Source organism: Elgaria multicarinata, chromosome 17 (genome assembly GCF_023053635.1).
Source record: "Elgaria multicarinata webbii isolate HBS135686 ecotype San Diego chromosome 17, rElgMul1.1.pri, whole genome shotgun sequence".
Taxonomy (NCBI): Eukaryota; Metazoa; Chordata; class Lepidosauria; order Squamata; family Anguidae; genus Elgaria; species Elgaria multicarinata.
The window spans coordinates 13,204,754-13,731,294 of record NC_086187.1 but is presented as its reverse complement, the minus strand read 5'-3'; the positions used below and the strand labels follow the sequence as shown (position 1 = coordinate 13,731,294).

Here is a 526,541-nt window from a genome sequence, read left to right as displayed (position 1 = left end):
TCCCCAGGTTCTCCGTATATACAAATGACACCTGCTGAAATTCCCTTTTCAATACAACTGTTAAAGATACAGGAGCCCTGTCCTCCTTTTCATATAGTCACCCTACATAAAACCTTTGTCTGGAAGCACCCCAAGTGAACAAGGTGTTTGCAATGTGGTAAATAGGGTGACCATGTGGAAAGAAGGACACAGCTCCTGTTGAACAGAAAAGTTGAACAGAAAAGGGAATTTCAGCAGGTGTCATATGCATTTTATTTATTTATTTATTTATTTATTTATTTATTACATTTTTATACCGCCCAATAGCCGAAGCTCTCTGTTCACAAAAATTATGCATGCAGTTCCTGGTGCAATTCCCTCTTCATCACGACAGTTAAAGCTGCAGGAACCCTGCCCTCTTGACCAGATACAAAAGAGGCCAGGGCTCCTGCAGCTTTAACTCTTGTGATGAAGAGGGAATTGCACCAGGTGCTGCATGTATATAAATGACACCTGCAATTCCCTTTTCTGTAAAGATACAAGAGCCCTGTCCTCCTTTCCATATGGTCACCCTACAGTGGTAATGAATCAGACAGATACCACCTCCATGGGAGTCAGTGGCATATTTTGCAAAAGACATGTTGAAAAACACTTCAAAGTGTTTTTTATCCCACAAAACACATCCACCTACACTGTTGACTGTTACGTATGCTTCTTTAAAAGTAATTAGTTTTCTGTTTGGTGTTACTTGTCTTTCCTTTGTTTTTTAATTCCTTTCTTTTTTAAAAAAAATACCTGTAAATTAAATGCACACACACAAGTCCGCATAGATATCATTTGCTGCCAAAATACAAACAATTCAATACACTCCACACTAGCACCTTACACATAAGAATGAAAAAACAGGATATTTTATATCAGGCATGATTTGGCCTTCAGTTTCATACTGACCTGACGAAGCCTAAGTATCCCAGAAAGTGGAACATGAGAGAACAGCCTTCCAGACGGCAAAATACTCTCGTTGCTCAGAATAGTAAACTTCAGCATTTCCTCCAAAACTAGGGGTATATGTAAAATTCAGCCGTTGCCCACCACACCCATGGGTGGGACACACAGCTTCTCGCCAGTACAATGTCTGCTTGTCTTTTCTTCCTGATAAGCTTCAGGCAAGTATAAATTGATCTCTCTTCACCATTCCCAGAAGTGTGGTCTGTGCCACCTTCTTACAAGTTTGTTGGAAGCTGATAGCCCTATAGAACGGCTCTCTCTTCTTGCATGTCTTATTTGTAAACGTCCAAAGTAAGCAGCTCTCCCATGTAAACTTCTCAACTGTCTAGAGCAAAATCTTCTCATCACTATATGTCCAGAATCTTCTGAATGTAAGGATTGGGCCTAGGGGACGCAGAAAAGAAACCACCTATAACTTCCCCACGTCAATATGTAGCCGCCTAAACGCTAGATCCTTGCCATACTACAGGGCTATCAACATTACTTTTAAGCCAAATCATCTTGCTGGTGATGTACTCCCCCCCCCCTTTGTGGGACATCACTGGGAGGGGTAAAACACAAGTAAAATATGTCTTTGCTTTATGGGATGAACAGATACAGGAGACGTGGATTGATATAGAACTAAAGACTGGATTAAGGAGGAATTTTAGCTGGTTTAAGGGTCAGGAGCATTATTATTATTATTATTATTATTATTTATTTATTTATATAGCACCATCAATGTACATGGTGCTGTACAGAGTAAAACAGTAAATAGCAAGGACCTGCCGCATAGGCTTACAATCTAATAAAATCATAGTAAAACAATAAGGAGGGGAAGAGAATGCAAACAGGCACAGGGTAGGGTAAGCAGGCACAGGGTAGGGTAAAACTAACAGTATAAAGTCCGCACAACACCAAGTTTTAAAAGCTTTAGGAAAAAGAAAAGTTTTTAGTTGAGCTTTAAAAGCTGCGATTGAACTTGTAGTTCTCAAATGTTCTGGAAGAGCGTTCCAGGCGTAAGGGGCAGCAGAAGAAAATGGACGAAGCCGAGCAACCCCCATGTGAGTAAAGGTTATGTCTCAGACTTTTTAGCTTGGGGGGGGGGGGGAAGGTGATTATGGGTACACATGATAGAGGGGTACAAAATTATGATGGTGTGGAGAAATTGGATCTACCCTAATGAAACCTAGAGTCAACTCATGAAGCTGAGTAATGGGAGATCCAGGATAGATAAAAGTATCCCCCCCCCCCACAGCATATATGGTGTTTACTACCACAAGATGTAGTGATGACCACCTACTTGGATGGCTTTAAAAGGAGATTAGGCACATTTGATGGAGGATTAGGCTACCAATGGCTACTAGTCATGATGGCTATATATTACCTCCAGTATCACAGGTAACATGCCTTTGTATTCCAGTTGCTGGGGGAAATGGGTGGGAGGGTGCTGTTGCACTCATGTCCCGCTTGTGGGCAGCTGGTTGGCCACTGTGTGGACAGAATGCTGGCTAGAAAGATTGTTGGTCAGGTTTTTCAGGCTCTTCTTATGTTCTTAAATTCACATCACTGGAGAGATGATCATATATGCCATTGCCAATTACTCACTCAAGCACAAGAATGTTACTTGCATACATTTATGTTGCAAAAATGAATGTCTTCCGATGTTTCTGAGGATAAGAGCAGTTCAACCTTGGAACAGATTGCCTTGGGAAAGTGGTGGGCTCTCCTTCACTGGACGTATTTAAGCAGAGACTGGATGGCCATCTGTCAGAGAATCTGCAGTTGCATCCTCCATTGCAGAACTTGCCTTGAGCAAGTCCTCAAACTGGGCCCTTCCAGATGTGTTGGACAGCAGTTCCCACCATTCCCAGTCATCATGGCCATTGCTATGGAGGTTGACATCCAACACATCTAGAAGGCACTAGTTGAGGAAGGCTTTTCACCTATGATTAAAAGAACTATGAGTTTATATATTAAGAAGAATCATGATGGGTGAGACCAAGGTCCATCTAGTCCAGCATTCTCTTCATACAGTGATCCGATAGGAAACCCACAAGCCATGGTTCATTCCCTTGCTTTGTCACAATCTCATGTCTTAATATATTCCCTTAGGTTTCTTAATGACAAATGACGTTAATCACAGTTTGTGATATTAAATGCAAGCAGCATACATTTTGGCTCAAAAATTAAACCCCAAACTACTTCTCAGTTATTATGGCAGAAGATGTGAAAGATGTTTTGCTCTGCAGTTCATCTGAGGGCACTTTCAGTTACACCCGGAGTATCGGATGATTTGAATGACAGAAATGGCAGTGTTTGCATATATATATTGTATTTTTCATACTCCACTGTGAGCATTTTATAGAGCAGAGGAACAGAGATGTTATAAATAAAAACAAAATTAAACAGTGGGTTTATTGCACTCGTTTATTACTTTGACCTTTTGAACATAATGCTATTGTCTATGATTTGATTGTGATTAGATAGTTATATTTACATTTCTAATTTTCAATATTGTTAAAGTACACATATTCAGGTACAAGAAAACAAAAACAAAGACAGCTGTGTCAGTCCTTGAGGGGGAATCCCCCCCCCAAAAAACCCCACAATTGGACAATAACTTTCTTAGGACCAACCAATATGCAAGCTTTCAACTTCTCCAGAACTCGTCAACTGTCAGATTTCCCAGTCCCTCAGGCAAGCACACATTCTAGCAAACTGACAGAGGAACACCCAAATCACTGTGACTTCTTTATTGCAGGAAATCGCAGGGCAAAAGCTTAAGGGTTACACACTTCAGAAATCATATAGCTGATGGTCAATAGCGATAGGCTCCAAGAAATTCCAAAGCTAATCACTGCTATCGTGACTGAGATCCTCACCAACGCGGTTTCCTCATTGCCATCTCCACGATTCCGAATACAAGGGAAGAGTCAATCCATACACAGGTTCCAAACCCAGACAAGGAATGGGGAAGATTCCTGACATGACCCCTCAGGAGATCAAAGGAGCAATAAAGAAGTCTCACTGATTTGGGGGTCCCATGTCAGTTTGCCAGAATGTGTGCTTGCCTCAGGGACGGGAAACCTGATGTCATCGGGGTAGAGGATACCAAAAGCAGGGGACTTTGCTGTTTCTTCCCCCATCCCTGGCTTTTGGTACCACTTAGTCTGATAACGAGTCCTGGAGAACTCAAGAGCTTGCACAAATTTTTGTGGAATTTTAGTTGGTCCTAATAAAGTAGGGCAACCATATGAAAAGGAAGACAGGGCTCCTGTATCTTTAACAGTTGTATAGAAAAGGGCATTTCAGCAGGTATCATTTGTAGGCATGCAGCTCCTGGTGCAATTCACTCTTCATCACAACAATTAAAGCTGCGGGAGCCCTGCCCTCTTGACCAGATACAAAAAAGGCAGGGCTCCTGCAGCTTTAACTCTTGTGATGATGAGGGAATTCCACCAGGTGCTGCATGCCTACAAATGACACCTGCTGAAATTCCCCTTTCTATATAACTGTTACAGGAGCCTTGTCTTCCTTTTCATACGTTCACCCTTAATAAAGAAATGGCCCCACTGTGGATTTTCGATTCTCAGGGAGTAGAGCAGCTTGATACATTATTGGAGAAGTGAATACACTGTTGGGTGGGTAGTGTGGCAATGAAATTGACACAGAAGATTGATGAAGGTGACATGGGATGACAGAGAATCTTACTCTGCCCTTCCTCTAGGTGTGAGATTTGAACTGTCACCGGATGTACCAAGAATCTCAGATTCATAATGGGGTCTCACACGGTACCTGAAGACTTTGACACAATTATCCCCGTTGTCGGCAATTAACAGCAACCCCTGGGAGGAACAAGCTATCCCAGCAGGTCTCTGTAGGCCTTTAGAGACCAGGCAGATGGGAGACCCACTCCGGGGAAACAAATAAACTTTCTGCTGCTGTTCGTCCGCTACAATGATGTTGCCTTCTCTGTCGGCACAGACACCGGAGGGATTGCCAAAATGGTGTCCGTATTTGCTGGCAATGGAAAAGACCAGTTTGTGATTGCTATTAAACAGCTTGACGTCACCACATTCTTCACTCACCACAAACCCCCCTTCGGGGACGCAGCACACATAGCGTGGCCCCCATAGGCTGGAGATGGAGTGGGTACTCTGCATCTTGAAAGCACGGTCCAGGGCAAAGCTATGAACTTTTCCCTCTGTGTAGTCCACCACCAGTATCTTTCCAGACACATCCACCGCAATTCCCCTGGGGGAAGAGAATTTCCCAATTCGAAGCCATTCGCCCTTGGAGAACTTGGAATGAGTGTTGAAGATTCGGATGGTTCCGTTCAGCATGTCTGTAATGGCCACCATCCCGGCTCTGGTGACAGTCACATCCTCTGGCAAAAATGACTCCTTCTTCTTCCATTCCACACATGGCAGGGACTGAAATGTTTGGCCTGAGCGGTTGAAGATGTGGACCCTGGGTGTGTTTTCGCTAGTCATGTAGATAACCCCATCCAAGGAGCAGTGAAGTCCGCATACTCCTCCATAATGACTGCCATTGGGATTTGGGATCCGCTGAACCAGGTCATCTTGCCGGTAGTACAAGAGATTTTTGATATCGTCCAAGTCGTGGCAAATGATCTTGGCTTTCTCTGCCAATTGGTGGACTTGATGCTCTGTCACCATGCCCATGCCGGGGTTGTTGCTCAGGAGAGGGCTGGCTTTCTGAAATGTGGCATCCGACTTAACTTGGAGGGTGTAAACAGTCTTGAGAAGTTTCTCCTTGCGCTGCGTGTCTTCCAAGGTATAATCCATCCTTTTCCCCTTTCAAAAAATCAACACCATGGTTATGAAATCATTGACTGGATTAACACAACACGCTAACTCACACTCAGTAGTTGAGTGTGGGTTGCTGTTGAACTGTGGGTTAGTGTGTTGTCTGAATCCAGGACATTTTCTGCAGGGTGACTTGTTCACCATGCAGTGTGGCTTATTTTTCTCGAACCTTGAGAACCCATGGTTTTTGTTGGGTTGGTTCATGGTGGTTAACAAGCCACCTTGTGGAAAATGTCCTGGGTTCAGACAATACACAAACCCATGGCTCAGCTGTTGAGTGTGGGTTAGCATGTTGTATGAACAGCTCTACTGTCCGCATGACGGCATCTTTTGAATAGCTTCAGTGGCAAGGATATCAAATAATACCATAGGCTAGGGTGACCAACTGTCAGGATTTCCCCGGATTTGTCCTGGTTTTTGTTCTTTTCATGGTGTCAGGGGGGATTTTCTATAATTTTCAATAATGTCCTGGAATGACACACCTTCCCCTTTAAGGCTGCCATTAGCATGGCAGGCGGGAATGGCATGCTTTCTTGAGGCACATCATTCCCCCACCCCGAGCTCCATTTGAGGTCTTAAAGGGGAAAGTGGGTCATTTGTGGACATTATAGAAAAGGCCCCAATTGGAGTGGATGGTGGTGGTGCAGAATGAAATCCTTTCCCCTCCTTTAAGGTGGCGGGGGAATAACGTACTTTCTGCAGGACCCAGAAAGCTGCTTCCCCACACACACACTAGGTGTCCTCTTTTTTGGTTTCCCAAATATGGTCACCCTACCATAGGCCTCACTGGTATTGTTCTTAGTACCATTGATCACATATTGGGAAGGAAGTGGGAAGAGGAATCCGCACTGTTATGTCTGATCACAGATTGGAGATAACAGTGGGGATTCCCCTGTGCACTGCTCCCCCTCGCAATTGAGAAGGGGATTCCCTTTTATGCAAAAGAGGTCTAGAGAAAGTATTGGCTGTGAGAACAGAATTTGCCAGTTAAATGGTGGCAGTGGAAATCTGCCAGCCTTCTCAAAAATGACCATCTAGAAAAATTAGTGGCTCATTCAGCCCTATAAAAATTAAGGAAAGGAGTCCTAATAAAGACCTGAAGGAGTTTGAAAGTAAACTACCCTTTCCCATTCCCTTCTTAACCTTAAGCTTTCAAGGGAGAAATATTTCCTGAGCTGGGCAGAATCTGTATCCCTAAGGGCTAAGGTACTTCTCTGCTAGGGGAAACAGCCTAAGAGTAATCCGGTCATCATCCACTCATCAGGACTACCCAAAGATCTTATGCTGCCTGAGGCAGAGCCACAAAATGGCATCTCTGTTTCACCCAAGTCAAGGTGCATAGTACCCACGGACAATCAAATTATCTTGGCATGTAAGGAAGAAAATCTCCCCCACCATGGCAGTCAAAATAAAACAATAATAAATTAAATAGTTAACAATTTGCTGTCCTTTCATGATATTCAAGGTGTGTTGCCTGAGGCAGCTGCCTTCTACCTCATGGTAGAGCCGGCCCTGCCACTTATGATCAACTGGGGATTAAAAGCAATATTTATCTGCAACCAGCCAGATCATATGCCCTCCAACACTAGAGGCATTCAAGAGGCAGCAGGACAACCATCTGTCAGGGATGCTTGAGGGTGGATTCCTGCACTGAGCAGGGGGTTGGACTCGATGGCCTTGTAGGCCTCTTCCAACTCTACTATTCTATGGTTCTACAGGCTCAAGAAACCAATGACCAAACCTTAGCCAAGATAAGGTAGGGAAGAAAGTTGAAGACTTTACCTCTGATCAAAGATGAACGGGTGCTTCCCAGTTTTCCACTTGAACACAGATACAGTTTAGAGAGAGACTGAGAGACCACCTGGTGTTGTCGCCTGGAATATACAACTAAAAGAAGTCACCCAGGGCTCTGTTGTTAGCGACAGGAATCCTCTTACCTTTGCCGGCCCAAGCTTGTGTCAACAGCATTGTTTTGCCAGTGCAAACACAAAAGATGCTCAAGTCACAAGAATTCCATACCCCCCGCCTGGCAGTGCGTGGTGAGAATGTGCTCAGTAAAATAACCTGGGGAACCAGGGCTGTGTTTTGGGGCTGTGGGGAGGCTCAAGGGATTCAGGATTTGCTGAATGCCACCTACTTATTGAATGGGCTAACAATAGGGTGACCATATGGAAAGGAGGACCGGGCTCCTGTATCTTTAACAGTTGTGTAGAAAAGGGAATTTTAGCAGGTGTCCTACATACCCGCAGCACCTGGTAGAATTCCCTCTTCATCACAACCGTTCAAGCTGCAGGAGCCCTGCCCTCTTTTGTATCTGGTCACTCACCAGGTGCTTCATGCATACAAATGACACCTGCTGAAATTTTCCTTTCTATACAACCACTATAAACCTGTCTTAGCCACCAGAACAGCTTCTTCTTTTTTCTTTTCGTGATGGTGGTGGTGGGGCTGGTCATCTCCATGGAGGCTCAAGCCCCTCTGGCTAAATGTTTGGGTGTTGGGCTTTACCCCTCACGCCACATATGCAAGATTACAGCCGTGAAATCTGGATTAATCTGCCAGAGTAGCCAAACTGCCAACCGTTCCAGTGAGAATTTCATCCTCTTGGCTACATGCCCAAACGGTAGGCTATCAAGCCATTACATCTGAGCATACATGGTTGTTTTGGGTATTAGTGTACAAGAACACCATCTTATTTGTTTATATAGTGTCATACAAGAGGATAGATTTCTGCCTCTACGAAGTGGAGGCAGGGATATAACTCAGGGAGACAATATACAGATTTTGGGTGAGGCATGTATTTATTTATTTACTGTACTTTTAAACTGCCCAATAATTGAAGTACTCTAGGCAGTGTACAAAACATTAAAAACATGACATACAAACATTAAAACAAAGAATAAAAACAGCAACAAATAAAACCAAGTAGAACGTGTTGGCTCACAAATATTATTATTCCCCAGGAATTGAAAGGTGGTGTGTGTGTGTGTGCAGATTAAAATGGCTGAGGGGTGAGATCTTTCACCCTTGGCAAATGTGGATTTAGGCTGTGCCTGAAACCATAGTAAAATAAAAATGTCTCATAATTGTGATAATTTTATTAAATTCAGTTTTCATTAAGGCAAACTGCATTGTCATCCTTTGTGTTTTCCTATTGTCTTCGCAGATCTCTCTTGATGAATTGGTGGAATGCCGTACAACCAGTATTTCCATGCCTTCGATGGATCCCGCACAACAATCTTTCATTCACATTATCAGGAAGAAGGTGACAAAATCCTATACAGGGATAAGAGAAGGAAAAAAGCACTGAACTGTAGTTTTGGGATTTTGAATTTGAAATACACCCTGAGAAAGAACACACTATTGTTGAACCATGATTACTGGGCCTGTTCAGACGACACGCTAACCAGTGGTTCCCAATTGGTGGTCCGTGGACCCCAGGGGGCCCACATAAACCACCCAGGGGGTCCGTGGCACCATTCACATATAAGCTCTGCAAGGTCCACATTTTAATAAAAGAAAATATGCCGTCTCCCGTGCTCCGTTTGCTTTGACGGGGACGTCATGCGCGAAAGCACCTGCGTGATTTAGCGACCAGCTTCAGAGATTACTTCCCTGCACCTAATCCTGAAAACTCATGGAGAAGGAATCCTTTTGAATGTGGTGATGTACAACTAACAACTCTATCTGCGGACGAGCAAGATGCACTTGTTGACATGACTTGTGATGGTTCAATGAAATCATTTTTCAAAGAATATAGACTGGACCAATTCTGGGTGACGGTTTTGCCTGATTATAAGAAGTTAGGTGAAAAAGCTTTGAAACATCTAGTTCCCTTTTGTTCCACATATCTTTGTGAACAAACATTTTTGACATTTTGTTATATGAAGAACAAGCATAGAAATTGGCTCGATGTTGATCCAGATTTGAGATTAAAAGTAGGAAACATTGAACCGGATGTGGAAGGGATTGTTTGGGACAAAAAGAGGCATGATTTCTCCCATCACATTTAGGTTTAGTAGCTGCTAGACATGTCATAATTTGTTCAATTGTAAACTAGACGTTAGTAAAATTAAATTCGTCTTTATATTCCTAACTAAATCATTGTCATTTTTGCGTGGTAATATTGCAAATATCACAAATTTTATGGCATACTTTTTAGTATAACTAAATCCTTGGCTTATTAGGGGCTACCCCTTATTTTCTCCAAAAATTTGCTTCGCACAGGTAACTACCATAAAGATAACAAAATTTTCAAAAGTAGGGGGTCGATAGCTTGGCATTTGAAAAACAAGGGGTCCGCAGTACTTAGCTAATTGGGAACCACTGTGCTAAGCGATGGTTAGCCTGTTAACCCCTTGCAGCAAATGGTTAGCGAGCGTGTTTAAACCATGGTTATGTAGCCACCATGGTGAGGGATGGTTCACAAGACACGGTAAGTCATGGTTTACACAGTACGCTACGTCATAATGCTGAGCTCAAAATGCTTAACCACCATGGCTTAGCGTGTTGTCTGAACGTGTGTGTGTGTGCTGTCTTTTCCCTGGGGTGGCTCCAAATCTGCGCTGTGTCAGTTATATGATGCCACCGTCAATTTGGAGTCATCCCAGGGAAAAGAGATGAGACTTAGGCCTTAGCTAGACCTACCTTAAAATCTGTGCCTGACAAGGGGAGAGCCCGCGATGCAAGTATTGCAGGAACTCACCCTTGTCTACACGTGAGGTGCGATGGGCTAAAGGAAAGACCCGTCGCGTTCGCCATTTTAACTTTTTTTTTTAAAGGGGCTGGACGCTCGTGTGCTCGGGTAAGTTTTTTTTTTTTAAAAAAAAAATCGTTCTCCCCGATGCCCCCACCCTGCGTGCGAGTAATCGCGCATAGCCGGGAAAAGTGGCGGAACAGGCTGCACGCTCGCGGTCTCGGGCTCAGCCGGGAAAAATCGGGCCAAAAGTGGTGCCCATTATCCCGGGGCAAGGGAGGGTTGATCCCTGCCTGAGCCCGGGATCCCCTGTGCATCATCTGGACGCACAGGGGCGATCCCGGGTATCAGCCCGGGATAACCCCTCCTCTAGCTAAGGTCGTAGCCCGACTTTTCCTGGCCGAGCGAGGTCAGCACGCCTCTTCCTTGCCTGTCCTCGCTTGAGTGCTGCGCCCAGGCGTATTCCTGGGCAGAAGGTGACCTCCCATTGGTTGCCAGAAGCTGAGGGGAGGGGAGACCATGGCGAACCTAATGGGTGCCGGAAAGCCCGGGCCGCTTCCCTTTGTGAAAATAACTTGCCGCCCCCCTGCAGCAGCGATACTGTGGGGTTTGGTGGCAGAGTGGCACCAATTCGGTGAAGAGAAGCCCGGGGTCTCTCAACAAGATGCTTAAGGGGCAGCTAATCTGTATTACACCATCAGACCCGCCTTTGCATAGAAAAGAACGGGGACGGCGTTCTCCGCCACCACCATCCCCGTCAGATTAATATATCCCGAATTGTCAGATGGGGGCAGGACACGTTTTCTCCCGGGCCCGTTTCTCCAGCAATGACTTAAATGACTCAACCTGACAACTAAATCGGGCCTGCCTCAACTGGACAGTGGGAAGGCTGTGGGAGGCTTTATTGTTGTTGTTGTTGTTGTTATTTTATTTATTTTTTTAAAAAAAGCATCTCCCACGGCAACGGTCCCTGACCTTTTGTTGCGCTGTTGTGGCTTTAATCACCGAGATCAACAAACAGACCAAGCAGGCCTCCGGCGCTCATTCACCTTTCCGGGGCTGAAGGGTTGTCAAGGCCTGTTTGAAAGCCATCCCCCAAGCCTCTAGCGACACCTCAGCTATGGGTGGGCTGCAGCATTGGCTCATGGACTCCTTGCTCTCACTGAGGCCTGGGTTCAAAACCTCCCCCACAGCCAAGAACCCCGCCAGTTTATCTTAGCGTTCTGCCTCACACAAGAGACACACAAGGCCAGGCGGCTTCCTGCCAACCCCTTCACTACTTGTGGCAAGGGTGGGATGCCTCAGACCCACAGGCCAAATCTGCCCCTCCTGAGTCTGGCCATGCCCCCTTTCCTGGCTTCTGTGCAGGTTCCCCCCCCCCTTATAAAAGGGTGAAATGCCTCCGGCGTCAGCGGAGCTGTGAATCCATTCTGGGTTTCAGTCAGAACTCTAAAGGAGCTCTCCAAGGCGCTGAACTCTAGCCCAAAATGGCTTCAGCACCTTGGACATCTCTTTTAGAGAGCCGGCTGGTCCTGGCTTTCTCGGCTGCAGGGGGGGATTTCGAACCCAGACCTCCTGGATCCTAGTCCGACACTCCAACCCAGCCTTCCTCCAACCTGCTGCCTCTCCAGATGGTTTGGACTTTAGCTCCCATTAGCGCCAGTCAGCTTATCCAATAGTCATGAACGCTATGAGAGTTTCGGCTATTGGGCAGTATAAAAATGTAATAATAAATAAATAATGCTGGGAGCCATGGTCTGAGACGTTCTGAGGGCACCAAGGTGAGTAAGGCTGCTCTGACCACTATGCTATATTGCCTCTCGGCAACAAAACTCATCCTTGCTTGCACACATGGCTCCTAAATTCAGATGTGGCTTTGTGGCTGAGGACTGGGAAGAGGAAGGGGAGCTAAGGAGCAGGAGCTTGGAGGCAGAGAGACTGAAGGAAGGGTGCAGAAGAGCCTTATCCTGAAAACATATACAGAAAGGCTGTAACTCCATGGTAGATACAAGCAGTTCCCTGGTATCTCCAGGCAACCAAAAATGCTGGGCTAAATGGATCAACTGTGTAACAGGTTGCAGAGCCGGCCCTGCTGTTAGGCAGAGTGAAGCAGCTGCCTCAGGCGGCAGATATTAGTGGGGTGGGCACAGATTGGCAAGAAGGTGTTGGAGGACAGTGCTGTGTGTGCCACTTGGGGAGGTTACATACCCAAAAGGTACTAGATAAATACTTAAAATAAACAGCTGAATAATTTCTTCCGTCCGCACTGCAGAGTTCTCATCTTTATTATATTTCTGTATCTCAGAAGTGTTTTGTTGCAGTTTCGTAAGATGACCGCTAGGAGGATCTCTCCATCCAAATAAACAAGAGAAAAAAAACAATCCCCCCAAAATATTATATGCATAAGGGCTAGAGGGGAGCCTCGGTAAGGGAATGTTTGCTGCTTTACCATAATGCGTAGTTTAAAATTAGAAGCGTAGCAGAAAGCGAAAATGGGGATATAAGGAGAGGGTGGACATTAACTAAGCTGTGCATTAATACATTGAATTTAGAGATAAGGAGAAAGTTTCTCGGTATCTGAAGAATGGTAATAGCCTTCTCAGGACAACCGTTAAAGCAAAGAAACTGATTAATTTGAAATAGTGGAATAAATTTAGCAGTGGTGTTCCGGAGTCAAATTTAATCTGATTCTTCGGTTCTCCCACACTTGAGCGGGGAGGTTTCTCTCTCCACTGCTCCCAGCAAGGTTTCTGGGAACAGGTTTTCTTCCATGCTAGTTTGTGAGCGTTGCTGCGACGTCAATTTCCCGCAATCAACTGGAAGTGGAATTAATATGGAGATACCACATAACACTAAATAGAATCGCAGAATCATGGAGGGCCATTTTGGTCATTGAATCTTCTATTCATTGCAGGAATCCAGCTGAAAGCATTCTTGACAGATGGTGGTCTGGTCCTTTTTGTCTTTCTCTGAATGCATTCCAATTCATTTGAATCTTTTTTCAAAAATTGTGGTGTCCAGAACTGGACACAGTACTCAGGGTGACGTGTGATCAGTGCAGAGTAGGGTGGAACTATTACTTCCCATAGTGTGATATTATGCATTAATGCCCTTCCCCATGGCCAAGGTCTTTTTATGTTTACTAGGTGTTCCATTCAGCAAAGGCCCCTTTCAATGTTAATAAGAGGTTTCCTGCTTGTCAGTTCTGTCTTTGATTCCTTCTGGTTAAGTGCGGCAATGGGATTGATGAATAACATATTCAGTTGCTCCTAATTGTTAGTGAACCTGTTCCTACAGGGAGCGGGGTTTCAATCACTGGATTCCTCTCGTAACTATTTTTCTTTTAATTTTAATATAGCAAAATATTTTTCCATTTAACAACAAACAAAAACAAAAAGAAATAATGAGAGGAAATATGCAACTGAAGCCTTGTCCTCACAGGAACGAGAAGCTATTCAAGGGGAAATGAAAAGGCTATTTACCAGTAATCCTCCTGCTGTCCTCAGTGGCAGCAATAAAAGAGCAGAATTAGCAACCAGGAAACTTTTAATTAAAGACACAATAGCCCTGAAAAATCACAACGGTGTCTTGCCTGACCACACTGGGCAGGATGGTACTGCAATTGTGGGTTTTGTTTTATTTCTAAATTAAAGTGCCACATCTCAGATCAGAAGAAAACACAGCTGAGAAATACAGAAAACATTGGAGCACAACAATTCGTCAACGTCTGAATTTTCTTTAAAAGAAGAGTGAAACAGAAGATGGCAATTCTAGTATAAAAGCAATTCAGCTTGCTCTTTCTGTAACACATGCCCTGATGTTAGAATATCAGGAATGACTCCTCTCTAAGTGTTTTTAACCTGTTGGTTGTTTTATTATGGTTTTAATTTTTGTGAACCGCCCAGAGAGCTTCAGCTATTGGTTGGTATAAAAATGTAATAAATAAATAAATAAATAAATATGACCAAATCTGGATCCGACACAGTATCTTTAACCCTAAACCTACCTTACAGAGTTGTCGTGTGGAGAGAACCAGGGCCGGGGGGACTTTGTATGCAACCTGAGCTTCTTGAGAACTTTGGATAGCTCCTTTAGAGTTATGACTGAAACCCAGGCCATAGCTAGACCTAAGGTTTACCCCTGGTTTGTCCAGGGGTCAAACCTGTTCATCTAGGTGACACACAGGGGATCCAGTGCTCAGGCAGGGACGACCCCTGGATGATCCCAGGATAAACCTTAGGTCTAGCTGTGGCCCCAGAGTGGATTCACTGCTCCACTGAAACAAGAGCCACCAGCCTCCACTGGTACACACACACACACACACACACACACACACACACACACACACACACACAGAGGCTGAGTTCAGACAACACTTTAGTCAATGGTGGAGGGAGTAGTCAACTCATAGTTGAGTATTCTGTGGGTACTCCCCACACAACATGTTCCTACACAACTGTTGGTGGTTGGGTCTGGCGTTGAGTGGGCTAATAGTCAACCCAGCATTTGGCTGACACAGCCCCCGCCCTTCGCCCCACCCTCCCTCCTCCCTCAGTCCTCCCAGTGCTATCCCAGCAGCCTCTGCGAGTTGTGCTGGCTATAGCAGAGCGGCCAGTGAGATTTTGGCCACTCTTGCCCGGGAACTCTGTAGCCAGCTGAGATAGTCAACTCAACCCTGCAAAATAGTGCACCGAGCCCGACAGACCACACACTAACCAACGGTTGTGAGACTAGTCAACTCTGTAGGGGGTTGTGAGTCTCATTTGGTTATTTGGGCAAAATAGCCAACTGTGGGGTGTTTTTTGCCCAACAGGCAACACAATTACCAACCGTTGACCGCTCAACTGATGGTTGACTACTAAAACCACTGTTGGTTATGGTGTTGTCCGAACTGAGTCTCTTCTCTGCCACACAAAGATAAAGTTGCAAGTAGTCTCAGGCCCCTCTCCCTTGGTAGTTTCACATATCTGTTGCAAGTGCTTCTCTGCCCCCCCAGCCCACCAGCAGGCTGCCCCCCCCAACCCATTTGAGAACCTGGCCCATGCCTTGTCTACTGTTTGGGCTTCGTTGCTATAGCTGGAATCTCACAACCCTGTAGTCTGGGGATGATGGGAGTTGCAGTACCACACGTCTATTGGATGCCAAGTCAGGGAACTCTGCTCTGAATAGAGGCTCGACCCACTTGCTCCCCAAAGCGACACAAACCCAGCAGCCGGCGTTTCCCTCCTTGGGGGAAAGGGCTGGCCTTCCTCCTCTGTTCACCTGAAACCAACTCCGATGCCTATCAGCCGGGCCGCACCGTAACGCAGGAGTAACGGCCGGCTATCAAGATGCCTTTAGGTTGACCAAATCACCGTGTAATGCGGCTGGCACGAAGGCAAGCCAGGCGCCCCCGGGGTCCGATGGGAGGCAGGATAAGGCCTGCAGAGTCGCTCAACCGCTACCCAATTATCTAAAGACAAAGGTAAACGCTTTCGCCTTTTGAACCTGAAATCCAGCTGCCTCCCAGATGCCAGCCTCACAGCCGCCGCCGGTCAGCTCACAGCGCCGCAGCAAGGTTTGGCCTTCTCCCTCGTTTTGTTAGCCTGGCAGCTATGTCGTGTTTGTTCCCATTCAACTCCCGTCCCCCTGCCTTTGCGAGCAAGCCAGGCGCTAGAGGTGCTTTGCAGTTCCGGCTTTGCTCACCCACTCACCTGGTGACCTTGATCGAGTTGGCTTGCATCAGAGCCCCATCTGGTACCGGAGACCAGTGGGCTGCAACAGCTGTGATAGCTCCATTCTCCTCCCCTAAAACTTTCAAATCAATTTCAGCCTTCCTTTTCTCTGCCTCGTGGGGCGCAGAGTGGTAAGCGGCAGTTACTGCAGCCGAAACTCTCCCCACGGCCTGAGTTCGATCCCAGCGGAAGCTGGTTCTCAGGCAGCCGGCTCAGGTCGGCTGAGTCTTCCATCCTTCCGAGGTCGGCAAAATGGGTACCCAGCTAGCTGGGGGAAAGGTAATCACGGCTGGGGAAGGCAACGGCAAACCATCCCGCTACAAAGTCTGCCAAGAAAACGTCAGCGGAAGCAAGCATCCCTCTAGGAGTCAGCAATGACTCCAGTGCTTGCACGAGAGGTTCCTTTCCTTTCCCTTTCTCTGCAACGCCAGGTCCCAGACACCCCTCTGCTCTGCCCATCCCTTTTTGGGCCTAATCCACGCCAAGCAGGATATGGCACCGTGAAAGCGGTATATAAAAGGCAGGAGCCACAGGACTGCTTTATAGCGGCATTTAAGTGCACGGACAATGGTTGGGGCCCATCGACACAGACCCTATACCGCTTTCATGCTGCTTTCATACTGCTATATTCTGCTTGGTGTAGATTATGCCTCAGTGTTACTGATTTATTTGCCTCTTTATTTGTTACCTTTATATCCTGCCTTAACTCCAAGGAGCCCAAGCCAGCATAGACGATCCTACTCCTCTCACTTTTCTCTTCAATTCCTGCCATCCCCCATAAAATAGGAGCAGGGAATAGAGTGACCGGACAGAACTTTGTTTCAGTGGAGGCTGGTGGCTCTGACATCAGTGGGGTGGGTGAATCCGCTCCGGGTTCCAGTCAGAATCCTAAAGGAGCTCTCCAAGCACGTTGCATAGCTCCTTTAGAATTAGGACTGGTTCTGATTGAAACCCGGAGCGGATTCATCAGCCCACTGTCACTAGAGCCACAAGCCCCCCACTGCTTTGTTTGACACCTTGGAGGGATGCTTTTAATCCAGAGTGGATTAAAAGTAGTCTGATCTGGTATTAAGCAGCTTCTTACATTTCACTGACCAAGACCAAGACCTGAATGTCAGGGCAGTGGGGACCATGTAGAAGCCGCACTTATCTGAGCTTTCACCACCATCAAAAACAATTTAAAAAAGGGAGATATAAGGATAATAAATACATCCTGTTGGGTGTTATTTAATATACAAGGCAGATCTCTGCTGCTGATTGCAAGCTATCTTGATACGAACTGCATGTGATCTGGAGAAAATCACGGCCGGAACAGTCAGGTGCTGTTGCTAGTTGGACTTGGAGTGAATCCAAGCATTTGGCGGCACTTGAAAAATGCAATGATTCTGAGAAAAGAGTTCATTGCCATCACCAGTTTAGGGTATATCAACCTTCCCCATCCTGGCGCAGTTGAAGTGTTGCACTACATCCCCCATCATCCCCAGCCAGAAGCCGTCATTTTGCCAAAACCCAGGGGTAACCTTCTTACATAATTCTCTATTTTGTGCAAAATGGCAGCCATAAATAAGGCCATTCACTTTTTTTGGGGGGGGGGGGGAATATTTTTTATTGATTAAATAAGGCCATTTACGCCTGCAATTTTGCATAAATGGCCCTATTTACAGCCACAAAAATAGAGACACGCTCTGGTGCTGGTAAAAATTCTTATCTTTCATAATTTCTTCAGTAGGCTCAACGTTTCGGATAAAAATCCTTCCTCGGGAGCTGAAGAAAGACGCGAGCTACTATTATCTAAAATAATAATAATAATTGAAAAGTCCTTGACTTTTTCTTCCTCTTTGGGGCGTCCCCGCCGAGAGCTGCGTATACCTGAGAGAATTATTTTAGATAATAGTAGCTCGTGTCTTTCTTCAGCTCCCGAGGAAGGATTTTTATCCAAAACAGTGAGCCTACTGAAGAAATTATTAAAGATAAGAGCTTTTACCAGCACCAGAGCGTGTCTCTACTTTTGCAGTTGATTTGTGGTGCTTTTTCCCTTCTTTTCTACACCTATTTACAGCTGCCATTTGTGCAAAATGGGAATTTACGGAAGTAGCTTACCAATGTTTTTCTGCAAAATGGATTCCAGTGAGTTCCAATATTTCTGAATCCGATCTGCAGATTCCTCTTGGATTGGTTTACCCCCCTCAAGTAGTACTGACCTCTGGACTGTTTTATTACTTTGAAGGTGGATCTGTGGAAATTCACACTCACGCTAATCCACATAAGTGCTGATGCACGTTAGCACCGATGTGCACCCACAGGTGGAATGAAATTCTTGTACATCCCTTAAAATGAGTGGGTGATGGAATGAACAACCCGTGAGAAGCTGCGGAATTTTTTAAAATCCATACACCCCTAGCTCGACCATGACATTTGTAAACAGATGTTAAAAAAATGCACCTTAAGTCTCCGGTATTCTTTTGTCCAAAGGGAGTGGAACTCAGGAAAGGGGCATAATACTTTAAATAGATATAATCATAAATAAAATAAATATATGTTACAGCGTTGCAGGGAGGGGGGCTTCTTATTTATTTATTTATTTACAATATTTATATACTGCTCCCCATTGAAAATTTCGGAGCAGTGTACAAGATAAAATGAAAACAAAAACTGAATAAAACACTTAAAACAGATCTTAAAAGAAGCAGATACAGTGACCCCTGGCTGGACATTAAGGAAAGGCTTCCTGGAATAATGATGATTTCAGGAGGCGCCGAAAAGAGTATAAAGTTGGCGCCTACCTGACCTCCAGAGGCAGGGAGTTCCACAGGAGGGGCGCCACCACGCTGAAGGCTCTTCCCCTGGTGGACTCCAATCGGAGGATGGATCTATGTGGGACCACCAGGAGCAGGCCCTCGGATGACCTCAGTGACTGGGCAGGTTGGTTGGGGAGAAGGCGCTCTCTCAGGTATCCTGGTCCCAAGTTGTTTGGGGCTTTGTACACAAGTACAAGAACCTTCAACCTGGCCTGGTAGCGAATAGGCAGCCCGTGCAGTTCCCTCAGCAGAGGAGTTACATGCTGGAAAGGGGCAGCTCCAGACAACAGCCGAGCTGCAGCATTCTGCACTAGCTCCAGCTTCCGGAGCAGCTTCAAGGGCAGCCCCACATAGAGCACGTTGCAGTAATCCAATCTTGGGGTTACCAATGCCTGTACCACCGTGGTCAAGCCATCCCTGTCCAGGAGAGGCCGTAGTTGGCGAACCAGCCAAAGCTGGTAAAAGGCACTCCAAGCCGTGGCGGCTACTTGAGCCTCCAACGACAGAAATGGGTCTAAGAGTACCCCCAAACTACGAACCTGTTCTTTCAGAGGCAGAGCAACCCCATCCAGAACAGGCAATGAGCCTGTCTCCCAGACTCGAGAACCACTCACCCACAGGGCTTCCGTCTTGCCAGGATTCAGTCTCAGTTTATTGGCCCTCATCCAGCCCATTACTGAGTCTAGGTACTGGTCCAGGACCTGCACAGCCTCACCTGATTCAGTTGTCACAGGGAGATAGAGCTGCGTGTCATCAGCGTATTGATTGCATTTAGTAATAATGCTAGCCAAGAGACCACGGCATTCACTTTCAGTTGTTTTTAATTTAATTTTATATATTTTTTACATTCTTAGAACCGTGGACAATAAATTACATGTGAAGACGCCTTGTCCCTCCCCCTTCCCAAATTCACCCCTCCCTCCCCAAAGCACCATTCCACATTATAAATACATAATTTTAGCACATACAGGCTGCTCACCAGTGATTGTCATCAGTTGACACAAGTGCGGTGGAGACGTTGCCCCAATGGTAGTGTTTGTTTGAGTGACGGTTGCATTTCAAGGATCGTTGCAGTGAACGGTGGCAGATGGGATTTTTATTTTTATTTTTTTGCATGTAAGTGGTTAATCAGATCAAAACGACCTGCTGTGAAAGAAAGCGTGGGGAAAATGGGCAGTGTTGTGGCAAACTATGAACTCTCACATTCTGGTCCCAGGTTGGGTGTCTTCGCACTACCTTTTCAAATCGCAGATACCAATTTAATCCTGCATTAACATCACCAGTAAGGTACTTTGTGTCTTTTGTACTATCTTCATCAGTGGTCTTCAACCAGTGGGTCACACGACCCAAAAACGTCTGGTTAAAAGTCTGGTTAATCGGAAACACCACTGCTTTCTCCACAGAAGGGAGGCGTTGCTAAGAGACCAGAACATTATCATGGAGGCCAGGGGTGAACAGGAAATAGATCTCCCGATGTTTGGCACTTCAACTCCAAGCATCCCTGACCATTGGCCATGGTGGCAGAGGCTTCTGGGAGTTGAAGTACAAAACATTTGACGATCTACCTTTGGACCACCCTTGATATAGACCAGTGGTCTTCGATTGGTCTAGACCCTAGACCCACCTTGGACTCCCAACTTCCAACATGGGACCCGCGCCCAACATTTCTCCATGCCAACATGGCAGCAGCAGCTTTGACACACCACCTCTGGACTGATCTCATGAGCCACTTTTGGGTCGTGACCCACCGTGACCCTCCTTTAGTGTTCTGGCTGTTTCTGACGGAAACCCAAATGGATTCATGCCGCTGCCACCAAAATTGGAGCCACCGGCCTTTCTGGATCAGCCCAAGACTTCATCCTAGGTGTCTCTGGTAAGCCCACAATTAGCACAATCAACACCTCACTCCCATTGATGCTCCCCTAATGCGCCCCATTGATGATCCCGTCAGGAAACTGCCTTATACTAAATCAAACCGTTGGTCCAGCTAGCCCAGTATTGTCGACACTGACTGGCAGCAGCTCTCAAGTGCCGCTGCCTCTGTTTTAAGCCTGCCAACCAACGTTTGGTACCAGGATCGTGCCCTGCAGAAGCAGCCCCAGCCAGGCAGCAGCGCAGGCGCCTTGCAACGAGAAGGCTGCGGCCTCCACCTCCGCCACCTACCATTAGCAACCACTTTGGGTGGTTAATTTGCTGCTTCCACTTTGGAATTTTATGGGTGCGTTTTTGCCTGTTTTACTGCTTTTACGGCGTAGCGAAAGCTCTTTAAAAAAAATGACCCATCATTTTTAGCATTCTGTAATTACAGTTATTTATTCCGACATATGCCAAGCTGGCTTGAAGGAAATTTGTCGCACGATGAAGGCGGTGGGATATAAACCCTCTCGAAGAAAGAAATACGTTTGACAGCTCTTGAAAAGGCCGCTGCCTGAGCCGTCGGCCGGAAGCCGGTCAAAGTAGATAATACTTGGCTAGACAGAGCACTAGGTCCGACCCGGCGAGAGACAGCTTTTTTGCATTTGTGTGTAGACCCGATATTTCTTGTAAATCAGCCCACTAAAGCAGGCGTGTTGAAACCCTTTCGGGGCGAATGGCCAAGAAACTCTCGGGGGGCCGCAATCCCATTGGTAGACAAAAGGGGGCGGGGCTCCAAAGACCAGCCTGTTTCAGCTTCAGACTCTTCCTAAGCCTCAGAAGAGGAATTTCATTTTTTTTTTTAGAATGGGGAAAACGCTTCCGAAAAACAACAACAGGAAACGACCAAAATATTGGGGGTCAAGGGAAAGGGGGCGGGGAAAGGCTTTGTGTTGGTGGAGCCTGGTGGCTTTGATTTCGGTGGGGCTGAGGATCCATTCTGGGTTTCAGTCAAAACTAGGGCTATGCACGGACCCCCCACTCCGCCCTGCTCCCGCTCTGCAAATTGAGGATCGGGCCCACTCCGCCCCGCCTTGATTTGCCTAGGGTCCGCTCCGCTCTGCTGTGGAGCTCCGGCTCCAAATCGGAGCTCCGCAGCGGCGGGGGGCGGTGCCAGGTAAGGCCCCCCCTACCTCCTCCCCCTTACCTGCTTCCGTCCCGGCCTGCCGCCAGCTTCACTAGAGCCCGCGGCTCAACCAGGAACTGTAGGCCCCGCTTGTGGCCTACACTTCCGGGTTGAGCCGCGGGCTCTAGTAAAGCCGGCGACAGGCCGCAGACAGATGCAGGTAAGACCCCCTCCCCCTTGCCCCCTTACCTGGCTCTGCCGCCGTCGCCGCACAGGCGGCGGCGGCAGGGCCAGGTAACCCCCCTCCTTCCTCCCCCTTACCTGCGTCCATCCACGACCCCGTGGCTGCTTCAACTGAGCCCGAGTCCTGGTCTTCCTGTTTGAGTCCTCGGGCTCAGTTGAAGCAGCTGCGGGGCTGCGGACAGATGCAGGTAAGACCCCCCTCCCCCTTGCCCCCTTACCTGGCTCTGCCGCTGTTGCCGCCAAGTAAACCCCCCTTACCTTTTTTGCGGAGCTCCGGATCGAGGTGAAGGATCCGCCTTCACCTCAATCCGCTCCGCGACGCTCCGCTGATCCCCCGATCCTCTTCGCCTCCGCCTTAAGGGGAGGCGAAGCACCCCGATCCGCTTCTGCTTCTCCGGTCCGAGGAGAAGCGGAGCACAGCCCTAGTCAAAACCAGCCAGAACTCCAAGGAGCTATCTAAGGTGCTGAACCATACCCGGAAAATAGGTTTAGTACCTTGAATAGGTCCTTTAGAGTCATAGCACCCCCAAAACCAGAGGAGGAAACAGCGGGGCCTGCTCCAGTTGGACTCCCTACCCCCACCCCCACAGGGCAAATTGTCATCTTGGCCCTGTGGGGGAGAAGAAAGAGCAAGGGGACAAGAGCAGGCAGAGGAAACATTGGGAGCAGGACAATCCCATCAGCCCTGTTGCCGGTCTACTTAATCTCTCTCTCTCTCTCTTTCCCCCCTCTTCCCTTTTCCTTGCGTGTCATGCCTTTATTAGACTGTAAGCCTGAGTGCAGAGACTGTCTTTTGCTAACTGATTGTAAGCCTCTCCGAGAGCCCTTTTTGGCTGAGGAGCAGGGTATAAATATGATAAATAAATAAATAAAAAGCAGAACTACCACTCCACCGATCTGTGGCCACATTTGGACCTCAGGTTGCCCTGTACTAAAGTTACTAGCCTGGCAGAGTAGGGATGGAGAGAGTGTCTCCTCTAGCATCCTGTTTGGTTTTTACGGTGGGTCCGCAGGAGGAGAGAGCACCCCATGCTCTCTTCTGAGACAGCCCGCTTCCTTGCCCGCATGCAACTCCTTGATGCCAGAGGTGACTAGGGGAGTGCTCAAAATCAAGAAGCTGGGGGTAAAGCCACCTCTCTCAGGGGAACCCCCCCCCCCCAACAGAACCTGTTGCCTCCACCAGCCTCGGACACCGCCTGCTCTTCAATAGTCTGTGCCAATAATTGAGTGACATCGCCATTCTGCATGGGTATAATAAAGCGAAAACCAAAAGGAGGAGGAGAAGGAGAGAAGAAGGAGGAGAAGAAAGAATACCACACAGCATCTGGATTGGTATTCACCCAGTGTTAACAACACATGCAGTGCAATTTACGCATTATGGCCAACTCATATTTTGCACTACGCGTAGAAGAGTGGTAGAATCCCTTCCTCCGGGAGATACCAAGCTGATGTTCGGTTTCAGGAGGGGCGGGTCAACTATCCCTGCCTCCTCTCATCACAGGAAACACTCACTAGGCCGAGATCCTGCCTCCCCTCTTTCCTGTGGAAACGTCACGCGTTGTGATTGTGTAGGACCACGTCAAAAGTAGCTGGAATTCTGAGCATTGTCCCTTGTTTGAGAGGACAGAGAGGCCTGGGATGTTGAGATTGGGACCTTTGCACATCATCTATACGACGTGCTTGTGTCAGTTTAATGCGGTTTAACTGTCATGGCTCCTATCCCCGCTGCAAAGAGTCCTGGGAAGTGTAGTTTGGTGAGGGAGCTGAGACTTCCTGACTCGTTTCCCATAACTATGGAGGTCAAGGGATGTTCCTCTAACACAGCCTTCCTCAACCTGGGGCGCTCTAGATGTGTTGGACTACAACTCCCAGAATGCCCCTGCCAGCTGGGGCATTCCGGGAGATGCAGTCCAACACATCTGGAGCGCCCCAGGTTGAGGAAGGCTGCCAGCATTGCACTTGAGATGAGGAATGATGCTTAAACCAATTTGTGGAGTAGATTTGATGACCTCTCTGTAGGGCAGCGTTGCTAAACCTTTTTCAGTCCGGGCCCCAAATTCAATTTCAGAGAACCTCTCGGGTGTGTGTCTGTGTCATGTGACAGCAGTGGGTGTGGCCAAAGGCAAAAGGGGAGGAGCCAAATATCAGCCTATTTTATCCTAAAGCTCTTACCGCCCACAATTAAACTTTCAGAGAAGCGTTTTTGAATGGGGAACTCACCCAATGCCCAACAGGCAGGGGGAAGTGGGCGTGGCCATCTGGAAAATGCCAGAGGGCCAGATTGCAATGCTGGGCAGGCTGGATTTGGCCTGCAGGTCTGAGGTTCAACAACCCTGCAGTACGGGCTGTCAGGAAGGGAGAAGAGCTTAAAATTTACACCCAGAAAGAGTTGTGCTTTACAGATCTAACAAGTCTGGCAGCAAAATTAAAAAAGATGTTTCCCAGTACCAAAACAAGAACTCTGTGAGTCCAGGAGGAAGGATTTAAAATAATAATAATAATAATAATAATAATAATAATAATAATAATAATAGACAAGTGAAGCCCAGAATCCAAGCTGTGTCCTTCAGGATCCAGCCCAGAGTTTACAGCAGCAGAAATACTTCAGCAACTGGACGGGGATTGACACGATTGGGAAGGGCCAGTTCTCATGCTAATGGAGCGTTCCTCTGAAGCTGCTGCCATCTTCCTACGACGAGCCCACATGGGCTAGATTTGGAGCCAATCTGCATTTGGTCTGAAACTTTTGCAATGGTTCTGTCTCGTTTGGGATATCACTGAAGCTGGATCTTTGTGTGAAGGTGGGAGGAGGGCTTGATGAGATCCGGCGTCCTCTTTAGGCAATCTCAAAAGGGATTCTGTAAGAAGAAAACACGTCTTCCTTGGCTGACAATGGAGGAGATAGTTCGGACCTTCTTTTGATACACAAATGCACCCATCCCTTCAAAACAGCTTTCCCCTCCCTCGTTCTCCCCCCCCCCCACTCCATATCCAGGTCTGCAGCATGGGGATGGAATGTAAGCACATGATACAGATGTGGAATCTCCCGACTGATAATCACATCTGGAAGAGGAATGCTTCAAAGACCACCTGGACTCCATGGCACAAAGTTCAAGAGGTGGGGTAGCTTCCAGATCTGAAAGCCTTCGTTCCTTTTTCGGGGACTTGGGGAGGAAAAGTGTGGAGAGGGAGTTTTAAGAGGGCAAGGGGAAAGCGTCATGGATCTGCATTTAAGGGACTGTGGAGGCACACCCCATCTGTCTCGTTGGGCAGACCGCATGACAAGGAGCGTGGCATGGCCCGGCAGCCCAGCGGGATGTCTTCAGTCATGGAAAGTGGAGGACCTTGGCTGGCGTTGGGTCTCCCGTCTGTGCAGAGCAGGACACTGGAATCCGCCTCGCATTTGGTGGTACGGCTGTAGTAGGGATCCATCACGTGCCGGAGCTCCAGTGGGACGTTGAGGGGCAACACCTCGGCTTTGATCACAGCTCCCAGGTGGGCCTCGGAAGAAGAAGAGGTCCGGAGGTTCTCCGAGCGGCTCATCTTGATCAGCAGGTCGATGGTTTTGCTGTCGGTCTCGAGGAGGCAATCTGAGGCTTCACCCTCTTGGCTGGTTTCACCCACTACTGCCAAACCTCGATGGATGGAACCTGGATCTTTGCCTTGGGCTTTCCCACACCTGGCACTAGGCTTGGACTCTTTTGCATCCTGGGAGACTTTCTCCAGACCTTTCGAGGACCTTTTCACTGAGAGATCTAGGGGACCCTCATTGGGCTTGGTGGCCTTCTCTAGGGCCTGGTGTATATGGAAAAGCTCCTGCCGGATTTTAACCAGCTGGTCCCTTAGCTGCTTCTGCGCTGGGGTGTCCTCCTTGGCCAGGTCTGAGAGCTTCTTCTCCACCTCCTGATACTCCTCCAAGGTTTTGGACAAATCCTCAATGAGCACCGTTGTCACCTCGGGGTCTCTTGGTCCAATGGTTATAGGTTGCTCTTTGCTTGGCTTAAAACAGAAATGGTGGTCTGGAGCTATAATCGAAGGTGATAAAACATCAGAGCCACTTGTCTTCTCCTGGTCTTCAGATGGGTAGGTGTGGAGCTCCACATGCCAGTGGTCCGGGGGCTTTGAGGGTTGGGTGAGGCCTGGTTTCAAGCTGCTACTGGCAGAGTGGCAAAAAGCAGACACAGAGGAAGAGAATTGTTAATAAAACAGGGCAAAACATGCGCCTTTCCAAAGGATGCCCAAGGATACCCAACGTTCACCTTTGTCATGTTAGCACAATGAAAATGGCGGCCCAGCATGAGGCTACCCCCCAAATCTCTTTCCTCGTGAGTCACCGCCAGTTGAAACCCAATAAAATCTTAATTTTCCACCCCAACGTACATCACTGTACTCTAGGGATGTCCGTCGTTTGAAGATCCAGCCCTTTGGGGGCATGGTGGATTCCTACTGCCCACCCAGCTCAGCTTGCATTTGCGAATCGTGCTATGGGCTCTTCCTGAAATCCAGGATGCTTCCCCCCTGCCGCATTTTCTCTCTCTCTGTCTCGTAAATAGAAAGTTGCTCAAATTGCAGCTGCAGTTTGTACAAATTATCAAAATTCCAGGCACAAATTGCGCGAATTTCTGCTGGAATTCAAGCAAATCACACAAATTGGAGCTACAACTTGTGCAACTTTCTATTTATGAGAAGAAGAAGGAAAAAAACCCAGAAAATCCAGCTTGTGGGGCAGCGAGAGGAAGTCTGGCGGGCTGAGATGGTAAAAGCTTGGTGAACTCCACCCTCTGAACAGATTCCTCCAGTATCTCTACTTTGCATTTGCTTGCATTGAACCGCATTTGGCCTTGTAATGCCAATTCCCCCATTTTGGCGAGAACTCTTTAAAGCTCTTTGCTGCTCCTTTTTGTTCCAACCACCCTAAATAACTTGGTGTCGTCAGCAAACTTGGCCACCTCACTGCTCAGTGCTATCTCCAGATCATTGAGGAACAAGGTTAGAAGCAGTAGTTCTGATACAGATCCTTGGGCTGTATAGATTAAGGAAAATTCATGAAAAAAACAAAGCCACGGGGCAGAAGCCTCCAGATGTTGCTGGACTACAACTCCCATTATCCTTGACCATTTGCCATGCTGGATGGAGCTGGTAGGAGTTGGAGTCTAACAACATCTGGAGTTCACCACCCAGGCCATAGAAGTTATTTCATGAAGCATTTATTAGGGGCAGAGGCCACACAGTGCGTCGTACCTGGCCTGGTATGTCACTTTTCCAGGTGTCAGTATATCGGAGGCTACAAAATCCAGGCCGTTCCCCGCAAATTTCCTCTTTAGGTTGTGGACAGTGGTCCCACCATTATCCAAGCAAGCAGCCAGTGGCAGCTCTGCCTTCCTGATGCTATTGGGCAGGAGGGTGACTCCATCTTTCATACCCACGATGCTCCGGTAGGCCTCGGACGCCGGCTTTCTGCATAGGCTGTTGACCCCCAGCAATGAGTTGCTCTCCTTTTCATGGGCCAGCCATTTCTCTTCCTCATCCTGGAGCAGCAGTGTTTTGTGGCTCTGCTCGGGGGGTGATGCTTCCCGGAAACCCTTCGCCCAAGGAAGGCCAGTCTTCAGCACCGGCACCTTTAGCAGGCCTCCCTTAGGCATTTCCACGGGGGGTTTGGCCTGGGGTGGAGCAGGCATGGCCGCCGCAGGGGCCTGCTGGGCCTCTGGCTTAACCGCCGCCATCTTGCTTTCCGCCGAACCGAAGGAGTGCTCAAAGAGCAGGGGGTAGTAGAAGCGCGGGAGGAAAGCTGACCTCTCTGGGTTCTGCAGGGGCTGGAAGTGAGCAGAATGCGGGTGCATCAGCTGGGCCGTGGAGGCCAGGAACGGAAGCTGGGTCAGGTGGGAGTGCGGCGTGGCACTGTTGGCCACAGAAGGACTGAGATAAGAGAAGAGGTTGGGGTTCAAGGGGTAGTTGATCCCCAGCAAGGAGAGGTTGAGGCTCTGGGGTTCGTGGAACTCCCCGTACGCCGGAGGCGGATAACAGGGAATTATGTTTCCCTCGGGGCATGGTGTCGAAACCTCGTTGGCACTTCTCCTTTGTCCATTGGCGACCAGCTTCCATTGTTCCATGAGAACCCCACCACCACCGCTGCTGCTCCCCGGGCATTTTTTGGGTACTTTGCAATGCTTTGGTTTGGCTTCTAACTCCAAGGAGGTGGGCTCCTTCCCTTTCACGACATGTTTCTTCAAGGAGAACACATCGGTGATGATGAAGTCGGGCCCTGTGGGTTCTTTGCACAGCTTGTCCCTCTTGTTTTTGAACCGGAAGAGCAGGGTGTTCACGTCAGGCTCTGTTGACTCTCCAGCTGAATTGGGCTCTTTGGCCTTCTCCTTCTTCTCCCCGGGGTCAACCTCTTCATGTAGCAACCCAGTCAACTCTTCCTCCTCCTCTTCTTCCTCCTCGGGGAAATGGTGGGTTTCATCGCTCATTCTTTCCGAGGCCAGGTCATCTGTCCCTGAGGGTTTGTCCACTCCACTTTCCCGGCCTGGAACATGCTTGGGGTGGCTGGCCCCAGCCGCGTTGGCCGCAGAGTCGCAGGTCTCAGGCTCCTCTCGCCTCCCCTGGGCCCGGGAAGACTCCGTGGCTTGCAGGAGTCGGAGCTCCGGGTGGAGAAGATTCCCTTTCTTGTAGGGCCAGTCAGACTCAATGAGCAGAGACAGGGAATTCTTACACAGGCTGTACTTCATGTGGTTATAAAGATGGGATTTCTCCATGCAGGTGAAGGGGCACTGGAAACACTTGTAGTTGTAGGGTTTCCCCCACGGCCTGGGGATGTAATGGGGTTTTTTGGGTTTACGCTCTTTGTGCTTGTAGACTGGCGCCAGCTTACAGCCCATTTCATCCTTCGACATGGCTGCTGCCAGTGAGCCGGATCTCAAGAACACGGGTGGCAGGACACACGGCATTCACGTCCGGTCGCTCATCATGCTGGAATCGCCGTGCAACCTGAAACGGGAGAGATCACAACAAAGTATTTAGAGTATCCCAACTGTGCAGACATTCCCTTGAATTTACATACGAACTTACTGCACTTCTACAGTAAATTTCCAAGCATCCCCAATTACTAGGGCTTATTCTTTGGGTCTTTGGGGAATTGGGCCTTTACAGAAGAGCAGTATCTCAGTTGTAAGGCTCCCGTTTTGCGTGCAGAAGGACCCGGGTTCAATCTCTGGCATCTCCAGGTAGGCTTGGAAAAGAAGTCCTGTCTGAAACCTTGAGGAGTCCTGTCCCTCTCCGTGAGCCCCTGCCAAAGGAAGTGAGTCGGGCCTTCTCTGCTGTGGCACCCCGGCTGTGGAATGAGCTCCCTAGAGAAGTTTGCCTGGCACCTACGGTGTACTCTTTTCGACGCCAGGTGAAGGCCTTTCTATTTTTCCAGTATTTTAACATTCCTGTTTCAAATCTATATTTTGAATCTGCATTTTAAATCTCTGCATTGTTGCTAGGTTTTATTCTGGTTGTACTTTTATATTGTTGTTTTACATTGTGGTTTAAGTTTTATACTTTAAATTGTACCTTATGGTTCTGAATTTTGTGAAAGCAAAATAGGTTTAAGGAAACTGGTAAAAACGGTATATCAAATTTTGGTATAACTATGCCTGTTTTAAGTTGTATTTTAGGCTGTATGTTATTACTTTAGGAACGGTTGTAAACCAGCTATTGAGTGGTATAGAAATTAAATTGTTGTTGTTGTTGTTGTTGATAATAATAATAATAACAACAACAATAATAATAATTTAATGGTCCAGTATTATTGGATCGCCTAATTTAGGCCATCACAGGAAGGAGGGGGGGTGGTAAGAGAGAAAAATGGCCAATTTCAGTTCAAAAGTATATTTCTGAATAGGGTTCTAGGCTAACATTCGACGAGGGTATTTTGATTTTTGTTCATTAAAAGGATCTGTGTTTTCCACAGTTTTGTGCCCTGCTCATCGTAGGCCTCAGCAGCTTGAAGCAAACACAGCCTGGAATAATCGCCGGGAAACTCAACTCTACTCAGCTCTGCAACCAGTTTGCGGGTCAGAGGCACGGAAACATTTGCTGTTGATGCGCCCGAGGCAGCCTCAGAAGTGTTCACTGGGAGAGGAGGACCAGTTGTTCTGTTTCGGCACACTCCTGCCCTTCTGCTTCGGTGCTACACGGCGGGGGGAAAGAGCCCCCAAACATCAACCCAATGTGCCCTCCTTGGCAGACCCCCCAGAGGAACGGGTGCTGCATCGTTAAGCTGGCCATATATGCATCACCACCACCCCCGCCCCAAGAAATAGGGACATCAATTTGAACAGAATGTGCATGTGCTGATGCATAGGCAAACTTGGAAATCCTTACTATGATGTGGAAGGCTGTGACCGAGTGATCTGAGTGCCTGGGGCCATGGCTAGACCAGGCGATATCCCGGGAATCGCCCCGTGATCATCCCTGTGCATCCACATGATGCACGGGCATCCCACATGATACACGGGCATCCACAGGAGCTCTGTGCCCGTTGGGGATGGGGTGGGGGAGTGGGGAATTTTTTTATTTTTTATTTAAAAAATGAACCTTTTGCGCACGAGCGCTCATGCGCTCTTCTCCGATTGAAAACATAAAAAAAATGGCGGGCGTGGCATCCTCTTCCTCCTGTGATGTCAAGCGCTGCGTGTAGATGAGGGCGACAATCTCGCAATCATAAAATCGCCAGAGCGTCGCCCTCAAACCCCCTCATCTAGCCATGGCCTGGCTCTTCTGCCTCCTGTCCAGCTGCAATGTGGAGCAGGTCTGGCCTGAAGGGTTGTGTTGGTCAGGTATTGGCCAAGGGCCCACCCCTCATCAGGGCCCCCACTGAGAAGAGCCTCCTCCATCTGCTCCTCTTCTGCACCATTGCCAGCCTCCTTGTTCACCCACCTTTTGCTCTGTTTCCTTGTTTCTGAGAGCTGAATTCCAAGACGTCTGGAAATCTACCTTCTGCTCATCTCTGGCCCAGCCTATCTGAGATCAATCTGCACAGGGCAACTTTTGAAGACAAAGAACAGCCTCTAGCTAGGCGTAGCGCAGTGGTGGGCAAACCCTCCAGGCGGCCCTGCCAGCCTGTTTTGCAGCCCCCGAAAGCGTGGCCACCCCCGAATTGCCACAATTTGCCAGGAGAGTGATGTGCCTTTAAACCAAGTCATGCGCTCTTCGCATGCCTTGTTTCAAAAGGGGAAACGCAGCTGTCTTTGCTGACACACCACCAAAATTCATCAGCAAGCCAGTGGCACTTCGGGGGTGTTTGCCCCCCCCCCCGGTGGGGCCCACGGGGGGCCAAAAACCAGCCTTCTGAAGTTGAGCACCCCTGCTGTAATGGGGCAGTTTGGGAGGTGTGCTTCTGTTCCGAGGGGTGATGCAACCACCCCATCCCTGTTTTCGCGGGAGGGGATGCGTTGCCAGTTTGATCCCGCGTATCAGAGAGCATCCGCCAAAGATGAGAGAGGAGGTGAAGGAGGGCGGCCCGGCTTTCTGCAAGGGTCTGTACCTCAGCTGCCCGTAGCTTTGGGAACGAGCCCTCGGGGCTCTGCACCGAGAGACAGGTGTTTGGGAGGCCTGCTTGGCGAGCCGTTCCCGCACTAGCAGATATTCTTGGTCTGTTGCATTCCTCTACCTGCCACAATGCATTATTTCCGCTGGGCTGGGGAGACACGGCAATGTGGGGACGTGCCCGGGGGCCAGCGCCACGTCAGAGCTTTTGCACCTGTGCAGGGGAATTGCTGGATCCCTCGGCCGCCAGCGTCCTCCAGAAAGGAGCCAGACGCAGGGCAGGGAGGTTGGCAGCCGGAGCAAACTGGGCAGAAGGGGGAGACGTCCAGAAAGCACATAAGGCAAGAGGATCCAAAGGGGAAGAGGAGGAGGAAGAAGAGGAGGAGGAGGAGGAAGAGGAAGAGGAGGAGGAGGAGGAAGAAGAGGAGGAGGAAGAGGAGGAGGAGGAAGAGGAGGAGGAGGAGGAAGAGGAGGAGGGGGAGGAAGAGAAGGAGGAGGAAGAAGAGGAGGAAGAGAAGGAGGAGGAGGAGGAGGAGGAAGAGGAGGAGGAAGAGGAGGGGGAAGAGGAGGAGGAAGAGGAGGAGGAGGAGGAAGAGAAGGAGGAGGAGGAAGAGGAGGAAGAAGAGGAGGAGGAAGAGGAGGAAGAAGAGGAGGAGGAGGAGGAAGAGAAGGAGGAGGAGGAAGAAGAGGAGGAGGAAGAGGAGGAGGAAGAGGAGGAGGAAGAGAAGGAGGAGGAGGAAGAGAAGGAGGAGGAGGAAGAGGAGGAAGAAGAGGAGGAAGAGGAGGAGGAGGAGGAGGAGGAAGAGAAGGAGGAGGAGGAAGAGGAGGAGGAAGAAGAGGAGGAGGAGGAGGAAGAGAAGGAGGAGGAAGTAAGCAAGCAGGTGGTGAAAGACAGAGCGAGCTCCTCGATCAAGTATTTCTCTGAAATACTCAAGCAGGCGTTTTGGTTTGGACGTCAGGGCCGAAGCCCATGTGTCCCCCCCACCCAAAATCACCATTCAGAGTGTGGGACACTGGGGCCCACCAGGGCTGATGCTGGTTGTTGTGGCTTCCTTTCTTATTATTTAATTTTTTTTTAATATATATATTCTGGGGGCACCTGGCCAGGCATGTTGATGGCTGCAGATGTTCGATTTATTTTTGCTTTAAAAACCTATTATCCTTTGCTACAACAAAACAGTGCCTGTTTCCATTTCTGGCACATCAGGGGAGCGGAAGACAACTCCATTTTATTCCCACAGTCATCAGGGTGCTAGTACTGAAGGGTGTTTAAAATGTGAAAGCCAAAAAGGTTAATTATTTTTAATAAACCACATCTCCGTTTTCACCTCTTTCTCTCTGGCTTTTTTTTTTTTTTTTGGCTTCCTGTTTAAAATGTGAAACTGCTCAAGTTCAGAACATTGCTATTCTTTTCTTTGAATCAGAGTGGACAAACAGTTCCCCCACCCCCTCTGTCTAATGTATCAGGAACATGGAACCAGTTGTCAAACACGGAACATTGGAGGTGTGTATGTGGGGAAAGAAAAATGTTGTCTGTGTGCTTCACAACTGAAGTAATACACTTGGCTGCCCAAAGGTGTGTGTGTGTGTGTGTGTGTGTGTGTGTGTGTGTGTGTGTGTGTGTGTGTGTCAGAGGGGGGCATCAGACTGTTAAGGGAACAATCCTACAAAGGTTTATGCAGAAAAAAAGTCCTACATTATGAAAAAAAGTCATAAGAACCTAAGAAGAGCCCTGCTGGATCAGACCAACGGTCCATCTAGTTCACACAGTGGCCAGCCAGCTGCTGACCGGAAACCTACAAGCAGGACATCAGTGCAGCAGCACCTTCCAGCCCATGTTCCCCAACAACTGATGTACATAGGCATACTCTCTCTGATACTGGAGGCAGCACAGAGCCATCACGACCAGGAGCCACGGATAGCCTTCCCCTCCAGGAATTTGTTTATTCCATTCCATTTTTCCTCCTTAAGGAACCCAAGACAGCCTACGCAACCCTCCTCCTCCTCTCCATTTTATCCTCATAACAACAACCCTATGAGGTAGGTCAGGCTGAGAGTCTGGAACTGGCCCAAAGTCACCCAGTGAGCTTCCATGGCCGAGAGGGGACTAGAATCTGGCTTAGAGTCCAACACTCTAACCACTACACCATGCTGTCTGACCCCCCTTTTAAAGCCATCCAAATCGGTGGCCCTCACTACATCTTGAACGAATTCCATAGTTTAACTATGCACTTTACAGCTCTGCCCCACAGAGCTCCCAAAAGGAAGGAGAGAGAGAGAGAGAGAGAGAGAGAGAGAGAGAGAGAGAGAGAGAGAGAGAGAGATGCGGAGGTAAACAGGGAATTCGACTTCAATGAACCAGCTTCCTTTGGACTGGAGTCTTTATGACAGTATGTCACAGCTGGGTATATGCTACAGCCTTCCTCAACCTGGGGCGCTCCAGATGTGTTGGACTGCATCTCCCAGAATGCCCCAGCTGGCTGGGGCATTCTGGGAGTTGTAGTCCAACACATCTGGAGCGCCCCAGGTTGAGGAAGGCTGTGCTACAACATATCTGGCAAATTAAGCTGCCAGTGCTCCCCAAATGCAAACAATTCAGAAAACAGCAGGGGGTGATGGAGAGGACCTCAATTTCCACTTTTTCCTTTTCTTTTTCGCTGCAACAGGCGGACCCAGCTGCCCCTCTGAAATCCACTATTCTTAACCTCCGAAACTTTAGATCTAGCAGAAAATGTAGTAGAAGAAAGCAAATGCTCCTGGCGTCTAGGTAGGTACAACAGTAGTGAAGGAAGAAAGACTCTGTGGCTATTGAGTAGGAATAGCCGAAGGGGATAGGTGTCCTGGAGGAAACTGGTTCGATACGAACCAGTCTCCTCTCCGTCCCCATTTGGGCACTAGGTGTCGCTATTGCTTCATCCGAGAGGGCTGCTGCATCAGCAGTAACTCCGCACCTCTTCCCCTAAACCAGCTTTCCCCAACCTCACATTTTTGGACTGCAACTCCCATCATCCCCAGCCAACCTGGCCATTGGAATTAACTCCTCACAAGGACCACCTGCAAGGTTTTCTTCCACAGCAACTGAAAGAGAGGGCCCAACTCCTCTGCCTCTGTTTTATTCTGACTTGTTTTGCTTTAGGACACTCCCAGGCAGTTTCTTTGCAAACAAACAGGACTAGAAGCTTGTGGGTGTTTGTAAGTAGCTATTACAAATATATATGCAACTTGACTCTGGGGGAACAGGCTGGCATTGATAGCAGAGCCAGTCAAGACTGGAGTCCAGCCACATGTGAATTACTGTCCTGTGCCCTCATCAAAACTGTCAAACTCTTCCTCTGAAGCCCCACCCAAGCGGTGGAGGAATGTTTGACAGCTGGCAGCCACCAGCCACCATCAATGCTCATTTAAGCAAGCATCTTCTCACTGCCAGTCCACATAAACGAAACCTCTTCAGCTGATGGCTGTGCAAAGGGTTAGATAAAAGACGACCTCTCTCCATTGCACCACACAAGGGGCCTTCTTATTACGCAATATAACACATGCTTACTGACACCGGTGATGGATTCTAGACATGGCTGCTACCCTGTCATGTTTCATTTACTCCAACCACAGCACGGGCGAATGTTAAAACAGGCGGTGTACATAAGAAACGCGAGGATGATCAGAACTCTGCTCTGGATCCTTTTCAATCTGGATTCCGTCCTTTGCATTCCACTGAAACAGCCCTTACTAAGATTACCAATGATCTTCTTATTGCCAAGTCTAAAGGCCTTTATTCTGTTCTTATTCTCCTGGATCTTACTGCAGCCTTTGACACGGTTGATCACGATCTTCTTTTGGATTCCCTTCATGACCTCGGATTGTGTGGCTCCGTCTATAACTGGTTTGCCTCTTATCTAGCGGGTCGCTCTTTCAACGTGCTGGCTAATGGCAGCTCGTCTTCTTCTTTTCCCCTTTCAGTAGGGGTTCCGCAAGGCTCGGTGATTGGCCCGTTGTTGTTTTCTTTATACATGTTGTCCTTGGGTAATCTTATTCAATCTCATGGGGCAAATCTACACAGAGTCTTCGGGGCGCCTGGAGTGCGCCTGCAGTGCGCCCCGAAATCGATGATGTAGACAGTACCTTAAGCGTTCCAAAAAGAGGCGGCGGCGGAGGAGGAGGAGGCGGCCCCGCATCGCCCCTCGTGGGGATGGGGTAAAGAGTTGCCAGGCCCGGCGGCTTCGCTGGAGAATCGGCTGCGTCCTTGGTGCCACCCACCTGCCCGCTGGCCTCCTGTTGCCGGCGAAAGAGCCACCTGGGCCCACCCGTGTCAGAGAGCTCGGTGGAAGAAGCTTAGTTATTGGCAGTAAGCTAAAATATGCCGTTATTTTTGCTCCGCCCCCTTTGCTATTTTGGTTCTGCCCCTTTTGCCATTAGCTCCACCCACCATCAGAATGAGGCTCTTGACAGCTTGTCTGAAATGGTAATTGGACCTTGGGCTGTTCTAGGGAAGATGTGGAGGGGTCTTGGAGACCTCCATGTGTTCATTTGATTTTCTTTACAGCGTCAACAGGCTAGACTTCAGCAATGCGCTCTACATAGGGCTACCTTTGTGCCTGGTCCGGAAACTTCAACTAGTGCAAAATATGGCCACCAGGTTGGTCACTGGTACATCTAGGGGTGACCATATTACACCAGCTTTAAAATCATTTCACTGGCTGCCAATTTGTGCAACTGTGCACAAAGGCCCTCTCAAAATTCTGTAGAATATTTGTGTCAGAGAAATTGGGCGGCGGCGGCAGGCGGGGAATGATTTCACCGAATTCCTCCAAGGAGAGGAGAAATTCTCCACAGTTTCTCATAGATAGGACTCATTATTGGAAAAGGGGGCACAACTTCTTTTTTCCCTATTGGTTTTTGGCTCCCTCCCAGCCCTGCTGCCACTACAAGTGTTGAGGCTTCCACTTTTCTGCATCAGTCTCAAGGGGGCGTGTGGCGATACCCACCTTTCTGTCCCTTAGGTATGTCTGTATTTCTATGTCTAGTGAGTGCGGAATGTTTGACTGAGTGGGTGGGGCTAGTGATGCGGAGAGAGAGGGGGAGGGAGGAGTATAAATAGGTTGGCTGAGGGGATTGTGAGTTTAGTTTGAGGGGATTGTGAGTTTGGTTTGAGTGGGAGTTTTAGTCTAGCTTGTGCTTCGTGAGAGTGTTTGGTGTGAGGAGTGAGAATTTTAAGGGACTTGGGATTGTTGTTTTGAATATAAAAATATACAGGTTTGATCTGAATTGAAATACTAAAGATTTGTTAAATTTCAATTAACTTTATTTAATTTTATTTATTTTATTTATTACACTTTTATACCGCCCAATAGCCGAAGCTCTCTGGGCGGTTCGCAAAAATTAAAACCATAATAAAACAACCAACCATCTAAAAACACAAATACAAAATGCAGTATAAAAAGCACAACCAGGATAAAACCACGCAGCAGAAGTTGTGTTCTGTTACCACAAACCACGTGTCAGCTCGGAGTGATTACCTGCGATATTACACAGTGTAAAAAACATCGCAAAATACACCTGCTGTTCAGTACCTCAGTAATAGAACCTACTTGCCAAAACCCTTTACCTTGTTCCCTCACATATAGGGGAGAGGTTGTGTTGTTTTCACCCTTTCCTCAGGCTTTTCAAGAAGTGGTGCTTGGCTTGAGAAGGGTGTGCAAGGCAAGGCCTTCTGTGTAAGGTCGGTGCCGTCGCAGGGCGTTTTTGAGCTAATGTATCCACTGCGATGTGGCGAAGGGTGCTGTGTGTGTATGTGTGTTACACATCTATTACACATCTCCCAATTGCTCTGCAGGCCCCTGGCTGCCTGTGCTCCCTGATCTAAAAAAGCCCTATGGGAGGAATGGTTTTATTTCATCTTCCCCTGGGCTTTCATTGAAGTGCGGGAAGCGGAGGAGGCGACAGGCTGCCACGGAGATGATTGTGCAATGAAAGACAGGACACTTGCGCACACGCCTTGGCCACTTGTTATACAGGGTAAGCACAAAACTCCCGAACCAAACCTATGAGAATTCTTCAAATACTTAAAAGGTTGTCACACAGAGGAGGGCCAGGATCTCTTCTCGATCCTCCCAGAGTGCAGGACATGGAATAACGGGCTCAAGTTAAAGGAAGCCAGTTTCCAGCTGGACATCAGGAAAAACTTCCTGACTGTTAGAGCAGTGCGACAATGGAAGCAGTGACCTAGGGAGGTTGTGGGCTCTCCCACACTAGAGGCCTTCAAGAGGCAGCTGGACAACCATCTGTCGGGGATGCTTTAGGCTGGATTCCTGCATTGAGCAGGGGGTTGGACTCGATGGCCTTGTAGGCCCCTTCCAACTCTGCTATTCTATGATTCTATGATTCTATGATTCTCCATTGTTTTTTTCTCCTTCAAATTTCTGTTAGAAAGAAATTCCTTTTGAATGACAGTGGTCTAAAATAAAAGGGAGAAATTAGCACAGCATTAATTGAAATGGTTCTCTTAAGGGTTAGTTACTAGTAGTAAGAGCTTTAAGCTACAATATGCTGGTATTTTTTTTAATAATGTTAGCTCCGCCCCTTTCCCCTTCAGCCCCGCCCACCATTGGTACGTGGTCCCCCGAGAGCCTCTGCGCTAAAGAACTTCGACACCCCTGCTTTAAATGTTGAACAGAAGAGAAATTTCATCAAAGGCAGATTTCTCCCTCCCATGATGACAAACTGCCCTTCCAGCCGCCATATCATTCTCCCCGCTGCGTTCATCTCTGTGCGGTGTCAATAATAGGCACTTTGTTAAGGCCACTAACACAATAAACACTTAAGCCCTGGAATCGTTTCCACCTCAGGCGACGGAAAAAGCAGCGGGAGCGGAGCTTTTGCTAATGGCCAACGACGGCGCGGGAGCCAATAAACCCACAACTCATTGGGATAAACGGTTCTTATCGACCAGTGTTTATATCAGCGGTATTTTCGTGGTTGAAAGGGTGGGGAGACTTCCTGCTGTTTGCATCCCTGGCTTAGCCTTTCCCTTTCGTTGACGTGAAAATTGGAGAGGAGAGAAACCCGCCGAGCGATGCGAGCGGCTGGCATCGGTTGCTGTTTGCCGGAGAGGCATCCTTTTTGCCATGGTGTGTTATCAAATCCCTACCGCTTACACAGAGAAAAACAGGGGTACTTTTGTATACTTGCAATACCTCTTTCCCCAAGCCCAGCATTGCGACGGAAAACGTCCCTCTATTATGCATCGTTGAAGGCTTTTCTCAGCTGGTAGATTGCTTTTTTAATCCCATATACCAGGCAGCAGAGACGGGTGGCTCCAGTGTCAGCGGGGTGGTGAATCCGCTCCGGGTTTCAGTCAGAACCGGTCAAGCTTTTCACCTCAGATAGCTCCTTTCCAAGTTTTGACTGGTTCTGACTGAAACCCGGAGCGGATTCGCTACCCCACTGACACTGGAGCCACCAGCCTCCACTGATCCCAGGGATGTGCAACCTCACACCTGTGGGCCCAATCCAGCCCAGATGGCCACGTCCTTCCCTCCCAACCGCCAATCATTTTGTAGTCTCTAGGCTTTGCATGTTTTTTCCCCGTTCCAAAAGGCAGAAATTTATTTATTTATTGCATTTATATACCGCCCAATAGCCAAAGCTCTCTGGGCGATTTACAAAAGTTAAATGACTCTCCTAAGTGACTCTCCTAAAGTGTGGCTACTGGTACGAAGACCTTTAAGCTAAAATTAACTGGGAGGTTTCGTCCTAATCTCTTTTGCCCTTTGTCCAAATCTCCTGTTAAGATGGTGACGACGATATCAATATTACAATATAAACATAGCACGACGATTTCACGTCCAAACCAATGCATACATACACACTGTCCCCGATTAAAAATGGCAGAGGCAAAGAACAGAACAACACCTCTAAAGAAGCAATAAAAATGATTTACAGGAGTTAACGTCCATCATAAGATGCAAACTCACAACATTTCTGGAAGGTCCCTAGCTTTGCCCAGTTGTAATTTCCTTCCATGCAAATGAATGTCCTCGGCTTGTTTGGCCATTGGGGCCAAATACCAAGTCTGTTGCAGCTACTCAGCGAACGATGAAGAAACAGGACTGCCAGACATTACTGAAGATGTAATCCTATAGTTTCTGGGGCCAAAAGATACTGCAATTTCATCCTCCCTGAGCGAAGAAGAGGTTTTCCCTCTGCATGCATCAGGGGCATCTTTTGTAATTTTGCATTGCTGCTGTTTTTATCTGGTTGAGCTTTTATATTGTATTTTATAATATGGTTTTATACTGTTGTTTTATATTTGAATTGTCTTAAATTTGTAAACCGCCCAGAGAGCTCCAGCTATTGGGCGGTATAGAAATGCAATAAATAAACAAACAAATAAACAAACAAACAAACAACGAATGATATCTTTTCTCTAATAAATGACTTCATCTGATATTTTTTCTTCAACTGTTATTTATTTATTTATTACATTTCTATACTGTCCAATAACCAAAGCTTTCTGGGCGGGAGGGTGCTGTTGCACCATGTCCTGCTTGTTCATCCTTAGTCGACGGCTGGTTGGCCACTGTGTGAAGAGAGTGATGGACTAGATTAGGGTGACCCTATGAAAAGGAGGACTGGGCTCCTGTATCTTTAACAGTTGCATAGAAAAGGGAATTTCAGCAGGTGTCATTTGTATATATGGGGAACCTGGTGAAATTTCCTCTTCATCACACCAGTTAAAGTTGCAGGTGCCCTGTCCTCTTTTAAATCTGGTCACTCTAGTATAGCTCCTGCACCTTTAACTGTTGTGATGAAGAGGGAATTTCACCAGGTTTTCCATATATAAAAAAATGATACCTGCTGAAATTCCCTTTTCTATGCAACTGTTAAAGATACAGGAGCCCAGTCCTCCTTTTCATAGGGTCACCCTAGACTAGATGGACCCTTGGTCTAATCCAGCACGGCTCTCCTGATGTTCTGAAGATGAGGGAATTGGTCCTTTGGGACAGGCTGTTTACTACTTTCCTCCCTTTCCTTTTCTCTGAGGTAAATCTGCTCCCCCACCCAAAACTTCTACAAAGTGCAGAGGTGAAAAAAAGGCAGAGGTGAAAAAGAGATTACGTGAACCTCTGAATCTGAACTTCTCCCCCACTTTCCATTCCGGCCTTCCCAAGAGAGCCCCCTTGACAGAAAGGGAAGATTCCCAAACTCTGGGCCCGAGAGAACTTCCATATGTCCCACTCAGAGCCCTTTTTATGTACGTATGCAATGCAGACAGCACTCATCTAAACGTTCTGGTACGGGTGAGATTCCGTGAGGAAACGGAGGCCATTTTGAGCACCATCCCCACATCGGATACGACATGTGCTCTGGAGCCCACGGTTGGTTGGAAAGCGAGCACCCACCCGCTCGCTACACCTTGCAAAGGCCCATCGATTTCAAAAGCTCACATGGAAAAACGTGATTATATAAACACGGGGGCTTCCAGGTGAACAGAAAAGAAGGCTGCTCTTTTCCAGTATAACTCGGGGCGGGTGCGGGAGCATCTCTGGAGAACCTTCCTGTCCAAAGCTCGCCTGGGAGCAAATGATCTGCTAAAACAATTGGACAGATCATTAGGGGGGGTATTCAAGCAGAAGGATCACAGCTGACCTCCTCGTGTGCCAGAAACCTCTAAACAGCAAGGAGTTAAAAGTCTTCCGGAAGCGACTGGCAATTATTGGATTGGGCAGACCAGGTCCTTTGGCTGCTCCAATCCTGACCCGATGCAATAGGCACTGCGGGCAGGCCTGGCGTCAGTGCAGGAATTGACATGAACGTTACCCTTAGGAACGGATTGCCATTTTTTTTTGTTTTTGGTGGGGGTGGGGAGGTCTGGGAAGGCGCCTTTGCCTTTAGCAGCTGCACAGGGAGCAGAAATCTAGCAGACAAACCTTTCCTTCTGTGCCTTTTGCAGTGGAGGATCTTGAATTTCTTCCTGCCGCACACAGTAAGGACCGTCCCCAAATAGACAAAAAGAAAAAAAAAACCCTGCCTTTTGGGATAGCTACTGAAATGCAAAGTGCAAGGTGGTTCCTAGTTTTCAGTTCCTTATTTGATGTTGTGATGTTGCAGGAGCAGTCCGAAGAAGCAGCTGACCGTTATATTTATTTAATATTTATTTACTACGTTTATATCCTGCCTTTTTTCCTTCAAAGAACCCAAGGTGGAGTACATTATCCTCCTCTCCATTTTATCCTCACAACAACAACCCTGTGAGGTAGGCTGGGCTGAGCGTCTGAGACTGGCCCAAAGTCACCCAGTGGGTTTGCCCTCCTGCACCCCAAAAGAAGCCCTGAGGTATCCTATATCACCGTGACAGGTCTCTATCCCCTTTGATATGCATCCCAATTCTCTCCAGTCCAAAACTGAATGTGATCACACACACACACACACACACACACACACACACACACACACACACAGAGGAATAAGGAACTGGGCTATTTTAACCCCCTCCAGTAAACTTTGGACCGATCCATCTATAAACATTTGAAACTGCTTCTTACTGAGTCAGATCCTTGGTCTACTGAGCTCAGTATTACAGACTCTGACTGGCAGCGGCTCTCCTTGACTTCAGGCAGGGCTCTTTCCTGTCCTATCTTAGCTCAGCCTCTCTCTCTCTCTCTCACACGGGCCCAGGAACGGGGGCCAGAAAGGAACGGGGGCAGGCCAAACAAAAAGCAAAAGGACTCCCTGCCATCTTTTCTAGCATTTCTGCAAAGCTTCTCTTTCGTTGCCTTTGCACGAGGGCGTGCAAGCATCTCTGGCACTATTGGTGCAGACATTTTCACAAACAGCCCTCCCTGCAGAGGAGGCTGGTGGCGCCGACGTCAGTTGGGCGGTGAATCCGCTCCGGGTTTCAGTCAGAACCCTAAAGGCGAAGCACTCTGGGTAACTCTTTTAGAGTTCTGACTGGTTCCGTCCGACACCCGGAGTGGATTTACTGCCCCACTGACACTGCTGCCTCCATGCACACATTGTTTGCCTGCCAACTCCCTGGGAGGAAGAGACAGAGAGAGAGAGAGAGAGAGAGAGAGAGAGGCAGGCAGGCAGGCAGGCAGGCAGGCAGGCAGGCAGGCAAAAAGAACAATTAAATTGTCATGCCTTACACTTAAAAGATTTGTCCCAAATCCAACTTGCTAACAGCTTCCTCTGGAGTGCAGGCTGCTTTCCGCTCCCCTGGTCCTCCTCACTTGCAAAAGCTGCAGGTGGATCAGAAAGGGTTGGTGAATCTTCTCCGTTCCATCACCCTCACCTGGCAAGGTGAGCTGGCTGAAGTGCCCAGGAGAGCAATCCTTTCGCTACATTAACATGGCTGCTGGAAGGCTGGCATCCAACTCCAGATCGCAACACCCCCCCACACACAACCCCCCCCCCACCTCCACAAACACCCGCTGCAGCCAACGGATCGGCCCTCCTTCCTTAGCTAGCACCCATTTGTACCCATTTGCCCTCCAGGCTCTATTGCAATTTGCAACAGCCTTGGCAAGAGTTAGAGTGGTGGGGGTGGGGAGGAGGAGGAAGAGGAGGAGGAGGAGGAGGGTGGGGGGAGTTGTCAGCAAACGCAAACCCTGCTTGTCAAAAGCCGACCAGATGACCCGGTGAGCACCTTAATGGGCACAGTAGGAGCAGGATCGGTGCAAAGGAACCCAGCTAGGCAGAAGTGGAGCCGTACCCGAGACAAGCACCAGGCAGGTTTGCTGTCAAATGTGCAACTCGCCCGTCTGCCTTGCTAGATTCCGGCTCAATCCTACCAAAATTCGACACAGTGTGTCTGCTAAAAGGCTAACAAAATAATGATAGGAATAGATTAAAAACCCTTATAACAGAAGAGGGACAATTGGGTGTGCGTGGGGGTGGGTGGGGTGGGGTGGGTGGGAGAGAGACACACCCACATGACCCACCAAGCCTACTTCTGTGCCTTTAGTAATAGCTTGATGTATAGGAATTAGCAGGTTACTTGTTTAATGGCATGGAGATAAAACACGATCAATGGGCCAATCCATTTTATTGTATACATAACCATACGTTCTTTGCCTTTTACAGAGGAAAATAATTAAACGTACTGATCAAATCAATTAAGAACCCTAGAACATAAGAAGAACCCTGCTGGATCCGTCCAAGGGATCACCTAGTCCATCACTCTGTTCAAATAGTGGCCAACCAGCTGTTGACCAGAGACCCACAAGCAGAACACGGGTGCAACAGCATTCTCCCATCCATGTTCCCCAGTACTGAGGTATATAGGCTTACTGCCTCTGATTCTGGAGGTAGTACATGTCCATCAGGACTAGTTGCCATTGATAACCTTTGTCTCCAGGAATTTATCCAACGCCCTTTTAAAGCCATCCAGATTGGTGGCCATCACTACATATTGTGGTAGCGAATTCCATAGTTTAACCATGCGCTGTGTGAAGAAGTCTTTCCTTTTATCTGCCCTGAATCTCCCACGACTCAGGTTCATGGGATAACCCCATTTCTAGGATTATGAGAGAGGGAGGAAAATGTCTTCCTATCCACATTCTCTGCACCATGCATGATTCTATACATTTTTATCATGTCTCCCCTTAGACTCCTTTTTCAACTCATCATATGCACAGCTTACGTCAATTGCTTTAAAAAAACCTTCTCTCTAATCTTTTGGGCAGCAACTGCAAACAAAGCTACCTGATTGGTTACATAAGGATCCAGATCTGCAAGCAATCTGTGCATTTTCCCAGGCAGGGATCTGTCAGACATTCCTTTCGACAAAGGTACAACCCAGAGACACATAGACACAATGGGTAAAGTTTTCTACTTTGGGGCCCACAGATATAAAGATGTTGAAATACAGGAGTATTTTAATGCCTCCCACCCAGAGATGAAGAAGGCATCATTTGGAAATGTAATTTTGCAAATGCTTGTCTCAACTCAGAATTGGTCAAGGCACTAAAATAAGAGATACATTTCATGCTTATCAAGACAGCACCACCTCCTAAAATCCCATTTGTTCAGCAATTTCCAAATCTTTATTAACCTCCTGTAAATATAACCAACCTCTAATTTTGACCTTCGATTCGATTAAAGAAATCCAAGGAAAAAGGACAATTGGGCCAGTTTTATCGAACAAGAATGAGCTCCCAACCACCCTTCCTCCTCCAGATAAACACGAAGATGTGCTCTTGTGTCTCCCGTCCACACTGCTGTCGGCGATACAGGAGCAGGAGGAGGTAAAAAAAGTTGGCAATCTAAAAGGAGGAGGAAGGGCAGGATCCGGAAGGTTTATCGCCATGTTTCCAAGAGTCAGTGTCGGAAGGTTAATGGCTCCTTTTTAAAATGAAACACTAAAACATTATATGAAGAAACTATGCCATGTGGCTTATTTTTCATGAACAAGCCACCTTGAGAACGCATGGTACCTTGTTGGGTTGTTCAAGGTGGTTAACAAGCCGCCCTGCAACAAATGTTCTGGGTTCAGATACCAAATTAACCCATAGTTCAACAAACAACCCATGGTTCAACAACAACTCACTCTCAACCACTGAGTGTAGGTTAGCGTGTTGTGTGAACAGCCCCATAACGTCTCTGAACATAGTGGTTCCATTGATGGCTAATAGCTATTAAGAGAATTATCCTCCATGGATTTTTTTTTTAAAATGGCTTCAATAACGAGAGAAGAACTGGCAATGCTCCTTCACTCTGTGCTGGCTCTAAGCGCCAAAGGAACGGAAGAACATTTCCTACTGACCTTCACCCTCCCAGATGGCACAGCTGAAACCTGCACAGGTGTCTGTCCGAGGGGCGACAGCTTGGCGTAAGAAGCTGTCCAGCAAAGAACTCTTGCTGAGCCTTTGCATCTTCAGAACAGCTTGGAAGAAAAGATGCCCAAGGAGGAAAGAAACGAGTCAGGGTCCAGAAGCCGCGAGAAGGACGAACCCGCGGCAAAGTGAAGGAGAATTGTCGTAGTTTTCAGCCCACAAAAGAGCCCCAACCAAGAGGACGTGGTAAGAAAACGAGGGTCCTATTCAGGGGAGCACAGGGGGAGGTTGGATAGATCTGCTAGGGAGGTCAGAGAAATCCCGCAATGTGCTCCAACAAGTTGAGATTCCACGAATCCGACCTTGCATTCTGCTGCGAAGCGGCTTTTTCCAAGTGGCGCGGATTCGGCGGACATGCGGAACGCTTTTTCATTTGGGGGGAATTTGCGTTAATGCGAATGAGGGCTAATGCGAATTAGCGCAAGTAGAATGAAATTCGGGTAAAAAACCAGTCCGATTCCGTCGAAGAGTGGACAACGAAACGAAAGACACCCAACTATCCGCAAAACACAGATGAAACAAACAAACAAAATCCATGAACGTAATCAACTGGGGGAACTTATATGAGGTTTGACTGTTTCCTTCATCCAGCCCAGTATGGTCTACGAGTGGAGACTGGTGGCTCTGATGTCAGTGGGGCGGTGAATCCACTCTGGAAGCAACATGGATAGCTCCTTTAGAGTCCTGATAAGTTCTGATGAAACCCGGACTGGATTGTCTACCCGGAGTGGTTCCCAAACTTTTTCAGGGAACCGCCCCCTTGGTTCCACAAACTCATGCCCAGTGCGCCCTACCCTACCCTATAAAAATCATTATTAAGAATAGTGGTTTTCAACGACCCCCTAAGGAAGACAATAACAATAAAATTCAAAACAGTAACAATTAATTGAATATTTATTCAAAATCCAATTACATTTTTTTAGTTTATTCAATTAAACATAATTGATGAACTTGATCCAGTGATATCATCTTTTCAAAGACTGATAGTCATTTAACAAGAATATTAGATATCACATTTAGTAACTAGGGTAGAGTACCTCGCTATTCTGTAAATTCTTAATGTGATGGATGGGCTTGATGAAGTGATACCAGTTTCCCAATGTCTGGTTTAAAGTCACTTAGCATGAGTCTTAAATCACCACGTTTAGTAATCTGGAGTAGATTTCTTTGCTTGGAGAGAAGTAGGCAGACCACTCTAAGACCACATTCCACCAAATATGATGTTGGAAATGCAACCAGGAGCTTCTGAACCACTCTCCATAGTGCAGGATAGTGATCAGAAATTTCCTTCTGTAACCAAAACTCCTGGTATGGAAAAGACCACCTCGAGCGCCCCCCTGCCGCCCCCTTGCCTCTTAACTCCCCCTATGCAATCCCACTGCCCTCAAGGGGCGGTACCACCCACTTTGGGAACCACTGGTCTACCTGGAGTGGATTGATCTGTATCTGGGATCACTCCTTTAGAGTCCTGTGTGGTTCTGACTGAAACCTGGAGCAGATTCACTGCCCCACTGACACCAGAGACAGAAGCCTTCACTGTGATCTGCTCTGGCTGGTAGTTCTTTCCCAGAATCCCAAGCTGAAAAACATCTTTTCCATCATGTGCTACTACTTGATCCTTTTAACTTTGAAAACGTAATAAAAGCCAACTGGTATATGGAACAGCAGAGGTGAAATTCTGCATTCGAAATCCAGGCTGGCATTTTGAATCCAAAAGTACACATCTAGTTTCTTTTTTTAAAAATAAATAAATATGAAAAACGAAACTGGAAATACGAGTGAATTTCAAGTATCTGCAAATATTTCTTCCAGCTCTGTGCCAGACTTCTCTAGATTTTCAGAGCACTTGAAGTAACTGGAATTAAAGGATCTGCAAGAAGAATAGCATTGGTTTTCTAATAGACCGGAGAACAAAACACACAAAAAACAGAGATAGCCACGTTGACCATAAATTACATTCCAAAACCTATATTAGTGCAATATCTTTATTAGGCTAACTGCAAGAGCACAAAAAACATGCAAACTTTTGAGATCTCCAGGTCTCTTTGTCAGGCAAGAGATTATAAAAAGCAGGGGTGATATGGGAGGATGGAAAATCTGATGGTGGCAAACCGTGGGTCAATTTGGGGGGACACGCAGAACGTTCAAGCCATCTCCTGTTTCAAGAAATAACTTGCAAGCACCCCATTCATAGGTTGTGAGCGTGACATCTGAATCTAGACACCCGGGGTTGTTTATGGGTTAAACAACCCAAAGTTAATCCAAAAATACTGTACATCATGGATTAACTCTAGGTTGTTTAATCCCTAAACAACCCAGAGTGTTCAGGTTCGGACATTATGCTAACAAACTACGAATGGGGCAGTCATAGGTTGTGTATTGAAACATGAAACGGCGCATCCCTGCAAATCGTGGCATCTCCTGCTCCACCACCGTTGTGGTCTTGGCCAGAGTGAGAGGCGGGGGAATGGGCAGGTTGCCATGGTGAAGAGGAAGAGCAGCTCCAGGGGGCTCTTCTCAGTAGGCCCGTTGGGTGATGGGCCCTCAGCAAATGCCCAATCATGCCTACCATTGATACCATACCTTCTCTTGACTTTCTTTGCTACCAGGTTAGGTTGGAATAGAGATTAATAAATAAATAAATCTCATGATTCCGACCTTTGTGGGGTTGGGGGTGGGTGGGAACTGATGCAATTCTAAGATCTGTGATAAAAATCACACGTTTTGGCAACAGGTACACTTGGCACAAGTCTCCGCTGTGCTTAGCCTGGGTCTTGAAGGGCTGAGGAATGTAAATACTGATATTTCAGGGAGATAAACACCTTGTCCTTGGAGGAAAAGCCCGCCCTGGGGAAGGACAGGAAAAGCGCTCCTTGAAATGACTGGGGGATCCAAGTAGTTCCCCATCAGAACAAAGGGAGTGGGGCAGATGTGCCCTGCCTTGGGAAAGGGTGGGGGGAGAGTGGCCTTTGTACTACAAAGCCCTGGGCTACCATCTTAGGAATGGACCACTGAAAATAGCCAGAACTGTTCTGGAACACAGCCAGCTGGTTTGCACATACGGGTAGCCACTTTTACAGAGGACAGCCGTCTATTTTAGGGCTGCCTGTGGACTGTCCTCTATTTTGAAGGTGTTCTCTGTTTGAAGGGCTGTCCAGGTAGAGTCCAGTTTAAAGAAAAAGAAGGGAGAACCCCGGGACCTTGACGTTCCACGCCCACCGTTAGCACCTGGACAGCAGACTGAACAGGTAAGCTCCCAGGTCACCCGGTCACAGTCCTCTGCACGATGGTCAGACGTACTGTACTTCTGTTTGAATTAAAGTCCTTATTTCTAAATTTGCATCTAACGCACCTGAGAGAGCACCTTCGTCCTTAACAACCTGCCCAGTTCCTGAGATTATCAGAGGGCTTGTTTCTGGTGGTTCCGCATGGACCTATGGCCCAATTGGAGTCCACCTGAAGAAAAACCTTCAGTGTGGTGGTCCCCTTTCTATGGAATTCCCTGCCTCTAGAAGTCAGGCAGGCGCCAACGCTGTGTTCTTGCTGGCGGCTCCTGGAGCGTGTTCAGAAGAGGGCAACCAGGATGATCAGAGGTCTAGAAACAAAGCCCTATGAAGAGAGACTGAAAGAACTGGGCATGTTTAGCCTGGAGAAGAGAAGATTGAGGGGAGACATGATAGCACTCTTCAAATACTTAAAAGGCTGTCACACAGAGGAGGGCCAGGATCTCTTCTCGATCCTCCCAGAGTGCAGGACACGGAATAACGGGCTCAAGTTAAAGGAAGCCAGATTCCGGCTGGACATCAGGAAAAACTTCCTGACTGTTAGAGCAGTGCGACGGTGGAATCAGCTACCTAGGGAGGTTGTGGGCTCTCCCACACTAGAGGCATTCAAGAGGCAGCTGGACAAGCATCTGTCAGGGATGCTTTAGGGTGGATTTCTGCATTGAGCAGGGGGTTGTACTCGATGGCCTTGTAGGCCCCTTCCAACTCTGCTATTCTATGATTCTATGATTCTATGAAAACATCTCTCTATTCCGGGAAGCCTTCCTTGAATAACCAGCCATGGTTTTTATGGGTGCTCTGTTTTTTTCAAAAGAATAATTTAAATATGGCGTTTTACACTTTCTATCATTATTTTTATCTCTTATTATCCACCCCTCCAGGATCTGTTTAGATGTGGAGCAGTAGATCAATGTTGCAAATAAACAAACAAATTAGCATATGCACATTTTATGCAAATTGCTGCCATCTTTTGTCCTCTTTTTCGGTGCTTCACAATTGGCCATTCTAGTTAGCTCCTCCCTCCCTTTTATTTTATTTATTTATTACATTTATAGACCGCCCCGTAGCTGAAGCTCTTTGGGCGGTTAGTCTCTTGTTCCACAAGGGTTGCTCTCTGCTCCACAAACAGCTTCTGGGGGGGGGGGCGGTATCCCTCTCCCCACCTTTCGCTCCTTTTGACCCTAACTCTCATCCTAGACTTCCCTGTGGCTCCCCGCAGCCCAGTTTTTAATGGCTTCATATATTTAATCTTGCGCTTGGCAGCTGCCACCATCTGCAGCAAGCAACGCCGGGTTAATTCGTAACTCATCAGCGTGTGTTTTGTGGTGCAGACCCTGAGGGTGGTGGTGATTTGCAGAGGCCCACGGCTTCCGGGGGAAGCTGATCTCCCCCCTCCACCACCACCCCCGGCCCCACCGATAAGACGATAACAGAACTTGCTCTGCACATTTCAAACTACAGGGAGCAGCTTGGAAAGTTTGATTCTTCTGCCTCTGCCCGAAAGGTCAGACCACCCTGTCTCCCTTTCTGATTTTGCACGGTGCCCTTTGTGCTTTGATCGGAGATGCGTTCCGTTCCAAAGGTTCCTTAATGGGCGCGCTCGGATGTCACTGACTGGCCGTGCTGGACTGGTTCACCCTGGAAGGTGCTTTTGGGGCATAGGAGAAAGCAACTTTGCTATGACTGCTGCTTAAAAGAAAGCTAGGAGGAGGGGAGAGGGAGAGAAAGAGAGAGAGAGAGATGACACTGACACACACACACACACACACACACACACACACACAGAAGCAGTAAACCTGTTGCAGCCAGACTGCAGGTTGGGTAAATTTCAGCATCCTTCACCTAATACGAGGATAAACAGCTATTTAGGTTCAAGCTACAGAGCTACATATTTGGAACTCTTGAAATCATTTTAGTTAATAAAATACCTGAGAGAGCTCCTTCTTCCTTATCAACCCACCTGGTCACTGGGGTCATCTGAGGGCATGTCACTGGTGGTTCCACGTGGAGTACACGAGGAAAAGAAGTTTAGCGTGGTGCTCCCCTTCCTAAGGGATTCTCTGCCTTCGTAGGTCAGGCAGGCGCCAACCTTGTATCGCTTCCGGTGCCTCCTGAAAATGTGGCTGTTGCAGGAAGCTTTCCTTGAGTGACCATCTGTGGTTTTACCAGAACCTGGGTTTTATCAGAAATTTGTTCTTTTAGAAATTGTATTTTTAATACCTTTTTTAAAAAAATTTTTTTTTGATTATTCTATTTGTTGATCACCACTCTGAAATCTTTTGGATGTGGAGTGGTATATAAATATTGTCAATCACAGGGTGACCATATGGAAAGGAGGACAGGGCTCCTGCGTCTTTAACAGTTGCATAGAAAAGGGAATTTCAGCAGGTGTCATTTGTATATATGGAGAACCTGGTGAAATGCCCTCTTCATCACAGCAGTTAAAGCTGCAGGAGTTGTACTAGAGTGACCAGATTTAAAAGAGGGCAGGGCTCCTGCAGCTTTAACTGTTGTGACGAAGAGGAAATTTCACCAGATTCCCCATATATACAAATGACACCTGCTGAAATTCCCTTTTCAATGCAACTGTTAAAGATACAGGAGCCTGGTCCTCCTTTTCATAGGGTCACCCTAGTCAATCAATCAATAATAAAAAGCAGCTGTGGGGAAGGGCCAGCTTGGGCCACCCTGCTCTTTCTGTGCCCTATTTCACACGCCCTAATTCCAGATTGGGCTGCCCTACTCCTGCCACGCCCCAGCACCGAACCAATTTGGGAAAGGACTGCAGCACTAAGTGGGTAGGGTAGGGGGTATCCCCATCTTTGCCTTACAGAAGACAGGCCTCTATTTGGAAGCATCCTCTATCTGAAAGACTGTCTGGTCCAAGTCTGGTTAAAGCTGAAGAACCCTAAGAGAGGACAGCCCAGTGGCCTTGAATTTGCCCATCATCATCAGGTAGCACCTAGTTAGCTGACGGAGCAGCCGGTACATAGCTCACCTGGCCACAGTTTCCCCCACTATGTGTTAGGATGAGGCCTGGTCTCCCTGATGTGGATTCTGAACTGGGTTCTGAGGCTGACAGAAGGAGAAGACCAGCTGAGACAGGAAGCAGTGGAGGAAATTCTCGAAGACTCTCCAGGAGTCAAATAGGAACCTTCCCAGGAGCTTATCGAACAGGAGGCCCAGGCTCAGAGATTGTCTTCCTCTTGCCCCCGCCCCCAGGAACTCAGGCCACAGCTAGACTTAAGGTTTCTCCTGGGATCATCCAGGGTTCGCCCCTGCCTGAGCACTGGATCCCCTGTGTGTCACCTAGATGAACAGGTTTGACCCCTGGACGATCCAGGGATAAACCTTAGGTCTAGCGATGGCCTCAGTCTTTGTCAGAGAGGGAGGCAGCATTGGAACTGACAGATCCCAGAGTCTGCAGGCAGAGTTGAAAGGATGTGGGAGGCAGTCCACTAGACACATGGCAGAGGAGTCCAGTAAAAGCCTGTTGGGCATGGCAGGAGACCGACCATTGAGTTGATAGGCAGCTGCCTTGCTTTGTTAGGCTAACTAAGGTTAGAGGATAGCTCCTAGCATTCACACTCCCTTCAGGTGTGAAGAGGCATCTATTTGCCAAATACAGGTTTTGTGGGTTGCACAGCAGACCTCTTTATTGTCCCATAGCTCGTTGGGAAGGTAAAATGGATTGCCTTCCTAGACAAATTATAGCCATTGTTTCTCTGAATGCTCATTCCGAGCCCGATTCAAGGTGCTGTTTTGACCAATACAGCCTTACATGGCTCAGGACGCATTGCCTGATGGAGCACCTCTCCCAACATGAACTGTTCGGTCCACTACATTCAGCATCTAAGGCCCTCCATCAGGTGCCTCCTCCAAGGGAGACTCGTAAGGTAGCAACAGCTCTTACGGCTCTTTATTTTGAAATTGGAATGGAGCAGGGGACCCCTTCAAAGAGACGATACCTTCAGATAGAGGGCAGTCCTCTGGCAGCCCCTCAAATGGAGGGCTGTCCTCTGAAGCATGTGGCCGCCCTAGCACTAATGCCAGGCCTGGGCTGGTGGTGGCAATGTTCATCTCCATCCATGTCTAGACGCTAGAGATGACCAAGCAGGTGCCTCCATGATAACTTTGGAAGTGGCCATCAGCTATTAAAAATGGCCACCTCTTGCTATCACGAGCAACTTTCAGAAGTGCTGGAAGATCTAGACAAGCAACACAGGAACCTGCGTTGGTCCATCAAGCTCAGCACTGCCTTCTTGGACAGGCAGCATTTCTACACAGCCCAAGCATGGATCTTTTCCAGACCTTCTGCATGAAAAAATCTGCTCCAAGCAATCATCTTACCCCTCCTTAGTCACTAGATCAGCCTTCCCCAACCTGATGCCCTGCGGACGCATTGGATCACAACTCCCATCATTCCCAGTACCCTTGATCTTAAAAGCAGCAACTGAACAGACAGGTTCATTGACGGGCTTTTGTCAGGAAAGCGGCATGGACCACCCTTCGCGGGGGCACATTTCTGTATATATATATTTAAAAACACACACACATGCACCCACGTTTTCTAAAAACAACAAGTCCAGCTGCCCACACTGCTTTCGCTCCGGTGTCCCTCATCCATATCTGGACTCAAAACCCAACACGAGCCGACGGGCGTTTCCTCACACCAGGTTTCAAGTGGGTTCCTGCCGCTTTTACGGGACAAGAAGGATGATGCCCGCCCGGAACGGCCATCAGCATCCCCGAGGCCTCTCCTTTCGTCTTTGAACAGAAAGAGCAACGTCTCTCCAAGGTGATTTAAAAACAGGCCTCAAGAGTGGCACGGATGTCAACCGGGGAAGGGCTGTGGATCCCAGCTGGATTGGGCCACTTGCCGGCTACTCCTGTAACAGTTCGAGCCCGCTGTGCCTGTCTCCCGTCGCTGGTCCACATAGACAACCTTCTATTAATATGGCCCCTGCTGAGTTTATAAACCAGCCTCTAGCCCCAGGCGAATAGGAGAGGCTTTTAAAAAAACCACACACACACACATGCTCTCTCTCTCTTGAGCGCACACACACACAAGTCAGGCATGGGATGGTAGTTATAATGATGTGGCTTCTTTGTTCATATAGCAAAGGAATTCCCAGCCTGGAATTTATAGATTGGCCCCTTTAACTAAAAGAACCTCCAGGGCCCAGAGAAACAAAGTACACTTTGGCTGCTGGTGTGCGTGTGTGCGTTTGTGTGTGTGTGTGTGTGTTAAACTTATTTCTTAGACAGACAGCCTTTGCCCAGCAGGGATTAGCATGAAAAATGTATGTGAGGATCCGGAGAAGGGAAAGTATGCTGGAAAGAAACTATCGATCAAGCAGCTCCGAAAGCCACACAGCTGTGCTGGTTTCCCAACGCTCGTACCGCGCCGGTTATTACCAGTCTTGGAGGTGGACGGTGCATTTTTTTTTTCCTGGGAAAGCACATGCCGGAGCCATTTCAGCAGCGGAGTCCATACAAGAGGGAAAGGTGGTAGGGAGACATAGAACGGAGACAGACGGATTTCTCTCCCCACACACCAGTCAAACAGTTTCAACAGGTTTGTAGTGTTTCAAAAACCTGCAAAACCTGTTTGGCTATGGACAAAAAGAAATTGGAGTCCCCATACTCATGCCTTCCAATGTATCACAGGTGAAAATATAGATGCAATGACTTCTTTCACACATGGATCTGAGTCCATCTGCTGCTTCCATCTCCTCTTCATGGATTCAAAAGAGAAGAAAAGGGTTCATTTCCTTAGAGATTGAACTGGGGGGAAAACATTGCTCCTCTACAATATGTTATCAAAAATGCAAAATATGCTTCAGCAGTTGAAGTGCATGAAAGGGCAGGCAGTGAGCCCCATCGTGCCTTAGCATGGTTGCGCATAGATCTCCATAGATGTGCTCAAGAGACTAAATGTTTCAATGCCTCCCCCACCTTCAGAAATGTTTCATATAGCAGTGGAGGCTGGTGGCTCTGATGTCAGTGGGGCAGTGAATCAGTTCATGGTTTCAGTTAAAACCAGTAAGAACTCAAAAAGAGCTAGCCAATCCACGTCACCCATGCCAGCCATGTTTGGACATTCGTCCATGGTAGGAATGGACAAATGTCTATTTCATGTTCATGTCCATGTCAGTTTCACATTGGTTCCTTCCTAAATCCATCCCATCCCATTTCCATATTAATCTGCAATTTTCTTTGTAAAAAGTCTGCTTACCTTTTTTCTCTCTCACAGACCTATGTATTTTCTATCTAAGTATACGTCTCTAAAAAGAGTATTTTATCCTGAAATATGCATTTTTATATCCATCTGGTACTCTCTTTTTTTTTTAGTTGAGTAGAACTGCATTGCAAAATTCAGAGGAATGCAAAATCCAAAGGATAATTGCAATCAGAGAAGTGTTCCATCAGGTAATGTGTCCAAGATCAAGTTGGATGACTTTGATGTGCAGACTGAATTAAACCCTCAACCATCCCTAATTCACAGCTTCATGGTTCATAGCTTCATAAACCATGGTTTGTGAACCATAAACCAAGGTTTACCAAGCTTCATGGCTTATGAAACTGTGGATGAGTGCCATAGCCAGATGCTCCCCCCCTCTCTCCATCAGGGGCCTTGCTAGGCACTTAAAAGATTTGGAACCCAGACCCATAGGACTCAAATCTGCATATAATCTGCATATGCTAATTTATACCTATATTTGCATGTTTAGAAATAATTACTAAGATGTATTTAAATTTCACAGGAGGCCAAGCCATCCCATTAATTCCTCATAGAAATAATCACAAATAAAATAAATTTTTCAATTAATTTGCACCTTGACCCAGTTCAGCCAAAACCAATGGAAAAGATTTCTTTGTTGGGGATTGGTGGATCTGATGTCATTGGGGTGGTGAATCCACTCTGGGTTTCAGACAGACTCCAAAGGAGCTATCTAAGGTGCTGGAAAATGGATTCTGGGCCAAGCCTAGCCGTGGCCCTGCTCCCAATCACGCACCACCTTCAGTTGGGAGATCCTGGTTTGCATTAAGCCATCATTCTCCATTATAACTTGTATGATGACCTGTGTCGGGAGAAAGACAGGGGGAGTGTGACTGTGTTGATTCTCCTTGATCTCTCAGCGGCTTTCAATACCATCAACCATGGTATCCTTCTGTGACAACTAGCTGAGTTGGGAGCGGGAGGTATTGCAGTGGTTCCATTCCTACTTGGTAGGTCGGCTCCAGAAGGTGGTGCTTGGGGGACATTGCTCAGCCCCATGGATTCTCCAGTACGAGGTTCCACAAGGGTCAGCTTTGTCCCCCATGCTGTTCAACATCTACGTGAAATCGTTGAGTGCAGTCATCCGGAGTTTTGGAGTGTGTTGTCATCAATGCGCTGATGACACACAGCTCTATTTTTCCTTCTTATCTTCAACAGGGGAGGCTGTGGCTGTGCTGAGCCAGTGCCTGGTGGTGACAATGGACTGGATGAGGGCTAATAAACTGAAACTCAATCCAGAAAAGACTGAGATGCTGTTAGTTGGTGGTTCTGCTGACCGGATGGAGAGTGTTCAACCTGCTCTGGATGGAGCAAGTTCGTAGCTTAGGGGTTCTCAAAGAACCATCTCTGTCAGTTGAGGCTCAGGTGGCCTCGGTGACACGGAATGCCTTCTACCAACTTCTGTTGGTGGCCCAGCTACGCCCCTATCTGGACAGGGATAACCTGGTTTCAGTTGCCTATGCCCTGGTAACCTCCAAATTAGATTTGGAGAACCGCCCTTTGTGAACCGCCCAGAGAGCTTCGGCTATTGGGCGGTATAAAAATGTAGTAAATAAATAAATAAATAAATAAATAAATAAATAAATATTACTGCAATACTCTCCATGTGGAGCTGCCTTTGAAGATGGTTCAGAAGCTGCAGCTTATGCAAAATGTGGTGGCCAGATTGATAACAGGGACCAGAAGGTTCGAACATATAGGACCGGCTCTGGCCTGCTTGAATTGGCTGCCTGTATGTTCTTGAGCCCGATTCAAGGTGCTGGTTCTAACCTATAAAGCCTTACATGGCTCAGGACCACAATACCTGACGGAACGCCTCTCCCGACATGAACCTACCCTTACACTATGTTCAACATCTAAGGTCCTTCTCTGGGGACCTACTCCGAGGGAAGCTTAGAGGATGGCAACAAGGGAGAAGGCCTTCTCAGTGGTGGCCCCCCCAATTATGGAATGATCAGCCCAAAGAGGCCTGCCTGGTGCCAACATTGCTATCTTTTTGGCGCCAGGTCAAAACTTTTCTGTTTTCCCAGACATTTAGCAATATGTGATGAGCTTCATTGATTCCCGATCTGTTTTTATAGTTCTTATAATCGTTTTCAGATATATGTTTCTGTGTACGTTGTATGTTTTTGTGGTTTAAAATTTTGTATATTGTTTTTAATTGTTTTTATCTTATGTAAACCGCCCAGAAAGCTACAGCTATGGGGTGGTATAGAAATGTAAATAACAACAACAACAAGAACAACAACAACAATCTATTGCTTTTAAATTATATATTGTTTTAACTTGGATTATGGTTTAATTTGTTTTTAACTGTGTGTATTTATTGTTTTATACTGTATGTTTTTATCTGTACGCCGCCCTGAGATCTTAGTGATATAGGGCGGGATATAAATATTTTAAATATATATATATATATATAAATAAATAAATCATAACAACAACCACCAAATTGGAGGACTTTGGCTTAATGTCAGTTAAACATACCAGGATTGCATGCCTGGGCCTGGCTGAACATCCATTGCATGTAGATGCCAGCAGATAAGGCTAACACAGGCACAGAGATATTGGTGACTTCATATTTTGAGTTCCACTTGCGCCTGGAAAAACGGTTCATGCGTTCTGATATAAGGGGCCAACAGTTGTGTCATGAGTGGTAGGCACTGTAAATGTGACTCTTTTTGTGCATGGGGGAATGTAAAACATATTGGGTGCTTCCACTCTCGGTATTTAGTGTAGAGTCGCCAGACTTCATTCACTCAGTTTTTCTGGGGCATCCACACCATGCCATCATCCAACTATTGTTCTCTCATATCCCCCGCCCCACACACCCCAGTGATTCTTCTGTCTTTTCATAGTATCATAGAGTCAGAAGGGACCATGGAGGAACTGAATTGCTCCAACCAATTGCTCAATGTGGGCTGTTGGTTCATACAGGTTGTTCTTAGTACAGCACACCTTGGGATTCCCATGTGCTTGCTGCTACATCCTTCACGTTTCTCAGTGGCTCTGCTTTTACTTCATTTCTGTTGGCACAGGTGCACTGAGTTCACTGTTAGATGGACTGATAGCGCTTGACAACAAAAGAGTTGGTAATTAACAAAGTGAAATCAGACTTCAAGAGCTATTTCAGTGTAATTAGCTGCCACGGTCTCATTAGAAAGGATGGCAGTGTTTTTAATCTCGCTTTGTTCAAATACATTGAAATTCACCTCTATACATTCCAGAGATTCCACACATTTTCCATCAAACAAATATTTTAAATAAATAAATAACAGAAGATGAGCCTTGTGGGATTAGACCAAGTCCATCTAATCCAGCATTCTGGTCATGCCAGCTGATGAAGGGAATCCCACAAGGAAGAGAACACCACCTTTGCCCACATTCCCCACCATCCTATGCATGTCCCCCAGGCCCCTAACATCCTGCCCATGTCCATAGCTCAGTGTGACAGAGCACACGAAGTCAAAAGGGGTGAGGCCAAAAATACAGAAAAATAGAAACATATTTTAACTTAAAGCTCTTACCGCAAGCCACTAAGGTTTAAGAGACAGGTTTCAACCTTTTAGAATGGCGAACATCTGCACAAAACTACACTTGTTTGTGTTTTCTTAAAACCATATTGGACGATACAGAAATGTAATAAATGAACAATAAATAAGTTTGGAAAAGTACAAGTGGAACCTGCAACAAAATGTTGCAGCATGAGATGCTTCCCTTCCCTTCCAATCCATTCCATTCTTTCCTCCCCAAAGGCAGTCAGCATCCTGATACATCTGAGCATGCTCAGATACATCAGTTGGGGGCTTTCCTCTTCCCCTAGGTTTTCCCTTCCTTTCTAAAGATTGCTTCCATTTCTGCAAACCATGGGAGTCCCCCATATATGCTGAGGGTGCTGTTATAGCCACATAAGCAACGGCCCTCACACCTAGAACATTGGAAATAAAGGGAATAATGACAACATGTTAGAACGGCCACAGGAGTCTCTGTTTCCTTCCCGATACCTCGGATGGAAAACCAATTGTCTTGGTGTCTCAAAGACTGTATTCAATCATTCCTACACTTTTATCGGGAGGAAGGGAATCCCTTGTGAGACCTTTCCATCATTTCCTGCATACACAATTGGAAGGGGCGAGTAAATGAGGCTCCCTATTCAACCACAGCACCCATCATCCCCATCAACCTACAGCCAATGTAATGAGAGATTTTCAAAAATATATATTTAGAAAAATAAGAAGCATCCGTCATATTTTAAGGAGGAACCTTTCAAAATAAGGTTCACGTCCTGCTTGCGATGAGAAATTGCCTGATGATTTTGAAAGAAGAGGGTGCTTGTTCTTGAAATATTACCTACCTATCTATATCTGTTTAAAAGATGTTTTAAGAGTTCCACTGAATTACAGTGTTCTGCTGGAATCTTCATCTGAAACGTTGGAAGTGATCACTGTCTTGTTTTTATTTTTCGATATCTGCGGACCGAATGCACTTCTTTCAGGTTCTTTTCCTTTTCGTTTTGATTCTTTGCGTAATGATACTTGTTTCTATGTAGCGGTATCATTTTGCTCAAATGTCTCAGTTTTGCAGAAGAATTTGCCTGAAGATTGAAGAGTGAGATTTTGAATTATCTGAATCCTAACCTGTGCTCTGGTGTCCTGTAAGGAAAGAGGTCCGGAGGATAATTTGGGGAGGAAAAATCATCAACGTGAGGCTAGCGATGTCACTGATTCGTATGCTGCCTTGCTCAGAAACACGAATCTCGGCAGCTTGTCACGGGCTCATCACATGTAGATGTTCTCACATGGTTCTGTTTTGTTTTGCTTTTAAGTGCCTTGATTGCTTGTCTCTGCATATGCTAACTGTTTTCATCTCTCCATGCCTGGGTAGGTTCGTACAGCTCCAGAGAGAAGGTTATGTTGTTAAGAGCATCAACGAGATGTGTGCGCATAGCCTATTTGTCACCAAATGGAATCCAAATTCACCAAGATCCAGGCATTCTGCTGTGATTTAACTCAGATTATGACAGACACGGAAAAATGGGTAAGCACAGCTCTTTCAAAACAGCGGAATACACTTTTCCAGCTTCTGGAGCAATTTCTAGTCCTTTATTTTTGTGCTATCTGGGTGGGGTGGTGGTGAGCCAAACTCGGACCTCCATCTAACATTTCAAATGCTTCTGCTGCTGCTTTGGTGGCAGGATTCACATCCCGTCTTAATAACATCATCCAACCTTCCAACCCGTCTCTCCCCTAATCTATCTGTCGCTCTCTGCAGTTCCTTTCCCCGGTTTGCCGATCTAATCCTTATCGTAAAAACACAAGGCTTGTTTCTGCGTACAGTACTTTGTGTACACTGCCAGCACACCAAGACGTTAAGCGGCAGCAAGTGAAATGGCACGATAAAGACCTCAGCAGGACAGGACAGGACACCACCCTTGCCTTGTACACAAACAGATACCGGAATGCAAAAAAGAAAGGGGGTTTCAGCTTTCTGAAATCTTTCGGTTTAGCAGTAAACTTTTCTTACCAATATCTCCCTCACCATTGACAATAGTCCAGTTTTCTTCCTTTGGTATAAAATCGAACGGCTTACGAAAATGACACTCCGGATGACATCCCTCAAATGACTGCTACTGTGGCTGGCATAGATGGATCACTTATAAGACATCTTTTAAGGCCTCTTGCACCTATATAGGCAAAACCCCAAAACTAAAACAAGGATGTGGGTGGGAATAAATGCCATGAAGGGAGAGCTAAATGTGGCGTAGTGTGGTAGGGGACCCAAGATCCATGCAGTTTCTCCCAGCAGCAGGATGGAACAAAGGTAAGGAGAGACCTGCCAGGTCATAGCAAGGTCCGTCTAGTCTAGCATGGAGTTTTCTACAGTGGCCAACCTGATGGAAGCTTACAAGTGGGGCATGATAGTCCTTAGTTCCTGTTGCCCTCAAGATGCTGGAATTCGGAGACATACAGCCCCTGACAATGGAGTCTTCGCTCAGCTATTGTGGCTAAGAGCTGTACCATGGTGGTTCTTCTCTGGCTCTGTATTTCAGCCTGTTTACTGCTTAAGAACATCAGAGGAGCCCTGCTGGATCAGACCAAGGGTCCATCTAGTCCAGCATTCTGTTCACACAGTGGCCAACCAGCTGTCGACCAAGGATGAACAAGCAGGACATGGTGCAACAGCACCCTCCCGCCCATGTTCCCCAGCAACTGGTGCACACAGGCTTACTGCCTCTAATACTGGGGGTAGCACATAGCCATTAGGACTAGTAGCCATAGATAGCCTTCTTCTCCAGGAATTTATCTAACACCCCCCTTTTAAAGCCATTCAAACTGGTGGATCTAGTGGTAGCAAATTCCATAGTTTAAGTGTTACTTAGCGCATTACTTAAGACGTGCCCTATCTCCACTTATATCCACAGTGTTGCAGCTGGGTAGTTTTAAACCCTGGATATAATGGTCTTATGTCCCCTGCTGCCCACCCCACTTTAAATGGCCATTTGGGAAGCAGCCGGCACTCATTTCTCTTCTTCCCTGCAACCACCATTCCATGCTTTAAGACTGCATCGGCATTCCTGATATGTTAGAACAACAGCAAAAGAATTTTCCAGCCCTGCTAAAAACCAAAATAACCCTGAGCTTGTGCAGTTTTGCATTTTAAACCCACTTAAATCATAGCGCCATCAAGACTATGTGAATAAATTGGTATTTGCTTCTGCTACCCTGATGTTCTCAGCACCAGCCTCTCTGCTGGTAACTTCACGTGTTTAGGGTGGGGGCTTGGCTGGGGAGCCCTCGACCTCACCCCAAAGCCCAGCCATAGCTGCACCACTGGTCCATGCTGCTGTACTGCAGCTTCTCTGAGCGACGCAAAGTATCTTAAAAAGGCTCCGTCTCTCCACGGGACACTATTTGATCTCCATTTGAGCAGGAGGAGATTGCAAACACAACACACATTTTGGGGGTGCACGATGGGTATACCGACAATATTCTAAAGGGGATAGGAAATAAATAAATAAATAAATAAAATTATTTCGGAGAGCCAGAGTGTTCCTTGGCTGTTTGCAGAACAGAGCTCAACTTTTCTAAGCCTCAATTCACATATCACAACCTATAGGTCAGAGTGTTAAGAACATGAGAACATAAAAAGTGCCATGCTGGATCACTTGCTTCTAAAGGTTGCCCCATAAACCCTGTGCTTCTCCCTTCCTGTCCAAACAACTCCCCCCCACACACAGAGTCTGTTCCCACTGATTCTGTCCCCCACAATTCCCAGGTCGTGGGTGTCATCCAGCTGTCACAAAACTGATGTGAAAGTCATCACAGACGGCAGGCTTCTCTCTGACTTTCTTTCCCTTCCTCCCATCTCAGGCACCGGGTTATAATGCTGCTGCTTCTCGTCCTCCCTCAATCCGGCTCGCAAACTTCAGGGAGACTCAATATGCAGCACCCCCTTATCTATCCCCACCCACCAAAACTGTTCTGCTTCCCTTTCCTCCAAACACCCCCCTCCCTGCATGGTTCACCCCTCTGGATGCTGTGGAGATACAGGGTCAGATCCAGATTCAGTCATTACGAATAATAATAATAATAATATTTATTTCTTACCTGCCTCTCCCTCTGGATCGAGGCGGGGAACAACATTAGTAGACCCATTGAAACCAGTGAGATTTAAGTTGAGCTAATTTAATTTCCCCTGATTTCAATGGGTCTGCTCCAAATATAACTAAGTCTGGATTCGACCCATAGACAATGAAGGCGTTCTCTGTCAGGTCTATTTCTACTCTGTTTCCTGAGCCATCCAGAAGCCACACAAGAGGTGTCACCTGTGGTTAACTAACCTTGGTTTGGCCACCAATTATATACACACACACAAACACACACACACCAGTGTTCTAATTAAATAACTATCCATGCGTTCTTAGCCTATATACATCCAGGTTTGCGCAAAGCAGCAGCCTCTGTTTGGAATAGTTATAGGTAAAAACCAACGCTGCAGTTTGTCACATAATGGATCTGCTTAAATCCTATTGACATTTCAATGGGATTTAAGCAGCCTAAAAAGAATGCAGAATTGCACCCCAGGTCCCTGCACTGATTTTATACTCTCTTAAGGGAACTTGCGTTTAAGTCTGGAGTCCTGTGAATGCCTTTTAAATGCAAAGAGGACCTGATGGAGCTAAGGTGCATTCTAACCAAAGTAGGTTTTACATTTGAAAGATCAAAGCAGGAAGTGCACAAACAACAACATGAACATCACCCCCGGAAAGAACCAGAGTGTTCTCAGGACTTAATTCGGTAAAACCAGCCAATTTTTAGTTATCGCCCGATGAATCCATCTGGGAATGGGACTTTCGAGGAAGAACAGCCAAAAAGTTCTAAAAGCAGCACAGTTTTATAAAAGAAAAACCCTTTGATGCCATTGATACCCTCGAGGCGGGGTGTGTGTGTGCGTGTGTCATATTTAAACCGTGAGCCTTGAAAGAGGTTAACAATCGTGCTCGCTATGCAAGAAGGAGCGCACAGTGCAGCATGCACAAAGACCGTGAGAAAAGTCTATACCGAGATGCGCCAGAGAGAAGCCGAAAAGTTAGACCTGCTTGGACTTCCAGCACTTACTTGAAATGTAAGGGGAAAACTGTGCCGCTGCGTAAACCCTGGGGGAGGCAGTGGCGTTTTCCAAGCTATGCCTTATCCGAAACACTTTTTCAGGAGGGTCAGCAGAGCCTCTAAATCTATTCCGTGCACTTTTCAAAAGAGAGACACACTTACCCCTCTCTACACACCTGCACACACACACACACACACACACACACTCTCCTGGAAAAACCAGCCAGGTAGATTTTGCAGCTCAGTACACCTGCTGTAGAACTTGGCTTCCTTCCAGCTCTTCTGGAGTCTTTATTAGGAAAAAATAACCAAAGTATCTTACCTTGAAGCAGGACTTTCTGTCTCCTGCTCCTCCTGCTCCTCTCTCTCTCTCTCTCTCTCTCTCTCTCTCTCTCTCTCTGTTTGTGTGTGTGTGTGTGTGTGCTCTGCCTGATGTTCTCTCTGTGAAAATGAGAAGCATTTGAGATTGTGCAGTAGGTATATATTGTCTGCAAGTGTGGCCTTAGGGCGTCCATCACACGGCCTTGGTTTACTCCTGCCCCTATAAGGAAGATATTGTCACATGCCTTGCTGCTCCCAGCTATTCGTATGGCAAAATGGGAAGGGAAGGGAGGGGGCAGTGGAGGGGGAAAAAGACAGAGAGTGAAAGAAGGAATAGAAGAGAGACGGGGAGGGGGGGGAGAGAGAAAAAGAAACAGAGAGAGAAGGGAATCTTTAATCAGGGGAGAGAGGGGGAGAATTTCCCAGCGCAAACCCCACAAGACAGAAATCCCCACCTGACCCAAAGTTTTTTTGGACTGCTTTCTGTTTGTATCTGTGGCTCCTGGCAGCTCCTTTCAAGTTCCATTCGAGGCTTGGAAGATGTAAAGGGAAGTTTGCCTTGATCCACTTTCACTGGGTTCTGCCTCACTGGGAGTTGAGGGCAGGTTTGGTGTGTGGGATGGATGCTCAACACACACGCACGCACACACTTCAAATACAAAACAGCAGTCTGCAGACTTGCTTTCCCAGTAACGTAAAGTAAATAAATAAATCCTTGATTCCTCCAAATATATTCATTCCTTCTCTTTCTTATTTACACACACACATATATGGAGAGTGTGTTTAGACTATCGTTTTTAGCATCTTCTTTTCACCTGGCAAATTAGGAACCATCCAGCCATTCACAGCACTGAGACCGGGGAAATGAACGTAGCATCATCATCAGGGCCTACTGAGAACTGATTCTAAGCAAGGCATATCTTATGCTTGTTTTCAGGATTAGTATCTCCAGTATCTACCTCCAGTATCTAGGCAGTGAGCCTATATACACCAATTGCTGGGGAACATGGGCGGGAGGGTGCTGTAGCACCCGTGTCCTGCTTGTGGGTCCTTGGTCGATAGCTGGTTGGCTGCTGTGTGAACAGTGTGCCGGACTCGATGGACCCTTGGTCTGATCCAGCAGGGCTCTTCTGATGTTCTCAGTATGGTTAATATTGCAGTGGGAGAAACAAGTCCCAAATTCGTAACAGTCTGCCTGTCTCGCTTTCGTCTTAATGATAAGCAGAAAGAGAGGGTCCCCGCCCTCAAGGTGGTCACCAGACCTTAAAAAGAAGAAGGTATCGTAGAGCTGGAAAAAGTGCAGAAAAGGGCAACTAAAATGATCAAGGGGCTGGAGCATCTCCCCTACGAGGGAAGGTTAACAACAGCCGTTATTGTTTAGCTTGGGGGAAAAAGAGGCTAAGGGGAGACATGATAGAGGTGTACAGAATTATGCATGGGGTGGAGAATGTGGAGAGGGCGACATTTTCCTCCCTCTGTCATCATACTAGAATCCAAAGGGGTCATCCCAAGAAGTTGATTGGTGGGAGGGTCAGGACAGATAAAAGGAAGTTGTTCTTCACACAGCACCTAGTTAAACTATGAATTAATTACCACAAGAGGTAGTGATTGGTAGGCCACCAATTTGGATGATTTTAAAATGGGTTTGGATCAATTCCTGGAAGAGAAGGCTATGGCTACTAGCCCTGATGGCTATGTGCTACCTCCAGTATCGGAGGCAGTAAGCCTGTGTACATCAGTTGCTGAGGAACATGGGTGGGAGGGAGCTGTTCCATCCGTGTCCTGCTTGTGGGTTCCTGGTTGATAGCTGGCTGGCCACTAGGTTGAACAGAGTGCTGGACTAGATGGACTCTTGGACTGATTATATTTTAAGCCCCCAAACTGAACCAATTCTACGAACGGCACGTGATAGTCCTGTGGAAGGGGTGGAGAGAGATCTTGTACAAACACTGCTCTGCATTTTCACCAACCTACAATGCTCAGGATCCGGTACAGGCATCCGTGAAAATCAAACTGGTAAAAACCATTATTATTATTATTATTATTATTATTACCGTGATCTTTATTATGACTAGCAAACAGACCTGGCTTTGCACTGCTTGGAATAGCCCTTGATACAGTAAAGCCTTAAAGCAAACATATGCAGGTGTCAGAGTTGGAGTCGGTGTCTCTGCCCTGCCATGATGAATCCCTATAGCTCTCTGAAGAAGGGGTGTCCACTCCATGTCCCCCAAGGAGGGCGATGCCCCACAGCAGGGGTCAGGGGCAGGACTATAACTCAGTCCCTTGGCCTCCCCCTGGCTTCAAACTATATGGACTACAGAGGCCTGTGTTGGTTGGGGAAGTCTTCCCTTAGTGTCTGAAGGTGTTACTGCAGGGTTCAACCCCATGTAGACTTTTGAAACAATTAAAAATAAACTGTTTTAAAAACAAAATAACCTTGAAGTGCAAATGCCTAGGGTCCCCTTAGGATGCATGCCACATTTCAGGTGTACTATGCAGTTGACAGGTGGATGGACAGACTTTTCTATTATGATAGATTAGGATGGCAATATCTATTTTATTTATTGATTTATTTTATTACATTTCTATACTGCCCAATAACCGAAGCTCTCTGGGCGGTTCACAAAAATTAAAACCATAATAAAACAACCAGCAGGTTAAAAATGTTGTTGTTGTTTATTCGTTCAGTCGCTTCCGACTCTTCGTGACTTCATGGACCAGCCCACGCCAGAGCTTTCTGTTGGCCATTGCCACCCCCAGCTCCCCCAAGGTCAAGTCTGTCACCTCCAGAATATCATCCATCCATCTTGCCCTTGGTCAGCCCCTCTTCCTTTTGCCTTCCACTTTCCCTAGCATCAGCATCTTCTTGTATTTGTTAAAAATACAAATACAAAATACAGTATAAAAAGCACAACCAGGATAAAAACCACGCAGCAAAATTGATATAAGATTAAAATACAGAGTCAGAACAGTAAAATTTAAGTTAAAATTAAGTGTTAAAATACTGAGAGAATAAAAAGGTCTTCAGCTGGCGACGGAAAGAGTACAGTGTAGGCGCCAGGCGGACCTCTCTGGGGAGCTCATTCCACAGCCGGGGTGCCACAGCAGAGAAAGCCCTCCTCCTAGTAGCCACCTGCCTCACTTCCTTTGGCAGGGCCTCACGGAGAAGGGCCCCTGTAGATGATCTTAAGGTCCGGGCAGGTACATATGGGAGGAGGCGTTCCTTCAAATAACCTGGCCCCAAGCCGTTTAGGGCTTTGAATGTCAATACCAGCACTTTGAATTGGGCCCGGAGCCGGACTGGCAGTCAATGAAGTTGTAAAAGGACTGGCATAATGTGATATCCTGCCTGATAAAGTAAGCCAAGGAAGCTAAAACAGAACCATACAAATCAACAACAAAACAACCAATATGGAAGTACACAATTAAAACACCATCAAGCAGTGTGTGTGTGTGGGAAACCTCAAAAACAGCAGAAGTGTAACAAAAACTGCATGAGGGGTCTTCCGGAGGGTGGGGCATTCCACAGGGTTGACGAGACCACAACTGAAAAGGCCCTGCATGTCTCCTGAGCCTCTTCCAGGGCCAGCCCTACCATGAGGCAGAGTGAGGCACTCCCTTCAAGCAACTTTTCTGGGGGCATTGAGAAAGAGCAGCCAATTGGCAACTTAATGTAATATTGTTGTATTTTGGCAGCCCGGGAGGGATAAAGTACTCGTGGGCATTTCTTCCTCAGGTGACAAAATAACTTAACCAGCCATAGGTACTGTGCACCTTGATTTAGGAGGTGGGAAATGCTCTTGCCGCTCCGCCTCAGGCATCAAAATGTCTTGCGCCAACCTTGCCTGGAGCAAAGTCTTTGATGGTGAATGAAGGAGGAGTCTCAGGTAGCTACATCCAAAGCCATTAAGGCAGGAATGTCAAAGCTTTGGGGGCAGTGGGCACATTTGGGATTTTTAGCGTGTGTACTCACAAAATGGCTGCCATGAAGGGGCCTACTCATTCACAAAATGGCTGCCACAGTGGGTGTGACCAATCGGAAAACATTTCTAAGAAGGCAAACTGGTGCAACTCTGTGAAAACTAACTCACCCAAGAATCTAAGTACAAGGCAGAGGTGGGGGCTGGGCTCCAATATTCAAAACCACTCTTTTGGAGCCAAATAAGTATGGTGCTGGAGGGCAGCACTTTTCTTTGCAGCGTAACAGTAAAAAAAATAATGATTTCTAAAAAATCTTAAGAAATGAAATGAAAATCAGGAGGTGCAAGGAGTCTGTGAGCGCCAACAGAGGTCTTTGAGGATACAGTAGTGCTCATGGGTACCATGTTGGAGAACCCAGCATTTAGGGTTTTACACAGTGGAGTCCGGTGGTTTTGATGTCAGTGGGGTTGTGAATCTGCTCAGGGTTCCAGTCAGAACTCAAAAGCAGCTGTCCAAGGTGCTGAAGGGTTCAGCACCTTGGATAGCTCTTTTGAAGTTCCGACTGGAACTCAGAGAGGATTCACAGCCCCACTGACCTCAGAGCCACCAGCCTCCACTGATTTTAAAGGTCAAAACTGACACCTGGAATTGAACCCACAAATTTTATTTTTTATTATTTTATTTAAGGATTTTTATGCCGCCATTCAGCTAAAAAACGCTCTCACGGCGGCTAACAAAAGTATTTCTTGACAGTCCCTGCCCACAGGCTTACAATCTAAAAGACATGACACAAAAGGAAAGGGGATTGGGAGGGAGGAGGAGGAGGGGGGAAAGGAAAGCAAATTCAGGCACTACAATCTTAGTTGCAAAGTTCAGCAATTACAGTTGACAGCAGGAGGGAGGGGGCTCTCAGCTGGAGCTGGACCCAGGCACGGTGGAGAGGTGCCTGGCTGCTGCTTCCTCCCTCACTGGTGGCCTCTCCAGAGACAGTTGGTAGCAGGAGGGAGGGGGCTCTCAGCTGGAGCTGGACCCAGGCACGGTGGAGAGGGGCCTGGCTGCTGCTTCCTCCCTCACTGGTGGCCTCTCCAGAGACAGTTGGTAGCAGGAGGGAGGGGTCTCTCAGCTGGAGCTGGACCCAGGCACGGTGGAGAGGTGCCTGGCTGCTGCTTCCTCCCTCACTGGTGGCCTCTCCAGACACAAATGGACAGGTAATGATGGGAAGTCAAATAAAGTCGATGTGAGGTGCGCCAACTGATCGACTCCACTAGTAACCTGGTGGCAGCATCCTGTATCTTTTGACTTTTTTCCAAGGGTAGACCCATGGAGAAAATACTACAGTATTCAAGTCTATTGGTTTCTACTGTAGATATGCCCTCAGTCTTGGGAGGGAGGTTGAATCGGTCTCCTTCCCAGAAACGGAAAAGAATTCTTGGTCATAGCGAGAAGGCTGGGGGGGACGGGACATCCAGCCAGGCAGGAGCAAGCAATTTGGCCAGATGGCATAACCATGTGCATAGTTTAAACCCGTGGCTCAGGTAGGAACATAGAAAGCAGCCTTATAAAAGAGTCAGACCCTTGGTTCATCTAGACCAGTATTGTTGACACTGGGGTTTCCAGGCAGGATTCTTTCCTTGACCTACCTGGGGAAGCCAGAGATTGAACCTGGGTCCTTCTGCATGCAAAGCATGTACTCTACCACACTGAGCTGTGGCCCCTGTAAGAACTGGAAAGTAAACTGAAGCATCCCCTTGAGCCAAAGTGGACAGAAGGGTGGGCAGGGCCGGCCCTACCATGAGGAAAAGTGAGACGTTTGCCTCAGGCAGCAGATGCTGAAGGGTGTTGAATCAAAGAGGTGTTGGATGCCATGCAAAGTGGTCTGCATGCCCAAAGTTAGCCTACTACCAGGAAGCTGTCCTGCCGCCAGCGTTGAAGGAAGATTCAACTGCCAGCCTGGTTGGCTTTCGTACATGGATTGGGGAAGGGCACCATCTTGTTCTTTGCCTCAGGCAGCAAAACATCTTGGGTGGTCCCTGGCATAGTGATGGAACTCAACAAAGGGTATTTGTCATAGAAATCCAGACAAGAACTTCGTTATCTCAATTAAACAAGAACAGAGCAGCAACAGGAATCTCGCGACTCCATCTAGGTCTAGATCCAGTGCCACCTAGTGACTAAACTATATAATGACACTATCCACATACATCTCCTCCAACCCCCCCTCCTTTTAAAGAAACAATTCCATACATCAGTACTGTTCAGGAAATTGGTCATTCATCTTTAAAGCTCAAAGGTTTCTGAATATCTCAATTGCGGAGAGTAGTAACATTATGGTCAGTCTTATTATTATTATTATTATTATTTATTTATATAGCACCATCAATGTACATGGTGCTGTACAGAGTATGGGTCAAGCTAATGATGACAGTATATTGGTTTGTTTTATGGCATAATTTCCTTGCCTTTTTTGGCTTTTTTTCTTGTAGTTGTTGCTTTTGTTATTGTTGTGTTGCAAATAAAAAGATTTTTTTAAAAAATGGCTTTGGTAGAAGATGAACTTGAGTTACTAGTTATTTATTTATTCATTTATTTAAAAAATACAAAGTCAATCAAATCAGTTTAACAAGAGAAGGTGCAGGGACCCTATAAATCAATGCGACACAACACAGGGTGTTCTGCAATTAATTCAAATAAGTTCAGATTTCTATGAATCTGACCTGCAGGTTCTGCAGACAACCAGCTTTTTCTAAGTCACATGGACTTGCAATCTATTTTTTGACTTTTGTGGGGAGGTGGACTTGCTTTAATGCACACTTTTGCAAACTGGAGTGCAATTCTTGTGAATAAAATTCCATTGTGTCAAACTTAGGCCTTAACTAGACCTAAAGTTTATCCCGGGATTGTCCCGGGGTCATCCCTGTTCATGTAAATGACACACAGGATATCCCAGGAGCAGGCAGAGACAATCCCGGGACGATCCTGGGATAAACCTTAGGTTTAGCTAAAGCCTTAATCTCCAATAGCCATACCTACCTAAATCCTTTGCCCACGTCAATTTACATGTTTCTTTTAATTTACGAAATTATTTACTAATATATCTTAGAATACATGTGTTTCTCCTCGAATAGCATCAAAAAGCTTCTCAAATTAGGCCATGTTTTGAAACTGTGTTATAGTTATTCGTTGTAGAATAAAATGTCAGATCTCAAGACATTGGTACCAACGTGATATCCATTCCTGGCTCTTTTGAGATATTCCCTATTAATCATCCCTGCATTTGAAATAAGACCCAAAATCTAAAAACGTTTTCCCCCCACTCCCAAATCCTTCAAATCGATTACCAAACTTGTCTTGCCTAAGTAGAAAGGCCAAAGGTGAAATCTTCAGAAAACTTTTGTTTATACATCGTCCAGGTTTTCCAGATCTGGTGTGGGATCAATTTCAAGCCTATCATATTTATTTGTATTTCTTTTCTCACACAGGGCAAAATTCCCATGGGTGCAGTAACATGTGCGGCCTATTCATACCAGACTCTAACAAACGACTTACCAGTTTTATCAGACCACTGAACTATTTGACATCAGCAGGTCCTCTTGCAACCCACATCCTCTTGGGGATGGAATGAGCATCAAATGTGGCCGGTACAGTCTCATGGTTAAGTTTATGACCCTTTTAAGCAAAGGAAAAGGATTTATGCATAGTCCAGTCCATCAAGTTGCTGGGTGGCCTAAAAGTGCAATCTATAATAATAAAAGAAGATGTCTGTCTGTCAGTGCTGTATCACCAAGACTGTGAGACTTAGACCACTGAAACTTGGTATCTATGCTAAGTAGACCCTAGGGGTGTGCACCTCAGGCTTACTCAGTTTTTCAAATAATTACGTTTAATGCATCATTTTTTTTTATTAGTTTACAGTTTTTATATACTGCTCCTCATCATTTCTGGACAGATTTTGGGTACCATGAAGGCAACATGGGCGCCTGGGTTCAGGGTCATGGAGAGGAACCCTTTCCAAAACATGGTGAACTGGGGTGTTTGTGCATTTGTGTGTGTGTGTATAGTCATGATCACTGTCAAGAAGTCTGCGGCCTACAGAAGCTACTGAATTGTGATGATGGTAATAGGATCTTAAGTGTCAGAACCAAAGTTCTATAGGGCATTGCCTGAGGGACTGGTATTAAGGTTACACACAAGCAACAAAGACTTTGAGATAGGTGTGGAAGGAGTCGTACTGTACATATAGAGTTCTTAATTACGAGCTTGTGTATGCTGTAGCTTTCCTATAGAGAAGGAAACCATGTACAGGATTTAGCATGAAGCCATGGAGAACATCATGCGAAAGTGTAAGAAGCTCTCCTGAGAACCAAGTACTCTTCTTTTTCAACAACAAAGGGCCAGTTCTGTCCCCTAATTTAACCTTCTCTGCTGTCGGAAATTCCATCCCTCGGTGCAAATCCCAGGACCTGTCACACTGTACCGTTGGTGGTTGGGGTTGGTATGAAGGACCTCGCTTACAGCTGCCTTGCGCGTGTACGTAGGCGAACAACACACACACCGAAGCGCTCACGCTTTCTTCAAGCCTGGAGGCTGCTTCTGGGGGGGCAGGGGAGGGAAAGGCAGAACGGCGAGCTTGCCAGTTTCTCCCCAGGTCCACCGAGAGGTGTCTGTAGGGCTCGTCTCACAAAATGTCAGAGTGCATGTGCTCCACGAGATGGCCTTTCAGAACTCATCAGCCCCGCTGTCACGCAGGCCACTGCAAATCGGGAGTGACAGCTGTCTCCGCACGCACCATCCATCTGTGGCAAATGTGTCAGCTAGCTGAACACTCCTGAGGAAACTGTTACACAGCCCGGGAATGAGAGAACAAGAGAAGACAGACAAACGGAAGCAACGGTGATGGGAACAGGTTGATGGACCATAGATAGTGATCCACTCTCTTGGGACGAGATACCCCAACATCCATTCCTGCAATGGGAGTGGACAGGCAGATGGTGACCCATGGTAATAAAATGAGAGTCCATCCAATAGCCTCAAACTCACTGAATAAATGATGACTACAACACTATTGAGACTCACATGGCGGGGAAGGACCTGCCCAAAGTCTGAGAAGAAGGTGGTGGTGGAATAAGGTTCCCTGACTGTCCACTTTGGTCTCGCTTTTCACCAACCACTTCCCCCCGCTTTGAATGGTCTCCTCAGTTGGTATCTTCCTGATACAATAAAGGCCATAAGAACGCAAGGAGAGCCATCAGACCTATCTAGTCCAGCTTTCTGCTTGCACTGTGGCCAACTATAGGTCTAAGAGAAGCCCACAAACAGGTCATGAGCACAACAGCACCCATCCGCTTGTGTTCCTCAGAAACTAGTATAAACACACCTACTGTCTCTGATGCTACAGGAGGTAATCTATAGCCATAAGGACTAGTAGCTATTGATGGCCTTATTCTCCATGAATTTGTCTAATCCCTATTTAAAGCCATCCCAGTGGGCGGTCATGGCTACATCTTGTGGCAGCAAATCCCACAGATGAACTATGCACTGTGTGAAGAAGTCCTTTCTTGCAAAGGTTCATGGGATGAGTATTTATGAGCAAGGGAGAAAAACGTCAGCTTCTTGGGATGACCGGTTCAGTTTCCAATACCAGATGTTATTTAGGCCTTCGGTGCTTTGAAGCTCAGGGAAGAGGCCAACCTGGGGGCACTGCAGCCTAAAGCCAAGATGGTCTCCATCCACCAGAGACTCCATCTTTGGACCCAAGGGAGATGCCCTAGAATAGGTGTCCGACATGCAGCCTGCCTTCCGACAGGGCTGGACCATTGGGAGCACATTACAGCAGCGCTCCTGTGTGTTTGCACTGTTCCCTATGACCTTCTGGTCTCACTTCAAAGTGCCGGACATGACCTAGAAAGCCCTAAATGACCTGAGCTCAGCAAAACTGAAGAGACCACCTCCAACCCTAGATTCCATCACTGTGCCATGAGGACATGGCACTACGGTTGGATGGCCCTCATTTCTGGAATTACTTTACCATGGAAATGCACAAAAGACTGATTCTAAGTATCTTCCCCAAACAGCACAAGACCTATCTATTCAATTTGGTGGTGGTGTGTGTGTGTGTGTGAGAGAGAGAGAGAGCGGGAGAAATAAAAAAAGTTGTCTTTTGAGATATTGAAGGAAGTGCCAGATCAGTTACAATGTAAAGAACACAAGCGCCTACCATTGTGAAAAGAAAATCCCAACTTCTTCCATCACCACCTCACCATCCATGACACACAGGGAAAAAACACCTAGGAGAGATCTCATCGCTCAGTGGTAGAGCACAAACTTTACATGTAAAACATCCCAAGTTCATTTCCATTTAAAAGTGTCCAGATAGCAGGCTAGCAGAGGGGTGGGTAGAGGGCTGTAGCTTAGTGGTTGAGCACTTGCTTGGAATGCTAAAGATCCCAGGTCCAGTTTCTAGCATCTCCAAGTAGGGCTGGGAAGGACTCAAGTCTGAAACCCAGGAGGGCTGCGACAAGCTGGAGCGTGTTCAGAAGAGGGCAACCAGGATGATCAGAGGTCTAGAAACAAAGCCCTATGAAGAGAGACTGAAAGAACTGGGCATGTTTAGCCTGGAGAAGAGAAGATTGAGGGGAGACAGGATAGCACTCTTCAAATACTTAAAAGGTTGTCACACAGAGGAGGGCCAGGATCTCTTCTCGATCCTCCCAGAGTGCAGGACACGGAATAACGGGCTCAAGTTAAAGGAAGCCAGATTCCGGCTGGACATCAGGAAAAACTTCCTGACTGTTAGAGCAGTGCGACGGTGGAATCAGCTACCTAGGGAGGTTGTGGGCTCTCCCACACTAGAGGCCTTCAAGAGGCAGCTGGACAACCATCTGTCAGGGATGCTTTAGGGTGGATTCCTGCATTGAGCAGGGGGTTGGACTCGATGGCCTTGTAGGCCCCTTCCAACTCTGCTATTCTATGATTCTATGATTCTATATGTGTCAATGAAACTGAGCTAGGTGGACCAGTGGACTGATTCAGTATGAGGCTGTTCTCTGCATTAGATTGTAAGCCTATGCGGCAGGGTCTTGCTATTTACTGTTTTACTCTGTACAGCACCATGTACATTGATGGTGCTATATAAATAAATAAATAATAATAATATAATAATTCCTAGAGACTTCGCGTCCAAGTTCCTGAAGAGTCACCAGCACTCAGACTGAACGATGCTGGGCTAGACAGACCAACAGCCTAACTGGGTTTGCACAACAACACTCAGTAGTTGAGTGAGAGTTGTCATTGAACCATGGGTTATCCTGTTCTCCGAACACAGCACAATTCCTGCAAGGTGGCTTGTTAAGAACACAAGGTGGCTTATTTGTCCTCAAACAAGCCAGCTTAAGATCCTGTGGCTTGTTGTTGGGTTGTTCAGGTGGCTAACAAGCCACCCCGCGTGGTTAACATGGAAAACTCCCCACTTGCATCAGACTGCCAAACAGAATTTGTCTCCTGAGTATTTTCCATCTGCATCAAGTCAGACCAGAGAGCTGATTTCCAGGTTGTTGTTGTTGTTCATATATAGAAATATGTGCAAATTGCAACTGCAAATTTAAGCCGTGATCTACAAAATTTGCATAAATTGCAGCTACAATGAGCACACATTATGGCCAAAATTTGCACAAATCACACAAATCGTGGCTAACTCTATTTATGCAAAATTTAAAAACACAGGTAAAGTTCCCAGATTTCGGGGAAAAACCCACGGCTCAGGCCACAAATGCAAGCCAAACTGGGACACCGTGGAAATGCAGTGAGCCCCGAAAGGACCGGATACCCCAGTGATGGACATCCCTTCTACTGACTCGTTGCAAGGTCGTTGGCAAGTCACTCTTTCTCACTTTAATTTGCCCATTGGTACTAGTGTGGGAACAACGCACTAGTTGTTGTGGGAACAACAGTGGTTGTCTTACTATGATTTTAATTTTTGTGAACCGCCCAGAGAGCTTCAGCTATTGGGCGGTATAGAAATGTAATAAAATAAATAAATAAATAAATAAATAAACAAGAGAAGTGCACCTTACAGGGTTGCTGCAAACACAGTGGACCTGTTCAGATGACACACTAAGCTACGGTTAAGCCCTTTTGCAGCAAGTGATTCATGAGTATGTTTAAATGGAGGATATGTAGCTACCAAGGTTAGGGATGGTTCACACGACACACTAAGCCATACTATTTAGCTCAAAACGCTTAACCAGCACGGCTTAGCGTCTTGTCTGAACAGGGCTTTTAACAATCCTTGGAGGGAAGGATACAAATGTAACTAACTAACTAACAAACAAACTTTAGCATCGATTAGACACGCGGAAGAAATCAGCTTTTCCTTTGCTCTAACTTCCATCTAGTTCGTTTCAGCGTGCAAGCAGTTAAAATCAGGGACTTCAGAGAGGCTTCCAGTGTCCCGGCTGTCCCCCCTGTCCTGATGCACCGACTCGGAGGGCTGCTTGTCCGTTCAATGTAAGAAGCCCCCCTCCACTTCCCTTTATAGAGCCAGGCTGCCTTCAAGAATCATTATCGACAAACCTGGGGAAAGAAAACCCGGGCTCCTTATTTGTTTGTTTTCATTAATGTTGGATGTAGGACCTTTCCAGTCCTGGACGATGCCCTGACTTGTAAATTAAGGCCAAACGATGTCCCGTGTGCACAAATTTACGTACGCTCCAACTGTCCCCATTTACCAGGGGAAATCTCAGTTTTTAAGGTGCACTAGAAGGGACACCAAGGGGGCCTTGCAATGCCCTCCTTCCTTTTGAAAGGTCCTGGAAAATCAATGGATGGTTTTACAGACCAACTCCAAATCATGCTCTCTGCCATATGGAACTAGTGGGTATGGGTGTGTCGTCTTCATGCCAGTTCCCTCTGGCATTCACACGTGCTGGCAAGCTGAGACGAAACACTCACATCAGTGAGACTTCTTTTATTGAGGAAACCACACGGTAGACAAGCTTAATGGTTAGAGAGTTTCCAAAACACACTTAAAGTTGAACGATGGTTAGAAAGCTTTAGGGGCTTTTTTCTGAAACAATCCTTAAGGCAAACACTCAGAGGGTGTGTGTGTGTGTGTGTGTGTGTGAATTGGGTACATCAGTAACTGCTTTGAGCTTCTCCAGATGTCGCATACGCTGGCACCTCAAAGGAACATGGCCAATCTCTTAAAACAACGTCCCAGGAAAGGTTGCTCTGAGCCACCAGAGCCGGGAAGAAAGATCCATCATGCCCTTGTCAATCTCAGCCTACCACTACTGAGCTGACCCCGTTACCACGACTTCCAGAAAGGTTAAAACTCAGGCCCAGGAGACCCATCCTTCTGCTAAGGACTGGGAACTCCCTGCCACCTGAGTCTGGCCACAAACACAGAATCCACAGCATATGCAAGTCTAAGTCTATGAAAAACCTCACTACTTTTCATGGCACAGTTCTTAGATATCTAAAGTCCAAATAGCAAAGCGTGCATGTGCAGAGTGCTTTCAAAGTCCCAAGCGGAGATGGAATCCAAAGCAGGAGGGAGGTCAGGCGTTGTGTCGAGAGATGAAACCTAGCAAAGTTTTTTCAGCTTTGCACCAGCATTTAATGCCTATTTATTTATTTATTTAATTACATTTTTATATCGCCCAATAGCCAAAGCTCTCTGGGCGGTTCACAAAAATTAAAACCATAATAAAACAACCAACAGTTTAAAAACACAAATACAAAATACAGTATTCAAAATACAGTATTCAAAATGTGTGTATGTGTGTGCGTGCGTGCGTGCGTGTTTTAAGAGGGCATCTCTGAAACAATGTGCTTACATAGTAGTCTTTAGGGAACAACTCCAAATGGCTGATTACACAACATTTTTCAGGGATGGTCTCCAAAGAGATCATCCAGGGGTGCCTGGAGGTTTACACAGTTTTTTTTAAGGCACCATCACCAAATTGGGACGTCTGTCGCCAGGAAATCCGACCATTTTGGGGCTCACTGGACTTCCACGGCACTCCCAACTTAGGTTGCATTTGCAAGCCAGCTGTAATTTGTGCAAATTCAAAAACACCCCAAATCCTTAAGCTGGCCTGGATCACTGCAGACTGAGTTGGGCCAGCTCTACCCCACCTCCCAACCAAATTCGTCTAACATCCCCATCAGCAAATGGACTAGAGCAGCCTTCCCCAACCTGGCACCCTCCAGATGTTTTATTTCTTTATTTATTACATTTTTATACCGCCCAATAGCCGAAGCTCTCTGTTTTGGACAACAACTCCCAGCATTCCCAACTACTGGACATCCTGGTTAGGGAAGCTGGGAGCTGAAGTCTAAAAACATCTGGAGGACAACATAGAGGGGGAGGCTGGTCTGAAGTCACAGGCGTTCCTAGGGTGGCCTATTATCTTATTTTACAGAGGACAGTCCTTGATTGGAAGGTGTCCTCTACTTGAAGAGAGGTCCATTCCCAGTCTGGTTTAAAGTCAAAGAACCATAAGGAGGGGGAGTAGTAGCAGCAGCAGGGCCCTTGAAATGGCACAGCTAGAGTTGGAACCTGGACAGCACATGGATCACCTGCTCATCATTTTCCGCTCTATGATGAGGCATGTTGTATTGTATGCATTTTTCCTAATCTACACATTTTTGGAAGCCACTTTCCTAATAGAACACATGTTTTAAACTTTATTTCCCTCAATATATGCAATTTTCTTTGCATTTTTAAAATTGGAAAATGCCACTGCAGAATTCAGAGAAGTGTGGATTTCAGGGGATAACTGAATTTTGCTTCGCATAGCAATTTAAAGGTGCAAAATTATTGGGATTAGTATGATTATTTTATTATTTAATTCTTTTCTATACCACCCAATACCTGAAGCTCTCTGGGAGGTTTACAACCAAAATACAAGAGTAACCTCAGCGGACGTTTTGGACTCCGAGTCCCAGAATTCCTGACCATTGGCCAAGCTGATGGAAGTTGAAGTCCAAAACATCTGGAGGGCTCCAGGCTAGGGACAGCAGAGCCAGAGGACCACCTGGAGGCTTGTTTGAGCTAGGAATTCAAAGCCTGTTGCATCTACGTTGTACCAACTGAAACGTTTGTGGCTACTGAGTTTGCTCGAGCATCATTGGCCATTTTTGGCTTCATAAAGGATCCATGCTCAGAAAGTGAATTCTTTATTAGTGTATAACGGAGTGGGCAACTGTATTTATGTCCTACTTTCCCCCCACTTACAAGGATCTCAAGGCAATTGACATAGTCCTCCCTCTTCCTCATTTTATCTTCAAAGATAAAATGAGGTAGGTCAGGTTGAGAATCAATAACTGGCCCAAAGTCACCCTGTGAACTTTATGGTCCCAGAGGGGACTAGAACCGGGACCTCCCAAATCCTAACCCAACACTCTAAGGACTATGCCACACTGGATCTCCAGATGTTTTGGCCTACAGCTCCCATGATCCCTCACTATTGCCTATGTTGACTGGGGCTGATGGGAATTGTAGGCTGAAATACCTGGGGGGAATATGAACTGCCTACCCCTGGAGTGTAAGACGCCCGCCTTTCTATGCAAGCCTGTTTAGGCATGCGGAGGGAGACGTATCCTACGTGTGAAGCTGCCTCTAGAGAAGATGCAGACTGGTACCCGAGGCATGGCCTTTTCACACATGTATACACGGGCCCACACGTGGCTCAGACCTTCGGCTTCAGCCGGGCTCCCGCTGCGCTGGTGCGCCGTGGCGCTAGCTGGATGGAGAGCGGCGGCCTGCGTCTGCATTGTTAGAGTGACTCGAGATGACATGGAACAGCTGTTTAGTGGAAAGCAGTCTCCTGCGGGTGAGAACAGGGAAACGGAGAGGGAGGGGGGGGGGAGGTAGTTTGAGCCGTTCAGTGGATAATTATATCTGTGTGGGCTAAAGCCTTCACTCACAGTTAAACCTACGGGTCGTGAGAAAAAGAGCAAGCCTGTCAGGTCCAATCAACCATCCCGGCTCTGACAGCCTTCTTTTGCCAGTGGGATGGGGGAGGGAGCGTGTTTGGGGCAGGGGGGCGGGGTGGGGGCGGGGAAAGATGGATCGAAGGGAGATAGGAGCGAGCGTGAAGATGAGGCAAGAAGAGGCCTAGTTTGGACTAATTCCCCATCTGTAGTATTTATGCCAGCCTTCCCTGACTTGGCATCCCCCAGATGTGTTGTATTACATGCTGGTGGGGGATGATGGGAGTTGTGGTTGAGCATACCCCTGGAGGGTGCCAGGAAGTGGAGGCTGGTCAGTGGGGCAGTGAATCCGCTCTGAATTTCAGCCAGAACTGGCCAGAACTCTAAAGGAGCTATCCAAGGTGGGAGTTTAGAGTTCTTAATGGTTCTGGCTGAAACCCAGAGCAGATTCACTGCCCCACTGACATCGGAGCCACCAGCCTCTACTAGTGCCAGGTTGAGTAAGGGCGATCTATGGAATATTTCCGGTTGGAAATGTGTCGCTCATTGAGGATCAGGTAACAAAATGCTCCCACGTGGGTATGGCTCCGAGAGTCTAAAGGGCACCTTTGTGAAGGCATGAAGATGGGTGGTGAGAGATGGATGGTTAAGAGCTATACTTCCCTAAACTGCTTTAGGCAAACTGATGGAGGGGCTGGCATGGTGACAAGCCAGCTTCGTTTTCTATAAAGAACATTTGCTACTGAAACTAAATGAGCTGCACACCGTGAGGTTCAAAAGCACCTCCTTCCACATGATATGGGGAGATTTCAGAAGGCTCTTTCCCTGATATCTAGCAACAACTCACTTAGGCTTAGACCTGGAAGCTTACATAGCAGCCATCCCCAATGTCCTGCCATTCAGATGTGTTGGAGTGAAGCTCCCATCATTCCCAGTCAACACACCCATGGGAATTGTAGTCTAACACATCCAGAGCTAACCGGGTTGGGGGAGGCTGCTATATAGCATAGCAGGGAGAGGTTTCAAGAAGCTGAGAAAGAAAAGAAGGTGTCCTTTTCCTTCTCCCACTCCTGAAATTTCTCCCTGCCCAGAGAATTCAGCTGTTCTCAATACCAAGTTGACTAGTTCCCTGAATAGTAACACACCTGGTTAGGGGATGTGTACAGCCCACAGTACATTGCTGTGGGTCCCCACCTATCCCATTAGCACTGCAAACTAACTAAACTTTGACTTGGGAAAGGGAATAGAGGAAACAAGAGCTGTTGGCAACCAGATGATTCCTTTAGTTTTAAAACCGCTGCCAGGTGATCACAGCATCATCCAGCAAGGCTGGCGCCAAGTTTGAAAGGCCCCAGGCAAGGAATGCAGATCAAGGCAGGAAGAAAGTAGCACCCTAGATAGGCCCTGCTGGCTGGAACTCTCTCCTACTAGGACAATAGGAGAATGTTGTCACAGCGAGGAGCTGAAGCCAACTGAAGCCTTATGTAGGCAACAAGACCTGGAGTGCGATCAGCTCTGCCCCTCGTGCTGATTGGACTGTTAAAGGCCCCTCGCCTGACTTTGTAGCCTGAGACTTCTGGGAGGCTGGGGGAGATGGCGGTTCTGCTAGGGACTCCTCCTCTGAGTCAGATGGCCGGGCTGTTGTGTCCTCTGGCTGGGAGGACCCTGAATAAGGTACTGACTGTCCTATCCCTGAGGAAGTAACCTGTGCCTCATCCTCATCTGCTGAACATTGCAAGACTCGAGGGCTAGGGTTCCCAACATCACCAAAGCAAAGGCCTGGTGCCTTCTCTCTCCATGAACTTAGCAGGAAGAGGAATGGGCAGCAGCAGGGAGAGATGGGGATGGGTTGGAGCAGATGTGGACAGCAGCACTGAAAGGAGCAGTAGCTCAGCTCCAGCTGCCTGATGCCTCCTCCCAGCCCAGCACCAAAAAGAGAAGCACCAGCAAAGTAGATGCAGGCACCATCTCCATAATTTCCCTAGAATGCCTCCAGAACTAGGGTTGTCAGAGTCATCTGCAATGGAATCAAATGAATTCAGATTTCTATGACTCAGACCCACAGATTCTACACTGGAGTGCTTTTCCCCGAGTTGCATGGATTCCACGGACTTGCAGAGCAGTTATTTCCCCTACTTTCCAGAATTTTATGGAAATTTAGTCATAGAAAAATACATTAAAAAAAAACAAAAAACCACTCCGGCCAAAAATACACATTCCCTCGTAGGCTAAAGCATGAAAATGCACATTTGGTGGTGGTGGTGGTGGGTTGCACATTTTTGCAAGTGCAAATTTGGAAAACTGGAAACCCCCCCCCCCGATTCTGTCAATGAACAGACGATGGAAGGAGAGGCGCCTGAGAATCTGCAGAATGCAGACAGAACAAATTTTAAACAATCCATATATCTGGAATCTGACAGTGTATACTGGGGGCAGGAGGAATGAGCTGCACTGAGCCCAAATTATTATTCTTAGAAACATGGAATTATAGAATAGTAGAGTTGGAAGGGGCTTATAAGATCATTGAGTCCAACCCCTTGCTCAATGCAGGAATCCACCCTACAGCATCCCTGACAGATGGTTGTCCAGCTGCCTCTTGAAGGCCTCTAGTGTGGGAGAGCCCACAACCTCCCTAGGTAACTGGTTCCATTGTTGTACTGCTCTAACGGTCAGGAAGGTTTTCCTGATGTCCAACTGGAATCTGGCTTCCTGTCACTGAGCCCATTATTCCATGTCCTGCACTCTGGGAGGATCGAGAAGAGATCCTGGCCCTCCTCTGTGTGACAACCTTTCAAGTATTTGAAGAGTGCTATCCTGTCTCCCCTCAATCTTCTCTTCTCCAGGCTAAACATGCCCATTTCTTTCAGTCTCCCCTCATAGGGCTTTGTTTCCAGACCCCTGATCATCCTGGTTGCCCTCCTCTGAACGTGCTCCCCCTTGTCTGCATCCTTTCTATTATTTTAATTAAAAATAAATAAAGGTTTCCCAGCCTCTGCCGTGTTTTGGCAGGGGTTTTACAGCAAGTGAAACAGTGTTGATTACTCTCTAAATGTGGATGGATAATAACCCTCTATTTTCATGGGAGCAAAATGATATGGTTCATATTATTTTGTCTCTGTTCCCCGACTGTCACTAACATTCTGTTTTCTGAGTGACAAGACCCAAGCGAGACAAGTGCAGTGAACTTTCTGCAATTAAGCAATGCCACTCTTGAAACTAACTGCTCAGGGGCAGCTTGCAAAGGCACCCATGGCATCCCACAACGTGGGTAAAGAGTCGCCCCTCCTGCTCATCCTCAGGGGAAAAGCACTTATGCGCATCCATTGTCTTTCACTCACATGACAATTAAAAAGCATCCCAGTCAGCAAAGCCAGGGAAAACCACAGCGACACGCGCTTTTTGAAACTGCTAAATGGAGGCCTGCATTGGACGTAGACATTTACCGAGTTCACACAACATTCAATGGTTGAGTGTGGGTTGTTGCGGAACCATGGATTGTATATTGACCTGTGGGTTAGCGTGCTGTCTGAACCCAGGACATTTTTCTCAGGGTGGCTTATTAACCAAGCAGTGTGGATTGTTTTCCTCAAACAAGCCACCTCGAGGGCCTACGGTGTGTTGTTGAGTTGTTCAGGGTTAAGTCCCCCCCGAGGGAAATGTCCTGGGTTCAGGCTAGGGGTGAGCAAACTCACCCACTTCGGACTCATTGGACGCTCGCCCTGTCACCACCAACGCCTGCCCTCACGAGCTTCTTTTGAGGCTCAGCTCAGCCTGATGAGCCCTCGGTAGCCGTCCACCCTCTCTGGCAAAACTGCACACTTCCTCTGCTGCATCAATGATGGCCGTAAAGGCCCCATTTGCGCAAGGCTAAAGGCAAACGCCATTGATGCAGTGGGAGAAGTACACAATTCTGGCAGTGAGGGCGAACACGTGCGCCCAACTGGGTCCAGGAGAGCGAAAACGGGGGAGTTCATTGGACTTCAGACTCAGTTGGGTGCTCACAACCTCCCTAATTCAGGCAACACACTAACCCATGGTTCAACAAGCAACCCACAGTTCAAGAACAACGTTTGGGCAGGGCACTGCTTCCTGGTTCTTTGTTAATGGGAGTAGATGGTGAGTCAGTTCTCACAAGTCTTAATAATTTAGAGCACAATCCTATGCATGTTTACATAGAAAAAGTCCTACAACGCCCAACACTCCCCGGACAGCCTTTTAAAGACTTTCCCCTGTCTGAACAGGCATAGGATTGCACCTTTAATTGTACTGATTTCAAAGAGGGCAATAAAACATCCTTCCCTCTGTCTGGAATTGTTCCGTAAGGTAACATTTCAGGCTTAAAAAAAGAAAAGAACAGGTGATTACGTTGCTTTCAAGTCTGCAAAGTCATCTATTACATGGCTTTTCAGTCTGTGAAGCCATCTGTTGTGCGTGTAATTTTGCACCTTCAAATCAAGATTAAAGTGAGATTTTTAATTGAGGCAATGACCAGAGTGAGAACTAATTGATTCTAAAGTGAAAAACATGTCAGACGTTACTGCTTGGGTGGTGTGGGCCATAATATAAAACATTACCTGATACTTTGGTGTTGCATAGCAGGGTTTTGTTAACTGATAGCCAGTGTGTGTCTATGGGGCATGAGCTGGAATGGGGCTGTGGGATGGAGTGGGGTGTGTGCAGGAAGTTTTAACCCTTTGCCTCACTGTAGTCACTATGGAAATTAGAGATCCCTGAATATACTATTTGTAGGGAAGTCTATACCTGGGAAATCCAGTTCATTTTTGGCTCCACGGAGTTCCTCATCGTGTATGACTCACTTTGCATCTTTGAGCCAAGCAGTGGGTTATTTCTCAAAGTCCGGGAACATTTTTGCACATTTCTTTTTTTGGAAGGTTCTACAATTTGCGCAAATTTCTGAGCAACTTGCACGAACGTTGCCCAAATTTGCAGAAATCCAGCCCCAATTTGCCAGAATTGCAAAACCTTCAAAAAATTGTGCAAAATTCCAAGGAAATTCACAAACTGTCCTGTCTCACTGCAGATTAAGTCAGGTGTCCCAGTGAGAACCAAAATGAAGTCCTGGGGGTGGGGAGGGCAAAGCTAGGAAAACCCATTGAACCCCATCCCACAAATGGATTTTTCTGACATTGCTAACTGTGTGCAATGAGGGGAAAGCTCAGAGCTTCCTTCCATTGTGAATAGCAAGCATGGAGAGGAAGGAGACACAATTCTGTTTGGGACCATGGTGGGACCAAAGAGTTAAAGCCATCTTCTCTCTGCTACACCATGGACCTGATCCAGTTCATCCCCCGCAAGGCAGCATTTGTTAAATAAAAACAGCTACGCAACCTCAACGTGTGATTAAAAGTCACCTCTCGATTGGCTGTGTGTGCATATGTGTTGTGCAGTGAGATTTTGTTCCAAGCCGAGGATGAATTTCGGATATCTGTAAAGCTTGCCCAAAGTGAGTTTTACGAGCTCCCAAAGGAGTAGTTCTACACCAACGTCTCTAGTCCAATCAGCAATCCATGCACAACTAGAGATCGGAGAAATCCATCAAGTTTGATCACATTCAGATTCCCAATTTTCCATGTCCCACTTCCGTATGAGCATTTTTTTTTCTCCACAAAAAAGGTGTACATTTTTGTCTGCATTTTTCAAGAAGTGTGCATGTTTTGTGCACATTTTTCAAATCAATGCATTATTGTATAGATACATCCATGGACTATTGCTGTCCATCACTGGAAAATCCAGACCTTTTTGGACTTCTGCAGCGCGTCCGACTCAGGTTGCATTTGTGAGCTGAGCCACACATTTCCCCTAAATTCCGAGGACTTCTTACATCATCATCATCATCATCATCATCATCATCATCATCATCATCTGTGGAAGTCAACTTTTGCAAAAATCGCAGCTGCATTTCCACAAATGGCAGCCAACATTTGTGCAAACTATGCCAATTGTGGCTGAAATTTTCGTAAATGTCTATTTCCGCAAATTAAAAAGGAATGGAAATCTGCCAGCTGCCCTGACTTGCTGTGAACCAAGCCGGGCCAGCTGGAAAAAAGTCCAGGGTGGGATCTCATCAAGTCCTAGCCCACAGCTGGATTCCTCCGACACCCCTCTCATCGACTAAAGTGTGTCTGTGTGCATTTTAGAAATGAATGCATTTCTCCTACCGCCTTTTTCAAAGTTGCCTATGTTGCTGAGCGCGTTGTTTGGTTTTGAGAAAGGCCTTGCAAAGTCAGAAGTGATTTCCAACTGCAGATTTCATTTGTGTCCGGGAACACAACTGGTCAGCTTGATCATGCATTCAAATGCAAGACTTTATTCATTTCTCACCCATCGGTGTGCGTAAACAAACATTCAGCTCATGTGACGCACCCGAACGCATGGGAACTAAGGCTGTGCACCACCTCGGATCCAAACCCCGAATCTGAAGCGGATCGGGGTGATTTGGACCTCCGAATCACAGATCCGAGGTGGCTCGGGCGAAGGCCAAGGCGGCCTGAAGCCAAAGCCAATTGGCTCTGAAGCTTTGGGCCACCTCGGCGTTTCGGAGCTGGCCTTTGGCGGGTCCCTAACCTGTGGCCTCCGCCTCTGCCGTGGCAGAGGTGGAGGAAGCAGGTAAGTGGGGAAGAGGGGAGTGGAGGCTGCCGCTGTCTGCTGCTGCCACCATCCTTGCGTCTGGCAGTTTCCACTGCTGCCAATGCATAAGCCTGAGTTGGATCAGGACTGTTTCAGGGGCTCCGGATCGGCCTCTGAGGTGGATCGGGGTGGGGGGGTGCGCAGCCCTAATGAGAACTACTGAATCACATATCCCATTGTGGCTTTGCATTTTGTTCTAGTGGTTTTAAATGGACGTGTTCTTGTGGTTTTTAATTTTTGTACATTGTTTTTAAGTGCCTTACTATTACGTAAACAGCCCAGAGAGCTTCGGCTATGGGGCGGTATTCAAATGCAATGAATAAATAAATAAATAAAAACCCGAGGTTGTTCACAATATCTTGTTTCCTGAGCTACACACGAAGTTGCAAGAAACTGGTAGACTGCTCACCTATGGGATGTCGCTCTCAATGATGAACAGTTGAGAGGCGTACAGCAGATAAGCGAGAAACAGAAATCTTGAGTGACCATTTCCCAACCCTGCAGCCATGCAGTCACCTTGTGGGCGGCATGAACGAAACAATTGGTTATTTGTGAGTTTCCCTAAAACCTTGCTGCAGGCTGTTTGTGCTGTCACCGCCTGTAAACACCAAGCTTTTGCCCAAATGTACATACAATCCCAGACCACGCACAGAATTGATCCTGAAGACGACAGCTAGAACCGCGGACGGAAGGCAGTGGAGTTCGTCTGGGTTGCAAAGGGAGAGCGAACGGCTATCAAAACTTTGGGAAAGTGAAGGAAATCAGCTGCACGTAGAAGACGAAGAGAAGGAAGAGAAATAAATTGATGAAGTCCCTAGTGGTTAGGCAAATGGCTGATGAAGTAGATGCGAGTCCATAAAAGCTTACAGTAACTCCCCTCTCTTTTTTTTAACGCCCCCACCCCAGGTAATTTTAGACTCTGGATGGGGAAATCAATCCTATGGCCACTAGACAGCGCCTGGGGTGGGTGGACACAAGATAGTTTGGATCCCTGGATCCAAGGTCAGAGGAAGCAACTTCCAATATCAGGGGCAGTAAGCCTGTTTACACTAGTTGCTGGGGAACATGGGTGGGAGGGTGCTGTTGCACTGTGTCCTGCTTGTGAGTCCCTGGTCAACAGCTGGTTGGCCACTGTGGGATCTGAGTGCTGGACTAGATAGACCCTCGGTCTGATCCAGCAGGGCTCTTCTTAGGTTCTTATGAAATAACAATTTCTGCCTGAATAGGGCTCCACACCTGAATAGGTCTCTTGTGCCCTACTTTGCAGAGAACTGTAATCTATTTGAAACGTTGTCAGAGGACCTACTTGAAGGCAGCGTCTATTTGAAGGGCTGCCCTGTCCATGCCTGGTTTAAAGATAATGAACCACGAGACCTGTCACCCCATCAGCTGGTCAGCACCTGGACAGCCGACTGAATAGGGCCGGCGCACACGACAACTGAGCTCAATCTACACACAGCTTCCAAAGCTAAAGATGTTTAAAAATTCATTTTCTTGAATTTCTATTCCTCCCGTGATGCTTATGACCAATTAATGCAGTGTAGACTTTACCAATTAATGCAATGGGTAGGTTGAAGCTTTCCAGTCCAGGTCCGGGCCTGATTCAAAGTGCTGGTATTGACATTTAAAGCCCTAAACGGTTTGGGGCCAGGTTATTTGAAGGAACGCCTCTTCCTGTATGTACCTGCCCAGACCCTAAGGTCATCCTCAGGGGTCCTTCTCCGCAAGCCCCTGCCAAAGGAAGTGAGGCAGGTGGCTACTAGGAGGAGAGCCTTCTCCGCTGTGGCACCCCGGTTGTGGAATGAGCTCCCCAGAGAGGTCCGCCTGGCGTCTACACTGTACTCCTTTCGTCGCCAGCTGAAGACCTTTTTATTCTCTCAGTATTTTAACACTTAATTTTAGCTTAAATTTAAATTTTGCTGTTTTCGCTCTGTATTTTAATTTTATATCCATTTTGCTGCGTGGTTTTTAATCCTGGTTGTGCTTTTTATACTGTGTTTTGTATTTGTGCTTTTAACCTCTTGGTTGTTTTATGATGGTTTTAATTTTTGTGAACCGCCCAGAGAGCTTCGGCTATTGGGCGGTATAAAAATGTAATAAATAAAATAAATAAATAAATAATGACCAGCCACAGTTCACTGTACATTTTGCTTCTTTGAAAATCTATTTCAAAGCGTTTTATTCTGTTTTAAATTGTATGTTATCTTGTACACCGCTCCAAAATTTTGAAAGGGGAGCGGTATATAAATATTGTAAATAAGTAAACTAACTCTGGTTCAGCTGCCTGGAACTCTGCTGGCATCACCGCCGCCGCCCACCAACACTATATACAGCAGCCTTCCTCAACCTGGGGCGCTCCAGATGTGTCGGACTACAACTCCCAGAATGCCCCAGCCAGCTCTGCTGGCTGGGGCATTCTGGGAGATGCAGTCCGACACACCTGGAGTGCCCCAGGTTGAGAAAGGCTGATATACAGCCAGCAGGGCAGAGGGCACTTCCGGGCCCCATCAATCACGGACCCTGCAATGGTGACAGCAGCAAGATTACTATATGCACAATATTGGGGGGGGGGAAACAGACAAGTACCAACAATGGAAGAATGGTTCCTCAAGGTGACGGAATTGGCGGAGATGGCGAAATTAACGGCGTTAGTAAAAGAAAGAACAATAGCCTCATATGTATTGGACTGGAAACCTTTTATTGAGTCTATACAGGAACAGCAAAAGGATGATTTATTTGTTTGTGGGTTTTATATATAATCTGTACCTTTTTTATATAATAGTTTTTTATTTTCCAATACTTAAACATACATCAATACAATAAAAAAGAAACAACATAATACATGAATGTTGAATAACCTTAATAGCATATTTTCTAGTTTAATCTGTTAACATAATCATACTTAACATAAAAGTGCACCCCCCCCCCCCGGGATCTATTCCTGTTTCCAAAATCTCATTGTTTCTTCCGGAGGTAGTTTCCCACCCCCCTTAGATAAGACAAATTCTAGGAACTGTTTCCATATTCCCTCGAAATCATTCGTTTTTGTTATTCCTCTTCTCACTTTTATATTACATGTTAATTTATCATTAATAGCAATGTCCCATATCTCTTTATACCAATCTTCTATATGATAATCCCCTTGAACCTTCCAGTTCCAAGATATCATTAACCTTGCTGCCGTCAGCAAATTCGTTATCAATTCTTTTGTCTCTTTATTACAATTTAATTCTCCATATAATTATAACAATGCCACTATAGGTGTCTCTTCAATCTCCATTCCTACAATTTCTTTTATCTCATTAAACACCATTTTCCATATTTTTTGAACAAATTCACATTCCCACCACATATGTAAATACGTTCCTTTTTTTTGGACACCCTCTCCAACTATTTGCTGAATTCAACTTATTTATTTTATTTAATCTCACCGGGGTTAGATACCACCTCCATATCTGTACCTTTGCCTTTGATATATATACATTAGCTTGTTATGAAATTCGTACCTGGTAATATAGAAACATGTCAGACGGATGTTTGCCGTCTGATATGAAGATCGCTTTAAATGAAATATAGCCTTATGTATTGTGTTTATTTCACTAGATGTATGTGTGATGTAGTAGTTTGTATAGTTTGTAGTGTTTCCTTTTTCGTCTCTTTTTTTGTACCTTCCTTATGTGTCTGGTTTTTGTGGAAAATAAATAAAAGTATTAAGTGAAAAAAAACACGCTCCATGGAGCCTGCCCAGTTGTTAGAAAGGCCGTGTCGTGATCCTAAGCCCTCCCGCTGAGATAGATGGGCCATGCAATCCACAAAGCTTCATTCGTCTCTTCACACCTGAAGGGAGTATAAAGGCTAGGAGCTATTCTCCAAGCGTAATTAGCCTAACGAAGCAAGGCAGTTGCCTATCAACTCAATGGACAGTTTCCTGCCATGCTGAACAGGCCTTTCCTGAATCCCTCCTTCAGGGAGAGTCTTCAAAGTGGAGCCTCTACTGAGTGGCCAACCTAGCAGACCACCTTCTACCTCCTCTCAATTCCACTCACTTGACCCTGCGGTGGACTCTGGAGTATGTCAACTCTGATGTTTCTTCTCCCTCCGACAAAGATTGAGTTCCTGCAGGGGAGGGTGATCTTTGAGCCTGGGTGTTCTGTCTGATAAGCTCCTGGGAAGAGTCCTCTTTGACTCCTGGAGAGTCTTGGAGAGTCTTCTCCCCCACTTCCTGTCTTGATGGGTGTATCTCTCCTTCTTCTTCAGCCTCTGAGTTTGATTGAGGATCTGAAAGCCCATCCCCCAAAGTAGGGAGAACGCGCTTGGCCCTGACAGGCAATGGGATTTCCACGAAAAGCATGGAATTGTGGCCATGTGTCCTACTTTACAATCCTTTACTTGAAGGGCTGTCCAGGCCAACTCTGGTTTCAAGAGAAAGTTATCAAAGAAGGGGAAGCCTGGGGAGGAGTCTGGATGTTGCCCATCAACAGTTAGTGCCTGGAGAGCTGATGGAACACGCACACAGGACACACCCTTCCCCACTCTGGTGAGATGCCTTCCATTTCTATTTGAATGCTAATGAATTACGTCTGAATATGCACATGGAAATTCCACGCAAATCTGTGTCCTCTTTTTGGGGGTGATGCATTTCCTCCTTTTGGGGTGATTTGTAAACGGCCACGCTAAACGAGCCCCCACCTCCTGATCAAAGTGGGAAAGAGAACAAGCAGGGTGTTTGGTACATTCAACCTTGTTATCCCTCGAAGCCTTCTGCACCTGGAAGCGTGGAGTAAGCAGGGAGGTGAATCTCCGCTGTTCCTCCTGGCACCGTGCGGTCCATCTGGGCTCCCGTTTGGCCTGGTACTCATTACTGCTGTTCTTCCCTGCCTTATTCTTTCCTCCTCCTCCTCCATCACCACCACCTCCCATCCCTGTATCGCTTTTCTCCATGACTGGTTTGGTGGACTCATCATTATAAGGTTTCCCTGGCCACTTGTCAAGGTCCTACCGGCCAGAGAGTCGCCTCAGGCACTTAAATAACAAACAAGTCACAGAAGATTCCTTGGGCTTTCACCACCTTAATTAGAGTGTGGCACATTTTTTTTAGGGACGGAACAATTGTCCTCTTGGCTGCACAAAATCGAAGGCGACCGATTTACTTAGGAAGCGGCCTTAAAAGTGCCCAATTAAAGTATGGGTGTACGTATGCAGGAGATTGTGAGGGGGAAGGGGAGAGGCATAAAATGCACCAATGTCCCTCCGAGATAAGGCCTAGGCCTTGCGACAAAGCCAGCCTCGTAGTTATATCGAAAGCAAGGGCTTCTCTACGTTTGAAGGCCTCTTCTCATGTCTGCTAGACTTGTCCAACTTTGGGGTATCACCTGACTGTTCCCAAAGGCTTTGCAGGGCCAGCTCTACCATTAGGCAGAGTGAGGTTTTGCAGGGCCAGCTCTACCGTTAAGCAAAGTGGGGCAGCTGCCTCAGGCAGCAGCTTTGGGTGTCAGGAAAGGGCAGCACATTGTTAGCTATTTAATTTGCCGTGAATGTATTGTTACTGCCAGGAAAAGGGAGAGGCAGTTGGGTGAGAATTTCTGCCTCTGGTACCAAAATAACTCGACCGACTTAGAGTACAATGCAACTAGGGTGTGTGTGTGGCGGGGGCACCATGTGCTGCTCCCTCTCAGGTAGCAAAATGTGAGGGTTGGCCCTGAGTGTTTGGTAAATCAGGAGAGGCTTTCTATTGGCCTTCATTAGGGTTGCCTGGCATGATTATTGCCATGTGTTGTAATTGACATACGTATCTCTCTATTTGAAGGGCTGTCAGAGGATTTGAAGGGATCCTGTATTTGAAGAGCTGCCCAGTCCAAGTCTGGTTCAAAGATAAAGAATCTCAACCCATTGGGAATGAACATCGGTATGCACATTCATGACACAATTCAACATTTCAAGTTTAAATACTAACCAGAATCTTGGTAACCATTACAACATCGCTGTAAGGTAGTCCATTGGTATTATGGCTCCTGAGGAAAGGTTAGCTATACTAAAGCCATCTAAGTGATATTATTATTATTATTATTATTATTATTATTATTATTATTATTTGCTCACAGAGTTGCTGGCAGACACTGTGCCACTACACTAGGAACAGTACCCAATGTTAGTCCTATCTAATGGGTCTGTGACCACATAATAAAATGATTATGGTACTGCCAGTAAATGTTAGTCCTACATGATGATGATGATGATGATGATGATGATATTAATAATAATCTCTTACCCGCCTCTCCCTCTGGATTGAGGCAGGGAACAACACTGAATACATAGAGAAGACGCATTGAAATGAATGGAACTTAAGTTAGTCTGACACCCAATGCGTCCTCCAAATATTTTGGACTACAACTCACATCTTTCTGATTAGTAACATGGCCTGCAAAATTATTTGCAACCTCTTCTACCTGCCACAAGAATATCCCAAATTCTCTCGAGGAGGGCGTTATCCATGAGTTAAAACCAAAACCAAAACTCCGCCGGTGCCATAAGAATGCAGCAAGGGCAAGGCCCCTCTTCCGTGGCCTGGGCATGCGAAAGGAACACTCCCCCGCCAGCCGACTGTGAGCACCCAGGCGCCCGAAGAGTTAACGGCGAGGTTCCGCCATTAGCGTTTCCCCTAATCACCCCAACTACCGTTTTCTGCCAGCTTGTCACTTCCATTAATGCCATTAAAGTGAGGCCTTCAAAAAAGATGAGGGAGGAGGAGGAGGGGGGCAGTGAGGGACCAAAGGCCGGGTTTTCCACGCGGTTGACAGGCATTAAAACCGCTTCCCGGTGACGTCAAAAGGTCACCTCAGCACCAGCTAAGGGCTCCGTCTCTGCTGTCACCAGCCGTGCCTGGCCTGCCCTCCCCTCCCCTCCCACCATCTTGGGCAGGTGGCACTGTTGGCGTGGGGGGAGGGGGAAACGGGGTTGTGGCGCTCACGTCCCCCTTTCCGTTTAGGCGGATAACGGCTCGGAGCTGACTGGACCGCCGTGCCTCAGAAAGCTGCCCGCTCGCTCTCCGGGATGTGGAGACGCGTGCTGGCCACTGCCCCGAGCGGCTGCGTTCGGGGAGGTGTGTGGGGCTGCTGTCACATCGCATCAGCTTCCCGGCCCTGGCGCGGTGACTCGATTAAGTCCTTAGCCGCAGAACCAGTTTAAGGAGTCAGTGATTCACTCCACTGACTAAGCGGGACCAATCGGAGCGCAGGTCACTGACAAGACGGCTGGCTCCATCTCCAAGGGAAGACTGGGCAGAAGCAGCGACGCTTAGGAAGCACGGCGAAACCCACCTCCCCTTTCTCTTTCAGCGTTCAAAGTCCTGGATGTGACGCTGCTCTGACATCAGGCTGCCAAGTGGGATAACCCGGAATTCCGTGGCAGAATAATAGTTCCAGGCTGCATTCAGATGTAACAGTAAACAATGGTTTGGCACGATGTGAACAAGCCACGATTTTGTCATTTTCCTTCGCCCTTCTCCTCCTCTGGAGCAGTTGCTGCGAGAGGATGCTAGAAGGTTTACTACTGATTTTAATTAACCACAGTTTAGCATTTTGTCCAAACTTTGACAAAAGTTTGCCCCAAACTGTTGTCAAATATTGGTACAAGGCTGGCTTTATGCCTAGTGGGTAGATTTATTAGGAAATGGTTTGAGAATGTCAGATATTCACTGTGAGCTTATCTCTGTAAGAAGTTCCTATGGGAGTAGCTTGTTCACTCCTTTGCCTCAGCCTTGAAGCAGCTGGTTCTCTGGGAACTTCAGAGTGTTTTGGAAAAGGTGGGGGGCGCTCTTCGAAGTGGGTTGTAACATCCCAGCCTCTTGGCATATGGGCATAGTTTACAGGTCAGAGGACCTGTCTGTCAAGTAGCTTTGAATAAGCCTTAAACGCTGGTGCAAAGCTGAAAAAGTTTTGCTAAGTTTCATCTCTCGACGCAACATCTGACCTCCCTCCTGCTTTAGATTCCATCTCCACTTAAAACTTTGAAAGCACTCTGCACGTGGACGCTTTGCTATTTACACTTTGGATATCTAAGAACTGTGCCATGAAAAGTAGTGAAGCTTTTCATAGACTTAGACTTGCATATGCTATAGATTCTATGTTCGTGCTCAGACTCAAGTGGCAGGGAGTTCCCAGTCCTTAGCAGAAGGATGGGACTCCTGGGCCTGAAACTTCACCTTTCCATAAGTCGTGGTAACAGCGTCAGCTCAGTAGTGGTAGGCTGAGATTGACAAGTGTGTGACGGATCTCTCTGCCTGTTTCTGGTGGCTCAAAGCAACCTTTCCTGGGACTTTGTTTTAGGAGATTGGCCATGTCCCTTTGAGGTGCCAGCGTATGCAGCATCTGGAGAAGCTCAAAGCGGTTGCTAGCATACCCTATTCACCCCCCCCCCCCGAGTGTTTGCCTTAAAGATCGTTTCAGAAAAAAGAGCCTAAAGCTTTTGAACCATCATTCAGCTTTAAGCGTGTTTTGGAGACTCTGTAACCATGAAGCTTGTCCACCGTGTGATTTCCTCAATAAAAGAAGTCTCACTGATGTGAGTGTTTCGTGTCAGCTTGCCAGCATGTGTGAATGCCAGAGAAAACAAGCATGCACACGACAACTGTGGCCCTCAATCTAATTTGAAAAGGCCTCCGCAAGGGACTGGCCGACGAGACCACATTACGCCAGTCCTTTTCCAGCTTCATTGGCTGCCAGTCCAGGTCCGGGCCTGATTCAAAGTGCTGGTATTAACATTTAAAGCCCTAAACGGCTTGGGGCCAGGCTATCTGAAGGAATGCCTCCTCCCATATGTACCTGCCCGGACCCTAAGGTCATCCTCAGGGGTCTTTCTCCGTGAGCCCCTGCCAAAGGAAGTGAGGCAGGTGGCTCCCAGGAGGAGGGCCTTCTCTGCTGTGGCACCCCGGCTGTGGAATGCGCTCCCTAAGGAGGTTCACTTGGCACCTACATTATATGCTTTTAGACGCCAGGTGAAGACCTTTTTATTCTCCCAGTATTTTAACTGTCTATAAATAAATTTTAACTTGGTGTTTTAAATTTGTAATTTTGCATTGCTGCTGTTTTTATCTGGTTGAGCTTTTATATTGTATTTTATATTGTGGTTTTATACTGTTGTTTTATACTTTGAATGTTTTTAATTTTTGTGAACCGCCCAGAGAGCTCTGGCTATGGGGTGGTATAGAAATGTAATAAATAAATACATAAATAAATAAGTGATCAATTCAGAACTTCAGCCCATGCCTCTTGGAAGAAGGGAGGGAGGGAGGGAGAGGGAGAGAGAGAGAGAGAGAGAGAGATGGTCCCTGAATGCCACTAACTTTGGCCCTGCCCACTGCTGCCATGCACCCCCCTACAGGTTACTCCCAAGGAACTGTGGTTCTCAACCCAAAACACAACATTTCTTACTTCTGTTTTAAACTCCGGTTAGTATTATCTATGGTTTACTGAAACAAGCCAACTTAAAGCCATGGTCCATGAAGCTGGTCTGTTTCAATAAACTATAGATAAGAAACTTAATCACAGCTTCGGGTTCAGACATAAGGGCTTCACTGCAGCTGCCTGAAGTTGGAAGCGCACACTTCCGGTCGCCTTGCTGCCAGGCCAGAGGAAGAAAGGTAAGGATGGCTGCTTCCAAATCACAAAAACAGAGGAAAAGCGTCACCAAAAAAGAGGATGTACATCTGCATCTGCTAATTTATATGTACAAATATGTATATGTATTTTGTTGTTATAAGCCATCTTGAAAGGGCTTCTGCCCTGAAAGGCAGCCAAGAAATGCTTTAAATAAATAAAATAAATGAATAGATGCAAATTTAGAACGAAGCAATTTAAATACAAATACAGTAAATCTCACCATAGTGCTGAAGGCTGTGACCAGTGTGTGCTAACTGTGAATGAGCAAGAGTTCCTATGGTTCGTTATCTTTAAACCGGAATTGGATAGGACAGCCCTTCAAACAGAGGAAATGTGTCCTATGAAAAAGAGGTGAAATGGCCATCCTACTTCCAAACCATCTGGAAAGGTCCGAAGGAGATTAGAACACGAGACAGTTCCAACTGGCTTCCTTCCTTCCCCCCTTCCTTTCTTCCCCTCTTTCTTCCTTCCTGCCTTTCTTCCTTCACTCCTTCTCCCTTCCTTCCCCTCTTCCTTCCTTCCCTCTTCCTTCCTTGCTTCCCCCTTCCTTTCTTTCCCTCTTTCTTCCTTCCTTTCTTCCTTCACTCCTTCCCCCTTCCCCTCTTCCTTTCTTCCTTCACTCCTTCCCCTCTTCCTTCCTTCCTTCCCCCCTCCCTTCCTTCCTTCACTCCTTCCCCTCTTCCTTCCTTCCTTCCCCCCTCCCTTCCTTCCTTCACTCCTTCCCCTCTTCCTTCCTTCCTTCCTTCCTTCCTTCCTTCTTCCCCTCTTCCTTCCTTCTCCTCTTCCTTCCTTCTTTTCCCCTTCCTTTCTTCCTTCACTCCTTCCCCTTCCCCTCTTCCTTCCTTCCTTCCTTCCTTCCTTCCTTCCTTCCTTCCCCTCTTCCTTCCTTCCTTCTTCCCCTCTTCCTTCCTTCGCCTCTTCCTTCCTTTCTTCCTTCACTCCTACCCCTCTTCCTTCCTTCCTTCCTTCCTCTTTCTTCCTTCCTTCCTCTCTTCCTTCTTCCCCTCTTCCTTCCGTCGCCTCTTCCTTCCTTTCTTCCTTCACTCCTTCCCCTCTTCCTTCCTTCCTTCCTTCTTCCCCTCTTCCTTCCTTCCCCTCTTCCTTCCTTCGCCTCTTCCTTCCTTTCTTCCTTCACTCCTTCCCCTTCCCCTCTTCCTTCCTTCGCCTCTTCCTTCCTTCCTTCCTTCCTTCCCCTCTTCCTTCCTTCCTTCTTCCCCTCTTCCTTCCTTCGCCTCTTCCTTCCTTTCTTCCTTCACTCCTACCCCTCTTCCTTCCTTCCTTGCTTCCTCTCTTTCTTCCTTCCTTCCTCTCTTCCTTCTTCCCCTCTTCCTTCTGTCGCCTCTTCCTTCCTTTCTTCCTTCACTCCTTCCCCTCTTCCTTCCTTCCTTCTTCCCCTCTTCCTTCCTTCCCCTCTTCCTTCCTTCGCCTCTTCCTTCCTTTCTTCCTTCACTCCTTCCCCTTCCCCTCTTCCTTCCTTCGCCTCTTCCTTCCTTCCTTCCTTCCTTCCTTCCTTCCTTCCTTCCTTCCTTCCTTCCCCTCTTCCTTCCTTCCTTCTTCCCCTCTTCCTTCCTTCGCCTCTTCCTTCCTTTCTTCCTTCACTCCTACCCCTCTTCCTTCCTTCATTGCTTCCTCTCTTTCTTCCTTCCTTCCTCTCTTCCTTCTTCCCCTCTTCCTTCCGTGGCCTCTTCCTTCCTTCCTTCCTTCCTTCCTTCCTTCCTTCCTTCCTTCCTTCCCCTCTTCCTTCCTTCCTTCTTCCCCTCTTCCTTCCTTCGCCTCTTCCTTCCTTTCTTCCTTCACTCCTACCCCTCTTCCTTCCTTCCTTCTTCCCCTCTTCCTTCCTTCCTTCCTTCCCCTCTTCCTTCCTTCCTTCTTCCCCTCTTCCTTCCTTCGCCTCTTCCTTCCTTTCTTCCTTCACTCCTACCCCTCTTCCTTCCTTCCTTGCTTCCTCTCTTTCTTCCTTCCTTCCTCTCTTCCTTCTTCCCCTCTTCCTTCCGTCGCCTCTTCCTTCCTTCCTTCCTTCCTTCCTTCCTTCCTTCCTTCCTCCCCCTCTTCCTTCCTTCCTTCTTCCCCTCTTCCTTCCTTCGCCTCTTCCTTCCTTTCTTCCTTCACTCCTTCCCCTCTTCCTTCCTTCCTTCTTCCTCTCTTCCTTCCTTCCCCTCTTTCTTTCTTTCTTTCTTTCCTTCTTTCCAGGGGCTGCGCTGCAGCTAGTCTGCCTGCCTGCCTGCCAATCCAAAGCGGCCGAACGGTTAGTAATAATGATCACAGCACACAGATGAAAGGGACCATATGGTGAGAGGAAGGAAACGGACTTGTATTTTCCTGCACCCCCTGGGCTCAGCCTTTATGGGGCTTGTCACAGTCAATTTGCGCTGCCTGACTGCCGCGGCCGTCTCCTCCGCAGAATTAGCCGCTCTGTGAATCATACCGTGCTCCAGAGGGGTTGCCTTTCACACGGCCAAGTGCTGAGCACCTACTGCTGTACTGGAAGCACCACTGCACACCAACATCCGTAGAATATGGCATTTATTTATGTCAAAAACTTATATCCCACTTCCCCCCCCCCAAAAAAGAAACTCAAAGCAGCGTATGATAAAATACACATACAATAAAACTAAATCTTCACAATTATTATCATGATTATTGGTTACATCTCTATACCACCTGATAGCTGAAGCTCTCTGGGCAGTTCCCACGAGAAATTTAATACTGTAAAAGGAAATAACATAGGAAAACGTAATATAACAATGTTAATATAAAAATAACAGTAAGAATACAATAAAACAACCATCAGGAAATGCCAGCCTCATAAAACCCAACCACCTCCCCAAATTACTTGAAACAGCAACTCATAAACCGCCCAAAACTAAAGTGAAGACAAAGGGCTCATCTACACCAAGCAGGATATTCCGCTATGAAAGCGGCATGAAAGCGGTATATCAAAAGCAAGAGCCACAAAACTACTTTATAGCAGTATTAAAGTGCACTGACAACTGTTGGGGCCCATTGACACAGACCATATACTGCTTTCATACCACTTTCATAGCGGAATATCCTGCTTGGTGTAGATGTGTCCTGGGCCCCAACAGCTGTCAGTGCACTTCATTACCACTATAAAGCAGTAGTGTAGCTCTTGCAGTGCACTTCAATACCGCTATAAAGCAGCAGTGTGGCTTCTGCCTTTTATATCCCGCTTTCATAGTGGAATATCCTGCTTGGTGTAGATGAGCCCAAGGAGATAAGCAGGTATGTTTAACAAAGGGAGAAGTTTTGATCAAACGCATAAAAAGCAGGGATGGGACAACATCTCCCTCTCAAGGTCTGCGTTACCTAGACCAAAACCTGTTGGGATCCACATTCTAGCAGTGGATGCGGCCAGGGCCAAAACTGACCAGGGTTGCAGATGTTCTTAGCTTTGTTCAGTATGCAGCATCTACACAGACACCCAGGCATTCTCATTCCCCAATTTGCCAAGGTTTCCTCCACCATCTTTGTAGCTGGGAAGAGAAGCTATGGCCCCGAGGAAATGGACCAGAAACTCCCCATCCCTTCCATTAAGTGTTGGGGCTTGGCAAATCTCACCTACTAGGCCTCAGATGGATGAGGGGTTCAGAGCAGGCCCTGAGATGATGAATGGAGTCAGTGGGGAGAAAACTTTGTAAGGCTGTCTTCAATGTATCCAATATTAATACTTCATATCCGAAATACTTATATTTAGCCTAAAGCATTTCACTGCTCAGCCAGAGAGTCCTGTTTCAGTGAGGGCCCAGCATTGTTAGGCACTATAATTCTCTCCGTTGTTGTTATTGTTGTTGTTTAATGGTACATATGATGGAAAATAATGATAATTTTATATACAAAATGTATGGGTCCCCCCCCCCATTTTCATGATGTATTTTCTGTTCTGTTTGTTGATATTCACAATAAAAAAGGTTAAAAAAAAAAAACTACGAAGTTCAGATTATAGAGTGTCCATCATGGATTACAGGGTGTTCCCTATGGATCTGACTTGGGGCAAGTCAGGTTCAGTTGGAGTCTGACCAAACAAGTGTCAGGTTTCCTAGTGAAATAGGAACAGGGATAAAACTGTACCCAAAAAGAACTCCAGACAAACTTGCCTATATGTTGCTCCAGCATGCAGCAAAGCATGACTGAGCCTTAAGTAGGTGTTTGGCTTACTTTAGGCTGGTTAGGCTCTCTATTGACTGAGGTCTTCTTCCTTAAGAAAGCCTGGTCGGTTTCAGGTTGTGACAATAAAGAACTGGCTGCAGCATGGTGGTGTCTTAACAACTTGGGTCCTCAGAATCAGAGGACAGTGACAGGAGGTTTCTCTGGACACAGAGGAGATGGTCCCTGGGTTCTGCCTATAGAATTAGGTCCAAAGGAGGTAGAACCCTTGTGATGCCCTTCTGTAGCTGAGCCATTAACTCAGGAGCCTCATCTTTGAAGGATGAGGGATTGGGTGTCCTGCACCATGACATCCACATGCATTCTTTCAGAGATGCTTGCAACACCCTTGCAATATCTCACACATGAAAAGAGAGGCCACGCTTATGAAAATCAGTGCCTGAGCCTGCTCCCTTCCTACCCTACCCTATTCCACATTGCCTGCTGTGTGCTCCATTTTTCTCCTCTGCAATATCCTGAACTTGATTTTTTTTTAAAAAAAAAATACAACAGGGCCATTGCCCTTCAGTTAAAGTTATTCTTTAAGAAAAATATAGCCGCCCTACAATATGCTATCAACAATTCAAAATATGCCTCAGCAGTTGTGGTGCACGAAACAGCAGGCTGTACACTGCATGGTGTCTTGGTCTTTATTATACACATGAATTTACCTGTGTGTGCATTAGTGAGAGTCAACAGCATGATATCCTCCCAGAGACCCTTGGGATGCTGCAGCTCTAGCAAGATTTCTGCTACTAGGCTTGTAGGCTTCTAATTTCCTTTAGAAATGTCGGGGTAACTCACACGAGCTTCCCCACTGGTTTGCATCCAAGCACTGATCAACTCCAAACAATATCGAAAGCGCCTGGGTCTTTCAGGGCATTGCTTCGAACACAACGTCGCCACACGCCTTTCTTAAAGGAGAAGGAAAACCAGATGCCAGGATCACACCTCGAGTGAAGCAAGCAAAAGAATCCAGATGTTGTTTTGTGAGCGTGTGCGTACCTGTACATCCACTCCCACTGTTCACCTACTCTTTCGGCAGCCGGTCTTCTAAGCAAGGTGCAACACGAAGCAAAACTGCCCTCCACACACTTCCCTGTTACTCAGAAGCAGGGAGAACCCCTGGCTAAAATCCTCCCTTTTTCTGATACTTGGCTTCATTGGTCTCTCGGTACCTCCCCCATAGGGAGCCCAGTAAAACCTGCAGTGCTGGATCAAACAGAACCATACAAGGCAGAAAGATGGGGGATGCCATATCCTGAAACCTCAGATCTTTTTCCTCCTCTGCACCGGCTGCTCTTGAAAGAGGTTCGCTTCCCTTCTGCTTGGGATGGTTTTGAAAAGTATTGGCTAAACATCAGGAACCGAGCTAGCCCAAGCCAGCCTCCTAGTTGTACATAAAGCTGGGCATTCGGTGGACTGTTCAATATGACAATTAGCTAAGCTGACCATAAGGAAAGGAGGACTGGGCTCCTGTATCTTTAACAGTTGTATAGATTTCAGCAAGTGTCATTTGTAGGCATGCAGCACCTGGTGAACTTCTCTCTTCATCACAACAGTAAAAGCTGCAGGAACTATACCAGGGTGACCAGATCCAAAAGAGGGCAGGGCTCCTACAGCTTTAACTGTTGTGATGAAGAGGGGATTTCACCAGGTGCTGCATGCATAAAAATAACACCTGCTGAAATTCCCTTTTCTATACAACTGCAGGAGCCCAGTCCTCCTTTCCATATGGCCACCATAAATTAGCCCCTTTTGTCAAGCTTTTCTTCAAAGCTTCCAATCCCATGAGTCAGGTTTTGAATGCCATGAGAGACGTATCTCTGCTTCTTACAATTTCAGAGAATCCTGTTTGCTTTATCATTCCGCTTGCTTGCTTCATTTAAAAGGCCTTATGTATTTGAGCACATCTCTGTGTATGTGTGGATACACACTTATGGGTGCACTGTGAGTGGGTGCGTGCATATTCTACTCGAAGTCACACTGCATTGTGGTCTTTGTAGTTTTAATTTAGTTTCATTCGTACGAAATAAAGTCCCCCCCTCAGCCTAATTGCTGGGGTGGGGGTGGGCAATTTCAAAGGGGATCACAGCTGGGGAGTGAAGGGTTCACTCTCCTCCCACCCATACGCTGCACACACACCCATCACACCCACACACCCACACAGCATGGCAATTAAGCTTATAAAATAATTTTCCATGGGTACCAATGGAAATAGTTGGCTAGTTAACCATAATTGAATCAGATAGTCATAAAACAATCTGCACGACCACAGAATTCATGGGTCAGATTAAATTAATGGGTTCATAGAAAAACTTACCAGCCATTTTGTTTTTTGCGCATTTTCCACATCTGCTTACTGCCATTGCAAAATTCATTGTAATTGAAGAGGAACGACTAACTTAGGATAATCAGAAGGTGAATGTAAATTAATTTAATAACTTATTTGGATCTGGTGTGATTCGGATGGGGGGGGGAAATGAGAGGTTGGATTTATTTCTGTATAGTTCAAAGAAATCAGAGTAATTATTTCTGTATTTGCAGGTACCGTTTAAAATTACCATGTGTAAATTTTATGCAGATGTGCACTATGGGCTTGGGCTAGGCACCTAAATCTTTAAGTGCCTAATAATGCCCCTGGCACAAGGCAAATGTAGATGAGGCTATTCTCTCTCTCTCTCTCTTTCTCTCTCTCTGCCCCTTTCCTCTCTTTCTCTTCTTCTCCAGATCTTGGCATTTGGCTACCTGATGCAAAAGACAAGATGACGCCCCCTCTTTCCATGTGCAGAAACCAAACAGGCTGGCCATGGAATCTTACTTCCTCACTGGCCATGGGACAGCATCACCCACTGCACCTGAGAGCAGCAGGCCAGCTAAGAGGACAGAGAGCAGCACACAGAGCTTTGTCTAGGAATTGTATGGATTTTGCAAAACCCATTCTGTTTGTGTTTCCTGGATTGTCTGGTGCCAGTCACTCCGTCACTCACTCATTGACAGAATCAGGTTTTTTTTCTAATTCCCCAAATTTCTACAAATCCGCATTTGTACAAATTTGCACATCCCTCCAAACGAGCATACACACACACACACCAAAATGGGCATGTTCATGCTTTAGCCTATGGGAGAAATGCACATTTTTGACCTGTCTTAATTTTACCAATTTTTCTCTGACTAAATTTGCACACATTTCCAGAAAGTAAAGAAAATAAACGGTCTGCAAGTCCGCAGAATCCATAGGTCAGATTCATCGAAATCCAAACTCGTTTGATCCTGTCGCGGCTTTCTTCAACACCCATAGCTCTGTCCTCCATCACCTCACCTGCTCGCCGCTCCCTTAGTCTCTGCTGCCTGAGGCGGCTGCCTCACTCTACCTAATGAGAGGGGGCTGGAGCTGCTGCCAGGGAAGGAACGGATCGCTCTGAACAGATTGCTTGCAGAGTGCCGGAGGTTACCCACCCCTGTGTGTTTCTCTCGGCCCACTTCTTACTTGTCCACACAAACACCAGCGGTTTTCTCAAATTCTCCCCAATACCGTGCTAACCTTAATCCTGCAGCCAAAAATCCATATGCAAATTAAGTGAGTGGGATTTGCATACAGATGTACGCAATTCAAAAAACTGATTTTGCACGTCACCGGCACAGAGTGTGCCCACATCTGCTCGCCCTCGTTTACCTATCCACTCAATGGATGCGTGATTGGTAGCAAACATATCAATCACTATCCTTGAGCTGTAGTTTCGCCTCCCCCTCCCCACGATCTAGTAGCCAAAATCTGTCCACCTCCAGGGCATGATGCAAGGCCCATCTGTCCAACCCGGCTTCCGCCTCTGGTCAACACTGCAGATCCGATTGGAGTTTTAAGTCCAGGGCTGAGTTTACTTGGGTGGATGCTGGTCATTGGATTGTCAGTTTTTCAAATATCACGAGCAGGCGGCTGGAAATGGTTCTGATGGGTGCATTCAACTAAACGGCTGCTTCATTATGCAAAAATGAATCAAACCGAAGATGGCCCTGGACAGGTCCTACCCAGACTCTTTATTTTATCTCATCGCAACAGTGCATCTGTAGCCAGTAAACATCACTACAGCTCCTTCTTCCTGTTCTTCTTCATGACGTTCCAAAGTTTGGTTATTCTGTATCAGCCACCGCATGTCTCCCAGAGCAAGGAATCCTGGCATGTCCCAACCATCCCTTGAGTCTTTCAGAGGTTAGCATGTCTTTCTCTAGCAGGAGTGGGGAACCAGATGCCTGCAGGTTAGAAGCACCCCCCCAGCCCTCCCCTGAAGCTCCACCCACTGCCCCGCCCCTGCCCCTCGCCTCCAGCCCTATTGCCCTCCGCTTCTCGGCTCTTTTCTCTCATCAGCCAAGCAGCACGAGGAAGTAAATTGTGCAGAGGCGAATGTTCAACCTCTCTCCACCGCAGTCTTTCTCCCAGCAGCTGAGAACCAGGGGAGAGGGGCGGGGCTGATTTGGCCCCACCCACCTTTTCTTTTGTCTCCGTCATTGGCTAACATGTGGCCCCAGCAAGTTTAGCCAAGAAGGGCTGAAAGGCTTCACCAGCATTCCTCTATAGACTTACCAACTTCACCCACCACAGAGAACAGCCCCAGATGAAGAAGGCGGCTGGCAAGGGCCCCTAATTTCACCAGGAAGTGATGCCTCTCATCTCCATCCTACAATTCGCTCTTTGGAGGTGTCCAGGAGTTGGACCACTGAAGAGAATAGAATAGGTCATTATCCCCGGGTCACCGAATGTATGAGCATAGGTCACCTTAGAGAAACTGCTTCTACTGAGCGGGAGCCAGGAGTCGCAGCTAAGAAGTTCAAAACCAGAAGGTCAAAAACAAGCAGGAAACAAGCCCGGAACCAAGGAAACATTACAATCGCCCCATAAAAGTCTCCGCTTCAACGCGTCCTGCTAAGGAGAACCAACGAGCAGCCTGGTACTCAAAATCACTCATGCTAGCAGTACAGGTTGGTGGTTCTGATGTCAATGGGGTGGTGAACCCACTCCAGGTTTCAGACAGAAGCAGTCAAAGTTGTAAAGGAACTCACACCTTGGACAGCTCCTTTAGAGTTCTGACTGATTCTGTCTGAAACGCAGAGCGGATTTACCGCCCCATTGGCATCAGAACCACCAACCTCCATTGCGTGCTGGTACCCAGGAAATCTTCATTAACATCAGAACATCAGAAGTGCCCTGATGCTGGATCAGACCAAGGGTCCATTTGTCCATCACTTTGTTCACACAGTGCCCAAACAGCCATCGGATAGGGATGAACAAGCAGGACATGGTGCAACAGCACCCTCCCACCCATGTTACCCAGCAACTGGTGCACACGGGCTTACTGCCTCGAATACTGGAGATAGCACACCACCATCAGGGCTAGTAGCCATTGTTAGCCTCCTCCTCCAGGAATTTATCCAACCCCCTTTTAAAGCCATCCAACTTGGTGGCCATCACTACATCTTGTGGTAGTGAGTTCCATAATTTAACTATGCACTGTGTGAAGAAGTGCTTCCTTTTATTTGTCCTGGATCTCCCAACAATCTCATTGCCCTGGGAGATGCTGCAAAATTAACAGAGCATGGGCTCATGGATCTAAACCCAGCAACTACTGACACTGTTCCCTGATGTGATTTCCAACCAATGGTTTCCAACAAATGCCATATGTATGCAAGTCAATGAAACACCAAATTTCTGCCTGTAATTGAGCACTGGATTTGGTCTGGGAGGGAATCTCAGGGGGAGATTTAAGTGGATTAATAGGTGGGTGGCTTACAAGGTGTGTATTTAGCTGTAAATTTAAACTAGCCTCAGCCCCACTTCTAACTTGTACTATTAATACTGAGATCCCACCAATGAACCTGACAGATCAAGAAGTGATGCCCCGAGTAAACTATGGCATGCACTTACAAGTCCTTTATCACCAAAAAAATACAACCCATACATGAACTGTGGCCTGTGCATATTAACACAACCCAGACTACAAGTGTGCCAGCATCAAAAGATAGGAAATAACCAACAAGCAAAGCAGATAACTCAAGGAAGCGAGCCAAGCCACAAAGTGCATTATAAGATCAAGGAATTATGTGTAGAAGACTTTCTAGAACATGAAGTTACCCATCAACAGTTAGTACCTGGACATAGGGATGTATAGAATTTTGGTTTTGCTCACAAAGTATGTGAGCATGCCCCATTTGAAGCGTGAGGATGCGTCTGCCGAAAATATTTGCAAATTGTGGAACATGTGCTCATGGTCGTCTCATTCCCGATTCCCAGTTTGATTTGTACAAATTTTCCTAATTTCTGCAAATTCCCTCTGTAGATTGAATCAGCCCTGCTTTGGCCTGTGGAGGAAATTCGCACAAATTTCCTAATGTGCGCAAATCTGGGGAGATTTGTGCAAATCTCCCATTTGATCACTGCTCAATTTGCGCAATTTTCAAAAGCATGGTTTGGGTTCAAAAGCATGTTTTTGTGTTTTAGAGCTCAGACCCCGCCTATGCCATGCATTTAGGTTCGTGAACAAATTTGCTTTCTGTGAAGTGAGTGTTTTGTGACTGACCACGCCCACTGCAGTTCCTGTTTTATGAAAAGGCAAGCCCCGCCCTGGCAGCCATTTTGTGAGAGCACCCACGACACTCACTCCAAATTCCAAATCTTTCCAATGACACCAAAAAGGTCAGGGAACCCTGCTCTAAAAGAAGCTGCCGTCAAAGTTTTGGCTCGTCGGTAACTTCTAATTTGGTCCTCCTAATTTAGGAGCTGGGGTACACACTAGCATAGTAAAGGCAGAAACAATGGTGTAGCAGGCGAGGGGGAATTATTTCTTTTGGCCTTGCTTCCCTGAGCCCAGCCTTCACGAAACAGTTAAGCAGAAGCCAGTGGTATGGATGCCGCACATTTTCTTGAGGCGCCTTCTATGTTTTTTCATTTGTGAAATATTTCTGTCAGAACCAGTTAATGTACAAATTAGCAGCGGTGGTCTCTCTTACGTCTTCTGACTCACTAATTTGACAGGGGGATGGTGGCAGTTCTGTCCACGGACCAAGAGGCACGATGGGCAAATAGCAGGTCAGGCAGCCGAGACACTTAGCCATGAAGGACCCGCAGGTTAATACTCCTGGAGGGGCTAGGAGGTGGGGAGAGGGCAAGGCTGCTGTCACTGTACAGCTGTAACAATTAGGACACTGCAGTAGGCTGTGTTTCCAAAGGAAGGGACGTGACACCCTCCCACACTGACATGGAGCAGGATTCCATGGTAAGAGTGTGAAAGGTGGATTCCTGCATTGAGCCAGGGGTTGGACTTGATGGCCTTAGAGGCCCCTTCCAACTCTTGTTGTTTATTCGTTCAGTCATTTCCGACTCTTCGTGACTTCATGGACCGGCCCACGCCAGAGCTTTCTGTCGGCCGTTGCCACCCCTAGCTCCCCCAAGGTCAAGTCTGTCACCTCCAGAATATCATCCATCCATCTTGCCCTTGGTCAGCCCCTCTTCCTTTTGCCTTCCACTTTCCCTAGCATCAGCCTCTTCTCCAGGGTATCCTGTCTTCTCATTATGTGGCCAAAGTACTTCAGTTTTGCCTTTAATACCATTCCCTCAAGTGAGCAGTCTGGCTTTATTTCCTGGAGTATGGACTGGTTTGATCTATAATTCTATGAAAGAACAGCGGCTTCCCTCCCTGCTCCTTCTTGGCTAGATCTTCTTCCACCACCAGGTGAAGAGTTAAATGCAACAGCTTTCCCAAAGTTTTTACTGAGCACGGATGAGCGAAAGAGCAAAAAACAAACTTCCCTGAATTCCTTCAAATTCCATCCCAAAGCGCCTTCCGATTCGGGTTCGTAACATAGCTTGGTTCATTTCTTTTTGTATCAAAATCCATGTGAATTCCCATGTGTATTTCCCCCCCAAAATGTATGCATCTGTTGTGCACATCTTTGAAATGGATCCTTCCCCCATTGATGAAAGTGCATTTGTGTGCATTTTTCAAAAGTATGCGTTTTTCCATGCACATTTTTCAAGTGTACGAATGCGGCGAAATGCAACTTTCTTTGCTCCACGAATCACACTGCAAGTTCGGAAATGTGTGAATGCTGACCACAGATTGTGTCCGCGTCCGGTCCAGGAGGTGTGCCCTGGGTAAATCCTGATGAGAAATGGACTGAAATTAATTTCTCATAGATCCCTAGAACTGAGCAGGCAAATCATAGCGGATAGAGGCCTGAACTAAGACTGGGGAGACGTGTCTTTGAAACCCTGGTCCTTTGGCACCATGAGGGTTCAACGTTGAAGCCAAAATCCAGGGCCCTGAAACTCAGGGAGTCCGCAGTTGAGCAACCAGAGAGTAGCAGGTGATGGGGGCAGATAGGCAGCCGAAGAAAACTCCACTTTATTCCAGTAGTTATGGTGCAGTTATGATGCAAATAGGTACATGTATGGATCAAAGGTTTGCCTTTGCTGAAGCTTATGCATAATTTTGTCTTTCTAGAAAGCTGTATTTTCATCTATCTATACACATGGATACATTTAAATCGTGTATTATATTATATGATTATTTTCCTTTTGATGGTTTGGTTTTGTCTTTCTAGAAAGCTGTATTTTCATATATATATATATATATATATATATATATATATATATATACACACACACACACACACACACATTTCACACATATCCATTGACATGGATACATTTAAATCATGTACTTGTATTCTTTCCCTCTTTTTACAGTTTTGTTTTGCCTTTCAAGAAAGCTATATTTTATTTTCATACTTATATATATCTATATATCACTATATATACACATTGCACATATATATCCATTGACATGATATTTAAATCATGTACCGATATTATATTCTCCTTTTTTAAGGGGTTGTTTCATTGAAAATTACAATACAATATTGTAACTTTAAAAAATGATGGGGCTGTGAGTTTAAAATGCAAACCAACACAAGATCTCTCTCTCTCTCTCTCTCTCTCTCTCTCTCTGTGTGTGTGTGTGTGTGTGTGTGTGTGTATTAGGGCCATCAGACAGTTTTGTTATTGTTCTGCAGACAGAGTTTTCAAGCATGGGATGGCTGTCGGAGGGGAAAGTCAGAGAAATGTGATTTGCAGGCTTCATAGCTGAAGTCATACTCTAGGCCATCTATATGGGCCCACTACAAGACCCCTAAATCCAGGTTCTAAAATGACCTCCTTCTCCCATTTCCCTGGTCTGCTGCAAAACTCTCTGGGCAGCCTGGTCTCAGCTCCACTCTTTTCTTTCTCTAGCTTAACATTCCTCAGATGGGTGCTGTCAGGATGAAAGCTAGGGAGTGGTTTGAAGAGCATGGGATTTTGGAAAAATATAACAAATAATAAAGTTTAAAGATACAAATCCTATGCATTTTGGCAGGGGGAAAAAGCCTACAATTCCCAGCACGCCCCAGCTACATGGAAGGACCTGAGAGAAGGGGGAAGAGCTATAAGGACCTGGCCTGGCCTTGATTGTGGGGGGGGGGGAAGGGGGCAGCTTTAATGTGGGTACATTGCCCCCCCCCATTTGCTGTCTTTAGCAGTCTAAATGGCAGATTCGCTAATTGGGCAGCTGAGTTCGTCCAAGGGGATGCTGCCACCTCTTTCCCTCTGTGATCACTCCTCTTGGGATTAGTTAGGGAAAGTCACCTACAGGAGCTGGTGGGAAAAGATGGAGGGGGCCCAATCCGTCCTGCCTTCCCTTGTAGTGACCCCCCTCCTAAAGCTATGGGGCAGTGTTCCCCAACCTGGTGTCTTCCAGAGTTTGGACTGGAGGAATGTTGGAAGGCATGTTGGAAGTTGTCACCCAAAACATCTGGAGGGCCCCAGGTTGGGGAAAGATGCTGCCGAGAGCTGGAACGGATGCTTAGCATCCTGAATAGAAACCTTGATACCCTCTTAGAGAACAACTATAGTTCCTTGTTGAAATGACTGTTAAACCTGTTTAGGCCCATGGCGATTTTGGCCTTTGCAATGGACTGGAGGTGGTGGGTGGCGGACCCTGGTATGAGGAAGGCAAGGTCTGCCCTGCATCCCTCTAAGATGCCCTCAGTAGAGGATGCTGTTGAGTCACCACTGTCAAGTTTTCAACCTCAGAATCGTCTGCCGACGGAGCAGAGTGTGGAGCGTGGTGGAGGCAGCAAAACTGAGGCTGGTGGCTACAAGGGAGAGGGCTGTTTCTGCTGTGGCACCCCGGCTGTGGAATGAGCACCCTAGAAATGTCCTCCTGGCACCTACATTGGACTCCCTTCAATGCCAAGTGAAGACCTGCTTTTTTCCCCAGTGTTTTAGCATTTTAGCATCCTAGTCTTTTGGCTCTGTTGTTTCCAATCTGTATTTTAATTCTCTGCACGGCTGCTTGGTTTTATTCCCGTTGTAGGTTTAGATTGTGCTTTTAAGTCCATATTTTATGCTATACCTTGGGGATTAATTTTTGTGTGAATTGCCCAGAGAGCTTCAGCTATTGGGCAATATAGAAATGAAATGAATAAATAAATAAATAAAATCCCTCCGAGGCTGGACCTGTCCCTGACAAAAATTGGGCAGGCACGGGGAAGCCAGTAAACCAAGACCTTCAAGCTTGAAAGCACATTGCATGCGGGGAACGTTATGGCATCTACAAAAGCAGCACAATTATGGGATCTAGAAAGGGTCATCCGCAGGGGAAATGATGACGTCGGCAAAGGCTTCGTTTACAGGAGCTCCAAAGTGGCGAGAATGCCCAGTTCTTGCAACACTGGGATTGCCAGGAATGCCCCAAGGAATGCTGGGAGCTCTATTTGATTTGAGTCTACGTGAAGCAAAAGAGAAGATTGCCAGAAGAAGGAATCTTTTGCAGAAGCAGCAAAATGCACGCACACACACACACACACTTCATCTTAATTTCCGCTGCTATGGAAATTAAAAAATGGTCGTCTCCTGCAGTCGTCCTTCACGGGGAGATTTCAATGCATGTAGTATGAACAAGAAGAGGGCCACGGATGCAAGGGGCAGGACCTCTTGGTCTCAATTGGCTTTTGGTTGAGGTGTACGATTTTGGGCCCCGAGTTCTGATGATGCTTTCAGATGGAGCTGGGGAGAAAGGGTTTTTGCTAAGGATCAGATTTTGAGCTAAGATCAGGTTGGGTCTGTTTCTCAGGAATCAGGGCAGAAAAAGATCATTACCGTGGAAAGCTTAAAGCGATGTCGGGACTGGAAGCCAGACAAGGTTGCTTGTACATTGCTCCAACAAGGATCAGAACAAGAAAGAGGCTTAAATAGGAGATTACTGGTGTCTAGACTGATTAGCTCCGCCTCTTCCTCTAATAAGGCTTTGGCCCTTAAAGGGGACTGGTCTGTTTTAGAAGCCTCAAGCTGTGATAATATGGGAGGCATTCTGGCATGCTAGTTTCTTCCCACTTGAATCCCAAACACGAAGATGAACAGGACTATTCCATGACTCAAACGAATTCCTGCATCTCCATATTAACTCAACCTCTGCGTCTGCATAATGCATCGGAGGCTGGTGGTTCTGAGGTCAATGGGTTTCACTCCGAACCAGCCAGAACTCTTAAAGGAGCTCTCCAAGACGCTGAACCTATTTGGGGGGCTAGAGTTCAGCTGTCCAAGGTGCTGAACCCTAGCCTCAACATAGCTTCAGCACCTTGGATAGCTCCTGTAGCATTATTACTGAAACCCGGAGCGGATCCTCTGCCCCACTGACATCGGAGCCACCAGCTGCCACTGGTACAATGGGAACAGGTGTCAATTGACAGCCGTGAAAGTCGGGTGGGGGAGAGAAGGGCTGTGTTGCAGGAGCCTTTGACGCCGTTCTTTTGAACAGTGGCGGAAGGAGACGCCTCTTTGATGGCCGTAAGCCTGGGAAACTCTCCCAGCGTGTCGAATCCCACTTGCAAAGGGAGGTGCTGAGCGGCTCGTACAATTTGGTCCTTCCTCCTCTCTCTCTCTCTTTTTTTTTTCAAAGGCAGCCGGGAGAGGAGATGAATCTGGGCCCCTCGTTGTCGTCCCCAGCTAAGTGGGGGTACATTTGACTGCGCTGCAGCTGTGCTGCCGACGCTGTCAGGAGCCAGGCTATCGAATCTGAAAGCAATTAAAGACCTCGGCAGTGCTCGCTCCAGGCAGGCTCCGGGCTTCAGGGAAACTGCCACAACGCATCAGGCGCTGGTGGGATGCTGTCCCGAGCACCCGGAGGCGGCCGGTGCTCTCTCTCTCTCTCTCTCTGTGCCTCCCACATGCCTGGCAGGGACGGACGGGGCCCGGTGGAGCTGTCCCTCTTCGCTGCTGGATAAGCGGTCTCCAAAACGCTCTGTCAGAACGATGTTCTGCAGCCTGAGCAAAGGCTGGCCTTCGCTGGCATTTCTGGGCAGGAGGGAAGGCCCACCGGCTCCTCCGTCTGAGATCCAGGCCTGCACTGGAACACAGTAGCATCAGATGCGGCCGTCAACCAAGCCAGACCACTGGCTTATCGAGCCCAGTATTGTCAGCACTGACTGGCAGCCGCTCTCCAGGGTTTCAGGCAGGATCCTTTCCTAGGCCTACCTGAGACCTTCTGCATACAAGCCCCATGCTCTGCCATCAAGCCAAGCCCCCTCCCCAAATTCCTTTCTATGTGCCATGTTCACGATCTCATTTTCTCTTTCTCCTCCCCCAGCAAGAGTTACATACGTTAGAAAAAAGTGAGAACTATGCAATTAACCTGCCTAGTTTGGGCCTTCGGTTTCCATAATGGCAGCTGAAATACTGCGCATTTGAGAGCAGAAGCTGTCTTATACGGAGTCAGATCACTGCTATATCTAGTCCAGTATTGTTGACCCGGGCTGGCAGCAATGGCTTTCCAGGGCTTTCAGGCAGGAGTTTTTCCAGCCCTCCCTGGAAATACTGAGAATTGAACCTGGGACTTCCTGCATGCAAAGTGTGTGTGTGTGTGTCTACCACTGAGTTATGGCCCTCTATCCAGCACACTGAAGCAGCAATGGCACAGCAAATGTGCAGGTTGTCGTCCTTCTGTTTTCCCCACGGTGCGCAAATGCTCCAATTTTGTGCCTGTTCAAAGCCTCCTGCTATTTCCACACTCAAGGCTAAGAAGTCCGTGCTGATGCATATTGATTGGTGCTTCTTTCGCCCTCTGCTCCCCTCCTTCCCCATTGCCCAAATAGTGGGAGGTTCAGGGAGGGGGCTGTCTTTTTACACGGCCAACTTTTGAGCAAGTGGGAAGCACTGGGATTTATGATTTATCTATGTATTTATTTGCAGGCAGCAAGACGGATCATGGCTACAGATTTGAAATCTCTACCGAATCTTACAACAGAAACGTGACATCGTAACACATGGGACTTTTCATACGAGCCGAAAAATTAATTTAGGACGCAAGCCTATGCATGTGGAGACAGACAAAACTCCTACAAATCCCAGCATCCCACAGCCAGCATGGCTGGCTGGGGAAAGCTAGAAGTTGTAGGACTTTTCTCTCTCTAAACATGCTTCGGATTGTGCCCTAAACGGCTTAGATTCAGAAGCGAAGGATGAGGAGCTAAAACTGGCCTTCCTGGGGTCCTGAGAACCAGGTATCCATGACCCTATCACACAACCACCAACCATGTGGTTGTTTCTCGACTTCTGTGAAGTCCCCCACCCTGATTCTGAATGGCTGAAATGCTTTTCCTTGGCTTAATTATTGACAATAAGAACTTTAAGGTAAACTGTGCTGGAATTTTGCCCCCGCCTCCTTTTGCCTTCAGCCTCCACCCCCACTGGAATTCTACCCCACACCCACAAAGCTTCTCTGAAATGGAATTTGACCCTCGGCTTGAAAACGGTTCTTCGTGGTATTGCTTTATCAACTTTATCAATGATGCAGAGAACACAAGGTAGCCACCAGCTAGCCATGGAAGGCCCTGGAGAGATAATTTTAGACCATTCTCTTCACCGGAAGTCTAACTAAATTCGCATTGAAATGTGTCTGAATAATCCCTTTGGCTTGGTTTGTAATTCGTGTTAACTGTATGATGAATTTCGTGTCCTCTGTAATCTCTTAAAATTTATTTTCTAAATACCCAAGTTCAGCACAGAGAAGCAGGCACTCAGACAGTGAAAGCATTTAAGGCAGCGTTGTTTCCCCCAAAAGCAAACCAGCTACAAAAATCAAGACTTTGGTTGTCTTTGCTGGCTGCATTTCAATCAGCCAGCTGATTCCTTCAGCCCCATCCAATCTGGTGCCATGTGTCCTATAGCTGGCAGTCACCAGCCATCAAAAGTTGTTGAAGGTGTCTTAACACATCCATTGAATAACTGTTAATAAACTATAAAAGGAAACATCTTTAGCTTTCTTTAAGCCCCCCCTGGTAGTACAGGGGGTTAAAAGGTGGGATATAAATTAGGGATAAGAGAATCAGTGAATTTTGAGCTCACTGAAAGTCTCCAAATATAACTTTGACGCTTTTCAGTGCACTCCAATTTTAGCCTTTGATATGTTTTTTAGGCTTATTCAAACAGTACACGTTTTGAAAGCATGCATTTCTGTGCACATTATCCTTATTGACTAAAGTGTGAAAATGTTTTTTTTTTTTTTTTAAAAAAAAAGCATTTCAATGCACTTAAAAAAAAAAGCACATTTTTTAAACACAATTGCGAATTTGGGAATTTGTGAAAATACGTTGAAAAGACAGGTATTTTTTTCTCTTCGTGCCAGTCCTGCCATGACTTGTTTAAGACCTTCCATTCCAGAAGACAGTGGCCGTGTGTGCTACTTACAGAGGACAGTCCTCTAATTTAGAGATCTAGCAGAGGACAGTCCTCTATTTGAAGGCTGTTCTCTATTTTATGGGCTGTCCAGTCCAAGCTTTCCACACCTTAGATAGATCCTTTAGCATTCTGACTGAAATCCAGAGTGGATTCACTGCCCCACTGAAATTGGAGCCAGCAGCCTTATTGATCACATCCACCGATCACCTTTGATGTGAGTTGCCAACACACCAGAAATTAAGCTGGCCAAGCCTATGGGGCAGAGAAGGAGCTGTGAATCAGAAAATTTGAGTATCACCTTAACTAGATGAGATGAGCAAGACACTGTCCCTCAAACTCAATCCCTCCATCTGTAAAATGGGAATAAATGCTGAGGTACCTTACAGCAGAAGTAGGCAACATGGAAGAACCTTGGGCCATATTGACACCACCACCCCATGGGACACAGTTCATAACAACAACCCCCCCCCCAAATGGAAAAAAGCAAACAAATCACCAGTTTACTGCCAAAATTTGGCAGCTAACCACTCCATAGCACTACAGACCACTACAATGGTTAAATTTCACTTATTTCCAAACAATCCCTTTGGCAATCAATCCCTTATCTGTTGCAGACACCTTTTATTTTCATTCATTTTTTTGTGTGCTAAAAACTCCCCCTCCTCCCTCCAAAAATGGGGAGGGCTGCACTGGGGGGCAGCAGGGATTGCATGTGGCAAGCAGGCTGCCTGTTATCCAGCCCTGCCTTACAGGGTTGCCGTAAAGACTGCAATGCAATCATGTGTATGGAAAGAAGCAGGGGAGGCCGCTCGTCCTGGATTTCTATTTAAGTTATAGTTCTTATTTTTAAATATCCATCTACATGTATAAATGTGCCTCTCTTGCGTCCTTTTTTGGTGATGCATAAGCGCCCCACCCTTACGCACACAAATCGTCTCCTGCGTGTTTAACAACTGACTAACAGAGAGAGGGGGGATTTTGGCAGGTGCTGCTTTACCCTTCTGTACCATGACAAGGTACACCTGCCAAAAAAAAACCCTTCTCCAACACAGCTATTAAAAGATCCCCAGCAGAACCCCTGCTCCTTCTGCATCTGTTAGGTGTCCGGCCTGATCCGGGCAGCCCTCGCGCCAGCATCTGGCAATAGCGAAAGAGCTCTCACCACCGACCCCGCCCAGAGATGCTTTTGGACCTGGTTGATCCCAGCACTCCAGCTCCCAGCCAGGAGGGACAAATTACCCTTCGGGCGCCCTTGCGCACTTTAGCAGTCAGGGATCCATTAGACCTGCAGCCAGCAGCAGCCCTCGCAGGCTAGAAACTCCATTAGAGAGTTGCAGATACAAAAAAAGCTTTGGGAGGGGAGCGGAGTTAGCAAGGAGGGAAGGGGGAACCTGCCCAGCCAGCCTCCTGCGAGACCAAGCCTTCTCCAACCTCGTGCCCTCCAGATGTGTCAGATTAACAAAGCTCAGAATTCCTCCAGCCAGATGTGTTGCAGACCAACACGAGGCATGTTTAGTCTGGAGAAGAGAAGATTGAGGGGAGACATGAGAGCACTCTTCAAATACTTGAAAGGTTGTCCCACAGAGGAGGGCCAGGATCTCTTCTCGATCATCCCGGAGTGCAGGACACGGAATCACGGGCTCAAGTTACAGGAAGCCAGATTCTGGCTGGACATCAGGAAAAACTTCCTGACTGTTAGAGCAGTACGACAATGGAACCGATGACCCAGCGAGGTTATGGGCTTTCCCACACTAGAAACAGCTGGACAACCACCTGTCAGGGATGCTTTAGGGTGGATCCCTGCATTGAGTGGGGGGTTGGGATTCAATGGCTTTATAGGCCCCTTCCAACTCTACTATTCTATGATTCTAGATCTGGCCTAAATCTTTTCCCTTTTCTGTGGGGCAGCCCTTCAGGGATTGGAAGAGCACGATCTTGTCCCTCTTCAGTTTCCTCTTCTCCAGTTTGATCATACCCAGTTCCTTCAACACACTTCAGCTCTTTTCTTCCTTCCTTTCCTTTTCCACACCACTGACCATCCGCCACCCCAGGGATGTCGAACTTCCTTCAGCCTGTGCAAATGTTATGCTAAACTTTCCCCTCTTCGGCCCTCTTTTCCCCCCGGCGATGACGCTTCTCTTTTTTTATTGGCGATGCATCTTTTTGGGGGGTGGGTGGGTGATACGTAAGCAGCCACTCTGGTTCAACCGAACCCCAGAGGTCAGAGCATGAAGGCAGGCTTTAGGTGAACCACTGTGAAGGAAGAACTTCCAAACAGAACTTCTCGGGAGCATATGCCCTGAAGGCCCATTAGCCACAGCCTGCATTATTGACGAGGGCAACTGCCAGAGCTGCGTGGGCCCCAGGCAAAGCACTCGGCGCACTCCACAAAGCCGCATGACGACGCCCTGGCAAAGGTGGGCTGGCAGAGCCTCCGAAGCCTGGCATGAAGCAGCCGTGTGCCTGGATGGGGATGGGGTGTCTGTTCAAGGATCCCAGCCGAGGCCTGAAAGTTGCCAAGCCAGGGCCCATCTATTCCACCTCCCAGGTTCTGATGATGGCCCAAATAACATTACTCCTGTTCCACAGCAAAGTAACACCATATCCACCCTTCTGGGTCCATTAGGAATGAATGGGACGCTCTCGTGCTTTAAACGGCATTCAGTGTGAATTGACGGTTTCTGGAGGGGAAACTAACACAACATAACCAATTGATCAGAGGGATAATCAAGCAGGACTCCTTTGAAACATGGCTCCCCTTCATTACATACGTTAACACAGCGCCTGCACACCAACATCCACCGAGTGCATCGTCCCGTTTTTTGGAAGGGTGGAATAGCCGGGAAGGCATGACTCACTGAAAAGTGATTATTTTGTGGCTGCAACAGGGCTTAAAATGTATACAACAGCAGTAAGTTTAGGGAGAACGATTCTAAAACATGTACAGAAACGGCGATGGAAATGTCTTGCCTGCGTTGATCTTTTCGTTGTTATATAATTTTGACCTTGTATTTCTGAAACAAAAACACTTTCAAATGAAACAGATGCTCGCACACAAGCCAGAAGCTAAAAGAAAACCTCAAACCTATTCGCTTTCAAACTGCAAGTTCAAGCGACCTAGACAATGTTCCAGACGTCTTCGCCCAGCAAGGTGCTACAAAAAGCAGGTTGGCATAGGGAAGTAAACGGCAGGAGGGTGTGTGGGCCGCCTACGAGATGTAGTAGTCAGGAGGTCCACAGTGTCTCAAGATGGCACGGAGGCGGAAGGTTTGCAGACCCTTAAATTGTGCTCTGCTGGGCGACGCAATGTGGAGTCCAGACTCCGATGTCAGTGGAGCAGCAATCCGCTCCGGGATTCAGTCAGAACCACGCCACGCCTTGGACAGCTCCTCTAAAGTTCTGGCTGGTTTGGACTGAACCCCGTAGCAGATCCTCCGCCTCACTGACATCGGAGCCACCAGCCTCAACTCTCTGCAGCCCCTCATCTTCTCTGACTATGCAAACAGCCTGACTATTTATTTATTTATTACATTTCTATACCGCCCAATAGCCGAAGCTCTCTGGGCGGTTCACAAAAATTAAAAACATTCAAAGTATAAAACAACAGTATAAAACCATAATATAAAATACAATATAAAAGCTCAACCAGATAAAAACAGCAAAAATGCAAAATTACAAATTTAAAACACCAAGTTAAAATTTATTTATAGACTGTTAAAATGCTGGGAGAATAAAAAGGTCTTCACCTGGTGTCTAAAAGCATATAATGTAGGTGCCAAGCGAACCTCTTTAGGGAGCTCATTCCACAGCCGGGGTGCCACAGCAGAGAAGGCCCTCCTCCTGGGAGCCACCTGCCTCACTTCCTTTGGCAGGGGCTCATGGAGAAGGACCCCTGAGGATGACCTTAGGGTCCGGGCAGGTACATATGGGAGGAGGCGTTCCTTCAGATAGCCTGGCCCCAAGCCGTTTAGGGCTTTAAATGTTAATACCAGCACTTTGAATCGGGCCCGGACCTACAAAATCTATTCCTCTTTCCTATTTTGTGAACTGCCCAGAGAGCTTCGGCTATTGGGCGGTATAAAAATGCAACAAATAATAAATAAATAAATAAATAAATAAATAAATAAATATCCTAGTCACTATTCCTGCCAGATCAGCCAAACCAACCCTGGCAATCAATGGGGTATAAGGCGTGCATTTCCCCAACCCAACTCAGATTCCAACTGACACCCACTGAATATCTAGCTGGGAGATTTTCTAAAAAGCCAGCAAAAGATTGATTCTGTGTACGTGGTGCAGGCCAAATTGAAGATGTGGTGCAGTATGTGATGGAAGTCTGAGTTAATCAGTCCTTCCTCAGGGTCTCTTCCCCGCTTGCCCGCACCCAAAGAACCAGTACTTCCTTGGAATAAAACACACCAACACCCGAAGTAACCAAAATAAAAAGGTTTATTTTTAAAAAGACAGCTATTAGATAGGCACTTGGTCAGTAACAGATATAAACAAGTACATAGAACAGAACATAAGAGGGAATGGGGGTAGGGAATGGATAAAACAAATACAAGTCAGGCAAAACCACTCATAAATCCATTCATACAAGAACCGACAGTCAGTCCATTAAATTTCCCCTTTCCCTGGTCAAACCGACCAACTTGCCTTTAGAGAAACCAGCTCACAGCCAAAGTACGGCTTCCTAACGCTCTCCCAGTCCCCTAACCGGGCAACCGTAGACATCCATAGCCTCGGGGCCAAAGACGAACCCCCAGCTTAATCCTATCAGCTTTTATCTGTTTGTCTCCTAATAAGGGAGTCAGTTCTTTCTTCTCACACAAAGCCCAATTAGCCTAGGCAGGAGATAACCTCCAGGTGTAAAGCCTCAGCCTGACCTCAGCAAGTTTAACTCCCACTATACCAAAAGCTGGGTCCTGGCGCCGGTTTCCCCCATAAACATATCAAATTAATCTTTCCTCTATCTATCACCACTATGGTATACTGCCTAACAGGAAAACAAGGTTTAATACCTAGAAAAAAAACACAAATTACTTCGGGAACAACTATATTTTAGGACCTAATACATTTTATAACTTTCCCAGTCCTTCACACGCCCTCCTTTGAAAGATGAGACTTGAGGGTGAATCCCTCAAGATCTCTATCTCAAAAAAAAAAGAAAAAAAGAAAGGAAATTCACTTAACCAGACTCTCTTTCCCTTAGGTAACAGCTCTTTTCTCAAATACACCACAGGGTGCAACTGCTGATCTAACCCCTCCTGCAACAGCACAGCCCCAATCCCGGTGTCTGAGGCATCAGTCTGCAACACTAGCACCGAATGGAAATCAGGGGCCAGCAAAATAGGCGCAGACATCGGCTTCTCTTTTAACAGATCAAAAACCTGCTGCCGAACAGGAGTCCACCGTACTTGTACGGGTCTCCATTTCAGACACCAATCAGTAAGAGGGGTAGCTACAGCACTAATCTGGGGCACACACTTACGGTAGTACCCCACAAACCTCAAAAGGGACTGAACTTGTTTCTTAGTCCGGGGAATGGGCCAATCCTGAATCGGTTGAATCTTAGCCTCTAAGGGTTTGATGTTCGTTACCCTAAAAGGCAAAACTGTAAATTCAAACAACCTCTGGTGAGTCACAACGACCGATTTTTTCCTTGCCCCTTCATCCGTTCGGGGCATGGGATAGGGATCCAACTGCATTAGCTGATTGATCTTTCTGTAGTCTATCTCTTGCAGCTCCTTTTCTAGGTCGAGAGCATGCAGTCTTGCCGCCCGATAGGGCAGGAACCGGATGGGGGGATGATCCCCCATATAAATCAGATGCTTGGCCAAAGAAGTCCGCCCTGGGCGGTTTGAAAACAGAACCCGAGATTCCCCCAACACCTGCCTCAGCCCCGTTTGCTGTGCAGCTGAAAGAGAGGGGGATAAGACCACACATTTCACTTCTTCAAGCCTCGGATCTTCTTCTAACAAACCCCCAGGTCTCTCTACCTCCCCCTTTAAGCCAAATACAAAATCTTGTTGGTCAACATACAACTTTAACATATTTACATGAAACTCTTGAGGTTGTCGAGTTGTTCTCGGGCAAATCAACAAATAATTCACATCTTCCCACTGCGGTTTGATCATTAAAGGACCTTCCCCTTCCACCGACAGTTGGTCCGGTTTCATGGGCTTGAGAACTAAAACCTGGTCACCGGGCTGGGAGGTACGGGTTCGGGCAGCCCGATCACACCACGCTTTCTGGTTCTGTTGGGCACCCTCCAAGTTCTTCCGTGCCACCTCCCGAATAGTTTGCAGTAGGCTCTGAAGCTGTTGCATAAAACCCACCACCAACCAAGGGCTGCCTTCCACCTTCCCCTCCCATTCCTCCCATAGGAGGGTAAGAGGGCTCCGTACCCGCCTCCCGAACATTAACTCATTCAGGACAAACCCAACACTCCCCGGGATCACATTGTTGTATGCAAAAATTAACATCAGAAGTCTTTGGTCCCAATCCGTAAGATGTTCTATAGTAGACGCCCTCACCATCTTCCCCAAAATCGGATTGAACCTCTCCACCGACCCATCAGTTTGGTGATGGTAAGGGACAGAAAAAACATACTCCACACCGCCCAAGTCCTTCGTCCCTTGCAATAGCTGGAAAACAAATCCAGGCCCTCTTTCCAACGAAAGAGCCGGGCACATTCTCTGTCCAGCCTTCTCTTGACACTTCGTGTCTGTCGTTGGCTGTCGGAGGGGCTCGGGTTTATTGGAGAAGGAGGCAGCTATATCCATATCTGCCACACTAATCAATCCTGCCCCTTCCTCCTCCTGCGCCTGCTGGATCTCTGGGCCCTCAGGGGTTTCCTGTCCTTTCTGCTCCAAAGGCTGGGGTTGCATCTGGCTCCAGGTTGCTACCCCCACCTCAGCCGCCAAATAAGCCAAATCGTTCCCTAATATAACAGGCCACGGGGAATTCCTGTGCACTAAAAAAGTCATCTCCCCTTTCCACCCTTCGTACTCCACAGGAATTTTAGCTAGAGGTAGAGCAACTGGGAGGGAACTATAGGGAATGACGGTGTACTTCTGCCCCGAGAGCATCTGATCCGGTCGAACATATTTTTGGTCAATAGCAGACAGGGATGCGCCAGTATCACGCCAACCCCTCCGCGTAGTCCCATTAATTTTAATGGACCTACAGAAGTGTAACTGACTCCACTCTATTTGTCCGGGCTGGACCAGAGCCCTCGCTGCTTCATTCCCTTGCCCGGGCTGGATCAAGGCCATCGTCGCCGCATCTGAACCGGATCGCCCCATCCTCGGGTGGGGAGGTCCAGCCGCCCCCTTCCCTTGCTCGGCTTCCCAATCGGATCCGTCATTTCCTCCTTCATCTGGGGAAGCATAAACTCTGCCCATCTTAGACGCAGCCGGGTGTTCTCTAAGCTTCCTGGCTGCTAGCTTGGGGCAGTCCTTCTTCAGGTGACCTTCTTCTTTACAGTAGAAGCACCCCGACGTGATAGAAGTAGATGTCGCTCGCGAGGGGTCCACCCTTTCTCGCCGCTCGCCCCGGGGTGGCCAACCCGGATTAGCAGCTCCACTCTTCCCTCCACTCGCCGGTGGCGCCGCTGGCACGGCTCCGCTTCCCCCTCGCTTGGGCAAACTGGCTCGACCCGCCTCCTTTCGCCGGTACACCCCCATCTGATCCGCTAGCAGGGCAGCTTCCCGTAAAGTAGTGGGACGATGGTCACTCACCCGCGCAGCCAGATCCTCTGGGAGGGCGGCATAAAATTGTTCCATGTTCAGTACCTCCGCCATGGGAGCGAGAGGAACAAACTTCGCAGCCGCCGCCCATTGTTCCATCGCTCTTGTAATCCGATCCGCCAGCGACACACAAGTCTCTTTCGGCTCCAATCTAATAGCTCGATATTTCTGGCGGCAGCTCTCTGCCGAGAGGGCAAAACGTTGGCGGACAGTTTCCTTAAACTTCTCATAGTCCTGAGCATCCTGCTTCGGGATGGTGCCCAACACGTCCGCCAGTTCCCCACTCACTTGGGCCCGCAGCACCGCCATCCGCTGCGTCAGCGGCACCCTCTGATCATCACACGCCGTCTCGAACAAGGAGAAGAACGAAAACATATCTTGCCCAGATCGAAAAGTGGGGAACAGCTTTCGATTAACCGCCATGGCCCCCCGGCTCCTCTCACTTTCCTCCAACTGGAGCTGCAATGCCCTCATTTGCAACTGCATAGCCACCATTTGTTGGTGCTGGAACTCCTCCTGCCGTCGTTGTCTCCTCCGTTCCCGGCAGCGATATTCCGCGGCCCTCCGCGACTCCTCCAGGTCGCTTCCGCTATCCGTGTCCAAGAGGCTCTGCTCCATATTCGGGTCGACAGCCTCCGCTCGCCTCAACCCTTGCCCCGCCGCACCAGCCTCTTCCCCGGCCTCGGACGGCGGCACCGACGACGGCAGGCTCCCTGCCGTGTCCACCAGCGTCACCAGCAAACCTTCTGGTGCGCTTAAACTTGCAGCCGGAACAAGCCTCCCTGCATTCCCAGGCTCACTCATGGCAGCCTGCTTTTTAGCCAACTTTAGCTGCGTCTGGTTTTCCAAAGTTTCCTATTCCCCACACACACACCACTTTTTATTCCAAAAAATACTGGCTCTTTATCCCACAGCTTGCCACCATGTGATGGAAGTCTGAGTTAATCAGTCCTTCCTCAGGGTCTCTTCCCCGCTTGCCCGCACCCAAAGAACCAGTACTTCCTTGGAATAAAACACACCAACACCCGAAGTAACCAAAATAAAAAGGTTTATTTTTAAAAAGACAGCTATTAGATAGGCACTTGGTCAGTAACAGATATAAACAAGTACATAGAACAGAACATAAGAGGGAATGGGGGTAGGGAATGGATAAAACAAATACAAGTCAGGCAAAACCACTCATAAATCCATTCATACAAGAACCGACAGTCAGTCCATTAAATTTCCCCTTTCCCTGGTCAAACCGACCAACTTGCCTTTAGAGAAACCAGCTCACAGCCAAAGTACGGCTTCCTAACGCTCTCCCAGTCCCCTAACCGGGCAACCGTAGACATCCATAGCCTCGGGGCCAAAGACGAACCCCCAGCTTAATCCTATCAGCTTTTATCTGTTTGTCTCCTAATAAGGGAGTCAGTTCTTTCTTCTCACACAAAGCCCAATTAGCCTAGGCAGGAGATAACCTCCAGGTGTAAAGCCTCAGCCTGACCTCAGCAAGTTTAACTCCCACTATACCAAAAGCTGGGTCCTGGCGCCGGTTTCCCCCATAAACATATCAAATTAATCTTTCCTCTATCTATCACCACTATGGTATACTGCCTAACAGGAAAACAAGGTTTAATACCTAGAAAAAAACACAAATTACTTCGGGAACAACTATATTTTAGGACCTAATACATTTTATAACTTTCCCAGTCCTTCACACAGTATATTTTATACTGTCCTCTGTACAACTCCCCTAGGGTCAAGTTCATCCTCCCTTTCCAGACTTCGTCAGAAGGCCTACCAGATGATTGTAGGATTAGATGGCTGCTGGTTGACACAGACAAATTGTCAGCTATAGAGGAGGCTCTGTCTGCACTAGCTGTAGCAAAGATAAGAGAATATCTCTGAACAACACCAGAGACAAAAGTGAAGGGAAGTTCTGTTTGAATTTAAACAAACGTTTAAAATTTTTATTACTCGTATTTTAATTGTTTGATGCTTTACAAATATGCTTTGCGTCTTTATATTGGAATGGCCACTGGCTATTGAGTATTGCGTCCAGTTCTGGGCTCCACAATTCAAGAAGGACGCAGACAAGCTGGAGCGTGTTCAGAGGAGGGCAACCAGGATGATCAGGGGTCTGGAAACAAAACCCTATGAAGAGAGACTGAAAGAACTGGGCATGTTTAGCCTGGAGAAGAGAAGTTCGAGGGGAGACATGAGAGCACTCTTCAAATACTTGAAAAGTTGTCACACAGAGGAGGGCCAGGATCTCTTCTCGATCCTCCCAGAGTGCAGGACACAGAATCATGGGCTCAAGTTACAGGAAGCTGGATTCCAGCTGGACATCAGGAAAAACTTCCTGACTTTTAGAGCAGTACGACAATGGAACCAGTGACTTAGGGAGGTTGTGGGCTCTCCCACACTAGAGGCCTTCAAGAGGCAGCTGGACAACCATCTGTCAGGTATGCTTTAAGGTGAATTCCTGCACTGAGCGGGGGGTTGGACTTGATGGCCTTATAGGCCCCTTCCAACTCTACTATTCTATGATTCTATTAACAATAAAATTTGAATGAATGAATGTATTCCTGCCTAACAGTGGCCAGCAAGAGACTCTTGGGCCCCCACAAGCAGCTGTACCCTATTATTTGCCCCTCTATTTGTCAAAGGTAGACTGCATCTGCCTACGGCAGCTCTGCTGTTGGCAATCCAGTGGATTGCAGACTTATCCTCCTCCATGCATTTATCTGTAATACACCCCCCCCCCCTTTTTAATGCCATCTCAAGCCCCTGACTGTCACGGCATCTTGTGCCAGGCCATTCCCAGAAGTCAAGCAACAACACGTCGCAGGCAGAATTGGGTGGAAGAAAGGAAATGTAGCGGGGCCAGTTCTGCCAGGGGAGGGGATACTTCATCTCCTCTTGAAGCCCAGCCTCCACCCCCACCGGCCGCTTCCCTGCCCTCTCCGTCAGAGAGAATAACTGCCTGTTTCTTTTGCAGCCTCGGCGATGCGTGTCTCTAGGCGGAGATTTGTGCTGTAAAATGCACAATATGTTCTATCTGCCCTGTGGGACGCATCAAATATTCACCAGCAGCCTCCCATTTTAGTCAAAGCGAATCAGGCAGGCCGAGCGAGCGAGCAAAGGGCCTCCGAAGCCTGAGACCCTCCACCCACGGTGCTTTTCGTAATGGCATAAACGGCACAAGCTTGCCAGCCATGGCCACAGTCCAAAAACACAGCAAGACAGTAGGAGGCGGGAGGCAGCAGTAATAAGAGCATCTCACCAGCCTCTCTTGGGTAACTTGGGCTCCCCCCCACCCTCGGTCCCAGGCAGATACGGAAAAACTCTCTCTGTGTGTGTAGGAATTAGCCAACTAGCTTTCCCAAGTCTAAACCCCAAATTCTCAGGAGGCGCTATAAACATCCAAAAGAACAAAACATGCAAGTGAATAAAAAGAAAGCCTTAAAATGCTACTGGGGAAATATATATATGGAACTTGAGTGAATTTAATGTCTCATGATTGCATGAGTGATAGTGGCCCCCTGCAACAAAATGTTACAGCGTGGAGTGGCCAACGCTCAGGGGAAGCTGGTGGCTCCAATTTCGGTGCGGTGGTGATTCCACTTTTTTTTTCTCGTTAGAACCAGCCAGAAATCTCAAGGAGCTGTCCAAAGTGCTGGGCCCTAAACTCAAACTGGGCCCGGCGCTGTGGATGGCTCCTTTTAGCCTTCTGGCTGGTTCTAACAAAAACCCGGAACGGAATCACCGGCCCACCAAAACTGGATCCACCAGTGCCAACATTCCATTTCCCCCTCCGTCTCGGTGTTCCATTCCCTCCCAGTAGCCATCACTCAGTGAGCATGCTCAGACCTCTTTGGGCTGTTCTGGGTGTTCTCTCTTCACCCCACCCCTTCATCCTCTATAAAGATTTTTGGTACTCCTGCAAATTGTGGGGTTTCCCTGAGCCTGCTAGTACCTCCTTCTTGCGGCAACTCAACCAACAGCACTCCCCTCTGGACATCAGAAAGAGAAGGAGTGACACCTAGTAAGGCCACATATTTCTTTAAAAAATATATGCACGGGGGAGATGTTACCTTAGTAGAGACACTCTCTATATTGAATTCGTCAAAAGAGGCCAAAAGGCTAGCCTTCGCCAATCGGCTGCCTGCCAGGTGTGTCAGACTACAACTGGCTATGGGTGATGGAAGTTGTATTCCAACTTATCTACTGGGCACCAGGTTGGGATGGGCTCCTTTACCCCCCCCTTCTCGTTCCCAGAGATTTTGCTTCCTTACTGGAACAAGGCACTGAACCAGAAACGAGAGGAGCGGAGCTGTAGAAACACTCCTTCCGCAGAGGGCTCCCCCCTCCCCATTCCCTTCCTTCCCCCCTCCCCAAATTAACTCTCCATCTGTTCCTCTGAGGCTGAGGCTGATGGCTTCTGACAAGGCCTCCTGAACGCAAAGCTGTTTTGCCCAGAAAATCTATTACAAGTTGCTCTAAGACAGGCAGAAATCCTCTCCTTCTGTCTCGCCGAGCTGGTCTCTCTAGGTGTCCACCCCAGGCGAGGCAGGGAGACTAGGTCTAGCATGGGCATGCAGGCTGCTGCCTCTATCCAGCCGGAAAACCCGTCTGGGAGGGAGCGTGAGTTTGAGCAACTCCCTAGCAGTTAGATCACCCCCACCCTCTACCCGAATGACTCGATGCTCCCAGCCAATCAACTGGACACTGCTAGGGGTGCAAACCCAACCACAGTCACGTCCTTTTGCCAAATCTCCTTGGTTTTCTCTGGGCAAACTCAAGACACGCTCGGCTCATTCCCTTATTGAAATGAACGGGAATGAGAAAGGCTGGTTAATGTTGGCTTTTCGCACCTCGTTTTAATAACCTATTAATGAATTCTAAAGATAGATACCTTTTCTTTCTGGGCTTACAAAATTTGAATCACACACACGCACACACTTCAAAACCATAAACACGTACTCACACACACAAGGAAAACAATGCAAGAATAAAGTAACGGAGCCGTGCCAGCCAAAATCAAACAGATCAAATTAAATTAAAAGGCCTGAGAAAGGTTTAAAAACACTCTTTGCTTGGCACTGAAAAGAGGCACCAGGGCGCTTTGCACATATTCGGCCGTAATTTGCACAAATTGCTGAACCTCCTCCCCTTGCCACATACACAAATGCACACAAAATTTCTTGGGAGTTTGGAAAACAGCCCGCAGCTCAGCTTGCAGACAAAAATCGAGTCATACATGCCATGGAGCTCTAGCCGAAAAAGGAACTGGATTTCCCAGTGACGGACATCCGTAGGCAAGACACCCTCAGTGGGGGGCCTCCCTCAGTGACCTGGTTCACATAATCGTTTTCACCTGTGGTGGCTTAAATAACCCACCATGGTTTGCGGCACATGCTGGACTCCCGTTCTGGACTCCAGGTTTGGACAACACAACTCATAGGCTGTTGTGTTGTCCAAACCTGGCAAAGCATGGGTTGTTGGCATAGTTAACAAACCATCCAGGACCTGGCTGCTGTGATTGTGGGTTGTTTGTTAACCATGCCAGCAACTCAACCTTGTTGGATTTGGACACCTACAAGCAGGGATTGGTTGACGGAATAGGCACCCATGGGTGCCCGGCACGTGCTGCAAACTAGGCTGGTTATTTAAGCTACTTGGGATGAAAATGATCGCATGAACCTGGCCAGTAAGTCTCCCGTCCCATCCCCATTATCACCAGCTGCTCCTGTTCCTCATCCTCTTTTTCATCCTTGCTATCACTCACTTGCTTGACAGGTAGGGAGCCAGTGAACAGGTAGGCAGTGGCGTCTCCTCCTCCTTCTCACCACGATGGTTATCTAGGCCAGAGCCAAAGGCAGATGAACAAACCAGTTGCAATAGCAGAGGACCAACTCCAGGAGGCTCTTGTCAATGGGCACGTGCTGGGCTGTGGCCCCTTGACAGGTGCACAACCATGCTTAGGGTGTCCATGTGTCCTACTTTACAGAGAACCGTCCTCTATTTGAAAGTGTCCTCTGCCTGAAGATCTGCCCAGTTTAAAGCTAAAGAACCATCAGAAAGGAGACCGCAGAGGCCTTGATGGCATCCGTCCAGTTAGCACCTGGACAATAGAGGGATTAAGGGCAAAATTTAGGGGGGTTTCATTTAAATATAGTAATTACTTCTAAATTGGCACTAATAAATATCCATTGACAAATGAAAATGTGTCCTCTAAGGTTCCTCTTTTGAGTAACGCATTTCCTCTTCTCTGGGGAGATGCGGAAGGGGCCACCCTCATGAACCCGTCAGAAATGGCACACTGCTGTAAATCCGGGATATCCTGCTACCAAAATGAGCCATCAGGCTACATTCACGCCTGACTTCCCTTCCAACGTGAAGGTGAGGAGTAGTAACTTGGGAGTCTTGGTAAAGGCAGCCATGTCGTAAGATAGCAGCAGCTGAGCACTGCCTCCCTCCCCCCCGTTTCCATGCACACTGCGCTGAGCACCAGATGGCCTGCAAAGGTGCCGTTGGACTTTGATCAACAGGCTGACAAATGCGCCGTGGCATTGAGTAGCAGGGCTCGTTTTCCCAGCCTGCTGTCATCTCAAAACCAAGGACACCTTCCCGGGCCACGCTCCATGCGAGGGGCCTGGAGAGGCAGGAGGATTTGTCAAGCCCTCCACCAGCGCTACGATTCCTCTCCACGAACAAAATTGACATCTGCCTCTGAGAAAGCAGGTTCTTACCTGTGCTGGCTCCACCTTTTGGGTGCAACGGGGTGGGGGTGGGGGAGTTCATGGGCATGATGTCTTTAGTGGCCCTCACTTCCTTGAGCAGGCCCGCTGCTCCTGGCTACGGTTGCCACTTTCAATTTGCTTGCCCTGTTCTCCTGGGTTCAATCCACTCAGAGAGAGAGAAAGGGTGAAGAAAGTGTGTGTGTGGGGGGGGGGGGGGTTGAACAGGAAGTGACAACAAGGAAGAAGAGCAAGGAGTTGCCCCCTCCCAATGAAGCAAGGGATTCAGCAGGTGCCCAACAAAGCCGACCACAGATGCCAGCTCATAAGGACATAAAAACATAAGAGGAACCCTGCTGGATCCATCTAGTCCAGCATTCCGTTCACACAGTGGCCAACCAGCTGTCGACCAGGAACTCACAAGCAGGATGTGACTCCAAAAGCACTCTCCCACCCATGTGCCTCAGCAAATGGTGCACACAGGCTTACTGCCTCAGACACTGGAGGTACCACATAGCCATCATGGCTTGTAGCCATTGATAGCCTTCTCCTCCAGGAATTTATCCAAATGGGTGGCCATCACCACATCTTGTGGTAGTGAATTGCATAGTTTTAACTCTGCGCTGTGCGAAGAATTCCTCCCTTTTATCTGTCCTGAATCCCCCGCCAATCAGCTTCATTGGATTACCCCAGGTTCTAGTATTATGGGAGAGGGAGAAAAAGGTCTTTTGTGTACTTCCGAATTTTCTGCACATCTATGCTGCTTGAGCTTCAGTTTAAAACAAAAATTAGCAAAATCAGTCTGGTAGATCTTGAACAATAAGGCTTACACTATCATATTCTTACATAAGATTCAACCTTGTTGGGTGACCGGAGTTTTAGTGTTCAGAGAGAAAGAGGGGAGAGGGAGAATCCTTTTCTCTTATCAGTTTTCTCCAACCTATGCATAATTTTATTAACCTCGATTGCATCAATCTTTGGTACCATTTTTGTACACTGAAAAGGTCCAAATGGTCCAAACCCAGTCTTCCCCAACCTGGTGTGCTCCAGATGTTTTGAGATACAACGTCTAACATCCCTGACCATTGGCCATGCTGGCTAAGGCCAATGGGAGTTGTAGTGTAAAAAGTGTGAAGAGCATCAGACTGGAGACAGCTGGTGTAGCCATTTCACGTAGGGCAAGTGCCCTGACCCCCTGATCACTCTTTTTAGTATCTCTTAACTCTTGCCCATTAAAGCGCTTAACTTTGTTTAGATTATTAATAAAATGCAAGTAGCCAGATAATGTTTTGGCCAGACAATCCTTCAGATAAGGAATGATCACCCATATCCCACTCATTTAAAAATGGAAACATGAGATGTGTGTATGCGTGTAATCAATCATATTGTGCACCAGAAAAAGATGGATTTTACAACCAGTCTACGTTGTGCAAGTTAAATACATTTGCATGGTTTGACCTGCATAATTCTGCGATTTGGGCTATGTTGCGTAATTATCATGGTTCAACAAAGAATTGCAAACATAGATTGAAGTGTTACCCTCGCAGCAATCTCTTAACCTCAAGGTTGCCGAGGAAGGTGAGGGGGTGGCCAGAGAGTGAGGAACAGTGGGCCAAAGTCTGGATCAGGACTTCCCAATCCAAGTTTTACGAACTGCACATTCCATCACAAAGTGGCGCTAGCAAAGTGCAATGGATCGGCTTGGGCCATGCCTGTGTATACAAGCGTCTAGTCAGGGCCTTGACAAGAATAATTTAATGGAACTGTTTTATACTTTGAATGGTTTTAGTTTTTGTGAACTGCCGAGGGAGCTTTGACTGTTGGGCGGTATAAAAATGCAAATCATCATTATCATCATCATCATCATCATCATCATCATCTCTGCCACAAGATGTGGGAAGTGGCCATTGGCTTAAAAACGACTAGACCGGGTCATGGTGGACAGGTGCGGCTATATAGATGTACTGAGAGTGGCTATTCGTGGGTGGAAATTTGCTCTCACAAACGGAGCATTTCCTAAAGAGAGTCTTAAAGACGTCAGAGGCCCCCAAGTGACAGGAAAGCGCCCAACAGTGCCACATGAGGAGAAACCAAAATGCAAAGAACATGACTGGAGAAGACATGTAAGAGCAAAAGGAAAATAAAGTAGTGCGGTTCAGTACCACTGCTCCAAATACCCCGACACACTGAGAACTGGTGGGTGGTGGGCCTTTACTGTAATGGCCCCCAAATTGTGGACAGCCTTCCCTAGAGGCATCTGCCAGTCGCCTACTCTGTCCACTTTTCAGCACCAGACCATTACATCTTTAACAGTTGCTTGTTTTATTTGTAATACGCCGAAGGCTGTGTTTCAAAATCATCTTTCTCCATAATTTAGCTATTTGCTTATTTATCTCTTTTAAATTCTTCTGAATGAATGTTGCTGCTTGAAAAACAATTCTTTTAGCACATTTCATCATTGGTTCTGTTTGCATTTGATTGCTTTATGTATGTCTCCTGAGAGCTTCGGCTGTGGAGCGACTCGGCAATTGAATGAACGAAAAAGTAAATAATAGTTGAGGTAACTCAGCGGGCGCTAAGGAAGAATTGTTCAGAGAACGTTCCACAGTGGTGGAAGAGGAACTGGGTGGGAAGGAAGGGCAGGAGTCACGCTCTGAGGGCACCTGCTGAGGGAGGGAAGTGGTGGTTTCCCGCCAAAATATTCCAAGATGAGGCTCCATGCAGGCACAAACCCATGTTAGTCACAATAGCTCTATTCAGGTGTTCCATACACAAATAAACCAAACGTTTGAGGAGCAGTGCTCCACCTCTGCCCGTTAATACATTTGTTGCCCTCAGGACGAATGTCTGAAGAGAAGAGGCTCTCCATGTAACCCTGAATGCCAGCTTTCCAAATGTGTGGCCAGGACTGGAGTGTTTCCTCTCCTCATGCTGATACAGAGATAGAATGTCTGATCGGGACTAGAGACCATAAACAACCTCCATGTTCAAGGCAGGGTGTGTACCCGTGTGAAATATCAGAGGCCATGAAGCAGAGTGTGAATGGACTGCTGGACTAGATGGACCCTTGGTCTGATCCAGAGTGGCTCTTATGTTCTTAATGTAACAGTTAGATGCTAGAGTAGTTATGATCATGGAGACTACAAGGAGGCATGAGAAAGTATTTATGAATAGAATAATAGAATAGTAGAATTGCAAGGGGCCTATAAGGCCATTGAGTCCAACCACCTGCTCAATGCAGGAATCCACCTTAAAGCATCCCTGACAGATGGCTGTCCAGCTGCATCCTGAAGGCCTCCAGTGTGGGAGAGCCCACAACCTCCCTAGGTAACTGGTTCCATTGTCGTACTGCTCTAACAGTCAGGAAGTTTTTTCTGATGTCCAGATGGAATCTGGCTTCCTGTCACTTGAGCCCATTATTCTGCGTCCTTCCCTCTGGGAGGATCGAGAAGAGATCCTGGCCCTCCTTTGTGTGACAACCTTTCAAGTATTTGAAGAGTGCTCTCATGTCTCTCCTCAGTCTTCTCTTCTCCAGGCTAAACATGCCCAGTTCTTTCAGTCTCTCCTCATAGAGCTTTGTTTACAGAGTTTCCAATCTAAGCATCAAGAGCTCAGATGGCAAGAGCTAGAATTGTTTGTAGTTCCAACACCAACACCACAAATGTTCTCTTCTAGCCTGAAGGCCGACAGCTTCCTCTTTTGAGTCCATGAGGTTGGAAGGAGCAACTGATGCCTTTCTTTGGACTTTGCTGCCACCTGCTGTTGATCACCCAGCCGACAGAGGATAACACTTCCGTATACCTGATGAGGACTCTGGTCCACAAAAATGTATGTCATAATAAATATGCTCGTCTTTAAGATGGCCAGTTTTCTTAAATCTAAACTTGTATCTAGAAGTCGCATTAAGTTAAGGGCAGTGGGATGTTTCCATCTTCTGGTCATGATGAAATCCTGGGGTATGCACACCATTTCCCATGACCCGGAGGATGATGGGTCCTCCTCCCTCCCACAGGCACATTCTGTGTAGAGTGGAAGCAGTAGAGCACAGGTGGGCAGCTGGTCGTCTTCCAAGTGTGTTGGCTTGAAGCTCCCATCAGCTTTTGCCAGCATAGCCAATGGTGAAGCATCATGGGAGTTTATAGAATCATAGAATAGCAGAGTTGGAAGGGGCCTACAAGGCCATCGAGTCCAACCCCCTGCTCAATGCAGGAATCCACCCTAAAGCATCCCTGACAGATGCTTGTCCAGCTGCCTCTTGAAGGCCTCTAGTGTGGGAGAGCCCACAACCTCCCTAGGTAACTGATTCCATTGTCGTACTGCTCTAACAGTCAGGAAGTTTTTCCTGATGTCCAGCTGGAATCTGGCTTCCTTTAACTTGAGCCTGTTATTCCGTGTCCTGCACTCTGGGAGGATCGAGAAGAGATCCTGGCCCTCCTCTGTGTGACAACCTTTTAAGTATTTGGCCAAAGTATCTGCACAGCCAGAAGTTGTCCATCCCTGCAGTAGAAGGGGCCTGTTCAGACAGCACGCTAAGCCATGGCTAGGCCGCTCACCCTTTTGCAGCAAATGGCTAGAGTGTGTGTTTAAACTGTGGTTAAGTAGCCACGATGGTTAGGAATGGTTCACCCGACAGGCTAAGCCATACTGACCCTGTTCAGACGCCGTGCTAAGTCACGGTGGTTAAGCATTTTGAGCTAAAATTTAAAACTTAGTGTGTTGTGTGAACCATGACTTAGCGGGTTGCGTGCTTAACCACTGTGGCTTAATGTATCGTCTGAACAGGCTCAAGATCTATTCCCAAGGCCAGGTTTTGAGGAATTCATGAAATACATTCATTCCTATGCACAGAGGAACACATCGGAGATAGTGTGTGTGTGTGTTCAGAAGATGTGTTAAGGGCACCCTTCCATCCCCTCCAGAAATGTACGTGGCAATAGCATCTCAAGAAAGCCAAGCAATTAAAAAACAAAACTTTTGTTTTTATTATTTGGTCCTTCGGAACCTGAGTTTTGAAAACCACCCATGGGGATAATTCGTATTATACAGGGACTGATTACAGATTTGATTTACAATTGATAAAATATCCTATGTTTTCTTAAGAGCTGGACAATATTTACACGGTTAAAAATTATTCACAGCTCGAAGAGAGAAAGAAAGTGAACAGAAAGACGGGGTGGGGGGAAACATCAAAAAGGAGAAAAAGACGGGAGACGTTTTCGGACAGAGTAAAAACAAGTACGCTGGAAGAAACGGGCGGCAGAGTTGGGAAAGGAGGAAGCAGACACAGAGTGAACACTGATTTGCGTTGGGGGGGTGGGCTGATGGGACAAACAGGAAGGGGGAGAAAATTGACTTCCTGCCCACTGCTACCTGATTGGGTGGAGGGGAAACGGAACTGGGGAGGGTAGGGGGGAATGTATTAGCATGATCCAAGATTGGCACTGCTGCCCCTTCCCCCCAAAGACCCGGCAATGCCGGTTTAGCCCTCATCTCAGGAGACCCTGCCGTTCTCCTGGCTCCCAATGCCAGGTTGGTAGTGCTCCCAAGAAGCCAAGCCCCCTCTGCACCTTCCGCCTCCTGAGAGCGAGGGCACGTCTGCACTACGGACGCGTGGGTTGTTCTACCAGCTCGAACGGTCATGGCTTCCATCCAAAGAACCCTCGGGAGGGTGTGCTGAGCACCGTTAGGAGACCCCCTTCTCACCCTTCCCAAATTCCCCCGGGGGAAGAGGGAACGGGGATAGGAATTGTAAACCCTAGGAGGCCGCGGTTTAAAAAAACGGTATGGCTGTAGCGAAACACTGTGAGTTCAACCGACTCTCTCCTCACGGCACGTGGGATGGGCTGCCGGAACCCTGCAGCTTTAGAGAGTAGCCAGCGCTTAAACCCCGGTTGCGAGATGGGCGCAACCCTTTGCAGAATGATGCCCCCGAGAAGAGCAGGCGTCTCAAGCCCGGCGCCACCCTCCATCCTTGCGTCGCGGCGGCCAATTTGGGAATCGCTCACCATCAAGTGTCCGGCAGGAGAGAATTAGTGCAAATGTCACCGTACTCCTTGGAAGTCGAGTTGCCACCTTAGCAGCCACGCGGCAGGCAGACGCCGGCGACACGTCTCCCCATCTCCGTGCCCGGATACAACTCCGCTTGCTGAATCTCTGCCTGCCACGAGCTTTTAAAGGGAGAGGAGGTCTTCCACGGGGCACAGAGGCAGATGGTGCGGGAGAGGTGGCGACCCTTTTCGGAAAGGGAAATAAAACTTGGCTTCAAGAGCGGGAGGAAAAACAGTCCCCATCCTGGACACTATGATCTCCACTGCAGACTCCTCCCGTTATTTTACCCTTAAGGGGAGGGAAGAATACAGGGGACTCCGATTAAGCGACAGGGATCTTGATGACGCACAGGTCGTTTTTATGGCTACCCAAGCATTCTTGGGTCCTGCCCTATAGGTCTGCCACCAGCTACACCCCATAGAAGGCAGCGTTCCATTTGTGAGCAGCCTAGGCTGCTGGAGACACATCTCACTTTTCACCCCCAAGCTTCAATGCGCCCCAAATCTCCACCACGGGAGATTCCAATGATCGGGGGGTGGGGGGTGGAGCTGGTAACAATGACGACATGATGACATTATCAGCCCCAGAATAGGGAAGCGAGTGCGGGGGTGGGGGTGCCCGGTAGCAGGTTCAGCTCACAGTTCATTCCCGGCAAAGTCCCCAAGGGACTTTTGAATCCCTGTTCCGACTTCAGGCCCAGTCGCCTCCTTCCCCCGCTCGCTCACCCTTGGGTGCTCAGCAAGGGCGGGCCTTGGGAGGTAAAACGAACGCGCCTCTTGACTGACTGGCCGCTCGCCCAAACGGCGAGGCCTTTTTTCTAATGCAGAGCTTTAGGGAGCAACGCAAGGCCATGGCCCCTGTCGTGATGAGCGCGCCTCCGCCCTCTGTGTCTCCCAGGATACACTGCTCCAACCCTGTGCCCGAACCAATGAAGTTGGCAGGAAGACGCCATCCCTGCTACCCTGTGCCTGAGCCCACGGCGTGGACTAGAAACCCTGTTCCTGATACCCTGTAACCGAGTCCCAACTCCACAGATACATCCGCTGTGCTCAGCCCTACTCTGGGCCCGCGAGGGCCAAGGGACATCCCCCCCCCCCGCCCCGGCCTCCTGCTGTGCCCCTGCCCCCAAGTTTTTGGCTCAATCCTGTTTGGCTCATCAGTTCAGTGGCTTCTCTGGGGGGGGGTGAGGGTGACAAGAGTCCAGCCTCTCCCCAAAAGAGGCTCCAGCTGAGGCTTGGGGAAGGGGGGGCACAACAGAAATCCCTTCCCAGCGTAAGGCTTGTCTCCTTTCTTAGGGTGGGTGTAATCACTACAGGAGTGTTTAAAAGCTCCCTTTCGTGGGGGGGTGTGTGGGGGAGGCTGAGCATTAAACTGCAAAGCAGATCGGTGGAGGGTCAAAGTGCTAAATGGACTGAAGCAGGAGCGAAAGTTGTCAGGCGGCCCCTGCCTGGTGGCTTTCAAGTCAGCGCTAAACTGGGAGCATGGAAGGCACAAGGGGGGGGTGAAGTCAGTAAAGGACGCGCATCTTCTTCCTCCGCCTTCCACTGCCGACCCCTGGCTATTTTCCTTCTGGGCTGGCCTTCCCCCAGCCTGGGGCCCTCCAGATGTGTCGGGGAACTGTACCCCGACACATCTGGAGAGCCCCAGGTTGGGGAGGAGACTGCTCTGGGCTGTGGACTGCCGGGAGCAGAAACGGGAAGCGTTCGAGCCTTTCGATGTCACGCGATTGCGGGGTCCAGAACGGTAACTGGACCTCCTAGCCCTTTCGGAAAAACCCGGCGGTGGGTGCCTTACTTTCGCGCTCCGAAGCTCTTCCTTGCAGCCTACAGCCATTGGCGCCCAAACCCCACGACTCCCGAGTGTCCCCAAAGAAAGACATATAGGGTAAGCCGCTCGGTGCGGAACGAAACTGCAAGGATGATTAACTTGTGTCTTGGGACAGAGACCTCCTGCTGTCTATCCCCAGGCGGATGGGGGCGGGGGCGGAAAATGGCTTGCAGCCTGCTTGGGGAGGGTGTGCTTCTCTGGCCTTTGTTGCTGCACTGGTTCCCTCCACACAAGCTGGGGGCGGCAGTCTTCACAAGAGACATGGGGTGGGTGGGAACAGAAGCAGAGCAGGCAAGTAAGGGGTCTCGTCCCCCAACTCCGCATCGTTACAGCAGCAGGTTCCATCGTTTGCGCTTAGGCCAGCCTTGCGGAAAGGTACAAAAATAACAATAAATTACCAGCTCACACAACTCCCCACCCCACCAGCCAGAGCTCCCACTGTGCGTGTTGAGCCTGGCCTGTTACTCGCCCAGCAAGAACTGCTGCTCACCCTAGGCGAGTGGGACATCCGAAAGCCCCCCCCCCCCCACATACAGACAGACAGACAAATCTCCATCACCTGCCCCCCCTCATGCTCAGAGGGAGATGAATTCCAGCACCCCTCCATCTGCAAATGACGACGGCAAGAGAGAGAAGGAAGAGATGCCTAGACACACCCCAAGCTGCTCTCCCTTGCCCCCAGCTGTCACAATTAACGGTGTGGCGAGGCAGACACACAGACAGACACATTGGCCAGAGGTATATTGTTGCAGCCTCGGGATTGTTTTTGGCGGCTGTGGGGAGGAGGGCCACGTCCCAGGGCTCAGCATCTGGAAGCACGCGTGCCTCTCCTGCACCAGAGCCCGGGTCGCCTCCTCTCCAGGCTGTGAGATTCCCTTGCTCTCCTATTCTGACGGCAGCTCTGGATAAAGTGCATCATCTGTGGGGGGGGGGGGGGTGCGGGGGGGGGAGAAGTGGGGAAGGGACCGTAAGGGAGGGGGAACCTGAGCAGCTCCCTGCCTGGCCCCAGGGGATGGGAGGAAAGGCGCTTGGCATGGGACACGCAGTCCGTCTGTCCGTCGTCCTCCTCCTCCTCCTCCTCCTCAACCTGGCGGCTCAGTAATGGCGGCTCGGGCAACGCCCGAGGCAAGTGGGGCCAGAAAAAAGGCAAAAGCAGAAGAGCGGCAGGGCGGGTGGGGCCATTTGTCATAGCGGCCGGGGCCCGTGCAGTCCCGCCACCTCGGGGGTGAGCAGCGGGTTGTGCGTCCCCTTGGTCGACATCCAGTCGTTCAGGAAGGCCTGGTTGGCTTTGCGGTGGGCCAGGCGGTGGGTGATGGAGAACCCGGCGTTGCCTTCCAGCTGGGACAAAATCACCAGCACCTGCCTGGAGGGGGGGAACAGAAGGGGGGGAATGAATGAGACAAAGAACGAGAGAGAGAGAGAGAGAGAGAGAGAGGGAGGGAGGAGGCCACGTAGGCTTAGGTCTAGAAGCAACAGCAAGGATGTGATTCAAGCAGCCCCTTCAGCAACATACAGACCTCACAGATTTTCTGAAAGCTTCCAGCAGATGGCCACCCAAAAGGGAAACTCTACCAGCTGACTTCCTGCACTGGCAGGAAGTTGGAGCGGATGACCTCTGAGGTCTCTTCCAACTCTATGATTCTAACGCACAAATGATCTCTGCAGCCAACTTTCTGCTCCAGTACAGACTCAATATTCCAGATTTCTTCACCATGGTTAAGAGACCAGGAAAGTCTGGGTTTGAGCTGGGCCTCTTTGGATAAAATTGGCTTCTGAATCTCCTTGGTAGAGTGTTGCACGCAAGAGGTTTTCTGGGAACCTCATTTGAGGATCAGGGACTGGGGAGCTGCCACCTGGCTGTCTGGCGTCTGGATCAATTTCCCATTTCTCCCGTCATACCAAGCCTTTGCATGAAAACACAACCGTTAGTTGAGTGGCAATTTTGCTATGTTCGTTCCGCTCCTTGGGAGTCGAACATAGACAGGAAAGCGAACCTTTTGGTTACATCAGCCTTCCCTAAACAGGGGCCCTTCCAGATGTTTTGGACTACAACTCCCAGCATTGCTGACCATTGGCCATGACGGCTGGGGCTGGTGGGAGCTGAGTGCAAAACATCTGAAGGGCACTGGCTTGGAGAAGGCTGGGTTATATGAATAGAGCGGCAAATCGCCACTTGGAGAACGGGGGCAGGTATTCACGTCCCCCCTCCAGTAGGGCATAGTAGAGAGGGCCAAGGATTAGGGGCTCTAGATGCCTGACTTCCTGCCCCTGTCTGCCACTCCCTGATCTTTTTTGGGTGGGTGGGGGCATCTGGACTTGCCAATTGGGGGTGGGGCTTCACCATGCATTCTAATTAGCCTGCTGCAGAAAAACCACAACGAAGGCCAACCAGGGACTCCGTTCTTCTGAGTTCCCGTTACAAACGGCAACTTCCGCCGCTAGAGCATGCTGGGAAATAAAGCCCAGCCCTCCCCCGCCATCCCGCTCTCCTGCCCCTCTCACCTGTGCAGCGGGGGCACGCTGTCCTGCGTCTTCAGGCTGCCCCGCGTCGACACCACATTGAAGCTGTCCGTGCAGTCGCATTGGACGTGCAGGTAGGATTTGGGGTGCCGGTTCTCCACCACGACAATGAGGCCTGCCCAGCCGTGTGTCAGGTAGTAGCAGGTCATGCCCTCGCGCCCCTGTGGAAGGAAGCCAGCCGGTCAGTCCTCGGAGCATGGCCTGCGCAGGGGTGAGTTTGCTTCACTGCCACCTGGGCCTAAGTGGCAATGCTGAAGGCCAGCCATCCCCGACCTTGGGCTCTCCAGATGTGTTGGACTACAACTCCCAGCATGCCTGAGCTATGAGTAGCCCAACACAACCTAGAGGGGCAGCAGGCTGGGGAGGACTGCAGTGGGGCGTTCCAGACTCCACAGGCGAAATCCCCAAGTGGGAGGATAACCAACACCCCGATGCCAGCTTGCAAAAACCTGCAGACCGTCTCTAGCTCAGTGACTTTAAAAAACACCTATAAAGTAGGAAACTCAGTCTTGCTTCTGCCATGAATTCTACATTCCTCCTCCTCTTTCTTGCAGTTTAAATTTCTTATTTAGGAATTTTCTTTCATTCCCTTTACATGCGACAGTCCAGGCATAACAAGTATTATAATAAATCAAGGTAGAAAAATGTAGAATACCTGAGAGGGCGCCTTCTCCCTTATCTACCTGCCCCGGTCACTGAGGTCATCCGAGGGCATGACCCTGGTGGTTCCACATGGACCTATCGTGTGATTGGAATCCACCAGGGGAAGAGCCTTCAGCGTGGGGGCGCCCCTCCTGTGGAATTCCCTACCTCTGGAGGTCAGGCAGGTGCCAACTTTGCATTCCTTCCGGTGCCTCCTGAAAACGTTGTTCCAGGAAGCCTTTATTTTGCACCTGGTTTCTTTTAAAATGTACTTTTAATGTGTTTCTCTTCTGTTTTTATTCTATTTTATTTTGTCCACCGCTCGGAAATTCTGACTGGGGAGCGGTATATAAATATTGTAAATAAGGATAATAAATAAATAAATAATACATTGTTCATATGAACCAGAGAGACTGTTGTGCTACAGGGAGAGCGTTATGAAGTTGAGCGTCACCAATATACATCATATGTTATGATGATAACTATCCACAGAAAATGTATCGTGTTCCCTATTTCCTTTCGCCGGTCGTAAATTTATTTGTTAATTTTCTGCTAAGGGGCCATCTTCCACACCCGACTTCGCCAAACATCCCGTGAAACTCTCCAGGGCCTCGCAACGCTCAGGCGGGGAACCGCGTTCGTGTCGAGAGTGGATCCGTGGGGTGGGCAGGACGTGGGGGCATCCACTGGATTCCTGGACCCAGCCGGGCACAGGCGGCGTCCCTGCTAAGACACCGGGCTGCAATGTTGCCAAGTCGGCTGCATCCCCTCTGCTGACCCACCAGCGCCCTCTATTGCTCGCCAGTGCGCATTCCCCCCAAGGGCGCTGCTCTGCACCCACCTCGTGCCGCTCGCCCTTGTTCTCTGTGAGCAGGATGATGGCATCCGCCAACGTGGTCGACTGGGCCTCAATCTGCTCCACCATGACCAAGCGGGAGCTGTAGATGGCCAGGATGTAGCTGGAGACCTCCGCAGCTGGGCATCCACTGGTGGTGGTACTGGGGCTGGACACTAGTGGGGCGGGGGGGGAAAGAGGTGCGTGAGGCAGAGTCAGGGTGCAGGGGGTCCCGTCCATCCGAAAAGTGTTCTCCCCTTGTCCCAAGCTGAAGCCCTGCCTCTCCTACCTTCTGGCTTTTCCCTCCCACGGAATCCCCAGAGCTCAGCTTAAGGGTATCAGCTTCAATACATGCCGGGTCCGCACAGAACATCAGAAGAGCCCTGCTGGATCAGACCAAGGGTCCATCTAGTCCAGCATTCTGTTCACACAGTGGCCAACAGCAGGCACCCACAAAGGACATGGGTGCAACAGCACCCTCCCACCCATGTTCCCCAGCAACTGGTGCACACAGGCTTACTGCCTCGGAAACTGGAGGCAGCACACAACCATCAGGGCTTGTAGCTCCTTCTCCTCTAGGAATTTATCCACCCCCCCACCTTTTAAAGCCATCCAAATGGGTGGCCATCACATCTTGTGGAAGTGAGTTCTATAATTTATCTCTGCGCTGTGTGGAGAAGTCCTCCCTTTTATTTGTCTTGAAGAGTCCCCTCAAGGCCATGTAGACAAACATCACCCATCCAAAGGCAAAATCCACAACCGCCTCTTGCGTTTACTGAGAAAGCTAGGGTCACAACCTTTAAGGAAGCAATCCTGCTGGGACGCCCATCAGCCTCTGAACTCGGAGGCTGATGGGTGACCTACGCAGAGTGAGAGGAGTGGGGAGATGATCTTCGCCTCCGTGCTCCTCCTGCTCTGCATTTTTGCTAGATGGGCTTTTTTGCCCGTCTAGCTGTGACTCTGTGGAGAGTGAGGGAATGATGCTGGTGCCCAGAGGATTCTTCGTCAGCCAGCATCCCCAGTCCACAGAACCTCTACCTCCTCTCCAAGGCCGTGTTTCCCTCCGCGCCAGCTGCGAGGGGGAGGTGAGCTTGGATTCCTGGGTCTGAGATCGGAGCTCTGTCTCTGGATCCAGGAATCCCCCAAAATGCCAGGGCCTCCCAAATGCTGTCTAGGAGGCAGAGGGTTGTTCCCTCCACCAGCGAATCAAGTCACAATTATCTAGCTGACTGTTTGGAGGGAGCCCGCTTAAACAAACAGGGCAGATTTCAACTGAGAACGAAGGGCAACGCGTCTTTATCATTTGAAGCCATCTTGAAAACATGACTCCAGGTGGGCTTTTCCTTTTAACGTTGCACCCCCAGCCCCAGGCCAGCCCTTGCCCACAGCCACGCTGCCATTACCTTGGCCCGAGGCGGTGCTCGTCGCCGTGGTGCTCCAGTGGTTGAAGGCACAACACACCACGGCGTACTCGCCCGGCTCCAGCATGACGTCGCAGTTGACAAACTTCTTGACGGCCCGCTTGCTGTGCGCCATCAGCCGGCCCAGGCTGAGCTTGCTGCCGTTGATGAAGGTGGCTCGGAACACCATGATGCAGAGGTCCAGCAAATGGCTATCCACCGTGTCCGAGCGCCTGCCGAGGCGAGAAGAGGGAAAGGGCTGCAGCTCTGGGGTGGAGCACCCGCTTCCCATCCAGAAGGTCCCGGGTTCAATCCCTGCCACCTCCAGCTTAGGGAAGGACGAAATCGCCTCCGTGGTGCTCGGCGGGCACTCGCCTCGCTGCTGCTGCTGCCACCCGTCCCAGCGAGCCGGGCTGTGTGAACCTCCGCTGCAGGCCTCCTTTTACCCCTTAAAGTACCCCGTTAATGGCCCCCACAGGCACTGGGGGGATGGATGAGTGATTTCCCAAGGCTCTGGAAACAGCACTTTTCCTGCTTCTGATCCAATGGTGGCCGCCATTATTATGAAGGGGGGAAATGCATGATGTTGGCAGCCCAGTGCTTGTGGGGGGCTCACGGACGCTGGGACATGGGTCCACGCTCATGCCGAGCGCACTCAACTGGGTCCGTGAGGGCCAGATGTGGGGAAGTCCTCTGCCCTGACAGACCCAGTCGGCAGCTCGTGACAACCCTACTCCAGCTAGAGCTGGGAAAGACTCCAGTCTAACATCTTGGGAGAGCTGCTGCCAGTCAGTGTTGGCCGTATTGGTCTAGATGGATCAAGGGCTCTTGCAACTGGGGAAACAGGAACAAGATGGAGGGTGGGAGAGGGGGAATATGGGATCACCCAGGCATTACAAGGAAGGATGGAAGCAGGGCTGGCTGAATACAAGGTGTTGTTCAATTTCAAATGCTCTCAACTAGCTTTGCACAGTGTGGTGCCCTCCAGATGTTTGAGACTACAACTCCCATCACCATTGGCCAAGACAGCTAGGGCTAATAGGAGCTGCAGTCCATGCCGTTTGGAAGGCATCATGTTGGGGAAGGCTGCTTTGGACCAGTGTGGTGTAGCGGCTAAAGTGTTGGAGGGGGAGTCAAGAGATCCGGGTTCTAATCCCCACTCATCGATGAAAACCCCCTGGTGACTCTGGGCCAGTCACAGGCTCTCAGCCCAGCCTACCTCACAGGGTTGTTGTTGTGAGGATAAAATGGAGAGGAGGAGGATTATGTATGCCGCCTTGGGTTCCTTGGAGGAAAAAAGGTGGGCTATAAATGCAATAATAAAGAAATAAACCTGGTGTCCTCCAAAGTGCTGGACCACAACTCCCATAATCCCCAGCTGGCATGGCCAATGGTAAAGCCGCCCAGAAATTAGACGAGTTGCAGTCCAACACATCTGGAGGGCATCAGGCTGAGGAAGGCTGTGCTGAACCATAGGTCTTGAAAGGGGAAATCAGTGGCCTCCATCCTGACCGAAGGCGAATGGCAGTGGTGGGACTTATGTGGGTTTTGTGTCCAACAGAGAGAGAGGCTGAACAGAGGCGAAAGGAGGATAGTCCTGCTGTGCCTTTTTAATAGCTGTGTAGAGGATGGGATTTTCAGCAAGTCCAGCACCTTGGATAGCTGAATCCTATTCCCAAACTAGGTTCAGCACCTTGGAGAGCTCTTTGAGAGTTCTGGTTGGTTTGGACTGAAACCCAGGGTGGATTCACAGCCCCAGTGAAACCGGTGCCACTGGCCTCCGCTGAAAAAAGGCATTCACAAGGGTGAATGGGCAGGAATGCCACAGGGACCGTGTACAAGGGATGGCGCGTGCAGGACCAGGAGAGCGCGCTGGCCTTCTAGACTCGATAGCAAGAGCCCTGACGGATCCACAGCCTCACCTGCTGCCTTCTTGGAAAAGGGCGAACTCCAAGGTTGCGCGCTCCAGCACCGTCAGCGAGGTCACGGTTATGGGGCCACTAGCCTTGTTCGGGAAGGTGCCCTGCACCCGGACCTCATGCCAGTCCGAATGGAGCTTGCAGATGTCCACCGAGTCGAAATACCTGGCAAGGGAACAGGCAGACGTCAGCACCCGGACGCACGGCAGCAATGCGGGACGTGATCAAAGCGCGTCCCAACGCCGTGTCTGGCTTTAGCGAGATATTTCCACACTATTCTCTTCGGTGCACAATATCTCAGGGACGTGGGGAGGAGAACGGCCTTCTTGTGGCTCAGGGAGCGAAGCCCTCCATTAAAGCCACGGTTTAAGGTGTCTTCTGAACAGGGCTGTGGAGTCGGAGTCATGGAGTCGGAGTTGGAAGTAACTCTTGGGTTACTGGAGTCGGAGTCGGTAAAAATGTACCGACTTCGACTCCTAATAAATTTAAATTGTATATAGAGTTGCGATATGTATATTCCCTTGAATTTTATATTCAAATGATACTTTAATCTCGAAAAAGGTTTATGTTACTTATGTACCTAACTGAGTTCATTTCTTTTAAAATGGTCATTTGTTTAGTTGTTTTAGGGGTTCAATTGTTTCTTACTTTTTTGTAGTTTTGACTTTGATATCAAAGTATATACTTTAGATTTTTGAACTAGTAGAGAAAGTTGTTCCTGATTTTCTTTTATAGTTTCATATCCTATTACTTTATACTCTATAGTCTTTTGATAAACCGCCCAGAGAACTTCGGCTATGGGGCGATATAAAAGCAATTAAATAAATTAATAAAAATATAACCTCATTGTTTTCATTTTTGGGGCGCAGAGCGGTAAAGCAGCAGTTTCTGCAGCCGAAACTCTCCCCACGGCCTGAGTTCGATCCCAGCGGAAGCTGGTTTCAGGCAGCCGGCTTGGGTCGACTCAGCCTTCCATCCTCCCAAGGTCGGTAAAGTGAGTACCCAGCTAGCTGGGGGAAAGGTAATCATGGCCGGGGAAGGCAACGGCAAACCACCCCGCTATAAGGCCTGCCAAGAAAACATCATCGAAAGCTGGTGTCCCTCCAAGAGTCAGCAATGACTCAGTGCTTGCACGAGAGGTTCCTTTCCTTTCCTTCCTAATAAATAATAATTAAAAAAAACTCAGAATGTCTTAGCTATAGCCTTCAGACCCGGGCTTTAACAAGTTAGGGTTCTAAAAAGTTGCGTGCTTGCAGTCGCTGTAGGAAATTTATTTATTTATTTATTTATTTATTTATTTATTTATTTATTTATTTATTACATTTCTATACCGCCCAATAGCTGGAGCTCTCTGGGCAGTTCACAAAAATATATAGGAAATTTATTTCCTATATCAATATATAATTAAAGGAGTCGGAGGTGCCATGAATAAAGGAGTCGTAGTCAGAGGTTTTATGTGCAGACTCCACAGCCCTGCTTCTGAACAATAAGCAAAACGTGAAAACAGCAGCAACAGGTGTACTGAACATTGTCTCAGTGTGCTGCTTATAACTTAGGTTATTATGTCTGCCTCAGGCCAAGGAGATGCCTTCCCCATCTGATCTGTATGTGAGGCACGCAGCACCCAAACCCAGGCCTCCCAAGGCAGCAGAACCAGGACCTCAGAGGCACAGGACACATCTGGCTCCATGCAACATGGGAATACCTGATGAAGTCGCTGTATTCCATCCAGAAGACTCCCTCGCTGCTCCCGTGGGGCATGAGTTCATGCCGCAAGTGTGCCGGCCAGTGGGGCCATTCGTCAGACCAGCTGCCGTTCCAGGAGAAGCGTCCCCAGGGGTTACGGAGTCGCAGCAGCCTAAAGGAAGGAAGGACGGAAGTCAGACCTCAGCCGGACATGTGCCAAGAATCGGCGGAAGCTTTTTTTACGGAGTTGCAAAATCCTACCCTGCTCATCTAAATAATAAAAAAAGGAGACTCAAAAGAGTTTCCAAACAGAGAATCCGACGGCCTGCAGTAGCCAGGATTGAGTAATTTCATCCACAGCATCAGATAAATTAAGAAATTAACAAGGCATGTTTACTGAGAAGTAAGTCACACTGTGCTCAATGGGGCTTACTTCCAAGTAATGGTGCGTAGGATTGCAACCTAAACTGCTAATAGCCTGCAGGAATGTGAAGGGTTTTATGAGGGCCGCACCCTGGTTAAAGAAAAGTTACATTAATTCATCTTATTGGTTTCAGCCAATTAACTGAGGATCAATTACATTCACATAGGGGTCAAAAGAGGATTTCTGAAGGAGCAGCAGCCGTTCCCCTTGATTTTAGAGGCTGCACGCAAGTGTTGTAGCAGACAGCCCCTTAGAAGAGGCATTCTCTCCCAGGTATGAGAATGCCTCTTTTAAGACGGCACTTGCCATCCCTCCTTTTTAATCATTATCCATCGGCTAAACACTGCAGCCCTAGTTTTACGGCATTTCCTAAAAGCTATGAAGGCGGGGCTTTGACCCCCAGCCCCTCTCGGGATGGAGGGAGATCCACGACGTGGCTTCCTGTATCCGTTCGATTAAAAAGTGGTATAAAAGTGTTATACACGCATGTGCGCGCCCGTCACACACAGGGGGCATCAGGGAGGGTGGAGCAACTCCACCGTATGTCCCAGTGCGCAAGTCAGGCATGGTTGGAAAAATGCACGTGGTGCGGAGTCGCTTCTTGAGAGTGCAGGGTGGACGAACTCTCACGAGAAGAGGGGCTCCAGCTTCCCAAGGTATGCTGGGCCCTGAGGGTTTAAGAGCAAGTGGCCTTCAACTCTAAACCGCCCAGGAGCCACCTTTAATCCAACCTGCAACCTTGGACACTATTTAAATTATTTCCTGCCTATGTTCATCTCTCTTGCTTACTCTTTCGGATGAACAGGTACACGGGGCTCCTGCAATCTTAAGAGTTGTGTAGAAGGGTGGGATTTTAAGAGGTGAGGCTTGCCGCACAGGGATGAGAGAAGACGCACATTCCGTAATCACCTCCGCTGCACAAGGATTAGAGGGGTGAATGGTGGCCTCCAGAAGTTCTGAACTACAACTCCCAAAATTCATGGCCGTTGGCCACGCTAAATACGGGTTCGCATGGCCCATGAAGCGGATTGGTGGGAGATCCAGGACAAATAAAAAGAAGGGTGGATTCCTGTATTGAGCAGGGGGTTGGACTCGATGGCCTTGTAGGCCCCTTCCAACTCTGCTATTCCATGATTCTATGAAGTCCTTCTTCACACAGTGCAGAGTTAAATTATGGAATTCGTTACCGCAAGATGTAGTGATGGCCACCAAATTGGATGGCTTTAAAAGGGGGAGGTGGATAAATTCCTGGAGGCGAAGGCTATCAATGGCTACTGGCCTTGATGGTTGTGAGCTACCTCCAGTATCCGAGTCAGTAAGCCTGTGAGCACCAGTTGCTGGGGAACATGGGTGGGAGGGTGCTGTTGCACCATGTCCTGCTTGTGGATCCCTAGCTCATAGCTGTTTGGCCCCTGTGTGAACAGAGTTCTGGACTAGATGGGCCCTTGGTCTGATCCAGCAGGGCTCTTCTGATGTTCTTATGGGAGTTGTAGCAAAAAACATTGGGGGGAGGCACCAGATTGCCCCCCTTTTATTTTTATTGCCTTTTTATATTTATTAAAACAGCTAAGTGAAGAAGGAAGCGGTGGTGCAACCACTGGTAGAAACCCAACTAAAGTCAGGCACCCTGATTTGCCCCTACTCTGGAGCCCAATACACCCCCACAGTATCCTATTATGATGGCCAGGGCCGCCCGAAAACACACACACTTTGCAGTGTGGAAATACTGCAGAAAACGAGACGCTTGAAGAGCTTTCGCCTCTTGGCCTGCTTCGCATCATTTCACCCTGGGGAGGGGATCAAAGAGCTGGGCAGGGCACAGAAGTGCCAACTTCATCACACCCAAAGAGCTTCATTTGGCCATATCGTTTTTACGGAGGAAATGTTTCGGCTTTCGCGGGATAAAGTGAAAATTACAGAATCAACCAACCAACAAAGGAGCAAGCATCTCTCGGGAGTGAAAAGAAAGAAAAGAACCCCGATAATACCTTAGGAAAGGAAAGGAACCTCTCGTGCAAGCACTGAGTCATTACTGACTCTTGGAGGGACGCCAGCTTTAGCTGACATTTTCTTGGCAGGCCTTATAGCGGGGTGGTTCGCCGTTGCTTTCCCCGGCCGTGATTACCTTTCCCCCAGCTAACTGGGTACTCATTTTACCGACCTCGGGAGGATGGAAGGCTGAGTCGACCCAAGCCGGCTGCCTGAAACCAGCTTCCGCTGGGATCGAACTCAGGCCGTGGGGAGAGTTTCAGCTGCAGAAACTGCTGCTTTACCGCTCTGCGCCACACGAGGCTCATGATAATACCTTAACTCTACATTAAACTTCTGGCTCTTTTAACCTGAGAAAGTTTTCTGCAATATCAGTTAGTTCTTATACCTGTAGCTTTTCCCAATGTATCTCTATATGTTCTTACAGAGATGACCCAACTCTTGATCACAGCGGCTTTTATAGACAAGCCAGCTGAGAGATGAAACAGCAGCTTGCAATTGAACATTTTAAATCAAGTCAGTAGCCTGGTCTTCCCCAAACTGGTGCCCTCCAGGTGTTTTGGACTGCAACTCCCATAATTCCCAGCCAGCATGGCTGTTGGCCCAATTATAGGAGCTGCACTCCACCACTGTCCACTGGTGACAGGAGCTGAGGTCCAAAATATCTTGGAGGTGCACCAGGTTAAGGAACGCTAAAGTAGATAATTCAGCAAGAGCAGCCGTAGCTTAGTGGTGGAGCACGTGCTTTGTATGCCAAAGGTTTCGTCCCCGAGATCTCCAGGTAGGGCTGGGAAGGAAAGCTCCTGGAAACCCCGGAGAGCCACTGCCAGTCAGTGTTGACAATACTGAGCTAGATGGACCAACGGTCTGACTCAGTACAAGGAAGCTTCTCAATTAAGGTTGCAAAGTTTGCGGTAGCAGCCCCAAAATTCAGAAATAACTTTCTAAATGAAGTCTGTGTAGATTGCAAGGGGGACCATTTGATTTAACAGCATTTTATAAACTACCCTATTTCTTTGATTCAAAGACGCACTTTTCCCCCCATATAAACATCTCTAAAAACGGGTGTGTTTTTAGAATCGCGGGTGTGTTTTAGGGTTTTTTTTCCCTGTTGGTGGTACTGAAATTAGTGTGCGTCTTACAATCGATGGCGTCTTACAATCGAAGAAATACGGTATCATCAGAGATCCCATTTACACGGTAGTGCCTGATGTTGACTGCTAGTATTTTAGGTTGTAAGGTAATTACTGAAATTAACCTTGTGACTTTGGCATGTTGCGATAGCCAAGGGTGGGTGCTTTAGATAAACGGTGCACCCCTAGAGTGACCCACTGCCTGACCCCTTGGTTGAGCAAGGATCGTACTTTGTATATTTTGAATATTTCAAATATTGTGTGTTGCTATATGTGAGCAATTCTGAATTTTGCAATGGTCTTTGTGCTATAAACAAGTAAATTATTCACTCACTCACAAGGAAGCTTCCTAAATTAGCTAAGAACCTATGATCTTCTGCTCGTCTCAGGGCTTATTGCCTCAGATACTGGAGGTAGCACACAGCCATCAAGACTAGTAGCCATGGATAGCCTTCTCCTCCAGGAATTTATCCAACCCCCCTTTTAAAGCCATCCAGATTGGTGGCCATCACCACATCTTGTGGTAGTGAGTTCCACAATCTATCTATGCGCTGTGTGAAGAAGTCCTTCCATTTATTCGTCCTGGATCTCCCATCCATCAGCTTCATGGGATGACCCCGTTGGGTTCTAGTATTTTGAGAGAGGGAGAAAAATGTCTCCCTGTCCACATTCTCCATGCCATGCATGATTTTGTACACCTCTACCAGGTCTCCCTTTAGCCTCCTTTGGCTTGGCTGTTCTTACCTGCATCCTTGCACGTCCCGTACATCCAATATGGAGTATGCGTGCCGAGGCCGGAGGCCCATGCTCTCGTAAGCTGCGTCGTCCACCTTCATGTTGCCCCCTCCGCACGATGCGCCCATCAGAAAACTGCGGAGTAGAGGATGGGAAAGAAAATGTGGGGGTAGAGGAGGGAGAAAAGAAAGGACAACGATTTACACGACCTGGCTTAGCATCAGGAACCAACCAAAAGGACGTAGTTTGGGGAGCTATTTCTCTTATTTTAATCACATTTTTTTTTAGCCTTTTTTTAAAAAAAAAATCACAAAAATTTATTCTATTTTGAAATAAAGTTAAGAAACGAAGGCAACAAAAAGAAGAACATACTCCATAATAAATCAAGATCACTAAAGAAACAAGGAAAGGAAAGGAAAGGAACCTCTCGTGCAAGCACTGAGTCATTTCTGACTCTTGGAGGGACGCCAGCTTTCGCTGACGTTTTCTTGGCAGGCTTTATAGGGGGGTGGTTTGCCGTTGCCTTCCCCAGCCGTTATTACCTTTCCCCCAGCTAACTGGGTTCTCATTTTACCGACCTCGGGAGGATGGAAGGCTGAGTCGACCCGAGCCGGCTGCCTGAAACCAGCTTCTGCTGGGATCGAACTCAGGCCGTGGGGAGAGTTTCAGCTGCAGAAACTGCTGCTTTACCGCTCTGCGCCACACGAAGGCATTAGCTAATTATAAGTATTACTCCGTAACCGTTTTCATAAGTTCAAGGTGATTTAGAACAAGAAAAATTCAGGTAAAAGGCGAATGAAGAAATCACACACACCCGCCCTCCGCCCCTTAACGTTACACAAAATGCAGGAATCGCTTGCGCTTATCAGGCTGGTCGAGACCTGCAGCAAAATGAGATGGGTTGCCGGGAGTGAGGTGGGGGGCAATTCTGAATGATATCTCATGTGGGAAAACTCCTTGCAAGGAAGAAACAAAATCTAGCCCACAACACTTCTTCCGGTACTAGTTTTCTACTTGCAGAGTTGGAGCAGGCTGTGATATACTGTGCTGCTAAACATCTAGTAGCAAAGGTTTCCTTGTAGCAAGCCCAAGTCTTTGGATTTCCCCACCTGCGCCCGGCTGTCCAGCCACCCTGGTCATGCCTCTGCTTCCGCCACCACCACCGCCACCCTCTTCCGCCCTCTCCCTTCCTGCCAGCTCCTCTCCTGCCTCTGCAGACGTTGCTCAGCCTCACATTCTCGACAGCCAGAGGCAGTCAAAGCAGGGCCCACCGTCGCGTGCAAAGGGCTACTGTGCGTAGAAGGCAACGCCGCGGACGGCAAAGAGCTTTGACGCTCCCATACCGCTGGGTTGGGGGGTGGGGGTGGGCGCGGCTCAGTCGGATCATCTCAGGGGGCTGTGAATGAGAACTGCAGCACCGAAACGGGCCAAACTCAACTCCAGGCAAGTAAGGCTATCGACTTGAGGGTTTGGATTGGAACTGAATCACGGCCTCTTTTCAGGAGCTTTAGCTCTTAGGGTTGCTAAGTGACCCGAAGGAGGAAAAGAAGAAGAAAAGCTAGCAATTGGATGTGCAGAAAAACAACTGGGAAAGGGAGCCCCAGTCGAGAACGTAATAGCCTGTGCGTGCCAGAAGCCCACGCTAACATAGAACAAGACAGCTGGGGGCAGTTGCCTTCTCCTCGGGGCGACTGCATAGGCTGCAATGAGCACTTCTGAGTGCCCCCTGCCCTCTAGACCCATGCAGAAAGCAACTTGCGAAACTAGCCTCCCCAATGGCCTGTCACCAGTGCAGGGCATTCTGGGATTTGCAGTATTTCTACGCAGCTCCAGCTGACTAAGGCCCTTTCCACACCTAGGATTTTTCCAGGGACCATCCCTGTGCATCCAAATGATGCACAGGGGATCCCGGGATCAGGGAGGGATGATCCCTCTATTTCCCCGGGATAACTGAGAAGGAGGTAAGTCCGGGATCGCCCCCCCCCCCTCTACACCCGTATGGTGTAGAAAGGGACTAAGAAAGAGGACAGCCAGGGACTGGCTGGGCCGTGGCTCAGTGGCAGAGCCTATGCTCTGCATGTGGAAGGTCCCAGGTTCGATTCCTGGCATCTCCAGGTAGGGCCACGAAAAAAACTCGCGAGAGCCGCTGGAAGTCAGCTTCGACAATACTGAGCTAGATGATAAAGCAGCTTCCTGTGTTCTTTTGACTCTGGGTGTCCGGCGTGGGAAAACCCGGCCCTCTTGGGGCTCAATGGATTTCCCCTGACAAGTCAAGCTGCTGGCTCGTCGCCGGAACATGGCAATGGCTCCTTTTTCATCCCAGAACCCGAGGGGGAAAAGAAGTCATTTACGCACAGCGGTAGCAGGGTTGTTAAATGGCTCCTTTTCCCTCTTGGGTCTCAGGAGGGAAAAGGAGTAATTTGCACGCAGCGGCGGGGTCGCTGTTAGCCAGAGTCTCCTTCTTCCTCCCAGGGAGAAGCTTTCTATAATCCTATGACTCTGGATGTCCGGCACAGGGAAACCTGGCCCACTTGGGGCCTGATGCTTGCAGACCAATGAGCCGGAATCCGGGGGACCGAGACGGCGAAAACCCGCCGAGCTCCACCCCTGAAACGGATGCCTCCGACATCCCGACCTACGGCTACAATTCACAGCGGTGAGCCTCTCACCGGCCCACTTCAGCTCTTGACCGTTTCCCCCTACGTTCCGGCTGAATCCCTCTTCCCTTGGGTCACGATGTGGCCCAACCGACCACAGGTAGTGTAGACACCCAAATCCCGGCCTGCTATTGCGCGGGCGAGGACCACATTGGAACAAGGATAAGGACACGAGAAGGGGCTGGAAATGCATTTGGCCGGGATAAACGCTACGGGGAAAAGCCGTTTGGGAGCCCCGCGTCCTAGGGACACGCTGCGTCAAAAACACAAGCCGGCCAGCTAAGCGACACGGCCCTGGTTGGGCCGGCAATCTAGCTGAAGGGAGAGGGGGGGGTTGGCGGGGGAGGGAAGAGCTGGCTGGCTACGCCTCCTATTAGGATCTTTACGCTCCTCCCGGCTGAAGGGGAAGCCCTCCCTCCTGCCTCGTCTTACCCAGCCTCCTTAGAACTCAGCATTTTGGCCCAGATGAGGTCAGTGTCAATGGGCTCCTCGCGAGGGTTAGTGGAGCTGACCTGCAGCATCAGGCTCTCGCAGGGGGCGCCGGTGAGCGTAGCTAGGCCTTCGATGGCGCGCCCCGCCTGGAGGGCAAAGTACGAACCGTGGAGTTTGGCCAGGGCCTTCTCGATCAGGGCTACCCACAGCTGCTTCCTCTGGGCCTGGGGGGGGGGGGGAGGGGGAGATAGGGGAGGAACACAAGACAAGGGTTGCAAAACAAGGCAGCCAACAAGAGGCTGGAACCGGGGGCTGATTTCCCACCGGCCTTTTAGGAAGCTGATTCCGCTATTGTGACCCTATGGAAAAGCGGGCAGGGCGCCTGTATCTTTGTATAAAAAAGGGGATTTCAGCAGGTGTCGCTTGTATGCATGCAGCACCTGGTGAAATTCCCTGCTTCATCACAACAGTTCAAGCTGCAGGAGCCCTGCCCTCTTTTGTACCTGGTCACGCTGGCTCAATAGGGCAGAGCTCCTGCAGCTTTAACTGTTGTGATGAAGCGGGGAATTTCACCAGGTGCTGCATGCATACAAGCGACACCTGCTGAAATCCCCTTTTTTACGCCACTGTTAAAGATACCGGAGCCCCGTCCTCCTTTCCGTACGGTCACCCTAGATTCTGCTTTACGTACACTGGTAGCTTACGAACGGGCCGGGTTTGGCCTTATCCACTTTTACAGCACCTGTGTTACAGGCTGTCCACTTTGGGCCAAGGTTGCGGGTTCTGCAATTGTATAAATCGGGCAAATTGGGTGGGGTGACCATATGGAAAGGGGGACAGGGCTCCTGTATCTTTAACAGTTGCATAGAAAAGGAAATTTCAGCAGGTGTCATTTGTATATATGGGGAACCTCGTGAAATTCCCTCTTCCTCACAACAGTTAAAGCTGCAGGAGCCCTGCCCTCTTTTGTACCTGGTCACTCTAGTATAGCTCCTGCAGCTTTAACTGTTGCGATGAAGAGAGAATTTCACCAAGTGCTGCATGCCTACAAAGGACACCTGATGAAATTCCCCTTTCTTTGCAACTGTTAAAGATAAAGGAGCCCTGTCCTCCATTCCATGTGGTCACCCTAAAATTGGGTGTATTTGCATAATGTAAGCCACACTCTCCATCCAATTATTTAGTCTGGCTTTGCTTATCAATGTTGTGAACTCCTGAGAGATTACAAATAAATAAATAAATAAATAAATAAATAAATAAATATTCAGCCATCCCTCTGGCTTCTGAGGTTTCACCAGGTATAGCCCACATGCTTTCAAGCATACTTGTGCAACCTATTAGGATTAGAAAGTCTTTCTTTTTTAAAAAAAATGGAAGCTGAATTCTGCATCCATGACCACATTCTCTATTTTAAACTCCCCTGCAAAGCCACGGTGTAAAAAGCAACCCTGCTCATCTTCTAAACCAGGGGACATCAACTCCCAGAAGCCCCTGCCAGCAGGGCCAATGGTCAGGAATGCTGGGAGTTGAAGTCCAAAATACCTGGAGAGCTATTTTCTGCCCACCCGTGTTCCGAACAAACTTCTAAGCTGAAGCCAGGTAGGCTTTCAGGAGACACAGAGCACAGCACCTCTTGGCTCTTGCCATAAGAGAGTCGCTTTCACATAACCCCATCGCCCACCCACTTAATATCACCCCCGCCCCCATCCCTCTGCAGCCCATCCTGCTGCGATGGCTAGTGGCGGCCAAATCAAATCCCAGCACCAACCTGAGAGAAGAGGAGGTAGCCACACTCGTCACAGGGCAGCATGTCATCCACCAGCACAGTGGTCCAGGTGCCATCTTTGCAAAGGCGGACCTGGTAGGCCCCCTCTGGGCACATGGTCCGTGTGATCATGACCCGTTCCACCAACTCAGGCCGCTCTGCCAGCACCGCCAAAGCGCTCAGGAACCTAGAAAAGGAAACCGATTAATCCTACCCAGTGCCTGTTTGCATTCTCTTCCCCTCCTTATTGTTTTATTATGATTTTATTAGAATGTAAGCCTATGCGGCAGGGTCTTGCTATTTACTGTTTTACTCTGTACAGCACCATGTACATTGATGGTGCTATATAAATAAATAAATAATAATAATAATAATAATCCCGGGAGCACCCAGGAGAATCCCACGATTGCTAGTCGCTCAACACCATGTCGTTCTGAGTGCATGAGAGTGGGAACAGAACTCAAGATTTTCCATGACGGAACTGAGCCGACCAGCCTTTCTGGGGTTCCTCCACCACTCTCTCGCAGCTTTCTTCATTTCAGCTGCGTCGTTTTTGTTTTGTTTTCGTTATTGTTAAACATGTGAGAATCCGAGACCCTGGTCAGATCTACTGCAAATCTTTCAGAGATCTACCAGGAACCCGTTCTACTTTCTGCCCCCCCCCCCCCCCGATGCAGGCCATGCTATAGGCCTGCAGGAATGTTTCCAAAGAAAGACAAGCTTGTATTTTGCTATCAATGCATAGCTGCAAGCCAGCGCTGTGTTCTCACACTCAGTTTAACTGGCCAGCGCCCTGCAGGAACTTTGTACATGCTCTGGGTCAGGGATGGGCAGAAGGTAGACCAGGATCTACCCATCGATCAACAAGGATTCCTAGTAATTGTCTAACAACAGTTACTAAGAAGCATTTCCCCCCTAAACTGCAGTGGTCCCACACCTGAGGAACAAACTCCCATCGGAAGTCCACCACGCACCACCCTTGCAGGCTTTTAAGAAGGCCTTGAAAACCTTTTCTTTTACCATGACCTTTCCACGATGAGTACTGTTATTGCTGCGATTGTTGTTCCTGCTGGGTTGTTTTTTGGGGGGTTTCTTGTTCGAAATTGCTATTTTATTGCAATTACGTTTTTATTGCTTTTACTATTTGAACGGTTTCTATGTATTTTATTGTTGTAAGCTGCGTTGTGAAGACTTCTGCCCTGAAAGGCGGCGAAGAAATGTTTTAAATAAATAAAGAAGGTTGCTGAGAAATCATTCTTGCTCACCCGTGCCCCAAAACATGCCCCAGAATCTTTTGGAGCTTCTCAGCAAATGGATCTGTGTGAAAAATGTTTCCTGTAGGTGGAGCCTTTGAGGATCTTTGGGCTAAAGCAGCCTTCCTCAACCTGGGGCGCTCCAGATGTGTTGGACTACAACTCCCAGAATGCCCCAGCCAGCTGCTGGCTGGGGCATTCTGGGAGATGCAGTCCAACACATCTGGAGCGCCCCAGGTTGAGGAAGGCTGGGCTAAAGGGACCTAAAAGGTAGGGGTGTGTGTGTACATTTATAAGCCCATCTTCTCTCATCTGAAGCTTTTCCTGGAGGCAAAGGCTATCAATGGCTAATAGCCCTGATGGTTGTGTGCTACCTCCACTATTCAAGGCAATAAGCCTGTGTGCACCAGTTGCTGGGGAACGTGGGCGGGAGGGTGCTGTTGCACCATGTCCTGCTTGTTCATCCCTGGCCGATGGCTGTTGGGCCCCTGTGTGAACAGAGCGCTAGACTAGATGGATCCTTGGTCTGATCCAGCATCAGGACTCTTCTTATGTTCCTATATTCTTTCCATTTGCATTTGAGTCTGTGTTCTCTCAGGGTCCTAAAGCTAGGGTGACCCTATGAAAAGGAGGACAGGGCTCCTGTATCTTTAACAGTTGCATAGAAAAGGGAATTTCAGTAGGTGTCATTTGTATGCATGTCACACCTGGTGAAATTTCTTCTTCGTCACAACAGTTAAAGCTAAAGGAGCTATACTGCAGCTATACTGTGACCAGATTCAAAAGAGGGCAGGGCACCTGCACCTTTAACTGTTGTGATGAAGAGGGAATTTCACCAGGTTCCCCATATATACAAATGACACCTGCTGAAATTCCCTTTTCAATGCAACTGTTAAAAGATACAGGAGCCCGGTCCTCCTTTTCATAGGGTCACCCTACTAAAGCAGGTCTTCATGCTGTCCCTTCCTTTATATCCCACCAGGAAAACGGCCCGATGGCATGCAAGTCTCATCAATGCCACCAGAGGGCAGCCTATGCCTACACTAAGCAGAGAGAACCAGAGCTAGGAAAGAGGAAATGTGACCCATGAACCCTGTGATGTGGGACCAGACGGGCCGCGTGGGGAGGAGGTGGTGGAGGCTGGGAGGGAAGACTGGGAGTGAGGAAATCAGGGGCTCCCTAAAGAACTAGCTGCCTAGGCTCCAAGACTGGGACCTGCAGGACGTGATCTGGATGGGAAATATCCCAGAAAAAGCCTTGATATCCTTGCGCTCAGTGGAGGTTGGTGGCTCCAATGCCAGTGGGGCGGCGAATCCTGTCCGGGTTTCAGTCAGAACCAATCAGAACTCTAAAGGAGCTGTCCAAGGTGCGGACAGGATTCACCGCCCCACTGGCATCAGAGCCACCCACCTCCACTGCTTGCACTCGGGGCTGGGAAGCCAACTGCAGGAAGGCCAGCGATCATCTCTGATAGCCGCAAGGACCCATAGAACGCACTCTCCCCCTCGGGGACAACGGGCACCAGCCGCGGCACTTCCGCACAGCCGAGGGCAGGGTGGGTGGATCCGGTGGCTGGGGTCTCTTACCAGCAGTTTCCCAAGAGCCCTTGCAGGATGTCCGAGGGCCGGGGTGTCCGGAAAACAGACCACTTGACCGAACGGTCCTTGAAGATGCTGCAGTTGATTTCGTGCGGCCTCAGCCACTGCTTCACTCGCTGCTGGACACTGTCCCCCTCGGGGAAGCCCACCGAATTGGGCCCCGGGGGGAAGCTGTCGTCCACGAAGTTGACTTTGTTCTGCAGGGAGGAAACGAAAGGATTCAATGCGCCGGGGTTTCCGTTTCAGGCCAAAGTAGGAGCTCCCTTTGCCCTGGCTGGCCGGCAGTGTTGCAATGCTCACGCGCGGCCCGCATCAACCTGGGAAGCAGGTCATAAGAGCAGGGATGGGGAATCTCTTATGGCTAGAGGGGCAGATTTAATTTCAGGGAAGCTCTCAGCGGCTGCGTTCCAGGGGTGGGTCAAAAGCAAAATAGGCAGGGCAAATATTGTTGCTTAGAGATCTTCTCGTCAGTAGCTAGGACTTAAGAGAGGCTCAGTTCAGACAACACATTACTCAGCACAGTGCGAAAACCCCACTCAACGGTTGAGTTTCTAGGGGGCACTTCCCCACACATGTTCTAACACGACCACTGTGTGCCTGTGGGCTACCGTGGGGTGGAGTAAAATCCATCGCGACGTTTGATGGACAGTGCCTCCGCCCTCTCCCCTCCCCCGGTTCTCCCGATGGTATCCCATCAGCCATTGCTGAAAAAACTACAATCCCGGCGGATCTCCTTTCGCGGCTCTCGCTCCTTTCGCCGCTCTCGCCAGGGAACTCGGTAGCCCGTGGGAAAAGTCAACGCAACGCAACGGAAAGCTCTACGGAGCCCTCCACACAACATGCAATGCAACAGTTGTGCAGGAACTCTCCTCTGCGCAGCGTGGATATTCAGCGGAGTGGAATGGATGTTCCCCGGCAGACGACACATTTCTCAACGGTGGCGTAAAAACTCCACCGTGGAGTTCTAAAACCACCGTTGAGAAACGTGTTGTCTGAACTCGGTCAGTATTTTAGATTGGGGGGAAATTGGCCGGAAAACCAGCCAATAGTTGGTGTTGGCGGATACTAGGTGGGGCCATTTGGGGAACCTTGGAGGGCCGTCTTTTGACCCCAAAGGGGCCAGATTTGGCCCTCACAGCTGAGGTTCCTCACCCCTGTGATAGAGCCATGCTCAAAAGGGACAAACAAGAGAAGTAGCTGCCCACCATCCAGCCAGTCCAGTCCTGTGAATACCAGAGTTTCAGGCGGATGCCTTTCCCAGTCCTTGCTATCCGAGGGCCAGTTGATACAACCAGCCTGCACAGTTAGGTAAGGCATATAGTGAGTCAGACACTTGCATTCCCAGAGGGGTTCAACTGACCTAAATTTCCCTTTAAATTTCCACTCACTGGAGACTAGTGCAGCTCAGTACTTGGTTCACACTCCCTTAGTTTTTAAATGAGGCCCTTCTATTCAAATTGGCTGCAGCAGAAGTTGGGGGAACCTAATCAGAAGTGTAAAAGCAAGGCAAGCTTACGAGGGAGCCCAGGTCCGTGAGCGGTTTGCCCTCCAAAACAAAAAGAAAAACTATGTGCATTTAAAAACGGTATACAAAAATGCATACGTCTGCAAAAAATGTACACAAAAATGAATGCTTTATTCAATGGCGGGGGGGGGGGGAGGGAGGGAAGCAGATGTTTGCAAAAATGCACATAAAATGCATCTAGACAACTTCACACTGACTTTTTAGTTGTTGCAATCCAGTGCAGAATCGGGATGGAATGAATTTAACACATTTGGGGGTAGGGGGAAGGGTGGCGGGGAAGAGAAAAGAACCAGAATAAAATCGAGGTTGACAGAATCACCCTTCTCTAGGTTGGGGTGCATGTGCATGCATGTGTGTGAGAGGATAAGAACAAAGATAACAACACAGAACTACTTTACAGGGTTGGTGTGAAGACAAGATCGTGGAAAAGAAATACTTTGAAATTCCAGTTGCGCTACTTCACGGGTGGAATAATGCCCTCCTCAGGCGGGCTTGTCTGGCACCAACGGCTTTGTCCTTTTGGTGCCAGGGGAAGACATTGCCCAGGCCTTTTGGCACAGAATGTGAACTGGACTTGGCTGATCAGGTTTTAACTGATTTTTATAATGGGTGATTCCTCTGTGTTCATTTCATTGTTTATATCTCCCTGTACACTGCCCTGAGTGCCTTACTAGAGGGCAGGGAGGGAAGCCTCCAGCCTGCGGACGTCCCCCACCTGGTCACAGAGGGTTTGGCCAGAAGTCTGCCGGTGCCTGGGGAAGGCAGCGGGAATCCCCTGGTTATCTCCAATCATTCACTGGAGATCACCGGGGGACGCCCCTTAGCGTGAAGGGCTTTCCCTGCACCGTGCCTTCCCACTCTTGGGGAGGACACAGCTCAGGCAAAACAGCTATCAACGGCTACTTGTCCTGATGGCTCTGTGCTACCTTCAGTATCAAGAGGCACTATGCCTATGTACACCAGCTGCTGGGGAACATGGGCAAGGCTGAGTGCTGTTGCACTCATGTCCTGCTTGTGAGTTTCCCATGGACAGCTGGTTGGCCACTGTGTGAACCGAGTATTTATTTATTTATTTATTGCATTTATATACCGCTCCATAGCCAGGGCTCTCTGGGCGGTTTACAGAAATTCTAAAATTGAGATAAAGTACTGGATAAGTACTGGACTAGATGGACCCTTGGTCTGATCCAGCAGGGCTCTTCTGATACTGTTATGTGCTTAGAACTTTGGCTGGGGCCCATTCATCTTCACCGCATGTCCCCATCCCACTCATGGGGGGCACATTAAGACCCCCACCTCACCCAACTAAGTTCCCTTCCCCTGGGTAACACCTCTCTCTCTCTCTCTCTCTCTCTCTCTCTCTCTCTCTCTCTCTCTCTCTCTCTCTAACACTCACACTAAGTACTGAATATTGGAGTCCACTAGAAGAGCCTTTAGCGTGGTGGCCCCTTTACTTTGGAACTCCCTGACCCTGGAATGTCATGCAGGTGCCCACACTGTGCTTCTTCCGGTGCCTACTAAAAACAGCTCTTGTCCAGGAAGCATTCGTCAACAGACCAGCGACCGTTTTTCTTGGTGTTCTGTTTCAAACTGATGGATTTTAATATGCTGTTTTAATCTTTTTTACGGTTTTATTCCCGTGTTTACGCTCCGGAATCTTTTAGGATATGGAGCAGTATACATTGCAAATAAATAAATACTACTGCTGCAGGCAGGCAAGCGACAGCAAATGCACACCAGCTGCCTCCCCCTCTCCCCTGCACAGAAATGGGATGATGCCCTCAAGTAAGTTCAGGCGTCTGGGAAGGGCGTCTGCCTTTTCCGCCCCTGCAAGCATCGGGACTGTATCAGGATTTGGAGGGGATGCAGTGAGAGAATTCGAAAATGTGATCTACGCACACGCACACACCAGGCCACTGCCGCTTGGCTGGCAAGGCGGAAGCCCAGTATGAAGGCCCACCTGCTGTTCCTGAGCGTCTCTCCCTCTGAAGTCCGACGGGATTAAATTTCATTTCAGACCTGCCTTGATGTGGCTTCTATCACCACAGGCCACAGAGAGAGAAAGAGAGAGAGAGAGAACCTCACAGCACTTGATCATTAAAGCCTCTGTGTGGTTCGTTATTAATGAGCGCAGGGAGTGCCCCTTTCCAAAGGCTGCCAAGGGAGACCCCAGAAGACACCCGGTCCTGCTAATCATTTCACCAGGCTAAAATAAAATAAAATAAAAATCCCAAAGTCCTTACTTGGACTGAGCACTCTTTCGCTGACTTCTTTAGCAAGGGAACCTAGAGCAACCTTCCCCTACAGTGTGCCTGACAGATGTTTCAGACTTCAACACCCATCAGCCCCAGCCAGCACGGCCAAGGGCCAGGGATGATTGGGGGTGGCCCAAAACATCTGGAGGGTTGAAAAAGGCTGGCCGAGAAGGCCGGATCTTCACGTGGGCTGGCCCGCGGGAGAAAAGAGGGCACTGCTGGCAGTATGGCGTGAACCAGTGTAGACGACTCCAAAGAATTTAAGCCAGATTTTACTAAAGTGGGTCAGGAGAGGGAGCGAGGGAAGAAACACATCCCTCAGTCCCCCGTGCTTTGGTGATTCTGTTCATTACAGGGCTCGAAGGGCACAAAGATGACCTAGCGCTGACAGCCAGCACAGTGTCTTAGGAGGTAATAATAATAATAATAATAATAATAATAATAATAATAATAATAATTTCTTACCCGCCTCTCCCTTTGGATCGAGGTGGGGAACAACATTAGTACAGGAATCAACACATCTTTAAAATTCTTGATTTTGCATGAATCTGGGTAGGCCTGCCGGAAAAGGCTAGTCTTCAAAGCTGCCTTAAAATCACAGAGGGAGTTAATATTACGAATCTCCTCCGGCAGGCCGTTCCATAATCCAGGGGCGACAGAAGAAAAGGTCCTCTGGGAAACTGATGTCAGCCTAGTCTTGGCTGACTGACGTAAGTTCTCCCCAGAGGACCTGAGTGTGCAGGGCGGACCGTATGGGAGAAGGCGATCCCGCAGGTAACCTGGACCCAAACCATGTAGGGCTTTAACGGTAATGACCAACACTGGACGGAGGAAGCTCACACAGCCACGATGTTTCCTGGGTGACCTCTGTCACCCCCTCACTCCCAGAGTAACCTGCCTCCCACGTCGCTGCAAGGATAAAATGAAGAGATGGAACTATGTAAACTACTATGAGCTCCTTGGTGGGAAAAGGAGGGATATCAATCAATCTATCGTGCATAATTGGAAAGTGGGGAGAGGAAGCACTTTGTCCTAGAATGTGCTTCCTCCCCCCGCCCCCAAACAAGATATTCAAAGCAAGGGAAGAAGTTTGTTCAGAACACAAATTACATAAAAAATGCATAAAATGTGGCTGGAGGGGGGATTTATTAACAGACAACGAAGGAGACCTGTGTATGAAAGGTGCAATAGAAAATCAGATCACAGTCATCAATACGGACGATACACACAATATCTTTTGATGGAGATGAGATATGAAAAGATGGTCAGTGCAGCAGCTGGTAATCAACACCAGATGGAACCACACCAAATGGCTCAGGTCATATTCATAGCACATAGGAAGCTGCCTTATTGTGGCATTTCCAGGTAGTGCTAGGAAATCTCCTAGCTGAAGTCCTACAAAGCTACTGCCAGTCAGTGTCAGCAATACTGAGCTACTTGGACTCAGTGGTCCCATTCAGAAGACACCTTAAACGACAGCTTTAACCACGGTGGTTAAGCCAGAAAGCCTTATTTACTGTGGTGAACACAGCCCGGCTTTCTGGCTTAACCACCATAGTTGAAATTGTTGTTTAAGGTGTCTTCTGAATGGGACCACTGAGTCCAAGTAGCTAAGTATTGCTGACACTGACTGGCAGTAGCTTTGTAGGACTTCAGCTAGGAGTTTTCCTAGCACTACCTGGAAATGCCAGGGATTGAACTGGGACCTTCTGATTCAGGTAGACAGCACGTGTGTGTGTGTGTGTGTGTGTGAGAGAGAGAGAGAGAGAGAGAGAGATTAGGAAAGGACCTTATACAACTATAATAGCAAAGAGCTTGAAAGACAGCTCAACATTTTTGCCAATTTACTCAGCATCCTGGTCAACCCTGAATGGCTACTAGTCATGATGGCCAAGTGCAACCTCCAGTATCAGAGGCAGTAAGCCTGGATACACAGAATGCCCGCCTAGATGGACCCTTGGTCTGATCCAGCACGGCTCTTCTTGTGTTCTTAAGAGAGCACATGGGCACAGAATAGTTATACTAGCCTGTGTATACTGCTCCCTAAAATGCTACCAGTATTACTAATGGCTGCCACATTTAGTTGATTTAATTGGTTTGCTGCCTCGAGGGGGTTTTCCCCTTAAAAGTGGCCTAAAAATAATTTTAATTAAGCAAACAAACAAACAAACAAAGCTGAATTAATTAAACACATTTTGATCAATTAAAAGGCAGTGCTCTCAATTAATCAGTCAGCACTTTTTGAAAAAAGATAAACATAAATCCTTGTAAACCTAAGTGGTTTCAAAAACTGTACATGGCCTTTTGGGAGAGGAATTTGTGTGTGTGTGTGTGAGGGAAGGGAGAATGCCTCTCCTAAGAAGAGGCCTGCTGAAATAGGCATACATCGTCTAAAAGCAAAGCATACTTTAAAAAAGGAAAAGGAAAAGAAGAACTAAGTTTTCCACATGCACATTTAATTGATTAAAATTCATGATTAATTGATTGTGATGTCTTTAATCAGATGACAGACCTAGTACTAGCAGCAGCAATAATAAATAATGCATTTCTATAGAACTTTAGTGCGTTCAATGGGTTTCGCATACCTTCCCAGCAAGTTTTACACCCACCCTGCAAGATTCATTATATTAGATCCTATCCCGGATTGAAGATGAGGGCTGAGGCTGAACACGGCCACTTACTTAAACCTGCCCTGTGATTTGGTGGCCGTGGAAAGGTTTGAACTTGGCAAGACATTGTTCTGTCCCTACACTGGAATAGTTCCCGGCTGTATCACAGAAAGCCCAATCTTGCAACGCAGCATCATTAAATCACGAAAGCCAAGGACACGTGCATGACGTTTCTTCGGGGCTGTCTAGTGATGGCAGAGACACAAGCAGGTATGGAGCACACCAAGATCAGGGGCCCAGACCATTCAGTTTCTTGCAGCCCTCCTTTGCCCCCCAGCTTCTAAGGGGGGGAGCAGAAGAGAGGTCCGCCTGGCGCCTACACTGTACTCCTTTCGTCGCCAGCTGAAGACCTTTTTATTCACTCAGTATTTTAACACTTAATTTTAACTTAAATTTAAATTACACTGTTTTAACTCTGTATTTTAACCTTATATCAATTTTGCTGCGTGGTTTTATCCTGGTTGTGCTTTTTATATTGTATTTTGTATTTGTGTTTTTAACTTGTTGGTTGTTTTATGATGGTTTTAATTTTTGTGAACCGCCCAGAGAGCTTCGGCTATTGGGCGGTATAAAAAATGAAATAAATAAATAAATAAATAAACCTCAAAGCCTAAAGACCAAATCCAGCCTCCGTGGCCCCCCAGAAGGCTACACCCCCGTCCCCTGTCTCAAACCTCTTCCCCTTGACTGCTGAACATTTCCTGGTTTTCTACCTTCTGTTCGGTTTCTCGAAAAGCTTGGAAATATCTCTCCTAAGTCTTAGGCCTGATCTACACCAAGCAGGATATTGCACTATGAAAGTGGTATGGAAGCGGTATATAAAAGGCAGGAGCCACACTACTGCTTTATAGCGGTATTGAAGTACACTGACTACTGTTGGGGTCCACTGACACATACCGTATACTGCTTTCATACCACTTTCATACCGCTAGATCCTGCTTGGTGTGGCTCCTGCCTCTTATATACTGCTTTCACAGTGCAATATCCTGCTTGGTGTAGATTAGGCCTTAGTTACCGGCAGTAAAGAGCTTTGAGATAAAAGGCACTGGGATTTGGGGTCGGCTCCTTTTGCCTTCGGACCCTCCAACCACTGAAATGCCAACCGTTCCCCGGCCCCCATACACACACACAGAAAGGACTCCGAAACGAAATTCGTCCCACGGGTTCGAAGACGTTCTGTACCCCTGTTCTAAGATCCCAACCAAGCGCCGCCCGCGTGCTCCCTCGCTGAACCCTGCAGAAACAGGCTTTTCAAAAAACGAACAAGAATCCGGTGCCCGGCACTGGTGGAGCGGGCACGGGCAGGCGGGGCAGGCACTCACCTCTTGGCAGAAGGAGACGATGTTCTCCCAGAGGGCTTTGGCCTCCCCTTCGTCCGTCTGCCGCCGCTTCTCGGCGTGCATGCTCTCGCGGCGCCTGAGCGGCTTGGCGCCCTTGCGCTGGGCCATGTAGCCCTGCGGGGTGTGGCAGGCCACGCAGTGCTTGGCCTGGAGCTCGTTGAGCAGGGTGCAGGCGGGGCAGGGCCACTGGGTGGGCCGCTCCGGCGCGGCCGGGGGCTGCGAGGGGAAGAGGCGGGCCACTTTGCGGGCCGAGGGGGCTTTGGCGCTGCAGGCCGCGCAGGCCGCCTTGTCCGAGCCCCCGCACTCGGGGCATTTGGGAAGCGGCTCCCCCTGCAGGCCGTGCTCCTGGAAGCCGTGCAGCTTGGAGGAGCCGCAGGCCTTGCACTGCTGGGAGGCCGTGGGGTTCTTCAGCGTGCACTTAGAACAGGACCAGGTGGTGAAGTCCGGGCTGGACGGGCCGCAGGGAGTGAACCGCACCGAGTCCCCCGTCAAGTCGATGGTGTCGCTGCCTTTCTGGGCGCTGCAGGCCTCGCAGGCGCCGGCCCCCGAGGCGTTGAGGAGAGAGCAGGCGCCGCACTTCCAGGCCGGCGGGCTGATCTCCATCTCCTCTTCCAGCACGCTCAGCCGCTTGGTGGCCATCAGCTCCTGGAAGCGGAGGGCCTTCTGCACAGGCGTCGGGGGCGAGGCGGGCTGGGAGGCCTCAGGCACCGGCGGCTGCATCTGCGGGGGCACCTCTCGGCGGCTGCGGGGAACCGGGTTGTTTTGGAGGCCGGGGGAGAAAAGGCTAAAGCTTGGCATCTTCTGGCCGTTTTGCTCAGGGGCGGCTGTGCCTTGGTTGGCAACGGGGTGGCTCTCCGGCGTCTCCGCCGCCACGCCAGTCTGAGGGGTGGCGGGCGCGATGTGGAAGCCGGCCGGAGCAACGACTTCCGGGACGACCAGCGCCTCCGGGGGGATCTTGGGCAGCGAGAGCTTGCGGGGCCCCCCGCAGGCCGAGCAGGAGTTGGCCACGGGGGTGTTGTGGAGGGTGCAGCGCTGGCAGGCCCAGCCGTCCTCTGGCCCCGCCCCCTCCGGGCTCTTCCCCCCAGAGTCCTCGCCGGAGCTCTCGGCCGTCGGCATCTCCTCCTTGCAAGGGCCCTTTGGCTCGACCGAGATGGTGGCCTTGGGCAAGGCGCCGTTGATGATGGGCAGCGGAGAGCCCCCGGGCCCGGGCTCCGGGGTGAAGCCGCACACCTCACAGGTCTCTTTGCCCAGGAAGTTCCGGAAGGTGCAGCGGGCGCAGGGCCATTTCTGCTCCTCCACGCTGAGGCGCAAGATGTGGTTGAGGTCGGGTTTCTGGCGGGGGGCCTCGCAGATGGAGCATTGCCGCTGTCCCACGGGGTTCAGGAACGTGCAGCGGGTGCAGGACCATTCCCGCACGGCGGCCATAGAACCAGAAGAGTGGCTGTGGCTGCAAGGGAGGAGGAAGGGCATCGTTAGACGTCAGGAGAGCGACCGAGGGAGGCGGAGACCGTGGCACGGCCAGCAGTACTGAACCGCAGAGATGCCCCCACCACCACGTTGTAGGACTCGCAACTCCCGTCTGCCCCAGCACATGCCCAAGGATGATGGGAATTGTAGTCCGGCAACCTCTAGACCAGCCTCCCTCAATCTGGCACCCCCTCGATGTGATGGGACGTGGGGAGTTGTGGTCTAACGCATCTGGGGAACACCAGGTTGGGGGCGGCAGCTCTAGAGCTTCCCCACCCCTGAGTTACAGGAAGGGATCCGACGTATTCGCTCGGTGATCCCACAGAAGCTTCCCTTTCACGGGAAGAAAGTTGCGCTTACGGAAGGGGTCCTTTCGTCAGCAAAACGCTCCTCCCGTTCTAGGAAGGAACTACAGGGCAACTACACTGGGCATCGCTTCTAGCTTTTGTTTAGTGCTCTTGAAGATGTCCAGAGTGCTTCACGTAAGTTCTGCAAAAACCTTGTAAAATTAGCCAATGTGGTTTCCCCCACCCACCCAGTGTTGAGTGGGAAGGGAGGCAGAGGCTGAGAGATAGTGGGGAGCAAAGAGACCTATCAAGCTCGAGGCAGAGATGAAATATGGAACGGGCTCTCACGGTTCTCAGCTCTGCATCCACCATGCTGCGCTGTTTCTCAAGGGCCTGGTTGCAGCCTGGTTGGGTTCAGCGTGAAACTCTGCAGAGCTACTTCTCGAGCTACGAAGACCAATGATTCTAGACGGAAGTTTTCAGGGCTCTCCCCCCACCCACCCTGACCAAAGCCAGGCAAGTCGCCCAGGGCAAAGGCAACCCCGTTGGGTGCCGAGACAGTCTCACTGGCGTTAAGATGCGTCGGGTGGCTTGCAGTCTCCCGCGCCAGCTGCTGCAGATGTTGAATTTGAGACTTCAGAGCTGCGTCAAACTCAGAGCCTCATGGGTGAGGATTGTGACCCGGGAAACAGTCAATGATGGATTTAATTTGATTGGGGGGGGGGAGAAAACTCTGGTTCCGTCAGAGCTAACAAAGTCTCTCCTCTGTGCAGGGGTGGAGGGGGGGAGGAACCAGTGGTGCGCTTGGCAACCCCCCCCCCCCGCCCTGCTGCCTCCCCTTCATTTTTCGGCATCCACATTTACTGAGCCCTCCGTGCACATTCCATCCTTCTCCCCGCTGCTGCTGCTGCCCTCCTCTTCTCCGCCCTCCGCTGTTTCCACAGGACTCCCCTCCCTCCCTCCCTCCCCCTCCTGTCTCCAGCTGCCCAATTATTTCCAAGCCCTGGGATGCTGCTGTCCTAGTTACAAGGACATCTATGCCTGTCATGCGCACCCTCTGCCTGACATCTGACTCGCAGCAGGGAAGAAGGAACGGCGAGGGACTCCCCCTGGCGACGCACACGCCGCTCCGCCTTGGCCGTGGAAGGACACATGCTCAGGCCGTTCCTCGCCTTCCGTCTGGGCCTAGCCCACGGGCAGCCAGCGGGTCTCTTTGGCTGGAGGTGCCACAGAGCGCCCGTCGCCACCAGGACTGCCAGGCGGGCTCCGTTGTACCTGCCTCTCCCGACATCCCTTCACTGCTCTGGCAATGCTCCCTCTTTCTCCCAAAGTTACTGCAGGGCAGCAAGCCTCGTTCTCCCATAATGGACAAGGAACAGCAGGCATCCAGAGCCCCCGGGATTGAACTCTGAAACAATCGCACCATTACGATCTAAAGCCGTGTGTGTCTGGATATGTGTGTATGTACATGCGAGTACAACCAGGGGCTGCAGACCAGGCAGGCCTATTTCAAGCTGCCCCCCCCCCCCACACATCAGTAGTCTTGCAAAATCCCCAATTTATCATAGTTCCCTATTATAGATTTTTCCTTATTGCATTCATTAAGAGTTATCTAAAGTAAGAATATTGGGAATGGTACCCAGAGAACTGGTATAGCACAGTGGCTAAAATTACGAGCTATGTATCACAATATTACGTCTACTTAGGTGGGCCTTAGGCAATCCACACTTAAATCTGTCCCCACAACTGTAATAGGGGGGATAATAATGCTGATACACTTTACAGGGTTGTTGTCGCTATACAAATTACAGCTAGATCAGCTGTAATCAGCTGGACATCAGGAAAAACTTCCTGACTGTTAGAGCAGTGTGACAATGGAATCAGTCACCTAGGGAGGTTGTGGGCTCTCCCACACTAGAGGCCTTCAAGAGGCAGCTGGACAAGCATCTGTCGGGGATGCTTTAGGGTGGATTCCTGCATTGAGCAGGGGGTTGGACTCGATGGCCTTGTAGGCCCCTTCCAACTCTGCTATTCTATGATTCTATGATTCTATTTCTAGCATGGCCATTAGGAATTATGGGACTTGCAATCCGAAATATCTGGAGTCAGGGAAGCCTGAGCTAGATCACGTATGTGAAGAACTTTGAACACATGAAAACGCGATGCCATCTAATGTCATCCACACCTCCTGGTGTAACCCCTTGCATCACTTGACATCCCTCAAGAATAAGGCCAGAATTCATAGCCGTACCAGACATACATGTCCAATATACATACAAGCCAATCTAGAAGAGTGTAACTTGGCAACAGATATATTCGCAAGACAAAATAGGAGAAAGAGGAAAATGAGCTACCCTCTTCAAAGCAGGCGTCTAGGTTGTTCCGGGTCTTTATCTCCCCCCCCCCCCCGATGTTAGTCCTGCCAATAAAACTAGCCTCTCATGAACTGAAGGCATAAACTGCAATTTCCAGCTGCTTAGCAACTGGATGACCTGTCCCTTAAATAGTGTCCGTATGGTAAGAATTCTGCTACTTTGGATTGGTCGGCAATTGTCTTACCAAAATTTTAACAGAGAATAACATTTTTTAAGAAACACCGAAATGCTCAGCAACTCTCCCATTTGGCCGAACACCGAAATGCTCAGCAACTCTCCCATTTGGCCGAACACCGAAATGCTCAGCAACTCTCCCATTTGGCCGAACACCGAAATGCTCAGCAACTCTCCCATTTGGCCGACGCCCCCAGTTCAAAGAAGAGTCGTTGCAGGATCTCAACCTCACTCCAAATCAGGGATGGGCAATGTAATGAATAAATAAATAAATAAATAAATAATCTCTGACCACTGGCCACAATGGCTGGGATGTATGGAAGTTGTGGTCTAAAACTTTAGGAGGGCAACTGGAATTAAAGCAGGCCTTCCAGATGAAACCGGAGAACCCCACACCACCACGCACTTCATTTTAGAAATTAAAACACTGCTTTCCTATGACCATCCTGCTCTACTTCCTTGCACAGGAACTCAGAAAACCAGAGTCTAAAAATACTCGACACCAAACAGCATCCAGAGTTTTTAGTTCCGCACTTCTGAGGATGGCACTATTACCTGGAATTTGGGGGCCATCCAAATTCTCTCTCCCACCCCACCTTCCCCAAGTTGCTGAGGTCACGTTTCCTTTCGTTTCAGAAATTAAAGCCCTGCTTTGCTCCAACCATCCGGTTGCACCTCTTCTGCAATGGGATCTAAAAACCAATCCACCCAACCCCCCAAGGACTAAAATTACTCATGACCAAAGAGCATCCAGTTCTTAGTGCAGGAACGGTGAAGAGAAGTAAGCTGCACACAGTGCATAAACTATAGAACTCGCTGCCACAAGATGTAGTGATGGCTACCACTTTGAATGGCTTCAAAAGGGAGTTAGATAAAGGAGAAGGCTATCGAAGGCTACTAGTCCTGATAGCTATGTTCTGCCTCCAGTAGCAGAGGAGTAAGAGTATGCTCACCAGTTGCTGGGGAATATGGGTGGGAGGGTGTTATTCTGTGTCCTCCTTGTGGGTTCCTGGTCAACAGCTGGTTGGCCACTGTGTGAACAGAGTGCTAGACTAGATGGACCCTTGGTCTGATCCAGCAGGGCACCTCTTATCTCATTACTCCCAACTTCAAGGCTGCCAAGCTTACCTAATAACGTATTTACAATTGGCATTCAATTATTGTAAGAAATAAACTTAAGAAGCGGAAAATTTTCAGGGGGGAAATAAAGCACTGGAAAATGTTCCGTTTTGGAAAATCACTGGTGGCTACTAGTCGTGATGGCTTTATAACACCTCTGGTATCAGAGGCTGTGCGCCTGTGTGTGCCAGTTGTTGAGAAACATGAGTGGCAGGGTGAGATTGCACTCACGTCCTGTTTGTGGGCTTCCTGACTTACTGCTCCCTTTACAAGCCAGAATTACAAGCCAGGGCTGGTTCTTGAATTATGATTCCTGGATTGTAAGGGGAGCGATAAGCCAGGATTCTCGGTTTGGACAAGCTAAGCAAACCTTTCTCGTTTGTTTAGTGGTTGAGGAGAAAAGGAGAAGCAAATGGGCTGTATGTAGTATTGGGCAAAAGGTGGGGTATAAATACTACTACTACTACTACTACTACTACTACTACTAATAATAATAATAATAATAATAATCCCTTATGGTAAGCCAGGTTTCTCTACAATTCTGGCTTATTGTTATGTGCAAATGCAGCCAATGGTTTCTTTTTGGTCCTTTCTAACTATTATTCTGCAAATTGGAAAGTCAGTTAGAAGACAACATTTTCTGAAATCGTTCTCAACTTCAACAGGTTAGGAAATGACCAGGAACAAAACAAAAATAGATAGTATAGCAGAATTAAAAAAGAAGAAGAGTCTCACTTCTTGCAATAATATTTAGCAGCAAGAATGGACAACACCTCCATTGTTAGTGGGCTCCTAGAAGTATAGGTTGGGGTTAATTTAGCACTCAAGGCCATGTCAGAAAACGTATCGCCGGTGAGTAATTCACATATTTCCGATGCATGTAATTAGCGTAATTTGCATAGCATTTTTGTTGGCATGGCAGACATCCGCCAACAATTGGTGAACGCGTTGCATTTATTCAACAACATTTATATTCAGAAAAGCTCATCTGCCGCTAATGTGAAAAATATGAGTCAGTCCTTGGCAAATTGTGAAATCTAAAAAGATGCTATGAATTTGGGCTTATTTGTACTGGCGTCCTTGTTTTGTCACCACATTTTAAAACTTATTTCTATAAGCAGAAGAGCTTGAGAATTGGCCTTTAATCTGTCTGTAAGACGGAAATGAGAAAATTCTAAACGGGAGACCAACACACTCGTTATCCATCCTATGTTTAAATTAGGCAGAAAGATTTATTTATTATTTGTCTCCAATTATTTCTATCCTGCTTTTCTGTCTAAAAGGTCTTCCAAGCAGCCAACAGAAACTCATAAAAACATCAATAAATACAATCAAAATGACAAAGACGAAACAAAAACTGGGTTGTTTTGTGGACAAAATGGGGGTTTGGGGGGGGGTTGGATCACTCTATGTCGTCTTGAGCTCCTTGGAGGAAAGATGAAACATAGAAATAACAAGCAAACAAACAGATCAATAAAAGTCAGAGGACAGTTCAGCTCATTAAAATACTGAATCCATTAAAAAGATAGAAATGCTCATAAAAAAGCTTTCATATCTTGCTGAAAAGGGAGCCAGGCATGCTATAGCTTTGGTGCCATAAACAGTGGAGGCTGGTGGCTCTGATGTCAGGGGGCCCCCCAGTAAATCCACTCAGGGTTTCGGTCAGAAACAGTCAAAACTCTAAAGGAGCTGTCCAAGGTGCTAATCTTTATCTCTCCCCTACCCCAGATGGGTTCAGCACCTTGGACAGCTCCTTTAGAATTCTAACTGGCAGACTGAAACCCAGAGTGGATTCACTGCCTTATCGACATATGAGGTCCCAGCCTCCACTGGCCACAAGAGAGACAATTCTGTCCTTCAACCCCACCTCTGAAGGCAGGGAACACAGTCATCTCTGCAGTGTCGATTTCAATATTCGGGTCACTTCATATGGGAGGAGACCGTTCTTTAAAATATCCTGGCCTCAGAGCAGTTAAGAGAATTACTGTTCAAAACCATAACAACAATAACAACTTGTTCATTTTATTTGAAGCTTTTCTCAAAAAAAGACTCAAGGCATCTTACACCAGGAATGGAAACAAACTGCTAGCCAACTGAAATGAATCCCTAGCCAATTCAGCTAACCTTTGCAGATGTTGAGGGTCCAATGTACTCATACTTCTTCTGTTCATTTCAGTGCCTATGCATACAGCTGTCTTTTCCCACTGAAGTGAATGGCGATCGCCCTGTGTGCAAGAGCTCTGTGTAAACATATTGGGCAGTCTCCAATGGTAGTCCTACTCAGCACAGAGCCATTGAAATGAATGGGTTTAGTCTACGGCCCCATACAGACAACACACTAAACCAGAGCTTTCCAAAATTTTCATGTTGGTGACACTTTTTAGAAATGCATCATTTCGCGACACAGTAATTCAGTTTTACTAGCAAACTGGAGGTTAAACTAACCCCTTATAAGAGATACAGACACATACATAAATTGTAATAACGAAATGTATGGAGACACAACGTATCTCATGAAAACCTTTCATTTATATTTTAAAAAATATATGATTTGCAAGATAATAACATACATTTCCAAGACTTTTCACATTGAACCAATTTTGTTGAGCGGCGGTTGAGACGGTGTTCTATGAAAAAACTGGACCCATGGAATTTCTCGAATGCGTCACTTCAGGTGCAGCCGCGTCACCGGAAGTGACGTGGAATCAGCTGTTTCGACCCGATTATGCATACTGCGCATGAGCAGTACCTGTATGATCCCTCGACCGTGGTGTGCATATACGGATACGACGGAAGGGGAATATACCAGTGCACCATACTAATCGGCACCTTTGCTGCGTAAAAATGCATGCGAGTCGGTATTGCTTATTTCACATAGACTCAGAGGTTTCTCGTTACATTCGCGTGACACACCTCCACACTGCAGCTGACCCACTAACGAACACACAGTTTGGAAAGCTCTGCACTAAACCATGCTGCAGCATGGTTTAGCGCAGTGGTTCCCAAACTTTTTCAGGGAACCGCCCCCTTGGTTCCACAAACTCATGCCCAGTGCCCCCCTACCCTACATTATAAAAATCATTATTCAGAATAGCAGTTTTCAACGACCCACTAAGAAAGATAATAACAATAAAATTCAAAACAGTAACAATTAGTTGAATATTTATTCAAAATCCGAAGCACCCACTGCAGGCTTGCCAAGGGAGGGAAAAGAGAGTGAACGCCTCTGTTTTGCAGCCGGCGTGGCAGGGCACACCAAGCAGGGTATGTCTCTTCATTAGCGTTTTGGTGCTTTTGAAACATTTCAATTCACCATTAAAAGGACTCTTCTTAAATGGTATTAATACATGTGTGGATTCTTCCCCTATATGGCTTGGGACCAAACTACCTTCTCCCATAAAAATGTCCCTGGGTTTTAAGACCTTCTGGAGAGGCGCTTCTTGGAAAAGACCACCTCGAGCGCCCCCCTGCCGCCCCCTTGCCTCTTAACGCCCCCCTATGCAATCCCACTGCCCCCAGGGGGGCGGTACCGCCCACTTTGGGAACCATTGGTTTAGCGTGTTGTTTGAACGGGGCGAATGTGGGGCTAACAGCTTCCAATTCACTTCAGAATCCAACATAAACTTCTCCTGTTGACCTACAAAGCTTTTCACTGTCTAGCTCCTTCCTATCTCTCCTCTCTCATCTCACACTATTGCTCCGCTCGTGCTCTTCGCTCCTCTGATGCCATGTTTCTCGCCTGCCCAAGGGCCTCTACTTCCCTTGCCCGGCTTCGTCCATTTTCTTCTGCTGCCCCTTATGCCTGGAACGCTCTTCCAGAACATTTGAGAACTACAAGTTCAATCACAGCTTTTAAAGCTCAGCTAAAAACTTTTCTTTTTCCTAAAGCTTTTAAAACTTGATTTTGTCCTGACTTTATACTGTTAGTTTTACCCTACCCAGTGCCTGTTTACCCTACCCTGTGCCTGTTTGCATTCTCTTCCCCTCCTTATTGTTTTATTATGATTTTATTAGAATGTATGCCTATGCGGCAGGGTCTTGCTATTTACTGTTTTACTCTGTACAGCACCATGTACATTGATGGTGCTATATAAATAAATAAATAAATAAATAAATAAATAATAACAATAATACTGCACATGGGGCCTGAGCCTATGCAGTAATACAAATCCCAGTGAGACACTACTCTTTTCATAAAAACTGGAAAGCGCTAGGGCACTGAGGGGGAAGTTGGAATAGGTTAACAACGGGAATCCCAGGGCTGCCGTACGGGAAAATGCAGAAAACACAGTCCCAAAGTGCCGGGGTGGTGTGGAGGATGTAATACACAAGACAGCAAAGTGTTTCCATCAACCCTTTCAAAATTAAGCGCTTTTCTGGATGCTGTGGATTTGTAATTGCCCCTTTGCTTCTTGCTGATTTCCAGCCATTTCCTCAATTAAAACGCCAAATGGGATTATGCAAGATGTTGCCAAGGATGCGAGTCCTAACAAGCCACTCTGGGAGGAACCCGTTCTCCAACATGGTGCATCTAGGAGTGCCGCTGAGTTGGCAAGGACGATGAGGCAAAAGCCGACACAAACTTTGGCGTGCCGGTGACAGAAGTCCGAAGGTCGGAAGAGTAAAGGGGGAGAGGGAAGGGAAGGGAATGCCAGGATCAGAAGAGGCGCGGAAGTGATCCGTGGAAAGCGAAGCGCAGGCTTAATCGCACGCTCAAAAGGGGAGGACTTGCGCCTGCCATTACGTCACAAAGAAATCCGTTTTTTGCTCCTCCAAAAGGCAGATGGAAACATTCCCCTAAGAAGTGGGCTTGAATTCGTACGAATTTCAGAAGAGATAAAGGGCGGGTGGGTGGGAGTTTTACCTAGAATTCAGGCAACCAAATCGCAGCACGGGGACCACTTGTTTGTGGCACTCTTGGAGAGGAACAGGAGAGTCCCTCTGTGCCGGGCTATGACATAGTCAGATCAAGTGAACTCAGGCTCAGCCGATTAGTAACAACCTGAGCACTGAGGGTTGATGGAAAGTAAGATTCTGCAATAGCAACAGCAGTATGCACTAGAATGGCAGAATCTCACATGTGCTGTCCGTCCTTTCCCCAACACCACCCAAAAGAAGTAACAAGCATGTAACTCCTCTGCTGAGGGAACTGCACTGGCTGCCTATTCGCTACCAGGCCAGATTTAAGGTTCTTGTACTTGTGTACAAAGCCCTAAACAACTTGGGACCAGGATACCTGAGAGAGCGCCTTCTCCCTTACCAACCTGCCCGGTCACTGAGGTCATCTGAGGGCCTGCTCCTGGTGGTTCCACATAGACCCATCCTCCGATTGGAGTCCACCAGGGGAAGAGCCTTCAACGTGGTGGCCCCCCTTCTGTGGAATTGCCTGCTTCTGGAGGTCAGGCAGGCGCCAACCTTGTACTCCTTTCAGCGCCTCCTGAAAACATCTTTATTCCAGGAAGCCTTTCCTTAATATGCAGCCTTGAGTCTCTGTATTTGCTTCTTTTAAAATTTCTTTTAAGTGTTTTATTCTGTTTTTTATTTTCATTTTATCTCCGAAACTTTTCAATGGGGAGCGGTATATAAATATTCTAAATAAATAAATAAAAGAGAAAGATGCTCGCTACCACAAGGCGTACCGATGGCCAACCAGTTGGATGGCTTTCAAAGGGGGTAAGGCAAATTCATGGAGGTGAACATAGGCTACTAATCCTGATGGCTATATATGCTATCTCGAGTATCAGAGGCAGTGTACACCAGTGGCTGGGGAACATGGGTGGGAGAGTGCTGTTGCACTCAGGTCCTGCTTACGGGTTTCCTATGGGCAGCTGGCTGGCCACTGTATGAACAGAATACTGGACTAGAGGGACTCTTGGTCTGATCCAGAATGGCTCTTCCGATGTTCTTAAGATGTCCTAGAACAGCTTTCCCCTATCTAGTGTCCTCCAGTTATTTTGTATTACAACCCCCAGCATGCCAGACAATTGACCATGTTGGCTCAGGCTTACAGCTGTTGTAATCCAAAACAACTGGAGGGTTTCTGCTTGGGGAAAGATGCCTTAGAAAATGAGGCGTTCCTAATACATAATGGGTGTATATGTACAGTGGTGACAAAAAAGCTTGCTTTACGGTGGATTCCTGCATTGAGCAGGGATTCGATGGCCTTAGACGCCCCTTCCAACTCTACTGTTCTATGATTCTATTACAGGACTGTGTGAACTGTGCTAGCAGCTTTTTTCCTTTGGCCCAAGTTTTTAAGGGCCGGGCCCTTTCCCTCCACTTTTGTGGATGGCCCCCATTTCAGATGAAGAGCAGTGGAGAATGAAGGCGATTCCTGCATTTCAGGAATCCTTTTTCAGACTCCTTGGTTTCTTCCAGCTCTGGGCACATGCTCACTTCAGGGGAAGGTGGCTATAGGGAGTATCAAAAGCAACGGTTTGGGGTGCAAGCAGAGATACCTAGGCATAAGCGGGGTGGATTCATGTCTCCGTTCTATACCAAGCCACCTGGACTGATTTACACGTCACTGTTTCTCCAATCAGATCTTCTCCCTCTTTCAATGGCAAAAAATAAATAAATAAATTAAAAAAAAATCCCCCCAGAGTTCGAAAAACATAAAGCCCTTAAACCTCAATGCCTCACTTTGCTCTAGTGCAAAAAATCAATTGTTCTTGTTAACAAGGTATAAAGCTGGAATTCTCCGATAGACAATACATCCCAGGCAAATCCTCTTGCTTGGCAGAGCCTTCAAATGAAAATCTCTGCCTTCAACAAGCAGCTAAATCCTCCAGGCAGGTCTTTGTATTCCCCTGCATCTCACAACTGTGATCGGAATCAATGTTACTCAGCTATATTGCGGGGGACTTGACCAAATGCCCCAGGTCGTTGCCTGTCCCGGAAGCTTGCAAGATGGCACTCTAGTCTGGGCTGCCATTTTGTTTTCTATGTGTCCACAATTCCGCTTGCCTACTCGCCAGTGGCGAGTACTCCTCACCCTCTAGCATTATCCAAAGTCCTGAGCTTAGAATGAGGGAAAGGGTGAGGCCCAAATGACCATCAATGCTTAGGACAACAGGAAAGCCCGGATTGCAAAAGCAAAAATTAGGCCTGGAATGAGAGATACTCGGTCCACCACGCAGTTCTCTGTGCACTCCCCACCCTCTAAAATTCACATCCTCCTCCTCCTCCTCCTCCTGATTATTTGCATTTTTATACCGGCCAATAGCTGAAGCTCCCTGGGCGGTTCACAAAACCCAAAACCGTTCAAAGCACAAAGCAAACAGTACAAAAACATGATATAACATACACGTAAAAGAGAGATTAAAAACATACCACACATGACCAAAACATCTTTAAAACATCCTTAAAACATTCTAAAATTTCACTGGATAGGTCTGCCAGAATAGATCAGTCTTTATTATTGGGCTTCAATCACTTAAGTCATGGTTTGGAACAAGGGTGGGGAACCAGTCATCCAGTATTTTTTTTTCTTGTTTGATTTGAACTACAACTCCTATCAGTCCTCACCTTTGGCCAGGCTGGCTGAAGCAGATGGGAAAAGGAGTCTAACACCATCTGGAGGGACACAGAAGGCAGTACCCAATGGTAGCCCTATGTAGACTAGGCTCATTTACTTCAATGGGACTACTTTGCATAGGAGTACCATTGGGTACTAGGGTTGTGCAAGCTTCGGATATGGAGTTCCAAAGCACTGGAGGACATTTTGTGTGCAATCCCCCATTTTCTGCACAGCCTTAGTCCCAGTCCCAGTTAGAGAACTACATCTCCCATCGTGCATTGCAGCTAATCAGAACGCAGCCTTTTCCTCTCCTTGGCAATAATGGACTAAGCCTTTGAATGATGCTATGTCTTTTAGAGAATAGATAACTACACGAGTCTTTAGAGTGATGCAACAGCACATCCCCCCACTTCAACACCCATCATCCCCAACACCCCTCACTTCCCCCAGGGAGGATCTGTTGTTGTTGCAGGTATGGAGGAGAGACTGAGAGAGAGGGAGAGAGAAGGCAGGCATTTCGCACCTCCCTCTCATGTTTTCTACTGGTTTTATACATTCCCAAAGGGGACATTTTTTAAACTTACTTCTTTGGCTAGGAATGCAGAGCAGGAAACGTGAAACCTTACTAGGACGTCCAGTCTGTAATCTGTCTGCTCCAACTTCCTCTGTCCAGACTAAAAAAAAAAAAAAACCCTCTTCCGAAGGTAATCTCTGTGACCTGGCATAGAGGTGTTTTCCCCACATAGACACAGGGCCTGAGGCTGAATCAGCAGCGTGACTCAAATGTTGTATCCTTCATTCTAAGAAATCCCATGTTTAGCACTGAAACGGATATCTTTACTTGTGTGTATCTTAGAAGACTGCATAACTCCAACATCTGTAGCAAATTATCCAATATTGAGAACTTCATACATCCTGCTATCAAATAATTACGGGGTTCAGAATTTAAGTTTTCAAGTCTCTAGCCCTTAAGGCTGGAAAGTATGAGCGCAATACCTAGAAATAGTGGGTGGCGATGAGGGGTATCCTGTGCAGCCCTTACTTGTGGCTTCCGGAAACAGAATTATGCATCACACAGTTCCCCAGTTCCTTGGTCTGCATAATTTACAGATTTCAGAATTCAGCTTTTCTTGCTACGGAATTCTGGTGGTGGTTGTTTTTAAAGTGCAGGATACACACAACTCTGACCTTAATCTATGATGATTTGGGGTGGGAGGGGTTGTCCCCCAAATGCTGCCAACCAAGGAAGGCCAGAGACGCTCAGAGCGATCCGAACGCCTTGCTCACACCCCTTCCCCTTCCCTCTCCCCTCTGCAGCAAATCACCTCTTAACTTGCTAGCCCTGGTCACCCTGCGATTGATCACCAAGCTCCGTGCAACTCCCTGACCGTCGCTCTTCATGATGTGGTTGCTGAGCAGCAGGTGCAGGGCTCGCGGAGCCGGTTTCTTGAGTGGACGGGTCATTCTAGCCCAGCAGCTGAGCTAGGCCACCACCCAGGAGGCCACATTGTGATGTCAGCGGTCTCCCTGGGCTGCATTTACTCTTCTTTCTAGGGCCTTTCTGCTTTGGGGGAGGAAAGCAAGCTTAGCTAATCTTGGCATCCAATCTCCGGCTTAGAAGTACCATATGTCATGAAACAGGTAAAAAAAAGGCGAAGCCCTTCAGAACCAGAGCTCTCTTCTTGTCTGCCTGCTGAACCCTAATCTCAAAGTGAGCAGCTAGAATCAAGGGAGCAGCCTGTTTTTCGCTTGGCTCATGGAAGCATTTGCTGATTGCTCTGCTCCTTCCCAGTAAAATAAGCCTAGCATTAACCTTAAGCTTGCCTCCAAATTACGATCTGAAATCATGGTTTGAACTGGGTTTTCAAACCGGTATTTGGAAGCTCTAAAATCTCGATAAAATAGTTAAGAGCAGAGACACCACACTGACAACAAAGGTCCGCATAGTTAAAGCAATGGTATTCCCCGTAGTAACCTATGGCTGCGAGAGCTGGACCATAAGGAAAGCTGAGCGAAGGAAGATAGATGCTTTTGAACTGTGGTGTTGGAGGAAAATTCTGAGAGTGCCGTGGACTGCAAGAAGATCAAACCAGTCCATACTCCAGGAAATAAAGCCAGACTGCTCACTTGAGGGAATGGTATTAAAGGCAACACTGAAGTACTTTGGCCACATAATGAGAAGACAGGATACCCTGGAGAAGAGGCTGATGCTAGGGAAAGTGGAAGGCAAAAGGAAGAGGGGCCGACCAAGGGCAAGATGGATGGATGATATTCTGGAGGTGACAGACTTGACCTTGGGGGAGCTAGGGGTGGCGACGGCTGACAGAAAGCTCTGGCGTGGGCTGGTCCATGAAGTCACGAAGAGTCGGAAGCGACTGAACGAATAAACAACAAAATGTTATGGCTAGGGCTAACCCAGCTTTGCCTGATTTACATCATGGTCTATGAGAGGGACAGGGGAGCATTTGAGCCCACTGGTAACAGGATGACTGGTTTGAGTCTGTGAGAAAAGGAGATCCACGTTGCTGACATGCATTTCTGTTTCTTCCAAAGCCCCTTTTCATCTTTGGCATCGTTCCATGTCCTGTCGCTGAACTGCCACTACGGCTGAGAATGCGAAGATCACCTAGCCCCAAGCTGTGCTTTGATCTCTCACTCATCTGTATCCAAAAACACTTTCTACCAATTATCCAGTATCAAAGAATAGACAACAAGCGAAAGGGGGAGCCCAAGGTAGGGCATGCCTGTAAGACAAGCCATACGCTTGGCAAGACAAGCAGAGAGGATCCAATCAAGAGTCTCAAACCACACATGACAGTGTGGAGTGAGAAACCGCCAAGATATGCCCACTCATCTGGCCAGGGGGGGCGGGAATCTTTGGTGAAGTTCAGGAGAGTAACTTGATGAACACAGAGAAAAAAAGCAAAATCTAACGGTAAGACGCCAACAAAGAGAAATTCCTGTAAATGAGTTGTGAGTATGAGTCAGCAGTGTGATGTGGCTGCAAAAAAGGCAAACGCAATTGTAGGTGGCATCAATAGAAGTATAGTCTCTAAATCACAGGAGGTAGTAGTTCCGCCTTACTCTGTGCTGGTCAGACCTCACTTCAAATACTGTGTGCAATTCTGGATAATAACCTTTAAGAAGGATTCAGAGAAACTGGAATCGGAAAAAGGCAACCAAGGTGATCAGGGGACTAGACACTAAATCCTACAAGGACAGCTTGAAGACTGGGTATGTTTCGCCTTGAAAAAAGAAGAGTGAGGAGGGGTATGATAGCACTTTCCAAGTACCTAAAGGGGTGTCACACGCAAGAGAGGGCCACAACTTGTACTCTTGTCGTCTAGGACTATAGGACACAGATTTTGGTTGCTTGAACATCAGGAAAAGGTTCTTAACCTAGGGAGGTCATGGGCTTTCTGTCGCTGGAAGTACTCAAACAGAAACTGGACAGCTGTCTGTCAGGGATGCTTTCAACTGGTTTCCCACACTGGACAGAGGGTTGGGTTCAATGTCCTCTTCCAACTCTATGATTCTCTTATTCAAATGGGGAAATCACGAGATGGCCTTTATATACTGATCCTTTGCTTGAGCCGTCCTGGATCTTTACGGCAGTAGAGGTTGAGCAGTGCTCTACTGTCAGCCGGGGAGGACGGGTTATGGGTTGCAGGCCGGAGCAAAGCAGTGTAAACGGGCCCTTCAAATAGCAACAGTTGTGAAAGAGACAGTGAACAAGGTGGAGAGTTGCCGCCAGTCAGTGTAGACCATGGGAGTGTTGAACCTCTTCCAGCCTGAGGCCTGAATTCAGTTTCCGAGAAGCTCTTGGGAGGCAGGGCCGAAAGCAAAACGGGCAGGGCCACAAATCCGCACATTTGCTAGCATAAATCTCTTACTGCCTTAGAAGAGAGGCATTTCAGTCTTCTAAAATGCAGAAACAAAAGAGAGAGTCTTCTCAGTGGTGCCCCCCCCCCCCACATTTATGGAATGATCTCCCTGATAAGGCCCGCCTGGCACCAACATTGTCATCTTTTCGGCGCCAGGTGAAAACTACCCTCTTCTCTCAGGCATTTGGCAGCATGTAACGAGTCTTTTGATCAGTCCCTGGATTGTCTCTGGGTGATGGTTTTAAATTGCTTTTAGATATATGCTGTTGAATGTGCAATATGTTTCATGCCGTTTTGTGAATGGTTTTATACAGTGGAATTTTAGGATGTTTTTAGAAGGTTTTTAGGATGTTTTAACAATGTATATTACGTTTTAATTCAGTTTTATGTATTGTTGTTCCCCGCCTCAATTAAAATGGAGAGGCGGGTAAGAAATAAATTTATTATTATTATTATCATGCATTTTAACGGTTTTTAATTTCTGTGAACCGTCCAGAGGACTTCGGCTATGGGGCGGTATAGAAATGGAACGAATGAATGAATGAATGAATGAAACAATTACACAGAAAACAAGAAACTACCAAACAACCGGTGGTCAGAGGAAAGGCTATCTGGGGAATCCCAAAGGCCTGGATTGGGACCCCAGGGAGGCTAGATGATATGTCTCCCACCCCCAGGACTGATATTCCCTGCCTCTGTCGTAGACAATACTGATGGTAGAAGGATTAAGAGAATTAGCAGCTAGCCCAAGGTCTCCTAATGTGCTTGTCACAGAGCCCAGATTTGAATCATGGGTTTTTCTGGCTCACTGCTCACACCCTTAACCACCACGCTGCACCAGTTTGCAAAGACAAACGGAACGAATAAACATATAAATGACCCAGCACCAGGAGGGGACGGCACATGGTCTGCTATGCATGCGCAGGGAAGCTTCTCCTTCTCCGTCGCCCTTGCTGGCATCTGGCCGGGCCCAACGGTGCCTACGGCCCATGCGCAACCCGCAGCTGTGATCTTTGCAGGGAGACGGCTCGGCGTTGTGCTGCCAACACCCTGCTGGGCCGTTCTAAACAGAACATCTGCCGCTGTTTGAAACTGCTTCAGTGCAAAACGAGGGGGCTGCCTACTGGTTTCCGCTCGGCTTTAGATTAGAACACATCGGCAGCTCCTGGTTCCCCAAAAGTGTAGGAAAGGAAACTGCTACAAGCAGGGAACGAAGGTACAGCCATTTCAGACTCACTGCATCCACGCAGTACGACACATCTCTGCGGTCCGGCACTTCACTGCTTCACTGAGGACAGAAGATCAAGGTGCTGCGCTCAGGAGACGGGAAGACGGGAAGCTACATCAGTTGCCAAGAGAAGAGCTCGCAGCAGGCAAGGGGAGCTCCAGACAGGAGCACGAGCGGAGCTGCCCCAAGGCTATGTGGAAACATGAGCAGCTCTTTAAGCAAAAAGGCCGAACGACTGAGCAGGCTCTGACAAAAGCCTTGGCGAAATGGCACCTTTGTAAGCAAAGATGAGGCAGTCGCAGGCCAACTGCAGAGAACACCATTGGGGGGCCCTGCAGTGTTTCGGCAAAGGGTCCATCCGGCTGATTTGCTGCCAAACTACTGTTAGGAGTCACTCGCCCTGGTGGCAGCAGGGGTCAGAAATGAGATGGGGACAGAAAGATGGGAACCTGCCTTGTACTGAGACCATTGATCCATCCAGCCCAGTGCCATTGACCCCTTGCTGGGAGCGGCTCTCCAGGGCTTCAGGAAGGAGTTGTTCCAACTCTGGCCAGAGATGCCTGGGATAAAACCCGGAACCTTCTGCCTCCTGAGCAGGTGCTTTACGACTGAGTTACGACCCCCCTCCTAAATGCACCAGGGCATCGGTGACTTGGATGTGGCTGTGCATAAAGTGCCATTACTCACAAGTAAAGCTCATGCTTTGCATGCAGAAAGTCATCGGGGTCAATCCCGAGCATCTCCAGTAAATCGGATCTTACGGAGCCGGGCTGGTAAGTGTCTTCCCCAGCGCAGGGCCTTAGAGAGGTACTGACAGTTATGGCGGACAGGTACAGTCCCGTATGCTTCCTGGTCACAAAACCCCCAAGTTCAACGCAGCTCTGATTTAAGGAGTAAACTCCCAGTCCCCTATAAAACACATGTTGGAAGAAGCTTAAGCTTCTACCAGCCCTAGAGCTTGCAGGCTAGCGTCCAAGTTTTTTAAAAGGATAAGGGCACCCCTTTACTTAAAGCGTTTCCCACGTGCCCAACTGAGCGCACTGGCAGAAAACCACGACCACAGGGGGGGGTCAAAGCTCTGTGCATGTCCCAATCCCGTGCAACTCTGGTGCTGGCCACAGAATTCCGTTTCCTGAGAATCTCGGCTTCGTTAACAATACCTCCAAGTTTCTAGCCCTTACTGCTGCAAAGAGAAACCTGGCAAAGATTGGTCATGCTCAGTCAGAACACAGGGCTGCTTAATCAGGGTTCTGGTAGGAGAAGGCAAGCTCAGGTCCTCTAATTGGTTCCTTGCCCCTTCCTATAGAATCATAGAATAGCAGAGTTGGAAGGGGCCTACAAGGCCATGGAGTCCAACCCCCTGCTCAATGCAGGAATCTACCCTAAAGCATCCCTGAGATAGTTGTCCAGATGCCTCTTGAATGCCTCTAGTGTGGGAGAGCCCACAGCCTCCCTAGGTAACTGATTCCATTGTCGTACTGCTCTAACAGTCAGGAAGTTTTTCCTGATGTCCAGCTGGAATCTGGCTTCCTGTCACTTGAACCCATTATTCCGTGTCCTGTACTCTGGGAGGATCGAGAAGAGATCCTGGCCCTCCTCTGTGTGACAACCTTTCAAGTATTTGAAGAGTGCTATCATGTCTCCCCTCCATCTTCTCTTCTCCAGGCTAAACATGCCCAGTTCTTTCAGTCTCTCCTCATAGGTCTTTGTTTCCAGACCCCTGATCATCCTGGTTGCCCTCCTCTGAACACGCCCCAGCTTGTCTGCGTCCTTCTTGAATTGAGGAGCCCAGAACTGGACGCAATACTCTAGATGAGGCCTAACCAGGGCCGAAAGTTGTGTGTGCTGGAAGTGGCAGAGAAAGAAAGCCAGGACCCGGGAGCGAGGGGGTGGGAGTGGGCAGAAGCCAGGCACAGTAAGTATTATTGCTACCCTGGCAAAGTCCCAGCCTGACGCTGAAGCCTCTATAGCCCTTCCAGGTCAAGGGAAGCCAGTGGTTATTCTCAGAGAGCAGGATAGTGAAGGAGCCTCTGTCCTGCAGCCCGCATGGCTCATCACATTGGGTAGCAGCACACACATACAGCTCCCCACCCCCCGCCCGCCCCCAGGTTCCTGGATCTAGCCGCAGCAGCTCCTGAAACCTGCACACATGGAATAAATCATGCAGAATTTGCAAAAATGGCAAATTAGGCAAAGCAAGAGGATTTATGCACTTTTGCTTCATTTGCATAATGTGCAGAAGGTGAGCAAGACGTAGAGGAATAAAACATGGAGAATATTCACAAAAATAAACATGGGAACACAGAGGAGGAAGCAGGGCCCTTGAGAATCTCTCCGACGTTAACCTCGTTTCCTTGCGTTAATGAAAATCAAAATACTGCCCGTCATTTAAGACCATTTTGGTACTTTTTCTTTTTTAAAAAAAAACATTATGGCCAATTTTAGAGATGGAAATTCACAGCTCTTGCTTGCCTTTGAGGGCTGGGGCGGGCGGTGGAATAGAAAGAAAGGGGCATACAGCATCTGAGGGAATTGAACAGCATCCGATGATCTTCAATCGCTGGGTCCTGCTGGGTGCAGCTACCCTTCAAGGCAGGAGCAACGCTTTATCACACCCGAGGCAAAGGAAATGCTAATTAACATCTCACTTTCTACTTGATTCCGTCTGGACCCAAGTTAAAAACGTGGCCCACCCACCTGCTTCCATTTGCCGGCTTTTCCACCCTTGCAGCTGCTGGAGCTCCAGACAAGTAAAAGTACTCACAACCCCCCTTATAGGATCATCTCTCCCCCCCCCCCCAATTGCTAATGAAAAGTGCAGAACGAAAGACGTTCACAAATCCAATGTCAGAGAAGGATGGCGATTCGGAAAACGGGGCACTGAGACGTTAAAGAAACAAACACAACCTTTACCATCACCTGAGCCCGCAGGCGCTTTCCCAGATTTCGACAGATTCAAGCATTTCCATGTCACCATCTGTCCGTGCCACCGCAGCCCTGCAGTTCCTTCATCAGATGGTTATGACCCAGTTTGGACGTAGGCAAACCGGCTGAGTAAGCCAAGGCATCCATGAACCTTGGGCCACCATGCTCCGTCCTCACTCCACCCCTTCCCACCTCAATTCTCACAGCTTCCTGGGTTCTCGGAACAAGCCAGGTTCTTAAACCAAGGTTTGAACTTGGTTTAAGAACCTGATTCGTTCCAGTCCTGGTAACAACCTTGGCCTCTGCCTTGCTCTCTGCCCCAAATCGGTCGGGAGGCCATCAGATAGCTATTTGGCTTAAGCGCACGGGATGTTATTCTCAGCTCACTATATAGAGCGTGACGAGGTATAACGCAAGAGCCCTGTTACGCAGGGCTTTGAGCTGCTTAGGTTTTTATAGTAGGGACAGAGTAATGCCTTTGTTAGGATCGACGTAAAGGTCACAATGAACTAAGCAGGCTTTCAAGTTCGTTAAAGCCCTCCAACAGGCTGGATGTTAAGCAAAACCAAGTTATTAAACATCAAGCATGGGCCAACCCAGTTAATGCAAGACTTCCCCATTCCTCTTAAGACTATTACAAATACAGACGACTTTTCATTTTGCTTAAAAGCATTCCTTTTCTCCCTCCCCTCCCCACGTCTTTGTTTCTCACCTAATGTCCAGCCTCACGAAGAGTTTTGATGAACTCACATCTGCTCAAGTCTTTGTGACATTTCAGAGGGTCCTAAGGAAAGGTACTTATCCTATTGGTATTTCCCACCCCTCCAAAAGGAGACCAGAAATAAACATATAATCACGTCGCCCAAAGAGACTACAGACCTGTGTTTCGTAAACAGCAGTCCGTCAATGCAGCAGCAAAGCCAACCACTTTGGAAACAGAGAACTCCAAGAGCAATTTGCGATATGGCACTAAGGGCCTCTGTTCAAAGGAAGCAGATGTCCAAAGTCCAGAACAGCTGTTTGGATCCTGGCCCTGGAACAGATCCTTCTTGCTTATCCCAGCTATCGTGACCGATGGTCCAATTTAAAGATATGACAGTCAATGACATTTGGGCCTTCACCAAGGACTGATACCCACCATCACCCATTTGGCACGCTCACGGTGTTTTTGACTTCAACTCCCATCAGTACCAGCCAGCAGACTCAATGATCAGGAATTCTGAAAGTTGTAGTCCAAAACATGTGGAGGGCAAAGGGTTGGGGAAGGCTGTCCTGTAGCATTTCACAGAGGGCGATCCCCGAAATCAAAGCGCCTCCGGCAAGCCAAAGGCGGGCTTAAATTGCATGCCTGAAATGGGGGAATCACTGCAAAAACTGGCTGATTATCCAGGCCCTGGAAAAGCTCAGAGGGGAGATGACCGCTTGGAGGAGCAACATTTCCCATTAACCTCGCTGCCTCCCTTTCCCCTCCTCCCTACCTCTTCCCCAAAGTATCTTTGGTCTAGCAGACGAGTGCAACAAAGCGCAAAATTAGCTGCTCCAGCAGCGGGAGCACAGGCAGCGTGGTTTGCCACCACATTGAAACCGCAGCTGACAGTCTCTTTCTTCCCCCACGGGAGGGGCGGAGGGGGCGGGGTGGGATGCAGCTGCTGTTACAGACACTGTTGAAAGCGGGGACCGGGGGGGGGGGGAGGATAAATATATTCCTCCACCCACCAAGCAGTGGCAAAGTCATTCTCTTTGACAACTGGCTAAACTGTGTGACAGTCACATCCCTCTCTGGGGAATTTCTCCTTTGGCTCTGGCTCGAATAGGCAATCTGCAAATGCAAAGAGCCGGTCCTGGGGCCAGCTCACCCATCTCACCTGTTAAGGGAGGGGAGGGGAAGTTTGACCCAGGAGGTGCCTTTCCTCACCTGGTGGGTTCTGTTCCGAGGACGGAACCCAAAACTTCGGCAACGGTGCTCTCTCTCATCGCTTGTTCTACAGGGCTACTTGGGGAGTGCTTCTCCTCCAAAGGGCCAATATGGAAGGACGAGCCACAGCCGGCATTGGGACTGCAGGTGGCAGAGCAGGCCAAAGGCTCTTTCTTCATGAGCCGCCCACCTAAGGTCTGAAAGCCAGGGCACCTGGAGCAGGTCTCGGATGATGATTGCTGCAGGCAAACCCCCTTGACAAAATCACCCCTTCCATGCTGCACACAGTTATTTTATTTTTAAAAAACAAAGGCACCATTGGGGAATGGTGGACAAGCATCTGTCGGGGATGCTTTAGGGTGGATTCCTGCATTGAGCGATGGCCTTGTAGGCCCCTTCCAACTCTGCTATTCTGTGATTCTATGGTTCTATGAAAGGAAGGGGGAAGACCACTTGGCAAACGTAGCCTTCAAAGAAGTGGCAAGAGAACAGCAGAGTGACACTCAGCACAATCTGCTTCTGTCTTTCGTTCTCTCTTTTGTATCCCGCCATTTTCCTCCAAGGAACTCAAGGCGCCATACCGAATCCTCCTCTCCATTTTTATTTTCACAAAAGCAACCCTGTGAGGTAGGTTGGGCTGAAAGCTATGACTGGCCCCAAATCACCCAGTGGGCTTCATGGCCGATTGGGGACTAGAACCCAGATCTCCCGACTCCCGGTCCAACACTACACCACACTGGGTCTCCCACTGGCCACCATACCAGCTCCCCCTCCTGTCCCTCCCCAGTTACTCCAGCATGTAAGAACATAAGAAGTACCCTGATGCTGGATCAGACCAAGGGTCCATCTAGTCCAGCACTCTGTTCACACAGTGGCCATCCAGCCGTCGACCAGGGATCAACAAAGCAGGACATGATGCAACAGCACCTTCCCACCCATGTTCCCCAGCAACTGGTGCACACATGCTTACCACCTTGAATACTGGAGATAGCACACAACCATCAGGGCTAGTAGCCATTGATAGCTTTCTTCTCCGGGAATTTATCCAACCCCTTTCTAAAGCCATCCAACTTAGTGGCCATCACTACATCTTGTGGTAGTGAATGGGCTGCGTGAAGAAGTCCTTCCTTTTATCTGTCCTGAATCTCCCACCAATAAGCTTCATGGGATGATTCTGGATTCTAGTGTTTTGAGAGGAAGAAAAATGTCTCTCCGCCCCCCCCCCCCCCCAATGCATAATTTTGTACACCTCTATCAGGTCTACCTTCAGCCTCCTTTTTTCCAAGCTAAACAATCCCGGTTGTTGTAACCTTCCCTCATAAGGAAGATGCTCCAGTCCCTTGATCATTTTAATTGCTGTTTCCTTGTACTTGCACTGAACATGAGACACCATGTAATTCAGAGCCGGGGGGGGGGGGGGAGGCATGGAGCCCTCCCCGGAGTGGGAGGACTCACACATTCCATACCTCACTGAACTCCGACACATTAAACGAGTACTCTGCATAGTCATACCTCGAGTCGGGACAAGAAGACTTGTATCCTTCTGACTCATCCAAAACGGAAACCATATTTCGAATACTGCCCACTGTGAGCAGATCTTTGCATTTAAATTCCGTCTGAGCATTCCGATAAAGTCTGAAAGCCAGTTGTAAGAATAATATTTCGATTTGCAACACATACATTAAAATGTTCACCCCAGGAGGAAATGTTCCATGGGACAGCTTCCATTTCTCCAAGCTTCAAAGGGGAGACACCTCCAAGACTAGAATCATATCTTTGTGAACCGCCCAGAGAGCTCCGGCTATTGGGCGGTATAAAAATGTAATAAATAAATAAATAAATACCTTGCCTTCCTAGAAGGCACTGGAGACCACCACAAACTCCAGGAAAGCATGAAGATGAAGGATGAAATCATGCCAGCACCTTCCTTGATTCACCAAGCCTGCTTTTAGTTTGCTTTCCCAACTCACCCACTGCAATACACAGAACTCCTTTGATCGCTCATATTTTTCACAGGCTGTGAGGTTCCATGTGCTTTCAGGCAGCCTTTCCAACTCTTATTTATTTTTCAAGCAGCCCTGGCATATGGTTTATTAGAGCAATTAAGGGGTGAGAGTCTTCAAAGAGCGGAGCACTGAACCGCTTCCATGCCTCCATGGGACGGGCATCTTTAACGCTGCGGACAGTGGTACTGAGCCAAGAGGACTTTGATCTGCAAATTTCCCAGAGAGGCTTTGGGTACCATCCAGCCCTTCCTAGGAAAGTTGAGGCTGCGATAAACTAGTCCGCCTGTTGCAGGACCCAAAATGTAGAAGTAAAGGGAGCATAATACCTTTACTAGGACCACATGAAACAAATCAACAAACAAGCTTTTGACTTCACCAGGGTTCTTCAGGTTGGATGTGCATACAAACACTTCCTTGTGACATAGAATCCCATACAATCCACCCCGCACACTCAGGTCCTCTGAGAAGGGTTTACTCCAGTCCAGTCACAACTAGGCTGGCAACTGTAACCCAGAGGACCTTTTCTTCTGCTACCCCCAGACTGTGCTACCTCTTCCTGTTGGAGGAGACTCATCAACTTAACAGTTTATCAGCATTTAAGAAAGCTATTAAGACTGATCTCTTCTGGCAGGCCTACCCAGATGAATTTTAAAACCTAAGAATTTTAAGATGCTGTGATGGTTATTTGAATGTTGTATTGGTTTTATATGCTCTTTTAAACTAATTGTATGTATTACGTATATTTTATTTAGTATTGTTCCCCGCCTCGATCCAGAGGGAGAGGTGGGTGGTTGTTATTATTATTATTATTATTGCAACACTAATCAGTTGGAATAAATGTATTGTGTTACTATTGCTTTTGGCCTAGAATTTTGAGTGAAAGAAAAGGATTTCAGAACTATTTCAGTCCGGATCTTTCAGAAGCTGTAAACCCCAGGAAACAGGCACATGTTATCTCTCCCCACCAAATCTACAGGCAGCCCCAGCTCAACAGAGAGCCGGGAAGCAAAGGGTAGATTTCTCTTTTTTTATTGCCAGCAACGGCCTACCTGGATTGGTATTCAGCTGGGATTGAAACTGCAATCTGTAATGTTAGTAAATAAAGTCAAGAGAGGAAGAGCGGAGAGGGAAATGGGTCAACGGAGCTGTCTGCTCATATCGCTCATGTCTCCGCTGCACACATCACGAGGGCATTGCCAACTGCTATGCTTTGGCCTCCAATGCTGAATAAGCCGTTGCTCAAACCATGCACCCAGCCCTTGCTTTGGAGGCTGCCTTGCCTGTGCCAGAGTGAAGGACTTGAACCCATTCAAGCCTGGGCAGTGTCATAACCTTGACCCTGAGCAGTGGCGAGGGCTCTCACCCAGAAAGGGAGAAACTAGCTGGATCAAGAAGGCCAGCAGCATAACCCACAGAGGTGCTGAACCCGGATCCGGGTTCAGCACCTCTGTGGGTTATGCTGCAAAAAACTCAGGGAAACTGGGAACCAAATTCCCCAGAAGAACGGGACGCCTTTTTGACAGGGATTTCACATGCCACAATGCCCGCTTGCCAGTGCAGGCAACACACAGGGTGGGAGCTGACTGAGAGGTGATGGAGGTCTAGGAGGATCTCCACCCTTCAGGAAGGGAGTAGAACCTGGGAGAGGAACTCTGTCCCAAGAAGGATAAATGGCATAATCATCTGCACTACAGACATTGACTTAAATAAGGCGGCTTATTTAAGTCTCAGCCCATGCCGGGGGGCAGTTTCCATCATCTCTGCCCAGGTGCAGCTTGTCGTGACGTCTGAACCCGGGCAGCATGGCTTGTTGGAGGACAAAACAACCCTCCAATAACCCATGCTGCCTGGGTTCGGATGACACAACATGCTGTTTCCAGGTGGTGATTATGGAAATCTCACCCAGCACACATCGTGGTTTAAATAAGCCCCGGTGGCGTAAACCCCAGTGGCTTATTTTCATTGTGTGAAATAGCCCAGCGTCAGAACAACTTCTCTACACGGAGCTATCCAAGGTCCTGCCCAAGCTGCCACCAGGTGTCTGTCACGGCCCATGGACCGGTGGTCAGGTTAGGTGGACAGTGAAGGGCTGGTGGAGAAGAGGTGTGATCCAGTGCTGCAGGACATCCAGCTACTTGAAGGCTCCCACAACCCCATCGCTCACAGGATGTCACACTCAACACTCAAGCAAGAGCAGTCAGGTCCCACCATACATACTTCACCACCACCACCACCACCACCACCCATGGATCAGTGAACACTCTAATATTAGTTAACTCTTGGGGTGACATTGATAGCTGCTTGAACCTGAGAGCTCTGTTTGAGTAGACCAAAGACCTATCTAGTCTAGCACCCTGCTCCCCACAGTAGCCAGCTCCCAAAAGAAGGGCACATAAGCAATTCTCCGTCTTCCTTCGGTTGCTGCTCAGGAATTGGCATTCAAAGGTACACTGCCTCTGAATCTGGGAGCTCCATTTAGTCCTCATAATGAAGAGCGGTTCACAGACTTATCCTCCATGAACTTGCCTGGTGTCGGGTGTGTGGTTTCGGGGGGGGGGGGGGAATACACAACTACAGGTGCTGTTACCTCTACAGGATCATGGGAATGCATTAATTCAGGGGTAGGCAACGGGTGCCCTCCAGATGTTTTGCACTACAACTCCAAACAACCCCAAGCCAGTGTGGTCAATGATCATGGGAGTTGTACTTCAAAACATCTGGAGGGCACTAGGTGATTAAAGCTCCCTGCATTCCAGGGTTTGCTTTTCTGCAGCATTCTCTCTCTCTCCCCACTGCATCTGGAATAAAGATGAGATGCCCAGGCCGAGGAGTTTGTGTGTATGGGAGAGGAAGAAAGAAGGTTGCAATGCACCGGCCCAAACAGAAGTTGTGGGTCCCTTAAGTTCAACCAATCTGTGGCCCTTACAAACACGAGGCAGCTACATGGGGAAAAGAACAACTTATGATCTACAGCAGGGAGAGTCGACCATGGTGCTGTCCACGTGGTTTGGCCAATTCCTATCATTCTTGACTATGACCCATGTTGGCTGGGGCTGATGGGAACTGTAGTCTGAGCAGGCATACAATTGTGCCCTTAAGCTTGCAAGGTCAGAAACATAACCAAGCAATTTCATCTGCAGAGTGGCGCTCGCTGCAAGGAGCCCACAACTGACCCATACAGATTTATTTATTGCTGCCTGCATGGCACGGGGACTTTTTCCTCCCCAGCCTCCTATTTAAGAAGCTCTAAGACAAATGGTTTGTTAGCCGTCCTTTCTTCCTCCTTCTGAACTCCTTCCTTCTCTTCTTAGCGAGGCTTACGCACAAACCCTCAGAGTAGCAGCTTATTCTTTCCCTGTTGCCAGCAAAATATCCCTTCGCAGCAGCTCCAGGAATAGCTCCGTTATCAGATACTTTAAGAGCCAGCACACAAGGATGCAAAAAAATAAATAAAGTAAGCATCCCTCCCCTTGGTCGAGGGATGCTAAAACCACGAGCCGAGCAAGGAGAAATGGAAACGCAGCTCGGATTTGCAAATCCAACTCCAGCCAAGCTGTGCGGAAAAGCTCAAGGTGCCAAAACAAGGGTGGATGGGCCAACTTAAAAGTCATGAAAGGGTTCCCCCGCAAAGAAAGCAAGGTTACAGCTACCAACCATCTACCTGCTGCCGAACAGCTGGTGTTGTTCAACAGTAAAACGAGTGCGGATTCTGCCAAGGTGGGCAATTAGGTTCACTTCCTTGCTATTCCTCTTTACTTCTTCTTTGCCCTTCCCTGGAGAGCGGCACTCCCCACCATCAGGTGGGAGAGCTGGCTTGCAGCTATTTCTGTATCCCACAACTTACCTCCTTTGGAGGCTCCTTGACCACTCAACCTGCTCTAATTCTCCCCCGTCTAGCCATTAACCACGCAATTTTCTTCGCTCCCTCCGCCTCTGCAGAATCACAGACAAGGTCAGCAATAGAGTGGCAGTGAGGATTAAAGGCAGGCCTTAACTCTGGTCCCGGGCAGGGAGCCTTGCAAACAAATCCTCCTCCATTGTCACCATGGCACAAGCGCGTGCCATGTGCTCGGGGGGTGGGAGGGCAGAGCGAGTGAGACGCCGCAGCCCCACGGGTGGCTGATGAAGAAGAGCCAAGAGATTTTAACGCTGCGCTGGACAGATGGGTGCTGTCAACCACCATGACCTTTCCAACGCCTTGCCACGGACAGCGTCTGCAAACGATGGGCGCGGATGCCAGCCTATGGGCGAAGAAGCATGCAGGGAAGCAAAAGGGGGCAGGCGTCCAAACACGCAGCTAGATAACAAAAGCTAGAAATGGGAAAGATCCCCCTGCAGAACACCCTTGGTACACCCCCTAAGCCTGGATATCCACACAGCCAAGCCATTCCTGCCTGATGTTTTATCCATCCACACCAATCTTCCCCATCTAGCGACCTCCAGTTATGTCGAGCTGCAACTCCCATCAACCCCAGCCAGCGACAGCCAATGGCCATGCTAGCTGGAGATGATGCGAGTTGTAGTCCAATGCATCTCGAGGACACCAGTTTGGAGAAAGTTGCTCCAAACCTTCAAAAACTCCACCCAAACCAATTCCACAAGACCTCTGAAGGCTGCTCGCTCCAATCCTCGTCCTATATGAACCTGCCCGTCAGTTAAGATCTTTGGCTGAGACGCTTCTCCACGTGCCCTCCGCAGAGGTGAGGCAGGGCAGGGCAGGGCAGAGCAAAGTCGGGTTTTTTCTGTGATTGCACCCTGGTTGCGAAATTCCCTTCCTTGGAAAGTTCTCCTCGCATTGCCCCAGCTATTCTTCGCAAGCCAAGCTACGGCCCACCTGTCTGCCCAAGTTTTTAATAGCATCTGTGGTTCCTGGATGTTTCTGCTTTGCACTTGCGGTTCTATTCAGGGAATCTTAGAATAGTTGAGTTGGAAGGGGCCTCTAAAGCCAACAAGTCCAACCCCCTGCTCAATGCAGCAATCCACCATAAAGCATCCCTGACAGATGGCTGCCCGGCTGCCCCTTGAAGGCCTCTAGTGTGGAAGAGCCCACAACCTCCCTAGGTCATCGGTTCCATTGTCATACTGCTCTAACAGTCAGGAAGTTTTTCCTGATGCCCAGCCGGAATCTGGCTTCCTGTCACTTGAACCCATGATTCTGTGTCCTGCACTCTGGGAGGATCGAGAAGAGATCCTGGCCCTCCTCTGTGTGACATCCTTTCAAGTCCTTGAAGAGTGCTATCATGGCTCCCCTCAATCTTCTCTTCTCCAGGCTAAACATGCCCAGTTCTTTCAGTATCTCCTCGTAGGTTGCATTTAAAGCAGTTGACATGATTCTGCTTGTGCAGGAAGTCCATCTTTGTGCAGAAAGCCCACAACCTCCATCCCTACTTATTTCTATTTCACTTGTTTTCATTATCCTGATAGGCCTTGGGGTGGCTTGAGACCGCCCAAGAGCGGAGTAGAAATAACAAAATGAATCGACAACTGCTTTTATACTTGGGAGGCTTTCCCTAATGTTTGACTTAAATCTATGCTTTAAATCCAGTGCTACTTTTCCTATTCTCAGTGGATTTAGGAAAACAATGGCTCTCTCACTTTTCATTTTTTTAAAAAGCGAAAAACCATCAAAAGGCTGCCATTTTTAATTTTCTCTGTGTGGTTTTGATCTCGAGATTGCATTATCATCTTTGAACCACTCCTCTGTTTCCAACCTTCTGACTTCCCTTGAACAGTAGTGGCCACAGAAGGGGAAGTGGTCCGGGGCTTTATGGCAAATCAGATCTTATGAGCACCTAAGGAACCGTACTATCACTTTCTATTAATGCAACCTTTCAAAATATGGGTATCACCTCTGCTATTGATTTGAGTACAATGCTCCCTGTTACAGCCTTCAAATCTGCTTCAACAGCACTATGCCTAGCTAATTATTCTCCATCTAATATTTACACCGAAGAACGAACCATCAGGAATGCAATATTTTACATCTGGCCTCATGTTTGGCTACGCAAGGAAATCATCCCACCCCCGTGTCAAATAATCCATAAGTTCAGCATAAAAAATTATGGCCGCGCCATAAAAATTAAGGCTAAACTATGCAAATGTTATGCTCGTTTTTCTGCGCACATTTTTAATACTTGAGGTTTTTCAAAAGAAGAGACTATATAAATTATGGAGGCTTGTTATTAAATTAAAAAATAGGGCCCTCGGGTACGAAGAACAGTGAAACGAAGATCATAAAAGACTGAGTTAATTCACTATTACAAGAAGCAATATATACACGTTTACGTGTTTTGCCTGTATGTTCCCAGTTTCCATACATGCACTGTTCTGGATTCATGGCTGGAGTTTTATTTTTTAAAATATGTTTGTTATAATGTAGAGAGGAGAAACATAAAAAATTGCTTTATATGGAGTCAGACGATCGGTCCGTCTAGTTTAGTATTGACTACACAATGCCCTCCAGATGTTTTCAACTACAACTCCCAACATCCAATTGGTGGCATGGGGATACCAAGTCATCTTGTCTGCCTCCTGAGGAATCTGTACAACAAACAAGTAGCAACGGTAAGAACAGACCACGGAACTACGGACTGGTTTAAAATTGGGAAAGGAGTACGGCAGGGTTGTATACTCTCACCTTACCTATTCAACTTGTATGCAGAACACATCATGCGACGTGCTGGGCTTGACGAATCCAAGGCTGGAGTTAAAATTGCAGGAAGAAACATTAACAACCTCAGATATGCAGATGACACCACTTTGATGGCTGAAAGCGAGGAGGAGCTGAGGAGCCTTATGACAAAGGTGAAAGAAGAAAGTGCAAAAGCCGGGTTGCAGTTAAACCTCCAAAAAACCAAGATTATGGCAACCAGCTTGATTGATAACTGGCAAATAGAGGGAGAAAACGTGGAGGCAGTGACAGACTTTGTATTTCTGGGCGCAAAGATTACTGCAGACGCTGACTGCAGCCAGGAAATCAGAAGTCGTTTACTTCTTGGGAGGAGAGCCATGACAAATCTTGATAAAATAGTTAAGAGCAGAGACACCACACTGACAACAAAGGTCCGCATAGTTAAAGCAATGGTATTCCCCGTAGTAACCTATGGCTGCGAGAGCTGGACCATAAGGAAGGCTGAGCGAAGGAAGATAGATGCTTTTGAACTGTGGTGTTGGAGGAAAATCCTGAGAGTGCCTTGGGCTGCAAGAAGATCAAACCAGTCCATACTCCAGGAAATAAAGCCAGACTGCTCACTTGAGGGAATGGTATTAAAGGCAAAACTGAAGTACTTTGGCCACATAATGAGAAGACAGGATACCCTGGAGAAGAGGCGGATGCTAGGGAAAGTGGAAGGCAAAAGGAAGAGGGGCCGACCAAGGGCAAGATGGAGGGATGATATTCTGGAGGTGACAGACTTGACCTTGGGGAAGCTGGGGGTGGCGACGGCCGATAGAAAGCTCTGGTGTGGGCTGGTCCATGAAGTCACGAAGAGTCGGAAACGACTGAACGAATAAACAACAACAACAACACAATGCCCTCCAGATGTTTTCAACTACAACTCCCAACATCCCTACCAGTATCACCAACACATCTGGAGGGCACCAATTTGGGACTGGCTGGCTTACAATGACTGGCAGAAGCTCTCCAGGGTTTGAGAGTACAGATGGACAGGAATTTTGTTTCTGTTCACAAATCATGCAGACGCGTCTCGATTGCAATCCTGAACATGAACAGGAGTGCTTTTCTTCTAGAAATGTTTGCACATGCCCGAAAAAATGCATATATTTTAAAGTGCACACTTTGACATGCACATAAGACCATCAGGAGAGCCCTGCTGGATCAGACCAAGGGTCCATCTAGTCCAGCACTCTGTTCACAGTGGCCAACCAGCCATCGGCCAGGGATGAACAAGCAGGACATGGTGCAACAGCACCCTCCCGCCCATGATCCCTAGCAACTGGCGCACACAGGTTTATTGCCTTGAATATTGGAGGTAGCACACAACCATCAGGGCTAGTAGCTATTAATAGCCTTTGCCTCCAGGAATTTATCCAACCCCCTTTTAAAGCCATCAAAATTCGTGGCCATCACTCCATCTTGTGGAAGTTAGTTCTATAGTTTAACTATGCGCTGTATGAAGAAGTCTTTCCTTGTATCTGTGCTGAATCTCCCACCAACCAGTTTCTTGGGATAACCCTGGGTTCTAGTATTATCAGAGAGTGCTCTTCCACTGAACCATGGCTATTAGAGAGAAACAGGAAAATGATGGGAACTGGAAATGAAAATAATGGGAAATGAAAATGATGGGAACTGGAGCTAAGTGGAAGAAGAAAGTAGTGACACAGGGTGGAGAAGTCCTATGCTTTGTGCACTGGAGCCTTTGGCAAGCAACCCAGAGCCAGTGGGGTGTAGTGGCTAAAGTGTTGGATTGGGAGTCGGAAGATCCGGGATCTAGTCCCCACTCGGTCATGGAAACCCACTGGGTGACTTTAGGCCAGTCACAGACTCTCAGCCCAACCTACCTCACAGGGTTGTTGTTGTGAGAATAAAATGGAGAGGAGGAGGATTATGTACGCCGCCTTGGGTTCTTTAAGAGGAAAAAAGGCAGGATATAAATGCAATAATAAATACATAATCCCCCTGTATGTTTCAGCCATATCGCCGTAACATAGGCATGAGACACGGTTGTTGTTTTTTATATTTGTTGAAATATATAGATATTTTATTTTAAAAGGAAAGTCTGAGAATCTCTGGGTTCTTTGCCAGTTGTCAGTTTCTGCAAATTTTGCATACAGGGAGACTAGTAATGCATGAACTCTCCCCCACTCAATTTGGAATCGATGCGGAATTATTCATGAGTTTTCCCAGAGAACTCTCAAAAAAAAGAAGTCCACTTTTCCCCAGGAGTTCTCTTGCAGCTCATAACATTTGTTGCATCTTATTATATTGCCGTGGCGTTTTCAAGCACTCCGCAACATTTCATCCATCTTTTCTTCAAGTCCTGAATACTAACTGCAGCTCAGAGAGATCTGTGCAAATGCCCCGCTTTCAGGTTTTGTGCAATTCGTTCAATGAAAGATTCTCCCTCACTGAATGAAAGGCAGCTGAACGCTGAGTCTGTCCGTGCAGGGCCGTGTTTTACATTCTGAACTAGAGAAGAACTTCTTAGAGGAAGGTCTTTCAACTGTAACACCTCTGAGTTGAGCAAATTCTTATTCTGAACCAGGCATTCGTGAACCTTGGCAATGCTACTAAAGGAAGATGTGAAAAACCACATTTTTTTGACTGTGGTTTCACTCTTTTAACCGACAGGAAGCTTTGTACTCCTCTGGGCAGCTTTTTACCCCGTTCACTTTATGATTTGCTTCAAATCTATGTCCTTTTAATCCTGACCATCTCTCAAGCTGCACACAAAAGCCAGCCATGGATGCAGTTTCGCTTCTTGTAGAAAGCCACCCAGGGCTCACGGGGGCAAGCTGGGGGACAGTGAGTGATGGCGGCTCCACGAATCTGACCAAAGTTCCCAGCCAAGGCAAGGTGACAAGTTGCATTGCCTGTTTTGTTAGCCGCAGGTTAAACCCGTCTAGGACGCGGATGGTATGCTTGCTTGGACTGGATTTTTGCATCTTTTGTGATCCAAAGGCAATTAATACAGAGCTTCAGCCTGTGAGAGGTCAAAGCATTGCAGGCTGGTAGTTGTATAGTCAGTGCAGGGTCCAGGTTTTGGGAAAACCTTGGACAAGACACCCTCAATGGGGCCCCTTCTTTATTTATTATTGCATTTATATCCCGCCTTTTTTCCTCCAAGAAACCCAAGGCGGCGTACATAATCCTCCTCCTTCTCTCCATTTTATCCTCACAACAACCCTGTGAGGTGGGTTGGGCTGAGAGTGTGTGACTGGCCCGAAGTCACCCAGTGGGTTTCCATGGCTGAGTGGGGATTAGAACCCGGATCTCCCGACTCCCAGTCCAACACTTTAGCCACTACACCACACTGGCTCTCAGTGAGTCTACCTTAGTGAGTCTACCTTGCCACTACCATTGTCACCAGCTGCTCTTCGTCCTCTTTTCCATCATTGCTACCCCTTGCTTGTTTGACAGGAGGAGAGCCAGTGAGTGTGTAAGTAGGCGGCAGCATTTGCTGCTTCTCATCGCCACCACCGTTGTTGGGGCCTGAGCAAGAGGCAAGTGAAGAAGGAGGCTGAAATAGTGAAGAGGGAGACAGGTCCAGAGGGGCTTTTGACAGTGGGCCCCTGCTGGTGTCGTGTTCCCCGTTCCCTCCGGCATTCACACATGCTGGAAAACTGACACAGGACACTCAAACAGTGAGGCTTCCTTCGTTCAGGGAAATCTCACGGTGAAAATCTTTAACGGTTACACAAGTCCCAAAACACTTGAAGCTGATGGATGGTCAGAAAGCTCTAAGCTTCAAAACAACGTACAGTCGAAAAGCTTTAAGAACCCGGTTTCCCGGTTGTCATCTCAACGGTTCCAAAAATGGCTTCCAAACCCGACCGAGGGAAGGGGAAGATTCCTGGTACGCTCCTTCGGGCAATCTCAATGGGGGATTCTTGAAAGGCTGCACAAAGCATCCCAAGGGAGCTGCACCAAATGCGGCCACGCGATGGTAACTCAGGGAACAGGGCCAAAAGCTTGAACAAGATCACGGGGTGGGTAAAGCCTTCAGGCAGGAGGGCTTAGGAACACAACGGCTGGGGTGTGGGCCCTCATCAGGGACCCAACCAGGCCTACCCTTGACGCCGGCGTGTGCATACTCTTCTGTGCCATACATAAATAGGCAACAGCAGTTGCCTCTCTGTTTGGCATCAGGAAGCTGCTACCTTTCAGTTTTGGGTAAATTACCAGCTCATCCTCTGCTCCATGACTACTTCATCAGGACATTAGGACTGGAAGTGTCTTGCATGCCCTTGGAACACCAAAGGCCTATGTTGCAAAAGCAAAAGAGGCTTATATTTCCAAAGTGGTTAATCATGACTCCCCTTTGCTTCCCAATTTCAGTGCCAGCTGTATAAGAAACGTTAATTTCCCTGGCAGAGGGACAGCAGCATGCTAGCGTTACGTCTTACAGCTGGCCTGGTTCTACCAACAGCATGAGTTACATATGGCTGCAGATGGGGAACATATCTGGGACATTGCCAGTATTTCTCAAAAGAGGGGTCAAGTTCCTCTGGGTCTGGGTACCACCGTAAGGCCATTTTATGAATGAAAGCCAAGGAACAGAACCAGTAGGGCCCATGGAAAGGAGAAAAAGCTAGAGAGAGAGAAAAACCAGGCACCTGCTAGCCAAGAAATTTGATGCCAGCCGCTCCCCCACCCCCGTCCCCACAAAACACATGCACACAAATCTGCTAGCAGTGCCACAGAGCATAACCGTACACGTTCTAGTCCTGGAGAAACCGATGCAATTTGATACAGAATCCGAAAAGGTTTATGTTAAGCAACGTTGCAAGTGCGATCATCGCCTGCACTTTCCATTTCCTCCTCCTAGTCCCTTCTGAAAGCACGAGGATTCAGCAAACGAGGCTCTCTCTAATTTGTCTCCTTTACCCACCCACCCCAGGGCAAACTGTATGGAAAGCATGCCTGCAGGCAAGACTGAAGGAGCTCTCCAAGGAGCCCATCAACCCCTCACCAGAAGAAGGGAGAAAGTGCATCAGGGCTTGTTGACTGACTCAACTGCAACCATTTCAGACAAACCTAACAGGGGTGCGCCAGACTTCAGATGGGGCCACGCGTTGCATGTCAGAGAAGGCCAGCCATCGTGCCCTGTTCAACCCTAAGAGCTGCTTCGCACGTGACGTGGCAGCCGAGTCCGATTTGCGCTTCCCTCAAAGCAAAGGGGAGTATTGCACTCACAAAACACACAGAGGTACACTGGAAAGGCGCTAGGCTTGGTCAATTGACCAGTCAAGGAATTTCAAAGCATTCTTGGAATATCTGACCACAGCCAAACAACAATCCGCCTGGCCTCAGTAGCAGAGTCCCTGTTTTGTAAGTGGAAGGTCCCAGGTTCAATCCCCGTCATCTCCAGATGAGCTGGGTAAATATACCTGCTTGGGGCCCTGGAAAGCCACTGCCAGTCAGTGTTGACAATACTGGGTTAGATGGACCAAGAATTTGACTCAAGAGAAGGCAAATTCTTAGGAGAATGACAAATCTTGATAAAATAGTTAAGAGCAGAGACACCACACTGACAACAAAGGTCCGCATAGTTAAAGCAATGGTATTCCCCGTAGTAACCTATGGCTGCGAGAGCTGGACCATAAGGAAAGCGGAGCGAAGGAAGATAGATGCTTTTGAACTGTGGTGTTGGAGGAAAATTCTGAGAGTGCCGTGGACTGCAAGAAGATCAAACCAGTCCATACTCCAGGAAATAAAGCCAGACTGCTCACTTGAGGGAATGGTAGTAAAGGCAAAACTGAAGTACTTTGGCCACATAATGAGAAGACAGGATACCCTGGAGAAAGTTGAAGGCAAAAGGAAGAGGGGCCGACCAAGGGCAAGATGGATGGATGAGATTCTGGAGGGGACAGACTTGACCTTGGGGGAGCTAGGGGTGGCGACGGCGAACAGAAAGCTCTGGCGTGGGCTGGTCCATGAAGTCACGAAGAGTCGGAAGCGACTGAACGAATAAACAAAAAAAAAAGTTATTGATACCAGAATGTATCTTTGAGATTTTGGGAACTCCAGTCTCGTCACACTTTATGTGCTCCTGCGGGCAACAGTGGTGCTAAGCCAAAGCAAAAAAAAAAAAAAAAAAAAGTGCATTTGCCCTGAGGAAGGGAAGGATGTAGCTCCCTTCCTGAGCCCTGCTGCCACTCATCTTCTAGGTGCTGCATGAAGTTTCACTTCCCTTCCTGGACATCCAAGGCGGAAATCTCAGCTAGAATCAGGATGGGTGTGTGTGTTCTTGCACTCATGGCAACCAGCGCAGCAGAGGAGTCCTTTTATGCTTTCTCTACCCACCAATCTGGTCCAGCCAGATCCAGGGGGACTATATATTACCTTCCTTACAGGCAGAGAGCTCAGAGATATCCTTCTCCTCCTTCTCCTCCTCCTCCTCTGTGCAGCTCCCTTATCAATTTGGAGCTTAGAGCTCAAGCCATTTCACACTGCAGATATAAAGCCTCTCGGTACCCTTAGGATTATCTGCTGCAAAGCACAGGGCCATCCCCTCCCTAAACTTGTTTCCAGAAGTGAGGGTAATAAAGATGTTGCCACCGAGCCGTGACATATTGCGAATGAGTTTCCTTTTTAGGAAGCTTCCTTCTTGCTCCCAACGAGCTTTTCTCCTGCTGCTGAAACTTCTGGGTGCTTCTTAGGGGACCAGGGAGGACGGAAGAGAAAGAAACCTGCAGGCACCAAGAAATCGCTCCCTGTTCCAGCAAAGAGGTTTGCTGTAGCTTTCCTCCTCCCAAATTGACCACAGAGGCTGCAACACAGCCTCTAAGGCAGGAAGTTTGCAAACATTTAGCCTTTGGGGAAGCCGCTCCACATCTGTAGAGGGTCCCTGAAACACTGGTATCTTGGGAAGGATCCTGGGGCACTCTTAGCTCTGCTGAGGAGCTGGTTAGGAGTTTTGCACTCCACCGCTGCCCGGCTCGAAATGAGAGTGTGGCCTCCAACACATCTAACACTTCCCCACAGCTGGACACAGGCCAGCTGTGGCTCCGTGAAGCTTGCCCTCCGTTACTGAACTGCTCGTTACAAAATCCCCCAATAAGCCTCCCTGGTATCACACGTTTCCCTGGAACGCAGCCTGAAAACCGTTGCTCTAGAGTAGAACCTGCCCAGGGATCAAACACAGGCAGCTTTTCTCTCCCCACAGATAGGGTGCACCGACATACTACCCTGGTCATACGTGTCTGGAGTGTAGGGTGGGTGTGTCACAGGCTCAGCACCAGTGGGTAAGGATGGGAAGGAGAGGAAAGGAATCCTCAGCTCATGACCCTGTGTGCACGTCCAGATCTGTGGGCTTCTGCGGGTAACGATGGAACCAGTTACCTAGGGAGGTCGTGGGCTCTCCCACACTAGAGGCTTTCAAGAGGCAGCTGGACAACCTTCTGTGAGGTATGCTTTAAGGTGGATTCCTGCAGTGAGCAGGGGGTTGGACTCGATGGCCTTAGAGGCCCCTTCCAACTCTACTATTCTATGATTCTGTGCCTTCCCCTTTTATGCAGAAGGTCCATCATAGGAGGAAGCCCCAAGCACACAGAGCTGGGTGTGTTGGACTACAACTCCCATAAGCCTCAGCCAGCACGGCCAGTGGGCAGCAGAGTTGTAGTCCAAAACATCTGCAGGGTTCCAGGTTGCCTACCCTGCTCTATGCACATGAGCCTAGCTCCTGCATTCCCTATGTATAACTTTACAGGGAGGGGGCATGTGTGAACCCACCCCTAACTTGTATAATATAGGCTCCGTTATCCTGGAATAAGAACCACCCCCCGAAGGCAAAGTGATTTGAGTGGCAAACATCCTTGGCAAGAGCAGGGGACTGCAGACCTCTTCATACTCTCTGGATAAGGGGACGAGCGAACAACTGCAGGCTCACCTCGGCTGGATGGGGTGGACAACTCCACTGAGAAATTGCAGCAGCCAGTGGCCAATCTGAGATATGGCAGTGACCAAGGTGCGCATGGCTGAAGCCTTCGGGAATTGCTTGTGCTTGATAAGCAACCGTGAGAAAAGAACTCTCTGAATCTTTATTGTGCAAACCAGCCCCTGGTCTAACCAATGCGGTGGTTGCAAGAACAAAATTATTCACGCGAAGCTTTGGGGCGAGGGTAGGAAAGGAATCATTATGCAGGCCAACCGGAAAGTTGCTTCTGCCTTAACATGCAAGGTTGCGGACGAGATAAAAGATGGAATCTTTCACTGGGCCAAATTAGGCTGTTTGCAATCCAATTAACTGCCTTAGCCAGGGACCTCCGTGAGTCTCAGAGCAATCAGGCCACCCAAAAGCCTGTATAACTTAAGACCAGAAAATTAATTTTATTTTAATCTTGTGCAATGCTCATTCCCAAAGAACCTTGTGAGGGCTGAATGCTTGCAGAAATACGTTAAATCAGGCAGAGCTGGTTCTAGAATGGATCTCCCATTTGCCTAGGCTCTCATCACTGACCAAGCCAGATGGTTATATCTTGCAAATCATGAAGAATTTAGCAGGTATAATGCAGTATAGTTGAGCCTGCTGGCGCTGTTATAAAAATAAATAAATGAAGAGCTTTTTGAAAAAGCTAGAATGAGAACTTGGTACAGAAGCGTTGACCTTCACGTATCTCTTGGTTCCTTTGGCCCTCAGCATTAAAGATGTACATGCTCCAAGGCCTGTAAGGAAGTGCACGGAGCAACAATGATTCTCCTCCCTCCATTATTATTTTATTTTCACAATAACCCTGTGAGATAGAGAAGTGATATTGATTGACCCCAGTGAAATTCATGGCTCAATGAAGATTTGAACCTGGGCTTTCCTGGTCAAAATCTGACACTCTAACCCAGCCTGGCCCTGGTGCCCTGCTGATGTTTTGGACTTCAATTCCCATCAGCCCTAGACTGCATCAGGAATGCTGGGAGTTGTGGTGTGAAACATCTCTAGGGCACAAGGTGACGCAGGGGTGCTCTAATCCCTACACCAGGCTGGCTCGCACTCTTCAGTCGTCTTCCACACTTGAAGGTACTTGTTGCTGAAGAAATCGACTGTGGGAGAAGAGCAACCATTTTTACCAGCTATATATAGTCCATCAACCAAGAGGTTCATGGCAAGGACAGCCACATTATGTGAACTGCGCAGGAATTCACTGCAGCCTTCTAGCTCGGAACATTTCCCAAACAGATCTTATCTTGAGCGAGCTGCCTTGAACTCATGTCAGCCTCGGGTTTATTCAAAAGATCGAGGGCCAACCTGAGGCTGTACCAAGTTCAAAGCCACTTGATGGTTTGAAAGAACGAAAGGCTGCTTGTTGGGAGGCTAAACAACCATGCAATCAACATTACTAATATCTTCCACGGTCCACAGGTCCAGAAAGCAGTGGTTACTGTGTTCCAGAGAATGCTGAAGATTCTTAGAAGCTTATCAAGGATTCCTTCCTGAGGAAGCCAGTCATGGCGGAAAAGATTCCCTAAAAAACAACTCACCCGTCTTTACTCATCTTCTCTTGCAACACATAGCAGAAGGGGAGCATTGCATATTTTCCAGGGTACCTTCCACTTCATGCTGGGCAGTTTAAGGGATCGCTTGACTCCGTACCGGCCTGCTTGGCTGCTGCACTCATCAAGAGATACCCTCCTTAGGTAGTGCCTAAGGGTTCGGAGGTGCGGTCCATCATGGCTCAGAATAAGATCTTCAGTACCGTCACAGCCACTGCCTGGAATTCCCTACCATTACAAATTAGGCAGACGCCAACCGTTCAGGGTTTTCACCACCTACTGAAAAAGTACCTTTTCCAACAGGCGTTCCCGGGAAAGTAATCTTGCCTTCTGTATAAAGACTTGTTTTTGTTCATCACTTAGAAATGTCTTTAATACGGTATAAGCGATTCAAAGAGGCTAAATATATAGACAAACAGCCAAGACTACCAGGCCTGGCTAGCACTTTGTGTGACCTTACTGGGCCCTGGAACACCCTTCCCCAACTTGGTGCAGACCAGATATTTTGGACTACAACTCCCAGCACGCCCATGCTAGCTGGGGCTGATGGGAGTTGGAGTCCAAAATATCTGGAGGTACCATGTTCGGGGAAGGCTACCAGAGAATATACTCCAGCTGGTGAATTACCCAAGGCTATCAAGTCAGGCAGCAGGGAACTTTGCTCATGCAGACTACAGGCCTGTTCAGAAGACACCTTAAACCATGGCTTTAATCATGGCGAATAAGGCTTTTTGCTTTATTCACCGTGGTAAAAGCCATGGTTTAAGGTGCCTTCTGAACACTCCCCGGCTTTCTGGCTTAACCACCATGGTTAAAGCCATGGTTTAAGGTGTCTTCTGAATGGGGCCTACTACTACAAGGTAATAATCCTGAAATACAATCACCTGTAGTTCCCGACTGTAAACAGGCTCCAGGTAGCTCAGCCCTGATCTAGTGTAGACAGTGATGCCCTCTTTTTTGCATGATTAGAAGGGAAGGTGGGGGAAGTCGCCTTGCTGTCCCGTCCCCCCACATTTGAAAGGTCAAAACTAGCAGTATTACTCAGCACAGCCTGGATACATATGGTGTCAAATTTGATTCAGATCATCCGCCATCCCCCGCGTTCATCCAATTCTTTGCAGAGAGATGCAGAAGCCATTTGCCAATTACGATGCATCCCAAGGGATTTACAAAAAAAAAAAAAATTCCCCTATGCACACTTGCAACTCGGTCAGCTTTGCCCATATGTGGACAGATTCACTTGAGTATTCAAAAGTTTGGCTCCTGACGGACTCAGCGATAGCACTCCCTGACGTGCAGCAGGCACCTGGCTTTGTGGCATTTAAAACAAGACGGATTAAAAGCCAGATGAGGGTGCAAAGCAATTTGCTCAGAGAGAATAGAAGTCATAGGCAGGCACGTTCATATAGCCGCATATTTAGCCACGTGTGAGGAGAACCAGAACTGAGGTGGCTGATAAACCTCTGGGTAGAACAGGAAAATATGCACATTTTCCCTCCTTCCAACAAAATCACCCTCCTTACACCATTTGAAATAGGGGAGATTTCTAAGAATCATACCTTGCATATGAGAAAGAAGTTTTTAGCTCTAAATAGTTGACGGTTGGTTATTTAACCCACCATGGGGGGTATTGTGCTGTGTAGAGGGAGTTTGTTAACCAATGGTTGGTTATTTGTCCGAAATAACCAACGCAAATAACCAACCCTGTGCAGAGTTGGCTATTTGGACCACCATTGCTTATCGTGTTGTGTGGAGAGCAACGTTGGTTATTTCCTCGGCCACCATTGGTTATTTCGCCAGGCACAAAGTCGCAAGGCAAGAGCAATCAAAGCGGTGGGTGCCGCTCTAGCCCAGCTGGCAGGAAAGATTTTCGGCAGCAATGGCTGATGGGCTACTAGCGGGAGGTGGGGGAGAGGGTGGGTAATGAGTGACTCAACTCAGCGTGGACTAATAGTCAACTCATCGCTGATCTTAATCCACACTACAGTTGAATATTATCTTGCTGTGTGGGGAGTATCCCTTAGGTAACTGTCAAGTTGATGTGTTAGCCCACTGTTGACTATTGTGTTGTCTGAACGCCTAAAAGTACTGACTTTGGGAAACAAGGAGAGCAAGGAAAGCCAACGTTGGCTGCATTTTTCGACTCCAGTGACTTCTTCTTTTTTAAACATCTATCTATCGAGACTCTTTAAAAGGCCAGTTCAATTATTTCACATCTGAGCATATTGGTTTCAGCATAGGAGGACAGGAAAAGCATAGCTTCTGGTTCATCAGGAAGAATGTTCTACGTCACTTGGTAGGGTTCAGAGGCCAAAGTTGTAGCTGGAGGGGGGCACAGCTCAGTCGTAGAGCATATGCTTCACATGCAGAAGGTCCCAGGTTCGATCCCTGGCATCTCCAGATAGGGCTGGAAAAACTCCTGCCTGAAACCCTGGAGAGCTACTGCCAGTCAGTGTTGACAATAATGAGCTAGCTAGACAGTCCAACGGTTCAAGGCGGTATAAGGCAGCTTCCAATGTTCCTATGATAACTGGGGCACAGGTATTTGCTTTTTTTCTGGATTAAAATTGGAGAAACCATCACTCTGCACTCTACCCACCCACCCAAATGTGTGTTTGTGTAAATATAGTGGGCCTCTTCAGAAGACACGCTAAGCCATGGTTAGGTTGCTAACCCTTTAGAAACAAATGGTTAGTGAACATGTTTAAACTGTGGATATGTAGCAACCATGGTTACGAATGGTTCACAAGACACACTAAACCATAATGTTCAGCTCAAAATGCTTAAGCACTGTGGCTTAGCATGTCGTCTGAATAGGGCATATATATTTTTGACCAGTCTCCAGACCAGTTGCCTCCTCGCAACTCCAAAATAGCACAATGTGATAGAGCACATACTTTACGTGCAGAAGGTCCCAGGTTCAATCCCCAGCTTCTCCGGGTAGGGCGAGGAAACCCCGGAGAACCGTTGCCAGTCAGTGTCAGCAATACTAGGCTAGATGACGCAATGGTCTGATTCACTATAAGGTAGCTTCCTGTGTTCCTATAATGCGCAACTCCCAGCATCTTGTCCTCTCCCTTTGGTCAGAGTTGGGACCATGCTTTCTGGGCAATGGCGATACTTCTGGGATTCTCACATGACCACAAGGAGCAGCATAGGCTGACTCAGGGAATCTGCAATGCGCTCTACATAGGGCTACCACTGCACCTAGTTCGGAAACTTCAACTAGTTCAAAATATGGCAGCCAGGTTGGTCACCGGTACATCTAGGGGTACATCTAGGGGTGAGCATATTACCCCAACATTAAAATCACTCCACTGGCTGCCGATTAGTTTCCGGCAAAGTACAAAGTGTTGGTCATTACCTTTAAAGCCCTAAATGGTTTGGGTCCAGGTTACCTGTGGGATCGCCTTCTCTCATACAGTCCACCCCGCACACTCAGGTCCTCTGGGGAGAACTTACTTCAGTCAGCCAAGACTAGGCTGACATCAGTTTCCCAGAGGACCTTTTCTTCTGTCGCCCCTGGATTATGGAACGGCCTGCCGGAGGAGATTCGTAATATTAACTCCCTCTGTGATTTTAAGGCAGCTTTGAAGACTAGCCTTTTCCGGCAGGCCTACCCAGATTAATGTAAAATCAAGGATTTTTTAAAAATGTGTTGATTCCTGCACTAATGTTGTTCCCCGCCTTGATCCAAAGGGAGAGGCAGGTAAGAAATATATTATTATTATTATTATTATTATTATTATTATTATTATTACTACTACTATCCTGGTGCGCCCTTGACTCCTTTTCTCGAGATGAACTCAGTGCTCCTATGTTCGCAGTGTATATAATGTGACTCAGGGCTGCATAGGGCCACCCCACTTTGAAGGGCACTGTGGTGGATTCATCCAACTCGGTGGCTTAATTTTTAATTGTGGCACCTTAAAAACTAACACATTTATTCTGGTATATGTTTTCATGGACTATAGTCGACTTCATCAGATGCATGGAGTATTGTGGGGAATTTCATGTTTATATAAAATACATACGATTGAGAGGGGAAGAACTGTAAACAGTGAGATCAGAAGGAAATTAAATTCAGAAAATACTGACAGTGATAAACACATTAACAGTAGCCATTCACAGCTGCTGCTCATAACACACATATCCTTGGCACCAGTGTACTTTGGCACACACCAACTGAGAGCAGAGCAATGAAGAGATACCACTTTTCAAATGTTTGCATTTAACACTCACTAGAATGCCAAGGAAACAAGCGGTCACGAAGAAAGGTTTGCAGTGTTTCCTTCTTCGCTCCGCCATGAAGGCGCCACTTCCCAACAGAGGCAGCCAGAAACAACATGGCATCAGCTTCTAACTCATAAGACCCACAGGAATCAAATAGGGCAGGTTAGCACTTAAGACCAGCACAGTCCCTCAATGGGGAAGCATGCCCTCAACTCGAGACAGAGGATTCACTATGGCCGTTTCTACACCAGCCTGAAAATGTGTGCTGGTCACGGCCGAGTCCCAAATGACGCACAGGGACTCCCAGGAGGAAAGAAGGCCGAGAACAGGCCCAGGGATAAGTACTCCCTGGGAAAATCCGACTCTTCCTGCGGTCTCGGGATCGTCCCAAGACCACGGGAGGTGTGGCCGCCCATCCCAGCTTCTTCGCTCCTCCTCGAGAGTAGCGGGAAGCAGTATAGGGAACGAACCAGGCTGGGAGGAATTGGAGGTGGGGGGAGCGGGGTCGGGGCTCTTTTTTAAAAAAAAACCTCACATTTCATTGGACCGCATGTGCGCTCATCTCCTTTTAAAAAAAAAGGCGGGCGCGACACCTTCCTTCCTCCAAGGATGTCGCGCCTGCATTTAGACTAAGGGGAGGATCTTGTGATCAGAATATTGCGAATCCTCCCCCCTCCCTCCCTCGTAGAAATGGCCTCTATTTCAAGGTATTTCAGGCATTATGGATTAAAAGAGGATTCTGATTTTGCCTGTGTATATCTCAAACAAAACGCTTTCGAGGTGGAACTGGGAAGCTACTGCTGAGTGGGAAAGGGGAGAGGTAACACATCACCTCGGCTGCCCTTGGAGTCAAGGCAGGACATAAATGCAATGAACGAGATGAATCTCCTAATGTAGACTTAAGAAGTTAAAGAGACTTGTCTAGAAGACAAACGAAAACAAAAAAAACCCACACCATCCTTTAACACAAGCGCTTCTATTCTTAGGCCATGTTTTGGATGAGCTGTATCAACTAAGCAACCCATTTGCCCACAGCATGGGCCGAGGATTGTACCACAGCCATGCAAGTGATGTAGCAATAAGTATGCAGATCAGCCTCTGGCTTATGATCTGTTTCCAGTGCGTTCCCTAAACTAAAGCAAGATGGCTATCCAACAGTTTAGCAGCACCTGGATTATCCTAGTGGCAACACAAAATGGAGGGCCCTTTCCTCTCTTATCAGGCTCCACCTGGAAATCTCAGCACAACACTGGCCTAATGAGTACTTGGAAAAACAATGGCTAGAAATGCCTTTGCCAGACTTGCAGATTAACTCGTAGGCTGGGGCGAATGATAAGAGATCCACAGGAAAAGCCAAGCCTATCTCAAATGACTGCACAGCAACAAGACTTGATCCCTATTCGGTCGGGCTCTTTGAAAATGGCATTCAAAAGACAGGTTAGCAGAAGCAAAACTCTTTCCTCTAAGCTGTCCATATTTAAAACAAAACAAAACAATTGTTCATACACCTTAATCAGGGCACGGATCAACAGTAGCCCATGCTGTCATCCCATTTCCCTTGAAATACATACTGAAAGCACTCTGATCCATCATAATGATCTTCTAGCACTTGAAGATGGGACCTGACCAGGAAGGGGGAAGGGGTAACATACTGATTGGTTGATTGATCGCATTTCTATACCGCCCAATAGCCGGAACTCTCTGGGTGGTTCACCAAAATTAAAACAATTCAAAGTATAAAACCATAATATAAAATACAATATAAAAGCTCAACCAGATAAAAACAGCAGCAAAGCAAAATTACAAATTTAAAACGCCAAGTTAAAATTTGCTGTTAAAATGCTGGGAGAATGAAAAGGTGTTCACCTGGCGTCTAAAGACATATAACGTAGGTGCCAGACCTTCCAACACCAAGATAGCATTACTTAAATTGGCTTCTAACTGCTCTGTACCAAGTGCACCACCTAGAATTAATCTCCAGTCTCACTAACATAAAGACTACCATCTCTCGCTTTACTTCTGTTCTCTACTTCACAAGGAACTTCGCGTTGCCAACAAAACCAACTAACTACTAGATATTATATACTTTGTTCCAGTACCTGTTGGTGGATCCTGTAATCTGCCTGGTTAAGCAGCAAGGCTAATCTAATTTTGTCTGCATAGCTCCTCCTACATTCCCTCTTAACCCTCTTAAAAACGGCAGACCGAAGCGATAGCATTAGGGCCATCTTTCTCAATCCCCTTTGCTGCTCAACATCCTGTCTGATGAGTTCTAGAGAACTCAAAAAGTTTGCTCACAGCTTTGTGACTGTTTGGTCAGTCTTCGTAGAGGTATTACCGTGTTGTGGATTTGGGATTATTTCCACCAATAAAAAAACACTCAAGGCAGCCAACAAATTGAAGAAAGTCCATTAAGTCCACTAGTCCGGGCCCGATTCAAAGTGCTGGTATTAACATTTAAAGCCCTAAACGGCTTGGGGCCAGGTTATCTGAAGGAACGCCTCCTCCCATATGTACCTGCCTGGACCCTAAGGTCATCTTCAGGGGTCCTTCTCCACGAGCCCCTGCCAAAGGAAGTGAGGCAGGTGGCTACCAGGAGGAGGGCCTTCTCTGCTGTGGCACCCCGGCTGTGGAATGAGCTCCCTAAGGAGGTTCGCTTGGCACCTACATTATATGCTTTTAGACGCCAGGTGAAGACCTTTTTATTCTCCCAACATTTTAACAATCTATAAATTTTAAATAACATGGTTTTAAATTTGTAATTTTGCATTGCTGCTGTTTTTATCTGGTTGAGCTTTTATATTGCATTTTATATTATGGTTTTATACTGTTGTTTTATACTCTGAATGGTTTTAATTTTTGTGAACCGCCCAGAGAGCTCCGGCTATTGGGCGGTATAGAAATGTAATAAATAAATAAATAAATAAATAAATAAATTCTAGAGACATTTTTTCCTCCTTGTCTACACTTTAAAAGGAAGGGCTTCCCCCACAGTTTCCTGGTGAATCTCACATGCTTATCCTCCAGTTTTCCCACACTTTTTATATGCAACATGTCCTGGGTAGTATGTGCCCTGAAAATTACTTTAGCTATACAATTTGGATCATGTTTGTCTTTCATCACCTGCTCCTTCCTGTACGTCTGGCATGCCTTTTCTTTCTTTTCTTATTCTACCATTCGGATACCACAATGGGCTGCATTGGATTGGTCAGACTGTGCCCCTACAACAGGGGTAGGCGGATATCAGGCTTGTAGCACCTACTTTGTGTTTTTGCTAGAAGCCCAAGGTCTACCAACTGGAGCCAGACAGAAAATGGCGGCTCAGGGAATGGAGACAATTACTTATTACTGCCCCCATGAGCCGTACATCTGAGATAACCTGCATGTACCAGTATTAACCTACATTCGAGTTACTGAAGATGAGGGATTCTAACACAAAATTCTAAAACTGGCTGGCAGAGCTGTAGAGAGACTTGGTCAACATCAGCCATATAATGCTTATATTTACAGGTGAGGAACACTGAGGCTGAGAGACAAGCAATTAGTACAGGTAATTAGCCAGTTGGCAGGGGGGCATTGAGCAGAGGCCACAGCTCAGTGAAAGAGCACATTTTTTGTACTCAGAAAGTCCCAGGTTCAATCCCTGGCATCTTCAAATAGGGTTTGAAACCTTCCTGCCTGGATCCCTGGAGAGCCACTGCCAGTCAGTGTTGGCAGTACTAGGCTAGATGGACCAATGGTCTGACTCATAATGCAGCATTCTATGTTGGTAGGTACTTATAATTTTATGTGCTACTGTTAAACTACGGGGAGTCAGAAACACTTGCCAATCTAATAAAAATCACTCGGAGATCTATCAGTAGATCCTGGTCTACCTTCTGCCACCACAGCACTAGATAGCTTTGCTTGCCATTTTTCATCTACATCGGTGTTTCAGGAGAGAGCCTTTTGCAACTGTGCAATCATGACAGACCTCAAAAGATTCCACTGTGATAGCAAATCCGTAGGAGTATACTTCTGCGCAACAAGTAAGCAACAGGGAAAAAGCAAACCAACCAACAACAATCCATGAGCAAAACAGGTATACTTGGATACATAGATATCCAAAGCAGCGGAATGAGTATGCAGTCACATAGATTGTAAGCCTATTCGGCAGGGTCTTGCGATTTACTGTTTTACTCTGTACAGCACCATGTACATTGATGGTGCTATATAAATAATAATAATAATAATAATAATAATAATAAGAAGAAGAAGAAGAAGAAGAAGAAGAAGGACACGGCCAGCTCTTCTCACAGCCAGGATGGTCAGCTGGATAAAGTGTCACATAAGTACCAGGTAGCCCTCAGCTCGAATCTCAGCTCATTAGAGGACTTTGCTCCTTCAAGTCTAACTTTCTCTTAATTTGTTTCCCGAAAATCATAGAATAGTAGAGTCGGAAGGGGCCTATAAGGCAATCGAGTCCAGCCCCCTGCTCAATGCAGGAATCCACCCTAAAGCATACCTGAAAGACGGCTGTCCAGCTGCCTCTTGAAGGCCTCTACTGTGGGAGAGCCCGTGACCTCCCTAGGTCACTGGTTCCATTGTCGCACTGCTCTAACAGTCAGGAGGTTATTCCTGATGTCCAACCAGAATCTGGCTTCCTGTAACTTGTGCCCATTATTCTGTGTCCTGCGCTCTTAGATGATCGAGAAAAGGTCCTCTGTGTGACAACCTTTCAAGTATTTGAAGAGTGCTCTCATGTCTCCCCTCAATCTTCTCTTCTCCAGGCTAAACATGCCCAGTTCTTTCAGTCTCTCTTCACAGGGCTTTGTTTCCAGACCCCTGATCATCCTCATTGCCCTCCTCGGAACACGCTCCAGCTTGTCTGCATCCTTCTTGAAGTGTGGTGCCCAGAACTGGACGCAATACTCAAGATGAGGCCTAACCAGTGCCGAATAGAGGGGAACTAGTATATATTATAAATTATATTTTTAGTCACCACCCCGTCACTTCCTGCAAAGATCTCAGGGTTGCTACAAGATGCTTCCCATGCCCAATTTATTCTCACCACCATCCTGTGAGGTAGGTTAGGTTGAGAAAGAGAATGAGAGACCCAAGGTCACACAGTGAGCTTCAGGGCTAAGCAGAGATTTGAACCTAGATCTCTGTGCTCCTAGTCCGACACTCTAAACACACCACCACTCTAGTTCTACCACCTGAGCTTATTCAAGAGAGAATTCCAAATGCAATAGATAAATTTATGAACAAACAAGCCACCATGAAGGCTATTAGACTTCAGTTAAATTTCTTTCTGATACTCGGATCTTGCCTCATGCAAACAAGATGCATGTAAAATTCATGTCACATCAATAACGTTTTGGTAAAACACTAATGCAAACTAGCTTCCTCTCTCTCTCTCCCTCTCCAACAATGGTCCAAAAAACATTACCACTAGAAAACTGCATTAACCACATTAATATGCAGCAATCACTCCACTGTTGCCACCCTCAAAGTCAGACAGGTAGCAGTTTTAACTCCAAGCTCTGGCATCCCATAATGCACTACCTCACCATTAAGGTTTTTTTTAAGTACACAGAAGTAGATACGTGGAATTGCTAGCTGAAGCTATCAGTAGAATCCTAAGTGGTTGTGCACAGAGAGAACTAATCTTCCAGAATCTTGCTACATACATCTTGGTATTTGCTGCCCTGTGGGCTGTTTATAATCCACGCCTTTCCCATCTCAGTCTTCACTATTGAAAAGTTTATCTCTGGTGGACTTGTCCCTTTGCCTGCGTTATGCTTCTTCCTCTCCGTCACAGGGACTTTTAAAAGCTCAGTCAAAAGGGAAAAGTGTTGCAGAGAGCAATACAAAAGTCACACAAAGCAGAAAACTAGCCAAGATTATATAAACTGGCGTCCTTTTAGTATTAACAACATCCTGGTTATAGGAAATAAAGTAAAACAAAAACAGGCCTGCATTGCTACTACTGAAACACAGGCAGAAAACCCAAAGCCACGCTGAAAAACACACACAAAATCATGGGATTCATTTGCCACAAAGACTCCCCCAAGCCTGTGTACCAAAGAGGATGCAAGCCACAAACTCCTTGGGGCCTGCGGAAAAAGCATGAGCCAGCCAGCCAGCCAGCCAGCCAGCCACACACACACCACATCACAGAGCAAATGCTTTCCAAGCCAAGGCAGCTAGAGAACAGAAAGCAAGCTGCTCTTTTTAAACAGGCAGCATACAGGCAAAGGAAGACGCACAGTCATTCAACAAGCAGCGAAGCTATAAAAAGCAAGCATTAATCAGAGGCTCCAATATTCTTAGCACACGCAACATGGCAGCTTTCAACGGCCAAAGCTCCCCGGACAGGACACTGTTAGATGCTTTCGACATACCTCTCAACCTGCAAAAAGACTAAATGCAGGTCACCACCCCTCTAATTGAGAAGGCAGATCTTAACCCTGGGGAGAACTGATGGGATGAATGAGCATGTATATTTACTAACCAGCTGCTTGATTGGTAGGTTTCACAAGGGATAAGATCTAGATAAAGGGCAGCAAATTGTTCTTGTAGCCTATTTTTGGTACTAAGTTCTCCACGTATCTGCCTCACCCGGGACAATTGTCATGAGAACCGCACCTCTTAGTTATTAGGAGCCCATAGGCACCTTCCACGCCTATCCACTCCAATTTGAAGTTGAAACCTGTCAGTCTCCTCGCTAAATCAAGGCCATAGGTTTCCATATCCAACTCTAGCCTTGGAGAGTGTGCTCTCCAGCTCAGGATCCTTCAAGTCAAGGGATGAAGATGGTCAAAATGGAGGCTGAAACACAGGAGGGCAGGAGGCCATGAAATGGAAGATTTACTTGATCAAGCTGGATACATTTCCCTGTGGGCGAACGGTTTAAGCAAATTTAGATTTCAGCTAATGGCCACTTCTGTGCTAGAGGATAGGTCCCGAAACGTTCCATACAGCTTGCCGTTTTGCGTTCGTGGTAACAATCGAATTTAGGATGTGACATTATTAATTCAATTGCCCTCAGTCTCAATGCATCGGGGAAATTGTTTTGAAAACTTAAAAGGTCTCAGATACCGGCCAATTAATAAAAAGATAGGATTTCCTTCTTGTCAATACAAATATGGCAATTATTCAGAAACCGGCTGCCACGACTTTTGCTTTGGTCAGAGTCTGTGTGAGTTTCGTTAAATGGATTGTACACTCAGCCAGTGTATCTCCTAATTTGTAAACTGTTTGCATTACTATACACTGCGAATATTGACTTTGCTATGGCTAATGGGTGAAACAAATAGACTGAAACTAAACTAAGCTAGCATTTCTACCAGGCTTGATTAACCCAAAGGCTTCTTGCTGGCTGATAATCTCTGGGGCTCTTGTCGCATGCTCAGATTCTCTTCTATACCTGTAAAGGGCTCTGAGGTCTGAGCACGCACCGTCCAGCAAGAGCTCTTAAGGGGAAGTCTCATCCTCACAGCCATGAGTGCTGTGGTTGACACCCTGGAGTTTTAGACAATCCATTGCTGGTGATACTTTTACAGCCACTCGCTAGGACATCACGAACAGAATCAGCCCCTAGCAAACAAGCAGAGGGTGAAATGTGTAACAGCACTGAGGAAGTTCAAACAATCAGCAGGGAAGACAACACAGCGTTGGCTATTTCCCCTGCCTGTGCTGGTTGCGTGACCGAGATTACCTTCATTACCCTCACTGCAGGCTGTGGTGCTGTCCAAAACTGGCACATATCGTGGCCGTATTTATTTATTTATTTATTTATCATACTTATACCCCGCTCCTCAGCCAAAAAAGGCTCTCGGAGCGGCTTACACTTAGCAAAAAAGCCGTAGTGACTCTTCACCCGCCCCACAACCCCTACTGCAAGCCATGGGTTGTAGGGTGGGCGAAAAGTCACCACGGCGGCACCGGGTTCGGACGACACGGCAACCCACAATGCGGTGAGGGTAATTAGGGTGATCCCAGTCATGGGGGTGGAGGAAACAACCAGCGCTGCGTCGTGTCCCCCACTGACTGTCTGAACCTGGTCACTGAAACTGCCAGCTGGGAAATGCACAAACATTAGATGCTGATGCCTTGCCAGGAATCTGAAATCTACATTAACGTCCATCCAGGGGCAGCGCCTGAAAATGTGACGCTGCTTCCTAAAAATGGAGGCTGGTACATTGAACCAACCCGGGATCCTGTGCCTCAAGCAGCCAATTATCATTTCACCCACGTCAGGATGCAGTAGTGGGCATTTCAAATGCAGCCAGTTGGTAATTGCTGTTGCTTTAAAAAAGAAAGAAATAACAAAGCAAGTTAAGATAGGAAGTCGGTGGAAATTTCGGTGCGGTCCTCATTGGGCGATGCCAAGGGAGGCAGTCTTTGGTTTAAAACAGAGTTGAGAGGTATGCAATCAAGCTTGTCCCCCTGCTTTCTTACCTTCGTGCCCGGTGATTCACGTGCTGATGTTGCCGTGTTATCAGGGCACTTTCCCAAACAGGGCCACTGTGGCTACTCCTATACCAACTTGCAGCCAGGTGCCCTGGGTAGGTTGGGCCAGTGAAACCATGGTCCGACTCCGTCTCGGCGGCCAGCGAAGAGGCTGAGCTGCCCATGGCTCCCCCCAACCCTGGCTGGGCCAAGAGTTATCCTAGGTTAGGTCCAAGCCAGCGGCATGAGCAGTCGGCCCGAAAGGGTGAGGTGCTGCAGCATAGGTTGGTGTAAAGTTTCCCAACACTGGAGAAAGGGAGGCTGGTGCTAATTGGAAAACAAAAACAAGAACACAAAACAAGAGGAAAGGGAGAGGAGAGAGAGAAAGAGAGAAAGAAAGAAGGCATGATTCTTTTAAAAAACCAATGAAGTGACATTTCTAAGTGCTTGTTAAACACAGAGATGGTAACCCAAGATTACCAACAAGGCACGCTTTATTCAAAAGTAAGCCAGCATTTTCAAACTTGACGGCATGGAGTGAGGTGGGGGGAAATGAAAGACGCTCCTTTGTGGCTTCTCCCCAAGTTCTGGGGGGCACCTTAAACATTCCTTTCTCCATTTCAGCAGTTCTCTATGTGAAGGTTGGAACAGGGAAGGCCAGTGGTTTTCAAACCAGGTTCTGGAGAGCCGTGAAAGCCTATTTTGAGCAAAAAAACTCATCACCCTTGAAGCTCTGCACATTCTGTTTTGCTCAGTTATTGAATATTATTGCTATTATATCATGTTTATGAACCTTTCTCATGTATATTCGCTTTATATGTACACTTACGCTTATTATGTGATTCTATACATTATAACTATGGTATTATAAAAACCTGTGCACCTTTCTTCCTGACATTGCTTAGATCTTCTATCAGTTGCAAGCCAGCCAAACAACACATCCCAATCAAAAAACAAGAAGTGAGCAAAACTGAGCATCAAAGTGAAGTTCGGAGAACATAGGCTTGGAAAATGAGGCCCACAGTGTTCCAACCACCAGCTTAAAAGGCAACTTTAAAGCTGCATGACAAAATAATTGACAATGTCTGTAAAATGGGAGCAACGGTAACTAGCAGTGTTGCGAGGATAAAATTGAGCGGTGGGCAGAGAGAACGAGAACCTTGAACTCCTTGGAGAAAAGGCAGAATATAAACAGAGCAAAAATAAATAAATAAATTAGGCTCAAAAGGGTGATAGCTTGACTCCTTTTTTTTCCCCTCTTTCTATTTCCCACTAAATAAGTAGGGATGCATTTTACCCATTTCATCATCAAAAAGTGGTAGTAGTAATAGTATGGAGCTTTGAGTTTGTTTCTTCATCGTTTCTCTCACTGTATGAGAGCGACATCAGAATTCCACTACGTCATTCCATTGCGTGCCCAGAGCAGGCCTGTGCGGCCACAGCTGTAATCTTAGACACCAGGGACACACAACCTGGGGCCCTTCAGATGATTTAAGCATCAGCCTCAACCAGCATGGCCCGTGATCAGGATTTCTGAGAGCTGTAGGCCAAAACATCTGGCGGGCATCAGGTTGCCTACTCATACTATACACACTTACCTGGGAGTGAGGCCAATTGAACTCAGTGGGTCTTTACACTGAGTGCAGATGCGTAGGATTGCCCAGCAATTGTTATAAACAATCAGGTGAGCCTATGCATCATGCCAAATCCCTTAGAAAGGAAGTGTTTATTGATATCAATGTCATTATTATAAAGCATTTAAAAAACAACAGCAGTACAATACTCTTATACTGCCAAATTTAACACACACCACACAATGCATTGCCCCCCACCACAACCACCATTCAGCTTTGAAAATATCAAGAGCAGAGTTTGGAGCATTCAGCCAAGAGTTTGCCCACAGCTCCTCCTGCCTCCAAATGGCACTGCTAAAAATGGACCAAAGATCAAAGTTATTCCCTTTTCTTCCCTTGGGCTAACTGACGAAGGCAATGCCAGCTTAAGACATTTTACTAGCTGACGTGAAGCCTAAATGTCACCTTCTCCTGCCTAGGACCTACACTTTGGCTGGGTTCACACAAGATGCTAACCCACCCAGTGTGGGTTGTTGTTGAACCGTGGGTTATCATATTGTCTGAACGCAGCATTTTTTCCACAAGGTGGGTTATCATGTTGTCTGAACGCAGAACTTTTTCCATGGGTTTGCTCGTTAACGATGCACTGTGCCTTGTTAACCACCCTAAATAAGCCATGCATTCTCAAGGTGGCTTGCTGGAGAAAAATAAACCACACTGCATGGTTAACAAGCCACCTAATGGTAAACACACTGTGGCCACAGGTAGACCTAAGGTTTATCCTGGGATCATTTAGGATTCGCCCCTGCCTGAGCACTGGATCCCCTGTGTGTCACCTAGATGAACAGGTTTGACCCCTGGACGATCCAGGGATAAACCTTAGGTCTAGCTATGGCCTGTGTTCAGGCAATACGATAACCTGCCTTGCAGAAAAATGTGTTGAGTTCGGAGGACAAAATAACCCATGGTGGGTTAGTGACATTGAAAAGTCTTGTTGCACCACCCTTCATCTATTCCACTCCCTCCTGTCCATGGTGCTCCCAGAAGCAGACCACTTCATCCTACTACAGGGCAGGGATGGAATAAGATCTACCAAGAACTAGGATGGTTTCCTCTCTCGACTCTCCAAAGAAGAAAAAGGAAGCAGAATATGGAAACCCAACTTTCACCCAGCAGAACCGCAGCCATCAAGAGGAGGTGGATCAAACCATGCTAAAAGCTTTTCTGAGCGTAGTGCTGTGCTGCCACATAAAAAATGATTCCCACAGACTCTTTTGAGCCACTTTCCACAATTCCCTCTGCGTTCTTGCTGGAACTAGAAAGACAAAGCCAATCAGCCCTTCCTCGCTAAACGAAAAGAAAGACAGCTGTGCATGTTGAGGCTCTGCCAATTCGGCTACGCGAGACGCAAGTTGCATTCCAGGCCAGCGACTGTTGCAAGCAGCAAAATGTAATGCTGCTGACCCTTCCTACATAGAGGAAGTGGGAATCCATTGCTGAGCAGGCAACTGTACAGCAGGAGAGGGAGGGAGGGAGAAAACAGGAAACCTGTTTTAACGTCGCTCAGAAAAGCCCTACAGAGGAGAGAGCTGGGTGCGGGAGGAGAGGATCTATAAATAGGTACAGGATAACCCAAGCTAAGCTCCAAGTCTCAAATACTGTTCAGTAATACAGGGCTACTTTCCAGGCGGCCACGTGTCTAGAAAATCTGCTCCATCCAGACAAAAAACATGGCGCGTAGGATCTCCAGACTCGAGAGTCACATTGGCCAGGAGTTCCCCCTTTTATTATGATCGATCTCTACGTCCAGAAAAGTGTTGGGAGTGTCCTTAAACAAGGAGATGATAATAAAATGACAAAGTTTGCCTGGAGGAGTTCACTCCTGTCCCACACGTGTGGAGACAGAAGGTGGGGTGGGGTGGGGTGGGGGAGAGAGATATTAGGTTCATGGTTGTACAAAGCCCTGAGGGAAGGAGCGTCCTGTCACCATGGGTAATTAAAAATAATTGAAAATACTTTTGATTTTCTTGATTCATGATTACTTCTCACATCCATATCCTGCTCTTTCTCCAAGAAGCTCAAGGTGTCTCACATTGGGATCACACACCCCATTTGATCCTCACAACAACTCTGTGAGGTAGGCCAGGCAGAGGTTGGGGCAAGGTTACCCAGTGAATTTCATAGCTGAGGAGGGATTCAAACCCATGTTTCCACAGTCTGTGTCCAACTATTTCAGCGCTACACTGTAACTGGACTGGCTCCCTCTTTGTTTGGGGAAGCGAACAGGGAAGAAAACACGGGTTTACTCGTCAGGACACATACCCAGGCCCCTTTCACACATTACATTGAACTTGTTCAGACAACACACTAAGCCATGTGCTGCTTACTCTTTGCAGCAAATGTTTAGCGAGCATGTTTAAACCGTGGTTATGTAACCACCGTGGTTAGGAATGGTCCACACAACATGCTAAGTCATGGTTCACCTGACGCTTAACCACCGTGGCTTAGCGTGTCATTTGAACAGGGTCATTCAATCGAATGGAAACCAGAGCTTCTTTCATTTCCCTGACAGTCACACTTTAAATACTTATAATTCCCCAGGGAAACAAACCTTGCACTTTTAAAATTCCTGGTCTAACCCAGGAATAAGTCAGAGCATGCTGGACACAATAGTGGAAAATTCTTTATTACCAGCTTTTCCTTCGAGTAAATGAATGATAAATTTCGTTTATTATCTCCCTTCAATGTTTTCAAAACCCATCTATATCGAGATGGTCCTTTATTGATTGAATTGGTTAACACTGGGTGCTATGGCAGTGGGAGGCGACAACGCAGGGAGAGGTGAAGGCAGTTGAGAGATCTACGTGCTTTATCCCCTTCCGGTCCACCTCGCAGCCTAAGTAATGCTGGTGCCTTGCCTGCCTGCCGGCCCCTCTAGCCTGAAGGTGCTGCTGATGAATGTCAGGTCAGCCACTCAGAAAAGTAGCATAAATTCTGACCTCATAATTGAAGAACATGCTGACCTGGCCTGTATTACTGAAACCTGGTTAGATGAAGGGGGAGGAATTAATCTCTCCCAAATGTGTCCACTTGGGTTTCTTGTGCAGCACCAAGCTCATCTAGAGAGGTGGAGGAGTGGTGGCGGCCGTGGTCTATAGGGATTCTCTCTCTCTGGTTGGATACCCTGTCCAGCAGTTGACCAGTTTTGAATGTCTTTACCTGGTGTTGGGCACTCAAGATAGGGCAAGGGTTCTTGTTGGTGTGCTGCCCAACAGTCTCCCTGTCTGAGCTGACCAAGGTGGTCTCGAGTGTGATGTTGAGGACCCCAAGGCTTATGGTCCTGGGGGACTTCAATATTCATGCTGAGGCTACTTTGTCAGGAGCACCTCAGGATTTCGTGACCTCCATGTCAACCATGGGCCTGTCTCAGATAATATCTTGCCCAACACATGCGGCAGGACACACTTCGGACTTCTGTGCTGGATTGGGAGAAAATGGATTGGGAGAAAATGATCTGCGGATGGGGAAGCCTGTGGTGACTCCTTTGGCATAGACAGATCATCATCTGTTCAGTTTTTGACCTTCAGGCCACCTGTAACCTCTGCAAGGGTGGGGGACCAAATTTGATGGTCCGCCCTCTGAGGCTGATGAATCTGGATTGTTTTCTGAAGTCTCTGGGTGACTTTCCTGCAGGCTTAGCTGGTGGTCCTGCCAAGGTCCTGGTCACTGCTTGGAATGAGATGACCCAGGCTATGATCGCTCCCAAACATTCTCAACCTAGTTATAGAACTGTGTCAGCTCCTTGGTATTCCTAACCATGGTGGCTACATAACCACGGTTTAAACACACTCACTAACCATTTGCTGCAAAAGGGTTAGCGGCTTAGCATGTCGTCTGAACAGGCCCACTAACAGCAAATTTGACATGCTGAAGGCCATTGCGGGAAGGCCAGGGAGAAAAAAGAATATGTACTCCCACAACCCAAGACCGTCACCATATTTAAGAGAAAGCCACATTATACCTGCACCAGCCCATGTTCTCACATTCCTCACCTATAAAATGGGAACATGGCAGCTACCTCTTGGGTAGAATATATATGCACTTCAATAAGAACCATAAAGATCCTTGCATACTAAAGGAGCATTATTAATTGGCTTCCCTCATAATTTCCAAAGTTCAAGGAACCTGTACCTGCTTGAGAATACAAGCTTAAGGCTGTGTTCTTCCCGAGGATGTTTTAATCACAATCCATTCTATGCCAAAAGAAAACCAACAGGTCAAGTAATATGTGCTCTAAATAATTGCATGCTGGTCTCACTGCTACTTGTATGTTGATTTATTGTTTGCACAGGGCTGTGAATATGAAAAACACCCAAAGTTGTGGGTTCAGTGGTTTGTGAAATTTGTGGGGAACAGAGGGGATGCCACACAAAGACTTGAAATGGCAAAAAAAGATCTGCTAAATATTTAACAAGTAATAATGGGGACGGCAGAAAACTGACTTTAAAAAAAACTGCATTAGGGAGTATGTATTGGGGTGGGTGGGAATTAGCCCTCCCCATATAAAGAAATAAATCACTGCTTGAGTTAATCTAATTTGGGAGACCTAGTGCTGCAGCAATAACAATGGAAAAAAGACAAATGGGGGATTTAACTAATAGAAACAAATAGTTAAGCACCTATTTTGCTTCCTTTTGTGGTTTTAATGCATAATTACTACATTTCAAGTGTTACAGTTAATTACGCCTGCAAGAGCATTTCTAGAACAAATAAACTGATCTATTATGAAGCAATTTACTCCTTCCTATTCTCTAAGCCATTCACTCCCTCCCTCCCTCTACTCAAGCCCTTACAACAGACTAGGAGAGCGGAGCCAGGTGAACTTCTCCAGTCCCCATGCAAGGGATTCTTCGTATGTCCCAAAAGGGCACCCACAAAAAGAAAGCACTTGATCCCAGCCACCCTGAGTCCCCTGTTCAGACGAAGGCGGCGGCGGCAGCAACAGCAGCGGTTAGCCGCCACCCCCTTTTGCCTCACATGCACATCCTTGACAGCAAATAAAAGCACTAAGGAAACAAAGAGTACAACAGGTCTTACTCTGTCCTCCTGTACACTAGATCAGGTTAAAGACACCTGTGGGATAAGGACAGCCCGGAGGTTGCTCATCCCGTCGTCTCGGAGAGGCGAGATGTTCCCAAGTAAAGAGAGAGGAGTTTGCCTTTCACAGTGCATGACAAGGGGGCGGGGCATCCCGCTGGTCTGAGGCAGCCCAGTCCAGCCCCATAAGCCAATCAGCCAGCCCGTGCTCAAGTCCCCCCAAGGGCGGTAGTAGTTAACCAAAGCCAGGAGCCTGCATTTGCAACAGCGGGATCAGACAACTGAAGCCTCTCTTTTGATGACAGAGAGAATCCACTTTCCACTCACCAAGTCAAACCCTTTACTGTCTAAAGGTGCCTATCTTCCGCCCGTGGTGGGAGCCAGACATCTCGAGGGCTCAGCAGCAGGAGACCGCATTTTCAGTACTGGGGCCGATTCCCAAAAGAAATGCCCCTCTGCACGTGCCTTTTTCTTCAACACTGGACAATCACGGACTGTCCCCACATATTTCAGATTAAGGAGGGGAGGGACCATAGCTCAGTGGTAGAGCATTACCAGTTGCTGGGGAACATGGGTGGGAAGGTGGTGCTGCTGCAGGCATGTCCTACTTGTGGGATTCCCACAGGCATCTAGTTGGCCACTGTGGGAACAGATGCTGGACTAGATGGGCCTTTGGTCTGATCCAGGATGGCTGTGTTTATGTTCTTAGCATGCTGAAGGTCCCGGTTCAATCCCTGGCACCTCCAGTTGAAACAATCAGGTAGCAGACCACGTGAAAGACTTCTGCCTGGAGAGCCATTAACTATCAGAGCAGACAAGAGTGAATTAGATGGCCAAATAGTCTGCTTCCTATGCTCCTAAAGAGCAGGACTTCCAGAGCAGATGGCTTGGCTCCATGGCAGATTTGCGTTCCAGAAAATTCTAACTAAATAAATGCAATTAAAAATTCACTGGTAATACACCTACATCAGGAGGCAGATGCTTCTGAAGAATATTCAAGGGCAGCCGACATACTGGGCCAATGTAGTAGTCAAGTTTCAAGATTAGATAATGGTTTGTTTGTTTGTTTGTTTAGAATACTTATATCCTGCTTTATAGCCTTGAGGAGCTGTCCATGTGGCTTACAAAAGATTTGCACAATGCAGTAACAAGTGTAGTATCAGGGACAAAAATAGCTTGGTTCATATATGAAGCTGGAATCTTTTAGGCAGCACTTCCTGGTCTTTCCTGGTGTCACCCTTTGGCCAACATCTACCAGGAAGTAAGTCCACTGAGCACCTCCGAATTCCAGGCTGAACAGCTGGAACTCACTCAACCAGTAATAGAAGCAGACTTCCCTTACTACCCATTACAGGCATCCAGGGAAGTCAAGCAACACAGAGAGTCGCCTTCTTTTTTCAAGCTGGTTCTTTAGTTTCCCACGTCTGAGGGACCTTCAACCATTTATCACAGCATTGGAAGTGATTGTGAAGAGGGTGGCTCGCTCACAGACATCTTTGATTTTCTCCCTGCTCTCTACTGGCAATGTCAGGTTCTGCAGCTCATTCAGGCACCTCCGGAGAGGTGCCCTGTGCTTCGCAGTGGGATTGTTGCAAGCACCAATATTCTCCAGCTTATCAGAGAGGTTTCTCGGAGCACTGTGCTGTTTGTGGTCGCCAGGCTGCAAGGCTGGTTCCTCATCTTCAAAGTCATCCCCAGAATAGTGACCCACCACTGCCACTCTGTTTCTAAACCAGCATTTCGATAGTATGCCCTTCTTCCACCACTGGAAAGTACAATGTTACAGGGGTCCTCCATATCAATGTGATCCATTCACAGATTGATTGTTCTTCAATAGGCATGAACCATTTCAACTTCAGTCCTGCAGACTCTGAGCAGCCCATTGTTAATTACAAACCAAGAGCTTTGATGACCCTTCAAGTAGTTGGTCTACTTGAAGAGCCAGCCATTGTATGCATTGGAGGCAGCTTTGATGGAGAAGAAGCTGGCTGGTAAGGAATCTTAATCAGCTACCACCATAAGTCTCATGGCAACAAGCACCAGACTAGGGGTGGGGCTTGCTTGCAGGCCAGGCAAGGGAGGTTGCTGAACAAGGAGACCAACACTGGTTACTGGGTCCAAGCCAGAAGAAAAAGATTGCAGTATTACCAGAGAGGCAGAAGTGGTCCTAACTCAGTGGTTCTCAACCTTCCTAATCCCGTGACCCTTTAATACAGTTCCTCATGTTGTGGTGACCCCAACCATAAAATTATTTTCGTTCTTCTCTACACGATCCATTGTCATGGGATGGTTTGCTAATGAAAATAATACATAACAATAGCTTTAATAATACAAAAGATGATACATGACATAGTTCAGTCAATACAGTTTCCTAAGACCATTGGAAATATGTGTTTTCCGGTGGTCTTAGGTGACCCCTGTGAAAGGGTCATTCGACCCCCAAAGGGGTCCCGACTCACAGGTTGAGAACCGCTGTCCTAACTGATCTGGCCACAGCCATTCATGCTCCAATAACATCCAGGTTGGACTACTGGGCTTATAAAGGGTTGCTTTATGATAGCTACTAGGAATACATCCATTAGGCTGTTAATTGGAACAAGAAGAGATGATCCTCTCTCTCCATTCCCTAAAAAAAAGTCAATTAGTAATCTACCTTTAGAATTCAAAGGGCTGGTTCTGGCCTGAAAAGCCCTAAAATGGTCTAGGACCAGGATATCTGAAGGCCTGTTTGCTCCCATGCACAAACTTGGCTGTCATTCAAATATTTGTCATCTCTGGGTCCTTGCTGGGGATACAGGCATTTTACTGGTGGCATATTCATTCAACTACCACCTATTTAATGGCTTTTAGGAACCAGGTAACACATTTTTGTTAGCCTACATACCTAATGGCTTCTAACTTGATTTGCTAACTACTTAAGTTGCACTGCTATTATTACGTCTGTTAGTATTTATTACTATTATTATTGTTCAGTTTTTACATGATGGTTTTATTTGTAATATACTGTTTTAATTATGTTGTAAGCCACATTGAGAACCATGTGGAAAGACAGGGTGAAATTACTATTATTTTAATAGATAAATAAAGCAACTGCCATTGCTGTAAGAATTTCCAGACCACAGCCTGAGAGACTAGAGGAAGCTGAACTGGAGATCTTTAGCACAAAATAATCTAGATGCCCTGCCAATTGCTAGAAGCACTTAAGGATTCTCTGAGGATCTGAACACTATAATCTCAAACTCAGAGGGGAAAATCCTCCAGATTTCAAGCACTGCATTAATACCACTCACACTTTACAAACATTCGTGAAGAGTGGAAATCATCTCCAACTCAGAAAGCATCATAAAAGAGAAGCATTTTGTATTCATAACCTGATCAGCACCAAGGTCAGTCAACAATACTTTTAAAATGTAAAGAAAACAGCAAGCTTTGACAAACAGTGCAGATAAACAAAAAGGCCCTGAAACAAGAAGGTAGATTTCTGCAAGCATCCACTCAGAACCGGCAGAAACAGAAACCGATTCACGCGATCGCAATTAAATGCTGCCAAGGATCCCTCTGACATAGATTCTGTTCCCAAGTGTGACACCCAGGTTGCGTTGGATGCAAAGCAGTTGTGAGTCTATGAACACACTCAAATGTGTCACAGAGTGCCACCGAAGTATCAGCTACCACAAGGTTGCAGAAGCCCTTAACCAATCAGAACAGCTCCTATGGACAACCAATGCAATGGTAGAGCATCCCATATTTATCATGACTATGGGGTTCTGAAGCGTTCCAACAAGACTGAACACCGAAATCCCCTAAAACCAATAGGGATGTGGAAGGGGGGGAACCTCAGCACTGTTTGTTCCTGCTTATGTTTCGTGTTTGAGGAATTTGCAGTAAAACAACAGTATCCTAATTAACATCTTCTCGATCCCCCCAGAGTGCAGGACACGGAATAACGGGCTCAAGTTAAAGGAAGCCAGATTCCAGCTGGATATCAGGAAAAACTTCCTTACTATTAGAGCAGTAGGACAATGGAATCAGTTACCTAGGGAGGTCGTGGGCTCTCCCACACTAGAGGCATTCAAGAGGCAGCTGGACAACCATCTGTCAGGGATGCTTTAGGGTGGATCCTGCATTGAGCAGGGGGTTGGACTCGATGGCTTTGTAGGCACCTTCCAACACTGCTATTCTATGATTCTATGATCTATAGAAAAGCAGTGGAGAGTGTTATGTGGGTTTGGGAGATTTTGCGTTGTTTTTTTAAACGGCAACTCCACTCACATTTTTGCCACGAATTTATAAGCAGGGAGTTCATTTTAGCCAAATAAACACCAAGATCTAAATAAGCAGACAGTGATTAAGCAGGACTGAGTACATAATTTCAAAAACAAAAATAACAGAAAAGCAAATACTGTAGGAGCTTGTGCACTATTAAGCCAATTAACATTATTTCAATGAGGTGCAACAGGGCTGTTCATATTTTCCAGTTTATTAGCCAATTGTGTATGGATTTCATTTTTAGCATGGTGTTAACAAAAGTGTGTGTGGGCTGGCATGGTTTGGCTCATTAGCAGCATAGCAACTATTTAAACATATCTCTCTCTCTCTCGCTCGCTATCTCTCTCACTCTCTCACACACACGAAGGGGAAAATAAAATGATCCTGGACCATGCTATATACAGTCTCTGAAAACATTCAGAAAAACAACAAGTCTCAGTTTCCAAATCCTCTTGGTCCTATTCTTATGATATGATACACTTTTATTGTTTCACCTGGTCTGCAGAGGAAACAGTCAAAAACACTTTTATAGCCAAAAATATTTCTTAAGCTGTTGAAACCAGATATAATGTATGTTTAGAGCTGTAATCTATAGAGGGAAGGCATGCTATTACATGGGCATCACAACTCCACTATAATCATCCTAGAAGTCCAGTTAGGAGTGTCTTCTTACAGAACACAGTAACTTGGTCGTACATACTTAATACATACTCTCTCCCTGTATATGCAACTGCAGCCACTAAGACCATCCTCAGAGTCTTTATGATGGGGGGAGGAAATGCAGCTCAATTTAGTTATCACAAGAAACAATGAGTAAGGAAGCTTAACTATGATTTACTGTGGTATTCAAATGGACAAGTCATAGCCTATAATCAAACCAGCAAACTTGAATCAGAGACCACAGTGTGAAGTAGATTTGCAAGCCATGGTTTGTGCTATTTATAATTTTCTGTGATACCTAAACTGGCAAACTAGAGTTATGACAGCTGCTCTACCTCCAGAGCCCTCTATGCCACAGGAGTGCTCAGCAGATGAAAAACAGAAGACAACTTCCCCTGTAACACATGGCTTCCCTCTAAGTCTGGAAGCTCAAATGATGAGTTTGGGTTCTAAAATATGGTTAGTGGAAACCATGACTTGGGTTGACCCATAGAGAGGAATCCTTTGTGGCTGTGTGTTAGGTATTTCTGCAAGGTTTACTCAGGAAGACATACCTTAGGTTTTGTACTGTTCACACCTATTTTAAGGCGGGAGTAGATCACACTGTTTTCCCTACTGAGTTTGCATTGAAATAGCCCACAGTTCACCATATCCATTTCCTCCTGTAGAGGTATCCATATTCATCATTGTAGTTGACAGAAAGAGAAGCTTCCAGGTTGGGTGGGCTTCCTCTGGGAGTCAATCCTTGTTCCTTCCTCCTCTATGGAACAGGTGGGCACTCAGACTTAGAAGGGGGGCTCCTTCCAGTCCAATCTACCCAATCAGCCCCTCCCCAATCAGGACCGTTAGACATTCACATGCTAGCTTTAGGAGAAAGCTTTAAGAAGTGTAGAATTTTATTGTCAGTACCAGTAGAAAAATAAAACCCAATTCTCCAGAATAATTCTTACACAGTACTTAATGCTGGTTCTTTTGAGCACAGCTTCAGTTGCGCAATTCCTTTCGTTAAACACAAGCATCTTCCGGTAGCCTTGCAGGGTGTTTCAACTTGAGCTGGCTTCGATCGTTTGACAATTAAGCAAGTACTGGACTGTTTCTGTCCACTTAATAATATTTTAGTCAAAAAGTCAAACTGACATGGCTAAAAACAGGCAAGCATACTCCGTCCCTTGATGCAGCTCAGCCTTGGTGCACTCTCTGTGCAACGACAGCATGGCTCTCCTTGTCTGCTACAACTAGGCGTTGATTGGGTAAGCCGTAGACCTTCCCATCTGAGGCTGTGCCAGTCTGTTCAGAGCAGCATTGTTGTTATTGCACATTTGCAGCCAAGAGATAAACATGACTAAGAGCCAGGCACAGTCTCCCTGGAATATCTGCTATGCCGGGTGCCCATGATTCAGCATTCATGAATGGCTTCTGAAGCACTGTACACTGCAGCGAGGGCAAAAACCCAAGCCATAACCTAATTAATAATGCCACAAGTATCAGTTACTTTAACTTCTGACCTGACCTTACAATGTTAAGAGGTATATATGGCTTTCCTTTTCTTAAGCTTTAGGGTTGTCAAGGTAGGCTGACCAAATAGATTAGATAACGAAGTAAGAATGCCCTGCAGCGATGCAGTGAAAGGGAGACCTTCACTCGAAACATACCAAAATTCTGTCCAAAGCAGAGGTGGGCGGCCTTCAGTCTTGCAGGATCTACTTTGTGGGTTTGTTTTACTAGAACACAAGATCCAACAAAGCTGAGCAAGGTACAAAAGACATACCTTCAGTCCAGCCCTGGTCTAAAGGAGGCAGCCAACTAGAGTTACAACTTCCCCCTGAGATGGTAACTGTGATTCGGCTGCACCACTTCAGAGTGTGGTGTGGTTCCCATGACTAAATGCTCCACATTTCAGAAACATTCCTTGTTCATAGAAATCTAGCATGCTAGGGAGAAAACTAGAATAGATCCTTTTGCCCTGGCATGCTAGTATTCTATGTACATGGAATGCTTTTGAAAGGAAGAGCATTCAATAGTTTGAAGTGGTGTAGTCCAGACACAGGTTTACCACCTAGGTAAGAACACACCTCAGGTATGGAAGACACAGACAGACTTGGGTTCAAATCTCTACTAAGCCATGAAGTTCAATTGATGGCCTTGGATTGGCCATGGTTTCTCAGCCTCACCTACTTCAAAGCATTGGCTACAATGGTATACCACCTTTTGCTTCTTGGGGGCTAAAATGTGATAAAGCATTAAGGTGATATCATATAACTTAAGTCCAAGCTGGGGATAGAAGAGCAAACATTATACAAAACACATAAACGTTAAGAGGACAAGCTGCAGATGAAACAAAGCTGAGAAAATCAGTTCTGAAAAACTTTGCTGAATTTTGAAACAACTCTGGTGTCACGTTTAAAAAAAATTGTTTGCGTAAATTCATCCACAAGAGTAAAAGTAATGTAAAATGTCAAACTTGCCAACTTCAGTCATTTTTAACACTTTTTCCTCAAAGTTATTCATAATGAGGAATGCTGAAAAACATTTCAAGATTTGGAATTCACCCACACACTCCTGGCATTAATCTCAGGTGAACAGTAGAACTAAAGAGTTGAGCAGCACAGTGTAGCTCTGAAGGGCAAAGGGAGCAGGTGTTAATAAGCTAGCTAATATCCGAAGAGATAAGGGAGACCAAAGTAGCTTGTTTTAAAGCAGTGCAGGTGTGGCTTCTTCTAATGCAGCAGCAGTGTTGCCAAAAAGTCTGCTTAGGAAGCTGACGTTGTTAACATGGTGGAAATAGCTGGGGGCAGTCTTAACAGGAAGAAACCGGCATCTCCTTCACAACACTAGCCAGCAGACCAAATTCACTAAAACTCTCCCCCCCACACACACACTGGATGTAAAGGAATGTGCTATTAGACTGGGCTGCAACAATTCAGACTGCAGGTTGGGGATGACTTTTTTAAAAAATGATGCCCTGTGTTAAAATTTAAACAGCAGCAGCTGCAACCGCAAATATCTACAAGCAAACAACTAGCACCGAAGAGAGATAAGGTTCTAAACCTGTCCTTTGCCTGTTCTGCTTGATTTCTGCCTGCAAAGAGCTTTTAAAGTAGGAAAGCAATCAAACATGTACCTCTACTTGCAGTCTGAAGTGGTGCAGTCCATTCCACCCACTTTATTCTGCTGCACTTCTAGTATTTATTCATTAAAAGTAAATTTAAACTACATTTTAGGGCTTTGCCCTCCCAAAGTGACATACAGAAGAAGTGAGAAACAAGCTGGAAATTACAGGTGATCACATCAGAAAAGATGACCAGAAACTGCTTATGAAGTTGTTCTGCCAACACGTGGAATCAATCAGAGGCAGTTTCCAAAAGGAAAGTTTTAAGGCCTTTGTAAAAGTTAGGCTTGAAAGGGCAAGGCATAGGTCAATTGGAAGGGAGTTCCAAAGACTCAGGGTTACCACCAAGAAGATCCTGTCTCTAGCGCGTGCCAACCTTACTGTTCTTAAAAGCAGACAGGAGGCAGATCTTAGCACTCAGACAGGATTGTATGGGTGAAGGTAGACCATCTTCAGTGGCAGTCCTGCATAAAGTGCATTGCAGCATGTTATTTTGGAGGTAACCAGAGAAAGATAACCATGACTGTTCTAGATAGGGTAAAAAGCAATCCTAGCCATTGCTGATGGCCACACCACAGCAACAAATCCACACTGGAACCAAGTCCAGACATATGTTTAAGACTTACATAGTCATCCTGGAATCTTTTGATGGAAAGTAGTGGCAGTGAAGCAAGACATCAGCATATTGATTACATCGAAGGCTGAACTTCCAGATGGCTACTCCCAATATTTCATATAGAATATGAAAAGCTTTGGGGTTAAGATGGAACCCCGCAGCACCCCATAAGCCCAAAGCCATGGGGCATAACAGAAATCACCCAATGCTATCTTCCAAAACTGAACGTCTTAGACTCACTGTAGACCCACAGGGAGTTTGTAGAACTCTTGAACCAGTTGTTTTGAGATAGATGAGGGCGAACAAGCTGAAACTCAATCCAGAGAAGATGGAAGTACAATGGATTGGGAAGCCAACTACTTTGGATGGAGGTTTACAATTGGTCTTTTTATCACTTTTAATATTTTAACAGTTTTTTACATGTTTTATTGCTGTAAGCTGCCTTAAGAGAGCTTCTCCCCTGAAAGATGGCCAAGAAATGTTTTAAATAAATTCTGTGCCTCTTAAGCCCAGGCCAGACAGTTGGGACAAGAGAATGGGATGGTTGATAGTATCAAATGCTGACCATAGGTCAAGAAGGACCAAGAGGGTTGCACTCCCACCATTCTGTTCTCAGCTTAAGTCATCCATCAGGGTGATCAATTCTATTTCTATCCCAACTCCAAGGGAGAATGCAAACTGGAATGGATCTAGATCAACCTTCCCAGACCAGGTGCTCTCCAGATGCTACAACTCATAGGATTCCTCACTGTTGGACATGTTGTTTGGGTTACTGGAGTTGAAGTCAAAACATTTGCAGGGAACCAGCTTGGGGAAGGCTGTTCTTAATAAACAGTTTCCTCCAAAAACCATCTGGAGCTTACAGGTCACCACCCTTTCCAACACATTACCAAGAAAGAGCAGGTTACAGACTAGACAGTAGTTGTTTAAGTTCTAAGGGTCCAAAGTTGATTCTTTAGTAAGAGTCACACTACTGCTTCTTTAGGACAGCAAGGACCACACCCTCTCTCAAGGAGACATTTACTACCTCCAAGGACCAGGTCTTCATACCTGCTCTGGATGCTTTCAATAGTTATCATGCGCAAGATAGTGATAGGTCTCAAACTTTCAAGTTGCTTGCCCACATTCTCTGGTTGAATAAGCTCAAAGTTATCCATCACAACTTAGCAAGTCGGTGTACTAAGTGCCTTCAACACTGACCCTATCTAATTCAGTGTAAATACAAGTGATTTTAGCCAGAAAATGTATTACAAATTGGCCACAACAGGCTTTTAAAGGCTCCACCACCAGACCCAATGCAGTACATCTAGGGGTGAGCTAGATGTTATTTATTTAAATAAATAAATAAATAAAAATAAAATCACTCCACTGGCTGCCAATTAGTTTCCGGGCAAAGTACAAAGTGCTCCTCATTACCTTTAAAGCCCTAAATGGTTTGGGTCCAGGTTACCTGCGGGATCGCCTTCTCCCATACAGTCTGCCCCACACACTCAGGTCCTCTGGGGTGAACTGACTTCAGTCAGCCAAAACTAGGCTGACATCAGTTTCCCAGAGGACCTTTTCTTCTGTCGCCCCCGCATTGTGGAACGGCCTGCCGGAGGAGATTCATAAAATTAACTCTCTGTGTGATTTTAAGGCAGCTTTAAAGACTAGCCTTTTCCGGCAGGCCTATCCAGATCAATGTTAAATCAAGATTTTTTAAAGATGTGTTGATTCCTGTTTTAATGTTGTTCCCCGCCTCGATCCAAAGGGAGAGGCGGGTAAGAAATAAATAAATAAATAAATAAATTATTATTATTATTATTTATGTAGAGAAGCCAAATAGCTGTGCTGACAGGCTATGACAGCAGAGAAGTGGGATTTCTTTGCCATCATCACCACCACAGATTAAGACCAAAAATGGGCTCTTATCTGTGCTCAATCATGCTCACAGCAAGTTTTCGGTCATCTGTTCTCGGTCACTCCAATTGTTTCATCATCCTCAACTCCCTTAGAGTACCAAGGAGTTCAGATTTTCTACAATTTTGTTGGGGACACTTAGGAGTAATTGTGTGGTACGGCCCAGATAATTTCCCTATTCTAAGCAAACCTGAACCTCAACAGGACTGCCAGCTAAGACTGCAGGTTATTCACTCAAGGACTTTGAAAACCAAACCTTTGCCATGACTCTATATTCCAATTCCTATTACTAAAAATGTCCTCCCAAGGATACCATCCAAGCATAGCATTGGGGTGTTTATTACATCTACATCTTGCTCTTCCTTCACGATAGCATTGGCACATAAAAAATGCTTTCCATGCTTGCCTGACCACCACAAAAAATAAAATAAATATCTCCCCACCTTTCAAGCTCAGTGAGCCCAATCATCTCTCAGAAACAATCCAAGAGATTTCTATTTGGGATTTGCTGCTGCTATATCTTTGGCTTCTAAAAAAAATCATATTTTCGTTTTCCATCTATTGTTATTCACCCTTGGAGAAGCTATACGTTTACACAAGTTTAAATCATATTTTATTGGCTTTTACCTCAGGCAGATTTTTTTTTTAAACTTGGGAAAGGTAGCTGAAACAAATATTCAAGTGAAGACAGAAAATACATGAGGGGCAAATCTAACTTCCCCCCAAAGGAATGTTATATACTCCTAAGGAATCAGAAAATGGGGTAGGTGACACATATGTACATGTAAGATGACCCAAGGCATAAATTCCCTGTCTCCATTAGCTCCATCACAGCAAGTGACTGCATAGCACAAGTCTAGTAAGATCATGCACTGCTCTTCCTCGTCATTTGTCATCAACTGGTCTCTGGAAATCCCAACACTAACACAGATAGCAGATCTGCCTTGCCTATTAGCAATGAGGATGGCAAGATTCATACTGGCCATCAAAACTATTAGGAATCATATCTACATTCTTTGTAGATATGTACATTGTAAAACGCCCAGAGAGCTTCGGCTATGGGGCGGTATATAAATGTAATAAATAAAATAATAAAAATAAAAGGCGCAATTGCTTACCTCAATAGGGGAGCAATCTTATTTATGCCCCCTAGACATTGTCTCAGGGACCGTGGGATACTGGCGATTCCCCACCCTCTGAAGTTAGAGACAGTGCTCCATCCTTGGAGGGGGGGGAGCTGGAGATCCAACACACCCACCCCAAGATGGGGGGGGGGCAAAAATTAACCCTGCTGCTCTTTCTGCCATGCATTGGATGATCATGTTTGGGGGCTTCAGATCAAGGGTGCAATCAATAGGATGGCACCCTAAACCTATGAGGTAGGGCATGAAAATCCCAAATTGACGAAGACAAAAGTGAGGCTGATAACAACCAGGAGTTTGAACCCACATCTTCCAGAGCTATCTATTCCACCACACCAGTTCGCTGCTTCATTAATGTCCAATTGTGGCAATTTACATATAAAGGACCTCTGCTCATTTTACAATGCATCATAAGCTATAGTTAATATCACAACGAAGCCCTGTTTCTCTTTCCAGAGTTTATATATTATTTGTCATTTTCCAGCTCAAATCATTCACTGTGTCCTAATTTGCTACCCGCTGTCCTAGATTTGAGAGGACTGCTGTCTCTGATATGGCCTCAGGCTGGCAGAGGGGTAGCATGAACATTAGAGGGAAGGCGGGAACACTTTCATTAGAAACTACTACGTGCACACACAATGGGAGGAGCAACGAAAGACTTCTCTACTGCCTCCTTCTCTTCCACCACGAGCCCACCATAGCTCAAGAAAATAAAGGAAATGCTTGCCACTGAAGTTGTGAACATGCTAGTAATTTCCCCCAAATACACACCCAAAAGAAATCCTAGGTACAATGTTCAAAACATGGCAGAGAAGACTATTATTTAATTGTGAATCCATGTATAACCAAGTTAAAGGCAGCAGGGCAGGAAAGTCCAACTGCAGTATGAAATTCTTATTACATTTTTGCAATGCCTTTCCTTCAAGGCTCAGGTTGGCATACATAGTCCCCCACCCCAAAATCCATTAGATACTCACAATAACCTTGTGAGGTAGATTAGGCTGAGAGTAAACAACAAGCCCGAGGCCACCAAGTGAACTTCAGAGCTAAATTTGGATTTGAACCCAGTCCCTCACCCCAGCTTATACAACCACACTAAGCTTCCTTCTGAGTAGAGATGTGAAGGCCTGGAAAAATCCCAGAAAAAAACAGTTAAAAAATGGGTTTTCTCCGTTTTTTTCCTAAGCCTTTTTTGTTTTTCCCCCAAAAAACTGGAAAAATTGAAAAAAATGAAGAAAAAATGGATTACAGGATGTTTTATTTTAGCATGATGAATAAGATGTTTAAGACAAGGTGTTCAGATATTTACTTCTCCAAATGATTTCTAAAAACTGTACAGTATCAGATTATTACAATGTCTGTGCACCAAGGACAAGCAAGTCCTAGGTTGCAAACTGAGACTACAACTCTCAAATGCAAGAGCAAGATGCATTTCTGCCTCTAGGGGGCAGCACTGTCATGGAAGCAGAGACTGAAACTAATACTGATAGCTATAGGTCAGAAAATGAGTCTGATTAAATTTCATGCATATTCAGTGAATCTTGGTCCCCCCCTTTTTTTTTTCTCAGTTCTTTTTATGGGAATGGGGGCTTTACGTCTTGACACTGGAGGACTAGCGGAGACATAATTTTTTTTGTTACTGTTGGTTTCTTCAGTTGTTTTTAAAAATTGTTTAAAATTGCCTGCTCCTCATAAACTGGCACAACCAAAGAGGTCCCTTACAGTTCAGGTGTTCCTAACAGTTCAGGAGCTTGTAGCTCCATTTGTTACCAAAAAAAAGTAAATTAAATTTGTAATAATTGTTTGAATAAACTAGTTTTAATATACCAAATGTAATAACGTTATGCCAAACCAACTTGGACATAATTGCATTTTATGTTCCTAAAGTAACAAAGTGACTTTCAATTTGTAAAAAGTGCTAATATTGCGTTATTTCAATTTCCCCCATAAAATTCAATTTCCCCCCAGAAAAAAACTGGGTTTTTTCCATGGCTTCAAAATTTCCGGAAATTTTACATCTCTACTTCTGGGATGAGGGTCCATATAATTGTGTTCTAAAAGTGCTTCAGATTGGCTCCAAAAAATCTCAGATCTTGCAAAATTTGGACATCCCAGACAAAGTAATAAGGTGGCACAGACCTCCTCAACCATGAGGGCAATTATAGTCAGTAAGGTCAGCTGGTGTGACAGGTTCTTCTTGCCAAGGTAAGTTACTTCCCAACAAGTAACAACATGCCAGCTGAATTCATAGTATGTAGAAAGCCCTAAAATGATAACACAGCAGAGGCAGCTAATCCTGGGGTTAGTCAGTAAGGTATGACCTAGATGTGATGCACCAGTGAAACCAAACGTCAATGACCATATCCTCTTGAGAAAAGGAAGGGGAAGCAATCGGTTCTCTGGGAATTAATATTGCAGTCACAAGAAATGTAAATAGGCTATAGGAGTTTCCAACTAGGGATGGTGATACTGACATCTCTCCTTTTATTCTGAGTTTCCACATCTTCATTGAGGTCACACACACAGAAGCCTTGGCTCCTCTCCACAGGCAGAAAGTTGCCTTTCAGGCAAATGAAACCAGTCAGAGTCCCTCAGACTCTATTAGTTCTCCATTTATTTGCAGATCCTCTTCAAAAAGCTCCGGGTTATATCTGATAGACTTTGCTTCCTTCCGTGACAGCCAAGACGAGCAGGGCAGAGGTGGATTGGTGGCATCATGAAGGACAAAGGCTCCTAGCTTCCAACCAAAGGCCCAAAGGCATGAAAGCTCACTGCAATGGAAGAGAGAGCTCATGACACAAAGCAAGCAGAAAAGGATGTTCCTGAAAGGCCAAGATTGTTCAGAACGGTGCAAGATCAGAGTAAATATGGCCCACTTCATCTCTACAACTCAGCCCACTAATGCTGGGGAAAGGCCAAATTTGGCGAGAAGCAGTAAAATCATAGCAGTCTACAACCCTGTTCAGATGACACACTAAGCCACAGTGGTTAAGCATATTGAGCTAAACATGATGGCTTAGCGTGTCATGTGAACCATTCCTAACCACGGTGGCTACATATCCACAGTTCAAACACGCTCACTAACCATTTGCTGCAAAAGGGTTAGTGGCCTAACCATGGCTTAGTGTGTTGTCTGAACAAGCCTTATATGTTGTGTTCATTGCCTGTTCCCTCTGGCATTCACACGTGCTGGCAAGCTGACACGAAACACTCACATCAGTGAGACTTCTTTTATTGAGGAAATCACACAATAGACAAGCTTAATGGTTACAGAGTCTCTAAAACACGCTTAAAGCTGAACGATGGTTAGAAAGCTTTAGGCTCTTTTTCTGAAACAATCCTTAAGGTAAACACTTGGGGTGGGTGGGGTGGTGAATAGTGGCCAGTAACCACTTTGAGCTTCTCCAGACACTGCATACACTGCCATCTCAAAGGAACATGGCCAATCTCTTAAAACAAAGTCCCAGGAAAGGTTGCTCTGAGCCACCAGAACCGGGCAGAGAGATCCGTCGCGCACTTGTCAATCTCAGCCTACCACTACTGAGCTGACCTCATTACTACAACTTCAGGAAAGGTTAAGCCTCAGGCCCAGGAATCCCATCCTTCTGCTAAGGATTGGGAACTCCCTGCCACCTGAGTCTGGCCACAAACACAGAATTCACAGCATATGCAAGTCTAAGTCTATGAAAAGCCTCACTACTTTTCATGGCACAGTTCTTAGATATCCAAAGTTCAAATAGCAAACCGTGCATGTGCAGAGTGCTTTCAAAGTCCCAAGCAGAGATGGAAGCCAAAGCAGGAGGGAGGTCAGGCATTGCGTCGAGAGATGAAACCTAGCAAAGCTTTTTTCAGCTTTGCACCAGCATTTAAAGCCTATTCAAAGCCACTTGGCAGACAGGTCCTCTGACTTGTAAACTATGCCCACGTGCCAAGAGGGTGAGACAGTACAACCCACTTTGAAGAGCAGCCCCCACCTTTTCCAAAACACTCTTAAGTTCCCTGAGAACCAGCAGCTTCAAAGCCGAGGGCAGGGAGTGAACAATTTATTTATTTATTTATTTATTTATTACATTTTTATACCACCCAATAGCCGAAGCTCTCTGGGCGGTTCACAAAAATTAAAACCATAATAAAACAACCAACAGGTTAAAAACACAAATACAAAATACAGTATAAAAAGCATAACCAGGATAAAACCATGCAGCAAAAATTGATATAAGATTAAAATACAGAGTTAGAACAGTAAAATTTAAATTTAAGTTAAAATTAAGTGTTAAAATACTGAGAGAATAAAAAGGTCTTCAGCTGGCGACGAAAGGAACACAGTAGGCACCAGGCTGACCTCTCTGTGGAGCTTATTCCATAGCCGGGGTGCCACAGCGGAGAAGGCCCTCCTCCTAGTAGCCACCTGCCTCACTTCCTTTGGTTACTACCATGGGAACTTCTTACAGAGATAAGCTTGCAGAGACATCTGGACATTCTCAAACTATTTCCTAATAAATGTACCCAGTAGGTACAAGGCCGGCCTGACATTATACCAGGGATAGACAATGTGGTGCCCGTGGGCAACAATGCATTCCCGGAGACAAAAATGTCCTATCCCTCCCACTTTGTTTCCAATTAACACATTTTCTTACTGCCAATGTTCCCAGTTCAATGGAATTGTTTAGTGGTTGGGGCTCAGACTCCACCTCTGCCTTGTACTCAGACTTTGGGGCAGGTTACTTGTCCTTTGCCATGCCTCCCAGGGCAGCCATTTTGTGCTGATGCCCAGGACAGTTTCCTATGGCCCCAAAAGGCTGCCTGCCCCTAATCTGTCTGCTCTGTTCCTTTGCTTTTCTTCTTTCGTTACCTCAAGAATCTTTCTGCCAAGCAAGGGAAGAGATGGCAGTGAAGCAGCACGCAGGACCTCCCATTCCTCCATGCCTTTCTCCTCTTTTATGGGCAGTCACTTAAAACTCATATAACTCAAAGCTCCTTGTATGGGCTGGTTGGCCCAAGGCTTTTATTTGCTCCCATAGCAACATTCTGTCGTGACAGCAGCACACAGAGCACAGCTATAGAGTCCTAACAGTGGATTGTTGTGAAAAGCAAACACAACAGCTCAAGCGGACACAGGAGGGGAAAAAATGAGGAGAAATGATGTAATAGAAGCACTCATTCCCTAGATGAGGGGTACACAGCCTTTCTGGCCCCAAAGGCCATATCCGATATCAATGGGAGGCCCGGGGCCGACACAAGCGTGCACTGGAGGTGGAAGGGAAGAGGCTTTAACCTTCTCTCCACTTGAGATCCCGCAGCAACATGGCTGGGATGGGGGTGGGGTAGCAGGGTGGAGGTTAGTTCAGAGTCAGGCTGCTTCAGTGTCTTGACCCAACTGGCAAGTGTAAACAGCACACTAGGCGCTGAGAGGTGGAGAAGGTGAAAGTCTCCTTCTCCTCTCCTGAAACCCAACTGGATGTGTTGCTTCTGCACCATCACCACCAACATGATAGGGAGAAGGCTTCATCATCATCCTCTCCAGTGAGTTTCAGGACAGATAAAAGGAAAGACTTCTTCACACAGTGCAAAGTTTAACTACGGAATTCACCACCACAAGATGTAGAAATGGCTACCAATTTGGACGGATTAATGGGGGTTTGGATAAATCCCTGGAGGAGGAAGGCTATCAATGGCTGCTACTCTTGATGGCTATGTGCTACCTCCAGCATCAGAGGCAGAAAGCCTGTATACACCAGCTTCTGGAGAACATGGGTGGCAGGGTGCTGTTGCACCTGTGCCCTGCTTGTGGTTTCCTGGTTGACAGATGGTTGGCCATTGTGTAAACAGAGTTCTGGACTAGATGGACCTTTGGTCTGATCCAGCATGGCTCTTCATAGGTTCTTATGACCCCAACTGGCAGCTCCATTTCCACAGCAATTTACGGAGCAGATGGGTATTTGGCAGTGGCAAGGGGTCACACAACAGACTTCCCTGGTACACCTGTGGCCCGAAGGTAGTGTACTCCTGCTTTAGGTTATCCAATGAGGGGTCTTACAGCAGTTTTGCCTTTCTTCAATAGCTGTTTTTCATAGTTCGGTAACTAAGAAGGGATTCTCCCCATGCCCTTACTAATGTTCAGTTATCTTGGACCAACTAAACTGAGTTTTCATCATCATTGTGGTGGTCATCGTACATGGGCTCAATGAAAGTACCCCCTTAACTGTTTTACATATCTCAATTTCTATGTACACTAACAGCCATAAACATAATAGAGGACTGCCACTTGAGATCCTCCAAATAGGAAATTAGCTTCTTTTTAAAAAGAAATCAAAATTTTAAATGGTAATCCTGATTCAGTCTCTGCACATTTTGAATTGTGTATAAAATCTGGGTGAGGTTTTACAACCAATGCGAATCAATGACAGATATCAGACGCTGGCAAAGAAGACGCACTATACTATGCCAGAACTCGCCTTGTGTTTAAGCACTAGCCTAGCAGCCATCGATGTCAAGGTATTTCATGCAAGTGAGTCCACGGAATTGCATGAAAGGCTGATTGAGAAGGGGTGGAGCGCTCTGCCACTTCTCTGTGCCCGGCATAGAAATGCAGCAAGGACAAAGTTTGCTGTCCCTCCTCCGCCAGCCCTCTGCAAGCTAATAAAATTCATTGCAGGCTAGTAACATTTGTAGGCTTATTTAAAAGGCTGATCTAAACCTTTGACTAGTTAATACTCACTGAATCCAAAAAGGAAGAACAGCTAGAAATTCAAATGAGTAGAAAAAGGCTCTCTCTTTCATCCCAAGTTCTATTTTAAGTAGCTTGTTCAAATTCTTTAAAAAATATATTTTAACTATCCCTTCCCCAAAAGGCTTGTAGTAGATACAGACATTTTGCATGGATCCTTGTCTCCAGACAACCCCAAGTAAAAAAAAAAAATTCAGAAGGGAAGGGAGGCAGAAGAAACTTCTATGGGATCAAAACAACTGTCACTTGCAAGCGTGCTTAAAAGGCACCAGGTTCTTACGAAGATAACAGGGTGTGGGTGAAATACAGAGAGAGGAAAAAATGCCAAACCCAGCAGAAAGAGCAGCTGGTTCCTTCATCAGTGGCCCGGAGGGTAGTTGGTTCTTAGAAGAGCCACTATGGCAAAGTGCCACGTTGCATCTGAGTCATGCCTTTTGTCCCTTTAAGAGTTCAGAAAGCAAACATTATGCAGCAGGTGTAGTTTTTCCTCATCACGACCACATTGTTGGATTGTAAGATGCCTCTTTCCTCCACAAAAGGTCTAAAAGGAACAGAAAGAATACAACAACTCCCAGTTGCTCAAGGCTTGAGATCAGACTTGCATACATACATGCATCCGTTCTGAAAAGACTACTTTAGACGTTTGTAGGCTTTAGAGACATCACATCACCTTTACTTCTCTATTTCGGAGGCACTGGGCTCAAGACAATATACGCACATGGAATATATAAATAAATCTGGATATATGGTTTTAATTTTAAATTCTCAAACATCTCTCAAACAGCGCTGGCTCCAGGTCTTTGAATGCCTGTGAGCAAAACACCCTCAATGGGCCTTGCTTCCCTCAATGAGTCTCACTGACGTTGTCACCAGATGATATTGGTCTTCATTTTCTTTCTCATCATTGTTCCCACTTGCTTGCTTGACAGGCAGACAGCAAGTAGGCATCTAATGCTCCTCCTTCACACCACCAGAAAGAGAAGCAGGTGAATAGGGAAGAAGAGGAGCAACTCCAGGGGGCTCTTGCAAGTGGGCCTATGCTGGGGTGCGGGCCCACATCATGTGCCTGATTATGCTGACCCTGATCTCAAAGAAGCTAATGGCCCTGCTCAGAAGACACCTTAATCCACAGCTTTAACGGCGGTGAATAAGGCCAACGTTAATTTTTGTTCTGGTGTATTTCTGTTGCTATATAGGTTGGCAACTTCATTCTTTACTCCTAACTCGGTTAAAAATTCTACCCAGAGAAACGCAGTAAGAACTTTAAGTGTAGTCAGACACAGTTGTAATGAATCGACCCACTCACAAAAGGAGAATTAGCTTGCCTCAAGCCAGGAATAACTATTTTCAGTTGCCAGAAACAACTGTTTCCTTTATAGAGGCGCTACGAGACCATCCCCAATGCAAACAGCGAACTCTCACCTCTCATGACTCAGAAAGCTGCATCTATTACAGATCTGAATACACCATCTTCTAATAGTAGTGAGCTTTTTCTACCCGTATTTGTAAATAGCAAGAGACAGAACCTGGCAAAGGCTCCTATCCATTAGTTCTCCAGTTGTTCTGTAAGGAGAGAAATAGAAAAATGCAAGCTTGCAAGCACAATCAACTCTCCCTTTCTATCCCCTCTCTCTCCTCTTTAGAAATGAATAATACTTAGCAGTTTCATATGGATTCATATCTTTAAAATGTTGTACGCAAAGATAAGCTAGTTAATGTGTCACTTCGCAGAGTATCGCTAAAGATTTACCTTCCTTGTAAACCTTATTTAATGGGGGCGGGCAGATTTTTCAACAGCAAGGGAATAGGATGGTGAAGCCTGTTATCTCTTGGAGTGATATGGCCAGGGCCGTTCTGGTAATTAGAAGGGAGACCTTCATGGGAAAATGTGATGTATTAGAAATGCTTAAGCTAGAATACTGCTCTTTGGACAAGGTGAAGCTTCAGGAAGTATGTCCTGAAGCTGGAGCAGTGAAGTGCTTGAGCAAAATAGTAAATGTTCCAATATTAAACTTTAGCTCAGCCCCAAACATGAATTCCTTGGGTAACCCTAGGCTAGTCACATCATATCTTAAGCCTCAGCTCTCCATCTGAAATATAAAAAATAAACTACCTCTCAGGATTGTTGTAAGAATTACCAGACTAACAGCAATTTATGCAGTGATGTGGGGTGGAATTTTTTCCCAGGGCTTTATTTTTCTGTGGGGGAAAAATGCCATTTCATAAGTTCATTAATAAAAATGAATGTATGCCAATTGCACATACAGTATTAGGCAAGCTTGGCAGCTTCAAAGTTGAAATTAATGCTTTGCAGGTATGTGAAAGAAAACATGTATGTCACTGAAATACATATATGTCAGTATGAGATGGAACAAATAAGTAGCGATGGCAAAACTGAAGTGACTGAGAGTTGAACTCTGTTGAAATTGTTGTGTGGCTGTCAACATAGCACACCCAGTTCTTTGAGTTGCTAAAATTGTTTAGTGAAGCCTTCTCCGATCTAATGCCCTCTCTATGCTCATTGAAGGATGCTGGGTGCTGTAGTACAATGTATCTGGAAGGCACCAGGTTAGGGAACGCTGAATTAGTGTGTCGAAAGTTATCAGTAGCTTTGTACTGTCTTCATATAAGGCAGCTTCACGCTTTATATAATTAACTTAAGTAACTGTGAAACACCAACAGGACTATTTCTATGAAATGCTTTAGACCCATTTGTATAGAAATATGGGCAAAATAATTAGAGAATATCATTTTTCAGGTTTCTCATTTCAAAAATCAGTCATGAAGACGCCCGCCTTCACACCTTGCCATAAATAGAACCATCTCATAATTCAGCTTAAAATCAGCAACCAGCACTAACTGCTACATGCCAAAGACATATAGCAATGAGAAAAATCAGAGGAAAGACTACATGTTTGCGGAATTCAAGAACCCAGAGAACCAGGGAAACCACTCTTCTGACAAATTAGAGCAGCTTCCTAATCCTACCAGTGACAGAAGTTGGATTTAAAGCAGAAAGTATACACTGCCCCTGAGCCAGACATCAACTTGCCTGTCCTTCTAATTACATCAATATGCATGCATTATCTCTGCTGTCAAAGCTTGGCTTTCCACTGAAACAGCAGCAGTCTTGACCAGTGTAAAACTCAAATGTGGGGATTGAAATGTGGAGATCTGTTCTTCCTCCCAATTGCAATCTCGATTGAACTCCCCTCACAAAATCCCTCTGTCTCACATGGATTTAAGGAACAGAAAGCTGCTGTGGCTTTAACAGAATCATCAAAACAACAACACCACAAATACAGCTACTCCTTGCCATTTCTTTCCTGTGACAGGAAAGAGCATTTCAGCACTTGGTAACCATTTCCCTTCACCCAACCTTCAAAGAATGGAAGGAGGGGAAAGCAAGGCTACATCCTTGCTCCTTTTACCTCTTAAACAATGGCCTAACATCAAGCAAGTGACAGTGAATGCAGGAAAGAACTAGCATTTTTGTTATATGCGGCTATAGTACCAGCCTCATTGTGAGTTTAGCTTAAATGCACCTAAGATCACCCAAGAATTGCAAGCCACAGGCTAGGGCAACCCAGGCATCTCAATGAGAAAATTTATTTAAGGCAGCGATGGTGGAGGCCAACCAAACTCTACTACAAGCAGGTCTGGCTCACCCTTAGAGAGATTTTATTATTTATTTGTATTCCACGATCAAGAGGAAAACTGGCTTCCAAAATAGCTAAGTCCAACAAATAAGAACCAAATGAAATGAAAGACAAAATGTTGCTTGGGAAAGGTTGATTCCCAATAGGTCTGGATTGAGCCATGATGGAGCAGTGCCTGTCTACAGCTCCCCCTCCTCTGATGGCCCCAGCAATGACTATTGGTAGCTGGAAGGGTGAGGGAAGGAAAGCCCTCAGCTGGATCTAGATCTAGGCACAAAAGAGTACTTAGCTACACTACCTGCACACCATGAGCCAGAGCGTATATGCTAGAGGGCTGGAGCGAATCAGATCCAAATCTTCACTCAGCTATGAAGCTCACTGGGCAACCCTCTTAGGTGCTGGTTCACACAATCAATACAGCTTAAACAACCCATAATGCATGCCATGCGTGATTTGAATAATCACTACCCAAACCAAACAGGGGCAGCATGGCTTGCTGAAGTGTTCAGCAACCCTCAAATAACCCAAAACAGACCATGGGTTATTTGAATGTTGTTTAATCCTCCCAAAAGCCAGGCTTGACATGAAAAACTGCATCTGGGCAGTGATTACTCAAATCATGGCCAGCATGCATTGTGCCTTATTTAAGCCGCAGTGATCATGTGAACCAGGCCTTAGTCCAACCTTTCTCTTAGCCTAACCTCACAGGGTTGTGATGAGGACAAAATGAAGGGGGAAAGAACCACATATTCTGCAATGGGTTCTCTGAAGGAAGGGCAGGAAAAAGAGAGAGGAAGAGGGATGGGGCTCCAACTATTGCCTCCTTTCAACATCACTTAGTAGACAGTGTCCAATCGCACTATGGCATTTCCATACATTTTAACATTTCTTGTATTATGTAAGAGTTCTGTTAGTGTAGAAGCAAATTCAGAACAGAAATTATACACTGCAACCGATGTAGGGTTTACATTCACATCATGAGCTGATTTAATCTTACATGTGGAATGACATTTAATGCCAAAGTCTACCTCACAGAGCTCCAGATGTACACAAATGACACAGTTGCCTGTTGTGCAAAGTGAAAATCCAAAGGGGAAGCTGGGCAAAGTAGTTTGAGCTCCTTTTACCTCTAAAACACCCCCTTGACCACATCAAGTCCAACTTGCTTCCCCTTGTATAAGAACTCAGTATATTAAATTCTTTCCAAACAATCAAGGATAGGATTGGAAGCCCCACTAGCCTGGTTTGCACAACTGGCAGACAGTTAACAAGATACATCAGCTTGTTAACTATGTTACACATGCCAGTTACATGCCAGGGGATTTGCAAAAAGTTTGTTGTGTAAACCCGGCTAGGGTGGTTTGTTGCCATGGGTAACAAGCCACCCAGAACCCTACAACATCCCATGGATTCTCGGTGGCTTGCTACCCACAGCAGCAAGCCAACCTGGCCCGGTTCGCACAACGCAACAAGCCACCCTGCCAAGGGTAATTATGCAAACCCGCCAGCATGTAACTAGCACACACATTTTGACTTGTTAACTGCCTGTCAATCATGCAAACCCAATCATTGTGTTCAACGGGGCTTACACAGCTTAATACGGCGATGTTTCATGAGATTACAAAATACTAGTTTCTGTATTCTTGGGTACTTATAAGGAAGTTCCAGGAGAGAATAATAAGAATAATGGAAGAATGAATCACTTTGACAACATTCTTCCCATATTATTCAACAACAACAAAAAACAGGCCACATTGGTGATTAAAGCATTAGCCCAGAATTTGAAAGAAAAGGGCTAGATCCCTGACTTTGGCCAAACCCAATGCAACAAGACAACATGAAAGAAAAATATACAAGTGTGCTATATGTAGAGCAGTCAGAAAAGGAACCAAGATAGAATAACAAGTGGTGGGGAAACAGAATCAACAGACTTGCGTTCAACCCCTTTTTAAAGGTAAGACACAAAAATATTTCATATATGGCAAAACTCATAAGACTGTATATACTACAATCAGAAGCACAAAGAAGCAATACTGAGTGTCATGCTCGACATTCATAAAGAAAGAGGAATGGAGGGCAAACAGAAAGCATCTATGCCACTATGGTATACAAAATGCAGCATCCCCTACACTCACCTTTGTGCTGACACTATGTGGGTACTGCTTCAAATTTAGCATGGCACAACAGCGACACATGCGTGCTTAACAGCAATTCATGGGTTGTTTAACCGATGCATCGCCAGAGCAGAATGTAAACTCCATGGAATACTGTTGGGGTTAAAACTCTGGGTTGTTTAACCCTGAAGAGTGCCAGGTTCGCACATCACAACAATCCAGAAACAGGGCATTCCTCGGTTGTTTTCCAAGAATTATTTAACCTAGAGTTAGTAGTTACGCACAATATAGGTCAGTGACTCATGGTTGCTGGGCTCTTAGAATGCTTGTTCTGATTTAGGAGAAGAGATACATCTGACCAAACATTGGGCTACAAGATATAAGGCCAGTTCACATGATCATATTCAAGCCATGCCCACAGCTTGTTGCGTCATCCAAACCCAGGGATCGTGAGTTAAATAATCTTCACATAACCAATGGTCTGTTATTTGGACAACACGACAGGCAACAGATTGAATATTCAAGACACACCCAGCATGCACCATGGTGGGCAGCAGTGAACATGCGACCTGGGCCATAGTGCGTTATTCATCACATTTGTATCCTGTCCTCCTTCCATAGAGATTAGAACATACAATGGGTTGTGCTCTTTTGCCCTCACAACAACCCTGAGAAGTATGATAAGCCAAGCAATAGAGAACTGCCCAAGGCCACTCAGTAGACATCAATAGAGAGCAGAGATTTGAACACAAGTCTCTCTGGTCAACAGCCCAAGACTGTCCATTATACCACTTTGGCTCAAATGAATCATATCCAGATCTTTTGGCATCATTTATAGAAAGCCATCAAATGTAGCATACCTTAATACTTTATGTGACCTCAGAAGGATGCAGTGAATGAAGGCAAAATGGGCCATTAGAAAGTCATAAGTAGCATTACATTTTCAGACCTATAGACTTTAGGGACCACTCAAATGAAAAAAGAGGGGGTAGGAAGAGGCTTGGTTTCAGGTAGTCCTTCGCAATCTCCCAGCACTAGCAAGAAGCAGAGAGAGCATAAATGGAATGGGCACATTTTGGAAATTTGCTGACTGGCTACATCCCAGACAGTCTGCAAAACATCAACCTTCACAACATAAAAATAATCCCAAAACAGCAATAGCATAATACCTTTATTAGGATCAACTGAAATGTCACAAATTATTGAGCAAGCTTCTAAGTTCACCATAACTCATCTTCAATTGGCTAATAAAGCTAATATGTTATTGCTGCTTTTGGAATTTTCTCCAAACGAACCATCAAGCCTAACTACAATCCCGCCCACATCACACACACACACTCTCTAAAGAAATTCAGTGTTACTTTTCAATACTACAAACCCAAGAAAAGCATTTTGGGAATACATCTGGATGTGGACACAGCGTTGCAGCTTAAACAGTCAGCACACGAACACAGGTTTGCCTGTTGCTGTATGTATATGTTGAATGAAATATGTTTACATTGGTTGCGGTTTTGATACGCAAGAGCAATCAAACAACTCCAATGAACTTTTTACAGTGCACTATTATCAGACACCAGATATTCTGCAGCACTAAATGTAGGGAAATTACAGCAAGCCAGAATTTCTGTTTAAATGAATTATAAAGATGTAAGTCTGCTTTGTTTGTAGTGAAGTAGCATGTGAGAATACCAAAACAGATATTACAAATCAGCATATCAACTACCCATTAAAGCACAGAACACAACAGAACCAGCAATACCAAAGAAATTTCCACTGACTGTAGATTCCAAATTAGAAAGCTGAGTTTCCCCTACACAACTCATCTTCATATACTACTCAGGAGAGAAACCAAGATATCTTACATTCCATTTCTGACTCTGCCATTGAATCACCGTTTGACCTTAAGCTAGGACACTTTGCTTCAATCCAGTGCCTCTGTTTCCCTGTCATATTGGCACCAGCATTAACTTCCCTGCCTCAAACAAGGATTTAAGCAGCTAAGTCCATTGCTGTTTGGGAACTGTACAGTTCTTCAGAACGGGTGATGCTGAACTTTGCTGTGGTACAATTAATACAGTTCATTAAAGTCTAGCACGAGGATTCACTGTAGCCCTAAAAAGTGTCTGACTTCTAATTTAAAATATGTTTGAAAGTACAAATGTACAGTCAAGAGTCTCCAAAAGGACAGACATACTTTTTTTTAAGTTTCAAATGACAGAGAACGCCTTTCATAAAGACATATTCATGTTAGCCACAGACATCTTTGGCAATCAGTTGTATATTTAGATGGGCACTACTATGCTTGTAACTTAGTGCTTTTTACTGCAAGGCGTATCCAGGTTATTAAGACATTCTGATTTCCTACTGTTCTGAGGAAGTGCTGGGGGGGGATCATTCATATTTTTCTAGAACATGCTCCACTGAGTATTTTTCAGAAATACAGAAAAGTTAGTCTGAGGGGAGGGCTTCCTCCTCTGACTCTTTGTCCATTCATCATTACACACGCCCCTGAAAACAACACAGAAACTTCAATCAGCTCAACAGGAAAACACACCGCCACTTGTTTTCATTCCAGAATGGTGTTTAAAAACAAAAAAAAAACTTCACCAATATCGCTTCAGCCGATTATCCAGGAGCTACTGAATGAAGGAGGGCAGCCATATTAAAGTGAGCAAAGGAGGCAGGGTTACTCCAAGACATCGCTGGTTCTAACCCAATCTGGTGCCTGCAGATGTTTTGGACTCCAACCCCCACCATCCCAGATCATTGCTCATGCTGGCTAGGGCTAACGGTAGTCATAGTCCAAAATAACTGTAGGGCAGCAATTTGGGAAAGATTGCATGATGGCTGGAAACGTGGGCAGCAGGGTGAGGTTCTCCCTCACCATGTCAAAGCTTCTCAGCCAGAAGCAAGCAAAAAGTTGAGGACTCAGGGGAGAATATCCCTCACTTGGTGTGGGATACCAGGAAGGGTAGAAGCAGCAAGGGATGGTGTGGCATTACCCCACAGTTCTGTTCCCTTAGGTATGTCTGCCTTCATATGTCTAGTGAGTGCAGAGTGTTGGACTGAGTGGGTGTGGCGGCTGATGATGCTAGGAGTATAAATGGGGGCGTCTAGAGCTTGGGGGTTAGTTGGTTGGGGGTGTCAGTTAGGACTGTCAGTGGTGTGGAGAGTGAAATGAGATAAGGTTTTAAGAGACTTAAGATTACTGTTATTATTAAAACTAGATTAAGCAGGTTAACTTGAATTTGAAGTAACTAAGATCTGTTAAACAAAAATAAACATTTTATTTTGTTTTGTTACCTCAAACCACGTGTCTGCTTGGCTTTATCACCTGCTCTACAGTTACTATCGTAAACACCTTATATATAACCTTCAGCTTATTACATACACAGTAAAACCTTTTCAGATTCTAGACTTTACCTTACCCTCAGGGTGTTCATGTGGTGGCACTTGGCTTGAGGAGGGTTTGTGTGCGACAAGGCCTGGTGTGTGAGGCCTGTGTCGTGACAGGTGGCGTTTGCAAAGTGCTCTGGTTGAGAATGACTGCAAACTAGATACACGTCAGGGTAGGGCTAGCAAGAAGATGGTGCTTGTGAGGTAAAAATCTGCACTGTATGGCTCTGTGAAAGTTTCTCCAATCAGACCCACGCTTGCTTCTCCTGTGTTGTCCTCACTGGCTAAGAGAAGCTGCTAATAGGCACTTGATTTGGCCCTAGACTTGACCTGATTCCCAAAGTAAGTGATGTCTAAGCTATGGAATAGCCATCCAAGAGAAATTTGTCTGCCCCCCACCCTATCTTTGCTCGTTTCAAATCAGGTTCTTAAGACTGCTTCATTCCTGCAGACATCTTTGTAGTCAGTACCTTCAGCGGTGTGCTTTTGGTCTACAGTCGCCGGTGTGATTTTTATGACATTTTAACCGCTGTTAGTTTTATCGGCAAGACAGTCTTAAGGTTTCGGTTGCCATGTCTCTTCTCAGCTGTAAGCCACCAAAAGGCAGGATACCAAAAAAAAAACCTCGTTCTGACAAACGGAAGCGAACAGGAGAGCCCTACCACCACCACCACCACACACCCCTCCGCTGAAAGTCTTGCACGTCAAGGCTCAATCCCCAATCGCGGCGGTGTGTCCTCTACTAAGTGGGGGAAGGCAGTTCGGAAGACAAATGGGGCAGGGGTGGCTCAGGCAATTTGGGTAGCCTTAGCAAGGGGGGGGGGAAACAACCCTTAACCTCCTGGTGTTAAAAGATGTGTTGAGGGACACTCTCATCCTCCCCAGTCAGCATGGCCACTTGTCATGGTGGCTGGGGACGGTGTGAGTTGTAGTCCAACACACCTGGAGGGCACCAGGTTGAGGAAGACTGTGTTTGATATTTTCCTCATGGGTATTCCATGTGTGTATGTGTGTGTGCATATATATATATATATACACACACACACACACACACACACACACACACACACATATATATATATACACACACACACACAGAGTTCTCTGCTTTGAGGGCTCATTGGAGTCGGGGAGGGAGAGATCACAACCCCACCTCAAAACTATTTTATTTTCACAATCGTAGAAGTCTCGCTGCCTCCACACATGCCACGCGTCCGTGCACACTTCAGGGCTGAGAGTTGGGGATGGGGAGGGGGTGAGCGTGTCCCATTATGGAGATGATGCCTGAGAAGCTTCTACCCTGCCCCGCAACAGGACGTCTCCTTGGCGTGCCTCCCTCCCTCCCCAAAGCAAAAGTGTGTGTGTGAATCTCACCTAAGCCCTCTCCCCCCCCCCACACACACACATCCTCACACGCCCACCCTACTCAACACACACACACACACAACACGCCCCTTCCTCGCCTCAGGCAGGCGAGCACGAGCACCACTGCGCGCGCCCGTCCCTCCTCACCGCCCCCCCCTCCAATCGCCTTCCTCGAGGCGCTCGCGCGCTTTCTCATTGGCGTTCTGCCCTCCTCTTTTCTGCCCCCCCCACCCCAAGGAGGCTGCCTTTCCGCGAGGGTCGCGCGCTCACACTGACCGTTGCTGAGGGGCGCCTTGGCGGCGGCGGCGACCTCCTGGCTGCCCGGCTCGCGCTCTCTCGCCTCAGCCCCGTCTCGGCACTTCTCCCCCTCACCCCAAACACCCACCCCGCCTTGGGCGGGCGAGTAACTTCGACCCCCACCCTCCCGCCTCCCACCCCGCCCGGCTCTCCTCAGGAAACCGTTCCCTCTCTCTCTTTCCTTCTGCCTCCCTCCCTCCCTCCCTCCCTCTCTCTCTCTGTCTTTTTTTTTTAACCTCCCCCTCAACCCCAAAGCAGAGCCAGCCCTCCTTTCCCTCCTCCCTCCCCTCCTTTTCCTCCCAGAGTCCAGAAACCGGCCCCTTACGCTGCTTCCGTAGCGTAGCGGCCCATTGAGAAGCGAAGAGCCCGCCTTGCGGATACAGCGCCGAAGCCGTCGTGAATACCACGGTGAGACTGCAAGCCCCAGAGAGCCATGCGGGGTTGAAAAGCGGATGTGGATCTGAGGAGGCGGGAAAGGCATGCCGGGAGGTGTGGTCTTGCCTGCGGGAGCGAGTGTGGAGTCTTGCCTTACTCCCTTTGCCCTGGTGGTAGGTTGACAAAAATGAGGCTGCGGGTACTAATAATTGGGGAGGGTGGAGGAGTCGAGCTGTCTTGGGGGCGGATCGATGGCTATCTATTGTCATCGGCGGGACGGGGTTTAACTACAGCGCCCAGAAGCCTCAGCGCTTCCCACCGAGCCAGGCAGCTGTGCGGAGGCTCACCTGAGACTCAGCTGGAGGCGGGGGCGGGGCTAAGCATGATGCAAAGCGATGCGCTGCCCCAGGCAGCTCTGCTACCGACGTGTACTTCTGCGGTCCTCAACAGTAGGGTGACCATATGAAAAGGAGGACAGGGCTCCTGCAGCTTTAACAGTTGTAGAGAAAAAGGATTTTCAGCAGATGTCATTTGTAGGCAGACAGCATCTGGGGAAATTCCCTTTTCATAGCAATACTTAAAGGTGCAGGTGCCCTCGTCTCTTTTGTATCTGGTCAAGAGGGCAGGACTCCTGCAGCTTTAACTCTTATGATGAAGACAAAATTTCACCAGCTGCTACATGCATTCAAATGAAACTTGCTGAAATTCCCTTTTCTATACAACTTTAAAGATACAGGAGCCCTGTCCTCCTTTTCATATGGTCACCGTACTCAACAGCAGTAAGCACCCACCCACCGCCGTCAGAAGGGTAAAAAGTGCCCCAAAATCTCCTTGGAAAGCAACACGAAGTGACAGGCCGGTTCAATGAAGCCGTTCAAAGCTCCACGGGCGCTCGTACAAGCCGCAGTGACCACAGGGAAGGCCAGTCTGAGGTAGAACGGTCAGCAGATTCCCACCCCACATGCATAGGTCCAAAGCTACAGAAGTCTAATCAAGGGCGAGGAGCTCCTTCCTCCTGCTCAGCCCCAGGCTGGGTGTAGATGACACTGCCCTGCTTTACTCGCATTCAAACAACACATCCCAAAGTCCAACAGTGGGTTTAGGGCTGCAATCCTGTGCACGTTTACCTATGAGTACAACACACACCCAGCTGCCACCGGAAGGAGACAAGTGCTCCTCTGTAAACTGGTGGAGGTGGGAGATGCCCAATGAGGACTGAGCATGCTCAGTGGACATAGAATGCAGACTGATGAAAGTGGGGGAGGGAATAGAAAGCCAGGGTTAATTGAATGGCATAGCCTGGAGGAGGTCATGGCTGATTGGCTAGCACCCTGAACAGGAGTACTCCATACTGCAACCTTTTGTTGCAGGTCCCACTTGTAAGCTGTTTTGTATGGTTTTTATCTGGTACACTGCCTTGAGACAGTGGCTGAGTTTGGACGACACGCTAATCAACAGTTGTTTCCCATTCTGTTCCTTTGAAGTCCTCTAGATATTGGGAACAGTAAAATATATCAAACAAGTGATAACCCAATGGATGGGAGGGGGCATCTCTCTTTTAAATTAAGCTGTTACCCAACTCGCTTGATCACATGCTGAGACAACAAGGACTTCCTGAAAGTTTATGGTGGTACTCCCCAGGCCTAGTATTTCACTGCTTTATGCCTATACTCCAAACCCAACTGTACCTGCTTGATGTCACCAGTGATGCTTTCGCAATGCTTAGGATTATACAGCACCTGGTGTCTTCTCCTTGCCCAGGGCAATGCTTTGGTGCTCCTTAACCCAAACTTAATTAGATCAGTATGACAATTAAACTTTAGTGCATTGCATGTGGTTTAGGTTGCTGTACACTGAAAGCGGGGGAACTCAATAAAGCAGCCATTGCACGATGGGGGGAAAAATCAATAAAAAAAACATCCAGCCTTTAACAGCACAGCTTTGCCTTTAATTTAAGGTATGCAGTCCTTCTCTTTAATCCTGTTCTGCAATCATGGAGGGCCCTCTGGGCTTAGCATCTAAGAGCTCTGAAAAAAAGGATATATATCAGTACTACCGAAGGTAATGGCAATCCCAACTTCAGGATAACTGTTATCCTGCAGCCACATCCAATTTTAATGAAGTTTTTTAGAAAAAGAAAAAGCATATCTTTCCACTTAATAAGAAAGAGTTCCCCTGAATATTTCAAATATTGTTCTTAGGTATATAGCACCATCCGCATGCATGACACTTTAACAGAGTACAAGAGAATGCAGCTGGGACGGAGGAATAAACTTTCCCCCGTGTGCTACAGTCCTGATCATAGTCTCCCACTCACACACACCTGCAATTAAGTAAAGAAAAAAATGGCACCTGCCCTGTGAAATGTTCTCCCCTCTGAAGCGTGTCAGGCCTCAACGTTGGCATGTTTCAGGCATTTATTGAAAATGTACTCATTTGCTTTGGCTTCCCCCCAGCCATGAGCTATCTTTGTACCAGCATTGTGAAACTATTTTGTATGGATGTATGTGTATGTGGTCTTTGTTGTTTGTTTTCATTCTGTCAAACAATTTATCAGAACAAACAGTTCGATAATTGTATTCCCTGAAATAGACCAATTCATTCGTCCCTTACATATGGTGCATTATAGCTTAGCTACCACTGCACTATGAAAACCAAATCTACCTTCCCGCTCTCATGAATGATACAACACGAACACAGAAACTCAGCTACACCTTTCTCCCCACTGCAGTAGGTACTGTCCAAGAAAAGCATTACCATTGGGTTCTGCTGATTTTACAAGCCAAATCTTAGAGAGTACTTTTAGCACGTGAAAATTGCTTGTCCACCCTCTCTTTACTGATACATACCAGAAGACGATCCATAGAATGAATTCTTTTCATGTCGCTTCCTTCCTAGACAATCCTTATCACTTACCAACATCCTTTTCTCTTGCCTACACCCCTGTTCCTTGCCACACAATTACCAAAATCCTGCAATGATCAAAATAGCTGGTTCAGAAGAAAGCATTCTAGTTAGGCAGTTTTATGGACAAAACACTTTTACAAGAGTATTATTATATACGAATTTGTTTTGAGCACAAAACAGAAGTTTCCCTGATGCAAAGTACAAGGAAACCAACTTGCACTCTCTGCCATCCTAGCCACAGGAAACCTGTCTGTTGTTGCCCTTCCTTACTCCTCCACATCCTCCTCCACTTGTACTTCATGTTCCTGACCTACAGTTGAACAGGAATTTGAAGTGATAAAGCAATGAATCAGAAGCATCTCATCCGCCTTTGCTGGCTGCAGCTGAAGTTTTGTGTTGCCCTCTAACCAGCATTTCCCAATTGTGCACTTATTATTCGTTTTCCAGATTAGTCTGTGTTGCAGCAAAAACAAACGAGTCTTATGGCACCTTAAGGACTAATACATTTATTATAGCATGAGCTTTTGTGGACTAGAGTATACTTCATCAGTTGAATGAAGTCCTCAGTGGATGGAGAATTAATAAGGTCAGAGGGAAATGAAATGCAAAAAGCAGAGACAGTGACAATTCAATTAGAGCTTGAAATATGTATGCAAAATAAATGTAGTGACCATTCATAACAGTGATAGCTGATAAACACAGTCAACATAGCAATACTGAGTTTCAGCACATAAAACCATTGTCTCTCTTCAGACCCAAATAAATAGAATTTAACATCTTTATGAATTCATAGAATAGTAAAGTTGGAAGGGGCCTATAAGGCTATTGAGTCCAACACCCTGCTCAATGCAGGAATCCATCTTAAAGCATACCTTACAGATGGCTGTCCAGATGTATCTTGAATGTCTCTAGTGTGGGAGAGCCCACTACCTCCCTAGGTAATTGGTTCCATTGTCATACTGCTCTAACTATCAGGAAGGTTTTCCTGATGTCCAACCGGAATCTGTCTTCCTGTAACTTGAGCCCATAAGTCCATGTCCCGTACTCTGGGATGATTGAGAAGAGATTCTGGCCGTCCTTTATATGACAACCTTGTAAGTACTTGAAGAGTACAATCATGTCTCCTCTCCGTCTTCTCTTCACAAGGCTAAACACACCCAATTCTTTCAGTCTCCTCAGAGGTAAAGACCTTTTTATTCTCTCAGCATTTTAACAGTCTATAAATTTAATTCTAATTTGGCTGTTTTAAATTTGTATTTTAATTTTGCATTTATTATTATTATTATTATTATTATTATTATTTATTTATTTATATAGCACCATCAATGTACATGGTGCTGTACAGAGTAAAACAGTAAATAGCAAGACCCTGCCGCATAGGCTTACAATCTAAAATCAGCACTGCTGCTGATTTTATCCTGGTTGTGCTTTTGTATTGTATTTTACATCATGTTTTTATACTGTTTGTTTTATACTTTGAATGGTTTTAATTTTTGTGAGCCGCCTAGGGAGCTTCGGCTATTAGGTGGTATAAAATGCAATGAATAAATAGGGCTTTGTTTCCAGACCCCTGATCATCCTTGTTGCCCTCCTCTGAACATGCTCCAGCTTGTCTGCATCCTTTTTGAAGAGTGGTACCCAGAACTAGACGTAGTATTCAAGATGAGGCCTAACTAGTGCCAAACAGAGGAGAACCAGTATTTATTTATTTATTTATTTACCATACTTATACCCCGCTCCTCAGCCAAAAAAGGCTCTCGGAGCGGCTTACACTTAGGAAAAAAGACAGTCCCTGCCCTCAGGCTTACAATCTAATAAAGACATGACACACAAGGAAAAGGAGTCAAGGAGGGAGGGAGGGAGGAGAGAGAAAGAAAGAGAGAGAGAGAGAGAGAGTCCAGCAGGAGCAGGCCCCGATGTTACTTCTGCCTGCTCCTGTCCCCTCGGTCCTTCTTCTTACCCACAGGGCCAAGATGGCCGTTTGCTTTTTTTTGCAGCCACATCACACTGTTGGCTCATATTCATCTTGTGATCTACAACAATTCCAAGATCCTTCTCGCTTGTAGTATTGCGGAGTGAAGTATCCCCCATCTTGTAACTATGCATTGTAATTCAGCAGTTTCATCTTGCTGTGTCTCTTTGAAACTCCTTTCATTCTCCTGCAAAGAAAGGTATTTCAGGGGCCAGTTCTTACAGAGTCAGATTCCTTCTGAGGCAGAAGTACTGATAACTTAGAATAATTAAAAATGGCACCACTATATCTGTTCATGTTTACAGGTTGAGTCGTGGGAAAAGGGGAGGTAGCTCAGCAGTGCTAGCCTTTAAAGTAGAAAGCAAGAGAGAAGAGGAAGTGCATGGGTGATGGAAAAGATATTCTCTGTGGATGTCAGAGATTGCAGTGAGGGGTACAGGAGGAGAAAGTTTCATAAACATCTAGTGCCTAAGGCTGCTTAGGGCTTTTTATACTGAAGCATTTCAAAATGTGTGTATTTCAGAGGAAATTGCTCCCTGTCAATTCCCTTGGAGTTTCTCCATTTCCATTCTGCAATTGTAATGATTTTTTAAAAGCGTGGCCATTTTAAGTCACAAGGGGAATTTCATATTTCCAGGAAGTTGCAGATATTTTTAAAAAAGGGAGGGGGGAGGGAAAGGAAAGAGAAATCCCCATTTAGAATTTTCCCCATCAAATTTTAGATGGGATGGGGGGGAATGAAAACATGTGTCATGATAATTATTTTAGTTGTGGAGGTGTGTGGAAATAAAGACTGATGACTGAGGAACTGGGAGGAAACAATGTCAAAAATGGTAGTTGGAAATCCAACAGCATCTATCAAGCAACTCCAACAGGTTTGCTAACACTGCAGATCCTCATGCTGAAAAGAGCATTATTTATTATTGGATTTATATCCCGCCTTTTTTCCTCCAAGGAACCCAAGCCGACGTACATAATCCTCCTCCTCCTCTCCTTTTTATCCTCACAACAATAGCCCTATGAGGTAGGTTGGGCTGAGAGTCTGTGACTGGCCCAAAGTCACCCAGTGAACTTCCATGGCCAAGTGGGGACTAGAACCCAGATCTCCCGACTCCCAGTCTGACACTTTAGCCACTACACCATACTGGCTCCACTGAGCTGATAAACATTCAGAACTCAACAGTTTCAAATTCAGGTGTTGATGTCAAAGTGCAGGGATCAGAAAAATAAACCCTCCCCAGACATTAAACCAGGGGTGGGCAACTCTCTGTCCCCTGGACTTTTGTCCACTTGACCTGCCTTATGCCATGCCACCAAAACTCACCAGTACAGCGATGGGGAGGAAATGCCGTCTTCTGGACACTTGGTCATCCACTACCAATTTGGGGTGGGGGTGGGGGTGGGGGCAGTGGCATTGGCAGCAAAACTGGCCTGTTTCATTTATTTATGTGAAGTATTTTTATGCCACTCTTCTGCCAAAAAGGCTCCTGAGGCAAGCTTACATATAGACCTCGTTCAGAAGACACTTTAAACCATGGCTTTAACCACAGTGGTTGAGCCAGAAAGCTGGTTCATGTTCAGAAGACACCTTAAACCATGGCTTTAACCACAGTAACTAAGGCAAAAAGCCACCATGGTTAAAGCTATAGTTTAAAGTGTCTTCTGAACACAGCTTGGCTTTCTGGCTTAACCACCGTGGTTAAAGCTATTTTATTTATTTATTTTATTTATTTAAGGATTTTTATGCCGCCATTCAGCCAAAAAAGGCCCTCACGGCGGCTTACAAAAGTATTTCTTGACAGTCCCTGCCCACAGGCTTACAATCTAAAAGACATGACACAAAAGGAAAGGGGATTGGGAGGGAGGAGGAGGAGGAGGGGGAAAAGGAAAGCAAATTCAGGCACTATAATCTTAGTTGCAAAGTTCAGCAGTTACAGTTGACAGCAGGAGGGAGGGGGCTCTCAGCTGGAGCAAGACCCAGGCATGGTGGAGAGGTGCCTGGCTGCTGCTTCCTCCCTCACTGGTGGCCTCTGCAGCAACAGTTGGTAGCAGGAGGGAGGGGGCTCTCAGCTGGAGCTGGACCCAGGCACGGTGGAGAGGTGCCTGGCTGCTGCTTCCTCCCTCACTGGTGGCCTCTCCAGAGACAGTTGACAGCAGGAGGGAGGGGGCTCTCAGCTGGAGCTGGACCCAGGCACGGTGGAGAGGTGCCTGGCTGCTGCTTCCTCCCTCACTGGTGGCCTCTGCAGCAACAGTTGGTAGCAGGAGGGAGGGGGCTCTCAGCTGGAGCTGGACCCAGGCACGGTGGAGAGGTGCCTGGCTGCTGCTTCCTCCCTCACTTAAGCTATGGTTTAAGGTGTCTTCTGAATGTGGTCATAGTCAGTTAGATCGCTCCACTCTGTAGGCATACAATCTAAAAAGAACACAATACACAGGGAAAAAGGAATGGGGAGGGAAGAGAGAATTAATTATTTCAGCAGGTCTTGGGAATTCAGCTCAGCCTGCAGGTTGTAGCAGTTGAGGGAGAAGGAGTCTCCATGGAAGTGGTCTTCAGCAGGGTCAGAGCAAAAGGATTAAACAAATGCATGAGGGGGTTGTGGGGCCAAAGGCTAGCCCCATCCTCTTCAGTCACTGCACCTGGCAGACACCCCCCCTGCCCTGACATATGCCAGCTACACACACACACACACACACACACACACACAGACACACACACTGGCCTTGCATTCTCATGCTTGCTGAACTCACAGCCCATGGGGGTATTGCTTGCAAAAGGAGGAGATTTCCCCCCCCCCAAAAAAAAGTCTGAAATACCCTGCAGGGACAGATTCCTGCTCACTTACACCATGCTGTCAAGAGCTCAGCAGAGCTTAGGACAGATCACAGGTTCTGATATTGGAGCACTCTGCCAGATAGCTTAGGACAGTGGAGTTAACTGATTCAGACCCAAGACCCACCTTGGACTCCCAACCTGCAACATAGGACCTTCGTTCACAATTTTCACTCTGCTCAACGTGGTGGCAACAGCTTTGCTGTGACCCATGTGGACTGACCTTGTAACCCACTTTTGGATCACGACTGATCAGTTGAAGACCACTGGCTTAGGCTCACTCTCTTAAGTTATTGAAGAGAAGCTGCCACTCCTTATTAGAAGGGAAGATCAGCTTCCGTGTTTTCTTTTTAATTCCCTGTTACAACTAAACAGAGCAGAATCGAAACAGGTTACAAGGTAACTAACATGCCTTTAATTCTCAGCAGTCCCCAATTAAACAAATTAAAATGTGCAGCTCAAACCCTCCCTCCATCACATGCAGGGGAAGGAAATGCTTTCACTTCAGATACATACAGAAAAAACTAGGAATGTCGTTCTGCAAAAGCTTTAGAATAATATTGGATTTTTATCCTGCCTTTCAATCCAAAAAGACCCACAGAGTCTTTTAGTAAGATATAACTAGACTGGAGCTGCTTCCATTCCCTTTGGCACATCACCACTGCTCTTGGGTGGCTGCCCCAGAACCTCCAATCTCTTTGGATCATTGTGGCTATTCCCCTTTCATTCCACCTCACCCTGGCGACTTGAGTATTCCATTGCATGTTCCTTACTCTCCTTCTCCAGGACTGCAGGGCATAGGCTCTTTCTCCTAAGTATAGTGTACGCTCTGCTCAAGACGTCTTTTATAACTGCATGCACTGATAGTATAGATTCAATTGCTACATTCCTTGAGTGCCTGGAGGTGGTTGGCAATTATTCCGTGCAGTTGGTAGGCTCCAGCTGAAGTCAAGCGTAGACCAGGCCTCTGTCCCATGCCAAAATAAATATTATTTAAAATGGGCGTGTGACATTGACACAACATTGCTGCAACTTCCAATTAGGTTTCTCTGCACTTAAGTCTTCCGTAACAGAACCCTCTCGATTACACTGAACCACAAGATAGCAGGTGTAGAAAAAGGGTCTATTTTCACACCACATGGTCTTTCCTCATCGTTGGCTAGAACGTTGACTCATTTGGCTTGAATTTTGTTACACTGAAACCCCCAATATAAACATACATTGAATCTTGTGATGCATTTTTGAGCCAAGAACTGCATCACAAGATTCAGAGAAGTGCGCAATCCAAAAGATAACTGTATTCTGATCCACAGATGCAAATGGGAAATGCAAATTAGGTCAGTTAATTTTAAAAATGCAGACCAAAACAAAATTCATTAATTTTTTACTTGTATGCCTATACATAAACCCATTAGTCTGTATGAACCTGTTTGTCCCCAATTTGATTTTTTTAATGGTTCATAGAAGAGTGGATAGTATATAAATGGGTTAGCTGGAGATGGTGCTGGAGTGAACATATGGCACGATTTCTTCTAAATTTCCACTGATGCTTGAATAAAGGGATGGAGTGTAAATTTCTGTTTTTCCATCTGACAAATCTAAATGGTATGTCTCTAATTTCTGCCATAGCCTTTTCACAAGCCTTCAATTTAATCCAGCTACCTTTGGGGTTGTTAATTAAAATTTTAACTACTTGTATAAAGACCAATGTATGAGAAACCTAAACCTCCCAGTTTATAGTGTTCATAGAGGATTTGTTTAGAGAGCTTTGCCCCCCCTGTTAAGTATAGATTCTGTTAGTTGTGATTGCCATTTCTTTAAATATTGTATGGTTAAGAAAATAGCTAAGGTCTGAAGTAGTAATATTTTTGTGTGTGGAATTATCCTTCTTATTTCATGGTTTCTCCGCAACCATGATAATTTTAATTTTTCCCAGAATTTAAAATAATTTAGAATGTTCTTACGTAGAAATTTGTAATTAAGTTTTATTGTTTGAGACAAAGTTTTGACAGACACGTTCCTAAGTATTTTATTGTTCTATTATCAGTTGAAATTCCTGACATTTTTTGTTCTTTTTTCTATTTTAAATTCAGTAGCAATATTTGTTAAAATTTTCCTTATTAATTGCAATGCCTGCTTTATAGTCTGCTATTAGGTCTATTTTAAAAAAAATATCTCATACTGGCTCAGGCAAAATCATTGCTATATCATTGCTATATAGAAATGCAATAAATAATAAATAAAATAAATTTATCATCTGCATCTAAATAGGTCAATAGTTTCCCCCCTTCAGTTTGAATCCTGCTGATTGTATTATCTTGCATGATGACATTTACTAAGGGCTGGGGTGTTTCTATTCCTAAAGATTCCACCCCCGACTTTCACTTCTGTGCTCGCAATCGGTGTGGGGCAAGCATCACTGTTCATGTGGCAGGATTCGGCGCAAGGTCGTCTAGTTACTAACCATCTGAATTGGGGGAAGGAAGAATGTTTTTAAAAAAATGGATTTCAGAATAAAAGATAGAGTAGCTTCATCCGCAACACAGGGCTCTAAGACGAGGGCGTAGTACCAGAATATGTAGGTCCTGTAGTGCAATATCACAGTATTCAGTATAATAGTAAGTCACATATCTGAACATGTGCAGAGTATCACTGAGCCAAACCCCAGTCAGGCTGGAGAAAAGCCTTTTTAGGGCAGGAGCTGCCCCCAGGGAACAAATACATAAGAATGCTCACATCAGTTACATTTCGCACACGCATGTCGTGGTTTTCTTAATAAAGTACATTGAAGTGCAAAAGGGTCAAGGGCCCCGATTCCAGTCATTTTAACATGGAAAAGCAGGCATTCTATGATACGTGTATTTTGCAGGACTCATGCAAAAAATGTAAGACGTGACCTTTAGTCAGAGGGCATAAGCTCTATGCGCACTCACGTCCTTGCACCCCTCATTTTTAAACAAATAATTATGAGGCTGGGGGGTGGGAAAAGAGAGACTTGGTTTCTCCCAGTGACCAGAGTTAAAGAGGCAGGCTCAGACCCCAATGTCTTGTCACAGATTTGCCCCCTTGTCAGACCTCATTTTTGAGGCAGCCTGTTACATCTCCATTTCTCATAAACATGAGGTTCGCAAGCCATGGGGGAAATCTGAATCCTAATGAGCACCAGGATGTCCTGCAAAATAGACTTGTGAAGGGCCTGGAACTAATTGAAGCTAAGAAATCCAGGCTGAGAAAAAGCTAGCCAGGCGATCCTCGCAGAATCACCTGTCCGGCCCAATTAGGATCGTGGCGGCTTGCCAAAGCTGTGAAGCAGGCAGGCGCTAGGCCTCACCACCGCCTCCGGTGAAGAAGCAGCAAAGCTGGCAAGGCTACTGTTGTTCCACACAGGAGAATCCAGCTGAGATGCACGCAGGCAGGAGAGCCTGTGCTTTCATCAGGCTGACTTCCTGCCTGAAGCCGCTGAACTGACCCCAAAGTTTTGGGCACACTGACACTGACAAACATAGTTCTGCTGCGTGACGTAGGCAGTGCCAAGAGAGCTTTGGCTATTGGGCGGTATAAAAATGCAATAAATAAATAAATAAATAAAATACTACTATATGCTGAACAAAAGCAGGATCCTGCGATTGAAAGAACAGCACGCAAACTCTCTGAATGGAGATATTCTGCATAATTTGTTCTGCTTCTGCACCGCAGGGAGCTCTGCTGGGCACTGATGCCCGTCTCCTCCCAAGCCACTGATATTCTGCTCTGCCCCAGTCTGACTTCGAACACTTCACTAGACAGCCCATCTGAATTTCAGCTTATATTTGTTGCCATAAGGGCCAGAATATTTCTCTTTTCCCTTTCTGTCTTTTAAGGGCATAGAGCTAAGCTTCTTGGGTGCTGAATTCTGAATCTGATCCACATTCCGCCGTTACACAATGCAGTTATGGAAAACACCGATCGCAAACAAGTCTCTTTTGCTATAAGAGATCGTTGGGCTGTTTCACACAGTATAGTGTTTAGGTGAACTCCTAAAGGTGTTCTAGTGTACACCTAAAAATGTGATGTGCTTAACATATGCATGTGTTAAACATGTACACCCACCAGGGAGCCAGGGTTGGCCGCAGATCTCCCTGCTGTGTGTACACTCGTGGCAAACCCCGGCGTGCCTCTATGCAGTGTGTAAAATGGCCCTCGGCATGTGGTGGAGGATAAGGTTGTTGAAAGTGAAACTTACCTAAATGTAAAGGAACTAGGCATCTCTACAAAACCTTCAGTTGCGACCTCTGCAAAACTCTCAGGGATGGTTCAAGACATTTTGCTGTCTCAACCCCACTCAGGGCAACAGTTTCCAGAATGACAAGCTATGTTCAGTGGTGTAGTTAGGTAATTTTAGACTCTTGACTTAATGATATTATGGGGCGGGGAGAGGCAACTGTAGTTCCCAGTTGCTGGGCTACAACTCTCATTATTCCTGACTATGGTGGCTGGGAATGTTGGGAGTTGTAATCTAACATCATCTAGGGACCCAGGGCTAGGAAAAGCTTTGTTTAGATGATAATGTGTATGATTTCACTTAGTGTGGTAAGATGGCCCTGGCATGGTGGGGGGCGGGCATGGGGGGGGCGGTCTCCTCTGCTAAATGCACCACTGGCCATGTTAGTGTGTTGCAGCAAAAAAGGAGTCTCCTGGCACCTTAATGACTACCTGGATTATTGTAGCATAAGCTTTCATGACCTCTGGACTAGAGTCCAGTTCATCTGATGCATCAAGTGTTATCTTTATTTGGCAGGCTGGAATGGGGAAACAATGGAGTCAAAGGGCAATGAAATGCAGATTTCCCCATCCCCAATTTTATCCTTGGTAGGTTAGGCTGAGAGATAATGACTGGTTAAAGGCCAGAAACCAATACATTCTGGGGCTGAGTATGGGATATGAACGTAGGTTTCTCTGATTTAAGTCCAACACTCTAGCCCTTATGCCCACACTGACTCTCTTATTAGGGATACATCCCAACAGTACTGTTCAGCACTTCCAGTCCACCCCCGCACCAATTCTCTCATAATCCTATTTCCCCCACCATATATTTGCAGTGTATCCCAATCTTTCACAAACACGCACGCTACCTGAAGTTCAAACTGTGGACCTATGCAATTGGTACAAGGTATACGTATTTACGTAAATAAGCTTGATATGCAGAAATAATTCCAGCAGCAGCAGCTGGGTTTGAGGAAGCAGAATGTGGAGTATTTTATCATCAAATTCTATTCTCCAGTCTTTGAAAAAGCCATTTAAAATGCTTGCCATTACTTAGGTCTTTGGCAAATTAGGATGGGAAAACTATGGCTTTGTTGCTGCTGTGAGCTGGGTGTTTTTGTTTTCTTGTTTCTTGTATTTTAGGTGTTAGTCAGCAGTCTTGAGGGGCTGTCATTATAGAGAGGCAGAGTATATATATTTTAAATAATGTATAAAATGGTGGCAGGAGAAAATGTCAAGGGCAAGAGTGGAAGGGTGTTTGCCTTATTTAAAAGCAAGAGAGTCTACTTTGGGGCCCAAGTCACAGGATAATGCACCAATCAGGGGCTGATTTGGTGATCAGATTGATTCATAACTAAGCTCTATTAAAGCCAATTCCCAGCATTCAGTTTCATTATAGAGTAACCCAAAAAACGAGCCCTGTATGGTGCCATGTATCGAGTGGAGGTTGTACCAGTGGAGGTTGGTGGCTCCGACAACAGAGGGGTAGTGAAACTGTTACAGGTTTCTGTCAGAACTCCAAAGGAGCTATCCAAGGTATTTTGCAAAACGCTTCACAACATGCTGTGTGCTTTGCACAGTTCTGACTGAAGCCTGCAGCGGATTCACGGCCACGCTGACATCGGAGCCACTAGCCTCCACTGGGGAGGGCACTTGATTCTCCGTGGCCAGGGAGCAGATGAAGCCCTGGAGTGTCACGGAATGCAGCTCTTTCCTTTCTCCCAGCTAGTTCTCCAACGGGGAAAGTAAGATGCTGCAAATTCCAGCAGTTCTCTGATGCCACCTAGCGCAGTACAAGAGAAGTGGCATCACCTTTCCAAGATCAGCAGAGCAACACTTTGTAGTTAATATAGTCAAAGTACTCCACAAGCAGTCCTAGCAGTGGATTCTTGCCATAAATAAATAAATCCCTTCATTGTTAGGGATTGCGACATTATAGATGGGGTGGGGAATTGACATAGACAAGTGGCTAGCTTAGGGTCACTCACTGAACGATGGCAGAAGAGAGACTGAGCATGATTTCGGAGAAACCAGAGATATCCGGATGAGACTTCAAGTCTTCACGAAGAATTTGCTCTGTGCATACTGTAAAACAAAAAAAATAGTGTGTCCGTGGTGCAGAAATCAAGAGTCACTTACTCCTGAATAACCCCTACAGAATAGCCTAACACAGTCTGGTATTGGTTCATGTGAACATCATTAGCGTGGCTCCAGCTGAGGTATTCTCAAACTAATCACAGAATATGCAGGATGACCCAAATGCATCCCCCACTATTAATGGTTAACATTCCCCTTGACTTAGAGAAGAAAAAAGTCAATAATTGGAACCAGTGAATGGGGAGACACCTTTGATCTCGATTTCTCATGCTCTAATACCCAGACCAAGAGTAAGAGGTGAGCATGGACCCCTGTGGTTCTCTTCTGTCTACTATATCTGTCATTCCTGTTGCCTCTTGCCTCCCACCTCTCTTCTGCCCCATGCTTTGAGGGTTTCAACAACACCCCCCCCCCCATGGCCACCACCACTTTAGACTATGATAATGTAGGAACTGAGGTAGCCAGTATTAAATACCTAATTATATGGACTCTGCTACTTTTGAAATGTAGAATTCAGCAATTTAAGTGTGCAGTGACACCCCAGCACACATATGCTTCGGGGAGCCTCCCTTTCCTCCTAGCAAAGTATCTCTGGCCCTGTATGACGTTTTAAGATTAGGGACTGGAAAGTTAGCAGAAAGAAGCTCTTTTGCATGGGTTGGACAAAGTTTCCAGACAATAGCCAAGAGGTAAAGGGGGGATTCAGACCTGGCTGCATCAGCCTCAAACATCACCAGTTTAACTGAAGCTGTGATGGTCAAGAATGGAGAAAAACGTTCCCAAGTGAAAGGAAAGTCATATAAAACAAACCGCCTTTGGCAACCTCACCTCTAGCTTGTAGTGCTGATTGCAGCCGTCACACCTCTGGTCACACCGGTTGTAGGAATTCAGAAGCAGCCCAGTTGGGGTTTTGTGCCCAACATCCTCCATAACTGTTGCCACAGCAGCTTGTGCAGACGTCACCTCCCATTAAAGGCAAGTTTGGGGAGGAGTCCATCTGCTAATGGTGGCAGGTCCTCTGGATAACTTTTCCAATCAGTGCTCAAGTGTAGAGGACAAAGTGACTATTCTCTGTTTAGGAAGGATGACCAGGGAGCTTACCAGGAGAGCCTGCTGATCCCAAAGAACGACGACTATGACTGTGAGTTATCTTGCCCATCCACCTCCTTGCTTAGGATGTGCCTAGCTCAGGTGTGTGCAGGTGGGATGACAGTGGTGAAAATGTGCAGGTGCAGCAGTGCCCAAATTATGAGGGAGAGGCAGGAAGTGGGGCCCTTCATCAATTCATCCAACTCCTCCCCCAATTAGCCAAGTTTCAGCTTCCCCATAGCTTCCTAAAAATAGTAGTCAAGAGGGCCATCACAAAACGTAGAGCAGGCCCCCCAGTCTCCTCTCCCCCCATAGTTTAAGCACTGAGTTGCAGAGTACCAACACAAGGTTCAACAGTGGTCCACGGCCACCGTCATAAGCTGCAAGCAAACTCAAGAAGTTTCAAAATGTTTTTTGTCAAGAGAGATGGAGTGAAGTTTAAGCAGCCTTTCCCAACCTGGGTCTCTCCACCAAGGAGCCACAGATCACATTGTGGGCAGCCTGAGTGAGGAACCCATGGTTCCTCTAGAAATTGTTGGACCCCCAACTCCCATCAGCCACAACCAGCATAACCAATGTTCAGGGATGGTGGGAGTTGCATTCCAACAACACCTGGAGGGCCAGAGGTGCTTTACAAACAGCCTGGGTGAGGAAGCCCCACCCCTGTAAAGGATTCAAATCACAACTGTCACAATTAGGGACATCCTGATGTGTATGTTTTTACTAAAACCCCTGGGCTGTGAAGCGCAGCTCATCAGGTTAACCCTTTACACTAAAAGGGTGGTGAAACTTCTGAAGGCAAGGGAAGAGGAGGACATTATGCATGTGCCTTTAAGTTAACCCCCCACCTTCACTTTATCGCCAAACTGGTGAGCACATGTTTCGTAAAACATGTATACACCTGTTTCGGCTCTTAAATATATTGAAAACCACTTTAAGAACTATGTTTAATAAACAAAATATTAATATAATAACGCAATTTGAACATTACCTGTACAATTTGCGATCACCCCCATGGTTGGGTTGTTTCTACCATGCAGGTACCATTCACAGAAAAGCAGCTCTCACATGGATCAAGTCCCAGTTTTTCCCCCATTTCATAGACCATCCCTTGCCCCTCTCCCTGGTGCATCTATGGGGGAGAAATGTGTATGCTGTATTGGACAAACTTTGGAGAGAAATTTTTGTCAGCTCTAGCAAGCAGGAGGGTCGGCCTTCATTACAGCAGTCAGTCTTGCAGTTCCACAAAAAATTATAGGTCAAGACAGGCAGTGCTCTGTGCTGCTGTGAGGCAGCTGTAATGTACCGTAAGAACTTTGGCAGCTTCTGTTTCTTTCAGAGGGGCTTGTGCAGAATCTCACCACCACCACCACCACCACCACACACAGATTGGGCTCCTGTCAATTAGTAACAGGGTAGATGTGGGAAAGGGAGGGTTTTTCATTTTCCCCATTCAGGCATTGAAATGGCTCAAGCCCAGCTTGACTTTTCTTTCTTCCCCTCCAATTCCTGCCATCAAAGTAAAGCTACTGGCAAAGGATTTGGGATATTGGAGGAGGAGGAAGTCCAATAGCAGAGGTTGCCTCCTACAGCTGTATGCACATCATCGGATTTGGGGTAAGCCTGAAATTAGCTCTCACCTAGAGAAAATGGAGGAAAATGTCTTTGGAAGAAGTTTGGCTTCCCTTCAAAAACTAATAATCCTTGGCTATTAACCCCTCCCCTCCTCTCCCCAAGAGCAACCTGCAAATCTGTCACACCATTTCCCCTTGTCTCCTATTCTCTGCACTCCTTAGGCATCAAGCCCCCACGATCGTAAGCCATGATCGCAAAAGGCAAGCCACCTCTCAAATGCTTTTGTGGAAAGGTTTAGAAAATGCAGTCAGCAGGTGCCACAAGGCTCTTACCTTTCAGTAAATAAAGTTACACTGGAGGTCAGGGATGGGGAACGCGTGATCCTCCGGATATTGTTAGCGTGGCTCCCATAAGCTCTAGCAGGCATAGCCAATGGTGAGGGGTAATGGGGGGTTGGTCCAACTGCATCTGCAGCGCCACACGTCCCCCACCCCTGCTTTAAAGGAAATGGACCGGCAAGCCTACCTGCCCCTCCTATTCGCTTCATATCAGGACAAATCCCTTCTAGCAAGTCGGCTTGTGTGCCTTTATATATAAATTTATTCACACACGACATTCCCTGGGACACGTTTGACTGACGGCAAGCAGATCACCACAGGCTAATGCAGCCTTCCCCAAGGGCTATGCTGGCTGGGGATGATGGGAATTGTTAGTTCAACACATCTGGAGGGTGCCAGGTTGAGGAAGGCTAGGCTGTAGCCCACTGGGCCCTGCTTCTGCATAATCAAATTGAAACCGGCAATATGTGCACAAGCTCCCAGCCAAGTGGATTGTAGATCCCGTGCCCTCATCAGTGTTTACCATCTGGCAACAATTTTCATCATTCCCGGGTGGAACAAGAGAAGAGATCACAGCCGCAAACACAAAGAGGCAGGTCCTCAGCTAAGAGACGGGAACAGCTTTTAATCAGACAAGAGTCAGTACACCCGTTAAGACAAATACTGTTTGCCTCCTTTTGGGAAATTCCTTCACATACCAGCAGGGAAGAACAGTTTTCCTCAGGAAATTAAAGCCGTGTGCAAGCCAGTGCTTCACTTTTGTTGGTTTAATTTTTTTTTTCTTTCCTCCTGTGACTATTTACATTACAGTACCTCTTTGTGATCAACTGGGAGGCCAGGAGAGGAGTGTGTGTGTATGTGTGTATTTATCATCGCGGACGTTATGTGCCCAAGTCAAGAAAGGCAGATCTGATTATTTATAGATTTTTACATTATACATACATATATATATATATTTATATATTTGTGTGCAGACAGATACATTGCTCTCTTCTTTGAAGTATTAAAAAAATTGATCAGCCTTCAATCTATAAAAAAATACCTAACTCTACAAGATAGAAAAAGAAAAATCTTTCCCTCTCCAAGTATACACTGATTTACACCCATGGTTCCTCTGGAAATGTACAGTACGTGGATTTTTCCTCAAGACCCGGGGGAGAGGAGCAGGCGGGCAGCGTGTTGTTCAGTGTGTAAGGATGTTTGGGTTTTGAGAAATGCTGCACTGATGGAGAAGCAGTTCCTTATTTTTGCATCCCTCTGTTCCTCGCCCCTATGCTTGAACCAGCTGGAAAATTACCAAAATACGAGCCCACTGATTATTATTGTTGGGTTGCTGGTTTTTTAAAAACACCACCTTCCACATCATCTAGCCAAGATGCTGCAAATACTCGCGGTGACCCAACAAATGCATTCAAGCTCAATAGAGCAAAATCCAGTGACCTTGGATTGGGATGGTCCCTTCAGTGTATTTTCAATATATATATATATATAATAGGTTTGTGTGGTTTTCATTGTACATCAGGGGCTGAAAACTCAAGCACCTTATGTTTTCAAGGTGATGAGAGAAGAGACTTGTCAGGTGTCATCACTTGCTCTTTTTTTCTCCATGAGGACTAGATGTGTATGTGGTTCAGGCAGACATGAAGGACACTGCCGCATTCCTTGTGCCTAGATGAATCATGACTGCTTTGTGTGTGCTTTTAGCGACGCAGAGGAAGTCGAAGGGTTATTTTTTAAGGGAGAGAAAAGGCACCCATAAAATGCTCACAGTCTCTCAATTCCAGAGCCAAACCTTTGCTGAGGATCCCTGGTACTGTATGCCCTCTTTGAGCTCCTGAATCTTTCCTCCCACCCATGCAATAAAGCAGGATCCATCATAGGTTTGAGCTTCACCTTCCCTGTTCCCAATTGTGCCATTAAAACGAGAAACCCAAGATCAAAGCATGATTTAAAACCAATCCCAAAGGCCAGGTTTTAAAAATAGAGGGGGGAAAAGGCTTAACCCTCTGGATCAGTGGAAATAGCTCAACTTTTAGGTATGGGCAAAATTAACCTCTTCCCATAAAATTTCAGGTGGGTGTGGAGAAGGCAACCTATTTGCCCTAAACTGCTTATTTTTCAAATTATCTTGGCGATAGGATTGTTTTTAACCATGAGAGGATGCGGCAGCAAAAGAAGGAAGGAGGAAGATGCAACATGTCTCTTACATCATATCCTCTCCTTGAAAGTATGCAAAATTAAGTCGACGATCCAAAACTTTGCCAGATTTAACAGATTTAGATTCAACTCTTGCTATGGATGAAAGAATGGACACAACACATTTCATTCCTCCTGCTGTGTACAGTAAGACATGTTTATGTCCGCTGCTGAACAGCTTTTACTTCTTAGTCTTTTAATCGCTCCTCTCCTCCCCGCTCCAAAAGGTTTTTAAAAACGGGGAAGCATAGTTGCTATTCCTGCTTTAAAGTGACTGAACTGATAAGAAAATAAGAGGACGAGCTGCAACGAAGAAAGGGTGTGCAACGAAGGTGTAAGGAAGTGGTTGCTGCTGTGTCTGGCAGGGAAGGCGGAGGTGGGAAATAGCTCTGCCTCCACCACTACAGCATCATCAGCTGAGCATCTCCAGCCCAGCCCAGCCGTCCACGGCTTGCTCCAGCAGACCAACCCCATCACCCGGCAGCCAGGTGCCTACAGGATCATCACCCACCGTCACTGGATCTTCAACCAGATGGTGTCCGTGGTCCAATTCTTTATCCCATCACCGGAGAGCCTGCCTTTCAGGAGTTGTTCTCTTTGCACACCCAATCTGGCTTGTTGGGAAATGTACCAGTTTTGGGTTATTGTTTTTTTAAGGCAGCTGGCTCTCCCAAAAGGAGGGGGGCAAGAAATACACAAAGCTACATGCAGCAGCCCCCCACCCCCAATATTTTGCTGGGTGCAAATGAAACAACATGTTTCCGCAAGCCAGAGAGCACAAAGCTTATGAACTAGATATGGGCCAAAGGCAGCCCTCTTTCCCCTTCCACTGGCTAAACAAGGAGAATTCTCCCACATTCCTTGTGGCATTTGATGCTTCCTAGAGAGCACGTACAGCTTCAAGAAGGGACATGCTGCCGAGTGTAATCGGTGTGACCTTGGTGAGCTTTCAGGAAGAGATAGAGAAGCCGAGATGTGTGGGCAGGGCAAGGCAGGGAGGTATTTTGGAAACTCTCTCTCTCTCTCTCTCTCTTCCCTTCCCTTTATCACCTCATTATGACTGCCAGGTGCAGAGAGATCTGGATCATCTCCCCACTTCTCCATCCCATTCCTGTATCTATCACATGTAGTTAGGATTGCAAGCATACGGGAAGGGGGTTTCAAGTTGCAGCCCAATGTCTGCCACATCCCCCGCCCCTGTTTGACACCTTGTTCTGTGGCTTCTTGCATCCTTTTCTCCAGATTCCCTTTGGCCACCCCCACCCCCACCGGCCAGGAGAGCTCCAAAAACCTCCGGAGTCTATGCAGCCGGGTTGAACAGCTGGGTCCTCTCTCCCACAAGTCCACCAGGATCCGTCACCCAACCAATCCGACGTGAGGCTTCCTGTGCTTTCTTTACAGAGCGAAGACTTTGCCAGTGTCCTCCTCCTTAGAGCAGCAAATCCACCACACCCAGGTGTCTTCAGGACCGCAAGTCCATAGCTCTCAGCCTCCTATTTGACTTCCAGGATGGATGGGTTTGTTTCCATGATGGCCACAATGATCCGGTCGATGTAGTCTTGGAGTCGGAAATTGATCTCCTCTTGCTTGTGAATTGCCTCCATCAGCTACGCAGGAGGAAAGGAGGGGAGAGGGAGGAGGAGGAGGAGAGAGAAGTTAGTTCTTGGAAGGCAACTCTGCTATGGCTTCATTTTGGCCTGGACAGTTTGCCCAGACACACAATGTAGTTTTCAGTATTGAAATCTAGGAGCAAAGCATAACCAGTAGCCCTTCCTAATGAAATCTCAAGAAATCATCCCAGAACCTGTTTTTACACCCCTCCCAAGTATCTTCTCCAATATATATATATATATATAAGTAAAGCATCTGCACATTTATCGTAACTGTTTTATGTATCTTTGGGTTTGAAAGCAAAATATTGGTAGACTTTTTAATGGCAGATGTACAACTTCATAGTCATCCAGGCTATTAACCATGAATGGCTTCAGTAAGACTAGGGGGGAAATGGGGTAAAGTTATTGTTTTTATTCCCGTATGTCCACAAGAGAAAAAAGCAGGGTAAAAATGCTAAATCAAAACCAGAGATTTGTAGTCCCACATGTCAGGGGGGTATCTGGTTAGGAAAGGCTCATCTAGTATATTGGCTGCTGAAGTCGGGCATGACTATTTTTTGGTTCAAAGATGGGTTGTATTTAGTATCCCCTTGTTTGTTGATATATTGTTTATGAATTTTGGATTAAATGAATTGGAGTTTTGTTTTTTAAAGTCTTGAATTAGAAGCTTGTTTATAGGTTTATTACAGCATTTTTTTACTTTCAGTTCATTTTTATTTATATTTATTAGTTATTAAATTATTTCCGAGTCGCCTTTCGGGGCTACGTACAACTGAAAAGCTTTAAAACCACGCAACACAGCAAAATTGAAAAGGGAAACCATCTGTACTGTGGTATTTGTTTTTGTATGAAGTCGTAAAACAGTGCTAACTGAGTAATTTTTAATCATCCAGCAGCCCTCGACAGAATGAACCAGGGACAGCGATGCAGCCGTCCTGCGGCCTTCCTCCAAGGACCTCAGGAGCCGCCTGCCCCTTTTAGCCCTTTGAAAACACTGAGGGTTCTGATTGCAAAAACGTGCTCGCCGCAAGTTGATTTCCACTCCTAATCAATTTAATTTCTCCTTTCGTGTCGAGAGGGAAGGGGGGTACGTAGAGTGTCCTACTGGCCCTCCAACATTACCTCATCTCTGGAGACCGAGCTGATTTCTGCAGCCAGAGATTCAGAGAAGGAAGCAGAGAAGAGATTCTTGGCGCCTTGAATGCTGAGGTTGATGATCTGCCCGTTCAGCTCGTCATTCTGCTCCTTCAGGTTTCGGTTATCCTGTTCGCAACGGGAACCCCAGTGTCAACCCCGCCATTGCCATCAGCTCTCCCCACTATGTAACTAAGAACACATGAAGCTGCCTTACCTGGAGAGTCCAACCCTCTAGCCCAGATCTGTCTGTTCCAACCTGCAGTGGCATTTCCCCTAGCCCTGCCACACCAAATTGTCTTATCTGAAGATCCAGAGCCTGAACTTGGGCTCCCCTGCATTCAAAGCATAGGCCCGATCACTGTGCATTGCAGGATGGATCTCATCATCCGCTCAGAAGCAAGATTCCAGTGAGGCGCCCAGGAATAGATCAAGCCGCTTCCTAGCAGCTCTGACTATTTGTCCATCTAGCCGAATACCCCCTACTCCCAAGTCACAGCAGCTGTCCAGGCAGAACAAGGTCTCCCCCACTATCTGCTACGTAGCTGCTTTTTCAACACTGGAGATGCCAGGGGCTTTCTACATGCCAGGCACTGGCTCTACCTCTGACTTTAACTTCCCTCCCTTTAACTCTGCTCCCAATACAGTTGGAAAGTCCAGATGTGTAGAAGCTCATCTCTGCAAAAATACCCAGGCACAGCTGGTAGAGCACAGGAGCTTCCCAACTGCGTGTTCAATATTTGGGGTGAGCGGTCGTATGGAAACAGAGCAGCGAGCCATCGCCCTCAATTCACAGTCCCCTGAAAGGCCAAAAAACGGAGAGAGAACTATCCCACCAAGCCCTCAGCTTGGCCTGGGGCACCCCCACAAGCAGAGAGGGCCGCCAAACAGGCCACAAGAAGATTCCTTAGGGAGCCCCCCTTGCGCCACGTACTTGCTTGAGCCGCCTGATCTCTTGCTCCAGTTCCGTCTCCCGCGTCCGGCTGTTGTATTCCTGGAGGCCTGTGCTGCTGCTCCTTCCCCTTCGCTGTTCCGCCTCCAGCTTGAAGAGCTGCAGGTGTTCCAGCTGCTTCCTGAGGTCCTCAATCAGCTGCAAGGCAAGCCGGCAAGATCAATGTGGGGATCAAACCTCAAGCGCATCTGTTTTCCCAGCCCATTCACACAGAAGAGACCCCTTGCTGTAAACAAGTCAATGGGGCTGTGTGCTGGGGGAGCATGGCCAAAGGCACATAACCCTACAGGTCAATTAGGTATGAAAAAAGTACCCAAAAGCTCTTTTCAAATTCACTCTTCCTTCACACATACACAGAGCTTTTTCACAATTTAATCTGGAATATTTATTTATTTATTTATTTATTGCACTTATATACTGTTCCCATAGCCATGGCTCTCTGGGCAGTTTACAGAAATAGACATACATACATACATACAGAAATAGGCCTTTAAATACTGCTGAAGTTCAAGTGAAGTCAGAAATGGCACCCCTGCCTGCATCCCACAGCTATTTCCACCCTATACCAGAGAAGGTTCACGTTACAGGGTAGCAATGCAAAATAATTGCCTTTTTGGCTGAAGGGCAGGGCAAATTTCTTTAAAAGTATATGTTTTAAGTATTAAACACAGAGATATCTATATGGGCAGTGGCCATTGCTCTATTACACAAATGTTCTCTGATAGTCTTTTAGGTGCCAAGTTAGTTCTTATCATTTCTGCTGCCCATCTCTGGAGCCAGTGTGCATACGATGCCCATCTCTATTAGCTGCCCCTTAGTGTCTGAGCTCAAAGATTCTGATGACCACCTCCCAAGTCTTAAGGCAGGGATGAGGAAGCTCCAGCTCATGGGCCAAATTTGGCTCACCAGGCCAGCCCTTTCAGCAGCTTATGCACGTGGGGAAAGCGATGGAGGAGCAAAACTGGGCTTCTCGGTGGGCAAAGCCCAGCCAGAGCAAAGATTCTTGGCTGAGGTGTTGGCAGGATGGTCAGGGCCGGGGCTCCACCTACTGATGTCATCCAGTCCATGGGCGAGGTCAGGAGGCAATCTGGCCCCTGGACCCAAACAGGCTTCCCGCCCTGCCTTAAGGGGAGTCATATATAGAGATCCCATATAGATTTGTCTGTGTCCTGCTATCAGCTAGGGAGACGTTATTCCAGGCATCATCTGCAGCTGCTCAGAGTTAGGCCTTTTCAATGCTGCTGCTATTATGGAAATGTCTCTCCAAGGAGACCCAGTAACACAAAACACCTCCAAAGAGTTTTTGGTATCAGGTAAACACATTTATGTTTTTCCCCAGTTCTCACATGCTTGTTAATGTGCAAACTTGGATTATTATTATTATTTTAATTACGAGCTGCTATTTCTGTTTTATGCTGTTCCATTTTGTTTCATTTGTGTTGTTCATCGCTTTGGGTGCTTTTTAAATAGAGGTGAGTCATTGGTGCCTAAACATAATACAATTTTGGAAATATGGAGTTTGATCATTAGCAACTTAACTCACCCTTAGTTTACACAACTGAATATATTTTCCTCCTCTTAATGTGATCTACTATGATGTTTTTTGTAGACCTGTTTGAAATTCATTTTACTGTTAACTTTGAAATGTGTACAGTGTTCTCTCTGTTTTTGTTTAAGCAATGTATTTTGTTAACGATAATAAAGGTGTAGAAATCAGTGTATATCATCATCATCATCATCATCTTATAATAAACTCTCTAAGGAGTTAGCTATGGGCTTTAATCATCTTGGCTGGAATAGCGTTAAACATGCTCACGTTTCTCTGGATCACGCCCACCCTCCAGTCAGAAGGACAGTGGGACAGTTCCACGGGCAGCCTTTGGAAGCCAGTGTACTCTGCTCACCTCCTGCGTGGATTCCTTCTCCTTCTGGAACTGGTGTTTCTCGTGGTTCAGCTTATCTCCCAGCTTTCTCTTGTTCTCCTGCTCCTCGCTGAGCTGCACCGTGAGATCTTCTATTTCGTCCAACAGCTTCCGTTTCTCCTGAAAGAAAGCGAGGGGTGTGATGGAACAGGGACCCTTCCGACAGCCTCTCCTCTCCCAAGTACCTCCGGGAAAGGGGGGGGGGCAGGAAGGACCACAGGTAGCTCAGTGGGAGAGCGCAACCACTGCATGCAAAAGGTCCCAGGTTCAATCTGGCCACTTGCGTTTACATGCTGTGCACAGGCAGCGCATAACCCTGGAAGCCGATGGGGAGGCCCCTGTGAAATCAGCACTGGCAATTTAAAAATCCAGAGTCTGCCACTAGAGGGTAGAATGGCCACATAGTCAAAACAAATGAGGAACATCATATACTTGCTTTAAACAAAGCAATGGGAAACAAGATCACGTACATAATTTGGAAGGGTGAGAAACGCACACAGGATTCAGACAGGGAAGAGGATGGACAAAGACAAAACATGGGACTGGTTTTGTTCTCTCTGCTATGAAGGGGCTGCTTTAAATTCACTCTCTGTGAGGTCAGCTGTGCAACTATGGGGATTAAGAGCACACACTGGGAGGCTTCTGGGGAAAATCTCGGATCAGCCGTGAATCCGTGAGTGGCTCTAGGACCAGGAGTGCACAGACGTCAGTCTGGCTTCATCTATGTTAAGTTTTTTAAAAAAAACAAAAAACACCAACCTAGAACCTTGGGATCCATCAACCAGAGCCAGGTATATAATATAATACACTTAGAATTAAAAGAATTCTGAGCTTTAGTACACTCTTAGAATTAAAAGCATTTCTGGTTTTGAGTGCCAGAACTGAATGGAGCCTGCAGTCCTTCCACACGGGAAGAAAAAACCCACGCTCCTGTTTACCACGAACTTTCTTCATTTCAGCAGTATAATTTAGAAAGGGGGGGAGTGTTTTTGTTGCTGCTATTGTTAAGTAACTGGAAGCCAGAAATTCTTGCAGATCTATTGAAAATCAAGTGATCTACCACTACATCCTAGACCTAACCTCTGTCCACCTTTCCTTTAGGTACACTATTGTATCAGCCTTCCCTCCCCCCCCCCCAATTTGTAACACTAGGGTAACACTGGCCTACCTTACAGCATTGTCATAATTTATCACCATCAGTAAAGATTTACAGAAAACAACTACCTATTAAGTGAAATAATGTTACGTTGTGTATGCCAAATGAGCAATGAGAGGACTCCCAGCTATCAGCAGAGAAGTTGCCAAGGTAAAGCCTCTTCTTTGGAATACATCTGTCAACTTGTCTATTTCAGCTGCCTCTAAAACTCTGATTAGATATTCTTTACATGACAGAATGGCTGCAAGTTTCCAATATCCGGTTAATACAATCTTCACTGCCAATAACAAATTAGTAATCACAAGTCCCATTGAAGCTTGTAATCTAAAAAAACTCAACTATTCTACAATATAGGGAAAACATCCAAGTTAAAGTTCAATCCCACAATAGAATCAATCATTCTCAATATTACAACTCTAACACATAAGATTTTTTTTATTGGGCTTGTCACTTAAATTATGATTTTCTAATATTATGATACAAGTGGGACCCTTGCTCTTGTTCACTGTTCCGGTCAGCCTTGCCCTTTCCTAGGATACTCTATTCCGCTCCCCCTTCCACCCAGTTTCCCATTCTTCTCACTCCCTGCAACAGCCAGCATTCCGTGCCCACCAAGCACGCTCAGTCTTTATTGGGCTGTTTTGGGCTTCCCATTAGTGATTTTCCTGTAAATGCTTTTTTTGTGTGTATTTCTGGAAATCTTGGGGTTCCCCCAGACATGCTGCTGCTGCTGTTTTGGCTACAAAAAGATTGCCACTCAGGCCTAAACATCAGAAGTAAAAGGAATGATATAGCAGCCAATGACTTAATGGGAACATGGAAACCAAAATCTCTATCCCAAACCTCCTAATAAAAATCCATCCTGTCCTCCAAATCTCTCAACATAGCATAACTTTTAGAGAAGATACCTTTCTTTTTTTAAAAAAAACAAATAACTTCCAGCAAACACCTTTCCCAAGTAATTAAAATTACATAAACCGAAGTTATTATTAGTTACTATTTGCAGAAAATGTCTAATTGCAAATATTGATACAACAGAGATTCTATCGACACGTTCATGTGTAAAGCGTCTTTGCATATAATTAAATGCCTATTTTGTATAAAATCACAGAAGTATTATTTTCCCACTTATATTTTCAAGTACATGTGAAGTTCTCCAAGTTCCTATGAAAAGCACCAATACAAACTATAAATTCCACCCTTCCTTTTTTTCTTATCCATCTAGCCTAAGGAAGGGTCTTCTACGAGCTGAAAGCTTGTATGTTGCGATTAACACTGCAGTTGCCCCAAGTAAAAGGTCTCTCTCACGTGCACCGTGTTTTGTCCCTTGGTTTATAATGCTGCAACACACACCGCTGCCTCTCAAGTCAAAATCTCCTGATCACCACCGCCGATTCCACTCTTTCGAACCTAGTCTTCCCCTCGATCGTGTAAATTAGTCAGTGATCAAAGAAGTTACCATGTCAGCGTAAGAAATAACGCAAGACAAAAAACACAGGGCAAAATCCTATGCACATTTTCTCTAAAGTCAGCTCCACTGTATTCATTGGGGCTTACTCTTGCAGCATAAAAGCAACAGGCTTGAGCTGGCCACACAGAACGGGCTGGTATTCAGAGAAAATCATCCTTATGCCCACGTATTAATCTAGAGCAGGTGGCAAGAGCAAATCAAACACAGCATGCCCTAAAGGGCACTCCGGAAGAACAGGAGGCGATGGTGCCGAGTCATCATGGGATAATTAATGCTGTGTCACTGTGGAACATGCAGACACCTTCAGCACGGAGTAGGTTTTGGCACAGAGGGAATACAGATCTTCTATTTTTAGACCCGCGATTGAGCTTAAGTGAGAAATCCCTCTCCCTAGAAGCAGAGGAAGACGCGCCTCACCTCCTCCAGCCGCTCAATATTGGCTTTCAGGCAAGGGACGCAGGACCGGAGTTCGCCATTCTCGTCGTCCAGCTGTTGAAACCTGGAGTTCACACAAACACAAACGCACACTTAGAAAAATGCACTGTCATAGCTTCCCCACCCCCCACCCTGCTGAAGGAACCGGCAGGACTGTGGATGCTCTGGACTAGAGTCAGTCATCGGGACACGGTGAGATCTGGAAGAGGCTTTCATCCAAAATATTGCTACCACGAACAGAGGAGCCCTTTCGTAGCCGTTCCGTATGGCCTTTCCCCGTTGCACTTGAAACACTGCCTTCTCACAAAAGGGGCACTTCACTCTAAGGTGAAGGCAATATCAACTCGCTACTAGCCGCTTCCTCTGTTACAGCATGGGAAAGCTCCTTCTAGATCAGGCTTCCTCAACCTGGGGCGCTCCAGATGTGTTGGACTACAACTCCCAGAATGCCCCAGCCAGCTCTGCTGGCTGGGGCATTCTGGGAGATGCAGTCCAACACATCTGGAGCACCCCAGGTTGAGGAAGCCTGATCTAGATGGCTTGGTTGTCTCCCCTGAGAAAAGCCACCAGCTTGTACACGGAAGGCACCTATTTCCCCCGTAGTTAGTGAACAATATCTGTAACTCCCCTCCCAGTGATTTCCTGTTACTTCAAGGACAGACATTTCTGTTTTTCCTTATGCCGTAGGAGAGGTTCCAGCTCACCAAGGAGGCACCAGCATAGGACATTCTGTGGCTGCCATGAGATTTGTGTGTGTGCACAGGGACACATACAAACACTGCAAGAGAGCATTCAGCCGCTCACCAAAGCCTCCAAGGCCCACTGGTAGATTCTAAATCCAGGGTGGATCACAAACGGGCTGCATGCGCCCCCCTTTTTTTCATGGTTCCTGCTGCTGCTGCTGAATTAGCTTTGGTGGCACCCAAAAAATCAGTGATTTGTTGCTGAAATTCGTCAATAACAGCAAAAATTGGTCAATGTTATTTTTGCTTCCAAGCAAAATCGCATTTCCAGAAGTGTCCCTGGGAGCATCCTTTTGCTTGAAAAGAAGGCAGCACAGCAGTAGGGGTGTGGCCTCCTGTGGGGTCCGGGGCAGCAATGCAGCCCCCCCCCCACACACACCTGGGAAGTAGCCCACCCTCAACCAAATCCATCACTTGGAAATCACCGGTCTCTGCTTTTGATCCTGCTGGCACCATCCCAAAAGCTCAGGACAGACAGTAGTAATGCAAGACCGAGGCTGAAGCAATCTCAGGAACTAAAGGCCAACCAAATGCCTAAGAGCTGCAATGCTGCAGTGGCATTGAACACCAAAATATATTTCCATTCAGTGCTCAGGAGTGTGTTTGAAGTTGGCTGCTACAGAGGGAACGCTGGTGACCTGGCAATCGGAAACGCTTTTCCAGCCTGGATTTAAACCAAAAGCGTACATAAAATATCCGATGAAATACAAGACAGAGAACACACAATGTTAAAAGCTACATCGCTGCCATATTTTGGTTTAAATACCAGACATCGTGACAGCCGTGGAGAGGAAGCATGTGCGCCAGGCAGACGACGGCTGGGCCACATCATAAGCATGCAAGAACTGCTTTGGGCATCAGAAGAGCAAGTGCTCCATTTAGTCTAGCATCCTGTCTCTGACACCAGTCAGCCAGATGGGCCAGGGAAGCTCTCAAGCAGAGCAGGATGGTGGCAGCTGTGCCCTGGCTGTGTGTCCCCAGCATCTGGTGGTCAGGTATACTTCCTCTGAAAATGGAGGTTCCATTTTTAGGATATTTGCAAAAAGGGGAAAGATCTCCACTGCTTTCTTGTCCCCGATGTGCCTCTCTGCAACACTCCACAAGGCAGAGTGAGAATCCGGATGGTCTTCCCACCCCCCACCCCCACAGAAATAAAACTGCAGACAAAGGCTGAAAACAATGCGCTTGTTGCAGAAACGGCCATCGCCGCGTCTTGTGGCAGTGAGTTCCGCAAGTTAAATGTGTGTAGAAGTACTGCTTTAGTTTCTCCTGCATCTTCTTCCGGTTTCATCGGATGCCCCCCCCCCCCGCCAAAGTTCCAGCCACAGCCATCACTCCACTCCGCATCGCCTCCATGAACCTGCCAGCCTTACCGGGCTTGCAGGTTTTCAATCTCAATGCTCTTCTCCCGTTCCATCTTGCTGAGCAGCTCCCTCTGCCTTCGGATTTCTTCCATGAGGACCTCATCCGATTTCAGCTCCTGCTCTTTCAGCTGCTCCTCCAGGGCATTGGCTCTATGGAGAGAGGCAAAGATGGCCACGGTGGGGCGGGGATTAATTCACACAAGACGACACCACCCCAGAGTTCAGCTCTTTTGGGGGCCAAGTGCAAAGCTTTCTGTGCATGAACAAAAGGAAACAAGCTTACAGAGGGGTTTAATTCGTGTTCAAGTCACCAGGGGGGGAGTATGGGGCCCTTAAGGAAACCCCTAAGTCACTCCCCAGCTCCCCCACCTGCATTTTAGCCAAATCAGCCCCCGCACGTAATTTGAGTGCGAGCCTCACTTCTTGTATAAAGAAGCACTTTCTACACCCAAGTATATTCTCCACCGAAGGTTTGTTATATTCAGTGAGATCCTATATCCTCTGCTTTGTTGCCCTCTCTATGGTGCCTCAAAGCACCCTGGAAAAGACAAGAGATGGCCTTTACCTAGTAATATTAAGGTGTTGAAGAATGTAGCCCCTATTGTAGAATAATCTGTACTCCCGATCCTCACTAACTCTGACTGCTTTTTAAGGGCAGACCCCACGACGTTTTACTCCTCAAAACATTAAATCCAGATGACGCACGCACAACAGACACAAGACATAATCCACCAGGATGCCCCGTCGAGAAATGGGAGCTGTGCCAAGAAAAGAAAAAAAATCCCTGCTCATAGAAAGCTAAGTTTTCAAGGAAAAGGTTTCGAACCTGGCCTTCTCCTTAATTTGCAAACTTTTTGCATGAGGCAGCACTCCAAACATGCAAGCCACCCGGGAGCACAGTACAACCAGGCCACGTGGTACTTTTGAACACAAAGACTGGGGCCAGATCTACAACGAGCACAACGCAACACTTCGAAAACAGTTTGAAAACGGTATATATGCGATGCGCCCTGGGCCCAAACAGTTGTCAGATCTGTTAGAAACCGTTTTAAAGCAGCAGTGTAGACTCTACCCTGCTCTTAAAAGATTATGCCTGTCCTTAGGTCAGCCTCCTGCACCACCTTTTACCTAGGGTGACCATATGAAAAGGAGGACAGGGCTCCTGTATCTAACTGTAATGTAGAAAAGGGAATTTCAGCAAGTGTCAATTGAAGAGGGTGGAATTCTCTCTTCATCAACACAGTTAAAGCTGCAGAAGCCCTGCCATCTTTTGTATCTGGCCACCCTATAGCTAGTGTAGCTTTAACTGTTGTGATGAAGAGGGCATTTCACCCACTTCAATTGACACCTGCTGCAATTCCCTTTTCTACATTACCATTAAAGATACAGGAGCCCTGTCCTCCTTTTCATAGGGTCCGTCTATTTTACCTGTGCACGAGCTGAAGATTTTCTTGCTTTAATCGGCTGTGCTGCTCCCCATTTGCAGCGGTGTCCTTTTCCAGCTCCGTCACCCTTTTCTCAAGGAAGATAACCTGCAGGAGAAGAGGCAAGATTTAAGTTTCAAGCGCTCCATCCTTCCGCTTTACCTGTAAGCTGTATAGTCCGTCTGTTGCCAGAATTTAGTACAACCACTTTTTTTGTACCAGTCAAACACAAGCGACTCCGCTCAACCGCACAGCCCGTTTCCTCCAAACGTCACGGCCCTTTGCTTAATGTTATATAGCATTCTTTGTTCCCTGCTCTATTAATGCCTGAGGCTTGGTAAGAGATTTAAAAATAGGTTGCTTCTTCTAGGTAATCCATTAAAGTCAATGCTCAGGTTGGTGCTGCTGGGGTGTGTGTGTGTGTGCGCGTGTTATTTTAAAAACCCTCTTCAGACACTTATAGAACTTAAACCTTTGAGCGTTCTATAGCATCATCACGGAAAGCAAGGGCCTCCTTTTCAAAATCGCACCCTCTCTCAATTCCAAGTGTTCCACGTTTTTATGTATATGCATGAAAAGAGAAAGCCTCTTTAAACAACTGCATGTTTATTTTGGAGGCTACTTTCGTTCCGGCATGCGATGAACAAGGAATGACAAAAAGTGTTAAGAGGTGCCCTTCCCTTCCTGCAATAAGCAACAGCTCTGGTTTGTTAAGGGATACACTTGTTCTTGTACACTTTCTGCAATCATCAGGGAGAACGAGCCAATTGGAGCTTCATGACTTTCAGTAGGAAGCTGTCACAGGCATCCATGGGACTGATGTTAAAAAACTCAAGACAAAAAAAATATGCATATATATATAGCTGTGCCGTTAAATGAGTATCCCGACTGGCAGCCTGGAGATGAAAATTCCTTAGGAGAAAAAAACAGAAGGATGGCTGGTAGAATGCTTCTGAATTGTCCTCCAGATTAAGGCCATTTGGACTAAGAGTTCTCACTCTGTAGATCCAGAACTTCCCCCTTTCATCAAGCATATCGTGGTCTTTTGCTTGTTCTATTGCAAGCAACTGTAAATCCAAGAGACTCTGTGCAGGAGAGTTGAAAACGTCTCGCAGCAATTGCAGATTTGTGGCTATAGACGCGCAACCAGGTTCAATGGGGTTGTTTAAACACATAACGAACTTGGACCTTAGATGCGCCCACCACCACCCTTACAAGCACACGGTACCTTCTCAGCAATGTCCTCCTCCAGGCACTCAGAGTTGTTCTGGAAAGCCTCCTCCATTGCATCCACGCTGAGGCTTCCCGTCTGATGCAGGTGCCTGTAACCAACACAGACCAAGGCAAGCCAAAGCAAGACCACCATTAGAGAGTACATCCGGTGGAGAAGAGCTCATTACCAGGCTTTGATTAAAGTTTCTATATAGCTCATCTCTTTTCCTGTGGGGGATTTCCACAACAGCGGCTTCCGGAAGACAACAATTCAGAAGCCCGTTTTCACCCCAAAGCAGGACGTCCTTTTTTAACAACAACAAAATCTGGACACCTCGCACTTGAGTTTCACAACTTGAGTCTCTCCTCAACCCACTGCCATTTTTGATCGCTTGCTACGCTGGGCATGCAACCGGGCACACTGGCAGAGCGCGCACTACCAGGCGTTCAAACCGATCAGCCGTTTCCTTTGCTCTTTGGAACACGGCACGATAAAGATCTGACTTTCTGCCCCTTGATTTCCTTTTGATCTTCAGGGCAGCGAGACAAAACATGAGCTCTGGAGCAATAAATGGCATGATGACGAAGAAGAAAAGGCAGGCTGGGAGGGAGAGATCTCAAGCTGGTGAAGTCGCATGCCATGGCCACATTTCCCCTGCATGCCTCTGTTGTGGTCCAAAGGCTGCCCTTCTAATGACACGCCATTCAGGCCAGGCATTCATCAGCTGTTCTTCAATGGTGTTCAATATTCCACCCACAGGAAAAGAAGAGGTTGTAGGTGCCTTCTCCCCACCCTGCAAACTCCCACTCACATGAAAGAATTTCGAGGTTAGTCTGTGAACGCAATGCAGAGGACGAAAGGTTAGGCTTCTCCAACCTGGGACTCTCCAGATGTATTGGGACTACAATTTCTATCCACTCCCAGTAAGCATGGCACACACTGGCTGGGGGATGGCAGATGGTGCAGTCCTAGACGTCTGGAGGATCCCAGGATCAAGGCAAGATGTGTCGATGGCAATTTAACAAGGGCCTGATTTGCAGGAATGGGAGTGTTTTACACGTTTAGATACAGTATATCGCCTCCCACTGCCAGCTCCAACCTGCAGGTTCACAGCAGGTAGCAAAAGCAAAACGGAATCAGGTTGTGTTCAATTCAGTGAAATAGCCCACACCTTTTTCTGATGTAATCCTGAACCCTGAAGGCCAGCTAGGTCTTACGACACTAAGGCGTGGATTTTGGCAAGCCTGCAGGGCTGGGGGTGGTGGTGGGGAGGGTGGGGGTGGTGGAGGCACCACAAATGCCTTTCCTAACACATTTACTGTTTCCAACCAATACATAGGGAGCATCGCAAAGACTAGAGGGCATACCTTGGGGAGGGAGGAAGCCCTCTCCAAGGTATGCTGGGCAGAAGCCTTACGCTTTTGCCACTGAGACAAAACGGACCTCAAATATAAGCATTATTTTATTTTATTTATACCCCGCCTTTTTTCCTCCAAGGAACCCAAGGGATCATACATAATCCTCTTCCTCTCCTTTTTTAGCTGCACAACAACAACCCTGTGAGGTAGGCTGGGCAGAGAGTCTGTGACGTTCCCAAAACCACCCAGTGGGCTTCCATGGCCGAATGGGGACTAGGACCCAAATCTCCTGACTCTCAGACTGACCCTCTAGCCACTACACCACACTGGCTCCAGCATTCTCCAACCTGGTGCCATCCAGATGTATCTAACTACAACTTCCATCATTCCCATGACTGGGAATAGCTGGAGTTGTCATCCAACACAGGTTGAGGAGGGCTGATATATTCTCTTTGGGAGGGTTTGGCCCATTCCCCCCCCCCCCGGACAACGAAGAGAAGAGGATCATGACGAGGGAAGCCTGCCCACATGCATAAACCCTTAACCTGCAACCCCCAAGAGTCAAGCTGCTTCCCTTCGGGAGTTACAAAGAAGAAGAACACCTTTCTGTGCAGTCACTGACAAGGCTCTTCACTTTTAGTCGGGAAGAAACACCTTTCCTCCTCCTCCACCACCCCGTATGGAAGAGAACCCTTTAAAGTGAGCGGAGAGCGCCCGAAAGCGAGAGAAGGGAAGTAAAAGAAGCGTCCGCGTACCTTGCTACCTTCTTGCTCGAGAGTCTCTTATTTGGACTGTGGAATGAACAACAGGAAAACTAAGTCAGGAAAACTGACACCAAAGAGCAACAGCGAAACAGGAAACAAGCGAGGACAGAGCAGCAGGGGCATATCCTTTACAATTCACAGCCCGGCACGACGCACACAACACACCCCGCGCATGCATGGCGCCCGCTCCGTGTTTGAAAACCCAGGTAGAGTCACCATCTTGCACACATTTTAAGGGCCTTTTCGCTTTCGAGCTCGGCAATCGGGCGTCCACGGGGTGCACGGATATCTCGTAGCTCCGTCGAGGCCCGGGCGCTCTTCTCTCTCTGCCTCCGCTCGCCGGCCCCGTGCTGAAAACGGATCCCTGGACTAAGAATAGACCTTGAGGTTGGTGGGACTTCAGCTTGGCTACCGGCTCGTGCTAAATTCCAACCCGCTTCGTAGTTCCCACCGGGGGCCAATCTTGTGCTGAGAGCGCATCTGAAACGCCGATGCAGCACCCAGCCGATGCCATGTAACTCACACTGGTGCACCACAGAAGAAAGCCTGGGATACAACAGCTAAGGAGCTTATGCACACCTGGGTGTCCTATTATGGCTGTTGCAGGAGCCTCTGCCGGAGGAAAGGGAGCAGGAATGCGGACCGGGAGCATAACAGCAGTTGGGCAGAGAGGTATCCCCTGGATCCCAGAACAAGTGGCCCAAAGACGAAATCTTTTAGCTAAAGGATGGGCATCCCAAAACTACAAAGATCCACAGAACTCCTTCTATTATTATTATTATTATTATTATTATTATTATTATTATTATTATTATTATTATTATTATTTTAACACATAGTGCCCTCAGTGTGTATAGGGCTTTGCAAAATAGACCCATCCCTCCCTGCTCAGAGCTTACAATCCAAGGCCATTTCTACACCAGCCCGGTGTAGAGGGAGGGAGGGGGGAGGATCTCACGAGATCCTGATCATGAGATCCTCCCCTTAGGCCACATACAGGCGCGACATCCCAGGAAGAAGGAGGGTGTTGTGCCCGCCATTCTTTTTAATTTGTTTTTTTAAAGGAGCTGACAGCATGCACGCTCCACGAAAAGTGAGTTTTTTAAAAAATAGCCCTGACCTATCTCTCCCCCCCACCCCGTTCCTCCTGGCCCACCTCCCTCCCTCTACTGCTACTCGCGGGGAAGCAAGAAGAAGCCAGGATGGGCGGTCACACCTCCCGCAGTCTCAGGACGATCCTGAGAGCGCGGGAAGAATCAGATTTTCCCAGGGAGTACTTATCCTTGGGAAAACCCGTTCTCGTCCCTCTTTCCTCCCGGGAGTCCCTGAGCGTCATTTGGACGCACAGGGATTTTGCCGTAACCAGCTCACATTTTCGGGCAGGTGTAGAAACAGCCTAAGTTTCAACAGAGGGAGAGGTATTTGCATAAGTTCTCTAACAGTACACACTGTTTATCGATATGTGGGGTCATAAATATACACGCAGCCGGGACTGGCCACAGGTCAATGTCGGCAGGTGTTCATGGCAGCAAAACGTCTTCGGGGTGCATAATGTGTGAAGCAGCCCTCAGTAAAAAAATGGAGGAGGGGCAAGAGAGACTGGGGAGGGGAAGATGCTGAAATTCCAGCAAGACGCTGGCGCCTTCCGGATGTTGTTGGACTACAACTCCTGTCAGCCCCAGCCAGCTCTTGGTCTGGATGATGGTGTTGTAGTCCCACGACACCTGCAAACCAGAGTTCAAGTGCAACGACTCATGGCGACGTTATGTGTGCAGATAACACATCAGAGTGGCGTAGTGGCTAAAGTGTTGGATCGAATGCAATAATCCCCTTAAGCCTGGGAGGGGCTGTAAGCCAGTAGTGGACCCAGGCCGCTTTGCTGCTTCAAGCGGAGCAGACACAGTGCCCCCCCCACTCCCTAAAACCAACGTGCACAGTACCCAAGGCTATAATTGTCACAATCACCTCTGCCTCTCCCTAGCAGTACAAATACTGAACCGCCCAGAGAGCTCCGGCTGTTGGGCGGTATAGAAATGCAATAAATAAGTAATAAATAAATAAATACAATGATAATACACAGAATAATTAATCGACAACACCCCACACCAGCTGTCCAAGGCGCCGCCTCCTGGGACAGCCAGCCCTGGTAGTAGCGCACATGCTCTGCGTGCAAAGAGTCCCAGGTTCCATGCGCGGCATCAGCAGCAGGGCTGGGGAACGGCCCCCGTCAAGCTCAGGGGAGCTGCCGCCGGTCAATGCGGACAATGCTGATGAGACAGGCGGATCGGTGCCCTGACTCAATGGTAGGCTCAGACGCTATACGTTCTTACCGGGGACTAGATTCCCCCATCCACTGAAAGCAAAGAAGCTCACTTAAAAGCGGCCGTGTGCAGGATTACGTGGTAAGGCAGCTTCCTATGTTTCTAAGGCAGCCTTCCTCAACCTGGCACCCGGCAGATGTCTTGGATGGCAATGCCCATTATCCCCAGCCAACGGCTGGGGATAATGGGCATTGCAGTCCAAGACATCTGCCGGGCGCCAGGTTGGAAAAGGGTACCCTAAGACGTCATTTCTCTTGCTCCTCCAAGCTCATCTGCTTTCCTCTTCTTGCCCGACCCATCCCCAGGACTTTGCCTAGCCTTGTGCTGGACAGCTCTCTCCACTCCTCTCCATCCAGCGTGCCGGTCCTTTCCCGCTGCCCCCGAATTCATCAAGCCACTTTTCTTCCTCCTGGAGGCTCTGTTCCCGACCCACCGGAGCCCTGGCCTCACCCATCTTGTTCACCAGCCAGAGGCAGAACCCCGCCTCCTCAGCCCAACCCAGATCAGAACCCACAGAGCGGGAATCCATCGGCACCGCATTCACGTCACAGCCCGGGAGCGCATGCAAAGAGGCTTCGTCACAGAGCAGAGAACATGCACACGCACACACACACACACGCACACACACATGTGAAAGGAAGGAGTCCCACTGGCAGCGTGCTTGCTGCACCCCCAAGTATAATTGAGGGGCCTCCGTGGTTGCGAAAAGTTGAAGGGTGTTTTCACAAGCAACGTTTGCGATGTTAACCTTAAAAAAAAAAGGTGTGGTCAACGGAGGCGAACAGACAGCATCTTAAGGACGTGCATCAGCAGCCATCTGTCAGGGATGCTTTAGGGTGGATTCCTGCATTGAGCAGGGGGTTGGACTAGATGGCCTTGTAGGCCCCTTGCAACTCTGCTATTCTATGATTCTATGATTCCATGATTCTATGATGATCACATCTGTTATCGAGAAACGGCGTTACTGCTCTGAGGAAGGGGATGGCATCTCCCGGGGAAGGAAATGGTGGATTTGATAGCAAGAGAAAGGGAAGAAATAATTGACAAACACATGATACACAGGCATAGGCAACCAACTCAAGCACTGCTTGTGAAAACAGCCACGGCCAAGATCCCAAATGGTTTGAACGACAGGGGGCTGAGGCTTGCCCCCAAACCGCCTAGTCAGTAGGGCTGGGACTAGATTCAAACTGGCAGCTCAGCCTCAGCCCAAACACCACATTAGGTCGGGGCCCTTCTGTTGTACACAATGCAAAAAAAAACCCAAAAACCGGCTGTTAAATTTCAGCAGCAGGAAGCGAGCGCAACTGCTGGGCAAAGCCAATCCTGAGACTCCTTCCTTCCCAAGAACAGGTACATCACGCACGTACAAAGAAGAGTGCCATGCCCCAAACCGGTTACCTATTCATTTCAAGATCGTTTAGGCGAGCAGAAAGAGTCTCGAGGCGGTTGATTTGTTTGTGGCACTGGGTGCAGTAAAACTCAAACGCCTCGTCAGTGAGAATGCTGTGCAGTTTCGCGGCAAGTGGGTTGGCGCTAAAGAAATCACAAGTGTCATTCTTCATTTTTAATTTTTACGAAAACGGTGCAGGCCAAGCCTCGATTCCACCTGTGGGTTCCAGAAGTTTCGAAAAAGAGCGTGCACGCTCTCAAGTTGGAGGCCCTTCCAGATGTTTGGGACTACAACGCCCATCATCCCAAGCCACCAGGGCCAACGTGAGAGATAACCGGAGTTGCAGGCCAAAACGTCTGGAAAAGTTTACACAAGTTTATGTGTAATTTCTCCCTCCTTTTTATAATGCTGCAGCCAATTAAAATGGATACTTTCAACACATGTAGTTTTATTATATAAAAGTGGAATGTTCCTTTTTCTCTCTCTTCTTTTTTTAATGTGTTGTTTTGTTGAAATGCACAATAAAAACCATTTAGAGAAAGCAAACCAAAGAAACTCACATCTGGATAGCTACAAGTTGCCCAGAACTTCACTAGGGCCAGAATAACAGAATATCGCTAGGGGCAACAGATGCCTTTGGTTGTGCTGAGTGAGGATGCTAGGAGTTGTAGTCCAACACCTCTGGAGAGCATCAGGTTGGGGAAGGCTACCCCTTAGCCTAGACTAATTGTTGGGGGGGGGACTCCCCTCAAAAAAACTAGTTTGCAGAAGCAAAAGGGCGGTAAATTTTTGTAAACCGCCCAGAGAGCTCCAGCTATTGGGTGGTATAGAAATGTAATTAATAAATTAATTAATAAATAAATAAATTATTAGGGGGGGAAAGGAATTTCTCTAGGGAGGCATCATCTCTTTCAGCTGCCCAAGGGCCAAACTCCATTTCAGAAAAGATTTCAGGGCCCATATTCCAGGGGAGCCCCCACCAAAATACCAGAATACTGTAGCTTAAAGCTTTAGGCGACGTTCCAGCCCTATACAATAAAGGGAACTGCGCAAAAGTCAGGAACCCACCAGGTGATTGGCGGTTTGGGGAAAGGGGGTGGAGTTATCGGGGGCACCACAAAGGGCAAGATTTGGCCCCAGGAGGGTTTGCCTTTGGCTCCTGGACCTGAGGTTTTCCACCCCTGATTTAGTCAACGATACACAGGAGCTATTTATTATACAGTGGCTGAAAGTGGGAAGCGTTTGGTGGGGAGGGAACCCAGGACCCTTTGGAATCCCGCCTGCTAGCTGCTAATTTTATTTATTTATTTATTTTTATTAATTACATTTTTATACCGCCCAATAGCCGAAGCTCTCTGGGCGGTTCACAATCCCAGCCACAGCCCTTATCCTTGCTTCCCGGTGGTCCTTGAGCAGCTGATACATCAAACAACGAAAAGGCACACAGAGGCCGTACGGACGCCGCCCGGGGAAACTGCCAAGTCCTCCAGACTGACCGAAGAGGGATTCGGGAGGTTCAAAGAGGGTGCAAAGGTTGAGACAGAGCAGGCAGAGGATGGTGTCTGGGCAGGGGCGAGCCCTGGATCCTGCTTGCACCATTACAGTGAACACGATGTTCCTGGTGGACCCAGCCACAGCATGAACGGACGGGTACTGGGAGGGGGTCCACAGCTTAAGGCTCACAGCACATGCTTTACAGGAAGAAGGTCCCTAATTCAGTCCTGGTGTCTCCAGTTAAATGGGCCACGGTAGGGAAATACCTCTGCCGGAGGTCCTGAACAGCTGCAGGGAGCACCGGTTTAGATGGACAAACCGTCTTGACCTTCTAAGAAGGCAGCTCCCTATCTCCAGAAGACAGGATTCACTTCTGGAAGCCCACCTGCAGAAGCGCCCAACGCGCTTTCAGTTTTGCTTCCACCAACGTAGCTGCAGAGAACTGCGGAGGCCATTTTTTGGGCGCTGAAGAAACGGGCAATGAGGATGTCACGTTTGGCTTGAGACACGCACGCATGTGGGGGACACTTCTGGAAGCCACGAGGTTTAATCGGAGGGAGAGGTTAAGTGTGAAAACCGTGACCCAAGAGGTTAAACGAAAACACACTCGCGCACACACACACAGAGGCGTGAGCCGGCAGGGAACGAGGTTAAACTCACAGGAGCCTGGAAAAGAAAGTCAATGACGAGCCCACGGTTCATATCATCTTGCTGAGCCCCTAGGTCTTGAGGGAGGGGGGGCTGAGCACCCACGGAGATGAACAGGAAGGCGTGACAAGCGGGTGCAAAATACGGGGGCTTCCAGCCCAGCAGGTGCTTGGCAGTTCAGCTGTTATGATAATTCTGGTACTAAGCTACCGACTTCAAACCAATGGTGCATCCAGGCTCTAAGCAATTTCAATAAAAAGTGCCTATTTCAGCCTTCTTTCACCTGGCGCCCCCCCCCCCCCAAGATATGTTGGATTACAACACCCATAGCTCAATGGGGATAATGGGTGCTGTAGTCTAACACATCCGGAGGGCACCAGGTTCAGAAAAGCTGACAAATTCCATCTTATTTTTCACCTTAATAGATTTTTTCCCCTGGTAAGGAAAGAAGGAAAGAAATGGTAGGGAACACGGAAGGGTTACAAATGGAAGATGACCTCTTCCCCCTCCCCACCATAAAATACTGCGTTTAGAGGCGGGCCGATTGCAGGATGAAATCCTCACCTGGATGCAGGCCCAGCTCTTTCTAAAATCTGCAAGAGATCCCACCCCGCCCCGAAGCGAAGAGAGAGCCTTTTTTTCTCTTGAATTATAGTATTTTAACACGGTGATCCAGCAAAAAGTACAACAGTTGTTTGTGCTTCAGCAAGGAGAGTGCAGTGGTCAGGACTGGGTGGGAAGAGCAGGGGAGGGGGAGCAGGAGGAGGAGGAGGAGGAGTGGGGAGGAAGAAGGAGGAGGAGGAGGGAGGAAGAAGGAGAAGGAGAAGGAGGAGGAAGGGAGGAGGAGGGAGGAGGAGGGAGGGAGAAGGAGGAGGAGGAGGAAGGAAGGAAGGAAGGAAGGAAGGGGGAAGGAGAAGGAGAAGAAGAAGGAGGCGGAGGAAGAAGAAGAAGAAAGAGGAGAAGGAGGAGGGAGGAAGAAGGAGGAGGAGGAAGGGAGAAGGAGGAAGAAGGAGGAGGAGGAGGGAGGGAGGGAGGAGGAGGAGGAGGGAGGGAGGAGGAGGGAGGGAGGAGGAGGGAACACTCCCCTAAAGGAAGCACTTTTTTCCACAGGGGTAATGGTCAAGACATCCTTGATGTGCAAGAGCACCATTAGAACTGGACTTTGGCTGCCTGGTCTAGGAAGCAAGGGAATTTGAAGCCCCAGCCCAGCCCTCCCACCCTCTGCTGTGGGGTGCAAGACACGCCTGCCCTGCAGCTGCCAAGAGAGGCTCCCTGGATGGGCAGAACGAAGCGGCCCCAGCCCATGGGAGGCCAAGGCCAAGGCCAAGGCTTGCCGCTCTGCAAATCCTGAAGGAACATGAGCCTGTTGCAGTCACGATGCATCAACCTTGATATCGCAAGTCCAACACGCCAGAACATTTGTTACCTCATCTGAATTTGAAACGAAACAGCTGGAGCAGGGGCGCACAACCTTCACAGCCCAAAGGGTCGTGTGTGATGCTGGCTCAGGGGCCGCACATACGCCCACATGTATCCCAGGGATCCTGGTGTAGATGGCTCTTTCCTTGCTGCTAGCAGCAGAGGGGAATGAATGACCTCTATCAGGAACTCTGGGAAGACAGTGGAACGCATAGGCAGGGGGGAATTCAAGGGGGTGGGGGTCAGGGAACTTTTATTTAAAAGGCTCAGCAGCTACCAAAGCAAACGTGGCCCCTGGGACCTTGTTTTTAACCACCTGTATTTGACATGGGGCCGGCCCTGTCCTTTGGCTACTGCTCAGCGGTTGCCTTGCAGAATTATCTCTGATACAGTAATCAAGGACAGGGCAGAAGACAGGATAAGCAACAAGCCCATACGGATGCAATGTGACTGAGAAAGGCTAGAACCCACACAGACACATGGACTGGCCGGGTTTTTTTTTTACCTGGGAGAAAGGAAAGAGGAGCTGCTGAAGCCACTTTCTCCGTTGCACAAGCTGTCCGAGAAGAGGTCCACCTCGTTCCCTTCCCCGTAGTCCTCAAAGTGCTCCTCCCCGCTGATGACGGTGACGATGGAGTGGCCGTTGACATCTGAAGTCAAGGGCAGGTCGTGAGGGTGAGGTCTGCGGGAGGAAAGGAAAAGTCAAGGGGTCACGGGAGGAGGCCAAGGTGTGTCCCATGAGCAGGGCACAACAGGACCGGGTTCAGGCTGCTGCTGGCTCCTTTGGGTGGCGCAGCTCCATCATGGCAGGATGCAGAGTAACTTAGGACTAGAACCGTGCGATGCAGGACAGCAGAGCCCTGGCAGCGTACTTCAGCTGTTGGCTGACAAAAACAGATATGTCCCCAGCAGGCGCTCTGAAGTCTTGCTCAAGGAGCACCCCTAGAAGCAGAGAGGGATCAGACCTCCATGGGAGGAGACCTGCTTTAAACACAGAAGGCCCCTGGTTCAACCTCCAGCTTCTCCAGCTGAAAGGATCCCAGGTAGCAGGTGATATGAAAGACACCTGCTTAAGACCTCTGGAGAGCCATTGCCGCTCAAGAGTAGCCCAGGGGCAGGCAGACGCGAGCTACTTTGTTTTGTACTAGAACCCCTGAGGTCCACCAACTAGATCTGGGGCAAAGTCACAGAGGACAAAGCCGCAGGACATTAGTCAGGGCAAAGCTCAGATTAAACCAGCCGCACATTGCACATTTGTACGGGCCCAGCTTCAGAGAAGGCCTGCAGGGCACGTTCCGTGGGACAAAGCCCATTTCGCTGGGTCAAGCGTAACAGCCAAACCATGGCCCTGTTCAGACGGCGCGCTAAGCCACGGTGGTTAAGCGTTTTGAGCTAAACAAGATGGCTTAGTGTGTCGTGCGAGCCATGACTTAACGCGTCGCGTGAACCATTCCTAAGCAAGGGGGCTACATACCCTTGGTTTAAACACGCCCACTAACCATTGGCTGCAAAAAGTTTAGCGACCTAACCATGGCTTAGTGTGTTGTCCGAACAGACCCATTCTATCATTTTGTCAAGCGACACATTTTCACATTTTCTTTGAGAAAAGTGCACCCAGTAAGGAGGCAGCAAAGCAAAGCAGCCCTCGGACCAAGGAGAAGTAAATGTTTTCAGCTGCACAGCCAACCCACATCTTGAACTGTTACTGCACTCAAGGCTCCCTAATCCTATTAAGGATCCAGGAACAGGCATCTGAGTGCCATAAACTGCCGGTGGCACAGGCTCTGGGTTTTTTTCCACATACACAGGCATTTCATAACAAAAAGTAGGCCTCCTGCGTGGACACAGCCCACTGGGTAGGAACGGCAGATGTGAGCGCTGGGTCCCCCTCTCACCACAACTGAGAAGTCACTAGAGAGCCTTGGAAAAGCACCTAAGAAAATGGCCTGGAAGATGGGAATAAAAAGGTCACCTGCCTTACAGGGGTGTTGCAAGAGTGAAAGAGGTCGAGTCCTTAGGTGAGATATGGCAGCCTTCCCCCCATCATTACCTATGCAGGCTGTGGGTGGGAGTTGTAGTCCAAGCCATCGGGAGGGCACCACATTTGGAGAAAGCTGAGCTATAGAAATGTTGGAGAGCTGAACTCCAGACTTGGAGAACATCTTCCAAAGATTTTCCGAAGCGGGTCAGAAATGGAAAACCTGCACCTCTCAAACCAAATCTATGAGACTTCACAGCACAGAGCCTTCCTTATTTTTTAAAAACAAAACAAAACACAGGAAGCCCAGTGCTATCAGCAATTCTAGGATGCAAACGTATGTATTATCTTTGTGTTAACAGACAGAATAGACTTGCTATCCTCCCGGAAACCCGAAGAATGAGGCTGTGTTTCCAGCATCCTCCAGTCCTGATGAAGTGCTGATGAAAAGGCCCCGACTAGCACGGAACAGTAAAGGAGAGTCAGATACCACCCCAAAGAACAGAAGAGATGAAAGAGAAACAAGCACTTCTCCCAAATAGAATGCAGGACAAGTGGTGAGAGACCTGTATCACTCCGTTTTGGAATCGATGCTCTGGAACATGTACATTTCAGTTCGTTATTTTTACGATACGAATTTTACGATTCGTATCGAAAAATAACACAACGATCCGGGCATTCGAACAATCGCTGCCTTCGAGCCAAACTTTTCTTAGGGATATACAATAACCCGTGAAGCCAGTAAATTATCACTGAAAGGGTGTTTCCATTTAACTTTTCTTTTTTGGTCTAGAAAAGCTCCAACAGGTAAGATGATAAAATGGGAAGAGGGGTGAAGGAGAGATCGAGAGAGAGAGATCCTTATTTTAGGGGATTGCATAAAAGAACCAGGGGATTGCATAAAAGCCAAGCCTCCCCCAACCTGGTTCCCCTCAGATGTGTTGGACCACAACTCCCATCATCCCCAGCCATGATGGGAGTTGCAGTCCAATACAGGCAGTGGGGCACCAGGTTGTGCAGGGCTAACATAAGCCGAAATTAGCAAGCGTCTCTGGGTGTCAACAAGAGGAAGACCAGACAATCAGCTAAAATAGAAAGTCTAAGAAGGGAAGAGGTGGCCAAGGGCTTAGGAGAAGGAAATATTGGAGGAAAGAAAGCAGATATTAAAATCTAGCAAGTCCCGGAGGGAGGGAAGGAGGGATTGGGACGGGTTCAAGCCCATGTGTTAGGAGGCAAATCCATGTCAAGGTCAAAGCAAGGCTGGTTACAAAAGAGGCCCTATTTCTCCTTCCAAGTCCGACCCATTTCTCAAGGAGGAAAGAAGGAACCTTTGGGGCAGAAATGCACTTTATTCTGGCATGGGGCTTCTCTCACCAATCAGTTTCGTGGGATGATCCCGGGTTCCAGTATTTTGAAAGAGGGAGAAAAATGTCTCCCTGTCCACATTCAGACAGCAGCATAAACAGAGAGCAATGAATGTTGGTAGGGCATTCTCATCGCTGCTAGAAAACACACACACATACACACACAAACACCCTCTCCTTTTTGAATTTCAGTACTCCGACTTTCCTCCAAGGAACCCAGGTATGGCCATGCACAGGATCATCCCACTTTGTCCTTACAATATCAAGAGATGGCAACATACCCAAGCTGACCATGTGAGTTTTGTGGCTGGTAATGGGACCTGGGTCTCACAAATCCACCACTGTCTCCTCCGGCAGAGACGAACTCTCATTTTATACAGCTCTTGAAGGCACCAACCTTCTGGCCCCCTGGGACAGCCTTCTGCCAAAGGTCTCAAAACAATAGCAAAATCAGGCTGAAATCAACAGGTGACATTTTACCTATCACTGCACCTTCACCTGGGGAAACGCTTCACCTGTTGCTTTCCACCCACTATTCAGATATTGGAGGCACAAGAGTGTCAAGTTCAGTTGTTATAGGGTTGTTGCAGTTATTATCAGCATTTTGTTTTATCAGTAGTACTTTATTTTGAAAAGATAATCTATATAAAATTTCTAACTAAACAGATGGCTTTAGGCAGCCTTGTAAATAAGCCCATGAAAAGTTACTAGCCTGCAAAAAATTTAATAGGGGGCAGAGGAAGGGTGGAGAACTTCATCCCTCCTCCACCAGCCTGTGACATTTCTGCCAGCCGGCTCACTTGCCTGCATGGAATCCTATTTGCTCGCCTTCATCCAATTCCTAGTCACCCACAGGTGACCAGGCAAGTCCTTAAATACAAGGCTGCCTCTAGGAATTTGCCCACGATAAAGGGTATAGATTCTCAGGTGGCTCTAACCACAATGGCCCCGTTCAGGAGACACCTTAAACCATGGCTTTATCCACAGTGAGTAAGGCTTTTTGCTTTCTTCACCATGGTTAAAGCCATGGTTTAAGGTGTCTTCTGAATGGGGCCAATAACTGAAAGCACTATTTGGTGTTTCCAACGCCTGCAAACCAAATCTGTGTGGAGCCCAAGAGGGATCCTGCTGGTCATTCCACATCCCGCTGGGTTCTTGCAGCAAGTGAAGGGTGCTCTCAGGGAGCAGGGAAAGAAAAGACAGCGAACATACACTGGTTGAGCAATGCAGTTCGCAAACAGGAGAAAAAAGAAGCTATCATCTCTAGACACACTCATGCCGTAGTTCAGGGGTGAAGACGTTTTTTCAGGCAAAGCTGAAAAAAATTTCCAGAGTAAGTTCTCAGGGGCAGTGTTCTAAGGGTGGGTGGGGCTAACGTCAAGGGGGCGGGGCCAAAAAACCCAGCCTATGGTAGCTTAAAGCTCTTACTTAACTTAGCCTTCGGGGAGGCATTTCCACCTTTCAGAAACTGCACAAAAGGAACCCAAGGCGGCATACATAATTCTCCACCTCTCCATTTCTATCCTCACAACAACAACCCTGTGAGGTAGGCTGGGCTGAGGGTCTGTGACTGCCCCCAAAGTCACCCAGTGAGCTTCCCTGGTCGAGTGGGGACTAGAACCCGGATCTCCCGGCTCCCAGTCCGACACTCTGGCCGCTACCCCACGCTGGCTCTCGCACATCTGTCGCGCACGTTCACACAGACTAGATGGTTAAAGGCTTGCAGGGATGTCCTTTTCCTATCCACTTGGTGGCTGTGTGCAAGGACTGGAGGCATGGGGAAGTCAAAAGCAGACTCAAGCCTGCCCTTCTCCATCCCAAACTTGACTGTAAGGTCAAAACCAGCAACACCCCCTGCCCCCCACCCCCGGAAAGGCATTTGTACCTACAGGCAGGCGACTCGGATGCAGTGAGCCATGGTCCCAGGAGGCCGGGCCGAACGGACCCAGGCTGGCATTCTGGCTAATTCTCTCCAAGAAAAAGGCCTCGCAGCTTTGGAAGCCGATTACGGACTGAGGGTTAGCTACTGCCAAGCCCGGCTCTTTTCAGCAAATAAAGAGGCGGTGACTGGCTAATCCCATTCTCCCCGCCTCCCCCCTCTCCCCACGCTCCTTAATCTGCAGGGCCTCCAACGGCCAGGCACTCTTTCCGTCCCGCTTTGCAACCGGAGCCTTCCGCAGCTCCTGGGGAGGCCAAGAAAAACCCCTCCGGAGGTCAGAAGGAAGAAAGAGAAAGTTTGGGACGCAGGGAGGGAGGGACGCTTTGCTTAACCCAAATTAGCGCAAAGGGTTGGCTGGCTGGCGCCTCCTTCCTCGTGTGCACGGATCCAGCTTCATGGTGGTTTTGGTGCCCGGAGCAGAGGATCCAAACAGCACCTTCCTTGCCGCTAATACACCCTTCCCCAATCTATTGCCCTCCAGATGTTCTGGACACATCTGGATGGCGCCAGGTTGGGGAACGTAGCTTGGGCCCAGTATTAATCAGGAAGAAAGGGCCGTAGCAACGTGCGCACTCTGCCTGCAGGAAGTCGTAGCGTCCGTCTCGGGCCGCGCTTGCTAGAGAGCCATTACCGGCTCCAGCAGGTACATCAAGGGGGCCGTGGCTCAATGGCAGAGCACAGGTCTGGCAAAGCAAGGCAGAGTAGCCAAAACAGGCTTCCGGAGGCCAGTGGTCGGATTTCACCAGCCGGCTGCCCTGCGCAAGCCTGACTGAAGGGAAACAATTGGCATAATCAGATCTGAACACGCTCGAAGCCCTTTTATTGAGGTGTAAACCATAAATGTGCCCAGAACTTGTTCAGATCTCATTAGGCCAATAGCTTCACTTCAGTCTGGCTCAATATTTGAATATTGAGCAGGTCAGGTTTGAAAGCTTCCAGCAGGACTGAGTGCTCGACGCTCCTAAAAAGAGAAAGGCAGCACAACCGAGATTCCCCCACCCCTGTGGAAATAAGTGCAAGCTAAGACAGGGTGGGTGGGTGGGGGATACATTCTTGGGAGGGAGGGAAGGGCCACTTGCCTCTTCCCTTTGCACTTTCCAAGGCTGGCCTGCCGAGAAAACACAGCGGCCAAAGTTCTGCTGCGATTCAAGTCCCTCCGCCTTATTTATTTTATTATATGTATTTGTATCCCGCCTTTTGCCCAATGCTGGGCCTCAAGGCGGCCTTACAAAGTTTAAAATATACATTGGGGGGGGGGGAACAAAACCATAAACATTAAAATACACAAGAAAATTATAAGACAATAACATAGATGGAGGGCCAGATTATTCTCCAAAGGCCTGCTGGAACAAAAAAGTTTTTGCCTGCTTCCGAAAGCCCATCAAGGACGGAGCCAGCCTAGCTTCCCCGGGAAGAGAGTTCCAGAGCACCGGAGCAGCCCCCAAGAAGGCCCTCTCCCATGTTCCCACCAAGCACGCCTGTGAAGAAGGTGGGACTGAAAGAAGGGCTTCTCCAGAAGATCTCAAAACACGGGCAAGCTCATAAGGGAGAATATGTTCTTTCAAATAACCTGGACCCGAACCATATAGGTTCCTTCCTCTGTGTGTCCCCCCACCAGCCGGGTAAGGAGCACCTACCCGCTCTCCACTTCCTCAATGGGGTCCGTGAACTCCGAGGGCACGGCGGAGTCGATGGCGCTGTCCGTCTCCACTTCGTCATGCATCTCCTGGTGGACGAGCGTGCTGGTGTCCTCGTCCGTGAACGTTTCGCACTCGCTGTAGGTGCTCTCGGAGCCCATGTACGCGCTGTCCGTCACCTCATTGGCCTGTTGGGGACAGAAGGACACAAAGCCATTTAGGGATTGCAGCCCTGTCCGCACCCATTGCTGCTGGCGCTTTTTTCTTGAGATTGCAAACTTTCCTACAAGAAGCTATTATTATTATTTCAATTTATACCCTGCCTCTCTACAAAATCCCCTGGGTGGTTTATAAATCCACTGTAACTGCTTTTGGTTTCCTCGCAGCATTAAGATCCGAGCATTATAGGAGTGTTTCCTTTTCTGCTACATAACCTCTAGATGGCACTGTGGCATAGCACAAATGCACAAGAGGAAATCATGCTCTCTTTCGCTTTCACAATTAAATGCTGCATTTTCCGTGAAAAGTGCTGATTAGACACAGAAGTGAAACTGGAGGGTCATCTAAAGAACCTATATTATAAGAGGCAGTTCAAAGAGTCATTCTGCCCATGTCTATGTATCATAACCTGCACTCAGTGATTGAGTATGGGTTGTTTTGAACCATGGGTTGTTTGTTGAGACGAGGGTTATTGTGTTGGCTTAATGCAGCCAGGGTGGCTTGTTAACCATGCAATGTGGCTTATATTCTCGAACAAGCCACCTTGAGAACCCATGGTTTATTGCTAGGTTGTTCAGGATGGTTAACAAGCCACTCTGGCTGCATTCAAACAACACAATAACTCACTCTGCGGAAAATGCACTGCTGTCAAGAAACAACCTATGGTTCAAAACAACCCACACTCAACCACTGAGTGTGGGTTAGTGGGTTGTGTGAACAACACCCCCTCTTTTAAGCCTGCAAGAAGCTTGTAAACAGATCTTCCAAATCACTCTCTGTGAGCACGTTGTAGTTTTGAACGTTACCGCTCAACCACCACCGGAAGAACTACCACCATATGAGAGAAAATTGTGGGTTTTTCTCCTACTCCTCACCCTCAGAAGTTGCTCAAACCATTAAAAAGATAATAATCTCACACCCATTTGTTCCCAAGCTCTGGGAGAAAACTATTTGTGCCATTCTACCATGAAAAGAATTACAAAAGCCAATGAAGGGCTCTTGAAGGACACCATGATGACCGATTTGTACACCTGAGAAAACCAAACAAACCACATGTCCTTATCAAGGTCAGAAGAGCCCATTTCAAAAACACCACAAAGCTCAATGCCTTTAAAGAAAGGTCAGCAAAGCATATACAACCACTTCTTTAGAAGCAAAATTTTACAAGTTCCGGACCGCTTGCTAAAATATCCCTTTCCAAAAACCCAACAGGTGACTGACAACGAAAGGATCACTCTAGATTTGTATTTCTTATGCAAGGATGTGAAAACGGATCAGAATCCTATCAAAATTCAAGCACCTTTAAAAATCCCAATCCTTCTGGCCAGTTTAATCATAACCCCTGAAATCCCAATCCAAAATTGATCACTCTTGCCAACGCACCTGAAAGGTATTCAGAGCTTTTCTGCATGAGGCTGTTAAGAAGGACGCAGACAAGCTGGAGCGTGTTCAGAAGAGGGCAACCAGGATGATCAGAGGTCTAGAAACAAAGCCCTATGAAGAGAGACTGAAAGAACTGGGCATGTTTAGCCTGGAGAAGAGAAGATTGAGGGGAGACATGATAGCAGTCTTCAAATACTTAAAAGGTTGTCACACAGAGGAGGGCCAGGATCTCTTCTCAATCCTCCCAGAGTGCAGGACACGGAATAACGGGCTCAAGTTAAAGGAAGCCAGATTCCGGCTGGACATCAGGAAAAACATCCTGACTGTTAGAGCAGTGCGACAATGGAATCAGCTATCTAGGGAGGTTGTGGGCTCTCCCACACTAGAGGCATTCAAGAGGCAGCTGGACAACCATCTGTCAGGGATGCTTTAGGGTGGATTCCTGCATTGAGCAGGGGGTTGGACTCGATGGCCTTGTAGGCCCCTTCCAACTCTGCTATTCTGTGATTCTGTGATTCTGTAATCACTGTACCTACTTTCAGTTTTCTCGCTCAACTCAAAGAGCTTTTCCTTTCCTGCTTTTCTGCTACATAGCCTCTAGGTGGGGCTGTGCTAAAGCAGACTATCAGAATTACACAAATACAGCCTTTTCTTTCACTTTCAAAAATAATACCCCATTTCCCTCATTTTAAATAAAACCCGGAAAAGTGCTATTAAAAACCAGAAGCAAAACTGGAGGGCCACAATGTTGTCTAAAGAACCTGTAAACAACCGTAAGTTCTATAAAAGCTCGGAATTCCGGTGATTCTCGAGGAGGAAAGAATTTCATAACTGGAGAGCAGCCACCCTGAATGCTTCTTGAGGTATCGTCATTCATCCTGTATACTAAGTGTGAATTCATTCTCCAAGTGTGGATCCTTATGTAGCCCAAGAGGGAGGTATCACTCCAATTTTCAGAAGTATAAAAAAAACCTTTAGAAAATTCCCTAAAGCAGGGAGAGGTGTGTAAGCATACTCATGGCCACAGAATGCCAAGTGTCTATTTGTGGGTGGTGGTAATAGTGATCCTGGAAGAGGTCATAGCTGGCTGTCACCCTCCCAGCACCTCCCTGGAGAAAGACCCACTTCAAACCTCACCAAAGACAATTCCAGCTTCCCAGTACTCTCTTAGCTCAGCTGCTACTGCTGCTTCTCTCCAAGGCCTGGGTGGGGTGGAGGTATTGCCCCTCAATGGCCCCGTTCAGACAACACGCTAAACCATGCTGCTTAACCACAAAATGGTTAATGCAATGTATGCATTCCATTCTGAGAGTGCCTTGGACTGCAAGAAGATCAAACCAGTCCATACTCCAGGAAATAAAGCCAGACTGCTCACTTGAGGGAATGGTAGTAAAGGCAAAACTGAAGTACTTTGGCCACATAATGAGAAGACAGGATACCCTGGAGAAGAGGCTGATGCTAGGGAAAGTGGAAGGCAAAAGGAAGAGGGGCCGACCAAGGGCAAGATGGATGGATGATATTCTGGAGGGGACAGACTTGACCTTGGGGGAGCTGGGGGTGGCAACGGCCGACAGAAAGCTCTGGCGTGGGCTGGTCCATGAAGTCACGAAGAGTCGGAAGCGACTGAACGAATAAACAACAAAATGCATTCCATGAACCATTTTGTGGTTAAGCAGCATGGTTTAGCGTGTTGTCTGAACGGGGCCAATGTGTACATTGGGTGCGTGGCCCAGAAGCAGTGTATATAAGGGAGGAAGCACTCTTTAAACCATTGGGCCATAAATGTTTTCTAAAAATTCAAAGAGGCTTGCATCAGACACACTGGGTCCTTTGGGCCCCTGGGATTTGCCCCACCATACCAGGTGCTGACACCAGACCTGGGGCTGCAGGAAGCTTGTGGTCATGAGATGGCGAGAGTGCAGAACAAGGCACAGAATTCTGCTTCCTGGGAACCTCAGCTTCTGTTCAATACAAACACACGTTTCTAGTCCTTGCAGGTGCAAAGATCTTGGGAGTGTGTGGGCAACGCCGGCTGAAATTTCAGAAGCCAGAAAGAGGGTTGAATAAGGTTTCCAGGGCTCTGAAGGGTGGGGGGTAGAATGGAGTTCAATGCCCTGCACAGATCTTTGCCCCTCTTGCTTTGGCGAGTAAAATGGTGCAAAACTCAAGAAAAGCAGAAGGAACATTTGCAGAGTCTATACAGATCTGTACAAGTCAGTTTTTCTTGAGCTGCCAGCACTGGCTTCATTTCGGCACCAAGTTAAAACATGGCTTTTTTTCAAAGCCTTTGAGGGCTAAATTCTCCATGGTTACACACAGTTTTATTTTTAATGATTGCTTTTAATAAAAAAATATATATACTGGTTTTAATTTGTTAACAACAGAATACGTTTTTAGCTGTGTATTTTATTTATGTTTACATTGTCCTGATTTTTATCTGTTCACCGCCCTGAGTTCCCAGTGATACAGAACGAGATACAAATGTTTTAATAAATTAACCAATAAAATAAATAAATAAATAAATGATTTTTAAAGCTGGAGCACACAGCCCTGAAAAGAAGGTCACCACTTTTGTTCGTATTTGAGAAGCAGCATAGGGCAGACATCCTAACCCTAGGGTATGCCAAAGCAAAAAGAGGTATTTCCCAGAGAATTCAAGATATTGAATTCCAAAATCATTTAAGCCAAGCAGCTGTTTGGCTTAAATGATACCCTGTTTTTAGGAATAATAGGGGGTCATTTGCACCTTCTAACTATTGGATAAATCTGACTATCCCCAAACTTAGAAAGGCATTTATGCTAGCCAAATTTAATGTCTTACCGTCCGCACCGTTGGAAGGTAGATTCAAAAAGATCCCTTATAGCAAGCGGATTTGCCCGTGTGAGATGGGAGAAGTAGAGACAGTGGGTCACGTCCTACTTCATTGTAACTTTTATCAAGACGTTAGATCTTCTCTTATAATCCCACTCATACAAAACATTCCAGGTAGGCCAGATGAATTCTACCTAGAGTATCTCTTATCAGACCGGAACTTTCAAGTCACAGCTAAAGTGGCTAATTTTTGCACAGCAGCCATAAACTGTCGTAGGGAGGTGATAAATTAACATTGTTAAATATTACCGATGGGTTTCTCATGTTCCTCCTGTTGGTGCCTGTATATTTTGAGTTTTAATCTCTCAATTTTAACTCTATTTTACTGTTGTTTTTAACTGTATTTTATTGTTCATTTGTTCTGACATGCAGGCTGTTTGTCGTAATAAACTTGTAGTAGTAATAGCATAAGGCAGTGGTTAGAAAGTCGGAGTAAGCTGTGGAGCTCAAGGTTCAAATCTTCACTCAGTTGTGAATTATGCTGGGTGACCTTTGGCAAGTCCCTCTCTCAATTTCATCTACCTCACAGGGTTGTTGTGAAGGTAAAATAGTGGAGATGGATGGGAAGAAGCCATGTATACCAACTTGAACTTCTTGGAAGAAAGACGGGATAGGTGTGTCACGTATTTCCCTAATGCATTGTTTAGCACAAAAAAGAAGCCAAAGATTTCCCCGTGACTTTAAACACACCCATTATGGGTCCTGCCACTGAGCTATGTCTCCTCCCCCTGCATATGCAATGCAGAAAGCTTGCCTCTGAGTGCGTTAAAAGTTCCAGCCACCAGGCAACCAGTATTGCTTTGGAGCAGCAGCACAGAGCCTTCCCTGGGATTTTCTTGGTTTTGTTTCACAGCGCCGATTAAATATTAAACTTCAAGCCAAGACACGGGGGAGACGGGCTCAGGTTCCTAACCTAGATATCCATTTACTCAAAGCAAAGTCCCCGAAAACCGGCTGCAAAATGCCGCCTGGCCAAACACCTCATCCCACCTTTGCCCCGGGGCTCCGTTTCCAGCCTCAGGAAGGCCAGCTGGTTTCCAGGGCAGCTTTGCAGATTCCTTTTGCTAAGGAAGTTTGTTTTTGGATTACCAACCGGCCTGAGCTCAGCACATTTTCCCCTCCGCAGATAAACCCTTTATACAAGCACGCCGCGCGCGACATTGAACAAATGCCCAAATGGAGGGAATTCGGGGAGGCAGAACAACCAGACGAGGCACTGGATACAAGACAAACAGCTCTCCATAAATAAAACAGAGACTTGTAAACACACACACACACCGAGAAAGAGTGTTGATTTGCTGTTGTTGTTGACTTTTTATTTCTTATTTGCATTTTACCTTACAAGCTTACAGGCCAAATAGCAACTATTGCATTCTTTAGCAAACACAACCCGGAGCCTCCAGAATTCTAGAGTTAGAAGCGTGTCAAATTCCACCCCTACGGTACCCATAGGGTTTCGCACATGGATCCAACGGCAGGTTGCATGCACGTGCACGAGAGCCCATTAAAACTGAAAAATTGGTTGTCAGGGGGAAAAGAACATTAAGCACACTCCTTGCTCAGGCCCTCAGACCCTGTTCAATTCTTCTCCACTGCATGGGCACTTTTATACACCCCAGTGGGAGATTCTGATCAAATACTTCTGTACCGCACCTATTTTGACCCTACTGCAAGGAAGGGCCACCACCACATCACCCACGGATTAACCTGTAAAACCCATATCATGCAGGAGAACATGCCGGGAAGAGGATAGCTACACAACCTACTAAGTCTAAGCCTGCCCCACTGAAATAATTTCATATTTTGTCCCTGTTTATCCTTGCCTCCATTTCTGTTAAGAACATCAGAAGAGCCCTGATGCTGGGTCAGACCAAGGGTCCATCTATTCCAGCACTCTGTTCACACAGGGGCCAACCAGCCATCGGCCAGGGATGAACAAGCAGGACATGGTGCAACAGCACCCTCCCACCCATGTTCCCCAGCAACTGGTGCACACAGGCTTATTGCCTCGAATACTGGAGATAGCACACAACCTTCAGGGCTAGTAGCCATGGATAGCCTTTGCCTCCAGGAATTTATTCAACCCCTTTTTGAAGCCATACAGATTGGTGGCCATAACTACATCTTGTGGTAGTAAGTTCCATAATTTAACTATGTGCTGTGTGAAGAAATACTTCCTTTTATTTGTCCTGGATCTCTCTCATGTCCATTTCTCAATTATAAGCTCCTTGGGGCAAGCATCTGTCAGTGCTGCTATGTAAGAAAATATTTGTTTTCTTTAGGGGCGCAATCCTATGCATGTTCAGACACACCCACCCAAAAAAGGATGTCCTACAACGCCCACCATGCCCTAGCCAGCATTTTCTGGATGTTTTCTGTCAAAACATGCCCTAAAAAAACCTTTTACCCTGCCTGGCATCCTGAACAAGAGTGGTCCATGCTGCAACATTCTGTTGCAGGTCCCACTTGTTAGTTCCTGTTTTGAACTGTATTTGTAATGACTGCTGTATGATGTCACAACAGGAGGGTCTTCCTCACTTCCTCTGCCCATTTTTATCCCAAAAATGGATTATTGTAGGATGTTGGAAATTCTTCATTGTTCCAAAAATGGAATGAAAATCAGGCCAATTCCCACCCAGCCCAAACATTTAGCGGTCAGGATGGTAACACAGACGTGTCCCAGTTGAGAAGCTGCAATAAAAATTGTGCTGACATCTATTTTTTCCCCTGGCAGCCCCATCTCGGAGAGCAGAACCGGAAGGGGCCGGCAGGGCATCTGCAGGCGTGAGAAATTCCCTACATGCAGAAAGAAGGGGCAGGTGGAGAGAGAGACCACACCGTTCTGGGTCAAAGTTTAGACATTTCTTTGACCAAATCCCGCAAACTGAGCAAAGAAAGGAGGTGGAGAAAGTAACAATGCAAGATTGTGAGTCTGTCTGTCTCCAGCCTAAACTAATCCCTCGACTTGGCTAGCTGGTCGACTGGCTCCCAAGTAGCCTGGAATACAAAGCAGCCTTCCCCAACCTGTTGACCTCCAGATGTTTTGGACTACAACTTCCATCACCCCAACCATTGTCCATGTTGGCTGGGGCCAATGGGAGTTGTAGTCCAGAACATCAGGAGGGCATCAGGTTGGAGAAACCAAAACATGGCTGGGAGGACACACTTGCAACTTCTAGATGGCAGAATCAACACTTTAAAAGTTACATTACTTCTATTTATCAGTGGCACTTTAAAGAGGCACCAGAAGATGGGTCCCTGCTGAGAGCAGCTTACAGTTTCAGAACTGCGTGCTATTTGTGATCTGCCTAGGATGTTTGTTGCATTGTAGGAATAATATTCCAGCTCCTCAGCTGGTGAATGATGCAGCCTTAAGTTACATAGCAATCAAGAATGCCTGTCCCAGGTATCCTGCAGACTCCATTCAACACGGAGTCTTAGATTCCAATACCGGCCTCTGTTATGTTTGCATGGGCATCATCAAAAGGTTCCCAGTTACCTTCCTGATTAGCTTTCTGCCATCCCAAAGATGGGCATTTTTCAGTATAAAATCTCTGGTTGACACACAAACCCACGGACACGAAACACAGAAATTCCAAACTTCCCAGGCCATGGTCCCTTTCGTAAGAACATAAGAAGAACCACGCCAGATTGGACCAAAGGTCCATCTATCTCGTCCAGCATTCTGTTCACACAGCGGCCAACCAGAACGCAGGAAATCCACAATCAGGACATGTATGCAACACCCTCCTCCCGCCCATGTTCCCCAGCAACTGGTGTACATAGGCTTATTCCCTCTGAATACTGGAGGTGGCACAGAGACATCAGGACTAGTAGCCACGGATAGCCTTCTCCTCCATGAAGTTAAGCCAGTCAGCGTTTACAATGCTGGGCTATATGGACCAATTCAACACAGTTCAGATTCTACTATATCAACTATGTTTGCATGGGCATCCTCAAAACAGTCCCAAAAGAACCCTTCCCCATTAATTTGCTGCCATCCCAAAGCTGGGGATTTTTCAGTGATCAAATGAGACGGTGTTCCTCCTCTAAATCCAAAATTTCTATCAGGCAGGAGACATAGACTACCTCCATGTGCAGGTCAGCTACAATGCCATTGGTTCTGTCAGGTGCCCCCTGCCTCCCCCAAAATGGGCGCCTGAATCACTGGAAAAGGCATTGGGAGCTCTGGCAGTAACGGTGGCAGCTTTAAAACAGTGGTGAAGGTAGAGCTGGTCCAGAACCCCAGCCTGGAGGGACTGAAGGCAGGACACGGACTAATGGGCTCAAGTTACAGGAAGCCAGATTCCAGCTGGACATCAGGAAAAACTTCCTCACTGTTAGAGTGGTACAACAGTGTAATTCATGACCTAGGGAGGTGGTGGGCTCTCCCACACTAGAGGCATTCAAGAGGCAGCTGGACAGCCATCTGTCGGGGTGCTTTAGGGTGGATTCCTGCATTGAGCAGGGGGTTGGACTCGATGGCCTTATAGGCCCCTTCCAACTCTACTATTCTATTCTATTCCAACTCTACTATTCTATTCTATGTTTCTATGACCCTAGCGACCGTCCCAAAAATGGCAGGCGTTGAGGGCAGCCGAAGCAAACTCCATTTGATTCTTTAAGACATCATGCTGCTATGATTTAAATGCATATAAAATGCACAATTGCACATGCTGAGTTTTTTGAGTTCTTTGTTTTTAATGAGGTCTGGCAAACCACGTTTTGTTGCTGTTCTAACTTATCGGGAACGCAGAAGCACTTGTAAGGCATGGAATGACAAAGGGAGAAAAATATTAGCTGTAGGCTTCCAAAAATGAATTAGTTCATGTGGCTCTCTTAAGGGCGGGTGGGTCCCTGCTTAGAAAGTATAACTGATCATTAAGTTTAGGGTCCAAAATTATCCAGCTACATCACTGCTTTAAAGGAACAAGGTGAGCACGGAGAAACCACTTACAGAGTCCATGACCTTCCCATCACCCATATAGCCTTCTGGTGCATTCTATAAATAAATGCATTCTAGCAACGTTTAGAATTTTTTAAATTATTTTTTTACAGAATTAAAAGACACCAACAGCATTCAAAAGACAATGAGTTGTATAGTCCTTAGATTAGCCTTCGCCAACCTGGCACCCTGCAGATGCATCAAACTTCAACTCCCAGAATCCCCCAGGCAGCATGGCTGCCTGGGGGAGTCCAGGAGCTGTAGTCCAACACATCTGGAGAGCACCAGATTGGCAAAGGCTGCCTTAAGATTATTTCTCCTGTTCCCCCCACCCCCCCGGTATATTAAAAGCTTAAGCAACTTTTCAGCTATATCAGCGATACCAAGAAGAACCCAACCTAGGATGCTTACAGAGTAACCAGACTAAAACTACCAACAGAGTAGTTCCATAAGGTATAATCAGATGCTTTAACTTGGCCAGTTACTGAATATTTCTCTCTCTCTCTCTCTCTCTCTCATACGCGCGCGCACACACACACACAGCAATAATATTACTGAACACAGCAGGATTCACAGTGCATTAATTCTGCAACCATTCGAACAAACGATTTACATTCGCTGTTTATGCCAAGCCCACATTACCCACAGAACCGGTTTCTCTGTTGCACCCTAGAGTGGAGAGCCAAACCTTCTTTCCACCACCCCCGATAAGGTCCAGATACCCAGGAATACAAACGTCTACAAAGGTACACCTTTAAAACTCACAACCCTACAGTTTAAACGGGTTCCAGGAAGCAAATCCCAAGTCTAGTTTCCTACCTTTTCCGGGCAGTAGAAAGCGGGACAGGCAGGCAGACGGATGAACAGAGAAGCCCGCCTGCCACCTCGGACCAAATTTCCTTCAAACCCACGTTACCGGCGGCAGTGGAGGATTAGAGAACTGGACTCCGGGTCACAATATCCTTTCGATTTGGCACAGGGCGTCGTTTTAAGCCAAGGGGTAATAAAGGGTTACCTGAAGGCACAGTTCTTGCTCTGGAAGGGAAAGTCCACCTCTGGATTTGCTTAGTTTAAAAAGAAAGGAAAGGGGGGAAATCACCCTCCCAGCTTTCTGCTAGGATGGGGGAGGAGAAACATAAAGATCAGGAAGTATAACTGAGCTGGTATGAACAAACTAACCTCAGGTCTCTCAACAGAGTTCCTTTTGTTCACGAACTCTCCAGATAACAGCCTAGGAGCGAATCTCCCCCTATTCCCCATTTCCCCACCACTTCACCAAGACGGCTCAATTCCTGGAACTAAATGCAAGCTTCTGCGGCCTTTGGGGAGTGGGGGGGGTTAGAAAGGGGAAAGAGCAAACTTCTTTGTAGTTCATTAACCTGTTTCTCTCCCTCTCACACGATACGAGAAAGTGGGGAGGGGGTCACCCAAAGAAACTGATTGGCAGGAGATTAAAGAGGGATAAATGGAACACCTAGAGAAATCTATTTTATGAGGCATTTCATAAATTTAATAAATAATAATAAAAAATAAAGCAAAGGATTTCTTTGCAATTACGTGTAATTAGCTTATGGACAGCATTTATTTATTTACCGCAGTCGTCCCACCCACACTATTCAGCCGAAAAAGCTCCCAGGGCAACAGAGCAACAGAGTCCCTGCCCTTAGGATTTATGATCCAAAAGGCACAGCACAGAAGGAAAAACGGGACGAGGAGGGAGGAGGAAAAACACAAGCTCAGGCACCCGTTCTTAAAAGTTACAGCTCTTATGAAAAGCAGCTGGGATGGAAATCATTCAGGCTGCCTGATAGAATGGCTGCTGGCTGGGTGACAAGTAAGGCGAGCCAGAAACAACTGGTCTCTTAGCTGGTCTTCTCTGTTTTCCAATGGTTAAAGCAACTGGCAGTTAATAAATGGCTTCTCTAAGCACCAGATACTAGAAACAGAGGGAGATCTACTGTTTAGCTGTTCTACTCAAGCAGAAAAAGGGAGAGGAATTGCATGCCCAGACAAGAGCTCTAAAGTACACAGAAGCAGCGTCGCTCCAGGGCATTGTGGGAAATTAAAATGGCGGCTCCCAGACCCAGCACTGATTGGAGAGTTGCTTTCCACCACCTCCAGGGAAGCCCGCTAGGGGCAGCCTCTGATGTAGGAGGGGGGCAGAGATGCAGGGCCCTTTGAAACATGGGGCCAACCCTGGGACAAGGGAGTTCTGGAGATGAACTACCACCACCATGACCGACAAAATGAGGGAGCCAGTTTGAACGGGGTGGGTGTGACCCATACAAGATAAGAACAGTTTGCCAGAGTTGTCCTTCTGTCCAGGTGAGGTGACACCATCGCAAAATTGGTCCGTCAAATACAGCTGTGCCCAGTTACAGCTATGCATTACTCCATTTATCCAAAAGAAGCTAACAATGCCAGATTCAGGATTCAAGAGCATCGTTTGCAGCTACGGACTTGCTACTGGAGTACATGACCCTTGCAACCACACAGCGGAGCTAATAAATCACTCATGCACACAAAACGAATTCACATGAAGAACTCTGTGACCTAGGTGAACCATTGTCCAAGCTTGCGAGATCAACGGTTCAGTTAAACTCAGCCACCTGACATTCCTCGCTGAGGAATACAGTCCCCAGAGAAACAAAAGCCAAGATTTGCTGTGGGGGGAAAATGTCTCTCCTCTCAGCCCAAGAATGAACACAGTTTTTCATCTACATGAAAAGGACTTGAGGAGCCCCACAATTCCAAGACCAACTGAGGTGTTGCGTCCTACAATCTCCTATAAGTTAATTCCCACACAGGAAACTCATATATGGTTCCACATGGACCTAGGGGCCCCCCACTGGAGTCCACCCAGAGAGGAGCCTTCAGTGTGGTGGCCCCTTTTCTAGGGAATTCTCTGCTTCTGGAGGCCAGCCCGGCACCAACACTATGTTGTTTCCAGCACCTTCTGAAAACATCTTTATTCCAGGAACCCTGCTTGACTGACCAGCCACGCAGTTCTTACTGGTACTTTGTTTTTTAGAATAACAATTCTAATATGGTGTTTTATCGTTTTATCTTTTATTGTGCATGCCTCCAGACTCTGTTTAAATGTGGAGTGGTATATAAATGCTGTAAATAAATTAATTTACAATATTTATATACTGCTTCCCATTCAATATTTATATACCGCTCCCCATTCAAGAATTTTGGAGCAGTGAAAGAATAAAAACAGAATAAAAACACATTAAAATACTTTTTTTAAAGAAACAAAGTGCAAATAAAACCACAGCTGGTCATTAAGGGAAGGCTTCCTGGAACGATGTTTTCAGGAGGCGCTGGAAAGGATACAATGTTGGCACCTGCCTGACCTCCAGAGGAGGGAATTCCATAGGAAGGGGGCCACCACACTGAAGGCTCTTCCCCTGGTGGGCACCAATCGGACGATAGGTCCATGTGGAACCATTAGAAGCATGCCCTAAGATGCCCTCAGTGACTGGGCAGGTTGACAGGAGAGATGGTGATCTCTCAGTTAAATAAAGCGCAGGTTTCCAGAAAGCCCCACAAGCCGTAACAAACTGGGGTGCCACCTAATGGACAGTGTGACTAGCAGCCTGCTTTCCTCCCAGCTTTGAAGGTGGAGAGGTGGGCAGAAGTTGGCCGGACCGTCATGATTAGAAACCATTTGGGACCAGAGTGGCCAAAGTAAAGCCCTTTGCCAGTAAAGGGCCAAAGCATCACACATGTCCCCTGCCGGACTTCCCCTACTCAGGACCAAGAAATGAAGCCAGAGGAGAGAGGAGATGCTACCATCTATGCCAGCACCTCAGGAAAGACCAGGGAGGATGAGGGACCATTAGCCATGGGTGCCTTTAGGCAATAGAGCCCAACAGGAGAGGGGGCCCTTGCTGGCTACCATTTTTGCTTGTCCAGGAAGGCCAACCCAAAATAGCAGACCCCTGGGTAATGTAAAACAAAACAAAACACAAGTATCTCAAGGCACAGATTCCAAATGCCTAGAAAACATCACAGAAGTGGCCCCCACACGCATCTGTTTCACGGCCAAGGAAAAGGCTTGGAAAATGAGTGGACGTGGGTTTAGCACAGGAAGCACATGCAAAACCCTCAAAGGGCTTGGAAGGCACTGAAGATGCCACCTACGTCAGGCATTCCGTGGGCCACTGCGAACAGTCTTAGGGCATGGAGATGACGTCAAGGGCTATAGCTCAGAGGTAGAAGAGCACATCCTTTGCATGCAGAAGGTTCCAAGTTCATTCTCTGGTATGTCTGGTTAAAAAAGAACAGGTAGGAGGTCATCGGAAAGACTTTATTCTGGCTGAAAGCTTGGAGGGCCGCTGCCAATCAGAACAGACAACACGGGGCTGGATGGACCAACGGTCTGACCCGATGTAAGGCAGCTTCTGACGTTTGCTCCTCCGAGCCCTGCACAAGTTCACATTGGTACAACTCTACTTTGCAATGCCTTTGCTTGACAATTTTTTTTACTACTACTCGTTACATTTGTGCCCCAAGGAGCTCAGGGCAGTGTATATGGTTTGCCCGCCCCTAATTTTATCCTCGCAATAACTCCATGAGCTAGGTTAGGCTGAGAGATAGCGCCTGGCCCAGGGTCATCCAGGGAGCCCCATGGCCGAGTTGGGATTCGAACCCAAGTCTTCCTTGTCCTGGTCCAACACTCTTAATCACTAGTACCACGTGGGCTCTCAAATCATTTTACGGAGCTCATTTGCTTCTGACAATTGCCTCCTGGGTCACAGGAACAGAAGAAAGCGTCAAGAAAAGCGTCCCTTGGTCCATCTAGCCCAATATTGTCGGCACTGACTGGCAGACGCTCTGCAGGGTTTCAGGCAGGAGTTTTTCCAGCCCTATCTGGAGATGCCAGGGATCGAACCTGGGACCTTCTGCATGCAAAGCAGGAGCTCTACCACTGAGCCCCCTTCCCTAATAAACGAAACCACAATGTCCAAAGGAAGGGCGCCTGTTAATAACCGGCGCATGATACAAACAGGGCGGAAGGGTTGTCTTCTCTTTATCGGGACACAGGAAGCTGCATTATACAGACTTAGACCACTGGTCCGTCTAGTCCAGTATGGCCAACACTGACTGGCCGCAGCTTATCCTCATGGAGGAGGACCACGGCTACTGGTCCTGATGGCTGTGGGCTACCTCCAGTATCAGAGGCAGTAGGTCTATGTAAACCAGTTACTGGGGAACATGGGCGGGAGGGTGCTGTTGCACTCATGTCCTGCTAAAGGGTTTACTGCCAGCAGGTAGTTGGCCACTATGTACATAGCGCACTGGACTAGATGGCCCTTGGCCTGACCCAGCATAGCTCTTCTTATGTCCTAGGGTTTCAGGCAGGTCTTCTTCTCAGCCCTATCTGGAGATTATTATTATTATTTATTTATTTATTTATTTATTTATTTATATAGCACCATCAATGTACATGGTGCTGTACAGAGTAAAACAGTAAATAGCAAGACTCTGCCGCATAGGCTTACATTCTAATAAAATCATAACAAAACAATAAGGAGGGGAAGAGAATGCAAACAGGCACTGGGTAGGGTAAAACTAACAGTATAAAGTCAGAACAAAATCAAGTTTTAAAAGCTTTAGGAAAAAGAAAAGTTTTTAGCTGAGCTTTAAAAGCTGCGGTTGAACTTGAAGTTCTCAAATGTTCTGGAAGAGCGTTCCAGGCGTAAGGGGCAGCGGAAGAAAATGGACGGAGCCGAGCAAGGGAAGTAGAGGCCCTTGGGCAGGCGAGAAACATGGCATCAGAGGAGCGAAGAGCACGAGCGGGGCGATAGTGTGAGATGAGAGAGGAGAGAGGAAGGAGCTAGACTGTGAAAAGCTTTGTAGGTCAACAGGAGAAGTTTATATTGGATTCTGAAGTGAATTGGAAGCCAATGAAGAGATTTCAGAAGTGGAGTTACATGGTCAGAGCGGCGAGCCAAGAAGATGATCTTAGCAGCAGAGTGGTGAACCAGGGAACATCTCCATGCATCCCATGTGCACTACCTCTATCAAGCACACTTCATTATGCTGGGCAGGTTCTTACGGTGAAGAGATGTGTTTCAGAGAGTAACCATGAAGGTGGTAGATGGCCCATTATTCCACCCACCATTCTAGTGGGTTGCCCACATCCCAAAGTATGGCAAATTCCTTTCTGACCAGCTGGGTTTGCATTAGTGGGTAGCCTGGACTTTGTCTGTCTCTTTTCAGGACCCTTTAATCCCTGTGATCTGTCCCAAGCATTTATTGGTCTCATGGTGTTTTTTTCAAAAAAAGATGTTTGACTTTGTAAATATTGATTCCAACAAAACATGGCCCATTTAACATACCACTTGATTAGTAAACCCAGACATACTTGAAGAGATAAGAGCAACCTGGCTGAATTAAGCCAGGTCCATTTAGCAGCCAACTAGATACCTCGGAAAACTTACAAGCAAGGCAGCCCTCCAGGTTTTTGGAATACCATTCCCATAATCCCTCCCATAAGTCTGGGGTTTATGGGAACTGTAGTCCAAAGCTTCAGGCCAAGCACTGCCCTAGTGCTTATTCCTAGCATCTGGTACTCACAGCCCACCTGCTCCTGGACATGGAGGCTCTTGTTTTGTTATCATGGCTGACAGCTGTCGATAGGCCTGCCCTCTGTGAACAGGCAAGGAGGGGAGGAGACTGCAGAGGCCAGAATACAAGATGTCCTGAGGTCTCTCCAGCCTCCCTCCTTCCAGAACGCTGTTGCTAGATGGGTTAAAAAACAAAAAAAGCCCATATCACAAAAAATGCAGGGCAAGAGGCCTCTGACACTCCTCTTGCTCTGCACAGGATTATTGGAAGACTCCAAGTTTGTGGGCTTACAATCCTTAAGGGCGCTACCCATTGGATCGCACCCTTACTCAGTTAATTCAGTATAAACTATGTGGTGTAGTGACTTAAGTGTTGGACTGGGAGTCAGGAGATCCGGGTTCTAGCCCCACTCAGCCATGGAAACCCACTGGGTGACTTCGGGCCAGTCACACACTTTTAGCCCAACCCACCTCACAGGGTTGTTGTTGTGAGGATCAAATGGAGAGGAGGAGGATTATGTACGCCGCCTTGGGTTCCTTGGAGGAAAAAAGGCAGGATATAAATGAAATAAATAAATAAAGACCAAAAGATGACTGCCTGTCTTACCACTATATTTCACACGCAAGGTTTTGCTCTCTTTCTTCTGTGCCGTTTCATCTTTGTGCGCATTCCTAGCTGCTTTTCTCATCCAAATATTTTCTTAGTCAGTCAGTAGAGGGCAGTATTGCCAACTCACAGAAAGTTCATTTTTATTATTAGCTCCAATAAAGGCAAGTGGGTTTTTATGCACACGAAAAAAATATAAGACGAAGGACCGGACTCAGGGACATCGCTCAGGTGCTGCCCCACTGGGAAATGCCAATGATTAGTTAGCGTTTGGATCCCTTATACACGCTTTCTGTTAACTACCATCCATTGCCAGGTAGTTGAATGCTTCTAATTTTATAAAAAGGAGCACTTGACATTCTGCCTTCAACTCTACATAGTAAATGTGCAGACAGAGGGTGTGTAAAAGAACACTTGTAAGATCTGGAGCATCTTTATCCTTGTAACGAATGCAAATGTGAGGTTCATATAAATTAGGGCTGGAAGTCACCATAATGACATCAAATCTAGAGTACAATGTCCTAAATGACCCAGGGACTTAAAGAACCGATCAACTTAGGATTTAAGGTTGGCCGGAGAGGCTTGGCTAGTGGTGCCTTTCAGGAATGTGGCCTGTGAGGTTTTCATGCGTTCCCGGAAGTCCGAGAACGTGTGCACCGGCCCCCGCGTTGCTCTAGACTTCGGCTTTTGGCGGGCATGATTGGCCCTGTGGGGAGGAGCTGGTAGACGTGTTCCTGGAAGTCCGGGACCACGCTCCTCCCCCCAGTGCTGATCTCACACTTCTTCTGCAACTGCGCAATCGCAGCAGAAGGGCTAGATCGGTGCTGGGGCGGGGGCTTGAAGATGTATTCCCGGAAGTCCGGGAACGCGTCTTCCAGCCGTTTTCCTCGGTGAATTGGGGCTCAGTCCTGGTTGCCCCGGAGACCTCCATTTTTCTGGCGGCCTCCAGGGTTTCCCAGTGCATCTGGTCACCCTAGTCATGGCACCCCAACTGGGTCCCCTGCGTGGTGGTTTAAAAACAAATCAAAATATGTAAAGCAATTTGCACAAATGACAGCAAAATGTGGCTGTCGTTTGCACAGTCTACCCAAATTGCGGCCGTAATCTGTGCAAATTTCAGCTGAAATTTGCCCAACTTCCAGCCGAACTGGTGTAAATTATGGCCGAAATTTGCACAAATTGCTTTTTACAGGGAAAACTCCTCAAAAAAGTCCCTGGATTTCAGCAACAAGATCCTGGCTTGGTTTCCAAATGCAAGGTAAGTTGGGGGCACTGCAGAAATCCACCCGGCCCCAAAAGAGCCAGATTTATCCGTGACAATCATCCTGCACCTGCTCAGTCACGTAGGTCACCTGGTCAGTCTTCTCCACTATGGTGAATGTATAACATTTCTATTTAAATTCTAGTAATTATTTCTAAATGTGCATCTCCACATATAAATTAAGGTATGCAAATTTCACGCCAATCTATGTCCTGTTTTTTTGTGACGTATTTCCTCTTTTTTTTTGGCATTGTTAAGTGGGCACGCTTTTAGGCTTTTCAGTTTAGGCAGAATCCTTCCAGCTAAGTGAGATTCTGTGATGAGGTTGGGGCTGGGGGCAGAGAGAAAGAGAGGGAGAATCCTTTACTTGAACCTTCTCAAGTATTGTTTTGAGAAAAGAAAGACAGATGGACTTAGCTGCTTCCCATTCTCCACAGACGTGTGGGCTGGGGGTGAAGTCAGGAAAATCAGAGAGAGGGCTGGAGAGATGGGGAGGAAAGAATGGGATCATGTGACCTGCAGAAGGCTTTCGAACACATAACCAAAGGGCATGACCTCAGGAGTCAACAGCACGTGAAAAATGTAGTTGTCATATTGTGCATGCCCCTTTCCAAAACCTTTCCACCATTCACTGTTGACAGTTGCATTGTATGATGGGTAATGCAGAAAACGGCCAATTGCTCTGAACAAAATAAGCCACCGTGGCTTATTTAACCCGTGGTTATCGTGCAAACCAACCTATACTCTTTTACTATTATAGTTATCACCACGAGGAAGGTGGGATCCACTGTGCTTTTTCTTCCAGTTGAATTAAAATGTTACAGGCAGGCTCTGGTTTAAGGTTTTGTTTCTTAAATGGTAGCGATTCCACAAAAAGAAAAGTCATTTTATGAGGCGAAAATGGCAGAATAGCAGCTGTCTTGGGGAGAGCAAATAAAAGCAAGACCTGTTTTTGCTTGTAGAGCAACATTTACTTGGGCAACAGGGAAATGGTGCCCTGACCTTCAGCAAGCGAATTGGTGGCCTTTCCTTCTTCATGGCTGACAGCTGGGCTCTTTCCGATATTTAGAAGGGTTCCACAAAAAGATCATTAACCTACACAATTACCAAGATTTTCCATACAAACTTTCCCTTCTGAATGTACAGGCTTCCTCAACTACTGTAGCACACTGCAGCCTGCCTCCTGACAAAAGGCGAATCACTTTAAGAACATTCTACTGGCTTCCACCAATTCTCCACATTTGATTGATCTGCACAAAAACAGCAAAACGAAGGTCGTAAAAGTAGGGCAATCCGAACATTGAATGTTTCTGCTGTTTAAAGAATAAAATAAAATCTCCCTGCAACAAAGCTAGCACATCAGGGAGAGATTCTCACCCTACTCCCTCCTTGTTGTACTAGCTTTCCACTTGCAGGGAGAATTTTAAAAAATATATACGCAGGGGTGCAGTCAAAAACACAAATCCTTTCATCAACATATGAAGCAATATTATCCATATTGGGTCTCTTCCCGCCTTATTCTGCAGCAGATGTAGAACCCAGCCTCAATTCAAGAGGCATTAATTCAATAAAACACAAATAGCATGTGCAACACATACCCAAGACTGATCATTCCCCATATCTCCCTTTCTAGCCTCTCTCTGGCTCAGTTCAGACAACACGATAACCAACGGGGGTTGAAGTTGTCAACCGTTAGTTGAACTGTCAACGGTTGGTTATTGTGTTGTCTGTCGGGCAAAACCCACCCCACGATTGACTACTTCCCCAAAATAGCCAACAGAGAAACACAACACACCGCAAAGTTGACTAGTCACACAACCACTGGTTAAGAGTGTTGTTTGTTGGGCTCAGTAGACTATTTTGGAGGGTTGAGTTGGCTATCTCAGCTAACTACAGTTCCCGGGCAAGAGTGGCCAAAACCACGCCGGTTGCTCTGCTACAGCCGGAAGAACTCGCAGAGGCTGCTGGGATAGCACTAGGAGGACTGAGGGAGGGCGGGGAGAGGGTCTGTGTCAGTAAAATGCAAGGTTGGCTATTAGTACATTCAACGCCAGCCCCAACCATTCCACAGTTGTGTAGGAACATGTTGTGTGGGGAATAACCCCTAGATAACCAACTGTGAGTTGACTATTCCCACCACTACTATTGTATTGTTCGAACGCAGCCTCTCTCTCTCTCTCTCTCTCTCTCTCTCTTTGTCCCCTCTACCCCTTCGCCTTGCTGTTTCCCCCTCTCTCCCAACTTCTAGCATCATTATATCTCTCTCCACCCACTACCTCTTTAGCTCAACTTTGTCTAGCCAGGCCTCCACAGCAGCCATTTTGCAACTAGCCACATCCACCATGGGAGCCATTTTGTGGTGGTGCCCACAGCAGTTTCTCAATTTCCCAAGGTCCAAAAGGGTTGGGGGGCCCTGCAATGGGGCATGTTTCTGGCTCTACTACCCCTGAACCACAACCGCACACGAGGAGATCATCCTTGGTGGATTCAGAGCCTGAGATTATTCCGCAGGCAATGTTAAAAAGCAGGTCAAAAGATTATTTGTGCGAACTTTAACTCCGCTCGTCCAGCGCCCAGCCACCCCACAAATTGAATAGACGCTCACCAAGAAATCAAGACAACCACTCCCTGCCCATCTATCAAGGGAAATGAAATGGACCAAGCTAGTTCACTGGGAGCAGTAGATATATCTGCAGAGCACAGATGGATTTCTCTTTGCAAAATCAAGCACTCTTAAAAGAAAATTAATGTGGCGGCAACGGAGGGATCCCACAGAATGGTGGAGCATGGCACTGCCGTTTTGCAAGGCTGCCAAGAAAACCCTCTCAGATGAAGAATATCATTTGGGGGGGGAAAAAACAGAAGTCAAACCAGTTCCAAGCCATTGTTCTTTACTGTTGAACACATTCCGTGGGGGCACCGAGCTGGTGTGAGGAAGTGATTAACTGCCGGCATGAGGAAGTGATTAATTGTACACAGAAGGCTATGAGTTCAAATCCCACCCACTCCCCATATCGTGCTGGGGCAGCACCCTGCACTCTTAGGGAAGGGGTCATGGCTGAGTGGTATAACACGTGCTTTGCTCTCAGAAGGCCCCAGGTTCAATTCCCAGCATGCCAAGATAAAAGAAGGAGCCCAGGGAGAAGGATTAACCTGTAATGCACTGCACATGGGGCTGCATTTGAGTATTGGTAGGGGCAAGGTGATTTGATCACATAGCGCCTATACGGCACCAGCTGCATTGGTTACCAGTGCGTTTCTGATTTTGCTGGTTTTGCATTTTAAAGCTCTAAACGGTTTGGGACCAAGTTACTTGAATGACCCTCCTTCAGCCATATCAGCTTGCCCGCCCTTTAAGATCAGAAAATGAGCCCTTCTCATTTGCCCTCCTGTGAGAGGGCCCCAAACCTCTGGAAAGAACTCCCATCAGAGGTCCGCCATGCATGCACCATCCTTGCGGGCTTTTCAGAAGGCCTTGAAAACGTATTATTTTACTGTGGCCTTCCCACGAGGAGTACAGTTATTAAAGCTATGGTTGTTCTTGCTGGTTTAATGGTTGGTTTTTATTGCTCTTAATATTTTTATGTATTTTATTGTTGTAAGCCGCCTTGTGAGGACTCCTTGCCCTGCAAGGCAACCCCCAATTTTTTTTCTATATATGAATGTGTGTAAGTGGAAATGGCAGTGGCACGGTGGGAAAAGCGCAAAAACAGAGAAGGCATTTCCCAAGGGAAGAGAACATCTGAAGACCAGACAGAAGCAAATAGCTACCGCAGGAAGAGCAACGGTCAAGGCATCATCTGTTTTCTCTACAGGCTCGAATCTGTAGAGGCCTTCACCACCAACGGCAACCAAAAGTCTTTGTATGGGTGGGCTTCCACTCACCTCAAATGCAACAAAGTCATCAAACTCATCTGGACAGGCAGAAGGTGGTTCATCGTGGGTGTACCCCATAGTGCAGAGCTGATTGTCAGGATCTCCTGCAAAAAGAAGAACGCAACATATATTAAAGAAGAGAAAGGCCTCTTAAGGCGCAGTCCTATGCATGTTTGGGGAGGAAGCAGCAGCCAGGCACCTCTCCACCGTGCCTGGGTCCAGCTCCAGCTGAGAGCCCCCTCCCTCCTGCTGCCAACTGTTGCTGCAGAGGCCACCAGTGAGGGAGGAAGCAGCACCCAGGCACCTCTCCACCGTGCCTGGGTCCAGCTCCAGCTGGGAGCCCCCTCCCTCCTGCTACCAACTGTCTCTGGGGAGGCCACCAGTGAGGGAGGAAGCAGCAGCCAGGCACCTCTCCACCGTGCCTGGGTCCAGCTCCAGCTGAGAGCCCCCTCCCTCCTGCTGTCAACTGTAACTGCTGAACTTTCCAACTAAGATTGTAGTGCCTGAATTTGCTTTCCTTTTCCTCCTCCTCCCTCCCAATCCTCTTTCCTTTTGTGTCATGTCTTTTAGATTGTAAGCCTGTGGGCAGGGACTGTCAAGAAATACTTTTGTAAGCCGCCGTGAGAGCCTTTTTTGGCTGAATGGCGGCATAAAAATCCTTAAAATAAATAAATAAATAAATATGTTTAGACTAAAAAATAATAATTGCTGTTTCGCCGACTTGAAGCTAATGTATTCTTAGCCGCGGCAAAAGAGAATTCCCGTAGAAGGAAGGTGACGGATAATTAAAAGGAGATTTGGATTTAAGACCTCTAGCCAACACCCCCACGACTTATGCTCGTACATGGCGACGCTTAGTGACCGTATATCTGAGGAAGTAGCACGAAACGGGACGCTTATCCGGATTCCTGTTATAGAAATAATTTGATCTATTGTAATAATTTCATTGTCATAAAAATAATTCACTCTATCGTAACATCATCAATGTAGGGACGTTAAAAACAGTATTTCTGTTATCAATGTAAAGTTCGGGAAGTCATTATTGACTCCTTATTCTATGTTGTTTGAACTGCTTTATAATTGACGTTAGTATTTTGTTTGATTGAACTGCTTTATAATTGTCATTATTATATAAAATAAGACACAGTTTTGAAATTTGTTATAAATGTGGTTTGATTCAACTGTTATGCGGTTGTGTGCCTAGGGGCACGCCTTACTATTTGTAACTGCAGCCTTCATGTGTATTAGATAGCAAAAGGCCCTACAACTGTCAGCATTTCTCAGCTAGCAGGATTGCACAGAAAAAAAAGTCCTACAAGTCCCAGTATTCCCAAGGCAGCATGGGGTAACCATGTTGCACATCTGAATCATGTGGGTCTGTAGCCCTCAATCCCTGTGGATAGAGAGAAGCAATAGAACTGCCTGCACTCAGAGGAGGAGGCCCGCTCACCCAAAATGGAAGGCGTTTATTTGGGGAGAAATTCTTAATATTGCTTCTCACCAGAATAAGAAAAACCAATGGAAGAAAAGAGTATTAGAAAATAAAGATTATCTTCAGGAAAAACATATAGGCAACTTAGGCTCAATTGCACAAAATGTGGTCATATTCCAAAAACTGATCTCCGGGTGTTTCTCTAATTTTTGTTTTTTTAAGGTTTTACTTTTGAGACTGCTTGTGTTTGCTTCTCACGTCCTCTTCGAAGGGTTTACTCCAATCAGCCACAACTAGGCTGGCAACTGTTACCCAGAGGACCTTTTCTTCTGCCGCCCCCAGACTGGGGGGGAGGAGATTCGTCAGTGCTCTCTCTGAGTTTAAGACAGCCGTAAAGACTAGTCTCTTCCAGCAGGCCTAGCCAGGCGAATTTTAAAACCTAAGAATTTGAAGATGCTGTGACTGTTGTTTTAATATTGTATTGGTTTTATATGCTCTTTTAACTAATTTTATGTATTATATTGTATTTAGTGTTGTTCCCTGCTTCGATCCAGAGGGAGAGGCGGGTAATAAATAGATGATGATGCCACCCTAAGACTTAAAATCTCATTGCTGCATTTAAAAGCAATAACATATTCAATACTTCTGCCACATCCTCCCCCCAAAAAAGTCCAACAGCCATTTTTCTGTGCAATATTTTCTTTGAGAATGTCCTCCTCCTCCTCCTCCTCCTCCTCCTCTGTCCCCTGCCCCGGTCAAATTCATTTCCCCTTTACCCAGACCTAGGCAGGATCTACACTACTGCTTATAACAGTTTATAATGGTTATGACAACTGTTCAGGCCCAGGACACATTACATATACTGTTTTCAAAACATTTTCAAAGTGTTATATCCTGCTTGGTGTAGCTTGGGCCCTGGGCTTCCTTGCCCTCGTCTCTTTCACCCAAGAGCTTTCCTCCACAAAAGCAGGAGAAGTGGAAGGAAAAGGGTGCCGTGGAAATACCAGTTCTGCATTCCAAGCGTACTCTTTCCACGTGCGCCTCTGTCCCTTATAAAGAGAAAGCCCTTCGATCAGAATCGCTCCTCCGTCAGTGAAGTCTAACACATTGCATCCTGACAAATTAGATCTCGTAGCCGGGGTGCGTGACTGCCGAGGGCAATACGGTAAGTCATGTTGAAAAATGGGCTCGGAGTCGCACTTCGGCTGGGAAGAGGAGGTCTAATGCAAAGAACCTCACTGGCTCACCCCCCCCTTTTAACGCAACGGCGCCGCTCTCACTGGCAGCTTTATGGGTGCTGATTCTGCATATTGCAGCTGTGCCGGATTGCAACCATTTCTCTTCAGGGGCTTCGTAAATTCCCACCGCCCTGAAATCGTGACAAGGAGAGCATTAAACACTGGAGAACTTGCTTTAGATAGGAAGGGCTGGCTGCAGATCCTTGTTTCTCTTTCATGTTTAATTTTTTAAAAAAATGTGCTTCAGTAGTTCTAGTTGTTAAGTGCAGCATATTCCCAGCGTGGGCTAAGCTTCTAAAAAATAATATGGATGTGTGGCCATAAGAGGCAAGCATGCAAAAAACCTCTTTCGGCTGGAGGGTCGAATTCCATTTTTAAAAATTTATTAGTTTTTATTTATTTTTATTTTATTATTGCATTTATATCCCGCCTTTTTTTCTTGCAAGGAACCCAAGGCGGTGTACATAATCCTCCTCCTCCTCTCCATTTTATCCTCACAACAACAACCCTGTGAGGTGGGTTGGGCTGAGTGTGTGTGACTGGCCCAAAGTCACCCGGTGGGTTTTCATGGCTGAGTGGGGATTAGAACCCGGATCTCCCGACTCTCAATCTGACACTTTAGCCACTACACCACACTGGCTACACCTCCCCTGCCACTACGCTTATATCCCGCCTTTTCCCCTCTTGCAAGGAACCCAAGGCGGCTTACATAATCCTCCTCCTCACCATTTTATCCTCGCAACAACCCTGTGAGGTAGATTAGGCTGAGAGTCAGCAACTGGCCCAGGTCACCCAATGAGCATCAGGGTGAAGTGGAGACTAGAAACCGGATCTCTCAAGTCCCAGTCCAACACTCTAACCATTACACCACGCTGCCTCTCTCCATGTTCTCCACGTTGGAGGAGCGGCTGGGAGCTATATTCCAGTGGTGAGCAGTGCCAAAGGTAAAAGGGGGCGGGAAGAATACCCCCAATGCCAGCGTATTTTAGCGTAACGCTCTTAGCGCCAGTAGGAACGCCTTAGACGAGGTATTTCATTGTCAACCTTTCAGAACGGGGGTGGGTGGGAGGGAACCACGGAAACGCCACGAAATCTCCAAACATTCGCTCATTGAACGCCATGTTTCTTACCCGCCCAAGGGTCTCTACTTCTCTTGCTCGGCTTCATCCATTTTCTATCGCTGCCCCTTATGCCTGGAATTCTCTTCCAGAGCATTTGCGGAACACGAGTTCCAATATTGTTTTTAAAGCTCAATTGAAAACTTTTCTTTTTTTCTACAGCTTTTAGAACTTAACTCCGTTCTTACTTCCACACTGTTAGTTTTATTGCCCCCTGTGCCTATTTGGTGCGTTCTCTTCCTTCGGTTATTCTTTTATTATGATTTTATTAGAATGTAAGCCTATGTGGCAGGGTCTTGCTCTTTTATTCTTTTACTATGTACAGCACCATGTACATGGATGGTGCTATATAAATAAATAAATAATAAGTTGAGGGAAACGGAGTACAGCCAGGAAAAGGGGTCATGGCCTTTGGGGTAACCCAATATAAGGAATAACTCCGCACTAGCACAGCCAAGAGATATGAGTCAAGACTGATGTTTGAAAAAGGCACAGGCTTCGACATCCGAAGATCGCTTTATGTAGTCGGCTATCTTGTTACTGCAACCTTTGGACACTCTTGAGTCTACGATATATTTACACGATCAAGGATGAACAGGAGGCCAAAAGAATCCAACTCAACCACCGACATCATTGCTGCGAGGAAACTATTATTTTAGCCTGGGATAAACGGATTGCAGGGTTTCTTCTGTTTTACTGCAAATTCCCTAATATAAATGCTGTGCGGCAGTATTCAGCCTGCTGCAGCAAAACCTTCTGGCACCTTAGAAATTGAGCAAATCTATTGCAGCAGCTTCATTTCGTGTATCAGGCTCGACTTTGTCAGAGAGCCAGTGTGGCACAACGCTTAGAGCAGCGACAGCCAACCTGGTGCCCCTCCAGATGTTTTTGACTATAACACCCATAATACCTGACCATGGGCATGCTGGCTCAGGCTTATGGGAGCTGTAATCCAAAACATCTGGAGGGCAGCAGATGGCCTAACTCTGGTTTCGAGTTTGTGGACCGCTCTACCAGCACTATCCAAAAGGTTTGTCTCCAGTTCTGTAGTTACACACTTCTTCTCACTGGCCTTCCTTCTTCTCACATCAGTCCGTTGGTTTCTGTTCACCACTCTGCCGCATCATCTTCTTGGCTCGCCGCTCTGACCATGTTACTCCACTTCTGAAATCTCTTCATTGGCTTCCAATTCACTTCAGAATCCAATATAAACTTCTCCTGTTGACCTTCAAAGCTTTTCACGGTCTAGCTCCTTCCTATCTCTCCTCTCTCATCTCACACTATCGCCCCGCTCGTGCTCTTCGCTCCTCTGATGCCATGTTTCTCGCCTGCCCAAGGGTCTCTACTTCCCTTGCTCGGCTTCGTCCATTTTCTTCTGCTGCCCCTTATGCCTGGAACGCTCTTCCAGAACATTTGAGAACTACAAGTTCAACCGCAGCTTTTAAAGCTCAGCTAAAAACTTTTCTTTTTCCTAAAGCTTTTAAAACTTGATTTTGTTCTGACTTTATACCGTTATTTTTTCCCTACCCAGTGCCTGTTTACCCTACCCTGTGCCTGTTTGCTTTCTCTTCCCCTCCTTATTGTTTTATTATGGTTTTATTAGAATGTAAGCCTATGCGGCAGGGTCTTGCTATTTACTGTTTTACTCTGTACAGCACCATGTACACTGATGGTGCTATATAAATAAATAATAATAATAATAATAATAATAATAATAACAACAACAACAGAAGCCCACAATAATGTAAGGGTGCTGTGAGTACTCACATGGAAGGTTGGCAAAGATATTGTTTAAAAACCAAGTAAGGTCGACCAACTTGATGGCACACACATTATGAACAGGGAGCATAATTCAGTGGTAGAGTATTCAGATGGTCCCAGATCCAATCCCAGACACCCAAAGGTCAGGTAACAGGAGTCGGAAAAGATCTCTGTCTAAGCTCCTGGAGAGCTATTGCTAATCAAAGCAGATGAACAGCTTGGGGCCAGGCTACCTGAAGGAATGCCTCCTCCTATATGCACCTGCCTGGACCCTAACGTCATCCTCGGGGTCTTTCTCCGTGAGCCCCTGCCAAAGGAAGTGAGTTGGGTGGCTACCAGGAAGAGGGCCTTCTCTGCTGTGGCACCCCGGCTGTGGAATGAGCTCCCTCAGGAGGTCCGCCTGGTACCTACACTATATTCTTTTAGATGCCAGGTGAAGACCTTTTTATTCTCTTAGTATTTTAACAGGCTATAAATTAATTTTAACTTGGCTGCTTTAAATTTGCATTTCTGCACTGCTGCTGATTTTATCCTGGTTGTGCTTTTATATTGTATTTTATATTATGGTTTTATACTGTTTGTTTTATACTTTGGATGGTTTTAATTTTTGTGAACCGCCCAGACAGCTTCGGCTATTGGGCAGTATAGAAATGCAATAAATAAATAAATGAACCTGGGCTAGATGGACAAATGGTCCAATTGGGCAAAAACCAGCTTCCTATGCTGGCTATAGTAGTTTTTTCCCTCTTCCCTTCCCATCCTCTTTTCCTCATCTGTCGTGTCTTTTTAGACTGCAAGCCTGCAGGCAGGGACTGTCTTCTTTTACTGATTTCATAGAAGCCGCTCGAAGAGGCTTTTTGCCTGAGGAGTGGCCTAAAAATGCTTGAAATAAATCAACAGTAAATAAATATGTTGCTCAACATGAATGGTGCTGAAAGGTGGCTTTGCACTCAAAGCCTTATTCCCTGCCTCCGTTGGTTCCTGCTTGTCGCTGCAACGGGATCCCATTCGGAACAGACTCAGAGCAGTCGCGGAAGAGACAGCTAATATCAAACATGAGCTGCTCTTCAAAAGCCGGCTAACTTCCAGTCAGTCAGCTTTCCAAAGGCAATTTTGAGCTGACAGCTTTGATCCTTAACAAGCACGTAGCTGCACACCCCACTGGCTAGACCTTTCCTCCCATTGTCTGCACCAGTTGGAGACGTACCAATTTTGTAACGAACTGTACCTGGTCGGCCCAGAATTCAACCCCATTTTTTGTTGGCTGTAGAACAGGCCGGGGGGGGGGGGGGGAGAGAGAGAGAGATGGCAGTAACATTGTTATCTTTTCGGCGCCAGGATAAGGCCTTTCTCTTCTCCCAGGCAGTTAACAACATGTGCTGAGTTTGTTCCTAACTGACCCCAGAATAGCTGTTTTTACAAGGATACTGTTGTTTTTATGCTTTTTGTGTTTTTAAACTTTGTATATCTGTTTTTAATGTTTACTGTTTTTAACTTCTGTAAACTGCCCAGACTCTAGCAAAGGAGATTGTTACCTTGTCATGGTGCTGGACTTTGAGCACCTCAAGGATGCCATGAGCTAAACCGTGAAGGGCCACCCAAGACGGGAAGGTCATGGTAGACAGGTCAGACTAAATACAATCCCTGGGGAAGGTAACGGCAACCCACCCCAGTATTCTTGCCGTGAAAACTAAATGGATCCGTCCTGAAAGCTCTGGCGTGGGCTGGTCCATGAAGTCACGAAGAGTCGGAAGCGACTGAACGAATAAACAACAAAACCGCTCAGAAAGCTTCGGCTATGGGGCGGTATAGAAATGCAATAAATAAATACATAAATAAATAAATAAAATAAAATACAAAGATGTGCTAGTTATGCAAAGGGGAAAGTTTTCAGCAGATGTTAATAACCATAATCAAAATGGATGGATGAAAAATGCAGAGAAGATACAGTAAGACAGCTGTACCGTGACCAGGACCTGTTGGAATTGATACAAAATCGTCGCCACTTGCGTAGACCTGCTGTCCATCTTTCACCCGAGTCTCTTTTATTATACTTTGCAAATTACCGGATTAATAATCTCAGGAGCGCCTGGGGACTACTAGAGAGTGAGCTCTACGTTTCTTGTCGTCTTTAAGGTGCAAACGAGACTTTGATTTATTTATTTATTTATTTGCTTCAGTACATCAACATGGCTACCTTTTCAGAAATTGCTTCCATCCTAACCTGGCACCTGTGTTTTTTTAAAGAAACAATCCAAAACGAAGAACAGGAAAAAGATGTCAACCCAAGCATGAAGTGATGTCAAAGCCGTTGCACTGGAAGCATTTTGGTTTTCAGTTTAGGTCTGTGGAAGAGTAGGAATGGGGTGAGATTTTTGTTTGGTTCCGTTGTTGTTTTTAATAAGAACTTCCCAAAATTTTGCTAATTTCTTCATAAACGTTATCAAGAGTTTCGGGTATATATCATACATATGGTGTTCAGAATCCCCACCACAACCACATGAACTGTATCTGAAACCCTTGATAAGAATCCATTTGTCTGATGAACTATAGCGCATGAAAGTTTATGCCAGAATGAATCTGTTAGTCTTTAAGGCTCCTTGCTTTTGCTGCAACAGACTAACCCTTCTGGATTATTATTATTCAATTATTATTATTATTATTATTATTATTATTATTATTATTATTATTTTACAAATATCGGAACTGTTCCGTTGGGGACCTCTTATGCTACAGATCTAAGCTAGTTTAATAATCAACCTTGTTCTCTAGGTAACTCAGAACTGTAGTCATGTACATCAGCTAGTGATGTCTGGTAGAGCAGGGGTCCCCAACCCCCGGACCATGGACCGGTCCCCGTCCGTGGCCTGTTAATAACTGGGCCGCGCAGGTGAGCTGCTTTCACCCACCCACGCCCACCCCCACCCCAGCGTACCTGGGCGCAGGGTGCCATCTCACCTGCTCAGCTGAAGCGAAGCCAGGACACTGGGGTGGGGGCAGTGGCTTCGGAACGGCACGCCCAGCCGGAAGCCGCTCTGGGAGAGTGACTTCTGGGCGCGCCGTTCCGAAGCCACCCGCCTGCCCCAGCGTCCTGGCTTCTCTTCAGCTGGGCGCGACCCAGCCAAAGCGAAGCCGGGACACTGAAGTGGGGCGGCAGGCGTGGCTTCCCAAAACCATCCCCTCAACACACACACACACCCCCGGTCCGTGGAAAAATTGTCTTCCACAAAACCGGTCCCTGGCGCCAAAAAGGTTGGGGACCGCTGTGGCAGAGGGAATCCTGTCATTCCTAAAACTACAATTCCCTGTTAGTTCGTAGTCCAACATCCATCATTTTGATCACTAGCACCTCAAAAGGCCAGCTGCCCCCCCCCTTTAGCTTGCCCCCAACCCAGGCTGCTCATCACCAGAGCTTTTTTCTGGAGCAGCAACCAAGAGACAACAGGGTGCTTAGCAATAGCCCAATCCCTTCACACTCCAACACGAACAGAACAGAACAGGCAAGCTCAGCACGGGTCGAGTTATCTCCTCAACTCATTATCGCCTTGCGCATAGCAGCGGCTCTTCACCTCCCCCTCCCCAAGCGCATACAGCGCATTGTGTACACTTCAGGTTGCTATGGAGACCTCGTCAGCTCATCCCTCGGACACAATAGGCTAGGTTCAGCTTCCAAATTCCCAGTCTAGATGAGCATGAAATGCATGCATGCGCGCACAAACCAACCCTCGCTGCTCATTAGTCACACAAACCCACAAAGGCCTGCCCATCCTCACATTATCAGCACATGGGCTGTCAGGCACAGTTGACTGAGACCTCGTCGTGTGTCAGGTTTCCCTTAAGGCCAGCACACGTTCTGGCAAAGTGACCCGGGACACCCAAATCACAGCGACTTCTCTATTGCAGGAAATCCCAGGGCAAAAGCTGAACGGTGACACACTTCAGAAATCATACAGCTGATGGTCCGTAGCTCTAGGCTCCAAGAGATCCCAGAACAGCTGAAAGCTAATCACTACTACTGTGACGAGATCCCCATCAACGCGGTTTCCCCGTTGCCATCTCCACGGTTCTGAACACAAGGGCAAGGTCAATCTACACACAGGTTCCAAACCCAGACAAGGGAGAGGGGGTGATTCCTGACACCGTGCCGGTGAGCTCGGAAATTCAACAGCCAGAATGGGAGTTCTGGGATAATGAGGAAGCATTCTCACAAACCGACATCTGAGATCCTTACGGCTTTTGTGAACTACCCAAAGAGCTTTTGCTATTGGGCGGTATAGAAATGTAATTAAAAATTAAATATATCCCATGCAGGTCCCCCCCCCCCAAAAGCAAGCTGATGGAGATAGACACACTTAATGCATCTTAATTCCTGTGCTGTGTTCTCACGGGAGGCTGGCTTCTACCCAATCGAGCCACCTAGTTCAGCACGGTCTACTCCAAGGGCCGGATTCCATTTCAGAGAATTTTTTGGAGGCCAGTTTCCAGTGGTGGGCACAGCCACAGGCAAAAAGGGAGGTGTCAAAGATAAAGGGAACAGGGCCAAAATACCAAAAATTCCAGCATATTTTATCTTACAACTCTTACTGCCAGTAAGTCAGGCCTAATCCACACCAGCCACTTATCCCGGGGTCAGCTCAAGGTTGTCCCTGTATGTTCAAATGATGCACAGCTGATCCCAGGGTCAACCAGGGACGACCTCTCAGTTGTCCCGGGATAAATGGCACTGCACTTATCCCGATTTTTCCCACGGTCCTGGGACAACCCTGAAATCCATGAGCGGTGTGCCAATCGCTCCCAGGTCCTTCCTCCTCCCTGCGAGTAGTGGGGCTGAGCAACGGGGCAGGGTGCTCTGCGGGGGGGGACGACGACTCCATGCTCATCAGGGGTGGGGGGCATTTTCGCCATCCTAGAGATGGCTGTTGCATCTTCTGGCACCAACTTTTTCTTTTCTTTTTAATTTTTTTTTTTTAAAAAAATTTCTGGGGAAACCCCCCCCCCCGAAAAATATTGTTGTTGTTGCTTCCCTCACCCGAAACCCCATTTTTTTCTGTCTCCCACCCCCACCCCCACCGTCACATTGCTAGCCAAAACATAGCACTTCCTAACAAACAGCAAAGGGTCTCTTCACAACCACACCAAAAATATTCCTGAACCATTTCAATTTCATATATATGGGGGAAAGAGTCAACCTGGCTCACAGCTCACGTTCTATGAGTCTTAATACACAGCTTTACCAGATGCAACTCCCTCGTTTTGCCGTGCTCACTACTATAATATGAACCCAATATCCATTTTCCTCTAAAGGGGCAGAGGCAGCAGGAGGGATATGATAACTTTTGGGACTTGCGCATAGGCAGCAGAAAGCAATGCGCTGATCAGGGCCGGAGCTCTCTGTGTGTGCTTCCTCTCATCGCTTCACATAGGAACGACTTAGAACAATAGAGGCTTTCAGGAGCATGAGATCAGCCGGGAGCGCATTACCATCCATGGCGCCTGGGAGCCTCGCAGCCAGGCCCAGAGTTTGAACAGGGCAGCCTGTGAGCTACGTCGAAGCGACAAGCTATTATTCTTAACCACGGATTGTGGAGACGGGACCCAACAGGGTGGAGGATGCTTGTCCCATTGCCAACATTGAAGAAAGATCCAACTGCCAACCCGGTTGGCTTTTGTACATGGAATGGAAGGAGGCACCATCTTGTCCTGTGTGTCTTGGGACGGCCCTGAGTGCAAAGCAGTGAAGCCTCCCGGCCGTTCGAGCCTCGGCCCAGCCCAAAGTCACTAGGGTGGGCTTAGCAGATCGCCACCTCTCTCGGCTTCAGTCCTGCCAGCTGTAGGAGCGTGTTCAGAGGAGGGCAACCAGGATGATCAGGGGTCTGGAAACAAAGCCCTATGAAGAGAGACTGAAAGAACTGGGCATGTTTAGCCTGGAGAAGAGAAGATTGAGGGGAGACAGGATAGCACTCTTCAAATACTTAAAAGGTTGTCACACAGAGGAGGGCCAGGATCTCTTCTCCATCCTCCCAGAGTGCAGGACACGGAATAACGGGCTCAAGTTAAAGGAAGCCAGATTCCAGCTAGACATCAGGAAAAACTTCCTGACTGTTAGAGCAGTACGACAATGGAATCAGTTACCTAGGGAGGTTGTGGGCTCTCCCACACTAGAGGCCTTCAAGAGGCAGCTGGACAACCATCTTCAGGGATGCTTTAGGGTGGATTCCTGCATTGAGCAGGGGGGTGGACTCGATGGCCTTGTGGGCCCCTTCCAACTCTGCTATTCTATGATTCTATGATTCTATAACAACCCCTCTTACTGGGCTGTTGCAAAAACAACTGCGCCAATGTGAACGGCTTTGAAAACCTAAGAAGAAGAGGCATATGACAGTATGACAGACAATCTGAAGGCAAACGAAGCAGTCCTACTACCAAAGCCAAACTGGTTCAGCCCTCCCAGCTGCCTTGAGCTCTTTAAGTGTAGGATGGGTCAAAGACACTGTGATCAATAATGGTCACAATGGATTACCCAGATGCCCATTGTGCCTGGCATTTCTCACATCATTGCCGGGTTAATGCAGCAGGATAGTAAAGTGAGAAAGTGGTGGTGGGAGAAGAAGAAGATGACGACAACGCCGTTCAGCAGTACTGGAGACTTTTCTGCAAATCTTTCATTTAGTTGGAGCCTCGAGGCTGCGGTGTCAAAGCAACAATCTCGCCGGCCCATATCCGAGTCACTTTCTGCCATCCCTGTTTTGGGCTTGCAGCGATAAAGGCACACTGACATCACTGTTCCAAGCTTTCTTGCTGTTTCTCCTCTTGGAAAAACTAGGTCAATGCGTTGGATCATCTGCCTTGTCGGTTTGGGCTGTGCGCAAGCTAGCTAGCAGAGAGTATGAAAATTGGTGTAGAATCATGGAATCATAGAATAGTAGAGTTGGAAGGGGCCTATAAGGGCATCGAGTCCAACCCCCTGCTCAACACAGATGGTTGTCCAGTACTGGTGAAAGAGGGCACAAAATGATGTTCCATGGAGCATAATTAGCAAAACATATTGGCCTGGCTCACACAGAACGTTAACCCATGGTATGGGTTGTTGAATTCTGGGTTATCATTTATTTATTTATATATTATAGTACTTTTATCCCGCTTTTTAGCCAAAAAGGCTCTCAAGGCGGCTTACAAAAACATTTCTTAAGAAATATGACGTATGAATACAAACAACCCAAAATGAGAGCCCGTGGTTTGTTGTTAGGTTGTGAACTCTGGGTTGTTTAAACCAGGATTTGGTGTTACATGTAAACCAAGAACCATGGGTTGTTTCACCAGACTAAAGAGACAGCAGGCAAACGCATTAATAAAAACCTCAGCCACTCTACATATCACCTGTATGCCGACGATACACAATTATATCTCTCATCTCCGGAACTTTCTCCTGATGTTCACGATCGTATCTCAGCATGTCTTTCAGATATCTCAGCCTGGCTGCTTCATCGTCGTTTGAAACTTAACATGGCAAAGACTGAATTGCTTGTTTTTCCTCCTAAACCCTCTCCTCACCTCTCATTCTCTCTTACTGTCAACAATGTCACGCTTACTCCGGTCAAGGAAGCTCGTAGTCTTGGCTTTATATTTGACTCCTCGCTCTCCTTTACTCCTCACATCGAGGCAGTAGCTAAATCCTGTCGTTTCTTCCTGTATAATATTGCCAGGATTCGACCATTTTTGTCTGTCTCTTCTGCCAAGACTCTCGTTCACGCACTGGTTATCTCTCGGTTGGACTACTGCAACCTTCTTCTCTCTGGCCTTCCTTCGTCTCACATCAGTCCGCTGGTCTCTGTCCACCACTCTGCCGCTAAGATCATCTTCTTGGCCCGCCGCTCTGACCATGTCACTCCACTTCTGAAATCTCTTCATTGGCTTCCAGTTCACTCCAGAATCCAATATAAACTTCTCCTGCTGACCTTCAAAGCTCTTCACGGTCTAGCTCCTGCCTATCTCTCCTCTCTCATCTCACACTATCGCCCCGCTCGTGCTCTCCGCTCCTCTGATGCTATGCTTCTCGCCTGCCCTAGGACCTCCACTTCCCTTACTCGGCTTCGTCCTTTTTCTTCTGCTGCCCCTTACACCTGGAACGCTCTTCCAGAACACTTGAGAACTACAAACTCAATCACTGCTTTTAAAACTCAGCTAAAAACTTTTCTTTTCCCTATAGCCTTCAAATATTGAGTTTGTTCTGACTCTATACTGTTAGCTTCTCCCTACCCTGTGCCTGTTTACACTTCCCTGTGCCTGTTTGCATTCTCCTTCCCTCTTTATTGTTTACTACAACTTATTAGATTGTAAGCCTATGCGGCAGGGTCTTGCTATTTACTGTGTTATCTGTACAGCACCATGTACATTGATGGTGCTATATAAATAAATAATAATAATAATAATAATAATAATAATAATAATAATACTGCACCACAAAAGCATTTGGGATATGGGGAGAAAGTGGGGGATGGAGGAGGGAAAACAAACAACCCAAGGACTGAGAAAACAAGCCATGGTTTGTTTGATCATCTGCCAGACAGACCCTGGGTAGAGCAACAAACCATGGGTTAATAAACCATGGATTAGCGTTATGTTCGAAACAGGCTATAGTGTCTTACTTTCACAGTCAAGGAGAAATCACAGATGCACGTCCATCACTTGATGACTGCAACAGCGAACAATGACTTGCATGTGTGAATTGACTAAAGTCTGACGACCAAAAGCAGATCTACTGTGTCTCAAAAACAAAATGCTTTCCAACTGAGATAGTTCACATACCCATCAAGCAAAAAGCAATCAAGGGTAGAGCAAACAAGCAATGTGTTTGCATGTATGAACCCAACCTAAGGCAGAGACATTCAAAATACAAACCCACCCTCCAAACATTTCTCAAATTCTCCCTGTCTACAGGTTTGCTGGGGCAACCCAAGTAGAGCACAGCTTACCTGTCCAACCAGACTGGTCCTACCTACATAAGGAATGGATCGAGGCTTTGCTTGTGCACACCGAATTCTGGAGGCATGGTCCAAGATGCTTGCTGCCAGAGTGCGTAACTGCTCAAGAAAGACTGTGCAATAGTTATGCTCAGCACCCTTTGGGAAGGGCTGCTCATGCCATCGCTCAGGACGGTGGGTGGGTGGTGTAGGGATTGTTGTTACTGTTTAAAGTTGTTATCCAAGATAGCCACCTCTGTAAATACCAACACTAATGTAGAAACCTGTCATGCGCAAGGGTGACTTAATTAATTCCAATGAATCAAATGGCAAAGCTTCAAGTCCTGTTCTTCATAAGACTCCTACCCCAGCTGAAATAACACTATGCCTCTAAAAGGCACGGAATACTTAAAAGCCACATAAATAGGTTAGAAGGGTGTGCCCCATGATTCTATAGGAACACAGACAAGGTGTAGAACACAGTATTGGTCACGGAATTCACCTTCTTAAGAATCTCAGGTTTCCTTTTCCCTTTCTTTTCTTTTCAATGCAAGTCTTTAGACCTTAACAGCTGCAAGGATATGCTTGCCAACTGCACGGCTGTGTCCAATAAAATCTATTTCAGCCGCTTCTCTAGGTTCTGAGATTTTCTGTAGCTGGATGTCAGGGTTAAGTGCTCTGCCTCTCTCCTTAGTCTGGAGGTGAACATCTTGTGTGTGTCCCCCACCTCCAGACGTTTTGGTTTACAACTCCCATCATCCTTCATCACTGGCTATGCTGGCTACCGCTGAGGGGAGTTGTGACCCTCCAGATATTTTTGGCCTACAAATTGCCTACTTTTGCCTTAGTCCCTTTCTGCAACTAGCAAAAGCTATCCTTATGCAAAGCCGAAATTTGTAGAAAAAGGAGGTAGTATGCAAACCAAGCAGATTTGCATAATTTATCCATGACACAGAATTTCAACGCTGTGGTTCTGCTTTTTTTCGGTCTGTGGTGTGTGTGTGTTTTAGTCCAGAGCACAGAATTTACCCTCTTTAGATGAAAGGATGCTACTTGCTGAATGCATCCGCCTCGGTTGTGCGGATCAATAAACCCAGTTCCCAAGGCGCTATAAAAGGACTCAAAATGGAAGTATGTGCCACAATTTGAGAGCCAAGTCATGCTTAAGCCCTACGATTCAGAGCTTCTTTCAAGGACGTGAAGATAATTGTATCTTACTCGCTGTTGAAATTCTCAAGCAGAGCAGCAAGGCATATTGGCCCAGAGATATGCATGCATACACACCCACTAAAAAAGGTGATCTGGTACAAAATTCTGTTTCATTTATAGTTATGCTCAATTTTGCAGGCACTGCAGCTCCCTGGGCCACTGGCAGCAGCTCAGTAAACAAATCAAAGTGTCTGTTCTACTTACAGTCTCTACAGGCAAGACAAAAGAATAAAATATAATCTACAAGCATATTGGGTATCTAAAAAAACCAGTGAGCAACTATATACTACAACATATGGATCAGCAAGTGGTTCAAGAATAGGAAGCAAACAATAGGAATAAATAAACAGTTCTCAAAAGAGATGGACATAAATGGGTATCCGCAAGCATCTGTATCAAGACTGATCCTGGCTGTGGGATCCTGTAGCCCAAAACATCTGGAGGGCACCAGGTTGGGGAAGGCTGGCATAGCTTAACATTGTCCCATATTCCTAATGGATGCTGAGATAATGTTTTCTAAAGCTTGTTTAAAAACAAAACAGAAATCTCCCTGCAGGTAGAAAATTAGCCAATCAAGGAGAAGGGTTTTAGCTCAGTTTCCCCCAATGTGCTAGCTTTCCACCTGCAAGGAGATTTTCCTTTATGCTAAGTATGGTTTGCAAAAGTATGGTTTGCAAATTCACTAGCAGTCTGAAGTGGTACAGTCCCTTCTATCACCATGGGACTGTGCTGCCTCGTTCTTTAACCTTAGTAGACCTAACCTCAGTGCATTCACACCTGAAAAGAGGGCAGCTTTTACTCCCTAGCTACACACCACAGTCCTGTCCAGAGTAGCTTCCAATCATATGGGACCATTGCAAAACCTAATGAATTCCAAGCCAGGGAGTTTCCAATCAGGCATGTGATGGAAAGACTACCAGTTTTTATTTAGCAGGGAGAAAGCAATCTGCAATGCAGATCTATTGCATGGGGTCGGGTGAGTATTTATCACCAGACTAGCAGAAAAGGCTAGGTTATACGAGGAGGAAAATATGTGTTTGCTGCCAATTGCGTCTTGTACTTTCTATTCTGATATTAGTCAGCAAAACCTACTTGCTTCAGGCAGCAGCAATGCAAGCTTTAAGCAAAGAGAGAGCCAACTCAATAACTTGGGAGGGGGTAGGGAGGAGTGTTACGAAGCGCCCCGTGCCCCAAGACTACCAGATTGTCATCAGGAACTGTGCCTCCCTGGCTTCCCCATTAAATCACAACTGGCAAAGGAGTCCCATCTGGCAAAGCCACCTCCAAGCATCTTGAGACGTCCACCCAAGGAACCACAATCCACAGGAGAAACACCAGCTACATCATGCTACATTGGTCCCAGATTCCGGCTGGACATCAGGAAAAACTTCCTGACTGTTAGAGCAGTATGACAATGGAACCAATGACCTAGGGAGGTTGTGGGCTCTCCCACACTAGAGGCCTTCAAGAGGCAGCTGGACAACCATCTGATAGGGATGCTTTAAGGTGGATTCCTGCATTGAGCAGGGGATTGGACTCAATGGCCTTATAGGCCCCTTCCAATTCTACTATTCTATGATCTAGCAATATTGCTCTCTACCCAACAGCCAAGAAACCTGGTCACTATACTCCATTACGTCTCCACGGTGTTGCCCGTATGCTTCGTTACCTCCATTTCAGAGACCTCCCGCCTGGTAACCCCACACTGTTGCAAGTCAAGCGACAACATGAACCACGGCATACAAGAAATGGATGCCTTTGTAGTATGTTATGACTCGGTTTGTCCTGTACAATTCTGCACCCAAACTCCCAAGCAACAGAGTAGCTTTTAAACTAGGAAAGGAAGTGGTTTGCAAAACCAGGTATAAAGCGAGCCATGGGGAGCACCAGCACCGGTGGAAAACTGCACCATGGTTATCACGAACCAGGGGAGTGGAGTGGGGGAACTATCCTGTGGGAAGAGAGGCAATTTGTAAGGCAGGAGTCCCCAACGTGGGCGTAGGGAGCTCTCCATTCCCGGCCCACTTCAAAAAAACAAACTTGAAAAATGTTAGCGCACCATGTTCTCCTTGCTGCTACCTCACCTGCTGTGGATCAGCTGTTGGTGGGCAGACCTAGAAGGAAAGAGATGTTTTCTGGTCCCATCCAGTCTCCTGCTCTCTCTCCCCCAGGTCCCAATTTCTAGCCTCACGATTTCTCTCCTACCAGCTTTATCCTCCCCCTATTTCCCTCCCGTTCCCACCTCTAGCCCTCTTCTTTTTTGCTCTTGCCCTCCCCTCTGCACTCTTGACTTGCTCTTTCCCCCTCTCCCCTATTCTCAAGCCTCGCTCTTTCTCCCCCCTCCGAACTTCTAGCCTCGCTATTTCTCACCCCACCCCCCACCCCTCCCTAGTTCACTTTCAGCTAGCCAGGCCCCCACGGCAGCCAATATCCTCCGTGGCAGCCATTTTGTAATGGCGCCCACAGCAGTTTCTCAAATTTCCAGGGACCAGCTCTGCCGTTATGGTTGGGAGAACACTGTTATCTTTCAGGTGCCAGGTCAAGACATTTCTCTTCTCCCAGGCATGTAACAGCATTTAACAATGCTAAGTTTGTTTTTAACGGCCCCCAGAACTGTTGTTTTTAAATGGATACTGTTGTTTTTAAACTGTTGTTTTTATGTTTTTGATGGTTTTAAATTTTGTATACTTTTTTTTTTACTGTTTACTGTTTTTTTAAGTTTTGTAAACCGCCCAGAGAGCTTCGGCTATGGGGCGGTATATAAATGAAATAAATAAATAAATAAACCCTAGCATTGTAAGTACACTGGACCAGAGAAATATGGGGGTGCATACATGCAAAAACCAGCACAGGCATCCCTCCACGTTAAGTGTGGCAGCTTGCCACATCAAGGCCAGGGCACCTTCTTGAAAAAGGAAAGGAAAGGAACCTCTCGTGCAAGCACTGAGTCATTACTGACTCTTGGAGGAACGCCAGCTTTCGCTGACATTTTCTTGGCAGGCCTTATAGCGGGGTGGTTTGCCGTTGCCTTCCCCGGCCGTGATTACCTTTCCCCCAGCTAACTGGGTACTCATTTTACCGACCTCGGGAGGATGGAAGGCTGAGTCGACCCGAGCCGGCTGCCTGAAACCAGCTTCCGCTGGGATCGAACTCAGGCCGTGGGGAGAGTTTCAGCTGCAGAAACTGCTGCTTTACCGCTCTGCGCCACACGAGGCTCATATACGCATCCAAAGGCAGGTGTTGCATCCAACGGCAAGCGTGCAAGAGGCAGTGGCCCACCAGATACAAAAGACCCACACAACTATGCCCAAGAGGACTTCAGAGTTTGGGTTTCTTGAACATCAGTCCAACACGATACACAGCAAGCCACCTATGAAAGCTCAGGCAACTTCCAAAAAGTAGATTCTGGTAGGACATTCAGTCTGCCCTTCAATGAAGAGACAAAAATCCAATAAGTCATGATCACGACTATGGGAACACCAAAAGTAGTTCTACAACATGATCCACATGTCTGAGCGCTTTTCTACACGAGCCCTTTATCGGGTGCTTGCCATTCCTTACAGTTGTTGATGGGCTTTTTAAATGACGTTGTGATCCTCCAGTTTCGCTTGTGTTTTTTAAGAGTGGGGTTTTGTTAGAGTGGGCAAAATGAAGTATTATTTGTGAACGTGAAAGAAAACATATTTCCTTACTTGTGTATTATTCCGCTATAGCACAGCACCACCTAGTGGTTGTGTAGCAGGAAAGGAAAAGCTCTAGAGGAAGAGCTCGGATCCCAATTCTGCGATGAGACTGAAAGCAGATACAGCGAATTAGCAGCCCCGGGTAGAAAAGCTCTCAAGGCACACTGCGGGGCCCCACTCCAGCAGCTTTTCACTGCTGCTCCAATACCCTCAGGTGGAGCTACCAGGCAACAGGTTTAAGAATCCCCCAATGCCTGGAGTTGTTTAAGGGTCGGGGGGGGGGAGTCCAAGTTGTGCTGGATGCCTGCCATACAACAAATTTGTTTGCCACACCAAAAGAAAAAGAACCTAAACAACAAGAAGCACTGAACCAGTCAACTCCCAAGACGGACCATAAAAGTTAAGGCAGCCCTGCAGCAATGACTTTGTCAGGACTTCTACTGCTATCCAATTAACACAACACCGCTACATTGCAAGCAATGAATTATGGAAAGGGAACTTGAAGCCTCCGAGAAAGCTGTTCGAAGAGTAATAAAAAAAAAGAACTCACTCTAGTCTAGACTTCCACTCCCCCCACCTCCTCCCAATCCTGGGGCCCTTTTTGGACAGGCAGTTTCTCGTGGGACCCTAAAGGGTTCACACTTGCACAGAGGTAGTTTGGGTGTCAGTTTCGGAAGATTCTAAAGATGTTTGTTTGCTTTGCAACGCTTGCAGAGCGAGCGGTGGGGCGAAGGAAGGCAGATGGTTCTGGAGTGGAGCATGGAAGCCTCAGTTCTCTTGGGCACTAATATAAAAGAATAAAGCAGCCTTCTGAAAAGCAAACCCGTGCGCCCCATACCTTTTTTTTTTACTCATTGCACGAGCAACATAGGATTTATTTCGTGTTTGTCTTTCTTCACTCATGGTTGTTTATGGAATGTTTAAATGACGCCGTGACCCTCCAGTTTCACTTCTGTGTTTTTTTCCCCAGAGGTTTTTTTTTTAGAGTGGGTAAAATGGAGTATTATTTGTGAAAGCGAAAGAAAACGTATTTTCCTAGTTACAGTACAAGAAAAGAACAGGGAATGGCTGATAAGCACAGCTATAGCTGGACCGCCACAGAAGTGGCTGGGCCATAGCCATACAGGAATTAAGCTGGACCATAACTACCAAAGGTGCACATATGCAGTTGTCAAGTGTCAGATCATTGGTCCCTGCAGCCCTGTTATTTATTTATTTATTACATTTCTATACCGCCCAATAGCCGGAGCTCTCTGGGCGGTTCACAATCATCTGCCGTAACTGGCCGCAGCCTCCTGAGGTCAGACAGAGGCCTTCCAGAGATCCTTCTTTCAACCAGAGATGCCAGAAACTGAACCCAAGTCCTTTGGCACACTTAGTAGAAGCCCTAGAGCAGAGCTCTGGCCCTGCTCCTCTGGGTGGAACCAACTTCAGGCATTTCGGGCAGTATCCAGCTGTGTCATTCCTTTAGCACAAATGATGTTGCGCTACTAGGTTCAGAACTATGCGCAACGGAAGAATCCAATTAAAGTTACGCTTGCGCAAGCACGGTTGTGCAAGCGGTCGTGCATTATGCTTGTGAACCCATTGTGCGTCACTCTTGTGCGCCCTGTTGTGCCACCCATTGTGCATATGTCTCTTGTGCAAGCGTAATGCTTGTGCAGAAGTGCTTGAGAAAATGTAAGTTTAGTCGTTGAACAACCAGGAGCGGCAAGCATGACGGAGCAGCCACTTCCGCAACGGAAAGATCCAGCGGAGCTCCGCTAGGACTTTTTACGTTTACGGAATTACAGCGTTGGATACTGCCCCTAGAAAGGAAAGCGGGAGAACAGGACCGGCAAATTAGTAATAAAGCCCATCATAGGTGGTGGTGGTGGTTTTTTAAAAAGGAGACAAATTAGCTAAGCCTTCCCCAGCCCGGGGCCTGCCAGAGGTTTGTACTACAACTCCCATAAGCCCCAGCCAGCTTAGACAATGGGATGATGGGAGATGTAGGACAAAACAAAGTTGGGGAAGGCTGGATTAGCTATCTCTCTACAGCTACTCTGTTGGAATGATAGCAGTTCACTAAAAGATAAACACAAAGACTGTGTCCTGAGTACATTTCCCCAAACAGGGATATTCAGTAAAGCTCCATGAGGCATGAGGAACGTGACCACCTCCTAAGTTTCTCCCTGAGCCTAAACAGAGAGAGATGGGAGGGAGTCCAAGTATTATTTATTTCAGCCCCTAAACCACTGAGCCCTCATTCTAGATCACTGAGAGAGAGAGAGAGACAGAGAGAGAGAGAGAGGGGCTGAGGCCTCAGTTAGACCTACGGGTCTAGAGTGACGGAGGGGTGAAGATCTTGCGATATTTTTTTCACGAGATCTACCCCACCCCACCCCTGATAGGCGCAGAGCACCTGAGGAGCTCTGCAGCTGGTGCGTGGGTCCCGGCTCCTCGTGAGTAACTACGAGGAGCCGGGACAAACCGCGACACCCGGCCACACATTCCACGGTCTCGGGATCAGCCCAGGACCACGGAAAAAACGGGCTCAAAGGGTAGGGCGAGATCCCAGGGCAAGGGAGGGATCGTCATGTGAACGCACAGGGTCTATCCCGGGGATCGCCCCAGGATTTCACCCCGTCTAGCTATGTCCACAGAGAGAGAGAGAGAGAGAGAGAGAGACGGTGGCCAGCCAAAGGGAGCTTGCAGAGCAAATATGTCCAGAGAGCACACCCAGCCCCAGAATTATGGGTAATCTCCCAGAAAGACTCACAACTGGGAGGGAGCATTGTAAATCCATTCAAAACTCCAATAGCCTAGAGGCGAAAGTCTAATACAGGTCGTGGAATAACTAGCTTTAATTTAAAAAATAAGAACTGAAGAGAGCCCAGCACTCCTCAAATCATTCCAATGGGCCACTTTATACTTCATGCTAACCATGGTTTAGCAGGACGTGCGTGAGCTGGAAGGAGCTGCAAAAACCTCGGGCTCATGCGCTTCCCTTGTGCAGAAAGAAGGAACACTGCAAAAGCTTTTATTTTCACTTCCCCTGAACCTTGGCTTATTTGGTCATTCAGACCAGCGGTTGTGGTTTATAACAAATTCTGGTTAGTTTTAACAAGCTGACCTCGAAAACCAGGGTCTTAAGGCGGCTTGTTTTGAAACTGACCAGAGTTCGTTATACAATCTAGACAAGACAACAAACCAAGATTCAGGAAACTACGGTTTAGTGTGATGTGCAAGCAAGCCCAGTGTTCATGCCTACTAACGGAACCCATTGGAAATTGGGAACAGATTTATTCCCTTCTAAGCAATTGGGTCAATTACTCCCTACAGACTTTTCCTTCTCTTTGCTCATTTTTACAAAAGGTCATTTACGTTTCAAGGAAGGACCCTTGAATATCCCAAGCCGTCAGGAAAAGCCTCAATACGAAGGATTCAGGAAATGTAGGATGGGCTTCCTTTCAAACTGCTGACCCATTTTGCTTCTCTTTTGAACAAAAATAAACTGACCTCCACTTCGGATAGCTGAGATGCCCCGATAGAAGTCCTCAAAGCTGATCACGCCAAGCCCAGCCGGATCCAAAAACTTGGTCAGGTCCTTCACCTGCAATCACAAAGCGAATCAGTGTTACAATAGTATGCAACTAGAATGGGCCTCATCTGTGATTTCACATCGTGATTGTCCTATGCAACTGGCAGGATTAGCCCAAGACATTTTGCTGCCTGAAGCAGAGTAGCGAGGCACTACCCACCCCCACAGTCAAGATGCACCAACCGACCCAATGCCGGACAAGTGACTTTGGCTCCAGAGAAAACCACACAAGCGCTTCCAATCCTCCCTGGAATGAAAAAGAACGCAATAATAAATTCAACAACCAATTTGCTGCCCTTTCGCAACACCTAAAACAGCTGCCTCACTCTGCCCAGTGGTAGAACCAGTCATGCAGTGGGCACTTTCCACAGACATGGGCTGATGTGCAAGTTTCCCCACCATTTCTGCCTTGCAGCATTTCTAGACCAGACCACAATGTATCTATGGGGCTGTTCACACAACACACTAGCCCATGCTCAGCGGTTTAGTACGGTTTGTTTTGAACCACAGGTTGTTCGTTGAATTGTGGGTTGGCATGTTGTCTGAACACAGCCAGGGTGGCCTGTTAACCATGCAGTGTGGCTAATTTTCTCAAACAAGCCACCTCGAGAACCCATGCGTTGTTGGGTTAGCAAGCCACCCGGGCTGAGTTCAGACAACACGCTAACCCACCCTGTGGAAAAAGCGCTGCATTCACACAACACACTAACCCAGGTTTCAACAACCAACCCACAGTTCAAAACAACCCACACTCAACCATTATAAAGACTGTAAGGATAACGGATGCAAGGTCACGGATGCAAAGTGTGAACAGCTCCTATTTGAAAAACTTGTTTGTTCCAGAAGGCCTTTGGAGAATAATCTGGTCCTCCATCTATGTTAAGGACTTGTAAAATTGTCGTGTATTTTAAACGTTTATGTTTTAATATTGTAATTTATTATTATTATATTTGTATATTTCTTTCCCTAGGTTTAAAATGTACACTGATGGTGCTATATAAAAGAAGAAGAAGAAGAAGAAGAAGAAGAAGAAGAAGAAGAAGAAGAAGAAGTTTTAAATTTTGTAAGGCCGCCTTGAGGCCCAGTATTGGGCAAAAGGCGGGATACAAATAATAATAATAATAATAATAATAATAATAATAATAATAATAAAAAATAAATAAATAAAGGCACATGGCACTTAAACCTGAAAGGATAGCTTTTAAAATTACAGACGCAACAGAGGATAGGCATCAAACCCTCACCTGAAGCATGAACTCATAACAACATAAATGCGCCCTGCTGGATCAGACGAAAGGTCTATCTAGTCCAGCCTTCCTCAACCTGGGGCGCTCCAGATGTGTTGGACTACAACTCCCAGAATGCCCCAGCCAGGCTGTGAATGGCTGTGAATGGGAGTTGGACTACAACTCCCAGAATGCCCCAGCCAGATGTGTTGGACTACAACTCCCAGAATGCCCCAGCCAGGCTGGGGCATTCTGGGAGATGCAGTCCAACACATCTGGAGCGCCCCAGGTTGAGGAAGGCTGATCTAGTCCAACATTCTGTTTGCCTAGGAGCCAATCAGTTACCTATGGGACGTCACAAGCATACGGAGGCATACTACCTCTGATACTGGAGGTAATATATATCCATCATTGCTAGTAATGCCATGAATTTGACAAAAACCCTTTTAAAGGCAATCTATCCAAGTTGGTGGCCATCAATACATCTTGTGGAAGCGAATTCCATAGTTCCACTATACGCTGTGCGAAGAAGTCTTTCCTTTTATCTATGCTGAACCTCCCACCTTTCAGCTTCGCTGGATGTCCTCCAGTTTTTAACATTACAGGAGAAGGAGAAAAATGATCCACTTTCTCCAGACCATGCATAATTTTATCGTATTTCCCCTTGCCTTTTTTTCTAAGCTACACAACCCAAAATTCTGTGGCCTTTCCTCATAGGAGAGTCGCTCCAGTAACAAGAACTGTGCAAGGTATCCCCTACAGTGGTTCTAAATCACACTAACCTGCCCCCATTAGGAAGAGAACAATACTGGCCCGCCTTTCAATGTTGTTGTAAGGATTACCAAGATGATGGCTGTAAAGTGTGACACCAGTTTTGAGGAGTGCTACATAAATGGTTAGAAGTCACCAAAAGATGCCATTTAAAAGATTTTCTTTTCTGCCAACTAAGCCCGTTTCAAGAGAATGTCTCTTAAAGACCTTTTATATCCACTGTCAGCTGTTTTACTGGGACAATAGACTGGCTGCCAGGGCATCCCAATTAAGAGAATTTTATGTTAAAGAGCCCCAACGACACAGCTATATGATATAACGCTTTTGTAATTATGCTGCAATTAGTGAGGAGTAGGAGAAAAACAGTGGGGAAAATGGGGGTGGGGGTGGAATCATAGGTTAGTAAAAGCTTGGATACTGACAGAGTCAGGAGACACACATGGATATTGTAACATTTAAAAATAACCTAATTGTGGTGTAAAGGTTGGATTAAGCCTCTCTCAGACCTCCATATACAAGACAAACTAGTAATGGGAAAGGAATTCCACAAATGAAATAACTTAACTCACAGTGGGCCGCCTTCTCCAGAGCGTTGGATTGCAATTCCCATCATTCCCAGCAATGGTTGAGGGGCCCAGGTTGAGGAGGGAGTTTTCAGCACCAAAAACCGCGCTTCAAAACCTCAAACGCACCATGGAGCCAAATGTAAGATTTTGCACAGTTGACAGCTCACCTCAAACAACAACAGAACTCCAAAGGTATTCTTAACTTCCACTTCTGCGGTTGTCAAGTTTCTTCCTTGCAAAAAATGGTGTGGATAAAGCCCGCTGCCTAAATCCAGTAGCGTCACAATAGCCATCCACCCAATTGATCTAGTTTGGTTCTTCTCCCCTTCTGCTCAATGGCTGGGTTCACACAACATGCTAACCCACCCAGCGTGGGTTGTTGTTGGACTATGGGTTTATTGTGTTGTCTGAACGCAGCGTGTTTTCTGCAGGGTTACTTGTTAACCATGCAGTGTGGCTCGTTAACCATTCTGAAGAACCCAGCAACGAGCCGTGGGTTCTCAAGGCGGCTTGTTCAGGAAAAATAAGCCACACTGCAAAGATAACAACTCACCCTGCGGAAAGAATGCTGTGTTCAGACAACACGATAGCTCACATTTCAGAAAAGGTGCTGTGTTCAGACAACAGGATAACCTATGATGGGTTACTGTGTTGTGTGGACCCAGCCAACAGATTTCCCCTCTCCGTGTATATGCTGCCTTCCACTCACCCCAATAGATTTCAAGGCGGAAGAGTCCCACCCAGGCACTGATTCCACCTGGACCTGCTCACCTATAGCAAGGTCAGTGGTGGCACCATGTGCCCCCAGATCATACCCTGGGACAAGACCAGCTTCTGAGGATGCAGCCAAGACCTGCAACAAAATGTTGCAGTGTATTCCAAGCACTAAGCCTAATATTCCTGTTCCAGGGCACAAGCCAGCCTGGTTTGGGAGCCTCATACCCTGGGACAAGACCAGCTTCTGAGGATGCAGCCAAGACCTGCAACAAAATGTTGCAGTGTATTCCAAGCACTAAGCCTAATATTCCTGTTCCAGGGCACAAGCCAGCCTGGTATGGGAGCCTTGTCCTATTCTAGGCCCCTGCTGGGGGCGGGGAAAGAGAGAAAGGACAGCTATTTTTCTTACCCCATCACCCCCAAGACATTCCCCTATCAGGGGTCCCCAACCTTTTTGGACCCGTGGGCACTTTTGGGAATTTGAGAAACTCTTATGGCTGCTCTGAGGACCTGGCTAACCCCCAGTCAACACATCTATAGTTATAACATATCATCACAATCCCCAGCATGTTATTCTGCTGTTTGGTGACAGAGTCAACAAAAGTCCCCACAAACGGTGACTCATTTTAACCCCGACGAAAGCGGTCAATCGCAGCTTCCTTGCTGCGGCATTCGGAACACGTGGAAATGAAAGTCTCAACAGGTAACGCAAGTCGCAGTAAAGACGGGGGGGGGGGGAAGCGTATGTAGACTTTTGCATACGTAGACAAGTGTTTTTGCATTCTCCTGTGGAAAGTTTTGCTTTAAAAACACACAGAGGGGAACCCACCGAAAAAACAGGAAGTTGATCAGGGGTTTCAAGAAAACTAACACTATAAGCAACATCATAATCATCATCATCAACAAGAAACATGTACATTAATTTACAATTAAAATGCTTTTTAGAAAGAGGATAGATAAGTTGTTACAATACGTGCTGTTACCATTGCTACCCACAACAGCCCAGCACTTTCCTTGATTATCCTTCTTTTCTTGAAGGTAGGAAGCACCCAGGCTCAGAGGATCTATTACGCTACTCAAGCTGGTGCCTTCCAAATGTGTTGGACTACTACCCCCATCATCCTCTGGGAGAGGAGTCTGCTTGTGTGCCCTTAAGGAATGCGCCCCGTGGGGCTACCGCATGTGGCTGGGGCTGCCGGTAGGTAGGTTATTAGCTGCCCTAGGCCCTTGGTGAGGATGGGCAGTGTAGAAATCGAAGCATACATATTTCACCCAACATGGCTGGAGGATGAGATTTGTTGTCCAACACAACACATTGCAGAAGGCTAGAAGTCTCCTCTGAGCAACAATCGCTTTCCCAGGGTCCAGAGCATGGTTCAATCTCAGTCCTGCTAACCATGAACCCCATGCAAGTAGCTTACAAGCAGGGCTGGCCCATGATATTTTGCTCCCAGAGACAAAGAACAAGATGGCGCCCCTCCCATTCAACCTACAAAAGCAATCTGTCATCACGGCACCAAGTTGGTGCCATGTTCCTCCGAAAGACCGTGGTTCCGCTTACCCGGGGTGGTGATGGGTAATCCCAACACCAAGGAGGGAGCGCAAGGTTTCGGTGGTCACCCGGATACTGGAGAAGCCACCTCCCCCACCCTCTTCCTGGCTTCCGGCGACCAATTGCCAGTCGCCTTCTGCCAGGACCGGCCCCTGGATCGGCCATGGAGCAAGGTCAGGTGGTGGAACAGCCAGGGTGACCTCGCTCCCACCCAAAAAGTCAGGTGAAGTCCCTGACGTTTTTAGTGTACAGCTTCGCAGAAAAGCCCTGCAATAGCTGTGAATCTGCGGCTGTGTCATATAGCTGACACAGCGTACAGACATCCCCCTGGACAGCCCTCATCTTTAGTCTAAACATGTATTATGGGACCCACACCTTCCTTTTCTTTTTAACCACATACGTGTATGGCAGCCTTCCCCAGCCCCATGTGGGTTATGAATGTTTCAAATAAAGTAGCGGATGTGGCTAAATAGGAAGAGCTCACTTAATGAGTTTGTGGCAGAGTTTAGGTTCTACCCAGAGATTTGTTTTACTCTCTTTTCCTATGATACAAGAGTACTGAAGAGCGAGGCAAGACCCTTCAAGACTCCATTCAACGGCACGCTGGGCGCGATGAAACCCACGTCCCCCAAAGGGGCTGGGTGGGAAATCCATGCAAACCATTCTGTGCCAGATTTGAAATGAGATTTCGTTGAGATAATGCCCTGATGCGCTCAAAAGCAAGCCAACTAGCAAGCTTAATCTCTTGCAGGTACACTAAACGGTTCCCATATGGCAATGCAACCCATAATCGGATAGCGTTAAGCTTATGTGGGCTTCATACTAAGCCCCTGTTTTCCCTTGGGAGGACAAATGATATTCTCTGACATTGTCAGTTGCCTACGGCAACACATATCATGCTAAGGAAGAAACCCACTACAAAGGACAGGGAGCTACTTTTAATTGTACCTTCTGCAGTTAACTAAATACAACTAAAAATGAACATGCTAGATTACAGGAGGGCATCAGAAAAAATTCTGATGCAAACTGAAAGCTTTCTCATGCAAATTATCCTAGTTTTCCAAGGGGGGGGGGGAATCCCAGAAAAAAGTATCCAGAAAAAGTCCCCAATCCAAAATTTTCCAGTAAAAGATTTCAAGAAAATTCACATTACTAAGGATGTGATGGCCCTGGGATTCTCATATGCCCATTCCCAAAATCCAGAAGTTAATGCTGCAGATGGTGTATGCAGAAGGCCTTATTCCCTTATAACATCACCATCCATAGGTGATGTCAATATCTGCAACATTTCACAAATACAGTCATTGGGAATCAGTGATATATACTTCACTCATTGACTGGGTTCAGACAACATGATAACCAATGGTGGTTTAAATAGTCGACGGTTGGTTATTTAACCCAACATGGGTTATCGTGTTGTGTGGAAGGTGTTTGTCAATGGAATCAGTTACCTAGGGAGGTTGTGGGCTCTCCCACACTGGAGGCCTCCAAGAGGCAGCTGGACAACCATCTGTCAGGGATGCTTTAGGGTGGATTCCTGCATTGAGCAGGGGGTTGGACTCGATGGTCTTGTAGGCCCCTTCCAACTCTGCTATTCTATGATTCTATGAACCAATGGTTGGTTTTTGGCTGAAATAACCAATGCAAATAACCAATGCTGTGCAGAGTTGGTTATTTGAATCACCATTGATTATCGTGTCGTGCGGAGGGCACCACTGGTTATTTCCTCGGCCACCATTGGTTATTTCATCAGTTAAAAGAGTCGCAAGGCAAGAGTGGTCAAAGCGGTGGCTATCGCTCTAATCTAACTGGCAGGATAGTTTTTTGGCAGCAATGGCTGATGGGATACTAGTGGGAGGACTGAGTGGGGAGAGCGGGTGGGGGATGACTGAGTCAACTCAGTGTGGACTAATAGTCAACTCAACATTGATCCTAATCCACACCACGGTTGTTTATTATCATGTTGTGTGGAAAGTACCCCCTAGATAACAACTGTTGAGTTGATCATTACCCCACTGTTGACTATTGTGTTGTCTGAACACAGCCGTAGTCTATGGAAAATGGAATCTTTCGCTAGCTACAGGACATTGCTGCCCCAGAGTGAACTCAGTTTCTTAGATCAGGAAGCAGCATGAAATGCAACAAAACTCAGCATAGGAAATTACCTATCTGAATAGAGAACAATACTGCTGTCGTTACTTTAACTTCTGCATCTCATTTGATCTACAAGCTTTTATACATATTGGTAAATTGACGTGTTTTAAGAGCCTTCCATATTTTCAACGGGCGTACAGAAAATAAAATGCAATTAAGTGTTAGACGGCAATGCTAACCACATTCTTTTGTTCCTAAAGGCATGAGAGTTTTACTTCTTCTGTTGCCCCTAAATGAGAAAAATGGGTCAGCTGACAGTTTAAGGTGAGAGAGAAAACAAAATCTTAAAAGGCCGTTAGATTGTTTTAATTGATCATTTTAAAGTATTTTTTAACGGACTTTGCTTTAACTAGAGTTGCACACCTTTTTTCTTAACTTTTAAATGACACCAAATAAGACAGATATCCTTATTGTTGATCGCAGATGGGCTCTAGGCAGGTTGCAAGCTTTTCAGCCTGTTCATTTCTACCCAAGAACAATTGGGGTTAAAGATTTATGCCCTGAACATAGGAAGCTGTCTTATACAGAGTCGGATCATTGATCCTTCTGTAATTGACAACTGAATTCACTGACCCTGGAGTATCTCTATGCAACACTATTCCAGATATTACAGATCGTGGATGAGGTATGGTTAGAAGGAGCTATGGCACACCCCATAGGTAAGGTGCCATAGCAACAACAGCTGAAGAACGTAAGAAGAGCCACACTGGATCAGACCAAGGATCCATCTGGTCCAGCATTCTGTTCCCATCCAGCTGCCCATGGAAAACCCAGAAGCAGGACATGAGTCCAGCAGCACCTTCCCACCCATGTTCCCCAGCAACTGGTGTATATAAGATGCCTCTGGTACTGGAGGTAGCATATATCCATCAGGACTAGTAGACATTGATAGCCTTCTCTTTCATGAATTTGTCCAATATCCTTTTAAGCCATCCAAACTGGTGGCCATCACAACATCTTGTGGAAGTGAATTCCATAGAATAATGATGCACTGTGCTTAAACCAATGTTCCCCAACCTGATGCCCTCCAGATGTTTGGGGCTACAATTGTCAACATCCCGATCATTGTCTGTGTTGGCTGAGGCTGATGGGTCCAAAACATCTGGTCCAAATCATCTGACTGTTGTCTTAAGCCATCATGTTGGCCAACCCAGTTGAGAAGACAGCTTTCATCCCCACCGTTAAACCAGACTAACTGGGACACCAGCCATTTAATACGCAACACTGCATTTAGCCCAGAGCACATTTCTATGCTATTGCAATTATAGCCAGTTAACCAATCATTAAAAATGCCCTCTGGAGGCCCTATTCTATTACAGCAACGGCCAATTATAAACGGAGCAAAGGTTGATTCCTTATCCCAGCTAAAAAAAATTAAGTTAGCTATCTATCACTTGGGTAGACGAGTTTGGCTTTGAAAGAAAATGGGTTTTTAGAGAGCAGTTTTAATTTGTTCCATTACAACTTTACTCAAGTGTTTCGTCCAAGATTCTTACATTGGACGTGGTTCTGCAGGTAAATTTCAATGCTTTAAAAGCGTTGTTTCCACTTCCGTCAAATACATGAAGGTGCTACCAGGTTAAGGTTGCAATCCAGTGCATGCTTACAAGGGAGTAAATGTTTCTTTTCAACACAGCGGCACTTCCAAGTAGGCACGCTCAGGAGCAGGCCACAAGTTATCCTTCCAAAAGGCAATCCGTGTATCTACTACTAGGGTTGGGCGAACTCAGCACTCGCCCCGTCTCAGCTGCCGTCCGTCCCCGCTTGTCAGGCCGCACAAGCCTCTCCTGAGGCTCAGCTTGGCCTGGTGAATGTTCAGCAGCGATGCGCAGAAATCTCTTTCTGCGGCAATGGTGGCTGACACTGACACAACAGGGGAAAGTGCACAATTTCCAGAGCCTATGTAAATTTCACATTTCCCCACCCTCACTGCCACACCAATGGTGGCCTTAAAGGCCCCATGGATACAAAGGTAAAGGCACAAACGCTCCATTTTGGTGTACAGGCGAGTGGCTGCCAAGCACTCGGCTGGTGGTCCGGGGGACAAGACACTGAAGGGGGGATCCACAGGGCTCCCAGGCCCAGTCAGGCACCTGCAGCGTCCTTATCCGCCACCTTATTCTACTCAAAGCATAAAAGCTCTCTACTTAGTTTTATTAATTTATCATTGTGTTTATATCCCGCCTTTTTTTCCTCCAAGGAACCCAAGGCGGAGTACATAAACTTCCTCCTCCTCTCCATTTTATCCTCACAACAACAACCCTGTGAGGTGGGTTGGGCTGAGAGTGTGTGACTGGCCCAAAGTCACCCAGTGGGTTTCCATGGCCGAGTGGGGGCTAGAACCCGGATCTCCCAACTCCCAGTCCAACACTTTCCCAACCTGTGTTTCTCCAGAGTTTTTGTCCTATAATTTCTACCATCCCTGACATCTGGCCATGCTGGCTAGGGCTGATGGGCACTGTAGTCCCAAACCTCTGGAGACATCCAGGGTTAGGAAAGGTTGGCGTAAAGCACAGCTCGCTAGGACTAACCCGTAAGATCAGCTCCCAAATCCACAGCTTCGCTCCAAAACATACAAACTAAGAAAGAGTGCACTTAACCATGTACGGAGTCCATTTCCTTCCAGACCAGCCCCCACCTCCAATACTTAGCATTTTCATAGCAGTGTCGTGTAGTATCTGAGTGTTCGAGTGGGACAGGAGAGACCTGCTTAACATGACAACTTGGCGAATTAACTACCTCTCATTGTGTGAACCGGGTCAATGACTCTCAGCCTAACCTACCTCACAGGGTTGTTATGAGGATAAAATGGAGAGGACGAGGATCATGTAAGTGTAACAAATAAATAAATAGATAGATAAATGCTTTTTAGAGCAGGCGCACAGGGCCTCTTTCAGTTCGAGGACCAGATTCAGTTTTGGAGAAGCTCTTGATGGGTTGCGTTCTAGCAGTGGATGGAGCCAAAGGTACAAAATTTACCAGCATATTGTAGCTTAAAGCTCTCACTGCCAGTAACTAAGGCTTAGGAGAGGCATTTCAACCATTTAAAATTGGGGGAAATGGCACAAAAGCCAGGAAAGGGGGCGTGCCCACGTGGATGGAAGCGTGGCCTTCTGGGGAACCCTGGAGGGCCAAGCTGGAACACCAGGCGGGCCATATTTAGAAAATAGGCCTGAGGCTTTTATAGAATCATAGAATACCAGAGTTGGATGTGGCCTATAAGCCCATTGAGTCCATTGGAGCTCAAGGCAGGAATCCACCTTAAAGCATCCCTGACTGATGGCTGCCCAGCTGCCTCTTGAAGGCCTCTAGTGTGGGAGAGCCCACGACCTCCCTAGGTCACTGGTTCCATTATTGTACTGCTCTAACAGACAGGAAGTTTTTCCTGATGTCCAGCCGGAATCTGGCTTCCTGTAACTTGAGCCCGTGATTCCGTGTCCTGCACTTTGGGAGGATCGAGAAGAGATCCTGGCCCTCCTCTGGGTGACAACCTTTCAAGTACTTGAAGAGTGCTATCATGTCTCCCCTCAATCTTCTCTTCTTCAGGCTAAACATGTCCAGTTCTTTCAGTCTCTGTTCAAAGCCCTTTTCTTCCCCTGTTCCCAACCCCCTCCAATCTCACCCCCTCCATCAGCCAACCTGGGACATACACACATTCTTTAGACAGAAGGTTATGCATAGTATGCCAAGAAGCAAATTCCTTGCCTCTAGGTGAATGTTTCCATTCTTGATATTAGTTTGGGAGGTCCTATATGAAGCCGCTAGGAAAGGCTGCCAGATTCTTCCAAGGGCGCCAGCTAAAATGAACTGACCGGGGAAATAGAAGTCAGGAAAAAACTAAACCAGGAACGGGAGGGACCCCAGAAATGCAGCTGAGAACAGAAGCCCTGTAAGCAAAGCAAATATCCCCCCTCCCTTCCAAAACCAAGCGTTTTGCCATATGGATTTGGCTTGGCACAAGGAGAAAGCGAGGATATGGTTTCTATCGGAGCCCAAGCTTCTCAAACAGGAAGGAAAGGGCAAAATGTGAGCCAAAGTACATAAGCAAGCCGTAGGAGATGGAGGCCAACACCCTTCTCCAAAGCAAGCTACTGTACCAGTCTCCCAACCTCAAAGGGCTTCAGCAGGGTGTTTGCACTGTCAGGCCAGCAAAAGTAAATGAGGACCTGCCTTACGCTAGGTCAGACCTCTTGTCCATCTAGGCCGTGGGTGTATCACCTCAAGCCAAAACTGGCCCTCAAGGGTTTCCAATCTCGCCCTTCCCGTGTCGAGCTTTCTTGGCATGTCTGTAGTCAAACAAACTCGACTTCTAAGTCAACAGCCTTGATTATATGAACCAATGAGTCTCACAGCAGTTCAGGTCAGAACTTTGTCGTCTTATGGCAACCTAGCCCTAACATCCCTAATTAAGCTCAGGTCTAGAAACTTGGCTTCCCATTAGTTTTAAGCAAGATTCTAAAGGGTGCCAAGCACCACGGCCAAGGGCAGATTCTTATGGCTTTCCTGCACTTTTGCAGAATCACAGAACACCCAAAGCTTTGTTGACGGTGTGTGTCAAACAGGCAAGATTGCTTATCTGAGGGTAAACCAGGCATTCTTGAACTAATTTTCACACACGTGGGACTGCGAATAGAAAGAACCAGGAGCCTTCTGCAACCCAGTGGCTGAAAAAGTACACAGAGGTCCGTTGCCGTGAGCGTGTCGGTGTGTTGACTAGGAATGGATGAACCTGCCTGTCTGGAATTCTACAATGTTTGCATTTCTTCAAGCACAAGTTTGTTCCATCCTGCCTCCACAGCCATGCACGGAGTTTTTTAAAAAACACATTTTACACAAAAATTCATGCACATTTTGTATGACGTTTTGCCTAACACATGCATTTTTGGCAATCACGTTCCCCCGAATATATGCCTTTTTGTACATGTGATTGCAAAAATGTGTATAAATAAATATTAGGCAAAACTGCATGAAAAAATGTATATGAATTTTTGTATAAATGTCTTTAAAAAAATCCCCACACAGATGAGGAAACACGATGGAACAAACTTGTGCTTGAAGAAACACAAATGTTATAGAAATCAAAACACAAACATTGTAGAAATCCGTTTCATCCTTTCCTAGTCAACACCATGCACGCTCACAGCAACTCACCTCTGTGTACTTATTATTATTATTGTTGTTGGAGCCTTGTGTGGCGCAGAGCGGTAAAGCAGCAGTTTCTGCAGCTGAAACTCTCCCCACGGCCTGAGTTCAATCCCAGCGGAAGCTGGTTTCAGGCAGCCGGCTCAGGTCGACTCAGCCTTCCATCCTCCCGAGGTCGGTAAAATGAGTACCCAGTTAGCTGGGGGAAAGGGAATAACGGCCGGGGAAGGCAACGGCAAACCACCCTGCTATAAGGCCTGCCAAGAAAACGTCAGCGAAAGCTGGCGTCCCTCCAAGAGTCAGTAATGACTCAGTACTTGCACGAGAGGTTCCTTTCCTTTCCTATAGTTGTTGTTATTGTAGAACTAAACTGTAAAATGTGGAGAAGAGCAAAAGAACAATGGACAAGTTCCATTCTGGTTCGCGAACTAGTTTGGGAATTGTGAATTAGGTCAATTTCTATTAAAACGTGAATCAAACAAATATTGAACACCTCATGCAACCTGCATGCATGCTCTGACTTTGATTCTACCTTTTCTTTCCTCAGTGAAACCTTGTACTCTGGTTGGCTAGCATGCTCACCCATCAGTCAAGATACAAATTATTCCTGTGTCAACCTTTATACATGCAAACTGTAAAAATAAAGAGTACAGGAACAAAACAAAATGAAAAACCCCATCCACATTAAAAAAAAACACTATTTGGGAGAGAGGGGTACAAATTTAGGGAAAGGGATGCAACAGGATTTCTTGACATAGGTACAACCCGGCCAGACTAGACTTGCAGCTGCAATTTGTACAAATTTCTGTTTGCGATAATTTTAAAATTAAAGAGAAAAAAAGTTCCTGGATTGCAGAGAAAACCTACGTTTCAAACTGTAATTTCACATGGTGGGTTGCAGCCAAAACGTATCTAAGGTTGCTGTACCACCCATGCTCTAAGCCAGGAGTGGGCAACAGGCGTGATCCCTTAGCATCATGTGCCCCTTGCTCCCGCTGCTGCCTAATTTGTGTGGTGCTCGCAAGCAGAACTGTGCTCCTAGGAGACTTCTGGAAGCACCCGTCTGCTTGAGAACAATGGACTCTCTTGCTGTGCACCTTGTCTGCAAGGAAAATCGCTGCGGGTTTTGCCGTCAGCGCAGCAAATTTGCCAGCAGTGTGGTGAGGCAGAGACCGCTGTGGGTTCTGGGAGGGCAATGCACCCCCACAAAGCCTCGGAAGTTGAGGAACATGTGGTTAAGTGTCCATCGTGCTCCTTGGCTTCCAGAAGACACTCGCAACACAAGAAACACCGCAGACTGAAAAGGTGCCGTTCAAATTCCTCCCAATTGATAAATCCCTGCAGAAGAGCTCCTACCAGGCATCATCCTTGGCCACATTCATGATACATCTGCAGAAGAGGAAACAAGTATCATCTAGAGGGAAGGACTGGATTTCAGGCAAATCTACACAGAAATATTTATTCCCAGGCAAACCCAAGTTAGACGAGAGGAGTTGAAGCCTGATACAATCTGCAGGCCACCTTCAGAACAACTCCTGCACTGTAGCTCCAGTTACAGAGGTGGTATAGAAAGGATTACGTTCACGTAGAGCTTCCTTTACAGAAGCCACCAAAATTACACTTTAGCTGGGTGGGGAAGAGGAACACCAGCAAACTTACTGAAGACCGGGTCTTTAAAAAAAAATCCACTGAAAGAAAGGAAACTGTAATCCTACCAAGTCAAAGAAAGGCTTCCTTGATTCCCTTAACCGCAAAGCTACAACACCCAAACAAGGAACTCCAAATGAACGGGTGCGCCCCAACAACAACAACAACAAAATATTAATCTTCCTGAGCTTGGAAAGTTGAACAGAGTTTAAACTTGACTCACAGCACTCTCTTGTCTACCAGGTTCATACAGAAGAGAAACGAGAAGGAAAGCGCATTTGGAAAGGTCTGAACGACGCTTGTGGCTGGCGGGTTGCGTGCAAGACCCTTGATTTCCGGCAGTTGAATAGATTGACCTGATTCAGTGAAAATCACTGCATTTGCAGGAAAGGGAGAAGACGTCCAAGTTCTACCTTTCGGGTCTTATCGGACGGCCTGTTCACACATGCTTGCGCTTCATGTGTGAAGTATGGCAGCTGAGGAAATTTTTACATCAAAATGGCAGTGGGAAGAAGAAACCTGAAGCCTCCATGCACTCCATCACATCAGACATTTGAATTTTATTATTAAGGCAACCCCACATGGGTTTTAGCCAAATACAAGATCAGAGTCATGAGATACCAACATTACATTATGGCACAGCATTGTACTGAACGTCAAATAGTTACATATAAAACACCATATATGGTGCTGGGATTTTTACCAGCAATCTTAGTTATCATCAGGGGTCACTAAAGCTTTCCTAATTTTTGCCGCTTTCACCGCAAAACAAGCCAGGTTTAACAGGATGAATTTCGCTGTGTTTGTGAATAGGTAACCAATTTTATCCAGATCTGCATAATGAGTAATTGACGCCAGAAATCTCGCTAGATGTTTATCCCTAAGGGTGCTGTATAGTTTACAGTATAGAACATAATGAACTGTATCCCCTACTGCAGGCGTCCCCAACCCCCGGTCCACGGACCGTTACCGGTCCATGGCCTATTAGGAACCGGGCCGCGCAGGTGAGTTGCTTTCACCCACCCAACCCCCACCTTAGCGTACCTGGGCACAGGGCGCCATCTCGCCTGCCCAGCCGAAGCGAAGCCAGGATGCTGGGGTGGGCGGCTTTGGAACAGTGCGCCCAACGGTGCGCTCAGGGAGAACGACTTCCGGGTGCGCCGTTCCGAAGCCACCCTCCCCAGCGTCCCTTCGGTTTCGCTTCGGCTTGTCGCCCAACCAGCCGAAGCGAAGCCAGCACGCTGGAGTGGGTGGGCGGGCGTAGCTTCCCCAAACCATCCCCTCAACCCTGCCCCGGTCCGTGGAAAAATTGTCTTCCACGAAACCGGTCCCTGGTGCCAAAAACGTTGGGGACCGCTGCCTACTGCTTGGTTGACACAAATACATAAACACTGTTCTCTAGGGATGTTTTGCTATCTCCCTTCTCTAAAGTTGGATGGCATTGTCTGGAATCACAGGCTGGTAAGAGCTTTGTGAAGGGCAGGGGGCATAATTTCTGTCAGGTATTTTTCTTCCCTATGGGTTAGTTTTATGAGCCGAAAGCTATCGGAAGATCTGGAGACTTTAATTGCAGCCATGTCTATTTTACAAAAATAGCTCTGCAGTGTTCGTCTTATTGCATCACGTTGACATTGTACGTGTCCGCCCAATATTACTTTGGGATCAAGACCAAAGTTTCTTAGTCCACATCAGACATCTTCTCTCCACCTCAGCCCACTTCCTATATTGGAGGCAGACTGAGGCAACGTGCCTAAAGACCCCAAGCAAGAGATATCAACCAGGGGAAGGGAGACGGGTCCATCTCCCTTCACCCACTCATTCCTATTGATAATTTATTTAGTCATTTATTTACGACATTTATCTGCCACCCCACGACAAAGTTCTCTGGGGAGTTTACAAAAAAAATAAAATAAAAACAATTTCAATGCAGAACTGAACAAAAAGCCATGCATTCAAAAAAAAAAAAACCATGACCAGTAGCAAAACAAAACTCATAGCATCCCAAAATTAAACACACACATTTTTAACCTGAGGCACCAAAAAGAAAGCAGAGTGGGAAGGATATTCCGTAACTGGGTTCAATTTCCAAAACGTTCTTCTTTCTGGTATGTACCTGCCTCAGGTCATTCAGCAGGAGCACTCTGATATAAAAACTAAGCTATTTATATATATTTTAGACTGTTTTCCTGTCTTTTTGTTGGGTTTTGTACTGTATTTTATACTTGAAGCGTTATGTAATCCGCCCTGCGGATTTTGTTATTCAGTGAATTAATGCAACACATGGCAGATATTTTAACAACCACCACACTTCAGTCCCACCTTTCTCCCTAGCTGGAGGCCGAACCACACAATCACCTCAGGTGGCAGATGCTGAAGGACAAGAAATGGCGGAAAAAGTTGGGAAGATTAACCTATGTGTGCCACATAGCCTAGTGTCCTCAGACGCAGTGGAAGGAGCTGTCCTTGGTCAGTGTTAAAGTAAGATTCAAATGCCAGTCTGGTATTTGGTAGGAAAAGCCGCCATTTTGTCCTTTACCTCAGGCAGCAAAATGTGTCAGGTTTGCCTTGGCCAAGAGATAGCGACCTGGGCCCAGGGTCACCCAGCGAGCTTCATGGCTGAGGGAGAATTTGAACAGGGGTCTCCCCAGTCCTAACCCCTGCTTCAACTACTACACCACACTGGCTTTCAACATGTGGGCTACTAAACATGGCTCCCAATCATGTCAAGTCCAGCCTGCATCCATAGACACACAGATTAGCACGGGGTCCAATCCTCTACTATTCCCTCATGGAGTTCCAGCAAATGTCAACCATGCCTACACAAGCCAACTCCTCGGCGGATTCCCTCAAAAGATCGGCCCTGAACGGCAACCAAAATCCATCGCCCGAGGAAACCACGTCGCGGTAGGGCCGGGGGCTCAGAGATCAAGCAGGAAGCCGTACGGTTTTCATCTAAGCCAACAGCTGTACTGCAGATGTACGATCAACGCTGTTGAGAGAAGCTATTTTTCCCCAGTTCTGTTTAACGCCGATCTGAGAATAAGTAATTGCTGCGTGTCAAGAGGAGATGGGCTTTTGGCATGTATTTAGTCCAAGTTGATGGAAGTGTTTTATTTCAAAAGCCACTATTCTCTGGGGATGCTTGTTGAAGCCGCGCAAACGAGTTCCTCGAGCATAATACAGTAGCAAGCTATCAAATTGTTCCAGGCCCTGGAAATGCAAGCGAGAGAGAAGGGGGTCGTCCCTTTCACATTCATAGTATGACTGTACCATATTACAAAATTCTTGGCAAGAAATCTCCAACGAGTCAGAAGAATATAATAGTGCTTGGTTCCCCCCCTCACACACATACACTTTTGGGCTCATGAACGATTTCCCCCACATTACCACACCAAATAGTTTACTAATTTTAAACCATCGTCGTGATACGGGGGGGGGGGGGGGAGGAACAGGAACCCAGATTGACAGGTACTCCCTCCACTTCTCCAAGCAATACTGTCGCACTTTAGCATAGCCAAGAAACAGAATTCAGGATGGGCCTAGGAAGACTGGACTCTCGCCTGGGGGGGTCACCAAAAGCAGGCCTCCCCCTTACCACAATAGCATTATCTCTTTCTTTCATAATAGCCTGTTCTTCCACCAAGGAGTTCAGGGTGACTCACGTGGTTCTCTTCTCTTCTGCCCTCACTTCCATTTTACCCTCACTCACAACAGCCCTGCAAGGTCACCCAATGGTCTTCATAGCGAGGCAGGAATTTGAACCCGAGCCTGTCCCCCAGGTCACAAGCTCTCACAGTAGTGAATGGGAACAATAAACTTTATTTATTTATTTATTGCATTTCTATACCGCCCAATAGCCAGAGCTCTCTGGGCGGTTCACAAAATTAAGACCTTTCAAAGTGTAAAACAACAGTATAAAACCATAATGTAAAATACAATATAAAAGCACAACCAAGATAAAAACAGCAGCGATGCAAAAATACAAATTTAAAGTACCAATTTAAAACAGCAAAGTTAAAATTAATTTATAGACTGTTAAAATACTGGGAGAATAAAAAGGTCTTCACCTGGCATCTAAAAGAATATAGTGTAGGTGCCAGGAGAACCTCCTTAGAGAGCTCATTCCACAGCCGGGGTGCCACAGCAGAGAAGGCCCTTACTTCTAGAGTAAGTCATGGGGGTGCAGCAGAGGACACTGTTCTGTTTCATGGAAAGGCAAAAACATGTTCACCACTCATGATAGCTGTGGAGGCAGGGGACCAGGCATCACAAACTAAGCTCTTAATCTACAAGTAATATACACAGCTTTCCTCGCCCAGGGCATGGGGATGGGGTGGGAGTGGTATCTCATAATATAGAAGCCCTGCAGCCTCTCATTCTCTGCCTATCATGACAATGTGCTTTTTTGCAAGTAGTAATTGTTATTATTGTTAACATCATCATCATCAACAACAACAAAGTAATAAAATAATCTGTTCACACAGTGGCCAACCAGCCGTCGGCCAAGGAACAAAGCAGGACATAGTACAACAGCACCCTCCCACCCATGTTCCCCAGCAACTGATGCACACAGGCTTACTGCCTCGAATACTCGAGACAGCACACAACCATCAGGGCTAGTAGCCATGGATAGCCTTCTCCTCAAGGGATTTATCCAACCCCCTTTTAAAGCCGTCCAAACAGGTGGCCATCACTACATCTTGTGGCAGTGAGTTCCATAATTTAACTCTGCCCTGTGTGAAGGAGTCCTTCCTTTTATTTGTCCTGGATCTCCCACCCATCAGCTTCATGGGATAACCCCACTGGGTTCTAGCATTTTGAGAGAGGGAGAAAAATGTCTCCCTGTCCACATTTTCCATACCATGCATAATTTTGTACACCTCTATCATGTCTCCCCTTTGCCTCCTTTTTTAGTCGAAATGGAGAGAAGCATCTTTTGGACTTCCTTCTGTTTGTTCAACTATTGCCCAGTTTGTGACTCTGATGGATGATTTGCATGTGCGAGCAAGCAGAGAGGGCACACAATGTGAGAGTTGTGAACCCCAGCTTTCTTTGCAATATTGCCAGGAGATTCCTAGGCGCCCCTCCTGGAGCGCACACCATTTCAGCTGGTGCCCCTGCCGATACGGCTGACACCTGCGTGGGTCGCCTTTACGTTCAAGCACCCAGGCCCTTCATGGTTCAGAAACAAGAGACCAAACTGAACTGGCAAATTTCGCTTATTTGTTACCCTTTCAAGCAGAGTCTTCCGCTGCCTGAATATGCTAGGATAACATCACGCTGCTGTTGAGGGTGTGGGGGAAGAGAAAAAGGAGGAAATCGGTTTGCATTTAATACACACACACTCAGGACCGACTCTGGGCAAACTACTGTTCTGGCTGAAAACCACAACCACAAATATGAATTGCCTCGAACCAACTTTCCTCTTCCTCGAACGTTGTAGCAAGCTCCGTTTTCAATAAGGTATTTTCCTGACTTCTTTGTTCTAAATTTTGTACAAAATTAGGCATGGGGTGGAGAATGTGGATGGGGAGACATAGAATCATAGAATAGCAGAGTTGGAAGGGAGCTACAAGGCCATCGAGTCCAACCCCCTGCTCAGTGCAGGAATCCACCCTAAAGCATCCCTGAGAGATGGTTGTCCAGCTGCCTCTTGAAGGCCTCTAGTGTGGGAGAGCCCACAACCTCCCTAGGTAACTGATTCCATTGTTGTACTGCTCTAACAGTCAGGAAGTTTTTCCTGATGTCCAGCTGGAATCTGGCTTCCTTGAACTTGAGCCCGTTATTCCGCGTCCTGCACTCTGGGAGGATCGAGAAGAGATCCTGGCCCTCCTCTATGTGACAACCTTTCAAGTACTTGAAGAGTGCTATCATGTCTCCCCTCCATCTTCATTCTCCAAAATACTAGAACCCGGGGTCATCCCATGAAGGTGATTGGTGGGAGATCCAGGACAAATAAAAGGAATTATTATTTAAATACCACTCCATAGCCAAAGCTCTCTGGGCGGTTTACTTCTTCACACAGCGTAAACTATGGAATTCACTACCACAAGATGTAGTGATGGCCACCAATTTGGATGGTTTTAAAGGGGGTTTGGATAAATTCCTGGAGGTGAAGGCTATCCAGGGCTACTAGCCCTGATGGTTATGTGCTACCTCCAGTATCCAAGGCAGTAAGCTTGTGTGCACCAGTTGCTGGGGAACATGGGTGGCAGGGTGCTGTTGCACCATGTCCTGCTTGTGGGTCCCTGGTCAACAGCTGGTTGGCCACTGTGTGAACAGAGTGCTGGACTAGATGGACCCTCAGTGTGATCCAGCATGGCACCTCTTATGTTCTTAAAAAGGAGACATTCTTTGGGATTTTCATTTGTACGTTGAGATAGGCGTGTGCTATAAAGCAGAACCTGTTTGCTAGAATCATTCATGTACATTTCTGTGTACAGTTCTGGTCACCACACCTAAAAAAAAAAAAGTTATCAGAGAGCAGATGGAAGTGCTGAAAAGGGTAACTAAAATGATCAAGGGGCTGGAGCATCTCCCCTATGAGGGAAGGTTACAACAGCTGGGATTGTTTAGCTTGGGGGGGGGGCGGAAGGAGGCTAAGGGGAGACATGATAGAGGTGTACAAAATTATTTATGGTGTGGAGAATGTGGATAGGGAGAGATTTTTCTCATTCTCCCCTAATACTGGAACCCAATGGAGTCATCCCATGAAGGTGATTGGTGGGAGATTCAGGACCGACAAAAGGAAGGACTTCTTCACATAGCGCAGAGTTAAACTATGGGATTTGCTACCACAAGATGTAGTCATGGCCACTAATTTAGAAGACATTAGAAGGGGGTTGGATAAATTCCTGGAGGAAAAGTCTATCAATGGCTACTAGTTCCGATGGCTTTGTGCTACCTCCAGCATCCGAAGCAGTAAGCCTATGTATACCAGTTCCTGGGGAACATGGGCAATAGGGTGCTGTTGTACCTGTGTCCTGGTTGCTGGTCGACAGCTGGTTGGCCACTGTATGAACAGTGTGCTGGACTAGATGGACCCTTGGTCTGATCCAGCAGTTCTATGGTAACGCTCTGCTCATGTCATGTTCAGAGTCAGACAGCTGGCTCACCACATGGCCAGATATGGTCACGCAGCATGGCAGCCTGCATCCACCCTGAGATTATTGGGATGCAGCCTTCAGCAGTAGAGGTCTGTGTAGTGAGTTTGATGGTGCTCAGCCAAGGCAATACGCTTCAGCCAAACCATGCTCTCAGAGGGTTCTGTTCTTCTCCCGCACCAGAAAAAGAAAAGTGGGTATTCAAAGAGAGAGAGAGAGAGAGAGATCTACATCCTTGTTTAATCTTGTCAGCTTCTTTGTCCCTACTTAATAGCTAGGATGGGATTCTTGGAAGGAGCCAACTCAATCTTTGTGAGCCAGGGAGAGCTTGGAGACTTTCTTGAAAGGCAACAGGGCTTGGGCCAAACAGCTCACTTAGCACAACGCGGAGACGTTGCTCCCTATTTCCAATCTAAATACCACCTTCCTCCAACCTGATCAGAGACAGGCTGGAGAGTATCAGAGGCAGTAAGCCTATATACACCAGATGCTGGGGAACATGGGTGGGAGGGTGCTGTTGTACCATGTCCTACTTGTGGGTCTCTGGTCGACAGTTGGTTGGCCAGAGTGTTGGACTAGATGGATCTTGGTTTGATCCAGCAGGCCCTCCGGATGCGTTAGACTAGAGTTCCCTTTGTCCCCAGCCAACATGGCCATTGGCTGCTATATATGGATAGCAAACTCCTTCTCCAACAGCCAACCAGAACCATCCATGCACACGGGGGAGGTATCACCATGCTTGGGAAACCCCCATGCTTTGCAGAAGTAGAAAAAACAATCTGGGGGGGGGGGAGAGAACTGAAGGGGGCACCTCCCCACAAAAGAAAAGAAAAAAGCCTATACACAACTAAGCATGCTCAGTGGCCACAGGGCTGACACTTGAGGGGCAGGGGGGTGGAGGAGAGAAAAACTGAAAGCCAGGCCAAGAGGGGGAACAGAATATCCTGAAACGAGGCATGGCTGACTGGCACCATGAAGACTCCACGCTACAACATTTTGTTGCAGATCTCACCACTGTAGGTTTATTACCCCCTCCCCATCTGTTATCTTTGGACCAAGGAAGCGCCAAATCGGCTGTGAAACAGAGATTAACTGACACAGATTATCAGGAGCTGCGAAGAGCTGCTTGGGGATCACGTTCCCCACAGTTCCCCATCATTACAGGGAGGCGTGATAGACCCCCATAAGATGGAATGCCCTGTTTAGGCTGGTTAACTATTACTAAATAGTTCTCTTTGGCAAGGTTTGATGCTTCTCCCCTCCAAATTATTAGAGGGAAGATTTAATAAAACTTCAGTGAATAACAGATGCTCCCCTTGTAGAGTCCATCCTGCATGCTCTACTTGTTGTAGCTATTATCAAAACACCAGAAAAGTCCTAGTATATTTCATCACACTGTTTTTCCCTGACTACTCCTTTGAGTCACTTACGATTATTTCATTCCAGGATATCAGCAAGTTAATTCCTGAGCAAGTGGCTAAAAACCTGAACCTGGTTATCCTCACTAAATCACTTATGATTATTTGATTATACCCCTCACGCAGACAAATGTACTGCTCATTCCGTGACAGATTTTGTATCCCTCTATTTTACAAATTTGTACTTATTAATACTTGTACATTTAATATAATGAACTACTGGTCTGTTTACTGTAAATAAAGATTGATTGATGGTCTCCTTTTCATTCTGCTTTGGATTCTCTCTCTCTCTTTCTGTCTCTCTCTGGGGCTGCTCACACAACATGCTAACCCACACGCCATGGCTGAGTGTGGGTTGTTTTGAACTATGAGTTGCTTGTTGAACTGTGGGTTGTTTGTTGAACCATGGGTTACAACCTTGTCTCTATGCAGCCAGGTTGGCTTGTTAACCAGTGTGGCTTATTTTTCTGAACCAGCCACCTTGAGAACCCATGGTTTGTTGTTGGGTTGTTCAGGGTGGTCAACAAGCCACACTGCATGGTTAACACATCAGCTTGGCTGCGTTCAAACAACACATTAACCACCCTGCTGGAAAATGTACTGCGTTCAGACAACACGCTAACCCATGGTTCAACAAACCACCCATGGCTCAAAACAACCCACACTCAACCACTGTTCTCTCAGTTTTAGCAAAGGCTTTCCACTAGGGATGTGCTCCGCTTCTAATCGGACCGGCGAATTAGAAGCGGAGCAGGGTGCTTCGCCTCCCCTTAAGGCGGAGGCGAAGAGGATTGGGGGGCCGGTGGAGCGTGGCGAAGAGGATCAAGGTGAAGGCGGATCCTTCGCCTCGATCCGGAGCTCCGCCGGAAAGGTAAGTGGAGTTTACCGGGCCCTGCCGCTGTCGCTGTCGCCCATGCGGCGACAGCGGCAGGGCCCGGTAAACCACCCCCTCCTCTCCCTTACCTGCCTCCGTCCGCGGTCCATCGGCTTCTTCAATTGAGCCCGCGGTTCAATCAGGAAGTCTAGGCCGCACGGCCCAGACTTCCTGGTTGAACCACGGGCTCAATTGAAGAAGCCGACGGACCGCGGACGGAGGCAGGTAAGGCCCCCCTCCCCCTTGGTCCCTTACCGGGCTCTGCCGCCATCGCCGCACGGGCGGCGACAGCGGCAGGGCCCGGTAAACCCCCCCTCCTCTCCCTTACCTGCCTCCGTCCGCGGTCCATCGGCTTCTTCAATTCAGCCCGCAGTTCAACCAGGAAGTCTAGGCCGCACTTGCGGCCCAGACTTCCTGGTTGAACTGCGGGCTCAATTGAAGAAGCCGACGGACCGCGGACAGAGGCAGGTAAGGCCCCCCTCCCCCTTGGTCCCTTATCGGGCTCTGCCGCCATCGCTGCACAGGTGGCAACAGCAGCAGGGCCCAGTAACCCCCCCGCCCTCCTCTCCCGGCCTTACCTGGCACCACTCCCCTCCACTGCGGAGCTCCGATTCGGAGCCGAAGCTCTGCAGCGAAGAGGAGCGGAGTATGGGCGGCGCGGAACGAGCCGATCCGAAATTTTCGGATCGGCCCGCGGGGCGGAGCGGGGGATCCGTGCACACCCCTACTTTCCACTTTTGAGGAAAGGCCTGTCTAGCATCATTACACCAGAGTTACAACGCACATCAATCTTCCACAGTTCACAGGTGCTGACTCTTCCCATTTTGGATTGTGGTGGCCACACCACAGGTTTTAACATGTGCCTACCTTGCAGCTCTGCCTACATTTACCACAAAACTCCCCTAAGCAGGTTCATTCGTCCGTACGTCATTGATCCCAACTTTCCTTCCAGAAGAATTTAAGACAGCTTTATGCAAAAACTAATAATCTATTATTGTGTGATGGCCGCCTGGTTACTGTGGGTGTAACTACCATATGGTTTGCCTTAAACTAGAGCAAAAGCCTGTTGACAGCCTGGAATTACACAAAAGACAGCTAATGTTCCTAAATGATCCAAAATGCCTGACAGATGCGAGCTCCTTGGGAGCTTCTTGTTAGAAGATCAGTTTCTCGAAGCAGAATTCTCCAGAAAATTTTGAACAGAAAAGCCATTAGTTTGGAGAAAGGGATGTGTATGTGTCAGGGTTCCTTCTAAGAACTGGACCCAATGAGCAACTACATAAGGATCTTTTACCTCCTGAAGAGCCCCCACCTTCCTTCCTTTACCATCCCATTCCCAATCATGTGGGGTTTAGGCTGTAGACATGAGGTGAGTGACACTCCAGACACTTTAGGTTTAACACAACAGGTTACTAGAATATTTAAACAACCAAATTACAAGTAAAGGCATTTTGTCAATAGAGTTGTAAGATACAAAAGAAAAAAAGGATACAAAGGAGGAAAAATAAAAGGAGGAAAAATGCCAGTTCTTTTACCCTAGCTGCATTCAGGCTTTTCCAGCTGCTTCTTCCTCATACTCTCTTCTTTTCTTGCTCTCTCTCTCGGGATTTCTACTCTCTTTTTATACCCTCTTCCCCCAAAGGAGTAAGTACTGTTTCAACCTTGAAGAAATAAATCTTAACCAAAGAAATGAAACTATTCCTCTCAGCGATATCTCCTCCAACAGAAAAACCCCAGGCCTCTAAGGCCTGACCTTTCTACTTTGCCTCTGGAGACCTCAAACCTTCACAGTATGCTATGTATGTAATTATGCATATAGCTTCAGCTATTGGGCAGTAAAGAACTATAATACACACATAAATATGTAACTAACAAGAGAGACAGTTTTGGCTCCACACAGAGAGAAAGAAGTAGAGAAAGTTCACTGCAGATGCAGGTTTCTGATGGGAGGTTGCACATCTACTGTCAGGGAGGGGTGTCCATGCTCTTTGCCTCCATCTATGCTCTACTAATATATTTGCAAATAAATCACAAATTAAAAAGACAGCAGAAGCCAAACCCAGGTGGCTCTGATCTGCTTGCAAAGGCGTGGGGCGGGGGATAACAATATAATCACAAAATAGTGCAAATCTATCTTTTTAGTTAACACACAGACCCTGGAAACATAAGAGGGGCCATGATGGATCAGACTAAGGGTTCATCTATCCATCACTAGTTCACACAGTGGCCAACCAGCTATCGACCAGGGACCCGTAAGCAGGACACGGTGCAATAGCATAACAACCTCCCATCCGTATTCCCCAAGAAAGCCAGGGTGGGGAGAGAAAGAAGAAAAGGTTTGTACCATGTACAACAAACTACAGATGAAAAAAATGTGAGGGAAGACATCTTGCTGGAAAGTGTTCCATTATAAAAATAACTACCATTATAACCACCGTTATAAGATCAGAGACAAACTGGGACCTCAATACCTGACGGAACGCCTCTCCCGACGTGAATATACCCGGTCACTACGTTCAACATCTAAGGTCCTCCTCCGGGTGCCTACTCCGAGAGAGGCTCGGAGTGTGGCAACAAGGGATAGGGCCTTTTCGGTGGTGGCCCCCAGACTATGGAATGATCTCCCTGATGAAGCTCGCCTGGCGCCAACGCTGCTATCCTTCCGGCGCCAGGTTAAGACTTTACTCTTTGCCCAGGCATATGGCGGCACATCCTAATTACCCACATGTTTAGTTTTTAATCGGTTTTTAATGTTTTATGTGTGTATGTTCTGTGTTTTAGAGTTTTAAATTTTGTATACTTGTTTTTACCTCAATTTTAGAATTTCTGTAAACCGTCCAGAGAGCCCTGGCTATGGGAGTGGTATATAAGTGTAATAAATAAATAAATAAAGCTACAAAGTGGGATTAAAACACCTTGTGAAGTAACTAGTCAAGGAAGAGCCCAAAGTTTGGACAAATGAAAAGTGCACATGAATATTTGAAGCATCGCTTCTCAAGGGAAAGACGATCTACTGTTGAGAACAATAGGGTGAAATTTAAGGAGAGGCACGGAAGAGGAGCATCAATAATATAAAGAAATCCAGGCAGGATTCACGTTAGGAGACACCCTGCTGCGGCATCGTAACCCTGGACATGCCCAGCTCCAGTGGTCATGATCCTGTCCAACAAACCACATCAAAAACTCCAGAGACAAGATTAATCCACTTCACCTTGTTTTATTGTGCCACGAACCAAGTGAACAGGTCTTGAATCATTTACACATTAACCTTTTGATTTGTGCCATCATAACACTGATGGTGCTATATAAATAAATAATAATAATAATAATAATAATGTTTTGGGGTGTTCAAAGCCCTTTGTTTATCTTATCTAAGTAATCCTTCCAACAGCCCTCCGGATTAGGTCAGTATTGCTATCCCCATATTGTATACGGAGACGGGCTGTGGGATAAGCAGAGGAAATACTGTTATGGACTTCCAGGTTCAAATTTTTAGCCACTACGCCAAGGAAGGGCAGAAGGTAGCTATCCAGAGGTTTTGGACTTCAGTTTCCAGAAGCCTCTGCCCAACATGGCCATGCAAAACATGGAGCTGAGATGCAAAACATCTAAAGATCTATGCCCTGCCCAGCCCTGCATGTCACAACACTAGCAGGGCTGGACATATATGAAACACAGTGAGGCAACCGTCTCTGGCAGCAGATTCGGAGGGGGGCAGCAGTGAAAAGGTGTTGGGAGGGCAGAGCTGCATGGGATTCAGTCACCAGACTAATCATACATTTAACGGAGGTGAGGAGGGACACCGCCATCTTGCCTTCACCTCAGGCTCCAAAGTGACCTGAGTCACAAGTTCGTTGCAATAGCGTGCTCTGTGCTCTCACAGTATCCTCATCGGGGAAACAACGCCAACAGGGACTTGGACCAGAACAACTTTTGAGAGCTGAAACAAGACATACATCACAAAAGAGGAAAATACTGAGATTCTTCTTGTCATTTGTTCTCTCTGTTTGTGGTCCTATATTGAAATTTATCTTCTGCAAGGAACGAGAAGTTCTGACAGACCAGAACAGTAAAAAAAAAGAAGACGATTTATACCAGGGCCTAGGCTGTGGAGGGGACCTGCAAGCAGCACACAGCCCTGCTCCACCCCCAACGCTAGAAGTCACCCATAGAATTCCAGCTCTCAGTTGGCTTCCAGTGATGCTAACTGGGGGTGTGGGGGCACAAAACAATAGCCCGGTGAGGACTGAACATGCTCAGTGGCCACAGAACACTGTCCATTGGGGAGGGGAAGAGGCAGAAAACCGTGGGGAACAGGTATTCTGCAAAAGGGCATAGCAGGCTAGCACCCTGAACAGGAAGACTCCATGCTGCAACATTTTGTTGCAGACCCCACCTGTATGTACATTATTGGGGGGGGGGGAGTTCCCCCAGATTTCAACTAGCTATCCCAAGTCGCAACTGTTTCAGGTGTGAACACTCAGGAAAGACTTCCCTTTATATGCTAGGAGGCTCGGTTGGATCTGACGAGAATTACCCAGCATGGAGGAATTAGCAGCTTGCAGCCTCGAAGATCGTTTTGGAGGGCTGACAGAGAGTAATTCCTTGCCTCTTCCTGCTCTGAAATTGAGAACGGTAAGCAGGAGTAGCTTAAACACACCACAGCACAGCTCCAGAAGGCCTTAAAAACCCATTGCTCCTTTCCCATTGGATAGAAATAACCGACACACGGGCCAATTTTGCAATTCCAAAGATAAAACAACTTGTTTCTACTCCCTTGCAATTGTAGCATTCTATGACTTTCAGAGAAACAGGCCAGCAGCACCTAACCCAAATACAGATTTATCAGGTCGGCCCCCATTTTCACCTCAAGGCTCGACTTCTGCAATGCGCTGTACATAGGGCTACCATTGTACCTAGTTCGGAAACTTCAACTAGTTCAAAATATGGCAGCCAGGTTGGTCACCGGTACATCTAGGGGTGAGCATATTACCCCAACATTAAAATCACTCCACTGGCTGCCAATTAGTTTCCAGGCGAAGTACAAAGTGTTGGTCATTACCTTTAAAGCCCTAAATGGTTTGGGTTCAGGTTACCTGCGGGATCGCCTTCTCCCATACAGTCCGCCCCGCACCCTCAGGTCCTCTGGGGTGAACTTACTTCAGTCAGCTAAAACTAGGCTGACATCAGTTTCCCAGAGGACCTTTTCTTGTCACCCCCAGATTGTGGAATGGCCTGCCGGAGGAGATTTGTAATATTAACTCTCTGTGATTTTAAGGCAGCTTTGAAGACTAGCCTTTTCCAACAGGCCTACCCACATCAATGTAAAATCAAGAATTTTTAAGATGTGTTGATTCCTGTATTAATGTTGTTCCCCGCCTCAATCCAAAGGGAGAGGTGGATAAGAAATAAATATATTATTATTTATTATTATTATTATTACTATTGCACGGTACAGTCCTGCTAGACTAGCATTCCAGGCTGCAGATGGGGGAACCAGATGCTGAAATGCTGCCCACAGACTCCTCATCTACAGTAAGCCAGTATATCACAAAGATGGGGGTCCAATTTATCATTCTCCCCTTGGTGCTAGCTCTCTATGCATGGGGAATTTGTGATCTAGGAAAGCCTGCCCTTGCATGCTGAAGTGGTCCAGTCCAGGCAGGGCTATACCACGAGAGCGCCAACGCATATGTTCAGTACTCACTTTCAAATCAAGCGCTCAGATTCATAGTCGTCACACAGCAGTCAGGTTAAGTTTTATTCTTACAATCGCCTTAGTAAAATGCACCATGTGTAGAAAGCTCCTGATCAGTGTTGGAACAAGCCAACCAAACCCTCTTCCATGATACTCCGTTCCACTCCCTTCCACGTGCCAACTCACCATTCTGAACCTACTCGGTCCTCAATGGCTGTTTTGGGTCTCCTCTTAAGAGACTTTTTGTACTGCAAACCTTGAGGTTCCTCTAAGCTTTCTGGTTCCACTCTTGGGTATGAAAGGAGCCTTTTGGGCTACATATGCAACGGCACTGAACATCAGAAATAAAGGGAACGACAGGGGTTAGAAAGCCACATGACCAATAATATATTAATTTGTGCTTTTCAATACATAACACCCACACACCCACGCCCAAAAGTGTCCCTTCCTTTCTGCACATCCTCAAAGGAAATAGCATGTCAGGCTTGAGTCCAGCAGGCCACTTACTATTCCGCTATTCAATTTTCTACCCCGCAACAGACAAAAGGGATGTTCACACAACACGCTAACCCACATTTAGTGGTTGAGTGTGAGTTGTTGTTGAACGGTGGGTTGTTTGTTGAACTGCGGGTTAGTGTGCTGCTTGAACCCAGGACATTTTCCACAAGGCAACTCGTTAACAAACCACGGGTACTCAAGGTGGCTTGTTCCAAAAAAATAAATAAGCCACCCTGCATGGTTAACAAGCAGGAAATGTCCTGGGTTCAGACAACACACTAACCCACAGTTCAACAAACAAGCCCACGGTTCAAAAATAACCCACCCTCAACCACTGAGTGTGGGTTAGAGTGTTGTGCAAACCCAATCAACCTGTATAGAACTGCCACAGGGGAGCAGATATGTACAGTACTTGTAGCAGAGGTTCCTGGTTTAAATGTCATCCAAACTATATACTTTCTTGGTCACCGTCATCCACCCACCATCTGCTATGCCATTAGTTTTGCTTTATACAGCTGTTGCACAAATTACTGAGCTCTCGTAGGAATAAATGCACGGTATGAACACGACATATAATTGCAATTAAGACGATGCCAACACACCCACCAAGAACAGATTTAAAGATGCAAACCTGCAGTAAAGGGGCCAGAAGAAAGATACTTTGCAACAAGATTTTAATCTCCGCCAATGTTTAGGCTGAACAGCTCCATATGGCGTGTGTAATAGAGCCATATATACACCCACACAAGCCTTGATGTAGAAAGACTTTGACATCCTGCCTTGGAGACAACCACTGGATTACTCCCGTTTTATTATATCACATTACTACACACACATCCCCTTACTAGACTCTTACTATTCCATTTCTGACATCTAAGCAAACAACAGATCGGTACGCCTCTATTACATGGAGACAGAGGATGCTTAATTCAGATTTGTTTTTTAAGAGACTAACTGAATGCTGCTTTTCTCAAGCTTTATAGTTCACCCTTAGCTATTTTCTCACCACCCGCTGATGTTTGGATCACATCACGGATCACAGCAGGAGCAGGGAGGATCAGACATGCAGATCACCTGTTAACACAGCCTTCCCCCACCTGGGATTCCAACTCCCTTGTGCCCCAGGAACGCTGAGAGTTCTAGTCCAAAGACACCCTGCGGGGGAAGGCAGCATTAACATCTTTGGGTCCCAGGTTGGCTCCAGAATTGTACAATTTGACACTGCAGTTTAATGCTCTGTTTAGCTTTTGCTCCCATGTGCTTAACTTTGTCTCTCACCTATAATTTAGACAACCACCATTTGCCCCCCAAATAGGAATGCTAATACCCTATTGAGTTTTACTCCTACCTTTCCTCCAAGGAGTTCAGAGTGGCATATTTGACTCTACCCATATGTTATCCTCACAACAACCCTGTGAGATAGGCCAGGCAGACAGTGAAAGACACACACACACAGAGGCCAAAGGTCACCCAATGAGCTTCATGGTTGAGTGGGAATTTGAACCAGGATCTCCCCAGACCTAGCTTAATACTCAAACCCAGTCTTGACAAACTTGGTGTCTTCCAGACATTCATAATCTAAGGTCCTCTTCCACGTGCATCCTCCAAGGGAGGCTCAGAAGGCAGCAACAAGGGAGAGGGCCTTTTTGGTGGTGGCCCTCCAAATCTGGAATGATCTCCCCAACAAGGCCCACCTGCTGCCAACATTGTTATCTTTTCGGCGCCAGGTTAACACCTTCCTCTTCCCTCAGGCATCTGGCAGCATAGGATGAGGTTTTAATCACATCCTGGATTTTTCTTACTACTGTTTAAATTTGTTTTAGATACATGTGTGTCTGTGCGTGTGTGTGCATTTATATGTCAATGGCTTTTATACTTCATATAATGCATTTTAAGGGGTTTTAACCTCTGTAAACTTCCCAGAGAGCTTCGGCTATTGGGCAGAATGTAAAGGTAATAAATACAAGGACCACCATGTTTTACCTAGGAGGTTAACCTCACCACCACCCCATGCCCTTGTGACAGAATCCACGCTCATCACAACCGCACAGTGCAAGGGCAAAATTAAAAGACCAATTTAGAGCCCAAAAACACAGGCTCAGGGGAGAAACATCTGCATTAAAACCATCTTTCGGAAGTACTCTAGCGTGATGCCCCAGGAGAGTAGCTACCAATTGACACAACAGTTCATCACAGAAAAGAGGATACAGCTAGGCCGGGTTGTTAAAAAATAAAGCCAAACCGGTACACTTACAGCGGATCCCAAGTTAAGTGAACTGACACAGATTGGACAGGACTAAATTCACCCATCACACTACCTCTAGCCTTTCGACTGCCTCATTTCGGCTAGATGCCAATCGGAAGACCAGCCCTGACGTAAGCAGCAAATTTCAGTCAGGCCTTCCACAGCATCTCTTGTTCAACAGAGATCATGTAAGCAAGTGTAAGGTGATGCACGTTGGGGCAAAAAAACCCAACTTCAAGTACAACCTGATGGGATCTGAGTTGGCAGTGACCGAACAAGAAAGAGATCTTGGGATTGTGGTGGATAGCTCAATGAAAATGTCCACCCAGTGTGTGGCCGCTGTAAAGAAGGCAAACTCCATGTTAGGCATTATAAGAAAAAGAATTGAGAATAAAACGGCCAGTATTGTACTGCCCTTATACAAATCGATGGTGCGACCACACTTAGAATACTGTGTACAGCTCCGGTCACCACACCTAAAAAGGGATATTACAGAGCTGGAAAAAGTGCAGAAAAGGGCAACTAAAATGATGAAGGGGCTGGAGCATCTCCCCTCTGAGGGAAGGTTGCATCAACTGGGATTGTTTAGCTTGGAAAACAGGAGGCTAAGAGGAGACATGATAGAGGTGTACAAAATTATGCATGGTATGGAGAATGTGGATAGGGAGACATTTTTCTTCCTCTCTCAAAATACTAGAACCAGGGGACATCCCTTGAAGCTGATTGGTGATCCAGGACAAATAAAAGGAAGGACTTCTTTTACCCTACCCTGTGCCTGTTTGCATTCTCTTCCCCTCCTTATTGTTTTACTATGATTTTATTAGATTGTAAGCCTATGCGGCAAAGTCTCAGCACCATGGACATTGATGGTGCTATATAAATAAATAAATAAATAAATAATAATAATAATAATAATAATAATAATAATAACAGCACATAGTTAAATTATGGAACACACTACCACAGGATGAAGTGATGGCCATCAATTTGGATGGCTTTAAAAGGGGGTTGGATAAATTCCTGGAGGCAAAGGCTATCAATGGCTACTAGCACTGATGGCTATGTGCTACCTCTAGTATTTGAGGCAGTAAGCCTGTGTGCCCCAGTTGCTGGGGAACATGGGTGGGAGAGTGTTGTTGCAACATGCCCTGCTTGTTCATCCCTGGCCGATGGCTGGTTGGCCACTGTGTGAACAGAGTGCTGGACTAGATGGACCCTTGGTCTGATCCAGCAGGGCACTTATGTTATCACGTTAAACTAGGGAAGCAAGATGAAAGTCAAATACAAAATTAGGTATCAAATTTGATCAGGTGCCATTATATTATTTGGAGTAAGTGGCACCACCATTACACGCACACAGTTTGGGTGACAGTTACAACAGATTATGAAACTAAAAGCCTTCGGTGACTTCTTCAAGCCTAAGACTAGTTTATATATGCAATCAACAGCAATCAACAATAAAACCTTTTCCTGGGCTGTTCCACATCAGCCTACAGGTGGAAATTGCCACCTGAATACTTCCCCTATTCAACCCCACAAACCCAGAATGCCCTGCCAGGTGGAGAGCTAGCAAATCAGGAAGAAAGGTTCAGCCTAGCTACTTTTCTAAAAGTGTATGAAACATCCCAGCTCTCACTTGCAGTGTCTACCGTACATTCCAGGAGCAGCCTTGCTACCAGTATAACTTGGGCCTAAGAAGGGCAGACCCTACCATTAGGCAGGTGCGTCCAGCAGCCAATTTTGGGTGTCCCGAGAAGGCAATAAATGGTTAGTTAATTGGTTTATTATTGTTGTATTTTTACTTCCCCAGAGAGGCATCTCAAGTGCCAAAATGACTTGACCAGCCTTGGGTACTATGTGCCTTGATTTGGGAAGGGGGGGTGGGAAGAAACCATTTGTTATTCTACCAAAGGCCAGAAATGCAACCAAACCTCAGTAACCTCAATAGCATTTACTTCTGAGTAAACACGACTAGAACTAGACCATCCATCAAAAGCAGAGTACGTCTAATAACAAAGGTACTAGCTGAAATTACTCAGTAATTCCCCCCAACCCGAAGCAAAAACTCCAACACTACAGAAGCATCCACAATAACAACACTGCACGAGAAGCGATGTTTTCGTTCAGTTATAAGATGTTACAAATACACACGCACGTTATTTATCTACCTAGAGGTGAATGAATGAATGAAACTACACAGGGGCAATTCATTCTAGGAGGCAAACCAAGGCCACCAACCTTATCAACCGTTAATTAAAACCACAAGAAGTCGACATTACCTGTTCTGCTCCATAGACTGTGGCAAACTGGACGAACTCCTCTATCCGCACAAAACCATCCCCATCACGGTCCAGGGCATCGAAGACAGCTCGGAGCCGGGGAGCCTCCTCGGGAGAACTCGGAGACTGGTCCTCAGTATGTTCGGCCTGCCCAAACTCGTGTTGCGGGCCGAGATTACTGGAAGACTGGAGAGGAGGAAAGAGGTCCACTCCCGAGCCAAGCTGGGGGATGATGGCCAAGTCCAACGGCCTCAACAAAGGGCTGCCAGGGCAGATTTGGGGTTCACAGCCATCCATCTCTTTAGTCCAAGGGGGACTCAAGAGGAGCCCGTCCAAGGACCCCTCTTTGTGAGAAGGCGCAGTCTCTAGGAGCAAGTCCCTCTCCTCTTGGAGGGTCTCCTGAGTTTGGGCGAAGATCTCACCTGGGCTCAATTCCTCCAGGCTGCCCACTACAACCAGTTGTAAATCCTGAGGAACCGGAGACTCGACCCCGCCTAAGGAGACGGGCCCCGATTCTGCACACTGCTGCAGCTCCGACGCCTGAGTTTGGGGGAAGATCTCTGCTGGGCTCAACTCCTCCGGGCTGCCCGCTGCAACCAGTTGTAAATCCTGAGGCTGGCCTAAAGAGGGCTGGCCGTGGCCCTCCTGGGCGCTCTGCTGCAGCTCCAGAGCCCAGGCGTCCAGCACCGGCCCGAGCTTCAGGTCCAAACTCTCCCCGGGGGAGTCCGGGTTATCACCCACACCTGAGTCGCTGTTGCCGTCGCTGATTGGCCCGTCGCCTTCGGGCTCCGGCTCCGGCTCCGGCAGGGGTTCGTCCATGCGGTACAAATACTCCAGGGCCGCCGGGCCGTCGGGGAACAGGGCCTGGTGGTGGTGGCCCATCTCGGCCAGGACCTGCTCCAGGGCGAAGGGCGTTTTGTCGCCCGCTCCGGGCAAGATCAAGGCGGCGTTTCCCGCGGAGCTTTCCCGGGAGAGCAGCACCAGATCCGGGCTGGGCAAAGGCCCTCCGCGGGGCTCCAGGAGGAGGTATTTCCCGTGGAGGGGGCCCAGCGTCAACGGCTCTCGATCCGGTTTGGTCCCTGGATCGGAAAGAGTCCTGAGCAAATCCGGCTCCATTTTCATCAGAGAGGGATTTGGGAAGGCGCGGCCGGCGTCTGAGCGTTGGTTGGATTTGATCGAAGTCGCCAAAGGAAGGGCGCGCGAGGAGGGAGGACGAAATCAAGGCGAGCCGATCGGCCCCTCCGTTTCGCCTTGGCCTCTTCCTCCTCCGAAGGGAAAGACCCGGTTGCTCGTCGCGATCAGGGTGTTAGCGGGGCTGCCTCCGCCGCCGCCGCCTCCTCTCCCGTAAACCGGAGCGGCGCCGCGATGCCACCGCCTCGCCTCCATCACCTCCACACCCTTCGCATCTCTCCTCCTGGAGGAGTGGAGATGGGGGGGGGGGAGGCGCGCGCTCCCAAGGCTTGACGCGGGGGTGGAGGGAAGGAAGGAAAAAGGGAGTAGATCTATTAGATCGTGGGGTGGGGGGAATGATTCAAGGGAAGAGGGGAGAGAAGAAGAAGAAGAAGGGGGAGAGGTTGCAACCCGGCCAAGCTCAATGCGCGCGCGCACACACACACGAAAAGGCAGAATTTTCAATGGAAGGAACCAAGCTTTAAAATAAGAAAGGGAGAAAGACGGGCCCTCCCTGCTCAAGCAAGCCGGCATCCAAAGGGGGCCCAGAGAGGTTCCGGAGCGAAATCAGGGGCTGTGATAGCGGTAAGGGGAAAGATCGGGCCCCCTCCTCCTCCTCCTCCTCTCCGATCGCCTACCCGGCGGCTTTGTATCCTTGCAGCGCTCAGCTCCCCTTGCGGCAGGGACGCATGGCGAACGCCGCTTCGCTTCTGCTTCCTGCAAGCCGGCTGGCGGCGAAGGAGGCGGGCGGCCAGGCGGGCAGGGCTCCTTCGCTGCTGTCTGCCCGGCGGCTTTCAGGCAAGCTCCGCCCGATCGCGACGGAGGAGGGGGGAGGCGAGGAGGAGGAGGCTGGCTTTGTGTGCGGGTCTCTCTCCAAATCAGACTCCACCCGTTGCTCGCCAGGCGAGAAGAGGGCAGCGAGGCGCACGATGTGCGTAAAGAGGGCGCAGGAGGCGGCCGTGGGTTGGGAATCCAGGTTTAGTCAGAGTAGACCCATTGCAAGCAACGGGCCTTTTTTTTTTTTTTTTTACATTAGTGGACCCCTTTGATTTCAAGCTGGTCACCTCTTAAGTCTGACTAAATCTGGATCCGGACTAATGTCAGAGGACTGGAAAGCGCTGATCTCCAGGGTGCATGAGTGTAGATTTGAAACCAGTCCCGCTTAATCCAACATTTCTTCACTGGTGTAAAGCCCATGTCGCCATGGGCCTTTGTAGTCCTGCTCCTTGCCTTCTTCTTCTTCTTTTTGCCCCTGGACTCCTGACCACAGAGGGGCTCATGAATAATGCAAATCTGCCTTGTGCATAGTGAACCCCCCCTCTGAAATTTGCATGTAGGGGCCCCTGCCCACTCCCTCCTGCACCCCAGTTTGGCCCCTTCCGTCCTCTCCCCGCTGGTGGTGGCAGCAAAACTCTGTGGCAGCATCCAGGGCCCGTCGTCACGCCCTACTGATGGCCCAAGCAGGGCTGTCTGTCATCCCCTGTCGGCTGCCCTGCCCGTTTGGCACGGAAGACATTAATCGCTATTAAAGCTCAAGCTTTGCACTTTTGCGAACTTTCAAAATTTTCTGCACATCTGCTCTGCTTGAGCTTCAGCTTAAAACAAAAATAAGCAAAAGTGGTTCGGTAGACCTCAAGTAATAAGTCTTACGCTACCGTATTCTTATGTAAGTTTTTATCTAAAAAAATTGTAGGCCTGCTATTGCATGGCTTCAGCTGTGAAACGCACACCTAATATTTCTCTTCTTCCCCCTGCCATTACTCTCTATTTTACAACTGCTTCTAGGAACATGTAAAATAACACTTCCCAGCCTGTTGCCCAGCAGATCTTTTGGACAACAGCTCCCAGCATTCCTGCTCCTTGCCCATGCTGGCTGGGTTGATGGAAGTCCAAAATTATCAGAAGGGGACCAGGTTGGGGAAGTCTGATCTAGGACATTCCTAGGCCAGGACCGGTGTCAGACTATTTTGCGCCCTAGGCAAGGTGAGCTACTTGCACGCACGCACACACCAAAATTTGCCAACTTAGATTCAGCTGTTCAAGAAGAGTTTCTGAATGATTATATTTTCCTTCTATTTTTTTTCTTAAAACAGCTAATTTGTATAAAACTGTGACCCTTAAAGGGCAATACGGCGCCCCTCTGAGGTCTGCGCCCTAGGCGGCTGCCTAGTTGGCCTAATGGTAGCGCCATCCCTGCCTAGGCCCCTCTAGGCCACTATTGTCAACACTGACTGGCAACAGCTCTCCAGAGTTTCAGGCAGGAGTTTTTCCACTCCTACCTGGATTGAACCTGGGATCTTCTGCACGCAAAGCAAAGGAGCATTGTCTCTTAGCCACCGCCCCTCTCTTTCTACATTTCTGATCTGTTAGAGCAAAAGAACCTGTTTGCCAACCTTGATTAAAGAAACAAATACTCAGAACAAGGGGCGGTTCGCATTTTAAACTAGTAACGCCAGCTGAACTCACCGATGGCTGGACACACTTCTTTCCACGTAGCACCAATCCCCATTGGATTATAACCTGTAGCAGTCAGTGAATATAGTTCTAAAGCCCTCACGTGTGTGTGTGTGGGGGGGGAACAGTGTGGGTTATCCCACCACTGCCACCACATACAACAGAACAACATGTGGTTTGTCCCAAAACAGACACAACTTTGAGGCTTGGATCTACGGAACTCACTGCCAGAGTTTTTTAATAAAGTTCTCAAATAGAAAACCTTTAGCCACTGACCCCTAAATAAACCCTCTTAACTAAAGGAAACTGGTCCCTATGGCATTTGGGTAGGATAGATACCACCACTAGAGACAAACTTTCTAAATGAACAAAAAGGGAGATATTAAGGGGAATTATTTACAAAAGGGAATAAAGTGTCACTTTAAAAAAAAAAAGGAAGAAAAGCGGTAAAGCAGCAGATTCTGCAGCTGAAACTCTCCCCACAGCCTGAGTTCGATCCCAGCGGAAGCTGGTTTCAGGCAGCCGGCTTGGGTCGACTCAGCCTTCCATCCTCCCGAGGTCGGTAAAAGGAGTACCCAGCTAGCTGGGGGAAAGGTAATAACGGCCGGGGAAGGCAACGGCGAACCACCCCGCTATAAGGCCTGCCAAGAAAACGTCAGCGAAAGCTGGCGTCCCTCCAAGAGTCAGTAATGACTCAGTGCTTGCACGAGAGGTTCCTTTCCTTTCCTATGCATGTTTAGATAGAAAGAAGTCCCACAAGTTGTAGCATCCTACAACCAGCATTTTTCTCTCTGAGCTTGTATGGGTTTCCACCCTAATCCTATGCATGCTTAGACTGCAAAAAGTCCTAGAACTCCCAGCATGCCCCATTCTGCGAGTTCTAGAATTTTTTTCAGTCTAAACACACATAGGATTGCATCCTAAAAGTACTTAAATTAAATTCATTTACCGTATTTCTTCAATTGTAAGACACACACTAATTTCAGTACCACCAACAGAAAAAAAGCTTTGATTCTAAGAATAATAATCGCACCCGCAATTCTAAGATGCACCCCGTTTTTAGAGATGTTTATATGGGGGGAAAAGTGTGTCTTAGAATTGGAGAAATACGGTAGTTACCATTCCTAAAAGGTAGGAAAATCTTCCCCAGCTAAATAAACTCTCGATAGCTTTTCCTTTAGACCAGATTTCCCTAAACACCCCAAGCAATCCCTCACAAACAGGAGCAGATGCTGTTCAACAGTCTTCCTTTACCTCCAGCAGTGACTATACAGGTAGACTGGATCCCAGTTAGGTTTACTGTGTGGTTGTTTTAACATGCAACCCATTTGGTGTTAAATCTGTAAATAGAACAATGCAGTCAGGACTCAGGAAACAACGCCTTCTCTTGTGAAAAGTCCCCAATCCAACGTGTTGGCCAAGGCACGTTTGGAAGGCCAAGGGAAGATTAAGGCCTAGCTATTATTTATCATATTTTCCAAGAGTAAGACTCCGGCTGAAATTAAGCTTTCATCTCAGGCCCTAACTCCGCTTGCGTTTCTCACAGCACCAAGAAGCGGACTGGCTTTGGCACGGTCAAGCTAGGTTGAATTATGAGGTGGGTGTGAAGTGAGGCAATTACACAATTGCTTCATCACGTGCCAGACGCAGCCTGGTTGCAGTCAACCCACACATGTACTCTGCCAGCGTGGTCATGTGAATTGGCCCGGAGCCGCCTGAAACTAAGAAACAAACTGGACTGAGCCTCCTCTAGTGAAACTTCGCTAACGGAAATGAACTCAAGGAGCGTTTGGGGTCCGTACATCGCAGGGGCAAGCAATTTGTCGGTGGATTGCTACTCCCATCTGCCCCAAACAGTATAGGGATGATGGGAGTTGCAGTCACACTATCTTGAGGACCACAAGTTGCTCTATATAGGAAGTTGCCTTGCTCGAAATCAAACCATTGGTCTAGCTAGCTCAAGGGTTGTCCTCCAGACTTTTAGCCAAAACAGTGGAGGATGGTGGCTTTGATGCCCGTGGGTTGGTGAATCCGCTCTGGGTTTTGCACCTGTTCTGACTGGAACCTGGAGCGGATTCACTGCCCCAGTCACATCAGAACCACCAGCCTCCCTTGTCAAAACATCTGGAGGGCTGCAAAAAAAACCCACCCCCATCTAGTTCAGTATTGTCTACACTGACTGGCAGCCACTCTCCAGGGTTTCATACACGGTTCTTTCCCAGCTCTACTTGGACTTTTCCCATGCAAAGCAGGTGCTCTGTTACTTGAAAATAAAGATCCCAGTCCCCAAGTTTCTGAACAAAGGGCTGGTTTTAAAAGGAATGCAGAAAAATGCCTTCTAGCTCAATATTGAGGGTATTATTTGTTGGTTTCCTCCGGGCAACTGGATGAACAGAATGTTGGGCTAGATTAGTGGTTCTCAACCTTCCTAATGCCGCAACCTTTTAATACAGTTCCTCATGTTGTGGTGACCCCCAACCATAAAATTATTTTCGTTGCTACTTCATAACTGTAATTTTGCTACTGTTATGAATCATAATGTAAATATCTGATATGCAGGATGTATTTTCATTGTTACAAATTGAACACAATGAAAGCATAGGGATTAATCACAAAACAATATGTAATTATATATTGTGAAATATTTATTTCTAATTACAAATAAATGAAATATGTGTTTTCCGATGGTCTTAGGCGACCCCTGTGAAAGGGTCGTTCGACCCCCAAAGGGGTCACGACCCACAGGTTGAGAACCGCTGGACTAGATGAATCCTTGGTCTGACCCAGCAGGGCTCTTACATTATTATTGTCTAGATGAGCCTTCCCTGATCTGGTACCTTCCAGATGTGTTTGGACTACAACTCAAGTTAGCATGCTTGGTGGGCATAATGGAAGTTGTAGTCCAACACATCTGGAGGCTACCAGGTAGGAGAATGAGGGTCTTCAGTGACTGGCTCCAGCACGTAGCAGCCAAAAGTCTGCTGGAATGAAAATGTCTCCTCCAGCCACAGGTGAAAGACAGAGAGGGGGGCTCTGTGAATTTTATAGGGCAGGCTGTTCAACAATATTGGAGCAGCCACTAAGAAGTCCCTCTCTCATTCCCTCCCAAAGCTTCCTTGTGTTTAACCCCTTGGCACAGACTATGCACCACCTTTGTCTTCACTGCAACTGAATGCATTCAGTATAAATAAACAAACAAAAAAAACCCTCTACAAGCTAAAAAAATAAAAAAATCAACTGCCCGCGCAGCTATTCATCTGGAAGAACAACCAGTGAACCGCAACATTTATGGCCTTCCTGGCTGCTGCCGCCGACGCAGCTTGAACGATGATGTCACACCCGCAAGTCACTTTCCAATCGAGCTTGACGCGCATGTGCAAGGAGAGCCTTGATTTAAAGGGCTAGCCACGCTCTTTTTAAGCAGACAGCCTGAATTGTGAGTTTGGGGGCAGTATCCAATACATAGAATGGAGCCACTGAAATGAATGAGGCTTCAGTGAGTCACACTTAAGTCCAGTTCATTTCAATGGATCTATGTAGGACTAACGTTGTGTGCGTTTGACATTGACAAAAAAAGTCCTACAATCAGGGGATGCTGGGAGTTGTAGTTTTTCCCCTGACTAAACATGCATTAGGATTCCACCCTTCCTTTATTTCAAAGTTATACACCTTCCTCCCCCTATTGCAGGAGTGAAGAACCTGCTGATGTTGTTGGACTGCAACACCCATCATTCCTCACCATTGGCTAGGGTGACCATTTGGAAAGGAGGACAGGGCTCCTGCATCTTTAACAGTTGTATAGAAAAGGGAATTTCAGCAGCACCTGGTGAAATTCCCTCTTCATCACAATAGTTAAAGCTGCAGGAGCTATACTTATACAATGGCTACAACTGTTTACCTCCGTCCACCCCTTGCCAGCTCCAGCCTTTGTTGGAGAAAGTTGCTGCCTTGGAACAAGTTGCTTTTATTGGAGCCTGCTGCTCTCTTGGTCTATAACGTTACAACCTTTCCCACTTTGCCTTGTGGGTACCTAACATGGACAGATCAGAACAGATGCTGTGGGTGTGTCTTGATTTGACCCCGTGCTTGGATTTTCCATGTTGTGTGTGCTTCCTCTCCCATCACGGGCTTGAGCATGCATTGGGTATAGCGCAGTGGAAGATGGTACTCATTGGGGTTGGTGGGGCGGAGGACAGGGCAGACAATATTCAATACTCTATGATCCAGAGGGAGAGGCAGGTAATAAATAATAAAAATTATTATTATTATTATTATTATTATTATTAATAATAATAATAATAATAATACAGGACACGGAATAATGGGCTCAAGATAAAGGAAGCCAGATTCCAGCTGGACATCAGGAAAAACTTCCTGACTGTTAGAGCAGTACGACAATGGAACCAGTTACCTAGGGAGGTTGTGGGCTCTCCCACACTAGAGGCCTTCAAGAGGCAGCTGGACAACCATCTGTCAGGGATGCTTTCAGGTGCATTCCTGCATCGAGCAGGGGGTTGGACTCGATGGCCTTGTAGGCCCCTTCCAACTCTGCTATTCTAGGGTGACCAACTGTCAGGATTTCCCCGGATTTGTCCTGGTTTTTGTTCTTTCCATGGTGTCAGGGGGGATTTTCTATAATTTTCAATAATGTCCTGGAATAACACACCTTCCTCTTTAAGGCTGCCATTAGCATGGCAGGAGGGAATGACATGCTTTCTTGAGGCACATCATTCCCCCACCACGAGCTCCAATTGAGGTCTTAAAGGGGAAAGTGGGTCATTCATGGTCACCCTATGCTATTCTATGATTATTGAGATTGTCAGAGGAGGGCAGGAAAAGATCCTGTGGGTGCGTCTTGTTTTGAGCCCACGTTTGTATTTTCCCTATGGCATGTGTTTCCTCTCCCATCTTGGGCTGAGCATGCATTGGGTACAGGGCAGTGCTCATTGGGGTTGGTGGGGTGGAGGACAGCACAGGTAGTATTCAATTGAGATTGCCGGTGAAGGGCAGGGGAAGATCATGCATGGCAATTGGCAATTCCATGCCGTGCTTTGGAGCAAACCTAACTGGTTGTGGAGGGGATTGCTCTGCCACAACTGGTGGGGGAGAGGCAGAAGGTCACTACCCCATTTCCCCCAAATATAAACCCATCTCTGATATAGAGGGCTGTTCTGACAGTGTATCCCCCCAATCCAGGCAGTGAAATGCATGCGTGGCTTCGCTCTGCCCATGTTCCAGGGCACGTTTCCCCCTTCGTTTGCAAAAAGCCGGATTTTAAGAAGACGGACCACACAAATGCTGAAGGCATCGCTTCGTTTTCTCGTGCAATGGCATCTCTCCCCCCCCCCCCTGGGTTTCTTATTTTTAGACATTTCGGTGTTATTAAAATAAACCTTGCTGAGCAAAATTAAGACAAAAAAAGAAAAGCTGTTTCTATCACTGAATCACACAGCATTTCGGGGATAATACACCACCACAGAAGGTGTCATTACGTACCAGGGATATTTATTGTGCCTTTATTTAGCCTGCAGCCCAAAACGCACACACACAACCCCCACCCCCACCTCGCTCAGGTCCAAATATGGGAAGCAAAATCTGTTGCTGGAAGTAAACAGAAAAGGGATGAATTAATTGCATAACATGGAGGCTTGGGAGGGAAGAAGGCCCCTGAGCTCAGAGAACATATGCAAGTACATGTCAGTTGCCGTTGAGTTCTCTCAACTATAGCGAGATCCGGGGCCAAGCAGGCGTGGATTTCTTTTCTCCAATGCTTTCAAAACAAAACAATAAAAGCAACTTCTGAGGCTGGGAGTTAAGGAGGAAGAAGGTAGGAGGAAGAAGGCCGGGGGGATAAAAACAGCTCAACACTTTTGCTAACATGTTTTCCATCACCACCGCTGGGTGCGCTTCAACCCGTAAAAGAAAAAGATACAGGTATCCGTATCGTTTCGCCATGGGGAAAAAGCAGCTACATGAACTTTTTCGAGTGGGAAAACAGCTGGAAGAGAAAGGGCTTTGCAGCTGTCCTTTCCTCTGTCTGTCCACTGTTTCCCCAGTTCTAGAGTGGCCAGGTGGCCTCTTTTACAGCACATAGATAAATGATGGCATTCAATTCCACAAGATGCAGTGATGGCCAACAAATTGGATGGCTTTAAAAGGGGGTTAGAGAAATTCTTGGAGGAGGAGGAGGAGGAGGCTTGTAATGGCTACTAGTCCTGATGGCTATGGGCTACCTCCAGTATCAGAGGCAGTACGTCTATGTGCACCAGTTGCTGGGGAACATGGGTGAGAGGCGACTGTTGCACTCCTGTCCTGCTTGTGTGGGTTTCCCGTGGGCAGCTGGTGGTCCACTGTGTGAACAGAATGCTGGACTAGATGGACCCTCAGTCTGATCCAGCAGGGCTCTTCTTAAGTTCTTGTGCTTGCATGAGCTCAAGAGCATTTCACTCAGGTTTGAATTGTGACGGCACTCCCAATCCAGCTGGCGAATGTCCTTTATAAGAACAGTGCGCTGGTTAAAAGGGGTGAGCGCTAAGAGGGCAAGCCAGCATGCCCAAGGTTCAAACCTCACCTCAACCATAAACTCTGCACGTGACCTTAAGCAAACTATTATTCTCTTAGCCTTAGTCCTTTCCCGGCTCTGGACTATGAAGTTAGTAACTGGGATCTACACGTTGTAAGAAGCACTAATATGATTTATTTTAAGAACATGTGTATCCCAACAATAAAGCACTATTTAAAACAAGGGTGTCATGCACACAGATGACTAAAACCAGTACTCTATAGCGGAAATACGATGCAACCGGGAAACGTCCACTCAGCCGCCGCAGGTCTTTTGGCAGAGATGCATTTGGCGAACTTTTCCAAAGTATCACAAGAAATAGACATCTCTGGGCCTCCTCCTCATAGGACACTAGACCATAACTTTGACATAAACATGGTCAAAGCCTGGCTCCAGATGTCCTCATTTTATGAGGTGTATGGTACTTGAAACATCAGTATCAAGGCTGGGCAATTTACAGCCTTGAGGGGAGACATGAGAGCACCCTTCAAATACTTGAAAGGTTGTCACGCAGAGGAAGGCCAGGATCTCTTCTCGATCCTCCCAGAGTGCAGGACACGGAATAGAGGGCTCAAGTTACAGGAAGCCAGATTCCGGCTGGACAGCAGGAAAAACTTCCTGACTGTTAGAGCAGTACGACAATGGAACCAGTTGCCTAGGGAGGTCGTGGGCTCTCCCACCCTAGAGGCCTTCAAGAGGCAGCTGGACAGCCATCTGTCAGGGATGCTTTAAGGTGGATTTTTGCACTGAGCAGGGGGTTGGACTCGATGGCCTTATAGGCCCCTTCCAACTCTACTGTTCTATGATTCTACAGCCCTCTGGATGTTCTGGCCAACAATTCCCATGATTCTCAACACTGACTAGGGCTGATGGGAGTTTAGGGGGTTAGGGAACTACAGGCAAAGTGTTTCCATGGGAACTAATTGTTAGACCATCTTCCTTAAGTCTCTTAAAGGCTACCACTACATTTCTGGCTGGGGGACGTAATGCAGGTGAATGGGCAGGTTCACATGATCATGGAAGGAAAATAAGCCCCCGTGGCATATTTTCCCTCCCCACAGGTGCAGGTTGCGAGCCGTCTAATGAGCAAAATTACCCTTGCCGAGTACAAGTTGTCATGATGTCCGAAGCCAGTGAGGGTAGCTAGCTTGGGCGGTTTACAAACCATCCTGAAAACCATGGCTTGTTCTACAGTGGCTGGGTGGCTTCTTATCTACCCCAGCCAGCTTTGCCGGGTTCGGACATCACGACTAGCTGCACCCGGCGAGGGTAACTAAATAACTTGGGCAGCACACGCAGGGGTGTTTAACAAGCCCACTGTGAGGAATTCAGCTAAATTCAGAAGGAACCGGAAAACCTGAGTGGGGTGGCAGACGAAGTCCCTGCTAATCAAAGCCAGCCAGGACTTGGACCCTGTGAGCTCTGACTTCACTACACCACTATCTGTGCTGGAAAAGAACCACGGACTGTAGTTTGAGACCGAGGCTAAGGGAGACACAGCCAAATTTGGGGAAAATCTGTAAGCTTAGGTAACAGGGCGGCCTCTCCCTGAAGATCTGGGCTCTCTGTTGGGAGTATTTAGGCCCTTTAAGCCCTCACCTAAAAACGATCTGTATATCTGTAAATTCATTAAAATAATGCAAAATGCCACAAACTTCCGGAGACCTCTTTCTAAAGGAAACTTAAATGGGATAAAGCACCGCTCTCACTGCTTGGAGAAGTGGGGTTAGCATAACAGTACAATTGCTTTGGAATGTATCTTGCTAAACTTGCAGTAGCTTTACCATTGCAAAAACAACAAACAGAACTGCTCCATTCTTAGGAGATTTACGTCATTTGCAGAGGGTTTGTTTGTCTTTGGAAAGGGGTGAAATCATGGTCTGTCTTCTCATTGTCATTGTCAAGGTCTCTCTTTTGAATCAAACATGGGAACAATGAACACTGTCCTTGAAGTAAAAAAAATAAAAAATGTGGGTCATTTCTTCTTCTCAAACATCCGAACTGAAAATGAACTTCTGAAGCAGGCTCAGCTTTGCCTTGAGAGCCCACCTTCCCTCTGGGGGTGGGCTACGTGGGTGGGTGGGAGCAGATGAGTCGTTCGGTAGAGACAGAGGGGGCAGCTGCTGCTGTGAGTCAGCTCCAGCAGATGGAACCTCCAGAGAGCTCTTACAGCAGCAACAATGTTCACTGTCCAGTTGTACAAGCTGGTGCTGCAGCAAAATGTTGCAGCGTGTGATCCTGTCCAGAGTTCCAACCTTCTTCCATTCATAGAATCATAGAATTGGAAGGGGCCTCTAAGGCCATCGAGTCCAACCCCTTGCTCAGTGCAGGAATCCACCCTAAAGCATCCCTGACAGATGGTTGTCCCGCTGCCTCTTGAAGGCCTCTAGTGTGGGAGAGCCCACAACCTCCCTAGGTCATTGGTTCCATTGTCGTACTGCTCTAACAGTCAGGAAGTTCTTCCTGGTGTTCCCCTGGAATCTGGCTTCTTGTAAATTGAGCCCATTATTCCACGTGCTGCACTCTGGGAGGACCGAGAAGAAATCCTGGCCCTCTTCTGTGTGGTGGTTGAGAAGATGAGCAGGAGCAAACCATGAGTTCAAATTCTGTTGGAGTCAGGTGTCACAATAAACAACCCAGAGATGATGCATCCCTGAGTTGTTTATTAAAGGGGGAGAAGGCAGGAGCACAGAAACGCTCGCTTCTGCTCATGTTCTCAATAACCTACTTGCAAACCAAGACATACTCTCTCTCCCGCTCACACACGTGTATTATATCAGCATTCCTGAACCTGGCACCTTTCAGGTGGGTTGATCTACAATTCCCATCATCCCCAGGCAGCATGTTCAAATGCGATGCTGCAGTCCAACACATCTGGAAGGAGCCAAGTTGGGGAAAGGCTGGTGTGTGTGTGTGTGTGTTTGTATACCAACAGAAACACAAAATCTAACATCCAAAACAGGGGAGGCAACAGATGGACAGAAGGTAGAATATGCATTGTTACTTATAGAATAGAAAGCCGCCTTCTACCAGGCCAGCTGATTTGTCCATCTAGCTCAGTATTACCTACACTGATCGGCAGCAGCTTCCCATGGTCTCAGGTAGAAAGAGGCCTTTCTCAGCCCCTGCTATTTGATCCTTCTATTTGGAGATCTAGTGGGGTCTCACCTGGGAACCCTCTGCCTACAAGCCTGTTCCTTCTCATTGAGCTGAGGTCCCTCCCTTAATGTGTATTTTGGCTTTAAAAAATCATTTTTTATCTTATGAAAATTGAAAATTCCAGAATCTCTGTAGAAGCCACCAGAGCCTCCTCTAGTATGCTCGGTATCCACACAAATTCCTAAATCTGCATTTTCACGCCCTTGAATTCACTCTTGGGAAAGCTGCTATTCCTGACACTGGCCTTGCCAGTCAGCCCAAGGCAGGCACTGCTGGAAGAGGATGCTTTCACATCACCTGCCGGTTGCTATAGCTACCAGAAGGGCCTTTCATACAGTAGTGGGAGGCCGCGTCAAGAATCCCATTGGTTCCAGGGGAAGGGGGGGTTAGGATTAATCGCCTAGCAACGGTTCACTTGACAACATTCTATGCCAGGGGATGGCAGGCAGAAACCCACCTACAAGCCTGCCTGAGTAGCAACGGCAATACTTGCTTCCGATAAGTGTGCCATGAAGCGGTAGGCGCTCAAGTGCGCGGTTAAAACGATAGGATTCACTACCACAAGATGTAGCGATGGCCACTGCCACGACACAGGCTCTGAACACCAGACCCGGCCGCGGCTACTCCCTGCTCAAGCCAAGCACCACCGCTTGATACGCCTGAGGCAAGGGATAAGAACCACCTTCCTCCAAACTATGTGGAGAAAGGGGTTTAAAATGGAGAAGGATTTTAATATATATAATAATGCGCTGTGGGTTATATCTGCCTCGGTGAATGATTGTCAGAGTGGGTGCTGAATGTGTAAACTTAAGATGATAAACGCCAAACAGACACGTGGGATTTTTGTGGTAGTTTTAAAACAAACAATCAAAATTTATTTTTAAAAGTTCATAAGCTTTGTTTCAAATAACAACATTTAAAAACCTTTTTGAAACCTTCCATACAATCCTGTCACTCTCACATTCGCACTTTCCTTTTTCTCACACAATCACTCTTGAACTTTCTTTATTATCAGTATTGATTAATATACTTCCACTACGTGCACACCAAACCCTAAAGACACCACTCACTACACTCACTCTCAAATTTCCCAGAATTTAAGTACCGTAAACACAGAGAGCGCTAAAGACTCTAAGAGGACCTAAAAAGTCTCCCTGAAAAGCTTTCCTGAAAAGAATAAGAACAAGAACTCCCAATCCCCTCAGTCATATATATATCACTCCTCCCCTCAGGCCAACATTCTACAAACCGCAGACATACATTTGGAATTGACTTGTGGGGTGTAATGCCACAGCCACCAATTGGGATGGCTTTAAAAGGGGGCTTGGCAAATTCCAGGAGAAGATTATCGATGGCTCCTAGTCCTGATGGCTATATGCTACCTCCAGTATCAAGGGTAGTGTGGCTATGTACACCAGTTGCTGGGGAACATGGGCGGGAGGGTGGTGCTGGACTCATGTCCTGCTTGTGAGCTTCTCATGGGCAGCTGGTTGGCCCCTGTGTGAACAGAGTGCTGGACTAGATGGACCCTTGGTGGGATCCAGCACAGCTCTTCTGATGTTCTTATGCCCTCTACCAGTGCAGAGTCTAGGTTTGGGAGGACCCTTGGGCAAGGCACCCTCAATGCCCCCTCCCTCCACCTTCACTGCCGTTGGACTGCCACTGTCACAGACTGCTAATGCTCCTCAGCCTCCTCCTCATCACTGCCATGCTTGCTTGGCAGGCAGTCAGCCAGCCAGCAAGTAGGCAGAGACATCGGCTGGTCTTCCGTCTCATCACCGCTCTTGTCTGGGCCAACGATAAAGTGGACCAGCACGTCCAGGGGGCTCTTGTCAGTGGGCCCCTGCTGGCCCGTGGACCCTCAGTAGCTGCCCCACCATCCCTACGTGACAAGTCAAAAATGGTACATTCATTGTACTGTGTGCAGATCTGAAGCATTTATTTATTTATTACATTTTTATACCGCCCAATAGCCGAAGCTCTCTAGCCCTAAACAAAACGAATTCAAGCACTTCTACAAAAGTCTTGTCAACACGGCCTTCCCCAAGCTGGCTGGGGATGATGGGAGCAGTAGTCCCTGCTTGAAACCCTGGAGAGCCGCTGCCAGTCAGTGTCAACAATACTGGGCTGGATGGAGCAATGGTTTGACTCAGTATAAGGCGCTTCCTAGGTACCACCATCTAGAGGGTGCCAGATTGGCGGTTTTAAGCCTTTGCATAGTGGTGAGAAAACCTGACTTACAACAGTAGTGCATATCTGCCCTTTGCCTTGACCTTGAAACGCCATTATTCCAGGAAGCCTTTCCTTAATGACCAGTCATGGTTCACTGTACATTTTGCTTCTTTTAAAATCTATTTTAAAGTGTTTTGTTCTGTTTTTATTTTATCTTGTACACCGCTCCGAAATTTTCAATGGGAAGCGGCATATAAATATTGTAAATAAATAAATAAATAAATAAACTCAGTAGATGGCCTTAGGAAAGCCACTATTTCTCAGCCTCAACCTTCTCATCTGGGGCGGGGACATAATAATAATAATAATGAGCTACAGGATTACTCAGATAATGCAAGACTCATGCCTTGACTATTCCCAAGTGCTGAATGAATGACGGTGAATCGTCATTAATAAAAAAACACATCTGCAGCCGACCTTTTGGCTAAGTCTCCAGAACAGCCTTCTAGGAGCTAGACAAAAACACAGACATCATCTAGATCACACTACATTTTTAGGACACCTTATGAACACTAACTAGCAGCAATGTTGATCATCGCAGCAGAGAACATTCCACATACAAGAGAGGACCCAAAGCCTCCCCACGAAGGGAGACATCTTGGCCTGGCATCTAAAAGCCAGTAAGGAAGGAGCAAGGAAGATTCCTTGGGGAAGAGAGTTCCACAGCTTCCACGCCAATGTAAAGGGAGTCCTGTCCTAAGGGATGAGGAACATGAAGCAAGATCTCCGAGAAACACTGCACCACACATAATATAGTAGAATCATAGAATAGCAGAGTTGGAAGGGGCCTACAAGGCCATCTAGTCCAACCCCCTGCTCAATGCAGGAATCCCGTTACTCCATGTCCTGCACTCTGGGAGGATCGAGAAGAGATCCTGTGTGTGACAACCCTCCTCTCTGTGACAACCTTTCAAGTCCTTGAAGAGTGCTATCATGTCTCCCCTCAATCTTCTCTTCTCCAGGCTAAACATGCCCAGTTCTTTCAGTCTCCCCTCATAGGGCTTTGTTTCCAGACCCCTGATCTGTAGCAGGTAGCCTTTAGGTTAATAAATAGTAGTAGGGAAGGGTTGTAGCTTACTTTGTATGCAGGTCCCAGATTCAATGCCCAGTATCTCCAAGTGTGGACAATACTGGGCAAGATGGACCCAGGGTCTGACTCAATGTAAGGCAGCTTCCTATTATTATTACCCGGTTTTGATCATTGAGGAAACTGCCACTAGGGCGCACCAGAGAGCTGAAGACGAGCACGTACTCCATCTCTGCTCTCTCACTCAACAATCCAACAAATAATTGGGTTAGATGCAGGTTGAGTAAACCTTAGACTAGACCCATTACATTTTGGTACGAGTGTACAAAGCCCTAAACAACTTAAGATCGGGATGCCTCAGAGAGAGCCTTCTCCCTTACCAACGTACCCAATCACAGAGGGCGTGCTCCTGGAGGTTCCACATGGACCTGAGTGAGGCCTGATTGGAATCCACCAGAAGAAGAGCCTTTAGTGTGGTGGCCCCTTCTCTGTGGAACTCTCTGCCCCTGGAGGTCAGGCAGGCGCCAACACTAGGCTGCTTTCGGCACCTCCTTAAAAGGTAGGATTTTAGGATTGAGAGAGGACTGCGGTGATTGTGCAAGGGTTGTTGGAGAAAATGATTTTAGAGTATTATGTATAAGAGAACCTACTGATAGAGCTACTTAAGATTCAATTGTTTTTTATTCAGCAACATTATTGTAATTAACAAAGCTTTCTTTGTTTATAAAACTGTCCCTCCTGTTTGTGGCTGCATCAGGTTTTACTGAATAAAGGTTTTGTGGATTGTACAGCAGACCTCTTTATCGTCTCATACATTGGTGGTGGAGCTTGGAATCATGAGAGAGGTAATAAAAGGAGAATATAAGATGAAGGCATGAAGTCCGTGTGTCCTCACAGAGAAAGCACTGAGTAAGGGTTGGGCCTGTACCTTAAAGGTCCTGGTGGCAGCGAAACCAAGTTTGTGAGAGAAAAGATGGTCCCTGCTGGGAGCAGGAAAGGCCTTAGAGCAGCCTTCCTCAACCTGGGGTGCTCCAGATGTGTTGGACTGCATCTCCCAGAATGCCCCAGCCAGCTGGCTGGGGCATTCTGGGAGTTGTAGTCCAACACAACTGGAGCGCCCCAGGTTGAGGAAGGCTGCCTTAGAGAAAAGGAATTCTCACTAGGAGATGGTTGGAATGCAGCAGAGTCCCAGAGCTATTGTGGTGTAGTGGCTAAAGTATTGGACTGGGAGCCGTGAGATCCGGGTTCTAGTCCCCACTCAGCCATGGAAACCCACTGGGTGACTTTGGGCCAGTCACAGACTCTCAGCCCAACCCACCTCACAGGGTTGTTGTTGTGAGGATAAAATAGAGAGGAGGAGGATTATGTACGCCGCGCCTTGGGTTCCTCGGAGGAAAAAACGCGGGATATAAATGTAATAAATAAATAAAACCTGATTGCCGTTTTAGGAACTGGAACCACATCGGGAAACCAAAATTCAACAAAGGCAAGGATTTCAAATCGAGGTTATGAGACAGAAGATAAAGAATTTATTCTAAGGAGGGGGTTATTTCAGCGAAAGGAGGATACAGAGCTTTGGCAGAAAGTGCAGAATTACCCTGTTTGGTCCAGAATTGGGAGGCTGAGAAAATTCAGGCTGGATTGGGTAAATATTGATCATGCGCAGCGCGCACCTTTTCTTGAGGAACGCTCGGATGGCAATCACCAAAGAGAAGGCAATCGACATGGAAATTTGTAAAAAAAATAATTAAATTAAAACCAAGGCAAATATATTCAGATCATCAAGAAGCAACCGGGGGATTTCATTCTTATACACTACCATCCCAGGCAGCTGTTTTGTGCCACACAGTGCATAATTTGGCATGAAATAGAAAGCTCGTGGGTGAGAATATGAGAGAGCCTGTGACCTTCTAGCCTCTATGCCATCAACGCAACCTCCTCTCCCGTGACATCAAGAGATATAATCTTAAACACTGTCATTGCCCCTGACATCTAAGCTACTTTACAGCTTGAAAGTTGTGTGGCTGCCACCTTTGGCCCTGCCCAGAAGTTCGTGGAGAAACATCTAAGCTGTAGTGTCCGTGAGGTTCTGTGGGTCTTCTTTCATTTATCTTTCTTTAATTCCGTAGACCAGAAATCTGTAAGAGACAAGAGGATGATAGATGAAACTGACACGAAATTCAAAGCAAGCAGATGGAAGCAAGATCTGAAAAAAGGGAAGATCTCCGGCGAGCTAGATAAGAAGCATCTTATTTTGGAATTTGCACAGTAGTTCTGGGGTTGCACCCTTAAGAATTTGCAGGTCAGCCGGGGATTAAAAACCATCTGCAAACAACGCAGGAAAGAAACAAGAAGAATAAGAAAGAAGGATGTGTTAGTGAATGTATTATTTTCAAAAAGGCACCCATGAAGATTCTATGCAACATGAACTTCTAGTAGTTAATGCATCTTCGACGTTATGTACATGCAAAGCTTAGATGCAGATGTAAGCGGAATGTCGACGTGCAATCCTATGCACGCCTACTCAGAAGTAAATTATTGCCAAGGTAAAGAAATTCTCTGAATGCGCTAACTGGGTGTTTTACTACAGTAAACAAGTGGGAAAAGAAGGAAAACCCCGTAGGAAGAACGCAACCGCGTTCGAAACGCGTAGGCACCTGGCACTTTAACAAACCTTTTACTAATAATATTATTGTGGAAGATTCCTTGGTTCCGCCCTTGCCTTTGGCTTATTTTTTTACTCTTACTAAACAACAGATATCAGATAAAAGATGTTGCGAAACAAAAATCGTAAACGCAATGAGAATAAAATTGGAGAAATGCTGATTTAACATTCCGGATTTCGGTTGTAGTTGTATTTATGCTGGTCTAGGACCATAATAATTTTGGGATTGATGAGAAGAGGCCCAGGATGTCGTTTGCCCATGACGACCCCTCTTCCTCTGCAAAGGGCAGAAAAGGCTGAGCGTGTTTGAAAACGCACCCAGTTCAACCAAGTGAGGAGGCCCAACCAGCTAAGCCAACGCCCATGTGAAACTCTGCCAAGACGCTTGTTCATGCACTGGTTATTTCTCGGTTGGACTACTGCAACCTTCTTCTCACTGGCCTTCCTTCTTCTCACATCAGTTCGTTGGTTTCTGTCCACCACGCTGCCCCTAAGATCATCTCCTTGGCTCGCCGCTCTGACCATGTTACTCCACTCCTGAAATCTCTTCATTGGCTTCCAATTCACTTCAGAATCCAATATAAACTTCTCCTGTTGACCTTCAAAGCTTTTCACGGTCTAGCTCCTTCCTATCTCTCCTCTCTCATCTCACACTATTGCCCCGCTCGTGCTCTTCGCTCCTCTGATGCCATGTTTCTCACCTGCCCAAGGGCCTCTACTTCCCTTGCTCGGCTCCGTCCATTTTCTTCTGCTGCCCTTTACGCCTGGAACGCTCTTCCAGAACATCTGAGATCCACAAGTTCAATCGCAGCTTTTAAAGCTCAGCTAAAAACTTTTCTTTTTCCTAAAGCTTTTAAAACCTGATGTTGTTTGGACTCTATACTGTTAGTTTTACCCTACCCAGTGCCTGTTTGCATTCTCTTCCCCTCCTTATTGCTTTACTATGATTTTATTAGAATGTAAGCCTATGCGGCAGAGTCTTGCTATTTACTGTTTTACTCTGTACAGCACCATGTACATTGATGGTGCTATATAAATAATAATAATAATAATAATAATAATAATAATAATAATAATAATAGTAACAAGCATGTGCCCTAGAAAAATAAGCCCCAGAATCCTTTGCAACAGGTAGAGACTCTGTAGCACAGCGGAGGGCAACCTCTAGCCAGTGCCGGGGCCCAATATGACCTGCCATGAGGAAGGGGGGAGTTGAACAAACTCCGGCTGAGCCCCTTTCACCATGGAGAGAAAGGCATGAAGCTCCTATCTTTGCATGGAGAAAATCATCATCATCATTATTATTAAAAACAGTGGCGAGGTTGGCTGAAGAGTGCTGGGGGTTAGAGGCCTTGATTCTGTCTGAACATGCATATGATTTTGCCCTATTTTTTTTTATAGAATCATAGAATAGCAGAGTTGGAAGAGGCCTACAAGGCCATCGAGTCCAACCCCCCCCCCCCCCCGATCAATGCAGGAATCCACCCTAAAGCATCCCCGACAGATGGTTGTCCATTTTAAAGGTTTTATATTGCACGTTATCATGTTGTGAATTGTCCAGGGAGCTTTGGCTACTGGAAAATATAGAAATGTAATAAATGAACGAACAGGTCTCTACTCAGAAGTAAGCCCCACTGAGTTTCACGGGATTTAGTCACAACAATTTGAGCTCCGGTCCTCTACGAACTTTGTTGTAGTTGTTTATTCGTTCAGTCGCTTCCGACTCTTCGTGACTTCATGGACCAGCCCACGCCAGCTTTCTGTCGGCCGCAACAGCTGACAGAAAGCTCTAGTGTGGGCTGGTCCATGAAGTCACGAAGAGTCGGAAGCGACTGAACGAATAAACAACAAAGTTTGTAGAGGACCGGAGCTCAAATCGTTTTTTTTTTAAAAAATAATTTAATATAACCAATTAATGGATGAAAGACTGCAAGCCCTAGAATTAACCCAGTGGCTATAAGCCGAAAGCCCCAAGGCCGTGGACTCCTTCAGATTAATCCTTGAGCCACAATCCTGTGTGACTTGTAGCACAATCGTACACAGGTCTACCCAGAGCTAAGTCCCATTCAGTTCAAAGGTTATCAATGGCTCCTAGCCCTGATGGTTGTGTGCTATCCCCAGTATTAGAGGCAGTACGCCTGTGTGCTCCAGTTGCTGGGGAACATGGGCGGGAGGGTGCTGTTGCACCATGTCCTGCTTGTTCATCCCTGGCCGATGGCTGGTCGGCCACTGTGTGAACAGAGTGCTGGACTAGATGGAGCCTTGGCCGATCCAGCAGGGCACTTCTGATGTTCTTAATTGGGCTTACTCCCAGGAAACTGGGTGTAGGATTGGAGCCACGCTTTCTCCCATTTGCTTTGGGGCTGCCGGATACTGTTACTGCGACGCAGTTCAACATTCACTACGAAGGCAAAAGTAAAGCAATCGAGAGCCCAAGATTTCTCCTTTCCAGCATGCAGGGGGTTAACCATGCATGTTTAAGCGGGGATGCTATGGCAGCAAGACTCACAGTGAAGTAGGATGTTATGACAGCGGGACGACGCTCAGGCAGACCCCAGGCTTGTGGGATCGCCTCTGTTGTTACCCAAGGGATTTCTGCCACCCGGGGCCAGGTAAAAACAATGGCTTGGGGCGGCAGATGTTAAATAACCGGGTGCCTCTGAGCATATGTTTAGACCAGGAATTTGTTTTTAGTTCCAGTCCTGAGCTCAAAATCCACTCCTGGTTTTCCGCTACGCTCTCCTAGTTTTAGCCCAAATTGGGGGAGGGGAAAAAACCCTAACCGGAAGGCACCCGGTTATTTCACATTTGCGGCCCCTTGTCGATCTACTGTAAGTCACCCAGAGATCCACGAAGCGATCCGAATCCGCCTTCTTCCGCGGGGAGCCCCGCGGTGCAAACTCTCACCCGAAGCCTGCAGAGCAAGCGGTTTCCCGACACATGGAGCTTTTACGGCTCTCTAATCCCACAGAGCGGGAAGGAAACATCACCTAGAGCTTAGCAGAGTTTGAGGCAATACCCAACAGTGCGGGGAAGTCGTTCTCGGAGGTCATCCAGGATCCGCCGTCCACCACCAGGGTCGTGCCCGTCACATAGGAGGCTAGCGGGCTGGCTAGGTACAGGACGCTGTGGGCAATCTCCGTCTTGTTCCCTGCCCGCTGAAGCGGGATTCTTTGATGGAGGTTTCCCTCTTCCAGTTGAGGTGGAACTAAAAAGGAGTGGAGAAAGCCAAGCCTTGGGTGATTCAGGAAAGACACCAGGAAAGTGAAAGCGAGCCAAGATACCCTCCAAAGTAAGTTATTCTTCCTCCCAGGAACCCTTTATATAATTGCAAAGATGTCTGGTTCTGCCTCAGGAAAAATCTCCTAGTCCTCATGGTTCCAAATTTGAAAAAGATGGATGCGATGGCTCTGAAACTGAGGTGAATGGCGGCATTGGCATCATTAGATTTCTATCCTGCCTTTCCTCCAAGGAGCTCCTTCCCCATTTTGCATTTACACCAATGCCGTGAGGTAGGCGAGGCTGAGAGCTATTGCCCCAGTCCGCACACAATGGCGACCCATCTTTTAAAACCCCTCGGTTGCCACGAAAGAGCCAGTGTGCTCAACCCTGCTGCTCGATCACTTTCGATTGGCTCCTCCGGCCAGTGGGAGTGGCTAAACCACACAGGGATGCTTCATCCCCGGGCTATTTGGTGTGATGGACCTGAACAGACCAGAGTTGGTACCCGAACAGACCAGAGTTGGAACACCCCTGAGTTGGAACCTGAGAATAAAATGTTGGTTTCAGCTCTGCCTTCTTGGGAGGAGAGACAGAGGAGGGGCAAGCCAGAGTTCCAAGTCTGGACGTCACACTAAACCCTGGGTTGTTTAGCCACCATCGATGGCAGGAGTCAAGCGAGAGTGATCCAGCAGTGAGGATTAGCATGATGGCTCACTCTTGGTAACCCAGGGCGAACAATAACCTTGTGGGCAAAGCCAGTACACCATATTGACACTCCCTATGAGTGTTAAGCCAACAGATGATCTCTGATGATTTGGGACTGGTTGACAGCAGACCGTTTTGGTGCTGTCGTTAAAAAGCACCAGCTCGTTAAGATGGTCAGATCCAGCCCTTGAAGGGGATGGAGCTTCAGAGTGACTCTTCTTAGCCAGACCATAAAACTTTGGCAGCTGCTCCACACCAGGGCTGAGGTAGCGTGTCTCCTTGCCTTAGATGCAGGATTGCTAGCCGTGGTACTGAAATTTAGGCACTAGTCTCTGTATCCGCACCTCCGGTCCTGTCCTTGCTCCCGCTCCAGGTCGGCTTCAACAAACCGTCTTGCCTGGTGCCATCTTGCCTGAGCCATCACCTCCCTGTGATGGCAGAATTCACGATGGATCAAGGACACCACCCAGTTTTGTGTTTGGTTTTTCTTCCGGAAGAGAAGCTAGCTGGGTTCAAATAAACACAATAATCCATGCTCGAGGTTGAGTATGGGTTGTCGTTCAACCGTGGGTTGTTGTGTTGTCTGAACCCAGCCATGCTAACAAACCATGGTTTGTTAACCACGAACAAACCATGAAGAGAACCCATGGTTTATTTTTCGGGTGTGAACTGTGGGTTGAACCCAGCCACTCGTTCTGTGGACACTGAGCACGCTCAGTCCTGGTAGGCAACTGTTTGGGGGTTCTTTCCACACACACCCCTTTTTTGTCCTATATATTTTTTGAACTTCTGCAAACCTTTAGGTCCCCCCAGAACTGTTGATACCTTCCCTCTTGTGTGTGGAAGGTCTGTTTTGTCTACATAAAGATTGGCACTCAGAGAATTAGTCCCTTGTTAGCAGATAGGATGCAAATTGTCTCTGGAGAAGCCACCAGTGAGGGAGGAAGCAGCAGCCAGGCACCTCTCCACCGTGACTGGGTCCAGCTCCAGCTGAGAGCCCCCTCCCTCCTGCTACCAACTGTCTCTGCAGAGGCCACCAGTGAGGGAAGAAGCAGCAGCCAGGCACCCCTCCATCGTGCCTGGGTCCAGCTCCAGCTGAGAGCCCCCTCCCTCCTGCTACCTACTGTCTCTGGAGAGGCCACCAGTGAGGGAGGAAGCAGCAGCCGGGCACCTCTCCACCGTGCCTGGGTCCAGCTCCAGCTGAGAGCACCCTCCCTCCTGCTACCTACTGTCTCTGCAGAGGCCACCAGTGAGGGAGGAAGCAGCAGCCGGGCACCTCTTCACCGTGCCTGGGTCCAGCTCCAGCTGAGAGCCCCCTCCCTCCTGCTACCAACTGTCTCTGCAGAGGCCACCAGTGAGGGAGGAAGCAGCAGCCAGGCACCTCTCCACCATGCCTGGGTCCAGCTCCAGCTGACAGCCCCCTCCCTCCTGCTGTCAACTGTAACTGCTGAACTTTGCAACTAAGATTGTAGTGCCTGAATTTGCTTTCCTTTCCCCCCTCCTCCTCCTCCTCCTCCCTCCCAATCCCCTTTCCTTTTGTGTCATGTCTTTTAGATTGAAAGCCTGTGGGCAGGGACTGTCAAGAAATACTTTTGTAAGCCGCCGTGAGGGCCTTTTTTGGCTGAATTTTTGGCATAAAAATCCTTAAATAAATAATAAAATTCGCTCTGAGTGAGCCACGAGCAGCAGAAGAGCAGGGTATCAATTGATGGATCTGTTGCTTGGTAGAGGCTCTCTTTGGGCATCCTAATTAGCAGTGCTTCACTGCAAGCTTATGAAGGCTCAGTTCACAAATCCCACTCACCGACTGAACTTTATTCTTTCTTGTAAACCAGGGGTGAGTAAAACACAGCTTGCGGGTCGCATATGTCGTCCCCCCCCCCACTGGCCGATTTTGTGGCCACCACCGCACCACCAACCTTGCTGCTGGAATTCAGCAGTGTGGCAGCTGGGGTGGGGGGGATGCCATTTTCCTTTAAAAGAAAGGTGTGCACATCTTATTTTAAAGCAAGATCACTCTCCCAGAAGTGTCCATGGAGTACAATTTTGCTTTAAAACAAAACACACACATTCCCCACGCACCTCGTTTTAAAGGAAAATCTGTGTTGTTCTTCCCGCCGTTGAACCGCCAAATTTCGGTGGTAGATTTGGTGCTGCCCGAGTGGCAATTCGATGGGGGGAGGGTCTGGGCAGGAAATTTTGGCCCTTGGACCAGAGGAAGTTTGCTCATCAATGTTATAATCACCTGCAGAATTTGAAATGAAAGGCAGCACAGAGATGTTTGAAATAAATTACATCCCTCTGCATCCCCCTGTTCAATTACTTTTTTGGGGGGGGCACATCAGGCACATTCCCACCACACCCTACAAATTTTGCAATCAGCATCTCATGCCTCACCTAAACGCCGGTATCCCTCTGTGCCCGAAATGGGACCTGGTGCCACACAGTTCACTCTGATTTTGTTAGGTCCCCATTCCACAGCCAGGTGTTTTGTCATTGCATCTGAGAAGGGAGAGACAGACAGACTCAATTAAAAAACAAAAAATCTGGCAGAGGAGGAATGGGCAAAGAATTAGAGGACTAGAAAGGACTGGAAATCCAGCCAAGCACACCAACTCCTCCTTTTCAAAAACAGTGTTCCTTTAGACTGCACTTGGTGCTTCCAGAGGTGCCATCCATCAGAAATTAGAATGGACCTTCTCTTCTGCATGGTGGAGAAGTAGGGCGTTGTGTGTTGTAATATTGTTAGGGTGCGATCTGTTCTGTGAGCAGTCTTGGGATGTGTGAAAGCGGTCTTTCCACACTGGTATGATAACTCAGTGCCGCAGCATGGTTTCTGGAGCGGTACCACAATGCCATCACTTACACTCCGGGGCGAAATCATAATCATATCAGCGTTGGATGAGGATGCTGATAAGGAGAAGGGAAAGATAGCGGTTGGAGTTTCACAGTACCTATGGCTGCCTTGGCTGTCCCCGCATGCGCCTGGAGAGCCTGGCCCTTGTAGCTTAGGGTCGCTGTTATATTTACAATGACTCCGCCGTGGTCCTAGATCAATAAAACAAGAGTCAACTCAGGCAACAACGCCAGCTGTGAATACTTCAGTTTTTTAAAAAAACCTTTTTAACAAGAAAAATAAAAAATAAAGAATCTTTTCACCAGCACCAGAGCCAGCGTCTCTCTCCTTTTGCACATGCGTTTATATCCCGCCTTTTTCCTCCAAGGAACCCAAGGCAGCGTACATGATCCTCCTCCTCCTCTCCCATTTTAGCCTCACAACAACAACCCTGTGAGGTAGGCTGGGCTGAGAGTCTGTGACTGCCCCCAAAGTCACCCAGTGAGCTTCCCTGGCCGAGTGGGGACTAGAACCCGGATCTCCTGACTTGCAGTCCGACACTACACCACACTGGATTTAGTAGAGTTATACACAGCCTTGCACCATGGCATTTGGCAGCGAAAATAGGGTGGGGGAACACATCACATTCGCAGCCCCCCACCAACCCAATTTTAGCAATTCAGACAGTGGCATGGAGGATGTCATCCCAGCAGTTTGCCGTGAAAAGTGGGTGGGTGCTAGGTCTACCTGCTAATAGTTTTGCTACATCTACCTGCTTAAGTGGCTGGTCTACTTGCTAATACATTTTGATAACTCTTCTTGTCCATGGTTTCCCACAGGTGGACGAGGGCTGCATTCACACCAGCACTATGGTACCCTACTGCAACACTTAACACACCCTTTCCAACAGTTTCACACGCACACATACGCACAAACACACACAAAGGTGGATGGGTCCAATTGAACACGCATATTTCGACCCTTTCTGTCACTCCCAAAGCGGGCAGGTAATAATAGGTAAAAAGGAAAGGAACCTCTCGTGCAAGCACTGAGTCATTACTGACTCTTGGAAGGATGCCAACTTTCGCTGACGTTTTCTTGGCAGGCCTTACATTGGGGTGGTTTGCCGTTGCCTTCCCCGGCCGTTATTACCTTTCCCCCAGCTAACCGGGTACTCATTTTACCAACCTCAGGAGGATGGAAGGCTGAGTCGACCCGAGTTGGCTGCCTGAAACCAGCTTCCGCTGGGATCGAACTCAGGCCGTGGGGAGAGTTTCAGCTGCAGAAACTGCTGCTTTACTGCTCTGCGCCACACGAGGTTCTTGGGTAATAATAGCGAGCAGGAAAAAGACTGCCCCGTACAGCGGATGGATGAGAAGGCGAAATTAATCGGCAATTTATTGCACATGTTTATTTATTTATTTACCAAATGTTCTATGCCACCTTTCTCTCAGCTTATTAGCCAGCTCCATTAACCCCCTGCTTGAGAAAATTGGCAGCCAGCCCCCTAATAAACCTTTCTTGCATCAACTGGGAGTCTAGAGATGCAACAGTAGTACTATGTTCCCCCCCAAAAGTCCATGCGATCAATGGGTCCTGGTGCTGAATGACCGGGGATGGGATATGTGTAGTCTTCCAGATGTTGCTGGACTCAAGCTCCCATCACCCCAATCGGCAAGGGCCAATGCTGAGGGGCGTTGCAGTCCATCAACATCTGGATGGCAGTATATCCCCCCTTCCTGCCGCAGGCAATTGGCTTAAGGATGCAGGAGCAGTGGAATACCTACGTCTACAGCAGCCGTCTGCAACGAGGCACCCTCCAGATGTTTTGGACTTAAACACCCATCAGCCCCAGCCTGCTCAGCCAACGGTCAGGAATCCTGGGAGTTGTAGCCCAAAACATCTGGAGGGAACTAGGTTGGGGAAAGCTGGTTTCCAAGGAATTGAATTGCATGGGAAGGCTCCCAATTCGGAGCTTTTAGTGCGCAAAAAAACGGTCCCCAGCCCGGAAGCATTTCTGTGCCGGTTTGAAACAGAGATGCTTTCCCCCCATTTTGTCATTTAAAGTGACATCCTGCCCTCAATATTTCACCAATCTTCTTGAAATGCGCAGGGTATGTAAAACCAGCATTTCTTTCTGGCAGTACTCCGTTTCAGAACGATTGGTGAAATATTTTTCATTTTAGGATGCTAGAACGACCCACCCACCAATAACTCCTTTTAACATGGTGGTTACCGCCAATATGTCACTTACAGGCCTCGTGGAGGAGGAAAACTTACCCGGAGGCACTTTTCGTACAGGACTTTGGAGACATTGAAGGTTCCCAAAGTGTCGATCTCAATCACGGTTTTGAAGGCATTGAAGGACAGAGAGCTGGCTGGGCACAGGAAGTTGCCAGCAGCATCTGAGCAGAGAGAGATCAAGGACAGGAGTCACTGCAGTGGAGGGCGCGGGTGATGGACAACGGACACATCAGTAACCCCATAGCTTAGTTTGTTTATTTATTACATTTTTATACTGCCCATCAGCCGAAGCTCCCTGAGCAGTGCACAATTAAAAACCATACAAAGCAAGTATAAATTTTAAACATTAAAAGTTTAAAGGGGCTGGAGCATCTCCCCTACGAGGGAAGGTTACATCAACTGGGATTGTTTAGCTTGGAAAACAGGAGGCTAAGGGGAGACATGATAGAGGTGTACAAAATTTATGCCTGGTGTGGAGAATGTGGAGAGGGAGACATTTTTCTCTCTCTCTCAAAATACGAGAACCCAGGGTCATCCCATGAAACGGATTGGTGGGAGATCCAGGACAAATAAAAGGAAGGACTTCTTCGCAAGGCACATAGTTGAATTATGGAACTCACTACCACAAGATGTAGTGATGGCCACCAATCTGGATGGATTTATAAAAGGGGGTTGGATAAATTCCTGGAGGCGAAGGCTATCCATGGCTACTAGCCCTGATGGTTGTGTGCTATCTCATGTATTCAAGGCAGTTAGCCTGCGTGCACCAGTTGCTGAGGAACATGGGTGGGAGGGTGCTGTTGCACCATGTCCTGCTTGGCCATCCCTGGCCGATGGCTGGTCGGCCACTGTGTGAACCGAGTGCTGGACTAGATGGACCCTTGGTCTGATCCAGCAGGGCTCTTCTGATGGTCTTAAAAGGCAATGTAAAACTAGCTGCATTAAAGACCAGCCTGTGTAAAAAGGTATGTCTTCAGGAGACGTTTAAAACAGTGGTTCCCAAAGTGGGCGGTACTGCCCCCTTGGGGGCAGTGGGATTGCATAGGGGGGCATTAAGAGGCAAGGGGAGGGGGCGCTCGAGGTGGTCTTTTCCGAGAGGTGCCTCTCCAGAAGGTCTTAACACCCAGGAACATTTTTATGGGGGAAGGCAGTTTGGTCCCTAACCATAGAGGGGAAGAATCCACACATGCATTAACACCGTTTAAGAAGAGTCCTTTTAACGGTGAATTGAAATGTTTCAAAAGCACCAAAATGCTAATGAAGAGACATACCCTGCTTGGTGTGCCCCGCCACGCCGGCTACAAAACAGAGGCGTTCGCTCTCTTTTCCCTCCCTCCCTCGGCAAGCCTGTGGCAGGTGCTTTGGATTTTGAATAAATATTCAATTAATTGTTACTGTTTTGAATTTTATTGTTATTATCTTCCTTAGTGGGTCGTTGAAAACCACTATTCTGAGTAATGATTTTTATAGTGTAGGGTAGGGGGGCACTGGGCATAAGTTTGTGGAACAAAGGGGGCGGTTACCTGAAAAAGTTTGGGAACCACTGGTTTAAAAGACATGTTTTCCACCTCCCGAAACGCATGAGGGAGGGTCCTCCAGAGGGTGGGTGCCGCCACAGAGAAGGCCCTTCAACAGCCTAAGCCTGGTCTACTAACAGAAGCTACAACCCCTTCCGAGCACCCACAAAGACCACTCATCTGTGCCCGTTTCCTCCTGGCCTACAGGCTGAAGACGGATGGCCGGTATCCCCAAAGAACTGCGGACCCGCATAACTCACTGTTAACAAGGATGTCAATCCGCTCAAACTCCTTCAGGGCCTCATCCACGGCTGCCAGGATCGCCTGCGGTTGCCTGACGTCGAGAACCAGGGGCAGGCATCGCCGGCCAGTGGCTGCCGACAGTTTCTGGGCAGCCTGGAAAAGGAAGCAAGGAAGTTTGGCCTTAAAGAAGAACAGCCTTCCCATGAACTCGTCAATGCGCTCCGTCTAACTCCTACTCTGCCGCCCTTCTCAGCGCCCCAAATCTGTCGCTTGGGCTGGCACCCTTGCAGCAACGCCGCCTCCGCCAAGACCTCAGTGTGCGTCGGAAAGGCACGGCCGTCTCCAATCCACTCACCTCTGTCAGTCTCTGGACGTTCCTGCTGGCAATGACAGTCTGGCAGCCGTGCCTGCAAACGAAACCTTACAAGGTGACGGGGTCATAGAACAGGCTGTAACCGTGTCTCACCTTCACCTGCTTCTAGCTGCAGGTGTCAGGTACGTAACGTCTGCCGACTAAGCTAAGGAAGCGCTGCGTGGGCGCGTCTGGAAATTGGGTGCCTCTGTAACTAGAACGCTCAGGTTTCAGGCCTGCTATAAAAGAGGCCCAAACCGGACAGGATTTCTGTATGTTCATTTGAGTGCTTTAGTTGGTTATGCAAGGAAGGGTACTTTGCCACCACCACCCGGCCTCAAGAACGCGAAACTTGTGTTCAAATGTTTGTCAGGGGTTAAGATAAGGACCGCAAAAAACTTTCCATGGGGCACATGGAAAAGTGTTTGGGGACAAAGGAGAAGTGAATTTGGCCAATGGGGTAGGAAGTGATCAGGACAAATTCGGTGGGGGACGCAGAATGGGGGAACGGTAACAAAATCCACCTTCTTGAGAGTGTCAGCTTTCATTTTTAAGAAAGCAAGTTTCTAGTCCTTATGGCAGCCACATGGAACTATGTCATCAATGCCTGCTCAAATCTTAGCAGCTGGAGAGTTAGCTGAATAAGAGTTTCATTAATTGTGGGTAGGGCTCCAGTATTGCCCCTATTATGACTAGTAAAAACAAAACAGCCTATAAATTTAATTTTAACTTGACTACTTTAAATTTGTATTTCTGTACTGCTGCTGATTTTATCCTCGTTGTGCTTTTATATTGTATTTTATATCGTGTTTTTATACTGTTGTATACTTTGAATGGTTTTAATTTTTGTGAACCGCCCAGGGAACTTTGGCTATTGGGCGGTATAAAAATGCAATAAATAAATAAACGAATTATTTTGAGGGAATATGGAAACAGTTTCTAGAATTTGTATTATTAAAGGGGAGAGGGAAAACACCTCCAGAGGAAGCAATGAGATTTTGGAAACATGAATAAGATCCCGTGGTTGGGGGGAGCACTTTTATGTTAGAATATATGTTTATCAAATGTTTACTTTATATTATTGTGTATTATGTAGTATTGTTTTATATCGTATTGATGTATTGTTTGGATATATTAAATAATTTTTTTAAAAAATGCAATAAATAAATAAATAAATAATGCAAACCAACAGCAACAAAAGGACTGAATAAAACTGCAGGTTGAAGGAAATGACAGACGTTTGCATAATTTATTCGGCTTGAAAAATTCAACTTCTCTTGGCACGAAATTTGGATTGCCGAGGTGGAGAAATTTCCTTTTTTTCACTAGGGGGAATTCCATAGGCCTGATCTAGCAGCTCCTCTGTATTGCCATCTTGTTTTTTTCCTGCAGCCAGAGTGTAAGATCCTTAGTAGGAGAGGCTCACGTGTTCTTTCTGTACTTGCTTTTCCACAGTTACTGCAGTACTGATAGTTAAGAAAAAGCCATGAAATCCCAGCCACCTTCCCTCTAGCCAAGCTGCTTTCTAGCTGTTGTGGGAGTCCTTTTCAAGCAGAGAGAAGCCCTGGACGTAGCGAGGAGGTGGATAGAGCTTACCAAAGACGGTTCCCCCTCCTCTCTCGGCAGCTGACTGCTGTAGCGTACAGCTCCCAAGGGAAGGAGAAAATCAAACACACCCTCATTCTGTGAAACCCACTGCGAGTCTCAGCAGCAAATGCAAAAACCTGAAGGCAGGCTTGCAGATCTTCAGCAGAAACAGACAAGAGCACACAGAGGCAGAACTCTTTCACATCGGACAGCCTGAGATAACAACAGGAGCCTTGCTGGATCACAGTCAAGGTCCTCGTAGTCCAGTATTTCCCACAGTGGCCAACCAGATGTCTCCAGGAAGTGTAGAAGAAGGGCCTCAAAGAGGTAGCCCTCCTCCTAGGTTTGTCCCCCATCAAGTGGTGGTATTCCAAGGTAGACTGCCCCTAAACCCGGATGTCCCATTTACCTACTGTGGCTAACAAGGAACGCCTCTCCCAACATGAACCTACCCATACACCACGCTCAATATCCAAGGTCTTCCTCCGGGTGCCTACTCCGAGGGAAGCTCGGAGGATGGCAACAAGGGAGAGGGCCTTTTCAGTGGTGGCCCCCCAATTATGGAATGATCTCTCCGACGAGGCCTGCCTGGCGCCAACATTGTTATCTTTCCAGCGCCAGGTCAAGACTCTCTTCTCTCTTCTCCCAGGCCGTTAACAACATATGCTGAGCTCTTAACTGACCCCAGAATAGTTTGTTTTAAAAGGATATTGTTGTTTTTATGCTTTTGATGGTTTTAAAGTTTTATATTTGTTTTAACGTTTTTAACTGTTGTAAACCACCCAGAGCGCTTCGGCTATGGGGTGGTATATAAATGTAATAAATAAATAACAGGAACATAACAAGAGTCCTGATGGATCAGACCAATGATCCATCTTGTCCAGCATTCTGTTTACCACAGTAGCCGGCCAGAAGATTCTGCGAAGCCCACAAACAGGACACGATAGCCCTCCCGCACTGTTGTTTTGCAACGATGGTGGCTCAGAGCCATGGTGCCTGGGATCCTGGAGTCAGCATACAGCGGCTTTCCCCAACCTGGTATCCTACAGATGTGTTGGACTGCTGGGGAATTATGGGAACTGCAGTCAGCAGGACTTGACCCACATAATTATGGGAGTCTACCTTGAAATTATGAAATGAGGGCTAGAAACTTGCTTACTTAAAAATGAAAGCTGACACTCTCAGAAAGGTGGATTTTGTCACCACCGCCCCGCCCCATTCTGCACCCCCACAGACCTGCAGCATACACAGAGACCTGCCCTGGGCTCATGTCCTTTTCCAGCTTCATTGGCTGCCAGTCCAGGTCCGGGCCCGATTCAAAGCGCTGGTATTAACATTTAAAGCCCTAAACAGCTTGGGGCCAGGCTATCTGAAGGAACGCCTCCTCTCGAATGTACCTGCCCCGACCCTAAGGTCATCTTCAGGGGTCCTTCTCCGCAAGCCCCTGCCAAAGGAAGTGAGGCAGGTGGCTACCAGGAGGAGGGCCTTCTCTGCTGTGGCACCCTGGCTGTGGAATGAGCTCCCTAAGGACGTTCACTTGGCACCTACATTATATGCTTTTAGACGCCAGGTGAAGACCTTTTTATTCTCCCAGCATTTTAACAGTCTACAAATAAATTTTAACTTGGTGTTTTAAATTTGTAATTTTGCATTGCTGCTGTTTTTATCTGGTTGAGCTTTTATATTGTATTTTATATTATGGTTTTGTACTGTTGTTTTAGACATTGAATGGTTTTAATTTTTGTGAACCGCCCAGAGAGCTCCGGCTATTGGGCGGTACAGAAATGCAATAAATAAATAAAATAAATAAATAAATGTAGCAGCTGGCAAAAAAACGAGAGTCCCAGGCCCGGTTTCTTTACATAGCTGCGAGAGATTACTTCTTCATCCGGCCTACACACTTCTTCGGACACATACACCAGGCGTCAAGGACTTTCCATTAGGAAAGAGGGTCTGCGAGACCCCCCCTTTTTTTTCTGCTCTGCTTTCTCCTGAGAGCTCAGAAATTCATTCATTGTGGGGTTTTCAAGTTTCCCACAGGCCTGGCGTCATGAAGGCAGCAAGATGTTTCTCTATAACAGTTCAAGGGAAGAGGCTCATTGCTTAGAGGGCACCCAAGTCTCTTCCACGGAGTTTCTGCTGCAGAGCAATACTGCTTGCAACACTCACTCATTGCTTGCTTGCAGGGCTGCCGAGAACGGGTTCGGTCCCTGGTGGGGGGGGAAATCGGGGGGGGGGGGGCAGCAGGGGCGGGCTGGATAAAAATCTTTAGTTGGCATGGCCCGTGGGCAGGAAGTTGCCGCCCCAAGGAGCAGGAAGGCGCCCGGAGGAAGAAGGCCGCCCGTGGCCCAGGCGCACACACACACACTCCTGGCACCTTCGGAAGGCCTGCTAGTGCCACTCACTCCCACCACTTTGGTCAGGCCTGCTTGGCTGCCGTCTCCCCCACCCCAGCCCTCGACGAGGCCTGGAGAACAGGACTGGCAGATCCCTGGCGGCAGCCTCCCCCCTGGCCACACGGCTAGCTGGAAAGGGATGCCCTCCATGGTGAGAGATATGCTGCGAGTCCCATGGCACTTGGGCGGGGCGGGGCGGGGCACTTGGCTGCCTCTTCCCCCCTCATTCCCGCTCCTGACCCCCAAGAGCTTCTGGGGCCCCTCCAAGCCCCCGAGTGCTGGAGAAAGGCCCCCCGCCCCTCCTGTCAAAACGCAGACGCGAATGTTCATATATTATCGTTATTATTTTCTTTGAAATTCACCGATTTTACAATGGACAAATGACAATATTATTGAGAAAGACAAAAACACAGGCAACCTAGTCGGGCCCCGGGGCCCCTTCCGAACTGCCGGCCCCTGGGAATTGGTCCCGGCTTCCCCCCACCCCTCGTCGGCCTTACTTGCTTGGCCAAGAAAGTCCAGCCAAGCCAGGAAAGCAAAAAGGTGATGTCATTTTACCTTTGTGCGATGAAGAATCACAAAAATAAAAGTTGTGGGGCGCAAAGCTCCAGGTAGACGCCCAGCAGCAAAAGCCGGGAATATAAAAGCGATTGAGGATTCTGTGAACCTCAGAAGAACTGATCCGAAAACAGGGATGGGACACCATCTAAGAAAGGACTGCTTTATGGCCACCGGGTCTTCCTGGAGTAAAAAGCCTTTGGAGCACGTCTCTCAAACGAGCAGCGGGGAAGCCCAATCAGCAGCAATTCCACAACATATTTAATGACATATGCGGGAAGCAACAGAAAGGCAAAAGAAAATAGAATTGCCACAAAAAGCACGATATTGCTGAGGTGGGTGGGAGGGAAGGCTGGCTTCCTGGGACAGCGGCTCAGCCATGGAAATGGATCAAGGGGAACAGAGCAGAAACCAAAAGCATCCCCAAAAAGTAGGGCCGACAAAGGTAGGAACCCACACCCTCCAAAAGCCTTAGCTGTACCTCATCAAAATCTCAGCGATGCGGAATCCAATGCCAGAACTGCCTCCAGTGATGAATGCAACTTTGCCCCTAGGCAATCAGAAGGAGAACATTTAAAACCAGAGTTAATGGGATCCACACTGAAGACCTGTTCAGATGACACGCTTAGCCATGGTTAAGCCGCAGCAAGTGGTTAGGGAGCGTGCTTAAACCGTGGTTAGGTATCCATCATTTATTTATTTACAATATTTATATACCGCTCCTCATTCAAAATTTCAGAGATTTTACAAGATAAAATAAAAACACAATAAAAGCACATTTTTATATATAAAACACTTTGGTATATTTCCGTAAAGGCTTCAGCTGATACAGGTTGCTAAGCAACAGTAACAACGTGTAACGTCAGCTGATACAGGTTGCTAAGCCCCTCGCCCGACTCCTCCGGGCTTTCCAAGGTAATCCCACCCTCCTTTCTGCCTCTTCGCTCCCCCCCCCCCACGAAGGGGGCGGCGCCACGGTCTGGGGCATGAGTGAGGCATGGCCGTGGTCCTTGGCCAGCCCCATCTCTCTTATGCCGGATTATTATTTATTTTATTGTTATTATTTATTACATTTTCATACTGCCCCATAGCCAAAGCTGTCTGGGCATTTTACAAAGGTTACTGTCTCATTCCCCTCACCCCCCTGTTGTGGTTAGGTTTTTAACCACAGAAGGAAAAGGACTCTAAAGAGTTAAAAAGATGTCCTTGGCCAGATTGTCTCTGCCAGGAGAAGTCCAGTATGAAGCAGATTCTTCCCTGGCCTACGTGCGGTACGAGATGTACAAGATGAAGAGACTATTGGTTAATTGGGCCAAGGAGAAAAGTGTATTTAAGAAGTCCATGTTGTATGGCTTCTTACTGCTGGAACTTACTGCTGGAACTTACTGCTGGAACTTACTGCTGCAACTTACTGCTGGAACTTACTGCTGACATTATCAGACTGCTGATGTTATACTGCTACGTTGTTGCTGTACTGTGAAAGGACTGTATATATGACCATTTATTCTGTAAGTAATTTATTTAGTGTCAGTAAAGCTTCTTACTGACCAAAGACCGTGAGTGCTTCTTTTTATTCCTAAATTCAAGCTGAAACCATTTCCAGACTCTACGCTGCTGCTATTTCGCACTCTGCTATATTTTGGGTAAGCAATTACCCCGATAGGTTATGCGCCCAGAGAAAGTCTGGAAGGCATAATTTTTGGTTGCTGGAAAGCTTGAGAGCAAAGGAACGCTGGAGGGAAAGACGGAGTCGAGCTCAGGCAGTTCATCGAGCTCAGACGGGTCTGTATCCAGTGTGAGTCGCGCTCCAGCCCAGCCGGTGAGGATGGCCCAGGTTCAGATGGCATCCAGTATTCCGGTGGAACGGCTGAATGAGAGAAATTACTTAACGTGGTCATTCAAGATGGAAATGTTTTTGAAGCGGGACAGATGTTGGAACGTCGTGAGTGTCCCGAGGCCGGTTGGTCAGACTGCTCAAGAAGCACAAGTGTGGGAAGAGCAGAATGAAAGGGCCAAAGCAAACATTGTCTTGAGTATGGAGGACTCGCAAATTGTCCATATCACCAGAGATGAGACGGCAAGAGACAGCTGGAATGCGCTGAGACAGATTTATGTGCGTGCGTCGGCAAGCACACGGCTGAGCCTCACCAGAGAGCTGTATCGGTTAAAGTTGGAGGAGGCTGGAAGTTTGGCAAATCATCTCCAACAGGTGAGATCTCTATTTGTCCAGTTGCAGGAGGTCGGAATCGTTTTTACGGAAGAGCATAAGTGCTACCTGATTTTGGGGTCGTTGCCTCAAAGCTGGGACATTCTGACAACCAGTCTGGAAAGTATGAAGACTGATGAACTCACTCTTCATTATTTGACGGGTCGTTTGCTCCAAGAAGAGAAACGGCGTCTTTCCAGGAAGGAGGAAAACTGCCAGGAAAGGGTTAAGCAGTCAGCCCTTGGCAGCAGAGAAAGAATGCAGAGAGATAAGTGTTTCCAAGACAACAGTGTGGAGAGAACTGCAGTTGCAATAAGAAAGTGTTATTTTTGCAAACAGCCGGGTCATATCAAACGCTTCTGTAAAAAGAGGAAGAAGGGAGTTACACAGGCTGGAGAGGAGAAGGAATGCTCGAATGCATTTGTTTCAGCCACAGTGAGGTGTAACGAGGCCCAAGAGGTTTGGCTGATTGATTCTGCGTCGTCCAGAACAATTTCTAATAATCCAGAGGCGTTTCGGAAGTTGGAACCAAGCAAGGTGAAGTCAATCACGCTTGCAGATGGACGAACGTCGAGGGTGGAAGGAATTGGCTGTTGCTACGTTCCATGTCTGCAAAAGGAGTGTGAACAGGTTCTGTATGTTCCAGATTTAGATTTTTGTCTCCTTTCTGTTAGTGCTCTAACGTCTGAAGGATACGTTGTTACGTTTCAGAAGGATGAGTGCCAAGTGATTAAGGATGGACAAAATGTGGCACTGGGACATGTTAAAAATGGACTGTTTTACATGGGTGCAGGTAAAGAAAGGGTGGCACAAACTGGTAACGTGCCAGACCATAAAAATTGTGTTCATGAGTTGCACAGGCGTTTAGGTCATGCAAGTTTTAAAGTGTTAAGTCACATGCCTCAAGTGTGTACAGGGTTAAGCTTGCGAAACTGTAAAAATTTCTTGGATTGTTCAATCTGTCATCAGACCAAATCCCGGGTGCAGAACATCTGCAGGAAAAGTGACAGGGTGTCACAAAAGCCTTTTGAACTGGTGTTTATTGACTTGGTAGGGCCATTCACGCCTACACAAGGGGGATCCAGTTACGTGCTTGTAATTCTGGATGATTATACACGCTTTAGTTGGTGTTATTTACTAAAGCGAAAATCAGAAGCTTTTGAAACTTTTAGGGATTGGAAAACTTGGGCGGAAAAGTTCTTTAACAAGCCCATTATTTCTGTGCAGTCGGACCGTGGGGGTGAGTTTGTTTCTGGAAGGTTCTGTGAGTGGTTTAGGAAAACAGGAATCACACACAGGTTAATAGATCCCCAAACTCCTTTTCAAAATGGGTCAATTGAGAGAAGAATTGGAGTACTTCAAATGAAGAAAGATTCTCTCATGGCTGATGCAAACGCTGAGCAAGATTTGTGGGGAGAAGCATTTTTAACCGCAAACTATTTGTGTAATAGAACCTGGAGCAGGGTTACAGGCAGTTCGCCTTACTGTTTACTTTTTGGTTCAAAGCCAGATTTGTCTCACTTGAGAACATGGGGGTCTTGGGCATACGTGCATATCCCAAAGTCCAAAAGGTCTAAAGGTGAAACCAAGTCTGTGAAATTACGTTTTGTGGGTTATTCTGGCATGCAATCCAAATCTTGGCGTTTTTCCCTAAGTCATGGGAAGGTGGTTGTTTCTAGGTCTGCTACTTTTCAGGAGGCAGGTTGGGACAGGATTCAAGGTTCCCAAGTTCTGTTAGAAACTGTGAACAACCAGGAGAAAACAGTAACTCAGGGGTTAACTTCTCAGAGCCCTCACATCTCTGAGAAGAGTGTTTCCACTCCCAAAAGTGGAAGGGAGGAGGGAAATGAAAGGGAGGAAGAAATTGCCAGTGTACCTCGTCGTTCACAAAGAAAAAACAAAGGAATTCCACCTTTAAAGTATTCAGATGAATTCAGTGTTTGTTATGTGAAGTCTGAACCTGAGAGTTACAGTGATGTGTTGAAATTGTCTGAACAAGAGCAAGAAAAGTGTTTTCAGGCAGCGAAAACTGAAAGGGGGTGTTTTCAAACACACGTGTCTGTATGCAAAGGGGCAAGCAAAAGAGTACATGATTGTGGAGCTAGTGGTTCGTCTACTGGTGGCAGGGAGTTCCCAAGACCACATTCAAGAAAACTCAGCCCAAAGCTGCAGGAAGGGTTGAAACTGAAGTCTCTGGGGAAAGTTAGGTGTTACCTTGGTGTAGAGGTAGAAAAGTTTCCAAAGGAAATTACCTAAAAAGCCAGAAGCAGAAAGTTTTAAAATTGCTGAAAGTTTGCAAGTTGGAAGATTGCAAAGTAATTCAACGCCCCAAAGCACAAAGTTTTTCAACAGTGCTTGGAAGAAGAAGAAAAGAAAAACTTACATATAAATAAGTCTCTGGGAAATGTAACACACAGAGAAATGTACACAATGTTGGGATTGTTGTAAACATGTAAAGTTGATTTCTTACAGGTGAAATGTAATGAAATGTAAATTGTATTTTTTTCTGTAGTTAAAAATGAAAGGGTGTTGTGGTTAGGTTTTTAACCACAGAAGGAAAAGGACTCTAAAGAGTTAAAAAGATGTCCTTGGCCAGATTGTCTCTGCCAGGAGAAGTCCAGTATGAAGCAGATTCTTCCCTGGCCTACGTGCGGTACGAGATGTACAAGATGAAGAGACTATTGGTTAATTGGGCCAAGGAGAAAAGTGTATTTAAGAAGTCCATGTTGTATGGCTTCTTACTGCTGGAACTTACTGCTGGAACTTACTGCTGGAACTTACTGCTGCAACTTACTGCTGGAACTTACTGCTGACATTATCAGACTGCTGATGTTATACTGCTACGTTGTTGCTGTACTGTGAAAGGACTGTATATATGACCATTTATTCTGTAAGTAATTTATTTAGTGTCAGTAAAGCTTCTTACTGACCAAAGACCGTGAGTGCTTCTTTTTATTCCTAAATTCAAGCTGAAACCATTTCCAGACTCTACGCTGCTGCTATTTCGCACTCTGCTATATTTTGGGTAAGCAATTACCCCGATACCCCCACCCAATGTCAAATGTCCCCATGTACCTCCTGATGTGGTTACCTCAGCTAATATGCAAAGCAGTCAGGTATAAAATCTGAAGCTTTCAGAACTTTGCCTTTCCATTATTTACACGTTTAAAAATATTGTTATGTGTTTGGGATCAGTTTAAATAACCTACAGGGGCCCCTTATATCCCAGTGTCTCTGAGTAAGAGATTGAGGATCCCTACCCCCAACACACACACAGAGTTATTCCTAAATGGGAAAGCCTTTTGTTCTACAAGGCCTGAAGGGGTAGGAGGAAATGAAACTGGGGATGGCGGAACCCGACACAAAAGTAGAGCAGTTTTTGTCTTGCGAAGAGATCCCTTGGGTAGCTGGGAGGAAGCAGGGTGTGCTTGGAGTTGGGAATGTTGTAGGCCTGAGCACAGTGTAAATAAACTTTCATAAAACAAGCACACAAGTATTCAGTGCCCTTCTTCTAGGAAATTGAAGTCTGGGAAGAGATCTGTTGGGTAGCTGGGAGGAAGCAGGGTGTGCTTGGAGTTGGGAATGTTGTAGGCCTGAACACAGTGTAAATAAACCTTCATAAAACAAGCACACAAGTCTCTAGTGCCCTTCTTCTAGGACACTGAAGTCTGAGTAAATGCTGAAGCCCCTGCAAGTTCACCTCTCCCAAGCCTGGGGTGCGGGAGCGTAACAATATATATGTACGTTTGTGACTCCCACGCTTATTAGAAGAACGCAAGAGAGGAGGGAAAGCACTGGAGAGACAGAGAACATCAAAGATGAAACGAAGGAACTGAAAGCAGAAGAGGGGGTTGGAAAGGGAAAAAGCAGACGGGCTCAGTCCATCGGGTTAAAAGTCTCAAAGTGGCACCTTGCCAGTGGAAAAAACAGTCTTAGCATTACTTACTTGAGGATGTCAGGACTGAAGAGGTAGGAATATTCCTGGAGACAGTCATCTGTGTCAACATCAGGAGGAGGCTGGCACGCAAAGCCTCCTTGGGACATGGCTTCTTCGACAGATCTGGGCAAAACAAGTCGTGGTCACCACGAACTCACACACAGAGAGAGAGAACCAGCAATTTTTCTACACATAAATACCCCAACATTTTATTTTATTTATTTATTATTTGTTTGCAATATTCATATACTCCTTCACATCCAAGAGATTTTGGAGCGGTGATCAATTGATAGAATAAAAAGACCATATTAAAAATTACTATTTTTTGCAAGAACAGAGTTCTGATCAAACCTGGGTTCTGGCAAAAGCGCGGCCGGTCACTCAAGGAAAGCTTCCTGAAACGATGACATTTTCAGGAGGTGCCGGAAGCAACACCTGCCTGACCTCCAGAGGGAGGGAATCCCAGAGGAAGGGGGCCACCACACTGAAGGCTCTTCTCCTGGTGGACTCCAGTCAGACCATAGGTCCTTGTGGAAACACCAGGAACATGACCTCAGATGGCCTCAGTGACCAGGCGGGTTGATAAGATAACTTCACTATCCACAACACACAATGGCAACTGAACTGACCCAGCAAGAAACAACTAGAGGGCAAAGAGGCTATACTACATAGCCAAAGGTGTCCATGGGCAGGTAAGCCTCATGTCTGGCTAGAGATGTAAAATTTCCGGAAATTTTGAAGCCATGGAAAAAAAACGTTTTGGGAAAAATTAAAATAAAGCAACATTACCACTATTTACAGATTGAAAGTCACTTTGTTACTTTAGGAACATAAAATGTAATTATGTCCAAGTTGGTTTGGCCTAAAATTATTACATTTGGTATATTAAAAGCAGTGTATTCAAACAATTATTACAAATTTAATTTACTTTTTTTGGGGTAACAAATGGAGCTACAAGCTCCTGAACTGTTAGGAACACCTGAACTGTAAGGGACCTCTTTGGTTCTGCCAGTTTATGAGGAGCAGGCAATTTTAAACAATTAAAAACAACAACAACTGAAGACAACATTAGTAACAAAGAAAATTATTTATGTCTCTGCTAGTCCTTCAGTGTCAAGACATAAAGCCCCCATTCCCATAAAAAGAACTGAGAAAAATGGGGGGAGGAATATGAATATGCATGAAATTTAATCAGACTCATTTTCTGACCTATAGCTATGAGTATTAGTTTCAGTCTCTGCTTCCATGACAGTGCTGCCCCCTAGAGGCAGAAATGCATCTTCTTCTTGCATTTGAGAGTTGTAGTCTCAGTTTGCAACCTAGGACTTGCTTGTCCTTGGTGCACAGTCATTGTAATAATCTGTACAGTTTTTAGAAATCATTTGGAGAAGTAAATATCTGAACACCTTGTCTTAAACATTTTATTCATCATGCTAAAATAAAACATCCTGTAATCCAGTTTTTTTCCCAATTTTTTGGGGAAAAAAACAAAAAAGGCTTAGGAAAAAAACCGTTCCCCCCCCCCCCCCGAATTTGTTACGGGCCTTCACATCTCTATGTCTTGCCCTCAATGGGGAGATAATTAGATCACAGAGTTGAAGGCCACATCCAATGATAATCTAATACAGGTTCGCCTGGCACCTACTTTATACTCTTTTCGACGCCAGGTGAAGACCTTTTTATTCTCCCAGTATTTTAACAGTTTACTATCTCAGTCTTTTAACATTGCTGTTTTAAATCTGCATTTTAAATCTCTTCATTGCTGCTCAGTTTTATTACTGGTTGTACTTTTATAATGCATTGATTGTGTTTTTATATTATGTTTTTATACCGCGGTTGAAGTTTTATACTTTAAACTGTGTTTCGTGGTCTTTATTTTTGTGAACCGCCTAGAGCGCTACTGCTATTGAGCAGTATAGAAAGGCAATAAATAATCAATCAATCAATAGTAGTCCACCACAAACACCCCTTTCCAAAATAAATAAACATAAGAAGAGCATTACAAGAGAGGAGTCTACGGGCACCACATGGAGACCCCAGACTTAAGGGTTCTTTTGTTCTTTTCCTAGAGACTTGAAATCCACCAACAAATATCTGGTGCAAAACGTATTTAACCATTCTGGACTTTGGACTTCGTTTTGGACTCCAGAACTGGGTGGAGCTCACGGTCCTTTAGGTTTATACTTTTTACACCCCTTCCCTTCAAGGCCCTCCAGCATCTGAGGCAGTAAGCCTGCGTGCACCAGTTGCTGGGGAACATGGGTGTTGAGGGTGCTGTTGCACCCTGTCCTGCTGTGTGGGTCCCTGGTGGATGGCTGGTTGGCCACTGTGTGAACAGAGTGCTGGGCTGGATGGACCCTCGGTCTGATCCAGCAGGGCTCTTATTATTATTATTATTATTATTATTATTATTATTATTATTATTTTATTTATTTATATAGCACCATCAATGTACATGGTGCTGTACAGAGTAAAACAGTAAAACAGTAAATAGCAAGACCCTGCCGCATAGGCTTACATTCTAATTAAATCATGGTAAAGCAATAAGGAGGGGAAGAGAATGCAAACAGGATGTCCTTATGGCCCCTCTGAAGACGAGCCCCACATGCAGTGGGGTGGGAGAAAGGCTGGGGCTTCCTCAAACCTGCACCCCCAAAACTTTGGCGGGTGGCCTCCTCCTTTTCCTTACAGCTTCTCTCCCCCCACCCCCCAATTTCGCCTCTTCCAAAACTCCCTTCCAGCAGCTCCTCTTACCTGCTCAACAAGGTACTTCGCTCGCAGCACAGTGCGCCTGCGCGCGAGGTTCAACTCCCCCCCTCCCAAAGCCTGCCGGGAATTGTAGTTCCTGGTTAGGAGAAGCATACCTATGGGGTGCATTCTGGGAGATGTAGTTCTCTTGTCTAGGAACAGCGGCTGCAAAGATCAGTGACACTCAGTGGTCACCAACTTCTGCTTTCACAGCCATGCGTTTTTGTGCCTTGGTAGGGACGGGAATAGATCCAGATTTTCAGCCCATGCTGGCTGAGGCATGCTGGAAGGTGCAGGAATTTTGGTCTGTCTAAACCAGGGTGACCCTCTGGAAAGGAGGACAGGGCTCCTGTATCTTTAACAGTTGTATTGAATGGGGAATTTCAGCAGGTGTCATTTGTATGCATGCAGCACCTGGGGAAATTCCCTCTTCATCACAACAGTGAAAACTGCAGGAGACCTGCCCTCTTTTCTATCTGGTCACTCTAGTACAGCTCCTGCCACTTTAACTGTTGTGTTGAAGAGGGAATTTCACCAGGTGTTTCATGCGTACAAATGACACCTGCTGAAATTTCCTTTTCTCTACAACTGTTAAAGATACAAGAGCCCTGTCCTCCTTTTCATATGGTTGCCCTAGTCTAAACATGCATCGGTTTGACCAAAAAGTGTGCAAAGATTACACGGCAGGGATATGTACTCTATGTCCTTAATGCCTTGTTTTATGCAGTATATACACACCATACCAATAACAGCCAAAATATGTGTAATGGATAAGGAACTGAAGATGTGCATCCCAAACTAACCATGTTTGCAAGTGTCTTGTTAATGTTAGGTCAGTGATTACAGTGGCGCCATGAAGGTTGGACTCTGGGGCCAAAGCCAAGGGCCCTGCAGCTCCGGGGCGCTACAGGTGTCACCGAGAGAACAGGTGATCAGGCTATCAGGGCAGCAGAAGCAAACCCCCATTTTATTCCGATAGTCACAACGGTGCTGTGATTTAAGTGAGTTTAAAATGCAAAACTGTGCATGCTCAGAGTATTCCACCACCAACCCCTTTTATATAATATTTCAGGGCTGGCAAACAGTTTTGTTATTGTTCTAATGTATCAGGAATGTAAATGCAGTCTGAAAGTGTGTAATGGGAGTCAGAAGGGAAGAAAAGAGAAAGGAATGTTTCTAACTGAATTCCTTTTTTCCCCTCTCTTCCAGAGGGCAACTCAAGACATTCACATTAGCCGGTCGACAGGTAGAGTCCAATTCAAGCAATCCTGTCCCGGAGGAGGGCCTACCCTGTTCTCCCAGACCGGACTGATAAAGCTGATAGCCCCTCATATTCAAACTCTAAACTTGCAATCTAATGTTATAGAACAGAAGGAAAACCTCAAACAAATGCAAAGGCAGCAACTATAATCTCATGAAAACGAGAGTGTGTTACACAAAAAGGACAGAAAGAAACTGACCCAAGAGTCTTTATCTACGGTGGCAGAAGCCTGGAAGGAAAACATAGGTATGTTGAAAGGAAGGACTTCTTCACATCGCGCATAGCTAAATTATGGAATTCACTACCACAAGATGTAGTGAATTTTTGTGAACCACCCAGAGAGCTTCAACTATTGGGCGGTATAAAAATGTAATAAATAAATAAATAAATAAATAAATAAATAAGATGTAGTGATGGGCACCAATTTGGATGGCTTTAAAAGGGGGTTGGATAAATTCCTGGAGGAGAAGGCTATCAATGGCTACTAGTCCAGTATCAGAGGCAGTAAGCCTGTGTGCACCAGTTGCTGGGGAACATGGGTGGGAGGGTGCTGCTGCACCTGTGTCCTGCTTGCGGGTCCCTGGTTGACCAATGTGTGAACAGAGTGCTGGACTAGACGGACCCTCGGTCTGATCCAGCCTGGCTCTTCTTATGTTCTTATGATCTTAATTCCGTTTGAATTACAGGCTGTAACACAACAAAATGTGGACAAGTCCAAGGGCAGAGGGTGAATGCTTATGCAAAGCTCCAAACTAGCGAACAGCTTGCTATTAGCTCAGAAAGGAGATTCCTGCCTATTGCTGATCTTCACATGGCTGCCGACATGCCTGTAAGCGTGTGGATGTCACGGGATGCCAGATCCTCAAACAAAGGAAACCCTTTCTCTCTCCCCTCCACACTAATCATTCACTTACAGGGCAAGGAATGTCAGTGAAAACAAAACAAACCTCTGTAAATACTCATCGGAATCTGCTTCTCACACTAGAGCAAGGCTCAAAACAATCTCCCAGGGTATGCTGAACTCCAGCTTCAGAAATACTGGCCTTTATTGGATGCTTCCTGTTGCATCTGAACTTGGATCAGGATCTAAAAGCAAGCGGACCCTTTGGAATGCAGACAACTCTTCAACTGGGATATGAACTTTGCTCCTTGTCCCAAATTGAACTTTTCAGGCTAACGAAGCAATCTTTTGTTCTTCCTTGCTCACTTGTCCCAACACCCAACAGTAGGGACGTGCAGGCTCTTAGACTAAACCCTGTAGAGCAGGCCCAGGAATCTTATTTTAAGTTCTGTACACCCGATGTACAGTCTTTCAAAATAACCCTTACCCAAATAATCTTTATTTCTACATGAAGCTGTCTATAAATTGGGATCTTTGGCAGAGGCCAGAGGATGGCCATGTGTCATCTATTTCAAGAGGTGCCAGAAGACTGTCCTCTATTTAAAGATATGTTCTATTTGAAGGGCGGTCCAGTCCAATTCTAGTTAAAGATAAAGAACCAGAAAAACTGTTGGGCCATCAACAGTTAGCACTTGGACAGCAGGCTGAACTAGCAGGCACATGGGTCACTTGGTCGACGTCTACCAGAATAGAGTGAGGTGTACTGCATTTCTACTTCAATGATAATAAGAACGTAAGAAGTGTCATGCTGGATCAGACCAAGGGTCCATCCAGTCCAGCACTCTGTTCACACAGTGGCCAACCAGCCATCGGCCAGGGATGAACAAGCAGGACATGGTGCAACAGCACCCTCCTACCCATGTTCCCCTGCAACTGGTGCACACAGGCTTATTGCCTCGACTACTGGAGATAGCACACAACCATCAGGGCTAGTAGCCATGGATAGCCTTTGCCTCCAGGAATTTATCCAACCCCCTTTTAAAGCCCTCCAAATGGGTGGCAATCACTACATCTTGTGGTAGTGAGTTCAATTCTACATTTGCATATATACATCTAAATTAGCACATACAAATTGTCTACAAATCACTGTCCTGTTCTTTGGTGATGCATTTCTCCTTTTCAGGCAATTAATAACTTGCCACCGTACCTCGAATTTCCAGGTCTTCTGAGGTTAGGGGGGCTGTTAGCAGAGACGGGGACTTTACTGTGGTGGTACCCAAAAGCTCTGGAACGTTCTTCCTAGACAAGTTTGCCTGGCACCATATTTGTGTCTTGGACTTGGATATGATGTTCACTAGGTGACTTTGGGCTGGTCATTTACTCTCAGCCTAACTTACCACACAGTGTTGTTGTGAGGATAAAAATGGAAGGGAGGGTTATTTATACCACCCTTCGGCTCCTTGGAGGAAAAAAGGTGGGATAGAAATGCAACAAATAAATAGATACAGGTAAAGTACCAGGTAAAGTCTGTCTTGTTCTCTTGTGCTTTTCAATGGTATTTAGGATCCCTTTTAATGATTTTAGCTGCTGTTTTTATCTTTGTGGTTTTGTTGTTGATTTTCGGTTGTCTGGATTTTATTCTGTTTTACCGCTTTTATTGACTGTTGCCAGCCATCTTGAGAGGACTCGCATCGAAAGGCGAGATATTAATCCTATGAATGAATGAATGAATGAATGAATGAAGGCCAGTTCCCACACTCTTCATGTTTTCAGATTTGAACAGGGCCACGTAACAGCCGGTAGTGTGGAAAGTCAATTGTAATTCTGCTTGTGACTTACAGCGGAAGAGCAATGATTGTGTACATGCTCAAAGCTACCTTGTCTGGAAGTTCTCCAAGTGTGCATGCGTGCGAGTGAGTGAGAGAGAGAGAGAGAGAGAGAGACGGAGGGACAGAGAGAGAAATATCACAGGCGGGTTGTTGACCAGACAAAGGATGGGAGCAACAACCAGACTCCGGTTTGTACAAATCAGCTTTTAATGTGAATACTATGAAGACCCGTATTCCACGGTTTTCCTGCCACGTCTGTCAGTATTTCCAAACAACAGCCCCTACGGTAAGTCCGATGCACTCGGCAGCTAGTGAAATGGGCTGTGCGAGAGGTGCCCCCTGCTACCCAGAGCAGAGGCTAAGTGGATGAAGACCTGCATCCATTTCCCCAGCCCAAAGGGCCCGAACACGGATCAAAGGCAACACGTTAGCAGAGGTAGTAGTAGATCCGGCACCAGGGTGTGGGCAAAGCCAGGCTCTCAGAGTTCGTACATGATTTTGTGATCACAGCAATCCCAGTCTATCAACTCGTTGTTGCGGAACCAAAGGCTGATCTCCCTCTGGGCTGTCTCCACGGAATCACTGGCATGGACGACATTCCTGTTTCCAAGAAAAACCTCACAGTGAGGGCGCATCCCATAAAAAGGTCCCATCTACCCTTGACATAACAACATCAGTTTTATACCGCTTTCACTGTCATGGCCTATTCCCTCAATGCATCCTGGGAAGGGCCAGCCCAAGACATTCTACCGCCTGAGGAGAAGGACAAGATGGCAGCCCCACCCATTCCATGTATAAAAGCCGAGCGGACTGGCAGTTGAATCTTTCTTGGAGGCTGGCAATGGGACAGCATCCTCCACTACCTGAAGGCAGCAGGCTAGCTTAGGGGGCACAAGGCAGGCCACCAGACCCACAGCTCTCTCTTCCAATATCTGGCCACCACTTCTCACCATCTGCTGCCTGAGGAAACCACTTCACTCTGCCTCTTAGTAAGGCTGGCCCTGAACCTGTGAACTGTAGCTGGATAAGGTGCCCAAAATTCTTTGTCAGGATTGACAGGCCTGCAATTGCAGGGATTCCCTGGAGAGGGACTACTATAGGGTGCATATGTCCTCCTGAGTAGCCAGAAGACAATATCATGAACCGCCCCCAATATCCTGAACCATCTTCAAGGCCATTCTGATGAAGAAAAACTTTTAACAGAACTCCTCCCAGATGGAGACACACACACACACCCCAGGAGCATTCAGGGTGGACAATAGGCTAATGTTGAATCTACATATGTAGTAGAATGAATGGACTATACCACTTCAGGCTGCAGATGGGGGTGGGGGACACGGCATTTTGGAATACTCCCCCATGTAAAAAACTCTGCAATTTGAGAGAATGGTTGAAAACTGCTTGTATTTGCTCTGCTAGTGTTCTACTTGCATGGAGCTTGTTTAAATGCAAGGGCACATTTAAATGTGCTACCCTGCACCTATGCAGTCAATCTACAACTTTTTAGTACAGTCTGCTACTTTATTCTGCTGCATGGGGAAACTGGGTGGTCAACTTGTGGCCCTCCAGATGTTTTGGCCTACAATTCGCATAAGCTCTAGCCAGCATAGCCAATGTTGAGGGATGATGAGAGTTGTAGGTAAAAACACCCGGAGGGCCACAGAGGTTGCCCTCTACAACCTCTGGTGTAGACAGTAATTAATGTGGTTCACCATGAAATCAGGGTACAAAATAGAACATCAAGCGAGTATATCTAAAAACAGAACTTGGTTTTATTTGCAGACTGGGGAGGAGAACAGTTAAATTTCAGAGCGTTCCTAATTAATTAACCAAAAATTAATATTTCCCTTTCCCATAATTTATGCATTCCTATCTTAAACTGCTGCTTTTTAAACTTTGATCCAGGAGAGAGACAAACTCATATACTGGCAGTCTCAGATCCCCGTGTGCTGCAGGAACCACTGACTGTTAGAGCAGTAAGACAATGGAACCAGTTACCTAGGGAGGTTGCGGGCTCTCCCACACTAGAGGCCTTCAAGAGGCAGCTGGACAACCACCTGTCAGGGATGCTTTAGGGTGGATTCCTGCATTGAGCAGGGGGTTGGACTCGATGGCCTTGTAGGCCCCTTCCAACTCTGCTGTTCTATGATTCTATGACATTCTGAACCAAATGGTCAATCAGGCCTTGTTTGCCTTCTAACAGGACTTAAGCAAGACCAATGACGTCTGCAACCATCATGGGTGGTTAACAGGTCAAAGTTTCCCATCAAGGTTTGAGCTTAACAGCATCACTGAAACGAAGGCTAGCCTGGCTGTTTTGGCCCTACTTGTACCTGCTGACATGGACACTAAAGTCTCCCCGGACAGTGCCTGGCTTGGCTTCCGCAGGGTTCGTCTCCCCCACCATGGCTCTGGTGGTCTTGACAACGTTGTAACCTTCCCAGACCTGCAACAGACCCAAAGGAATGGAAGAAAGGTCAAATACCAACGGCGCTGAAATTCTTACTAAGGACCTAAGAAAAGCCTTACTGTATCAGAACAAAGGATTATTATTATTATTATTATTATTATTATTATTATTATTATTATCATTTCTGTACCGCCCCATAGCTGAAGCTGTCTGATTACAAATATTAAGAAAGGAAAGGAAAGAAACCTCTTGTGCAAGCACTGAGTCATTGCTGACTCTTGGAGGGACGCCAGCTTTCGCTGACGTTTTCTTGGCAGGCCTTATAGCGGGGTGGTTTGCCGTTGCCTTCCCTGGCTGTTATTACCTTTCCCCCAGCTAACTGGGTACTCATTTTACCGACCTCGGGAGGATGGAAGGCTGAGTCGACCCGAGCCGGCTGCCTGAAACCAGCTTCCGCTGGGATTGAACTCAGGCCGTGGGGAGAGTTTCGGCTGCAGAAACTGCTGCTTTACCGCTCTGCGCCACACGAGGCTCATTAAAAATACTAAGAACAATATGTAAAATTTAAAATCGTAAAAAAGCAAAACACAGCAGATATGGTATACGCAGAGACAACTTACACCTTAAAACAACTTTGAGCAATCAGTGAAACTGTAAAACAAATCTGGGATTGATTAAAACTCATCACATCCTGCCAAATGCCTGGGGAAAGTGCTGGCAGAGTTCTGGCTTCGCGTGCAGAGTCCATTTGTGTGCAGTTCAGCACCCTGATGGGGACGCCAAAGGACGCGCCTGACTTCCCAGTGTTGGTAAGTCCCGATTTCACCCTGCACTCATCCCAACAGGGGCTCCTTCCTGCGCCAGCCGCACCCCTTTCTCTGTGCTGAGAGCCCCACAGAGAAAGCCAAAAGGGACAGGGTGTGGGGTGGGTGATTCAGTGGATGTGGCCATGCCCACAGATGCCATCCAGGCTGTGCAGGGGCCTGTGGAGGGCAGTTTGTCTCCCTACCCCAAACCACTTCCCCTAGCCTGGTCCAAGAGTCTGCACGGCCACTGGGTGTTCATAGGGAGAAGGAGTGTGCCTTACCATGGCCACCACAGGTCCTGAGGTCATGTACTGAATCAGCTCGTGGTAGAACGGCTTCCTGCGCAGCTCGTGGTAGTGTTCCGACAGGATCCCTTCATTGGCCTGCAAAAAAAAAGAGGAACGGCCAAAGTCAGAAATACAGTCTGCCTGTCATGTAGTCCTGCCCTCCCTGGGTTGGAAGAAGGTGTTTCAAGTGATCAGTCAGAATCAGACTCTGAAGTAGAGGAGACAGTGTTAGAAACATGCCAGATCATACCAGTGGGGGAGAAAGCTCTCACGGGCTCTTCACCAGCTGGGAGTGAACCTTCTCCAGAGCTTAACTCCTCAAGGGCAAACAATACGCAGTCAGTGGGAAGCCAATATTCTTCCGAGGGGGAGAGCACGGAGAAGTTAGCTGATCCTAGAGTACGCCGGAGACTAAAATGGGCAGAGCTAAACAAAGGTGAGAGAAAGTCAGCCCGGCTAGCGTCCCATCAGAAGCTGCATCACAACTAGTCTCTCTGAAGTTAACGCGTCTTGGGAAAGGGCTTTCCATTGTTCTTGAAAGGACAATTGTCTCGCTTAGTTTGCATAGTTTTGCCTAGGGGAAAGTTCCTAGAGATTAGACTCTCTTCAGGTGGGAAGAGATGTTTATTGCTTGAATAAAGCTTTGTGGATTACTTAGCAGGCCTCATTATTGTCTCCCAAGAAGAGGGGAGGTTTTGAGAAACACGACACTGCCCTGGTAACTGCTGGGAGGCCCCAATTCAAGTCCTTTCCCATTGAGAAGTTAGGGGGTTTTTTTGGTTCAGAGATGGGGCCTTTCTGCAGGCTGAATCCTGAGAAAGGCCTTCCGGGTGTTCGACTTCATCTCATTTAAGACAACTGGAGAAAACACCGTTGAAATCCAGTTTCGTTTTGGGAATCTGGGAGGCACAAAGGAAGTCGATCCCAGAACTGAGCAGGGTGGCCTGTTTGTGAGCTGAAGCACGTGTCTGTCCCTCAAATCAACCTTCTCCAACCTGGTGTCTTCCAGATGTGTTTGGACTACCACTCCTATCACCCCTAGCCAGAATCACGCTGCTGCCTGGGGATTATGGGAGTTGCTACCCAACCCATCCAGCTGGGGAAAGCTGCCTTAAAATCTTCTCATTTGGCAGGAGACCAGGCACGGCCACGTCTTCTGCCTGTTCTCTCCTTGCCGCTGTCACCCATCACCTCCTCCCAAGTGGCTGTAACGGACTTGGACTCCAGGTATGCCATACAGCAAGCAGGGGAAGGGAGAGAACAGGATGGGAAAAGGCGGCTACCTGGACTCCTTCCACTCCAGCAGATCTAAAGGTAATTTGAATGTTTTCCGCTTTGGAGCCCTAGGAATCAGCCACTGCAGCTTTTCTACTTTTGTAACTCTTTGGGCTCATCTACACCAAGCAGGATATTCCACTATAAAAGCGGTATGAAAGTGGTGTATAAAAGGCAGGAGCCACACTGCTGCTTTATAGCGGTATTGAAGTGCGCTGCAGGATCTACACTACTGCTTTATGGTGGTGCTGAAGTGCACTGACAAGTGTTGCAGCCCATGACACATCTACACCAAGCAGGACATAACACTATGAAAGTGGGATATGGTCTGTGTCAATGGGCCCCAACAGTTGTCAGTGCACTTCAATACCACTATAAAGCAGTAGTGTGGCTCCTGCCTTTTATATGCCACTTTCATACCGCTTTCACAGTGGAATATCCTGCTTGGTGTAGATGAGCCTTTTGTAGCTCTTTCTAGAACTATCAAATCTTGTTACCAGTTTCTGCTACAGCTTCCTTAGGAACATGGTATGCAGCAGCTTCCTGAATATCTAGCTTGTTACTGGCCACATCAGGAATCTCACAAGTGTTTTTAAGGTGGTGGTGGGGTGTCCTGTACAGATGACCATCCCAGGGAAATCTGGCCCTTTTTTAGCTCACCAAATTTCTCCGGCACCTCCAGCTCAGCTTGCATTTGTGAACCCAGCCAACGGCTTTTTCCTAGAATCCGGGAACTTTTCTCGGATTCCCGGCCCCCCCTTAAAGTGACATTTACACAAATTGCAGCCAAATTTACGTAACTCACACAAACTTCAGCTGAAATTCGCGTAGTTTGCACAAATCACGACCAAGCCATGCTAAATTTGCGCTAATTGGGCCTGCAATTTTGCGCAAATCGCAAAAACGAAGCATATTGTGGCTGCAATTTGTGCAAGTTATGCAAATGACAGCCAAAATGTGCACAAGTCATGCAGACCCTCGAAAAGTGAGTCGAAATCCGGGAGAACAAGCTGCTAAAAGCTCAGTGAACTTTCTCCTCCAGATGGATTCCTCCGACATGCCTAGCGTCAAGGATGAATATTGCCTACGTTTCCAGATACACTTCCACATGTGTTTATTTAAGGGGTTAATATGAAGTTATGAGCTACCACATTCAATTTTATAGCAATCGTAGGAACATTTGAATTTTTTGTAACTGAAGAATTCTAGTAACGAATAACTGCTGATCATAAAAATGAGAAAATATCCAAGTCAACAGCAATCCTTTTCACCCGATCATCTCCATGAGGGCTCAACCCCTCTTGCTGATCTTGATGGGGGTGCTGTCCCCCACCCACCCCATCACTTCCAGGGTCCAAGATCTATTCTACACTGATTGGCAGGGACTTTCCAACATTTGAGACATTTTGAGCGCCTGACATGAGCTGGATCTCCAGATGAAAACACGGGACATCTGTTTTAAGGAGTACATGGATTTGAGGTAGCCCTTCCGCACCAGGCAAGTAAGGAATCCAGAATGACCAGTGCAGAATCGTGCCTTCTATCTTCACGCAGGCTCAGCCTAGGGGAGTGCAGAACTCAGGGTGGCCGAATTGACCAGAAAAACACCCAGGTCTAACCAACTCCTGCACTGTTCAGCCACAATGTAATCAGCAGTTGAAGATTTTCCTGGATCAGCTGCTAACATCCATAAATCACAGAGCTTTTAAAGGCAGAGGAGCAGGGACCGGTCGGAAAGTTGGCAACTCTAGTGAGCCCCCCCACCCCTTTGGGTGGGAATGACACCACTTAACCAACAGCCCCAATACCAAACTTACACCCACGAAGGCCAACGCAAGCTGTATCAGGACCAAAGGATGGGTTCTTGGCACACCTTTTGCACAGCTCTTGGTTCCACTGTTTGCCCAGTGAGCCTACCTGGAGCAACTTGAGGCCCACAAGCTTGAAGCCCCGTTTCTCAAAGCGTTTGATGACGTCCCCCACCAGCCTCCTCTGAACCCCATCCGGCTTCACGGCTATCAGGGTGCGCTCCTGCAGCCCGGCTATGCCTGTTGGGCGAAAGAAAAAGTGGTTAGAGCCAGGCCTCTTAGGAGAGCAGAACGGCTGGGACAGCGCCAAGGGCACAGGACCGGGGATCATCCCATGAAACTGAATGGTGGGAGAAGGAAGCCCTTCACACAGCACGCGGTTAAGTTACGGAACTGGCTACCAGGAGACGTGATGACTGCTAACAACTTCGATGGCATTAAAAGGCGGTGAGACAAATTCACTCGTGATGAGTATATACTACCACCAGAATCAAAGCTTTATTTATTTATTGCGTTTCTATACCGCCCAATAGCCGAAGCTCGCTGGGCGGTTCACAAAAATTAAAGCCATTCAAAGTATATATATGAATAAAAACATGATATAAAATACAATATAAAAACACAACAAGGATAAAATCAGCAGCAGTGCAGAAATACAAATTTAAAACAGCAAAGCTAAAATTAAATCTATAGACTGTTTAAATGCTGAGAGAATAAAAAGGTCTTCATCTGGCGTCTGAAAGAATATAGTGTATGTGCCAGGCGAACCTCCCTAGGGAGCTCATTCCACAGCCGGGGTGCCACAGCAGAGAAGGCCCTCCTCCTCGTAGCCACCTGCCTCACTTCCTTTGGCAGGGGCTCGCGGAGAAGGAGCCCTGAGGATGACCTTAGGGTCTGGGCAGGTACATATGGGAGGAGGCGTTCCCCAAGCCATTTCGGGCTTTAAATGTTACTACCAGCACTTTGAATCAGGCCCGGACCTGGACTGGCAGCCAGTGAAGTTGGAAAAGGACTGGCGTGATGTAGTCTCGTTGGCCAGTCCCTGTTAGTACATGTCCTGTTTTGTACTGGTTGAAGTTTCCGGACCATTTTCAAAGGCAGCTCCACATATAACGCATTGCAGTAATCCAAACGAGAGGTTATGGGAGCATGGATAACTGTAGCTAGGTTATCTCTGTCCAGATAAGGGCGCCGTTAGTATATCAGCCTAAGCTGATAAAAGCTGATAAAAGTCATGCCTCAGACTACCAGTTGCTAGGGAACAGCAGCAGGAAAGGTCTTCAGCCCTCACGTTCTGCCTGTGGACTTCCCACTGGGACATCTGGTTGGCCACTATGGGAATCAGGATGCTGAACTATTCAGTCTTGGGGCCTGATCCACCAGGGCTCTTCTCGTGTAATGGAAAATAGGGTTGTTTCTGCAAAAATTTGAATTTCACCATTCATTCAAAATTAAGCAAGATGCTAGTCCTCATTATTATGGACAGGACAGGACAGGGGACTCTGTAGACTCCTCTGGAAACTTCCTCTGTAAAGAAAACAGCAGGAGGTTTGGGTGTTGAGCTGTTTTCTTGAATTGCCCCTCGCCCCCAATTCATGTCCCTCTATCCCTATTGCTAACCCCAATTTTGACACAGGATAGCTTCATTCCTTGGCCACCTGAATGTATGGCTAGACAGAATAGGACAATTCCCCTTCTTGCATGTAGTGCATAGGGATGAAGATGTTGCCTTGAACGGAGCAAGCCACAAATGATGAGATGTGTAAGATGGCCCACCATGAACAGCTATTATTTATTTATTTATTTATTTATTTATATAGCACCATCAATGTACATGGTGCAGTACAGAGTGTGAGGCAGACCTGGTCAAGAAGCATGGATGACAACAGATAAAAGGGCAATCTTGGCTGATTTTAAAACCAGCCTAACAGGCTAGTTCTGGTGCCTTAGGAAGGCCGCTGCAACTGTAGAAATAATAAGCGATTCCTGACCTAACTTCATCTTTTGCATAGATCACAGTTTGAACACTCATCGGGGCAGCCCCGCAAAGAGTGCATTACAGTAGTCCAGGTGCTGGGGCTCTCATGCCTGAGAGGAGAGGGGAGAAATCCAGTGTGGTGCAGTGGTTAGATTGTATAACAAGGACCACGGAGACTGAGATTCAAATCTCCACTCAGCCATGAAACCCATTGGGTGTCATTGGGTCAGACTACGTAGGGGCCAGCTGAGATATCTAACTCTGTATTTTTAATCTTATATCAATTTTGCTGCGTGGTTTTATCCTGGTTGTGCTTTTTCTACTGTATTTTGTATTTGTGCTTTTAACCTGTTGGTTGTTTTATTATGGTTTTAATTTTTGTGAACCGCCCAGAGAGCTTCGGCTATTGGGCGGTATAAAAAATGTAATAAATAAATAAATAAATAAATAAATAAAAATATTTTGCTGCCTGAGGCAAAGGGGGGTGGGAAATGCCACCCTCCCAGCCACCGCTAAGTTCCACGTACAAGATCCAACTGGACAGACAGTTGAATCTCCAACCCTGGCAATGGGACGGCATCCTCCACCACACCCGAGAGCAAAAGATTACTTTCGGGGGTTGCAGGGCAACCTGGCTTAACAGAAACAACAAGGGTTCTGCCTCCCCAACTTCTGCCACCTGAGGCAGCCACCTCACTCTGCCTAATGATAGGGCCAGCCCTGTGTCACCATCTCTCGGCCTAAACAACCCACAGTTCAAAACTGCCCAGACTCAACCACTGGGTCTGGGTTAGCGTATGGTGTGAACAGCTCCTCTGTGTCCTCTGGCTAGTTCTCACTGGGCCCTTCTTTCTCCTAGGATCCTCCCCCCCCCCTTAAGACGATTCATGATGTTTTCCTGAGCTTCCCCTCCCAGGCAGGGGTGGTGCCATTTTGACTACAGAAAAGTCCACACACAGAAAATAAGCTCACTATTAGTATAAAGCAGCCTTTCTCAACCTGGGGCGCTCCAGATGTGTTGGACTGCATCTCCCAGAATGCCCCAGCCAGCTGGCTGGGGCATTCTGGGAGATGCAGTCCAACACATCTGGAGCGCCCCAGGTTGAGAAAGGCTGGTATAAAGGATGATAGCCATTAAACACTGGCATAAGCCCCACCGAGAAGGTCTGCGAAAGCCCACAGTTTTTCCTTTAACCCCCACGTTTCATCCCACCCCCTCCCCTTTGGGAATCACAAATAAGGAGAGTAAGAACATAAAGTTCCATTACACTAGTATGACCAAGAAACAGATCCCATGATGCAACTACACAGATAAAGAGGCGAGGCTATGCAGATAAGAGCCCGCTTGCTTCTTAATGGCTGGAGTCACCGGGAAAAGAAAACGGATTTAGTTTGCCAAAACAGCGACAAAGGCTTACCAAAATCAAGTACAGAAAGTTTGAAAAGGCCTCTTAATTGTTGGTCTGGTTTTTAGAAAGACGGGAATCTCCCCGTTCCAATTACAAACCTATTTTGGCAAAACTTTATGCCAAATATTTTTTGTTCGAACTCTGACCCTCACACCGTAGACTATACACCATACAAGTGATATTGACATTTTAGGAAGTTTGGCCCGTTTATCTCATGTTTTAAAAATGTTTTTGCTTTTCCAGTGACTGTTGTGTTTTACTGTTAGCGTTAAGGCTTATGATCTAGAGAGAAACAATTCAGCTGGCTACTTGATGAACTTTTTGTTTCATTCTACAAATTAAAGCAAATATATAACTCATATTTTATAATAACTGAACTTCTCTAAAGCAAGGGTGGAATGATTTTTTTTTGGGGGGGGGAAGGGTGAAGGTGGAAAAGTTGCACTTCCATTTGAGTTTTTAAGTAGCTCCTGCCTAGGTCAGAGGTTCTGAAATGGTATTTTGCAAGCTCCATTTGGGTAGTTTACGGGGGAAATTGCGGAACAGTCAAGAATATCTGTACTTTAGCCCTGCACATGATTCTACCCCACTCACAATAGGAATAGAGGCTGTTTTGACTAGGGACAGATTATTTAATATGCTAATAAGTCCCTAGTTTAGGGCCCATGATTTTCATAATATGATACTAGTGCAGTCTAATTTTTCCCTATTAACTTATCTCTCCTCCTCCTGCACCTCCTCCTTCTTGATTTTCATACCTCTAAGGTGGAAGTATTGAATAATAAATTTGAAAAATTTGAAATTCTGGGGGTGGTGGGTGATTTGGTAAGTTTTTGACGGCACTATCTATATCACTTTAACAGAAAACTCAATAGGACTCAATAGAAATGGTTTAAAAAATATGATTTAAAAAATAATTAAAAAGAACAGTGAAAATGCCCCTTTTCAGCAGCCTGGCTTGGAATTTTCATAATACACTACTGGTTTTGACAATGATGCCGGCGCTGGCGAATTTTTAAAATTAAAATATGAATTATGTATTTGATTTATCATTTATGTATTTATTGCATTTGTATACCGCCCCATAGCCGAAGCTCTCTGGGCAGTTCCCATAAGATAAAAACTCTTAAAATGAATATACAAAAATTTAAAAACCACAAGAACATGCAAAATCCACATACATTTAAAACCACTATAACAATTTAACAAATGATGAGCCAAAAAAACAGACCCAGGCTCATTACATATTGCTAAATGCCTGGGAGAAGAGAAAAGTCTTGATCTAAAATGTGGCTGGCAGAGCCCCCCGGCAATTTGCAAGCGGTCCGTGAAAAAGAAAAGTTTGGGAGCTACTGGACTAACCAGCACCCAAGAGTCTGGGAAAGCAGTGAAAAGGATAAATGCTTTAATGCTCGAAGCAGCCCCTCCCTTCCTTTGCTTTTCCCAAAGGCCTTTGCATCCTGCCGAAAAAGAACGGCAGCTTTGGAAAGCACAAGAGAGTGGACGGCAGAAATTCTTTGGAAGAGGAAAAAAGGGGGCGGGTGAGATTGCAGCCTTCAAGGATGCATCTGAGAGCAATTATAAAAAGGGACGACTTTAATTAGAAGGATAACAATGCTACTTAAGCATCCCATCGTGCATTTAAGCATTCAGAGCATGTCTTATGCATTAATGAGAGTCTCGTGGGAGATTACAGAGGGTGGCACATGCTTTCGTGGACTAGATCGGACCACACTTTGTCAGATGCAACTGTTACATTTGACAAAAGTGGGATTTAGTCGACGGACGTTTCTGTAACCACCGTCAATCTGCTGCTTAGTCTTTAAAGGTGTTGATGGGCTCTTTGTTTGATGCAGCGGACTAAACTGCTCCCCTCCTCTCTGGAAATCATACATGGCTCTACAACCTTTGCAACAGCGTTGTAAAGTAGGCCAGTACAACCCATTTGAATCAGTTCAATTTGAAGTAGGGTTTCGGTATGTTAGAGCCTTGCGTGGCGCAGAGAGGTAAGCGGCAGTTACTGCAGCCGAAACTCTCTCCACGGCCTGAGTTCGATCCCAGCGGAAGCTGGTTCTCAGGTAGCCGGCTCGGGTCAGCTCAGCCTTCCATCCTCCCGAGGTCGGTAAAATGAGTACCCAGTTAGCTGGGGGAAAGGGAATCATGGCCGGGGAAGGCAACGGCGAACCACCCCGCTATAAGGCCTGCCAAGTAAACATCAGCGAAAGCAGGCGTCCCTCTAGGAGTCAGCAATGACTCAAGTGCTTGCACGAGAGGTTCCTTTCCTTTTCTTCAGTATGTTAGGAAGGGTTCCAGGAAGGGCAAGAAGCAGGATTAGTTGATGAAAGGAGCAATCTCTGATGATGTCATCATCACCCAAGGGCTCAATTTTCCACTGGACGGGGGTGGGGTAGCCACCCTACCAAACACAGAGGTAGCCATGGTGGTTCATTACCCCCCCAAAATCCCAAAGCCACAGTAGAGCAATACCTTTATAAGGATGGACAACTAAAACATCACAGAGTAGCAAGCAAGCTTCTACTCTGTGCAACTTGAGTGAACGTCAAGGACAGCGCAGCAGAGCTACAAATATCTCGATGAAAAGAGAAGATGCCCAAGTCGGCCAGAATTTGCTGGTTTGGGGAACCCCAGGGAATCCTGAAGTTGGGGTGCATCCCTCCTTAAGGGAAGGGTAGAGGGAAAGTCTTGGAAGATGTTGCTAGCTTGTATTCTTCACTTGTGCGCAACCCCGGAGTGACCTGCGGTGTCTCCAGAAGGATATCTAACAGGTGCAGCGTGGGTTGGGTTAGGGTGGCCGTGTGTCCTACTTTTCAGAGAACGATCCTCTATTTGAAAGGCTGATGGAGGACAGTCCTGTACTTTGAAGGCCTCCTCTGCCTGTAGGACCATCCGGTCCAAGCCTGGCTTACTGATCACGAGCCGTCAGAAGGATGAGCAGGCCGGGGCCTTGAACAGTAGCTTGGACAGCAAGCTGAGCAGCAAGCACACTGGTCATCTGGCCATGCTCTCCCCGCATTATAGTGAGATATACATCATTTCTATTTAAATTATAGTCATTTTATCCAAATGTGCCACTCTACATATAAATTAGCTCATGCACATTTTATGGAAATCTACACCCTCTTTTGCCTTCTTTTTTTTGGGGGGGGGGGGCGGCAGCAGGGATGCATAAATGGCCAATCTGGAGTTGGGGAGAGGTGGAAGGGGTGTAACAACTAACGTTTGCCTGTCTGTGGCCAACGGGGAATTGGGAAAGGAGGGCCACCAGAAGACATGCCCAGATAAGTTACTATCTAAGGGTGCAATCCGAGGCACGTTTAGACAAAAAAGTCCTACAATTCCCAGTATGTCCCAGCCAAGCCATGTTGGGAGTTGTAGGGCTTTTTCTTTCCTGTCTGAACAAGTGTAGGGTTTTCCCCCAATTTTGGTTATCCCAAGACAAGTCCTGCAAGCTCCAGGGGGTGCCAAGCTGTATAGGATATTTATTATTTTATTTAGTATAGTACTTTTATCCCATCCTTTAGCCAAAAGGACACTCGGTGCCAGTTCTCCAGTGCAGCAATTGCCAAAGGTAATGGGGATGAGAGACAGTGTGGTGCAGTGGTCAGAGCGTTGGACTGGGACTCAGGAGGTCCACGTTCTGGTCCCCACTCAGGCCTGAAGCTCACTGGGTGATTTGGGGTCAGCCTAACCTACCTCGCAGGGTTGTTGTGAGGTGTATTTATTTATTTATCTATTTTATTACGTTTATATACCGCCCCATAGCCGAAGTTCTCTGGGCGGTTTGCAGAAGTTAAAACAGTGAACATTAAAAAGAAGTATACAAAATTTTATATGCCATCGAGAACATAAAAACAACAATTTCCTTTTAAAAACAGCTATTCTGGGGTCAAGTAAGAGCAAACAAACTCAGCCCCTGTTGTTAACTGCCTGGGAAAAGAGAAAAGTCTTGAACAGGCAATGACAAGATAACAGTGTTGGAGCCAGGCGAGCCTCGTCGGGGAGATCATTCCACAATTGGGGGGCCACCACTGAAAAGGCCCTCTCCCTTGTTGCCATCCTCCGAGCTTCCCTCGGAGTAGGCACTCGGAGGAGGACTTTAGATGCTGAGGGTAGTGTAGGGGCAGGTCCATGTCGGGAGAGGCTAACAGGGAGGGAGGGAGGGAAGAAGGCAGGGCCGTGTAAGCCGCCTTGGGTCCTTTGCAAGAGGAGAAAAAGCAGGATATAGAAGAAGAAATCATGGGAAAGAGCAGGGGTGGGGTGGGGTGGGGGTGCTCCTCGCGGGCCCCCCGGGGGCGGGGTGGGGAGAGGAAGGCAGCCCCGGGCAGGGCACTCACCGGTGCTGTACAGCCGCCGCCGCCGCCCCCCCGGGAGGCGATGGGAGGGCGCAGCGGCCAGCGGCAGGAGTCTCTCGCTGAAGCCCAGGCTCCGCTGCCCTCGCAGCAGCAAGCTCCGCGCCACGCAGCGCTGGAGGAAGCCCATGGTGCCTGCCTGCCTGCCTAGCCGGGCAGGAGGGGCCCGGCCCAGCCGGTATATAGCCGGGAGGGAGGGAGGGACGGACGCGCCTCGGGGGCTGCTGCTGCGCCCCCCCCCCGCCGCCCACGCGCTCCGCCCCCGGGGCCGGGCGGGGGGCGAAGGGATCGGGTTACCGCACCTCCCCTTCGAGAGCCCGGCCCACTCGCCCCTTGCGGGCACCCCGCGTTCTTTCCCCAAAGTCCACCGCCCGTCTGATCGCCTCCGGGCGGGGAACAGGGCTCGCTCCTGAGCAGGATCTACACTACTGCTTTAGAACAGTTTATCATGCTTTTGACAACTGTTCAAGCCCAGGACACATGCCATACAGCGTTTTTAAACTATTTTCAAAATGTTCGATCCTCAGGCAATCCGCGCCGGCCAGAGGCCACGGCGATGGGCGCTTGCCGCCGTGCCACCTAGCCTAGGACTCAACCCGCTCTGTGGGAGCGCCAGAAGCACCACCGCCAGTCCTTACCCGCCCCCAGGAAAGCAGATCATCCCCACCCCCCCACCCCAGACACACTTGAGATTAGGGGTGGGTGGAATACAATTTCCCCATCAGGATCTACACCAAGCAGGACACAACACTTTAAAAATGGTATGAAAACAGTATATGTAACAGTTGTCATAACCATTATAAACTATTATAAGTAGTAGTGTAGATCCAGGTCTTTTCCTCCCATTGGCTGCAACCCGATCTTAACGGTGGCTGCCGGGACTCGAACCCGCGAGCGGCGAGGGAATCCTCTGCCCAGGTGATGTACGCGAGACGACCTCTCCTCCGTGAAATCGCTGGGAGGGAGGCAAGAGTGCCGCCGCCCTGGCTGCTTGCAGCCAGCACCCATAATAACGAAGGACCGCGGTGCCCAGCTTTCCGCCTCAAAAGATCTCAAGCAGCAGGAAAGACTCATGGACTGCTGATGCTCAAGAGACCATCCTAGGTGACAGGGACCAGCCGCTTAAGGAAAAGTCAGCCTCATAAGAGGGGAAAAGCTGGGCAGGTAGAGGAAGAGGAATTCAGTAGTGCTGTAAATTAGCCTTCGCCAATCTCGGTGCCCCTTCGGCTGGGCTCGTCTCCTTTCCCATATTCCCCCAGAAAGCACAATGGCCATGCTTCCTGGGGGATGATGAGAACTGCTGTGCTGGAGAGCGCCATGTTGGGGAAAGCTACTGCAGATCTTATGCCTACAAAGAAGAACATTCACTGAATTAGCCCAGACTGTTATCTAAAGAGAGCAACAAAACACATCCAAAATTCCACACACACGTACAGGTAAAACGAGATTTAGCAGAGATTATATGACCACAAAGGGAATGAGGCGTCTTTTTCCAATTTGGTGCACTTCAGATTTTTTGGGACGACTTCCAGGATTCCTGACCATTGGCCACACTCGCTGGGGCCGATGGGTGTTGAAGTCCATAACATCTGGAGGACACCAGGATCAAGGAATCTACCTTGATGTCCTGCTTCACCATCAACGCTTACGCCCTGCTCAGCCTCTAGTGACCTTTTTATCTTCACAACAGCCCTGGAGGGTAGGTTAGGCAGAGTCCTAGCAGATCCACAACCACTTCAGGAACATCATGGCCAAGCAGGGGCTTGAACGTTCGGCCTCTCACTGTGCCAAGTTCCAACACTGTATCCCCCCCCTTTTTTAAAAAGCATCTAGATGTAAGAGACACCCAAATGGAAAATCACGGTGAACAGAAAGGCTGGGCGAGGGGCTTTTATCTCAGCATTCACTCTCCAGTACTAATAAAAGAGATCTTAAGCAAACAGGTATTTTACAGCTCTGTAAACTCTTTGAAGACCTGCTGCAAGTCTGGCTAGAAATATCTGCTCCCCCGAAACGTTGGTTCGACTCCAGACAATTTGTTTTACACACACACCCCGACCGGACTAATTGCTAAATACATCTGATGAAGTGGACAGGGTCCACAAAAAAACATATGCCAGAATGTGATCATCTTTTGAAGTGGCTGCAACAGGTGAACCCTCCAGAATCGTTCGAGTATTTCCACATGACCAAGAAACACTCTGAAAACCACACATTGGTTCTCTCTGTCCCTTGAAAAATGTATACCCGAAGGGGTAAAATACTTCCATACCAGCTAGAAAGCTAAAATGTAGTACAGATATAGCCCACGACACCCTAACTAAACCGTCAAACCCAGATCACCCTAACGGAAACACTTGCTTATACCTTCCCCATTTACCTGTGGGTCTCCTTCGCTACCCTTCCTCTGTGGTTTCCCTGTGTCAAATTTTAGGCTGTAAGTTCCTCGGGGCAGAGGCCTGTACTCTGTAAAGCACCATGCCCACTGAGAGTGCTATATATTATAAACAAGTGACAAGGTGTACGAGGTATGAAATGCTGGGAGTTGCCCTCTCATGCATTTGAACCAGGCTTGGTTGGTGGGGAAGGTTCCTGAAACAATCAGGAAGATGAATCTACGGATTTACAAACACGTTTTTCACACCACTATATATCGCCCGTATGTAATTTGGGCAAGCTCTTTGTAGCTTAGCTTTACAACATAGGAACAGCCAGGCTGGATCAGACCAAGGGTCCATCCAGTTCAGCATTCTGTTGACAGTGGCCAACCAGCCATCGACCAAGATCCGACAAGCAGGACATGAATGCAACAGCACCTTCCTGCCCATGTTCCCCAGCAACTGGTGTACATAGGCTTACTGCCTCTGATAATGGAGGTAGTCAATAGCCATCAGGGCTGCTAACCATTGATAGTCTTCTCCAAGAATTTTGTCTAACCTCCTTTTAAAGCCATCCAAATTGTTAGCCACACCACATCTTATGGTTATGAATTCCATAGTTTAACTCTGTTCCATGTGAAGAAGTCCTTCCTTTGATCTGTTCTGAATCTCCCAGCAATCAGCTACACGGGATGACCCTGGGTTCTAGTATTATGAACCTGTTCCTACATATTATAAATTCTCCCACTCCACACCATGTATGATTTTGTACACTTCTATCATGTCTCCCCTTAGCCTCCTTTTTTTCCCAAGCTAAACAATCCCAGGTGTTGTAACCTTCCCTCATAGGGGAGATGCTCCAGCCCCTTGATCATTTTAGTTGCCCTCTTCACTTTTTTTCCCCAGCTGTACGGTGACCAGAATTGTACACGGTATTCTAAGTCTGGCGGCACCATGGATGTGTTAAGGGTCAGTATGATCTTCGATTTCTTTCATAGGATGGTCATGAAGACCAGCACTTACCATCCTAGGGATATGGATACAACTCCTTGATCAGGTAAACTAATGCTGTACATTGGAACACACCTGGCATCCTCAAGATATGTTGTACTATAAATCCCATAACCACCCAGCCAGCTGTGTCGTGCAACACATTTGGAATGCACCCAGCCTGGAGAAAGCTGCAATAGACAAAGGGATTCAAGCCACAAAACCCGGTATTTAGAATCAGGCTAATTGTGTTTCGAACCAGGTTAATGGCTAGGTTCATGGGGACATTAATCAAAAATAATTAACAACCAGTCTTTAGTTGGAACAGGTCTCTCTCATCCTAAAAGGGAAAGGGACGAAACCTAATGATGAGTACGAAAACAAGGGAGCCTGATTTCATGGATACTCGGAGCTCCTGCGGTTACGGTACAACACAGAACATCTAGTTAGAAACAACATGAGGCCTGTTACAACATGAGGCCTGTTTTGATAAAGCCACCCCGATTTGTTAATACACCTGCAGCCAAGTACCTACCTCTGGCAAAAAATAGATGTCAATCAGCCCTTAAAAGTTTTTTCTGCATGCACAGCTGTGCCCAGAGGCCTCTCCCCACCCACCCCGGTACCCCAAACCGCTGTATTGATCTACAAACCCTGAACTGGCTGTAATCCAGAGGACAAACGGTGCATCTAAAACTGTTGGGAGTTTGTTGACCCCAGGAAAAATATTAGCACAAGCATCAAGGACAGAGGTTTTCCCTGTGGCATGCGCTCCCACTGCTGATGTTGCTAAAAGAAACCTGCTCGGTTTTTCTTCTCCTGGTTCCCTCCTGTAATCCTCACCCCCATTTCACCCCCAAAAGTGAAATCAACACTTAAGCACAGGGAATTTCACTTGCTCAAAGGCTTCATTTGTTTCTTGGTTCTCAATCTCCATGGCAAAGTTCAGACTGTAAGCTCTTTGGGGCAAGTTCCTTGTTTTGTTTTTGCACTTCCTATGTTAGAGGTGCTATACAAATAAAAATAACAACAACGTACTGAACACAGACATCACACAGGATAGTCTTCACACGGCATCGTTTTCCTACAGGCAACTTGCCCCAAATTCAATCCTTTCAGAACGGTCATTAGATCTAGTAGTTCAATTTTATAGACTGTGGAACTGAGGAAGTAATACAGATTTGCCTAAAGCCATTCAGTGAGCGCATGGCAGGGCACTTCAGTCTTCTTCCAGCTTCATTGGCTGCCAGTCCAGGTCCGGGCCCAGTTCAAAGTGCTAGTATTAACATTGAAAGCCCTAAACGCCTTGGGGCCAGGCTCTCTGAAGGAACGCCTCCTCCCATATGTATCTGCCCAGACCCTAAGGTCATCCTCATGGGTCCTTCTCCATGAGCCCCTGCCAAAGGTAGTGAGGCAGGTGGCTACCAGGAGGAGGGCCTTCTCTGCTGTGGCACCCTGGCTTTGGAATGAGCTCCCTAAGGAGGTTCGCTTGGCACCTACATTATATTCTTTTAGATGCCAGGTGAAGACCTTTTTATTCTCCCAGTATTTTAACCATCTATAAATTAATTTTAACTTTGCTGTTTTAAATTTGTATTTTAAAATTGTATTTTTGCATTGCTGCTGTTTTTAGCTTGGTTGTGCTTTTCTATTGTATTTTATCTTATGGTTTTATACTGTTGTTTTATACTTTGAATTGTCTTAATTTTGTAAACTGCCCAGAGAGCTTTGGCTATTGGGCAGTATAGAAATGCAATAAATAAATAAATAAATAAATTGAATGCTTTTAATTTTTGTGAACCGCCCCAGAGAGCTTCGGCTATTGGGCTGAATAGAAATGCAATCAATCAATCAATCAATCAATCAATCAATCAAAAACTTAAAAAACCCAGTCTAGGCCAATATCAACTGAACCGCTGTGGCTTCTGGGAACCAATCCACTAACCATTGAGGTAAACATCTCATGGGGGAGCCTGAAAACTACACCCATGAAAAGGAACTTTTGCAGCAACAAGAGTTTTAAGCATCCTCAACCATTGCAGGCCCTGGTTTCCCAGAGGAAGGCATTTGCCTGTTTTGAAGGATATTTAGGACAAGACCTAATATTAGGCCAAGGTTTGAGGGCATCTGATACAGCGACCATGTTGAAGCTTAACAGGCTTTTGGTCTGGTCAGTGCCTGGAAACTCCCAAGGAGACCAACCTGAGCTCCATAATAGAAGAAAGGCAGAATAGAAAAATAATCAACAAAGCTAAGCAGGCGTCTCGTAAGGCACGTGCATTCTGGGTAAACGTGACAGGCAGTTGCTTTAACATCTGGACCTGGGCATCTTTCCAAATCCGTACCCTTGATCCCGAGAAGAAAAACATGCACTTTCATTCTGGGTAAACATGCTACTGCTATTGGCAAGCACTTTCACAAGGCTGCTGACCTCGGCGTCAGGCCAGGGACATGCGGAACGGTACCGCGATGGAAATCAAACAAGAACCACGGACTCAGAGGTTCTACGGGCACTGGCAAGCCACAGAATACGATTGCAGGAAGACAGCAAAATACCCAGAAGGCAGGGGGAAACAAAATAAAATCAGCAAGCACTTGTCATTCGTATACGTCTCCTTCTCTTGAAAAAAGTCACCAGCTAAGCACAGGCGTGCGCATCCTCATAGAATCCTGTCTGTGCCTCTCTAGGCTCCAGTTTTAAAAGCAAAGACAAGCAATGTCAGTAGCACGGGAAGCAGTGGAGGAGTATAGTGTATTCACAGAAATAATGCAGCACAGCGGTTAGGAGAATGGGCACGGGAGCTCCCTAACACAGGGGTCTCCAACGCATGGGCACCTCTGGGAATTTGAGAAACTGCTGTGCATGCCATCACAAAACACCCAATCAGTGGATCGTTGCTTTGGTCTTACTCGGCATTTTTGGCTTTGTGCCTATGGGCTACAGCAACGTCTCTTTAATAAGGCACTGTTTAATTCGGCCAGTTGCTGGTAGTGCAATATAACGAGTGCTTCTTTTAAACGTATGTTTTGGCAATGTCCAGTAGCTGCTTCTTTTTGAGAGGAGGTTATTACCCAGATCAGTGTTGTACCGGACAGTCTTTAATATTCACGGATGTACACGGTCTTTTAAATTATTGACCTGCTTCGTGGAAATTAACAAATGTAAATGGATTCTTCATGCCCTTTTGACAATTAAAAAGACTGATGACAACACTGGAAGGATAAACAGTCAATTCCTATAATGAACTGGATTAAAGACCTTATAACGCTTTCAATATTTTAATGGGCGACATATAGACACCAACTTCAAACGGATACCTATTTGGGCATTTGGCCCGCTTTTGTTGAAGCCTATGTATAATTGCTAGGAAGTTATGCATTTCATATGTATGAATTGCTGTGGCTACATACAAATCCATATACATATATTAAAAAAACCAGGAGGGGAAGAGAATTAAAAGGTTTTGTGGGTGGAACATTGGGGACGCCTGCCCTAACGGTTTTAGGCAACTCTGTCCATGCATCTGAAATAGGGGGAATCACAATTGTGGTGATCCTTAAGAGTGTTATGGTAAAGATGATCAAGGTTTAAAAGCAGGACTGGGCAGTTTGAGTCCCTCCAGATGTGGCTAAGGCTGATGGGAGATGTAGGCCAAAACATCTGGAAGATCGTAAGTTGCCCTCCCCTGGATTAAAGAGTCAGTATAATATAGTAGGTAGTGGAAGGACAAAGACCTGGCTTCAAAGCCAAGCTCAGTCCTGCATCTCACTGGATGACCATGGCTCAATGGCTTATTCAGCCTATTTTACCTGATACGGCTCTTGTGAAGAAGAAAAAACACCCCAATATGGGGAAACCCATGCAATGCCACCCTGAGGTCCTTGCAGGAAAGGCAGGCTACAGCTGCGATCGATAACTGAGAATGAGTAGGATTCTTTTTGCCATCTGCAAAAAGCGTTATAGAAGTATTATTAAAAGTATTATAAAGAGATTATAGGAGGATGCAGACAAGCTGGAGTGTGTTCAGAGGAGGGCAACCAGGATGATCAGGGGTCTGGAAACAAAGCCCTACGAAGAGAGATTGAAACAATTGGGCATGTTTAGCCTGGAGAAGAGAAGATTGAGGGGAGACATGATAGCACTCTTCAAATACTTGAAAGGTTGTCACACAGAGGAGGGCCAGGATCTCTTCTTGGTCCTCCCAGAGTGCAGGACACGGAATAACGGGCTCAAGTTACAGGAAGCTGGACATCAGGAAAAACTTCCTGACTGTTAGAGCAGTATGACAATGGAACCAGTGATCTAGGGAGGTGGTGGGCTCTCCCACACTAGAGGCCTTCAAGAGCCAGCTGGACAACCATCAGTCAGGAATGCTTTAAGGTGGATTCTTGCATTGGTTGGACCCAATGGGCTTATAGGGCCCTTCCAACTCTACTATTCTATGATTCTATTAAATATTATGGGTAACCATTTAGCCAGCAATCCACATGCCTTGAGTAACGTCCACAGATTCTGCCTGCCGAATTATTCCCAAACCCATCCCTTCTGCCCTCCCAATCTCTTCCGGAAAGGCCTCCGTGGTACGTAAGCAGAGTTCAACTCCGTTTAAAACAACAAAGTGAGCACTTTTTATTTCCATTAAGCACATTTTAGTATCACAATGGAATGATGAGAAAAATGTTTCCTTAAAAAAAAAACAGGAACAAAAAATAACAGAAGTCAGTCTGTCGGTCTCTCTCTCTCTTTCTCTCGCAAACCTCGCCAACGGCAGGGAGGCGTCAAGGCAATTTAAAAACAAAAAAGGAGGGGTCGGAGGGGGAGGCGGTCCCCACAACGGCAAGGTAAGGTAGGAAGGAGGGAGGGAAGACAGGTGGAATGATGTGAAGGTGGGAACATCTGAAGTAGTCTTTGGCGTTTCTGCCTCATGATTGACGCACAAGACCAGCCACCGAAACCTGCAGACGCAGCTGAACGCCACGGTATTAAGACAAGGAACACCCGGCGAGGGGAACAGCCTGCAGCTGGCTCTTAAGACACCCTGCAGGGAACAGAGCTGCCGACTCAGCCACAGGGATGAGCTGGGAGGGAAGGAAGAGGGGCGCGCGGCTCCCATGCATGGCCCAGACGCTGCCTCCTGCAGGCCTGGCGGGATCGGAGGAGCAGAGGCAGTGGCAAGACAAGGTGTGCAGGCCTGTTCTTGACAGGGGTCCGGACCCACGTCCAGGGCCAGGGACTATAGCTTCACAGTCCCAGGGGGGAGGCTGTCGTTGCAGAGTCTGTAGTAGCGCAGGTCATTGACCAGCCTGTGCACATTCTGCGTAAACGATGGCAGGTCCTGGAATGGGGGGAGGAGAGAAAACATCAAATATAAACAGGCTACAGCAAGAGAAGAAGAACAGCAGACAAGCCCCTGCTGGATCAGACCCAGGATCCATCTAGTCCAGCACTCTGTTCACACAGGAGCCGACCAACTGTTGACCAGGGACCCACAAGCAGGACATGGGTGCAACAGCACCTTTCCACCCATGTTCCCCAGCAACTGGTACACAGGCTTACTGCCTCCGACACTGAAAACAGCACATGGCCATCAGGGCTAGTAGCCATTGATAACGTTCTCCTCCATGAATTTATCCAACCCCCTTTTAAAACCATCCAAGTTGGCGGCCATCGCTACCTCTTGAAGTACTGAATTCCGTAATTTAACTCTGCGCTGTGTGAAAAAGCCCTCCCCTTTTATCTGTCTTGAATCTCCCACCAATCAACTTCATGGGTTCTAGTATTATAGGAGAAAAATGTCTCCCTGTCTGCCTTCTCCAGCCCATGCATCATTTTGTACACCTCTATCAGGTCTCTCTTCGGCCTCCTTTTTCCTCAAGCTAAACAATCCCAGCTGTTGTCACCTTCCCTCATAGGGGAGGCGCTCCGGCTCCTTGATCGGAGCAAAGATTTGCAGCTAGCATAAGGGGCAGTTGGCGTTCATCCATCATTTGTTCAAAAAGGTTTGCTTGCGCTAGGAGCAAGATGGTAGTGCTCCTAGCCAAGCACTTCGGTGCTCTTTCTGCTCCGTTTTCTATCATCTGGGGCCATTTTATTTTAGCCGATTCAAAACAAAGCTGAGCGCCTTGAAGAACTGAGAAGCCCTGAAATCTTTCCTTGAAAGGAAGCACTTTGAGCTACGTAGCCATGGTTTAAACATGCTCACTGGCCATTTGCTGCAAAAGGGCTAGCGGCCTAACCAGGGCTTAGCGTGTCGTCTGAACAGGCCCACTGAGGTCTTACAGTGAGAGGAATTTGCAACTAGTATGGGAGCCATGATTTCGCTGGGCTCCTCTTGAATTCTGGGCAAATGAGCAACATTCCCCAAGGTTTCCTTGTCTTTCAAAAGTGCAGTGTTTGATGAAAAGCGAAACACTTTTGAAAATCCACCCCAACCCTAAAGTGCTCAGGTGATCTACCTCAGAAAGGAGGCTATAGGTATATTGAACCCATGAATGTCAATGCACAGCTTGGGATGGAGGTGAAATGATGAATCCAACAGGGACGTGACATGGAAGGGGTGGACACTTGGCTACACCTTCTAAAAAGTTCTTCTGGGGATGGGAGAGGGGTGTCAAGCAACTTGCCCGAGGCAACCCCACCCAAATCGTCGGCCCAACCTCTCACCCTGTCCATTTTGAAGTTCCTTCCGAGGACGCTTTTCTGGTTGGTGTCCACGCCGTCACAGCTGGCTAAGAACCCCGGGAGAAAGGCTGAGTAGAAGCTGTCAAAGTCCACAGAGGCCATGTTGTAGATGGCAATGCCAATTTCCTCTTGGAGGAGGTCGTGCGATTTATGGACCAGGACCTGAAGCAGCACGTTCACAAACTGAAAGAGCATGGCCGTCCGGAAGATCTTCTGCAGGGAAAGAGAAGGAGGTCTCTCAGTACGCTCTGGGAATGGAGAACTGAAGAAACACGGCCCAATCTGCTCTTTGTAGGATCCTCTGGTCTGCCAAACTCTCCCTATAGGCCTATTTCCAATGGGAGGTGAATTATGCCACAAATCAGTGGTCCACAGTATAGCGTGGATGTAGCTCCAGGGATGCTGAGGGGTAAGAATGCGCGTGAAGAGCCACTGCAGCCTGACGTCCACTCACCAGCTGAGCACGCCTGCGCTAGCGATCTCACACACAATTTAAAATGGCCCCCTCGTGCCAGGATGTGTGACTCGCAATGCAAACTTGGGCGAAGCCTGTTGAAATTGCAGGCTGAAAACTGTTGCCAGTGCGTGACTGGCCTGACCGGGGTCTGATCAGGGGGGTCCCTGCACAGCGTTTCTGTGGGGCTCAGACAGGGCACTCAAGTGTAGCTGATGCTGTACAAGCCGCCTGTCATTCACCATGTAACAGCCAGACCGGAGTTGTGGGAACGGGGCGTTTTACGCATGCAGAAAAGCAACCCTCCCTGTATCCCCCCCCTTCCCAAAATGAAGCCGCATCGCTGTGCCTTAAACCTGGGGCTTGATCCACACCACACAGATTCAAGGGTACCAATATGACTCGAGCCCATTTGTACAAAAGAAGGGGCCCGTTCAGACGGCACTTTGGGCTCTGTGGTCAGCGAAAGCGTGGTTCTCTGGGGTCAGCACTAACCACAAGCCCCGCTGTTGCACACAACAGCGCTGACACAACAGGTTAGAGCCGCTGACCCTGCTGCAGACGGTCCGACTGGCGCGAGCGAGCGACCCGGGTTTAGCAAAACGCATCGCACAAGAAGACACCTTAAACCCTGCTGCTAAACCAAAACCCTTAACCAGCAGGGTTTCAGGTGTCTTCTGAACAGGCCCAATGATGTACAGTTCCTTGATGGGAAGTGTATGCAGATACTGAAGCAGCGGGTGTTACCCCCACCTCTGGGGCTGTTTTTTCCTGAGCGGGTGGCATCCCTTCCCCCTCTGAGATGAGAACAGCCCCAGGGGCAACGCCAGCTGCTTCAAGGAGACCGGGGCAGCTACAGCTTTGAGTTGAGGGGCGTGAGTAAGCTTGCCTTTGCTTTTATTGTCTGTGTCCCCTTTCCGTCAGTAAACTGTGCATCGTTCGTTCACACAAGTGGACTTGGGTCATAGTGCTCTGTTTAGTGTGGGATCAGGCCCCAGGTTTAAGACCCGTCATCGGAGGGGGGGGGATTTGCGTGCCCCCCACCTCTCATAGACAACCCACACTAGAGGCTTTCAAGAGGCAGCTGGACAACCATCTGTCAGGGATGCTTTAGGGGGGATTCCTGCATTGAGCAGGGGGTTGGACTAGATGGCCTTGTAGGCCCCTTCCAACTCTGCTATTCTATGATTCTATGATTCTAACCCAGAGATCAGCACAGAGGGGGGAACGCAAGTCAAACTCTGCCAACACGTAAGCAGCAGCTACAGTGTAGACAGCCCAGCAGTGTCTGGAGTCCTGGATGGCAGCAAGTACGGAGAACACGAAGGTTTTGCCTTTGGCACCTACTGGGTCCCTCTTCTCCCGGCATTTTGAATACGCAGAGTACAAGTTCCACCCTTCTAAGCTGTTTGTATGGTGAACAGGAAGTGTGTGTGTGTGCGCACGCGTGGGCTCACCTTGTGATACAGCTTCTGCTTTGTGTTCAGAGTCTCCAAATAGAACAGGTTCTGCTTAAACAGGTGAATGTCCGGTTGCAGGAAAGACTGGCCAAAGGCCTACGGAACACAAAAAGCCTCTCAGGACAAACGGTTCGAGCCACAAGGGCTAGCAGCCAACGAAGGCCGGAAGCCAGCGCTGAACATCTCAGGCTGGCAGAGCAACGCAGTCAACCACACCCAAGCCCAGCCCCCATGAATCCCACCCCCGTGGGCTTAGGGCAGCTGCTGTTGTCCAGGTCTCCTGCTCACATTCTCTTGCAGCACCGCCAGCGTGCTGCGTAAGGAAGCTGGCTGCCCCCCGTAGTTGTCTCTGCATCTTCCTGAACTATAATGGCAGGGGCTTGAAGAACCCGTGCTCTGCCCACTGAGGAACAAGGCCCCAAAAGTAAGGTTTCCCTCCACTCCCCCAAGAAAGAGTCTTGCAGCACCTCAACAACTAAAACAGATTTATTGCAGCACCGGCGTTCACGGCTTACAGCCGGCTTCATCAGAGGCATCACTCCTCGGTTGCAGGGGCTACTTGAAGACTGGCACCTTTTCAGAGCTCTCCTGCATACTAAGCCCAGCCATCCACATGCAGGATAGCGGCCGTGGACTATGCATGTATACACCCAATTTGCTTTCTGAGTTTGCTGTTCCACGCTAGAGGAAATCTCAAAGTGTGCCAGGAAGCGTGGGATGGAAATGCCAGGTGTTCCCCTTCAAAGGCTGGGGCCAGGTTGATGTGACTTTGGGCTCCTCCTTCCACACGACGATCACAGGACCAGTTCCCCAACTAAGATCATTTTGCCGTATGACAGATACGAAGAGTCCCCACCAAAAGCTTAAGCCAAGCTCAGCACAGCCAGCAGGAGAACCCTGGGACAAACCCACCTCGGACATTTTTAGCACCAGTTACATTTTGCAGCAGGGAAGTGACCATAAAGGAAGCAGATAACTGAAACTGGTTAACCCAAACTGGAAGCTCTCTGAACAGCCATTTGACAGAGCTGGCAGAGCGGTTTTCCTGGAGTAAAATGTCACTTCCTTGGCTCTGGGGGAAGGGAGACCAGTCTTCTAACTAAGCAAGAGGTAGGGATGGGTGAGATTCAATGGCCCTGGTCCAAGAAGGGATCAAGGCTTCAGCAGCAGGAGAAGAAAAGGGTCAGGGGAAGAGCTCTGTCCCATTTTCCTTAGGCCTCCAGTCTAGAGAGTGAAATAAAAAACAGGGAGTGGCGAAAAGGCCAGAGACTGGACTCTGACCTCAGTAGCAGTGAGCAGACAACAGCCTTGCTGGGTGCAGGCATCCTGTGCCAGGTAAAACATTCAGAGAACATTAAACAGAAGCTTCTTCCCCAACAGCCACGACCCAGATAGGAACACTAAGTGGCCAGAAGCACTTGGCTGGCATCAAAGGCTGCTGAGAGTCCAGCTACTACGTAAAATTCTGCTGACAAATTAACAGATACTTTGCCGCTTAGAGTGGGGCAGAAGGGAAGGCAGAGAGTGGAATTTGAGCAGTTCATGGATCGCCTGGCATGGCCAAAAAACCAAACGCCCTCCTAACAGGCTTGCACTAGAGACAGGAACAAGCCCAGGGCACAGAGGAAATGTCCGTGCATTGAGAGGGCAGCTCTCTCAACAACATGCCGTGAAATCTGGCAAGCCCTTCGGGCGCTTCAGAGTTCCGGCCAGACCTCCCCAATGACCAATTGGTCAGAGAGACGCTGCAGATTTGTTTGAAGATCTGCAGGCCAAAAAGAGAATCGGCGTTGTTAGAGATTTACCGGAAGATCAGAAGCTGCCGTTGGTCCATTTAGCCCAATATTGTCGACACGGACTGGCAGAGGCAACCCAGGGTTTCAGGAAGGATTCCTTTCCTCACCCTACCTGGAGAAGCTGGGGATCGAACTGGCTTCTGCATGCAAAGCAGGGGTCCGTCACACTGAGCTATGGCCCTTCCCATTGGGGGCCATCAACACCAGTCGTTCCCATCATACCACCATCTTTCACCCTTGTATATGTTATTAAGCTAAAATAGGCAGCTGCACTTATCAGCATTCTCCATTTTGAATAGCCCTCGATCCTTAAAAGCATACAGCGGCCTTCCCCAACCCCTGGAGTTGTTGGACTGCAACGCCCATCATTCCCAGACAGCTGTCCAGGTTGGGGAAAGCTGACATACAGGGTATGCGACGCAAATCCTGGTATGCATTCCCACCCTCTATATTCTACACATCAGGACGATATCTGAACTCTTCCCAAATCATTTGCTCTTGCAGCTGAAGGCATCTGAAGAGCATCCAATTCACCCTGCTGAACCACAGGAAAACCCATTTAACCCAGCCAGTGGCAGCTGGGCCTTCGGAAGCAGGCCGGATGCCAACACCAGCCAATGGCTATATAGATACCTGCATGATGGCACTGAACTGGGCTTCGTTCTCCATCTGCTCATCCGCGACTCCTCTCTGGACGCTGGCCAGGATGCTGGACTTGAAGAAGTACCGCCAGTTGTGGTGAAGGACCCGGAAGAGCAGCTCAAACAGTTCTGCTTTCACATCAGGAGAGGATCGCTTGGGGACAGGGGAAAGCACAAGCAGGGCTTCAAGATACGCCTCCTCTGAATGGCCAGGGAGAGCTGCATTGCTCAGCGGTTCGTGATGCAGCTTAAGCAGCAAGCAACCAAGGGAGAATTCCTCTCCCCAGTTGCTTTTGAAGCAACGGCCCCGTAGAAAATAGCCCGCTCCCTCTGAGGAACGTACCAAACGAATCAAACCAACCATCTGATTGCCAGCCTAGATTTTACCCCTCAAAAAGTTAATTTGGAGGCAGGATTCTGCAGGCGTCTTTCCCTATGGAAGCAGCAGAACCAATACTAGTATGCTGCCAGTGTTTTCCCGACGCCTGACATTCCGATGGGCCGCTCCGCTGCTCCCTGCTGCCTTCCTGCCATCGGTCTTGTCAGGTGTGAAAGAGCCACCGCAGACCGATCACTTCGCCGGACCTCAAAACCAACGGTTTGCGGCGGAATCCGTTCTTGGATTCGCTCGCAGGTTCAAGGGGCGTGCAGGCATCACGAACCAGCCTTTAAAGCAGGCGTGGCGAACCTCATCCGGCTCGCCTGGGTGGTCAATCCGGCCCTCGGGGGCCCCCAGATGGCCCCGGGCCCTTTCACCTGCCCACCAATCGTTTGGTGGCTTCCTGCCTTTTGCAAGGCTTTTCCTTCCCATCCTAAAAGGTCAAAAATGCCTCTCCCTAAGGCTTACGACATTACTGGCAGGAATTGCTGGAAGCTAAAATACGCTGGGAGTTTTGGTCCCACCCCCGCTAGAATGCAGCCACCCAATGCTTCTCCAAATTTGGGCCACTGGCTGAAAGAGGCTCGACGCGCCTGCCGTGGCCCCTCTCGTGCTGCCCCGTGATACAGGCCCTGCAGCGGCTTCTGCCTTCCTCTCTGCCACAGACCGTTCCCCCCACGCTCAGCCCCAGAACGGCCCCTACCTCGGCAACGATGGGGTAGACTTGCTCCATGCAGAGAGAGATGATGTTGGGCAAGAAAGGCTTGAACACTTGGCCCGGCTCTTGCACCACCACCTGAAGGATCTTGAGGAACTTCTCCACCACTCGGCATCCGGTGCTCCCGTCGTGGAGGATGCTCTCGGCCAGCTGCTCTCTAGGGCACGACACAAAAGAAACAGTCATCGTCCGGGGGGGGGGGGGGAGACTCGGGTTCGAGGTTGGCTTGACCGCCAAGGAAAAAGCAGAGGGTATATGGAGGGTCCCCCTCGGGTTGCGCCAGGTTCCCGTCTCCGAAGGGAGCGCCACACGCCACCATCGGTCTCTGCCAAGAGGCACTGGAAGCGAAGCGATGGAGAGGGATGGGCTGCTCACCTGGTGAACATGTTGAGGAACGTCTGTATGACCTGCTCGGTGAAAGGCACGCCCATCTGCACCCTCAGCCCTTGAAACAGGGTGAGGAAGAAGCTCAGCATTTCGTCTGTCACATCTGAAAGCGGGGAGATGAAAGAGCCGCAAGGGAAAGCGTTAACAACGCCGCAAGGGTTGGACAAGCTACTCCTCCTGGGCTTTGCTATTTGATGCTAGAACGTACAGCGTGAATCCCCCACTGCACAGCTTCTGCCCCTGGCTTGATATCGTAACTCCCCCAATACCAGCAGGTAGAGAGCTGAGGGGCAGACGATAGGGCTCTGACCTCCATCAGGGTAAAAACACACTTTGCCCCATGGCCTGTGACAAGACAATGGATTCGTTGTTGGAATGGCTTATATTGAACTCTAGTGGCTCACTGTGGCAATGGAGAACAGTCAAGGAAAGAATTCTCTTAAACTTAGGGATTGGAGAACTTCCCTGAGTCCGGTTCGACCCTGGCTTGCGTGGGGGCCAAGCTGCTGGATGGTCCGCGGGCGCTCGGTGAGAGAGTGCGTCTTTTCTTTTGTCCATGAGCTGCGACTTACGCAAATACAGAGTTTGGAATGTTTGAGGAAATCACAATTGATGCAAAATCACAACCATAATAGCGCAATTTGCATAAAAATGCAGGCGCACAGCACCATTTACGCCTGCAATTTTGCACCAATTCCGCTATTTCTGGCCACAATTTTGAGCAAATTGCAAGTTCCATAAATGTTCCCAGACACGAATTTGTGCAAATCCTGATTCCGCAAATTGCGATTTGCACAAATAAAAAAGTGAGAAACTGCGAGCTTACCCGACTCGGGTGTACGCCAAGCTGAGCCAGCTCAGGGATCTGTGAGCTGGCATCCGGGGGGTGGGGGGGAGAAGAAGCGAGCTGGAAAAAACTCGCTGGGATCTACCCCGAAAACGGATTCCCCCAACATCCCTACTTAAACCTGACCCTAAATGATGTTATAGGGCAGCCTATAAATCAAGGGTGGGCAAGTTGTGGGGCCTTCCAGATGTTTTGGCTGACAACACCCATGATCCCTCACCACTGGCTACACTGGCTGGGGCTGATGGGAACTGCAGTCCAAAGCATACGCAGGATCACACGTTGCCCATCCCTGGTACAAATGAAGAAAACACACATGCAAACCAAATATGCATTCCTTGAAACGAGTGGGAACTTCTGGCAAGCCAGCCTGATTAGGGTCACAGCCATGGAGCTAGTCAGAAGTCCCACTTAGAGCAGCCTCTTTGGCCAGCAGTCCAATGGCCCATACTGGGGGAGAGGAGAGAGAGAAGATGTAATTTTGCCCCTCTTCCTTTTGCCTTGTCCTTTTAGATTGTAAGCCTGTGGACAGGAGTCGTCTTCATTTACTGGTCCTTTGTCAGCCACTTCAATAGCCTTTTTGGCTAAGGGTCGAGATAAAAAATACTATGAATACATAAAGGCCTAAAGAGATCCTGTGAGGTCTGGAGATATTATTATTATTATTATTATTATTATTATTATTATTATTATTATTATTATTATTATTATTTAGAATATTTATATACCGCTCCCCATTGAAAATTTTTGGAGCGGTGTACAAGGTAAAATGAAAATAAAGACAGAATAAAACAGCTGACCAAATTTAAAAAGAAGCAAAAATCAGAAATCCAAGGCTGCATGTTAAAGAAAGGCTTCTTGGAATAAAGATGTTTTCAGGAGGCGCCGAAAGGAATCATAGAATAGAATCATAGAATAGCAGAGTTGGAAGGGGCCCACAAGGCCATCGAGTCCAACCCCCTGCTCAATGCAGGAATCCATCTTAAAGCATCCCTGACAGATGGTTGTCCAGCTGCCTTTTGAAGGCCTCTAGTGTGGAAGAGCCCACAACCTCCCTAGGTAACTGATTCCATTGTCGCACTGCTCTAACAGTCAGGAAGTTTTTCCTGATGTCCAGCCGGAATCTGGCTTCCTTTCCCTTGAGCCCGTTATTCTGTGTCCTACACTCTGGGAGGATCAAGAAGAGATCCTGGCCTTCCTCTGTGTGACAACCTTTTAAGTATTTGAAGAGTGCTATCCTGTCTCCCCTCAATCTTCTCTTCTCCAGGCTAAACAGGCCCCGTTCTTTCAGAGTACAAGGTTGGCGCCTGCCTGACCTCCAGAGGCAGGGAGTTCCACAGGAGGGGGGCCACCACGCTGAAGGCTCTTCCCCTGGTGGACTCCAATCGGAGGATGGATCTAGGTGGAACCACCAGGAGCAGGCCCTCGGATGACCTCAGTGACCGGGCAGGTTGGTAAGGGAGAAGGCGCTCTCTCAGGTATCCTGGTCCCAAGTTGTTTAGGGCTTTGTACACAAGTACAAGAACCTTAAACCTGGCCCGGTAGCGAATAGGCAGCCAGTGCAGTTCCCTCAGCAGAGGAGTTCCATGCTGGAAAGGGGCAGCTCCCGACAACAGCCGAGCTGCAGCATTCTGCACTAGCTCCAGCTTCCGGAGCACAGCTATGTCCGAGTGCTCCGTTAGCACTGCAGAATCCAAACGGAATCGCTTCGCTTTAGCGTCACGACGTCAGGCCAAACACAGCTGCATCTCGCTGCTTCGCCAATAAAAGCACTTCCTCGACGGATCAAGCTACGCGGTCTCCAAAGTGGGATATAAACGTTAATCCATCAGTAGGAATATAATCAATTCCACACAATGGATTTTCGTTCAAAATGAAAAGACCGTTGCACTTTTCCTCACTATTGCAGCCACCTGGATTACTGATGAATATGCTCGGTACAGGTGATGGGTGGGCGAGTGAAATGGCAGCACCCGTGGCTGGTGGGGCTTCCCTAGTTTCATGGGACTTCTTGCTGAAAAGGGCTGAGTGCAGGTGAGGACTTGGGAGAACTTGGGTCTTGACTATAGTAAGAGTTTAATCCCACAAGGTGCCTGATGGTTACTGATTGACTCATGCCAGAGGATGGGCCTGCGGTTATGATACCTGACTGATGAATGAAAGCTGGGAAGAGGGCTAGCGAGACCTGCACGGACTCCTGCAGCGACTGGTAACAGATCTGGCGGGATTTGGTGGCTTCCCCAGAGACGCTCTCCACGATGTCTTCCAAGACGCTCAGGGTCTGATGGATGACGACTTTAGCTGCAAAATCAAGAAGGGATATTCAAACAATTGCCCCCCTCGGGGCTCTAGTAGTAGTGAAAACGGGAAGGGATAGAGGTGGTAAACTGGGATTCCCGTATGGTTTGTCACGGGAGTGCTCCGTGAGAAATAAGGCAAGGCTCCCGTGAGCCTAGGATACTCAAGCCAGACGTTGTCACCCACTGCCTCTCCCCGCATGATTCACTGCTCTACCTCCTGGGGTAAGGGCACTTCCCGGTCACCTTCCGTTGGGAATGGGTCAGTATGCCCCATCTTTAAAGAGGAATTGCTCACCCCATGGGTCGTCTGAAAGTGGGTGGTTCTGACTTCTAAACTCAAAGAAACACATTGTTATCTTTTTGGTGCTGGGTTAAGACCTCTCTCGCTTCTCAGGCATTTGGCAGTCCTGGATTTGTCTTATGGTTATGGCTGATTGCTCAATGTTGTTCTTAAGATATAGGTTGTCTTTGTGTATACTGCTGGTTTGAGTGTTTTATGTAAATGGTATTAAACTTTCACACTGTATTTTAATGGGATTTTTTTTTAAACTTTATTTTAATGTTTAATATTTTTAATCTTTTAAAACCACCCACAGAGTCTTGGCTATGGGGAGGTACAGAAATGTAATAAATAATCATCTTATATAAGAATACGGAAACGTAAGGCTTATTACTTGAGGTCTATCAGACCAATTTTGCTCACTTTTTGTTTCAAACTCAAGCTCGAGCAGCGCAGATGTGCAGAAAATTTAGAAAGCTCAAAGCTTGAGCTTTACTAGCAATCCATTTCCTCCATGCCAAACAGGCAGGGCAGCCCTCCGCCAGTGGGATGACAGACAGCCCTGTTTGGCCAATCAGTGTGGAGTGAAGGCGGGAACTGGGTGCAGCCTCGGGGTTAGGCTGTCGCCACCAGTGGGGAGGAGGACGGAGGGGGCCAATGGGGGCAGGCTGTGCTGCATCCAAATTTCAGAGGGGAGGGGATTCACTATGCATGAGCCACGTTTGGATTATTCATGCGATGATGGGACAGGACTACTAGTGCCCATGGCAACGTGGGCTTTAGACTAGTAATAATTATACGTGTGTGTGTGTGTGTGTGTGTGTGTGTGTAACAGTAAAATGTGTCTGCAATTTTAATTTATAGAAGCAGCATGCCTCAGACATCAGAAGTTTGGGAAATGAGGTGGAAGGCTGTATATCTGCCGCAGTAGCCAAAACACAGGTGCTTTCTGTGGATGCCAAAAGACTTCCCCCTATGTACACGCTTCTAAACTTCAAAGCTTCCATTGGTATTGCCTGTCGCTTCAGAGCACGTGTGCACACACTCAGCATACCTTTGTCGAGCCTCTCCCTTCCCTAATATAGCAGGTGCCACAAATACGTTAGTTTGCCACAGTTAGGCCTACATTAAACGTAACTGATAATGGCTTTATGTAACTAAGATGCCTGTGTGGACTTCAAATACAGTCCCAGTGCTTTCAGACAGGCGCTAGGATATTGGGACACTATTGTCGCATTGCAGGGGATGCCACGTATCCCCTAATACTTCCTCCACCTGGCTGCCAAATTCTCATTTTACATGGCCTGTGTAGGCAACAATCAGGGGACCAGCAGAAATATTCAATAACGGAAATCCAGGCTACTCGGAAACCTGTATCGTTTTCATGGGCTTGTCTCAGAATCAAGGAAGGCGTGTACCATCAGACACACCAAAAGCATTATTTGCACCAAATTTGCCAATCCCTCTCCCAACAAATAGCTGCCATCTTGCATGTAAAAACAATGAAGTGTCTTGTAGCACCTTTAAGACAACATATTTGTTCTGGCATATGACTTCATGGATTATAGCCCACTCAGTCGGGCACATGGAGTATTATGGTTTTTTTCAGAGTTATTTATTTATGTTTATAAGCTGCCCTTCTTCACAAAGAACCCAAGGTGGTTAATATTTGGGGTGGGGAGAAGGAAAAAAAAAGGGTAAACAGTGAGGTCAGAAGGAAATGACATGTAGAAAGTACTGTTTCTGCATTTAATTTCCTTCTGACTTCACTGTTTACAGTTCCCCCACTTCAAATGTAGTGTATTTAAATCTGAAATTCTCCACAGTAATCCATGCATCTGGTGGAGAGGTTTATAGCCCACACACACTTATGCCAGAATAAAGGTGTTAGTCTTTCAGATGCCACAAGACTCTTTGTTATTTTGCTGCAATAGTCTGGAAATGTTTACTTTCTGCATGTGTCGCTTTTTACTGAGGGATAACAACGTAAGAAAAGCCATGCAGGACCAGATCAAGGATCCATCTAGTCTGTTCACACAGTGGCCTACCTACCATGTTCCCCATACCATGTTCTCGGATACTGCAGGTAACACATAGCCCTCAGGACTAGTAGCCATTGATAGCCTTCTCCAGGAATTTATCCAACCCCCTTTTAAAGCCATCCAAATTGGTGGGCATCACCACATCTTATGGGAGTGAATTCAGTTTAACCATGTGCTGTGTGAAGAAGTCCTTCCTTTTATCTGTCCTGAATCTCTCACCTATCAGCTTCATGGGATGACCCCATTGGGCTCTAGTATCATGAGAGACAGAGAAAAATGTCTGCCTATCCACATTCTCCACACTACGCATAATTTTGCACACTTCTATCATGTTTCCCCCCCAGTTGAACAATCCCAGCTGTTGTAACTTTCCCTCACAGGAGAGGTCACCATCCCTCACAGGGGAGATGCTCCAGGCCTTGATCATTTTAATTGTCGTTTTCTGCACTTTTCCCAGCTCTACAATATTTTTTGGGTGTGTGTGCATGTCTCGTGACCAGAACTGTACACAGCATCCTAAGTGTGGTCAAATTCGGAAAGAATGCTCTTAATCCTTTCTGAACACAGCTAACCTAAGAATCAGTACCTCCTGTTTATTACTTACACACACACACACACACACACACGCAGAGTTGAGAGGCCAGAAACATCATTGAAAATTGCCAGTTTCTCCATCTCCTTCAGCCCCACATGCTCTGATGATTTATATGGGGACATAGAGCTGTTGTCTGAGAAACCACAGGGCTGGAACTAATGATGACATGCCCCACACCATTGGTGCGCATGATGCTTTACAGGATACGAGGAGAGATGCATCCCCCGCCCCGCCCCCGGCCAAGCAGATTTTACAGGTCCTAATGATTTCTGGCTGTGACAGAGGAGGGCTTCAAGATCTCTGTGTTACTCACAGGGGGTAAGTAAGGGTTAATCACCAATGAACTGCTGGGATGGAAATCGCAGTGATGCCAAGCGGCTGTGCTGGCCCTTGCGGACCCAATCCGTGCCCACAAACGCCACCGTTCTGAACAAGCCCCAAGTTCCTAACCGTAGCGATCCTTCCGGCACGACTTTTCTAGGCGCTGCAGAGCAGCCGCTAGCGGAGGCCGGAGGCCTGTCATTGGGGAGACTTACTATCATCCTGCTGTATTTTCCTCTGGGGCAAGATGGCACTGGATTTCAGGCTGCGGTAATCCCTGGCGAGGGCGGATATTAGGCTGGCATGGTTAGTTGAGCGAATGGCCCACTGCTGTTCACTCTCGGGGAGATTTGGCCACGGTAAAAGCAGGATATTTGAGAGCGCTCTGCACACGAGTATCTGAGCCTGCAGAGAATGAGACAGACCAGACAAGCTGAAGCTCAGGTTCAAAGAGGGGTGAGGGGGACAGGTCGAGCAAACCCCCCAAACAGCTCTGAAAGCGGGTAAGAGCAAACCGGCATCAGACGGGTTTGCCTTTCCACTACCACCCGGACCCACGGAACAGCAGGGCCAAAGGGCTCCAGCTAAAAGCTCTACTTAGCATCTCGGCGCTGAGTGGAAGGCCGCTTTGGGTCTAGCCAGGCATAACGGCCGCATGGCCCGGACGATGGAACGCAGGCGGCCCCCTTCGGGTGTTAAGGGGCGGCTGGTGTGGTCCGAAAAAGAAAAAGGTGGGCAGGAAGGGGATACGGACCTCTTCCCTTCCTGAAATGCCTTCCCCCAGGGAGCTTCCATCTGGGAGGCTTATTTCCAAGGCTTTGAGCCCAGCTGGGAAAAATGCAACAGAACGGGGGAGGTTTGGCGGTTGCGGTTCAGACATGGGAAGTGTCCATTTCCCCCTTCTTCCTGTGAAATCCATGGCTCACGCCATGCATGCTTTATCTCTGTTCAGCAGCGACCCATGCTTGAAAGCACGGGCTGGCTACAGCTGCATCTAGTTAGACCCAGACCCTTATGGCACAAATGCGAAGTCAGCTAACGTAAACTAGATAATGCCCTTCTGTATCCAATCAGGTCAGTTAGGCAGGCCCTTTTAGGTAAATGCATGGGATGCAATTCTGAACCAGGTTAGTAATAGTGAATATGGAACAAACAAGTTTCAAGTAGCAAAACCAGTTCTTCCAGTTTAATCTATTTGGAGCAACAATCTTGTTTGTGTGCCTTTAGCGATAAAAAAACCATTCAATTTCGACAGGGTTGCAGGGCGCACAAATTGGAAGCCGCGTTCCTTTGTTTGACACAAGTATCCTACAGAATTTCAGTATTATACGGAGAGGAAGGATTTTACTTTGTGCTGACGTCTCCACCATACCAAGGCAATAGTAATAATTTAGTTAATTTCTATACTGCCCAACAGCTGAAGCTCTCTGGGCGGTTTACAACCATTCATAAGGTAATAAAATACAGCATAAAAATACATCATTACACCTGAGGCTATTGAAGAGAAGCAATGTAAACACATCTTAACGCAGTGTTTTTTCGAAAATGATCCTTAATATGCCATTCTTTTTTAAAGATCACTTTGAGATTTTTTTTAGGTACAGAGCTCTGTGTACCCAAGCTTGATATGAATCTGTTGGTAGTTCTCTTCCTTCCATGTACACACCTAATTTGATATTTCATAGAGCCTACTCACGTCTCATTTATCAGTGCAAAATAAAAGCACAAAAATAATGAAATGAGATCACGTCTTCTCATTTTGTGGTTTCAGTTCCATTCCTCTAACTGTACTGATGCCCCCTTTTGTTTAGTCCAACATGAATATTTCCTTTTCAGAAGCAAAATTGACTGAAAACTACGGAGGCAAATCACGTAGGTCAGGCTCCGTTGGGACGTCAAAAGCTATGGCGTTGTGTGAGCCTCAGGCTTGCACTAGATCGTGGCCGGTTAAATGCACTGGTGCGGCTTTCCCTATGTGATCCAATAAAGCGACATCTTGCTCACCAAGTCACACCTTACCTTATCAGGGAGGCGCTGAGCAGAAGTATCCGTGATCCTGTTGAACATTTTCTGCACAGCCGGGATGCTAATCAGGAACACAGGCCGTACGCTGGTGGCTAAGGAGACAAGGAGGTGGCAGGCGGACAGCAGTAACTTCTCCTGTACCTGGAAAAAAGAGAGGGGGAAATAAGAAGAGCAGGAGGGGGAGAGACCTTCAACCTCTGCTGTGATTGAGCAAGAGAAAGCTTTGGGCCAGAAGGTAACAAGGGAATTAAGAGCGAGCCAATATTTTGCGGCTGATACGTTGGCTCAAGGATGGGCATCTGAAGGAGCACCGGAACGTCTTCAAGAGGGCTACGAGGCCACCCTCCTTCGGAACGGGAGACCAAACTCCCTAGCAGAGATTCTTACACATCGCTACTCCTTCAGCCCAAGATTACAGGCAGCAGCTACAACTTTTAGGTAGCGTCAAGAGTGCTTAGCCAAATACAGTCGGCTAAGCCCCCCTGCCCTACAAGACAAGAAGCTGGAGAGTCGGGAACCCCAACCTACAGGGTCCCCAAAAGGACTGGAACTCAACCGCCCCTCCGAAGAAGAAAAGGAGAAGTAGGAAGAAGTAGGAAGAAGAAGAGGAGAAGTAGGAAGGCTCTTGTGCTCTGTGTCTGCTTTGGAATGGTGGTCCCTGGCCTTTATTCCTGGACGTTTGTTCTGAGAATGATGTCCTGTCCCAGTAAGGGAAGCAAGCACTGAGGCAAAACGAAAGCCCTTTATTCCTGCTCAAACCAACACAGTCGTGTTGGCAGCTTTTCGTTATACTGACATAAAGCAATAGAATGGATGCGACCATCCTCCAAGAGCGATTACACCACAACTGCACGGGGTAGAACTCAGTGGTCGGGGGGGAGGGGGTTGGTTCAAGGACTGGGATGTTGTTTTTGACACCGCGGCAGATCCCATTTGGGTGCAGGTACCTTATTTTATTTATTTACAATATTTATATACCGCTCCCCAATGAAAATTTCGGAGTACAAGGAGGGGGGCCACCACGCTGAAGGCTCTTCCCCTGGTGGACTCCAATCGGAGGATGGATCTATGTGGAACCACCAGGAGCACGCCCTCGGATGACCTCAGTGACCGGGCAGGTTGGTATTTATTTATTTATTTATTTATTTATTACATTTCTATACCGCCCAATAGCCAGAGCTCTCTGGGCGGTTCACAAAAATTAAAAACATTCAAAGTGTAAAACAACAGTATAAAACCATAACATAAAACACAATATAAAAGCTCAACCAGGTAAAAACAGCAGCAATGCAAAATTACTAATTTAAAACACCAAGTTAAAATTTATTTATAGACTGTTACAATGCTGGGAGAATAAAAAGGTCTTCACCTGGCATCTAAAAGCATATAATGTAGGTGCCAAGTGAACCTCCTTAGGGAGCTCATTCCACAGCCGGGGTGCCACAGCAGAGAAGGCCCTCCTCCTGGTAGCCACCTGCCTCACTTCCCTTGGCAGGGGCTCACGGAGAAGGACCCCAGAGGATGACCTTAGGGTCCGGGCAGGTACATACGAGAGGATGTACATACGGTAGGGGTGAAGGCGCTCTCTCGGGTACCTTAGAACTGATTAGCGGAGTAATCGCTTCCAGGGCAGTGGAGACGAGCGAGACGAACTGCGTCGGATTCTGCCGATGAACCTCCCCGTAGAACTGCGCTAGCCAGTGGCAGTAAGCCTGCAGGGCGGCAAGGGATTGTGCATGCCTGGAGAGAGAGAGAGAAGGCATCTTAAATGTAAGCTAAGGAGGAAGGAAAACAGCCGGGGCAGGGTGGCAAATGAGACCGATACTCCACGGGGCTGTTTCATTCTGAAAATAGATACCAGGTAGCAAGAGGAGATAGAACAGAACACCTGGACATGGGGATGACAGGTAGGCTGAGCTTATCCTCTAGAGTTTTTCTCCTGCAAATGCTACCACCACAGTCACACACACACACGGATCTTTAATTTCTCCAATATGAATGTGCTGTATTTACCAGATCTGAACAGAGACCGTTTACATTTGGCTCCTCTCCAACAACAGGGCGTGCAATGTGAAATTCCAGCATTAGGGAAAGGGATTCGGGAACTTTTTAGGAGTGCGGTTGGATGCAATGAGAGCATCACGGTCCCAGGTGTCATGAAGCCGCTGGAGTTATCTTCAGAGGAAAAGCCAGAACATTCACTGCCAGTTGGCCTCTCCGATGAAACCGGCACTGCTCAAGACAGTGCAAGGTGATGTCTTTGGATATGCCTCCAGGAGAAGCAGGGAGCTCAGCTTCTGAGGCAGAGGTGGATGCTGGGGCACCACTGAGCCCCCAAGAATGCTGGCACCTTAACATCCATGATAGGATGGTGGCCAGGTGAAGGCGTGCTCGCTTACTGAAGAGGATGATCCATGGGTTGGGGTCTCCTCATGAGGAGGACATCTGACAAGCCTCTAACGTGATGCAGCTGAGCACTGGGTGGGTCTCCAGTAGCTCCAGCTCTATCTGCTCTCACTTGTAGCTTGAGAGCTGCTGTAAATGACATCTGAACTTCAACTTAGCCTCCATATCCTGTTTTCTCCCTGACTTGGCCGTGCGTTTGAACCTCCGTGCCACTGACATTTGGATCCTACCTGACGCTGCTTATGGGCTACGTTTTTACTTGATTGGTCTTCTGGCTTTTGACGTTGGCTGTGCCTCAAGACCTTGCTCTGGAAAACCCCGTCTGTGTCTGGTAAAACTGTGCTTGACTAGGGTGACCATATGAAAAGGAGGACAGGGCTCCTGCATCTTTAACAGTTGCATAGCAAAGGGGATTTCAGCAGGTGTCATTTGTATTGGGAGTAAGCCCCATTTAACACAATGGAACTTAATGAGAAAAGTGCATGGGGTTGGGCTGGAAGAGTGTTAACTACTTCCTTGAGTTCATAGGTCATACAACAGCATTTTCCACACCCACCCACCCCTGTGTAGAGAGATCTGTGCCAGCTAGTGGGATGTCAGCTATTTTCATTAGGACTTCACTACAGACTTGGTTTCTTGCCTGTGGCTATTCCCCTTCTTGCCCTATGTTCTTGGGGAAAAGGTTGAACCATTTACAAGACACACACAATGTACAGCACCATGTACATTGATGGTGCTATATAAATAAATAATAATAATAATAATAATATGGGGAACCTGGGGAAATTTCCTCTTCATCACCACAGTTAAAGCTGCAGGTGCCCTGCCCTCTTCTAAATCTGGTCACTCTAGTATAGTACCTGCAGCTTTAACTGCTGTGATGAAGAGGGAATTTCACCAGGTTCTCCATATATACCAATCACACCTGCTGAAATTCCCTTTTGTATGCAACTGTTAAAGATACAGGAGCCCTGTCCTCCTTTTCATATGGTCACCCTAGCTTGACCATTTGCCTGCTAAATTGACATCTACTGTGTATGTCCTTGCACTTGCTTACCAAAAGGGCAGGACTCAGTTTAGGGCAGGACGGGGAACTTGACTGGCTGTGGTCAGTGATAGGAGTCCATGAGCGTCATCAGACGGGGGGAAATCGCATTTCCTTACCGTCACTTTCTTCCCGTTTCTGTCCCACAATACTTCCTCTTTCTTCACACGGGGAAGAAAGAGGAAGTAAACGATGATCATGTGGGCCCATTCAGTGGGCGTTTTTATTACGCAGCTTTTCCTATGCACAGCAGGAAATGGCGGATCATTTTGGTGTTTTTTTTTTAAATCGGATTTACCGGGGTCTATTTTGTGACACAACAAAGGCCAGAAGGAGCGGGAGGCAGGCGGCGTTGTCGAAAGGACGCGCAAAAAAACCTGAGTGGGCAGTAACGAGCGTGGAGACTAGCAATAGAGGCAGGGAAATAAAGCATCCTGAGGTGGAAGCAAAGGTCACTGATGGCTAAAGGGACCTCATGCAAGTGGCTATTGAAGTGCTGCATGCAGAGACCGGGGAAAGAGTACCCAGGAGGGAAGGCTCCAAAATACATGAACGATACCAAGACGCAAAGCCTAGGAGACTGGTTTGGTCTTGGGATCCTGAGGATCACCAGCCAGGGGAAGAAAGTCTGCTGGTGGCCTGGAGTGACTTCAACACTGCTGAGTCCCTCTGGTTTCCTGTCCCGGATGAGGCCTTTTGCAAACTCCATCTCAACAAGAACCCTCCAGAGAATTCCCCGACAGATGGACAAGCATTTCGACAAGGGCGCAGATTTCAGGCGGAGATTTCCAGTGCCTTTCTAACACTGTGCTTGTGGTCGTATACTCACACATCAATGAGGTCGGGTTTCAGCACAGATGGCACAGCAGTTTCAATGTTGTAGAGTTTAATCTGGGACCCATACAGCGTTACCTTGACCAGCCTGTTGGAGGAGGAGATCAGAAGAAAGGAAGTTGGGTGCAATTCAAGGAAAGTGGAGTCATGAGTAGACAGGAACCTCGGCTGGCTTTAACATTAGCCCAACTTTAGATGGATTCTGCCACATGCAAGAGGAAGAGGGTGGGGACAGATAGCCAGTTTTGGCCACTTAAAGAGACCCTGGAGCAGTGTCCAAGTGCCCCCCACAACCCCACGACTTTCAAAGGTCTTGCTGCACTATTCAGACACGAGCTGCAGCCTTCACCTATGCCCCCTGCTTGAGGCAGGGTGCTTGTCCCTAGTTATATATTTGCTGCTTTTTAAAATCAGTTTTAAAAACCTTTTGTTGGCAGTCACATGGAGCTTTTTAAGGGAAAGGAATAGAAATGTTTTAAGCAAATCCATTAAATATAGGGCTTCCTGTCAAATAAGGAGTCCGATGACTCTGGTCTGGGCAGATACGCCAAGAGCCCCATCCAGGCTGCTAAACCTCTTCAAGTACTATAAACGTAACATTTTTCCTTCCACTGCCCTCATCCTTCCCTTCACTCCTTTCTGCAGTAATAGTACTTGTTATTATTATTATTATATCTTTCTCGCTCATGGTGGTTTTTCTAGATGGACATGACGGGCTATTATTATTATTATTATTATTATTATTATTATTATTATTATTATTATTATCCCCACCTTTTGCCCAATACTGGGCCTCAAGGTGGCCTTACAAAATTTAAAACATATACATTTTAAAACCTATGAAAAGAAATATACAAAAGTTAAAAAATATATTCCAATATTAAAACATTTAAAATACGTGACAATTTTAAAAGTCCTTAGCACAGACGGAGGCCCAGATTAATCGCCAAATGCCTGCCGGAAAAAGAGGTTTTTGCCTGCCTCCGAAAGCACATCAAGTAAGGAGCCAGCCTAGCCTTTAGCCCTCGGTGGCTGCACCGGAGCAGCCACCGAGAAGGCCCTCTCCCATGTTCCCACTAAGCGCGCCTATGAAGATGGTAGGACTGAAAGAAGGGCTTCCCCAGAAGATCTCAAAGCCCGGGGCAGGCTCATAATGGAGAATACAGTCTTTCGGATAACCTGGACCCAAGCTGTATAGTTGATAGCGCCATCCCCACATTCCTTTGCGATACGACGCGTGTGCACTGGAGCGCTCAGTAAATACACAGAAAGACTGCGGCTAGGGCGGAAGTGCCAGCCGGGACCATCAAGAGGCAGCACACCAGAGAGGCCTGTCCCAGAACCCACTTAACAAAACCCAAATGAGCATTAGGTGTCTGTGTACGCTCATGAAAAAACTCATGGAATCGCACAAGATGAAACAGGATTTTACCGGACTCCTGTCGTAACAAGAACGTTATTTCTTTTTCGTATATCAAAAACACATGAACACAACAAGGAGGTTTTTTTCCCCATTGAATGTATAGGAATTCTGTTATGTCTATATGCAATTTGTTAAGTTTATGATATATCACTTTGAGTGTTAATATAATCGGCTATTTTGCTTTAAATACTTTTTGCTTTTAAAAACCTTTACAACTTCAATCTGTATTTGGTATAATAATTTATAGGAGCATACACAGACAACGTACACTTTTGTTAAGTGTTTAACTGTATTCAGTGTATGCAGCTGGGTGCTCTTCGGGCTCTGTCTTTATTCATCCGTCCCAGAATCCATTCATGCTTAACCCGGGGCACGATGTTGCCTACCTCTCTACCACGGTGTGGGCATCCCTGAACCTGGCTGCGAACATGTCCCCGGTGAAGTACTCAGCCAGTCGTCCCACAGCCTGGAGCAAGGAGCTGAGATCTCGCAAGGAGCAGTGCAAACGGCGACAGTCGTTCTCGGCAGTGATGTTCAGGCGGTGACCTGAAAGGACAGCGCGAGCCACTCAACGTAAAAAAACACACGCAAGGAGACTGAAAGAACTGGGCATGTTTAGCCTGGAGAAGAGAAGTTCAAGGGGAGACATGAGAGCACTCTTCAAATACTTAAAAGGTTGTCACACAGAGGAGGGCCAGGATCTCTTCTCGATCCTCCCAGAGTTCAGGACACGGAAGTTAAAAGAAGCCAGATTCCAGCTGGACATCAGGAAAAACTACCTGACTATTAGAGCAGTACGACAATGGAATCAGTTACCTAGGGAGGTGGTGGGCTCTCCCACACTAGAGGCCTTCAAGAGGCAGCTGGACAACCATCTGTCAGGGATGCTTTAGGGTGGATTCCTGCATTGAGCAGGGGGTTGGACTCAATGGCCTTGCAGGCCCCTTCCAACTCTGCTATTCTATGATTCTATGAAAGGCCTGTAAGCAGGGGCTTCTGCTAAGAAGGACAGAGGACTACATTTGGGGTACTCTGAAGAAGACGTCTCTCCCCGCATCCCTGGCTGCCTAAACACTTTATAGAATTTAAATACAAAGCTTGTACACAGCCGCGTAACCTTGTAACGCACAAAGCACTCAGAGGAGAAATCTAATTATGCAGCTGGCTTACCAGGAAATGAAACAATTTACTGGAATTACATTACATGCATTTGCTCGACATTAGCTGACTTGCAGGTCGCAGTTCAAGCACTGAATGCTAGATCTTGAAGTGGTCCAATTTAGCAACGGGGGAACAGTTGAGGACGTTGCTGTTTCAAAATGCCGTTTATTTGTAGCTCTTTTTCTCCCCCGAAAAGGTTCAAATAGTTTTCAGCATAGGGTGGCCCCACTACCACAGGTAACGAAAGAGATTCCAATAGCAGGTCAAAGCAGTTTAATTAGAAAACCCAAATCCTGTTTCAAGTGGGTGTGCTCTTGGTCAGGGGCTATTAGGAACACGTTAGCGTGCCGTTATAGCAAAGAACTACGTGGTAAAACTGAAGTTTCTAACATCGGCTGCTGAAGAGCAGATCCAGTGGAAACGTATCGGGATTTAGTACCCCTAATAGTACTTAGTACTAAAGATTTAGTACCCCTAAGAGACTAATTTGATTCCTACGGTTTGGAAGGCTGCTGCCAAAAACTTTCCTGCTGTTTTGACCTTGTATATGCCTAGCTTACTGCAACACGCTGGTTTGGGAGCTGCAGTTAGCTATGAATGCAGCTGCTAGAAGGGTTACTAACCTCTCCTGGGTGCTATGATCACATCACGCCATTGCTGTGTCCGTTGCACTGGCTCCTGGCTGGTTTCTAGGCCCAATTTAAGGTGCTGGCTTTGACCTTTAAAGCCCTTCACAATCTAGGACCTGAAGGACCACTTACGGTTATATATATCCCTTCACGTATCATTATTTTCTTCGGCAGAGGGCCTTCAAGGGCCCTCATCACCTGAGGCATAGTGGATGGCTTACTACAGGAGGCTCTTCTCAATGGTGAGTGTGAAGGATAGGGGTGCAAATCTGTACCTTTAACTTGCTGTTGCTATGGGTTATCTGCCCCTAGGTAAGATCTATGGTCTGTTGTTCAAAACTGGCTGTGCCAGGCTTTGGTGGCTGCCAGCCAAGGTCACTCTCGTCTCGAGCCAGTCCAACTCCCACTGGAACCTGGAGGTTATCAGGGCGGTGGACAAACTAACAGCACCCTCCCACCCATATTCCCCAGCAACTGGTGTATATATGCTTACTGCTTCAGATACTCTCTGATACTGCCTCTGATACGTTCCTGCCCATGTTCCCCAGCAACTGGCGTATATAGGCTGTCATGTCTAGCCCTGCTCCCGCTGGGTTAGAAGAAGGTGTTTCAGGTGATCAATCAGAATCAGACTCGGAAGTAGAGGAGTCGGCGCCAGACACAGGCCAGCCTGTACCAGTGGGAGAGAAAGCCCTCAGGGGCTCCTCACCAGCTGGGACTGAACCCTCTCCAGAGCTTATCTCGTCAAGGGCAAACAATACACAGTCAGTGGGAAGCCAACATTCTTCCGACAGGTTAGCCGATCTTAGAGTATGCTGCCAGCTAAAACGGGTGGAGCTAAAAGAAGGTGAAAGAAAATCAGCCTGGCTCGCATCCCGTCAGAAGCTACCTCAGAATTAGTCTCTCTGAAGTTAACGCGCCTTGGAAAAAGGCTTTCCATTCTTCTTGAACGGACAACTGTCTCGCTTAGTTTGCATAGTTTTGCCTAGGGGGAAGTTCCAAGAGATTAGACTCTCTTCAGGTGTGGAAGAGATTTTTTTTTACTTAAATAAAGCTTTGTGGATTACTTAGCAGGCCTCGTTATTGTCTCCCAAGAAGGCAGGAGGTTTTTGAGAAACATGATACCAGCTGATCAAGTTGATCAATTCAGCATTATAGCAATGCAGATATACAGCACGCATATCTGAACTTTCAGACATAGGACATTCGCCTTACCAGTGCCAGAAGTGACTATGAACTGTTGGAGTCCCAAGTATACATCCAAATTTTCCTGGAGAACTGGGAACTGAGGAGATTAAAATAAATAAATAACGTAAGCACAAAACATTTAACTATCATGGAAATGAAATGGTCTTCTGTGGTTTAAAAACTGAGCCAAAGAATAAAACAACGCAAAGCGCTACACTTCAGATCAGCTTTCCCCAATCGGGTGCACCTCCAGATGTGTTGGACTGCAATTCCCAGCATGCCCCAGCCAGCCATGCTAGGAGCTGCAGTACAAGACATCTGGAGGGCATCACACTGGGGAAGGCCGCCTTAGATCACAAGCAGGCCTGTGAAGTAGCAATGAAGTGGATCTGAAACAACGCAAAGAGAGCTTCGGCTATTGGGCGGTATAAAAATGCAATAAATAAATAAATAAATAAATAAATGTTGCTCCTGCCTGGTTCAGTGTAACCATGAGGTTTTACAGACACATGAACTCGTCTCCTATCCAAAGAAGAAGGCAGCAGTCTTCATTTCCTCACATGTCTGGAACTTAGTCACAGGCTTGATGAAAGATGTCCTGAAGGCCCAGAACTCACCCTGCCATGTCCAATGTTCAGCACTAAATGGTCTACCTTTTCACACAGGTGCCCCTTCGAGATCAGAAAGGACTGTGTTCCTCAAACTCACACATCTCTCCTCAACCTCTTCTACGTATCGGGTAACACGTTTTTAAGTTGGGTCAACAGCAACTTGGCTGGGACTTGCAAACCCTGCTTTTCTTTCCAGTGATCTCAGCGGGGTTAAAACCTTGAACAGTAGGTTTGACTCCTGCTACACTTCAGATCAGCTTTTTCCCAACCTGGTGCACCTCCAGATGTGTTGGACTGCAATTCCCAGCATGCCCCAGCCAGCCATGCTAGGAGCTGCAGTCCGAGACATCTGGAGGGCACCACATTGGGGAAGGCCACCTTAGTTCGCAAGCAGGCCTGTGAAGTAGCAATGAAGTGGATCTGAAACTTTAGGAAACATGGAGAGGAAAAGGTGCACGTTGCCTGCTTACCAGGGTGGAGAAGGCGTGCGTTGGCAGGAGCTCCATAACTTTGGCCACAACTTCCAAACTCTGGCGTAAATACCGCTGCCATTCTGTCTGTTGCTGGAGGAAAGAAAAACAAGGACCAGCCATTACAAACTTTCCTTCAGGTCAATGCTGTTCAGCCAGGCTTCCCCCACATGCAGAAGAATGAAGTGACCAGCAGAGTGGATTGTACCACTTCATGCTATGGATGGGTGATGACATTTTTGGAATGTTTGCCACCCCCACCCCTTAAAAAAAGTCCCTTATCTTCTGAGACACGTAACACGTAGACTTTACAAGCTTGTAACCCCAAGGTACAGACACAGGAGCGCGGCACAAACAGGTCAATAGGTCAACTTTGGAATTCCCTTAGCCCTTAATATTCCAGCGGTGTGATTTCTCCTGCGTCCAGATGTGCCTTTAGATTGCACTGCACGGAATCATGGCATGTAGTTTTCCAGCTCTACATTCCAGACTACAGGAGCAGGTCAATACGTGTCCTACACCCCCCCCCGGTCTTGTTCTGTGGCCCCCGCCACCCAATTTGGCAGCAGCAAAAACAAATAAATGATTTGCCAAAACTACTACAGGGGCTTAGAAAGGCCAAATCTAGCTTGTTCAGAGGCATGGCAGCAGGAATGCCGTCAGCAGGGGTCGGAGGCTGGAAATTGGTCCCCGGACTGCCCCAAGTTGCCCACCCCGCATCTAGACCTACATTCGGAGCCATTAATTCTTAGATCTACAGGTCCCTGCTCCTTACATCATCATCCAGCGTCTCGTCATCCAGTTCTTCCAATTGGGCCTGGTTGTACCTGAACTGTATTCGTTTCAACACCTCCGTCAGCAGTAGAACCAGGGCATCTTCGTACCTGTGCAAGAGCAAACAGAAAAAGGAGCATGTCACAGGAGAAAACGGATGTCCAGGAGACGTTACAGCAGTCTTACTTGAACTGGGACGACCCAACCCATTCACTGACCAGCTCCTACTTTGTAGAACATTACCTGATTTCCGTACCTGCTGTCCATGGTAGCTTCAGGGGTTCCAGTATGGCCACCATGTTTCCCTTAGAATATGCCCTTGTGCGGTATCACAAGGAAACACAGGACCTAAGCAGCAGCCACTGCCCACAGCAGAGACATGGGTAAGGGCAGTGGGCCAGTTCACACGCGCATCTAAATTACTCGCTCGTCTATCATTTGACTCACAACTAAATGTACGAACTGCTTTCTTTGAAAAATTGTGTGAGCTGACATCAGGTGATATGCAATCCCAGCTTGACCCATTTTCAGGATGCGGGGCAGCAAATATGTGGAACACAATGCGCTGTGTTGCCTTGAAGACTGAAATATTGGAATAAGAACAGCACGCATGTTCAAAACGCCATTCTACGTTACATTTCCAAGCCCACGCGCCAGACCTCTGTTTCCTAGAGGGCTGGCTTGACCTGCACATATACAAGTCTGGTCCTATTCCTACCTCCACGTTCAAGAAGGCAAGCGGAAACCTGAGTGAGAATACACCATGCCATCTCTGTTCAAGACTGGGATATGGGAATGAATGTCCGTGCGCATATTCATATTATTCAGAGCAATTATTTCTGCTTCAAGAACAAACTGCAGCTCAGTCCCTGAACCCCATTAGATCGCAATCTGACACCTGGAGCCAAGTCTCTCAAAAAATGCATTTCATTAGTCACTAGCATTATTAAGGTGCTTCATGGAAGTATCTTAAGCATCAGAGGCTGCAGCGGTGCTAGTTTGGAACTCGTAAACACAGTGCCCCCTGGGTCTCCTTGAGACTGGTCTACAATACGGATGGCACAATCATCGCAACAGCCAGTGAGCATCCCAAGAGTCTCAGTGTGTATTTTTAAAAACAAGCAAACTTCCAGCACTTGGTGGCTTCAGCAACAGAAAACGAGGAAAAACATGTCGAGAAAATCACAAACGCCAATGCCCTGCAAAACTTTCCACCAACCCCCAATCAGAATAAGTTGTGCAAATTAAGAGCATGCAAATTGATTTAATATTCTTAAATTATACAGGTTACAGAACTCCTGCATTTACTTGCGCAGGGTTTCGGTTATATAAGAGCAGAGGTGATTTTTCTCTCTCTCTCTCTCAAGTGCATGGAGTCCTGATCATACATAAGAAATCAGGGCCCTTTCTTACAAAACCAGGCTTACTGGTTCAGTTCAGACAACACATTTCTCAGCGGTGGTTTTAAAACTCCGCAGTGGAGTTTTTACACAACCGTTGAGAAATGTATTGTCTGACGGGAAAACTCCATGCAATGGTGGAGGTTTTTATTTTGGGAAACACTCCCCACTGAATATCCACGCTGTGCAGAGGAGAGTTTCTGCACAAGTGTTGTGTTGTGTGGAGGGCTCCGTCGAGTTTTCCATTGCGTTGACTTTTCTCACTGGCTACAGAGTTCCCTGGCAAGAGCGGCGAAAGGAGCGAGAGCCGCTCTAGGAGAGCCTCCGGGATTGGTTTTTTTTTTACAGCAATGGCTGATGGGATACCACCGGGAGGAGAGAGAGTGGAGGAACTGTCAGTCAAATGTCACAATGGATTTTACTCAACTCCACGGGAGCCCACAGTTACACAACGGTGGAGTTAGAATATGTTGTGTGGGGACCACCCCCTAGAAACTCAACCGTTGAGTGGAGTTTTCACACTGCATTGACTAACATGTTGTCCAAACTGAGCCACTGTTGTGGCACCTAGGCCAGGGCTGGGAAACTCAAAGCTCATGGGCCAAATCTGGCCCTCCTGGTGTCCCAATCCTGCTCTCTGGGTTTCCCCAGATGGATTGCTGCCTGTCTCCCACCTGCTTTCCCTTGGCCACTGAATATCAACAAAACAGAAAATACATCGTGTAAAGAAAAACACACATTACATACGTAGGAATATCATCATTTTTCATCACGGAACATTCATTCAAATAAAAAAGGGGGAGAGAGTTATACATAGGTTTCAAGAAAAGCAGACCAGATATCCAGGTATTTATCCACTCGCAAGTTGCGCCTAGATAATCCCTGTTCAAAAGTTGATAGTGTTATTAGGTCCTCAGCCCATTGCATTATGGGAGGTGAGCATTTGTCCTTCCAATGTGATAAGTTTTTGGGCTGTCATGAGGGCCTTGAAGATCCATCTTCACTGACCATGTCTTAACTTCCAAGAAGCCGGTAAGTTATTTAGGAAGGCATGCACACTGTTCCATATTATAGATTGTTCCAATACAAAGTTTATCCTTATTATAACCTCCTCCCAAAAAGAGGCAACAATGGAACATTGCCAAAACATATGAGCTGAGGAAGCATTAGATGTACTACATCTCCAACAATTGTACGAGTTAGACAGACCTTTATTGAAAAGTCGTTGTGGAGTCCAATAAACCCGGAAAAAAAAATTGGGCTGATATTCCTCCATTCTAAAAGGCTGAACTGCCTTCTCCTAAGCCTGAGTTACTGGCTGTAAGCTACAATAGGCTGGTATTTTTTGGCTCCACCCACCACTGGAATGCAGCCCCGCCCCCCTTTCAAGCTTCCCCAAAACTGAATTTGACTCTTGGGCTGAAGGTGGTTCCCCACCTCTAAACTAAACATGTTCAAAGACTGCTCTTCTGAGAAATGAGGTATTGAACAGTTGTAAATGCAGAAGTCAGCCTATTTTCTCATGAATCTCCCTGGTTGCAAAACTAAAACAACAACAACGCAACACACCAACACCAGACCCTGGCAATGACACCACAAGTCGCAGGAAGCACTTGGGTGTCCAATCATTTTTCGGAAGAGAAATAGCTCGAGGGACATTCGTGACGCCTTTCTCCTGCACGTTTAAGCAACAAGTGAAGAAGCCTGGAGATTTAACCCCTCCATGCTCCCTTCTGCGGGGCAAAAACAGAAGACCGATGGAGAAATCCTGCGGTGATTTGAACGTGGGATCTGCCCAAGCTTGGGAGACCAAGTACGAGAGCCTACGTTAAAACAATAGTGAGATCTCCTGGTTATTCGCTTCTCTGTGTGGCGAGACAGCGAGCGTTCAAGCCACACTCTCTTTCCGCAGACGATTGCAGGGGGGAAAAGACCTCATGTTAATGAGCCCTCTGCCTTAAGTACAGAACAGGGTCAACCAGCCAGTCAACTGAAGAAAGATGGTGACAGCTGCATCCGGATGAGACGATTCATACATGTATTCCGCTAAAAGCAGGCTCAAACTGCACCGGACAGGAAGTCTTAAATGCTGTTCCTGTGGTGTAACCACATTTACGCTTGCATGTAAACATTCGCTTTACAACTTCCTGCCTGCTGCAAGAGCTGCATTTTTTTAAAAAAAAGAAAGCGTACTTCCAGAAACAAGAATGACAACTTATTCCCCTTGTACTCTTAAGAGACACAATATCAAGGTTTGCTACTCCGTGTGTGGCTGATATTTCAGGCTCCAGATCCCCATACTCCAAGCCAGCAATGTGGGCAGAAAGAATTAAGAATAGTTCCATTGCCCACCGTATTGGCCCTGGTCTACGCAATCAAGTGGTATGAGGTGGCAGAATGGACTGTACTATTTTAGATTGCAGGTGGGGGAATCACTTTTTTTTTTAAATCCTTATCTTAAAAGCCTGGAAGTAGAAAACTAGCACAGCAGGGAATGGGTTAAGCTAGGAGTCGTCTTCCCAATATGCTAGTTTTTGTTATTTTTTTTAAAAAAACTTGCTGAATTTAACATTTTAATATGGGGGGGGGCATTCAAAACTATCTTCCATCTATAGAGTAAGTGGTATAGTCCACCCTTCCATTTCATTCTGCCACATGTATAAAACAGGCCTCCGTTTCTTCAGACGTTGCTCCTAGCTCAAGAACTCTATCTGAAGGCAAAAGCTTCTCCTGACAGTCTGCCCTTCAAATGCACTCTGCGAGAACAGTAAAATAAGGAAGCTGTTCATTGCAGCAAGCAATCCCAGATACAAGGGCAGAGAGCCCTAGGATTGCATCCCATGTTGCTAGAGAAAGTCAAAGGCTTTAGAACTCTATGCAATCTTCAAGGACTGTCAGGGTGAATAAGCAACAAGGAAAAACTGCAATTCATTGATAATCAAGGGATTTTTCACCCCACGACAAAACCCCATAGTGCTTACCTATTGAGTACTGCTTCTTTATCTGCCAGGCGACTCTTTATTTTACTGGTCAAATAATCCAAGAAGAGAGTCCATATGTCTAAGCAGGAGAAGTAACCTTCATGGGTAGGCTGAAATATGGAAGTCAACAAGGCAGATATTAACAGTAGCACAAATGAGTACTGGAGAGGCAGCATTGGGATAACCTGAGCTTTCTTTTCCTTGCCCAGTAACTCAACGCTTCCTCCCAACACCCACGTAGTTCCTTCCCAATGAACGAGACCACCGTTTCCACCCCCACCTCCCCTTGATACTTTCCCAATGCTCCCACTGTTCAGCAACAACCCCCCGCAAAAAGCTCAGCTCTGCAAAGAGGTACTCATTTTAAATAACCTCCGTTTCTTAACATAATTGACAGCAGACTATACAAAGTCTGCCCCCACCCGAAGGAGATAAATGCTAAAGTGTACCTACTTAAGGTGCAATCCTATGCATGTTTAGACAGGAAAAAAGGCCTACAACTCCCAGCGTGCTTCAGCCAGCAACGCTGGCTGGGGCATGCTGGGAATTGTAGGCCTTTTTTTCCTGTCTAAACATGCATAGGATTGTGCTCTTAGTTGGAACATTTGTTTTAGCTGGTACATTTGGGCTGACCCGCATCAGAGGCAGGATACCTCTGTTGGGGATCAGCAGTAGGAGAGGGCTATTGCCCTCATGTCCAGCTTGCGGGCTTCCCATAGGCATCTGGTTGGTCACTGTGAGAGACAGGATGCTGGCTAGGTAGGCCTTTGATCTGATCCAACACGCTTCCCTTATGTTCTTATTTCTTTCTAAAAGAAGGCTTTATTTCTGAAATTTATACCCTGCGCTTCAATGGCCAATCAGCGTTAAAGCAGTTGCGGCCAGCATTAACAAGGTTCATTGCTTCCACATGAACTTTCTCACATGTTGAGAATCTTCCGTCCTCCTTCTTCAGATCCTCTGGAAGCTAGATAGGTGGTGAGCCAAGATGGTGCCTTTTTGGTGGTGGCATCCCATGCTTGCAAGGGACTCTTCAGGAAAAGGCTCACCAGGCACCACATCCAACGTCCTTTCAATGCTGGGGTGGGTGGAGACCTTTTTATTGCCCAGGACTCTTAGGCGTTTAATAGATTGCATCCCTGCTTGACTCTGCTTCTCTCTTCTTTTAACATCTGTTCTGGTTTTTACATCACAACAGCTCCTAATTTTATTTGGTCTGATTTAATTTTGTCTTTATGGCAAGATGTTCTGGAAACCCCTTTGGGGTGTGTGGGTGTGTGTGTAAGTGAGTGAATGAATGAGAAGTGCGAGAGTCTATATTACACACAAACATATCTACTTAAAATCCTGCCCGAATGGCTTAATTTTAACCTAGGTTAGTCCATATTCTAAAATTTCCTCTGCCATCGTGGGACTGGAAAAGGAGAGACAAGAACAGAACAAAGGAGGCACACCACACACCTTGTCACAAAACATCTCTTCTTGTCTCCTGCCTATCTTCTTTGCCCTTCAACAAGCCTGAGAGATTCTGTGTAACTCAAAAGGCTGCATCCTGCATTTCAAACCCTAGTTGGGTCAAATAAAAAAAGGTACCACACTTTTTTGAGGAGCTTAAAATAACAATGCCAAAGACTGACTCATCTACTCCACATTTTCTCTTCTACTGCACCAAAGCAGTTCCTGAAACTGGCTTCAGCCAAGTTGTTTGGTATCAGATGCCATTTCCACATGCGCCAGATTGCTAAAACATGCACAGAGGGGGTTCAGTGTCCAAAAGAGCCTTTGAACCAATAGCTTACAGGGGAAAAAAAAAAACCTTTCGTGTGCTACAGTAGAAAATCAAACCTTGATCAAAGTTGGATTATACAGAAGTGACATTCCAGGGCTTTACCTGATGAAAAGTGTACTTGAACAAGAGTGCAAGGAATTCAACCACGGGGAACTGGGAGTAGGACTCAATCCTCCTCAAGTGGACACTCACAAAGAGCCGCAGGAAGTCAGTAAACTTCTCTATGTAACTACAAAGGGAAGATGAGAGAAAACCCGATTTAGCAAATTGTATTTTGCCAGAAGAAGCATCAGCATTGAAATATAAAAATCCACTCAGTAACCTCTTTCATTAAAAAAAATGCATTTCACAGCCATTTTTAAAACAATTAAATTGAAGCCCTACAACAATTACCTACATGACGGGCAACCGTCCATTCCATTATTACCTGAAACATAGCAGAAAGAAACTCTCGTCAAAAGCAACTTTAGCTCCTCTTAAAATATCAGCTAAGATTTTCTGCTAAGAACCCGCCCGTTGTGTTTTACGTATATATTCCATCATCACCTATGTTAGCCAAAAGAATATGGTTAGCTAAGAAGTCCATGGCCCTGTTCAGAAGACACCTTAAACCATGGCTTTAACCATGGTGAAAAAGGCAAAAAGGCTTATTCACCACGGTTAAAGCCATGGTTTAAGGTGTCTTCTGAACAGCCCTGCTTTCTAATTTAACCACCGTGGTTAAAGCCGTGGTTTAAGGTGCCTTCTGAACACAGTCTATGTTGCCAAATGAACATATTTAAGTCTAGGTTGCCAAAAGGAACATATTTATGCACTGAGCAGTGACCAGGATCCAAAGAACAATGAAACTAGTTTCACAGGTCCAAGGGGGTGTGTGTGAGCTTGGAATTACAGTTCACCATGCTTTGAAATCGAGAGGACTTTTGAAGGCTGGTCTTGATATGGTATGATGGAGAGTGGGGCTGCTTCTCAAAATCAAAGGATGGGGTGCATCTTTGGATTTTGGTAGTGTCTATTATAAGGCCATCCAATTGTAAAATAATGCATGACTGAAGTAGGGAAGCAACAAAGCCGTCCTCTTCCAAATAAGTCTTCTAGTCCAATACCCACTTGAAGACAGAACTGGCCCACAAAGCCTGCTAATTTTTAAAACCTGGTTGTTGGAAGGATAATTCAATCTAGACATACTGCTGCGTTCCGACAACACGATAGTCAACGGTGGGGTAATACTTAACTTGACAGTTGTTTATCTAAGGGGTACATCCCATACAACATGATAATAATCAACCGTGGTGTGGATTAGGAACAGCATTGAGTAGGCTATTAGTCCATGCTGAGTTGACTCACTCATCCCCTGCCCTCTCTACCCACTCAGTCCTCCCGCTAGTATCCCATCAGCCCACAATCTATCCTGCTGGCTGGACTGAAGTGGCAGCCACCGCTTTGACCACTCTTGCCTAGCAGCTCTGTGGCTGACGCAATAACCAACAGTGGCCGAGGAAATAACCAACTGTACCCTCCACACAACATGATAACCAATGGTGGTTCAAATAGCCAACTCTGCACAGCGCTGGTTATTTGCATTGATTATTTTAGCCAAATAACCAACCACTGGTAAAAACTCCCTCCATATAACACGATAACCCATGGTGGGTTAAATAACCAACTGTTGACTATTTAAACCACCATGGGTTATCGTGTTGTCTGAACTCAGTCACACATTCCATTTCCTTAAGCTCTAGTCAGAAAATTTAGTTCCTTGGTATACAACACACAGAGCCTGAAAAGCTTTACCAATTCTCTTAACATCTTCAGCTTCTTATGTTGTGTCTCTGAAAGTGAGAGGCAATTAACATAAATAGGTATGTACGGAACACTTCTCCCAAGTGCTCAAATGCTTCATGCACATTGACCTGGTAATCCTTAGATCAGCCCTGTAAGATGAATCAAAGTACTGTGGTTCTCCAAGTAACAGATGAGACAGACACAACAGCTCAGGATGATCAAGGGTGTTCAAACACAGCTGAGTTTTTAGACCCGGAATGCCCAACTCAGGCTTTTAATAGCTATTCTACAACAGCTGTCTACTGCCAGCATTTGGAAACGTTCCAGCTGCTTCTGAAGCCTAGCGAGTATGAAGAAATGAGCACGCAGGATTTTGCAAAGTGCATGAGGAAAGGGCAGGGCATAAAGCTGCAATATGAGGACTACTGTCAAAGTGAGGGAGTTTTGAGAGGCCTGCCCACATTGGATTCTCGGCTCCCAATTTAGCGTTCAATTCAGCAGATCCACATCAATTAAAAAACAGTGTAGTTACTACAGCAACCAACAAGACTCAGCAGACATTTTACACAAAGCCCCCTTTTGCTGGCAGTAGAAATTAGGGATGTGCTCCGCTCCGATTAGGAGCGTAGAAGCAGTAGCGGATTGGCCTGCTCCGCCTTACCCAGAGGCGGAGTAGGAGCGGACCGCGGACCCCCTAGAAGCAAGGCGAAGAGAAGCGACCATTTTTCGGAGCTCCGAGTTCAGTCGGAGCGCTCCGGTCGCCATCTTGAAAACATTTCGCCATAGGATTGCATTGCGGCAAATAATCGCGCATAACTACGTTGTTTTTGAAGCTATCGTTCTGGAAATTCTTGTGCACAGAGAGTCGTGGATGGGGGTCATTTTGAGACCACTCTCACCTCTCTGCGTGCTGTGGTTCACGTGCAATATTTTTTTAAAAATCGGGTCAACCGCGGGGCTCAAACTGCGTTTCGGCTTTTCGCCCATAGGATTGCATTGAGGGAAAGAATCGGGGATAACTGGGGGGGGGTTTAAGCTATCGTTCTGAAAATTCTTGTGCACAGAGAGTCGTGGATGGGGGTCATTTTGAGACCACTCTCAACTTTCTGCGTGCTGTGGTTCACGTGCAATATTTTTTTAAAAATCGGGTCAACCGCAGGGCTCAAACGGCGTTTCGGCTTTTCGCCCATAGGATTGCATTGAGGGAAAGAATCGGGGATAACTGGGGGGGGGTTTAAGCTATCGTTCTGAAAATTCTTGTGCACAGAGAGTCGTGGATGGGGGTCATTTTGAGACCACTCTCAACTTTCTGCGTGCTGTGGTTCACGTGCAATATTTTTTTAAAAATCGGGGTTTGGGTTTTTTTTTTTTATTATTATTATTATTTTGGAAGCGATGACAGGCACATTCAACTCCCAATCCTGATGAGAATTCATCTCCTCAGAAAGCATCCTCCTCCAATCCCAGCGTTGGAGGGGGGACTAAGGCAGACCCACCCTGAGAACTTTCTGTTTTGTGTCTCTTTGTGGGTTGGCGTTCGTGGAGGGAACACTTACTTAGCTAGTGCTCCTGCTTTGGAGATAGATTAATTTAATATAGGTTTAGTTTGGCGCGTGTGTGTGTTTGTTTGCTTCTTTCTGACTTGTAGCTTAGTTTGCCCTGTGTTTTCCCCTTACTTTGATTTAATATAAACTTTATTTTTGAATTTTGGAGTGTGTGGTTGGGTTGGTTGCCCCCCCCTTCCCTGTATTAAAGCCTGACTGTTCTGCTTTTGTGAAAGCTTTCTTTTGAAAGCATACACACACTTTTTGTCCCATTTCCCTACATTTATATTCTTAAACATATTTTATTATATTCTTTCACATAGTCCATTAGTATATATTCTCATACATATTATATTAGTATTCATATTTTGTTCTTCTTATAGTAGTGGTTGGTTCTTTTTCCCCCTCCCCTCTCTTAAATCCTGATTGTGTTTCCTTCTATCTTCTATATACCAAATATACCAAAAAAATTGGATTCTCTTTTTCTTCTCTGTGTAACTTCGACGGAGTGGGCTGCTTTTGTCAAGTTCAACAGGCAGCCACAGATTGAGCATTTTGGGGAAAGCATACGCACACCATTTCCCTATTCTTAAACATATTATTATTATATTCTTTGACATAGTCTTAGTAGTCTATTAGTATACATTCTCATACATATTAGTAGTAGTATTCATATTTTGTTCTTCTTATAGTAGTGGTTGTCCCATTTCTTGTCCCATTTCCCTACATTTATTAGTAATATTCTAAAACATATTATTATATTCTTGTAGATATTCTTAGTAGTATATTCTCATACATATTAGTAGTAGTATATTTTATTGTTCTTGTCCCATTTCCCTACATTTAAACATATTATATTCTTCTTATACATATTCTTAGTAGTACCTTATACATAGTATTAGTAGTATTAATATTTTGTTAGTCATCATGAAAAGAGAAAGCAGGCGTGCTGAAAGCAGCAAGGCTCAGTCTGCCAGCAGGGCTTCCTCTCCTCCTGTGAAACTCAAACGGGCAACTCCTTGGCTGACTGCTCCAAAACAGAAGCAGGACAAGCAGCAGGCAGAGCCACTCTCTTCTGCAACTTGTGCCCGGCGTTCTCTTTTTGAGGGTGGGAATGGGAAAAGTGCCCGTTTGCAAGAGGCACGTGGCAGCAGTGCCATTAGAGGAGGAGGAGTATCCCCAACTCCTTCATTCTCCTTTCAGCCCACGAGCCCGCTGATGGACCTAGACGAGGTCCTCAGCACAGTGGAGGGGGGGGAGGAGGAGGAGGCGGTGGGCCTCCAGGATGTGGGGGCTGAGGAGGAGCAGCAGCAGGCCGAGGCTCTCTCCCCAGTCTCATCCCACACCCCTGTTTCTGTGGCAACACCAGAGAGCTCAGGCGGGCAATTGGTGGTGTCACCACAGAAACGAAAGACAAGCATCGTGTGGGACCACTTTGAGTTGGGAGCGGATCCCCGCTTTGCTGTCTGTCGCCACTGCAAACTCAGCCTAAGCAGGGGTTCATCGACAGGGCATTATGGAACCAGCAGCATGAAGATGCATCTTCATAGGCAGCACCAGGCGATCTTGCTGGGGAAAGAGGCGGGCAAGGCGACTGGTTCCAGGGGAAAGCCGAAGGCTGCTGCTGGCACTGCCACTCTAAGCTCTCCATCTCCCATCCCCACAAGGGTTAGGCAGGCAACCCTGCAGGACATGGGGTGGGGGAAGTATTGACCCACAAGATGGCGTTTTCCAATGCCCACCCAGGGTGCTACTGTGTTGGGGCATCTGCCGGGACTGACTCCTCCCCAATACTAGATCTATGACATGTCACTCTGCCTGCCCCTCTGCTAGCCTGTCCTCCTCGGTGACCGACTCGCTGGGATGGTTTGCGTTTGCAATGCGTGACTAACTGCAATGCTGGCTTAGAAACCAGCCATCACTTCCTTGTGCCCCCAGAAATGCCCACAGCCTGCCTGCCTGCCTGCCCGCCTCCCCCGGGGTGCTGCTGTGGTGGGGCATCTGCCAGGACTGACTCCTCGCCTACTCTGCCTGCCTCTCTGCCCGCCTGGTGCCTGGTTTGCTCCCAATCGTCCTCCTCTGTGCCCCTCAAGGCGTAACTGCTGGCTTAGAAAGAAACAACCAGCCATCTTTGCCTCACTTTGCGCCCACTTATGGGTTGGTTTGCTATGCGTTAGTGCTCAAGCCATCCTTGCGGCACTACAATGCATGCTGCCTGCCTGCTTTCCATTGATGGTGCTATATAAATAAATAATAATAATAATAATAATTCTCCCCTTCCCGCCTTGCAGCGATGGTGTATGTGTCTTGCTTTGACTCAGGGGAGAAGTCCTTCCTGCGCTCACTTAGACTTTATCAAATTCAATAATCCCTTTTTCAAATGTGCCAGAAGATTTAGGGTTATCTCGTGGCATGTTGGGATTGCCTTGGAACTGGCCCCATTGAGCTGTCTGCAATTGCAACTTTAAATCCCTGACATACTGGAGTGTTCAAATTTCAAAAGTTCCCCTAACATCAGGGGATGATGGGATTGCCTTGAAACTTGGTGTCCATGGGGACACATGGGTAAGCTGTCATGGGACCAAAGGATAGGTTTCTAACGTGCAAATTGACGTAGTTGTAGAATGGGACTTGATTTGGGGTGAGTTAAAAAGTTTAAGCCGCGCCAAAAATCAGGGGATGATGGGATTTGCTTGCAACTTGGCGTGCATGTGGACACATGGATAAGCTCTCCTGGTGCCGAGTTTGAGGTTTCTAACATGCAAATTGACGGAGCTATCCCAAGGGGTGTGAATGGGGTGCCCGATTTTCATAAATTCCCCAAAAATCAGGGGATGATGGGATTGCCTTGAAACTTGGCGTGCATGTGGACACGTGGATAAGCTATCATGGTGCTGAGTTTGAGGTTTCTAACGTGCAAATTGACGTAGTTGTAGAATGGGACAATTTGGGGTGAGTTAAGCCATGCCAAAAATCAGGGGATGATGGGATTTGCTTGCAACTTGGCGTGCATGTGGACACATGGATAAGCTCTCCTGGTGCCGAGTTTGAGGTTTCTAACATGCAAATTGACGGAGCTATCCCAAGGGGTGTGAATGGGGTGCCCGATTTTCATAAATTCCCCAAAAATCAGGGGATGATGGGATTGCCTTGAAACTTGGCGTGCATGTGGACACGTGGATAAGCTATCATGGTGCTGAGTTTGAGGTTTCTAACGTGCAAATTGACGGAGCTATCTAAAGGGGTGTGAATTAGGGTTATGGGAGGTGCGTTAGAGGGTAGAGCCGCGCCAAAAATCAGGGGATGATGGGATTTGCTTGCAACTTGGCGTGCATGTGGACACATGGATAAGCTGCCCTGGTGCCGAGTTTGAGGTTTGTAACATGCAAATTGACGGAGCTATCCCAAGGGGTGTGAATGGGGTGCCCGATTTTCAAAAATTCGCCAAAAATCAGGGGATGATGGGATTGCCTTGAAACTTGGCGTGTGTGTGTATACGCCCATGAGGTGTCATGGTGCCAAACGTGAGGTTTCTAACTTCAACGGAAAAAAAGTTGTTTACTTTTTTAGCTTTCAATGCAAGCCTATGGGGGGGCAAAAACGGAGCTCCGGATCCGATCCGGAGCTCCGAGCGGAGCGGAGCGGAAGTGGGCGGAGCGGGGGCGGGGCGGAGCGACCCGCTCCGAAAAATGGCGGATCTGCAAGTGAAGCGGAGCGGGGGGTCCGTGCACACCCCTAGTAGAAATGACTTTTAGAAGGGAAACAAGAAAGGGAAAATCATAAGATTAAGATGGGTGAATGAAGAAGAGACTGGGAATTGTATAATGTTTGACAAGACACAGTATCTTCAAGATACCCAAAGATTAAGAAAAATCAACCCTCACAAGGGTAAACGTCACCACTAGCTTATCTTTCTCTTTTTTTACTTCTGTCCGTTAACATGGATGGATCCCTTGAATCTGTACCCTTGCAGATTCATTAAGAGTAACATGAAATGCAAGGAGTGTTGCATCCCATAACCATTCCTGACAGTTTTCATTTCAACAGCCCTTCTGCGAAGCTAAAATTTTCCCTTTCCCTTCATTTTCTTGCCAGAAGTAGTTGACAAATGCAGCCAAACAGCTTCTTGGCACACTTCTGTCAAAAAACCAAATCAGTGAAGAATCCTGGTTCCCCCTCTTTCTCAAAAAGAAGCACAAGATCTTTTTAAAATAGCAAAACAAAGAACAGAATCTGATTCTGGAACAGTTCTTGCACAGCTGCTTCATAGGCAGCTAAAAAAAAAAAGGGGGGGGGGAAAGGCAAATGCCACCTCAGCTATCCAAAATTGTTCATTGCACATTAACAATACTCAAATCCCAGTGCAGTCTTCCCCAACCTGGTGCCCTCCCGAAGTGTTTGACTACGACTCCACCATCCCCAGCATGGCCAGTGTTTGGGGAAGGTTGTTCTAGAGCATCTCATGCCTATGATAAAGATTCCTCCCCTTCAAAACCTGGAAGTTTTCCACCCACTCCTTCGAGAATAAGCCAGAAGATGCCATCTAGAAAAGGAATACTCCTTTACCTCGCTGGGACTCTTCGGCTGCTTTCAGCAACAACCAAATGGAGGCAAATTCAGATCTTGTACAACCTGCAGACCTGCAGTCAAACTGTAATGAATGGGGAGGAAGAAGAAATACACACCTACAACACAGCAACGGCTTTGCAAAGTCAACCTCCCGCGGCTGACATACCTGGTGACACCTACCTGTCCCCTCTCTCTTCCTTCACCGCAAGGACTCTGAAAAAAGGCGATTAGACACACCATGCATAACGAGAAGTTAGTAGAGACAATATTGCAATAAGCAGAAAGGCCAACAATAGCGATTTCGTTGGGTGTCTCTCCTTTACCTCTCATCCAGTTCCTCTAGCCGGCTTTTCACTGTATGGGCATTGTTCTCCTTGGTAATCTTCTGTAGGAGGTAGAAAGTTTGCTGGAACATCCGCAGCAAGTATTCCTCAAATTCCACAGGCACGCAGTTCTTTGACATCAGTTCATTGATGCAAGACATGGCAAGCACCCCAAGCCGGCCCCGTTCTTGGCTCAAGACAGAGTTCTGGCTGCTGCCGTTGATGGAGGACATCTTCCTGGCTCGGGTGTCACAGCCGAAGCGGGCAAAATGGAATATGGTAGTGAGGAGGGAAGGGGTGATGCTCGTGGATAAGGGGACCCAGCTGAAGAGGTGGGCTAGGCACTCCAGTGCCAGGGAACAAATATACTCGCTCTCTGAGTCAAGGACAGGGATTGGCTGGTTCAGTAATTTGGCCGTGCTGGGACTCTGCAACAAGCTACTTAAGAGGTCACCTAGGGAAGGAAAAATAACAGCTAAAGCTGTTTTGCAGAATGCACAGAGATTGCAGAGTTACAAAAATAAAATAAAAAATGGTGCAGAGTTTTTGGCAGGTCTGAACTTCTGAACAAGCAGAACATCTGGCAATGACGTGTTTGTGTGTGTGTGTGTATGTTGGACTACTAGTAGCCTTACAGTAATGCAAGGTGGTCAAAGGACTTTTAAAAAACTTCTTAAACTAAACACTTCAAGCAACTAGAAAACATGGCTCCAGCTGTGCATTTTAAAAATGGTCCCGGACAAGTCCCCGAAAATTATCACTATATGATCACACAGTGTTGTTTCAAGGACTTTGCCATTTCTTTTTTCTGCACAATGTGCCTGGAAACAACGATCACGTACTCTCGTTTCCAATAACATTCTTCTAGCTTTATTTTGACAACACTCTCTTTGTTGAACCACGGGTTATCGTGTTGTCTGAACGCAGCCAGGGTGGCTTGTAAACCATCCTGAACAACACAACAACAAACCACTGGTTTTCAAGGTGGCTTATTGGGAAAAACAAGCCACACGGCATGGTTAACAAACCACCCTGGTTGCATTCGGACAACACAATAACCCATGGTTCAACAAACAAGCCATGGTTCAAAACAAGCCACACTCAACCATTGAGTCTGGGTTAACGTGTGGTGTTAACAGAGAAGTGGATGAATAGCCCTCAGACCTCATAACTGCGAGTTACCAAGGGTTCCCCCAACAAAGTCAAATGATTTTCTTTCCATGCTCCCATGGATGTCACCACATTTTTTTCTCTCACCTTCAATGGAAACATATATCTGACAATGGGGGTGGGGAGCTGACACTCCATGGAGTCTGAGCTTTTGGGCATTTTGGCACAGGGTATAGACACCCCTGAGAATGCAGAACTGGTAAACTGTGGGCAAGTTCTACTACCACCACCTATTACATTTTTATCCCATTTTTCCTCCAAGGACTTCAAGCTGGCATATATGGCTTTCTCCCACACCTATTTTTTTGTTTTTTAAAAAATGTTATCCATTCTCCAAATAGGAAAAAACCCAATAGAAATTATTCAACAAATCAGTGTAGAAGAAGTGATAAACTGACATACTATTACATGTAATGGAAGCACAGAGAGAGTCAACAGTTTGGAACACTGGTGTTCCATGAACGTAATAAAATTGTTAAAGCTAGACCCTAAACTAGCATTGCAGTCTATTATAGGGGAAATGCAACACTCCCATATAAAGAAGCACACACATTTATGATAGTAGCTCGGCAGGTGATAGCCCAGAGTCCCCTTTGACATTAGATCCTTCGTACCAATACTTTTTCTGCAGTTATTGCAGAAAAGCTTAGACTTAAACTAAAGATGCAAAAAGAATAGCATGATATGGACCACTTTGCCACTACCTGGTTTTGCTTTATTTGCTCCATTCAAAACAATGGATCAGGGCATAAACTGCAAGTATCCCATGGAAAAATATGGACAGAAACTTTTGGATTCACATTTACTACTTTAAAGGTTTAACAAATGTAACTATGACCCAATGAAATTATAACGCACTTGACGCTGACTATTTAGCTTAAATTTGTGACCACGCTATGTAAGGTTTGAATGAATTTATATTATCGCAGTATTGCTTTACGTTGTAATTTCAGAGAAGCCAATAAAAAATATTTTAAAAAGCGATGAACTGAAATATTCATCATTACTAGTCATAATCTTATCACTTCGAAATTCTTTACAAGAGAATCCAATCCTCTATTCAGCAACTTCCCCCATCTCCCTCCTTGTGGGGTAGATGAGGCGAACAGATCGTAACTGCCTGAAGGCCGCACAGTGGGTTTCATTGTTATGGGGTGGTGGTATCTGAGCCCAGATCAACCGGGTCCCATGCCCACACACTACCCACTATATTACACTGGATCACTTAGCATTTATATAGCACATTCGATTCTTCAAAGCAGTTCACAAACTTCCGCTCAGTGAATAATGCTAAGTTGAGTCATTACTATCATCTCTTCATTACAGATTGTGTGCGCATTTGTGTGTGTATGTGGGTGCATGCATGTGTAAGCATTTAGAGATTACGGCTTGCATTAAGTCCACCAAGTCAGTTTCTAGCTGAGGCAGAATTTGAACGGGGGACATCCTGACTCTCAGCTCATATTCTTAACTACTATCGGTTCTCACTTCCTGTCCATGTTTTTATGAACTTAAGGATCAGCTGTGGTTTATAGCGGACTGCGCACCAGCATGCACATGCCTGAGAAGACATTGAGGTTCTGTCTCAACCTTCCTAGCCGTCAATAACATTTCTGGAAATTTCAATGAAATTTAACTGCTCAGTGCTGTACGACACGCTCCCCCAATGAAGCCTTTCCCCAGATTTATGCTTTGAGGAGCCAAATCTCATTGCTTCTGATCGAAAGTTAAGTTGAGGTTAAACCGTATACATAGGAAAGTCTGCAGACTTTGTTCCTATTTATTGAAAGTCATGAGTTAACCTGAACAGGATTGGTTCAGTGAGATCAGGTCTTTTCCCTTCATGACAATACTGCAGCAAATGCCAGGCAGAACTTTTCATTTACAGCTAGGGATGTTGTGGGCGTCCGATACAGAGGTGGAGTCTGACGGACTCCCCCACCCCCAAGTTCCAACTGCCAGACCAGCTCGGTGCACCACATGAACAGCTGGACGGCCCAGCAAACGCTGTACGTCCACCCGTCTCCTTAGCGAGCCGCCATTTTGTGTGGAAACGACAGCTCGTTGTTTTGCGTACAACATCTTTTATACAAATGGCGGCATCTGATCTTGCATAAATGGTGGCTTCACGGCCACTATTTGCATAGAAGACCTTTTCTGCAGAATAATGAGCTGTCATTTCTATGCAAAATGGCGGCTCAGCTAAGGGGACGGGGGGCTTCCCAGCCCTCGCCAGGGTGTCCAGCCGCGAGCACGGTGAGCAGCGGGCGGGGGTACAGCAAGCGCCCACCGGTGCAGACGGAAGCGAGTCAGTCCATCCCTATTTAGAGCCTTCGCAGCTTTCCAATTTAGGAGAGCTGCTGTTTGCGCTAATGAGAAAGCAAGTCTTCCCAAATGGTTGAGAACGGCTTCCACAAATATAAATTACCAGAGTCTGGTGCACACTATGAATGCCCTATTTGACAAGAATGAGATGAATTAATGCACGCCATTAGAAGGTTCATTCTGACGCTCCCAAGCAAGCGAGAGAGACACTGCACACTGGCTCCTTGCCACACTGGTGGGAGAGATGTCAGAAGCCCTGGATCTGCACGGGAAGAATCCAAATAAGGTTCCTTCCCAGCCAGCATCACCCTTCCAGAAACGAGAGCCATGATAGCAGTGCATGGACTCCGCCCATGCGATCTGGAGCATAAGAAAGAGCTGCCCTGCATGGCTTGGATAATACATTTTAAGGACACGGCCCTCTTTCATTTCTTCTCTATGTAGATATTCCTAGATCCAGTTTATAATTGAGACATAAAAGTCGCTATGGGTTAGGAGCAGATTGGGATAAGGTATTGACTCAAGCCTTACCACTTTCTCCCGATGTTGGAGATGGTGGTGGAGTGGCAGCAGTAACACTGTATTTATCCCAGATGCTTTCCAAGATACCTATCAAGAAAGAAGAGCAAAGCCCCCGGCAATTGCAGGTAAGTTCCCTTACATTGCGTAAGTATCAGTTACACGTACACGAAGGTCTGCTTGAACTCGAGACAAACGGCAGTAGTCCAAGCCTGTCTGAGGAAGTCCAGGTGTTTTTGAGAGCCCCTTTCAAACATTTCGCTCAGTGCATGCCTTGTACCAGAGAGTGCAAGATCACCGCCTGGGTATGATAAGAGCTGGTTTGTGCTGCGTTGGAAAGCAGAGAAAGGTCTCCTCTACGTTCATGCAAGACTAGATTCTCAATACTTCCCCTTGAATGATCATCTATGAGTGGTGGAGACACACAGAGAAACATTCATGGCAACTACTACGCAGCTTAGAAATTCCCTTTCGGGAGAGGTCAACCCGAGTTAGAGTCAGCATGATTTTGGAAAGCAGAAATGATTATTTAAGCAGGGCTACTGATAAGCATGGGGTTATCTAGGGTTGCATTTTTAACGAACAGAGCTGTCAGAAATAAGATACAAGTAGATGTGGCTATTATTAAAATTTCAATATCCTTTCTGAAGAACATTCTGTCTTAAGAAAGAAAAGAAGAGAGAGAAAAATTAATCTAATTGGGTTGTATTTTCAGATTTGGCATCTTTGGGCAGCTGTCAGAACTCCAGCGTCCTGCCAACGCTCCCAAGTGAAGTTCAAAAGGAAAGAAAAGTGAATATTTTAACGGCTCCCCAAAGCTGCCATCTTTGTTTTTGAGAATTTGGTACTGCTGGGGGTGGGGGTCAGGGAGAGGGCTGCCACATGAAACAAGCCTTTCTTCCAATGAGAAGTGGGAAACTTTTATTCTGTTTTATTATTTGCTAAAAAGTTAACACCCCAGAGATGAAACAGCTTCAGACTATGAACACATTCTACTCTGGAAAACCCAGAAGAAAAGGTTGCATTCATATGGTAGTCGGCTGAGCTTTGCCAGCTTCACCGGTCTGCGGTTGGCGTTACCGGTCCAGTTCTTCGGGTACGATTTGTTATTGCAGCGAAACTAGTCATGCCTCATTTCCACTAACCTGTGAGAAGCCCAAGGACCGTCTGAACCTGATCCAGGAGCAATTTCCGCAACTCTTCCTTCCGTGCTATGCTGAGGTCCTCCCGCGGGCAGGCCAGCTCTTCCGAAGTGGTCTTCAGCATGATCAGACCAAGTGGAGTTGTCACAGGGGACTGGATCAACTGTTAAGAGAACCAGCTTCATTCTTTCCCATTTTTTTTATAAAACCCCCCCCCCACCCATTGAGCTTTAAAAGAAGGCAATAAAGTTAGCATTCGAATGGACAAATCTTAACTCTGCATGTCACTGAACTGGGGAGCTGCCTCACACCTACCAGTCCCAGAGAAATGAAGCATCTAAGCTTCACAAAGCATGATAGGCGACTCACTATATTCGCTGTAATAAACAGAAGGGCAACGTTTACTGAATTGCTGAGAAAAGGCAGCAAGAAATGGTAACAGTGTCATAGAAGTCCTCTAGAGATACACTGCCGATTGTAATACGTGAGCGGACCAAGAATTGTTATTTTTTTTCACCTGGGGATCTATATTGGGACAGCATGCGAAGTGACCACACAAAGCAGATACCATCACAACAGGGTTCTTTTTTTTCCTCCCCAGCACAGAGGTCAGAAAAAATTAAGGTGCGAAACAACCGAAGCAAGAGTACAGATTTTTAATCAGTTGCTTGAAAATATTAAGTCCCCGTGATATGGCAATTCTAAGATTGCTACAAAGTGCAGCATATGTCACATAATTCTAATAATAACGCTGTAAGGCAGATCAACATTAATTATTCCAAATCATGTGAGGTACTGGTTCCTCTCTATTCGGCCCTGGTTAGGCCTCATGTAGAGTATTGTGTCCAGTTCTGGGCTCCACAATTCAAGAAGGACGCAGACAAGCTGGAGTGTGTTCAGAGGAGGGCAACCAGGATGATCAGGGGTCTAGAAACAAAGCCCTATGAAGAGAGACTGAAAGAACTGGGCATGTTTAGCCTGAAGAAGAGAAGATTGAGGGGAGACATGATAGCACTCTTCAAATACTTAAAAGGTTGTCACACAGAGGAGGGCCAGGATCTCTCCTCGATCCTCCCAGAGTGCAGGACATGGAATAACGGGCTCAAGTTAAAGGAAGCCAGATTCCAGCTAGACATCAGGAAAAACTTCCTGGCTGTTAGAGCAGTACGACAATGGAACCAGTTACCTGGGGAGGTTGTGGGCTCTCCCACACTAGAGGCCTTCAAGAGGCAGCTGGACAGCCATCTGTCAGGGATGCTTTAGGGTGGATTCCTGCATTGAGCAGGGGGTTGGACTCGATGGCCTTGCAGGCCCCTTCCAACTCTACTATTCTATGATTCTACTATCTGCATATTACAGATGAGGTGTGAAGTCTACTCAAGGGAGTTCGCAACTAAACTGAAATCTGAACCAGGATACTGCCGGAAGCTCACTGCATTCAGACAAGCTCATGGAAGCTGACTTCAGCAATAGAATTTCTAGGAACCATCTTACCTGTAAAATATTTGTAAAGAAGTCATGGTAGAACATGGGCCAATCTTGCCGGCCAATATCCACAATGACTTTGCAAAGTTTGTTCCGGATGAAGTAAGGCAGAGTTTTGTGATGAGCCAAAAGAAGCTTGGGCAGGCAGCTGCGAATCTCCATTTTATCTTGAGATGGTACCCCAAGCCACATCTTGTTAATCAGGTTCTGGAAAAGAGAGACATCATGGCGCATCAGGCTTGGGATCTTCGGAAAGAAAACTCCTGTTTGCTTAAGGCTACAATTACGACCCAGCAGTCAAGATAGCACACCTAGAGGCTAAGATACCAGGTTTAGAAAGATGTTCGCTATTTGGAAGTCCGCTTCAGAACATTTACTTAGTAAATAAATTCAAGAGTAAAGTATTTACTTACAACTGCAAAGTGTATTCTCAACTAGTAAAGAGGAAAAAACCCACTAATTAACTCCACGCCGAAGACAAACACTGAGATCCTTCTGCATTTTGCAGAAGAGTAGAAAAATCTGCAATTTTGAGCTTGATTTAACCTTACAAAATGAGGTGATCAATATACTTTCAAAGGTTTGTAATAATTTTACTGACTTTAAGGAAACTTGCATGCTTAGATTTACCTTACATTAAAAAAGGGACTTTTAGTACCTTTCCTACACAAAGATAAAATATACAAGAACAACAAAACATGGGCAGGAAGCCATTTCCTTAGGCAGTGATAATTCTACGATGGACAGGTCTATGTGCTCCATTTTACAACTTTCTCCAAAGCCACAGTCACACACACACTCACTCACACAGAGGGAGGGGGGAGAGAGAGAGAGATGAAGAAAAAGAGATAAGAAGAGGCTTCCCCCATAAAACCATTCCCGCTTTCACAGATCCTGTTAGCTATTTGGTAGGTTCTAAATCAAGGACATGTTGCCTGTTCATGGCCATGAGACATTTAATCTTTCAAGACAGGAAACCAGAACAGGGGATGCATTATTATTGGTACTAATTTTCAGAGGGTAGCCATGTTAATCTACTGCAGCAATAGGGTTGCCATATTCTGAATCCACAAAACAGGGACAATTTTGTGTGTGGGGGCGGGGGGCTAGGTTTTTTTAAAAAAACCAGAGCAATATATAAAGGACTAGGGAAAGCCCATTTTTTGCAAAGCCCAATTTTTCAATTAAAACATCAACAACTGTAAAACCAGACATCTTAAATTCACTGCAACTTACTTCCAAGTAACAGATTTGAGGCTTCCAACCCAAATCCAAGGAGGTGGATTTTTGAAGGGCGATTTTTGGAGGAGTGACTTTTCTTTCCTTTCTCCCCTCTCTCCTTCACCCCCTCGTCCCCCACTTGCTCCCTCCCTGTTCCCCACAAAACTCTCTTTCTTCCCCCACAAATAACCCAGCAGCTCCACCCTGCGCTTCCCCTAAAGGCCTGACCACAACCAGCCAAGCACACCAAACTCCTTTGCATGGCATGGGACTCAGGTAGCCTGAGGAGCGCACGTGCGCCTTTCCTCGCTGTGGTTCCTCTTCTACGCATCCACAGGCGCAATTAGGTGAGTCACGGTGAGTGACTCAGATGAGCCTGTGGAGGAGCGGTGATGCTCTGGAAAAGGCGCCAGATGGATGCGTCTTTTTCTCTGCTGCTGCCGCTCCACTGAGCAGGCTCAAGGCCCCATTTTGGAGGTCAGAATTTCTCCAGCCAGCTGGACCAGGAATCTGGGATTCCTGCCCAGCCAGTCAGGACATTTCAGAATCTCCTGGAAATCGGGACATTCCCGGTTTTCCGGGCTGTATGGCAACCCTCTGAAGCAAGAACAACTAAGAGTCTTGTGGCACCTTAAAAGAGAAACACATTTAATCCATGAAAATTTATGTCAGAATGAATTTGTTCCTCTTGAAAGTGCCACAAAATTCTTTGTGTTTTTTTTTTATTGGTACTAAGGTAGATCAACGTTCTCACGAAGCATCTCCTACAACAAACAAAAACCAGAACATTTCCCTATTTTATTTTGGATTGACTTACAAATCTCTGCTTTTGTCTAAGGACCCCAAGTCAATGGTAACAAACGTTTGACTGGGGGTAGCAGCAGGTGGAGGGGGCAGCCAGAGCCAAAAACGGGAGGAGTTTGCAGCATTGCGTAACAATGGAGACACTTTTCTCCCTCTCTCATAATACTAGAATCCAGGGGTCATCCCATGAAGCTGATTAGACAGAAAAAAGGACGGACTTCTTCACACAGCGCATAGTTAAACTATGGAATTCACTACCGCAAGACACAGTGACGGCCACCAATTTGGATGGCTTTAAAAGGGGGTGGATAAATTCATAGAAGAGATGGCTATCAATGGCTACTAGTCCTGATGGCTAAGTGATACCTCCAGTATCAGACGCAGAATGCTTATATACTCCAATTGCTGGGGAATATGGGCAGAAGGGTACTGTTGCACTCATGTCCTGCTTGCGGGCTTCACGTGGGCAGCTGGTTGGGCACTGTGTAAACAGAATGCCGGACCGGTCCAGCGAGGCTCTTTGTACATTCTCAGGGTCCCTGTGCCACCCCACCTCTGCTCCTCTTCTTGCACATACCCATGCAATACAGACGAAGAAGCGATTCTCAAAAGGGCAATCAAGAGAGCAGGAGTGGGCCTGCAGCACCTGAAAGCCAAATGATGCTGAGAGTTGCAGGTTCGCTAACTGAGCTTTAGAGCAAAGGTACCAAAACCGTATCTGCACCGGGCATCATCTTTGCTTTGTTTGGACTGTGAAATGGTCAGAGCTCTGGGTGAAAAATCAATTCTTTCTACGAAGACTTAACTCGGTGAAACAGAATTCCGGTAAGAAATATGCTTTTCAGCGTGTTTACACTTGCCTGGTACTCACCTCAAACACTGTCAAACTGTACATCATTACATAGTCATTCCTTGTGCTTGACAGGAAATAGAGGCAAAACCTCCAGGCGCCGATCTGCTGGGCAAAATTATTCAGGAGCTCCTCTGTAAAAATAAATTATTCACACAAAGAAAAAGGTGGCATTAAAATCCATAACAATGAAGGCCGTTTAGTAATTCAATGGCACCTTCAAAATCTGCTCCCAAGTCTTAAAGTGATTCTCCAGCTTAATTACTGCTGCCACCACAAAGGAACTAATGGTCTGCCAATGATATAGCTAGACTGTCTGGCAATCTGGCGTACCGTCCATGGTTTAGCAGCCTCTTGTAATCTCAAGAATATCTACTATTCTCAAGCTCTTTTCCAGCTGACAGGCTACATCACATAATGAAACAAGAAGAGGGGGAGAAAAGCAGCCAAATCAGGTGAAAAAAAGGGAGAAAAATTCTCAGGATGCTGAACTTTTGATTTGTAGGTTGAAGAGCCCGACGTGTTTCGGCCTGTATCTTTTCAGTGCCATCTTCAGGGGGTCGTAGGAAGATGTCTGCAAAAATCTTATCAACAGAATGTCTTTCTTAGATGGAAAGATATTCTGTTGATAAGAAGATTGTCGCAGACATCTTCCTACAACCCCCTGAAGATGGCACTGAAAAGATACAGGCCGAAACACGTCGGGCTCGTCAACCTACAAATCAAAAGTTCAGCATCCTGAGAACTTGCTTCTCCCTTTTTTTTCACCTACGTCACATAATGACCGAATTCGGACAATTGCAGTGAGGAAGCAACCAGCGCGACTGCTCCTCCTGCCCCCACAACCACCATTTGCACTATTCCCTGCACTACAGCTTCTCTACTTTTCCCTGGCTTGTTGTAGATCACAAGCTGAATATGAGCCAACAGTGCGATATGGCTGCAAGAAAGGCAAAAGCTATTTTGGGCTGCATTAATAGAAGTATAGCTTCCAAATCACGTGAGGTACTGGTTCCTCTCTATTCGGCCCTGGTTAGGCCTCATCTATAGTATTGTGACCAGTTCTGGGCTCCACAATTCAAGAAGGACGCAGACAAGCTGGAGCGTGTTCAGAAGAGGGCAACGAGGATGATCAGGAGTCTGGAAACAAAGCCCTATGAAGAGAGACTGAAAGAACTGGGCATGTTCAGCCTGGAGAAGAGAAGATTGAGGGGAGACATGATAGCACTCTTCAAATACTTAAAAGGTTGTCACACAGAGGAGGGCCAGGATCTCTTCTCGATCCTCCCAGAGTGCAGGACACGGAATAACAGGCTCAAGTTAAAGGAAGCCAGATTCCGGCTGGACATCAGGAAAAACTTCCTGACTGTTAGAGCAGTGCGACGGTGGAATCAGTTACCTAGGGAAGTTGTGGGCTCTCCCACACTAGATGCCTTCAAGAGGCAGCTGGACAACCATCTGTCAGGGATGCTTTAGGGTGGATTCCTGCATTGAGCAGGGGGTTGGACTCGATGGCCTTGTAGGCCCCTTCCAACTCTGCTATTCTATGATTCTATGATTCTAAGTTGCATCTGGCCAAATTTTCTCTTCTACATAATTTAAAGCTACAGAAGCCCTACTACTACTGCTATTGTTATTATTATTGTTAATATTAATGAATTGCCGAGCGCTTCATCTATTGGGCGGTATAGAAATGCGATAAATGAATGAATGAAATAGAGTAAATGCCAGTACTGACAGATTCAACGGAACTGATCTTGAACAGCCAAGTGTGCTGTACAGGTGGAGGTGAAAGCACCAGAGCACAAGTGGGGCCCTGCCAGAAGTCAAGGGCTCCTTTGTGGGAGTTGCCAGCAATGACATAATCAGTGATCTGGTTTACAAAGCAAGCCCGACCTAATCGATGGGCGACAGGCGCTTTTGCGGGAGCAGATCTTGGACGGAGCTGGTCGAGGCCGGCTCTTTGCATCAGCGTCCGTAGCTCTTAAACTCTGCTCCCACAAGAGTTCCCTTAGCTAAGAAAGTGATGTCGGGTTTGCAAAGGCCTGGCAAAAGCAGCAGGAGCCCACCTTACAATTTTCATCAGACAGAGGAGAGAGGGAGGGACGGCCTGTACGAGTGGGGAGCAGTTTACTCCGGTACTGAGGACATTTCAGGGTCATAATGCCCAGCCTGCCACAGAGAATGTGGAAGCAAAGAGGAGAGGAGAACTGAAGTGAAAAACGGAACGGAAGGTGGGGGAAATAGGGGAAGATAAGAAGGAAGTTCTCAACGAGGCTGTGGCTGAGGAGGGAAAACAGAGCGGGAACATAGGCACATAACCTGTGTGTGTGTGTGTGTGTGTGTGTGTGTGTGTTATGCACAGAGGCAACGATGAAAAAAATACACTTTCTCTCGTCAGCAATATGTAGAGAGAGTGGAGACGAAGGCCATGAAGGATGAGGGTTCAGCACTGCCCCCTCTCTGGGTTTAGCATCCCATGGTGGAAGCAAGGCCAGGCCAAGCTGCTGTCTAAAGGGAACAGGCTTCGGAATATAGCTAAGAAACATGGGATTCATCAGATCCAAGAGCCACACTCGACATGATGGCGACATGACCCATTTCTTTAATGCAGTTCTACCCCAATGGGGTGTTAAGCAAGGGCAGGTGGATCCAATTTTAAAGGGCGCTGATCTCTCCCCAAGCTCACTGCTTATCTCCTATCAGTAGGGCTTGCTTCTGGTATTGTGGGAAGACAGATTAGTGGTGTGTCGGGGGGGGGGGGGAGTTTTAATTAATTTTATTTATTGCTTACATTTATATCCTGCCTTTCCATCAAAAATAGCACTTGAGGCCAGTTCGGCAACCCTTGCTCACGTGCCGCTTTTGCTCTTAAAATTGGACCACCACACCCTTGCTTCGCACCTGATTGGAGCAGGTGCCACATTTAAAGAGGCGGGTCTATCACCACATCTCATCTGACCCCAAGTCAGAGGTGAGCAGGCTTCAAACTTGTGGGATCTGATTATTATTTTTTTAGTAGAATCTCAAGGTTCACCAACTATAGATAGGTGCAAAATGATGCTGAAGAGGAGGAGATAGATGCAAAACAATGATTATGTTTGTGGAGCTATAGACTGAGATGACCTACACATACAAATCTACATCCAAGTTAGTATACATCAGGAATTCTAAGATAGTTCTAAAAACTGTTTTGTGTATAGTTGTAAGCTGCCTTGGGATGGCTTATAATAATAAATAATAATAGAAATGCTTTAGAGCTGAGGACCACTGGGACTGGGAGATGAGGTCAGCCATGGCAAGGAATTTTATATAGGTTTTATATAAATTTTTACTTGCTGCTGTTAAAACTATTGGGAATCAGAAGAAAGCCTTGCTGACCTACTGCAAGTCACCCGGAGATCCATTCCTAGATCACATTCCTAGATCACCCTTAGCACACCCCTGCCCTAAGCCGTCATTATAGTTCATGTCAGTCTTGAATGACCCAACCAGCTATTGGATGACAAAAGATAATGGCCAAGCACCTAATCCATGCTTCCCAGCACTGAAAGATTCTTTTGAAACAGTCTGTTGGGGGCTTATTCTGGAATGTAGATTATTCCCATGTTCAAATGGCTGCAGGAGGCGGCAGCAAGTGGGAGAAAGGAGGAACCTCATAAACAGAGGTGCTTGTAGTTCTGCAGTTTCTCAGAAAGCTAAATCATTCATACATTCTTTGTGAATTCCATCTGTGCTATGAAAACGCATTTTGCGCTTCTACATACACGAACCAAAACAAGGCACAGAAATTCGATGGCAGCCATACATGGAGAGAAATCAGCCTTGCCATCATTCACTTGCCTGCAGAAAGCAGCAATGCTTTCTGGGCGGTTTGATAATCTACAGCTGAAGCGGCCTTGTAATCCTTGCATTCATTCATGCAAGTGGGCTTCTATGCAAGGCTTGACCGAAAGCCTATAAACAGATGTTAACACTTAGCTTAGCCAAACGTCAAGTGAACTACAGGAAAAAGAACCCAGGATACTTTGAGAGCATGCATTTGAATGTGCCGGTTGAATAAAGAACAAATACAAAGTGAAGTACCTAACAAGAAACACTAATTTTGAAAATCTGTTGGTGCTCCTTAAGATGTTGCATCTTGTCAAAGATGTTTCCCTACAGAAATTGGATAAAGTGGAAAGAAACGCAAGTAAGCTTACCGATCTCACGCTTCCTTTCATTAGTAGTGCAATTGTGGAAAAACTCTGTCATTAGGGTCTCCAAAGCTCGCAGTGAGGCCTCTTCCGATGCCTGCCAAAGACAATTCCAGAAAAGTGTTAGCCTCACACACCTTGGATGTTTATGTATCACTGAATCCAGGCTAATCTTCCACCAGGAACCTTTTGGTTCCCCCCCCCCCCCCCCGAATGGTAGCCTAGGATTAAACTCCATACTCCTCCCTGCCTCTGTTTGGCTTAGTTCTTATCTTCTTCCACCCCGATATCACTCCCTTCTCAAAGCCTTCGAACCTGTAAGCAAAATTATGCAGAGAGTAGATCTGTTCAACTTTATATTCCAACCATTTCTGTGTATCCTTCGCATAGAATTCAGAAATTCTGAGCAGAGAATATATCACCATAAACTGAGCGAAGGTTCAGTTAAGACACGAGTACATCTGGGAAGGAGAATTTGCACACAAGACAGTAAGGGAGCGAGGCAGATCCCGTTGCAGTCGGATGTTTCTCAGCTATGGAAGTTTCCTAAATTCAGGCTCCATGCAGGCACAGAGCCCACATGTGTGATGCACAGAGACCCCAAAGAACTAGGTTTTTCAAATGTTATATGGAGATTAAAGCCTGTGAAATTTAGAGTAGGCAACTTGATGCCCTCCAGATATTTTGGACTACAACTTCCATAACCCCCCTACCAGCATGGTCAATTGTCATGGATTATGGGGTTTGTAGTCCAAAACACCTGGAGGGCACTAATTTGCCTATCCCTGATTTACATTTCCAGTATTAAATAGTAAAACCAAGCAGACAGAACCCAAAAAATCCAACACTGATAAACATCTGTCTGTAAGACAAGAGTATTAGTTTTTAAAATACAAAAGTATATTTCTAAAGGGCCACTTCATCACAATTGGATTTCTCCAGTTTCCACTGGGAAAAATATAGGCCAAGGTAAAAGATACTACTTTACCAATTCAACCTGAACTCAGAAACTATCTTTAAGTCAGTTGAATTTAGGCTGGCTTACAAACTGCAGTTTGTATCTTAGCAACAGAATACTGCATTTTCATCTTCACTCCATAGGTTTAAAATAGAAAGCATATCCCATGATAGTCTGTTTGGAGGTCATTTCAATCATTATAAAGAATGGAAGATTGTCAAACCAATCCAGCATTTTATATGCTCAGATTCCAAGGACTCAGTCACAGAAGACAATTATTTGATCACTTTTTGTTTCCTGATTCAAAGGCAGACAAAATTATCCTTAAGTTGTTCTGTCGTACTTTTTCTTCCGTCCTCTCAACGATTTTGTACATCACCTATGAACATCTTTGAAAAAGCTTTTGTTCACAATTCTTTCTTGGCTTCAAGCTTAGCATGCATACTCAGAGGAGTTATTCTATGTCTCTTCTTCTCTTTGCATTGGAATCTAAGTTCTGATGCCAGAACAGAGGAAATGAGTAAAGAATGGCGACATTACCAAGGAACATGTCCCATGTAGCACCAGGGAAGAACCAGGCACTCCATCCATAATTACCTTCAGAATGCTATTCTTAATTCTGGGGAAACCTGGGTACTTCCCAGCTTGCTGTAACTAAGAGAGTCAAATGTCTCTGCCCACTTTCCTTATCTGTAATATGGGAATTGTAGCCACGGTCCGATGCCACCTACCTGGGGAGAATAATTTGTCAGATCTACTATAGTGCATAGGCATATTTCTTTTCCTTCTGTGGAGTGGTGTGTGTGTGTCTGTTTATTGTACAAGGCTGCCATAGCCATGTTCACGGAACTGTTGAGGAAGCATGTGACTTTCCCAGTTGAAGCCTACTTTGCCTCCCATGTGAGCTGGAAAACAATTTGCAAAAGATTTGTGTATGTATAACCTATGGGTTTGAGAAGAAGTCTTTGGAAGAGGAAGTGTGAAGATGATTGTGCAATTTCTCCCTGTGCGCTACTACTGAGTCAGCAAAAAAACCCACAAACCCCTCCATGACGCACTACATAGACCTACATTGTTTGTGTTTTATATACAGCTGTAGCTGAAAATCTCTTTTGCCTGCACATTGGTTAAAGGGAGAATATTTGGGGGAGTGGTGAAGAGCCCAAGTACAAAGCACTATGCAAAAATATATTTTATCCCCAGAAACACAGGAAATTGCCTTATACTGAGTCAGATCATTGGTCCAACTAACTCAGTATTGTTGATATTGACTGAGTTCGGATGACACAATAACCAACGGTGGGTTAGATAGTCAACGGTGGGTTATTGTGTTGTCTGTCAAGACTTTTTCACACCACAGTTGGTTATTCAGCCAAAATAACCAACGCAAATAATCAACGCTGTGCAGAGTTTATTATTTGCATTGTCTATTCGTGTGTGGGGTACCATTTACTATTCTGTTGCACACAGATGGTTATTTTTGGCGACTGGAGTCCCTTGGCAAGAGTGACCAAAGCTGCCGCAGTCAGCAGAACTCACAATGGCTGATGGGATACCAGTGGGAGGACTGAGGGGGACAAGAGGGTGGGGAATGTGTCAATCAAACACACCATTGCCTAACAGTCATCTCAACACTAGTCTTAATCCACACCATGGTTGATTATAATAATCATGTCGTATGTTGAGTATCCCCTCGATAATCAACCATGGTGTTGCCTATTAACCCACCATTGATTATTGTGTTGTCCGAATGCAGCCACTGTCTGGCAGCAGCTTTCCAGAATTTCAAACAGGATCCTTTCCTAGTCCTACCTGGGGATACTGGGGATTGAACCCAGGCTCGCTGCACACAAAGCATATGCCCTACCACGGAGCTAGAGCCTCCCTATTCAATGAACCATCTCTCCATGAACTCCTGTAATCCAACAGACTGGGTCCTCAGTCAGCTTTTAAGAATATAAAACACACCAGATTTTCTATATTTGAATAGCTAAGTCTTAACACTAGTGTCATTCTTCCCCTAAAATGTCTTCCCACTGGAACGAATGAATTCAAGCTTGGTTCTGCCGATCACGTGCTTGAGAAGGAGATATTTTTAAAGCCTTACTGTAGTGATTTTTTGTGTTAACAGGAGCTATTAACCTTACTGTCTCCAATTAGCAGTTCAGAACAGAATATTGATTGCAGCAATAGCTGTGATGTAAATAAAGTAAACCCGACCCAATGCTTAACCGTACAAGTGTGTAATGCCAAGGGAAACAAGCATTCTCTGTTCCTGTTCTAATGCATGTATGGTTAGGGATATACAGATTTACCCAAAGCCAAATTAGAACTGCTGCCAATACTAGAAAGGTGCGGGTTTTTTAAATCTTGCTTTTTCCCCTTCAAAAAGCTCAGGGTGGGTACATTATGTGTGGTTCCCCCAAAACACACACACACACACACACACACACACACACACACCATTTTGTTCTCACAACAAACCTGTGGCGTAGGTTAGATTGAGAGACAGTGACTGACCCAGGTTGATTTAAGAAGCTTGACAGCTGAGTAGGGATTTGAACCCTAATTTCCCTGATCCAAGTCAAAGACTCTGTTTGTTAAACCACCCTGGCCCCATTCAGAAGACTCCTTAAACCACGGCTTTAACCATGATGGTTAAGCCAGAAAGTTTGGCTGTGTTCAGAAGATACCTTAAACCATGGATTTAACCACGGTGAATAAGGCTTTCTGGCTTAACCACCGTGGTTAACGCCATGATTTAAGGTGTCTTCTGAATGGAGCCAATGGCTCTTTAAGTCAGAGCAATTCTTTCCAATATCTGAAAGGTTATTTCTACAATCTGAAACCCCCCGCCCATTATACTAGTTTTTAAAATGCCGTTAACAAAGGTTTGCCAATATTAAATAAGCTCACAAAAGCTACGTACAAACATTGCATACATCCATTTCCTTCAACAGTCTTCTTGCAAAGTTTTCTCCAAAATTCTTCTCCCAATACTAACTGAATTTTTGAACAGCCCCCAATACCCACCAGCACTTGTTTAATCATTGCTGGATTGAAAACAAATCCATCGTTTTCCATTTCTGTGCTATTTTCATTCTTGCAACTGTTTACATTGTAAAGTTTACAAATTAAGAACATGTTCAACCTCATGTTTTGTTCCAATTTAATAAATAACGCAATGCTTCCAGGTATTTTTAAAACACACTCGCTCTCTCTGATTTTTACAAGGACAATGCACTTGTATATGTCGCGTCAACCCTCATAGCTTCACATCACCATCATGCCGCCCTGTTACACTGCTAGAAGTTTCAGAAACCTACAACCTCCAAGACCTTTTTCCAGGTCTATGCAGGAAAACAAACCTCCAGAGCCAAGTTTTTTTTATTTGTGTAAGACAATCATTTACAGCCTAATCTAACCACATTCAATCTCCACCCCAAGTGATAATCTCTCCTTGGCCCTGAAATAAAATTTTACAGCACTTTTCAAGCACGGTAGTTCACAGGCAATTTTCAGACCTACTTTTGCCCCTCCCCTGTTGTCGACAACCCAACATGTGCCATGATAATCAGATTCTAGCCAGTGTACTTGTCAGGCTCTCATCTTGAGCCATCCCAATAGGTAGCAGGGAGTTCCACAAGACAAGAACTCCTTCCAGTGAGATCTTGTGACTTGGCTTGACTAGGTGGTCTGAATCAACTAGGTACCTCTGTACAAGCCTGAACAAATTTGAATGATTTATTCTGGTAAGTAGCAATGGCAATGAAAGAGTGAAGCAAACAAGGCCTGAGAAGCCAGGTAAGGCTAATGTATCGTGCTTTCGGTTTCAACCACAAACGCAAGAAGCTTCCTTTTAAGCAACAGAGTGAGGGTTCTTTTTAAGAGAAAGACGCTGAATTCTACGTAGCAGAGAAATAAAACAAGATTCAATATCTAGGAAACTAGTACTTTGTTTCTGTTACTCTGACACTCTGACACACACACACACACACGCATAACGTTTTAGTTTGACCCATAAGCCAGGCCCATGGAGGAGGCTATGAAGGTAGAAGTGGGCTTGCTTCAAGGGTTTACATTAAATGCTATGACTTTTTGGGAGGGGAGGGGCAGCAGACCTGGGGTAGATTTAGCCCCTATTACAACAGGTCACCAATTTGCTTTCCCCAGTAAGGCTACCACTGACTCTTAATAGAAGTAAAACGCTGCACTAAGGAGTAGCAAAAATTGCTGTCACCTGCTGACCCTAAATTTGGTTGACTGAACAGGAATACATTCTGCCCCTCTCCCAATCCCTATACCCTCTATCTGGAGGTCAAAATTAACAAAACACTCACCATTCAGAAAGTAGACCTAACTAACAACACTACATAATTCTTGTCCACCCTACCAGACTGTGTCCCATCACTCCAAATTTCAACACATATTTAAGCTATCAAACCCAACAGCTCCTGTGTAAGTTTTTTTTTTAACTTTTATTTATCATAAATTGCTTCCCATCTTGCTTGCCTCACATAATACCATTTGTTCTCAAGACAGAAGCATCTTCACAGGGTTACTATGTTCCCTGTCTCCCTTCCAGAAACCATTATGGGGATGATTAAAACTAAGATCACAAATCTTACTTGCTGCTTTTCTCTGCCACATGCTCATTCCTCCTTTCCTTTCCAACAGCATTTATTTTCAGTGCAGCCTAACTATTTGGCTCATAGCAGGTAATGGAATGTTCTAGAACATATAAATATGCACCAACGTTATCTCCTTATCTGCGAATTTAGATGTGGTTTGCCTGCACCTTTAAGTCCAAAGCAGTACTTTCAATTAAGAAAAGAAAATGAAAACAAGGAACTAAAATGCTCAATGAAATATACAGGTGAGATGAGTATTTAATATATTTTTATTTTAAACATTTACTATCCTGTTCTTCAATCCAATAAGAGTTCTCAGAGGAGTTTGCAATACAAATATTTTTTAAATCCATGAACTATATGAGCAGCACAGCAGGCAACAGAACGGAATAAAAGAAGCATAAAAATAGATTTTAAAGACTTGGAAAAATAAAAAAGCTATTCATCCCATGTTGAAATATATCAGGGTCCTTACCAGGCAAGCTTCCCAGAGGGTGCCACAGTTAAGAAGGCCCTATCTGAGCTCACCACCTACCTCACCTCTGACAATGGTGGAGAGAAGGCCCAGAAAAGGGCTTTCATGGATCCTAATATGGGGCACATAAGTAATATGCAAAAAAAAAAAAAAAAAAAAAAAGCAGACATTTTTCTTCTGCTGCCCCTTACGCCTGGAAAGCTCTTCCAGAAAATTTGAGAACTACAAGCTCAGCTAAAAACTTTTCTTTTTCCTAAAGCTTTTAAAACTTGATTTTGTTCTGACTTTATACTGCTAGTTTTACCCTACCCTGTGCCTGTTTGGTGCATTCTCTTCCCCTCCTTATTGTTTTATTATGATTTTATTAGAATGTAAGCCTATGCGGCAGGGTCTTGCTATTGACTGTTTTACTCTGTACAGCACCATGTACATTGATGGTGCTATATAAATAATAATAATAATAATAATAATAATAATAATAATAATACATAGAGTTTCAACTGGTCTCCCATCCAGCCACTGACTAAACCCAAATATGCTTAGCTTCAGCGACAGAGCTGCACCATACTCCTTTTGACCACGCTCCCTGGGATACTCAATAGTCAGACCAGGCCGAAGTAAAACGAGTGCTAAAGCCAGTTTGGTCACGTTTTAGAAGATTTGAAAAATCAGGTTTTTTATACAAGTACACATGCAATTCACATGAAAGCTAATTAGTTATGAGGCCATTGCTTTGACAAATACTCAGATGTTCCAGGTCAAATTCTTAATTGACAGTCGCATTAGGGGGATGTAAACTGAACCCAACTGTCTTCTGCGGTTTCTCAGCATTGGTGGAAGGAACAGCGTTCTTCACGTTGCTCCTGGTAAATACACTGCATTCAAAAGGCAGGTGAGTCAACCAGATAATGGAGTACAAGTATTCGCATGTATCAAGGAGATCACCACCACTCGCCATGCTACATTTCCCCATTTGACACATCTCAGATCACAACCACCCTTCTACATCAAGAGGAAGTGGCACGGAACTTAAGAACGAGGCAATCAACGCGTTAGCAAAAGCTAGATCCTGCATTTGGTATAGAGCCGCTGCCAAAGACAAAAGCTGGGGGCGGAAAACAAGAGATTATACGTAGCTTATATTAAATTACTTGGACAAACAGGAATGCTGAAAAGCTCAACATCAAAGAGGAAGTATACTGAAATAGCAGACATGGAGAGTTTTAGATGTGTGCCACAGTGAACCCGCAATTTAGCAGATCAGACCGCTCATTATGCACAGTCTACTTCCTACCCTACTTTTCCCTACATATATTGTTAAGACGGCAGGGATATAGCCAGAAGATGTCACTTGCAAATAGTCAGGCATGTTCTGCGAGACTCTGAGACACTAAAGTCTTGCAGCTTTCCAAGTATCTCCAAGACTCAGCACACTGCTGGGAAGAACCCTCGTCCTTCTCCAGGCTCAGGAGGAGCACAAGAATTGTCCCTGATCATGTGTTCCCCAGGTTAAAAATGTGCATCCCAATTTTGAGTGCATTTTGTGGACTCTTGACTTTCAGAGAGAAAAAAGTCAAACAGCAAGCAGCTCAGGTAAAATATATAATTTAGAGGAGGGGGAAATTCCTCCCATGAAGGAAGCTTTCCTGAAAACTTCACTTGGCTTCTGGGGAGGTTCTTACTATCCTCCCACCAACAAAAGCTTGGAAGGTGGGGACAAGGCAGAGGGTCTTTTCCATCAGGGTGCCCAGAGTTCGGAATAATCTCTTCTGAGATGTATGTCTGGGCCCCTTAGTTTCTCCTTTTAAACGGGCTTTGAAAGCTGTATTCTTTTAGCAGACATCTTTTAGCTAGAGCCTTGATTGATCGACTTACCCTGCTGCTTCTACTGTTTTTATTGTCTTTAAAATACAATCAAACAATACACTTATTATATATTGCTTTGTTATATTATTTTTATTTTAAGTTCTTATGAGCTACATTTGAGTCGGCGTCAGCTTAGAAAGGTGGGAGATATAGATCTCACTACAGATAATAAACAGCCCTATAAATATGCCCACCAAAGTTAATAGACCGCAAACAATTTTACTAGCCTATTGGGGATTTGCAGAGGAGTGCTGGGCTAGAGGGACCCATGGTCCAGCGGCACGGCTCTTCTTTTGTTTTTATGACAGAAAGCTCTGTCCCTCCTTCTGCAGCATTCTGCTTTTCTATGATGGACATGAAGGAGGAGGGTTCTCTTCCACTTGGTTTATATGCTGGACACAGAGAAGGGATGGAGTACTTCATTTTTTCTCCATTAGCCCACTTGCTTGCCTGCATGCAATTCCTTGTCCCCTCTGGTAACCAAGTGACAGCTGTAATAGCATAACTGTGATTGAATCTTCGCAAGCTAGTGTAGCACAGAGGCTAAAACACGATGAACTGTAAACCTGGAAATCATCAGTTTAAATCTCACCTCTGCCATGAACTTACTAAATGGCTTTAGGCTTCTATCAGTCACATCCCTTTCCCCTCCTTACCTCTCTTATGTGAAGATATTATTGATCTATGTATAAGGATTATCAAGATAATCTGGTGCAGAGGTACCATGAAACTCACTGGGTGACATTGAGCAAGTACTGTATCTCAGGCTAATTTCACAAGGCTAAAATTAAAAGAATCACCCTGAGCTCCAGTAATAATGCATGTGAAGAACTTAAAATAGGGGTGAGCATATCTCAGGCTTATGTGATCTACCTATTAGAATGAAAGAATTCTGATCTGCAAGTAAACCCAGATCAACCTTCTGTACAACACTGATGTAGAATAGTGCTACGTAAATGTTATTTGTCTACCAGGGTCCCACAATTTCATTGCCCTCCAACAAGCCCTATACATCTTCCTAACCTAGGAGGGGGTGTGAGGAACATTTTGCTGTGGAGGCATCCACCAAACTTGGTTCTGCCCACTGCTCGTGATCAAAATAGTACTACTACGCCTTTGTTTGTGAATTATACCAAATAAAAAGAATGTTCCTCCTCTCCCCTGCAACCTGGAGAAAAGCACTAATAGATCAATATGACTCAAATTGCTCAAAGGGAACAGGAAATTTAGTGGCAATGAAGAATTTTGGATATGAGTCTGATGTGAGGTAATGTAATGATTAAGCCTTCTAGTTAGAGAGAGAATCAATCAATAAAGGCACTTGGAGACTTAATTCAAGAGAACTCAAACCACAGATATGGGGGGAAAAACCAAGGCTGCCCAGAGGCACCTAAACAATTAAGGCATATCTTAATGTTAAAATATTTCTTCTTATAAAAGTACATAACTATGGATGACACACAATAGCATCACTCATTACAGAGCCTCTCTAGCAACTGTCAATTGCACAACCATGCAGTGTTATGTATCAGGGTTTTTTTCTTTATGTAGTTTAGGCAAAATCTTAATAGAAAACTTGAGCCTTCATTCTCCCCCCCCCCCCCCCTCCAATCTTGTAACTTCTTTTAACCCAGGGCTCTTGGGCTCTTGCATTTGGACTCACACAGTTGACTGCCCAGCAGTGTGGGGGCACGTATTAACACAGTAATACAAGCTTACGAAGCAGGAGACCTGGAAAAATTACTAGCATTGTCATCAGAACTTGACAAGGGAGATGGATCCAAATTTCTAAATCATACCGACAGAAATTCCACTGTGCTAAGTACTCCAGACCAACCTCTTTCTGGGTCACTTGGAAATACAAGATAATGCTGCCAGGTGACAGCTCCATTCACCCTCACAGTACAAAATCACACTACCATCTCCTATTTGCATAAGAGATACAATCATTAAAAAAAAGTGCAGATTGTAAACAACCCTTTGATATTGCAACCTCAGCAGCACTGAGTCAATGCAGTTTAACCAGGGAAGTCCTTCTAGCACTCCAAAGGGTCTAGATGACCCCAGTTGCCTGAAAAGGTGTGCACCCATAATATTACCTAGAAGGAAAGGAAAGGAACCTCTCGTGCAAGCACTGAGTCATTACTGACTCTTAGAGGGACGCCAGCTTTCACTGACGTTTTCTTGGCAGGCCTTATAGCGGGGTGGTTTGCCGTTGCCTTCCCTGGCCGTTATTACCTTTCCCCCAGCTAACTGGATACTCATTTTACTGACCTCGGGAGGATGGAAGGCTGAGTCGACCTGAGCCGGCTGCCTGAAACCAGCTTCCGCTGGGATCGAACTCAGGCCGTGGGGAGAGTTTCAGCTGCAGAAACTGCTGCTTTACCGCTCTGCACCACACTTAAAACACAACGCCAAATTCTTCAATTATATTAAACACTGAAAATGTTTTGCCCTTGTTATGTAGGCCATCAAGATTGCAGAAAAGATTATTTAGCTTGTTATCGCTCAAGTGCACCATCGAAAGAAAAAAGAACTTCTTTTGGCGTATTTACATAAACTCTTCAAGGCAATGGACTATAAAATTTCTACCCTTAAGGAAGTCTTCCTGCATCTGACAAGGAATCCCTGCAAATAATTCTGCAGGGCTTTCTTGGGTCTGCGCAGAGTTTGTGATGTGGCACCAGCCAGCGGTGATGTGGGTTTTCTGGAAAAAAATTCCAGAAAGTTTATCGATGCCCCAAACAGAATGAGAAATGATTAAGCATGTTAGATTTAAACAAAACTAAGTATGCCATGTGATTTTTTAAAATCCCTTTAGAATCTCTTCCCCCCTCCCCCAAATATCCCAAAGTATATAACCTGAAATATAAGACTTGGGAGAAAACACAAACTACATTTACAGTACAGCATATGGTCTTTGGGAAGGTGTCCCAGAGAGCATAGGAAATATTATGCAGAGGGTAAAAATGATCAGCTCTTGGGCCCTCCTCATTGCAATGGCGGAAACTACTGCTGCTGTCTTAAAAACATAAGAACTATGCTGGACCGGACCAAGGCTCCATCTAGTCCAGCACTCCATTCACACAGTGGACAACCAGCTGCCGACCAGGAATGCACAAGCAGGATGTGTGTGCAACAGCACCCTCCCAACCATATTCCCCAGCAACTGGTGTATATAGGGTTACTGCCTATATTCCCCCTCCTTAACCCATCAGTACTCCGAGGTAGTGGGAGAAAGGGGGCATGGCATGGTGGGGAAAGAGCGAGGGAGACTTTGAATCCACAAGATCCAAAGCCCTCTCATTCCCGCAACACCCTCTTAGGGAAAATCAAGATTCACCAACAGCTCCCCGCCACCCCAACCCTTCCCTTGTGTCCCATCTCTTTTTAGATTATAAGCCTGAGGGCAGGGAGTGTCTAAGTATTTATTCTTCTAAGTTGCTCTGGGAGCCCTTCTGTGGCTCAGTTCAGACAACATGTTAGTCAACGCAGTGTGAAAACCCCACTCAACGGTTGAGTTCCTAGGAGGTACTCCCCACACATGTTCTAACTCCACCGTTGTGTGACTGTGGACTAACGTAGCATTGAGTAAAATCCATTGTGACGTTTGATTGACAGTTCCTCTGCCCTCTCTCCTCCTCCAGTTCGCCCGAAGGTATCCCATCAGCCATTGCTGGGGGGAAAATCCCGGCAGTTCTCCTAGAACAGCACTCGCTCCTTTCTCCGCTTGTCAGGGAACTCTGTAGCCAGTGGGAAAAGTCAACGCAACGGAAAACTCAATGGAGCCCTCCATACAACACAATGGTTGTGCAGGAACTCTCCTCCACACAGAGTGGATATTTAGCGTAGAATGTTTTCCAAAAAAACTCTACCACATTTCTCAGCAGTGGCGTAAAACCTCCACCGCGGAGCTCTAATACCGCCATTGAGAAACATGTTGTCTGAATTGAGCCTGTGTGAAGACCGGGATAAAAATGCTTTGAATGAATGAAAATAATTTCATTTTCTCTTCATAATTATTTTCTCTTCAGTTCCTTTCTACCACTTTCCACCTTGGCACAATTGGTGGTTCCTCCACCACGGATTCGCCCTCTCATGTCCCCATAGGATTGGTCTGTAAGACTGCAATCTTCTGCCAAATTACCTGGAAGTAACTGCTAGTGAACTAAAGGGGTCACTTCTGAGTAGACATGTATATAGGATCGTGTTGTTGATATGTTTCAAATATTTGTATTCAAATTTATTATTTCTTTATAATAAAATATAAGTAGTAGTTACATTAAAACAAAATTGTAAAGTTTTTTATTGGGACTATTCGTATATATTTTAATAAATGAAAACTCAATAGCATATATTGCATTGCTTAAATTTGAAAAGTAAAAAAAATTGAAGGCACTGAAAATTGTTAACGTGCTAACTGTAGCACACCGAAATTGTTGTGTTAATCTGTCACATGTGCTTCTCACAATCAGCTGAAAAAGCTAATAACTTTGGAACAACTGTTAATTTGACAGGTATTGTATCCAACTCATCGTGTTATTCATTTTATAAAATGATAGATTCTTAGATTAATGTTTCTGTGGAATACTATAACTTTTCTGGAAAAGTGCTTTGTGAACTGAAAGCCTACCTAATTACATTTCCCTGCATCGTCACATTTCAAGGGAAAATTGGCAATAGCTTGCTCACCATTACTCATTTCAATGAAGAACTTCTGATAAGCTGTGGGATTCCAGAATTCTTTGAGAAACAGTTTGAAAATCACTACTCTAACAGCCACAATTTTCATCTGCGATAACGTTCACAAATTCCAAAGCAAAAATCCATTTGGAGGTAGTCAGCATCAGATTTAAGTGCCAATCCTGCACAGTTTCAAATTCCTAAGAGGGTGGGCAATTAAGGGTCAGTTCAGATGTAATATCCCTGACCCTCTCTAAGCTATGATTTGGAGAACTGGGAATATGCCACAGATTCGCATGCTCATAATACCTTCTCCCCATGCGATATTTATATTGTGGATTTTCATCATTCATTTATTGATTTGATTTATATCCTGCCTTTCTGAATAGTGTTTTTTGCCTGATAATGGTAGTAATGCTGCAGCTGATAATTACTGCTTTCAGCTGCAGCAGGAGCCTTGGTCATTTTTAATAAAAGGATGGGATAAAACATTTAAATAAAATTCTCTGATTCAATTAATTACTTCTCATATTAGTTAAACTTTCCTTTGCCATTATACCCGAACTAGCAACCTATGGTTTACACCTGCTCTCCAAGGCAGAATTGCAAATCATGGTTTGATCCAACAGAGGGGGCGGGACAGGGAGAGAACACTCACCGCTCGCTCCTGTTAACAGCAAACCATGGCATGATGCTGCCTATGAACTATTTCATATTTTTCCAACTGTGATTATTATTATATTTAATTATATCCCCTTTTTCCCAATACTTGGACCGAAGGCAGCTTTACAAATTAAATCATGTACAGTTAAAAACAGATAGACATATACAAAAATTAAAAATATAATTAAACATTGTACAATATTAAAATATTTAAAAACATTTAAAATACGCATAATTTTAAAAATCCAATATATAAACAACACATCAACAGAGGTCCGAACTACTCCCCAAAGGTATGCAGAAACAGAAAAGTTTTAGCCTGCCTCTGAAAGCACACCAAGGAGGGAGCCAGTCTAGCTTCCCTGGAAGGGAGTTCCAGAGCCCTGGAGCAGCCACCGAGAAGGCCCTCTCCCACATTCCCACTAAATGTGCCTGTGATGGTGGTGGGACCGAGATAATTGCCTCCCCTGAAGATCTCAGCGGACGGGCAGGCACGTAAGGGAGAATACGGTCTTTCAGACAACCAAGATCAGAACCATATAGGGTTATAGGTAATAACCAGCACTTTGAATTGAGCCTGGAAACAAACCAGAAACCAGTGAAACTGTTTTAACAGGGGAGTTGTATGCCCCCTGTAACCAGCCCCGGTCAGCTCTTTGAACCGGCTGACGTTTCCGAACACTCTTCAAAGGCAGCCTCAACTATTTGCCTCCTTACTCATCCATAATCTTAAGGTGTCAGTATTCTAGGTCTGAAATCGCTGGACAATAAATTACTATGCTTAAAGATGAAGCACAAGAATTCTTCTTCCTTGGCTATGGGTTTCTAGCGCAGCAGTGGGCACAGAGTGGACTTCCAGATTTCTGGCCTACAATTCCCATCAGCTCTAGCCAGCAGAATCAATGAGAGTTGTAGAACAAAACATCTGGACGGCCACAAAATGCCCACCTCCGCTCTAGAGCCACACAAAAACATGGGATATCAGCCAATAGCAGACCATCTACCTACCAACCATAATGGCAAAATGCATGGATTCTGTCTTTATGTATATATGAGGCACTCTGCAATACACAAGAGATACAGGGCCTATTCAGACAACATGCTAAGCCATGGTTAGGCTCTTAACCCTTTTGCAGCAAATGGTTAGTGAGTGTGTTTAAACCATGGTTATGTAGCCACCAGGGTTAGGAGCGGTTCACACGACTTGCTAAGCCATATGCTTAACTACCATGGCTTAGGGTGTCAAGTGCTAAATTAAAGAACACTAAATCCAGATTTTTATTTCGCTAGAAATGCAAGCTCCCCATGCTTCCAGATTTGTCAAAGTCCAAAAAAGATAATCAACTTGTGAAGAAGTTCAGAGTGCCAGGTGGCCTTAACACTGCAATTTAGATAGTATTTGGGGTTGATAACAGGCACAACGTATCACATACATAACATATTCACATATTGCTGTGACTCTCTCTAGGACCACTTGTAGAAACCACAAGAGCAAACTTACAACCGAAGCACCAAATTCTTCCAAATATATCCAAGATTTGTTGCAATAGGATAGCCCACACTTCCAGCACAATCCTATATAACAGCCTTCCTCCAGATGTCTTTGATGACAACTACCATCAGCCGCAGCCAGTAAGGCCAATGATGGGGATTGTAGGAGGTGTAGTCCAACACATCTGGAGGACACTAGGTTGGGGGAGACTGCTATGCATGTGTCTGATGAGTTTAATAGGACTTAATTGAGATTTAAGTGTTTATAAAATGGCATCCCAAAAAGTAAAACCCATTTTTATACTGATCAGTTTTCATTTCGGATCTAATACTGCAGAAAGCAAATCATAGAATCATAGAATAGCAGAGTTGGAAGGGGCCTACAAGGCCATCGAGTCCAACCCCCTGCTCAAAGCAGGAATCCACCCTAAAGCATCCCTGACAGATGGTTATCCAGCTGAGTCGGGGCATATCACACTGAGTCGGGGCATTTGCAGACACAGGATTCTGCAGCTCTGAAGATGTACACATTGGTACTCTCCCTTCAGGCTCTGCCTCTCTATGAAACATCCTTCCTTAATGAAACCCAGCTACCTATAACGCCAGCTGACCAGGAAGAAAAATGAGCATCTTCAGCCACAGAGCACAATACCAGTCTCTTGAATCATCCCTTTGAACACACAGCCACACTCACAATAGCTTCCCAATGACGGATCTCTTATTTGGCCTGGCCTTAACTTCATTTAACATACTTGCAAAGGCAAATCATTAGGCAAGCATCCACTTAGCAGAGTTGTTACTGCACTCCTGTACCAGAGTGATGAAGATAGCGAACCATGAGGTCAACAGGCAGCCTTAGGCAAGCACATCCTCATGGCCTCAGCACCCCACCCCAAAATCTCCATACCATAAGGGTAACACTGCTGCCTTGCCTCACAAAGCCGTGGTAAGGTTACTGATACAAAGCATTTCAAACAAAAGGTACAATACGTTGAGATATTATTATTAAATCACCATCATTCCAAGATACACACACGACAGCGCATATGCCAGTCACATATAGTCTGGTATATATATATACATACAGTCATATACATACATATACACACACATATATATATACATACAGTCACATATGCCAGTGCTACTTTTAAACTTACCATGGTAGCTTGGGAGGCGTCTGGGATTGTTTGGCTCTTAGGGCTTGGCTTTCCCCCCCTTTTCACTCAGTTCATGTCATGGTCAAAGAGGTAGTTTCCTAGGAGGGCCTTCGTCCTCCATCAGGGGTAAACAGTTAAAACAATAAAAAAATCCCAACACCCTACTTTTTCCTAAATGAGGTGGATACACCCACCTAGCCTTTGGCTTCAGGAACCCATCAGAAACCAGCAGCTGGCAAATACATATAAAAACAAAAACCTTTGCTTAAAAGAAAGATAGAGGGAAAGTATAAAATGGATTTAAAAGGAGAGACCGACCAGTCTGTAGGAAGATACTGAAGTGAAAGCAAAGGCCTACATGTGGGGGGGGGGAGGACTTGCCTATGTGGGGGGGGCGAGGGGGAAGGGGTTCAAGAGCCCCCTTTTCAAAGAGGTGGGGTGAAAAGGGCCTGTCCTTGAAGGGTGCGTGGGGTGCCTATCTCTTGGGGGGGGGAGAGGGAGGGAGGGAGAAGCTGGGTCCCTCACACGGGGCTGGGGGGTGGCCTGTCTGTCTCCTGGGGCGGGCGAAGGCCTGTACCTCGAAACCCGCCTTATCTAGGTCTCTCACCCGCCCCCCCTCTATAGTCACCACCAAGCCCTCACGAAGCGCATCCTCTGCTTTCCCCCTGCTCCCTCTTCTTCCTCTCAAGCCTCCGGGGTGGGTCGGTGGGTGGATGGGTGCGGGAGGGGGGGTTTGAAACCGCCACCGCCCCGCCCACAACCAGCTGCCGCCCCGCCCACAACCAGCCACACTCCCTCGCCTCGCCTCGCTCTCCCTCCTTCCTGCCGTCACACCGGAAGCGACCCGCCGAAACCAAGGCTCGCCAGGAAGACGGGCGCGTGGCCAACCCGGAAGTGCGCCTGACGTCACGGCGCGCTCGGACACCGAAGCCGCGCCCTTCCCCTCCCTTCTTCCAACTGCCGGAAAAGAGGGCGGGGGGATGAGAAAGATAGTTGCGCGTGCGCATGTGCTTCCCCCCCACCCCGAACCTGCTGCCTAGAGGGCGCGAGCGGGTGCGAGGAGGCCGTAGTGAGCATGCGCAGATGGCTCCCAGCGGTTTACCTCATTAAAAAAAAAAAGGGGGGGGGAGGGCTTTTTTATCATTTAGGTTTCCTCATTATGAAACCCACACACACACATTAGGCATCGTTGAATTATTATTTTTTAAATATTTATGTGGAGAAATAAGGCAGGGGCTAATTTAAATTGAAGTGGTCAATCTGTTTCTGGATTGTACCACTAAGGGGAGGGCAATTTGTGAGCTTCCAAGTTTTTTCGGCCTACAATTCCCATCATCCCCAGTCAGCCTAGCCAAAGGTGAGGGGTGTTGTAGGACAAAACGCGGAGGACCACAAATCCTGGTACATGATGAAGAACTATTTATGCACCTAGAAAACAAGTGTGTCAGGGAAAAGACCTTTCTCCCTGATGAGCTAGTTTTCTATGTACAGGAAATTTATTTATTTGTTTTCTGGGAAGAGCAACCAATTTTCCGTTCTGTAGATTACTCTGGAGAAACTCATTCCTGGTTCTAGGCTCACAATCACTGTGGATTGGAATTGGCCACATATTAAGCATGCACTGAAATGATGGAAGGAA

General features: G+C 47.0%; 5 protein-coding genes across 10 annotated transcripts; all 5 read right to left on the bottom strand.

Moving 5' to 3' along the window:
• Window positions 1-134,616: 134,616 nt before the first annotated feature.
• CAPN15 (calpain 15) lies at window positions 134,617-256,001 on the bottom strand. Of its 2 annotated transcripts, none has more exons than XM_063143069.1 (13): window positions 255,947-256,001; window positions 220,053-220,370; window positions 166,293-167,757; window positions 158,510-158,718; window positions 155,674-155,857; window positions 153,906-154,129; window positions 150,826-150,951; window positions 146,555-146,707; window positions 144,853-145,014; window positions 142,934-143,163; window positions 141,537-141,706; window positions 140,036-140,214; window positions 134,617-138,896 (listed from the first exon to the last, which is right to left on the bottom strand). In XM_063143069.1, exons 2-13 carry the CDS (start codon window positions 220,226-220,228, stop codon window positions 138,719-138,721), a joined length of 3,456 nt encoding a protein of 1,151 aa, XP_062999139.1. In that variant the 5' UTR covers window positions 220,229-220,370; window positions 255,947-256,001; the 3' UTR covers window positions 134,617-138,718. The 2 variants fall into 2 exon arrangements, with proteins under 2 accessions (XP_062999139.1, XP_062999137.1); XM_063143067.1 differs by lacking the exon at window positions 255,947-256,001 and adding an exon at window positions 226,715-226,815.
• A 19,814-nt stretch (window positions 256,002-275,815) lies between these two features.
• RAB11FIP3 (RAB11 family interacting protein 3) lies at window positions 275,816-384,319 on the bottom strand. Its single transcript, XM_063142909.1, has 14 exons — window positions 383,943-384,319; window positions 349,971-350,064; window positions 327,078-327,172; window positions 305,328-305,515; window positions 298,915-299,091; window positions 291,126-291,161; window positions 289,028-289,121; window positions 287,804-287,907; window positions 286,385-286,525; window positions 284,251-284,332; window positions 281,189-281,326; window positions 279,267-279,422; window positions 278,321-278,461; window positions 275,816-277,192 (listed from the first exon to the last, which is right to left on the bottom strand). Exons 1-14 carry the CDS (start codon window positions 384,237-384,239, stop codon window positions 277,079-277,081), a joined length of 1,857 nt encoding a protein of 618 aa, XP_062998979.1. The 5' UTR covers window positions 384,240-384,319; the 3' UTR covers window positions 275,816-277,078.
• Window positions 384,320-402,052: 17,733 nt separating this feature from the next.
• Window positions 402,053-425,163, bottom strand: DECR2 (2,4-dienoyl-CoA reductase 2). 4 transcript variants are annotated; one of them, XM_063143213.1, is made up of 10 exons: window positions 425,024-425,163; window positions 419,353-419,421; window positions 414,334-414,385; window positions 413,996-414,131; window positions 412,255-412,379; window positions 410,093-410,186; window positions 409,536-409,640; window positions 409,221-409,383; window positions 406,202-406,419; window positions 402,053-402,684 (listed from the first exon to the last, which is right to left on the bottom strand). In XM_063143213.1, the coding sequence occupies exons 1-9, from the start codon at window positions 425,119-425,121 to the stop codon at window positions 406,209-406,211; spliced, it is 1,053 nt and encodes a 350-aa protein (XP_062999283.1). In that variant the 5' UTR covers window positions 425,122-425,163; the 3' UTR covers window positions 402,053-402,684; window positions 406,202-406,208. The 4 variants fall into 4 exon arrangements, with proteins under 4 accessions (XP_062999283.1, XP_062999282.1, XP_062999285.1 ...); XM_063143212.1 differs by having other exon boundaries at window positions 406,231-406,419; XM_063143215.1 differs by lacking the exon at window positions 409,221-409,383.
• Window positions 425,164-431,877: 6,714 nt separating this feature from the next.
• NME4 (NME/NM23 nucleoside diphosphate kinase 4) lies at window positions 431,878-446,174 on the bottom strand. The gene is made up of 5 exons (XM_063143070.1): window positions 446,022-446,174; window positions 438,389-438,519; window positions 435,191-435,292; window positions 434,027-434,139; window positions 431,878-432,293 (listed from the first exon to the last, which is right to left on the bottom strand). Exons 1-5 carry the CDS (start codon window positions 446,164-446,166, stop codon window positions 432,173-432,175), a joined length of 612 nt encoding a protein of 203 aa, XP_062999140.1. The 5' UTR covers window positions 446,167-446,174; the 3' UTR covers window positions 431,878-432,172.
• Window positions 446,175-454,009: 7,835 nt separating this feature from the next.
• Window positions 454,010-525,230, bottom strand: XPO6 (exportin 6). 2 transcript variants are annotated; one of them, XM_063142918.1, is made up of 24 exons: window positions 524,903-525,229; window positions 508,982-509,072; window positions 504,801-504,913; window positions 501,914-502,111; window positions 500,423-500,582; window positions 499,290-499,367; window positions 495,264-495,717; window positions 487,145-487,271; window positions 485,254-485,363; window positions 480,874-480,982; window positions 480,099-480,191; window positions 479,045-479,114; window positions 476,426-476,585; window positions 474,612-474,704; window positions 471,927-472,071; window positions 470,326-470,472; window positions 468,522-468,711; window positions 464,914-465,069; window positions 461,910-462,024; window positions 461,520-461,691; window positions 460,430-460,591; window positions 457,998-458,096; window positions 456,069-456,299; window positions 454,010-454,740 (listed from the first exon to the last, which is right to left on the bottom strand). In XM_063142918.1, exons 1-24 carry the CDS (start codon window positions 524,903-524,905, stop codon window positions 454,639-454,641), a joined length of 3,378 nt encoding a protein of 1,125 aa, XP_062998988.1. In that variant the 5' UTR covers window positions 524,906-525,229; the 3' UTR covers window positions 454,010-454,638. The 2 variants fall into 2 exon arrangements, with proteins under 2 accessions (XP_062998988.1, XP_062998990.1); XM_063142920.1 differs by lacking the exon at window positions 499,290-499,367 and having other exon boundaries at window positions 524,903-525,230.
• Between the last annotated feature and the right edge of the window lie 1,311 nt (window positions 525,231-526,541).

Excerpts from the sequence above, each read along its gene's own strand:
- RAB11FIP3 (XM_063142909.1), bottom strand. The coding sequence starts at position 384,239 with ATGGATGGCTGTGAACCCCAAATCTGCCCTGGCAGCCCTTTGTTGAGG. Across the intron at positions 286,526-287,803 it reads AATCTTCAGCTCGTGCACAG|AGCCAATGCCCTGGAGGAGC; the intron begins GTAAAATAGACG and ends CTCTCTCCATAG. Across the intron at positions 284,333-286,384 it reads ATTGAAAACCTGCAAGCCCG|GTTTCAACAGCTGGACGACG; the intron begins GTAAGGCTGGCA and ends TGTGAACTCCAG.
- CAPN15 (XM_063143069.1), bottom strand. The coding sequence starts at position 220,228 with ATGGGCAGCTCAGCCTCTTCGCTGGCCGCCGAGACGGAGTCGGACCAT. Across the intron at positions 146,708-150,825 it reads CGGGACGTGCAAGGATGCAG|GCTGCTGCGACTCCGTAACC; the intron begins GTAAGAACAGCC and ends TCCTTCCTTTAG. Across the intron at positions 140,215-141,536 it reads ACAAGGGCGAGCGGCACGAG|GGGCGCGAGGGCATGACCTG; the intron begins GTGGGTGCAGAG and ends TTCCTTCCACAG.
- DECR2 (XM_063143212.1), bottom strand. The coding sequence starts at position 425,121 with ATGTCCCAAGGAGGCTTTGCGTGCCAGCCTCCTCCTGATGTTGACACA. Across the intron at positions 414,132-414,333 it reads ACGTCCAGAGACTGACAGAG|GCTGCCCAGAAACTGTCGGC; the intron begins GTGAGTGGATTG and ends TTCCTTTTCCAG. Across the intron at positions 402,685-406,230 it reads CGACTTCCCCGCACTGTTGG|ATTTCTGGTCTACGGAATTA; the intron begins GTATTGCCTCAA and ends TGTCTCTTACAG.
- NME4 (XM_063143070.1), bottom strand. The coding sequence starts at position 446,166 with ATGGGCTTCCTCCAGCGCTGCGTGGCGCGGAGCTTGCTGCTGCGAGGG. Across the intron at positions 438,520-446,021 it reads GCGGCGGCTGTACAGCACCG|GCATAGCCGGGCTGCAGGAG; the intron begins GTGAGTGCCCTG and ends TTCGCCCAACAG. Across the intron at positions 432,294-434,026 it reads TTTAGTGTCCATGTCAGCAG|GAATGTCGTCCATGCCAGTG; the intron begins GTACAAGTAGGG and ends TCTTGGAAACAG.
- XPO6 (XM_063142918.1), bottom strand. Across the intron at positions 461,692-461,909 it reads TTCCTCAACATGTTCACCAG|AGAGCAGCTGGCCGAGAGCA; the intron begins GTGAGCAGCCCA and ends GTCGTGCCCTAG. Across the intron at positions 456,300-457,997 it reads AGCAGAAGCTGTATCACAAG|AAGATCTTCCGGACGGCCAT; the intron begins GTGAGCCCACGC and ends CTTTCCCTGCAG.